This window comes from Mustela erminea, chromosome 1 (genome assembly GCF_009829155.1).
Source record: "Mustela erminea isolate mMusErm1 chromosome 1, mMusErm1.Pri, whole genome shotgun sequence".
NCBI classification, from domain to species: domain Eukaryota; kingdom Metazoa; phylum Chordata; class Mammalia; order Carnivora; family Mustelidae; genus Mustela; species Mustela erminea.
The window spans coordinates 119946730-120523445 of NC_045614.1; the positions used below are offsets into that span (position 1 = coordinate 119946730).

Sequence of the window (576716 nt, forward strand, 5' to 3'; positions counted from 1 at the left end):
GGCTCATTTGGGGGTTGTTATGGTTCTTTTCTCCTTGAGAATTGGCTGCCTTTTCCTGATGGCTTCTGTTTTGGGTATGTTGTATAACTTTGAATTGTATAGATGTTTGGAGTACTGTAAGACTTTAGGCCCTGCTAAAGGTTTCTGGAGAATTTTTATTTTTTGTTTTAGCAGGCAACCAACCTAGTTAGGCCTAGAATGCAGTCTATCTCCCCTGCCTGGGACAATGGCTCCACTAAGAGTTTGGTTTTCAGAGATTTTGCCATACTGCTTTAGGAGCATCCCATACCTGCATAGGTCCAGCATGAGGCTGGACCTTGCTCTGGTTCAACCACATAAATAGGAGCCTCTTTCTTCAGTTTTTCCTCTGACATTCCCCTACACACTCTCTAGAGCCCCTTTTTTCTAACCTACTGGCCAGAAAAATGTGGTTGATCATTGAGTTTAAGCTGCAGCCACAAATCTGGAACCAGGACCCAATCTTAACACAAGATAGAATATTTTCAAAGGAGAAATAATTGGCAATTTACTTCTGTTGGGATCACTTCAAATTTTGACTCCCTTTTCTCATCTGCCTGTTCTTAATTTTCAGGGTTCTCAAGGAAATACCTTTTGTGTTTTGTTTAAGAGTATTAGTTGTAATCATTAAGAGAAAGAGGCTACACTATCTTGGCCGATAGCAGATTTCAACTACTTGGTTGTTTTTCAAGTCTTCCCATACATTTTTCATGTTGTCTTATTCTTTCCTTCTAGGTTCTTTTTTTTTTTTTAATCTAATTATTTGAAGCAAAATTATTTTGTGGCCTATCACAAATAGGCCACATGTTCTATGATCAAGTTATAGTTTATTAAGTTGAACTCTTACCTTGTCCATTTTGGGATTTTATAGCATGAGCTCATCTTCATCAAAATCTTTGGGAATCCTTGGCAACCCAGCAGGGAATGCAGTCCTTCAAGGAGGCTTTGTCTTTGCTTTTCCAGAAGTCCCTGATAACTCACTAACCAGAGATCAGTTAAATGAAATTTCTCAGTATCATGATTTCTAGACTAGACAGATGGCATAAGTTGGACTCAACACCTGTGGGTATTATAGTCGGATATTAATTTGTCAAAAAGGTTTTTTGTTTTGTTTATTGTTTTTGTTCATTTTCCCAGCAAGAGCTGAGGGAAAAGACCATTTTTCTCACCATCTCCCCAGGCCAGTAAGTAGTTTGTCTAGTTTCTTTTTCACAAGGGGTACGCCAACTATCAGAGCAGAGCAGTAAACAAGTAGAGAATGGATCTGAACGCAGTGAGTGAGCAATACCTTCTCTGACCAAAGAAGCTGAGGCACAAGGAGGCCCCGATATTCTTGTAAGCAGATCTCAGGAACGCGGCTTTTCTTACTATATTTCTGCATTTGCCACTACCATCCTATCCCTTGGAGTGCTTTCCCCTCATACCAGCCAAGGCTTAATTTCTTCTTGCTTAAATAAATACCGAAGAATAAATCCCCATTACTTCAGGGTCATTATGCTGAATTATGCTGCTCAGAGTCTCAATAGGCATTAAGTCCCCAAAGTGATATGGAAAAGACAGACAGACATGAACTGAAGGGAAGTTGTTTTAAGTGGTCTTTGCTACCCCAGCGATGAGGACCATTCCAACTTATAGTCTGGAGGAAAACATATGTAAATCCAAGTTATAGTGCACATTTTTTTCTAATTTCCCAAATGCATACAGAGGTTACTGACCTTCAATCACTGGTCAGACCATAAGAGTTGTTTCGTAATTTCTTCAGACCCTCTGAAGTTTGGGGTTTACTGTTGGGGGTAAATGGTTTCCATGGATCTCTCACTATTTCTGCATATTCTGTAAGCAGAGATACTGACTGCCCTTTGTTCTGAACTGTCTTTTCAAGGATATTCATATAGCAAACAGCCTTGAAATACAGATACTCTATCTCCCTCTTGAGCAAAGAGCAGATTTGCTTACAGTCTCAGAAGATAGAGGTAGTGTTTCCCTGTGAAGCAAAGGGCAGACATGCCTACTGTCCAGTATAATGATGAAAGGGTCTCTCCAGGGCAAAGATCAAGTGTGCTGGCTTGCACATATATAAAGTTCAGGTGCCTTAAGTTCAGGGTTCTTCTGTAGCAAACTCACTGTGTTTGCAGGTATCTTCTGTCCTCTTCGCGATGCCCCGTGAGAATTGGGGGTTGGGGACTGGTGTGAAATATGCCAATTCTCTGGCTAATACTGTTCCTTTGAGTAACATACAGTCGTATGCCTCTGGTTCAGGAGTCTGCCCGTCTATAGCCCCCACGAAACTGTGGCAGGCTCAGCTTGCAGGCAGGGTAAAAATCCTAGACCTTCAGAGTTCTAAGCAGTTATACAATGCCTCTCTGGGTCTCCCCAGGCTTCTCCTAGTACTTATTTCTCCTGCGAGGGTGGCAGAGCTACCACTTGTTTGCACAGCACCTGAGCATGGGCAAACCGGGCCCTCTCAGGGTTCTGTCCCTGAACTATGTTTCTTAGTGCATTCACATGGATGCCAGAATTGGTGCTGGTTTGTTTCATCCTCACAGTTACACACATTTCTCTGGTGTGCACACATTCTACTGTATCTCAGTAGATCCAAGCAGCAGCAAATACATCAGATCAGTGTACTCTATGGCCACCATATACCTCTATGCAAAGCCTGTACAAGTGCATTAGCAAAGCCCACGTTAAGTCTGTCTATAAAGTCTTATTTTGAATTCCTCTACCACAAGAGCTAAGGTTGACTACCCCTGAGCTACCTATTAAAATTTCCTCATTTCTGAACAGGAGAACTTCTGTTCAAAGTGACTCAGGGAGCACTCTGTTAAAATATTTTTTAGAGGCCACTAAATAAAATTTGCTTCCTGTGTCAAAGGCTGAAAGGGACCAGGGATCAGGCTTGGTCCGTCAATATCAAGTATCACTGTGTCTCTACATTTTGGTTGTGTTTCACTGACAGTCTGCTTACTAGGTTGTTAAATTCTAGGACTGACTCTTGATGGAGTCTGCTTAGTCTAGCAATGCATATTAAATAAATGAAATGTGTTATGTAAGTTTCCTGGCCATCTTATTTTTCTTTTGTATTATTTACGTGGTACCAAAATCTGTTCCAGTTGCTATGGATGCCTAACAATTTACCCCCAAATTCAGTGGTGTAAACAGCAATGAATCATGCTCACTAATACGATGGGTCAGAAATTTGGATGAGGCACTGTGGGGACAGCTGGTCTCAGCTCTATGAGGTCTGAAGCCTCAGAAGGAAGCCTCAAAGGCAGGAGGTGGAAATATCTGAAAGCTTCCTCACTCAGGTCTGGTGTCTGGTGGTGGCTGTCAGTGGAGGGCTTTGATGGCTCTCCACCTTGACCACGCCACATGGAGGGAGTTTGTGCTCCCCCACTGCATGGTAGCCTAGCTTGAAGGGCAAGTGTCCTGAAAGAGGAAACAGATGGAACCTGTATCCTTTTTACAACCTAGCCTTGGAAGTCCCCTTTTCCACTTCCGCCACATCTATTGTTGATCGGAGAAGTCAAGTCTGTCCATGTTCAGACAGAGAGAAGATAGACCTCAGCTCTTGGTGGGAGGATGCCAGTCGCAATTTAAGAAATGCATGTGGGATTGGGATATGTATATTGGTGTGACCATCTTTGGAAATACAATCTGCCACAGTATGTATTTGTGGTAAATTCTCACAATAATCCTACAAAACAGATGTTTTCATATTCTTCATCTTGGAGATGGAAAATGGAATTTAGGCAAGTTAAGCAACTTAGCCAAAATAACACAACCATTGGTGACCCAGTACCCACCCTTAACACATGTAATGCCTAACCACTCCATTATAAGAACCACCATCAGGAAGTTTACCCATATTGGAGCTTTGTTTAGACCAAGAGTTTTTCTTCTCATAACCAGAGATCACTTCAGTTTCTACCTGGGAACCACTTTTCAGGACTCTGTTACCTGTCTAGTTGATCTGGTCGTCATCTCCAAAGTATCACTGCCTAGCTTCGCACAGGACTCCCCCCTACGTTTCATTGTATTTCAACTGCTCCTGGGGTAGCATTGGCAGTAGGAGCATAGTGGAACGTAGTACAGTGATAACATGACTAACCTTTGGCGGCAGAGCCACATGGCTTGAAATCTTGGCTCTAACCCTTCTTTTTTTTTTTTTTTTTAATAAAGATTTTTATTTATTTGACAGAGAGAGATCACAGTAGGCAGAGAGGCAGGCAGAGAGAGAGGAAGGGAAGCAGGCTCCCTGCTGAGCAGAGAGCCTGATGTGGGGCTCGATCCCAGGACCCCAGGATCATGACCTGAGCTGAAGGCAGAGGCTTAACCCACTGAGCCACCCAGGCGCCCCTAACCCTTCTTTTTTTGAAGCAGTACACAAGTTACTTAGGTTTCCTATGTCTCAGTTTCTTAACTACTGAAAAGGGAACAATAATATACTTCTAGAACCTGGTACAGAAGGAACATATTAATAAATATAAGCAAAAACACCTCTGGCCCCTGCCCTCACATTCTTATGCTGCTCCACAGGAACTTTCAGTTCACTGTAAATAGAAGTTCCCAGGTGGTGGTGGCTCATGAATGCTTACAAATTCTTCACCACACGATGCCCAATTTAGGCTTCGTCTCTTCTAATCCAGACCCCTCCTTGGAGGACAACCCCAGGAAGTCATCACCACTGTGGACTCATTGGCACCTCATCATTACTCCAGTTATAGGAGCTCCCCCAGGAAAAGGTGGTCTCCTAATGAGCCTCTAACAGCAATTTCTCAGGATGCCTGAGAAGTGCAATATTCAGTCTATTACTGGGGAAGATGCTCCTCCATCATCCCACTTGGGTCACATAAAAACAATTTTTTTTTGTTTTTGCTAGCAACTTCCCTCTTCAGAGGGCTTGCACATGAGTCTTCGGGACCAGTACAGAACAGATATCCTTCTGCCTCTACCTAAATTCGTCCTCTTTTAATCACTCAATCTTGCCTTCTTTCTTCAGCCAAAAGCAAGAACACATGCAACTTACACAAGCCTCTTCTTCTCACATCTGTCCACAGTTTTACAGATTCTCCTAACCTAACAGTCACACTACCCTTTATGGGCTCACAGTCTTCTGTGGTTCCTCCCATCTGGGATTTTATGTCCCATGCAGCCTTTCTCATCTCTTGCCTTTCCCCTTATCCTTTGCTTCTAGAAGTCATGGTACATCTCTGGGTGGAAACCAGCTGCAGTTAGTGACTTTCTCTAAAGGCAGCGGTTTTGCTTTGACCACTCTGGGCACCCAAATTCTTCACTCAAAGAGAGCAAATGTATGTAATATAATGGGGGGGGGGGGCAGATCTTTGCACATTTCATAAGGAAAAAAAAAAAGCCCTCAAGGACTCAAATTCCGTGTGGACAGAGAAACGATGTATGATTTACATGCCAAAAACTTGAACTAACTTAAAGATACACTAAACTGCAAATAACATCTAGCCCAGGGCAAATGACAATTAACAACTCCAATCACTAAGAAATTATTTTTAAAAAACCATTGGCCAGATGTGGCCCAGGGGAGAATCTCTGCCGTGGTCCTATTGCCATGTCCCTCCCCTGTCTTCCAGATCTGGGTCTTTTCTTGCCCAGAGCTCAGTCCTTCTGTCCCAGTCACTCACTGTCTGAGCTGAAGCAGCCACCCTCCGGTGTCAAGACTTCAGGCCAGTTATGTAACACCATCTCTCTATACACATGTAATTACTCAGAGCTCACTTTTAAGTCAAATTCCTCATCAGTTCCATTTGTCAGAGCTTGCTTTCTCCAAATATGTTCTGCTACCTCCTATCTCTGCCTGCACATGACCCTAAATAGCACCTCCGTCCACACCCTGTGCCACCATGAAGAGATGAGACACATTGTATAGCCCCAGGCTTTTGGTGAGAAGAGAGCTACTTCCAGTTTGGATCCTACAAGAAAAGCTTCCCTTGTTGCCCAGATCTGATACTTCCTGTGTTTCCATGGCAAACTTCCCTCCTGGATGCAGCTGCTTGGAGGGCTGGGGAGAAGAGAACTATTTAACCGTTTTGTTCCCATGATGCACATTTTGTACTTTTTTCCCCCTGCACTCCACATTTCACTTTCTCTCCTTGTGCCCTTGGGAAGTGCCTCCCCACCTCCCCCATCATAGCCACACAACATTTTTCCAGTTCTCAGTGTGTGGGGTTACTCAATGCCAAGCCCTGGAAAATCATAGGTTTTTGGCAGGAAAATACTGGATTCATAGTGCCACTAGAAAAGCATCTTTTCAATAATTCTTCCATTTCTTGTTGGACTGTCTCGGTCCCACTAGAGTGAGTAGTTCTTTAAACCCCCAAGCCTGGGCCATTGGTCACCACAGGAAGTCATCTGCAGCTATAAAAACCAATGCATGTAATGAGGAAGGTATTTTTGACATTGTTAATAGATATATTTTCATTTTCCCCTGAAATTATGCTCCTTCACAGCCTCAGGCTCCCAGCTTGGCCAAAAGGCATACCGCTGCAACGAATAAGAGGCCATAGATCATGTTGGAGTCATAAATCTGACTTTTACAAATCTGCATCAAGATAACAGTCATGAAAGCCAAGCTCTGGGTAGAGAGAAAAAGGACACTCCAAAGGGTCTTAGCCTCATTTAACACAGTTAAGAACCAGTTCTGGCTGACCAAGGAGACTCACCATGTGCCTGAGATGGGGAGAACTCAGGACAGAACACAGGAGGAGGCCATACATGTGAATGAGCATCATAGCCTTCTCTCTGTGCCAGGGCCTGCCCCCACCCCCAACACATGAAAACCTTGAAGAAGGCTGACCTCAGATGAGTGAAAAGCCAAATGGAGAGGTGCTTTGCCTCTCTTCCCAATTGGTACTCAGATCAAGCTACCATGGAAGAGCTGCCTCAGAGGGACACTGGTCATACCGTGTGGTAGGGGGCAGAGGAGACCTGACTGAGCCCCCAGCGGCTCCCTCAGCCATCATCGAAGGTCAAAAGTATGTAGAAATTTCCACACGATCTAAGAAAGAAGGCAGGCTATATCTGATGGTCCCTCATAGAGATCCTACCAAAGGGTACTGTGGGGCATCACAGGAAAGGCTGTTGGGCTAGAGTGTCAGGTGGAATGAACATTCCCCAAGAATGAAGGGGACACCAAATCAACAGAGAGGACAGCCAAGCCCAGCTGAACCAAGAGACTACGGAACACAAGTTCAGCAGCACCCTGCTTCAGTTGCTGAGAAACCAGGCAGAGAAGGGACACCTCTGCAGAGAACAGAAGGACCAGAGCAGTACAGATGTGGATCTGATGTGCCTCTTCTACCACCATGAGTCAGTAGGCCTTCCTCTTATGGCATATTGAAAAACTACCTCATAAAAGGAAGAGAAGGAAACCTGAAATTCTGACTGACTATCCAAATGATACTATTATTACCCACATTTGCCAAATTTGGCTAAATTTGGGGGGTTCTTCTCTCCTTGTGGTAGACAGTTTCGAAGATGGCTGCCAATGGTCCCTGCCTCCCAGTGTTCATGCCCTTGTATAATCCACTTTCCTTGAGTAGGATTCAAACCTAGTGGCTTGCTCCTAACAAACACAATACAACAAAAATGCTAGAATGTGACTTCAGATGTGAGGTTTGAAAGAGATTCTGGTTCTCAGTTTGCTCACCTCTTCCTCTCGCCTCTGCTTGCTCTGATGAAATAAGCTACAATATTGTCAGCTGACAAGTGGAGAGGTCCAGGTGGAAAGGAACTAAAGAAGGCTCTGGCCAAGAGCCAGAGAAGAATTGAGGCCCTATGCCCAATAATTCAAAAGGAGTAGGTCCTACCACATGATAGAGATAAGTTTGAAACATGGCCCCTCATTCTAGATAGACTTCTGCTGAAATCCAGCTCAAGTAACCAACTCATCCCAGTTTCCGCAGGACTTTCCCAGTGTTAGCACTGAAAACCCCATATCCCAGGAAACCACTCCATCCTGAACAATCCTGAACAACTGGTTGCCCTAGACAAAGCCCTAGATGGCATCTTGAAGGCAGCCTTCTAAGGGACCCCTAGTCAGAGGGCCAAGCACAGCCTCATCCAGATCCCTGACCTAGAACTCAATAAGCTTTTACATGTTAGTTTTGTTTTATGATTTTTTTTTTTTTAGAGAAAATGCACATGCATGAGCAAGGGGAGGAGCAGAGGGAGAGGGAGAAGCACACCTCTTGCTGAGCACGAAGCCTGCGAAAAGGCTCAATCCCAGGACGCCAAGATCATCACCTGAGCAGAAGGCAGACATTTAACAGACTGAGCCACCCAGCTACCTGTACCCTTAAGTGTCAGTTGTTTAAAGCTGCTAACTTTAAGGTAATTTGTTATGCAGCAACTGATAAACTAATACACTCCCCATTACCCAAATATTATAAGTTCAAGTGAAAGAGCAGGTCGGTTATAGAAGAATAAAAGTGGTACATTTTCTTTATGCATCAGCATGTAGTGTGCGGGGAGTTACCGATCTCTCTCTCAGTGTACTACACTTGTGAACAATTGACTCGAGAGCCGTTTCAGAAAGAATGAAGAATGAGGTGTACCCCTATCTTCAAGAAGTTTAAAAGCCTATCAAGAAATCCAGACATAATCACCTGACAGAGATCCAAAATTGCTATCACAATCTTAATAACCCTTCTGGGGAATCTATATACAGAAACTAAATGAATTTTCCAAGTCATGCAATGAATCTGTCCAATAGGTAGAAACAGAACCAGGATTTCTCCCTATCTCAGGAAACATATAAATCATCAGGCCAACATAGTTGGAGTAAGAACTCCTAAAATTATTTGTTGTCACAGGAAAGGTGGCTTCATGTGGCCAATCTACTATGCAGAGATAAGCTCCACGCCATGCAGATTGGCACTTAAATGCTAGTTTATGCTTACGAGACCTACAAAATAATATATAAAGATCCTACATACTTTCAGTGATAGGTCCCCATATATCATAGGCAGTGGATGAAGGATTGATTTCAGGCATGGGAAAATAGGCCACAAGCTAACAAAATGCTCTAATCTTTAATGAGATAAAAATAACAATAGCCATAAATATTTGGACAGTGTTTTATAGCTGGGGAAGACTTGCAGACACTTTCATTCCGAGATTCTTATACTTGAACTGAAAGACATTTAAGGCTAAAAAAACTATTATTCTCACTTAATAAATGAGAAAACTTGAAGACTTAAATGATTTTTCCAAAGTCAGAGACCAATATCCAATGCCAGACATCTCCCACTGGCAAGTGTGGCTCTCTCTCCCCCATCAGCAGAGGGAAAGTGGAAATATTCATAAAATAGCCAGTTTCCTACTTTGACTGGGAAATGATCTAGAAGGCACTATGGAAGCAGAGAGGATCTATAAAGTATATTGATGAGAACAGCAGATCAGTTCCACCCCATTGTCCCTACAGTCCTAGACCCCTAAGGCACCGCTCTGGTAACAGCAGCTGTTTAGGCCCAGGTGTAGAATAAGCTTTTGTTTGAGTGGTCTCAGGAATAAAAAATCTTGGATTTTCTGAAAATAAATTATGTGAGACGTTTGAAAAACACATGGCAAAAGTACACTTTGGCGAGTGCCTTGAGGAATAGTAAACTTCAAGTCAACAGACAGCAATTGAGTCCACCTCCACTAAGCTAGGCAGTAGGAATCCGGATCTGCACTAATATGGGAGCCAATGGCCACATAGAGGTAATAACATTAAATACATTCAAAATCAATTCCCAGTCACACTAGCCCTATTCTAAGGCACTCATAAGCACATGAGGCTAGTGACTAGACATGGAACTTTCCATTATCACCAAAAGTTCTGAACAATGCCACTGGACTCCTGGGAAGAAATAACCAAGCTCCTCCCCAAGGAGCTCACATACACAGAGACGAAACACTCTACTTCACAATAGAGGAGAAGTCTGGCCGGGCTCCCTAACAACACCTTCTGAAAAGTAATACATAACTTCTGGAATCCTTCCAAATAGATGTGAGCTAATTAGAGGTTTTTCTCAGCCCTTTAAGAGGTTAGGACATATATATTAAAATTCATGCCTTCCGTTTTCTTCATTACCAATATTCCATAGGAACAGTCACACTGGCACAGTCTGTACTGTAGAGGTGTATATCCTGTGCACGGCCATCCTGGAGACTGCACCAGTCACCACAGCAGCCACAGACCCAGCTGCCCTTTAATCCCTGCGGAAGGCTGGCCAGATTCGCAGAGCCCAACTGCTGACCCAGTCATTGGCTGGCTGTGCCCGAGAGGAGGCAGAGGAGCAAGTGGAAACAAGACTTAAGGAACCAGTGATCTGAAAAACTGAGCGTTATAGCAATGAGCTCTCAGGACCCACCCTTCCTAATTCAAGGCCCTGGCCTCGAGCAGCTTTGTGTGGCCTCAGAAGGATGTGGACAGAGCAACCAGCCACCCAGCTCAGCTCCCCACCACTCTACCACCCCACACAGCCACATCCTGGTTGTCCATCAGAGGCAAGCTTCTCCTCGCCTCTGAAGCATCTCTGCTGAGCTGGACAGAAGTTGTCCTGATATTCAGTAAGGATCATAAAGGTCAAGGGAAACTTGGAAGTCCTCTGTGCTATACCCAGGATCTCAGAGAGAAAGCTGAGGCCCAGAAGGGAAGGGAGGTACCCAGGTTCACCTGAGAAAGAACATCAGTTCAGACATCCATGAGATGGAGTTAATATTCATTTCCATTGGCTAATTGAATTTAAACAAATATTTAAAAAATAAAAAAACACACAAAGATATTCATTTCCACACAAAGATGATATGGCAATTATCTCACCAACAAAAAATAGTCACCGATTTAGGCTCCTAGTGTCCCATGCCACCCTGCAGTAAGGAGCACCAACACTGAACCATTTTCCTGTGGGCAGGTTTACTATTCCTTGTGTGCTGCCTGTGTTTTAATAAGGGCACAATCACAACTAGTTGACACTTGGTCATTCTTCATGGGAAGCATACTAACAGAAGCCTATATTAAGTATAGATCCCTATAAGACCAATGCAATTTGGTGGGAAAAGGCTCAAAGCCTGTTGCCCCAAATATTATAACTGATAAAAATTGCTGCTATAATAAAACCTGATTCACCCAGGTCCCTGCCATTCTTTATTCTCTAGGGTCTTAAAACATTGCCAAATTTCAGCCACATAAGCTTCAGATGTAAATAGCTAACCCATAATGATCTATCAATGCCTTAATAAGGATTAGGGAACAGCCACCCAGGTTAAGAATGGGATAGCAGATAAACCCTACAGATTTGGCTCTTTGGGGGTGGAAAATGCATCTACAAGGGGAAATGGAGGGCTCAAGACTAAAACTTAACCTACAAAGAAATTGTGTACAGGGCTAGCCTCATAGCTAATGGTGAGGGGGGGGAGCTTTTAATAAGTCACTGGCTCTTTAAGTCACAGACTAGAAAAGTCAGCCACTGAACTAGGTTATGGATCTGTGGGTACAGTACCGTGAAACATTTCATCAGGGAACAGAAAGCTTTCTGGAATAAATAAACCAAATGAATGCCTAGGAGTGGAAATGTTAACTAGAGACGTAAGTTCAGAGTACAGCTGTGTCCAAATGAGTCGGGCTTCTGGCCCAACGAGCAAAGTCTGTGAAAGATAGAAGAATTACACTGCTTTTCCTAAATGCCAGCAGTGGATTTTTGCCATGTTAATTCAGATTTTCTGGGAGGAGATAGGGGAAATTAAGAAAGCAGAACAGAATGGTTTTAAAACAAATATTTCCCAGATTATTGTGCTGAGATAGAGTTGTGGTTTTTATTTTTTTTATTTTATTTTATTTTATTTCTGGCATTGGAATAAGCAGCCATCCTTCAGAAGAAATGCCTCAGATTTATTTCAATGACCTTATAGTCTGGGTATGATGGCACCAAAACTACACTGACTTTATTAGTTAGTATCTAATGAATCATATTTTATTCGTGTGTTTTGGGACAATTCATAAGCTCTTGCTCATTTGGGCCATAAGACATCCCTGAACAGACCTTGACGCCAGGGCCTCCATTCTGCACTCACAGTGGAGAAGGCTTCCAAGAACCATTGCTGGACATTCCTGTTTGCCAAACTATTCATCACAGTTATCTAGCAATATGAAACTTTTTGCCAAAGTCATTATCACAATTATCCAGCAGGATGATAAAGTCCTCAAAGTATCCATCATTACTTATATAAGCTTTGGGTAGAAGATAAATCAATTTCAACAGGCTTCGATTCAAAGTATTCTTAATAATAACCATCATAGATGGACAGAGTATTTCAAGTATATTTTCTTCTGCATTCTATATGGTAGGCACTATTATTTTCTCCCACTTTATATCTGAGGTCTGGGCAGTTTTTACCACCCATTCAGAGGTACTATATATCTGGTGTGGTGGAAAGGCCTTTAGAAGAGACATGGGAATGCCTCTGTTGAAAAAACTCATCTACAATGAAGTAGATGACCAGTTCTTGGTTGAATTGAGCAGGAAAAAAAAATTACCAAGTCAAATAATCAGCAGACAGTACATACTACATAAAATAAAATGCTGACTCGTGAAGAGACCCTAAAGTCCTATTGAGAGACAGCAAAGAAAACCCAAACTGGAAGGCACAGGGAAGCCTGTTGTACAAGGTGCAAAGCGAGCCGGCCTTTGGAGCAGCTGGACTGGTACAGATGCAGGAGCAAATGTGAGGCCAGCAGAAGGATGAGGCGATAACGTGTGTGAGCAGATGAAGCCATCCTGAACGGTCAGTGCAGGAAGAAAATAGTTGTCCACTTCTCAGTTTATTCAACTCTCATTTCCATGCTCTCAAGGAACTCAAGGGACATGTAGATCGATCCATGTAAATCCCAGTGGCAGAGCTGATAGGGAACTTGGGCCCTACCCCATCTACAATGCTCCCATGAACACCATGCAGAACACCATGAATACCTGAGCTCCATAGTTCTCAATATAACCTTGACTGAGCAGGAACAGATGGGGTACTAAATATTGGGGCAGTCTGGTCACCAGGGAGCTCATGTTAAACCCACCTGAACGTACTTCTTATGAAATGTGGGGACCTGGATAAGAGAGTGGTAATAGACATAGTAAGTGTTAAAGGGACATAGGAAGGAATTTTCCATCTTTCGAGGCAGAAAAGACTACTGAACAGCAACATTTGCTATGGGTCCTGTAAGAAGAGTGAACGACAATAGCTAGAGAGAGGAAGGGAGTTGTGGACAAAAGAAACAGTGGGAGCAACTGCCTATACACACAGAAGGATGCTTCATATGCTATTAGAAGAAAAAGTAGCCGAACAGAGCTTGAGCTGAGAGGAGTCAAGGTCCAGGAGTTGAGGAGACAGAGTCAGCAGCAGCAGTTACGAGGTCACCAGATGGGAAATAAAATAAGGAATTTCAACATAATTGAGGAGCCATAGAAGAGTTTGGATCTCCTAATGAGGTTATTTGATGTCTGCAGATGGCCAACAGACACATGAAAAAGTGCTCCACATCATTGGGCATCAGGGAAATACAAATCAAAACCACAATGAGATATCACCTCACACCAATCAGAATGGCTAAAATTAACAAGTCAGGAAATGACAGATGCTGGCGAGGATGCGGAGAAAGGGGAACCCTCCTACACTGTTGCTGGGAATGCAAGCTGGTGCAACCACTCTGGAAAACAGCATGGAGGTTCCTCAAAATGATGAAAATAGAACTACCCTATGACCCAGCAATTGCACTACTGGGTATTTACCCTAAAGATACAAATGTAGTGATCCGAAGGGGCACGTGCACCCCAATGTTTATAGCAGCAATGTCTACAATAGCCAAACTATGGAAAGAACCTAGATGTCCATCAACAGATGAATGGATAAAGAACATGTGATATATATACACAATGGAATACTATGCAGCCATCAAAAGAAATGAAATCTTGCCATTTGCGATGACGTGGATGGAACTAGAGGGTATCATGCTTAGCAAAATAAGTCAATCGGAGAAAGACAACTATCATATGATCTCCCTGATATGAGGAAGTGGAGATGCAACATGGGGGGTTAAGGGGGTAGAAGAATAAATGAAACAAGATGGGATTGGGAGGGGGACAAACCATAAGTGACTCTTAATCTCACAAAACAAACAGGGATGCTGAGGAGAGGGGGTTTGAGAGAGGGGGGTGGGGTTAGGGACATTGGGGAGGGTATGTGCTATGGTGAGTGCTGTGAAGTGTGTAAACCTGGAGATTCACAGACCTGTACCCCTGGGGATAAAAATACATTATATGTTTATAAGAAATAAAATTTTTTTTAAAAAAAGATCAAAATCAATAAAGAATGGATGTGTGGGGGCTGAGCTTAAAGTCTCCTCAGTGGTTGAGTGATGATGTAATCATCAGAGCCTGAAGTCAGGAGAGCAGTGGACAAGAGAGCAATGGACAAGGGCTCATGAGGCCCAGCAGAGATAGATCAGCTGGGCTTAGTACCTACAATGACAATTTTGGATTTCAGTGATTTGGTGAATGGTAGAATCACTGTAGGTTGGGAAAATCAAGACCAAAAGCCATGAGGAGTTCAGTGATACTTGAACTAGAAAAAATGTGGTAATTCTGAACACATGCTACAAGAGCCTCAAAACTGGGTGATGTGGTTTTCTGTAAAGACTGTGTGGTCTGCTCTGGCCAGTGGCTCAGGGGAGTAACAGGGACAGAGGACCTCTGGGTCACTGGTTCAAAGTCACCATTCTCAAGTGTCTGAACCTTGTTCACGTATCTGAGCTGTTCAATGTCTGTGAAAAGAATTAGAGGCCTTAGTTTAGGTTCTTCTTTATAACTGACACCCTTGTTAACAGAGAATTTTTTAAATAAACCAACTCTAGTCCTTGGGTTACCTGCTAGAGACGTTCTGAGGCTAATCAGAGTCATTATTTTCCTCAAGAGCATTCAACTGTGTCATACCTGATTTGTTTGAAATGTTTAAAAATAAATAAGTAAAGGGGTGCCTGTGTGACTCAGTTAAGTGTCTGCCTTTAGTCAGGTCATGATCTCAGGGTCCTGGGATTGAGCCCTGCATCAGGCTCCCTGCTCAGTGGTGAGTCTTCTTCTTTCACTCTCATTCTCAAGCAAATCAACAAAATCTTTAAATAAATAAAGGATAAGAGTCAGAAAAAAAAGGAGTGCTAAGCAGTCATTTATATGGCTTTTTCTCCTTCTATCCCTCCTGCTCCTTTTTCTGTGGTCACCTTCCAAAAAGTTAACTGCCACATTACAGGTCTCTGTTCTTTTCCTTTCTTTATCAATATTCGGTTCCAAGTAAAACATTTGTCCTGCAGTAGCAGGTCTCCTTCCTTTTGGAAGGTAGCAGAGTGGCACCATAGGTTTTTTTTCATTTTGAGAAATGTGTTTCTTCCTTTCAAACCCAAAGTTCAAAGTGGGAGAAGGATTGCCCCTGTCATTAAGTAGGACGCACAGGTCATTCCTGAAGGCTTCTACAGCAGGGGACTCTTCAAGAAGCAGGGGAACCCAGGGCCTCCACCAACCCATGTTTATTTCTCTTGTCCCAGTGTGTGGACTGGCCCAAGGCAAACCACCATAAAAGAATGAAGTGTCACTAGACTTGTGTTTGAGTTTGGACATTCCTTGGTGGCGGCTAAAGCCGCAGGAACTTTGGCAGTATTTTCAAGTTACACCCATTCCCCATTGCAATGCAGGTCTGTGAAATAATGCCTTAGCTTTGCCAAAAACCACAATGATTATCAACAGTGTCAGTAATCAAGAAAAAGCACTTTTCCACAGCCCACTGACCAGATCATAAAGAATGCAAAAAGGAGTAGCAAAAATTGATTGCCATTTCCAAAGATAATTTCTAGCTGAATTACATTAGTGTAGGGTAACAGTGATACAGAATGTGGGCCTGGCACCTTTGCAGTCAACATTTTAGGTTTAACTTAGGAATTTCTGATTCGTTAGAAAAGTTCTTTTTCATTACGATGAAGGGGCCATGTGGACTCAGCACTATTACAATCTGAGAAAGGAGAGGGAATCCACAAGCAAGCCACACACACTAAAAGCAGAATTACCACTGGGTCAAAATAATGGGTAAGAATTTACATTACAGATAGCTGCTGACCATTTAGTTAGTACAAGCATGGTTGTTTTAATTTATTAAGCAGCTTGAATATTTTCACTGCTCCAGTTTAATGGGATATGGTCATTGGTTTGCTGTTGTTTTAAACCATTTGCATGAGGGAAAGAAGGCTATGGATTGCAGAAGCGAGGCCAAATAGAGCAACTAAACCAGATCTCCCCACACTCACAGATATCCCGATATCATTTCTTCAGTAATTGCTACTCAAACCAGCAAGATGTTCAGCCCTGTGCCCCTGGAAAATCTTATTCAAATTCAGTTTTTCACTAGTCACCTCTTAATGTCAGAACCAGGAAGATCTCTGGTGAAAAACATCAGACCTTATTGGAAATTAATGTAGCATAAAGGTAATAAACTTGGGACTTGGGTCTCGGGCCTCCTGCCAGGATTAGAAGGTGTGACTCAGTGGCTTAAAACCTGGTTGCATGTCAGCATGACCTGGGGTGAGATGGGGGAAGCTTTTAAAAATACTGATGTTTGACCAACCCCCTCCAGGGACCATTTAATTAAAAATCTGGTGCGGATGGCCCAGGTATCAGTCTGGTTTGAAGTCCCTTCCCCCACCCTGGGTGATTCTAAATGTACAATCCACTTGGAGAATCACTGTTTCAAGTTCTGGCATGCCTGTGAAGTGGGAATTCTATGTGTACTTGCCTAGAAAGATTTGCAATGTCTTAAGAGCCAGTTACGTGTCCATGGAGTCACCAGGGGAATTTTTTTTTTTTAATGCTGACACCTGAGTCTCACTCCCATGGATTTTGATGGTCTGTGAGTGGATGGTCACTGCTCGGTGATCCCAATGTATAGCCATATTGGAGGACTACTGTTCTCCATCTAGATAGGAAACTGGTAAGGACTGAGCCTGAGGAGGCCTCTTAGGAGTATTAACAAGATAGGACTCTAGCCAATAGATGTCCCACTAGAAAAAAAAACAAACAGGGATCCCTCCTTCTATTATCAGAACTGTCAGATGCTGATGTCTGGATTATGCAGAAATAAGCACATAAATGGGTGTCTATTTTGAGTAATAAGATAGAGTTGTTTCCATAGAAACAACTGACTAAATCATAATGGCTAATTAGATAAGTGATTTCCAAAATCTATTTGGATGATAACTAATGTAATAAACTTCAAACTTCTTATTTAGTGACATAGTTTTTCATTCTCATAATGGTCTGTTGAGGTTTGGTACTCTAGTCAAGAAACACCAGGTTTAGGGGCGCCTGGCTGGCTCAGGGAGTAGAGCATGTGACTCTTGATCTCAGGATCATGAGTTCAAGCCTCACACTGGGCATGGGGCCTACTTAAGGGGGGAGGGGGAAGGAAAGGAAATGCCAGGTGTTTAAACCTTAACATTCCAAGAATTACTGAGTGAAGACAAAACTCACATCCAACAACAAGCTTGAGTTTGAGTCAAACAGACTCAACCCCCCTCCTCTGCCATTTATGAAGCAGCTGGCCTAGGGAAGATGACTGAACCTTCACACCCTGGTCCTCTCTCCCACCCTTGACTTTCCATCAGTAAAACTAAAGTGAGACTGTCCACCCCACGGCATTCTAGTGAGCATTAGAGAGAATTTCTGTTAAAATGCATTGCACACAAAACATAATTGTTACTAGAGAAGTCCTAGAACAAGTATTTAAATCATCATTGCCGAAGTTAGGGAGCTCTTCAGTGTTCACAGGACACCAGATTTTAATCTCTCTCAACAAGAGGAAGGAATATGAAAGTCAAATGACTCCTCATTTCCAACTCATCAGAACACTGAATCTTTCAACAACGGGGTCTGACCACCCTAATTTTCCAGCACTTTTGGAGATATGGGGTCTCATGACCAAGATATTTGGTTGGGGTCATCCCTGGTGCGCTTGCCCTTCCTGGCCACACTGGATTCCTTCAGTTCTGCTCAGGGGGGAGAATGGTCTATTCTCAATGTGTCTTCATTCCTCCCTTTTATTTCTGCCTCAGTACAACTGCCAAATATGACAAATTTCTGAAGCTTCGTAGAAACAAACATTGCTGCCATCCATCTGATGGACTCCGCTAACCAAAGAAGCCCGGATGATCGCTCAGAACCCTCTGTCCCTCTTCCTCCTTGACAGAATCACAGTGTTGGAAAGACTGCACCGTTCATTGCTTGGACCCCCTTCTTTTATACATAGACGTATCAGAGTAACTACTGCGGTGTGAAGGTTTTTATTGACTGTGTGTTTTTGAAATCAGGGTACTTCCCAGTAGCCCTGGGAGGAAAGTGTTGTTATAGATGAGTAATAAGGGGCCGCGGAAAGATGGAACTCCCCGGAGGTCACGGAGCAGGCAAACCTGGGATGAGAATGAAGTCCTGCTCACTCCTATCTCAGTGTTCTATACAGGAGGCAAGTTTTCTGCCTTCTGTTTTTTCTTAGGCTGCATATGCCACCACCGTAGTGAAAGTGCCATCCATTTACAGCACAGAGGTGAAGGGATATCAATTTTTCCTCAGAGACTTCCTAGCAGATCAATGTTTTATGGCGAAGTGCAGGGCTGACAGCATTCTGCAACCTTGCCAGGCCCCACACCGTAAAGCTAACTAAAGTGGTCCTAGGAGGGTCCCCAGCTCCTCGACACAAACACTACCAGTTCCCTTATGCTGGAATTCTGAGGGCTGCCCCCAAAACAGCCAAAGCCACGGTTCTTATCTCTAAAAGTCTGATGTGCTTGATCCAGAGACAGGGCCACCCCTTGCCCAGCAGGTCAGACCTCCCAGCTCTGAGTAGAAGATGAGAGAAGAAGGCGGCCTCCCTCTGATCACCCGTTTGCCTGGGGATAAGTACCTCAGAAGAAGCAGTTGGGACCAGCAAGAGTCTACGAAAGGCAGGAAGAGAAGACCACTAGAGAAGAGCGACCGGCAGGTCCGTAATCTGTCAGCACTTTAGTCCCAGCTAAAGAAAGCAGCTCAGTGTAGTTTCACCAAAATGTGGTACACGTGCTCTGGTGTTCCAAAGATTTTAAAAGGTACAGTAATCAAACTTTTTAAAAAGTTATATGCTGGGACACCTGGGTGGCTCAGTGGGTTAAAACCTCTGCCTTCAGCTCGGGTCATGATCCCAGGGTCAGGGATCGAGCCCCGCAATCAGGCTCTCTGCTCAGCAGCGAGCCTGCTTCCTCCTCTCTCTCTGCCTGCCTCTCTGCCTACTTGTGATCTCTGCCTGTCAAGTAAATAAATAAAATCTTAAAATAAATAAATTAATTAAAAGCTATATGCTTTCTTAAATGCATCCATTTGAAAATAATGCAACTACCACATTAAACCCATGACTTCCATACCCGTGGCTGCTTAGGATGAGGCTAAGTTTACGTAATTGGAAAAAAATAAGTTGACAAATACTGAATAAGTTACGGAGGGGACATGGCCTTGGTAAAAGAGACACTAATAGAAAAATGACTGAAGTTTGGGAAACGAGGGTGTGCTGGTGAGGAGACTGATGAACCTTGGGAGTTACAAGGCCTTGAGCTTGACCCTGGATTGCACTCTTGTAATGGGGTGGGATTTTGGGCAGCTTCCCCATCCAGGAGAGGAGGATAATGACACTGACCTCATAGGCTAGTAGCAAAGATTCAATTAAAATTTCATTTACAGTATTTCAACACCTGCTGAGCCCCTATCATTATTGTAACTGCTGGATAGATTCAATAGATTGAATGAAACCAGTCCCACCAAGCGAACTTCCCCAGTGACCTTTAGAGAAGCTTTACAATTAGACTCTAGACCCGGGGGTCAATGATGCCTATACTGGGCCTGTTCTCCGGTCGCTGCTCCAAGACCATCATGACTTCCCTGCTAAGGACCACCTGCTCACAGCTGGCAGGAGGCAGAACTTCTGGAGGGCAGAACCATCCCACGGAGGTGCAAATCCCTCCGGGTATGGGTGCAGACACTCTGAGTTGTATTCCTGAACCCCATGGAGGCCTCACAACGCGTTTGTGTTCCAAACGCACTGCTCTCCTCCATCAACAGGCCAGAGCAGGGACAGACTACATCTCGACCGCAGTGAGAAACACGAGAAGTTTGGAGAATGGCTGCCTCGGGCTGTCTTGCCTCGGCTGTCCACGCCTGCAATCCTGGGAGGATTTCTTTAAGAACCCTAGGCTAGCAGATGGTGAAGATGAATGGAAGCAGCCACTGCCTCCTCCAGCGAAAGTTCTGAACAGGCAGCGTCAAGCCCAGATTGTCACCTGCCTGTGAGGTTCGGCAGCAAAGCTCGTATCTCAGAGATGAAACAAAAGAACACCTGCTCTCGCCCAGCAGACTCAGGGCCCGCGCTTATCAGCATTCTTTTATCGGAGACATCACATGGACTCCGTGGAGAAGACTTAGAAGACACAGAAAATATTTCTTAAAAAGTTTCCCAAATGTCACAACATAAAAACTGTTAACATTCTGAAGTTTCCTTTCACGTTTTTTTAATAGTTGTCATTGTGCTATTTATACTCGGAACATCTTATTAACATTTCCCTAAATCATTAGGTTTTCAAATATTTTTCATATTGGCTAAATCACTGTATCATATAAATACACTATATGTGCCTCACCATTCCCCTATTATTGGGTATTTCCATTTTCCTTTTTTTTTTTTTTTTTTTTTTTTAGATTTACTTATTTTGAGAGAGAGTGTGAGCAAGTGAGTAGGGGGAAGGACTGAGGGAGAGGGAGCAGGAATCCCATGAAGACTCTGCACTGAGCACAGAGCCTGATGTGGGGCTAGATCCCAGGACCCCGACCGAGATCATGAACTGAGCCGAAATCAAGAGTCAGACGCTTACCGAATTAAAGCACTCAGACGCCCCTACATTTTCATAACAACTCTAACATATATATTTTTGCATCTATTTTTGTCCACATTTCAAATTACTTCTTTGCATGTGATTCCAGATGTGGAATTAAGGGGTTAAACAGTGTTACGTGTTTTGAGGTTCTTGATATATATACTGTTCAACTCCTTCCTGGAGGGAGAGCACTTCCAGCCCTGAAACAGGCATAGAAACTTGCCGTCCCACCAAATTCTTGCCAGTGGATTTATCCTAATTCTTTGCTAATTTAGCAGACAAAAAGAAAATGATGGGTTCTTATTTTCTTCTGCATTTCTCTGTTGCTTTCAATTTGCTACATGCCCTTAGTCATTGTTTTGCCTCTTTTGTGAACACTCCCGTCACATGTTTTGCCCTCTTTTGGGGGTGGGGGATGCTAATATCTATAATTAAAAGTATTCTCACTTCACTTCTATTCAGGTTCATTCTAACTACCTTTTTCCCCCCACACTGAAAGAATAGTACATTACCTTTGTGTATGTCAGGGTAAAAAATGCTTCATCTGTCATTTTATTCCTGTGTAATTGGAATGTAAAAACTTTTCTTTATGGAATGCAACCTGACACTTCAAGTTGTTTAGGAAAATGTATAATGGGTTAAGCTTATTTTAAATGGCTTTGTGGTTATCACTGTTTTGAAATGTTTTACTTCAGGAGTTTCAATGTGATAGACTAGATCTAGTTTGGGTTTAAAGTCCAAGATTCTGGGGCGCCTGGGTGGCTCAGTGGATTAAAGCCTCTGCCTTCAGCTCAGGTCATGATCTTAGGGTCCTGGGATTGAGCCCCGCATTGGGCTCTCCGCTCAGCGGGGAGCCTGCTTCCCTTCCTCTCTCTCTCTCTACCTGCCTCTCTGCCTACTTGTGATCTCTGTCAAATAAATAAGATCTTTAAAAATAAATAAATAAATAAAATAAAGTCCAAGATTCTGGGATTTGGGGGAATACTAAAATAAAAACTGACAACATGGTCAGTTGATTTACTTTCAGGCATTATGTCTCTGCACTAATTTCAGACAAACTACACCTGAGATGAACTAAGACTATGTCAGAGTTAACTGAGGTTTACAGAAGATAAAGGCAATAATTACAGTGCTCATAAAAGAAACCTCTACAGACAGATGGTCCAGATCAGATCTCTCCTCCAGGAAGCCTCCTTGGAACGCCCTGGGCAGGATTCCACTTTCCTTCCCCAGTACACTCACAATTCATTGTGTGTGCCCCACTGACATTAGCCACTGAAGCCCGCCCTGAATTGGTGACATATGTGTACATCTCTCTCCATCCTAGAGGACAGGAAAATTTCGATTGTCTGTATATCCATTTGTGATTCCAGTGTAGTGCTTTGGGTATAGGTATCCATCAAGTAAAGATAGATTGAATTCAACTGAACTTTGAAAATTTGAGAAGGAGACTATGTGGGGTAGGGGAACTCCTGTAGGCAATTTGAGTCAGACTCAGTCAGCTTGGAACCTGCATCTAACACTTAACCATTTATGTGACCCCAAGCAAGTTCACTTAGCCTCCTGAGCTGCTTTGTCATCTAACATGGGAATAATAATGCCTACCATGATAGGCCTTCCAGGTTGGCTAGCCTATCACCCATTTTCAACCCATTTCATCCTTGCCTTCCTCAACTATAAAGTTTAGAAAGTTAAATCCTCAGCTTCCCACCCTGGAAAAGTCATGGGCCACCGTTTTTATCAAAGAGACAAAAACAGAAATGGCCCAGAAATTTCTGGGCAAGCTCTATGTTCTAAATAAGCCAGTTCACACACTCTAAAGGGAGATGTCAACATGGTTTCTACAGGTTCAGCACCCACATTGCAACCATGAGGCCAAAACATGAAGACAACTGTCAAATACTAAGGAAGATGGAGTGAGAAGCTACACCGAGTCTGGAGTCTTAGGGGCATCACGGAGACCCAATTCCAAAACTGCCTTCCTCTGGATTTTATGTAGAAGAAACTCTTCAAATTTATTTAAGCCATGGTTAGTGGAGTATTCTATTATTTACCCCTAAATGCATTCCTAAGGGACTCTATCTTACTGATTACTGTAAATAAATCATTTATGTCAAGTGTTTAGCACAGGACCCAATATATCATAAGCATTCAGTAAGTGGTAGTTTTTAATAGCCCTGTAGAGTGGGACATGCTGATATATGGCAAGGTGTTTTGGACCACAGGGTGAGTGAGAATCTGGAACAAGTCACTGAAGGAGAAGACAGGGGACAGAACAAGAGGGAGTTGTAGGCCATGTTAAAGACAAGAATCCATGCTGAGGGCAATGGGCAAAGAACCCATCAAGAAGGAAAAATGAGACTAGATGGTGCTTAATTGGCTTCTGGAGTTCAAATCTTCTTGACCATCAATCCCCCATCTTACTCCTCCTACGCTACAGGATCAGACATACTTCAGAATCCATGCCTGATTCTAATGCTTTCTGAGAAAACGAGAAGACTCATGTAAATTGTTCCCAACTCAGCTTCTATTAGCAGGTTACTCTTACTTTGATATCCCAAAGTCTGACATCTCTGTCTTATGCTCCAATGATGAGACAAACCCACTTCCCTAGGTGATGTCCCCAACCTTGCCTCTGGCTACTAAAGACTTATGTCTTATTTCTCCTGAGTACCTGCCTTGAGTACCTTCATTAGTCACCAGCCCTAAGCTCCATAGCCAAGGACCCAAAAGGCTACTTCCTAACAGAGATGGGTCTGACCAGTCTTTCTCCCCTTCCATATCTACTTTGAGTTTACATGGCCTGAAATAGCATTACCCAAATGTGCAACATAGAATGTTAATTACTCAAGATATTAATAACTCAAAACAATTTCATGACCAAGTAAAAAAAAAAATTAACTTGTTGAATAAGTTTCTACCCTATAACTTTTCAAAGCTCCTTTAATGCTATAGTACTGTACATACATACACTATAATGCTTTGCAGCATTTCTACAGTTATCTGCCAATCTTATTCCAAATTTCAAGAGCTAGTGCATTATGGGGCATACTTTGGGAAATTGTCTTTGAAAAACAGTCTTCTGACTTCCCTCCCAAAGCCAGACATCCACTCTCCCTGTCATTAAACTGTCTTTGCTCTTATTATCTCCTCTGAGCCTCAAACTTAGATTCCAGCTCCAATGACCTTTTTCCATTCCCTAATCAAGCCAGTCTTCGCCAACCTCTAGGTCTTTGCACAAAATATACCCCCTGCCCAGAAAGGTCTTCTGCCTCCTCCCCACCAAGAAAACTTACTCACATTTCAAGACCTAACCTGAATAGCATGTCCACAGTGAAATCTTCCCCGATCATTCAGGGCCAATTACTCTAACCTCTATGCTTCAAAAAGACTTTGCAATTGCTTCTGTTGCAGTATTTATTACACTGATTACAGTTGTGAGCTCACCTTCCTTTTTCTCTAAGCAAACTATTAATTCTTCAACTAGAGTTTGTCCATTATCTGCCCCAAGTAATCAGATCTTGAGTAAATGTGGATTTTATGAATTAGAGAGTAAAAGAGTGACTATCTTGAAGTCCCCAAGGACTTGCCTCTACATAACACCTGTGATGGAGATAAATTAGTGTCAGATGGATTAGTATTATAGCTACCAAGGTCAAACCTAAGGAACAAGATCAGGATGCCAAGTAAACTCCTATAGTCCCCAATACAATTTTTAAAATGAAAAAAATAAATAAATAAATATTATACTTAATGGCTAACAAAATGGAACCAAGATGTTCTGGGTTTTTTGTGGGGTTTTTTTGGTTTTTTTTTTAGATTTTAGTTTTTATTTATTCATTTGAGAGAGAGAGTGTGTGCTCACATGTGAGTGAGCAAGTAAGCAAGAGGGTTGGAGGGAGAGAGAGAAGCAGACTCCCTGGTGAGCAGAGAGCCCCACACCTGGGATCGATCCCAGAACTCTGAGATCATGACTCGAGCCAAAGGCAGACCCTTAACCGACTAAGCCACCCAGGTGCCCCCACAATTCCACTTTAAATATAAAATTGTAATGTCGGGGCACCTGGGTGGCTCTGTCCATTAATTGTCCAACTCATGATTTTAGTTCAGGTCATGATTTCTCTCTCTTTCACTCTCTTTCAAATAAATCTTAAAAAAAAAAAAAAAAACTAACACCAATAGTCTGTCAGCATTTTATGTACCATGTGAGTGGTAGGGGTTACCTTGCATGTGGTCATTCCCTGCAATTTAACCCCTCAGAAAGAGGATGGCCACTCTGGTAGCTATGGAAACCAGCCACTGCTGAGCACTTCAGGCAGTGAACTCCAGTTTGCATGGCTTGGACCCCAGCCTCACCAACTGCACGAGGCAGGGGCAAAAGCTTTCCCAGCCATGAAGACATCTTAAGCTCACTATGTCACAACCACAGCCTCCCGCCTAGGACCCCAGCCCTTAATTCTGCCAAGAGAAGAACTGATGCTTCCCCAGTCATAACCACTGTCTTGCCAGGATAAGGATGGAGGCAAAGTCCTGTGAGGTCAGTTTGCTGTTGCATCCCAACTACTGAACATTCCAGAGGAGGAGCCGGTGCTTCCAATTCATGCGGCTAAGAAAGCCCATGGTCCCAGAACCTGGTTCCCCTCCCAGAGGCACAGTCCCAGCTTGGTCAGAGTAAAGAATGCAGTCCTGGAACACCATGAACAATGGAGGTCAAACACCTGTTCAGCACCTGGCAATGTACCGTCTGGCCACTTGCCCTTATTTGCCCAATAAAATGTAACCATTTATTGCACAGTTCCCATGGAAGAAAATGAAGTCTGCTGTGTTTTGTGGCCACTTCTTTCTCTTCTTTGGTGAGAGAAGAGCCAGGAACAGAGGAATTGATAGCCTTGCCTCCTCCCCAACAGAAGTCCTCTAGCGGCCTCGGGGCAATGCCCACCTATCAGCCGTGGCCACCTGAAGAGTTAGGAATGTGACTCCAACACCTACCATCACAAGGGTGAGCATATCACAACAGAGCAAAGCTGGACCAGATGGTCCCTGAAACTGACAAACCTAGAAAATATCTGGCTATGTAACAGGGAAGATGTTTAATCATTGGAGAAGGAAGACTAGGCTTCCAGACTTTCTACTCTTAGTGACAAATAGAGGGATTGAGCCTTTTCACTCTGGTAACTAATATGTACTTCAGACTGTGAAGTTGGACACTCTGGGGCAATGGGGGAGGGGTGTCATGTATTTGATTCCTAAGCAATAGGATACTGTGGGGGAATGAAGGTAATGAGAAAAGCTATCACTTATTCAGCACCTATTGTGTTCCAGGTACAGTACCTAACATTGCTAAATGTTATGTTATTTAATTCCAAGATGGAACAAAGGTATCTGTCTCCCATTCTATGAATGGGGAAACTAAAAACTCAGGGAAGTTCTAAGTTCACAGTTAAAATAGCAGTGAGTCAAAACCTGATTAAAACACACCAACCTGCATCCAAAAATCCATGATCCTCCCTCAAATTGTAGCTACTTGTAGTAAAATAGTCATGGATCAACTTATCATGGAATAAGAGCTTGGGGAAGTAGGAAAGCCACAAAATACAAATAACAAACACCAGTGTCAAAACCTAAACTTAATCATTTTCCATTGACTTTTCACATTGGATATGGCTGTACATCGTTTCCCTGCATTAGGTTTACATGAGTCTGTGAACCAAACTGCCAACTTAAGTCTTTTTCAGCATGAAATTTTAATCAATATTGTCTTCATTTTTTTCCTAGTTGTAATCCTATCCTCTCTGTTGATGAAAATTGATGATACACATCTAAATATGAACAGCAGAAAAACTCAGGGCAGCAGCAAAGGCAATCAGAAGATCTAAGAAATGGGAAAAACTGGTCTTTATAAATATAATTAGAAATTAAAATTTCTGGGGCACCTGCATGGCTCGGTCGGTTAAGCATCTACCTTTGGTTCAGATCATGATCCCAGGGTCCAGCGACAGAGTCCCGCATTGGGACCCTATCCAAGGGGAGTCTGCTTCTCCCTCTGCCACCCCCCACTCATGCCCATTCATTCTCTCTCTATCTCTCTCAAATAAAGAACAAAAACTAAAACTTTCCCTTGGAGATAGAAACTGTGTCTGCTGTTATCATGGTCAAGGACCCGTGTTCAAACATCAGGTTTACAAGCCCATGTTCTAGTCTGTGCAGCACCCCTCCACCTTCCTTCACACAGCCTTCAAGACATAATTATCTCCCAGACATCCTGGTCGCATAATTCTACCTCTTCTACATTTCTTTAGCTCCCTGTGCATGATCGTGCCTCTGCCATGACCACCGAGGTTCTGACCCTTCCTCTAAACCCGGAGTTCCTAGAGGCAGGGTCTGGCATTCCATCCTATCTTTATCCCCCAGCATGCATCTAACACATGAGGACACCCAGCAGAAGCCGGACTACTCAGAATGAGTATTTTCCTCTTTAGGAGTAAGTGCTCAGATAGATGATAGACTTGCAATGTAAGATAATGATTTATGTTAACATTGGAATTTATGAAAACTATACATTTACAGATCGTTATACCCAACCACAAACACCATTAGGGCCCAGTCCTAAATTTTGTAAATTAAGGCCATTCGTAGTCAATCAATTATACCTCAGATTGTGACCCAAGACAGAGTTAATTCTGTGGCCTTCCTGTATGTCAAACAGAAGTTCTTAAGCTCTGGAAGTTTCTGAAATTATTTCATGGTTGGTAATATTCACCACATACTAAGCAGTAGTTGTGTAGATTTTCCTTAATTTTAAAGGACTATTGATAATTCTAACTTCACCATTTCCTAACTGGTCTCCTTTTTTCCAGTTTCTCCTGAAATGAGTTTTTTAAATCTAGGGCTTCTCCTAGAGCTGTAGGGCCTAAGCAATCATTTAATATCACGGAGCTTCAGTTTTTTTTCTGCTTGACCACCTATAAACTCTGCCCTCCTGATTCCATGTGAGAAGACACAGAACCCTGACACTTGCCAGGCAAGAGCAATCAGCTTTGCAGATTCCAGATACGACTCGTGTAGATCAGAGGATATTTCATGTTCGAACAACAAATTAAATACTTATGGGATGGTCAAAAATATTGTGCCAACGGTGAACCAATCAAAAAAACCAATGTCCTACTAGGAAAAAGTATATCCTGTTGTAAATCTTACCTTCAGTGGAGTGTACATAAGTAAACCTGCAAAGCAGAAGGGAGCCAGAGCACAAGAAAATCAAGAAGGAAAGGAACTGTCCATTAAGAATTTCTGGCACTTAATGTGGAGGTCAAAAGAGCATGCCTTCCTCAGATTCTCAAAGCCTTGGGGAGGGAGGGACCATGCTAGGAGCCTTGCGGATGCCTTGTTTTGCTGAATCAAAGGTCCCAAAGGAATTTCTTTTACATTAGTTCCATTTATTTTCCCAAAGATACAGAAGAATGTCAAAACACCAGCAATTATTCTAAGGCCTAAAAGTCTCAAATGACAGATCTTGCTGCCACATCCATTCTCTTGAAACAGGAATTTTATCACACCAACCGCTGCTCAAGGACTTAAAGCATCTCCCTTCTGCTCTCAGATCAGTTAATGCTATTGCGCTTCCCATTGAGTGCACAGCCCTCTGCTACATAGAGGAGTAACTGAATAACTTTTTTTCTGAAGGGGGAGGTACAGATGGAGAGGAACAGATGGAGAGGGAGAGAGAGAATCCTGAGCAGGCTCCAAGCCCAGCACGGAGCCCCTCACAGGGTCCAATCTCACAACCCTGAGATCATGACCTGAGTCAAAATCAAGAGTCAGACGCTTAACCAAATGAGTCACCCAGGTGCCCTTGATTAAATAACTTAGTATTTTAAAATGTTTAGTGAGCAGCCGAGTGGTAGAAGCCATGGTGGACACTGGAGGGAATGAGCAGGTGAATAAGGGTCCTTGCACTAGAGAAGCACGAAGTTTCCTGGAATTGGCAAATGGGTAACCATAACCACAACCGACTATAGTCATTTAACACTATGGATAAGTGTGCAGAATTCTGGGCGGCCTAAGAAAGAGCATCACAGAGAAGTCAACACAACAGCTGGGCTTCCAGGGGTGAGTGGGCATTAACCAGAAACAAAGCAGGGAAAGGATGCTCCAGGCTGGGCTGAGGGAATAGCATATACCATGCTGACCTATGTAAAACACAGAAAACAGTGAGAAAAGCGGACTACTGCTATAAACCATTTGGTATTTTAGTAAATGTTAGAGATTATTTATGTTTTAGTACAGCAGAGATCAAGAACAGTGAACCTCAGTAGATTTAGCTTCTGTTATCCCAGGTAGAATGGAGGATGGAAAACACAAATTTCAGAGAGAGTGCAAAATCAGAATCTCAGGTTCACTAAAAAGGGTGTTGCACCTCAATCAACAGCACTGAAATTCACAGCCTTTCCCCAGCCTGCTCATAAAAACAGGTTCTAGCTTGTCTTCCTTGTCAAGAAAAGTCTTAGACCAGTTACTGTGGGCTTTGAAATGTGAAGTCAGGATGGGGGGGAGACAAAGCCTAGAGGTGAGCCAAATAGATCACAGAGCCCGGATGAACCAGCGCAGGAGGAGATCACAGGAAAGTATGGGGAGCCATCAGCATGGCATTGCGGACACCCAAGGAAAGAAATTCAATTCTGAAACTATTTTTGTTAAACATTAGTATATTATGTCATTTTCCTTTGATTTTTTTTAAACCAAAATATTGTCTGAAACTGGGCTATGTGGGTCATGGCTTTACAGGAATCATATTAGCTTTGATAGAATCATATTAGCTACTATAGAAGGGCTTAATTTAACTTCTTCACGTTCCTTATCCACAAAATGTGAACATACACATCTGTGAGATTTGATGAAGATGAAATGAATAATTAATGTAAAATTATGGTAAGTAAAAGAAGATACTTTCTTTTCCATTCTTATTCACCCTCTTTTCAATTGTTTATTCAATTCATATAATCACCTGCTGCTGGTATCCCCTGTTAAAGCCGTTTAGGCAAACCCTACCCACCTTAAATGTTTATTGTTTCTGTATGCCCAACACGCTTCCTCCTTTTTCTCCAGCTGTGAAATTGGCGTGACCTTGCTGAAGCTTAAGGTGTATAATAGGACAACTTTATACACATATATAATTTTTACCACAATAAGATTATGCATCCTTCAGCTTACAGGTCTGCCTTTTTTTATTGTTATGGTGAGAACATTGAAAGCCTACGCTTACTTTTGCTTTCCAATATACAATATGGTGTTGTTAACTGTAGTCACCCTGCTGTACAGTTGGTCTCCAGAACTTCTTCCTCTTACAACTGGGAGTTTGTACCCTCTGACCAGGGTCTCCGCATTCCCCGCTCCTGTCAGCCCCTCGTAACGGCCATTCTACTGTTTGAGAGTTCAGGTTTAGATTCCACATGCGTGACCCTTCTGTCTTGTCTTAGGACAACAGCCCCAACCCCCTGCCTACAGGTGTGGTCCATAATGAGGTGGTCTCTTCACCCAATACTGCTCCACTTGGCAGACCTGCCACCCCCACCAAGTCAATCAGAGTGCTCTTTAGGATTTTTTCCAAACTGGAGATGGGAGACGTGCTTTTTTCCCTTCTGAACTTAAGATTTAAATATTAAGTGTGAGGACAGTACAACCTAATTCCAGCTACCAACTTAGAGAATTTCAAGAGGATGAACCAACCCACAGAGAGAAGAAAACAGAAGGGTTGGAGGGGAATGGTTGTCAAATTCCTGCCCTTCCTAAGGGCTGATTATAGGAGTCAGTAAATGGAACCCTATTTGTTAAGCTAATTTGAGATGGTTTTCTCTCAGGTAATAATCAAAAAATTCAGGCTGACACAGTATCTTCTGAACTAGCACTCCATTCCCTTCGTCCTGTGGGCCCTTCTGACTCCTTGCTCTGCACTGCTGGCCCGGACACACAACTTGCCTCTGCCCTGTATATATATATATACCAGGGTCATGTGAACCTCCCCTCCCCCAATCACTGTGCTTCTTAATGCCAAATGCCTGATCACCAAGGGATTATGAGGTACTCAGTAAACGTGTTGATCAATCAAATACCCTCATCAACTGTTAGAACTAAGAAGGGGCTGAGACAATCAACTGGAAATTTTCTGGACACTCAGAAATGAATAGTTCTTTTTTCTTCCTATAATAGTTCTCCCTGGGAGGAAGCTGGAAGCTGGTTATATAAATACATACTGAAATTCTTCCTGAATTATCACAAAATGGTAGCTCAAACTGCCTACATATTAAGTATGTACATATATAAATGCACTCAGATCTTATAAAAGGAAGGATTCATGCTCAGGATTCCTGAGTCTGTAATTCATTGTCTCTGAAGACACCAAAGCATATCCTATAACCTAGACTTTATGTGAATACAGCAATAGATATTCAACTCCTAAGAAACATGCCTATTCTGCTTTGGGCAGTTTACACTAACGTGAGAATCTGGAAATGTTTAGAGGTTTAGCCATGAGGATTTTCATTATAACCACTGTGAAAAATTGCAAGAGATTGAAAAATACCAGATTATTTACAGGGGATTTGTTAAAGAAATTGACAGCCTATTCATACAATGGGATTCCATTTTTTTAAAAATCAGGATAAAGATGTCCACATTGTTAAGCTGGGGAAAAAAAAGGGGGGGGGAGGGTAGCAAATGGTACATCTAAGGAATGGTCCCATTTTTTGTGTTGAAATATATATATATAGGTATATATACAGGTAAACATAAAGGCTGGAAGACTAGACATCAAAATATTAACCATCTGTATCTCTGGATTATAGCATTAGAACTGAGTTTTACTCATTTTTGCTAATCTTTATTTTACTCGTTTTTACTCATTTTTGCTTATCTTTATTTTGGGAATTAACTATAAATATATGTTATTTCTGTATAATAAGAAAACAACAAGAATGATTTCTTAAGTATACAGAAAAATGTCCTTAGAGAACATCTAGTTCAAAATCCTCATGTTGCGGGCGGAAATAGAAGCCTAGAGAAATAGGTTCTACCTCAGCAAATGGCAAACTTAGCGCCCCACAACCAAACCAGGTGGCCATCATGGGGGTTATGTTTAAAAATCCCAGCTACCTGGGGTGCCTGGATGGCTCACTGCGCTGGGCTCTGCCTTCGTCTGGGGTCATGATCTCAGGGTCCTGGGATCGAGCCCTGCATCGGGCTCTCTGCTCAGTGGGGAGCCTGCTTCCCCTCCCTCTCAGCCTCTCTGCCTCCTTGTGATCTCTGTGAAATAAATAAATAAAATCTTTAAAAAAAAACAAAAAGAACCCTCCCAACTGCCTTCATTTAACTCTGCATTTGGAAACAACAGTCCTCTCCACACACATACACGTACAAGTGGGAGCAGCCAGAAGCCAAAACATACCTTGAATTTCATCTCCTGCATGCATTTCAGTGCTGCCAGAGATAGCGCCAACATCACCTCCTAGCATTGTAATACAGGAGGGGATTTATTATGGAATGGAGACCACATTCTTCAATTAATAGACAGAATATAGGTTTAATATTAGTGAAGTCATATTTTTGCAGCTGCCCTAGTTCAGTTCTCCCACAGCTTAATTTGCTACCTTGGCGATTTTAACAAATGGAAAGATGATGTGTGTTCATTTATAATAATTGGCTATGGGCTTCCACTAACTTACAAAAATTCGAGGATATTCAGGAATCATAACAGATCCTGACCTGTAAGTTCAATTTCCAACGGTAAAAATCCCCTGACCAAAGTGGATGTTGATGACGAACTAATATGCTCTGTAACAATCTGTTTTGAGCATTGAATTGACCTGTAAGTGTTCCAGATACTGCCTGACGAAAATGGGTTTTATTATTTTCCATTAGCAGCTGCTACAGCAAAATGAACTGCCAGTCCACAAGGGAAATAAAAGTGCCTCTTTCTTTGCTATAGCCTCTGCTGCAAATGTAAACAAAGCAGGCTCCCCCTCCTCCTACCTTCCCCGCAGCCCCCCACCACCACGTTGACATTTCCACACTCAAGGGCCATGGCTAGCAAATCCTGCCTGAGCCCGTGGCATCTCATTCAAGCTTAATGGCACTGAATTTTAAGTACTTACAGAGCACCTACTACGCACTCAGCATTTTGCTGATGTCAGGACATGGGCAAGCGGGCAGACCGTGCAGGACGTGAACACCACAAAAAAAATGCTCTCTGCCCTGAAAACTATCCCTGAACCTTCCAACTGGTGCTTTTTTATTAAAAGAACAAATGCCTACGCTGTTCGTTTATATACATGGATCTCTAATTACAGCAGCCCCCCAAAATAGACACCATTGTCCCTGCCCTACAAAGACAGAGGAAATGAAACTGGGGAGGCCACGTGACCAATTTGGGCCTCATATCGTCTCACCGGCACGGAAGTCTGCACCCTTAGAATAATCTGAAGGATCGCCAAGTGCACAGGTTATGGCAGGGGAAAGTCGCTGTGACGGGAAGGACCGGAGACTCGTCAGGAGACTTGGGTACTAATCCCAGCCCAATCTCCTGCCAGCTTCTTGTGATTCAAGGCAGGCAGCCAAACTTCAGTTTCTTCGCCTGTAAGAACACCTCCCTCGTTTGGGAAGAAAGGTGTGTAGCCTCCAGATGGACGTCAGCACCTGAAGATGCTCTGCGGCTCACTTCGCCTGTGTCATGAGAGGTCTCCTGGACTGGCGCAGTGCTCCCTGATCCTGGGTTGTTTCTCACATGCTGAAGTCCCTCAGCATCATCTTTGGCTCTACAAGTTAACCACATGCCTCATGCAAACTTTCCCATTTCGGCATTTACGTCCTGCAAAATAATCCCCCTTTGGGGCAAAAGCATACATACCCGTATAGAAGGGAGATACACAACCATTTAAAGAAATAATTTCTCCAAAGGTTTCTTGGGTTTCCTTCCAGAGAAATGGAAAAAATCTCGCCAAGGTGATACACAAAAAGAAAACAAAAACCATACACCACCTCTGCTGGCTCTGCTCCTGCTTACCAGCTACAAGGTAAGAGGCAGGAGAAGGCATGGAAGCTTGATGCACAGTTCTGCTCTCTGAGCACTCTTCTCTCCCTTCCTTCTCCCTGGGCGATCCCCAGTTCTATAGCTTCAATACTCCCCACATACATGTGATTTATTGAATCTCGGTCTCTCACTACAACCACTGTTACCTGGTTTCTCCACTGCCTGCCAACCAGCAATACCCAGACACATCCCTGACACCCAAGCTGAGAACGGCAAACCCCAAACCTGTGTGTACCCCTGAGTTGTCTCTGTTCATGGTACCCCCATCTTCTCGGGCTGGACCAAAACTAGTAGGCAGCTTCATCTCTTTCTTCCTTCAGGCCCTTTATCAAACCTATCAATTCCTCTCTCATGCATTGTGACCCACCCCTTCCTTTCCCCCATTTCTACCTGTCCTAGTTCAACCCCCCCACACACCTTTTTTTTTTTTTTTAAAGATTTGAGAGAGAGAGAGCACAAGCAGCAGGAGTAGAGGGAGACCCAGACTCCCCACTGCGCAGGGAGACTTACGCAGAACTCCATCCCAGGACCCCGAGATCATAACCTGAGTCAAAGGCAGAGGCTAAACCGACGGAGCCACCCAGGGCCCCCATGTCCTAGTTAAAGGCTTACTGCAGCTCCCCAGGACTCCTATCCTAGCCTCTTCACTGACTTCCCTGCTTTCCGTGGCTCTCCGCCCCTGTGTCATTTTATGCATAATACAACTCCCACAATACAGCTCTGATCAGGTCTTCCCACTCCTGAGACACTGCCAGCACCACCGCTGACGGAAGAAAACACAAATTTACAGAACGCCCTCCGTGGTTCAGTGGCCACTAACCTCGCTAGCCTCGTGGCCGCTGCTCCACGTGAACATTTCCCATTTTTCAAATGAACTGCGATGGTCAACACGGGCTCTTTAGTCTCCTTCCCTTCATAAGTCACGCTCTCTTCCCTGACCCCGAAGACCCTTCTTTCTTACGAACAACAACACTGCAAAATCCTCCCTCCACTCTGGGGCCCCGCTCAGTGTCATTTTCATGTGCCACCTCCTGCCTCGTCGGTCGGTTGCGCTGCAGCCCCGTGCATTGCGCCCCCGATGCCAGAGCAGCGCCCTTCGTCTCCCCGGCGGGGCCTGGCAGGAGCTCGCCTCCAGTGCCGCCCGCGTGTTTACTCGTCAGGTCCTTTCCTTACACATGGGTTCCAAACCCAACAACGCGCGGTTTACGTCAACTACCCTTCAAAGACACAGAAGAGAACCCAAGTCCCGACACTTACCCGCCTATTTCAGTTTCGGGTGCGTTTCATCCTTCCGCCTGCTTTACCCCACCACGGACACAAATCCCTTCTGGCACTCTCTCCCTGGCCCCCCACAAAGTATTTGGCATTTCAGGCCAGCAGGCAGAAACGGGAATAATTCCTGGCCCTCCGTGAGCTTCGAGCTTCGAGGACTGTCTCGGCAGCTCCCCGCACTCGCCCCGCTCCCACCCCGCCGCTTGAAGACGGCTTCTTCACGCACACGCACCACCAGGACTCAGCTGAACGTTTCAAGGGCCCCTGCACAGAGCCCCAAGTCCCCTCGCTCTTCAACTTGCTCCTTTCCAGGGACCGAGCCTGCAAACTCTTGCGGCCGCACCCCCGGACTCCCCTTTTCATTTCTCAGTTCAAGCGACGGCCTCACCCGCCCTAGCGTCCCTCTCCCTGCTGAGGGCCTGGAAACTGTGCCGGGCAGCGAGGCGACCATAGGGCCCACTCGTCTCATCCATGTACCCACCCCACCCCATCCCAGGCATCACTGCCCTTCCTTACCTCATCCTAGAATCTGGAAAACTGCTACTTTCATCTGTCGCAGCCATCTTCTGTCTTGCTCCAGGCAGTAGAGCAGCTCCAGCTCCTGTTACACCCTCCTGACCAGAGCGGTCATTTTGAGTCCCCGAATTTAAAGATCCCTTTCAGCTGTTACTTGAAGAAAGCTTCTGAACAAGGTGGATCCAACTGAAAATTGCAAGAAGATTCAGGTGCCAAGACAAAAGAGTCTGGAGTCGTGCCAAGCGAGGGCCAGGCCTACCTCAGAGACCACAGTCAAATCCTCAGCTGCAATTTTCTCCAAGAAATTAGTTTGCCTGGGTGGCTCAGTGGGTTAAGCCTCATACCTTCAGCTCGGGTCATGATCCAGGGTCTGCAATCGAGCCCCCACATCAGGCTTCCTGCTCAGCGGGGAGCCTGCTTCCCCCACCTCTCTCTGCCCTTGCTTGTGATCCCTCTCTCTGTCAATAAATAAAATCTTTTAAAAAATAAATAAATAAAGTACAGAGCTTTGGGTACATATCTGGAATAGAATCCTGAGCACCCAAATCTGTGAGATAAATTCCTTTGTATGATCTGAGGACTTGAAGAGCCATCTCCTTAATTACAAAGAACTTTTACATACCAACCCCTTACTTCCAATCACTCTATCAAATGTGACTATAGAAGATTATTGTGGCTGTGATGCATACATTTTCCAATAAACCAGAATCCAGAATACATACATACATTCTCTAAATGGGGCATATTACAATGAATGGGAACTTTTTCTCATTGCCTTTCCTAATTCCCTTCCTTACTTCTCTTATCTTTACATTGTTAGCCTCCCACATTATCCAAAAATTCGAATTCCTTAACCTTTTTCTCTAGGCACACCCGGGGTTGTTACAGTGGAAGTGTGGCACAAATAACAACCCCCCATTCCAGCCCCACCTTTTAATCAGCCAGACAAGTTTCACTAATTTAAAACTACTGATAACCATCCTGTCCTAGACCTCATCTACTCCTCTCATCCATGGTAGGCCCTCTGAGGACACAAAGACACCGTCTTCCATAGTCTCGGGGGAAGACCAAGTATAAATGCAAAGAAAGGTCACCGGCAGGAAAAGAGCCAGTGAGAGTGCAGATGCCGGCTCTTCCAGGACCGCAGAGCAGGGGTGAGGGTTTTACAAGGGAGGAATCTGAGGTGGAAAAAGAAACTGAGTCAGTTGCCCAAAGTTAACACTAAAATGAAGTTAAGCGTCAAATGAATATTCTAGCCCAGTTCTGTGGTTGCCAGAGTCCATAGGCTGTACTGCCCCCAAACTCTTATGTTTCTACCATAGATGGGACAATTCTGGATGGCGTCAACTTCGAGACCCTCCGCAGAATTCTGGATGATGGTTGTGTAGACAGCAGAGTTTAGGTGCCCAATGCCAGCACTCTGACAAGTTTCAGAATTTTGTTCTTGAGCTTTGGGTTGTGGTGTTCTGAGTTCAGCTACAAACCCTGGTTGGGTAGTAATCCTGTTTTCTGCCTCAAGCATATCATTGGAAGGACTCCTTCTCTTCCCAATTATTTAATAATAGTTCTTGAACCATGATATCATCCCAGAACTGAAGTGGCACCACCCAAGGCTGCCAGGCCCCTCTGAGTGAGGAATGAGGTCTGAGAAAGCTGATGCATTGGCTATTCTTTGAGACTAACTTCCATTAGATCCACACTTCAGCTTTTCTATCTTGTTGGCTGAAAAATTTCTAGACAAAAATTACAGTGCGTTTCTTAAGGAAGGGAGAGGGAGGAAGAAAGAGAAAGAAAGAAAGAAAGAAAGAAAGAAAGAAGAAAAAGAAAGAAAGAAAGAAAGAAGAAAGAAGAAAGAAAGAAAGAAAGAAAGAAAGAAAGAAAGAAAGAAAGAAAGAAAGAGGAGGGAGAGAGGGAAGGGAGAGAGACATAAAAGGAGAGAAAAGAAATACTAGTCAAGGTTCAGAGTAAAAGGGAAAATCCCTAGGATCACAGCCAATTGTCATGGGAGAAATTTTTCTTCCTGATCTATTTTTGGCAGTCAGTTCAACGTCATGCATCATTGTTTTACTTATGGCATGTACAGTAGCCAGAGAGAAACCTATAATATCTTTTCTGTCTGGTGGGAATCTTATATTCCTATGCACGGTGACAAATGTCCTGATCACAACAATTTTTTGTCTCCAGGCATCACAGTGTTTTAAATATCTCCAAATCTGTGGAACACAGTTAAATGGAACAGGACTCTTACAACATACCAAACACAGAGACCACAGGACAAATTAGCAGAGAGTTCAGAACAGTTGGAGCTGCCTCATTTTTCCAGAGGCTGTCAGGGAGTGCAGAGCCATAGAGCAGGAGGGATGGTGAGGAGAGAACAAAGAATATCCAGCCTACAGAAGGCTCTGTTCTGAGAAACAGGTTTTTTTTTTTTTTTTTTTTCCTCTTAAAGTGAGAAAGAATGCTCCCATATTGAAGCCAGGGCAGAAAATTAGATTTAATCATGAGAAAAAAAAATAATTACAAATGGCTTAAGTCGGCTCAAGATCGGCACCCCTTTCTCCTTTATTTTCATTTTAACCTTCAGAAAAGGGCCATGTTTTGAAGTCATAGCTTTTGAATCACCCTAATTCACTGCTTCGGTTGTTTTTATCCTTTCGTGGAGATTTTTTTTTTTTTTTTAATGTGGACTCTTCACAGGAAAATATCTGTGACATTAGAAACTGACTCACGTTTCCTAGTTTCTCATGAAACAATGACATTTTTTCCCTTTGATGCTCTCATCTAACTCCACAGGAAATTTTACTACCAAGCTGCTTTCATCTCTTTCCTGGTTTGAAGATAAATGATCCTTGGTCTCCTTTAGACCTGCATAAATCACAAAGCAATCTGCTAAGAGATGCCTGTGGCAAGCAGCTTCAACTAGAATCAAAAGGACAGTCAGAAATATCCATACTGCTTACACAAGGGGTAACTGAGGCGGAGGCCGTCATCCAAATACTGCATCCCCTGTTCTTAGACTTACAAAGCATGGCACACAGGAGCTGTGGAGGACCATGACCGAGCTCTTCCCTGGCACAAAGCCCCATGAAATCTGTGACAGGTAACTAAGTTCTCTGTTATTCCCGCTGGAAACCAAATTCTTTCAAGAACTGCATTGATTATGGGCACATGGGTGGCTCAGCCGTTAAGCATCTGCTTTGGCTCAGGTTATGACCCCAGGGTCCCAAGCTCAAGTCCCGCCTCAGACTCCCTGCTCAGCTGAGAGCTTCTCTCTCTCTCCCACTCCTCCTACTTGTGCTCCCTCTGTGTGTGTGTGTGTGTCCCTTTTTCTGTGTCAAATAAATAAATAAATAATCTTTTTTAAAAAAAGGAAGGGAAAAAAAAAGCTTTGAGGAAAAAAAGAAAGAAACGCATTGATTAAGAAATCCATTTCTTTGGGGTGTTTTAATTCTTGTTTATTTTGTGTCTTATTAGAAAGACAACATGAATGGGATACCAACGAGAAGAGGGAGAAAAAAAAAAAAAGCAATCACCCATTATCCTGCCACTCAATGTATGAAAACATCTCCATTTGCCTGTGAGGGCGTGTCATTTTTCTAAAAGGCCTATTGGGGCAGAGAGCTCCTGTTCCATCACTTGCTTTTTTCGCTTTAGGAAGGCGTCTTCTTTGTTGCAGAGTCTTTCTACTTGCCCAGGGGTGAAATCACATCAGGTGATTGTACCTATATTTATTTCACATGCACCCTATTGGATCGTGAGATTTTAAAAGACAGCATCAAGAAGTGGTTCCTAGCCCAGTGCTCTGTGGAATAAACTGAGCTTGAACCCAAGTTCCACCATTACAAGTCCAGGGACCCATTGATTACTCTCCATCTCGAGACCCCCAATTTTATCTGTATATAAATGGGAACAATGCTAGCCTCTCTTTGAAAGGGTTATCATGGGAACTAACAGACACAGTGCATGTAACAATCCATAGCATCTGGCCTGATTCATAGGAACCACTCTAATAGATGTGACTGTTTTTATTAATAATAAAGAAATTTGGGGTCCTGTAGGTGGCTCAGTCATTAAGTGTCCAACTCTTGATTTCAACTTCAGGTCATGATCTTGGGTCCTGGGAGTAAGCCCTAGGTCAGGCTCCCCACTCAGCAGGGGGTGGCTGTCCCTCTTCCTCTGTCCCTACCCTGCCCCCACTTGTGCTTTCTCTCTCTTTCTCAAATAAATAAAATCTTTTAAAAAAATAGTAAAGAATTTTTTTAGTTGATACAATTATGTAAGCAGGTAAAAGAAAAAAACCTTTCAAAGTACTTAAGAGGGTTGAGATCTGATCTGTCATTTTGCCCATTGTTGTACAACTTTCCGACTAAAACTCCTCTCTTCTCCACACAAGGTTAGTAGCCAAAGAGCCTGCCTTAGCAGGCCAAGGTGCAGGGCTGAGCTCTGTTCTTGCTTAGGAAGGTGGGATCGCTATTGGCCTAGTCACCCAGGACTTGTAGCACTGAGAGGAGAACAGGCATCCGTTAAGTCAACTACGATGTTGTGTCTAAGGAAATGAAGGCCTTTTAGAAGTTGAACTACTTGGTCGAAAGGTTGCAGTGAATGGGACTCAACCAGAGTCCCCCAGGTTACCTTTTACCTTTGTTCATGGCTTCCTGTCTGCTGCAAGTCTGGCCCGTTTACAAAATAGGATATCTACAGGAACTCATGTAATGAGCTTAGCTTCCCAGCCCTGAAGTCTTTCTTGGCCTCCTTGCTTCTGCGGTGAGGTCACCTTTCCTGGAAATCCCTTTCTTGCAGTAAACCCTCAGGCAATGAGATCAAGCAGAGCCAAAACTAATGATTATGGGCTAAGTAGAATAAGTGTAATCTTTGACTGAGCTCTGTCAAAACCACACTCAAATCAAGAATATCATTTTTTCATATTTCAAAAACAAGGGACCTTAGTGTTCTTCCGTATTTACTCTTTTCCTCTGCTTTCCCTGTTTGCCTTCCGTCTCTCTGTGTTTAATTATTCCATTCCTTTCCGCGGCCTAGAAGAACCGAATTTTTCTAATAGATTGTTTCAAGGCAGTTAAAATTTGACCTGAAACAGGAAGTGCTCACTATTTCACAGTAAGGAAATCTATTCTTGAGAAGACAATCATAACCTACCAAGAGGTTTTACTAAAGGACCAGCAAGCATCGGAATTACAGCTTATCTACAAACCTATCACTACAGCGAGTCAGGAAAAAAACTGATAAAGTTGATCAAAGTAATCTTTGCAAAATCCTGAAAAATTGGCCTCTACGTTGGCTTTACCCCACAGGTGTCGTAACTTTATTTTACTCATCAGCATGTTAAAAACATATTGGTTTTTGGCTCTATCCATGTTTAATGGAGAATTTGAAAGCTATGTGAACAACAGATGTTTTGGATTTTAAAAAAAATCGAGCTCTAGAAGTTTATAATTTTCCACATCCACTAACATAACTTAGCTTAGTTGAAGGTCGTCAAGGAGGGAGAGAGAAATAAAAATGCTGTCCAGTTAGCCATCTTTTTTTAAAGCTTTATTGATTTATTTATTGAGAAAGGGGGAGAGCAAGCACAAGCGGGGGAGGGGCAGAGGGAGAGGGAGGAGCAGACTCCTGCCTGAGCGGGGAGCCAGAATCGGGGCTTGATCCCAGGACCCTGAGATCTTGACCTGAGCCGAAAATAAGAGCTGGGCACTTAAGGACTGAGACACCCCGGAGCTCCAGCCATCTTAAATATGGAAAATAATTGCTTCAAAAGTGGTAGTAAATGCTTGGTTCGCTTGAAGAGACGTCATGTCACTGAAGTACAATATAGCTCAATTTACATCAAATTTCCACAAATGTCAAATTAGTGTTAGTTGGTTAATAAGATGTCACCGGGCTTACTTTTTCTCTTTGTATAACCGCATGAGGTTTGTAAGAATGACTCATTTCTCAGGGCACCTGGGTGGCTCAGTGGGTTAAAGCCTCTGCCTTCAGCTCAGGTCATGAGCCTAGAGTCCTGGGATCGAGCCCAGCATCGGGCTTTCTGCTCTGCGGGGAGCCTGCTTTCCCCTCTCTCTCTCTCTGCCTGCCTCTCTGCAAATTTGTGATCTCTGTGTGTCAAATAAATAAATAAATCTTAAAAAAAAAAAAAGAATAACTCATTTCTCATGCTCGCTCTTGGAAAGACTCATTCCTTGTTTGCTTTCCATATGCCGTATTCTCTGCCATGCAGACTCACCTCTCTATAACCATCCCCAACTCACAGTCAGGGAAGAGAAGCTCCACCTTGTACATCCTAGTCAAATAAAATCAATACATATTTATGGCACAGCCACCGTGTGCCCACTATAATACAAGCTGATGTGAAAAATGAATGACCTCTGCCTGAATCATGGGATTCACAATCCACATCGTATTTCTTTGTGACCCTGGTAAGTGCGGCCCAAACGATGAGCTCAGAACAGCCTACAACTATCATGGGCTCTGGGCCAGCCTTTTCCACCTTTTAGAGAGTCGCCACAGGTCAGGGCAGGCCCTTGTGCTGAGAAGCCAGTCTCTAAATCTTCTGTATAAGCACCTCTGGTAGGAGCTACCATTTACTGAGCTCCTGCTTTGGGCACATTGAGTCTTTGCAACAACCTTGTAAGGTAGGTGTTGTAATCCCTCCTTTACCCATACGAATATTGTGACAGAGACGTTCTGGTGGTTCGAGGTTAAATAGCTTTACAAAGTAGCAAAGCAGGAATCTTAACTCGGGCCCAAGACCAGTGGCAAACTCTTCAGTCAGATTCTAATCCCCTACATTCCCAGAACCTTCCACCTCCTCTTTGTCGGTGCCTCCAAGATCCTTCCATTCAGGAAGATCAGGCTCATTATAAAGAAATAGGAAGAGAGAGCTTTAAGCCAGAATGTAAACTTCAGTTCAAGCCATCAACAACCTCTCTTTTACTATTATTATTCTACTAAGCTGTATAACATGAAATGTTGTTGCCAGAGTTGTGCTAAAGATATATTGACTAAATATAAAACTAGCCCATTAACTTTTAAGAATTTTCTTCTCCAAATCCCATGAGGAATATGTAAATTAATTAAGCTTCAGTGTTATAAACCAGAGATAATCAGTCTTACCCAGCTGAAGAGCCACTATGTCATCCAAGAGTCAGAAAACTACCAAATAATTAAGCACATTTCTGATATAAAAAAAACCACATAAACATTCTATTATGAAATAACAGTACATTCATTCAAATGGTGGAATAAAGTTCGCTGCCTGATTCTCGATATTTTTCAAACCAGGAAGGAAGGGGTCTGGAATTCATGTCAGGTTTCCCGGATTCATCAATTCCTCCACCATCAACAAGGCTGGTGATCTGATGTCAGGGAACATACTTGCTAACTCAGTATTAAGATTGATCATTTCAAAAGGGTAATAATAATAATAGCAATGATGCTACTTTTAATGTATTTAGTAGTTAAGAGTGTGACTTTGTTTTTCAACACCAGGGTCTGTATGTCAGCTCTATAACTTCACAGAAGATTATTTAACCTCTCCAAGCCCCACCTGTGAAATGGAGCTAAAAGGACTTTCTCACAGGGTCATTGCAAAAATCACATAAGGTACTGCACTTGGCACGTTGCCTGGTACACAGAGACCCCTAGTCCGTAAAGGGTTGCTATTTTTCAGAGGTGTTTATGGAAAAGAGAAGAAAGTCCCTGGGGCTCTAAGAGTTGGGTTTCTTGGAAAGGCAAGGATTGGCTTGGAATTTTCATCTCGAATTTCTTTCAGAGGTACTTGGATTCAGTATTCATCTACCATAACTCCAAGCGCACATCGTAGGCCATTAACACATACGGTTCCGGCTCTCGCACGTGAACAGGGATGGATGCTCAATAGGAATGGCTGGGTTTTTATGTTTTAAGTGCTATTTTTCCCTGAGGCTTTCAGCATATCACTCTAGCTCAGAAATAAGCAGCTCACATGTCTAGAAAACCATGCGCTGAGGCTCATTGTCAGAGACTCTGTTTATTCACAGAAAGGTCATCAGCTTGGAAAGAACCTTGTTTTCACTCCAGGCTGGTGTGTATCCCTGCAGAGAGTTTGGGTGCTCAGTGGTGCTTACTGCAAAGCCGTCCCGAAGTCAGCCATCATCTCGCCATTGACTCATGAGATTAATAGGCATTATTGTGATATGTTGCACAGGAAACTCCTCTTGGTTCCCTAAATACATTCTCTTTGTGTAGTGCCACAGGACATGGAAACTGAAACACTGAAGTAAGTCTTTTTTTTTTTTTTTTTTTTTTTTTTGTGGTTCTATCATGAAGAACTTGTGGTTTTGCTTTTTGGTCTCTTAATAGCTATTACCTAGGCCCTGTTTTGCTTTAAGGTCCGGAGTCTGCCCAAGATAATTGTTCGGTTTAACAACAGTTCTGGAGGAGCTCACCAGCCTGGATGTGAGGAGACGCCGGCTTCTCCAAAGGGGCTTCTCACTGCCTTCCTGCATGAGTTACGGGAATTAACCACGCTCTCCCCACCTGGATTTCCCCGCTGCTAAAACAACAGCTATGGTACCTTTAAGATGCCCCACCCAGCTCTGAAGGTCATAATTCTACTCTCTAGCTTTCTTTTTCAAATTTACCGCTTTGCCAAATAGTTCATTTCTCTCATGATGAATAAATACTATGGAGTAGAATTAACAATTGCTACCTAGAAGATATAATTAAGTTTGTATATTATTTTCTATAACTAATATGCACTGGATTTTAATTTTATTCATAATTACTAACTTCAGGCTTAAAATATCTGTGTATTAAGTAGGAATATTGCACCACTTTTATAGGCTCTTCTTCATATTAATAAAATAACATAATAAAACACCACCCACACAGATGATAAGCCTCATTTTATCACTGGGAAATGTAATTAGCAAATTAAAGAGTTGGACTTACACTTCTGTTCCTGAGGTTTTGTTCTCATTTAAGTAAAGCCCATGGTCTAAATCACAGTGATTATAATGTCGTACTAAGTAAATAAATGTCTGCCTTTCACAATTATTTTTTATTTCCCATTTTGCATTTTCAATATGAAAGCTAGATTTTGGATACACTTTGATTTGCTGAAGAATTTTCTTAAATAATATCTTCTGAAAATAGAAGGGCAAACACACATGCCAAGCATGGATTTTTGCCCCTATAAACATTAGCTTGTGTCCAGGTGGCATGCAAATAGAAATATTGGTGCTTTCCATTTAGAGAATGTTATACTTTCCCTATTATCTTCAAAAAACATTTCTTAAAAGAAAGGCTACTGTCTTTCGTCTGGCTTCTCTGCATGTCTCTGGAATAACAAGATAATAGAAATCAGTTTCAGGAAACACAGGAATTCTGAAATGAGGGGGAGATACAACTTCCCAGGGAACGTGCGCCCTCAGATCTAAGAGTCTTCGGGCCAATGCCATGAAACATAAATGTACTGTGGTCGAGCAGACACCCTGGATGGCGCAGATGAAAGTTCAAATCCTAGCTTTGCCACAGACAAGTGGTGTGACACTGGCCAAGCATTAAATCTTGGCAAGCTTCCATTTCCTCATTTGTAAAATAGTGCCTCCTTAATATGATTGGGGTGAAAATTAAATAAGATAATGTACATCACGTGCTGGTATCTACTAATCACCCAAGAATTAGTGGAGATTATTGTTATTGTTTCTATTGTCATTGATATTTCCATCATCATCATCATCATCATCATTATTAAATCAGAAATAATGTGACCCTGGAGGTGAACACACACCATGGTTTCAGCTATGATATTCAGCCAACAGCATTAGTTTCCCTCAGAGGGTCCTGCTGTGCCCAGGGTGAGAGAATTGGAGCTCAAAGACACGCAGAAAACTGACAGCATGGAAGAACTTTAAGGTTGTTGCAAACTTCTTCCCACCTCTGCCTGAGGCTGCATTCCTGACTACCAGGTTTGTTTCTGCCCTCACACTTATCCATTTCTCTGTTCCCAGGCCAGCCGTCCTTCCTTACTTTGTATGCCTCCTGCATGAGTCATCAGAACACCCTAGCTCCGTGACAGATAAGGTGGATAACTCCCCTTAGGTCACTGCTCCTACAACTGGGAGAAGAAAGGAATTACGAGATAGGGCTCAAGCAGAGGCTTGAACTCCCACAAGTCACACCCACGCACACGCCATTATCTGTTGTAAAACCAATTGAGAGAGTGAGTGACCAGAAATATTTTTCACGAAATAGGACAGAAAATATCAGCATATATACCATACAGTAAGCAAAGTATTATTATGTTAAACTTTTATTTCAGTTACCTGTATGTGTACATGTCTGTCTGTGTCTTTGTATACATGTGTGTAAACTGGATTGTGATATAAATGTACTTCTTTTTGTTCTCATTTGAAATAGAAGGCCCCTTTTAAGGGCCCCTTTTGACTAGAACGGTCCCTTCAAACTAGGAAGCCTGATTCAGTAACTCTCCAAGATCTGTAGCACTGGGATCAAAAATGGCAGAGTAGTTATGGAGGCTTTGATTTTATTGGGTTGGTCTACAGTTGTGTTTTGTTTTGCTTTGTTTTTTTTTCCCCAATAAGAAAATAGATTGTGTCCTCATCAGTAAATAAGTATGCTAAAGAAATATAGGATCTACCATCAATCTCCCTGGAAGATGAGAGGTCTTCCAGGTAAAACAGAACACAGTGTAAATTGAACCCAGTGACTGGTGTTTGAAGGATGCTTTGGACTCCATGACCCACTCCTCCTCAGCTCAGTCGGCTACTTTTGTGCACAGTGTCTCATCCATGGAGACTAGGCCTGCTTACAAAGACCCGAAGAGAAGAGGGAAACAGCTGGGGAGGGGTGAGGAGGGGGGTTGCTCTCCCAGCACCCACATATGCAGGAGCTCATATACTTACATAAGAGCACACCCGGAGGCCAGCAGATGTAAGACACATCTACAGAGCCATACTCTGTCAGGGTTCTACGGGCCGATGGAAGTATGTGCAGGTCCACGACAGAGCAGGCCTGGGAAAAAAGCCCTCCAACACCTGTTTTTCACTCTGATCCTCCTTGGCACAGAATAGGTCACTTCATTCTCCTCCTCACCTAGGCAGTTCATGAGTTTACATTGAGAACTATAATTGCCAAGAGGATTAGACACCCCAAACTTCGGTCAGTATAGATTCTCCCGTTTGAAAACATAAATAGGCAACTTTTATAGTCGAAGGGCTTAGCAAATATGACACCACTGCAAGAAGAGCTAGTAAGGGTTTCCTATTTGCAGGTTCCCCAGGCAGTCACAGCCTCAAGTGCTCCTGGGAGAGTCCAGCCCTCACTCCCCCTTCAGAGTTCTCCGCTCACCGCACTCCGATGAACACATCAGTTCCTCAGATGAGGAAACACATCAGCTTGGGTTAAGCTACCAGAAGCATTGTCCTACACTGTGACCACACCCAAAGCACTCTGGCTATCTTCCCAGGCTTCCAAATCACAACCATACATGTATAGTAATCACGACCATTACTACCAAATGATGGTTTGCTCTCAATCACTATTAGTGAAATTTCTATCACAACACCCAGAGGGGCATCATCATTCAAAATTCTGAGAATACTTTACCTTTATCACCATATATGAACACAAATCTCCCCCCACACACATCAGTGTTCAGCATCTTCTTTTCATTCTAGTTAACCTTGGGCAGGGGTTGATACTAAGGTGTCTATTTGCTTTTAATATTATTTAGTTGCAGTCACCTAGGTGGCTCAGTGGGTTAAAGCCTCTGCCTTCACCTCAGATTATGATCCCAGGGTCCTGAGATCGAGCCCCGCATCGGGCTCTCTGCTCGCCAGGGAGCCTGCTTCCTCCTCTCTCTTTGCCTGCCTCTCTGCTTACTTGTGATCTCTGTCAAACAAATAAACACAATCTTTAAAAAATATATTATTTAGTTGCTATTCTAGTTCATTCTCCATGTCAGTAATGTATTAATAATTTGAGCATGTGCCCTATGACAGTCTTGCAACTGGAATAATTTTTAAATTAAAAAACACACACACACACACGCACTCTAAACAAAGCAAATGTTTTCAAGTTGCTTTCCAAGGCTCAGTGCGATTAGTCACAGGCTTATGAATGCAACTCCTTTATCCTTCTATTGAACATGAGTCATGTACGCTTTGTGGCCATCATTTCAGGAATAAATACATTGCACCTCCCTTTGTGTGTCTTCAGTATGGACAAAGTCTCCTGCTTCAGGAATTTTGATTATTAATATGTTAACCATAACTTTCAAATCAAAGCTCTAGACACAGTTTCTGAAATTAAATTTGGTCTGATTTTATGATTTTTTACAAAATGCCTATCTAATCAGACATTGGTCATCCCTTCACATATAATTCTATGTTAAAATAAAATAGAAATGTAAAAGAAAGTAATTCTGGCCCTCTGACAAAATTTCAAATTCATTTTAAGTTACCAAACCACGTTTAAATAAGAGTCCTGGGGAAATTCATGGTCTCTGACCCTCCCCCCATTTCACTCGATCACTCTGCACTGCCCCCAACGAGCAGGATTCTATAGTATTCTCCAACTTTACAATGAAAACAACAGTGCATACATACACATCACTGAACTGAATGTGGGCTAGCACGCACACATGTGTCCTTGTTAATCCCTGTTCAGCCGCTGACTCAATTTCTGTGATAGTGTGTATTTTTACTGTATTCCTGCTTGGAGTCATTCCGTTACTATTCGTCAGTTCCTGGGATTTCTCAGTTCTTTTATTGATTTGTGCAGACAATAGGTCAGAATATTTAAGACTGCTGTTATCTCAAAAAAAGAGACATATGGTCCAGGAAAGAAGCAGGCATCCCTCTGCAGGAGTGAAGGCATTGACAGAAGGTACGCCCAGGGCACCTTGTCCTGAGCACTGGGTCAGGCCCCGTGCAGCTGTCAGTTAGAAGAGGAGATTCCAGTGATCATCACCATCACAGCTACAGTTCTTGAATATTTACTGTGTTCAGTATTCACTAGTGCTCTCTGCACGATCTCACAGAACACTCAGAAGAGCCCCAACAGAGCCTTTATTAGCCCTGTGGCCCAGACGAGGACAGGGACTTGGAGAAGTCACTTAGAAGGGTTAGAGCACAGATCTGAACTCCTCCTCCGAGGCCAGGGATGGCGCTCTGGGACTTCAGCCTGGCCCTGGACCAAACATAATGCCCACGGAGCCTTCACACCTTCTGACTTTCATTCCCGCCTGAGCCCCTGTGTCAGTTTTTACATCTCCACCTGTTTCTGAGTTCAAAAACTAAGAAAATATCTGTAGTGTGGTGGGCAGTGAGGAGGCATCTTTTCATGTGCTCCTTTAAACAATTCTCATAACTAATGCAATTTACCATTCCTGACTCCTCACACTCTCCCCCTCAACATGTGATTTTTTGATTATTTATTATTATCATAATTAACATTTATTGGACACATGATGGTGCAAAATATGGAGGACGACAGACTCCCCCACCCTTTTGGCTTATAATCCAAATATTTAGATTGTAAACACAATGTTTTTGGCAGGTTAATTCTGTGTGAAGAAATAGAGCATTTGCAGGAAATGTCAGATGCTTATTTTTATGATCAGTGTAAGGAGTAATTTACCCCACACAAGATCTGGACTTGGCAAGCAAGCCCTGTCTACCTACCCACATGTGAGGCAGGCAGGAACAATGCTGCTTTCTTGCCACAGTTTTTAGGAAATAGATTTTTAACCCCCAATAAAATGCAGCAGCAGGGAGGGGGCAGGGTAGAGGATTAGTGATGGCCGGTGCCACTGCTGAGCCAGAGGCATTAATGGAAGGCTCTGCTTACCCGTCCTCATAGGAAGGAATAAATCCAGGCCAACTCTTTGGTACTGAAGAGATGCATAAAAAGTGACAAAATTTGTCCACTTCTGCAAAGGCCTGTCTTGCAATCTGCAGGGTGAGACTGGCAGGACATGACACACATAACTCGCCCCACCATGCTGGCTTCCAAATCCCCTTCCAAGGGACAGACGGAGGTCCACAGATGCAATGTTCTCCATTTAAGAAACTGCCAATCTCACGTGACCAGATGAGGACGACTGTAAGCTGGAATGGAACACTAAATACCCAACTCACATGTTTTACGTCACAGCACCCAACTACCAAAATTATGAATCTCGTGTAAGGCCGGAGAAATTCCACCTAGGTAGGTGACACTGCAGAATGATGGCGCATTTCCACCGAAAGGAGACCCTGCACTTCCACAGTTCAGAAAATGGGAAGGTTTTTTGTTCATCACTGATGAGCTGGCATGAGTATGAAATCTACATGAACTACAGAACAGAAAGGAATTCTAGTCCAGTACCTTCATTCTATAGTGAAGGGTGAGATCATGAGTATCGCCCAGGTTCACACAGTTGGTAAGTAGCAAAGATGGGACATGAATACAGATTCTCTTGGTCATTTGATCCAGAGCTTGTGCCAAAATGCCATGCTGTCCATGCTTTTGAAACCCATAACACAGATGTAGGCAGGACTGAATATGTACTCTGGAGCCCTCCCCAGGTTCTGAAGCATCTGAGCATCTCCACAAAGTTAGTGAACCCAGAGGTGAGATCTCCCAAACCATTCGCCATGGACAGTCCCACACAGATGCCAAGTTAGCTCAACAGAAGGCCTCCGCAGGGCTTATATTCACCTGCAGGTAAATCTCCCAGCCAGGGTCCCATCCTGTTGGTCAGAACCTATATCCTACTGAGTTGTTAGATATTTTGAAGATCACCCCTGCGAGCTGGGAGATCCTGAAGGTAGGAGAGCATCACTGACCTATAATTGTAGGAGGCAACAGGCAGCTTGACAAGTGCAGATCATTCAAGTAATTTGGGGGGGTGGGGTAGGGAATGTTAACATTACTCAGAAAAAAGCAGTAGAACCACCCCTTTTAGTGGTCCTAATTTTCTTTTCGCATTGTTCTAACTTCTGGCTGCATAAGAACAAGAAATCTAACAATGGTAACATTCTTACTGCTTTCATTACAGTCTCAACTACCAAACCACTATTGGAAAGTACATTACAGTCATTAAAAGGGCACGCTGTCACCACACTGTCACCCTGTTCCGGCACCTTGTTTACTACACTAACTGAAATTATAAAAGAGAAAGGTCCACTGGGTTGATCCACACCTGATCTAGAATTCCATTATTATAAACAGTTGTTCAATTGAAAAAAAAAAAAAAAAACTTTCAATCTCTCAGCCTATTGGTGAAATAATGAACTCCACTGCTCTGTAATAAATCTTTATGTGTCATGGATTATAAGAGAGCTTTGAATTTTGCCCCTGGGCATCTAGCATGGTACATGGAAACTTACGCTTTCACCCCACTCCACCATAGGAAGACCTAGTGCTGTTTATGGCTTCAAAAATACTTAGCGTTGAATTACACACATTCTATAATGCACACAAATGATATTGTTTCTAATATTGAGTAGTGCCATGCTTCATTTGAGATACGTGGCATCATGAATGATCAGAGGTTGCTCCCTTAAGAGACAAAGGAGGTAGAACAGAAATTAGATAGAAACAGTCCCCATTACAGGACCCTTCCTAACATGGCTGCTAAGCATGCCATTCTTGATGAATCTGTCTGGATTATCACAACTGTCACTTAACTTCCGCTTTATCATAACTAAAATAAATAAAAACAAACAAACAAAAAACTGTAGTGTGATAATCAAAGGGCCAAAATTTTTTTAATTAGCCTTTCAGAACATGCCCACAATATTGGCAAGTGCCTCTAAGAGCAGGAGCCTTTAGGGATGATGCCACACTTTGCATGAGGAAAGGTTATTTTCTGCTGTGACACAGTGTTTGTGATGTGACATTTAGATGATTTTTAAGAAATGGCTACTACATAAATTTAGCAATATATGACACTTGTACCATGTCTTGTGCTTTGAACATAAAGTTCTCTTCTCCCCTGGTGTTTCATTTTTTGTTTGTTTTTTAATGGCATGTTATAAGTGATTATTTTCAGTTGATTAATAAATGTAATGTCTTCTTTTTACATTGCATAGAAAGCAAAGGATAACCGGCCCCTTCTGAGTCAGGCACTATGTGATCCTGGGAGAGGATGGAGAACACTTCTCAAGGCTGAAAATAATAAACTTTTCTGAAGGGGGGCTCGCCCTTTTATATATCACAGCCTGCTCTGATACAAAGGTCATAAACCCAGGGGGCCCCTGGGTGCCTCAATCAGGTAAGTGTCTTGACTCTTGATTTTAGCTCTGGTCATGACCTCCAGCCATGGGACTGAATGCTGGATTGGGCATGGGCTTGCTTAAAATTCTCTATCTCTCCCTCTGCCTCTTCCCTCAACTGTGTGCACACATGCACACACACTCTCCCTTTCTTTCTCTCCTCTCACTTGAAAGTAAATAAATATTTTCAAAAAGCAAATATATATATATATATATATATGTACTAATATATATATATATATACATATATATGTATATATATATATATATAGAAGCCAAAGTTGGTGGCATCACAATTCCAGGACTTCAAGCTCTATTACAAAGCTGTCATCATCAAGACAGCATGGTACTGGCACAAAAACAGACACATAGATCAATGGAACAGAATAGAGAGCCCAGAAATAGACCTCAACTCTATAGTCAACTAGTCTTCGACAAAGCAGGAAAGAATGTCCAATGGAATAAAGACAGTCTCTTCAACAAACGTGTTGGGAAAATTGGACAGCCACATGCAGAAAAAATGAAACTGGACCACTTCCTTACACCACACATGAAAATAGACTCAAAATGGATGAAGGACCTCAATGTGAGAAAGGAATCCATCAAAATCCTTGAGGAGAACACAGGCAGCAACCTCTTCAACCTCAGCCACAACAATTTCTTACTAGAAACGTCACCAAAGGCAAGGGATGCAAGGGCAAAAAGGAACTATTGGGACTTCATCAAAACCAAAAGCTTTTGCACAGCAAAGGAAACAGTCAACAAACCAAAAGACAACTGACAGAATGGGAGAAGATATTTGCAAACGGACATATCAGATAAAGGATTAGTGTCCAAAATCTATAAAGAACTTATCAAACTCAACACCCAAAGAACAAATAATCCAATCAAGAAATGGTCAGAATACATGAACAGACGTTTCTGCAAAGAAGACATCCAGATGGGCAACAGACATATGAAAAAGTGATCCACATCACTCAGCATCAGGGAAATAGAAATCAAAACCACAATAAGATTACCACCTCACACCAGTCAGAATAGCTAAAATTAACAAGTCAGGAAATGACAGATGCTGGCAAGGATGCAGAGAAAGGGGAACCCTCCTACACTGTTGGTGGGAATGCAAGCTGGTGCAACCACTCTGGAAAACAGCATGGAGGTTTCCTCAATAAGTTGAAAATAGAGCTAACCTATGACCCAGCAATTGCACTACTGAGTATGTACCCTAAAGATACAAATGTAGCGATCTGAAGGGGCACGTGCACCCGAATGTTTATAGCAGCAATGTCCACAATAGCCAAACTATGGAAAGAACCTAGATGTCCATCAGATGAGTGGATAAAGAAGATGTCATATATATATATATATATATATACACATATGTATGTGTATATATATATATATATATATATCTCTATCCTTCTAGTTCCATCCATGTCATCGCAAATGGCAAGATTTCATTTCTTTTGATAGCTGCATAGTATTCCATCTGTGTATACTATGCAGCCATCAAAAGAAATGAAATCTTGCCATTTTCGACGGACATGGATGGAACTAGAAGGGTATTATGCTTGGCAAAATAAGTCAATAGGAGAAAGACAACTATCATATGATCTCCCTGATGTGAGGAAGTGGAGAAGCAACATGGGGAGTTTGGGGGATAGGAAAATAATAAATGAAACAAGATGGGATCAGGAGAGAGACAAACCATAAGAGACTCTTAATCTCACAAAACAAACTGAGGGTTGCCAGGGAGAGGCAGGTAGGAAGAGGGTGGTTGGGTTATGGACATTAGGGAGGGTATGTGTTATGGTGAGTGCTGTGAAGTGTGTAAACCTGGTGATTCACAGACCTGTACCCCTGGGACTAATAATACATTGTATGTTAATTTAAAAAGTAATTTTTTTTAAAAAGTTCATAAATGTTTCATATCCATTTCAGTTAATTCTATTCGCAAACTTACTCCATCGTGTGAATTAGCCTGCTGAAAAATATGATGCTGTTTCATATTTGTAATTTATCTTCTGTTTAAAATCAGTAACACTGTCCCTTTTCTTTTTCCACATAACTGTCAAAGCAATCCTTGAAGAATGACTCAGGGAAAGACTATCTGAAATTCATTTCAGAAAGGCCAACCATTGGATCACAGTGTTTCTGTCTAGTCTGAGAATTTGGAGCATCATTGCTAACTATCTGAGCAGAGCAATGCACAACATGCTTTAGTTATTTTCTAGATGAATACCAGTTTGAATTTACCAAACAATTCAGGTCCACAGACCCAATTCATACCTAAAGAGCACCCTAACCACATTCCCTAAGTAAAGGAAAAGAAGATAAAGCAAACAGAAAAATCTAACTGGTCTTTGAATTTTGGTTTTTTAAGATTTATTTATTTTATAGAGAGAGAAGCACGAGTGCCTGCGAGCAAGGACAGGGGCAGAGGGAAGGGGAAGCAGACTCCCCATTGAGGGCGGAGCCCCATGGGGGGGCACTACCCCACAACCCACAGATCATAACCTGAGTCAAAATCAAGAGTTGGTCTTTTATCTGACTGAGCCACCCAGGTGCTCGGGTCTTAGAAGCATTAATAATCTTAAGGGAAGCATTAATAATCTCTAGGAGAAGAGGGTTCATAATGTACTAAAGAAATTGAAAAAGTTGAACGATGCTGATGCAAAGTGATGGGGGTGTGGCCTATGGCAGCCTCGCTGGACTGAGTATCCAAAGGCCTCACCCAGACTCTCCCCAAACTAGCTCCACCGTGGTGGCCCAGTTGCTTCCCTTTCTGAGGCCAAGTTGCTTCCCTTTCTTATCTGTAGAATGATAAAACTGGCCTTGATTCCCAAAGGTCCCATTCAACTAGAACCTGTTGAGGCTGGGAGTCTAAAAGAGCCTTGGGACGGCTAGAGTAGAAGGAAGAGGCAGATTGTATATGGGGCTCAAGCGCTCTTACCAGGTCGAGCACTAGGAGCCAAGAAAAGGCAAAAGAAAAGTCGACACAATTCTGAAGAAAGTTAACAACTAAGAGCATAGTTAATTTCCGAAGGTGGAGGAAGTAAAATTGGCTCACAAGACAAAGAAATGTGAGGAAAATATGGCAAAAATTAAAGCGTTACTCGTGAGTCTGAGTAGAAAAAAGAAAGTGTCCCATGAGGATTAAGGCCATTGTATATTCATAATACCAAATTCTTATAAGAAAATCTATACCTCCTGGTAAAATCTACAAAAAAAAAAAAAAAAAAATGAAAAGAAAAGAAAATCTATACCTCCTGGTAAAAAAAAAAAAAAAAAAAAAAAAAACACATTTTTTTTAAACATAAACTCATATCGTCCTTTATCTGTCTGGGAATTGAGCCAAGCTAGAAAGTTTGGTCTTATACGGCATGTAATAGGGAATCACCATTACATAGTGGGACGACAGGATAAAACACTACCTGTCGCTACACACTGAATGCTTGTTTCCCCGCAAAATTCCCATGTTCAAGTCCTAACCCCCAACAGTTAGTTGGTAGTAGGAGGTGGGGCCTTGATTAGATCATGACGATGGAGTTTTGATGAAAGGGAGCCAAGATTCAAACATGAGCTGTATGATTCTGGAGCCTCATTCCTGCTTCTTCGAAACAAATAAGTGTTTTCCTATTAACTAAGGTAATTGCTGCAAAGGTAATCTGATCCACGGGGTCAGGGAGGGCCTTCCTGAGGAAAGGACTTCAGAACTGAGGGTTTTACATTTTAGCACACCTGCAAAGGCAATTTCTTTGAATCTGAATAGCTACGACTAGTTCAACCTTTTTTTTTTCCTCTAGAGGTTTAATCCGGCCATGACTCCCTCTTTGAAAAACCCAATTTAAAGTCTCGATTCCACAAGTGTAGACTTTAGAACTGACACCTGAAGATGAGCAAGAGGTAAACAAGCAGAGAAGGTGAGAAATTTGGGTGGGAAAGTTGCTCCTGGTGATTATCAAATAATACTCTTTACTTTTAGTCACAAAGGCCTTTGCACCATTATCACAAACAGGCACCTAAAATTGCCTTTTTAAAAATTATTTTATTAATTCCAAGGGAGTACAGAATTATCTTTTTACAGAAATTCAGGATTCGACAACCATTTCTATCTGGGCTGTCCTAAAGAAATATTCTCTGAGAATCATTCCTGGATGGCAGAGCTAGGAACCTGGAGATTCTGGTAATGAACCCCTTGCTTCCAAATGGTGTGATCAAGGGAGCTGGTAATAAGGTTTTCAAGGTGCTTGGGTCCTCCGTATGGGGAGGATCCATGTTCTCCTATAAATAAGAGTTACAGGAAACCACCCTCCTCTGACCTTTCTCCCAATCACTAGGTGGGTGCTCACGGAGGGAGGGCAGACAGGATTCTTGGTCCTGGGATGAGGAAGAGGCACTATAAATTAGCATGGAGCCCATCACGGTCACAGTGGAGCAAAGAGAGCAAATGAAGTGTTGGCTTTGGCCACTGCTCGCTTGAGGAGAAGTCTCCCCCGGGCTATGATTGGCAGGAAGCCTGGATTTGTGCGATGCCTGTGCCGCTGCTGCATCCAGGCAGATTTCCATAGGATGTGATGGACAAGGGGGCGTGCATTTTTGTAATGTATGGTATGTATTGAAAACCAGGTCTGGACTAGTTCCAAAATACATTTTGCAATTCTGGGTCTGGGACAGTTTTTATGTTTTGTGCTGCTTCTTCCAGAAACCAAGCCTCCTCTTTCTCAAGGAGAGGAAAAAGAACATGTCCCTAATTCTAGCCTTAGGGTTCTTTTTCTAAAGGATAGAATGGCCAGTGTCAGCCAAGCATTCCTAGAAAACTGTTCCCTTTGCAAGTTATATTTTAATCATGACTTCCATTTCCAATGATGAGTCTAGTAGGGATTTCATGGAGCAGGGCATTGAATAATGACACGGTTACCCATAGAGACTCTATGCCTACTTCCCCTGGCCTGCCCCAGAGACAGAACTCAGGATTAGAATACTCATCAGAGGGGAGGGAGGAAGGAAAGGCCACTCTTATTCATTGACACTTGCTTAACAACTGACACTCTCCTTCCCTGTTGATCAGAGCCCCCATTTCCAGAGGAGGACACCGAGGCCCCTGAGCCTTCACAGGACACCTTAATGTATGCATTAAGAAGGCAAGCAGACAGCACTATGGAATGTGATCAGAGCTTTCACAGGCCCAGCAGAGAGTTTAGAAACATCTCGGGGGGGTTCATGGAAGCAGTACAGATAGGACCCGCAGAGTCCGACCTCTCTGAACTTGTCACCTAGCTTGTGAAACGTCTGAGCTCACAAAGAAAGGCCACAGTCTGACATTCCAAGTAGTAACACGTGTGTCTCCTCAGTGCAAGCACTCACGTCCGAGCAGCTAGCTTGGGACATTCTGGAAGTGACCTAGATTGACACAGGGTGGCCTGAGCAAGAGGACAAAGGGCAGGGGGTGAGGGAGGATTGAGGGCACGGGGAAGGTGAGGAAGCTGGTTGCAGATGGAACGGGCGTCTCCCCACTGCCTTCTGCCAGTGAGGCGAGTTTGGGCAGAAGGTTCATGGAGCCAAGTTTTCCAAAGGAAAACCATCCGGTAGCTTTTAATCATCCTGTTGCTTAATAATGAAGAAGAGACATTTATTTGTTTTATTTCCCAAAGATAAATGAGCGATTGACCCATCAAACCCTCTGGAGCCAAACTTGGCCTCATAGTCTCCTTTGTCTTTAGACCCAATCTTTTCTTTCTTTTTTCACTAACTTTAATATGTTGGTTATTAACAAGTAACCCAAAAAAAACTTAGCTTATAAAAACTTAAAGTATTTTAAAGTATTAGCAAGCCATGAATGTTAGTTAGGATTACTTTTTTTTTTAAGTGTGTAACACTTAAATGTAACATTTGTCTTACTTCAACATTTTATTTCAATTAAAAAACACAGTATGTTTGGTTTTGGTTTTGTTTTCTTTTAAGAGAAAATACACACACATTCTGAAAGGTTGTGCCTTTTTTTTCCCTCTCAGGGTCCCGGGCAGCAGCGCCAACAATAGAAATCAGCATTAGGAACACGGAACTCCCTCATCAATGGGGTCAGACACATGTCACAAGTAAATGCTGAAATAATGACTTTTTTGGACATCTTTTTTAATTAGAGCTGAAAGAGTTTAGAAAAAATGATAACCACCTGGCAAGCCAGCTCCTCTTTGAAAGCTGAATTAAAATCAAATGAGAGAAATAATTAGGACAGCTGGAAATAATAAAAACAATAGATACCAGACACATCTTTGACAAAACACAACAAACCAAAGAGTCATTACAATGTAAAATCTTAATTGTGTCATAGCTCACTAAATCCCTCTCCTTTTTCCCTCCTCAGTTCTTGATCACAGTGGGAAAAAAAAAAAAAAAAAAAAAAAGAGTGTATCAATATGCAAAGCCAAAAGGCAGTAACATTGTTATAGCCTGAATGGGCCCAACAATAAACAGAGGTAGGTGTTGAAGCACATCCTATCTAAATAGTGGCGATCCTGTAATTCGAATGAATTACTGTTTCTCCTGTTCTGTCTCTTTGGGGAGAGTGTTTATCTTTACTTCTTGCAAGTTGTTTGCGGACTAGCACCAACTTTTTGATGTATGTATCAAGTCTTAATTTTTTTTTTTTTTCCCGAAACGCGGGTCTTACTCGGATTCTATTGTCCTGATTCAGAATTATTCCCAAACTATTGCAGGCCTCCATAAAGAACAAAAACAACCAACCAACCTCACCTGAGAGGACTTACACCACTCCCCCAAAACGCAGAAGCTTCTGTAGTCACTGCTACTCTAAGTAGCACTTTCTTTTCTATTTTGCCATGATGTGGGGAAGGCTAAAATGCTAACAGTGGTTTTCTTTGGGAAATGGAATTTCTGGTCATTTTAATTTGGATTTGCATTCTTTTCTCTGTTTACTAAAATCTTCATACTTTAAAGCCAAACATAATATCATGGAAATTCTTCAGTCCTATAAAGGCATTTAAGAGGGGGTGAAATGACCCAAAAAGACATTAACAATGTCTATACTGACAGACGTTAAATACAAACGATAGGCAATGGGAATGGAACTCGGAGAAATGAAGTTCGCAGACTTTGCAACTCCATTAAAGTGCAAATCGCTTGCTCTGTGAGTTAACTGTAATGTAGGGAAGGTTCCCAGAGCAAATCAGTGCTGTTACTGACTGCACAGAGCGGAGCATATACCTCTGTGTGGATCTGGAAATCAGGTTATCTAGATACTCACTGAATGACATCCTACATGGCCGTGTGAAAGCCACTTAATCTCCTCAGTCTCTTTGCCATCAGAATATCTCCTTTTCCACAGGCGAAGCTTCTGCTTAAAGTTAATGGAAACTGAGAGAATTGGGACATCTCTCCCTTCACTTTTTCTCTCTGTCAAACCAAGATAAAGGTTTTATTCAAACTTTTTTATTTGAAGATGAGCAGCCACCTGAAATGAAATTTGGCCGTGATCAGAAATCTTAAAAATTAGAAGTTTTCCAGAGACCCACATAAATGATACGATAATGCCTTGAAGAATGAGAGGGGGAAATCATTCTGAACAAAAATAGAGCTATACAAGCAGTCTTCCTTGAAATAAAAAAGGGTTTCTGCATAAACGCCTTTATGAAAGTAGTGCCTACCAAGAAGGAAAAAAAAAGTTTAAAAAGAAATTTCATTTAAAGAGTTAATCAAAATGATTCAGGTTTTTACATTTTAACACACCGGCAAAGGCAATTTCTTTGAATTTGAATAGCGATGGCTCCTTCAATCTTTTTTAAAATTTTTCCTCTAGTTTAATCTGGCCATGACCCCTCCTTTGAAAAACCTAATTTAATGTCTTGCTTCTACATGTTTAAAACTTGGCTTTAATCTCCCACAGACCGTCCAATGTGAAAAGCAAAGGGGCATAAGCAGGAAGCGTTCTGCTTTAAAAAACAAAACAAGACAAAAAACAGCAATTAACTAAAATTAATCAGTAATCTTGTTTGAGTCATCTGATATCTATGAACCCCATAGTGATGCTCACCAAATATTTGTTCAGTGAATGGGTGAAATGAATAAATGATCAAATCACCTTTTCTCATCCTGTTACTTGATGACTTGCTCTCAACTTCTATGCCCTAGGTGTCTTCTTTTAAACTATATCAGCGGTTCCCCAAACAAGTCAGCCCATGAGCACTGACACGTCAACTCACGCCAACCTGTAATGACATTTTCAAGAGCTTGCCAGTAGTAATGGGAAATAAGTTAGGGTAATCCAGTTGGTTTCTCATGAAGCTAAACATACCCCATTTCAAGGCATCTCTGATAGTCTGAAAACAAGTCCTTTATATTTTTTTGAGACAGAAATGTCTTTTCTTTTGTGAAATGATTTTTTTTTAAAGTAGTCATTGTGGGAAGTTTGAGAATCTTTTCTTGGCATAATATAAAGTTCACAACTTATGTCAGCACCCTTTGTTTGTTTTTGTTTTCTTTTGTCTTGTTTTTCTATTTTATTGCCCTGCAAACTCAAAGTCTGAAAACTACTGGCCTCCAGAATATGCATTATTTCAGGTACAAGAAAAAAGAAGCTTTCTCTTTTCCCATCCCCAGATTTGTCAGTCCTGGGAGAATAGAGTCTATCAGCTGTTCCTCTCCATGAAACTTTTCAAACCATTCTATCCCTCACTATTATCCTGCTAAATGCAGAGAGGCAGCCTGGTAACCGCTTTCTGTACACTCGCCATCTCTCCTAAGGAGAAATGATGTACTGGACGCAGCTCCATTGACTGTGTTTCTCATCGTCTCTTCTAGAAAACTGCCTTGCAACCAGTTCTGCGACAGACTTTTAACCGAAGGCCAGCCAATTCATTTTCTAACCAATTACCAACAAGATCCCTCCTCTCAAAATCTGAGCTAATGGGACATAGAGACAGTCTGTGGTGGATACTGCGCCTGAGAGGCCAAGAGGGAAAGTTGGGGCTAATGCAGTCATGCTGAGGCACGTGAAGCGGGAGTGAGCAGGAGGAGTGACCAAGAAAAACAGCAGAGAGGACTTAAAGAGAGAACTGAACACCTCAGAAGCCACCAGAGCAGCTTCATTTGCTATTTCCAATTCCCAACTCCATTGGGATTCCATGAGTTTCTTATTTAACCCCTTCTTCTGCTATCTCCCTGTTTGTACTGGAGCTAAGGGTTATCTGTTCCATAACTGAAAGGACATTTCTAGAACTGCAAACATGGACTAATTTCATGCATTCTCAGAAGAGGGACTTCCCATTCTTCCTTTGCTTTTTTTTCCCCCCTAGTGATTTTCTCTTCCTTATTTCTGTAATGCCAGCAATATACAAAACATCAATCATACTTCCTTCTTTGTTCCCTTTCAGCACTGGGCAAAAATATTTTCCATGTATAAGGAAAAGCCCAGCCCTCAGCCCTTCTCCTCACTCTGCATTCACCCTTAGCCACCGTCACCATAATCTAGGTTTCATCATGTGCCCAGCCCCAGCGGGACCCTCTGCTCGGCCTGCATAACCAGGTGAGGCATAGCTAAGAACCACAGCCCCTGGACCCCACAGAGAGCACATCAGTGACTCCACTGGGTGAAATTTCCCATTATTGTCATTTTTCCATTGAGACATAACCCAGAGAAGTAAAGTGACGATTTAAAGTCACACAAGGAAGGAGCGAGGAGAATAACATCTTATTTACTCTATTTACCTACTCTAAACGATAAAATGTGATCCCCATTCCCTGTAACAGGAAACGGAGCCTCACAAGCCCTGCCTACAATCACATAACCAGTAAGAATTGAGGCCCGACTTTGCATGAGACTTATTAAATTTCAGTCTGAATTCATTTAATAACACATCCTCTGCCTCCAAAGTTTTAGTGTTCAAGCCACACTTAAACCCAAATCACATGACTTCTCACTCCTGAACAAGTGCTCTCTCCACTAATTATCCCATAGTTATCCTGGTACAGGCTCAGAGAAAAAGGTACAGAGATGTGGCGCTGGGTGGTTGATAAAGAAGGAGGGCAGCTGAGAGTTGGCTGATTTTCTTCGCTGGCCTTCATCAAACAAGGACATGATTCAAAAGCTATCGTCAGGTTGTGGTCCTGAGTCACTGCCCGCAGGGCCCAGCCCCATGTCCAGCTTTAGGGTAGACAGCCACCGACGTGGCCGCCAATAATGCCCACCCTCTAGTATTCCCACTTCTCTGCGGTCCTCTCCCTCGTGACATCTGGGTTGGTCTAGGTAACCAACAGCATATAACAGAATAATGATACGTCATTTCTGAAAGCAGGTTATTGAAAGAGTGCAACTTCTGTCTTGAGTGATCTCTCTTTCTCTCTCTTTGTCTGTTTTGAATCACTCGCTCTGCAGGAAGCCAGCTGCCGTGTTACTAGGTTACTTGGGGAGCCTGCAGAGAGCTCACCCGGTGAAGAATTGAAGTGTCCTGCCAACTGCAGCAAGGAACTGAAACCTGTCAACAACCACTTAGGTGAACTTAGAAAAGAATCCTCCCCAGCCGAGTGTTCAGATGAGACTGCAAACCTGGCGAACAACTCACACGCAACCTCATGAGAGTCCGAGCATTAGAACCACCCAGCTCAACCGCTCCCAGATGCCTGGCTCACAGGACGGAAACTGCTGTTTCAAGTGCTCCATTTGGGTGTAACTTGTGATGCAGCAATAGATAACAAAAATCAAGCCCTCTGATTTTTTCCCAAGTACTAAGCACTTCTCCTACCTTGGTCCACTCAGGTTGTTCCCACTGAGGGAAGAACACTTCTTCTCCTTAGCCTTCCATACACACTTGGGTCAATACACTAATTCCCCCTCTCTGGCTGGGGAGTAAGCTATGTAGCTAATTCACAAATATTTTCCCTTTACATATGTATGTGGTTTCAGACAGTGCATTTTTCAAAAGCCAAGACTATCTCTCTTTTTCCTTTGTGCTATCATTTTTATATTCCCTTTAGCTTTTGGGCTCTTTCTCTCACAATAAGTCAAAAGAAGCCAGAGAATTTCAAGAGTTTGAATTCTCTCCTGGGCAGAATATTTAAGTCATACATTATTGTTTGTTTTCAGGCAAACCCGTACAATTATGCAACATAAATTCTTTTAAAGCATCTGGGACTTCAATTCAATTTAAAATCCTGTGGGGTTTATTACCAGAATGAATGATTATAAAATATATGCATGCAAATGAAGAGATAAAAAAATTAAAGAGCATATGAAATTTAATGCAAACTACTTGTAATTCCAGGCCAAATTGTTGCAAAAGACAGTGGCTATTCAATACCATGTAAAAATGTGGTTTATAATAATTTATGACTTGAGAATGTGGTTTTAATATTCTACTGTCATGACTATATATTAGAATCCAGAGTAGAGAATTAGTTTCTGGTGTTAATAGGAGGGGGAAGGGAAGACAGGTTTACCCAAAGTTGTCATCAGTTTTACTGTCAAATAAGGAACCCTGACTTCACCCCAATGGTACAGCATAGTGAAAAGCTTGTAAAGATGGAGGCGCTCTGTTTTTCAGTGTTTTTATTCTCAGAGTTCATCTGGGGACAATCTAATTCAATTACTATTTATTAAGTGTCAAAAATGTGAAAATAAATATATTTGAGACTCTCGGGGAGTAAGAATGGACGGAATCAAGATTAAGCCTTAATAGCTAACCTTGTAGACCGCATGATCCAGAGAGACAGGCATGTATATGCATAAAGAATCCAAACCAGAATTGTGTAAACTCTTGCAGTACCAAATAACAGATTCCCATGCCCAGACCAGACTCCTGTTCCGATCCATCCTCCAACCACTGCCTGAGTTAGTCACCCAAAATAAAAAGTCACATGTTTCTCTCTTCTGCATGAAGTTCTCCATTGCTTAGACAATACAGTCCAGACTCTAGAAGACCCTCAACATCTGGTCTGAAACCACCTTTTCATATTCAGATAACACTCTAGAGAACAATAGGTAAGAAAAAAAAAAAGGGGGGGTACCACTTGAAAAGACTGAGGATTCTAGCTTAACTCTCCAAATAATGTAGGGGCATCTACTGTTTCTTATAGGACTCATCCCTTCCTAATTTTTGCCACCAAAAGAACTGATCTGAAGAATAGAGTCAAGATAACCAGCCAGCAAGCAGCTGAGACATTTCTTTGTAAGGACTGGCACAGGAGAAGAAAACAAAAGGATGCATTATTACAGAAGAAATTAACTGATATGAGCGTCTCCTTTCCCAAACCCCTCCCACCCCAGTCCTAGTTCCCAAAGAGGAGATCATTGTGCTTCTAAAAGTCTCAGTTCTGTATACTTCATCCAGGAAGAGAAACTGCCCTCGATCACCCTTGAATATAGAGGGAGTGGTGAGATTCAGAGATAAAGACAACTGTTTGGGATTCATTAGGCTGAGGCAGCACGATCTAACACTATGAAGGCAAGAGTTGAGGAACCGTAGGATGAGAAGGATTTTTCTTTGGATCTGACTTTTTCAGTAGGTCGGCAGTTCATGCATGATGTGGAAACAGGCTATTCTTTCATGCATCCCCATAGTAAGCCTGTAGAAACAGAGCAGATGTGGAACCCTGAGCAGTCAGAGCAAAATGCATGCCTGAACTCCCAGCTTAGTGAAGAAATCAACCTCTACGGCAGCACCAGGTAGAAAGAGGAGGAGTCAAGACAGCAGCACCATAGACTAGTGATGGGCATCTTTTTCACTGTGCTCCATGAGCACCAAATAAAGTTAAATTCTTGTATAATCTCAAAGATAGAGAAAAGATTTCAGTCTCCTGCCAGTCAAATGATGGGGAACTCAGAGCAATTTATATTTTACTTAGAGATTTAAGAAATGCACCTTCTATCATGTCCTAAAATCTTTATATACTTGACCTAGTTCAGGGTTATCCCCAGGTAAGAATGCTCAGATCAGTGTGTTTCCAGATTTCTGTAGATTCTTTTGCATGCCAAACCCCACATGCATGGGTCTACAAAGGAAACCACATTACACTTAATGGAAAAAACCGTTTCCCTATTCTTTCTTCCTTATTTCTGTAGACCACAGGCTAAATCCAGCCTGCTGCCTGTTTTTGTATGGGCTTAAGCTAAATATGATTTTTATATTTTTTAACATGGTTAGAAAAAGCAAACAAGACTAATAGTTTGCGACACTGGAAAAATTACATAAAATTCAAATATCTAGTCCCTGAATAAGAAGTCTTATTGAAACACCCATGACCATTTGTTTACCTTGTATTACCTATGCTTGCTTTCACTACAATGGCAGAGTTGTGTAGTTAGACACTATGGTCCACATCAGCTAAAGCACTTATCATCTTATTATGCATTCCTAGTCTTTTACAGAAAAATTTTGCTGACCCCTGCTTTGCATATGTGGAGAGTAACAATATTTAGGAGAGAGTATGACATACTTTATTAGGAAACCAACTGCCTGATCGACAGACAGGAAGCAGATTCTAGCCCTTGTCCCAAGACTTGCCCTCTGTCCTGTCCTAAGTAGGAAAAAGGGGAATGGGCCCCAAATTTTCCTGGCTGGAAAGCTTCTGTCCATGTAAGGACTCAGAACAATGGAATAGACAGGTAAACAATATGCAAAGAAATCAGGGAGGCACCAGAAACTTTGCGGATCTGGGCCTCTACCAGCTACATTATGACAACATGCCCAAATGAAGAAGGTGAGCATGGGGAGTAGAGCAGGTCAGCCAGCCTGGGCTGATAAAGGAGCTCCCCAGCTTCCAGTCCTGAAGGCCCACTTCCCTCCTTGCCACAGGGTGGAAGGGAAGAGGAGGAACAGGTTTAGATGCCCTAAATGACATCTTGACTGAAGAAAGGTGGAGCAGGACAACAGGAAAAGCAGCCTCCTCTCAGGTGTCCAGAGCATACGTCCCAGCCCTGAAATAAGGAGAGTCCCAATCAAGCGTGCCTTCAGAGCGGGGTGAGCTCCGTGCCCTAACTTTGTTGGTTTTCCTCAGTATTTATAGTCAACTGGAAAAGCAGCTATTTTATATATTGAGCAGGGAGGGACAAAAAAATAATCTGGCAACTAAAATATATGCCTCAAGAAACTGTTTGTTTTTTTTTTTTAAGATTTATTTATTATTCAAGAGAGAGAGAGAGAGAACAAGAAGAAGGGGCAGAAGGAGAGGGAGAGGGAATTCCAAGCAGACTCCACACTGAGTGTGGAGCCGATGAGCGTTTCAATCTCACAACCAGAGATCATGACCTGAGCTGAAAACCAAGTTGGATGCTTACACCAACTGAGCCAACCAGGCACCCCGCAAGGAACTGTTTCAAAACCGTTTTTTTAAAAAAGATTTATTTATTTATTTGAGAGAGAGAGAACACCCACAAAAGCAAGAGAGCATGCATCAGGAGGCAGAGAGGGAAAAGCAGACGTCCCCCTGAGCAGCAAGCCCACCTCAGGGCTGGATTCCAGACTCTGGGATCAGGACCTCAGCTGAAGGCAGACACTTAACTGACTGAGCTACCCAGGGGCCCCTCAAACCAGTTTTTGTTTTTTTTTAAGTTTTCCTTTTTAGCTGAAAATTTTAGAAATTGATAAGAATTCTCCCTAATGTCATTTTTTCATACTCCTCTCCTGACCACCTTTTGTTTCAAATTGAATTAGGCAAGCTGCTGATTCAGAACAACACCTAATTGTTTCTGTAATCCTTTCATTCCACAAACATTTATTAAGGACTTATTAGGCACCAGGCACTGTGCCAAGCATAAGTGGGTGAAAACAAAATGAATAAAATAAAGTCTTAACCCCAAAGAGATTTGCAATGTAGTAAGAGAGATATAAAATAAGATTACAAATAACCAATATTTAGTGCTGGATGGAAACCATATGGGTATGTGTGCCTCTGAAACATAAATCTGCTGAGATATTTGGGTGAAAACCTGAGCATGTGGACACCACAAAACAGAATGGCCCTTGCCCTCAGCTATCAGTGTGCGCTTGTGAAAGGGGGTTTCAGAACCAATTGCCTAGATCAGGGTTTTTCAAAGGTTGGTTGGAAGCGTGCCCCCATCAGAATAACACATGATACTTGCTAAAAGGCACTCTGGTCTCTCCCTATTCTGCCAAACCAGAATTTCCAAGGCAGGACCCGGACCCCGGACCCAGTAACAAGCTCCTTGGGTAGTTCCTATGACATTGTCCATCTTGAGAAAGAGACTGGACGAGTGGCTCTTAAACACTGCTGTTCATGGAATTATCTAGACCCCAAACCTATGAAATCCAAGAATCTGGGAGATGGGTCTCAGAAATCTCAACTCACCCTGGCCTAAACAGAAGGGAACTCATGTTCTCATATAAATGCGAGGAGACAACTAGAACTGGCTTAATCCAGTAGCTCTGGTTCCATGTCCCCAGGCCTCTCCCTCTCAAGACTCCCTTCTCTCTCTTGCCCCCTCTCTATCTTTGTCAAACACAATGAAATGAGTTGCAAACTGTCTGTGCCTGAGATACCTCTCCAGGTGATCCAACTTGCCACCAAGTTTGAGGGCCAGTCTTCTAGAAACACTGCTCCCAAAACTTTGCACAAAGAAGACTATGCTCCATTTCAAGGGGAAAAAAAGAAATTTCCTCCTTTTCACTGATGTGTCTAAGTAGACACTGAGTAGCCATTTCTTCCTGCTGTCTCAGAGATACTACAAGGTCTTAACTTCATAATCCAAACCTGATCCATTAATGTAAGATCATGCATGCACTTGCCAGGCACCATGGGAAGAACTAGAGAGAAAAGATGAAAAAGCAGTTCAGCAAAGGTGACAGACAAGAAACAGCATGAAAAATGGTAACATTCAGTGTGTCCAAGGGGCTTCAGGGACACAGAAGCACCTGACCAGCCAGGAATAGGGGGTGCCAATGGCAAGCTGGGAGGGAAGGTCACGGCAAGTCTCCTCAGGGAAGGAAACGCTTATGCACATTGGATAAGGAGAAATTAGCCTCACAGAGAAGGAAGAAGTGGCCAGCCCAGCAGACATCAATTGCCAAGGCAGAGTAATAGAGTAATAGCTGAGGTGTTCAGAATTGCTGGAGTATGATGTAGCTGTGAAGTGTCCCCAGCCTAAAAGATGACTTGGGCCATGCTACCAGTCCCCTCAGGGTCAAGAAAATCAATGCTCTGGCCTAGTGAGTCTTAATTCCATCTATAGAATAGAAGCAGTTGGGATATTTTAAAATAAGTCCAGGCCATCCCCCCAGAGATACTGATTTCATGAGACTCGGTCACCTCAATTTTTAAACAGGCTCCTTGTGGATTCTAGGAGCTAGAACTGAGAGTCACAGGTAGACTCTCAGTAAGCAGAAAACTGGCCTTGACCCTTGGCTATGCTGGCTGGAGTAGGCTAGGGCTGCAGTCAGCAGGCTGCCCCCTCGCCCGGCTCTCGCCACCTGTTTACCTTCCTTCCAGTCCAGGCATGTGGTCACTTTAATGCCTTCAACGTGGAGAAGCCCAGGCTTTGGGGTTCCTATGCCAGCCATTCACCTTGCACAAAGGGGTTGAGTGAGTTCTGGCCGCTCCCAGGCACTCAAGCTGCCACACCTGCATTCCTGCATTCCTGCGAGCATTTCTACAAGCACACCATCCTTGGGCGGGCGGGCGGGGGGGGGGGGGGGGGGGGGGGGGGGGGGGGGGGGGGGGGCGGGGGGGGGGGGGCGGGGGGGGGGGGACGACGGGACTATGTTGGACGTAGGTGGATGCCCTGTAGCGCAGTAGACCTTAGAGGTATCCCAAGGAATAGATGTGAGTATAAATTCATGAATTCCGCCATAGCGCAGAACAGAATTTCTCTCTTTAAATTTAGTGAAAGGAACTGAAACATTGTAATCAGATGCTTAATGAAAATAACGGAAGATGTAAGGAGGAATGGAAACGGTGAAACCCACATGAGAGGGATGCTGGGGCGGTCAGCTCCATTTACACACCAGCTGAGTGACTCCTAGGCCACTGCGGCCAGACAGCATGTGATTCAGCTCTATGCTTGAGCAGAAGAACAAATTGCTACACGTCATAAATCTTCTGGGTCATCTGCAAATAGTTGAAACTGGGAATGTTAAATCCGTGAATGCCAAGGGTGCATTCATATATCAAAATGAACATTTGTGCAGACAACACAGAGTCCAAGTGAGAGAAATGTGCAGCTGCATTTATGTGCAAATGGGATAGATAAAAATCTATCCACTGAACCTTTGAAACAATATCTCTACAGCCCTCCATATTTCAAAATCAGTGATAGGTATAATGAACAGATTTTTCTGAATCAAAATCAGGGCATGCGACTTGAGAAAATATTCTTTTCTCAGTTGTAAATGGATTTTTTAAAGAAGAACTCCCCTTGGATCCTAGGAGATCCAAAAATCTACAAAAAGCAATGCTAAAAAGGTGGGAGATGGGGCTCACACAGCTCTTGGGCACACAGGAGATTGCATCAGAGCCCTAGCCCTGGGAAGTCCGTGGCTGTTCCAGAGATGGCCCAGCGCCCATCTGAAGGTACGTCTGGACAGGAAGTGCAGCAAATGTGCAAGACAAGTCAAAATGAAGAAGCAGACCAAGGCAGTTGCATAAACATCTAAGAGATTAGACTCTACCCCAGGAAGAAGTGGGAGAGAGAAGAAAGAGAGCTGGGGTGGTGGAGGTAGGGGGAGGTAGATTTTAACTGACTGAATGAAAAACCCAAATCCACAGAGAAAATTCTCAGTTGGATTGAGTTTACTTGGAAAAGACAAATTCAAAACTTTCTGCTGAATCAGTAATTACATTTTTATTATAAGAATGTAAAGAAGATGGTTTGCACATTCGTATATGTGACTAGAGAAAAAAGAGCCACCCCTCAGGCTTTGTTTATTCCTCCTCCTCAAGTGGAAAAATCTCTCCTTTCACTGGGGTCAGGGCAAGAGCTGTGGCCTCTCCCCGAGAGCTCCTTCCATAGCCAGTGCAATGGAAAGGGCCACAGTAGGGCCACCAGCAGAGTCTGGTGTATCTATGCATTCATTCCTTTGCTAATTCAACAATGATCCTCTAGGGCTCCTCCCCTAGAGTCTTGGAGTTCTGGATTAGGAAGTCAAGGGGAAGTTGGGGAAGCCAAAGACAAGCACAATGGACTTTCCTGTCGGTAGACAATCCTCTTTAAAACCCTCTTTTAAAAAGAGGGTTGCTGTTGTTGTTGTTGTTGTTGTCATTATTGTTGTTACAAAAGCCAGCCTTGCCATTGTGTCAGGGAAGTGAGTATGTGCCTGCACACACACACACAAGCACACACCCCAGTGAGTGTAGAATGTAAACCTGAGTGGCTTTTCTGGAATGCAATTAAATACTATGTATCAAAGGTCTTTAAAACGTGCATATCTTCTTAACCAGAAATTCCAGTTCTAGGAATGTGCTTAAGACAGTGACTAACAAGATCGATATGGTGTGCTGGTTAAGAGCTAGCCGTTGATGTCAATGGATCCCGAGTTGAGGTCCCGATTCCACTGACTAGCTGAATGAAACTGTTCTCGAACATGAACCTGAACATCGTGGTATGTGAAATGGGAGTAATAATCATAGCCATTGCAGAAGGCTGTGGTGAGGATAAAATGAGCGGAAACAGTTCAGCACTGGCACACCTGGCAAGATGTGTGACATGGGCCAGTTCAATAAATGTTGCTGTTGGCCTTGAGCCATACTATGTAACGTACAGAGAGATGATGAAACAACAGTGGTTTGGAAAGGGGAAAAGCTAAAATGCAATGAAAATATCTTATGATAAGTGATTCACTACACAAAAATTATGATATATCCAGATAATGATTAAACCGTCCTTTAAAAACGTTATGGAAAGACATGTATTACTGTAGACGGATGTTCACAACGTATCATTGAGTGAAAGAGGTGGGTCTATAAACTACCACCCACAGGATGATCAGCTTTTTGTTTATACATGCATATATATGCATAGAAAAATATACGGAGAGATAGACTCTAAGATATTAAGATCATTGCCTATAAGTGAGATTATGGATTTTTTAAGTCTGTCTTATCTTTGGCTTTTTGTACTGAATATGCATTGCATTTGTAATAAGCAAAAATTTTTTTATAAAAATGTCACTTTTAAACTGGAAATGCTCCTTAGGAAGTCATAGGTAAATTTTATCAGGTAATAAAAATCCGTCACAGAAGAATTCCAGTTAATAATGTAGAAGAGATGAAGGGAACAGAAAATCACTTGGAACACTGCAGTAATGCTCACCACAGGCAAGACCCACCAAAGGATGTTATAATCATGGGTGAAATTTTAAGGAGTGGAATATTGGCACAATTTGAAGGTATCTCCCTCAATATAGTTATGAATTACCATGGGGGAAAGAGTAGCTTTACAGTGGAGAAGACTGGCAGATGGCATGTGATCAAAGCCAACATCACCACCAATGAGACTTATCAACGTCATGAACCCCTTGATACACTGATATACATCAGACAAGCTCACATTGAAAGACATTCTATAAAATACCTGACCAGTTCTTTTTAATAGCGTCAAGGTTATAAAAGACAAGGAAAGGCCAGGAAGCTATCCAATGCATGACCTGACCACCAAGGGCAATGCGAGATTCTGAATTAGCTATTAGAACAACTAAAGGCGGGTAGTGGCAGAACTGGGGAACCCAAATAAAGTCAGTAGTTGAGCTAAGAGGATCGTCCTACTATTAATTTCTAAGGTGTGATAATTTCTATATGGTTATATAGGATATCAATATTTGAAGAAGCTGGGTGAAAGGTATATAGACACTCTTTGCACTATTTTTGCAAATTTTTATGTCTAAAATTATTTCAAAATAAGAAGTGAAATATAAAGCAAGACTGGATAAGCCTAGATACCTGGGATTAGATATTATTGAGAAGTCCCCAAGAGGGCCCAGACAGAAAAGATCTTAGTCCTGCAACTCCTCATATTTGAATAGAAAATATTACTTTTACAGCCTGCTAGGTTAAAATTAGAGTAAGGCAAACATAAGGGAAGGTAGCATATTAGCCATAGAGAACATAGCCACAGAGAACATTCACAAATACTATCAATACTCAACATTTCTCTTGAATTGTCACTCTTCAAAAGCCATAATCTTCCCATTCCAGTTCATTGGTGCAGTTGTCTTTTTTAAATAACAATAATCCTTTTTCTCATATCCTGTGAGTCAACAAAAATTAAAGATGAAAGTCCTGCGAATTTTAAATATTTCAAAAAGCGTCTTTACTATTGCCTTTTTTCCTCCCCCAAAACAGGTATGAAATGTTTCTTCAGTGCCTACCAAATTGATATCTGAGAAAAAAAATCACCAATCTAGACAGGCTAGTAGACCTTCACACTTCCTAAGGAAACATGTTTTACCTCCCAGTCCAAACCTACCGGTAATTAAAACAAGTAGCAACTACCAATGCAACTAAATTTATTGGGATTAACTCTATGTTTTCTTATATTTTCACCATCCCCATTTTACAGTTGACAAAACTGAGGCTTAAAGAAATGAATTAGGTGTTTTTTTTTTCAAGGTTATAGAATATGTGGTAGAAAAGGTCCCAGTTGCTCTGCTATTCATTGTTTAGAAAACTTCTGTGAATGTTTGTGAATTTCACTGGTATTAGAAGTCTACCTAGCAATACCTGGAAATCCAAAACTGCTAGTTGAGGAAAAGGTGCCTACTGCACGTAGGAGTCTGCTGGCATACATCACCTTTTCTACCTCGTACAGGGTAACTAAGATTACATAGATCTGATTAGAACAGGGCAAACAAAAACAGCAACATGCAAATCGACTGAAGGACCAAGGGGGAAGCTTGCTAATCTGGGATTTCTCCTTAGCTATACAGAGATCCATTTTACATTTTAAGATGCAAAATTGCAGCTGACTAATCACTGTAATTCCACATGTGTAAATTTTTACTGTAAGGAAGGTACCACCTCCTTGTGGGCACTCTCTTCCCTCCCCTAAGCCACCCCACGTACATCTGCCAGATTAATCTTCTTAAAGTTTTAATTACTTCATTCCTCAGCTGAAAAACCTTAAATGGCTCCACACTGCCTTTGAAGTATTATCTAAATTCCTCAACGTCTGGCTCCAATTTCTCTTTCCAATAAAGTTTTATCATCCGATAGGATAATTTCTGAAACAACTAACAGAAATCTCAACTCACCCTGGCCTAAACAGAAGGGAACTCATGTTCTCATATAACTGGGAGGAGACAACTAGAACTGGCTTAATCCAGTAGCTCTGGTTCCATGTCCCCAGGCCTCTCCCTCTCAAGACTCCCTTCTCTCTCTTGCCCCCTCTCCATCTTTGTCAAACACAATGAAATGAAAACACAAGTTCTTGCTTTCCTGCTTTGTCATGGAACATCCATCCGCCACCCTTCAGACCCACGTCTTCCATGGCCCATCCCTCTGTCCCAGCGGAGAGCCTTGCCCTCTTTCTCTGTGATTCCACAGTACTTTACACCTGTGTATAAAGGCCCTTGCTACATCCTGTCTTGTAAAATCGCCCCTCATATCTATGTCATACTAGCTGTACTAAACTGTAAGATCCTTGAGGGCTGAGACCAAAGCTAGCCCCTCTCCATATCAGCATTTCCTGACTACTGCTTTGTACACAGGCTGTTGGCAAATAAGCCAATCAATCAATGAACAAGTGAACTTTATGAGAAAATGTGCATGGTTGTTTGTCCTAAGGCACAATTTTCTCTCTTTCATTCGGCAAGGGCCTAACACAAATTAAGCCAAGTTTTTGTTTTTTAGTTAAATGTGCCATTCTCAGCAAACAATAAAGAGGATGAGAAAGAAAAAGAACGAAAGAAAGGAAGGAAGGAAGGAAGGAAGGAAGGAAGGAAGGAAGGAAGGAAGAAAGAAAGAAAGAAAGAAAGAAAGAAAAGAAGAGAAGCAAGGAAGGAAAAAGGAAGGAAGGAAAGATATATTTAAAACCTTGTGTTGAAAACCATCAGAGGACACTAAGGTTTGTAGGAGGAGTTTTCTGCAGAAAAGAACATCAAGCAGAAAAGCTCTTCCCAAGCCAGAAATGATCGTGGGACCCAGGCTCAGTCTGCTTTGTGCTCATGATGCTTACCTGCCCATCAACCTCTTCTAGGTGAGACACCAAACAAAAACCAGCCTCCTCTTGGCATCACTCACTCTCTAAACCCTTCAGAGGCCTGAACCTAACCTGTTCAAAGATTTGTCTGCCCAGAAGTAGAGTCCAAGAACAACCCTCCAGGAAGTATGGCCTAGGGGAAGTCACATGGCAAAGTCAGGCTCCCCTGACCACCTCCCTGCCCAAAGTCATTATCCATGTAAACCACATTGAAATCTATGTTCTCTCACAGCAAACTGGGCACTAGCCTCTTTCAGTTTATAACAACAGTAGAGAAGACAGCAAAGGGCAACGTGATGTCAGAGAACTATGTGGGAGGGACTTAAAGTCTGCTTTGGTGTAGGATGAGCTCAGCTGTCAGATATGGCCTGGCATTGGGATTCATTCCATCACTCACCCTAAAATATTTAATAAGTGCCTGTTAGGTGTTAGGTGCTATGTGAGTCATGAGCTTCCAACCTCTTTGAGCCAGCTGAAAAAGCCAATTCCATCTTCCCTCAAGCCACCTCCCTGATCCATGGCTCAACAGCTCAAGTTTTCTTGAAATGTGAGCATAGGGAGAGGACCTTATAGGAAGGTTCTGCCTCAAGTCCCAGAGCAGAAGGGGCCACATCCCACCAGAGGCTATGGTTGTGCCAAGCCAGCTGTCTATGCCCCATGGGTTGCTAAACAAAGGGGGGAATCAACCCTCTCATCCCTTGTGAGAAGGACTGAAAGAATATATCACTTATGACTTTCAAAAAAAGCCTCATTGTAGAACATGGAACAGTGCAGTCCTTTGACTCTGCTGACCAGGGGAATCACTAGCACCAAATGAGGGGGGTCCCCATGGTAATGGAAAGTGACTCAGAAAGACAACTGCTAAAGAAGAGAGGGTTCCTTCTTTGATCATTTATCCACATCTTGAGATTATTAAGAAGAAACAAACATTTATTGAGAATCTTCCATTCACCAGGTTCTCTGCCCTGGAAGACATATGAACCAAGTACCACACACCAAGATCAGCACAGAGAAATAAGCACGGCGGGAAAAGGACAAACTCCACCTGGAGAGTCAGAAAAGACTCAGAGAGGAGGTAACACTGAATCCGTGAAGGGTGTAAACATCAGAGACATGCCAACTCACAGACTTTTTCCAAGCATCCAAAGTAACGCAAGTAGAAGCAGAGATGTGAGTGGTTTTACTATAAATAGAGGAAAAGTTGAAAAAGGACAGGTCAAGACTTTTCGGCTAAATATGGGGATACAATCATTGCAAGAAGACAACCCAAGTTGCTAATCATTTTTTATGGACAGTAACTTCTTTTCTGGGGGCTTCTCTGTCTTCTCAGATCTCTGTTGTTTGTGGGTAAATATCCACCTGCTATCTTACAGTATTCCTGTGTAATTGGCAACCAGCTGCCTCTGGGAAATAAGATATTATGTTCAAGTGTAACTATTTTCCCACATCCCTCTTATCACTGAGACAAAGACTGAATAGAGAAAATCTATTCTTAAAATAGATGGGCTCTTTAGGAAATAAAACCAGCCATGTGATATAAAGTTAGTGCTAAGAATTCTAGCTTTTCTAAGGTATCAGGTCATGGTAGGCAAAGACTATACAATCATGACTAGGAGCAGACCTAGTCAAATATTAGTGATCATCTCTCAATCACATTAAAGAATGAGCTGCTTCTTGAATTGCTTCTCTTGAGAGTGTTTTTATTTGAAACTTTTATGGCCCTCGGAACTTTTAAAACTCTTCAGTAGCAAATTGTTGTAATCTGGGAGCTGGCTTTCTGGGTTAGCTAGATGCTACCTGTCTGCTGGGGGTAGAGTTGGTGGGATATGCCAGAACACAGGTGTCCTTCGGAAGAGGGTCATGCACACGTGATTGGACACATCATGGGGAAGACTGGTAAAGGAAGACAAACAAAAACATCAAGGCCTCACTGATTAAAGGGCAGCCCAAAGAGTTAGGAAAATCCCTAAAGCAAAGAATAAATAATGGAATCCCATGGGCCCTGGGTCCATGGAGGGGAAGAGGTGTACCTGTTGGGGGGGAAGGTGGGGAGTGGAGTAGGGCGGTGTCTGGCCTGCTACATGAACCCTCCTTCCCAGAGGTCTTATCATTCACATTCACGTTAACAGATAAAACAAATAGGTAATTATGCTAACCAGAAAACAACAAGATCGTGATACAGATATAAAAGCACTGTCTTATAGATGTAGATTAGCCCCCAGAGAAGTTCAGTGGCCTTCTTATAGTGCCAAAGAACTTAGTAATACAAGAAACTGCATAGCAAAACTTTCCAGACTATGGATGGAAATTTCCCTACAGGCAGCTCCTCTTATCCTGGGCATTTTGCTGCACTTGAACGGGGGCAACAAGAAATGCTTCATAAGAGTGTGTGTGTTCCCTCCAGGTCATCATAAAAATTGTAATAAATCAAAACATTTTGGAATTCAAGAAAATCTAATAAAGTTCAATTCCTCCTTTTTATAGAAGAAGAAGACGTGACCTCAGGGAATACAGTGACCTCCTTAAAATAATACAATTACCAAAGTATGTGAAAAAGCCATAACGTACACTTGAGTCATCTGGTCCCAACTTCAGACTATCTCCACCTCAAAAAAAAAAAAAGAGAATTAGCAACAATAAGAGGAACAAAATCTCTACTTTTTCAAACATAGGGAACATTCTTACAAACACCTTCAATTTCCCACATTGGCCTTGGACTTATCATGTGGAACTAATCCATATTTCCGAACTATTGCTCTCCTTGGTGAGGACCCTTTGCCTGCTCCCTGCTATATAAAGTTAACCTTCTTTTAATGACTATAACAGGGATCCAATAGCTCTAGCTTTCCAGGAATCATTCCATCTTCAATTCATCCTTACCCATCTTGGTTTTGTAAATTCACTAGATAAACTAAAAAAATCTTTCCTCTCCTAAGAAACTCTCTCTGAGGTTGTAGCTTGGTGAATTTAAAGCTCTATGAGGAGAGAGCAGAAATAAAAGCCAGTTGGAAAACAACCAAGCCTCTAGCAGAATTCTGTAAGCCTGTGTGCATATGCTCCCCTCCACTACAGCAGCTCAATATTTGCTCTTGGTTTTGACCTGTTTTCATTTCCTGGCACCTGCTTCTGGGCAGTGTCCATGAAGCCTGTCCTGGTTGGACACATCAGAGGTTGTCACCCATCTGTGTAAGGGTCAAGCCCAAAGGTTCAGCCTGGGGACGCAGCTCAGATGTCCACAAGAGGGGTCAGTGTCTCATGGTGGTGTTCTGATTCTTCCTACTCTTGAGGGGAAAAAGAGAGAGGCAAATTAAAAAAAAAAAAAAAAAAAGGTGTAATATGTCTCCTTGAAAGGCACTGAGACTCTAAAACCTCTATTTGGGGTCTAATTATAATGACTCATATTTATTGAGGTCTCCCAACGCTCAGGACTGTGTGTACATGATCTTATTTCATGTTGAAAACATCTCTATGAGGAATGCATTAGTCTTTTTTAATGATAAAGAAAATGAGGGTCAGAGTAGTAAAGCTGGGACTTGAACCCAGGGGAGTCTGCATGCTTAACTACTCACTATACTGCTCCTTAGGAGTTAAGACAGGTAGGAAGCACTTGCCCACAATAATACTGATGGAAGGGTGTCTGGAGAATATGCAGTCTGTCAATTCCCCCAGACATTTCAAATTTCAGCGTTGGATCAAGCAAGAACTCTAGCAAGCTGTACAGCCATCAGCTTGACACTGAAGGACATTATAATCTAACATTGAAGGACAAAACAAATCTAATACAAAGATGTTGCTGAAGGCATCATCCACTACCTTGACATAGTATCCTCCCTACCAAGACCCATGGGGAAATATTTCCTGTTACTCTCAGGATCAGGAAAAGCTCTATTCTCCTAAATAGTCACTTTGTTAGTAAATGTGAGCAGAGTAAATTCTGTTCCTGTTTGGTTTCCATCTTTGTTATGGCTTCTAGGAATTGTTAAGCCAAATTTATATACCACATCTAGAAACTCTCCAGGACTGTATACCTGTAATATGTCTTTTGGTATACTATACTCACTCCTTGTTTTATTAGTTTCTTACCTATATTTTCCATTGGTCCTGATTCCACAGCGATTAATTTTTTGCTCTCCTTTGTTTATTATACTATCTCTAATCTTTTATGAAATAAGGTGCTGAATGAATGAATGAATGAATGATAATAGTCAAACAACTGTCTTTTTTTTTAATGAGTTGGAAAAGATGCATGGCCCCTGTTCAAGTCCCTGAATTCCAAGTCAAAGGAAAGCCCAGATCCTGATCAACAAGACAGTGCTTGTGGGAACCCTACAATCAACAGAGACAGTAGCAACACAGAGACTAGCAAAGCCATGTAATGAGAGGGAAGTGTGAAAGATGACCTCATGGTAGCAAAGAAAGGAGCATTAATGCTACCCCAAAAAGCATCTGAACCACCTTGAAGACCCTGCCAATGAGAAACAGAGAACTTTAGAGAACTGAGTTTCCACTCATGATACTATACAGGCTTGAACCTGAGACTTCCATTAGCATAACCCACCCACTCTTAATTCTAACATTCCAGACTGCAGTGTCCTGAAGACATAATTATACCCATGTAAGATTAAGCCATGTTTTTGCATTGGTTTGCCAAACTGGTTTGCAGTTTGTAGCTCCAGATCATAATTATGTTTTTAAGTACTACATTTATCTTGTATCTACAAATCATGAATGATTATACTTTTAGGGCCCCCTAAACGTTCTCAGAACTATGTCTATTCAAATCATCCAAATCTCTAGTAGTTGATTCAGTATTACGGCCCTAGCAAACCAAGATTTATTGGTCTGTTCCAAATGGTCAACAGAGGAGAGGGAGTCCAAGAGGAAGGTAAATTTGGCTGAAGAGGAATCATATGAGTGGAGCTCTGGTTGCTCAGACTATGAAAACAAATACAGTCTAAATTCCGTGCTCAAGGTTCACCTGTTGGATCCTGTTGCGAAGACTGATTAAGCACATTACCTCATGCCCGGACAGTGATCTGGAGCTTAATAGTACATGAACTTTTTAATACTTTTCCTAAATGATTACGTTTGCCATAAGAAAATGTCCTGTCCAAGATTGGAAATATCTGGAGGAGACCTTTATATTCCAGAATCAATCAACCAACTACCAAGAATTTATTGGTCATCACTATGACAGCCTTATTGGTGAAACCATGAAAGAAACCAAGATCTGATTGCTGCCCTCAAAGGACTTACACCTTATTTTTTTTTTTAAGATTTTATGTATTTATTTGACAGAGAGAGATCACAAGTAGGCAGAGAGTCAGGCAGAGAGAGGGGGAAGCAGGCTTCCCATGGAGCAGAGAGTCCAATGTGGGGCTCGATCCCAGGACCCTGAGATCATGACCTGAGCTGAAGGCAGAGAGGCTTAACCCACTGAGCCACTCAGGTGCCCTGGACTTACACTTTAGCTGAAAAGCCATTATTAAAAATTAAAGAGTCCTTATAATCAAAGCATTTGGCATTAGTGACAAAAGTTTAAAGAGAGAGAGAGAGAGAGAGAACACTAGGAGCAGGTCTGTTAAGGCAGAGGCAGAATTTGAGCTGGCCTCAAAGAGGAGCTAAAATTTAACAAAGAGAAAAAAATGAGAGAGTTTATTCCAGGTGGAGGCAAAGAGGAGAAAACTCGAGACACAACTAGCAGTAGTAGTTTTGATCTGATATTGGACTTCCCCATCATTCTGTCTCAAGAGACCCTGTCAGATACTCCAGGCAAGGAAAAGCAATTCTTTCCAGACCACACACCTTATAGTTTTGAAGAAAGAGCTCTAGATTTTACTTTCCTTGTTTACTACCTGGATTTCATTCTATTCTTTTCCCTTCCATGTGGGCCTTACTACCCCACTTATATTTTCGGCTATAATTCTGAAAGCATACAAACTCTGTCAGAGTTTGTAAAGAATTTTGAAATACAGTTACTCACAAATTCTTCAACAGAAAGTATCGCCTTTCTGGATAGCTCTTTTGCAAGGAGAGTTTGCACAGGGGTGAGGGTACATCTTCTAATTCTAAAATTAATATGGCTCCATTTTCCCCCATCTGCTTCTAGCCACCTGGGAGCTCTTCATTTTTCTTGGAGATGACGATGGAATTATCTAAGAAAGGGGGAATTCACTTATCCTTGGGGACAGGGACAAGGAGATCATTGATTCATAGCCTGTAGACATCCAGTCCCCCAGCAGCCAGTGATGTTCCCGTAACAACGAGAGTCTACATTCTCCTGTCAAGCTAAGGGCTTTCGAAACACCAGGGAGAGGGAAACAGCACGTTGTGTTTCTTCATAATAAATCTCCCATCTTATTGTCTGAGACATTTTGCTCTCCTGAGGACACAGGGTCTGTTTCTCAGCATTTTCCATTTGGGCTCTTCCTAGCCTCCTGCCCATTTCTATTAAAACGGTTTACAGGGATCCCAAAGAGGCAACATGACACATCAGGTTTGTTATTTTCTTTTCTCCCCCTCCCCCCTCCTTTCCCATCTCATTTAGATACTTTTTCTTCCCCCACCCCCCCCTTTCTCTACCTCCCTATCCTGGTCTCCCCAGTCATCCATCATGACCCAAGGGACCGCTTTCTATAGGTCTTCAGAGAGAAACGATTCCTGGGTTGGATAGTGAAACAAAACATTATGAGCCTCTAACTCAATCTCAATTACTAGTTGGCACTACGTTTTATGAGTGAGAAATGCAATAAAATAGCAATTTTTAAATTTAACTAGCATTATATAATGCAATTATTTATTCCAGAAGCCCTGTTGTTTATATATTGCCTGCGTTATTGATTAGTATGAAAGAGGCAGTGTACAGGAAGCCATATAAATCGATCATTATTTAAAACAGTTAATCAAATATCTAATTTGTTTCTGTGAATCTCCCTCCAGTAATCACGCTGCCTCTCACACAAGGTACCAGCGGACTGTAATCCAAATCCACACACCAACACTAGAGCAGAAGAGAGTCCAGCAAGAGACGCAAAGAGATGACTCTCATTCTATTGTCTGAAATGCTGGGAAGGCATTAAAGCAGAAGAAACCACGTTTTTCTTCCACACACCGCTCCTCACTTTGCTCCCACCCCTCATCACGTGGGTGAAGCCACGTAAGGATTACAATGATCTGTCATCATTATCACCCACATGATGACGGGGCCGCTACCCACGGCCAACGAAGCTTGGATCCTTCAGGAAGTGAAAGATGTTCTTCTGAGGGATTCACGTTTGTTTGTTTTGGGCTTTATGGGCTCCTTCAGGCAGAACGGGGGGCAGGGGGAGAAAAAGAAATGGAAATTCAGTCAGGAAAACAATTAACTAGCACAGCTTCACTGCACAGGAACATCAAATCATATAGCAATTAGAATCCCACAAAACCCCCGGTTTGGTTTCACACGCATTTAAGGATGAAAACAGATATGTAGACGGCACGGATGCTGGACTACAAATGAAAAAAATCCAAGAGGTAAACATTATAAAATTTCATTCTCTACCTAATCACATCTCTAGAATGGTGATTTGAGCTCAGAGTATTTTTAGTCTGTACACAAGAAAATTCACCTTCTCTCTCCTCAGGCCTTGGTAGATTGCCAGAGAATTGTCTGTCACTCTTTTTCTTTTCCACGTTGCATTAAAAAAAGTGAATGTTTGCTTAAAAATATATTGTCCTTGTTCACTAATAAAGAGGTTAGTTAACCCCCTGCCCTCACAGATTACCGAAGCTTTAGTGGTTAAATCCAGGAAAGTAATAACAACAGCTTCCCCCAAAGCAAAGCAACAGTGCTTTTAAAAGGCACCTGGGTGGCTCAGTGGGTTAAGCCTCTGCCTTCGGCTCAGGTCATGATCCCGGGGTCCTGGGATTGAGCCCCGAGTCGGGCTCTCTGCTCAGCGGGGAGCCTGCTTCCTTCTCTCTCTCTGCCTGCCTCTCTGCCTACTTGTGATCTCTCTCTATCAAGTAAATAAATAAAAATCTTAAAAAAATAAAAATAAAAAGGCAGACGGATCTACTAACCTTTGTGTTGTTAAGTCTTACCATGTTAAAAAGGAATTTACTTTCTTTTTCTTGTGAAAATGTCAATACAGGTGACATAACCTGCAAAATATTCATGTTTCCTTGCCATTTTTTTTTTCCTAATTGAGTGTTTTTCTCTTGGAAAGTTTTCGGTAGAATGGGAGTTCATTTGTAATACAGCAAGCATTTCTCAATACAAAGCAATCCACGAAGGTTCATTTTCCCCTGTCTACTTCTGAAGGTATTTTTGTTATTTAACTTTAGTTTAAAAAAGGACATAAGCGACTAAGACATCTGTCTCCTTTATTTGTTGAACTAAGCTATTTTGGAATAATTTGAGATTTACCAGAAAGTTCCAAAGGTAATACAGAATTCCTGCACACCCCTTAGCGAGTTCCCCACTTTTTTCTGTGCATTTTATGTTATTATTGTACATTTGTCCAAACTAAGAAGCTGATATTAATAGATTTCTAGTAGCTGAACTCAGACTTTGTTTGGATTTCACTGGCTTCTTATTACCGTTCTTTTGCTATTCCAGGATCCAACCTACATGCTACCTTGTCCCGAGTTCCATGTTCCCTCAGTCTCCCTGATCTGTGACAGTTCCTCAGTCTTTTGCTTTTACCTTGTAGCCGGGTTTCCCTCAATCTGAGCTTCTCTCTTGTTTTTTTCTCACGATGAGACCAGTGTTAACGAGTTTTTAGAAAGAATAACCCAGAGACAAATTGCCCTTCTTGTCACTCCATATCAGGGTACCTGATACCCATATGATGTCACTACTGACATTAGCCTTGATCCTCTATGAAGCTAGTGTTGGCCAAGTTTCTCCACTCTAGGTTTACTACTTTACTCTTTCTTTCACCTACTTTTTGGAGAAAAGTCACTGAGTCTAACCCCACTCAAGAAGGGTAGTGTGTGAGAACATTCTGGAGAGAGACAGTCTACATGCAATATTTGGAGGGGGGTATCTCAGAATTATACCATAAGGAAAACTTGTCCCTTCTTCCCAATTTAACTATTCAAAAGTTGCTTCTCTTAGTTTTAAAATAAGAAAGATCACTGAAGTGATGAACATCTTAAGTATATAAAACACTAAGAAAACACATCAGGAGTTTTAATCTTCTAAGAAATATTTTTGTTTCCAAGACCTTTTCAATAAAACAGATTAAATATTCACATAATGTGCCCAAGAGAAAGTGCACACATGAAGTCATACACCCACTCTCTGATCCTCATCAAAGTTCTGTGTGTATTATATAAATTAGGTGTATGTATTCCAAGCAGATTCTAAAAACAAGTAGCCAGGGAGACACCTGGGTGGCTTGGTAGGTTAGCAGTTGCCTTCAGCTCAGCTCAGGATCCCAAGGTCCTGGAATCAAGTCCCGCATCTCTCTCTCTCTCTGCCTGTCACTCCCCCTGCTTATGCTTTCTTTCTTTCCCTCTCTCTCTGACAAATAAATTAAGAAGATCTTTATAAAAGAAAAAAAAGAAGTAGCCATTTGAAACTTAGACTGAAACATTTTGGTTCAGCAAATATCCTAGTCACTTCTCAACCTTATGCAACCACATGATTATCTTTGCAGAAAACAGAAGAAGCAGTGTCCACAGCCTTCTCTGAAGGCCCCATTTGACATCCTATGGCACTCCAAGGACAGCATGTCTTGGACATTCAAAACAACCACTCCTTCATATCTCTATCTTTCGCCATTCATTAAGTCATTACCCATGCCGTCGACAGGCATTTATTTAAGACTATATGCCAAATGCTGTACTGGGTCTTGGGGCAGCTACTGGAAAGAAAGGTTATAAGAAGAAGTAAGGGGCTTAAAGAATAACAGGGTCTATGTGAGACACATTAATGGGGTACAAAGTGGGCTCAGAGGAGGAAGTAGTCCATAACCTGAGGAAGGACAGCTTGAATGGCTACATGAAGATGTTACTGAAATTGAGTCTCAAAAACTGTTTCCCAGGCACCTTGCTGAGATGGACAAAGGTAGGGGGTATGAGCAAAGGATGATCTAATCCAAAGGACAGCCTTGAGCACAGGCACTGAGAACTTGCAAGAGTTGATGATGTGAGATCACATACCTTCTGTGAGCTGCTGATCAGGGATCGACTATTTCTAATAAGATCCTTGGAAGGGTCATGGCCCCTAACAGAGGCTATGGCTTTCTTGCTCCTCTCAGTGGTTTACAGGGTAGAACAAGACAGAATAATTTACCAAATGATGCATGGAAAGTACTTTGATGTTTACTCTATGAACACACCAAAAGATTACACCTCATATCTCACCCCAAGGTAGAAAAGAAAAAAACAGAATAAAGCACACATTTAAACAACAATTAATCAGGCTTCTATCATCTCCAAGCACTATGCTAGGTATTATTATTATCATAACCATTCTATGATAATGAAACTCAGTCTTAAAGCTTAACATGGTAGGTTATACACCTCGTAAGTGAGGAAAAATACTTTAAATCCAGTTCTGATTTTAATTGAGATTGATTTCCCTCGCTGATTTTTTGCTTTTTGTTTTTTGTAGGTAGTAAGCCAGGAAACTTACACATGAAGCTGGTCTTGGGTGACTGTAAGAGGAATAGATCTCCTCATCCACTTGCCGGAGTCTCAAGTTTATATAGCAGACTTAGCAAGGCTCAGTCATGTATATAATCCAGATCGTCTCAATAACATATTACTCTCTTCAGGCTACGTCTCTAAGGTGGCTCCTGCTGTGGAAACGGTGGGCAGAACATACACTCTAAGGACGGGCAGGATGAGGAGCCTGGGTCCAGCTCTAGGGTCAACCAGAGGTCACATCCTCTCCTCGACCTCCTCCAACACCACCCCTCATGACAGACTTTTATAATCCCACACACCTCCCTCTTCTGCAATGTGTCCTAGGCAGTCAGCAAAGGGTTACTCTAGCATTGAGAGGTGTCTTTGCCGGCTACGAGGCTACCCTGGAGGCTAGCATAGCAACAACATAGACTCGTACAAGAGAAAACACAGATGAAGATCGCGATTCCCAAAGTGATTTTTTCCCCCCACCAAAAGCCCATGATCCAAACCACTGTTTATTAAGTCCCCTAGGCTGGCAGGGATGAGGGGGTGGGGGTCAGATCACTCAGGATGTTCACTTGTGTTGAGATTTAATAAAATGATACATTAGCAGACTCTTAAGGTATGAACACATGGCATTCTGCTCAGATAATGGCCCAGATGACTATTTGTGAGGCAGTAATAACGTCCAAGGCCATTCTATTTTAGAGGACAGCTTTTCTCATTAGAGACATTAGACTGTTCAGTAAAGACAGGCTTTGTCCATCATTTAAGCCTTGCTGGGCGAATTTAGTCAGGCTTCTATGTGTGCTGTAATGTCCTCCAGGCCGATGGAGGGAACAAAGAGGCCAAATGATTGCAACAGTGAAAATAGAATGTCCCCACCTGGACTTGAAAAGAAGGAAGTTGGCAGATCTTCCCTTGTGCCCAGGGAAAACCCAGGGTTCAGTGACCCAACCACCCAGGTGGAAGCCACGGCCAAAGATCTGTACCACGCAACCACTGGGTTCCCGTCAAGGCTACCCAATAAACACCTGGGCAGTCCAACCAGTTAGTGCCAACCAGTCACTCTCCATGAATATGACAGAATGACCACACAGTTCTGGTAATCTCTCTCCCATACTCCTGGTACACTTGGGGCAGTTCTGTTTAGAGTAATTTTCCTGTTCTCAACATAAGAATGCATGAGTACTCAACTGTCCATAACCTGGCGTAAGCCACATGAACCCATCCTAAATCTGGTGTTGCCACCCATGGCTCCGACAGTGGTATTTTCAGGACACTTGTCATCAGCAGTTTGATGGGCTGTCTGTGTAGCTTGACTGACAAAGAAAGAATGCCAGTGGCTGGTGTTATTGTTAGTGTGTGGCACAGGTTAGGACTTTGGATCAGTATTGGTAATAGCAGATGAATTAAGAGTACTAGCCTCGGGGCACCTGGGTGGCTCAGTGGGTTAAGCCTCTGCCTTCTGCTCAGATCATGATCCCAGGGTCCTGGGATCGAGCCCTGCGTCAGGCTCTCTGCTCAGCAGGGAGCCTGCTTCCTTTCCTCTCTCTCTGCCTGCCTCTCTGCCTACTTGTGATTTCTATCTGCCAAATAAGTAAATAAAATCTTAAAAAAAAAAAAAAGAGTACTAACCTCAGCTTGTTTCTTCTTAATGTACTACCATTCTGCGGTTGATACCCACCATGGTAATCCTAGCACCCTAGAGAGGGGCAGCTGCCCACACACCCTCCAGCTGGGTCTCCACGCCGAGAGATAGATGATATTCACAAAGTTGTTGCAGTACCTGAGCCAAACTGGGTCTATCCGTCATGTTTATTTCCTACAAGGCGAGAGGATCACAGCTGCTGCCACCCAGCACACAGGAGGTGATGGGTGATGGCATTTAGGGTGGAAAAAATCAATGTGAAGTCAACAGGACTTTAGTCAACTGAGACAGAGACTGAGCAGAGTCACTACACTTCGGCTCAAATCTGAGTGAAACACCAAGGATCTAAAGGGTGAAGGAACGGAGACGTAGAACGTGACTCAGAAGGACACAGTCAATGGAAATAAGAGACAATGACCACATCAAAATAAGTTGAGTGTCAAACACTTCAAGAATCTAGATTCACTGAGCTCCCCGCTCGGGAGGGAGTCCGCTTCTTCCACCGTCCTTTCCCCCACTCGTGTTCTCGCTCTCTCTCAAGTAAATAAATAAAATCTTTAAAAATAAATAAATACAAAAATAATAATTTATTTTTTTAAAAGAATCTAGATTAAAAATTCTGTCTGGTAATAAGCCCCAGTAAGTAGGAGCTGGGCTCAGCCCCCACAAAATAAGGCTGGTAGAAACAATAGGAGATGTTCTCCCCACTCCCAGATACATCAGGGGCTAACCAGGGGCTCCCTTTTCCCTGAGTAATGGTGTCTTCTTTAGAAATAGAGAAATTCAACAGCAACACGAGCTCCTCTGAAACAAAAAGTTAAAAGTAAAAAAATAATAATAATAATAAGCCAAAGAAAAACTACAAGAAACCTTGCAGGACTATATCACTTTTAAAGTGAAAAGGGATTTTTTTGGGGGGGGGGTACAGGGGAGCAGAATCCTAGAGAGTAAAAGTTCACACCTTTCGTTGTGGGTTGTTACCCTAGAGAACACCACCATCCCTGTGAGATGTGAGTAGTGAACTGACCTTCAAACACACCCTCCCACTCAACCCCAACGTGTAATTTCCAGAAGATCCCTACATTATGGTCACTAATGGATTAGGAAAAAAACGGTATCTGGAAGCACTCTAGCTAGGAGGCACACACCCGGCTGGGAGTGGTCCCCACCAGCAGTTGAGTATAAGAGGCCTTGATGGAGGATGGCAGCCTTGGGACGTCAGAGAACTATACTCAGCAGGTCACAGGGGCTTTACCTGGGCAGAGTGAAAGCTGACAGCAGCAACCTTCACCTTCACAATGTCACGGAGGACCAGTGCCCTCTCACTACAGAAATGCCCCTTCACCACGAAAGAGGTGGTGAGCTGTACAAGAAATCGTACTGTTTCTGAACGACATGGAAAAAATTGCCTTTTCTCTGTCTCTGTTACCTTACTCCCAACCCTAGGAAAACATTTTATAAGGTATCTCTCCTTCAGTCCACTGCTTGTTGGTGAGTATTAGTTATCTAATGCTGAGTAACGAATTACCTTGAAACCTAGCAGCTTGAAACAACAAATGCTATCTCTCCATTTGTGTGGGTCAGGAATCTGCGTGCAGCCCAGCTCTGGTTCAAAGTCTCTCCTGAGGTTGGGGTCCAGCCATTCGCAAGGGCTTCAGGCCCAGCTATGAGGATGCCTTGCCACTGGTGCCTCTCCACAGGGCTGCCTCACAGCGTGGCATCCAGTTTCCCCCAGAGCAAAGTGATGTGAAAGAAAGGGCGACCCAAACCAGGAGCCAGAGTCTTCTTCACCTTTTCCAGTGAAGGAGGCAATTACAAAAACACCCCTTCTTTTCCTGCCTTCATTTTGTCACCAGTTGAGAGATAGACCCGGGAGTCAGGGAGATGAGGAACATTTTCACAGATTAAGTGGAGAGCTTAATATAGAGTAAAAACGAGATACATGTGGATACATTCAATTCTCAATATTGGTTGTAGTTACGGTCTATAAAGCCATCATGAACCCTCAGTTAGCAAAGATTGAGATATTATTCCTGGGGGAAATCCAGCACTGGGTTCTTGCAAGCCTCGGATCCCAACATTTTTGTCAACCAATCAATATATAACCTTATCTGATGTGCGTTTCTGTTTCAAGATACCTTATTTAATATACACTGTTGATTCGCTAACATTGAAATCACAGCCAACAGCTGCTCTAACTCATGCCTGAGTGAAGCTCACACGTTTTCTCCGTGAGGCACCTCCCAGCCTTCTTGCAGTAGGAACTAGACAGCACTGCAGCACTACCCTGAGGGCCATTTTAAGCAGTGAACTCTCCAGTCAAAAAGCACAAAAATGTGAAAAATGTGGCCCCACATGGGCTGTGAAAGGACACTTGTTTACAGTAGGAGAGGTAAGCCGAGAAGGTGAAGGGTTGCACTGTTGGACCTCTGCCAGGACCGTTTGTGTCATGCGATTCAAATTTGTCACTGCTCTGCACATGTCCACAAAGGACCCAAAAAACACCACAAATATTGATTCAGGGTTACAAGTAATTTTTAGTGAGTAGGCAAATTTGCAAGCACAGAACGGACAAATAATGAAGACTGATGACGTACACACACACACTCTTCAAGGGCAAGTGACAAAACAAGAATTCCTTCACAGAGGTCAGGTAAGAGAGGTATTAATTATTACATTAAGAGACATTGTAAATTAAAACAAAAAGGCAAGTATCCCAACAGGAAAAAAAAAAAAAAAAAAAGCAAAACAAACAAAAAAAAATAGAACAGACCACATCCAAGGACTTGCTCCGGTAATCCATGCTTGAAGAAATGTACATAATTTCTAGACAAAGAAAGCCCTCTGCAATGTTTCAATGATACACCACCACTTTCATCATACACACTCCCACACTGTGGGAAGGAGAAATAGTGCATAAGCCATTCTGGAAATCAGTGCAGCAAGGCTTTAGAAAGTTCATCTCTTTTAAAGTGGTATTTCCAGTTTCAGTAAAATACATAAATAAATTAGTGCAAAGATATATGACCATCAACATTCTTTTGCACACTGTTTAGAGTAGTGAAGGGAAATGTGGGGAAATGTTGCATTTCTAAAAACAAAACACTAATTAAATTATTATATATCTGTGGAATACCATAAATGTTAAAAATGGTGTTAAAATATGTCTTGACATGATACAGGTATACTTTCCCTCTGTAATTTTATTTTAATTCATTAGAAAACATTGTTACAGAGAATCGCTCCCAATGTATTTATAAGTGAAAAAATTATAAAACAATATTCACAGTATGATCTCACTGTCAGGTGCCCACAGGTATGGTCACCAAAATGTTAAAAAGGATAGTTATCTCTTTGGGGTGGGAATATCAGTGTTTCTTAAAATGTCTTGTCTTTCTTTTCAGATTAGGTCTATAATTACTGTTGCTCTTGAAGCAAAAACGGTGTTTTAGGTTACTGTCCTATCTGCAATGATCTTAGATTCTTGTAAAAATTGATCCTGTCTCGTTGCTTCCAAGATACTAAGGCATTTTCTCCATTTCGAAAAAATCAGTTGCGCTCATAGATTAATAGATTTGATCAGGAAAATGACCGTTGACAGCTGGCTTATGAGATACTGTGGTTTTGCCTTCTATGTCCTTTCCTGCCTTCAGATCTATGCCTGTTCCCTGGATTTGAGCTGTGGAAACTCAGGCAGAAGGCTGAACTTCAGACAGGCAGGACAACACGTGGATGTGATTACCTTCTAAGTGGGCTTTTCCTGCTCTCTGTGCAGAGCTCGGTGAATACAATGTAGCAGTTCTGTGGGCCTTTGTCATTTCACACAGTGTAAGGCTGGCAGCTCTTCAGGACATGGCTCTCCCTGTAGCTACTGGGGAAGGTGTGGTAAGAGATGATGTCGTCTTCCCCTCTCCCCATATGGAACTCTTCTGCAGAATGTATGCCCTGCCATGTCCCGAGCTATTAATAGAGCCATGCTGCTCTCTCCCCTATGCTGTTAGAGTCTCTTTAAAAGATGCTGTCTAGATTCTAGATTTTCATGCAGATACTCTGATTCCCACAGCTTCTCCTCTCCTTCAGCCTTGCTGAGCATAATCTGCACCTTATTCTCAAATCTGGAGGAGTCTGATTTTTTATGACAATATATCCTTTAGGGATAGGTCTCCAGCCCATCTACATGGACAGGTGGCTCTTTTATCAACAAAAACTTAGGTTTTGTTGAGCAGGTCTGGTGAGCACCAGGTCCTTTGAGTCATGTATTATGGTGAGATACATTATCCTGGGCCTGAAAAAACTTTCTATCCAAAGAGGAGCTCACAAGTCCCCTCAGTTAATGTCCTCCATCTGGAGGAATTCTTCCATGCGGGAATTCCCTGTTCATCTTCCAGGTCGCCTACCTCTTTCTACTGAGAGACTGAGAACTTAACCCCAGATCTTTCAGGAAAAGCTGATCTGAATAAACCCACTCAGATGGGTCTGTCTCATCCACCAGACACTGGGCGTTTTCCTGGACTCTCTTGAGCCTAGAGTTTCAAGTTCTAGAGACATCTCAGACCCTGGGTATGCTCTCCTCTTTCGCACACTAAAAGCCTGGTGGAAGCTAAGTGTATTGATTATGACACTGGAAGGATATTGAGAAATTTTCTCTCCAACTAAATGCTAAAAGGTGGCACGTAACCAGAGCTGGAAAAGTCAGTGTTTGTACAATACTCTATTATATGTTGTTTAAAAAAAGAGAGAGAGAGAAGCAAATCAATAATGATATTTTAAGATGTAGGTCATTCTTTTTTATGGGACTCCGCCTAACTTTGTGGAATAAGCAGGGCTTCAGAGTCGGGCAGGCGAGTTTCATTTCCTGTTTCACTACTTACTAATTCAGAGCTGTTGGGCCTGCTACTTAATATCTCTTCACATCGCAGTCTTATAAATGAAGGAGCCCGTGAAATAATGCCAACCTGGTAGGGTTGCCGTGAGATTAAATGAGATAACACATGTAAAGTGTGCAGCAGCAAATGTTCGGTTAGTCATTCCTCTTAGAGTTGTGAGTGACCTTGAAGGAAAATAACTTTCTGCTTCACTGGTATACAGTAACTCATATACCGAGCAAGCTTTACTGAACTGGTACTAAAAGCCAAATTCTCATAATCACTGGCGAGCAAGTGAGTGTGTGGGGTCAGGAGTAGCGGTGGGGGCCGGCGGAGGGAAGTGGAATTCAGGTTCACCATCCAACAAGAAAGGGGAAGCAGATTAGCAAACAAACAGGGTCAGTGGGATAACTTCTGGAGCAGATGTACTACACACAGAAGTTTACAACAGGGCTCATTAATGTCTGATTGCTGCATTCAGGGAAGGCATCACAGAGGAGAGGAAGAGCTGCTTCTTTTTCTTTTAAAGATTTTGTTTATTTATTTGAGAGAGAGCACAATGGGGGAGGAATGGAGAAGGGGCAGAGGGAGAGGGAGAAGCAGGCTCCCCGCTGAGCTGGAGCTGGAGACAGGGCTGGATCCCACAGCCCAGAGATCATGACCTGAGCCAAAGGCAGACGCTGAACCAGCGAAGCCACCCAGGTGCCCTAGAGGGTTGCTTCTTAAAGCTTGGATGCAAGTTCCCAGACCGAGGTGGAAAGAGAAAGACCCTCAGAATTATTTGATCATGAACAACTCACGGAAGCCCCTCCTCTTAACACCATGCCATGCACATGGTAGACCCTCGATGACTGTTTAGTCTAGACAAGGTAAAAATGCATAAAGGTAAATATGTACTAGATACTGATTTCACACGTCTTAACCACTGCTACACCCAAAATAAAGACTTTTTTCTCCCACTAAAGTTCATCTTTGTTTGACATAGGAAATGTGATCTCGTCATTTTTGGCTCATCATTTCCAGTTAATTTAGTCAATACTTTCATAGTTGGGATCCCTGGGTGGCTGAGTCTGTTAAGCATCTGCTTCTGGCTCAGGTCATGATCCCAAGATCCTGGGACGGAGTCCTGCATCGGGCTCTCTGCTCAGTGGGGAGCTGCTTCCTCCTCTCCCTCTGCTCCGTCTCCTCTCACGCTCACTGACTCTCTCTCTCTCTCTCAAATAAAATCTTTAAAAAGAAATACTTTCTCAGTCATTTCAGGACATTGATTTGCACGTTCAGGATCCTGCCACTCTCTTACCGTTTTTCAGGGATTATCTTCTGGATATGTCAAATGGAGCTATTTACCTACATTGGTGTATATTTTAGACATAATATTTATATTTCTCATAATCCTAAACCACAGAGTATGTGCCCCATACATGAGAGCAACAGCAATTACCTCCTTCACCCTATCTAGATCAAGGACGCCCTTGGAACGTGCTAGCCCAATGAAAAAGAATGCCACCTTTTTCAACAAGGAAAATAAATGGAACGGATAATAGAATGGCACAGAGAAAGTACAGGTTTCCTCTCACTCTGATAACTGGATGCCCAAACCCTACAATTCCCTGCCTACAGCTACACCATACGTCCTCGGCCAAGCTAAGCCCCACTTACTGTGCTGCTTGGAAGAGAGCTCAAGTCACAGCTGACTTAGGTAAGACTCTTTTTTAAAGTATAGGAATGAAACACCAATCTGCTCAGCAATTCTCTGGATAATTATGACTGTATATCAATAAAATTTCAACCACAGGAATTTTATCTAATCAATTTTACTTGATCCATTTAATAGTTGTAAGGAATGCCTCATGCTCAGGAAGGCTTTTGTGATTCCCTAATGAGTTACTTAAACCTTCTGGACCTGGGAAGCTCAGTGTTAGCAGAAATAAATCAGTTCAAGGTCATTGACTCAGATTTTGGCCAAAGTTCCAAGATGGTGATATCACATCAACCTTAAAATTTGGCAGGACAGTTCCACTCATAGATAACCTTAGACTGCATTAACAAACAATTCGGCCAACTATTTGCTTACGTAAAAGGGGGAGGTTAAAGGGGGTGGAATGCATATAACTACTTTGCAAGCTTCACCGTCTTCAGGCAACCCAACTGTAAGACACTCTGTGTGTGACTAAGGGGGAGAAGATCTAGAAAGAGTCAATGAGGTAAAAAAAAGAAGATGATTAATGGCAAGATTGGAAAACAGAAGATGAGCCACAGCTGACAAACCCAGAATACCCTGCAACACTCATGTTGTGTTCAGTCATAACACGGCAAAGAGATGACTGTGGGGACTTACCAAAATAATGTTAGAACTTCAGGATTTCTCCAGGTTTCAGAGAACGAGGGACCCACAGGCCCCAGGCATGAGAAGTCTCAGGTTACATGACTCTTTTGTGGTTTCATTGAGGTTATGTTGAAGCCTAATGAAGTTGTAGGATGAGATCTTCCTTTATTTACATGATCCAGCCTGCCTGGCTCTTCTCTGTCCGCATTATTTTTTCCTAAGACTTAGGAACCAAATAGGGGAGAAAATGGGACCAATGCCTAACTCAGGAGCTGTGCCTTGTTGAGTCCCCAGTCCTTCCAGCCACTTCAACCCAACACCCTAACAACAGGATCATTTGATACTTGACACAGTGCTTTTAACCATTCTCTCTTTCTCATCAGTTCAAGGGAAAACAAACACTAAGTGTTCCAAAACCCAAACTTTCTCAAGTTTTCTAGTAAACTGAACCCTTAGAAAAACATGCAGTATCTTTCATGACTCCCCATGCTTTTTAAAAAGATGTAGAGCAAGAATCAACTAGTTCTATTTTTAACTCTTTCTCCTAGACTGTAGAAGAGAAAAAAAATTTTAAAGAGAAAATAAAGAGAAGAAGCAAGTCCAAGCCAGGACCCACTTACATACATCCCTCCTTACCATAGTGGGTAGGAGTACCTACCTTAATTTGTTCCTGTCTGTTAAACTTACTACCTGTTACCATTATTTCTGGATGAAAGTAACCATTTTTCATGTGCAGTTTGGGTTAGAATTTGTCATCTACGAACCTACACCACACTCCAACATAACCACTTCTGTGGTAATGTGAAAAAAAAAAAAAAAATAGCTAAAATATCCCCCCAAAGAAAAACTGCTTCAGCATTGTAAGTACTTGCAAGCTACTCTAGAAAAACATTCCTATATAACAAATTTTCCTGTAATTAAGCTGTGATTCAGGAAAAGTCATTGGTGCCATGTATACCTGTTATTCTGCACTCCAAATGTTAAATTCTTTGTCAAATGTTAAAATATTGATATTACCATTTTCTAAGCCTTCATACCTACCTCCTGTTGATGTACTTTCTGTAATAATTCAGACCCAAGGCAACTTGAAAACAAAAAGAAATGCCAATTCATGTCAAATGAAGCCAGTTCTTAGGTGTCACACTTTGAAACAGCCTCAGAATCTGATGCACAAACATTTTACTGATCTGAAGAAACAGCAAGAAGTCAAAGGAATGTTTTTCAGAAAAACATTGTTCAGGATTCTCATAAACATGTGCATCTTTAAAATATCAAGAGTATGAATCTTGGCTATAAGATATTCAAACTCAAGCTATCATTTGTGTGACAGAAAGACAAATCACTTCAGATACTCCCACATTATGCTCCAAAAATTGTTTGCTGAGTTAGATGCATAGAAGCTGGAAACAAATTTTCCCCTTAAAACAAGATTTCAAAATAGCAACTAGTCCCTGAGACTAGTCTTATAATGTTGCTGAGCGATTAGCTCTTTGAAAAGTCCTAGCTAACACTACTGTATTTACCTGGCAAGAGCATAGCGGCTATTGCAATGTTATCCAATCTCATGACACCACTGGGCATAAAAATTTTCATTGTAAACAGAACACAATAGACTATAAATAATACTAAGAATCATTTTTATTTCTAGAAAGTATATGTGGGTGATATTCTTTCTTCCTGCATTTCTATTTCTGACTTGCAAATGATGACTTGGCTGGATATTAAAATTTTGACCAACAGCTGTACCTTTTCAAGTGCCACAGACATTGTTCTATTGTTGTTGCCTTTTTTTTTTTTTTTATTGTTTTACACTGGCAAACTGGAAATCCAGGGCAACTCAGATCTTTCTTTAGTTGAGAAATGTGATAATTATATCCCATCTTTAATTATTCTGTGTATTGTAGCAAAAAGATTTAGGCCAGAGAAGTAACGTTTAGAATTTATTTTGTTAGTATTTTTGTGGCAGTGCAGGGAATGGATCTTGAGCAGGACAAACATGGATACTGAGGAATATATTAGGAGTCTCCTGCAAAATATCCAGAGATACAGAGGGGATTACAAAGTGATAGAGAAAAGAAGTAGATGAAAGAAACACCTACGAGGTAAAATCTGAAACTATATAACTTAATGACTAATTGACTATGGGGGAAGAGGGAATGGGAAAATTTTAGAATGAATGTTCATATAATGTGTGGGTCATTGTACCAGTATTAATTATGATTGGACATACAGAGGAAGGAGTAAATTCAGGTGTCTCTGTGTTCTAGCTGTCGATTGCTATGTAACAAACCACCCCAAAACTCAAGATTTCAAAATCATAATCATTTTCTTGTCTCACCATTCTGCAACTGGGGCAGAGCTCAGGGAGAAACTCATGTATGTTTCCCAAGTGGTATCAACCTGGCCAGCTTGACTGCGAGCTAGAGGATCCACTTCAAAGATGGTTCACTCACGTGGCTAGCAAGTTGGTACTGGTTGCTGACTGGGACCCCTGTGGGCTCTCATGTGGCTGTTTGACCTTTTCACAATAGGGTGTCTGTATTTCCAAAAGTAAATACTCCTAAACCTGAGAAACAGAAGCTGTCAGTTTCTTAAGGCTGGGGTCCAGAACTTTGCCCCATGCTGCTTCCTCTATGTTTTGCAGGTCAAGCAGATACCAAGCCCAGACTCAAAGAGAGGAGCATAAACCCCACTGCTCAATGGGAGGCATGTCAGGTAACTTGGGGCCTTGTTCTAAAACCTCCACCTTAAGTCCCACTGTGGGACAGATAATTCCAGTAAGGAATTCAACTTACAAATCGTAAGTTTAGGAACGAGGTCAAAGAAGATACACCAACTTGGGTGTGATCTGTCTATAGAGATACAGAGAGACAAATTTACTATAGCTGTTTTTTGTTGGTGGTGCTATTGTTTTAATTTACTATAGTTTTAATGAAGCTTGAGTTGCAAGCCCCGTACTTAAACCCTGGGTACAAGGTGAGGTCCTGTACCTCTTGTACCCAATTTTGTATTCTTTTTCTCAAAGAGAAATCCCCAAACTATATAAACTTCAGACCCCACAAAACCTGAATCTACCCCTGGGTGGTGTTCAAATCATGATTATCTGAGGAGATTGTGGAGAATGAAAAGAACAGTGGACTAAGAATGAAAAGCTGAAAACATAGTCACAAGGTAGGAGAGAAAGAGGAAGTCCTTATGAATGAGCTTTTTAGTTTATAATCAGAAAGACAGAAGATTAGAAAAGAATTTTGTCACAGAAGCCCAGGAGTAGAAAGTTTTAGGAAGGACCAGCTGGTATACACTCTCAAAATAAAGCATAAAGGTCAAAAGAAAAAAAGCGCTGAAAAGATTCCTTTCGAGTCGGCATCTTGGTGATCCATTCGCAACCTTGTCGAAGCAGCTTCAGAGGAAGCAGGAGCCGCCTTTCAGTGTGTTCAGAGTCAATGTTAATTGGAAAATGGAGACAGCAGGAAATTTGGCTGAATAGGCATCTGAAATAGATGCAGGAAGGAGGTTGGGAGGGAGAAAAATACAACTTTCTGAGATTGTTTTAAGCAAAAATGCAAAGCCTGAATAGTGTTATAATTCTTAAAGAAATTAAAGCAATATTTTAAAATATTCCCACAGGGAAACACTAGGCTCAGATGGCTTTAGACAAAAATACTCCCAAACTTTCAAAGAAGAAATCATCTGTTTCATACAACATCTTCCAGGAAATAGAAAAAGAGGAAATATGCCCCAAGTCATTTCACACCACCAGAATAGTCCTGATACTAAAACCACGCAGACATTAGGAAAAGGGTAATTTTCGGGTTTCTGCTTCATGAATAAAAATGCAAAACCTTAAACAAAATACTAACCTGGTCAAACGGAATAGTGTGGATAAAAAGCAATACACCATGATCAAGTTACTTTTAAGTCAGGAATGCAGGGATAGTTTAATATTTGAAAATCTGCCGTGTAATTCTGCATATTAATAGATTAAAAAAAGAAAACCATATGACCAATTCAGTAGATGCAAGAAAAGCATCTGATACAAATTCATCATAATACAGAGAGAAAAGACTAGAAATGTGGTATCTCTGATCAGGAAATTCTGGAAGCATCCTCTTTAAAACCAGGAATGAGATCACTATCATGGCTTCCTCTCAACATTGCACTGAAGGCTCCACTGATAGCAAATGTCCAGTAAAGCAAGTCTTCCTGGTTTCTGTGCTGAGCCTATGCCTCAGCTGACTTTGCTAAGTCAGCATCTACCTGATGCTACATGTGCTCCTTCCTTGGTATCTTCTTCTTGGCACGGGCTGCCCAATGGAGTCATCAGTCTTTAAGTTCACTCATGCCTGAGTTTCATCCCTAGAAATTCCTATTTCATGCATCTGGGATATAGCATGGGCATCTGGATTTTCAAAATTTTCCCAGGCGACTATAACACACAGCTCTCAGATTGGTGCACTTCTCCCAGAGGAGGAGAGAAGAGGGGGGACAGTGAGGGTAGAGCGGTGATTCTCAAAGCTGGCTGCACGCTACAGTCATCTGAGGAGCTCTTAAAGCACCTGCTGCCCAGTTTGCATTCTGTACCTGTTTTTTAGACCAGAATCTCTGGAGGGAGGATTCCCAAGGCTTTCTTCTCTGCAGCCAACATTGAGAACTACAGCTCTCTACGTTCTCCCAAGGCAATGAAGTTAGCTGACTTGGATTCAACGAAACATAGGTCAATGGCTTCACAATCTATACGTCTTGCCTATAATCGCCCTCTAAACATGAACACTTTAAATCCAATAGCCAACTCTGCATCTCCTTTTGGAAGTATCAACGCAACCCGAAGACCCAGAGCTTCTCATGCATCACAGCTATGCACACACACCTGATTTGCCACCCCGCTCCGGCAGCAAGCCCCATAGGAGAGAGTTATCACTCTCTTGTATGCTGTGTGAGAGGCCAGAAGTTGAGTTTCTCAAAGCTCCCTTCACTAAAAATGGGAAGAATTCCACATGATTGGCATAGCCTGCAACAAGGAATTGAGAGTCATGGCTAGTAAAAAAGGAGAGGCACAGGAGCAAGAACGCAGTCTGGTGTTGAAATCACGGATTGGAAAAGATTTCTGAGACAATGGTGCCAGGGCTTGGGGGTTTGACTACAATGAAATGTGCTTTAGAAACAGACCAGCACTCCCTCCTCCAGGAGCAGGAAATGGATGGCAAGAACAGTCTCTCTTCCGTCCCCTCAAACTCTGAACAACGTTGCCCAGAAGCGACTTTCCCTACTGTTTCTTTCCCTCCTTTCCACCAGTATTATAGGAGTGAAAAGGGACTCCCCTAACCCTCACTGCCACTGTAGTGAGAAAAGAAATCTTCCCACACCCCTACAACCCATATAACAAGAAGGGACTTTCCTGTCTACATGACAAGATGGGAACCCCCTGCCATAAAGGCATCTAGAAAGTCAGGGATGTCCATTGTAAATGGGGTAGGCACCTCTCAGTCAAGGAAACAGACCCTTCCTCGATCGCTTCCAGCTCCGTCTGTACTTGTCATAAGCTCTCTCAGGAGCCTGCATCTTTATTTCCTATTTCACAGAGGGGGAAACTAAGCTCATCCGTGTCTCCAAACCAGTTAAGTGGTTAGACCCCCTTGTCAGCACATATATGTCAAAATCAATCCAACATCATTGTTTTTCCCATGTTAAAATGCACTAGGCTGTCCCTATTGTCAACCTATTCTTGTGTGGTTTTTTCCCTCTTCCTCCTAAAGCAAGCGCAAGCAGCAAAGGAGGTTGTAGAGGGAAAACTCACTCGAATGAGATGATAAAGGCTGAAAAATTGTTCTCGAAATGTTTCCAAAACATCCCTTCCTATATTGAGATAGAATGCAGCTCATCTTTGATCTCATGTCAAAACAACAGGGAATAACACGGTGAACTTTTTCCATCTACCACTACCAAGATCAAGGAACCTGGCATTCAGCTTTGTAAAGAGTCTGTTAGCACCAAACTCTAGGCCAGCTGGGGAAACCCCTGCACCCACTCCCTGGGGAGCACACTTCACTGGGCGAGGTGCCCCAGCCTTCTCTGGTTGCTAAACCCCAGCTTTCACCAGGCAAAAGGGAAAGGTGTGTAGGAGGGCCCAGTCTGCTTTGAGAGACTGCCAGGTAAAGCCGCCCTCTCCGGCCCACTGGACGGGTGTTCAAGGGCAAGAGGGCGTCGCTTGAAAGTAAGCGGAAAGGCTCTGCATGTCCCAGCAGAGCAGTCCGGCTTTGCTGTTGCTTTGATTGGAATCACTCCCTGACTCACAGCTCTGCCAATTTATTTTGTGGCTTATATTCATTAGATTCAAATGATTTAATTAGGCAATGAAGTGTGGGCTTGTTTGGTGTGTAGCATCGTTTCTGCCTTTCTTCGTTGTTGTTGTGTCCATGTATTTAAACCTCTGGGGAAAAGGAGGATATTTTTATTCCCACGGCACCCTTTGAGAACAAACTAAATATTGTTCTCTCTTGTTGCCTTCCTCATGATCTCACTGCTGTTGGGGTGCATAATGGGAAAGAAACCATTTCAGGAATTGCCGTATTGTCAAGAGCCATGGGGAGTGTTCGAGCTGCTGTGTCATGGCACTTAAGTCTTAGGTTATAAGAATAAAAATAGGAATGGAGCAGAGTCCACAAAAGCACTATTTTTGTTGTTGTTGTTGTTGTTGCTTTTTCCAAGGCAGGCTCAGTCTTTGACGCAGTGTGCCCTCTGGAGAAAAAATGGCCAAAGATAAACACAAATAATCTAACTCTGTCTTTCTCTTCCATGTATGTTTCAGGAGAAGCGACAGCGAACATAAGGGGAAAATACAGAATGTTCCAGTGGCTTGCACACAACGGATGCACAAAAAATACTTGTTGATTTGATCTTTAATGTGATTCAAGATCCAGGCCAATCCCCTCAACATGAAGGAGTGATGCTTCTCAACAAAAGCAAAATCTCCCATCCCCCAGCAGTACCTTCTATCCCCTCCCAGGCCCCATTCCTTCAAGCCTTCCACCAGCCCTCCAGACCAACCCTATTACTAAAGTGTCCTCTTCTTTCTAATCCAGGTCTCACACTTCATCCTTTTGCAGGTCCTGAAATCCTATGTTCTTCGAAGAAATGCTTTTTACTCCGTCTCCCTGTCACACCCCATCAGGTAATTCCTACGCTTCCTCTTCTCACAACACCCCCCGAAATTAACGTACTCCTTTGTCTATGGATAACAAAGATTTTATTTGATGCGTTAGCCGTTGTTCATCCACTGTTCTTCCGCCGTCACCACACAGCCGGAAGTACAGTAAGCAGACAGGAGTCCGGATGCCCTTGTCAGGGGCGCTCCGTAACTAGTTTAGCTACCTATCTGCCACGCTCGTGGTATGGCAGTTAAGAGAGTCTGAGGAGCAAAATGAGCCTGAAAACTTGCTGTCTCAGTGATGATAAGCAAGAACAAGGCACCCTGCCTGCCTACCAATCCCCACTGGTGGGTCTCAATTCTTTCCCAGTCTTCAGCTGTTTCTGTTCTCCTCATGAACCACACAGTTTGCTGGGCTCTAGCTCCACGGCAAATGGCAGCCAGACGAATAGTCCCCTACATAAACCCATTCCTGCATGGGAGAGGACCTGCCTGCTGTGCCCAGCCCACCTGCCATCCACCCCACCCATCTCCACCACCAGCACCCCCATCCATCCACTCCAACTATTTTTATTAATAGCCTACAGTGTGCTGCCCTGGGCATTGAGCATCCCATTAAGCAAGGCAGACATGCACTCCATTCTATGAAAATCACTCTGCAGGAAATAAGCCCCTTTTCTAACCTCTAGACAGAGTTTCAGAAGAAGCACAGCTGTGTCCTTTTATAGACTTTTATAGTTGTAAACAGCTTATTTGGGGCCACATTCTGCTCTATCGCCAGCTCTGTGTTCACCCTGCAGCATGGAAGAATCAGGCCAAGTAATATCACTGGTTTGTACAAAATGCCCACTTCTAGACTTTATTTCATAAACCTATGCCCAGCTCCCATCTGGTAGTAAAATGTTCTCAGACACTGCGACTGCAAAGCCAATCAGAGCCAAGAGACATGTCCCTAATTCAACCGGATGATATTTTAATATGTATAGAAACCGTGGATTTTTTGGATAAGAAATGAATTAAAAGAATGCATGATTCTCTCTAGTCCGAAGATTTTTTAGTTAGACACAAAGACATTTACATATTTTAAGAGCCAAAGAAATGAAAAATCCAGTCAAGCACAGTTGCTACCTAAGTCCTTGTCTTAGTCTGGTACAACGAGACAGGGTAGCCTGCACATCTAAAGATCAGTGAAGTAGCAGACTTCCCATACAAACTAAGCTGGGAAAATCATTAGTTGAATGCAGTGGATATTGGCTATGAGATTTCTCCACACGGAGGCCGTTTATCCTGCAACTATGAAAAGGGGCTCCATCAGACTAATTTAGTCCTAGATAAGGATTTGCTTATGCCCAAGCCGGTATTCCAGGCATTAGCCACCTTCAACAAGCAGAGAAGGCAAGTCCCAAAATCAAATAGGAAGGCAACCCCCCAAATCTATCAGGGCAGCACATTTTTCCCCATAATGGATAAGCATCTTCCAAGCCCCCCAACATTTTAAAATTTAAATTATAAATGCTTAACAAAAGCAAACGTGTAATATTTATAATTTTTGCATTAAAGAATACGTGAACAGTTGGAATTTCAACTATTCATGCAAAAGTTCGGCCTTGTTAGGTCACAGTTAAGCCTTGTAATTCTAATTTAAAATATATGATTGAGTTATTGATTTAGACTTGTGATTATAAAAACATTATACTATTGGAAGATTTAAGAGATCTTAGTGTTCCCATATCTGTGACTTTGACTTGCTAGATTTGTAGCTGCTATTTATGTACTTAGGAAGGGTTTTGTTAGTTAAAACAATCATAGTCTATAAAAGGAAAGTCAAGCAGGTTTAAATTATAAATGAAATGTAAAATGTTCCAGGTTGTTTGGTTAAGTTCCTAAATGGGACCAAGAGCTACTCAAAGACCCCCTTAAAAGTGACTCAAAATTGCTGAACTTATAAATAGAAAAATCATATTTTTAAACTGAACTTAAAATCTTAAAGAAGAGCTACACTCGTGGATTTGTAACAATTAATTATTAATTGATATAACAAACAAGAAATCTCTAAGCAATCTTTTCTGCACACAGAAACTGCCTTAAAGGATGTTTTTAAAGCCACAACATCCTTGGAGCCCAGGGATTGAATGGAGAGAAAGATTATACTCTCACAGAAAAGGCAGGGGAAAAAAATATACTGCATGGCCCAGAGTTAACACTAAATAGGAACCTTTCTACTACCTTATACTGTCTTCCAGAAAACGCAGCAAATATGCTACAGGATAATGTGGGTGAAGCCAAAGATCAGAATCGTTCAGCTGCTTATTACTGAATGCCTATTCCGTGTTTAATGCTACGGGGAAAATGCAAAAGTATAGGAAGTTTTTAATCTAGTGCGACAGGTAAGGAGCACAAACCGGAACCGATTAGAGAACAGAATGATTCAGCTCAATAAACAGTTACTGAGAGCCAGCCTTGCAAGAGATTCTGTGATTGGCTGCAGGGATGGGGGAGGGAGCTGGGCTCAAAAACAAACAATAAGCTTTATAATTAAGTGCTAAATTGTGTGTTGGAAGTCAAGTGAGAAGCTTTCCAAGAGAGATACAGAAGTGTATTGGAACACCTGAGATTTGCGGGTGAGGTAAGAATTGATCTGGGCTTTGAAGGATGGAGAGGCCTGAAATCTGCAAGAAAGCGGGGCGGGAAGGGAGGCCGAGGGCCGTGGGGTAGAAGGGGCACCCCAGGGAAACCAGCCGAGAAGAGAAGGGTTCACACTGGCTACGGTGGAGTTGGGCTGCGGAAGGATCCCCAAATTACACAAGACCAAAACGAAAGTTAGCTACTAGTCTAAGGTCCCGAAGACCAAAACTCACAACAGGAGTCGTCACTACCAAAGGGGGGAGGAGAGGGTACGGAATACGAGGTCTCCGCATCTGTCGCATCTGTCGTTGCAAGGAGACAACAGACGGCATTTCAATTTGCTGAATTAAAAACAAAAACTAAGCGTGAGCATATATTATTAGACCTTCCGGGGTAAATACCAGAGGACAGATAACCGAAACTGACACCGATTATTTCTGGGACCGGAACTGGGGATTGGAGAATGTTTCTTTTCATCCTAAAATCATCTGCTCTATTTGACTTAATACCGCGTGAACATATTACGCTGAGCCAAATGTGACAATTCAAGACAAATAAGCTCAGTTATTAGGCTGCGTCTGTTTGACCCATAAGCACATTTACTCTGAAGCTAATAAAGCTGAAGCTTCAGGCCCCTCCCTCCTACGGTTGGGGCCAAGGCCTACCTCTAAGTTTGTAATGATATATTTTCTATTCTTTCTCTTACAGAGAGTCCCTCAAGTCACTTAAGCTCCAGGCCCGGGATGACCCTGGTTTGAACACAGATCTTTTTCATTTCTTACAATTCCTTAGTGCCTTTCATACTTCCCGTTGTCCTAGAAGGGATCCACTCTCACTGCATTTTACATCCCTTTTCATCAAGGCACACAATCTTAGCTATGTGAGTAAAACATTTTTATTCAAAATAAAAATCCCTGCTTGACTCAGGAAGCCATACCAAGGTGCTCAGATTTTCAAACAGAGAAATGCCCCACAGGAAGTGGAGATTTACAAGGCATCCCTTTTGACGCTGTCGAAATGGGAGCTGGGTTTGGGAGAGACCAGGAGTGGAGGGACCCGTTGAAGGCAGCAGCAGTAAGGGGCAGGTAAGATACGAAGACTTGGACCAGGCGTTAACAGAAGGCTTGGAGAAAAAGAGATCCACAGCAGAGGCATTTTAAAATAGAATTGACCAGGCCTGCTTACCAACTAAAGAGCCGCCCACAAACCCAGAGGCCCAGGAAGCTTCCAAACTACATGTTGGGCTGAAGCCTGATTTTTCTACTCATCATCTGGCAAATTTCTCATAGGCTTCAGTTGAAAATTTGACCAGTAAAACCAATTCGAATGAACACATCCTGCCACGCTTTCCATAATTCTAGCCAAATATTTACGGATAAAATTCTAACAGCAAGTTTTAAAACCAAGAACTTTCTTTTGATACACACAGGCATGAACTTTCTAGCCCTGGAAATGTACTCATATTCCCATACACAGACTCCGGGAGCATGTGCAGACCAGGGAGTCTCATACAGGGATTCAGTTAGAGTCCCTGGCAGTCCTGGGGGTCACGAGAGTTCTCCCTCAGACACAGTCTCTATCACTGTCTATATTCCTACTGGGGCAGATTGGTAACTAGTGCACATTCTGTGGGAGGAGGCACAGAACAAAATTGTTCTCTAGTGGTAAAGACATTTGGCAAACAAAGAATTTTGTGAAGAACATCTAAATATTTCTTATTGTTCCTGCAAGCCAGTATTTTTTTTTTTTTTTTTAATATCTCTACCGTGTGTTCTGGGTTGGTAACTTGGGAATTCTGAATACACATACTGTCGGCCTTTGGGTTTTTCTGTGGAAATAAGAAATTTAAAATCATGTTTGTATGCAGCCAAACCAGCACAACTGACCCGACAAGTGACGGCAGGTAATGACGTACCTGGGTTGTTTAGTGATGGATTAATTTCACTGCGATGCATTGGGATGGGTTGACAGCCAGGCCTGAAACTTGGTATCAACCAACTGTCCTTCATCTTCTGTCTCTTGACTGGGGATTTTTTTTTTCTTATAGACAGAGGCTAATGCTCTACTCTTTTGCCAAGAAAGAGAAAAAGATAGAAAGGAGGAAAGAGAGAGAGAGAAAAGAAACAAGAAAAAGAAAAAAAAAATTTTTTTTTTTGATGGCATGAAAAAGGGCCAAAATTTTACTTACCATACAGAATGCCTACTGAGTACAGCAAGTGAGTTAAGAAGTAGAAATACAGTGCTAAATCTGTCCATGCCTTCCCTGCAACAGCTCCAAAGCTAGGGAGTCAATTAGACAGGCAACCAATCTATGAAGGCAGTGATAGAGACCTAGTGGTTTCCACATTCAGTTATTTCACCAGAATGGAAGAAGAAGAGGGTAAACCTTTTTTCCCCCCAAGTTTTTATTTTAAATTTCAACTAGTAAACATAATACGCAATATTAGTTTCTGGTGTCGAATTCAGCGGTTCATCCATTACATACAAGCCCTGGCGCCCATCACAGCAAGTGGAGGGCAAACCTTCTTGCATCCTAAATTTTCCTGCCCCCTCAATCTCAGCCTTTCTGACATATTCTCCCACCTCAATCTTCCCATCTTCCAGCTGTCCCTCTCTACTAGCTCCTTGCTACCGTCAGCACCGTAAACGTGCCGATACAGTCCCCCTCTTTAAATCAATCGGTCAAACCTTCACATAACCACTGCCCTTCACGACTCAAACTGTACTCTGAAGTCGTATCTGATCCCTGCCTCCTCAACCTCACCATCTACTCGATCTCTGGGTTCGTTTTCTGGCTTTCTCCTCTTTCCTTGTGATTCCCTCCTCTCCAAGAAATTCAATCACCATCCCTCTGTCAATGACTTCTTTAAGCCCAGCTCTCCTTCAGTCTCAGAACCACAGGTCTGATGGGTATCACCTTTTGTGTCAGAAGCTCCAGACTCAACTTGTCTAAAGCCAGACTCCTCTTTCTCTCCTGACAGAATCTCATCCTGGTGAATAATGTCACAATCTACATAGCTTTGCTACTCTGAAGGACACTAGTGTCAGGGTAAGCAATGTATTTGATATCGTAAGAGTTTTTCTCTTATTTATCACTGTTCTGATCCAATTAGTCCAGATTTATTCTTTGTATCCTATTGCTCACATAACTTTGAAATTCAATCATGTTTGAAAAATGAAATGTCATGTTCACTCCTTTGAAAGATACAGAACAAGCCTAAGTGGTTTCAAAAATATTTTTAAAAATTGTTCAAGAGATTTTGTTTAGTTGTGAATCCCTTGCTGAAGTACCACTAGAAATCCAAAGAAGTGTCTTTTAGGCACCAGGAAGATTAAATGGATCCATGTTTGGGCTACCTTGACAGAGTCCTAGAAACACTTATTCACATGTAATTACATACACATTGTTTTATCAAGAAGATCTATGCCCAACTTCTGCTCTTCCTTATATGTTGGGCAATTGTGCTTGAGTAATAAGTATTGCAATCAAGCAAACACAGAACAAAGATGGTGCAAGTGTTCAGCTTCTATACTTTCTGAGATTTTCTTCAGCTGCAAAACGGGATAATGATACCTCACATGGATGTTGGGAGATTTAGTGAGATAATGTGTGCAAAATGCCTGGCATATGCTGGGTGCTGGAAAATTTCAACAAACATTTTATTTTTAAAAATTTCTCACCTTTCTCTTTCCTTTCCTCCAATTTTGAGGCAATTTAAGCCTTCTGGTGCAGGATGAAATATGCCTAGAAAAAAATCCCATATGATTCCAGATCAGAGCTGTTCCAATATACCTGTAAAAAATTAAATTTGGTTTAAAAATATTTCAAGTGTTTCAAGTGTCCTAGACTGAATTTCTCAGGTGTGCTCTATAATGGACCCAAATCCCTAGGGTACTTGAAGAGTGGACCTAACTTCTTGAGTCCCTCAAAATTCTCACTGGTGAGATTAGATTCAATGGCCAGGAGCAGTGAAGACTGGCTCATTCTCCAGAGGCAATTTTAGCTCATACATGAAATTCTCACAGTCTCAAAACTAGGAGGGAGAAGGAAAAGGAAGTAGAGAACAAAGGAGAACTCTGAATATTACCAGCTATCTCCTGTAAAATCCCCTGGCTTACTCTGAGCCACCTTCTTCAGAAGGACAGCAAACTGAGAAGATGGTCCGTGCAACAGAGCGAGAGGCAGGGAGGGGGAGACAACAGCTGACCACACCTAGGAAGGAACGGGAATTGTTCTTTCAATCAGTCTAAAGGACTGGTGGTGAAGGTGGAGTGGAAGGAGCACATTCATTCTAAAATCCCAGTGAAAAAGGAAGAACCAAACTAATGACATCTGGACTAAGTTATACCTGCACGAAAAGTCCACGCTGTTAGTGCTGGTCTAGCTGTGAACCACCAGCAGCCTTCACAAGGATCCGGAGACTCTCAGCAAAGATCCCTTCATAATTTCTTTCATGGAGCCCTGACAGGGAGCTCCTATGGAATGGGCCACAGACATAACTGGGCCTACGAGGCCAACATTACGAGTATGTTGGTAGCGCACTCATTGGCAGCCCTGACCTCGTGGTATTTCCCGTGTGCTGCAAGAATCGAGGCCTGACCTTCTTCTAGGACAGTCATCTTCAAACTGGAGTACACACATTCTCTTGCAGGTACATAAAGACTTTCTGAGAAGGACACAGAAGAGGATAGCTTTAAGAGAATCAATGTCCTCAGCTTCTATGAGTACTATTTACCTGAAAAAGAGTTTGATGTCAAGGGAATCTCTTAATCTCCTGTCTCCAACTTTACCAAAGTAAAGCACACCAAATGCTATTCAGTCAAAAATAAATAAATAAACAATATGAAGGAAATTTTGCCATTTGAGACCACGTGGATGGGCCTTGAGAGCATTATGCTAAGTGAAATGAGAAAGACAAATGCCATATGATCTCATTTTTATGTGGAATTCACAAACACAAAACAAAACTGAGTTCAAATAGAGAGAGAACAGATTGGTGTTTGTCAGGGGCAGGGCTGGGGGCCTCAGGGAGTTAGGCAAAATGGATGAAGGGGGTCAAAATGTATAAACCTCTAGTTATAAAATAAGTCAATCCCAGGATATAATGTACAGCATGGTGATTATAGTTAATAATACTGTGTTTTATATTTGAAAGTCGCTAAGAGTAAATCTTAAAAGATCTAATCATAAGAATAAAAAATCCATTACCATGTGCGGTGACGGATGTTAACTAGACTTATTGTGGTGATCATTTCACAACATATGCGAATATCAAATCACTGTGTTGTACACCTAAAATATGTTATGTCAATTATATCTCAATTTTAAAATTTGGATGATATAGATAAGCGATAGAATAAATAGACTAGAAAGAATATAGACAAGAATAAAATAAATAAAACAGAAATGATAAGAAATAGAATATAATTAAGAAGGTAAAATCTCCACCACCCAAGTAAAAAATAGAGAGAGAGATGGCCATGGCTATCTTCTCACTTTGTCCTCACATGGCAAGAGAGGAAAGGGAGCTCTCTGGGATCTCTTTTACAAGGCAGGAATCCCATTCACCCTAATCATCTCCTTAAGGCCCCACCTCCAAATACCTTCACCCAGGAATTAGGTTTCAACATATGAATTTGGGACAACACAAACACTCTTTCTACAATGGGTGACTTCTTTGCTTCTCACAAGATTGAAATAGAATCTAACCACAGCTGATTTGAGGCAAGCCATGAGATCCTCAGCAAATGATTTAGGAGATGAAGATCGAAAGAATGGCAATTGAAGACTCCAGAGATGATACTGTCATTTTAAAACTACTTCCATTTCTATCTACCTGTTTATGTGATAACATTTCTTATGTGCACACATGTGTGGGAACAAAAAATGAGATATAGAATTAATGCTCATGCTAACAATTGGTAGCTGTTGTCACCCATGGATACATAAGCTAATTGGAATAAAAACCACATTCATCAGATTACGATATATGGTCAGTAAAAATTAACACCTCAGATTTTTTTTAATTAAAATTTATATTCATTTTGTCGGCCCTGTAAGGATGGCCATATAAATTCAAAGAGGAAAAAAAAAAAAGTAAAACCCGCCAGCATTAAAAAAGAGCTTGTTCATGTATTTTTTTAAGTGAATGATGATAGGTATCTGATTGCTGTGGTATTTGGATCCCATTGGATACATTTTAAAAAGTGATGTAACGGCTTTATTCTAAAATGTCAATTTTTGCAATACACTGGAAACTATCCTTTGCCAACAACTTCAACTTAGAATGCAAACCCATAGCTGTCGTTTTAAAAAAGAGCCAAGGATATACCATATTTCGACAATCTTTTAGGGGGGATGTGAACAGGAGTCTGAGGATGAGAGCTATTATCGAACAGCAGGTCCCTAACCTTTTCATAAGGAAGCATCTCCCCTTGAACATTAAAAAAAAAAAAAAAAAAAAGGCAGTCGTAGTTTTACTTCTATATCTGTTGACCAAGAGAAAGTAACAAAAAACTAGTAGTAACCCTTATAAGTTCTTAAATGAATTTTTATCTGCATTTAAGTAGCATCTGCATTCAACTAAAGACTTTAACCTGATATGGATTCCAAGTGTATTACCCATTATAATCTAGAATGTTCGGAGTCCTGTAGGAATCTCAGTAACTCCATACTAACACCACGCTGTCCTGGGCCAGGTTCTCTGACCGTCCAGAGTAGTCTTTTCTGTGAGGAGTCGAGAAAATACAGGACACACGGAAAAGGGGAACACAGGTTCAAAGGCCTTTTGCAGCAAAACAGGTAGCTTGAGTCCTGAGTGACCCTGCCCCAGGCTATGTGGAAGCCAGAGGGGCAGCTGCTGCTCAACTCACTTGATCCTTGAAGTGCCTGGGTGGCTTTCCACTTTTCAGGAAAAGCTGGATTTTATGTGTAATCTCTGAATTTCCAATCCCATTAACAAATCAACCAACCCTATTTAGGGCCACCTAAACGCAAATGTAAGCTGAATTCTTTTGCACATGCAGTGTACAACCTCTGCTCCAGTGATACCCAAAGTATGTCCCAGATCCAAGGACTGTCTGGTCATTCCACAAAGAGATGCACATGGCAATTGAGAAGGACATTTGGAAACATCCATAGTAGTTTGGCAGAGTGGTTTTACGAACAGTTTTCTGAATCTACTAAAAAAAAAATGAGGCTTATAGTTTTATACCTGTGTTTTTGTTTTTGTTTTTAATTCACTTATTTCTCTAATTTTTTTTTTTTTTTAAGCGAAATTCTTGGCAGGTAATGGATGGATACTTTTGCCTACCAGGTGCTTAAGTGTGGCCATGGTATTCATTAAAGTAAAGGCTCTATTTGAAGATGCTACCTTTTCTAAACCAAAATTAAGGTTTGATACCTGCCTATCAGTCTCTGGAATCTCCACACTGACTACCTAAAAAGACACAAGCCTGTGAATTCAAAAGGGCCCATTTCTAACCAGCTGACAAATATTTAGCAGTAAAGGCCCTGAAGGTGACTGACTTCTTTTCCCCAGAGGAATGGGGGGGAATATCCTGTAACTCCTGTGACAGGCTCCTGGCCCATCAGGCTACCAGTTCCCTCCAGGGCCCGCTGTGCAAAAAATGGCCAGATACCATAGGTCACATGGAGTTCCTCCCCACCACCCCCAGCACAGTTGGACCAACCCACACAAAGCCTTGATCTCCGGCAGGAGGCTTCCTTGGCTGGTATATACAGGTCTGCTTCATCAAACATCCCAATCTCCTCCAGGACCAAGAGCCCTGCTTCTCCATCTCCTCAAAGTGGTTCCTTTCCATTCAATTCTCTCCTCTTCCTGACCATTTAGGGTTCTTCATAAGACAAACATGTCAGCCACCTAGTTCTGGAGCTTTGGTTCCTGTTAATCAACTTCCTACTTGAGGCTTCTGCCCTAGCGACCCACTAATCTCTGTCCTCCCTGCTTAGCCCGAAGCTCCAGGATAAGAAGTTCGTTGCCAGATATCAAAGCTCAACATCCAGAATGAAGTGGCGACATCCTTGCTTAGCAAGGACCCCTCCAGTAGGGCAGTAGGGCAGTCACAGCTAGGAGGGGTTCAGGTGAAGGCCAGGAGGCCAGGAGGTAAGAAAACAGAAGAGTTGGACAACCAAAAAGACAAACTCACATGCTCCACTGAACTGAGGGAAAGCCCCTAAGTAAATATATTATGCAAGGTTTGGCAGTGAGCTCCCCCTCACACCCCACCGCATCCCTCCTTCAGTGGTAGCTGCTCCAGGCTCCAGAGACTGGCACCTACTGAACCATTTCAGAGAGCTTGTGTACTGGCCCTCACCACCCGGCTGTGCCTCAGAAAGGGGGAATTTCCCTGGGGGGATGAGAGGTAGGCAAAACTGAGGAGGGGCTGGGGGAGTCTAGCACAGGCCTGGGGTGGTGATTTCAGAAGTGCAACCCAGTGGGGTAGCTTTTCTTCAGACCATCTGGAGGGAAGTGGTCATAATCTACTACAGATTCTCCTGAAATGACCAAGTACACATAGGAAAATTGTTATATTGTTGAGAAACAAGGCTCCTTTGCTTCCACCTGAGGAAGTTAAAGACTTTTATAGTGGTCAGTGATCTCTTCCTGCCTGAGGTACAGAGTGAAGAGATCAGGCCAATGAAGAACTACTCTCCCCCTGTAATTCTGCAAGTAACCAGTTTGGGCCTGGCTGACATTTTTTGCAGTTTAAGATTCTAAGAAAATCTAAAGAAGGTCAGCCCTGTGTGAGTAAAGAAAGAAGTAGCCTTTCTGGCCAAATAAAAAAGGTACTATATTGTGTGAGCTATTGAGTTTTACATATTTTAACTGGTATGTGTGTGTATTTACAGAACAAAAATATTAGTAATCTATATAACTAGTTATTGAAGCTGTTACAAGTACCATTATAAAGGAGGGAGGGAAGAGAACATCTAAAATACATAAAATTATTTTTAAAAACTCATTCTAGGAAAAGGAAATGCCAGAGTAGTAAGATAAGGAGTCTTGATTAACAACAAATTCATCTATTTCCCTCCTTCAAAATGAGACACTCTTCTAAGGCAATTTGCTTGGAGAGCAGTTTTGCACCATAAATCTGGGACATGTTTTCTATGTGTGTTTGCTCTGCATGAGGCTTAAGAAAAACACAGCAACCAAACCACCCAGTCCAGCCCTGGAGGGAAAAAGAGAAGACCTAATCACCCGTGATGGCGATTACATAAGAGAGAATTGCACACAAAAAAGCCCCAAGAGTCTCAGAAGAATCAGCCTTTGGCTTCCTGTCATAAAAAATGCCTTTTCCTTTTTTTCTTTTGTGAGGATCACTAAAAATGCTCCTTAAAGACCAAGTGGACAGACGTCTTTGGTAGAAATAGAGGTCACTTAGGAATGATTTATAAGTGCACCTCAAGCCAAAATGAAGCATGTTATCGATATCTAAAGTGCATCTGCATTTAGTGCAGCAAAAGCTCATAATCTGTTCCTAATCGGTGCCCCAAGATGGTCCCCACTGAGGAAAGGCCTGGCTCCAGGCGGCCACCCCTCCCGAGGCTGCCGGGCCCAGAGGCCCGGCCCTTTCTTGGGCAGCCAGAGTGCTCCTCTCTTAGATAATGCCAGGTACTCTGGAAAGTAGCCCTGTAATAATACACAAACCCCTGATGATGTCAGCGTGTTATTGACTTTCCAAGTCTGAATGACTGAGCAGCGGAGCGGGGGTGGGGCGCAATCCATCCGGCAGCGCGGGGACCGGCCAAGCGAAAATGGGCTCGCGGGCCCGGCGGGGGAGGGGCGGCTCGCAGGCGCCGAGGCAGCTCCGCGCTCAGGCTCCGCCGCGGCGGCGGCGGCGGCGGCGGCGGCAGCGGCGGCGGCAGCGGGGTCGCTGCAGCCCTGCCCAGGCTCGGCTCCCCGCTCCCGCTCCTCCGCTGTTTACGTTTGGTCCAGCACATCTCAAGCAGAAATAATTGAGGCGGCCTTCTCACCCACGGAAGCTTTAACCACGTGGCAGAGCCGGTTACAAAGCCGGGAGCAGAGGGCAACGAGGGGGGCCTCCCTGCTCTCTCCTCCGCTCAGCACGCGGGGCCTTCCTTCCCACCCCCAAAAGCGCCCCCCTCCCCCGCTGCAGTGAATTTGCGGATCTGGGGGTCGCTTTCTTTAGTGTATTTCCCTCTGCAGAGCACCCCCTTGTAAATTCCACCTTGGCCCTGGTGACATTTTATGGAAAATGATTGTCTTCCTTTATGGCGGTGGCAGCGCAGGTGCAGAGCTGGAGGCCCCTGCTCTCACTCTGCAAACTGACCACAGGGCAGTCTGTCATCTGCGAGGCTAGGTGTGAACCGGGCTAGGTTGCCCTTAAATGGAATTGCATTTAGAGGCCTGGATTTAGAGGGAAGAACTCCAGAGTGGGGCGTGGCGTTCCCCACTGGGCCTGGACCTTTCTTTCAGGCCTCACTGCTCCCGCCTCACCTCCTCCAGTCCTCCCACGGCGCTTTGCAGGCCTCACCTTTAAAGCTGGGTGTCCGGGCCCTGGCCCGCTGGGTGTCAGAGCTCTGGAGCTCTGTGCCTCCCTCTCCTGGACCTGTTGAAATCCCCCAAGTCCAGGCCCGACTCAGAACTTACGTCCACCCCTCCTGGATGGACCGCTCCTTCTGGGGACTCCTATCTTCTCTCTACACCGAGCTGTGTTTGTGGGGCACCTGCGTGGTCAAACCGCCCAGAGGCTGTGGATCTTCAGGGTTCTGAAGCCTGCCGGACTTCGTACCTAGCTGTGTCAATGTAGACAGAGTGCTTAACTTCTTGGTACCCCTCCTCGTTAAAAAGTGGGTAGCAGGAATCCCCTCAATCATGAAGATTAAATGAGAGCCAGAGTTCATAAAGGACTCCTTTTTTCAAATATTCCAATCCTTTGCCTTCCTTAGTGGAGTTACAGTCTCAAGCCTGAGCCCCTGTAGTGGTTTCTGAAAACAGCAGTGGGAAGTGTGGGACCCCTTTTTACCCCCTACCTTCCTGACTTTGTGGAGCGTGATGCCTAGCACAAGGGTGCTGAGAAGAGCCATTAGATTGCTGGAGTGGAGATGAGAGTGGGAAATGTGGCTCCCACCTAAGCTGGCTCGTCCACAGCCACTTTCCGAATCTGCAGTTTTCCTGGCTCCCGGGGTGGGGTAGGTCCAGAAGTGAGGAGCTGACCGATCTCAGTCCAATCAGAAGCCTTCTTGGGGAATTTTGAAACTGGAAGTGAAAAAGTCCATTTCTCCCCAGGGCTAAAACTGCAAGATATTATAAAGCTGGGAACCTTCTCTATGACCCTGTTTCCCATCATGCGGAGGGAAGGCCACGCTGAAGACAGAGGCAGGGGTAGAGGTAAAGAGAGAGAGAGATGGAGATAGAGACAGAGATATCCAGGCAAGAAGAGCAGAGCTGAGAGGCCCAGAGAGGGCTGATATTGGAAGGACCAATCCATGTATCCCTGGTACAGTCCTGCCTGCCCATGTTCCTGTGACAACCCAGTATTTTCTGCAACAAATTCTTAGTTGTTTAGCTTTGTTTGCATTTATGCAAACATCTTGTTACGCACAACCAAAAAAATTCTAATTAATACACCACCATGGCATTTGTGAGTCTAATTTGTTCAGGATCTCAGTTGAGTTTAAGACTCACTCCCCACCCCTACCATAAACCCTCAGGCGGCAGAGCTGTGTCTTTTATGCCCCACAGTATACATATCAGTGCCTTTCAGCAAGGTGCTCTGTGAATACTCTTCAAATTGAATTGAAGAAGGTGTGAGTGGGCAGGAAGTACCCTGGTAGCTGTTGGAACAGGAGCCTTCAACCCGGTAACTTAAAGGGGAAACATTACCAATTGCTTCAGTCTTCTGGAAGCCCATTTATTCAGCCCCAGTGGTAATTAGGGTTTATTCGAGTGAAGAGAAAGACAAAAGAGAAGAAACTTTATCCCCTCGAAATTGCATTTAATAAAATTCTTGGAGAAAATGAGTGAATCATCAGGCTTAATAATCCCCCCCGGGTTTTGCTGGAGAGAGGCTGAAGAAATGCATAGTATTCAACATTTATGGGACAGCAGATGCACATTTTAACTGAGAAAAATGCTATAACGACTTAACCTACTTTTTCCCCCCTCATTTGTTTCCAAAAGGTTTTTTTCCAGCCTCTGAGTCACTTCCAGTCAGATTCAAAGACAAAAGCTGGCTAATTGTGTGTCAGTGAGCCAGGTTCCCACCCTGCCTTATCATGAACACCCTTTCCAGCTCCAAGAAGATGGAACACTTCGCAGCCTACAAGGCACTAAGTGGAACCTGTCACACAGGGTTCTGGGGCGGGCTTTCCGGGGAGGGCTGGGCCCTCTGCACTCACTCCAGCATCTGACAGCTGATCTCCCAGCTGATAACACCTTGGGTGTCTCCTTCCCAGGGTTATTTCCAGCTGGGAGCTCTTCCTGAATCTAGCCCACTCCCTGGGCACCCTGTTGAGCCCAGGAATACAAAGATAAATATAAAAGGAGGCCCTGAGCCTCTGACAATCTGTCAAAGAATGAAGGAGAGAGGCAGAAATAAAGTGAGGTTAGACAAGCCTGGGGGGGCCACACACCAAGTGCTCAGCCACAACGTGGAAACTACTAATTCCCATCCTTGGTTCCTCACCTTCCCTCCGCAGCACTGCACCTGGTGGACAGTTTCCCATTTCTTTTGTGTGTGTGTGTATGTGTGTGTGTGTGTGTGTGTGCGCGCGTATTCACTTTAGAGAAGGAGAACACAAGTGGGAGGGGCAGAGGGAGAGGGAGAGAGAGAATCTCAAGCAGACTGTGCACCCCCCACTGTGGAGCCCGATGCCAGGCTCAGTCTCATGACTCTGAGCTCAGGACCTGAGCCGAAACCTAGAGTTTGATGCTTAACCAACTGCGCCCCACGGGGGGTGCCAACAGTTTCCAACTTCCTGAAACATGTTCTCTCCAGGTTTCCTTAATGCCTGTGTCCGACCAGCTCTCTGTTCCCACCCTGGCATCATCCCCAGCCTGCTCCTTCTCGTAGATCTTTCTCTTCCAGATAATGGTGCCACATCCCCCCACCTGGTCACACCATAGACACAATCCTTGATTTGTTCTTTTCTCTCCTTCACCACATGGAATCTACCAGCTTCTTTACCTCCAAAATATCACCCCCTGTGCACTCTCCCCATCTACACGGTCACCACTCACCAAAACCACCCTCCTCTCTCCACACTCTGGCCCGTGCAGGTGTCCTAGGCCATCTGTAATCTGGTCCCGTATCACAGGCTCGCACACCACCTTCTGCCAGCTCATACCACTCCAGCCACACTAGACCTCCTTTTTTTCTTCTACCACCCCACCCCTTCCTCCCTGAAGGCTTTTGCTTTTGGAGTTGATTCCCTGTGCCTCGAAGATTCTTCTGGCCCTTCCTGGGACTGGCTCCTTAGTATCTGTCTTGCTCTTTTCTGGCTGCCATAGCAGACTGGATGACTTACACAACAGAAACCTAGTCCTCACAGTTCTGGAGGCTCAGAAGTCCACGATCAAAGGGCTAGCCGATTCAGTGTCTGGTCAGAGCCCACTTCCTGATTTGCAGACACACACCTTCTTGCTGTATCTTCACATGGTAGAGAGAGAGAGATCACCGCTCTCAAGTCCTACCTTATAAAGGTACTAATCCCATTCACGAGGGCCCTACACTAATGATCTAATTGCCTCCCAAAGACCCCACCTCCAAATACCATCACACTGGGGATGAAGGCTTCAGCATGGGGCTTCAGCCTAAATCATTCCGTCCATAGCAGCATTCTTCAGATTTCACTTCAGCTGTCACTTCCCTAGAGAGGCCTCCCGTGACCCTCACAACTCACCTCTCACGCGACCTGGCTTATGGTCTGTCAAATAGTTATCATAACCCATGGCAATTGCTTGTCTTATTTCTCTACTTGCTTGGTTCTGAATTCTCTGTCTCCCCAGTGGAAGAGAACCACCAGGAAGGTGGAGGTCCGATCAGATCTCAGCCTGCTCATTGTCATGGTTGAGCTCACAGACCCAGGTCTATTTCACAGCAAGTATGCAGTACGTCCTTTTTGGTGAATGAGTATAGACGGCAGAGAAAGATCAGTGTAGGCATAGCTAAATTAGCTCTCAAGAAAAAGTGGAAGTCCACCAGGGAGAGTCTAGAAGGAAGCATAAAGGCATGACACTACCCCGTGTGATCTCGGAATCCTCTCTTGACCTCACATATCCCTCTAGCTATTCCTTATTACTCTGCTCCCTTTATTGCTTTATTGCTTTTTTGGTCTTGATTCACCATCTTCCTCTTCTCCCATTATCCCCTCACTACTGCATCTGCCCTAAAGCATTTGACCCAAACTCCTCTTCTCCACGTTACCAATGATCTCCATATTGCTAAATTCGCCTGGCTGGTTTCAGGACCATCTGAGTGAACTTAGCAGCAGTATCTGATATAATTGATTACTGATTCCTTCTAGAAATACTTTCTTCCCCTCACATCTAAAATGCTACCTCTATTGCCCCCCTCACATCTCCCCTCCCCCCCCACCTTACTGGTTGTACCATCCTAATCTCCATCCCAATCTCCTTGCTGATTCCTCCACACTACCCATCTTCTATCTCCTGAATGTTGAAGCAGTCCACATACAAATCCTGTAGTCGCTGCTTTTAATATAGATCCCTTATCCAACTACCTCTTTATGGCTTCTGCTGCTGTTACCCTAGTCTAAACCATCTTCGTCTCTTACCTGACTACCCCAACAGCTTTTCACCTGGTCTCCCCACTTCTGCACCTCAGTTTGTTCATATAACAGCAGCCCAGGGAGTCCTTTGATAAGTTGTCAGGTCATGTCACTCCTGCACAAAACCCTTCAATGGCTTTCCATTTCACTCAGAGTCAAAGCCCAAAAGCCTGACAGTGACATTCAAGACCTTACCGTATGGTCCTACCATCTACCCCCTCCCAGTTTCCTTCTACTCTCTTGTTTTCTCATTGTATTCCAGCACCTTAGTAGGCTTGCCCTAAATATTTACTGAATAAATATGGAATTTGAGAATGAAGGTTTACAGACTGGAGCCTAGAATTGGGCCACAGAAGAGTGGGCAATCATCACAGCAGAGGCCGTAAATTTCAAAGGCCTTGTGTGCTATGCAAAGTTATTTGGATGTCATCATATATGCAGTGGAGTAGCACCGACTGTTTTTAAGCAATGAGCTCTCATGACAGTGAATGTGCCTCGAGTGGCTCGGGATGCATCATGGAGCAGAGTAGCATAGAGGCTGGTGGCCCAGAGCCCAGGTGACAGGCTGTGGGCAGTTGGACTGATGAGCAAGAAGCCAGTCTGACACAAGTCAAGCTGTGTGAGCAGTTGCTAACTTTGCTCATGGGCCTACCTGACAAGATCTCCCTGTATGCACCGTAAAGAAAACATGGAACTTGAATGTGAGTAAGTAGGCCCTCTTAGCCAGACTTCCTTCACCTGAGCCTCAAACTACAGGTATCACTTGAGTGTATATTGTAAGAATAACAATCACTTGCCCTCATACAGCATCATAGAGCTTACAAAGGATTTTTCCAACTATTTCATCAAAAAACTCAAAGACCCAAAGTACTCCAGCCAGTATGTTTAAGTATCTCGCCACTTCATGGTTAAGAAAGGAGACAACACTTATGTCCTAAAATACACTGGGGAACTTTTCTGGTGAATTGCTAAGAATATAGTTATAATGCAACCTCAGGTGCTTCTTTTCTCCTTCCAACAAAAACCATATTGGACTCTAAATTTTCAGAGATCAAAGGTCAGCGTTGTTGTTCGACTTGATGCCATAGGTTTTTTGAATCCATCAAATGACTCTTCTCTCTGCAGTTAGTCACTTGAATGTGTGCACGGAGAGACATATAAATGCGGTAACAGGTAAAATAGGTACTTTCCCGTGCTACTTCTGCATAGTGTAAGAGCTCATGCTTTGCTTCCTCCAACCACTAAGAAAACATCTATGCTTATAAGAATATTTATAGGACTACCAGGAGTTCCCCTTTAGTCCCCCTAACTCTTTGCACACCCCTAAAAGGGTTTGTTTCTACAAAAATAGTCTTTGTACACCCCACATGCCTTTCTTCCTTGGCAGAAACCCAATTTAGACATGACTATATTTGAATGTTACAGCCCAAGCAATTAGTTTCGTGTAGATACTTAAATGTTCCTAGCTGAAGCAGCTTTAGAAATTACCTAGTGAGTCTAACGTCTTCATTTTCCAAATAAGAAAACTGAGGCTCCACAAGCAAAGGGGAGGGAAAAGGGAATTGATGTTTCCTACGCTGGTGCTGTCATTCTGACTGTAGCAGGCTGTGCTCTGTACATGACTTCCTGTATTCTTCTCCGTGGCAAAAAAAAAGAAACCTTTGAGGGAGGTATATGAGTACAACTTCTCCAGAGAAACAGAACCAGTAGGATATGTAAATAGAAAGAAAGAGAAAGAGAGAGATACAGAGAAAGAGAGAGAGAAAGATTTATTTTAAGGAATTGGCTCACATAATCATGGAGACTTACAAGCCCAAAATCTACAAGGTGGGGAGTCAGGGAAAAGCAAATGTAGCTGTTCAAGTCCAAAGGCTATGTTTTAGCAGAATTCCTTTTTTTTGGGGAGAGTCAGCCTTTTTTTCCTACTTGGGCTTCAACTGATAAGATGGGGCCCACCTACATTTATGGAAGTCAATACGCCTTACTCGGAGTCTATTGATTAAAATATTAATCTCATCTAAAAATACCTTCACAGAAATATCCAGAATAATGGTTGACCAAACATCTGGTCATCATGACCCAGCCAAGTTGACACATAAAATTAACTGCCACAGTAAATAATATAATTTTTAAAATGTACTTTTAAAACCAGTCCCAGAAAGTTTGAGTGACTCAATCAAGGTCACCTCACTAATTAACTGGGACTAGAACTTGGGACTTTTGAGTCCCAGAGAGTCTTCTTTCTACTAAACTATGTTCTGTCTACTAAATTCTCCAAGGAAAAGAAAGAAAATAGCAATTTTCAAGTGCCTAAAATTCTGTTTGCCAGGCGCTGTATGACGTGATTTACCTAAAGTGCCATTTAACAGACCGTCCTTGTGTAGACATGGAAACAGTCTCTTGGAAAGGCTAAATGACAAGCCCAAAGTGGCAAACATGTACAGGTGAAGTGGAGGTTTGAATCTAGGTTTATATGGTTCTTACACTTCCCACCATTGGGGGGTTTTTTCCCCAATCTGGAATTTTTTAATGATATTTTCCCTTGTACTCACCTTCCTTTCAATTCCACAAGATGGAATTTCTCCCCCCAAATTTTGAGAAATGGCCAGAGTCTTCACCCACTAAGCTTATTTCCCCAGTTCAGAGTGCATTTTCCAGTATCAGATTGGAACAGAAGATGAAGAGATGGATTGTAAGAGATGTATGAACTCTTCCCCACTACAACGAGCGCCGTCCCAATTTGAAAAGTTATCCCAGGCTCTGTGGGCTCTTTGTGGCTCCTCTTTTGAAATCACTTTCAGGGCCTCTATCACTCACTTGCTTCTCAAAAATAGTTTTAATGTTAACAAATTTTCGTCATTTGACTTGATTTTTAGGAAACAGCACCAAGTTGTCTGGTGCCAAATCTGGTAAATAGGGAGGTACATGATCAAGCTAATACAGTTTAGATTAAGAGTAAAAAAACGAGGTGTGACTATGAACGAGCGCGTGATTTTCCTGAAATAGCTGGGAAAGTGCTTCCTGGAACAGCCCAGCCTCCTTTTGGGCAATGACAACAAAGTTGGAAAAAGTGTTTAAGTCAATGAGAGCAGTCCCTCACGCGACGACACAGGACAGAAAATAATCTATCCGGTTTACCCTATTGTGTCATGGCCGTCCCACATATTAAGGTTGTTTTTAAAATAGTATTTTTAGAAATATTTTGGAATAAGATATTCTTACACATACACTAGTTAGTGTAATGATCCAGACAACAATGTCAGGACCTATAATATCATAGTTGTCATAGTTCAGGGACAATGATTGAGAATTTCCATTATTTTTTTGAATCCTGATCATGCAAAGGGCAAATCAGACAAAGGGCTTTTCTTGGAAATAATCTCTCTTTTTTCAATAAACACAAATGAAATGTATGAGAGAAAGGGTCTCTCTCCCAAACGCAAATTAGAGAATTGCAGATCTTTGAAAATTGAGAAAGGAATGCCATCCTGCTCCCAGCTGTCTTTCTTAATGTCCCCTCATAATATCCCTTGTAATCCATACATGGAAGTCCCCTGAGATTCCACACATAATTAACACTTGGCAGAAATAAGGAGAGTCAGCCTAAGGCTCTCTCAAATTTCATTTAAGAAATTTGGATTTCCAGGAGGGTGGCTGGGGGAGGGCAGCCCCACTTCCTCCCACAGAATTCCCAGTCACTGAATTTTACATGAATTTATGAAGATGTCCTCAGCCAGTCAAAAGGCACTTATCGAGTGTCTGCTCCATATAGGGCACCGCGGAAGTGTTGGAGCCGCAACACTGGCATGAAACAAAATTCCAAGTCTCATTCATTTCACTGGGGTCACTATAGGTCCTCCCTAATACCGCGATGTTAAGAGCAGAAGACATGACCAAGGAGTTAGTTAGCAAGAAAAGGCCCACCACCAGCGAGGCAAGAAGGGCGCCAAACTGAAGAACGGTCAGGATGGGGAAGGGTGTCCCAGTCCAGCAAAGGTCGGTCAAGGCAGCACGTGGCAACCATATAGGAAGACTTACAAGTCGGGCTGAGGACAGAACCTGTGGCCTGCTGGACCCGGGCTGCCATTCAGCGTACATTTAGGAAGTTGGCTGCTACATCTCAGGCACCATGTTAGCTAGAAACTTGCTGACTGCAGGAATCTGAGGAGAGTCTTTTGACTGTTCCGTTAAGTCTCTGAGGTAAAAGATGAGGTCATCACCTGTGAATATGGTTGGGGGCATAAGTGCTGGGGCTGTTTGATTTTGAATAGGTAACACTTGTATATAGTATGAAATATAAATGGCATGAGAAAATCTCTCTGTTTTGCCTCTGTCCACCAGCAATGTAGGTCCCCTCTGTGAAGACAACCAGGCTCCCTAGTCAGAAAAGCCTCTGAGCGGCAGACTGCCATAAAGGAAACATGAAGTTAATTAAAAAGAATCAGAAGAATTGTTGGGGTATGTAATTTTTTTTTTTTTTTTTAATCCTGGGCTATCAGCTGACTTTTTGCCCAGAGCAGTAATTAAGAGAGTGTTTAAACCTGCTCCTGTCTTGATCTTCACAGGATTTTACTTTTCCACAGATGGCTGTCAAATCTTTATTCTGTTTCTTTAGCACATTAACAGTATTTTGCAGGACCACCTCACCCAACACCCAACACCTATTATCACTTCACCCAACCTCTTTATGGTTACCCCGAGTCATTTCCTACCAGGATGCCTGGAGCCCAGCTGCTTCTGGGTATAGCCCCTTCCTTCTGAGCCGTGTGCAGGAAGTCCCAGGAGTTTGTTAGAATGGCTCCAGAACAAATTCCTCCCTGGGGTCCCTAGAACATGCTGTGGAACCAGAAAAATTTTGGAACCCTCAAACATACACTCATATCTTACACTTTTATCTTGTCCTTATTAAAGAAGGTATAGGGAAGTACCTGAAAAAAACAAAGGGGAATGCTGTCGATTGAAATAAAATGCCATGTACCTTTCTCTGCAACTAACAACTTAAAAAAAGAAAATCTATATACCTTTATGCTGCCTGATGGACAGGAGAACAGATGTTCTACAGATTAAAAAAAAAAAAAAAAGACTCCTGGATTGTTTACACAGGAAGGGATGAAGGGATTAAGAAGATTATTGAAAATGCTAGAGGTAAGACTGTAGGCCAGATGTGCTTGAACCTCTGTGACTGAGACTTATAGCTAGAAATACATTTTACACTGTGACTCAGAATACACATACATAGATGTATGTACATGCACACACATAAAACTAAAATATAAATTGTCTAAAACAAATTAACTTTTACTAGGAACAGTGTAATTAGATATTTTTGCTATTCCATTTATTCTATTTTGTTCTTTCTCTTTCTCTCTCTCTCTCTCTCTCTCTCTTTTGGGGGGGGGGGTGCTGTTTCAATGCACTAAATAGATTTTATTACCTGTGCAGGCATACCTAGTTTTGCACTTTGCTTTCTTGAGCTTTGAAGATAGTCCATTTTTTACAAATAGAAGGCTTGTGGCAAACCTGCATTGAGCAAGTCTGTTGGCACTGTTTCCCAACAGCATTTGCCCTCTTCATGTCTGTGTGTCACATTTTGGTAATTCTCCCAATTCTTTAAACATTCTCATTATTATTATATTTGTTATGGCCATCTGTGATCAGTGGTTTTTGATGTTACTATTGTAATTATTTTGTGGTGTCACAAACCACGCCCATGTGAGATGGCAAACTTAATAAATGTTGAGTGTGCTCTGACTGCTCCACAGACTGGCCATTGCCCCCATTACACCCCCTCTTCTCAGGCCTCCCTATTCCCTGAGACACAATACTGAAATGAAGCCAATTAATAACCCACAATGGCCTCTGAGTGTTCAAGTGAAAGGAAGAGTCATACATCTCTCACTTTAAATCAAAAGCTAGAAATGATTCAGCTTCATGAGGAAAGCATGTCGAAAGCCAAGATAAGCCAAAAGTTAGACCTCTGGCACCAAACACTTAGCTTTTATGAATACTAAGAGAAAGTTCCTGAAGGAAATTAAAAGTGTTACTCCAGTGAACATATGAATGATAAGAAAGCAAAACAGCCTTATTGCTGATACGGGGAGAGTCTGAGTGGTCTAGATAGAAGATCAAACCAAATACAACAGTCCCTTAAGCTAAACCCTAATCCAGAGCAAGGCCCTCACTTTCTGCAATTCTGTGAAGGTTGAGAGAAGTGAGGAAGCTGCAGAAGAAAAGTTTGAAGCTAGCATTGGCTGGTTCATGAGGCTGAAGGAAAGAAGCCATTTCCATAATGCAAAAATGCAAGGGGAAGCAGCGGGTGCTAATATAAAAGTAGCAGCAAGTTCTCCTGAAGATCTAGCTGAGATAATTCATGAAGGTGGCCACACCAAACAACAGATTTTCAATGTAGATGAAACAACTTTCTATTGGAAGAAGATGTCCTCTAGGTCCTTCATAGCTAGAGAGGAGAAGTCCATGCCTGGCTTAAGAACATCAAAGGACAGGCTGACTCTCCCATGAGGGACCAATGCAGCTAGTGATTTGAAGTTGAAGCCAGAGCTCAATGACCATTCCAGAAATTCTAGGGCACTTAAGAATCATGCTAAATCCATTCTGCCTCTGCTGTATAAATGGAAAAACAAAACCTGGTAGACAGTGTATCTGTATATAACATGGCTTACTGAATATTTTAAGCCCACTATTGAGGACTACCGCTCAGAAAAAAAAGATGGCTTTCAAAATACTACAGCTCATTGACAATGCACCAGGTCACCCAAGAGCTCTAATGCAGATGTACCATGAGATTAATTTATTTTCACACTTACTGACACAACATCCTTTCTGTAGCCCATGAAGAAGAATTTGGCTTTCAAATCTTACTACTCAAGAAATAGACTACATAAGGCTACAGTGTCCATGGATGGTGATTCCTCTGACAGATATGGGCAGAATAAATTAAAAACTTTCTGGGAAGTGTTCACCCTCCTAGATGCTCTTAAGAACATTTGTGATCCATGGGAGGAGGTCATTGGCAGAACACTAGCAGAAGTTTGGAAGATGTTACTTTCAACCCTCCTGGATGACTCTGAAGGGTTCAAGACTTGAGTGGAGGAAGTCCCTGCAGATGTGGTGAAAATAGCAAGAGAACTGGAATTAGAAGTGAAATCTGAAGGTGGGACTGAATTGCTGCAATCTCATGAGAAACCTTGAACAGATGTGTAGGTGCTTCTTATGGACGAGCATAGAAAGTAGTTTCTTGAGATGGAAGCTACTCCTGGTGAAGATGCTGTGACAATGGCAGAAATGACAACAAGGGATTTAGAATATGACATACACTTAGGTGATAGAGCAGCAGCAGGATTCAAGAGCAGGGATTTCAACTCTGAAAGAACTTCTTTTATGGGTAAAATGCCATCAAACACCATTACCTGCTACAGAGAAATCATTTGTAAAAGGCAAAATCAATCAATGTGGCAAACTTCATCGTTATCTTATTTTAAGAAATTGCCACAGCTACCCCAGCTTTCAACAACCACCACCCTGATCAGTCAGCAGCTAACAACATGAAGGGGAGACCTTCCACCAGCAAAAAGACCATGACTTGCTGAAAACTCAGATGATGGTTAGCATTTTTTTGGCAATAACGTATTTATTAAAAATTTTTAAAAGATTTTATTTATTTATTCATAAGAGACAGACAGAGAGAGAGAGAGAGAGAGAGAGAAGCAGACTCCTCACTGAACAGGCAGCCCCATGTAGAACTTGATCCCAGGACCCCGGGATCATGACCTGAGCCAAAGGCAGATGCTTAACCATCTGAGCCAACCAGGCACCCAATAATGTATTTTTTAATTCAAGTATTTTTTATTTAACTTAAGAGACTATACTATAGCGTGAACAAAACTTTTATATGTGTTGGGAAACCAAAAAATTCATTTGATTCACTTTATTGTGATAGTTCAATAATTCGCTTTAATATAGTTATCTGGAACAGTACCTACAATACCTCTAGGGTATGCCTATTGTTTGAGAAACATTGCTCTAGGCTGATCTCCCAGGCAGGACTCCCAGACCACAGAATCAACTGCCTCTGTCCCATAGAGTGAAGCCTATTTCCACTGGTGCAGAAGCTGCTGAATCAGAAGGACCGACCAACCCCCCCCCCCCACCTCCCCCATCAGATCAGGAAGCTACAACTTAGCTGCTGGCTTCAGAACCAAGCCACCTCCACCCCACACTCACATATCTCGCCTCTAAATTAAATTTTCACAGGAGTTTATCTGACTGGAGAAGATAAATCTAGAAGCCTAGCTGCAAGGGACCGGAAGCAATGTAGTTTTTAGCTTTCTAGCCTCAGCAATCAGTGAGGGTTTTTAAATGAGAATCAATAGACCCTAGAAAGCAAGCCAATCCTTCCTCAAGGTAGAGGGTACCCATTCCATACTGCAGACATCTCTAGACCTCCAGACTACCTGTTTCCTAGTTTTTACAGTGAGAAATCTTCAGGGTGTTCCTGGGGTCCCTGCAATTCTAGGAATCCAAGAACCCTGACCATGACTCCACTTTTCCCTGGGATGCACTGAACACACTAAGGTCAAGTTTCTTAGCGAATCTGAACCAGTCTGACTCTGTAGAAATGGTCACTAATGAGGCCTGGGTGCTCATCTGATGAATCATGCACACGTGCCTGGGGGTTAATACGTATGTGGTGAAATATTTAGGATTGAACTCTACATTGAACTTGAAAATGGTGGCGGCCCATAAATTTGGTCTTTCAGGGAGTTGCATTTTACATTCACAAATCATTTGGGAAACATTTGTCAACCACCATTCTGTTTCCAGTATTATTATGGATGCTGCAAGTTCACAGTTAATTAACAGTTAATTAACTAGTGATCTCTGTCCTCAAGAAACTTACAGTCTGATGGAATGATAAACACATAAATCACATTAATGTGTGTGACAAAGGTTAGGACGGGCTCAATCATGGGCTGCTAAGGGAATATAGAGGAGGAAGACTTGCATGAGACTGCAGAATCATGAAGGGATTTAGAGGTAGTGACTGTTTCATTGAGTTCTGAAGGATGAGTAGTCATTCCAGGTAAGGAAGCAGAGGAAAGGGCATGCCAGGGAGAAGAAAGAGCCAGTGCAGTAGCCCAAGTGCTGGAAACAGGGTGAGGAGCATGAGGGCCTAGGGACTGCTCCACATGATTGACTACAAGTCAGATGAGGAAACATGGTGGGAAATGAAGCCCTGGGGAGAGGCAGTTAGGGCCCAGACCGTGCCTGCTCTGCTAAAGAAGTAGTCCCAAAACGAGAATAATGATGTATTTGTACACTGTAGATTTGTTGTCTCTTCTTTGCCATTGTTTCCCGAGATTTCTGGGGTAGAATACAAAAATTGAATGTTTACTCATTTTTTTTTTATCAAATGTCCTGTACTCAGCATTGTTAATTCTACTAGGGAGGGGTGGGTGTGGAGGAGCAGGAAGCAAGGTCATATATTTTGATGCAAATACCAGATGCAAATAGGAATGAACATCTGGAAATGGGTCATTTATAACAACACTATTATAGGTGAGTGAATTTTTTTAGGGTATTTCAAGGACTACATATTTACATAGAGTTTATAAAAATACTCTTAAAAGAGTAATTGACCCATTTGTAATTGTGTCCTTGTTGTCAGTAAGAGGGTTTCTTCATATAAATTCACAGCTGTCACTTACAAAGAAAGGCTCTGAGGCTGAACTCTTTTATATGAACATTGTAATTTTAGACTGACTTCTGAGCTCCAAACCACTTAGAAACTTTTTGCCAGCTCTGGAATAGATAGCAAGCAGGGTAATACTCATTTAATTCCTTTGCACAGTCATCTGATGGCTGAATATGAATATGCTTCAGAGATTCTTTTAGGACTAGCTGGGGAATGAAATCAATCATAGTGCATAAATTACAAGAAAAGTGCTGTTGGTATCAATTACCTAAGCTCTGTGAATGTAAGTCGTCTAATTTCCTGTTAAATCAGTAATGTTACCAATCTCACTCTATTATTTTAAATAGGACTGTTAACTGCAGTTGCTAGGAGTGGAATGAGGGCAGACAAATGTGAATAGTAAATGAGTCTCACCAGCTAATAACAAATTGAAGGTGTCAATAACAGCGATATTGTAACGTGGCTCTCAGTGCTCCACCCTGATGTCTGCAAAAGACAATTTGACTCTGTTTCCTTTTTAATTTGTGTCCCTACCCTCTCCCTGAATCCGTTTTGTACACAGCAGATGCCAAGTAGCTGAGGTGTTCCTCTTGCCACAGTGAGTCTCTGTCTTCCCCCAAAGATAATGATCCTGAGCGGGTACAGGAAGTCTTGGCTGCACTTTCCCTCGTAATCTACCCACCCGCCCTGCTCACGGCTACATTTCAGTGACTCATAATTTCCAAGTATGATCAGCATGCTAACAGGAAAGATCCAGTCACTGGGCAGAGCAGCCGCCCTAGAGGCTGGCCAAGGCCTATCCAATGACCGCCGGTGGCTGCCACCATTGATGGTGAGACAGAAATAAGGACAACCACAGCAACAACAGCACCGAAACCTAGAGTACAAGGACACTGAGTATCAAAGCCCTGCCATCTGGTTGCTTCCTCAGCACACCACACACCTCCATGACACGCCGACGGAACCGAATGGGGTTGGGGGGAGTGCGGCTTTATGTAGCATCTAGCTAGTAGTTCCCTTCTTATTCTCCAGAAATAATAAAATTAGCAAATGGCCTATCACACTGAGTAGCGTCACGGGAATCAAACTTGCTGGGATCCAAGTTACAACCAGGGTTTGGACAAACATGGATTCGAGTCCCCAGAAATCCCATATGATATGGTCAGGTCAGGTCTCCTTCTGTGAGGAGACTTCCTCTCAGGTGCACGCTGGCAGCGCCATTCTGCTGGTTCTGACAGGAAACATAACTCCGCCCTTCTTCTTTCCTCTGTAAAGCCTCATCTTTTATTGAAGAAACCCTAAATCACCCCCAATCTTTTTCAGATGGCATTCTTCTGTTTGTCATCACCTTGCAAATGTAAAGGTGCCTACAATTCTCTAAATCCATTTACAAGTGCCCTCCTTAGTTCTACTTACACTCACAGAACTCCTGATGACCGAAGAATGTTCTCGAAACAAAGGATAACTATTCATAAGTTGGTTGTCAACCAGTCCGATGAACCAAATAGCTAAATGCTGAATAGTCTTAAGGAACTGATGGGGAGCTCAAGTTAAGGTTTTAGTTTTACTTAGTCAGTTGGTCAGTTCACTCCTTGCCCAACAGACTTTCTCAGAAGACAAGTTTGCTTTAGTGCTACAGAAATTAAACATAGAAATGAACGAATGAGTCAGGGAAGTCAGGCCAGGGAAGGGAGTGGGAAGAAGGCAGCCCAGGTCAACCCCAGTATCACTCGTTGCTCCAGGAGCATTTGGTAGAACTGAAGAGAATTAAGATCAAGGAAGCTGGCAGGCCTCCCTGGACATACTTCTTAGGTTCGGAAAAAACCGCCGCAGTCCTACACGTGACCCTGGTCCGTCTTGCACCATGACTGAAGACAATATCGCAAATTAAGTTGAAATACTTAGAAAATGAGAATGCTGTACTGTATGAGGATGGGAGAGATACTGAGAGAAACAAACTGAATTTGCACATACGGCAACGGGGTCACGAGAAATCAAGGAGCTGTAGGAGTCACAGGACTCATTAATAGCCGACTAGAAGCAGGCCCCCCTGTCCGAAACCCCTTCCATGCCCTGCATGGCTTCCACTCCGGCGGGTAGCTGGATTACTTCATGGACTGTAAAGTACTTAAATGCTGATTATCTATTTTCAACCTCTGTGACTGTAAATGAGATTAGAAAGCTTGTATGATGGGAAATTCAATGGTGTATCATGTGATAGCAAGAAAAGAAATGTACTTATGATAAAATCCTTTCTGACACAAATAACTCAGCAAGCTGTTGAGGAAGGCCAGGTCTGTACACATCGAGGTGTTATTATTAGCCAAGACTCTGGCTACCTTTATGTTTCTGGTCAGGAGCAAAGAAAAAAAGACACCAAATTCCTAAAGAAAGATTTACCTAGTACGCAGTTCTTCCGAAACTGAGTTATTTCCTGTTTCAATACGAAAATGTCTATTTTTGTGAAATCATCTCTCCAGAAACATGCCTTCTCAAGGAATATTGTAAGACTTTCTCACATCAGAAAATGCTCTGATAGAATCATCAGAGACTTTCTGAGTGGCAAAAACAAAACAAACAAAACCTTGTACACTCAAGAGCCTGTATTTACTATCAGGAATTATGGTCATTGTTATTTCAGCCTCTTGTCCCGGGAGGATCATATATGAACATGATTCAAAAAGTCTTGGAGGGACCCAGCCGATCCGAGACTGGGGCAGCCTGGCTCAAAGTTGGAAGCTGGAACTGGCTGTCGCTGGGACTGACACGGGAAGGGCAGGGGAGGAAGGCACGGTGGCGGGAAGGAGCGCCTGGTCACCCTGAGATGCTTTCCTGCTAGAAGTTCGACGCAGCCTGTCCTGCCTCGGGCCTTCCCCACAGAAACGGAACATAAAAGTACCGATTTCTAAAGAGCAGCAACATTCACAGTTCATGTGAATCCTGTGCTTGCCACATGCCAAGCCCCAAGCCTAGCACTTTCTCCCTCCAACGACTCTGAGAGGGTATAAGCCGGAAGAGGGAGAGGAGGGGGCAGGGTGGGCCAGGCCTGCTCACACGGTATTGAAGCAGTTCAGTCACATGGTCCCACCTGAGTGCAAAGATGACAGAAATATGCTCTGGTTTGGCCCCTGAAGAAGCCGAGAGCATGGGTATTGGGGAGCACCAGTAGCCTTTGCCTCAGGAACCAGAATCTTCACTGGATTCACTATGTAGTTCCTTCTTTCTTTGCTGCCCAACAGTTATTTTTACAAAACGGTTTTTAGGAACAGTAGATACAGAAGATTTCCTGAAGGACATGGGATCTACTGCTTTCTAAACGGTGCTGTGTATATTTAGATCCATTATTTGTTCCCACACTCAATACCCTGGAAACACGTTTTCTGATTTGCATTAGGTGTTGTGCCTTTGGCTTGCACTGAGGAATACAGTGAGAAATCATGGCATGAAAAACACTGTTGTATCTCCCCAAAGGATGGTTTTAAAGGGAAAATATTCTCTCTGGTCTTAGTGTGAGTAAAAGCTATGCTTCTCTTGAATTGATTTTTTTTTAATCTTATGAATATTCAGAATCTTAAAATTGCTCTTCTATCCCACTTTGCTAAGTCTACTAAGCAACTGAGAGCCAACGTTGATACACTCTTCCACACACTAAACAAAGACTTTATCATATTCATTTCTGTGTACAGACTTTACCTATCTTTATCATTTTTTTGTCAAACACACAACTTTCCCTTCACCCTAATTGTTCCTATTATTTATTTTCTAGTTTTGTATTTTACATATAGAGATAGAACCTTATAATACAAGATGGGGAAAACAACATGAATTTGGTCATAGTTGCAATTTAGAATCTATGCCAAATTCCAGCTTCACTCTCAGGGTTATTCGGAAAGACAAATGTGATAGATACTCCCCAGCTGTCACACTGCCTCAGTGAACAGGAAACTCTGTGAGCAGCTGACCCTCAAAGCTGATCTTAGGCCAATGGCATTCTTGGTGGAATCCCCACATCTTAGAGGTGAAAAGTGCCTGATGTGGAATGTGTGACAAAATTGCTCTTTTAGTTAGGGCCTTTGCTTAATGAGGAGCTGTGAAAACATGGGACCTGTGGGAATGGTTTAAGAAGACCTGTGTGCTCAGCAAATCTACTGGGGCCAGCTAGCTGAGTGACCTTGAATAATGCACTTAACCTCTCTGGGCTTCTCATGTTTTTATCTGTAAAATAGAAGGCATTGGACCATTGGACTAGATACTCTCTAAAACTTCCTGTAGCACAATAAATCTGTGATGAATTCTTTATACACATTATAAAAAGTATAATCTCAAAATTCCCCCAAACATTTTAGAAATACATGATTATGGCAAGGAAAAAGAAAAGAAAGCTAGTGGGAAACTTACACGTGATAAAGCAGGCTAGAAGTAAAGGTATTTAGAAACCACCACAGTAAAAGGTTGCTGCTTATCCTTCCTCTGTGTACAACCTGAGGTCACAGCTCCACTATATAGACATAAAGGTTGTATCGATACAATGTGTTAATCTGAGTTGGAATCTCACTGGGGCACCTAGGCAGTTAATCCATCTCTTGGTTCCAGGAATCTAATACTGCCCTAAGAACCCTGCTGTGGAATTTCCAGGGCACACTGGACATGGGAATCAGCTTGCTCCACTGGTGGGCTATGGAGAGGCTCATGTCAATGGACCACATCTCCCCGAACCATCCCAGTTTCCTGATTGCCTAAGTCAGCATGAACAGTGTCAAGCATCTCTCCACCATAACCCAGGAGGGCTATGAGTCGGCCAGACCACTTGAAGTTCAGGACCTTGTGCTGAAAAGACATTTTATGGTGAAACAAGGGATTAGCTAATCTTTCGGGCTAACGGAGGGCCAGCTACAAATGTTTCCTGTGTGTATTGTGAAACCCTAAAATGACAGAGAAGTTCCGCATTGCACTCCGAATTTCCCTTCCCCCATGACTTTCATTGGTCATACAAGCTATTCTCTGAGGCAAGCTGGCCAAAGCATGATGTTGTAATTTTTCTTGGTTCAGACTTCTAAATTAAATCTGCTTAGAAAAAGAAAAGACTTAAAAAAAAAAAAAAATTTGGTCCTTTCTTGAATTATGGAAGATTTTTCTTATTTTTCTTCACCTATTGGCTAGTCTTATTCTTTGTTAACAAATCCATTCTTTGGATATTTACTCAGGGGCCAAAAACAAAAGAAAAAAGAAAAAAAAAAATGCACGAGAAACTGGGCACTTAAGCAATAAGAACTCAGACACTTGTGGTTTGAGACAAATGCACTGACAGAGAACACAGCCCCCGAAATTTCACATTTTCAGCCAACACCAATGATCCACTTTGATGAATAAATGTTAATACTATTTTCTTTGACTCATGGTGTATGCATTTAATATTCTCTTTGGCCTTACTTACAAGAGAGTTTCTCTCTTTCTTTCTTAATTTCTTTTCTTTAAGGGTAAAGGCATGGGAATTTCCCAACCACATTGTTCCACTTCATATCTTCTTCTTTCTCTTCTGATTTTATTTTCGCTACAGCCCAGAGTGAAGGCAAATGTGTATTGTCTGGTAGCCTATGGGAACTGAGGAGAAAATGACTAGGGACTACTAGAGCAAGGCATGCTTTGGAACCAGTAGGACTCTCATGTTGACGTGGTCCTGGTTAGTAAAAGTGGAGTCCTAAAACATCTAACACCTCTCAAAGCTGTGTTTTATTAATCTGTAAACACAAGCATACATGTCTAACATAAAAGAGTGGGTGACTTAACTTTGTAAGGTAAATGGGGAAAATATGAGTATGCATTGGTATTTATTTATATTTCCTTAAAAATATTGGAAAGATACACAAAAAACTACAAAACAGATTTCCTGAAGAAAAAAAGAAGAGTAAATGACTATTTCATTTGCTGATTTTGTCTGACTTCTTTCTTTATTTCTTCAATAATAAATCTATTGTCATGCAGTTAGAGTAGGCTGAACTCCCCCAAAACCCAGGCTGAGAACACACTCACCCTCCCCAAAAAGCATGAGATTGTTTCTCCTTAGTTTCATTAATGCCATGAGAATTCTAGAATGATACTGAACAAGAATAATATTTTGGATGTTATCACATTACCAGCTGAGAACTCTCCATGTACATTGCTGTTTCACTAACATTCAGCACATGGTAAAGCAAACATGGCGTTTCAAAACCCAGCGAGTTAAAGCTTCATAAGAGAAGTCTGTAGCCACAGCTTCCTGAGTCCTGTTTACATATATCATTTGTTAAACCAGATTCCTCCCAGAACTCATCTCACCAAAGTTCGTGTCTGACTCCACTCTGGTGTGCATCTCTGTGAAAACATTTTAGTGGCCAAGATGCAGGAAGGCTGGTTAAAACGCACGTCGAATCAGGAATTGCTGCCCGGCAGCGGCCTGGGGATGGAACAGTTCACCAAGGGCCAAAGATCTGTGCAGACCCTCCACACTAAAGGTTTTCAGAGGCAATGTTTCAGGAGAAATGTTTAGAAGCTGCATACCACACAGCTGGAAATGAAGGCTGAGCTATTTTCTGGGGAATTTGAATTATGTGTACAGCCAATCAGGAGCAATAAATGGATTTGTGTCCAGTGATAATAACTCCCCTTAGTTACAGATGGATTTACAGTTGATACAGCGTTTCCTATACATTCTCTCTCCCTGAGCCTCAAAACACTCCCGTGCAGGGCAAACAGGGCTGCTACACTCCTGCTGTCTTAGAATGAGAGCTCTAAGGCCTGGAACATGAAATGGTTTGTCCCTTTGAACTAGATACACAGGGCAAGCTGGAACTCCCATGCAGGTTTTCTGAGGATACTCTCCACTGAGCAGGCTGCCTTGGACCCTCAAATCCAGTCACTGAATTAAGGAATTGGCCCACTTAGCCAAATTTCCATCAGACAAACGTGAGCGTCCTATTCATCTAATGCTTAACTTTCCATCAGGCTATTTGCATTATACTGAGACACGGAAGACACATTCCCATCATTAAGTAACTTGCAACAGTGATGGTGTTTTGGGTCTCTTTCCCCCTCCTGCCTGGGTTTTTTCTTTTTTTTTTTTTCACAGCTTTTGTAACTCAGGCTTCATGAGCAATTAAAGGAGGCTTGAAACTAGATATATGGTAACAAAGGTCTGGAAGGGGAAATACAGCCCCTATTTCTAGGCTTTTGTGGGGAAGATCTGACAATAGGAGCAGTCCCGTCAGGCGTGTTCTCCACAGCGTCATTTTATTTTCCTGAAAACATTTGTCCTTGATACAAGTGGATTAGAGGTTAGAATGCAGGATTGGCAGGCAGGATTTGTGGTTTCTATTATTAGCCCCACCACAGTTTTATCTCACAAGGTTGAGCCCTGGGCAGTGTCGTTTATTGGAGAAAGGACTTGACTGGGAGACGGTGCCGGCCTTCCTGTGAATGAGAGGGGGAAGCGCCATAGTCAAGTGCCAGCCAAGCATGAGGGTCCACAGGACAGTGTTGCTGGCTGCCAGGGCTGATATGACTAATGTCCACAAGTCCTCTCTGGACAGGGGAATTGCACGGAGATCCTATGAGGCCTTTCTTCCCCAACTTTCTACAATAGGAACAGAAACCACTCTTTTAGGAAGTCTCGTTCAAAGAAGAGGGGAAAACCCTGAGATTGTTGTCCCAATGTGCTCTGGGGTCTGTGTGCAAACCTGTAGGTTTCCATCAGTGAGTGTGTGTGTTTGTGTGTGTGTATGTGGCAGTCCAAACATACACTGAGGTTGTTTGGAGAGGTAGAGATGAAGGAGGTAGTGGTATGTTCTCAGACCATCACCAGTGTTTCCTTGATGACAGATATCATAATTCAAGCTGGATCAAAGAATCTAGGTAGAGAAGGGAAGAAAAACAATTTTGCATGTGCTCAACTCTGTGAGAGATCTACAATCACCTTCAGAGCCTAAAAAAGATGAATTAAATCAAATATGTTCAAAACACAATGTGTCAGCCATGCATTGCTTCAGACAACATAACCCCAAGACCACTCCACGCTGCTGAGAACACCTGTGGGGACATAGGCTCAGTCCTAATCCAAAGCCCCAGGACCTCACATTACCCTAGGCAGGAGACACAAAGAACGTTGGCCCTGGATTCTGAGTCTCGGCATTGAAGACTTACTTTTCTGGCCCCAACCCATCTTCGTTTAATAACTGTGATGTTTGCCTTTGTCATCAACGAAGCACTGTGTGCCTACTCTACAGGCTAGCCCAGCCCCTCTGAGAATGAATGCAATGAGCTCAAATTAATTCACTTATACAGTCAAGAAATATATACATGCCTGGTTATTATGTACCAAACAATGTGCTAAGCCTGAGGATAAGGGAACAATGATAAAACAAGACAAAAATGCATAGTGTTTGCCAAAGGGAAAACAGATGTCAACTGCCCGCCTTCCCAGACATTTCGATATTGCCCACCGTCCAAGTGCCTCTCTATTCCTGGGTTCTGTCCACTTCTGAGGAATTCTTGCTCTAGAACCAGACCTCCTCCTAGAACTTGGGGTGGACCACCTCCTCCAGATGCTGCCCTTCACTGTGACACCCCACTCAGCTCCATCAGACCAGGAGGACCTCATCAGAACTCAGTATAAGATTCTGACACTTGGGCTCTTAGCAATGGCCCCAATGTATAGAAAAATTGCATTCTTTTTCAAAAGAAAAAATTTTAAAAGCAAAACTAGTCCTAAATTTGTGGTAACAGAACAGATCTGTTCATGGAAAGGAGAATCCTGAGGCAGCCCAGGGCTGGTGCCTCATAGGTCCCTCCTTTCTACTCTTCCTATAAGATGGCATGGGCACCATGGACTGAATATTTGTGTCTCTCCCAAGTTCATATGTGGAAGCCCTAACCGGCCCCCCTACCCAGAGTGATGGGTATTTGGAGATGCACCTTGGGAAGTAATTAGGTTTAGATGATCTTGAAAGTGGAGCCCCCATAATGGGGTTGGTGCTCTTAGAAGAAGACACCAGCCCAGAGCATTGCCTCTCTGTCCCTCCCCCAGGAACTCCTCCCCAATGTGTGAGGACACAATGAAACTGTATCTGTCTGCAACCAGGAAGTGGGCCCTCACCAGACACTGACTCTGCCAGCACCCTAATCTTGGACTTCCCAGCCTCCAGAACTGTGAGAACTGTGAGAAGAAATGCCCCTTGTATAAGCCACCCAGTCTATGGTATTTCGTGATGGCAGCCCGAGCTGACCTAAACAGGAGGATACTCAGAAGACACTATTGTAAACACCAGGAAACCTGGTCCCTGGCTCCACCACTAACCTTGTCACCTGTGTCACTGTCTACAGGTCACTGAGGAGTTTGGTTTGCTTAGGATTGGGGTGAGGCTCAGCTGTGGGGTAAGACTATCTGTTGAGCACATTTATGGATTCTTTTCTGAAAGCTGAAATTTCAGTGGTTTATTTTTTAAGTTATATCAAAAAGCTGCTTCTCTGTCAAAGCTCCCACTTCTAGATGCCGTGTACACTTTGTACATTATCTGTGACAGCCCAGCATCTTGCCACTCTAAGTCATCCACTCTGGCTCTTGGATAACAAGCAAAGAAACCAGCTGGGAAAGAGTGAGGGCTCAATATGGAAGGGGGTGGGTATAGAAAGGGAGAGAGCATGAGAATACGTGACTCTGTTTGTAGCTGTGAATACATTTTTTCCTTGATTTTTCTTTTTTGTATTAATAAAATTCTATTTAACTGAAATTAGAGTTTAGTGAATGATAAGCATAGGTCAGCCACTTGGGTAGGATCTCAAAATGAAATGATAAACAAGGTTGCCACGGTCTCAGATTTCAAAAGAGCACAAAATCTTTCCAAGATAATACAATGGAGCGTATAAATACCACAAGTATAATCAGTCTTAAAGGCAGAATCCATGAGGGGCACCCAACTCAGATATGGGAAATAGAGAAGGACACAAGCCTAGAAGAAGAGGCATTTCAGTGGACGCTGTTGCCATCTAGTTACAATGTTTTAATGGTAGTTGAATGATAGGAGCCTGATGGGCCATAATTTGCTTAAACACTCTTCAACTGCAGAAAATTTAAGTTACTCTCCCTCTCCTTCTCTCCCTTCCCCGAGGCAGCTCCTTTACTGTAAATAATAACATTAACTAACCCTAGCAAGTGATTTGTTGCTACAGTGAGCCTCATTTTTGCCTGTCAAGTGAGTAGGGCTTATGCTAGTGAAGTTTATCCAGGAGGAGAGCTCTCTCATCTCTAATATGAAATGCAACCTCATGTAGGTGATTTCACTTTGCAGATCTCAGACAGGCAAAAATACACATCTCCAGACCACTTCTGACACACAGGTATTTCTTTCTTCCAGTAATCAGCATATATACGAGGAAAATGAATTCATTGTAGATTTTGTTTAAGTAAAGCACAATTATGATAGTATATTTTCATGTGGTTTTATAAAAAAAGTTATATAATGCATTCTAAAATCAAATGTAAGTGATTTTGGATTAGCCGCATTTTTAAAAGTATCTTTGCCATTATTCACTGAGTAGAAGTGGGTTGGGTATGATCTGTGGTTTGTATTATCTGTGCTTTTCTCCACTGGGACATACAGTCATTGAAAGTTGAGTACAGACTTTATGGCTTGAATTGACCAAATCATCTTTTTTTTTTTTTTTAAAGATTTTATTTATTTATTTGACAGACAGAGATCACAAGCAGGCAGAGAGGCAGGCAGAGAGAGAGGGGAGGAAGCAGGCTCCCTGCGGAGCAGAGAGCCCGATGCGGGGCTCGATCCCAGGTCCCTGGGATCATGACCTGAGCCGAAGGCAGAGGCTTTTAACCCACTGAGCCACCCAGGTGCCCCTGACCAAATCATCTTACAGATGCTTTGCAAAACTTAATTAATGCTTCTTAAATGCTTTAAGATCTTAAAGGCAAGGAAAGAAAGTTTTATTCTGAATTCTAAAATATTAGACTTCCGCATTATATCTACAAAGAATATGAGATTTCTTTTATGTCAAAATCTGCTAAAGCAAAGTAGGAAATGAAGGAATTGAAGAGATGATCCTGTCCAAAATAAAACATAAATGATGACATTTCCACTCTGCTTCTTTGTTCAACGCACTGCCGAGGAGAATTATTCCTATCTTCAAAGCTCCTGTAATTCACATCATACAATTCATAATGTCTAGGCTCATTGTGTGCCATGCTTACCAAAAGATGACCTCCAACATTCAATCAGAGAAGTTTCCTATGCAATTTACTCAAAGTCTGTATGCATAAAGGGGAAAAAAGTAATGCTAAAATACTCTTCTTGAATCGTTATGTACAGTTTCCACTTCAATGATAAATGTGAAATAAAGAGAATCCAATTTCTTTGTTAATAATAGTCTCTTTAAACCAATGAGATGTATATTCTTCTACAATAAATTACATGGGCTGGATTTGATTATCAATTATGAAGAAGAAACTTTAATTTTTTAAATTATTTGAAAAATGGATCATTCTTCTACCTGGGATGGCTAAAAGTCATAATAATAACAATCCCCTTTATTCATTCTATTCAGGATAAAAGTCTTTGTGGAAATGTTAGGCAACTATTTTGTTTTTGTCATATTCTTTTGCATGTAAGGCATTCAACAGAATAATTGTTTAAAGAAATGACAAGAACATACTCTTTTGTAAAAAAAAAAAAAAAAATCTTGGCTCACCGTCATTTTGTTATGTAGATGTGTATGTACTAAGGATTTTTAAAAAGTTAATTAAAGACCGGATTGCTAAAAGGGATTCAAAATCATGATGGTGATTCAGAGATATTAAATGGGAACATTTTCAAGGGAGAAAACAATTAGTACCCAAAGGACCTCCACTGATCAAACTGTCTCTTATTTGGAATACCATCCCCACACCATTCGCCACCACCCCAGTATTCTCTTCAAGGTCCCACTAAGATGTCCCTTTTCCTTTTCCTTTTTTTTTTTTTTTTTTCTTCAAACACAGTTAGTGACAGAGCTAGTCACTCCCTTCTGAGAGCCAGGCCATGCACTGAGATATCAGGACCAATAGGAAACAGCCTCTGTTCTGCCCCTGAAATGGGGGGGAAATTACAGTCAAACAAAAGAGACCTCGTTAGAATATGATCAAGTGGGCTCTGGGTAAAAACAGGAACATATATTTATAACTCTTGATGTTTTCACAAAACTCTCTCTATACTTCTACCTCAATAGTTTATTTGTATTCCCGTCAATTCTCCAAAGTATGCATTTAGTTTTCTTCTATTGGCCAGACACACCAAGCCTTGCCCTGGTTCTGACACAAAGTTAACCCTCACCACAGTGGACAGAGCCCAGGACAAGCCCAACAAACATATAATAGGGGCTTGGTGGATTCTTTTAGAATAAGCAAACAAATAACAAAGTACCAAACGAACTCATGCTGGCAAACAGGGAAGGCTTTGGAAAGTACAATGCAAAACATATTCATTCGGGTGTAACTGGGCATGGCCCAGGAAGCTGATGCATACCTGGCTGCAGGGAACCTGTGCCTTCATTTGGTCCTGCTCAATACAGTACCTATCCCTTATCAGTCACTTCTGACAATTTAACTTTTCCAAAACCCCTCAATGTTAATAACAATTGCAGAAAATCAAAGCAAAGTGAGAACCAGGCAACCGTTTATAGGAGTTACTGTTGGAGAACTTCTACCTCAATAGAAGTTTACTGCTCTGAGAGATTTAGCCTAAAAAATGAGAATTTAAACATAAATTTTAATAATTTGAGGAAAGTGTTTAGATCAGCCTTAGTTGTGAAAGTTGGAAACAAGAAACAACCCAAATATCCCCCAGCAGGATGATGGACAAACAGATTGTAGTATCTTCATACCATATAAAAATGAATAAGCTTCTGATATATGTAGGGATGTGCATGGACCCCAAAAACATCGACTGAAAAAATGCCTGGTGTAAAAAAGTACATACTGATTGACTGCATCTCTATGAAGGTCAAGAAAAGGCAAAACTAATCTCTGGTGAAAGAACAGTGGTTGCCCAGGAGGCTGGAGGAGGAACTGGCTGAGAAAGAGCAGAAGGGGACTTTCTGGGATGATGGAAAGATTTTACATCTTATATTGAATGGTGATTACACGGGTACATACAATTGTCTGAACTCATTGAACTGAACCCTTATGGCCAGTGCATTGTGTATAAATTGTACTACAATAATAGAAAAAGAAAAACACCTTAGGAACATTGCACATGTTCTAATTATGGTTTCCTTTTCAGCATTTTTATTTACAATGTAAACTTAGAATCCTCACCTGCAGAATTGTAAACATGCTTCTTAAAATCCATAGCATTTCTATAAATCATACCACAATATGCACATTTTCAGGGTAAAAGGTTTAGTGCCGATAAGAGATGGCACTAAACCCATTGATAATAGAGCCTTTTCCATATCAGATTCTATTCAGAAACTAGAGGCACTTGGTTTGATGTATTTCTTTTTTGTGAATTAGTTCAGATGGCAGCAGCGTGCTCTCTCCTTCAGAAGCACTCACACAGATTACAGGCATATCTATAGAACGCTGAGTTTCTGCCCTTGGAGATGGCAAGGCTTCTTGCTGACTCACTCACACCTTCTCACCTGGCCTCCCATTACCCATCACACATATTTGTAAGGCAGTTGTGTGCATTAGGGATTTAATCTGTGGTGACTGGAGCTGAACTTCTCTCTCACTAAGTGTATTTGACTGTATGAAAATGAGAGCCTTGACCTTGGCCTCATTAGCACTCTCTTCCAAACAGCTAAGTGAATCAGCTACTGGCACATACCAGTAATAAACTGAAAACTTGTTGGGTTGACGGTGATACTAAGGTGCACATAAAGCCATTTTTTTCCCTTCAGGCCCTTGGTGAGAGAAAGCAAATTCTCAAGCTCTCTAATACCCAAGACCACAGTCCCATCATCACCACTGCCCTGCTTTTCCCTTCTGTGCCCCAAAATAAATACCCAAGTAGGAGGTGTGACTTTTACTCCACATACAAGATTTTATGAGAGATGCCACAATACTTCATTTTGTTCCAAAATCAAAATACATCTGAGTGTAAGTCCTCATCTTGAGGGCCTCCCTGTGCTGTACAAAAGCTGCTGGAAACTTACCTAGATCACATCACTTGGATGAAGCCCTCTTGTCCTCAACCCACACCAATCACCACCCATGCGCTCATTGTCCAAGCGCTCACGGTCCGTCAAGTTCAGACAGCTCTGAGATGCCTGCCAAGTTTGGCACAGAGCTCTGCCAAAGCTGAAAAGGCCCAGAGCCTAATATCCAGCCTCTCTAGCTATACCACATAGCCATTCCTCTCCAAGCTCTTGCCCAGGCTGCTTCAAGGAAGCTGGGTGTGCATCTCTGCTCCATGAAGAACAAACTAAAGACCACCATTCTTTCCTAGTCTTAAAAAAATCTCTTCTATTCCTCTTATGATAGGAATTACGAAGGGAGAAAAGAAGAGAGAGAGAAAAAAAAAAAAGACCAAAATATGTAAATTAACATTTCAGTTATGTAAACATGTGCACACCTCCCTAATAATATCACCTGTATCAGTATATCAATCAATATAGCTGTTACTGATCAACTGTGAGAACTCGGGCAAGTTACCTGAACACGGAACACCTCACTGTCTTTACCTGTCCACAGAGAATACACCTTAGCCTGTTTTACATGTCTACTATAAGAACTCAAGTAAACAACCGTGACCTTGCACCATTTACAGAGTTTGTTCTCCATTATTAATTCATGTATCTTCCAAATAATTCTTAAAAGATGTGACAGTGTTTTATAATGAGCAAAGAAAGGTACAAAAGTCATATGATGTCCTTTTTAAATGAAGACCCAGTAATCCCATCTTGACATGTTTTTTAGTCCCAATTCTAACCTTCTATATGATAGTCCTATATTTGGGCAGCTGTTATTCTAATAAATGCTTTTTCCCCCATATCTGTTTAAAATGTCAAATGAACTACCAGAAAATACCTTCATCATTTTTGTCTTAGGGCCATATCAATTCTCTTGGCATAATCTAGTCTGCAAGGAACTTAATCCCACAAGAGATTAAACCGGTCAATTGCACAGAGGATCTTGACGTTTGAATCTGATGAACAAAAGGTAGCACATCCATTAGTTACCCAAGATACATGTTCATCTGCGGGTAAAAGTTACAACCCATGGAATTCAGGACCCAGTCACCTAGATGAGATTTCTAGGAATCCAATATTCTGGACCATCCTGGGATATTCCCTCCAAAGTGAACAACAATTTTTTACACCTTACACCAACTATAACCAAAATCAATTTTCACCATTTGGTGGGCCTCCATAATTTGGAGGCAACATATAGCATCTATAGCATCTTTTCAGTGTGCTTCTCTAATCAATTCAATGTTTAACCCATATGCGGCCAGAATTGAATGATGACAAAGTAAAGAGAGGTTCAACTAGTCCAGCGTGTAGCCTGTCGACTAATCCAGTGTAAACTAATCTTTCTACTACATGGGCTTTATGTCTCAGTAGATCCAGTACCACTGGATGTCTCTATGGTAAATAGGGATGCTATATGGAGCCCATGGCAAACCCCCCAAAGCTGACCATGGTGCATACCCTGAGGATTTGAAGGAAAGTGGTGCCCTCTTTTCTAGAGAGCTATTCTCCTTTTGAAAAACTGTCCTTGCCTTTCTCCTGGACCTTGCAGAGAATGAATCTCTGACCTTGTGACAAGCTGCCCATAATTGACTGGGTATTATCTGATTCATTAGACCACACAATTAGGTATGCATAGCAACACTTCATCCTCAGCTAGAAACGGTATGTGCGCTATCACGCTCAGGCAGGTCTCAAAGGAACAATAAAGCCATGTGTGCTGATGACTCAGGCTCCTGTGTACATTCTTCTGCTGCGTATCTATCTTCCTTTCATCCAGTGCTAGATTTTTATGGAGATATCCCTGTGAACAAATGACTGAGAAGTGTTCTGGTTTACAGATGTTTCTTCTTCAATATACTGGTAAACTAGGAATAGAGTTCTACAGCCACAAGCAGGAGTATGCTAACCACACAGAGTACGCAAACCAAAAAAGCGCAAGTCCAAACCAAACCAAACAAAAAAGCACAAGTCCAAACCAAAAAAGAAAAGTCCTCTCAGTAGGCAGAATGTTAAGCAATATGTCTCGCTGTCCACTTTGACTGGACTGAAAGACGGCCCCAGATATGTGCGGACCTACACTGTTTTGTGGGTAATAACTAATGGTTCGGCTGGATCATCAGAGATTTAGAAAGAAAGGATCAGAAGATGGTCTGCAAAGCAGTATATAGATGGACCTCTCAAACCGGCACCAAGCATGGGGACATTTGTATGAATTTTAATTATGTGAATGTTCCCAAAGATAACTGTTGCAGACAAAGCTCTCAATAATCAGGTAGAAAAGAGAGCCTGTCTGTCCGTTTATTTCCCCAAACACCCAGGTACTTGGCCAATAAGCTCATGTACATAAGACGCAGTAGCCAGAATGGAGGCTGCATTTGGATCCAACAACTTGGTCTTCCCATCATCAGTTGTGATCTGGTTACCACCACTACTCAGTGCCAAAGCTGCCAGTAGCAGGATCCAATGCCAGCTCCTACTACGGCACCATCTGATGGGGAAGGAGGATAACTCAGCCACCCGCTATTCTGCACCCCTTCCATAATGGAGGGGCCGCAATTGTCTTCACTGGAATAGACAGTTGTTTTGGTTATGGATTTGTCATCTCTGCTTGCAAGACTTCTGTGAACATACCATCTGTGTTCTTATGGATTACCTTATTCACCTTCCTGGTATCCCATACAAACTGCTTCAGACTCAGCAACTCATTTCACAGCAAAAAAAAAAAAAAAAAAAAAAAGAAAGAAAGAAAGAAAAGAAAAAGTTATAGCAGTGAGTTCATGCCCACGGAACTCACTTGTCTTACCTCGAATACCTAGAAGTAGTGGGTTTGAGAAACGTCGCATGGTCTCCTAAAAAAATTCATGGTTGAGAAGAACATCCTATGAGGTAGAATCACTATCCTACAGGATGCAGCATATGCTTTTTTCTTTTTTTTTTTTTAATTATTTTGTTATGTTATGTTAGTTACCCTAAGTACATCATTCGTTTTTGAGGTAGTGTTCCATGATTCATTGTTTGTGTATAACACCCAAAGCTCCATGAAATCCATGCCCTCCTTAATACCCATCACCAGGCTCACCCATCCTCCCACCCCTCCCCTCTGAAACCCTCAGTTTGTTTCCCAGAGTCCATAATCTCTCACGGTTTCTTTCCCCTCTCTTCCCCCCCTTCATTTTTCCCTTCCTTTTCCTAATGTCCTCCATGCTACTTTGTACAGTTCCACATATAAATGAAACCATAGGATAATTGTCTTTCCCTACTTGACTTATTTCACCTAGCATAATCTCCTCCAGTTCCATCCACGTTGATGTGAATGGTGGTTATTCAGCAATTGGACTATTGTGTATTTACCCCAAAGATACAGATGTAGTGAAAAGAAAGGACACATGCACCCCAATGTTCATAGCAGCAATGTCCACAACAGCCGAACTATGGAAAGAGCCAAGATGCCCTTCAACAGACAAAAGGATAAAGAAGATGTGGTCCTGAAGCGCCTGGGTGGCTCAGTGGGTTAAAGTTTCTGCCTTTGGCTCAGGTCATGATCCCAGGGTCCTGAAATCGAGCCCCACTTCGGGCTCTCTGCTCCTCTCTCTCTGCCTGCTTCTCTGCCTACTTGTGATTTCTGTCTGTCAAATAAATAAATAAAATCTTAAAAAAAAAAAAAAGGAAGATGTGGTCCATACATACAATAGAATATTATGCAACATATGCTCCAAACCAATGCCCAAAACATAGTGTTATTCGCCCATTGTCAGAATCTGTGAATCTGGAAACAAAGAGGTAAAATTGACCCCAGTTCCTCTGTTATCCCTAATAATTCACTTACTGAATTTTCCTGTTCCCACAAATCTGTGTAAGGAGCACTTGTTACAGAGCTTGGTTTCAAAAGGAAGAGCGACAATTTTTTCTTTTGAATTGGCAATTAAGATTGCTATCTGGCAGCTTGGGTTTCTCCGTGCTACCGAACCAATGGACACAGGAAGGAGTTAGTGTTCTGGGTAGGAGTGATAGAGTCTGTTGACCTCCATCGGTTGCTACACAACACAGGCGGGGAAGACTGGGTTTAGAACTGAGGGGATTCTCTAAGTCAACTGTTAGTCATTTATTATGTCCAAAAAAGACAGGAGGAGCTAGATGTGAGGCGGGTAGGGAGACTAGAAGGAAGAAGAGATTTGTGTCCTGCCTCTTACAGCGGTCACATCTCTCCAGCACAGATGGACAACACACTGCCTTTGGGCATCCATGACAGCCACGAAGAACCCTCTTCGGGGCCTGGATGCCAGCCAGGGAGTGCCCTCTCAGAAGTCCCAGCTTCCCCAGCACTAGCCAAGAGAATCCCCCTCCGAACTGGAGGCAGCCGACCGATCCCCTCCAGAGTCTGAGTACGACTACATGGCTCCCTGTCAGCTTGCTCAGTGCAGGTAGGCAGGGCGCTCCTCCCACATCCCCCTCCGAGGCAACAGCTTTTCAGCCCAGCTCCCTGGTTCTGCTGTCTCTGCCTTCTCCTTTTTGTCCTCCCATCTGAAGGGTGGTAGCTGCTTCCAGCTGACTAATTTGTGGGTTGGCTCACCATCCTGTGTTTTATTTTGTTTTGTTCTCTCAGGCTATTCCTTGTATTGAATCCCCTCTGTTTAAAATACCTCATGTGGTTTCTGTTTTCCTGGCTGGACTTTGAAAGGTACTGGCCTATATCTTAGAAGTAGATTAATAAAATATCTTAAGACATGTAGCCAAGATAAAAATATTTAATGTTTACGAACACCTTTTATTATCCTGAGTTTTAAAGAATGTTAAACGTCCCACAGAATCCAAGCCGTTTCTCTCTGTGGATGGTATGAAACTTCAGTATCCCCTGGGGTCACATAACTATATATTAGTCTACCAAGAGGTGTTTTGCCTGGCTTCTGGGCTTCTTTCCCCACACACAGAAACAGGATATATAACCCCTCCCAGAGTGTGAAGAGCAGAGATGAAACACATTATTTAGATATGAGGGTCAGGAAGTCAAAACAATGACTTTTTCCGAAATCGCAGCCTCAGCATGTGCCCATTACACAGAATGTTTTCTACTTCTCAGCTCATGTGCTATAAAAACATAGTGATCCACTTCCTGCTGTTGGAGGGGTCATGTGGGTCAATCATCAGGCTGACTCAAGAACTTCCTAGTTCTAGCAACTATCAGAATGGGAATGAGGACCTAAGTAAACGTGTGTGCCAGGGGAAGAAATCTTTTAAAGGACTGAAAGAAAAACAATCTTCCCTGAGAATGTGACATTTACAGGCTTCCTAAATGTTCTATACAAGTGAGGTAGTTTCAAAATGAGACAGTGAGCAGAACAATAATGTGTTCCTCCTTTGATTTTCATTTTATTTCTGTAACCCACCTGTACATAAGAACATGAAGTAGTTTTCCATTTGGGCATTCCTTTGTAAGCTGAGGAGGAAGAGAGACTCTAGCATAAAGTGAGGGCTCCAACTACCACAAGGTATTAGAATTCCTATTGTAGATAAACAAGCAAGGGTGAAACTTCCAGAAATATGCTTTTCTTTCCCTCATTTGGTTTGTCCCACACAGATGGAGATGACAACTTAAAAACCTTTGCGCTGGGAGACCAGGACTTGGGTTTAGTGTCGTGTCAGCTTCCACAGACGGGCAACAAGCACATACAAGATAATGCATTTGTCCACACTGCCATCATGGGCCTCCTGTTAGCCTGTCCCCACCAGGTTCTAATTTTAAAGGGGTCCTGGCCTCTAATTTGAGCCATGTTACTTGTCACATGAGCTTGAATCATCGTCAGGCTACTGGAAAAAGAATAAAGAGGGAAAAAAAATTCAGCCACTTAAAAAATATTTTTATATGCAAAGAAGGGGATAATGGCACCATTCAGAATGTGAACTGCTGTTGATTACAAGAACAGTCATTTTGGCCATGCCCTGCAGATGAGGTAGGAGAGGAAACAGCACAAGAATATTGAGGAAGGGCGCTATTGTTTTTCGGAGGCTTTCTAGACGCGCTCTGCCTAAATCTTCTCCTTGATCCAAACCACAGGTACAGAATAAATTGCCCCACTGAGAGTGGAAATGTAAGATTAGAGAGAATGAAAAGAATCTGTGAAACCCAATAGAAACATCACCTCCTCCAGGGAGGATTAATTTCTCCTTCTTTGTACACCGATGTTCACATTGGTTGTAATTATTTACTTAGATCTGTCTCTTTGCTAGAAGGCAGGAAACACCTCTTACTCCCCTTGGTGTGTGCCCAGCATTAGCCAGTGCCTGGCACAAAAAGGTTCAATGAATGTTTGTTGTTATGATTGAACAAAGGAGGCATGCTCGGAAACTATGTCTTCCATTAACCTCAGTAATGAAATGCCTGGCTATTCAGAACGAAATTTTCAGCAGAAGTTGGTTTAAAACATTCTTAAGGCACATTTCCCAAAGTTTCAGGATTTTAGCAACAAGATAAGGGGCGATAAACAATCTGGAGGCCCCAGGTGAAGAACACGGTGAAGGAAGGGGGAAACCAGTGGGAAGGACCCCTGCCGACTTGATGTGCCTCAGATCCCATAGACCTTATCTCTGAAAGCCACCCTCCTTCTCCCTCCCTCGGAGACTTCGACTATCGACTGCTCCGATACCCCCAAGTACGTGCTTATATGCACAAACTCACACATTTGGGCAAAATATAATGTTTTTCCTGTTTTTATTTTCAGTCTTCTAGTCATCCGAAATATTTTGTAAGAGTATCTACCAGCAAAGAAAAAACAAAACAAGCAAAGAGTGAGAAATAAATGGTGAAGAGCTGAAGTCTTGAAAACAACACTCATTCAAAATGACTGCTGTCTAGAGAAAAGAAATGCTCCTTTATTTTTCTGGATAGGAGGAGGGCTGATATAGCCATGCTGGAGGCATCTTTCCTACATTGTTCCCTTCAGAAACTAAGTAGATCTGGGAATCAAGACCCTAATGACTAGTGGGAGACTGAAATGCTGCCCAAGCACTGGAAATCTCTCCAAATTATATTCCCTTTTCTCAGAACAAGCATCTGCTTTAGTTCTAATCATATTCTTGCCCACATCTCCCTCAGGCATTAGAGTTCTGTGCCTACCTCAGACAGGTGATTAGAGCCTTCTGAAATGGTAACCAGGCTGCCTGACATCAAAGTACCATCCTCTCTGGATTCTCTATTCTTTCAAACTGTTGCCTGTACCTGTCAAAGATAATACACAGAAGAAATCAAGGTAACTAGCCCACTTATGAACCATAGATTTAAAAAAAAAAAAAAGCCTAAGTAAAATGGGGGCCATTCCAATTCAACACTGGATTGGAATGATACACAAATAGTGGTGGACTTCATAATGGATGGCCCAGACTGCAACATCAAAACCACCGATCAATCCTGCCGCCATGAAAAGTAGGACAATGAGGTTTTTGCATGCCTCCTACTGTGGTACAAAATCAAGCACACAGCACCACCTCTGAAATATTCTTGCCTAAAATTTGAATATTAGTCTAATCAAATCTCCATGTCTAACTCCAAGTTATAGGAAATGCAGGGGAACTCGTCAAATATCTTATTGGAATTAAACCCATAGTGTTTACAGTGTTCCCAGTGTAATAATGTTATCAGAATAAACATCAGAAGCCCTACTGGAACAGTGCTCATATTAAACACCTTGAACTATCCTGAGGTAATTAAGTTACAGCAACTGTATTTTTAAGTAATTCCTATTTTACAACTTTGCATATATATGTCACAAAGTCTGAGAAAATACAAAAATGGAATCAGCTTTTATATGATAGGAGATTCAGGAATTTCTTCTTTTCCATGTTTGTGATGATGTTATAAAGAACAAGAAACTATGGAGAACATTTGAGAATGACTTGTATCCAAAGTGGATTCTACTGTTAAAATTTCAGTCAAAGAGGTAGCTCAGTCATCCCACACACACACACACACACACACACACATAGACACACACAAATGCAGTACTTCCTGATACTACTTTCATGAAAAAATAGGAGATAAACCCATAATTTTCTTAATCAAATACAAAACAAGTTATTAGGAAAAGGATTTAAGTTTTATTTTCAACCGTATTGCTCAAAATCTAATCGTTGCATGAACCATATGCTGATAGTACTGAAGTACAAAAAAGGACCCAAAAAACGAAATAAACTAAAAGGATTTGGATTCAACAAACAGCCTCCTAAACTGGATAGTCTCTGAAATTCTGTCATTGAGCCTGACACTTCAGCTCCATTGTAAATCAGACTGAACTGCTCTTCATGAGTGGATTTGCTTTATTTTCAGCCTAATTATTAAATTTACATGGTAGATATGTACTTGCTTACAAAAGGGCATTCCTTAAGAAAAGTTAAAGTTTTATAATTAACCTTTAAAAATAAGCTCCAGTGATGGCTGGAGGAACAGCAAACAGGCTTCTGTCCTCATTCAAACACCCACCCCCCACCAATTAGCATGAAGACCACTGTGACTTTAGAGGGAGGTTGGCCTTATGAAGGTCAGTTGGACGGCATGTAAATGAAGTGCAGGAATATTGCTTAGCATTTAGGGCTATTGACCTTCTCCCTATCTTCTGTTTTTTTGCATCCTCAAAAATATTAAACTATCTTGAAAATTCTCATTTTCCAAATGGCCAGGGTAGACCTGATATGAGATGATCCTTGACTGACATGGCCTGAGAGTGGTATGATATCACGTTCTTCATTCTTCTCCTAATAACAGAAATACACGCATCCAAGGTCTCAAATAGTCTTAATCAGCACACCCAATTTCCACGTAAGTTGTTGCACTGCGATTTTAGATGACTAGGTTTTAGCCTATGTTTTCTCAACTCTTTGACATAGGTTCCGAACACAGTTAAAAGACATGAAATATATAATACTGAAAGTAAAATTTATAATACTGAAAGTTTCAACTTGAGCCAAGTTTTTAAATACCATAAGACTTACCTTAATCATAGCATTGTTTATTCATTTAATTCCAGTGAATTCAAGGGCTACATGATATATCAAAGAACCTAACAAACTGCCATTTTTAAAGTATTCTTAAAATTTTTTGATACATGTCTTATTGACATGCAAACATGCAACTATAGAAACTCAAAGAGAAGTAGAACATTTAGCCTCCTTTTTTTTTTTTTTTAATTTGACAGAGAGAGATCACAAGTAGGCAGAGAGACAGAGAGAGGAGGAAGCAGGCCCCCTGCTAAGCAGGACCCTGGGATCATGACCTGAGCTGAAGGCAGAGGCTTAACCTACTGAGCCACTCAGGCACCCTTTTTCTTTTTTTACTGCAGTAAAATCTAAAGCAGAGGTAAAGATACCACCCAATATGATAAGATATTCCTTAGGGTTGAAGTTTTTGTTTCTTGCCAGTCTAAAATTTATCAGAGAAAAAGAAAATGGACACACACGTAAACTACAGAAAATAGAACCCAGTGTTAATATTAATACATTTTTTTTAGAGTGGAATGATTATAACCATTGCGAAGTGGTCCACACTTAATTTCTAGTCATAAAACTTGAGATAAATAGTCCTTTTCAACTGGGCACTAGGATTTCTACAAGGATTTCTCCAGAAGCTATAGTTCTATCCATGTTCTTTCTTTCCTGAGCTCTAGCTCCAAATTCTACTTGCCACCTCATCATCTCCATCTGGATTACCTGTAGATCATGTAGGTAACTGGAGCTCATTTCCCCAGCGATACACCCACCCATGTCTTCCCCTGAACTCCTAAACTCAGAAAATGGTGTTGCTATCCACACAGTCATACGGTTGTGAGGGATGGAAATTTTCTCTCACCACCATTGTTTAATTAGGCATCAAGTCCCATGAAACCTTCTTCAAATCTGTATATGTATTCTATTAGATTACCAATGGCTTTGTCCTATTTGGGTTATCCTTTCTCCCCAAGAATATTTTAAAGGACTCTAACTGGACTTCTCTTTCTGGTCAACATGAAAGAACAATAACTGAATTCATTCTCTCTCCTGAAACAACTGAACAAATATATGAAACAATGGTTCACAAAACCTTGGTCATCAGGCCGCCAAGGACGGTAATTCTTGAGAGATGGGAAACAAATAAGGTTAGCTCAGGGACAGCCCTCGCTTTGAGCCTAGACAAAGTTTCCAGGTTTGGCACAGGAAAGGGAAAATCAAGCACAGCCTGACTGTCTCCTTGAGCTGGAGACAGAGCTGTGAGTGTGAGAAAGCCAAAGCGTCTAGAATCCACAGGACAGGTTACCAGACAGAAGAGAACTGGGCATCTATAAGAGTAACCCTGGGTTTTTAGCTGAGTACTTACTAAACACTGCACATAGGTGTGGAAACTACCCGAGGCCAGGTGAGGAAAAAAAAAAAAGAAACTGAAAATATTAAAGGGAACAATACCCTAATCTCATGTGGAATTAAAAAATTGCCTGTTCCCATCAGTGAAACCAGAAAACCTCATCCTTCATGAGGGCATCAGTTGGAGTACTTAAAAGGGGGTTGCCCCAGTAAAGGGGAAAAACAAGTCCTAGACTAAACATTGCTTTGGTTCTGCTTAACGAAGTTTTAAAGCCAGACACAAAAGGAGCTACTGTTTCCAAGAAATTTAGGCGCAACCCAGAACAGAGCTCAAGAATATTTATAGGAATATAAAAATATCCAACAAGATAAAAATCACATGTCTAGCGTCCAACCAAAATTTACAAGGCAAGAAGAGAAGCAGGAAAAAGTGACCCAGGATGACTGGAACAATTGATCAAAATCGACCTACAAATTCACGTGGTGATTGTACAGATGATATATGTAGAGAAGAAGGGTATTAAAAACAGTTATTATAACTGTATTCTATGTGCTCAAGAAGCTATAGGGAAGATTAAATGTGTTAACTAGAGACATGGAATATATAAAGACTCCAGCTGAATCTCTAGAGATAGAAACTGAAGTGTCTGAGATGAAAAATGTCCTGGATGGAACTGATGGCAGATTAGACATTGCAGAAGAAAACAGTGATGGATTTGAATACATAACAAAAGAAACCGTCCAAAAATGAAAGTGAGATTTTAAAAATCTAAGAAAACTAAAAAGAGCTTCAGTGAGCTGTGGGTGTACCTTCAAGAAATATAATATGCCTGCAATTGGAATTCCCAAAGGAAAGGGAGAGGGGCAGAAAAATATTTAAGTAATAGTGACTACAATTTTCCCCAATTTGATGAAAATCATTTACCCACAGATCCAAAAACTGAAAAGACACGTGAATAAAACTACATGAGGGCACATTCAATCATATTACTTAAAACCAGTGATAATTAGAAAATCTTAAAAACAGCCAGTGATGTTATATGCTAATTTAAAAAAAAAAAAAGCCAGTGACAAAAGACACATTACATAGAGAATAATGTATATATATTTTCTTGTTGGAAAGCAGATTTCTTGTTGGAAACAACACAATCTAGAAGATACTGGCATATAGCCTTTAAAATGCTGAAAGAAAAAAATTGTCAACCTAGAATACTTCAGCAGTGAAAATATCTTTCAAAAAATGAAGGCAAATAAAGATTTTTTCAAACTCAAAAAAAAAAAAGCTTCAAAAATTTATCATCAGCAGACATGCAATACCATAAATGTAAAAAGAGGTACTTCAACAAGAAAGACAATGACACTATATGGTAATATCTATGTCTATACAAAGAAATGAAGAGCACCAGAAATAGAAACTATGAAGTATAAAGAAAGTTTTGTCAGATTTTAAAGTATCTTTAAGAGATAACCGATCGCTGGGGCACCTGGGTGGCTCATTCAGTAAATGTCTGCCTTCTGCTCAGGTCATGATCTCAGCTCCTGGGATTGAGCCCTGCATCCCGCTCCCTGCTCAGTGGGGAGTCTGCTTTCCCTCTCCTCTCCCCCTCCCCCTGCTCATGCTTTCTCTAATAATTAAATAAAATCTTTATTAAAAAGATAACTGACTGTTTAAGGCGAAAAATAATAACAATGTATTGTGGGTAGATAATATCTGGAGGCCTTAAGTGAATGGCATCAAAGCACAAAGCCTGAGAAGGAAGAAAGGGAGGTACACTGTGGTAAGATTTGTAGACTTTATGTGAAGTAGAATAACAGCAGTTGAAGGGAGGTGATGATAAGTTATGTATACTACACTACCCATAAAGAAACCCCTTAAATAACATAACAGAGATATGGCTAACAAGCCAATAAAAGAGATAAAATTAAGTCATAAAAAGACTCAATGAATTCAAAGAAGGCAGCAAAAAGGGAACCAAAAACAGATAACAGTGGGTTTCAAGTTTTGCTCTTTTTTTTCTCTCAGCAAAACCTTGTATATATATACAACCTTATGGTTAAGCTGAATATAATAAGCAGATAAAAGTAACATTGCTCTGGTTAAAGCAGGAGTGGGAGAGCCCAGAGCCCTCTCTGCGAATGCGCCTGAGCGGTCCTCGCGGAAGAGCCACCCGGCAGGCACCTGGGTGCGCGCGCCACCACCCCCCACCCCCGCCTTGGAAAGCGTCCTTTCTGAGATGGACACCAGAGACCCAAGGACAGAAAGACTGAGGGAACACACACCTACCGCCCTGTGATTAATGCTGGGTGTTTTCACTCATGATTAACTCCACCATGCTGCTGAGAATAGAAAAACATGGGAAGCACGTGCAAACTACCAACTATTGAAGCAGAAGAGTGAAGAGTCAGAAAAGCATAACGCGTATATCTTGACAAACCAAACCATAAATCTTTTTTTTTTTAAACCCAAGTTGAAAGAAAGCCTGTATTAAATATTTGACCTGACATTTCTGCTAATGCACATTAGTGTTTGTTTTTCTCAATCTGTGTTGGCCTTTTTTGGATCCATGACACACAAGGACAGCCCAGACAATGAACTTCAGATAGGCTGAATCTGAAATAAAAACAACTTATTAGTTTCAGTGAATAAAAACACCACACCCTGCATGCTTGCCAAATCAGCTAAAGGCTGAGGAAATATATAATTCTTTAAAAGAGGGCTCTTTCTCCCTTTTTTCTTTTTTCTAAACGTGAAACAATGGTATAATAGTTCTGTAATAATGACCTTCCTTATAGTATACTGAAATCAAGGTTTTCATTTTCAATCTCTGTTTCAGGTCTGAAATAATTATGCTAATAAGTAGTAAAGAAAACAGAACTATAAGGGACATGCTTCCAAATAATGTGATGGATCTATTTCAATATAACATGAGTCCTAAATATAAACACAGCCAAAACGTACTGAAGAACTGGGTTACAGGGGCGCCTGGGTGGCTCAGTGGGTTAAAGCCTCTGCTTTCGGCTCAGGTCATGATCTCAGGGTCCTGGGACTGAGCCCCACATCGGGCTCTCTGCTCAAGGGGGAGCCTGCTTCCCTCTCTCTCTCTCTCTGCCTGCCTCTCTGCCTACTTGTGATCTCTCTCTGTCAAATAAATAAATAAAATTTAAAAAAAAAAAAAAAGAACTGGGTTATAAATTTCAGTGGATGATTCCCTGAACTGTAGCAGTAGGAATAGTGTTTCTAGGGTAAGTATTTAAATGTTGGGTTGAGAGAACCATTTCATGAACACAGGTATGGCTTAGGATGGCAGCAGAGCCACACCTATGGACAGTGAAGCAGTCGTTCCCCAAGGACAAGAACAGTCTTGGGTTTTGACCAGCGTCAACTCTTCATCTCAAGTCAGTACTTAAAATAATGGACACCCTGCTTGTCTTGGGACTCCATTTCTCTGACTGCCATTGAGTTCCAGTGTTACAGGAAATAGTACACAGATTACATAGATTCATTAGTACAGTAGAGTAAATGAATGCAAAAGCAATACTATCACTTCTTAAACTAAAATTAAAAATCATAATCACCATATAAAGAGTTTCTTTTAAAACTCTTCAATCCAATATTGCTCCCACCCAAACCAAGATTATTTTGAAAGCATGAACAAAGTGGAACGCAAAATCATGATGTCAATGAGCTTATTTGACTTTCCAGAATGTGTGAGGGTATGAAACCTAGTCCTGTGTACTGACTGCCTTTTTAAAAATGTGTATTTAAGAAGGAAAATTTTTAAAAATCAGCAATGTTGAAGTTGAATAAATAAAATCTCAGTTTTCACAATAAAACTGCTAAGTGAATAACTCATTTGGTTTGCATGATTCAGGCTTAGTATTATTATAAACAAGGTTTATTACTCAAGTCTCTGTGGTCAAAGCTTTCATAGCTCTTCTCCTTCAAGCCAGTAGAGAACATATTTCTCATGCCTATGTTTAGAAAAGAATCTTAAAATTAAGAACAGTGCAAATCTCTTGAAATCCAAAAGGAACCATGTAAATATTAAATCAATTAATGCTATTAACTCTTTAATATAAGGATTGCTTGGACATCCTATGCATATTTATGAAAACATAGAGCTGTAAGTTAACTTAGTCACCTGCCTTCAGGCGGGTAAACCTCTAACCTCTTACCTCCCAGGGGAGATGAGAGATTGAAGACAGAATAAGCTAAAAATATCCTTCAAAGCCTGCACATTCCCTCTCCCTATCAGATGAAGAACAGGGAGAAGGGAATGCCTGGAAAAACTCCCTGGCTTAAGCAGGTCAGCCACCTGACCCTGTTGAATTCTGCTCCAGAGGACTCTGGTCTAACCATCTTTACAACGATCTTTACAAATAAAAGCTCAATAACAGTAACTGTAACAACAAAACAGTGATAACATCTTATATGAAATGCCGCTTGGCTATTTACAAAACCCTTTTACTTAATTACCTTATTTGAGCTACACAATAGCTTTCTGAAATAGTCACAGTTGACAATATCATCCCATTTTATAGCTGGCAAAGATGAGGTGCTTTCCTCAGTTTCAGCTGTGCTTGCTGGAGCTATGGACTAAAATTGAAGGTTATCTGATGCTCAGTTTGGGTCTCCTTCCCTGTGCCATACAGTCTGCTATGTCATAATGAGATGATGCTCCCTAAATTTAAAACAATAATTGCTCTGACTTAAATATAGGTCGATTTCTTCATTTAATTCCCTCTCCTATCATTCCAACTTCTGGGTTAAGTCTTCAAACGACGTATGAAAGGAAACAAAAGCAAGACTTTCTCTCCTCTAACACATAAAATTTGAGCAAAATATAGATTTCAGAACACTTTTAGGCAACCAAGCAAGGAAAAGGGTATCACCTGATGTCATATTTCAAAATGTAATGGCTAGGGAAAGAAAGAGAAGATTCTGAGGAAAAAGAAAGAAAGAGCTGATCTGACTCAGTTACTAACCCCAAGATCAGACCTTCAGAGCTAGATTAGCTTCCAACAAATAAAAGAAAGAGTACTCATCTTCAAAACCTTCCTCAAGAGAAGAAATCACATTGGATTCATTGGGAATGAAGTTAAGAAGTCCACACGGTTAGAGGCAACAGAACTGAACAAGCAAGTATGGCGTGAATATAAATGCCATGAGGCACCTGGGTGGCTCAGCTGGTTAAGTGTCTGCCTTTGGCTCAGGTCATGATCCTAGGGTCCCACGTCGGACTCTTTGCTCAGCAGGGAGTCTGCTTCTCTCTCTCCTTATTCCTCTGTCCTGTCTCTCACACACAAAATCAATCAATGAATCAATCTTTAAAAAAGCAAATAAAGAGAAATTTTTAAAAAATAGAAAGAAAGAAAGAAATTAAATCCCCTAAAAACATAACATAGGGAAAGGAGGAAGAATGGGAAGGAGGGAGGAAAAAAGGATAGGAAAAAACCTAGAAGGACAGCATTAACATTTGCTTTACATCATATCATAAATTAAAGAGAATATGAAATCAATAAAGTGTGAGCACAAAGATGATGAAACAGTAGATGAGGGTAAAAGAAAGACTTGATCAAAGCATTGTCATCATAGGACTAGTTGATAAACTAGAGATGGCAAGGAAGACTAGACACCAGTGAATATGAAACTGTAAAAGACAAACTATGAATTCAATTAGAATGACACTAATAAATGTAGATGAAAAATTACTAAAATCTCAAATAATGGTCATTGGTGCCTCTGTGTTACAGAAATTATAAATGAGGCATAAGGTGTGATGAAAGATAAAGTAGCAAAAAAAAAAAAAATCCCCCATATGCACACCCCAAGTGAAGGAAAAAACTGGACACGCAAATTAGTTCCGGAAAATTTGAAATAGAAGGCTCAATACAGACATTACCTGGGCCAATCAAGGGTTGAACCCTACTGAACAACAAGGGTAAACAAAGGATACCTTAAATGTCCAGAAAATCACTTTCCCACTGTGATGGTTAGTTTTATGTGTCAACTTGACTAGACCACAGTGTGTCTAAATATTTGACTAAACATGACTCTGGTTGTGTCTGTGAGGGTGTTTCTGGATGAGAGTAACAGTTGAATTGGGAGACGGGTGGTTCTCACCCAGTCAACTAAAGACCTAAATAGAATAAAAAGCTAACTGAGAGGGAACGCCTGCCTGGCCACTGAGCTGAAACATTCATCTTTTCCAGCACATGGGCTGGGACTGAAACATGGGCTCTTCTCGTGTCCACTGGCTTTCAGACTGGACTTCACACCATCAGCTCCCTGACTTCTCAGGCCTTCATCTCTGACTGGAACTACACATCAGTTCTCATGGACCTCCATCTTTCTGATTACAGATCCTGGGACTTCTCCAACTCCATGATCGCAGGAACCAATTCTTTCTCATAAATCTCTATATAAATATCCTGCATAAAGGATGTATATACACCCACACACACAATGAGTTCTGCTTCTCTGAAAGACTCTGACCAACACACCTCCAAAGGTGAAATATATCAGATTGGCCTCATCTTATAGGTCTTCAGAACAACATGCAATAGCAGAAGATGAGAGAAATAGACACAAAATTCAAGTGAAAAGGACTCAAGAGCATGGATACAGTCATGATACCTTTTTAGTATAAAAACAACAGATTTTTTTTCAAACATGAAAGAATCAGGGAATATGGTTCTGATGTGCCCCTTTCGGAAAAAAAAAAAAAAAACTTAACAATGAAATCCAAACAGATAAGGGATGAATCAAAGTAAAGATCAAGAAATTATAGTATGAAGACTGATGGGGAACAATATTTCCATTTAAACAAAGAAGTCATGCGAAAACAATGGGATAATAATTACAAAATATAATCATTTTCAACCTGGATAATTTGAAAATAATAATACAATAGCATTTGCGAAATGGGTAAAGGGGACATGGAAGAATGACACTGTTAACATTTGCCCTTTATACCATCTAAAATAGGGGGGTACTTTTTAATGTTCTTCACAACCTCTTTTATCACTGTAGAGAGGTACTTAGGAAATATCCCTTGTGAAGAAGAAATATTTACTTAAGTATCAGTAAATCCCTCCAGTTGGATTCAATTTGATTTTTTCATCTATTAAATTCAAAGTTTCTCATTAACAAATAATGCCTATATTGTGAGGTCATCTTTTTTTTTTAATTCATTTAAATTCAATTAATTAACATAGAGTGTATTACCAGTTTCAGAGGTAGAGTTCAGTGAGTCATCAGTGTTACATAATACCCAGTACTCATTATATCATGTCTTCTCCTTAATGCCCATCACCCAGTTACCCCATCCCCCACCCACCTCCTCTCCAGCCACCCTCAGTTTGTTCCCTATGATTAAGAGTCTCTTATGGCTTTTCTCCCTCTTTGATTTCATCTTGTTTTATTTTTCCCTTCCTTCCCCTATGCTCCTCTGTTTTGTTCCTTAAATTCTGTGTGTGAGTGAGATTATATCATAATTGTCTTTCTCTGATTGACTTATTTTACTTAACGTAATACCCCTTAGTTTCATCCATGTCATTGCAAATGGCAAGATATCATTTTTTGATGGCTGTAGTATTCCATTTTGTATATATACCACATCTTCTTTATCCATTCATCTTCCTGATGCCACCTTTATATAAAGTCTGTCTATTTGAGTGCATGCATAGAAAAATACATGTCTGTCCAGTACTAGTTGTAACGATTTCTGGACAATGGATTCTGGGTGATTTACTTTCACTTTTCATTTTTGCTTTCCTAAATAGTTTAAATTATTTTTAGAACAGTCAAACAGTTTCTCTTTAAAAGAAAATATTAGAAGTTAATATGCCAAGGACTTAACTGTAATTCTTTACTTTTTAAAATAAATTTTTAATTCATAAAAATATCAAGTCACTTCCTAGCTACTGTCTTGCTATTAAAATTTGACACAGTGCTCAAAAAAGATGACCCAAAATTTTCTCATGTACCTTTCCCTGTGCTCTATCTCAATGGAAAGATCCAGAGAATGTTTAGAAAGAAAAAAAATTAGAACTCTTACCCCCTTCTACTTAAAACATGCATGACTATAGGACCTGCATGTACCTTCACAGTAAATAAGTAAAAATGACCTAGATATTGCCTTAAATACAGTAGAATTTGTGTAAGTGTAGACGGTGGCAGTAGGTAGGCCTAGGGATGTATGCAGACTCCCTCATTTTCTAGATGTATGACATTGGCAAGTTTTTCTTTCTGATTCTCAGGCAATAATACTACTGAACATGATACGTCATGGGAAGAATTAAACACAACATTTGTAGATAAATTGGCACATATTAGGTCCTCAGTAAATAGTAGCCATGACTACTTTCAAGATAATTATTTATTTAACTGAAAGGAGAAACTGGAGGAAGGAGCAAGGGGTACATTCTAGAAACCTCTAGAAAGATAGCTGTTCCTACTTCATGATACCTATTAAAGTAGTGATTCGTGGGTGGGAGTCTGAGGACGCTTCCAGAGGAGCTGGGCATGCCAGTTGCAACAAAGGAAAGTAGCACAAGAGCCTTGTTCCTCCTTGGCATAACTTGGCCCATTTTGAACTCAAAATCAAAAGGAGACCTTTGCTCATTCTTTCATTTCATGGTATCAGTTTTGTAGCATGTATCTGGACTAATTTTTATGAGGCCTTAGAATATATCATTTACCAAGTTGTAAAGTGCAGTCAGGTTGCCTGACCTCTCAGAAACCAGGTTCGTGAGATAGTGCTGAGACTTTCTGGGTGAATGAGCGCCCAACACGAATGCCCTTCCTAGCCCTTCACTGAACCACGGCACTCCAGGGTGTAACTCCGCTTACATCACTGGGCCACAGAAATGCTTCACAGGCATTCTCTCAGAGGGCGCGCATTCCTCCTCTGTCTGTCTCCTTTGTAGGAGGGTGTTTATAGGGCGCACAGCTGTCCGAAGAGGAATAAATCCTTAATAAAATAGGCAGTGTACCTTAGGCTTGGCTTTTGTGAGAGAAGAATAAACACACGCTTTGTGGAGATTAAAGATAAGAAAATACTGTTTTCTGGCTACAGGTCCAAGTCCAATCTTTTATGCTCCTGGAGTCCATCCGAGTCACAGGCACAGAGTTTACCAGGTGTAAGGGCATTCTCTCCGGCTCTGGGCCAAATCCTGAGTTAGTCTAGAAGACAAACTCTCTCTCCCTCAGGAGCTGACAAGATAATACTTACATCAGGTTCATAATTACTGGAATTATTTTCCTCACTTCCATTTGGACTTTTGTTTTCTCTTACTATGAGACAATGTATGAACAAAGGACGAAAGTACTTTGTAACACTCTCTTAGGGTGTCTCTTAGACACCCTGAAAAACCTTTGAACTCTCAATTCTGTGTTGAAACAGATGTGGGCCCGGCCTCAGGCCTAAGTACAGAAGACGGGGAAATAGTTGAGGAAATAGTTCCCCAAGCATTTGCTTGCATTTCTTCTTCTACCATATAAATATATCTCCCCAGAATGGTGGGCTCTTCAGAAACCATAAATGTCTGGTGAATTAAAGAATCAAGGAATTAATGTGGAGATAATTATAATAACTTTCCAAATGGATTCCTTATTCCCAGTCTTTTCCTTCTAAATAACTCAATGTTGCACTGCCAGCTCCCTCTCCTCCAAATATTTCACTCCCTCATTCAGAAATCCTCCCTGGATTATACTTGCCTACAAAGAAAAGGCCTAACATCTTGGGCTGGCAATCAAGGCCATACAACCCTTTTCCAATATAAGAGTTCCATAATTCCCTTCAGACTTCCTACACATGGGCTATTCTTTCCCACTCCCTCCCACAACCCCATGTACCTCTCCATGCTCCCAGCCCAAGTTGTTCTACTAACCTAAACCTCCTTTCTCTCCCATCCGTACATATTCACTGGGTTTTAAGACGTGGCAGAAAGAGGTTCTCAATAAATAATGAACAGTCACTGATCTTTGCAAAACTAATTTCTTCTCTCTTGTTATACTCTGAGTATAAGGCTACGCAACAGCTTCCATGATTTAAGAAGAGTTCTGAGTAGGCAATGTTTGTGTAAAGTTTAGTCGTCAGAATAGCTTCCATATGAATTAGGGTTCTCCACAGAAACAGACCTAATAGGATGTGTGTACGTGTGTGTGTGTGTGTGTGTAGAGAGAAAGAGATTCATTTCAAGGCCTTGGCTCATGTAATTGTGGAGGCTTGGTAAATCTAAAACCTGTAGGACAGGCCAAAGACCCAGGAAGGAGTCCAAAGGCAGTCTGCTGGTACAATTTCTTCTAGTTCAGGGAAGGCTAGTCTTTGTTCTATTCGTGCTTTCAAACAATTGGATGAGGCCCACCCGTGGTACAGAGGATAATCTGCTTTACTCAAAGTCCACCAATTTAAATGTTAACCTCATCCAAAAACACCTTCACAGAAACATGTTCCAGAATGATGTTTTACCAACTATCTGGCACCATGGTCCAGATAAGTTGTCACATAAAATTAACCATCACAGCTTCTAAACACCTAATATAGCTTCCTCCTAGTACCATCCTTACCAACTACGAGAGTGGGAGTTTCTCTTCACCCTTGGAATTTTCTCACTGTTATTCCAGAGCCATTGCTTAGATAACCCCATGGATAGTAGGCTCCTCCCATAAAGAATGGACACAGAAAGTCAGAGGGTTTGAATGTGGGGGTAAAGGGATACAAGGTTCCTCCCACACAGCTGAAATATGCCCAAAATAAAAGGAAATGATTACAGAAAACTCTAGTAGCACTAGTTGCTAAGTTCCCAAAGAACAGATCTCTGGTCCCAGCATCATATGCTCTTTCACAGTTGTCTCAGTCTGGCCACACCTGATCCCTGCCTGGGAATCAAAAAGTTCTCACCCAGCAATCCCTCTTTTTAATTTCTAGAATTATGGCTCCCCCACCCCAAGTTTTTCTCTCTTCCTCCCCCTGGAAGACTGGCTGAAACATCTGCAGATAGACCTTCCTAGGAAGACTAAGTAGTTGGAATTGCAAGTCCAGCCAAAAACCTTCAACCTTGTCTCACGGACACTTGTCATATAAGGAAATAGTTATTTTCTCAAAGCTCTTTTCTTACCAGTTTTACCCTTAAACCAGAAGCTCTAGAAAAAACCCCTACCATGCAGACCCACAGTCTGAACAGAGAGACTATGGATTCCATTCTCTGTAGTGGGGAAGATGTGGCCTCCTTGAAGCTAATGACCTGTAGAGTTTCCATAATATATAGTCATTCTCCTGAGGATTACGCCACCAGTGCAAAGCATGGAGTACAAACCTACAAGATTTTCTGCCCAGCACATCTTTTCCAGGAAATTGTCCCCTCCCTACCTCTATTCTCACAACTCCTCCATATATACATTTTTGTCACAGAAGCCACCATATGCATACATTAAGGCCCAGGTCCTTGGCTACTGTTCACGTATCCACAGGCTACACCAGACTTGGGCTGAGCCACAGCCCTTCTTTGTGGCTTGTGGTCTTGCAATGAAGTACAAGTCAAACTAATCTTACTCCTGTAGGTCCACACTAAGATCTAAAACTCAGTTACTTTTTTCAAGCATGCGTTCCATCAAGTGCAGAAAGCACTTGATTTAGCATTCATGCACATTTTACTTCCTACACTATAATATACCCAGGTTTGCTCTCATATAAAGCTTGGCAGCACATAGACCTAACCCTGTAAGAAGATGCACTCCATTACATTCTGGCCATAGGTTACCCTGTGAACACTGTCCAGCCAGATGAGGAACAAGCCTGGGAAGCACGGGACCCCCAGAGAAGTCAGAGGAGGAAGGCATTGAAATGGTGGTAGGTGAGTACCCAAGCGAGCGTATGAGACCACAGGACACGTTTGTCACTGTGGACAGGCCCATTCAAGGAGAGACTTCCCTACTGGACCCTGGGAGTGGGAGGAGGGGCAGAGGAGCTATGGGAGCTGGGAAATGAAGAGGCAGGCCGGGTTCTTCCTCAGGAGGCTCTGCTCCCTTCACTTCTGGCCAAGAAGCCTGCTCCGGGCCCACAGTAACCTTTCCTTCCACTTCCTCTTTCCTCTTCTGCTCCTTAATCTTATTTTTGTTCCTCCTTCCCCTCATTTTCTTTATTTCCTCTTACACTCTCCCCTCAATCCAAATGTAGGCTTTCCTATTGTCTGTGTGTTAGAAGGTGAGAGGATCAACATTGTATCATCTCGGGGCACCTGGGTGGCTTGGTGGGTTAAAGCATCTGCCTTCGGCTCAGGTCATGATCCCAGGGTCCTGGGATTGAGCCCCGCATCGGGCTCTCTGCTCTGCAGGGAGCCTGCTTCCTCCTCTCTCTCTGCCTGCCTCTCTGCCTACTTGTGATCTCTGTCACGTACATAAATAAATCTATCTTTAAAAAAACAAACAAACAAACAAACAGACGAACATTGTACCATCTCTTCATGAAGAAGAAAACACTTCCGGTTCCTTTAATTTTACGCCGAAAGATCTAAATGGATGCAAACACAATGGGGAAAGGGAAAAAAAGAACATTCTGCCACTTTTTTCCTTTCTGTACTAATGGGTATTGATGCCAGTGTTGGAAGTGGCTTTCAACATCACTGAGATGTACTGATTCTCAAGCTTTTGCAGCAGAGAAACTCTCAAAATGATTTATCAGAAACAAACAAACAAAAACAGTATTATTTTTAGTGTATATATTTAACCATTACGTTCAATATTTGGGGCCCATGAAAAGCAACAGAAAAAAACCTCATGCCTTTCTCCCCACTGTCCCTGCGTGGCCTGCCATGCTTTGGGGCTGGCGCTCCTTATCCTCCGATGCAAGACAGAGCCAGCCCTCTCTGGTCCTTCTCAGAGTTAACCAAGAAAAACAGAAAGCCTTCTGCTCACTATATTCCTCCAAACAATTCCAGGTCAGTGATTAGTCTGATGGTCCCATGCAACCAAAACTCTGAGCTCCTTTCAAAGTTTATGGGTTTTCCTCCTCCTGAGGCTGAGCTCCAGAAGTAGGGAAAGAACACTGGGCAGGCAGATTCTTTAGCTTCCAACTTTCCCACCTTTTTGTATCTCTTTAGCCCCCAGATAATTAACGAAATTTCTGACACTTCCAGGATGAAGGGTCAGGAGAAAGTGGAGAGGCAAAGGGGCAGGGAAAGTTTGACTCAGCAGGTGCTGTGATGTGTGGCACAGGTGCCTGTGGGACCCAGGGAGTATGTAAAGTTGCCTCTTTCTCTCCTGGACTGCTGTCATAAGTTCTTAGGAGACTCTCGCTTCTAAGGACTTTTATTCACTGTTCCTGTGACAAAGGTCTTTAGACTGGTGACTAATGAGACTTCCATTGATCCCTACCTCCAGGCTCTTCTCCTGAGGTCATCTCGCCATCCTAGGTAGCTCTCTTACACAAAATCCAAGGCAACTCCCAGCTAGCTCTTGCTCTTTCTTACCTACATCTGGTGCCCAAGAAGCATGAACCTCTCGTCTTTCATTCAAGTGCTGCCATGTCCTAATCCACACCCTCCACTCCACATGGAGGGCTTTAATCAGCCCTGGTACTAAGTCTCTGACAGGATCCATGGGTCTGTTCAAACCACAGGAGGCACAGATCAAGTACGCCAAGTGGTCTCCCTGAAGCTCCGCTCAATGATCATGGGGTGAAGGAAAAGCACCCACCTTTACCCCCTCCGCAGGGGAAGAATACTAACACCATCTGACAACCTTCTCCAAAAAAATCTTCCAACTCCATCCATCCTTGGCCTCTACAACTTTAACTGTTTTGTCTTCCAAATGGGGTGAGGGATGAACTTTGCAAAACTAGTGTTGGTTCTACATATCAATCTGGTTTCTCCAACAATATTTTAAGTTCACATTAATAACAGGTGAACTAAAATACTATTGACATGAACTGAGACCTTTGTAAACAGGAGTTAAAAATAGTCAAAGATCAACCTCTGCCTCCATGCTGTCAGCCAGGCATTTGCAGAGCCTTGGAAACACCCTGCATGAAGCCATCCCACTGACAAACATTGGTCTGGTCAAGCTCTTCCTATTAGAAAGGAGGAAACTGAGGCCTCGATGAGTTAAGAAATTTTCAGGATCACACAACTATAGGCAGCAAAATGACAACCAAATCACAGTCCCTGCATGTGTGGGTGGTACAGTCGGTTGAGTGTCCAACTGGATTTCAGCTCAGGTCATGACCTCAGGGTTGTGAGATCGAGCCCCAGGTCACGCTCCACACGCAGAGCAGTATGTGCCTGAGATTCTCTCTCTCCCTCTCTTTCTGCCCCTCTCCCTACTTGTGTTCTCTCTCTTTAAAAATAAAATAAAATAAATACAATACAATACAATAAAATAAAAATCACAGTCCCCTGAGGCCTACCCTGGTACGTTTATCACCACATAGTCCTGGTTGGCTCCTGGGTTTCTTAGAGAAGTGTAGGAAACTTGCATGGGCTGGGTAGCCCCTGTGACTCTAGAGTCAGAAGCCTGCCTCACATCCTAGCTCCTCATGCACCCGCCGAGTGATCGTGGGCAACTCTTCTGTCCTCTACAAACCTCAGGTTTCTACCCATAAAATGACATTGATAATGGTATGAGGAACATAATGAGTAATTTCCAGGGAAATACTTCCCAAACTACTATGCCTTGGGCAAATGTTAGTTTTCGTTATTATTATGACATGGTGGGGATCACAGTTTGTTCAGGATCACCTTCGTCTTAGAATTATTATGAGGTTTATAATTTGTGATGGTGCTTAGTCACAAGAAATGCATGACCTAAACAAATTCCAAAAGCCTTTTAGATAACCTTTATGCAACTGTAAGGCTATCTATTATCTAGCCTATTAATATATATTTTATATATATATATATATATATTTAAAGAAAACAATACCCATGTTCTACAAGTACTGTGGCATTAAAGAACAAACAGCAAAGGACAGATACATTTAGTCTCCATCCAAGAGCTATAAAGACAGAGCTAGATAAACAAAGGGAGATCACAGAACACCCTAGAACAAAGGTACCGGCATTGCCACAGGCCAGGGCAAAACCTGTCCAGAGCCATAGGACTTTAAATCCTAAGTCTGTGGAAGAGGGAAAGGCCTTGCCCTGAGGAATCATTCGATAACAGGGCACAGGGCACCCACTTCAACACCACATGCTGTCTGATAGTCTTCCCAACACACGGAGGAAAAACACAAACCAGGTGCATCCCCTGACAGTTGACGCAGAACCCAAGCCAAGTCAAAGGCACAGAAAATGTCAGGCGACCTCAGGGAGTGTCTATAGAGGCTCCGAGAGAAGGCTGCTGGTGCTCGAGGGTGCCCCAAGGAGGAAACCCCACCCTTTACCCTTGATCTCTTGGGGTTGCAAAATATGTGCAATGCTCTTGTCTGACCTAAGAGCCCTTCACAAAGAGGAAAAGAGGGTGGAGAGAGAAACACTCTATAGAGGGAAAAGCTTTTATCTTCATGTCACCATTTTGTGAGAGAAATGAGACCTCAAAAGGGAAAGGGCTTCACTCAGACCAGAAAACTCCAGTAGTTACTAGCCAATTTCAGCCTTTCTAGAAGGGATCACAAGGCCAAGCTTATATCTGTTGTTTTTGCTGTTGTTTTAAGATTTTATTTATTTATGAGAGAGAGAGAGAGCGCATGAGTGGAGGAGGGGTAGAGAAAGAGGGAGAAGCAGACTCCCCGCTGAGCAGGGAGCCCAACAAGGAGCTCAGTCCCAGGACCCTAGGATCATGACCTGAGCCGAAAGCAGACGTTTAACCGACTGAGCCACCCAGGCGCTCCTACATCTGTTTTTTATTTACATTTAATAAAAGCAAGAAAAGCAAGTTTGGGATTAACCACATGTAAGTAAAAGCACTGAGCTAAAGGACCAATGTGTAGGAAACTAACACCTGGGTACACCATGACCCAAGGTGATTCAGGTCCACCAAAGGGCACAGTGGCTTAGCGAACTCCAACAGGCAGCTCAGATCCGTTTACGCCGGATACTTAGAGCTATGTCAACTTGCAGAATTTTCTCAATATAATCATCCATATACATGCTGAGTCAATTTAAAAGAACATATGCACACCAACTTTATTTTGTTTTCTATTTAAAAGGTCATTTCCCGGGACGCCTGGGTGGCTCAGTTGGTTAAGCAGCTGCCTTCGGCTCAGGTCATGATCCCAGTGTCCTGGGATCTAGTCCCACCTTGGGCTCCTTGCTTGGCAGGGAGTCTGCTTCTCCCTCTGCCTCTGCCTGTGTTCGCTCTCTCTCCCTCTCTCTCTCTCTGACAAATAAATAAAAAATCTTTAAAAAAAAAAAAACTTAAGGGTGCCTGGGTGGCTCAGTGGGTTAAGCCGCTGCTTTCGGCTCAGGTCATGATCTCAGGGTCCTGGGATCGAGTCCCGCATTGGGCTCTCTGCTCAGCAGGGAGCCTGCTTCCTCCTCTCTCTCTGCCTACGTGTGATCTCTCTCTGTCAAATAAATAAATAAAATCTTTAAAAAAAAAAAAAACAAAAAAACAAAAAGTCATTTCCCCTTCAGTTTTAGGGCACAAGAGCTCTGAGAATGATTGCTCCACCAGTCTCAACTGTGAGTCTAGTCAGACTAACCCTATTGCAAAAGGCCAGATCTCGCCCAGCCCTGAAGAGTTACTGTGCAGCCTGCCTATTCAGGACACCTGGGACACCCTTGGGCATCCAGGCAAGATACGCCTGAGTGTGGTTAAGTGGGGAAAGGGAAGAGCAGTGAGCAGTGTGGAAAGTGGCCTTAAAATTAAAATCTCTTGTAAAAATCTGCATTCAGCCAGCATCCATTGGCCAAGTTGGGGACCAGTTCTGGGTGTGCTCTGGAGTTTTCAGACTTACAGCATATGTGTTCTGTGACTCTGAGCCCTTCCACTGGAGACACAGAGTTTTAACAACGCATGTCCCCAAAGAGAGAAGCTTGGTCCCTGGAACATAGTACGGGCTTGACAGACATTGAACTATATGACTCTTAAGCCCCAAACGTATTTTTTTTTTTTTAATCTAACCCTCCCCTCCTCATTTACTTCTTTTCTCTCATAGGGTTTGGTGTTGTACAGGCAGGAACTAGTGAGTGAATGAATGAATAAATGGTTGCGTTAATTAATGCATATCATCTGATTACACATGAAAGTATTTGTATAGCTCATGAATGTAATAGTGCTTTTTTTTCTCATGCTGTTTGCTTGAATGCAGTGCCATTATTCATTATGATAAATGCACCTTTATATTTGTAAGACTTTGTGCTATTTACAAAATGCTTTCACATGCATTAACTTATTTAATCCTCGTAGTGCTGCAAAGTGGATATTATTATCCCCCACTTTAGATAAGATAGGTGATTTGTCCAAACTACACACTGAGCACAGAGTCAGACTTGAATCCAAGTTTTGCCGCATTTAATGAGCAGTCTTTTCCCCTGGGCTGACGCATGAGTCTGGAGGCAGAAGTTCTATGCATTTGTAAACAGACACCTGTTTTGGAAGATGCACTAGTGTTTACTGTCCAAATAGGGGAAGTGGCATCTCCAAACTCTGACAGACTCTGCCACAAGGCACCTGGCTTGCTGCTGGCTGCATCTGTTCTTGAATCACAGCCGTCTTATGCCAGGCCACTCCACAGGACTCACATTTGATGATAACCACTTGATTCTAATATAACTAGTGTGAAGGGAGGATATTCAGACAATTATCCAGTTATATTTTATTCACACGATGATAAACCATCTTTGGGGGAGATTTTTGTCTTTGAGTTGAGTTGCTCTATTCACGGAGATACCACAGTTGTTTCCTTTCCAGTTAAATGTCAGCCCACAAGAAAGACTCCAGCAGACTCAAACAGCAGGAGTCAATATTAAAAAAAAAAAATACTAGGCTCAAAATATGGCCTGCTTCCTAAGGCCCCTGGTGCTCTTTTTGTGTACTAATGATCTGTGTGGTGAGCACTGCGACTATGGACGCCCTTACGATCCTAGAGCTGTAAGGACCTTAGAAACCTTTCAGTGTAGTAGTTTTCAAGCTTTGGGAAGATGGTACCAAACAATTTATTTAAATGAAATCTACTATGGAAGCCCGATGCGTGAAGCAAATCGAAGCACATTTGCTTTGGTTGATGAGGAGACTGTGATGAGCCTAAAGGTCCCCTCCCAAAAGAATTCTAAAGGTAGGGGAGCCCTTGTTTTACATATGAGGAAAGGAGGCTAAGACAGAGAAATGACAAAGGTGAAGGACGAGGGAACGCACTCACGTAGTTCTGCCACCGTTTGGATTTCTCCCCCAGCTCCATTCAGTGTTCATTTCTACGTGGTCTCTAGTCTCCTCCCACATCCCATCCTAATTCCACCACTGACCCTCACTTCTGGCACACAGCGCCACCCTGACATTCTAAGTGGGCCCCCACTGCTGAGAGAACATCCTATCTCCCAAATATGCCTGGTCAGAAGACGTAACAGGATCTCTGTTTCCAGAGGATATTAAACTCATGTTGGGGGTTTCCTCATGGACAAACTCTGGTTACTAGTCTTGTTTCTGTCTCTTGAGGTCTTCAGAGAGATCTCCCTCCATAATCCCTCACTATATGAATAAGGATCCTCACTCCATAAATTATATTTACCCAACATACACACACCAACCATACCCATATTGCTCCCCAACACACACACACACACACACACACACACACTCACACACATAGACCTATATGCATGCACATCATGTCAATTCATAAGATAAATAATCCACAGCAGCACTCTAAGAATATCACGCCTATTCATGAGCAGGGGACACAAAGACAGTTTGGGCTAGGCTCCAGGGCTCCATATCCTGTTTATTACAGGGTTGTGGTGCACACAGAAGATAAAGCTATTCCACTACATTATTTTGTAGTTTCCTCATTATAAGTTTGCTTCTGTTAAGGTATTGTTGTCCAATGATCACCAACATCTACTGTAACAGTGGCCTCCCTCTAACCTAGGAGCTTAAGTGTACAGCACTTCTGGAAACAATGACTTCTTTCTCTTTGGCAGGGTTAGCAGGGAATTTAATCTTGAAACTTAAAGGCAGAAAACTTATAACCAGCAAGGCAAATAGAAGCTTTACAAATAAGATGAGAAAATGGAAGATCTAAATAATGAGAGCTAACTTCTACTGACTCAGTAAATGTAACTCCCTCCCTCAATTCTTTTCCAACAATCCTGCTAAGACCCACAGTGGGTAAAAGTGAAATGACCTTATCATTGCCAAAAAAAACCACCGGGAGGCAGAAATTTAATTTTAAGCCACCATTCCTCAACCTCACCAGAAGAATAAATCATCATTTGACAACTCCATGCTAACTCCATCCAAAGAATGGATGTTATTAACCCCATTTTTGTATTTGCTTTAATAACTAATAAGCAAACTCAGGGAACATTTACTATGTACCAACAACATTCCATGTGATTTTCACATACTGACTCTCCTTTTCCTTATACCTCTATAACTGTACTGCAGGTACAATTGTTTTTCCCATTTTGCAGACAAGGAAGCCAAAGGCACAGATACTTTTCACAAGCTCACTAGTAGACTAACTATATCTGAGTAGGTGTGGAAAATGCCATCTTACAGAGATTTTGTTGTTGTTGTTGATGATATGCTGAGTGTTAGTTTTTGATGAGCTGTGACTATTTACAATTTCACTCACCGTTTCCCTTCCCCAAAATTACACTCCACAGAAACTAATCTGCTTCCTCAGTGGGAAAAAAAAAAAAAAAAAAAAAAAAAATCTACCTGACTGTTCTCTTGTTCAAGAAATTACATCTTCATGATTTTTTGTTGTTTTGGGGGTTGGGGGGGGTTGTTGTTGTTTGGTTGTGTGTGTGGGTTTTTTGTTTTTTGTTTTTTTATTTTTATTTATTTATTTGACAGAGAGAAAGCACAAGCAGGGAGAGCAGCAGGCAGAGGGAAAGGGAGACCCAGGCTCCTAACTGAACAGGGCACCCCATGTGGGGCTCGATCCCAGGACGCTCAGGTCATACCTGAGCCGAAGGCAGATGCTAAACAACTGAGCCACCCAGTCACCCTGCATCTTCGAGTTTTACAGAGCACAGATCTCAGTGTTGAAAGTTTTCATGTTTTATAATTTATTTATTATCACCCCAGTTCTTTTTTAATAGAACATCTGGCTTATTGCTATATAAATGCCCATAAGAATTAGAATACTAATATTTATCTTTGCTTTAGAAAAAAATGAGTATTTAAATACTTTCAAAAATCTATACTCAGTGAGAATCAACACTTAACAAAGACTCCACAAAAGGTACAATGGATTTTGAACATTTTAGTTACGAGGCAGCTCTTCCAATGGAATTTATTTGTAACTCTCTGTTTTCTTTGAATAATTCCAAAGATTTTTATAACTTTTTAGTATCAAGACAATACTATTGTATTGTATTGTCACATTGTTTTATAGTATCCAATTCTACCATTGAAATGTTGAAATATTTTGTTTTGCTGCTGGTCAATTCAAACAGTCCAAACTGCTTTTCTTTTTTAAATAATACTAATTTTTGCCTATGCTATATATGGCAATAATTTGAAATTTTCTCCTTTCTCACCTTTTTCCATTTGGGACAGCAAAATGCTTGACCAAAAACTGACTAACTAAAAAACTAACTAAATGTCTTAACACTATTCCCTTGCAGATAGGAGTGGCCATGTTTCTGACCAACAAGAAATAAATGGATGTCACTGATTGGGACTTTGAGGAAACCTCCTCAAAAGCAGCAGTACAGGGGCGCCTGGGTGGCTCAGTCAGTTAAGCACCTGCCTTTGGCTCAGGTCATGATCTTAGGGTTCTGGGATCAAGCCCTGCCCTGGGATCCCTGCTCAGCGGGAAAGGAGACTGTTTATCTCTCTCCCTCTGTCCCTTCCCCCAACCCATGCTTGCACATGTGCACACTCTCACTCTCTCTCAAATAAAATATTTTTTTTAAAGATTTTATTTATGTATTTGACAGAAAGAGAGAGAGAGAGAGAGAGAGAGAGAGAGATGGCGAGAGAGGGAATACAAGCAGGGGGAGTGGGAGAGAGAGAACCAGGCCTCCTGCTGAGCAGGGAGACTGATGTGGAGCTCGATCCAAGGACCCCAGGATCATGATCTGAACCAAAAGCAGACGGTGAGTGACTGAGCCACCCAAGCACCCCTCAAATAAATAAAATCTTTAAAAAAAAAAATTTAAAAGCAGCAGTGCAGACTCAGCTAACAAATATTCTCCTTTGCCCTTACTCTTCTTCCTTCCTTCTTAGAGAGTAGATGCAATACCAAAACTGGTTCAGAAAGCCTGGACTCAGGAGGCAACATGGATCCAGTAAGGAGAGCTGAATGGAGGCACAGAAGGGGCCTGGATTATATTGGGATTGTACTGGTAACAGGCAGCTATTGTACCAACGCTGTAAAGCCTAGCTCCAGACATCACATAATTTGAAGAAATAAAAACCTTCATTTATTTAAGCTTCTGTTTTTCTGGTTTCTGTTACTCACAGTCAAGTTCTAAGTGATTAAACAGTAGCAGAGGATATAAAGGTTTTCAACATCTTGAAGCTTAAAAATTGGGATAGGTCTACAAAGCATGGTTAAACATTCTGTTATACAGTCATTAGGTATTTTCCAACAATATTGGAAATCAAATCATCTGTTGGTGAATCAGATCAATCATTTGAAAATATGATTCAGTTATTAAGAAAGACAAAAATACTAATGCTACCGTCCACCCTTCATTTATTTCAATAAGATAAATTTGGACATGGGGGAAAAAAAACCATGCAGTATGATTTTTTTCCTTTGGAAATTGATAGGAAATACAGAAGGTCTGGGGGTTTTCAACATGAAAAATTCTTGTGCTCAGGAATATGCATATATGTAGTAGGAACCTCTAAATTGTAGTCTTTAAAAGTATAAAAGTATTAATATATAGGTATACCTATATATACATGTATAGATGTATATCACAATAGTGACAAGGGCCTCCATTTAGAGTATGTCAATCATAGCCAAGCTATGTACTAGATCTTGGGACCCAGAGGCAGGCCTTTAGACTAACCCTAAAATCTGGGTTTTCTTTTCTAAATCACCATTCAAAACATAAGAATCCTATAGCTGAAGAAGAGAGGTATTCAGTTGGTTCAATGATGTGTTGTTGAGTTTACTCTCTTCTTGTCCCATATCCCTGAGAAAGTCTCCATTCCCAAAGCAAATATAAAGTGGAGAGGTAGGGCACCTGGGTGGCTCAGTGAGTTAAGCATCTGCGGCTCAGGTCATGATCCCAGGGTCTTGGGATCAAGCTCCACATTAGGCTCCCTGCTCTGAGTTCCCTGCTCAGGGGGAAGCCTGCTTCTCCCTCTCCCACCCGCCTGGCTGTGTTCCCTCCCTTGCTGTGTCTCTCTCTGTCAAATAAATAAATAAAATCTTTTTAAAAAATAAAAAAATAAAGTGAAGGGATGTGGAGAGGTATTTTACATGATTAAAATTTCTCTCAGTGATAGCTCCTAACCACAACTACATCAGTTTTCTATTGCTGTATAACAAATTACCACACACTTAGTGACTTAAGCAATAACATTTGTCACTTTCAGTAGATCAGAAGTTCAGCAGGGATAGCAGGTTATTTGCTCAGGGTCTCGCAAGATTAAAACTAAAATGTCAGTCAAGCCACATTTTCATCTGAAGACTAGAACTCTCTTCTAAATGCACTCAAGTTGTTGGTACAACCCAGGTCTTTGTGGTATAAAACTGAAGTCCCTATTTTCTTGCTGGCTTTCAGCCAGAGGTATTTAGGTTTTAGCTTTGTGTCTTCCTTCTCTCACCACCGGGCAGTTAGCTTGTCTTCAAAAGAGAATATTTTCTCTTTTGAATATTCTCAGAAAGAGAATATTTTACAGGTGCTATACTTTTTATAAAGAGATCATTTGATGAAGTCAGACCCACCTAGGATCATCTCCCTTGGGGTCCATTCAAGGCATAGGTACTCCCACACATTCCCTGTCACCACCACCCACCCTCCAGAGGAGGGGATTTGGGAGGGTCTGTGTACCAGGGGACAGAATCTTGGGTCCATGACAGAATCTTTCCTACCACAACAACCAGGAGCATTTTGTTTTTCCAAGAAGTAGTCATTATGGTCATTTTTAGTGCACAACTCTGAAGAGGGAAGCAATGCCTACATTCTCAACCTGATCTGGGAATATCACGGTCAACACTGCACTGTCACCACTGCTTTGAAATTAGGTATTCAAAATTTTAGGATGACTATTCCTTCAAACTAGCACTTTTAAAAAGATTAACTGTTTCTATTTCATTCTTTTGTATATATGCCATAAGCAGTAACACTTTGACACCTACCCATGGGGTTGGAGCCCAAGAGTGACAAAGATGACAATCCCCTCATTGGGCTAGTTCTTTAGTGTGACCGTGGGCTTTGCTGATGGAAACTTAGCTTTCTCTAGCTTTCTCGATTATCCACCGAGCTACTTAATAACTGTTATTAAACCTATTTCAACTAAAGCTAGCCAGAGTGAATTATTATTTGCAAATAAGAACGTTGACCAAGGTAATAGCTGATGGCAGATGCGGTGACAGTCAGAATCCAGAGAATACAGACCATGGCAGCAGTGGAGAGGGAGTTACTTAAATTATCACTTGGTCAAGGATACATGAGGAGTCTATCAATGGCAGGACTTTGGCAGAGATCAAGTGATTGCGTACAAGAATAGGCAGGAATATGGAAGAAAAGAGTGAAGATCAGTCCAGGTGCTTCGAATAGTGATGAGACAAAAAGACAGTGTGATGGCTAATTTTATGTGCCAGCTTGGCTAGGCCATCATACCTAGATATTTAGTCAATGTATACCTATATAGTCATTATATATATATACATCTCTCTTTCTCTCTCTCTCTGGGTTCTGTTTCTCTGAAGAACTCTAATACAGATAGGCTTAAAGTTTGACCATGACCTGAATCAAGTTATGATAACAGAACTGTATATGATCTTAAAAAGAATGTCTTATGTGGCTTGTAAGATTGTAACAGAAAAGGTTGTAACAGAAAATATAACACACAGGAGTATCCTATGTACTGTTGAACTATACCAGCTTATTTCAGTCTTATCGCTCCTCTTGTATGAAAATGAAGATATTTAGGAAAGAGTAGTACCACTCCTCAGACCCCTAATCCTAAGAATGGGAGATATGGGAGGAGTCTGATGATTCATCACACTTCAAACTTCCTAATTTCACTGAGCCAATTCTGATTTGTCTAAAGAGGTTGTTCCTGTCTTTCTTGGATTCCATGTAATGGCAGAGATAGAGGCAATTATTGTATAAGGAAAATCTACTTCTCAATACTCTCCTCTTCTGAGAATCCTCATGGCCTATTGTCTAATAATTAGAAATTTCCAGAGGCCTATTACAAAATCAAACCAGAAAAGAGAAAGCTTACACCCATGAATATTACACACATACAAGCAAGCACAATTTTGCTAATTTAAATCAGCCCAAACCTGCCAAATACATGTGGGAATAGATTTTGAACATGTTTGAAATAGACAGATTTTCTAATAATGGCAGAACAGTATATTCCATCCCATATGCTTCCCTTTGTTTTTCCTTTCATTAAGAGTTGAATTCTCTCGTTCCTTCACCTTGAATTTGAGTGGGCTTAGAGCAAATGTGAAGTTATATAAAGTTATACAGATTCAAGGCTGGGTCATAAAGAGCAATAGTTTCCACCTGGACCTCTTTTTGGAATGCTTACCCTAGACATCATACTGTGTGCAATCCAAGAAACCCACAAAGAGGCCACATGTGGAGTTCTTAACCCCTGGCATCAGTTGAGTTCCCACGCAGAGGCTTGGCATCAGTCACAAGACAGATGAGTAAGCATGTCTTCACTTGGCTCCCCACCATACCCCAGCTTTTTAATCTTCCCAGTTGAGGCCTCAGACCATCGTGGAACAAATATGACCTATCCCCACCACACCCTCTCAATTCTTAATGTTCAGAATCCATGAGGTCAACAACAACAAACTTTATGGCACTGAGCTTGGAGTAGCTTGTTACATGGCCCTAGTAACTGAAGCCACAGCAAGGCCAATGAACATAAATTTAGATCGGTCCTGGTGACTGATACGATTATACTTTTACAGATTCTAGAGTCAATATGCTAGGTCAAATAGTTAGAATTTAAAGTTTTGTTCAACTGGTTCACTGAAATCTGAGTTCTATAGCGGTCTTCTCTAAATGAAGATATAAAAGAAGTTGTCTGACATTATGAAGAAGTACAAAGATTTAGGGATGAATAAGAATGTTGGTGAATATTCATAATTTGTAAACCACACACACACTGTGGCCTCAAAGAGCCCAGAAGAAATCTTTTCCACCAAACCATTGAAAAATGCATTGGTGAGAGCCAACACCTTTGAAAACGGCTATTCCCTGTGGACAAGGAACACTGCCATGGAAATGGGCTCTCTGATTAGCAAATCTTTAGTTGATTTAGTAGCTGTTCTTAACTTCAAAAGACAAAGTGAACATGGGTATGGTAACAGACAATTGGGCCAGCACAATAATCATTTGATTCATGAGAAAGTGATCTTTGACAGTACTAATTGGTCAAGTGATCCCCAGTACAAAAACATAAGAGCAACCCACTAAGATCCTTTTTGATATAAAAAGAAAACAAAAATGGGGCACCTGGGTGGTTCAGTTGATTAGGCAGTTGACTTTAACTCAGGTCATGATCCTGGGGTGCTTGGATCGAGCCCCATATTGGGTTCCTCATTCAGCTGGGAACCTGCTTCCCCTCTCCCATTGCCTCTGACCCTCCCCCCTCTCGTGCTCTCTCTCTTTCTCTCAAAATAAATAAAATAAAATAAAAAGGTAAATGACAGAACAGTAAAAGCTTCAGTATTTTGAAGAACAAAGGCATAAAATGATCTGCCATGATAGAGTTTGAGACCAACAACCAATGCCCAGATCTGAGTCATTTCACAGACCTGGAAGCCCACCAGTAAAGGAGGGAGCCCCAAAAATCCTTGAGAAAAGACCCTAAGACAACATCACGTGTAAATGATGTATAAATCTTTCTTCTGGCTTCTTCTGTGGGATCTACAGCCATTTTGCAAGGATGAGACAAAGAAAAATACTTTTGGATATTACTGAACATTGGCTCTAAGCTACAATTAATCTATGAAAATCCAAGTTTTTACTATGTCCCACTGGTCAGAATATAAGCTAATGGGGGCCAGTTGATAAGTGAGTTTGGTAGACTTAGTCACTCTTAAAGGGGATCTGGGACTTCCACAAAACCATCTTGTTACCATTTTCCTGGTTCTTAAAATAGAATTTTAATAGAAATACTCAGCAACTGGCAAAAACCTTATATTGGCCCTTGACTCCCATGATAAAAATTTAAATTATGATAGAAATTACCAAATGTAAGTCCCTAAAGGTACCTACACTCCCAAAAGTTGAATCAAAAGCAGTACCACACACCTAGGGTAATCATAGAGACTAAAAGCCACCATTTGACTATTATCATATTCTTATCTAATTTACCTATCTAGTCTTTGTAGAAGAGAGATGGATCTTGCAGAATGACAAAGAATTATTTTACAGTTAGTTGGGCTGTCACATCATAAGGATGCTATCATTTGGCAGAGAAAATCAATCCAGCCCCTGGATACTGGCTGGAACATAACTATTGATCTGGCCAATGCTTTTTTCTCTGTCCCAATAAATAGCAAACACTAGATGTAGTTTGTTTTTACCTAGCAGGGACAGACACATACCTTCACTGGCTTCGCTATCTAAGAGCATTGAACTCACTGAATGTGCCATAATTTAGTCCACAGAACATCACAGTGGTCTATAAACTGATAACTTTATGCTAATGTAACCCATGCAAAGGAAGAGTAGGTATTCTAGACATGTTCCTAATGTACACATACATATCAAAAAATTAGAAGACATGAAATATACAAAGACCTATTACTTCAGTGAAATTTCCACAGACCGATGATCTCAGAACTTCTCAAAATATCACTCTCATCATGAAAGAAAAGTATCTCCCTTTATATCCCCTATCACTAAAAAAGAGAAGCTGTGTTTGCTCAACTCCTGTATTTTGTAGAAAATACACATGACTTTAATTAGGCTTCCCTAAATAATTAATTGGTCATCCAAAAGTCTTCAAGCTTTGAGTGTGGTACAGAGCAGTAGAACATTCTTTAGAAGGTCTATACTTTAATACATTTCCTCAAATTTCAAAGTACAGTATCTTTTTCAGTAAGTAGAGCATTTTCCTTTTGAGAAACCCTTGGCTTTCTATTGGACGTTGGTAGAGACTGAATGTTTGAAAGCAGTACACCATGTGACTATGGAAATTAAGCACTCCACCATGAACTGTGTATTATCTCATTTACTGAGCTCTAGTCAGCTATTCCTTGCAGCATTCCATCACCCCTAGGAAATGGTTTATATTTGAACAGGCTCAAGTAGGTCCTAACAACACAAGTTGCAAGAGTAGCTGACTCATATTCTCAGTGCACCTACTCCTGCCAAGATGTTGGTCCTCTCTCAAACCACACCTCTGCTTCATTAAGAGAGCTCTATGACCAGGTTGCTGAGAAGAAAAATAATCCAGTTTATATTGACTCCATTGGACATAACAATACTAAGAAGCTCCCTATAGGAACTTCTGTATAGTCTTCAGGCCCACATTATGTAGCAGTATTTCCTTGTCCCTTTTAATGCAGCTCAATCCCTCCTATAGATGATGTGGACTGCAACATCATGCCAGTCTCACTTGGGGGTGTCATGATGGTCAGTGTAGAAAAGTAAATAATCCCAATGGGCAGAACTTCAAACAGTACACATCATGGTCCATTTATCTGTAAAGGGAGATAAGCTACAGGTCTATATTAATCTATGAACAAGAGCTAATAATTTCATTGGATAGTCAGGGATTTGGGAAGAATAAGATTGGAGAATTAGTGATAACAAAGATTACAGTAAAAACCAGTCTAGACTTTTAGACTATTCTACAGTTGAGAAAGTTTGTATTCCATGTGAATACACAAAAAGACTGATAACTTACACAGAAAGTTTTCAGTAGATGGTTGGACAAGATGACCTGCCATGTGCATTTGCTAACCTCTTTCAATAGTCACGCAGTAATTCTTAAATTATAAATATAAATAAATACACATAAATAGCTCATGGGAAAAAAGTGGTCATTGTTTCAGCACTTATGCATGAGCTTAACAATTTAGACTTCCTCTTCCCCAGATGTCTGGATATTACTTCTGCTGAGTACCCAGTTTGAAAGCAACACTGAACAAACATGAGCTCTGCCATATGGTACCATACCCCAAAAGGAATAACCAGCCACCTGATGGCAGGTTAATTACATAGGGCCTCTTCCAACATGGTGAGTGTTGGAATCTGTCCTCTCTGAAATTGATACATTCTAGATATAGATTTGTCTGTCTTGTCTACCGAGCTTCTGCCAGCAACACCATCTGTGGACTTACCAAATGCTCACTTGCTGTCACTATAATTCACATAACATCACTTCCAACTAGGGATCTTATTTTATACCAAAATTATTAGGACATTAGATTGATGCATTTACAATGCATTAAGATTCCCAACCAGAAGCAATTGGATTTATAAACCAGTGAAATGACTTATTATAGATTTAGTTTTGGTACCTATGGGGAGATACCTTACAAAGTTGCGATGATCTCTGGTAAAACACAGTGTATCTACAAAATAGTAACCAATGCTTAGTGTTTTTTCAGCCATGGCCAGAACATAGGAGCTTAGGAACCAAGAAGTGAAAGTGGGAGTGGCACTTCTCATTATTCCCTTAATGGCCCACTAACAAAAATTTTATTTCACATCCTTGTTACTTTCAACTACATTAGCTTAAAGATCTTAGTACTCGAGGAAGGAATACTTTCACCAAGAAACAACAATGTCTCAAACCACTTGATGAAGCAGACAAGATTACTATGTCGGCTGCAGGGTTAAGCAGGTTTAAAAAGTAATAATTACAGCTACATGGTGTAAACATAAAATAATATTTCTTTAACACAAGAATCTCCATAAAGTGCTCCTTAGTATTTCTGTGTGCATGAGCAAATATTAATGGAAAGCTAGAGTGCCCACGTCGATGCAGAACCACCAGGAGCTCAAACCCTAAGGAATAAATTTCTTAAGTAAAGAACGCCAGTTAACTGAGCCAATACTAAGCTAAAGATAAAAGTAATATGGACTGGTTAGTTGTTGATGAAGAAAGGTATACACACCCAACTAAAGACAATATACAGAAAACATAACAGATTTTCTGTTTTATCCTTGCTTTATTCAGGATATTTTGATAATATTTACTTTATAATTCAGACCACATTTTAAAATATCAAGGAAAAATTGAGGAAATATAACCATCATTACATATATTAGATCTAAAAAAGATTGTACTAAATAGAGAATCTTAGAGTCTCCTCATCTGGGAAGAGGGCAAAGATTTTGTTTATAAGAAAATTATCAGCTTATTGGGTGAGAACATAGTTTTTGTTGCTATTGTGGTTTTAAGTCTGGAAAATGGATATATGTCCAAATAAGGGATGACAGCTGTTTTTCTTGACTGCTCAAAAAATTTTCAATACTCGTCTTGTTTTGGATTGTTTCTTATTTTATAAACCTTACTTTCCCAGGTAGAATCCCAGAAACCTCCTCTTTACAGATTCCTTTACAAACAGCACAAACCATGCTATCTGGTTTCTGCCATGTGGAAAAAGAGGATCTGCATGGGGAATTCATTTTTTTGATCATGTGAATGGCACCAGAGGTAGAGGTAGAGATGGAGACCCTCTATGGAACCAATCTCTGGCATGGTTCTGGAGTTCATGGTGTTGACAAACCAAAGCTCCCAATTAGTCCAGTTCTGTGGTGTACCTCAAAGTATTGTCCCTGGAAGCTTAATTTATTTTTCTGGCTCTTCCAATGACCCTGTGTAGGTAACCCTATGGTTTATCATTTGAACTAAGATACATTTGGGAGGGAAAGGAACTGCTATTAATAATGTCAAGGATAAACTAGAATTACACTGAACAGATGGGACATGTAGTAACTCTAATGCTATGATTTACTTCATACATTTTGCTGATTGAATTAGTCAGAATAGACTTGTTTTTTAATTAAAAACCCTAACCAAAATACCATCAAATTTTTAAGATTATAAAATGAGTTAACAATATAAGTGGACCCTGTGTACTATATTGTGCCTATATAATGTGGGGGAGAATATTCTATTCTACAAATTCATAAAGCAAGTTCAAATTAATTCAAATTCATTGTCTAATATATCAATATTAGTTGCCTTAATGTAACCATATGTTGTTTGCCTAAAGAACTATGACTTGCACTGATGTTATATGTCCTTAATGAAGCTTAGGGAATGGAAATAAAGATTGTAATGCCCTTATAAATAGTGATTCACTAACATGTAGGTGAGTTAAGGTTGTTAAATGCAATCCTACTAGCACAGAATATATACTTTAAGAAATCTTTAAGTTAATTTCCATGTTAAAATTGTCACTATCGAATTTCTACGTAAGTTGTTATTTTATGCTATAGACATATAGCTATAGGCATATTGTTGTGTGTTATAAATATAAATATTTGCACTATCATACCACTGATGTCAGAAATCCAAGAAGAAAAAAGTGTCACTCTCACTCATCATTCCAGCGTCTTTATTCAAAAAATATTACTGAACAGTTACTGGCACTTTACTGACTATTGAGCAATTCATGTAGGCACTAGGCTAGCAGCTGAGAAGACCATGACAAGCAAAACAGATGTAATCCTAGAGACAGGAATCTGGGTTTCTCAAACAGGAAATGGAGCAATCAAGTCATAAAACAAATAAATAAATGGTTACAAATTCAAATCAGTGCTGTGAAGGCAATGTATAAGCTGCTCCGGAGCCCCATGGTGGGTGCTGGGTCAGGGAAGAGCTTTCTGAGAAAGTGGATTTGGATGGATACCTGAAAATGAGGAGACAGTGACTCAAAGTAGGAGTTTGTGTGTAGAAGAGGCAGCTCTAGACACAGAAAAAGCAAAACAAAGGTTATGAAGCATACCTGGTCATGGAATTCTGTTCAAAGCACTGAACAGAGACTTGTGCAGGTAGAGCTGAGAGCAAGGGTGAGTGGTACCTTGGGGACACTGGAGGCAGCAGCCACCCACCCCCAACAAAGCCCTAGGGAGATGAACAGAAAAGAGGTCTTGCTTAAGTCCCCTCTGCTATGCTGGGGCACTGGGTAGGTCAGTAACAGCCTTAAACAGAAGACCAGGAGCTAGTGCAGAAATTCAAAGCAGAGAAAGCAGAGGAACACTCACACCAAAGCCCTTGCGGGAAAGCCCAAAATTAGGAGTCCAGACAAAACCATCAACACCAAAAAATGACAGACCAAGAGGCCAGACTGAAACAGATATTACCTATTTTCTCTTTCCCAAATCCCTTAGCCTAAGGGGAAAAAAATTAATTTTAATTTACAAAGGATAATTGTGCTGAAAAACCAACCAAAATAATTATACCATCACCTAACCAGAAATTCGAGGAAGAAATAAAGCAGATGGGAAATTGGAGGGGAATAAGAGCTGGTAAATCCCAAACAAAATAAACAAAAACTCCACCCAGCCTAAAACGGAAACAGGAGAAAAGTATTTAAGTGAATTTGCAGTTTATAAAAATTGTTTCTAATCAAAATCACCATTGAAGCAGGCTTTATTCTCACTGCACTCATTTGTATATTTAAATGTAATGCATTATGCATGTATTATGTTGGGAATCATTTCAGGAGACCCAGGTCTGCTAGGGGCTTGGAACACCTGGAAAAACAGCCCAAGAAATTGATCTCCAATTCATCCATTCTTAAAGTAAGCAGTCTGGAATGTGCTGGAGTGGTCACGAGTCAGTTTGCATCTGGTGAGCATTAGAAATTTAACCAAAGTCTCCAGAACAGTTGAGAGTGATCAAAAGGGAGTAAAAACTTCTGAGTAAAAGCAAAAACCCGGAAGAGTTCTCTTTGTCAACAGGGGGTGCTACCAGCAGCAAGACACCTTGGGGTGAATGACAGTCTCCTACCTAAGCTGTCACTCCAACAGGGGGATTGCCATTGGGCCTTTTGTCCCCAAAACTGTCCGGATAGAGCAACTTACATCTTTTCTACTCCAAGTTAAGGAAGTTGTGTTGTGTACCTGAAATTGTGTTGTCTTCCAGTCAACACAATCATCTTTATAAAAACTGCACAATTACCTATTTTTTAAAAATAAATGAAAAACTATCCTTGTTAAGCTCTTGAGAATCAAAATATCTCTGACGCTCCCAGCACAAGTGATGTTTCCTTGTTGGAACAGAATATTTCTTTGGTTAAACACCTTACATTTAGAATCCGCGCTACAAAGGACAAAACTGTATCTCTAATCATTATTGTCACAATAACTGTAGTGAATGCTTTCAGGACAAGAGGTGTGTAGATGCCAAATATGGTGGAAAGAACGACAGAAATACATCTCCCATATGAGATTTGCATGATCTGGGACAAACCTGATAGAACAGAATGACAGGCAAAATCACTTACCATATTTAAAATTTTGGTTTTCTTTATGTTTCTCCTATAAAGTAATTGAATTCTGGAAAATTAAGTATGAATGTAATATAATTCCACTGCAAAAATAAGAGCCATTCCAGATATACTCTAAGCTTAGAGGCAAGAAAAATAAAAAGTGGAGTAGCTTCAACACAATTATCAGAGTAATTCTTAAAATTGTGAATTCAGTAAATTCATTAAATTCAATAAGATAGTGATTTATTAAATCATTTGTGAGTCAGGAAATTGGGAAAATGTCAATGGGGTGATTTTTCTATTCCTTGTGTCATCAACTGATATCACTTGATCATATGCAGCTGGCAGAGAAAGGCAGCTAAAGTTTCAAAGGCAGAATTATTCAATGCCTGGTGGTGGCTAGAAGAATGGACTTAGGGGGAACTCTCAACCAGACACCTACAAGTTGACTCAGAGTAGTAAAACTTCTTACATGATGGCTGGCTTCCCCAGAACAACGATTCCAAGAAACCCATGTGAAAGAGTCTTAGGACCCAGGGGTTCTTATGAAATCCAAGACTATCACTTCTGCCCACATTTTAATGGCTCACATAACTAAGGCCACACCAGATTCAAAGGTAGAGAATGAGAGTCCACCACTGATTGGAAGGAATAGCAAAGAATTTGTGACCATGGTTGAGTCTACCACAGATAGAGAGGTTCCACTTATAGCCATGATGGAATATATGCAAGGTCAACATACAAAATTCACTTACATTTATATATATTAGCAACAAATAATGGAAAAATGAGATGCAAATAATATCATTTAAGATAGCATTGAAACACAAAAGATACTTAACAAAGTATATACAAAACCTGTATTTTAAAAATTATGAAACACTGCTAAGAGAAATTAAAGAAACCCTAAATAAATAGAAATATTTATCATATTCATGGTTTGCGAGACTAAATGCAGTTATGATGTAAATTCTCTCCAAACTTATATATAAATTTAAAGTAATCTCAATCAAAATGCCTTTTTGCATAAATTGGCATACTGATTCTAAACTTATATGGAAATGCAAAAGGCCAAGAAAAATCAAAAGTATTTTGGAAAATAAAGTTGGAGGACATACACTACGTGATTTTAAGACAAAGAAAAACATGATATTGGCATAAAGACAGACATATAGATTAATAAAACAAAATTGAAAGTCCAGAAATAGGCCTAAATATATATGGACAGTTCAGTTTTTACAAAGGTGCCAAAGTAATTCAATAGGGAAAGAAATGTCTTTTCAGCAAATTTGCTGAAGCAACTGCATACCTATGTTTCCAGTTGGGGGGTAGAGGGAAAGAACCTTGAATAATTCATTGCATCACACACCAAAAGCACTAACCATAGAAGAAAAAAATTAAAAATACAATTATAAATACTACATGAAAATTAAAATTTTCTATTCTCCAAAAGATAGCACTTTTCAAAAGATACCAAGAAATAAGAAAATAAAGTCAAGCCACAGACAAGGAAAACCTATCTGCAACACATATAAAGGTCTGTAACCAGAATTCTTATGAATCAGTAAGAAGACAAATGACTCAATTTAAAAATGGGCAAAAAGATTTAAACAGGTATCTCAAGGAAGACTCATGAATGTCTCCAAAGCACACAGAAAGATATACCACATCATTACACATTTGGGAAATGCATGCTTGAACTATGACATACATGCCTATTAGAATAGCAAAAGTTTGAAAGTCATCAGGACAGATGAAAAAAATTTTTTTCAATTCCAACATAAATATTGATGGGGATGTAGAGCAAATGAAATACCCGTACATTGCTGGTAGGAATGCAAAATAGTAGAGCTACTTGGAGCTACCATCCTTATGAACTTAAACATATATTTACCATACAACCTAGCAGTTTTACTCATTGGTATTAACCTAAGACATATAAAAGCACATGTCCACACAAGGACTTGCAAGTGAATGTTCATAGCTTCATTCATAAGGTCCACAAATGGGAAGCAACCCAAATGCCCATTCACTGGGAAGGTGATAAATAAATTGTGATATATCTATACAAATGAAGACTATTAAGGACTAAAAAGAAGAAATTACTGCTATATACAACAACATAGATGGACCACACAGACATTATAATTAGCAAAGAAAGCCAAATAGAAAAGACTACTTATTGATTCTATTTATATAATCCTATATGATCCTATTTATATAAAGTTCTAGAACTATAGTGATAAATTGCAGATAAATGGTTGCCTGGTATAAGGAGAATCAGGGTGTATTTTCTACACCAAAGCACCATGAAACTTGGAAGTGATGAAGATGTTTTATATCTGGGTTGGAGGAGAGTATATTCTATATAAGACTGTATACATTTGTCAAAACACATCTAATTACTTAAAATTGGACTATTTTGTTATATGTACATCATACCTCTATAAGTTGATTTTTAAAAAACAAAAACCTTGGGGTGCCTGGGTGACTCAGTTGGTTAAGTGTCCAACTCTTGATTTTGGCTCAGATCATGATCTGAGGGTCATGAGATGGAGCCCCCCCCCCCCATCAGACTCTGTGCTGTCTATAGAGTCTGCTTAAAATTCTCTCTCTCCCTCTGCCCCTACTTCCTTCAAAAAGGACCAAACAAAACAAAACATAACCCCACTTTATTTTATAAATGAGAAAAGTATATCTCTGAAATTAAAAGGTCAATATGTGGGATAAATATGTACTATAGTCTCAGTCGAAGATCAAATCAGTATACTAAAAGATCAAAAGCAATGTTTCTTAGCCCAAAAGGTCATGGCAATCTGAAATATTATAAAGTAGTAGGATATTTCAGAAAACTGAAAAGTTCTAGCAGTCATCAACAGAAGTTCTATAAAGAGGAAATAAAGAAAAAGAATTTTTTATAGAAGGAAAATACAATTTCCCAGAACTGAAGAAATGTCAAGAGGCTTCACACGATGAGTATCACCGGCTGTGGAGAAATCAGGACAGATGAAAAAAATTTTTTTCAATTCCAACATAAATACTGGTGAAACTTTAGGATTCTCAAGAAAACAAGAAAATCCTAAAAGCTTTTGGACACCAGACAACATACAAAGGAACAAAGATCAGTTGGAATCAGATTTCACATTGGCAACACTGATTGTTAGAAGACAATAGTGTCTTTAGTATCCTGAGGAAAAAGAAATGATTCGTAGTCTAAATTTTAGAAGTCAAACCAACATCTACTTATGAAGGTAGAATAAAGATATTTTCAGACACACAAGGACTCAGAAAAGTCACCCTCCTAAGGCTTTTGCTCAATACCTCAGATCTTTCCACTGATTTCCATCTCCACTTGATTTACTATCTAGTCTCTCTACATCTGCTTCTGGTCTGTCCCATATATTTTTCACTCTGCTGCTGGGATGAGGTTTTGAAAATGGTATATCTCTTGGGCCTGGGTGGCTCAGTTGGTTAGGTGGCTGCCTTCAGCTCAGGTCATGACCCCAGAGTCTTAGGATTGAGCCCAATGTTGAGCTCCTTGCTCAGCGGGGAGCCTGCCTCTCCCTTTCCCTCTGCCTGCTGCTCTGCATGTTTGTGCTCTCTCTCTCTGTCAAAAAAATAAACAAATGAAGAAGGAAGGAAGGAAGGAAGGAAGCCAAGACAAGAAAAGAAAAGAAAATGGCAAATCTCATCAATTACTCCTCTAGTAAAAACCTTCACTGACTTTCTTCTCCACACTCATCTCCAGCCACTTTCCTTTTACTCCAGCCACTTCTGTTTCCTGGGAGCCCTTCCTTCTCCCCTATAGCTCTCTAAGCTATAGTCTCTGAGTCTCTAGAATGTACCATGTACCTTCCTGATTATCTTTGCTGGGGAATGCTCTTCCCTTACCTCATTCTTCATCTTCCTTCAGGTCTTTCTTGGTCTTAATGTTATTTCCTCAGAAAAGTGTACCTTGGACCCTCACTCCCACCCCTCACCCCTCCAGCAGATTAGATTTGACTCCTTTGTTCATGATGCTAACAGCACCTGTACTTTTACTTATAATTATAGTAATTACATGATACAGCTATAACTAAATATGGACTTGTATAACCATTTGTTTAATGTCTTTTCTCCCCCAATAGGTAGTAAACTCTACAAATGTAGTCTCATTTTTCCCAGAGCTCTGTGGGTGAGAATGCTGTCTGGCCCTAATGTTTGTTCTTCCCTTCATGAGGAACAGACAAGATTTTCCCATCTCCCTTGGCTATGCGTCCAGGTTCTGGCTAATGAGGTGTGAGCAGGACCTATGGGTTGTACACTTACAGGAAACGGGTTTCATCTTCAGTTCCCCACTTCACCTACCTAATTGCTAGTAAACCGCACAAACCTTACTAAGGTCAAAATCTTAGAGAAAGATGACCGACAAGGCAGGAACAAGCAAGCATCCCTGACTCTGAGGGGCCACTCATACCAATCCTGGCATGATATTCTCGAACTATTACATGAATGAAAAAAGAAAAACACTCCAGATGAGATTGCTAGACTGCAGTTTGAAAAATATTACTCCTTCCCCCAAACAAAGAGCTCTAGAATTGCCTCTCATTTCACTTATGATTTCTTACACAATTTCTCCTTTCACTCCTGGGTACCATAAATAATTATTATATTCAATGATCTATTTATACAATCTTTCAATTGTTTATTATCTATTTATCTAGATATCCTCTATAAGACCCCCTTCTTCCATGTTATCAATCTTAAATTATAATGGGGAAAGATGTAACTGAGAAATACCTTCTTATGAATTCTATTTGGAGTCCTAAAGTGTCCTCACCTCAAGCAGAGATAGGTTTGCCATGCCAAAACAAGCAAATCTGAACTCCGTCTGGAAAGGTCTTACTGTATCTTGAGTTTCGAGGGACACTGGCAAGGACAAGCGCACACACAGATGGGACAGTCAGTCGTGTTAAGTGTAGCTATCCATAGAGGAACACACTAGTCCCTGAACTGATCTACCTATTTTCTGCTGTGAAGCCCTCAAACTGTCTGCAAAAATGATCTTTCTAAAATGAAAATTTGGTGATGTTACTTCCCTGCTCAAAATCCTTCATTGGCTTCCCACTGCTTTTAGGATACACACCAAACCCTCCATGTGGCTTGCAAGCCTCTGTGGGATCCTCTCTCTGCTTCTCGAAACTTCATGCCTCCTCCTCCCTTGCTCTCTGAGTCACCACCATGTTTGCCTTCTTCAGTGGCCTCCAAAACACCAAACCCTTACCTCTGAAGAGCAAAACGTTATTCCTTTTGCTCGAAATGTTTTTCTCCCTCATGCCTCCCTCTACTTATTTCATTCCTACTTAGCCGACAGAACTCACATGTTACCTTCTTAGGAAAGAAGGCCTTGCATGAGTCTTCAGTCACTCACACTCCCCATTCTATACATATACACTGTTGGGCTTTTTCCTAGAACTTATGCCACTGGAATTAACTATTTGTAAACATATCTGATTCAACTATATCTTGAATCAGAGTTTCTCAAGTATAGCTCATGGGCCACAAGACTCATGAGAGCAAGGGCGCTATTCTGCACACCATTGTATCTCATGGTTTATGAGGGGATTTAATAAATATTGATTGAATAAAATGAATAAATGCATGGTATGTGATTTATAAGGTAAAGGTAAAAAGCAGTCCTGCCTATCTTTGTTTTTTTAAGATTTTATTTATTTATTTGACACAGAGAGAGAGAGCATAAGTGGGGGAGAGGGAGAAGCAGGCTTCCTGCTGAGCAGGGAGCCCAATGTGGGTCTGGATCCTAGGATCCTGGGGTCATGACCTGAGCTGAAGGCAGACTCTTAACTTCTTAACAGACTGAGCCATGCAGGCACCCCTATCTATCTTTTCCAACAGCCTGCTATTAGGGCCTGGAATTCTGTGTTTTAATCTAATCCAACATGGATTGAGGGCTTCTGGAATTTAACTGTTAAAACAGAAACATATGCTTATGAGGCTCTATTACCTGTACCTGTCAACTAGAAGTAAAAGAGCTATGCCCTGTGGAAATTTTAGACAATCCCCTACTATGTACATTCTGGGATAAGAGGGGAAGGAAAGTCTTCCAAGAAAAGAGGTAGCATGGAGTGGTGGTTATGAGCTTGGACTTTGCACAGTGCTGGCCTGCATGGCCCAGGCCCATTGCACCTAAGCAAGGGAATGAAGAGTTCTCTTCAGTAGATCATGAACAAAGTGTTGGGTGGTACTTTCAAGCCATGATGGTTCTCTCCTTTACACATCTAAGAATCTTCTGTAAGACTCTGATACCCTCTTGGAGCAAAGAACCTTCTCCAATTCCAATCCAACATTTCTCTTTGTTATGTGAATTTAAGATAAAAGCCTAGGGGTCTTTTCAATAGGTTTTCATTACTGAGAAGCTTGATGAATAGCTTTATATTTAAAAACTATAGCTTACATGAAGTTATAGACTCATATTAGACTATTATGGGAGCGAGAAATAAAATTTTTACTGTTAAACCATTGAGATGTGGGGGTCATTTGATTCAGTGTACGCTGACCAAGGAACGGGTTGGGTACTTGGATCCATTTATGGAATGCAGTTCCAACTAAGATTTCCACAACCATTGTAATCCAGATATGCCCTTCAAGTCTCAAGTTCTTCTGCAAGATTCCCAGACGTCTGTGAAGGTATATTCTTTTTTTTTTTTTTTTTTTTTTCCAGTGAGAATTTTAGGCAGGCTTCATGCCCAGCATGGAACCTGACTTGGGGGTCGATCTCACAACCCTGAGATCATGACGTGAGCCCACATCAAGGGTGAGAAGCTTAACCAACTAAGCCACCAGGCAACCCTATGAAGGTAGACTGTTACACTCACCTCTGGTACTGATCTCTTGGTTCTGCAGAATTAAAACTTACTCTGGCCACTTCTCAAGTGCTTCTTTATCCTCAGCAGCATCAACTAAACATGAAATGCAGGCTCTCCTCCATGTCCCCCTCCGCCTCCCCCTGCAAAGTCCACTCTCACAATCCTTTCATTATCCAGTTAACTTTACTGCACACTGGAAGCACAGTGAGACAGTACAGGCATGTTTACCTTGTACAGTCCAGGGAGCTTCAAAGAGAACAGCGGACATTTTGTGTGATATCCTCTTCAGCTCCACTCCACCCCAGGAAACGACGAGACATGATCCACAACCTCACTAGAACCTTTCTATTCCTTAATGCTCTGCCTTTGACTGCCCCAAATATGAGAACATCAAATTTTTCTCCCTGGAGTATGGACTCCAGCAGTTTTAATTTCATGAAATTCACCTCTAAACTCTAACTTTCACACCCGTCTTTGCAATGCCACACCCATTAAGGTCATCCTCACTGCAAGAGGACCCTCTGTGTTTCGAGATCCTTTTCACAGAGACCCCCAAAATACATGATCACCTTCACAGGAGATGTATAGTCTCGTGGAAAAGAAAAATACACAAATAATGATAAATCAGAGTGTGTGGTTACACCTTCACAACCAAGCTACTTTCTTCACACCCCACAGGATTCTGGGAGGGAGAAGCAAAGCTGGCACAGTTCCTCTCCACTCTGCTCACTAACAAAGATCTCTGAGCTTTGGGGGAATTAAAAACCATTTCCCCTCACAAAAGGAGAAGGACCTTTGGTCTACAGCTTTTTAACTTCATGACAGTCTTCTCTCTCCCCACGGAGAATGAATTAAATTGCAACTCTCCACTCCAACTCCTCAAACAGTAAATTGAGGCTATAAAGACAATTCCAATTCAAGGTTTCTTTTTGTTATGTGAGCTTAAATTGGAGCCCTGGAGTTATTTTAATGATACTTTCTTTGCTGAACAGTGTTGTGAATGGTTTTATATTTAATACTAGCTTTGTTATTGAAGCTATAGATAAATGACTCTCAGTAATAGTAACCTTTGGTGCTTCGGTTCCGAGACAGTACATTTTAAGTAAAGTGCAATGCAGAAAACAACTCCAACCCCGTAACAGTTTGATTTTAGCGTATTGCTGATCCTGGGCCAAATGGTTTAGTGCATCAGATGATGTAAATTAGAGTCAGAGTGCAGAAGGGAATATTGAGCACTTATAATCACCCATTACAGGGCTGATAGTTCATCAAAAATGTTAATTCCTTTTCATTTTAAGTATCCCCTGAAAATGCTATCATATCATAGTAGTATGATATAGATACTATCATAATAATATGATCTCTGAATGACTCATATTTTTATTAGAATCTCATGATTAAACATGTCTTCACTGATAAATTGAAATAATAAAGCTTTTTCCACTTAAGATGATACATTTTTAGGACTCAAAATCCTTGTTTTCTCTTTTGTCCTTTAAATATTAATAGATATAATCTTCCTTTTACTGTGGTCATAAAGAAAAGTTAAATTCTATTACTATTTACTTTTAAAATATAACATAGACTCTAAGTTTTTCCTCTGATTCACTGGCTTTATTCCTTTTATGTAGAAGATATAAAGATTAATATGAAACTGAGGTGAGTTAGAAATATTTTAGCTGCCCTTATTTAAGGATGAAAAATGAAAATACTACATATGATTTCTCAGCCTTCTATATTAGCCCCATTGAACTGATATTCAAAAACAGCCGAAAACAGATCTTAGATAAACTATGTGTTCTAAATTAATATTGGTTGACTGTACCTTTGAATCAGTATATTATGGTTTCCTCTCCCAGAAAGAGCTGAATTTCAATATACCTTTTATGTTAACATGTTCCCCATAGAGTTAGAGAGTCGGACCTGCCAACAATGTGTGTATTTTTCTAGCATCTATAAGACTATCTGAAATAAAATCATAGATTTTCAGAACTACAAGTGACTTCCGACTCTTCAATTATAATCTAAACAACCCACTTGCCATTTGTTAGATGACGTCTCTTTGAACACCAAGAAAAACCTTAATCAGGCTTTGAAAAAGAATAAAATGGAATTTGGGGGAGAATTTATTTAAACCAACATTTTAATAACTTAAATAATAGATAAACTAATAAGAGGCAGCAGAAGTGAGATTATTTTATCTTGGTTTTAATCTGCTGCTTTTTAAAAAAGATTTTATGTTTTTATTTTATTTAAGGTGGGGGTGGGGAGGTGGCGAGGGCCTTGAACCCAGGACCTTGGGATCACGACCTAAGCTGAGGGCAGATGCTTAACTGAGCCCCTTAATCCGCTTTTTAAAAATGGTTCAAGAACTTCATTTTCTTAACTTCATTAAGGAGCCCCATAATCGGCTTTTTAAAAATGGTTTGAGAACTTCATTTTTTTTTTTTTTAACTAACTTTGTTTCCCTGTTTTCCTTGTGTTATTACAGATAATCTATCTGGCTGCAAGGAAAACTGTGTGGGACCCTAAGGAGATGAGCTGGGGAAAGGATGAAATAGTTCTAGTAGAGGAGAAGCTTTGAGACATGACCTGTTTTAGTAGGTCCCAGGCTGCAAGGCATTGGAAATACTCAGCAATTTTCTAAAAATGCAGATTCCCAAGACACCTGGGTGGCTCAGTAGGTTAAGCCTCTGCCTTCGGCTCAGGTCATGATCTCAGGGTCCTGGGATCGAGCCCTGTATCGGGCTCTCTGCTCAGTGGGGAGCCTGCTTCTCCCTCTCTCTCTACCTGCCTCTCTGCCTACTTGTGATCTCTGTCTGTCAAATAAATAAATAAAATCTTAAAAATGCAGATTCCCAAGTCTTGCCCTAGAAATGTAGATCTGAAAGCTCTAAATCAAGACTTGGAAATACATATTAAATTTCTCAGGTAACTCAGATGATCAGTTGACCTGTTGCCCCTCATCTTAGTCCAGTTTCCCATGTTGAAGAATCTGAAATGGTTTTCATAAAGTTAAGTAATTAAAATTGAGATTTAAATCCAGTTATCTCTAACCCACGGATAATAATTTTTCTAACTAGTAAACGGAAATGAGACTGAAATCCACATCCATGTTCTTTTGATATTACTGTGCTTGAGCAAGAGAGGAATGAAGTTACCACAGGCTAAACATTGAGAACAGATGAACCAGTTACATGCTTGACCCTTGAATAGCCCTAATATCTACTCTGGAGAATTTGATTCAGCCATTCCATTAAGATTAATGAAGATAGTGGAAAATTACAAACATTTTAACTAACCAACAATAGGATATTTGGTACATAAGTTATAGTACCTGATATGGTACAAGGGAAAATGTGTGTCTTTAACAAAGATAATATAGACGTATTCTTGGGACAGAAAAATATATTCACAACATATATACATACACAGAAAAAAATCTGAAGGACATACATAAAAATATTGTCAGTGATTTTCTCCATGAGTGGTTTTCTCAGTGGTAGTAAAATCGAGGAAATTTTTCTCAAGTTTACTCATCATAGTTCACATGTTTTGACAACAATCACATATTCATTATAATCAACATGCACACACAACACACTCACATACAAATCCTGAAGTTTTATGGCTTTGGAGGCAACTGTTCAGTGATTCTGTTGAAATGAGTTTCAGCCCAACTAGAATAAGGATGGTGAGAAGGCTGCAGGTTTTTTCCACTTCTCTGTGGGCTATTTAGTGTGTGTGTCCTGTAAAACCAAAATAAAATTATGCATATGTGTATATTTAAATTAATTGTGTAGTTGTTGAAGGTCTGTATTTATGTAATGACTCTCCCACAGTTCCTAACATATAAATGTTAGTATAACAATAAATGTTAGTTTCCCTTTCCCTTAGGGATTTGATTGGTGGTGTAGAAGGGGTTATAATAATACAAACGTATAGCCATTTTTTATTGGAGGAAAGGAGATATTCTGTAATTGACCTAATAATAGATCTACAGTTCTACCAAAGACCTTGCCTTCTACTGTGTCTATTAATAATTTAGCTGTAGTGGTGTACAAAGGAAGTGGGGTGTATTTACAGAGAAAATATTGAAACCTCCGTTGAAGATAAGGTTGTACAGTCTAGCAATAAAAATGTGTGCATGGGTAATATATTACTATCTTTTCTGTGTGGACTGCAGCTCTAGTAAGTCAAAAGTGGCTATTTCTTCTATAAGACAGGGTGTGAAGGAAAGACCATTTGCTGATTTCATGATTCCTGTACTAGTTCCGCGGTTTGGGGTAACAGATAAATGTTCAGCTTGGGATTCAAGACAAATCTAACACCCTCTGTAGGAAGTGCCACATTGAAATGTGTGTGGGTCTACACAATTGCAAGGATACGTCTACACGTGTGTTATGTATCCATAAGCTAAACACACAACGTTCTTACAATTTATTCCCTTTATTTTACATTTTTATTTAGGTGAGCTCTATACCCACCATGGGGCTTGAACTTATGACCTCAAGATCAAGAGTCGCGCGCTCTTCCGACTGAGCCAGCCAGACATCCCTCATAATATATTCTTAAGCTGAGGATTTCAGAGTCCATAAACTAGACTTATCACTCTTTTATAGGCCATCTAAAAATAGATCATTATCTTTGGTTAAGTCAGATGCCCTGGAACATTAAAAATTAAACATTAAAAATAGAGGGATGACAGCACAAGGTGTTTTTCATAATCCCTGCTTCTTACTGCCTTGGGAATTTTTTGCTTGTCTTCTGATGGTAGGTACAGCATGCTGGGGCACAGGGCAGACTGCTGGGTTGGAGATGGGATTTGGTGAGGTCGACTCCATATTCTGAGGGTATGAATTTGTATACCCACAGGAACCTGGGCGAAATCCCAGCTCCTGGTCCCCAAAGTGATAACATCTGGTATTTATTGAGTGCTTATTGTTTGTCAAATCCTGTGCTAAATACTTTATATAAATTAACTGATTTACTCTTAATTTCTAGATGAGAAGATGAGACAATAAGAGGTTAATTAACTTGCCTAAGCTGGCCCAACTAATGAGAGGCAGAGCCAGGATTTTCACGTATGGCACCTGATGCTAGAACAATACCCTTAACAGCATCCTATACAGCCTCTTCTGATAGGACGGCCATGCTCCATGAGGAGAGAGGCCAGGTCTCTTGTGCTGGCATTTTATTCACAAAGCCTGGTCCTGGGTATATATTCAATAAATATACCAAAATAATGAATAGATAATATCGGCATTTCTCAAATCAGTTGCAAGGTATTTTGCAAATGATTTGTTTCAAAGGATAAAGTGCCAAAATTTTAAACTGTTGGCTTTAAAAAAATAAAATAGAGCAGAAATGAGGTTGACTGAGGGGAGGGAAAAAATGTGATCATTCTTTACTCATTTGCCTTTCGATGTCATAATAAACAAGCCCAAATATCTCGGTGGCTTAACTCCTAAGAATTTATCTCTCACTTACAAGATGTCTACTGGAAGGTGAGCAAGTTAGCCACATACCTGTCCTCCATGCAGTGCCTCCATACCCAGACTGCTCCCATGAGGCCTCACTATCCCAAGGTAAGACTCAGGAAAAAACCTGCAAGGTCAAGCAGGACTTCACACTTTAGCCTGAGGTGGCAGATTCAGGCTATGCCACTCCCACTCAAAAGTCATTGGCCAGAACCAGTCACACAGCCCAGCCAACTACATGGGATCCAATAACTGGGTACACAGTCTTCTGTGTACCCAGGAGAGAATTGTATATACGTGAGCTCAATAATGTCCTCCATAGAGAGAAAAGAATAGGTATTTAGTAGGTGCTGGAATTGCTCATAACCTTAGAAAAGCCTGTTGAAATGTGTCACACTCACTAGTGCGGCTTTAAGGGTAGGAGAGAAATAAGAAGTGGGAGGACATAATTAAAAAGTCACAGGAGGAAAGAATGTTATCATATCTCCTTTCACTTGTGAGCTGGAGAATTTGAACACAATTTGTCATACACACATACAGAATGAAGGAAATTACCTCGCTGTATACAAACAAAACATTTTCAATGGGTTAAGGTACTAAATGTAAAAAGAAAAGCTATACAAGTATTTGTAAACATGCAAAAGTATATGAGTATTTCCTTAGGCTAGGAAAATCTATGTTAAAAAAACACACGAAAATTAAAACTTCTCTTTGACAGAAGACACCACAAACAAAGTTGAAAGAAAATTGATATACCAGGAAAATATATTTTCAACTTGTCCAACAGAAAAAAGAATTAATGATCAAAATGTATAAAGAATTCTAAATGTAAAAAACAACAACAACACCACCACTGCATCAAAGAGGAAATGCCAAGTGCCACTAAACTTATGAAAAGACACTTTACCTTAATAATAATTAAGAAAAAGCAAATAAAAACTGTAGTGAGGTAATTTAAACTCCTCTGATTGGCAAAAATCAACATGTTAGGAAGGGTCTTGGAAACATTGTACAGAATTATGCTTTTCTGTGTAATGTTGGTGGAATGTAGATGGCAGTACCTTTCTGAAGATCACTGACAGTAGTTATTAACATATATATTCCGTTAACCATGCAGTTCTACTTCTAGATTTTTATTCTACACAAATTTGTATGTACACAAAACTACATGGGCAAAATGTTCATTAAAGCATTATGCATAGCCATCAAAAGAAATGAAATCTTGCCATTTGCGACGATGTGGATGGAACTAGAGGGTATCATGCTTAGCGAAATAAGTCAGTCAGAGAAAGACAACTATCATATGATCTCCCTGATATGAGGAAGTGGAGATGCAACATGGGGGGTTAAGGGGGTAGGAGAAGAATAAATGAAACAAGATGGGATTTGGAAGGAGACAAACCATAAGTGACTCTTAATCTCACAAAATAAACTGAGGGTTGCTGGGGGGAGGGGTTTTGGGAGAAGGGCATCGGGTTATGGACATTGGGGAGGGTATCTGCTATGGTGAGTGCTGTGAAGTATGTGAACCTGGAGATTCACAGACCTGTACCCCTGGGGATAAAAATATATTATATGTTTTTAAAAAATAAAAAATTTAAAAAAAATTTTTTTAAAGCATTATGCATAACAGGAAAAAAGTGAAAGCAATTTAAATGTTCAACAATAGGGAACAAGAGATAAATTACAATGCATCTATGTCATAGACTATCACACATCGCAGTAAAAAAGAGAAAATGGTAATTAGAAACACCAGGGAAAGGGGGACCTGGGTGGCTCAGTCGGTTAGGCACCTGCCTTAGGTTTGGGTCATGATCTTAGGGTCCCGGGATTGAGCCTTGTGTCAGGCTCCCTGCACAGTGGGGAGTCTGCTTCTCCCTCTCCTCCACCCCCCCCCAACTACTTGTGCTCTCTTGCTCTATTAATCTTTTAAAAAATCAGGAAGAATAAAACAGAACTCCATAAGAAAAGGTCTGGTGCTAATATTTTTAAATGAAGCATGATTTGAGCAATTGGTAGACTAGAATAGGGGGAATTCAATTGTAGTATTCCATCACCAGTGTTGTGACATTGGAACAGCAGAGAAGGAAGTACATTAACACTGTTTATCTCTGCAGTGAACAATATTTACAGTCAAGATAATGTAAGTGCTGCTTATTACTTTTCATCTTTCAGAACCAAGTTACAAAGCATTAAAGACTTAATCAAGGTTATAAAAGACTCAAAAAGTTACCAACAGAAAAATGGTACTGACCATAATAACACTGTTACAATAAAGTAACAATGGCTAATGTGGTTGGTAGTAGAGGCTCAAAGCAATATGATGGCAAAGGTCAGTCAGCTCACATCCTGTCTCTCGGAGAAGAGACCTTCCAGGGGGACTTTTTTTTTTTTTTTAAAGATTTTATGTATTTATTTGACAGAGAGAAATCACAAGTAGATGGAGAGGCAGGCAGAGAGAGAGAGGGAAGCAGGCTCCCTGCTGAGCAGAGAGCCTGATGCGGGACTAGATCCCAGGACCCTGAGATCATGACCTGAGACGAAGGCAGCGGCTTAACCCACTGAGCCACCCAGGTGCCCCTTCCAGGGGGACTTTTGCTTCGTGTATAAGCTTCAAATTTTTGTGAATATCATATATTCTTTGTAGACTTAATAATAAATTAAAAATTCTAACTTCAGCTTTTAAGAAAAAGAAAACAAAATGTGGGAATAATTTCTCAAGAGCCCTCTAAGACCTATTTAAATATCTAGATACATTTGAGTGTATTTTTTATCTAATTATCTGAAAAATTCTATTTTCCATTTTAAAGCAGAATCATTGTTGAAATCCAACACACCTTTCAAAATGTTTCGTAATATGAATGTATATATGTGTGTGTATACACACACACACACACACACACATACATATATGTATATAAAGAAGCCACAGTATCCACCTTTAATTTTCCTATTTAGATCAATGTGTATTAAGTAACACATTTGAAATTCCTATAACATTAATAAAAGACCAAATGAGAAAAACAGAACAGAAACATCACCCTAAGATGATGTTAAAAGCATTTAATCAGGAGCACCTGGGAGGCTCAGTCTGTTAAACATTTGCCCTCGGCTCAGGTCATGATCCCAGGGTTCTAGGATCAAGCCCTGTGCAGGGCTCCCAGCTCCACGGGAAGCCTATTCCTCCCTCTCCCACTCCCCTTACTTGTTTTCCCTCTTTCACTGTCTCTCCCTCTGTGTCAAATAAATAAAATCTTTAAAAGAAAAAAAAGCATGCACTATAACTCCCTCTTAAGCTCCAATTATAATATATTATTATCCTTACTGAGATGCCAATGCCAACTGTCCTGGTTCATAGATAAAATTGGTAGCATTTAAAAAAAAAAAGCATTCCTGGTCTGTTAGTCAACACCTATTTACCATTTAAAAATACCTTGGTGTCTTTTCTCCTGAAGCTGTTTCAAAAAATTGAAACAGAGGAAAACTTCCAGACTCTTTTTATGAAGCCAGCATTACCCTGATACCAGAACCAGGCAAAGACCACACCAAAAAGGAGAATTTCAGACCAATATCACTGATGAGTATGGATGCTAAGATTTTCAACAAGATCCTAGCAAATAGGATCCAACAGCACATTAAAAAAATTATCCACCATGACCAGGTAGGATTCATCCCTGGGTTACAAGGATGGTTCAACATTCGCAAATCAATCAATGTGATAGAACAAATCAATAAGAGAAGAGAGAAGAACCACATGGTCCTCTCAATTGATGCAGAAAAAGCATTTGACAAAATCCAGCATCCGTTCCTGATTAAAACACTTCAAAGTATAGGCATAGAGGGAACATTCCTGAACTTCATCAAATCTATCTATGAAGACCCACAGCTAATATGATCCTCAATGGGAAAAAGCTTGCAGCCTTCCCGTTAAGATCAGGAACATGACAAGGATGCCCACTCTCACCACTCTTGTTCAACATAGTATGAGAAGTCCTAGCAACAGCAACCAGACAGCAAAGAGAAATAAGGTATCCAAATTGGCAATGAAGAAGTCAAACTCTCTCTCTTCGCAGATGACATGATACTTTATATGGAAAACCCAAAAGACTCCACTCCCACACTACTAGAACTCATACAGCAATTCAGTAACATGGCAGGATACAAAGTTAAGTACAGAAATCAGTGGCTTTCTTATACACTAACAATGAAAATATAGAAAGGGAAATTAGAGAATCGATTCCATTTACTATAGCACCAAGAACCATAAGATACCTGGGAATAAACCTAACCAAATAGGTAAAGGATTTGTACTCAAGGAACTATAGAACACTCATGAAAGAAATTGAAGAAGACACAAAAAGTTGGAAGACCATTCCATGCTCTTGGATCGGAAGAATAAACATTGTTAAAATGTCTATACTGCCTAGAGCAATCTATACTTTTAATGCCATTCCAATCAAAATTCCACCGGTATTTTTCAAAGAGGTGGAGCAAATAATCCTAAAATTTGTATGGAATCAGAAGAGACCTGAATTGCTAAGGAAAGGTTGAAAAACAAAAATAAAACTGGTGGCATCACATTACCTGATTTCAAGCTTTACTACAAAGCTGTGATCACCAAGACAGCATGGTACTGGCATAAAAATGGACACATAGACCAGTGGAACAGAGTAGAGAGCCCAGATATGGACCCTCAACTCTATGGTCAAATAATCTTCGACAAAACAGGAAAAAATATACAGTGGAAAAAAGACAGTCTCTTCAATAAATGGTGCTGGGAAAATTGGACAGCTATATGTAGAAGAATGAAACTCGACCATTCTCTTACACCGTACACAAAGATAAACTCAAAATGGATAAAAAACCTCAACGTGAGACAGGAATCCATCAGAATCACAGATGAGAACATAGGCAGTAACCTCTTCGATATCAGCCACAGCAACTTCTTTCAAGATATGTCTCCAAAGGCAAAGGAAACAAAAGCAAAAATGAACTTTTGGGACTTCATCAAGATCAAAAGCTTCTGCACAGCAAAGGAAACAGTTAACAAAACAAAGAGGCAACCCAGGGAATGGGAGAAGATATTTGCAAATTACAGTACAGACAAAAGGTTGATATCGAGGATCTATAAAGAACTTCTCAAACTCAAAACACGGAAAACAAATAATCATATAAAAAAATGGGCAGAAGATATGAGCAGACACTTCTCCAATGAAGACATACAAATGGCTATCAGACACATGAAAAAATGTTAATCATCACTAGCCATCAGGGAGATTCAAATTAAAACCACATTGAGATGGTGCAAAAAGAATGAATACTGTTACGTTGAAAAGAAATAAAAAATTTAAAAAAAAAAAAAACATTGAGATACCACCTTACACCAGTTAGAATGGCCAAAATTAGCAAGACAGGAAACAATGTGTGTTGGAGAGGATGTGAGAAAGGGGAACCCTCTTACACTGTTGGTGGGAATGCAAGTTGGTGCAGCCAGTTTGGAGAACAGTGTGGAGATTCCTTAAGAAATTAAAAATAGAGCTTCCCTATGACCCTGCAATTGCACTACTGGGTATTTACCCCAAAGATACAGATGTAGTGAAAAGAAGGGCCATCTGTACCCGAATGTTTATAGCAGCAATGGCACAGTCACCAAACTGTCAAAGAACCAAGATGCCCTTCAACGGACGAATGGATAAGGAAGATGTGGTCCATATACACTATGGAGTATTAGGCCTCCATCAGAAAGGATGAATACCCAACTTTTGTAGCAACATGGATGGGACTGGAAGAGATTATGCTGAGTGAAATAAGTCAAGCAGAGAGAGTCAATTATCATATGGTTTCACCTACTTATGGAGCATAACAAATAACATGGAGGACATGGGGAGATGGAGAGGAGAAGGGAGGTAAGGGAAATTGGAAGGGGAGGTGAACCATGAGAGACTATGGACTCTGAAAAACAATCTAAGGGTTTTGAAGGGGGGGGATGGGAGGTTGGGGGAGCCTGGTGGTGGGTATTAAGGAGGGCACGTATTTCATGGAGCACTGGGTGTGGTGCAAAAACAATAAATTCTGATACACTGAAAAGAAATTTTTTAAAAAAGTAAATAAATAAAATAAAATTCTGAGATTTTGTCCATCCAAACAACAACAACAACAACAAAAATACCTTGGTGTCCTATAAGTTCCTTTGCTATGTTGCTTCCAATCTCAAATTAAAAAGAAGGGGAGAGTTGAGGCATGTGAAGTGTATGAGTGAGAGCATTTTACTCTTTGCATTTTTACTCTTACTCTTTGCTCCCTCTGTATCTTCCTTGGTGCCTGCTATAACCTTGCACAGAGCATCAAAGATTTTCTGCCTCCTAAAGTCTGGAGGCTGCCAGAAACTCTGCTGACTGTCATACTCTTGAGCCCCAGGGGCTGAAATGACAAAGGCTGCCTATCACCATCAACAAAGGAAAAAGCCAAGGGAGGCTACTTTCTGTCTTCTGCCTTCCAAATTCCTCACCAATACATTTGTTTGGCAGAGCCCAAATTATATCTGAAACCCTACTGGCAATGGAATATGAAATATGTTGTTCCCAGGTTTCTAGCCCCTGCAAAACAGGGGAGATACAAGAGTATAAAGGGGAACCAGATACATATAGACAATATCTAGTCCCTTTGTGTATTACTAAATTAATATGAATAGCCCTGTTTGACTAGAATAAAAGTATTGAATATATACAGAGAAAACTGATACTGGTTGGAGAGAGTTGAAGAGGGGCAAGGAAAGGGAAAGAAAACCAGAGCTAAAGATGGAATGGGGTAAATGGCTATTTACTAGAGATCTGTTATAGACCATAACTGGGAAAGTTACGTCATTAAAGCAGTCCTTGAGGACAGCAATATCATTGATGTGACAGAAAGACTTTTTTAGTGTGTTATGGGAGTAGAAAGAAAAGAGGAAGGTAGAGACTTGAAGTAGAGAAACCTTTTAAGAGACAGTTTTAGGAAATCACAAGTAAGGTTAGAGAGGCTGTGGATTAGGATCAAAGTGGCAACAATGGAGATAAAGGACACATGTGAGAGGCATGATCTTGGGGTCCAGAAACAGAATGTTGTTCCCAGGAGCATTCTAGGGTTCACAGCAGCAGCATACCACCGGACTCATCCCTGTCCCCTGGAGGTGCAGCTGGCTGACTGAAGAAACTCAGAGCCTCCCAACCAGCCTTTCATGTTTGCTTCTGCCAAGTTATCTCCTTTTCCAATGGGGTAGATACACTAAATATGGAAACAAATAAGATGAGCTGAGGAATTCCATGATGTTTCCTCTCTTTCTCTCCCATTGCCTAAAGAAGACTCCAGACTTTCTTTTCTCAAAGCCAAAAGTTTTACAACGAACTAACTGCATTTTCTATCCCAGCCCCATTGGAACATTGTCCCCATCAGACTGATCTTACCACTCATTCATTCACATCCTCTTCAGTCAACAAATGTTTACTGAGTAGCTACTCTATGCTAAGCCCCACTGAAGACTGAAAAGTTAAAGTAACAACAACAACAACAACACCCTCGAATTGAGGATCATACGTTGTAGTAGGGAGAGGTCAACAAGTCAAGTACAGCATATGTCATAAGGAAAGAACAACAGAGCAAGGCCCACTTTCATAGAATTCTCTCTATATATTTTTTTCTCCACCTTTCCAAACTCAGTCCATTTTTCAAGATCCAAAGTAAATTTTCTTTCTACTCTATGCCTTCCATAACCCTTCAGCCCACAATGACCTCATCTCACACCATTTCTCCTATTGTCCGTGTCAAGTTTTTGTGTACTGTTCATGCAAACAACACTCCTCTTTTCCAAAAACCATTATATAGATGTGGTTACATGTAAACACAGGAGCTTGAAAATTTTTCCTTTTTTTTTTAAAAAAAGATTTTATTTATTTATTTACTTACTTACTTACTTACTGATTTGCCAGAGAGATAGAGAGCACATGTAGGCAGAGTGGCAGGCAGAGGGAGAGGGAAGGACCCCAAAGCGGGGATCGATCCCAGGACCCTGACATCATGACCCAAAGCAAACACAGACAGTTAACTGACTGAAGCACCCAAGCACTCCAAGAATTTTTCTTTTAAATGTTCAGTGAGATCACATGATTTTTGTAGCAAGATGATAATATTTTATACGTTTGATTGATGTATCTGAAGTAACAAAGTAAAACTTTAAAGCAAGAGACACAATGGCCTGTTTTGGAAATTCGGGGTTAAGCAATAAAAAGGAAGGATAGGGTCACAGTTTGAGTGGGATGGATTTAAAAGAGAAAGAGAAGTCTTTGCAATGAAGCCATGGACACAGAAGAGATGGGATAGAAGGAATTTATCTGGGAATAGAACATTTTGAGAGGAATACATGAGAGTAACATTTAAAAGAAGGAATATGAGCACATAGAACTATGCTAATATAACCCTGTTCATGATGATGTCCTAAGAAGTTGAGTATTTATGACCAGAGCAAGAATAATTAGAAATAGCCTGTGAAGTAACAGCCCTCAAATTTGTTTGATAAGAAAAAGAATCCTGGGGCACCTGCATGGTTCGGTCAGTTGGGCATCTGCCTTTTGCTCAGGTCATAATCCCAGGGTCCTGGTTGACTGAGCCCCACATTGGGCTCCTTGCTCAATGGGAACGTGCTTTCCCCTCTCCCTCTGCCTGCTATTCCCCCTGCTTGTATTCTCTCTCTCTGTCTCTCTCTCTCCCCCTCCTTATTTATAAATAAATAAATAAATAAGAAAAAATTTTTTAAAATCCACTGGGGGGTGTGTGTGTGTGTGTGTGTGTGTGTGTCTGTATACACACGTGAGTTTAATAAAATTCCTTTCTCTCTAGACCAACTAAATTAGACTCTTCTAAGGAAATGCCAAGGAATGTGTACTTCTGTTTATTATGTATTCTAAGTGATTCTTTTGATTTGGCAAGTTTAGAAAACAGGTTGACTAAAACCATGATAGTAGGTAGCAGATTTTGCTATCCACAATGCTTTCTGATGGTCATTAGCCTTGAGAAGAACAATAAAAAACAATGGTCTAGGTCTAGGAAAATGCTGGCAAAGCTGGTTATGTCAAATCTCCACCATTTATAGTGGAAAGCTGTGGTGGATACGGTTGCTTGGCTGACCAAGAGTCACTCTAAGCTACCTTGCTATTTTCATTAGTGTCTGGAAAAGCTAAATACTCACCTTCCCTAGTATTCTTACTGCTAGACATGTCCATGTGACACATCCTGGCCGATGAGATCTAAGCTGAGGTTTCCTGGGGTTTCTAGGAATGCTTTTGTTTCCTTGGCCTGAAAGACAGATATGACTGGTACCATTCCATGTTTTCTTCTTGGCCCCAAATCAGGTGTGATGCTTCTCTAACCACGACAGCCATTGTAGGATTGAAGGGAAGTAGCAGGAAGGACAAGTCAAGAGAGACAATGACCCTAATATTATGGACCTGGATTGTTTGCAGTGAAGAGGAAGAAGGAGGAAGGGGTGGAGGAGGGGGAAGAGGAGGAAAGGGGGCTGGAGCGCCTTTCTCAAGAGCTGAGGGGAAAAAAGAAGAAGGGACAGGAGGAGGAAAGAAGACGTCTGTTTTTAAAAGCGGGTTTTCTGTTACTTATAACAGGAATCGTTCCTAACTGAATCAAAGGAAAAGTGGGGTAAGCCTAGGCCCGAGGCAAGAAAAGACCCTTCATCTTTAGAAGTGCGCCTGGGAGAAAGAATAGTCTCGTCTTCTCGTTAGGGCTAGATGAGAACAAGAGTGCCAGGATTTGGAACACTGGAATCTGAGTCTCCGGGAGAATTACAGAAGGGAATAGAACAGAGAGAGCTGATACTTTAGATCTGTGCTATCTCAATAATATATTTGCCCAGTACAAGGCAAAATTAATTTGCCTTAACCACATAAACAGTAGCTTCACATTCCCTCAATGAAATATAAAATGGGCACGAGCAAAGTATAGTAGTAAAGGGGTTTCAGGGTATCTTTTAGAGGTCTCGCTGCTAAAAGCGAAACTCTGATAAATTAGTAATTTATTTTTCTGAGAATTTCCCCTCTGATAAGGTAAAGAAAACAATCAGATGAACTGGTACTTTGTACTTAGTTTGAACCAAAAAGATAGTTGGGATGCCTGGGTGGCTCAGTCAGTTAAGTGTCTGCTCAAATCATGATCCTGGGGTCCTGGGATCAAGCCCTGCATCAGGCTCTCTTTTCAGCAAGGAGTCTGCTTCTTCCTCTGCCTGCCGCTCGCCTGCTTATGTTCTCATTCTCTGACAAATAAATAAAATCTTTAAAGAGAGAGAGAGAAACAAGTTGTACAATGGATGTGCAGTCAGAGAAGAAAGGGCCCAGGTCACCCTAGACTCTTATTTCAACTCTCCCTAATTCTTATTCTCAAGGAATTTATATTCTGTGGACCGAGGAAAACAAGACAAGCACTCCAATGCCCAGCTACCATTTATTGAACATCTACTGTGAAAAACAGTATGATTAATCATTTATATATAATATTTAAAATATTTACATATGCTCTGCAAGGGAGATATTATCCTCAGTTAACAAATAGAGAGACTAAATGTTTATCCTGGTTAAGTAAATTGTTCAAAGTCACGCAACTCATGAGGAAACTAGCCCCAGTCCTACTCCTCTCTCATTTATTGGATCAGCTTGATCCTAGGGGCCTAGTAAGGCAAAACGGAGCTTTACTCCCTTCTGCTCTCTCCTACGTATATTCAAGAACACCAAGAGTTCCTTTGCGTGGATTTGGCCCTTAAAACTAACAACTTTTTAACAACTGACTGCAAAGGAGTAAAATTAGTCCCACCTTTGAAATCAGAATATCTGCAGAGCTTCTGGTAGGAGAACTCATTCCTTGAACGAATGACCATCACCAACCCTTCCATAATTTAAAAATATTTCTCCTAAATTGTCAGGAGCACTTAAAACAGAACTCCTTAATGATAGAATATGTTAAAAAAAAAAAAAAAAGCTTTATCTTAGCATTGTAAAAGAATTTCCATGTTAAAAAAAAAATCAACTCTTTAATGTTGAAAATAACTTAGTTGTGCAATGCATTGAAGGCTTAAAATGTTAAGTAGATAAAATTATAACATGAAAGTTTTATTTTAAACTTTTAATGAATTATGTGCTAGATTAAATGGTTGACCAAATACGACTGAAGATGACCGATTACTGACCAATTCAGGCATATACACACACACATACACACACACACATACGTATACCAGAAAAAAAAATGTATATATACATATATGTATTATGTACATATATATTATTAATATATTGTTATATATATTAACAATATATTATTAACAATATAATATTAACATAATATATATATTATGTATATATGTATATGTATATATAGATTTCTTTTTCTGGTTTCAGTGAAATAATCTAATTATTCACTTTCTTCATTATAGCAATTAATCCTTGACTGAATTATTAGAAAACTAAATTTACACTCCACATTTATTTACCTATGTAGTATCAGCTTACATGTTTTATACGTAAATAATAAAGTCAATGAAGTCACTAGACGTGAGTCTTCTAGGAAACATGTCTTAAGGTTCACAGGCTTTGGTTAGATACCAGTAACAAGAAGTGGTTTCAGCCAAAGATCTTCACTGAATTGAAAGAGCCACATAACTAACGATACCCTAGATCTAACTAACGATACCCTAGATCTTGTATATTCCTGAAAGGGGAAAATATCCAATAAACTGAACACAAAGATTATATTACAACAGCTTTTAGGGTACATAATACCAGCTCTCCTGAAAATTGAGGAAACAGTTGTCCATGCTGCTCTTTCAGTGGTAGAAAAGAATTATGTTCAGAAATAAGTAACAATAAAATCTGGTCCATTCACATTTCCCCAGATGCAGAGAAATTAAGAAAAAAATTACAAGGCACATTGAATTGGTTATTTGCTTTGTACTGAGATGCATGTAGATTATTTCAAAATCTTCTCATTACCTTTAGTGCTGCTGTGTTTCTAGGTAGGGCTGAGCACAAGCAGCGTGTCTGGGGGTTAAAGCCTAGCCTGCCCCTCTGGCCACACCCTGCAGCTTAGCACTCAGCGAGGTCCCAGCAGAGGAAGGTATATCTAATTCTAACTGGTCCACTCAGAGGGAGCACAAAGGACCTGCGTAAGTTGCCTAAGTTCCTCAGTAGCCCTGCTCTCATGAGTGACAAGGACAGAAGAGGTAGTCCAGAAAGACTTTCTTATGGGAATGAATGTATAAATGCGAATTCGATGGGGCCCTTCTGGGCTCCGGGTATTCTGGACAGCACAGATCTGAGACTGCAGCATGAAGGGCCACGTCCTTGGCACTTTGCTAAAGGGAGTGGGATGGTCCTATGGCTGCACATAAATGTGCACTTCTAGACAGAAGGCATTCCTATGATCCTGTCGCTCTCCTTATTGGTCTGCTAAAAATCTGACCTCAAAGAGACCCCTGGCCAATATTATTATATGGCTCTGATGGAAAATATTCAACAATTTGCTCTCCTCTAACTGCCTTGCAGTTCCTTTTTTTCCCCTTGACCCTAATTACTCCTTGACCTAGAATCCCAGGGTGTTAGAAAGTGAAGAATCCTTTGAGATCAAACCCAGCAGCCTCATGCTTTCTGCATGATAGAACTGATGCCACTTTGTGCTTCCTGCCCCACTTAATTCTTCTGATATCTGCTCACATTCTGCATCATTCACAAGCTCCTGGAAAATATGAGCTAGAAAATTTGCTTGCCGCAAAATCTCACTCTGCCTCGTCCCAAACCCAAACTAAGGAGTATAAGAAATGGAAAGAAAACAAGAAACCTACATGCTTTGAAATTTAAGGAACTGTTGATCTTCATTATATTACTTACACCCTATATGAACTTTTTGTTTCACTGGTTAAAACCTACTTTGAATGTAGGTAGGGGCTGTGTCTTTTAAAGTATCTTTTAATATACACAGAGTCTAGTACAGCATCACAAATGCCCAAGAGCTTAATAAATATTATTTGTTGATGATGAGCTGGTCTATCCCCTTAGCTAACAAGCAGCATCCCACATAATCTTCCTAGACAAGTGAGAATCCATCCTGCTCTTAAAGACCTCTTGGGAGTGAGAATCTAAACCTTCTTCCATAACTCATTTCAGTGTCTAATAAGGCTTAGACTCTGCTAGAAAATTCTTCCCAAAAAGGTGGCATTTAGGAATGTTGTATAGTAAACCCTGGACACTCCCAATAGTATTGGAACCAGTCACTCGAATGACAAGGAACTGTCCTGGGAGATGGGGTGAGGGAGCCTAGGTAGGTGTTTGAGGGGAAGGTGGTCACAAGAAGAAGAGATTAGGTTTCTTTCCTGTTCAGAGGAAGTGACATTGTTCATCCTTGTGAGAACTGCCCAGCATTAAAGGGATTTGGGATGGGTAGAAGTCAGAAAGTTGAGAATGTGGGGAGACCTCTGTAGATGGTGGTGGAAGGCAAGTCTGCCTTTGGCTACCTGGCTCTTTACTTCCCTCCCTGGCGCTGTCTGTGAGGATAAAACCGCCATTACTCTCCCATGGACGTCCGTGTTAGTCCTGTTAAGAGGAAGGAAATCCTCATACCCTAACCATGCTACAAGTGATCTGGATATTTCCTCTGCAGAGACAGAGAGAGAGAAAGACAGAGAGAGAGAGAGCACATACATGAAAGGCTCGTGGAGGCAAAGGGCTACAGTGACAGGAGGTGAAGGAAAGGTTAGTAGGCACATTGCATCCTCTCGGCCCAAAGTAGACTCAGGCAAGGGACCCAAATTGCGACTGAAAATCCAAGCTGATGACCAAACAGAGGAATTTCAAATTCAGTGGAAGTGGGAGGGCAGAGTTGGAGGGAAGAAAAGGGCAGAAGTTAGGCAGTGCCCGTCAGAGGAAGTAGGTGTGCTGAGACACCTGTCCTGGAAGGGATATAATATAAGCTGTGCCTCCAGGAGAATGGGTTGGCAAGATCCAGTTGAGAAGTCAGTTTCAGCCTAGTGGTTGAGATATATATACATCAGGGCGTCCACCATATCATGGGCTGCTGGAAGGGCAGGAGTGCTGTGATCCAAGGACCTAGGCAGGGGGAAGGTAGGTTGGTGGCCTGGCTTTCCTTCTGGGGGCCTGGGATGAAATGCACCTGGATGAAGTAGGTACCACTGGATAGATCTAAGGAAATACTCAAATTAGGAACAATTAAGACAAATTTCAAATTCTGCCATGCTCTGATTGTTTGGAGGAGAGACATAGCTTACATCTAGCTAGAAGTTTGCTTTGAGGTGGCTGAGACCAGGCAGGGTTGGGGCACGCAAAGACAGCAGAGTGAACTGGTGACATCCATGATGACCAAAGAATTAGTCACTAAGGAGAGACCAGGTCAGTTTGGGTGACAAATGTCCTGGTCCACCATGCCTTAGCCAGTCTTTCTCAGGGTCCCCATAAACAGAGAATGTAGTTGATTGGAGAACAGTAGGAAGCAGTGGAATTAAAAACCTGAGATAACACAAGAAGTCCAAAGTGGTATTAAGAGTCTGGAGAGGAAGTGTGGGTGGAAGGGAATGAGTCATAAACAGTGGGTTATAAGCCTTCTAGGATTGTCAACCCCCTTGGAATAGAACAAAGGCCCCATACACTTGTTCCATTCCCTATTTCTTACTAGCTCCCACAAGTCATTTTCTATAGCTCTGCAGGAACCTGATGTTACTGTGTTCAAATTATAAATGATTTATTTTATAAATGCTGAATCACAGGACCACGATTAAAGAAAATAATCTCCATATATAAGAAAAGAGTCCCTAATCTGTTCCCCAAATTCTTCTTTTCCTTCCTCACTTGTGTGTGCGAATGTGTGTGTTTGTGTTGATTTGGATGTCTGTTGCAGATATCAGCATCGTTCTTAAAGCACAAGTTTTGAGGAGGCTTCAAGTCAAAAACTTGAATTTAAATCCAAAGCTGGCCAGAGCCCTAAATACCAGTACTGCTTTTCTTGGCATTTTCTAATTTCTCTGGCACACACCCATGAAAAGTAATGAAATACCATTTATTAAATATTTTGGTATAGTGGTCCTTACATACACCTTTGCTTATATGTTATTAGGTCTCTGTTTTACATCAAATCAAGCTGGGTAACTTATTTAAGGTGTTTACTAGATGCAAGGCTGATCTGTCTGTGATAGTACTGGGAATATTTCTTCTATAAATCAGGGAGATGTATATATTTCATATATATGTGAATATATATAAATATAAATATATATATATGCCTTATAAATATATATAAATATTATATAAATATGTATACGTTTATATATAAATATATATATAAATATATGGCAGTATAAATATAAATATATATATATATATTTAAATCTGAGACTCTGCACTTTAGAAAACAATGTTTTACCACATTCTGATTCAGGCTTAAGAAATTGCTAGGGTGTGGGCATGGATATTACTTATTACTAATATTCTAATCCCACATTTTAATAAGATTAGAGAGAAAGGAATCCTTTTTCCATATTTAGGATGTATTTTGTAATCTTCTTTTTTATGCACTTGTCAACATTTCCACTATGCTATTCTTAATGGTAGAACTTGTGCCTCTATAGGCTGGCTGAGAGTGGCGGTGGGTTAAGTCTGAAGAGCATACCCTAAAGGTTCTGCCCCAGCTCAAAGGTCTTTAAATTTTCTTTTATCTTACAATTCTATAATATCTCTTTGTTATGCTATAAATATGTCCCCCACAGTACCCCATGAATGAATTGACCCTTCCGAACAATATGCCAGGTTTATCTAGTAGCTTGTTTTGTGTTTCTTTTAATTGGATTGACTACTTTGGCATCATTCTTATGCATTGGTTAATTTTTGTGTATGTCCATTTTGTTAGTAGTAAACTTGTAGAGAGCATTCTAAAAGACTCCAGATGAAGCACTGGTCTGCTGTTCCTGATGTATATAATGAAAGCTCACCTTGAATGCTTACCTGTGCCTTGTACATTAATAAATAAAACAAGCATAATCTTTACCATGAGAAGATCATGGTCTAGTGGATGAGACAGATTGTAAATCAAATAATCAGACAGAAACATACAACATGGCCATTGTGATAAGCCCTGTGATGAGGCAGAAACCTGTTGTCAAGAGACCGTATGAATGATAGGGAGATTTGATTCTTGTCCAGGAGTCAGGAAAGTTTTCCCAAGAAAGTCATGCTTGAACTGAAATCTGGAGAAGCAGTAGTAGTACTGGGTTAAATAAGGAGAGGGGATGCAACATGGGTGGAGGGCCCAAATTTGTGAAAATTTGTGGTGGGAAGGAGCATAGCCCATATTAGAACCAGAAGAAACTCAATGTGGTGGCAACACAGAGTCCAGTGTCAGAATGGTACCTGTAGTTGGGCTTCAGAGAAGTTTGGACATTCAAGGTTTTTAAGCTGCTTTGTGCAAACATTTTGGAGGGAAGCAGAAAGGAAGCAGGGAGTCAGGAGTTTATTGCCAATGAGAGAGACTGTCTCTCTGTTTATGTATATTTAATCAATTCATAGGATTTAAAGGGATCTCGAAGATAAAATTTATTTCAAAGCTTCCAAGTATTAATTTACCTAGACCACTCCAAGTAGATCATTGTTGATGAATTTAAACCCCCAAGGATCAAGTTCCTAAAATTTGTTATGGGACAATTCTCTTATTACTGTTTCTTGGTTAATATGTAGTCTAGGTGGCATGCCTTCGTCAACACAGGTACCCTTATCAGGGAGATCTTAATGGGCTGCCCAGAAATGGGGAAATGCAATGAGTTCATTAGGGAATTCCTATAGTTGCTGTTAAGCAAGGAATTGTAGGCTGGGTAAAATGGCTTCCAAAACTTTTCTGCACAGCCAGTGGCTCTTCTCTGGCCTCTAAGCTGTGGTGAAAGAAAACTGCCCTACTGGGCATTTGGTTTGGCTCCCGTTCTCTCATTTTTTTTTCCTTCTCAAACTTCGTGTTCCTATTGAAACTTATTGCCCCATACCATAAAATCTTCCCCTCTATTCCATTTTAAGAGGTCTCTCTGACACAGTAATTCGTGTCAAATGTACTGGAAAGTTCTAATAATTATTTGGAAACCATGGATCCCTATTCAATTCTTAGGCGAGAAACAAAAAGTGAGTTGTAAGTACCCTCCCCTCCCCACCTCCCTGCCTTAAAACCAAGGCTTTGTTGTTATCGAAGAGTCATTTAACTTTCAGTTCAAGTTCAAGGTGAGGTGAGAAGACTCTTTTCTGTCAGATAGCTTTGGGCAGATGTTAGGACAATGAGCTATCTCTCTAATAACAAGATATATAAAGTTGCTTGTTTTTAATAGATGAACTTCCTTATTGCATAGCTAGGCTCTCTAAGGGAGACATTATAACCGAGAATCATGTTTACTAAAAAGTACAGTTTCCTGGGGTGCCCGGCTGGCTAGTCAGTAGAGCAAGAGACTCTTGATCTCAGGATTATGTGTTCAAGCCCCACATTGGGTATAGAGGTCACTTAAAAAAAAAAAAAAGTACGGTTTCTTCCTGCTGTGGGCAGGCTCTTCCTAGATACATTGAGATTTTCCATTTTGGGGTACTGAGTAAGGTGACTCCTCCATTTTCCCTGAAATAGAGTAACACTGAGTTTCAATGCTCTGTGATACTGTCTTGGGCCTAAGTTCCCTAATGGAATGTGGCATGAAACAGAATTCTTGCCGAATTGCTCATGTGAACAGCTGTGCATGGCGTGAAAATCCCCAGAGCAAACCTTCAGATTGCCAGAAAGAGCTAGTCCCGAAGCTCCTCCGTGGAACATACTTCAGGTTTCACAAAGCATCACCAGAGTCAGAACTATACGCCTGTTCCTCACCAGAGCGTCTCTCCAGCTCCTTGGGGCCCTTGTTCGGGCTGAATGGCTAAAACAGGAGAAGGCAGGGTTGGACTCAGGGAAAGTAGTGAGGTTTACAGATTATTTCTTTAGAGCAGGAGTTGGCAAAATATAACCCGCAACCAAATCCAGCCACAGCCTGGAGCTACGAATGGTCAATAAATGTCTAAAGATACGGCGGAAAACAACAACAGCCACAAGGAAGCACATGGTCCGAGAAACCTACAGAAGTTAGTACCTAGCTCTTTACAGGAAAAGTTTGCCCACACAGCTCCAGAGGCCTCCCAGCTCCCTTTCTCTGCCCTCACTGCTCTTTGGCTCCCAGGAGGAAAGGAGTCCAGCCCAGCCCTAATCCCCAGGTTTATTTACTCAGCAATTACAGCTAACCCACCCACCCAAAGGCAAACCCATGGAACGGACTGTCCTTTCCCAGCTGGAGCAAGAGTTGCTCCCCCACTTCTTCCTCCCCCTTTCCCCCTTCTTACTTCTCTTAGATTCTACTACATGCTATGGTTGGAGGTGCCCTCCTCAGGTTGTGGGTACAGGTTTCTTTGCTAGCTATCCCAAAGTAGAGCATTTCTACAGAAACGTTCATGAACCAAAGTGGCATCAGGCAAAGAGGCAATTACCGTCAATTTTTATGGAAAAAATTTCAAACATTCCCAGACCCGAAAAACCACCTCTCTTAGGTTTTTTCCGATACATTAGAGCACATCTTGCTAATGGATGCACAAAATAAATGGAGAAAATCACAGATGCTCACCAACACAAGCCAACACCTTGTGACATGGCGGCTGGACGCTGAGACCAGGAGTGTAGCTCCCAGGGAAGGAGCCTGGTGGAGCCTCTCTTCCTGCTAAGGCCATGCACTCCTCTAGAACAACTTGCGATCCAACAAATGGTGAATGCTGGCTTTTCGCTTTTAGCCTCTGCTGTAAAAGGGAAAAGTCTCTCTGGATTTTTTTTGGCTAGTGAAAATGGGTATGAATGTAGGACTTTTGTAAAAGCAGAGAGATGTAACATTAACTTTGAAAAGTGAGGGATACCTGTACCCCAATTTTCAATGTCCGGAGGTAAGCATTCCCACCAGCCAAAAGCATCTAAAGACCCAGGGTCTTGTACATTCTCTGCAAAAGTAGTGAAGAGGTCTGCTCCTTGGGACTTCCTTGAGTTATAAAACCCGAGAGAGGGTTTCCAGGACCTCTGAGATCAGCTCATGACCCATAATGCTCTCTGGTTCCACCCCTATAGCAGTTCGCTCCCCTGCCAGGCTCGGATCTGTTTGCTCTACGGAGGGGTGGTTAAGGGCATGAACTCATCCACCTAGATGAAAACAAAACTGATATTTACAAGCTAGGAAACCTCAGGCAAGTCACTTAATCAGCCTGTAATTCAGTTTCCTCATCTGTGGACTGGGGATAATAATGGTTCCTCACTCATTTATCAGTGACTGGGATTAAATAAGTTAATCTGTGTAAAATTAAACAAGGCCTAAGCACATGGTAAGTACTCAATAAAGTGCTAGCTCTTACTACTGTTTGATATTCTGAGATTAAGCTGTGTCATGGGCTGGTCTTGGCTCAGGTCTCCACTTTCTCAGGCTCTTGCTCAAAGTGTTGTCTGCTCCCAAACTTAGTTGGGCTACCTCCAGAGGGTAGGCAAGACTGTTAACAGGTGAAATGTGTTTAAGAGGCTTCCCATCTTCCTTATTTCTTTTTTTTTTTTTAAGATTTTATTTATTTATTTGACAGAGATCACACGTAGGCAGAGAGGCGAGAGAGAGAGGAGGAAGCAGGCTCCCCGCTGAGCAGAGAGCCTGATGCGGGGCTTGATCCCAGGACCCTGGGATCATGACCTGAAACAAAGGCAGAAGCCTCAACCCACTGAGCCACCCAGGTGCCCCTTCCTCATTCTTTATACCTTTAGTATGCAGGATGATAATAACTAAAAATCCCTTGCTTCTGTACGGAGGTGGTGATCAAACATTTGATTCACAAACATTATTTAATTAGGTCCATACAACAGCCCTGTGAAATGGCTGGCATGTGGTAGGCACCCCTAAATGTGGACTGAGTGGGAGAGGTGAGCTGCAAGGCTGCCAGTCAGCAGAATGACCTGGCATGGCCATGTAGAGCAGGTTAATAAATATTTTAAATAATCTGCTCTCGAGCAATATTGTTCATGTGGTCCTCATTTTATCAACGAAGATGCTGAATTTCTGAGTTGGTTCAAGTGTTGTCTAATATCACACAGTAATGCGGGTAGAGCTGCATCTAGAGCCAGGTTCCTTGAGCTTCTAAACTAGCCCTGTGGCTGTTATATGGTCATTAAATAGGTATAAAATCAAATTTCTTTCACTTTTTCCAATAACAGCCTTGTTACTGGGCAGTACAATCTTCCCAGTTTGTTGCCCAAAAAGGATTGCAGTATTAGAAGGTTATAGAGGGCAAGGGAGCTCCCCTGCCTCATGGGAAAGTTCTCTGCAGGCCTTTTTCCCCAAAGGACAGGTGACTTACAAGATTGTGGGAAGGAAGTGAGAACAAGGTGCTCAGTGACTTCCCCTCTCTTTTTGGTGGGGACTTGCCACAGGACAGTTTCTCTCAAGAGTGAGCATTTTTCTCTGTAGGGAAGGGCTGCAACTGTTCAGTTCTGTCTATGGCTGGGTGGGATAATTTTAGGGGAAGGGAAATTTTAGGAAGCTCACTTGGTTGTATATTTGAGCTTCAACCTCCCGAAAACAAAAAATAAGAGTTTAAGAAATAAAATAAAAACATTTGACTAAATCCGAACACAATTTACCAGTGTTCCACAGAATGCGAGCTCTGGCAAGTTTTAAAAGGTATGTGTTTAAAAAAGAGATTCTCCAGTGGGTGGCTCAGTCTGTTAGGTGTCTGACTTTTGATCTCATTTTGGGTCTTGATCTCAAGGTCATGAGTTCAAACCCCTCATGGGTTTGGAGGTAGGGTGTGGAGCCTACTTAAAAAAGGAAAAAAAAATTCATTGGGTTTACAAGATTTTCATAATGCAAATTATCTCAGTCTTTAATATGCTAATAAACACTGCAAATCTCTAGAAGGTGGATTTAACATGTGAGATTTTCCAAACTTCTTTAACCCTGGAAATATTTACTCCCAAAAGCAAAGTCTATGTGCCCATGATGAATGGCACCAGTCTGAGAAATCTTGACATAAGGATATAATAGTATCTATTTTTTAAAAGGGGGAAAAAAAAAAAAAAGGCTGTACCTCTCAAAGGGCATTTTGGGCATTCTTTTCCTAAACAGAAGTCTGCTCACTTTTCAGTGGCTATAATAAGGGGGTATGTGTGTGTGGTTGGAACTGCAGAGTCAGTCACAGACAGGAGAGTGTGCAAAGTTAATTTTCATAAGAACTGTAGTCCTGCCAGAAAAGAAAAAAGAGTGAAAACAATTCAGAATAACAGGAAGTAGTAGATAAACTGTTTGACTCCAGCTCTGTGTGTCAGCAATGTACCCAAAGGGGTACAAATTCCAATCTTTTGGAAGCATTAAGTGCAGCCAGCATCTGTGGATATCAACTATGGCAAAGCCACCAATTTGAAAGCAAGAATGTAGTTTGCCCATTGGCGGTCATTAAGGAGGGTTCAGCATGTCTCATCAACTGTGGGAAATACTGCTGTCTGCATCAGAGCCAGAACCTCTCAGGACAATAAGCCACTCAGCCCACTGGAAAGGTATTCCAGCTCACCTGGGCCAGTAGCATTGTTTACTTACTGTATCAATTTTTTTTTAGCTTCAGGAAAGCATCAAGTAAAGAGATGAAGTCAAGTCATAGTACTATTCTTTTTATTTTTAAAGATTTGCTTATTTTAGAGAGAGAGGGAGCATGTGAGTGAATGTGCGTGAATTAGGGGAAGGACAGAGGGAGAGAATGAATCTCAAACAGACTCCCCCCTCCCCAACCTACTCCACCCTCTACGCTGAGCACAGAGCCCAATGCAGAGCTCCTTCTCTTGACCCTGAGATCATAAGCTGAGGCTGAAATGAAGAGTCAGACGCTTATCTGACTGAGCCATGCAGGCACCCTGCTATTATTTTTATTTTATGTTTGGAAATAATTTCTGCATATTTGCATTTGGTATTTTAAACATTTGTAATGTTTAAGATAATTTCACATTTTAGAATGCCTAACAGGTTGTACTTGTGATGCCAATTCAAAACATCTACGTGGATCTGTAATTGATTTAGGTTTGTGATTTCAAGTGAAAAGATATGAGGATTTTATTAAATCTGTAAACATTTTTGCAATGTTCAAGAGAACTTAAGATTCATCATATTTTATAATTAGTTTATCATATTTATAAGCATTACTTAACTACTTGTGATTCTTTTGTTTGTTGAGCACTGTAATATTTTAAAAAGAAAATTGAATACATTAAATGTTTAAATGCAGTTTAATAATTCAAGGGAATTTAATTAACCAAATTGCAAATATTTCCTTAGAAGGACAGTTAGATATACAACTTGAAATTCAAAGCTTAAAGGAAAAGTAGGTTTTCAGATTTGTAATAAATGAAATTAAATTACTATATATTATCTTCTTCACCCACAAAACTTGTCTTCGGGAACATTCCAGACCCAAATTGCCCTGTGGTGGCAGGGGTGATGGTGATGAGAGGTAGGGAACAAGTGGGACAAAAATCTTTCCTGTGAAATCAGTAGATACACTAAGAGTATCAAAGAGTAGATCTAATTGATTGATTAAAACCACATCTCTGTTCAATAAACATTTTTTGAGATTCTGAGCTAGGAAATGATGGGTCACATAAATGTGATTGAGACATGGTTCCTCCCCTCGAGCAGTTTCTCTGTTTCCCCACTTTGCATTTTTCTGTTCTCCACACACACTGAAGGGCTTTTCAGCGAATGCTTGCACTTTCTGGCTTGAACTGCTTCATTTCATTCAGTGGGTCAACAGATGCTGCAATCAGATAGCCTTGAGTTCAAATCCTTATTTTGCCATTTGCTGCATGTTAGATAAGCTCTTTGGTCTGATTACTTGATTTCCTCATTTACCAAACCAAGATAATATTACTTACTGCTTCAAGTTGTTGAGAAAGTTGGAGATAACAAACATGCAAGTGCTTGGCAACAAGCTAAATAAATGGTACCAGTTAACATCTACAGTGTCCATCAACACCCTCACCCAAAGAGAGTGTCACTTTATGCCCACCTATGATAAAATGTTTGGGCTTCTGACACCATCAAAAGCAGAGGAGTACTGATGATAAGAGAAAACATTCGAGGTAGGAGTCAAGTGAAGGGAGTAGAGGACTTTTCTTTACTGACACCCACCCTCTAGTCAATGGTATCTTGACCTATGATTTCAAATATCATTACTGAGAAACCCCAAAATTGTGTTTCCAGCTCTAATACCCCTTCTAGAGGTACATACACTAGATTTATATATCTAGCTGCCTATTCAACATTTTCACTGGCATGTCTGATAGCCGCATCAAACTCCAAAATAAATAAACCTCTGGATTTTTCTCATAAGCTTTCTCTTCTCCCAGCCTTTTCCATCTCAGTAAACAGCAACTCCATTCTTCTACTTGTTTGGTCTCAAGTCTTGGAATCACCTTTGACTCTTCTGTTTCTCTGACATGCCACAAAATATATCTGGATTCTCTTGTTTAACAGGTATACAGTGTGCACCTGTACTTCCAGTCTGCTGCGGCCACCATCACCCATGCTACCATTCCCCAACTGGGTTTCTGCTGGCCCCTAACTATGCATACCCCCTCCACTGTTGCAGTGTTGCAGTGGATCTTCTGCCTAGTAGTCCTTTTAAAACAGAAGGTGGGTCAAGTCTCATTTTTGCTCAAAACCTTTCAGTGGCTTTCCAAACTCATGAGAAGAAAAAGGCCCCTCATGTCAGACCCCTGGCTCCTTTTCCTGCTACTCTTTGGCTTACTTCATGCCAGTCAACTGGGATCATTTTTATTTCTGGAATATAGCACTCTTGATTTTGCCTCTGTTCCTTAGTACTTGATAGTCTCTCTATCTGGAATGCTCCTTCTTCTGGTATTTGCACCCCTTCCTCCCAGCCCTGGCTTCACTAAGTTTTCTGATCACACATCACCTTAATTGAGCAGCCTTCTCTAAAAGCCCTTTCTAAAAGAACATACGCTCCCAACTCTCTCCCCACCTTATTTTGCTTAGGCTGGGTAGCTGTCATTTACTTGACTTGCTAGGGTAGATATGGTCAAATGCCCAGGTTCTGGCTAATGGGGTATGAGTGGAAGTGGTAAGTGCCACTGCTAGGACAAGCCCCGAAGGGGAGGCATCTGCTCTCTATTTCTCCTTTTTTTTTTTTTTTTTTTTTCCTGGCTCAATGCCTGGAATCTGAATGTGATGGCAGGAGCTGGGGAAGCATTTTTAGGTCAGCAGGTAGAAGATGTATGTGGAGATTGCAGAGCTATCTGGGTCCCTGATACCTTATCAGCTCTGGAATGCTTATATTTGAATGGCCACATAAGAGAAGAAACACTCATCATGCTTAAGCCATTTTTATATTACCTTTGTTAGAGAAGTCAAGCTATAGCCTAACCCAGACAAGTTTCTGGGACATTTGTCTGTCCTTCCAACCCTTACTGGCTGGACTCAGGACTGGCATGTACATTCCATGAGGATAAGAGCTGTGTTTGGTTCATTGTAACTAGCTTCTGGAACAGAGTCTAGCACACTAAATATTCAATAAATGTTGGTTGCATGAATGAAAATAGCAAAACCATTGACACGATGCAGGATCTTGGTGAATGCTGCCCTGAGGAAGCACAGGGCCGGTCAGTATAAGCAAGTGAGGGCTATGGAAAAGAGCTCTGTGTGTGGCTGGGTTTCTATTCTGACTGCATCACAAAGACAGGATACAACCTGCTATTTCCATTATCTGAGAGGCATAAATACTTGCAAGACGGTTGTGTGTTGCTTTTGTAATTTAAATGAAGACTCCCAAGTAAAGTTCATTGTTGTAATGAAATCAGGTCACAGAGTCATGGAAAACTGTGACAAGGTTCACACTGATGAGGAAAGGTCAGAAGGCGCATGCTAAGCACAGATGGAGAAAAGGAGCGTGTATGTTGAGATCTTGAGATGTGTGGCTGAGATGTGCATCAGTACGGATGGCAAAAGCTGATACCATAGACGAAGAATTGCACAAACTGAGTCAAAATGAAACAGAAACATATCACAGGGTTATCAGCAAGATGTTTGGGGGAAAATACTGCAGACAGAAAGCCACTGAGTTCCTGGGTGAGTAAAGATATAAAGAGTTATAGTTGCCAGGATAATATTTTTGGTATCAAATATCTTTTTATGCTATTAAGTTTGTTCTGAACGCTTTAATTACATAGATCAACTAATGTAAACAACTTAATATATGGTGGCTTTAAAAAACATATATAGTAATGAGATCTTGTAGGCTTGGGATTAAGCCACTTTAATTAAAAAATGTTCTATTTCCTGGATAAGGAAAGTTGCAAAGGTTAGGCAATCTTGCCATACCACACCCCCTCCGGGGTGATATTACTAAAATAAAACAAGTCAGGATTTGTTTAGTCATTTTATAATATATATGTAACTTCTGGTAACAGTTACTGGTAAGAGGTTTCTCTTTGTTGAGTAATTAGCTAAAGAGTTCAAGGGAACTTTCTTAATAATGTGCCTCTTTGCTTTTAAAATTTCTTAGTAACCGTAATTCCTCCTTTTTAGCAACATACTAACATTTATCTTCAAAGCACAAGGATAGCTTTACGATTAGGACAAAGCACTGAAAATTAGTAACAATGATTATTTCTTTGTCTTTGCCTCACTCTTGTGCCTAGTTCTTGTTTGAATTTTGGTGAGATCTCTGATCATGTGTACTGGATATGTTGGAATGATTAGAGGGTGCGGGTGACAATACATGTGACCTTTTTTATGGCTGCTCACTTATCTGAACATTTCATGTTGAGGCCACCCTGTCATTTCAGATAGGTGCCAGGATGTAATTTAAAGTGATCAAAATATGGTTTCATATTAAACTCCTTCCTGATGGGAATCATGGCTTTTTCCATTCAGCACATTTTTTTTGTTTGTTTTTGTTTTTTTTGTTCAAAAAGGCTTTGAGGTAAAGCCTTGTTAGCATGGCAGAAGAGGTGTACTTTACTGGAACTAGTTCATGGCACAGGTCCCACCTTTGGTGATTTTTATTATGATATTTATATGAAGTAATTTATGCACAGAGATACACTGTAAACTACAAAGATGTAAACAAAATACATGGATTCTTATTATTGTGATAATAACTTCATTAGGAAAGGAAGCAACTTGGTGGAGAGTATGAGAATTTCAGGCTGTGGGGCTGGCTTTTTTGGGGAAGAGATTGCGACTCTGGATCTCGGGGTTGTGAGTACAAGTCCCATGTTGGTTGTAGCAATTACTTAAAACAAAACAAAACAAAACAAAAAAAGAAGAAGAAGATAAAAAACAAAAAAGGAATTTCTGGCTGGAAGACACCAGACCCTGTTACCTGAAGGAAGGTGGGCAGAAAGGCAGAGGTCATTTCGAGGGAGACCAGGCTCCAGGTATGGAGTTTAGTCTATTAAGAATCAGTGTGGCTGGGAGGTTTTTCCCTGGAAGAGTGGTTTGACTTCAGAGTAGCCATTGCCTAGAGATGACCCAAGCATGGTGGCACAAAGGGACACTTCAAAAACAAGCTAGGACTATACATTTGTTTCATTTGGTGGCTCAGATAATGAACTCTAATTATACTGAGTTTACTTATTGAAGAGAGGATTATGTTTAGTGAGATACATGTGTCATTAATCAAAGCTTAAAAAAAAAAAAAAGGGGATACTATACTCATCACTTCTGAAACAGTCTCTGCCAAGGTGCTGGTTCTGCAGTAAATAAGCCTCAGCTTATAATCTTCCTAAAGTGCAAACCTTGCTTTCTTTGTGCTGTTTCCCTGTATACTCAACACAGTGTTTTGGAAACCTTCAGTTATCTAAATTCCCATCAGGTGACATTGTTTAATCTAACATTCTCTCTTTCATATATGAAAACAGCTCTAAGGACAAACTGTGGAGCTTTGAACTCTCTGGTGGTTGGGTGGGAATTTCCAATATCTCTCCCTTTCCTCTGTGCCCCGCCCCCTCTCAGGAAAAATCTCAGGCTGCTTTCCCCCAACCCACCCTCCCACCCTACCCAAGCAAGGGCACAAGGGGAAAGAACCTTTGACCTTCACTAAAGGAAGTCATGGTCTAATCAGTGAGGGTTTTAGGCCACCAGGAGTCCACATGTGTAAAAGGTACTTGGAATGAACTTTTTTCTTTTTGGTGTGAAAATTTAGGTCTTTGATACTGAGAGGAAAAGGCAATGCTTTAAAATAACGAATACACCTATTTAAAATATTATGACCAAAGTATCAAAACAGAACCCCTTTACCAAAAAAGACCGCAAAAAATATTTTATTTTGAAGACAGCAATAACTGAAACAAAACAAAACAAAACAAAACAAAAAAAAAACAACACAACCCACACAAAACCTAAAACAACAAAAAGATTTCTTTCAGGTCAAATCTTAAAAAGGTCCTAGGATTACGAAAAGGTCTAAACCCCCCAACCCCTGCTTTCTGAGGGCCTTAGAAAGATTAACACATAATGTTTTAAAAACTAGGGCGCCTCCCTTTTTAAAAACAACCCCTGCCCTCCTTTCCTTAATCATATTGTCCCATTATCACTCATCTAAGTTACACTTTATAAACCGCTTTGATGTGGTACACACATGCAAAAAGTACACAGAGTGGATAAACTTCTACTGTCAATGCTGCCGTAGAGGTATATATTTAGTAAACATTTAGTTACATTATTTTATTTTTGTGAAATGAGAACTGATCGACCAAACCTTTCAAACAGACCCACCAGACGATAAATACCACCATATGTTTGATTCACAGTACATTTGGGCATAAACACTTCAATTACAGCTTTGTGTTTAGTATCAAAAACCTTTTCTTGTGTGCGTGTGTTTTCTCTACAGATCCCGTGCTCTGGATTGCATTCTGAAAATCGCTTATTACAGATAAAGCCCCCTTCCAGGTACGCTTCCGAGAAACATATGTATTTATGCACACAAAGGTGTGTGCAGATCTTTTCACAAACAAATGTCCATATGATGCCTGCGTCGCGCTCCCCTGCACATGCCCACCGCGTGGTGCGCCCAGCCGGCCACGCCGCGCAGCCGGGGAGCCCATGAGGACAGGCTTGCCCCCGAACACGCGGGAGCCCCGCGGGCCTCCCCGGGAAAGTTAACCGGCGTTTCTGCTCTGGCTGCGACGCGAGCTTCCCCGCCCCCACCCGGCCTCGGGCCGCGCGGCCAACACCCAAGCCGCCCCGCACCCGGCCGCGCGCGGCGGTGGGGGCGGGGCGGCGAGTGCCCCGGCGGCGCCTCGCAGCGCCTGCGGGTCTTTATTTTGAAAAGACTGCGCCGCACAGTTCCAGCCCCCAGCACCGCCAGGACGGGAGGGAGCGAGAGGAGCGAGGCCGGCGGAGGCCCCCACCATCCCCCCCCTCCACGCCCCCCCCTGCCGCGCCGCCGCCTCCCCCGCGCCCCCCCCCGGCCGCGGCGCCCCTCCCCCGCCGGCCCCTCCCCCGCGCGCCCGCCCGGCGCAGGCCGCTCGGGTTTGTTTTGCTGCGCGGCCGCCGCCGCCGCGGGCCTCGCGAGCTCATTTGTGCCTGGCTGGTCCCCATTCCTCTCTCCCCAGTGTTGAGTGTCTGAGCCGTTGGCTGCTCCGAACCGTTTGGCTCTTTCCCTTAGTAACAGCTTTTACCTTCTGCCTCAATTCCTCTCCCCGCTCGCGCCCTTCCCCCGCGCGCCGCCTCCCCCCGCCGCCGGCCGCGTGCGCCCCCGCCCCTCCCCCCGCGGCGGGAGCACCTCCGCTCGCCACCTGGGGACTCGCGCCGCGCTCCCCGCCCCCGCCCGCCTGGCGCCCATCCCCCGCGCCCTCCGCTCGCCGGGGTTATAATTGCCTCTCACCCCCCGGAGGGGTTATTTTGGGGGTGGTTGGAGGCGGCGGCGGCGGCGGCGAGGAGGGGAATTTCCTTGTGCCTCCATTCCCGGGAGGGGGGAGCGGCGTCGGAGGCCACCGTTTCCAGGTAAGCGCTGGGGGCCGGACCCCGGGGTGGGGGCGGCCGCGGGCCGGGCGGGGGGCGCGGGCGGAGGCGGCCGGGGGGCGCCGGGCCACGGGGGGGATGGGCGCAAGTGGAACATGCATTTTTCAACTTGGCCCTTTGGGGAGCTGGGGTTTTGGTGGGGGAGGGGAAGGCAGGGAAGGCATTTAGGGTGCCCCATCCCCCCTTTTCCTCTCTCAGGCTTTTTTGAAATGCTCACGTGCCTGCCCACCCCCTACCCTTTCCTGGTCTCCGGGGATCCTCACCCTTATTATGTTGTTGTCCCCGAAAATGTGCACCTCGGCCTTCTCCCCTGCTTCCACCCTTCGTGCATTTACACCCCCTTTTTGTGTGTGTGTGTGTGTGTGTGTGTATGTGGGGGGGAGGCTTTCAGGAAAGAATTTGCAGCAAATTGAATCAAGGAGCCATCATGAGGCCGACTCTTTTATAGCCTATTTTTAGCAGAGGAGAGGGATCTTTTCGGTGCATGTTATTCTGTTAGCCATGGAAATCTGCTCCCCTCCCCAGGCGCGTCCCCGGTGCAGGCGCGGCGACCCGGGCCGGCGTGCTGGGGGCTGCGGGCGGCTGTTGGGGCCGCGCGTCCCGGGCGGGGGCGCCGGCGGGGGAGGGGCGCGCGGCCGCGAGGCCGCACTCCGGGACGTGTTTATTTGTAACTTAGTGCCTTTTATCGTCTTAAGGAGGTATTTGCTAGAGCCTCTTTGAAGTTGGGTTCAGAAGTGTAGAATTGGCAAAGTTATTGCCAGCTTCCTGGTAAGTTTTGGGTGGCACAAAGTCACATTATTTTCTGACAGTGTAAAGGCCACGTTGTGAGGGTGGTTTCTTGGGAACTTCCTCTTTGCAACCGATGTCTTTTTTTTTTTTTTTTTTTTAAACAGAAGCAGACTTTTATTCAAGTGAAATTATTAATCTTAAATGGCAGCTCGAGGGAAACCATGCATGTGTTAACATGTTCAGTATTTTTGGAAGTTCCGAATTTGCTGAAAGAGGCATCACTTTGCAGTGGCAACCGAGATTAAATTTAGGTTGTGAAAATGGTGTGTTTCATGTAAAATTTGGGTTGTAATGGTGTTTAAAAGAATGTTCCTTTTACTAGGTTACCCAGTAACATTCTCTAAAATGATTTGGTGATTACAAATGACAAGTGTTGTTACCTAATTAGAAATTAGATTTTTTTCAATGTCTGGAGTTTACTTAATGCTTAAAATCTTGGACTATGCAGGCACCAAGGTGAGGAGTTTTAATAGCTATGTCATTTACAGTCGGCTTAGGAAGTTTACTATTGGTTTTCTTGTTTTCCCAACAAGAACCTTATGCTGTTTTAAACACGTTTGTTAATAAAATGTAGTGGGTGAAATGATGGGTTATTTTTAGTGTGAATTGCCCCCCCCCCCATGTAATTAAGTAATCATTTGCCTCCTCCTTTTTTCCTAAAGGCTTCTTTATCAGATTGGATAATATAAGGCCCTGGTGGTGGTTTCATCTACTTACTAAAGCAAATTATAAAAAATGTCCTGGTTACACATTGAAGATACAGCAAGTGACTTTTTGGCTTTCCCATTGTGGTTCGTTTTCACTTTTGTTAAATAAGACCTGTGCTACATTGGTGTATTTAAGTAATCCTATTTTCTGGAACTGTGTGTTCTCACCGTTTTAATAAGTTTATAGTCTGGGGAGATAGGGCAGCTTTGTCTCCATGAAAACTCTGTTGTGTTGTATCATGGGAGTTCATGGCAAGCAAGCTTCCAAGATCATCACTGAGGGTTGTAGACATAATTATCATTTACCTGTGGAGGAAGCGTGGGGGAAAGAAAATATGCCTGAGAGTGGTTAAGCATGTGATGTGTGTTTATACTTTATACTCCGAAATCGTGTTTTCCTGCCTGTTTAGAATATGATTTTTCCCCCCAGTTTTCTGTAATGCATTGTGTGATGTATATAACACAGCTATTAAATCCACAAATAACCACTATTTTTTTTGCTATTTGAGTAGTTAAGATTCAGACCTATAGAGTAAAATACTACACTGTATGGAGTAGTAAAACAATATGTATGTGGAAAAAGTTTTTCTTTTCTGGAAGTTAATTAATGGACTTGTTAATGGCTTAAAAATTGTTGCAAGGATCGCCATCAGTTTTTAAAATGCTTTTCTTCTGTATCAACTTCTGTTACTAATATGGGAGACCCATGTGGTAAATGGTGTGGCCCCTTGTGAAGCTTGTATTTTTGCATTGGTTGCCTCAAAGAAGTGAGAATCATTTTAAAACTTTTTACATGTGCCAAGAAATTTTTTTGTTACTTGTGTTCTCAACATCCAATGAAGGTTTATCATGACTACCTTAATATGTGCCTACCAAGAGAATAAGAAGTAACTCTTTTCTGGGAGCCTTTCAAGCTAATAAGCAGAAAGGGCAAAAGCTTAATATAAAAATAGGGGTTACTGATAAAAAGAGATGTGACTAATGGACCTTTGGAGCAACAACCTGTTGAATAAATACATCTGTTCATATGTAGCCATGAAACGTAAGTACAGCCTTGTCAATGAGTAGCTGACAAAGGAATTCTTCTTGTACAAGTTACTCCAACCGTATTACTATAAAGAATTTTTTACTTGATGCACTTTGATGAAGTTAGTAGAAATAATTTGTTGGGTTTATTCAGTTCCTGTGTTTTTTATATAAAAGAGGAATGTGAACGACAGGGGAGAGAGATGCCAGAAATATTGGCACTATCCGGGACTGTAGTTTTCTAGTGCACGTGAATTTGACTCCATTCATAAAAAACATTTACAGTATAAGTCACTAAAATGCAAAAAAAAAGAAATCTGTAACATTAAGACATTTATAATCCCCATAGTATAGAAGGGTTAGGACCAGGGATTGTTTAGTAAGAATGTGGTCCCGTTTGTAGACCACCATAGTGGTGTCTCCTGTTGTGACACCAACAGAAACTTGAGTTAAAAAAAAAAAAAGAAAGCTGTGTGAGAGCACTGATGCTGGAGAGGTTTACTATACACCACCTATGGGATTACTCTCCAGAAGAGTACAATTAATTACCCTGTTAACAAGAGCCAGCGGAAAGGGACTTCACTTGGGTTATGCTCTAGGAAAGGTGTGAGGTGCTTTCTGTGTCATACTTCAGGCTAATCCCATGAAGTAGGGAGTACTGGACTCTGCAGATGATGAAATAGAGAGGTGCAAAGTTAATTCACTTGTCCAAGGCCACAGAGCCATCAAATGATGTGTCAGGGTTCATATCTAGGTCTGTCTGTGAATGCTCGTCTGTGCTCCTTCTAGATGACTGCAACACTGCCAAATTTTCCAGCTGTTTTTGTCAATGTCCTTGCAAAAAATTAGTGTTTTTAATCAAGTTTATAATTCTGTAGTTGGGCAGCTCTAGTGACTGGGTCAAATAATTGCGTGGATAAATGGAATTCATAGGAATCAAACATTATTGTGTTTACTCTCTAGAACCATTTAATAAGGCGCAGTCTTCTTGCAAACTCCTGTATTTCCTATTTTAGGACTGACAGTGGTGAAGTAGCCTCTCCAGGTACTGCCTTCAGAAATAATAAAATATGGTTCTATACCTGCAGTTAAGAAGGAAAAGCAAATAAGAGTATGTCCAACTATCCTTCTGAGTTAGTTTTCCTGAAAATTTGTATAAGAACCTCACATTAAGGCTTTTGTGTAGTAGCATAGTGGTTTGTGGTTTGTCAGGGGTCCTTGAGGCAAACTGCCTGGGTTCAAACTCAGTTGCATAGTCCTTACTAGCTCTGCAACTTTGGGAGAGTAACTCCCTCTTTATCTCAGTTTTCTCTTCTGTGTAATGGGGACAGTCAGCTTTGTATAGTTGAGAAGATTGAAAGAATTGAATGTGTAAGGTGCTGAGAGTAGTGCTTGACATACAAGCATCATGGAAATGTAGGTTGTTAAGGATAATGATGATGGGTTTGGATTTGAGTTTTGCTTCTTTGTATTATATTTTGTGTGCTTGTTACTTATTTTAGTGAGGACATTTCATAGAATACATTTGGCAGTTTTATTTCCTGAGTAAAATCTTTGAAATAAAGTTCGTTTAATGTATTTACTCTTGAAGTTATGATTGAAGGCTTACGTTGAAAAATTTAGATTGGATTTTAACACCAAATATCAAGTTACATTGTGTAGGTACAGTGTTTGGTTTTTTGGGTGACTTTTCTTGGCTGTTCTTTTGTCACTTGGGCTTGGACTTCTTAAATCTTGCACCACTTGAAACATTTTCCACTCTTTAAATAAAGGAATTTTGTTTTTCAGGGCTGAACCCATCAGTACACCTAGGGTCTCCTTTGTAGATTGGAGTGATGACTTTAAGTAGGTTATTGTTTTCTCCAAGCTTGACCTTTCATCTGTGTGCTTGTTTTGTATTTTCAGCTGCCGTCAGGTCAGTTCTATTTGGAAGTTCTGTTGCTCTGACGTATCTGTAAGCCTTGTCTTATTTTCACTTCCCATTTTTTAAAACCATTTTTAATTTAGTAATATTAACTACTAATATAATTTATGTGTCAGGACTACTACACAGCTGCTTTGACAAGGACTTTGACAATCTGAGTGGCTGATACCCAGGTTTTGAAGAGGGAGGAAACCTAGGCTCAGAGGGATTTAGGCCCAACGTACCTGGTTTTTAGGCCAGTATTCTTTGAATGTCCTCAGTCTCTAGAAGGCCAGTATTCTTAACGAGCAGTTTACAGTCTTCACTGTGAATGAATGAAAGACTGAATGAATGGCTTTAGGTGTGCGTTATTGCATTAACTGTTGAGCGGGTTGCTCTGTGCAGCCTTTCTTCTCCATTCTGTCTTCTGTAACTTCTCGGCAGTATAATTTATCTGAAGTACTGGTTTCATCATGTCAGTTTCTTTGCTGGAGAACCCATTATGGATTCCCTTTGCCAACTGGATAGAGTTCATAAGCTTCAGTGGGGCTTTTAAAGCTCTCTTCTCCCTATTCAGCTCTATTTCCCTCTCTTCCCTGACTATTTAATTCTGGCCTGCCTATCAGAGACTGCAGTTTCGCCATACTCCTTACTCCTCTGCTTTTGCTTATGCTGTTCCTTCCCTTTGTCCTTTCTGTATTCTAGTTTCAGTCCTACTCCTTTGCTGAAGCTTTTTCTGGCCATCTTGACTCAGGATAGTTCTTTACTGAGATTCCGTTTTGTTTAACGACTATCACAAACTCCATTATTATTTACTGTTTCATGGGTTTGTGTCTCATTCATAGCCCCAACTACGTGTTCTGTTTTTTTTTGAAGGAAAGGACCTTTTTTCTTACGGTATTAGCAGAATTTTTGATTTTTGTACCCTGCCATCTGTGTGTATTAGACTGGATTATTTCTACAGGGGACCATGTTAAAATAAGCAGTGATGGATCCTGTACTGCTGGTGTTGATATTGTAGAAGTTTCTTTCTGAATTAGGCCTTCACGATTTAGGTATACTATGGTAGCACCTGCTAATTGGAGTTTTAATGCCAGTGTTGATGAGGAAGAGAAAAAAAACTTTATCAAAATTTAGAATGAAATAAAAGTTGCTAGTTTTGTCCTCTTAATCCTGTAATTGTAGCCATGACATTGGTGAAGAACCTAGTCTGGTTGGGAGTCCTGTCACACTAAGTTGGCTTTGTTGGTTATATTTGTTACAATGAAATTTAAGATTTTGGATTTTATTTTTTTTTAATTTCTTTGTGTTTTTTGCTTGTTATTTTCTCTGTAGTGTGCCAAGTAAGGTGGTGTTTTAAGCTTTGTTTGACAGCATTCTGACATTGGAGTCTCATTTGAGTCACTACTGTGAGGGTTTTAACACTCCAGATAGAGTGTATATATTGTATAGTGTAAATGGGTTTAATCTACCAAAAGAAAGTCATCATAACCATCTCTCTCCAGTAGGTAAGGCTGTGGTATATCAGTTCTACATAACCTGGGTAATTTATTCTAAAGTGACTAAAGTTGGTATTACATCCTTTTGAAATTTTTAATATTTGGAGTGCTAAAGTATGAGCTTTCAGCATAATTTTATTTGCGTCAAACAAAATGAGTTGATTGTTACCCTGGTTTCTGAGAGCTTAGATTCTTAACTTAGAATTAATACAATCAAATTGTAAAGGTCATGTTGAAAGAGGAACAATTAAATTTCAGTAAACATAGAAAGAGTATCCAGATTAAGGAAAAGATTTATGTGAAATGAATAGTTTGAAGAGTGAATGAGGAAGAATAGGAATTGAATGTTTAAACTGGGGAGTTTGCCACTTGTTTTCCTCTTATGTGATTGTAAATTTTTTCAGGAGCTAGAACAGAAAAGAGCATGGAAAATGCAGGTCAGAGATGGTTATTTCAGTATCTTAATAGAATAATTTTTCTTCCTATGAAATTGTACTCTGGACTCTCCAACTTTTATTTTCAGTGAGATGTTTAAAATTTTTAATTACCTTAAAACAAAACCAGTGAAGAATTTTTACTTTTTTTAGGAATTAGGTATCACTGTACTTCTTCTTATCTTCATTTTGTCTGGGATCAAAGGTGGTATCAGTACTTTTCTTTCTCTTTTTTTCCTTGTGCCCTTTTTAGCACACTGTGTGATAGGACGTTGTAATGAGATAATCAGTTGTTAAGTGGATGTTTGCTTTATTGTTACTGTGCATCTACTTGAATGGTGGGTAGCATTTAAACATGGATTCCGGCATTAAGCAAATGAAGTTTTACCATTTTTTGCAAAGCCGTAGTTACATGGGTAAATCATTTAGTTTCTAGAAATGCATATGAAGAAGGGTCATGTGAAGTGTTATGTAAAGTTAGCTAATTCATTCAAGCAATAGGTATATAATCAATTACTGTATTAAAATTCCAAGATTCTGTCATTTAATTTTATGTAATTTTTTTGAGGAAGATCTACATGGAAAATTTGCTTAGAGTGTTTAAAGGCTAAAAATCTATAGCCTTACATAGAGTAATAGAAAGCATTTGGCATTAGCATAAGCAAACACCTCCAGAGAAGTTATAATAATAGTATATTTTGCTAGTTACCTTCAACTGCTAATAGAATACAGTTTATAGGTTAGTGAGAGGTGTTTTATGCTTCTCCCTTAATTTGAACAGGCTAATTGGGTAGAGTGTATACTAATTTTGTTCCATTTCTATTTTTTGGCTATCAGATGTCATTAACTCACAGTATAAGGCAATTGGGTCATCTACTTTGGGTTTCTGAAATAAGGTAATGGAAATAGATAATGAATGAATTTTCTTAATGTCTTTTTTTACCCCCGGTATAATTGTTCTTTTATGGGCTAGAATTTGTCATACATGAGTGAATTTTTAGTTTCTATTTGTAGCTGTAGTAGTGTTCTTTGGCACCTTTTTATATAAAAATGTGATATATTCTGTACTTAAATTTTGGCCCACTGAAGTGATGAGTTATCTTTAAATCACCTTTCTCGGTCTTCATTAATAAGAAATGAACATTTGTGAGATCATAGACTGGGGTTAGGAGTGCAGTTTGTTACTGTGTTAGGGAAATAGTCTTCCTATTCTGTGTAAAAACTAACATGCTCTCATGAGGGGTGGGGTTACTTCTTTGACCTTGGACTTCCTTCTGTCCTACTAACAGATAACATCAGTGAGAAATGTTTTGTGTGAATTGTTCCTTTACAGATTTGTTTAGAATTGATGTTCTTGACTTTCTTGTTAGTATTTATGGGATATATCTCAAAAATACATTTAAGTGAAAAAAACAGAGGCAGAAGATGAAGTCTGCTGCCATTTTAGTTTATAAAATGAGAAGAGTAGAAAGGACATAAACATGATGGGAGGGGGTATGAGTTCCGTGTCTGTGTTTTATGTGCTTAGGATGACTCCAGAAAGGTACACAGGAGACTAGTAACAATGATTTTAGGGGGTGGGGTTGGGATGGGGTGATCATGTGGTCAGATGTGGGAGAAACTTACTTTCATGGATAATCTTTTGAACTGAATCTTGCAATGCGAGTATTACCATTTTGTAATAAGTATTGATTTCGAAAAATCAAGGCATCTGGTTAGGACTTCTAAATCTTTCTTTTGCTTTCAATTTGGACAGTCAAAAGAGGAAAAATTTATTTATTCCCATGTTTTCCAGTTTTTAAAAAGAGTTGGAATTGCGTACATTTCACGAACACTTCTTTTTATTTCTCAGATTTGTTGACAAAATTAGAGCCACTGAGTGATTAGAAGCTGTTAGTTATGTTTCATGATTGGGTGATCAGAGCAGTTGAAGTATTTAGTGGTAGTGATATGATTTTCAAGTCCTGTCCAATGTTGATAATTAGGAATTAATTCAGTGGCAATATTAGAAGGAGATAACTGGTACAGAAGTATATAGATGTTGTTCGATTTCAAAGGTGTTTTGCCAAGGGTTTGGAAATCTGGTGAGAATTATGTTTCTTATAATTCATTAGTTGATTTTCAGTAATTTTGATAGTCTTTGGTATAATAGGATTTGTGGGACCATAGATTCTAATATGCACAGACCCTGCCATGACTTGTGAATTTTAGATGTATGTATTGTTGACACAAAGGAGACAGATAAATTAAATTCTCATTCCATTTTAGGTTGCAGTTGGTGTTACTTGTAATTGTTCATTGGTTGTTTAGTGTACTGTAAAAGATTGTGCCTACTAGTTGTGCTTATCATTTTCAACTTAAGCTGGAAAATTTCAAGAGAAAGGTGGTACCTGTTTTTGTACTTTTAATTCTGTTTCAGTGTGACCTGCTTCCCTCAGAGTTTTGCCTCTCTCTTTAGTGATAAGGGGCTAGGTAGGGTGTGTGTCTGATCTTAGGTAATTACCTCTTAACTGTAGTATGTTTAGTGTGGTGAGCAGCTCAGTCTCTGGAGCCTGGCATACCTGGCTTGTCGCCCCTACTTATTAGTGGCATGGCTTTGGACAATTATGTAACCAATCCATTTGGTTTCCACTGTGAAAAATGGAAAAAAAGAATATTTAATACTCATAGAGCAGTTGTGAGGATTAAAATGTGAATGTATGCTTTAGTTATAAGGGCCAGCACATAGGAAGCACTCAATAAATGCTTGCTACTACTTGGTAGCTTTGTTAGCTATAGCAGCAATAGCTGTTGAGAGAGGGAGCAAAGTGACACTTGTCGAGGCTTCCTGTGGTGACTGCAGGGAACTGGATGCTAGAATTCCCGATTCAGAGGGCTATGACTGCATTTGGTGATGGAACTTTTGTTGCTCTAATTCTCTAAAATGAGAATGTGGGGACGCCTGGCGAGGTCCGTTGGAGGAGCATGTGACTCTAGATCTCTGTCTGGCTCCTGAGTTTGAGCTCCATGTTGGGTGTAGAGATTACCTAAATGAAAATAAAACTTAAAATGAGAATGTGTACTGTGTTTCGTTTCTAATACATACGTCGTTTTGTATAATACTTTGTATTGAGTTTGGTCATATCTTGATATTTCAAGAAAAAAAATGTTACTACCTTTCTTAAAAAAGAATTCTGTTTGCTTTGATCAGACACTGCTCTCTGGCTCTCCAGTGGATGCTGCTTGTGTGGATCAATGATTTCAAATACACATATTACATGGTAGGCAAACTTTGATTTGCACTTTCATATATATGACATGACAGGGTATGTATGTGTGCAAAAATACTGAAGTAAGTTGCTTCAATAGCTGGTACACCTTTTCTGTAGTTTCTGATTTAAAAACATGATTTTACAAAGTTCTAATTTGATTTTATTATTTTATAAGTGATAATGATTTTTTTTTTTTTACCAAGTTTAGGGAATACTGGTTTAAAGTAGTGTCAAATTATAATTCTCTTAAGCTTTATGGGTTTAGAATCAGTAATCAAAATTAGAAACAAATTTTCATTTTGAATGATAAACATAGCACATTTATTGGTGCTAATTTCTTTAGGTAGTATTCTGAGGCTCTGTTAGGATTCTGAAGTTCTGATCCTCCAGTTTTATAAAGTATGTAAAGTAAGATACAAAGGATAAGGAAATTTGATTGCTAATAAAAGGGAATTCAGGAAAAATTTTTGAGGGTTAATGTGCAAACAGATTAAGAACTATGAATGCTTCTCATAAAGAACAGTAATTGGGGTACCTGGGTGGCTCCGTCGGTTAAGCATCTCTGTTTGGTTTAGGTCAAGATCTTAGGGTCCTGGAGTTGAGCTCTGCGCCTGGCTCCTCACTTGGAAAGGAATCTGCTTGTCCCTCTCCCTGTGCCCCTCCCCATGCTCCTGCAAGCATGCATGTATGGGTGCGTGCTCTCTCTCCATAAAAATAATCTTAAAAAAAAATAGAGAATAGTAATTATTACCAAAAGAATAACCATCATACTCAGTTTCTTACATTTCATTAAAGAGATTTGGGTATATTATTTTATACAGTTTAAAAACTGCTATACCACAGCATGTTGGCTGAATGAAGTTAAACCATCTGATTGAAGATTAAGGTTCCTTCTATGAGAGTCTTAAATTGACATCCTGGCCTGTGACCACTAATCATCTGTTTCTTGCACAGACCTCTCCTTGATTGAATTGTAGAATCCTGTCTCAGTAGGCAGGGCCTTCTTTGAGGACAGTTGTTTTTCACCCATCTTTATTGTTCGCATCTGATACAGTGCTTAGCACAGCCTTCAGTGATATTTTAATTAACTCTTTATAAATCAAAGTTTTAAAATTCATCATTAAAAATGTTTTGAGGCTGTCATGCACATTGAGTGGGGGAGGGGCAGAGGGAGAAGAGAATCTCAAGCAGCCTCCACACAGTGTGGACCCCCAGACAGGTTCAATCTCACAATCCTGAGAACATGACCTGAGGCCATATCAAGAGGCGTATGCTTAACCCAGGAAGCCAGCCAGGTGCTTTTAAATCAACAGATTTAAAAAGTACCAGGGATGGTACATTTAAAAGATAATTATTTTCACTTTTCTCAGAATGTTGTTAAAACAGGTAAGGTATTATGAAATGAGAACAGAATTTATCTTTGAAGGTTTTGTATTAGTTACTCTTTTCTCCTTGTCTGTAGGAAAGTACTTTTTGTTGAAATAGATCTTAATCTTTTGTATCTTTAGACCCTCTGCTTCTTGAATGTGAGTATGTTTTCTAGTTTGGTGCTCCTCTGCTTGGTTTGTTCCCTTTTTTGGGTCATATACTTTCATGAGTAGCTAGTTGCTTTACTTCATCTAGTCTTGTTTGCCCTTACTGCATTTTCTTCTTAATGTGACTCATGTATGTTCTAGTAGATAACATTGGTTGGTTCATTTGGTCTGACAAATCAACGTAGAGGTGACTTCCTGCAAGTGAGAACTGGTACTAACAGGAAGAGTTACCTGTTTTTTATCGTGTGTAATAGCATACTAATGAGCTTTGATAAATATGATAAATGCACATGGCATAATTTACAGAAATTGCATATATTGTTTTCTAGAATACCCAGTGGAAATATTTATACATACTGTTTTGCTTGGCACTGTGTAAAAGGTGCTCAGTAAATGTCAGTTTTCTTCCCTATTCCTTATCTGATGGGTTTTTCATCATACTCACTATAAAATCTGAAAGTCCTTCCTTAGACTGTGAGGGACCCCCACCACTAATCTGCCCTGTGACCACCTCAAGTCCTTACCTTGTGTCACATCACCCTTCTTCCCCTTGTTCACTGTGCCTGGCCATACCAGCTGCACTCCCACTGAACAAGCTTGTTCCTGTCTCAGTGCCTTAATTGCTTTGCTCTCTGCCTCAGGCTTTGCCCTGAGATTGTCATATGGCTAATTCTTTTATGTCCTTCAGATTGCAATTCCAGTGCTACCACCTGAGAGGTCACACTGAAATAGTTGCTCAGTCCTTAGTCATTTTCAGTTTCCTCATAGCACTTACCTCTCTGAAATAGCCTTGATCATTGTTTTTGTTTGTTTGTTTTACTCATCTCTGGAACTTATACTTTATAAGAACAGGGACGGGTTCTGTCTTGTCACTCCAGGACATAAAGCAGGACCTGGTAGGTGTTGTGTAAATATTTGAGCAAATTGTTCTCTCAGAACTGCTTTTGTAACCATCTGATAGCTTTAACCTGGTTCATCCTTACAGCAGAATACTGGAAATAACTCATTAAAGGTCAGCATTTAGGGGAGGGTCAGAAGAGGCTTTATTACATTGGTATTTACCATCTGGAAGCCCAGGGACATATGTGAGTGCTGGATGCTTTTCTTGGAGGAACTACTTACAGATGGTATTTGAATCAATCTGGAAAAAAAAAGTAAATGGTTAATTGATGAACCAATTTGAAAATGTGGTTCTGTTATAATAAATATTAGATTTTAAGAAGTAACACTTGATTTTTAAGTTAAAGTACATATTCAAGTTTATGATGACAACTAGATACCCATTTTACAATTTGCTTTTAGTTACATTTACCTGTGATAATTCTGTTATGGATTAATCTTGGCCAGTTTCACCAAGTTGGTGTATGAATCCGAGCTCTTAGTTGTACAATAGAAACTCAATTCAAGTTAGCGTAAGCCAAAAAGGGGGATTCATTGACACATGGGATCTCCAAGTGGATTGAGTAACTCAACTAGGGGAAGAACATTGAGGCTGTAAGGCTTTAGGCACAACAGGACTAGAGCCATTTGAATGTTAACAGAAATCTCTGCTGACAGAATGTGTGTGTTTTGGTAGGTTAGTTTCATTCTCTCACAGAAGATTTTGACTTTCTTCACGTGGTGGAAAATATAACTTGTCAGTGCCAAGAGTTTTCTGTCCTTTGTTTTCCCCTGCTGTAGAGGAGGGATTGTCTCTATCTCATTTGGAAAATTCTTGAACTACTGATTAGTTTGGTTTGGGAAGTTGCCCACCATGGCCAGAGGCCATATAGAAACTGTAGGTGTGTCCAAGTTACCTGGTGGGGGTTGGGGTTAGAGCAATGGGAATGACAGTTGAGTAAACAGGGGAGCTGCTGGGCAGACAGCCTTTTTTCCCCATCTGCCACACCAAAATGTGTGCCCATTTCTACTTGGGAAGGTTGTGCCATTAATCAGTGATAGATTGTCACTTAAATTTCTCTTTTAACTGGAACTGGCACATACTTTATTGTCAATCTTTTCAAATGGATATCACTTAAAATAAGAAGTTGAGGTTCCTCTTGTGATAGTAACTGTAATCTTATGTACACTGTGGCTAATATGAGTGTTATGAATTTATCTTCTCAGAATGAGTTACATAGTAAAAAATTTGATACTATTTGTTCTGGCTTTGTTTTTAACATCATTCTGCTACTTTAGCAGCCAATGGAAGCCTAAATTTGATGGCAGCTGTTAGAAAATTATCAGTAGGTTAATTATACATATTTAGGGGACATTTTAGATCTTGAGGAAGATACAACTACCTAGCATATAGCAAAGTTAGTGAGTTGTATATTCTGAGCAGTTATTTTTAGTAATACTTCATCAGTCCATTAAAATAAGAAAATTGTTAGCCATGTAGAAAAGAAGTAACCCAAGAGATAGTAATTTTGTGAACTTCAGTTGCTTCATTTTTAAAGTACTGAGGTGCGTTTCTGAAGGTCTCTTTTGGATCAAATGTTCTTTGACCCTATGATTGCATATATAATTAAAAATTAAGTCTGTGTTCATCAGCCAAATTAAGTGGGAAATAATGCAGTACTGATTTCTTCAGGTTAATTATTATCTGAACTGGTTTTTCCTAAAGAAATATTTCTCTGACATCTTCTCCATTTTGAACAGATTATTGTCAGGGAAAATATTTTTTTAGATATCTGAAGAAGGAACTTCTATTTTATCCATTAATCTCTGAGTTCTGATGTATTTGTTACCTCCCATTTTATCATTGGGAAAACTAAAAGAAATGGCACCAAACATATTGATGACAATTTTTTCTTTCACTACCTTATTTTTAATTATATGATTATTGACTATCATAGCCAGTAATATATATATTTTTTTAGCAGTTTAGGTTTGATCTTTGTGTGCCACACATTTTAGAAATTGCACTAAAAGTATGTCTAAGTACAATGAGAAAATGCTGTTTACATGAATAATTTTTTAACTAAAATATATGTGAAGTGATACCCACATTAACTACTAATTTAAAATCTGTGTGTGTTAAAAGAATTTACAATGAAAAACAGATGTGTGAGTGGTATAACAGAAGAGCATAAAGATGCCAAACATATTGGTCTTTTCTGGGAGAGTTTGGTTTATGTGTAGCATATGGTTGGTGAATTGTAGAGTGATGAGAGCCAACAGAAAAGGTAAGCAGGGGTCATATCATGAAGTGACTTCTTTGCTGTGTTAAGGGATTTGGACATTCTTCTGTGACAGGAAACTCATGAAGGATTTTAAGCAGAACAGCAGGATTATGTTCCAGCCCTGTTGATGTAGTGCAATGAAGGATGAGCTGATGGTTTGAGAAGGAAAGGGGCTTAGCTCTGAATGGGAGAAAGTTGAGCTGGTAGTGTGATGATGGGTGAGAATGTCACCACGTAATTTAGAGAGTATTGCAGATAGGTCCACATTTCTGAATTCTGAAAGAAAGCATTTGAAAATTCAAGAGAGAGATACTAAAAAGAGCTGAGCATCAAAATTTTCTCTCTGGCTCTCTTTCCTTGTGGAGAACAGGGGTATAAAGAATGGGGGTCTGTAGGGATGAGGAATTAATATGATAATCCAGATAGCTAATGGACAGAAACTGGAGGGCAACACCAGGCTTGGGAGGGGTGGAGGGGGGTGGGGGGAGAAATGGCCAGAAATGGCCATATGGGAATGGGAAATTTCCTTCTCATCATGACACTTTAACCAAGGGGTAATTAAATTAGGTGCTGATTTGAGAATAGTTATAAACATAGATTGGTATAGAATAACTAGTTCATGAAGTTTCTAGTGAGTGTAATTTTTATGGAGTTCTAGGTTAATTACTATGTATTTTCAAAACTTTTCTAAAGGTTTTACATTAACATGAGTAATTTGAATCTCAGTTTGATAACTTTAGGAAGTTGATCTGAATTAAGTACTGTTTAATTAATTAAAATTACATAAATATTGCTTTTTAAAAAACTATCTTGAAATAACTTTAGACTTATAGAAGAGTTGCAAAGATAGTGCAGAATTCCTGTGTACCCTTCATTCAGCTTCCTCATCTTACATAACTGTTGTGCTTAGCAAATGTAAGAAATTAACATTGATAACAATTAACTAAACTACAGACTTTATTCGGATATTCCCAGTTTGCCCCCTCCTCCTTTTTTTTTTTTTTCCTATTTAGGATTTAATCCAGGATCTACAAGTCAACAGGAAATAATAAGAACTCGAAGAAAGCAAAGGTTGCTTTTAGGAGCATATGGGAGGGAGTTCTTAACACTCTCTTGGGCCAGGTAGAGAATGGAGCAAGTCCTGGAAAATGAGTATATCTTAGTTGGATGTGGGATTGAGTGGGGAGGTAGAGGAAAGGTAGGAGGAAGGGAAGCCATTTCATGATGAGTAATAGCAGTACAATGACTACTAGGGTTAATAATTTATGAATTAGATTAATTTATGAATTACAGGTAAGCACCTGGCTATGAGAGGTTATGGTGGAGGGGATGGGAAGAAGTGGTGGCAGGATCCGTATCATGAAAGTCCTGAAGGTAAACTAAGGCATTGGAAAGTTGAGGGACTTTTGAAGGAATTTGAGTTGGAAGGTGATGTAGTCAAACCCTCTTGACATCACCTTGGCGTTTCTCTTGACTTCTAAGAGGCTATTGCTATGATAGAGGTAAAAAGTGAAAGTCCTATCTAAGAACTGTGACAGGAGTTCTCAGATGTAGGGTGAATCAACAGGAGAGCTTATTAAACACACATTTTAATATTGTTCAGCTCTATCCCCAGAGTTTCTGATTTACTGGATTTGGGTTGGAGCCTCAGAATTTACTTTCTTAGTAGATTCCCAGGTGATACTACTGATGCTGATATTGCTGGTTTGGGGACCACACTTGGTATTCTCTGGACTGTGATACAGAGAATGAAGAAAAGTGAATAATAGGTGGAGGGATTTAAGGAGGTGGCCACTGGATATTTACACTTTCTGATCTTTTTGTTCACTGCTCATATGCTCTCTTGATCTTGGTTTCTTATGTCCTTTAGAGTTGCTGGTTTTTTTGACTAGTGAGGAAAGGGTGGGATTAGTTTTTGAAAGCATTTATGTGGACATATATGCAGTTTGTTCTGTATATTAACTGAAAAGTTGTATGCTCCCTCCATTACTAGAAATCTGTGTCATTTCTCTGTTGAGGTCTGATTATAATAGCAACTGGTTTTACGGTGGTGCTGCCTAGTGTACATGCAGTGCCTAGTTTCCAAAATATTTCAGTGTGGTACAGTTATTTCAGATAGTTTTTTTTTAAAGCGTATATGGTATGTCTCTTTAGCTTTGACTCTTGAATGATGTTCCAAGGAGAAATATGACTGAAAGGGGAATTTGATTTTTTTAAAAAAATAATTATTCATCTGAACATGTCAAAATAGTGTTGTTTTTTTTTTTTAAAGTATGAATAGTTTTTAAGATTTGGAGATTTAACTTTTTTTTGGTTGCAAGGTGGTTATAATTACTTTTTCTTTAGACTGGTGATTATACAGTATATAACTCTAGAATTAAAATCTGTAAAGTTTGTATCCATAAGATTCAGTTCTTAATGAAATATGGACATACTGAATTGATAAATCTCCATTTTTCTCTGTTGACTCATCAGTATTATCCAAGAAAATAATAAAACGTAAGGGCATGTGAGTGGCTCAGTTGGTTAAGCGCTCCACTCTTGATTTCAGCTCAGGTCATGATCCTCAGGACGCTGAGATGGAGCCCCATGTGGGACTCTGTGCTCAGCGTGGAGCCTGCTTGAGATTCTCTCTTTCTCTCTCTCTCCACCCCTCATCCACTTGTGTGCATGATCTCAAAAAAAAAAAAAACAAACAACCACAAACGAAATTAAAAGAAAATGTAAGCACCATCACTACATTAACAGTTTTCATTTTGTTAAAAGGACATAAATAATGTGTGTGTATGTAAACATGCATTTAAGTCTTAGGGTTCAAGAATACTAAAATAGTAAAGGAAAGCAAATTTTGTGAAAGGTTAGAGGACAGAATGATAAGCTGATTGCTTAGATTAAGATGATTGGTTATGGAGATAGATACAAGTTTTTAGAGATATATGCCTTTTTCAAACTTGGACAAAGTAGTGCTTAATATTTCCTATTCAGTTGTAGTAACTTAAATTCAGACTATCGAGGGGGGCCTGGGTGGCTCAGTCGGTTAAATGTCTGCCTTTGGCTCAGGTCATGATCTCAAGAGTCCTGGGATCCAGCCCTCCATCGGGCTCTCTGCTCTCCCTCTGCCCTTCCCTGCCCACTTGTGTTCTCTCTTGCTTGCTCTGCTCTCTCAAATAAGTAAATAAAATATCTGTAAGAATTCAGACTTGATACTTTTTAAGGATTAAAAATATAACAGCAAAATAGGGGCACCTGGGTGGCTCAGTGGGTTGGGCCCCTGCCTTTGGCTCAGGTCATGGTCTCAGGGTCTGGGATCGAGCCCTGCATCAGGCTCTCTGCTGAGCAGGAAGCCTGCTTCCTTCTCTCTGCCTGCCTCTCTCTGCCTACTTGTGATCTCTGTCAAATAAATAAACAAAATCTTAAAACAAACAAAATCAGATTAAGGTACTTTTTCTTTTGGAGAATCTAAGGTCATTAGATATTTTGCACATTTATACAATTAACTGTATAGCAAGTCATATATAGGAAGTGAAGCTGATAACTCCTTCAAAAATGATCTGATGTTCTAATAATGTGAACATGTTATCTAAGCAAAAGTATTCTTTCTCCTCTTGTTCCCCAAGACCCCCCATTCATTTACTTCCCTGGAGTCAGCCAGTGTTACCAGTTTCCTCTGCGTCTTTTCAGAGATATACTATATGCTATGTAAAAAAGCCAGTAAGTGTGTACTTGACGTCCTCTCCTTGATATTGCTATAAACACAAATGGAGTCATTGCTGTAACTTCTTTTTTTTCACTAGTATGTTTGGATTTCAAATCAACACTTAACAGAGCCTTCCCTCTTTTTAGTGGTGGTAAGGTATTTTATTCTGTGGGTATACCATAATTTAACTGGTTCCCTCAGTTGATGGATATTTAAGTTGCTTTAGTCTGTTGCTATGATAGTGTTGCAGTGAATAACCTTGGTGCATGTATCATTGTGTATGCATGCAAGGGTGTCTGATGATAAATCACTAGAATTGAAATGGCTGGATCAAAGGATGTGTATCTTTGAAAGTAGGTAACTACTACCAGACGGACTTCACAGAGGCTTCCTGCTCCCAACTGGAGTGTCTTTGCCTATACTCTTGCCAACATAGAATAGTGTTGCCAAATGTTTTGCTCTTCCCTAAACCAATAGTAAAGATGGTATTTTAGGGCGCCTGGGTGGCTCAGTGGATTAAGCCTCTGCCTTTGGCTCAGGTCCTGGTCTCAGGGTCCTGGGATCGAGCCCTGAATCAGGCTCCCTGCTCAGCGGGGAGCCTGCTTCTCCCCCTGCCTCTGTTTGCCTCTCTGCTTCTCTGGCTACTTGTAACTTCTCTCTCTGTCAAATAAATAAATAAAATCTTAAAAAAAAAAAAAAGATGGTATATTAGTGTCTATTTTTTTTTTTTTTAAAGTAAACTGCATGCCCAATATGGGGTAGATTTTACAAGCCCAGAATTAAGAGTCACATGCTCCACTGGCAGAGCCAGCCAGGCACCCCTTGTTTTTTATTTTTTTGAGTGGGGTTGAGTGTCTTGTATATATTTGAGTCGTTTCTTTTAGTGGACTATTGTATTTTGGACTCTTCCACCATTTTTAATTGTGGCATAGTTACATAAGGTAAAGTACATAAATTTTAAATGTATAATTTTGTAAACTTTATTTGAGATATAATTTACTTCCAGTAAAAATAACAGATTTTAAATGTACAGTTTTGGTGAGTTTTGGCAGCTTTATATGACCATAAAATTCATCCGGGTCAAGATTTAGAACATGACCTCACCCAGAAAGGAGTGCCTTCAGACCCCCCTTTCATTCAGTTTTCTTCTCTTTGCACTTCAGGTAAACACTTTTCTTCTTTTCTCTTACTGTAAATGAATTTTTGTTGTAGTATCCATGCATATCACTACCAACAAGATCAAGCTACAGGACATTTCCTGCCATGCAGCAGACTCCATTGTACTCTCTCCCGTGCTCTCCCCACCAAAAGAGACCACTCTACTGGACTGTACCCACTGCGGAGCATAGATTAGTAGAGCTCAAGCAAGACTTGTTTTCTTTTCCATTGCTATGTATATGGATATAGCACTATCACTTACCTTTTTGTGGAAGGACGCATTTGGGTTTTTCCACCTTTGGGCTGTTTTGATTAAAACTGCAGTTAATATTCCTGTGTGTGTGTGTATATGTGCATTTTGGAAGATTTAAGTACTTGTATCTTTTTGGTGTATTAGAAATGGAATTGATGGGTTACAGAGTATATGTATGTGTGTGTTTAACTTTAGTAGATACTGGCAAACAGTTCCTCAGTTTGTACCAATTTGTACTTGTGCTAACAGTGTTTGAGAGTTGCACTTGTTCCGTATCTTTTCTGGCACTTAGTATTTGTCCATTCTGTCAGTTTTAGCCATCCTGGTGGGAGTACAGTAGTTTCTCATGGTGATTATAATTTGAATTTTGTTGGTGACAACTGATGGTGAATGCCTTTTCATGAGTTGATCGTTGATTTGTTGATGCATGTTCTTTAACTGGGTGATTGTCCATCTTGGAGGTTTTTGGTTTTTTTTTTCCCCAACATGATCTGCAAATATATTTTTTAGTGGTTTTCCCAGTGTGTCTGCAAATACATTTTTTTAGTGGTTTGCAAATACATTTTTTAGTGGTTTGCCATATGTCTTTTGATTTTCTGGCAAATTTGCTGGATTTGGTATGTAAGGTTTAAAAGAGAGGCTAACGATTGTTTCAGATTTTTCTCTCCATCCTGTAGAATGGCTTACTGCCATTGTACAAATGTTGTTACTGATTGTATACTTAAAAGCAAGGACAGAGATGACAAGATGCTAGCTGGCCCACACCAGTTATAACACAAAGTCTGATTTTACACTGTGTTTTTTAGTTAATGAATACAGTATGAAATCAAAGAAATGCATTTTTTTCTAGATTGACCTGTTTGAATTATTGCCCTAATTTAAATAAATAAAAATATTTGTCCTGTTAAATGACTGTAGTTTTTACACGTGTGTGTGTGTGTGTGTGTGTGTGTGTGTAAAATTTAGTTCATAAAGGGGGAAAATAAACTGTTATGTGTGTGGCTGAACTATTTACTGCCTTTGGGTATTCACAGCCTTGCCCAGTGTTTCTTGGGGGAATCGGTCTGGTGGTCATCATACAATCCTTTATGTAGAATTATACATTCTTACTACTGAATTCAGAGTCTTTGACTTGATTTTATTAATTGAAAACGGAATTAGCCTAACAGGTTCATTAGGTACATAAAAATGTGAAGTAGTGCAGGAAATAATCTGTTTACCTACTGCTTGTAGAAATCTCTAGTAAGAGATTTGGGGAAAAGAAAAAGGGCACATAGACTAGCTAAAATAACGATATGAAAAGTGAGAAAGGCAAGAACTGGCAGGGTTATCGAGATAATAGGAAGGCAGAACAGAAAAATGGCAAATCATAACTTAGAATATAACAAATGGACAAGTATGGTGTTAAATAAACATTTATCAAATAAAAAAAAATCCCTAGGCGTGTTTGTGTATACTTATGTACATAAGATTGTTATTTAACTGGATTTGATTGTTTAGTACTTAATTATACATTTATAACTTTATTAAGGATTCTAGAGTGTTGTAGACTTTAGACTTGTTTGATTTGGGGCTCTTGAGTTTTCAATAAAACCCAGTAATTGAGAGGTTGATGAAAAAGCAGAAGTTATTAGAAAGTATCTCGTGAACTTGGTGCAGGGATATGTCCTGGAATCGGAAACAGTGGGAACTAGGGACTCAGTGGAGTCTGTGTTGGACATTATTTCATTCCCTTTTCTCTCTGTAGACCAGATAGTTCTTACATGGTCCACCAATCCACAAAACATGGCATCCAGCAGCTCTTTAATTTATATGTTATTTGTCAAAGCTCCTAGAGAAAAGGACTCTTGTTCCTCTTGTCCTCATATTTTTCTTTTTTGCTCAGATTCAGTAATATACTCAGCATCACTGGCAAATATGGCTCACTAGCCGGCTTTTAACCACTACTGAACATTAAGTTAAATGAGATCTCAATTATGAGGTTAGATATATGAACCCGGGGATAGTATCAATGACCTTGACCTACTGATAAAGCTTTTTGAAAATTTTAACAGATGAACGTGCTAAATTTTACTCAAACAAAATAGTGAGTCCTTTTGAAGATGTATAAGTAGTGTCTTTGAAACTCCGCAGCATAGCAAGTTGAGTTTGGGGCCAGCACAACATGTGGTAAAAGCATGAATGGCTATCATCAGTCTTAGCCAAACCTTCTACACCAAGGTGGCTGCAGGAGTGTTACCGCTTAGAGAGGGCTTTCTTGGTGTCATAGGAGCTGGTACTTTTTCTTAATAGTTACCGCTGATTATAATTGTACATTTACGTGGGTGACCTTTTTTTCTCCTTTCCCAGTAGAATGTTAAGGACTAATACACTTTTGTGCTTGGAAGGGGTGTTACAAATGCTTATTTTAAGAAAGAAGAGAGAATGGATACAAGAATCCATGCTGCTAAAATGGGATGAGAATTTTATGTCTTTGTGTTTTCAAGTAGTTATTTTGATCAGATTTGTCATTTATATGTGTGTAAATTATATATATTGACTTTATATAGTTTTCTTCTTAATAAATCATGCACTTCTCATAACAGCATTGAACGTGCTCTATTTTAAAATAGAGGGTCCTTATTTTCGTAAATTGGTGCTCTAAATTGTACTGTGAGTGGTAAATTACTTACCATTTTGGAGGGAATCTTTTTAGCATTAGAGAATTGATATAATTTCAAGAAGCTTGTTCATTCAGTTTTGGAACTGAGCTGTTTACTTTCCTCAGTAGCAGGAATCAGGCCTAGCATTTTAAACCCGGGGTGGAGACTGATTTCTATTCTTTTCCTTCGAGAAAATCCAGCTCAGTGCCACATAAGTGAAAAACATCCTTGTCATTACAGGACTTAAAAAAGATTTTTTCCTGTTATTTTTACATTTTAGAGTAGGAGAGCTAAGGTTCTAACAGAGTATGTCTAAGTTGAGGCTTTTGAATGTTAATAATTTTAGAGACCATATTGTATTTTTTATAGCTTTTATAGTTTTGGAGGTGGGGCCTTAAGTCCTTTTAGTGTGACCCATAGGGTGGATGTTTATGTTTATGATTTATACTGAGTTGTGTGTAGAAGAATGATACTAATTTAGTATTATTGCAGGAAGTTACATTAATCTGGGGAGTTGATACAACGTTAAGGTTTGTTAGTGGTTGTGCACTTTTCTTGAAGGTATTAGTGGTTGATCAAAGTGTTTAAAGTGCTACAGATGATTTCTTAATCAACTTCCACACACAGGTTAGTAAGCTTCTTAGCTCCTGTTGCTGTTTCTGAACTGTCTCCTAGAAGCAACACCATGGCAACACACAGGATTCCTAGTCATTAATGTATAATATTTAATTTAGGAATATGTGACTACCAGAGTTGTGGCCTTGTTGCAAATTCCCATATTTGCACTGGAATTTACAACAGGCTTTTCTTCAGAAATAATCTATAAAAGGTGTTTAGTTCTCCAGTGGTTAATATTATTTCTTCCCTAGTCCTAGCATGTATTACCGAACAGTGCCAGGGTGGGAACTTAAGGTGTATGAGAAAGGTTGGAGAATTGAAGTTATGGCAAACCTGTTAAAGCTTTTTGGTGGGGGGCAGGGGTACATAACCAAAATAAAACACCTGATAAAGATATTATTTATAACTTTAATGTACACTGGGTTGAAGTGTACTTTGCATACAGTAAAATAAACCCATTTCAAATGGTTAATTCACTGAGTTTTGATAAATGTATATATTCATATATACATATGTATGTGTGTATGTCTATGTTTGTACAACCACCACAATTCAAGCCAAGGCACATATTTGTTACAGAAGCATTTCCTTGTTCTCCGGTGCAGTCGTTTACACTATTCACTCCCATCCCAGACAACCCCTGATACACTTTCTAACACTACAGATTCGTTGTGCTGCTTCTAGATTTTGTATAAATGGAATTCCATTCCATTTTATGGTAGGCAAAATAAAAACCTTTCAAAGATGTCCATACTTGAATCCACAGAACCAATGATTAAGGGCCTTGAGATGGGAGATTATCCAGGTGGGTCTAATCTCATCCTTCCAGTCCCTAAAAACCATAGTCTGAGAGATGACTGTTGAAGAATGGTCAGAGAGATCCAGTTAGCAAAAAAGCAGGCTTTGAAGATGGAGGAAGGAAAGTGCAGGAGCCAAGGCTGCCTCTTAGAAGGGTCAAAGAAATGATCTCTTTTGTAAGCCTCCAAAGTGGAATATGGTCCTGCTCTCACACATTTTCATCCATTGAGACCTGTGTCAGCATTTGGGATAATAAATTTGTGTTGTTTTTAAGTTACTAAGTTTGGTAATTTGTTACAGAAGCAATAAAAAGTAATACTCTGTGCTGTTTTCTTTTGTGCCCCCCCCACCCTTTTCAAGATTCATCATACTGTTTCCTATATTAGTAATTAGTTCCTTTTCCATAACTCATACTGTGGAAATATGCTTTTTAAAATTTACTCCCTATTGATGGACATTTGGATTGTTTCCAGTTTTGAGCTATTAGAAGTGAAGCTATTTGTGAGTATTTGTGTTCCAGTCTTTGTAGGGACATGATGTTTCTTCTTTTTACCTTGGAGTGGGATTGCTAGGTCAGGTGGTAAGTGTATGTTGAATTTTATGAGAAACTGCCAAACTTGTTTTCCAAGTACCAGTTTACATTCCCATCAAAGTTTCTCCACCTTGGAATCCCTTACCTTTTTATTCTTAGCCCTTCTAATTGAACTGTAGTATTATCTTCTTGTGTTTGTTCATTTTGTTGAGGACATTCATGTATCTTCTGTGAAAAATGGTTCAAATACTTTGCTCATATTTTGGGTTGTATATCTTCATATTATTGTATTTTTTTTTAAGATATATATTTTGAATACAAGTCCTTTGTCACAACTTCATAGAATATTTTTTTCCAGTATATGGCTGGCTTTTTCTTTTGTGGTTCTTTTGTAGAGTAAAAGTTTTAAATTTGATCAAGCCTAGGTTATACATTTCTTTATTTCATGATCTGTGCCTTTTGAATTTATCCTATGTTGTCTTTTAGAAGTTTTGGGATTTTAGCTTTTACTTTAGGTCTGTGATCAGACATTAAATTACTTGGATTTAATTTTTTAATGGGATGAGATAAATTCATTTCTTTTTCCATGTGAATACCCAGTTGTCCGGTACTGTTTGTTGAAAAGACTATCCTTTCACCATGAATGATCTTTGCACCTTTGTAAAAAAAAAAATAAAATAAAAAAATAAAATAAAATTTTTTTTTTTTTCAACTGAATAGGCGTCTCCAGTACAGGGTTACATTAGGTGTTGGTGATGTAGGACATTCATGCCTTGTTCTCAGTTTTAGGGGCAAAGCATTCTTTCGTCATCAATTATGTTAGCTGTAGGTTTTTCAGATACTCTGTCACATTGGGGATGTTTTCTTCTGTTCTGACTTTGCTGAGAATTTTTATGGTGAATGGGTGTTGAGTTTTTTTTGGTCAAATTTTTGTTGCATCTATTGATATGATCATTTATGTATTTTCTCCTCTGTATTGTTAATATGATGGATTATATTGCTTTAACATTTGAAGTCATCCTTGCTTGCATTCCAGAGTCATGATGTATTACCCTTTAAATATATTGTTGATTTAATTTCCTGATATTTTATTAAGGATTTGTCTGGTTATGAGGAATTGACTTACAGTTTTTGTGTTTTTGCTACTGTCTTTGGTTTTGGTATTAGGGTAATGCTAATTTCAGGAAATGAGAAATGTTTGCCTTTTGTATTTTTTCAGAATTTATATAGATTTGGTATATTTTTAATGTTTGATACAATTCACCAGAAAAGTCATCTTGGCGTAGAGTTTTCTTTGTAAGGTTTTAAATATATTTTATAGATTTAGCAGTGTAGATTTTCTCTCTTGAGTCATTTTGGTAATCTGTCTTTTCAAATTTTTTTCTTTTAATTGCAGAACTTAATTGGCTTAAGACCCTTATTTTAATGAGTGTGGAATCTGGTTAAATTACCATTTTCATTGCTCATGGTTAGCAGTGTGTCTTCATCAGTTTAAGAAGAAGTATATAAATTTCATTGATATATTCACGGACTTGTCTCACTGCTTTTTCTCTATATTGTGTCTATTTTCTTTTGCTCTTATTTCTACTTTATATTCTTCCATTTACTGAGTTTAATTTGATCTTTTTATAACTTCTTAAGCTTAGATCTGTGATATCAAAAGCTAGCTCTTTTGTAATAGAGTATTTAGTGCTATAAATTTCTCTTTAAGTGCTGTTTTAGCTGCATCCCACAATTTTTGATAAGCCCCTTTCATTTTCATTTAATTAGTGATGATTTCTAGTTTTCCTTGTGATTCCCTGCCCTTGGCCCATTAGTTATTTTAGGCCTGTGTTTCCTGATTTCTGTATATTTGAGAACTTTGTACATGTTTTTTCTTTGTGGTTAGTGAAAATACTCTGTGACTTAAATCTTTTAGATTTGTATCTGTTCAGTAGCACTGTATATGGCCTATCTTGGAGATGTTCTGTTTGCACTTACTCTGTATTATTTTTGTTGCGTGGTGCTTTTCATAGATGCCAGTTGAAGTCAAGTTGGTTAGGTGTTCAGATCTTCTATATTTTTATGATTTTTATATTTATTTTCATTATTTATAGAGTGAAAAGTGTTAATATCCAAGTTGATTTATTTGTTTCTCCTTTAAGTGCTCCCAGTTTTCATATCTCATATTTCCAAGAGTGTTAGATGTACACATTTAAGATTTTTATGTCTTTCTGATGGATTAAGCATTTTCTCATTATGAAATGTTCCTTAGTCCTTTTCATGAAAGTACCTTGTTTGATATCACTGTAATCACTTCAGCCTCCTTATATGTAATTTTTGCATAGTATGTGTTTTCTATTCTTTTTACCTTTAATCTGTATATTGTTACAGTTAAAGTGGGTTTCTTTTAAACAGCCTGTAATTGGGTCTTTAAAAAAAAACCTAGGTTGACAATTTGTTTTTTAATTGGATTTAGATCATTTACATTTAATGTAATTACTAATGTGGTTGAATTTAAGTATACTACCTTTTTATTTTATTGTCTCAGTTTTTCTTTTGTCAATTAGTAATTTTTAGCAATTCATTTTATTTCCATTATTGGCTTATAAGCCATACCTCTGTTTATTAACTTATTTAGTGGCTACCCTGTATTTTACTTTTTGCATACTTTCACAGTGTGTCCTCAAGTAAAATTTGTAGCACTTCATGAATATTGTTATGATAGTCCGTTTTTTCTCCTTTTTTTGTATTATTATTGCTCTGCATTTTATTACCAGAGGTGTTACAAACTCGAGGATATATTATTTTTGCCTTGAACAGTTAAATACATTTTAGAGGAAAGTTAAAGATGAAAAGTTCTTTATATTTGCACGCATATTTACCAGTTCTGGCATTCTTCATTCTTTTGGGTATATCAAAGTGTTTACCTGCCTGTGATACGTTTTTTCTTTCTGCTTGAGAACTTTTTTCAGCATTTCTGCTAGTCAGGTCTGTTGGTAAGGAATTCTGTCAGCTTTAGTTTTCTTGTTTATCTATTTTTTGATGAATATTTTGACCAAATATAGAAAAATGTGTTGTTTTCTTTTTGCTTGAACAGTTTAAAGAAGTCTTTCCATTATCTTCTTACTCCCGTAGTTTTTGATGAGAAGGCAGCACTTCTTTGTTTCTTTTTTGTTGTTGTTTTCCTGGCTGCTTTTATGGTTTTTCTCTTCACTGATTTTCAACAGTTTGAGAGTAGTATGTATAGCTTTTTGTATATAATTGTGAAGTTTTCTGTTTATTTTACTTGGGTTTATTTGAGTTTCTTAGATCTGTGGATTTATACTTTAATAGAATTTTCAAAAATTTTTAAGATTTATATTTCTTTTCCATCTTACTTCTGCAGCTCCAATTCAGTGTTTGACTGTTACACAGATCACTATGACCCCCCTCATTATAAATAATCTAACTTCTTTTAAAAATAAATTTAAGTCTTGCAGAATTGTGGCTTCTCATAGATGCTGGGTATCACCGTTTTCTTCTCAGATTTAAAATACTTTGTGTAGTTCTTATGAGTTCACTATGGCCTGTAAGGTGCTTCATGGCCTGTTGGGGAACTGTGAGCCTGTATCTCTATTCAGAAATTTTTATGAAGATCTTGAGATCTACTCATGTGTGTTGAGGACCTGTTACATACAAGTTTTATATTATTGAAGATGCTGTTCATTATCTACCAGTCTCTTTTCTGTAAGTACTTAGGATAGAAATGTCTTTATGGCTTTAGGAATAGGAATTGATGTGCTGTTTAGTAGTTGTGGCTATGAAGTTTTGAATCTTTTAGCACATTTAGGTTGTTCAGCTAGAAAACTTTTTTTTTTTGTAAAATAGAATATAAAATTTACCATTTTAGCTGGTTTTAAGTGTACAGTTCAGTGGCATTGAGTACATTCATGATGTGAATTATCACCATTATTCGTTTCCAGAACTTTTTCGTCATCCTAAACAGAAACTCTATATGCATTAAAGAATAATTCCTCAATCCCGTTTTACCCCAGATAAACCTTTATTGTACTTTCTGTGTCTAAGAATGTCTATTTAGGTACTTTACATAAGTGGAAACTTCATATTTTTCTTTTGTGCCTGATTTATTTTACTTAGTATAATGTTTATATTATTTTAAGTATAAAGTAGGTAAGTATAACATTACTCCTCCAACTTTGTTGATATATAATTGACATAAACATTGCATTAGTTTAACATTTGTGACATAATAAGTTTGTATCATAAAATGATTATTATATGCTATATAGCTTCACATAGTTACAATTTTTTTTTCTTGTGAGAACTTTTAAGATCTACTCTCTTAACAGCTTTCAAATACACAATTTAGTATTGTTAATTATAGTCCTCATGTTGTGTGTTACATCTCCAGACTTACCTTATAACTGGAAGTTTGCTGATCACCAATGAAAAAATAATTTCATTTCTTTTTAAGACAAAATAATACTCAATAATAATATGTCTGTGTTTATACTACATTTTGTATATCCATTCATTTCATGATAAATATTTGTCTTGTTTTCACCATTTGGTTACTGTAAATAATGCTTCTGCCGGCATTGGTGTACAAATGTCCCTGTTTTCAATTCTTTTGGGTATATACCCAGAATTTCTGGGTCAAATGGTAGTTCATTGTTTAATATTTTGAGGAACAGCCATACTGTATATTTGTCATAGCGGGTATACCATTTTACATTCTCAGAGTGCAAGGGTTCCAGTTCATATATATTCTCACCAAAACTTGTATATTTTCTTTTTTTTTTAAACATTATTTTTGTTATGATAAAATACAACTTAAAATTTACCATGTGTACTTTTTTTTTTTTTAACATTTTATTTACTTGAGAGCAAGACAGATGGTGATAGACATAGGGAGAGAGAGCATGAGGTGGGAGGAGAGGGAGAAGAGAGGGAAAAGAGAGATTAAGGTGAGGCTCGATCCCAGGACCCTGAGTCAAAGGCACATGCTTCGCAGATTTAGCCACCTGAGTGGCCCATCACTGTGTGTATGTGTGTGAGTGTGTGTGTGTGTGTTTTAAGATTTTACTTATTTATTTGACAGAGATCACAAGTAGGCAGAGAGGCAGGCAGAGAGAGAGGAAAGGAAGCAGGTTCCCCGCTGAGCAGAGAGCTCCATGTGGGGCTCGATCCCATGACCCTGGGATCATGACTTAAGCCGAAGGCAGAGGCTTTATCCCACTGAGCCACCCAGGCGCCACTTGCCACCATGTGTGTTTTTTAAGTATACCTTTTAATCATATTAATAAGTAAATTTATGTTGTTGTGCAACCAATCTCTAGAACTTTTTTTATCTGCTGAATTGAAGTTGCATCCATTAAGTAATTCCCTATTTCCCCCTCCTAGTCCATGGCAGCCACTCCTCTGGCTTCCATTTTTATGAATTTGAGTACTCTGGATATCTCATAAGTGGCATTATATGGTATTTGACTGGTTTCTTTCATTTAATATAATGTTCTTCAAGGTTCACCTTTGTTGTAGCATGTATCAGAATTTGTTCCCTTTTTAAGGTTGTATAGTATTTCATTATATGGGTAGACTGTGTTTTGTTTATCCATTCATCTTTTGATAAACAGTTGGGGTGCTTCCAGCTTTTGGCTGTTATGAATAATGCTGCCATGAACATGAGTGGATAGGTCTTCATGTCCCTGCTCTCAGTTCTTTCACACCCATAAGTGGAATTTTTGGATCATACTGTTAATTTTACTTGAAATTTCTTGTGGAGCTGCCGTACTGTTTTCCATAAAGACTGCACCACTTTGTGTATTCACCAGCATTGCACAGAGATTCCATTTTCTCCACCTCTTGGCCAATAATGTTACTGGTATTATTATTTGATAATAGCTTTCCTAATGGATGTGAGACAATGTGGTTTTGATTTGTTAATTCCCTAATGGTCAGTGATATTGAACATCTTCCCATATGCTTGTTGGTCATTTGTTTCTCTTACTAGGAGAAATGTCTTTTCAAGTCTTCCTCCATTTAAAAGTAGGATTTTTTTTTGGGAGGCCTGGGTGGCTCAGTTGGTTCAGCAGCTGCCTTCGGCTCAGGTCATGATCCCAGCGTCCTGGGATCGAGTCCCACTTCGGGCTCCTTGCTCCGCAGGGAGACTGCGTCTCCCTCTGACTCTGCCTGCCACTCTCTCTGCCTATGCTCGCTCTCTCTCTCTCTCTGACAAATAAATAAAATCTTTAAAAAAAAAAAAAAAAAAGGTAGGATTCTTTTTTACTTATTTTTTTTTATATTGTTGTGTTGTAGGAGTTCTTTATTTTTGATATTAATCTCCTACCAGATTTGAGTTGCAAATATTTTGTTCTGTTCACTATATTGTCTTTTCACTTTGTTGATTGTATAATTTGATGCACAGATTTCTTTTTTGTTCATTTGATAGAAGCTATTCTAACAGGTGTAGGGTGGTATCTCACTGTGCTTTTGATTTACAAATCCCTATTGAGCATCTTTTCATGTGCTTATTGGCCATTTTTGTATCTCTTTTGGGAAAGCATAAGATTTAAACAGATGTTTTTGTTCATCAGCTGCATTCCTATTTCCATTTACTTTTCTGCTTTTATTTGTATTATGTATTAGTTTTAAATTTTTATTAATATTTTTTCTTTTTTTTTATAATTACTCATTTTTTTAACCCACTGAGCCACCCAGGCGCCCCCAGTAATTACTCATTTTTTTAGTAATTCTCTAAATTAATTTTGAAGCCATGCTGGTTTAATTCTAGGTTAAGATGTATTTTTGGCTGGTGGAGAATGAATTTACTGTATTATATGTTGAATTTGCCATTAACCAAATAAGAGGCACTGGGCAGGTCAGTTTACTTTTTTTTCTGGGTCCATAAAAGACCATAATGATACATGATTTGGTTGCAAACCAGGTCTTCAAGGACTGTGGTTCTTCAGGGTAGCATCAGCTGAATAGGAATGTGAGACTGGGAATTGTCAAGAGCAGGACCTGGAAAAACTTCTAGGAAAGATGTGTGGAAAACTGAAAAAGAACAGAGGGAGATGGAAGCAATAATAGTTTGGTTAGGGCTAATCAAGAGCAAAGTGAATGGGACGGGATGTTAGATGCAGAAGAGGCTCTCTCTGTAAATGATGGCTACAGAGATTGCCATGGAAAATGCGGAAATATGCAGAACCAGGATCAACATTGCCTGAGTAGGTGAGGGAAATTAAATACGGATAAGGCTTCTAAGTTTTCTGCAAAAGCTTAGAGTAGAATGGGGCCAAAGTACTCAGTCATTTCGCTCTGGAGAAACCAAAGAGGGAAGGGATAGTGGTCTAGGAATGAGAACTAAGTTGTATCATCTGTGAGTATAGCAACTTAAAAGTCTTGTAGACTGAAAAAGAAGGATGATTGTTGGGAGCATTTTGGGAAGAAATTTTGCAACACAGCCAGGCCAATTTAATTGAGCAATCTAAATAAACTTTTAATTTGCTGTAATTGTAATTTTATCCTGAAATTTCCTCATATTGTTATCCATTTGAATCAACTTTGACCAAATTGTAGTTAGCAGCATTTGGGACAAAAAAGTATTGTATCTAATGGCAAAATTCCTTTTACCTTTAGGAGGTGAAAAATTACTCTGAGATTTCACCACACCTGATACAGGGAATATATCCCAGGTGTTCTGGAGTAGACCTTGTTTCACACTCAAGCCTATTTACTACTTTATGTATGATTTATGATGGTTTCATCACCAACTGAGAGAATGTGATACGACTGGTTTTTAAGACACACTGATAAAATTAAGCTATATTGAGATACATACATAAAAATATTTCATAAGTGGTGGTGGTGTAGTCTGAAAATACAGGGTTTTAAGCGTCAAAGATCTGGCTCTCTTTCTGCTTTGGTTTTACTTATTTTTATTTATTTTTTGAGTAGTCTCCATGCCAGCATGGAGCCCAACGCAGGGCTTGAACTCATGACCCCAAGATCAAGAACCTAGCAGAGATCACGAGTTGGATGCTTAACTGGCTGAGCCACCCAGGTGCCCCACTGCATTGATATTAAATAGGGCAAGTGACCCAATTTTCTCTTCACCAGAGCTGCATTATCTGTAAAATAAGGGAGTTGAACAGCATCTTTAAAATCAGCATCACATCTGATTCTGTGATCCTGTTTTATTACTGTTTTTTTTCTGAGCTACCTTAGAAACAAGTACATTATATGTAACCTTATTTCTAGAATAGAATGAGTTAAGTTCTGCTCAACCAACTCACATCAGTGAGTCTTTCTTCAGTGGTGGACTTGTATTACATTGTGAGATCAAATCGAGGTTCTCACAAGTTCTTTCAATGTTGTATCCTAATTTTTAAGTGAAGGTAATGTAAAACTTTGTTTCTCATTAATTAATACCTTTCTCTACTCCACTGTCAGCCTACTTTAACTGGGATTGTGTCGAAAAATCCCTACACAGTTACTTTTTGGTTGCTTTCCTCATGACACTTGACCTATATGGCCTGTATTTTTCCACATAGAGCCAGCCCTTGTGGAGGTTGCAGATATCAGATAGAGCTAGGAATACTACCAGTAAAGAGGAATTTTTTTTTCTTTTCCTCCCTCCCCCCACAAAACATTGAACTAGATAGGAGAAAAAGTGTCAGAATCTGAGTACTTTGAAGGGTCAAATTATTTTCCTTTTGCTAGGTAACTGTAGTTGCTGAAAAAGGAAGAAAGAATCAGGGACTGGTTAGTTTTCAATTTTAGTGATCTAGTGACTTTTAAGCCCTGAATTTTGGTAAGCAGAGCAGGCACCCTGCTATGAACATTTCTTAACAGCTGCATGATCCAGTCATTTGTCTGTGGGTCTCTTCTTTTGACTCATTTTGCTTTGAAGACTATACTCTGACACTGGACTGTTTTTTCCTCTTCTGAATTCTTGAACCATGTTCTCTCAACCCCCTCCCCTCAAAAAGAAAATTCAGTTAAAAAAAAAATCTGCTTTGCTGCAAGTTTGTTAATTAAGAATTTAATTAATTTCTAATTTAGAAATTAGAAATTTCTATAATTTTTTCCATTTTCTAAAGGAGATGAATAGTCAGGCACATTTGACTCTTGGTTACATGCATTCTGATTGTCCTGAAAGTAGCCTTGTGACACTGACTTCTAGACTGATGGAATAGTAGACCCTTGCAATAGTAGAGGTAGGTGAGAGGGAAAAAAATGGGACTTTCTGGTTTAACCTTAGTTATGTGGTAAATTGTGCAGTATTACAGGTCTCATGTTCTCAAAGTAGGTAATCAGAGACGACAGAAGTACATATATTTCTGCTTGAAGATTTGCCTACATTGGCATTTCCTCAGTTGTTTAGAATAATTTTAGAGCAGAAGATGGCATACTGTTCGTTCTGTAAAGGGTCAGGTAGTAAATATTTTAGGTAACCACTCAAGTCAGCTTATTTGTGGTACCATAGACAATATGTAAGCGAATGGACAGTATCGTTTTACTGATGCCAGACACCGAAATTTGAAGTTCATGTGATTTTTTCATTCTCCTCCCTCCACAACCATTTAAGAATGTAAACACTATTTTTAGCTTGTGGATTGTACAAAAAAGGGGTTGGATTTGGCCCATGGGCCATAGTTTTTAGAAGAATGAAAAGTTTGTTTCAATTGCTGTCTTATGCTATTTGAGTAATTAATTATAAAATTAGTAGAATATGAAGTTAGCAACATAAGCTTTGAGATCTAAGAAACTTGTCATCAGCATATTATGTAGCCATTTTAAGCCTTAGATTTCTTACACATAAGATTGGAATAATACAAGTATTGCAAATTATACTTCTTTATTATAAACAACAATCCACCCTGGCTATTATAAGCAGAGTAGGGAATTTTTAAAGATTATCAGGTAGCTTCCAGAGTCATGGGGGGGAATGCTAGAAATACAGACTTGAGTCCAAACTTCTGGGAACCTTTCTAAAGACGTACAGTGGAGCTAGGTTTTAGAAAGTCGCTGATGCTGAGCAGTAAATGCTAGATACTCAACTTGATTACAGGTGCTATTACTGTTGGCTCTGGTACTTTCCCAGTGATAGGAGCTCTTAAGTTGTAACCAATTGGAAGTGTTTGGTTTGCTGCTGCCACCATCAGAAACCCAGTATGTCTGTTGCTTTGGTCATGAGCAACAATGGACTCATTGCTTACCTCTGTGTCAGAGTTTCTTGGAGGTATGTATTTTAGAAATAGATTAATATACTATGTCTTTTGGGGGATTTTAAATTCTAATTTTTACATGAGAAATGGTATTAGTAATTTAGAAATTACATTAATTCATTAGGGGGTAGACCATAAAATATGGAAATATTCACAATTAAAAGTCTGTTCAAATTTTCAGTAGTGATGAATATGATAGTTGTCCACAACAGTAGACAGGTAATTGTCCTCCATTAGCATGTGTATCTCCAGTTGTACTTAAACTTCAGACAACTAGAATACGCTCTTTCCTAAAAACTATAGCTTATGAAAGGTTTGTTTCCTGAGTTGGTGTGTGAGTTGGTTATTTAGAGCCTAAAACCTATTCTCCTCTCAAAACCAGGACGTTATAAATAATGGATGTGTTTTCATTGTAGCTAGTATGAGATTGTTTATGTAAACCAGTGTCTATTTTATGGAGATATGTTCTTTCATGATGGGAGCATCCTGAGTGTTACCTTCTTGCTGCTACTAGGTAGGTGGCTTTTGTCCACTGTGCAATAATGTACTTCTTGGTGTGGAGGTGAGAGGGACTCAGTTACTGCTTATGGTAGATTGTATTATCTAAAAATTTTGCTGCTTGTCCTTAGTGGGCTTCTCTTGCAGAGTTCCTACCTGTGGGAGGAATACTTCTTCCCACTGACACCAGCCTTCGCCATGGGACTTGCTTTGGTTAATGGAAGATGAGAAGTGATATATGTTATGTCTAAGCAGAAGCTTTAGGAGCCATTTTGTGAATTGATTTTTGTTTATTTTCCTCTGGTGCAAGAAAAATAGGTGCCAGATAAAGGCTCATTCTTTTGCCTTCTCTACTCTGGAGTAGAGAAGATATCTATAGCCAGCCCAAAGCCAACAGAACAAAAATGAGAAATACGTTTTTGTTCTTGGAAAAACAGTTGTAAAAGTGCTGTTGAACCCAAGGCCTGTTAAGGGTTAAAACTATTTTAGTAATAATAGGTGCCTTTTTTACTGTCTTGATCTTGCATTATGGTTAAGTAATAGTAATTATGGAAAAATCAGCGCAGTTACTTCAAACTGTATTCTTTATCACCACATTTCTATAGTAAACAGAAAAGTTTTATTTACTGTCTTTGATGAAGCAGTAAAAGTTACTGAGAAAAATCTTGATCCTGAGTTGTTTTTTTGTTTTTTTTCAAGAAGCCCTTCTGTATGCTGAAGTATGATGATTGTCAAAGAGACAAGTACTTGTGCAGTTATTTGAGTTATGGACTGAAGTGATGGAATATCATTTTCACTTGAAACAGTGATTCATTAATGTAATTCTGACATGAGCATTTGACAGATGTTTTCTCAAGTGAACAAAGCAAGCCCTTTACATCAAGGAAAAGAACTGACAGTTTCTGTTGCTAGTAATAAAATCTGAAATTTCAAGTGAAAAGCAGAATTTTGGAAAATTACCAGGTAATGTAAGCTTGACAGTTTCTAGGTAGTTAGGCTTTTTCTGATGAGCTTGGTAATAATAGTTGTGAATGTAATTTAAAAAAAATCTTGGTGCTATATAATGAAATGCCAGCATTTGGGAGATGTATCTATCTAACTCAGTGGACCAATATTTATGATTGGTGAATGTTATTACAGAATTATGCATGAGTAAAAAATTCATTCATATTGCCAAACTATTGGATTTTAATGTAACAAATATGAAAAGTTCATTGATGGGGTTTAAGATTCCACATCTCAGTGAATTTTCAAGATACTATCACTTGTTGAGTTTTGGTATAAAATCAAATACTATTCATAACTGCTTGAAAAAGCCATGAAATATTCCTTCCTCTTTCAGTTGCATATCTTTTGAGAGTGAGGTTGGATTTCCTTCTTACAGTTCAATCAAAATGACACATTGCGGCTGATTGGGTGCAGAAGCTAGTAGGATGATCCAATATCTTCTCTTAAGGCAGACCTTAAAGAGATTTGTAAAACCATATGCTTCTTTTAGAATTCTATTGCTTTATTTTTTTTGGAAAATATAGTTTATTTTAAAATAAAAAATTTATACATTAATATGTAATTGGTTTATTTTTTTAAAATGAATTAATAAATACAAGATTCTTTGTTTTAATTTCTAAAATAGTATATGAAGCTGTAATTCATATAAACCAAAGTTTTTTGAGATACTCAATTTTTATTTATTTATTTATTTATTTTAGATTTTTATTTATTTGTCAGAGAGAGGGAGAGAGAGCGAGCACAGGCAGACAGAATGGCAGGCAGAGGCAGAGGGAGAAGTAGGCTCCCTGCCGAGCAAGGAGCCCGATGTGGGACTCGATCCCAGGACGCTGGGATCATGACCCGAGCCGAAGGCAGCTGCCTAACCAACTGAGCCACCCAGGCGTCCTGAGATACTCAATTTTTAAAAAGATTTTATTTATTTATCAGAGAGAGCGAGAGGGAGAGAGCAGGTGCGCACGCACAAGCAGGCAGAGTGGCTGGCAGAGGCAGATAGAGAAGCAGGCTCCCTACTGAGGAAGGAGCCCGATGTGGGACTTGATCCCAGGACCCTGGGATCATGACCTGAGCTGAAGGCATCGGCTTAACCTACTGAGCCACCCAGGCATCCAGAGAGCCTCACTCTTAAGAATATAAAGGGGTTATAAGCCCCAAACGTTTAAAAACTGTTGTTGTAAATGATTAGGATTTTTAGGGACTGTTTGTTACATCATAGCTTAGAGATAGTACATTGGCAGTAAGTTAAGTCATCAGTCTTCTTGAGAAATACAAGCTGGTACTATTTGTTGACTGTTTTATGATTTGACTTATTTTTTGTTAGGTCATTAATTAGGCATTGAGGTTGCCGGGGAAAGATTTTGACTGACTTCCAAAAAATGGATTATTGTGTCTTGTGTGATTCCACATGATTATGGAAGTCTCCTTTACAACAGGGAGCCTTCACATGGGACAGAACTGTTTTCACACTTGGTCAGTCCATGCATCCATACTTCTCTTCCTTAAATCATTCTGCACACCTGTTTTGTGTAAGGACCTGACCTGAAAATCTAGCCATATCAATACTCCCCATTTAAGAATTGGTATGAATCTTACGGTGTTTCCTTTTCTTGATAATGTGGACTATCAGATCTATTACCTAGTGGGAGGATTTCTTCTTCTTCTCCTTCTTCTTCTTCTTTTTTTTTTTTTTAACTTTCCTTAAAACCTCCTTCAGATGGGGCAGGAGTGTGATTGATAATGTCCATTTCTGGGTGATAATCAGCATGTAATGCAGAGTCATGTGTAACGTAGGCTCATATTTTTTCCTCTCTGAATTAGCTAATCATAGAGCATCTCTCTGTGTAGTAGGTAGGCCTTGTTTGAAGGAGAAATCATGAGGAGTAGGCACACTGAGAATGTGAATCATCTGCTTATGTTTCACAAGCATCCTGAATCTTGTTCTGTATACACTACAGCCACTTCGTGTTGGAATATTTCTGTCATGTCAGCTTTGGCTTTGTCGATCTGATGATAATTATTTCTGACAGCTCAAGTTTCATAGTTACCTGTGACTCGATGTTTGTTATCTACCAGTATAAAAAGTACAAGAATTATTTTCAAAAGACAATGTTGCTTTGATGAAGAAGGTACGGTTTTGCCCTAGAAACTCTTAGTGGTTTCTGCTCTGGTAGTCCTGGAGGGGTTTGCTAATAACACCTTGTGGCACTGATCTTTTGACATTTGGTGCACCTTTAGAGTCAGAGTTCATTGTGGTCATGTGGCAGAGCTATTTGTTTTTGCATCCTAGATTGGCTAGGGAATTTTTCTTTTCCTCTGGGCCATATTTAAAACTGCTGGATTTCAGATCACTCATAAAATAGAGACGTACATGTATATTGGTATATGTTGTTTCTACCGAGCATTCTGCTGCTTTCTTTGCAGGAAGTATAGAATTTTTATTTTGGAGGGGGTATTCTGACTTAGCACACTCTGTTGGCTCCTAGAACTAAGTAGTGGTGGCAGGACCCTATTTTTTCTTGGGGCTTTTTAAATTGGTTTTTTTTTTTGGCATATATGTCTTATTAAGACATCTGGAGTATTGCTATTTCTCAGGGTCTTACTGACTTAATTTTATCAGGGTAGTGGACCAGTGTGATGTGTAGTGGGGTGGTAAAACAAGGTCATACAAAAGCTAGAAACTTTGCTTCAGGCATTATAGGGAATATGTACTGCTGTCCCACCCAAGTGAAAGGAAATTGCTTCTGAAGTTCTCTTTGTAGAGATAGAGGAACCATTTGTCAGAACTATAGCTGCGTATCAGCTACTGTGCTCGAGATCAAATTTGAATTACCAGCTGTGCTCGTAGTCATTACATTTAGAATACAATTATTCTGTATGAACAGTTGTATGTCCTTTGTTAGCCAAATAGTTGTATTAAATGAATATCTGGCAGGGATTGCAACCCTTGCCTCTTGTAATTCTTTGATAATTCTCCCAGGAATGCAATATTTTGTTTGGAAGGAGTGCTCCAGGGGTTTATGTCTGAACTTTCCTGATTCAGTATTATCCCACTATTCCACCTGTCATGGCATCATTGTGGGGTTTTGTCAGTTGGTAGTCAGCTGGAACTACTGTCTTCAGTTACATTTTCAGCACCTGGAGAAATAAGATGAGGGGATTGATCTCTCTGATAAATGGGCTTGATAATATTATTTGAATACTGTAATCCCTTATTCTGACACATACATCACAGTGGTGCTAAGAGGGCCTCGGGGATTAGTTTAAGAATTAGATTTTATAGTCCCCAAAAGGTCACGGTATTTCCCTTTCCCAAGTGCATGGTTACCCTGATAAGTGGCTGTTGCTCTTTTGTGGAAAGCCAAGAGGAAAATAATAGTACTTGTGTTTGAAGAGTACTTTGCCTTACCTTCATTCTAGAGGGTCTGGGTCTAGGAACTTGGAGAGGCTGTGATTTTCACTTTTGATGGTTTATGTGCCTGTCAGCCTCCGTGTGCCATACCTCGAGTTGTTTATTTGTGTGGGTTGGGGATCAGCAAACTTTTTCAGTGGGTGCCCACATATGAAATGTTTTAGAGTTTGTGTGCTATAGTCTCTGAAAAAACTGTCCAACACAGCTATTGAAGTGCTAAAGCAACCATAGAGAATACATAAGTGGGAGTGTCTGTGTTTGCATAAAACTTTATTTTCAAAAATATGTGGGTCATATTAGGGGTGCGGGTTGTAGTTTTTCTACCTCTAGTACAGATCTTACAGGATAATGGTGGGATGTCCTAATATTATGATTTTAGGGACTTTCTGCGATTCTTGCAAACCAGTTTGATAACCACTGGGTTCCTGTTTCTTTAACCTGGTTTGATTCCACTTGATATTATAATTAAGCGATCAGCAAAATCAGACAATGCATTTTGGTCACGACAGCTGAAGAGCAGGGTTGGCAAGCTACAACCTACAGGCCAAATGTGGCCTGCATTTGTTTTTGTTAACCAACAAGCTAAAAATATTTTTCACATTTTTAATTGATTGATAAAATATAAAGGATGATAATGTTCTATAAGTGAAAATTATGTGAAATTCAAGTTTTCATATACTGTGTGAGGATTTACTGGAGCACAGCCACATTAGCTTGTTTACTGATAGTTTATGGTTGCTCTCACTTAGCAGTAACAGAGTTGGGTAGTTGAGACAGAGATCTTATTACGACCTTAACCTAATGTCTGATCTGGCCCCTTATAGAAAAAAAATTTGCTGATTCCTACTCTGAGATAGAAAAATTCTTTTGTTTCACACTCAGTAACTGCCTTGTTCTCTGTCAGTGCCTTGACTCAACAGTTTATGCTGTGAATATGTTGCTTTCTGTTTTTGAACTCTCCAATTAGAAGCAATGCCCTACTTCACTGTCCTTGTGCATCCACGTCATGTCTTTCATAGCTTTCTACTGGTGTCTCCACTTGGTCCCCAAAGCTTTGTTTTAAAGGCACTTTATTACAGATGACTGCAGTTGGTAATTTATTTTACCATAGTCTGAACAAACTATCAGAGTCCCATCTTACATGATTGTTTCCTTATTGCCTTCTAACCCAACTAGATTACATAGCATTCTCAGATTCCCATTACCTTGAAGGTTTGCTAATCACCTCAGTGATTTCAGAACTTGATTTCAGAATTTAATGGTATAAATAATATTAGCCAATATTTTATTCAACTTTTACTTTGTGCATGCACTGAGCTAAAGCACTTCTTACAGATAAGTGCTTAGTAAAGTGTCTGCCACATCATAAGTATTCACAAAAGATTGGCTGCCATTTATTTTTTCACTTACAAATAAATACCCCTACCCCTACACTTCATGTACTATAAAAAACCAAAAAACTTCATTGGCCATTAAAATTTAAAAAATCACATTAAGGGTAAATTGGAGGAAGTGGCATAAATTAGTATTTTTTTGTATATAATACTTATCCTTTTTAAAAAGTTTGTAGATAAATATAGTAGATTCTCATTTGTAGTAGTTAGGTTTATAAAGTTGTTATGTACACTGAGTTAGTACATAATGAACCATTGCTCCTAAGGGAAATGCAGGATGAGGTTCCTGTGAGCTTCTGGTCATAACATTTCAACAGCTGGTCAGTAATAACCTTGTTTTGTGTGTTTCTGTTCACAGACCTCTTATTTTATATGTATTTTGATTCATTAATGTTGCCTTCATGGCCAACAGCATTATAACTTCTACATGAACGGAGTCCATCCATCACATATTTTCTCCATTAGGTATGTCACATAGCCAGGGACACTACAGAACTTTAGCACTATGTTTGGTGCTGAAAAATGGTAAGTAGTAAAATCACCAGCAAAAAACACACAAAATATAGAAATTTGGCTCTACACGTACCACACAAAGGACATTTGTTATAGAATGAGAGCTGAAACAAGAAAGCAGAATGCCATGTTATTTGCTGGGTATGTGCACAATAAGCAACTCCAGTTTTTTGCTGTTCTGTACAAGTCTGAAGATTGCAAAGGCACTACAAATACTAATTTTGTGGTCACATATAAATTGTAGCAAGTAGGCAGATTTCGCAAATATGTGAGATCAATGAGTAGTGAGGATTGACACTATCTCCCCAGATGCCACAGGTTTTTTTTTTTTTTTTTTAAAGATTTTATTTATTTCTTTGACAGAGATCACAAGTAGGCAGAGAGGCAGGTGGGGCGGGGGTGGGGGAAGAAGCAGGCTCCCTGCTGAGCAGAGACCCTGATGTGGAGTTCCATCCCAGGACCCTGGAATCATGACCTGAGCAGAAGGCAGAGGCTTAACCCACTGAGCCCACCCAGGTGCACCTAGATGCCACAATTTTTCATTTTAATTCATCCTTTATTTATATTTTAAATTTTTCACTTTTAAAACTTCTTTTTAAATTGTGTTAAAATACATATTAACTTAATAGTTTAGTTGTGTTAATTATATTCATATGGTCGTACAACCCGTCTCCAAAACTCTTTATCTTTGTATTCATTAAACAACTCCCTGTTTCCCTCTCCCTCCGTTCCTGGCAACTACTATTCTACTTTCTGTGACTTTGAGTACACTAGATACCTCATATAAGTGGCCTTATAGTCTTAGTCTTGACTAGCTTCATTCACTTAGCATTATATCCTCCCAGTTTATCTGTGTTGTAGCATGTGTCTGTTTCCTTTCTAAGGCTAAATAATACTCCATTATAGATATAGACCACAGTTTGTTTATCCATTCATCCCTTAATGGACATCTGGGTTGCTTCCACCATTTGGCTGTTGTGAACAGTGCTGCTGTGGACACAAGCGTGCAAATACCTCTTGGGGACCCTGCTTTTTTTCCAACACTGTTTTATCTTTTATATGTCATATATATTGCAAAAATAAATGTGCTAATAACTAGAACAGATGTATATTGTGAAGCAACAGGTTAGAATTGTCAGTTTGAGGTGTCTGGGGGGCTCACTTGGTTAAGCATCCGGCTCCTGATTTCAGCTCAGCTCATGGTGTCAGGGTTGTGAGATGGAGCCTGTGCCTGGCTCATGCTAGGTGTGAAGCCTGCTTAAGATTCCCTCTCTCCCTCCCCTACACTCTCGCTCTCTCTACCTCTCTCTGTCTCAAAACAAACAAACAAACAAACAAAAAAAACAGCTCTCAGTTTGACTTCCTCTCATTCACCAGAGACCACTGTTATTTATAGGTTCTTTCATATGTCCACAGTTCAGATGTACACGTAAAATCTGTAAAAACTATTTAATACGACTTATTTACATTTACAGTTTAGTAGTTTAGTAAGTAGTTGAGATCCTGTGCATACTGTTCTATATATTGTAGCTTTTTTACATATATGTATCTATATATCTATATCTTAAGTACTGTCTAATACTTTAATTTGTTTTACCATACTTTTTAGAAATCAGATCTTATTTATTTATTTATTTATTTTTTCGAAGATTTTATTTATTTATTTGATAGACAGAGATTAGAAGTAGGCAGAGAGGCAGGCAGAGAGAGAGAGGGGAAAGCAGGCTCCCCGCTGAGCGGAGAGCCTGATGCGGGGCTCAATTCCAGGACCCTGAGATCATGACCTGAGCCAAAAGCAGAGGCTTAACCCACTGAGCCACCCAGGTGCCCTTAGAAAACAGATTTTAAATTTAAAAGTAATGCATACATATGGTAGAAAACCTCCAAAACGGTACAGAATAATGTGAAGAAAACTAAGAATATCTTTTCCACCTTTAATTTTCCTATTCCTTCCCATCCTTATTTCCTAGTGGCAGACTTTGTTTGCTGTAGTAACTTTAAATAATAAATTGTATTAGGTGCCTTTGTGGCTCAGTGGGATAAGCCTCTGCTTTCCCCTCAGGTCATGATCTCAGGGTTCTGGGATGCAGTCCTCCCATCAGGTTCTCTGCTCAGCAGGGAGTCTGCTTCTCCCCCTTCTCTCTCTGCCTGCCTCTCTGCCTACTTGTGATCTCTGTCAAATAAATAAAGAGTATTATTTCTTGATATATTAACCACGAGGCACATCTAATACGAAAGTTTGGAGGAAATTGGTGCATTTATTCTTCCTTATACTTCCTGTTTACAACCTTTTAAGTATTACTACAGAGTACAGATTAGACTTTGCAACTACTTAATTCTGTATCTCCTTTTTTGCTATAGGATGTTCTTAGAAACTGAAAAAGAATTTGTAATTTTTGTGGTTATTTACTGTGTGATATTAATGAGAAAAGAATATAATACTGTTCAAGGAGGATCTCCCACTGTCAGTGAGAAGAGTGTCCTCTTGTTTTCTCATAGAAGTAAAATTTAAATTTTTCAGTGTCTAAGAAGTATTTTGACTCAATGGCATATCTGACTAGTGAAAGCAGTGCTTTGCTTTTCCTTTATGTTATGTGTATAGAAATTGATACTATTTGTGGGGTGAAGCTGCTTGCAGCAGAGGTCTCTGGTAACCTCTTTATTTGTAGCATACATAGTGGGGAAGCTCTGGGTTATAGGAACCTAGTTTCAATAAAATTTTTTTCCTGGAACTTGGAGGACACTGCTCTGCTATCTCCTAGCACCCAGTATTTCTGATGAGAAGATGAATGTTTGTTTCTCTTTGGCAGCTTTCTTGGTATTCTGGAATTTCACTAGCATGAGTCTGTCTAGTCATGGGTCGTTTTTCATTTGTTGTTTTTGTTTTGTTGAATCTTTTCACCTTTTTTTTTTTTTTTGAAGCTTTTATTTATTTATTTGACAGAGCTAACAAGTAGGCAGAGAGGCAGACAGAAGAGAGGGGGGAAAGCAGGTTCCCCGCTGAGCAGAGAGCCTGATGCATGGCCGGATCTTGGGACCTTGAGACCATGACCTGAGGGGAAGGCAGAGGCTTAACCCACTGACCTACCCAAGCACCCGAATCTTTTCACTTTGATTACTGAATCTTTATCTCTTGGAAAGTTTACCACGTTTCCCCCAACCCAACACCCCCCTTTGAAATTTAATTTCCCTCCACCTCTCCACTTTTGGGTGCTTTGTGTAAGTGGATCTTGGATGCCCTAGATCTTAATTTATATTTAATTTTTTCTTACAGCTTTTACCTTTTTGTTTTTGTAGGGATTTTGTCTTGTCTTTTTTTTTTTCTTTGTTTTGTTTCTGCTTTGCTTTACTTTGGAAGGCAGGTAAATAGCTTCAGCCTTATATTATAAATAATGTGGTGTTTAATCATGCCCATTTTCTCCCGGATTTCTGTTTCCTCTGTTAACAGTTCTGTTTATTTTGTTCCATTTCATGCTGTGAGGTTTCTCCACATGTTTAGTAGATCTTGGTTAGTGTTGGGAGTTGGGTGTGTGTGCTGTAGTCTTTAGTTCTCCAGGCCTCTATCTTGAATGGTAGTTTGGTGTGGTAGGTTCAGTCAAGTTGGGACTAGGTGTGGACCAGCAGACCAGGCCTCCTTCCAGGAGTGGGGGTGTGAGGCGTCGCTTGGATAATAATGGTGTCCTTAGCTCTGCAGGTGGGGAGTGCTTTGATAGATTTCACTTGGCTGGTTTTAAGAAATTGATCTCTTTCTCCCTCTTTCTTCACCTGCTTCCCTGACTCCCTTTATTTCCCTTTTTGCGTTGGAGGTCTGGCGTGCCTGCCATCTTGCTGCTCTGCTTTTCTCTCATGCCTGGCTACTCTAAACAGTAAGACTAACCTAGGTGGAAATGCCTAGATCATAGAGATCAATTCTTTGGCTTTATTCTAAAGGTAGAAGGTGCCACCACCATGTGTCTGATAACAAGTCAGAGGAAGAGGGGTCATTTATTTATCCACAGCAAAGTAATGCAGCACCCTTATGAAGCACCACAGTTGTTTCCTCCTTGTAGCTGTGATGAGTTTGATTGTAACTTGAAATTTCTCTGATGTGTCCTTGAAAAGATTTTGTAGTCCTTACCTATATGACCCCCCCCCCCCCCGCCCCGGTAATCCATCTTTCCTACTTTCTATCTGCCCGGATTTCCTTAAAATTTATGATTGTTCAGTGATACCTTTTCTTGTTTTGCCACAGTGCTGTCATTTCATTTTAATGTAAATCTTTTTCCTGCCCTTTCAGGGGGGACCTTGGGAAGGAGGAGAGAAAGATTTATTTAGTCTGTTACCTTGAGCTATAATTGACTAATTTGTGACTGACTTTAAAAAAGTAGATAAGTTCTCAAACACATTTTTCTTCTTTGGTGCCTTAGAAGAATTATTAAGTCATCTTTTTTGCCCCAGTAGCAAAAAACATTTTAATTTTTAGTCTACGCCATAATGCTCACTGCTGTTCCCTGCGCATACGGCTTCTTGTAGAAGAAAGCATGCAGGGGTGCCTGGTTGGCTCAGAAGATTAAGCCTCTGCCTTCAGCTCAGATCATGGTCTCAGGGTCCTGGGATGGAGCTTCTTATGGGCTCTCTGCTCAGCGGGGAACCTGCTTCCCCACCCCCATCCCTGCCTGCCTCTCTGCCTACTTCTGATCTCTCTGTGTCAAATAAATAAATAAAATCTTAAAGAAACAAAGTCATCACCTTCTGAGTGGTTGATTTGTTTGTTTTACATAAGGTTGTATGTGTGAGTGAAGTCATCTTTTTTTTAGGAGACAATATATATTGAATAATATTTTTTCAGTTACTCATGAAAATGGTCAGAAAATGATAAAATTGGATTGTTACCTCTAGTGAAGCATAGCAAAGCTGAGAAACATTTTTGAAAATGATTTAATAAAAGCCTGAGGGAAGAGAGTGAAAGAACAGCTAACTCATTTTTGTTTTTTGCCATCTTATATAGATGTGTAGTGCAGTTTTTAGCATAAACTTTGCTGGAGGGGGAGAAGCATGGTACTTATGTCCCAAATACCTTTTCACTTACCACCTTGTAAACCTTACTTGCTTTTTGTTGTGTTTTGCTTTTGTAATGTCTTGAGGGTATTAGGTGAAGGGTTTTATTGCTTAAATGCTTTTAAACATTAGGCTTTTAATAAAAAATTGAGAAGATAGGTCAGTGCATACAACCGTAATCAAGACAGTGCTTATGTCTGTGGCTCTCAGACTCTTTTGATCTGTAGTCCACAGTACGGTGTGCATTTGCATTGCAGCCTTATACATGCGTGTATATGACACTGGGATAAGAGTTTCATGGAACAGTGTTTGCCCTTCATATGATGCACTTGCATTGCCTATTTCATTAGCAAGAAGGGGATGGTCCACTAACTTTATCTCATAATCCACTAATAGGTTGTGACCTGCAGTTTAAAAACCCCTGATTTAGATCCTCATCTGTTAGAATAGTGGGAAAATGGAGAGATTTGGATTCAGGAGACCTAGGTGGTTCTAGCTTTATGGTCTTGGATAATTTCCTTCTTGGAGTCTGTTTTTGGAAGTGTAAAATGGGAATAATAATATCTAGTTAGCTTGATTATGAGGTTTAAAAATAAATGCAAAGTGCTTAGCAGTGCTAGGGATAATAGTAGATATTTAAAAATCAGAAGGTTTTTATTATCTTTGTTAGTTTTACTATATATACCACCTGTCCTGTTGAGTACGCACTGAGATTCAAATGTTCTTGCCTTTAGGAAGGGGATAACATTTTATTAATATGGAGACATGTAGACATAACTGCCTGACTGTTGAGAAGGATGTTAATAGAGTATGTAAGAGGCATAGTAATCTAATGGAGGAAACTAGAGTTGGGCAAGTACAGGTATGCCTTTATTTTTGAAGTTTCAGGGAACAGAGTCCCTCAAATTACCTCTAGCTGTATGGGTTTTACCTTAAGGATACATAAAGGAGATAAGGAAAAATAGGAGTTATTTAAAGCTGCAGAGATAGGTGTTTCAGAGAAGTACCATTCTATTTTGACCATAATTGATTTCATTTTCTGACTTCATGGGTAATTGGCACATCTTATAAAATATGACAGAATTCTCTTATGTTTTCTGCAGTAGCAGTAAGACCAGGTCTCCAAGTCCAGTGTGTTCTGTTATTATAACTCATTTCCCTCTCTCACTAGGTCACGTTCTACTCTTCTTTGCTTTATGACCTCTGCTGGAGTGTCTGCTGACCTCTGTCACACTCTTGGTTTCTTGACTCCTCATTTTTTGGTTATAAGCAACAGAAGCAGACTCTAGATACTGAAACTAAAAAGAGGAAGCGAAACAAAAGTGAATAAGACATCTAGGACATAGGAATCAGTGGGCTGACTTGGCAGTTGTTAATAATCAGTTCAAATTATTTTCCTTTATGGTTTTTCTCTTTATATTCAGATATCTGGGAGGGAGTCTGATTTGTCTAGCTTGAGTTATGTTTCTGTCCTTTGGCGAGAGGAGAAGACGACACTCTGATTTAAATTCTAACCAAAACTCTGTGATAGGAGCTGTGTGGTTCCTAGAATTAGAGTTCTGCTCCAGAAGGGAGGCTGGGTACTGGCAGCCAGAACCAGCATATGCCCAGTATGGTGTAAATGCATGTTGTGTTTGTGGAGGGCTGTTTGCATTTTAGTCAAACTCCAGAAAGACAATGTGTCTGGTTCTTCATCATTAACTTGCATAGTGTGTATTAGGGGACCCACATCTGGTTTAAAGAAAGTGAACAGAACTTTGGAACAGTATATGACTAGGGCTTAGGGCACATATTTTGTAATCATGTGTTGTGAGAAGAGGGAGATACTAAAGATGATGCCATCCCAGGGATTTTTGATTCATTTAAACTGTGAAATTACATGACTTTATCTTCTAGAATGTTTAGAGGCATTATAAAGGTTGGAGTTAGGGCGAATGGCTATGTGAGGAGATAGAGGCAGCAAGGCCAGGTGGAAAGCTATCAGATTAGTTGAAATCCATATTTTTAAGGCCCTTTCTGATCGTCCCAGCTACTTCTCAGATTTAATTTTTGCTATTTGTCCTTTGCTTACTCCTCTCTAGCCATACTTTATCTTTTAATCCAGTCAGACTTGTTTGGGTCTCAGAGCCTGTATATTTGCTTGGAATTCTCTTATCTTTGGTTGGCCTTTGCTTGGATCCTTCTCATTTGTACCTCGGCTTATAATGTACCTTCCTTCTTTCTTGGCTCTCTTTTCTAATCCCATTGCCTGTATATTTTTTCACTATCAGATTATTCTGCTTTATTTTTTCCATAGCATTTACTTACTTTTTTTTGGTTTTGTTTTGTGGGTTTTTTTTTTTTTTTAAACTTGTAACAGCGGCAGGGAGGTAGGGTTTGGTTGCTAAAGGAGACTCACAGGACCCTAAAACACAGTGCATATCTGACTAATTTATTGCTGAAAAAGGATGTGTGGTACAGCAAGTGCCTTGATGTAAGGTGACACATCACAACCAAAGGTTGCCTCCTAGTGTGGACCTGAGAGGTTAAGTGTGGACTCCAGCTTGTCTCCCCTCTGGAGAGTCATACTGTCCGTGTTTTCTCTTGCAGACCAGGATCATTGATATGTGCAAGAAGTACCATGAAACCAAGGAGCTCACAGTGGAGTCTCACCTGGGACTTCCTGTGTCCTGCTGGTCACACAGGCTTTTGACATAGTCCTCTGGGTGGGCTGTGGAGGGGGTGGTGGTGTCTCAGCAAAACCAGGTGCAAGCCATCGGTCTCACTGTTATCAACGAACAGTGCAGACAAGCAGGTACGAACAGCCCCAAACTCACTGGACCCATGGTTTCAAGGCATCATTACTAATCAGCATGTATTGTGCTTTGATTAGGTGTCGGTGTCATGAAGGTATTCCTTTTATTTCAGTGGTTTCCTGGGCCAGATCTAGGCCTGCTGGAGTTTACTGAGTGCTTTTTGTTTATGTGTTTCTTTCTCTTCCACTAGAATGTAAATGCCAATAGAGTGGGGTCTTGTCTGTGTTGGAAGATATCACTGATTTTGTTAATGTGTGTAAGGTTCAACAATGGATATTCAGAATGTCTAAAAATATTTTTCTGTTTTAGGTCTTCTTTTCTTTTTCTTTTTTTCTTTCAACTTTTAGGTTTGGAGGGGCCAGGTACTTCATGTGGTGTTGAGGCCAGGACACAGTGACTGTTCCCCTTCTTGCTATTCCTTCTCCATTTCTTGAGTATCTGGTAAGGATCTTTATGATTAGGCAGCTAAGATAGTTTACCTTTTTTTTTTTTTTTTGTATTATGCCATGTGTCTTTTTTTTTTTTTAAAGTAAGATTTTATTTATTTCTTTATTTGAGAGAGAGGGAGAGAGAGAGAGAGAACACGAGCAGCAGTGTAGGGCAGAGGGAGAAGGAAAAGGCAAAGCAAGCTCCCTACTGAGCAGGGAGCCTGATTCAGGGCTCCATCCTAGGACCCTGACATCATGATCTGAGCAGGAGGCAGATGCTTAACTGAGACTGAGCCACCCAGGTGTCCGTGTCATGTGTCTTTGAGAGTTGGACATACAAAAAATTTTCTCTCTCTGAACTGTTTCCCATTAAAAAAAATTATAGTATTTTTATAAGCAGGTAAGGCAATTAAAGCTACCTTTTTTGATTCACCAAACACTGTGCTAAGTTTTTGTTTTTTGAGAGAGGGAGAAAAGGCACATGTTCATGCATAGCAGGAGAGGGGCAGGGGCAGAGAGAGAATCTTAAGCAGGTTCCATGCCCAGCATGGATCCTGATATGGAGCTTGAGCTCACTGCCCTAAGATACATCAGCTGAAATCAAGAGTTGGATGCTTAACCCTCTGAGCCACCCAGGCACCGCTAAGTTGTTGTTTTTGTTTGTTTTTTACATACATCATTTGTAATCCTTATGAGGACACAAGATAGACAGTAATATCCCTGTTTTAAAGAAATATAATGTGAGGGTCAAAAGCCAAGCCTCAGGGCTCTGTATGCTCAAGACTGTTCTCAGTAATAACATGGAACAGGTGGATGTGGACCTAGGTTTTTATAGCTCCAAAACCAGTGTTTTCTCATTATACCACACAGTAGGAAGAGAACATGGCAAGTACCTTACAGTGGATTCTAGGGAGATAACTTTTCAACATACGGTAGAAGTACAGATGAGAAAAAAATCAAAGTTTTGCCCTTTACCACTCGCTGATTCCATGTTAACCATAACTTCTGGTCCTTTGTCTTCTCTGTTTCTTTTTATACTTAAATATTTAAAACTTTCTTATCTCTTTTATTGAATTCTTGTCAGTCAAATAGATATCTTGAAATGATGGCACTGATGTGCCAGATAAGTTGTGCTCTTATATCCTCTGAAACATAGTTTTCTGTTGCTCCTGTGTTTCTGACCTCACAATAAGTTATAGTAATTTAATTCATCCTGCAGTGTGTATCTGAATCCCAAATATTTTAGCCTTTTAAAACATTTCTAGAATGTCCTTCTCTGAGAGATGGTAAGCATTTTTATAAATCTAGGTTCCACTCATCTCTTTATGCGTCTCTAGTTTTGCTTCCCATTCAGGTAATTATTTTTTAATTTCTTATTGTTGAACCCTTGAACATCTTACATAGCTCAAAGTTTAAAATGTTACAAACGCATATACATTGAAAAATCTCCTATCTGCCCTCCTGGCCACTTGGTTATTCTCCTTGGAGCATACAGTGTTAGCATTGTCTTGTGTATCCTTCCAGAGATGATGTTATTATATACAAACAAATTTATAATCTAATCTGTTTTCTTTCAGCACCCCCCCATATTATATATTCTACGTAGTTTTCTGCCTCCCCCGCCCTTCTCCTTTTAGCCCAACAATATATCATGGTTATCATGCTCTTGTCAGTGACTGAAGAGACTGGATAATATATCACTATAACCCTAATTTTGTGAATGCTGCAAGAGTAATTATATGTAAGTTATTTTGTATGTATGCAAGCATGTTTTGAATAATAAATTCCCCACAGTGAGATTTTAGGATCAAAGGATATGTGCATTTTAACATTTGGCTGCCAGATTGTCTCCATGGAGGTAGTAGTAATGGACACTCCTAGCAGCAGTATTTTAAGTATAACACCACAAGATGTTGTAGCACTTTTATTTATTTATTTTTTAAGCACTTTTTATCTTTACCAAACTGGTAGATGAAAAATGCTATCTTGTATTTTTAAGATAGTGGACATAATACATAAAAAGGTATAAATACAGCTTGATGAATTTTACAAATTAAACACACTTGTAACTACTACCCTGGTTATTACTCTGTTCCCAGCTTCTCAGAAGATAACCGTTATGCTGACTTCACATCATCAGTTATTTTCATACTTCCTGGAAATCATACAAGTATATGTCTTTATTTTTGGCTTCTTTGCTTAGCATTGTATCTTTTTATTTTTTAAATATTTTATTCATTTATTTGACAGAGCATGAGTAGGGGAAGAAACAGTCTCCCTGCCGATCCCTGCTCCCTGGGCTGGACCCAGGACCCTGGGATTATGACCTGAACCAAAGACTGAGCCACCCAGGAGCCCCTTAGCGATGTATCCAAGTTGTATCGGAAGTTCTCAGTTAAATCTTAATTTGCACTTCTCTTATGAGAGAATCATGTTTCATGTTTCAAGTTTTGAAAATTTTATTTTCTGTATTCATACAGGGTGAAAGATCATTTTCTTATGGATCTCTTAATATAAAGGAATTTAACCCTTTACATTGGATGGGAGTTTTACCTATTTTCTGAAGGCATGACTTGGCATACGATGGTTCCTACATGAAGATTTTTATTTATTTAATTTATTTTTTAAAATTTTACTTATTTATTTGAGAGAGAGAACGCACAAGCAGAGGGAGTGGCAGGCAGAGGTAGAAGCAGACTCCCCACTGAGCAGGGAACCTGATGTGGGGCTCCATCCCAGGACCCTGGGATCATGACCTGACCCAAAGGCAGATGCTTAACCTGCTGAGCCACCCAGGTGCCCTACATGAAGATTTTAAAAGCTATGTTTTTTTTTTTTTTTATGGCCACTAAAATTTTTTCTCCCATTATATTGTTTTCCTCAGTAAGCCTACTGTTTTCTGATCATCCAATAACTTTTGTTAAATCACACTTTAATGTCAATGAAGATGCAAGTGTAAGGAAGAAATGGAAAATTATAACACTGACAGTGAAATTTGAGTCAAATATAAATGGGGTAGAAGAAGAAAATATTACCACTGGTCAAGAGACTCTAGATATGTGGTCAGAGGAACTTAACAAACTTAATGGGTAAATGATGAAACTGGTTTGTAATGAGGAGGATAATGTCCCAGAGGAAGTGATGCTGGCAAAAAACTCATTCTAATGGGACTTTTTCAGAGATACTCATGACCTTTGAAAGGCAAGGACTAAAATGTTAGAAGCTGGTCCCAACTCAGAAGGGAGAATGACAATTCCCTAGTATGTATAAAATATAGAAGGTACCCTGTATTAGAAGTTACACCATGAGAGAAGACAAATGTCAAACTACTTGATAAGTTATTTACAAAGTGATAAAGCACTTTAAATCATAGTGGTTTTAATTTTAAAATTATACTAAATATTTTTTAAAATATAATTTTATATAATATAAATATATATAAATATATAATTTTATATAATATAAAGTATATTTTAACTATATTTCTTACGTAACAGTTTTTAATGTCTTGGTGATTTTAAAGGTCACAGAATGGGTCCCACTGATTAAGTCCATTTTACTTGGTTTAATCTCATATAGTCATTTCTGTGACCACATTACCATACAAAATGAGGATTTGACAGTATATGTTTAAACAGACAACCAACCCCCCAGCTCCTTAGAGGGACTTGGTATGTTTCAGAAAACGATCTCTTTATTGTCCGTTCTGACCTTGGAGCCCATCATTGATTAAGTAGAACTGCAGAAATGGTGTGTTTCATGTACTTAGGACTTGAGTTCTTGTTGCTGCTCTGGATCTCATTTTTTCCCTAAATTGCCAAATGTGCATCTTAATAGTTTCATGAGCGTCACAAAGTGGACTGTGCAAAATCATGAAGGACAAGAATGGTTTTGTGTATTTCTTTAGAACCTATTTATTATGTACTAGACATGGTGTAAAGGATGTGCACACAGATGAAAGCTGATACAATGGAAATTGTTTAGAGATACCATAGAAGTATTAAAGTTCATGATGCTGAAAAATTTAAGGCATTTTTACAGTGTTGCTGAATTCTTTGCTTGTATTCTGTGGTAATGATGATACCACGTTGTTTTCAAGGAATTTCATAGGAACTGTGTATGCAAATTGAACATCTTTATATATGTCAGGTGGCAGCATGCTTATTACAGGCCATGAAACACATATTTTAATGTAAATAATACATTACAGAAATAATTATACTTGGGCAGCAGGTCCCATACTGATTGTAATCTATGGCAGATTGATGTTTAAAACACAAAGCCTAATTTTGGATTATTAATGCTTTTTATGAGCAGAGTAATTAAGTTAATCGATGAACTCAGGGCTTATATTGTAAGTTACCATTGACTCTAGGTTTTGAACCTCCCAATCCAGTGTTCTTATGCCTAAAAAACCTGAACCTAAATTGTTATATATTGTAACTTAACATCATGAATAGTTATTTACAAAGGATTTGATTTTGACTTCAATTCTCTGGAAAAGCTTGGTTATTGCCTCTTCATTTTTGGGGGGATGAAATGAAAGTTGGTTCTAATTATTTACTGAACACATTTTTATTCAGAATTTTTGGAGAGCCTGTGCTGAGTGCTCTGAGGGATATAAAAATGATTGTTGGTTACCAGGAAACTTTTTAATAGGTGAGATAAGTCTGGATACAGATGGCCGAACAAATAATATAGCTGACAGTCATCTTTTGGGAGGTACAAGTGAGGACTTAAGTTCAAAGGAGTAAGCTGTAGTTTCCAGCCAGGAGAATGCAAGCAGGATTCACATGGATGCAGTAGAGATCAAGAGCTTGAAAGATAGCTTACAGGCATGTTAACAGTAACATGTACCAATTGGAGCAGACAATGCTAGGGAAGTCCTAAAGGTAAAAAAGCATCTCTGATATGTCTTCATTGTATTACATAACCCATTTTGTTTAATGATGTTGGACAGTTGACTTTTGGAATATTAATGTTACCAACTTTGTTCTCAAAGGAATGTTGCTGTATGGCTCAGAATTGTACAGTGGAGTAGGTCTCAGAGTGTGGTCTCTGGCAGCATCAAAGGCTCTTTGTACCGTGTTAGAAATGCAGATCCTTGGCTCCACCCCAGGCCTGGCAGTTGGATCCAAAAGAACTCAGCAGTCTGTGTTAGCAAGCCTTACCTTGTTTTGTTTATAAAGTCCATTATTACCTTTTGAAAAAAATCTGTCCACTTTATTCGGTAGAGCTTACTTTTTTGTATGTGATCTTTCTCTGGAAGCGACTAATGGTTAATTCCTCTTTTTGTGATTTTGATTTAAAGTCCGTACTCTCCAACTTACTTTACTTTGATTATAACATTTTTGTCAGTTTGAAGGGTAAAAATCTGGAAATTATTTAGGGGGCTATTTTAATTGTCAGTGATGATTATGAAGCAAATTGCCAGTAAATCTCCTTGGCACATAAAGGAAACTTGCTGTTTTATTGTCACCCAGAATTTAATAAAAACTAAGGTATTTTGTGGTCATTGGCTATATAGGAAGGAGACATGTCCTGATACAATTTTTTATTTTTATGGAAATTTTTAATGACACCTGTCAGTTTTATACTAATCTGTTCTGAAATTGTAAAAATTCATGATTTCTAATTAAAATCTAGTAATTGAGAACTGCCAGACTTTCCCAAAGTGGCTGCATTTTACATTTTGACCAGCAGTGTTTGAGGGTTTCAGTTTGTCCACATCCTCAATCACCATTATTATTATTATTTTAAAATTTTATGTATTTATTTTAGAGAGCTAGAGCATGAGAAGGAGGAGAGGGAGAGCGACAAGCAGACTCCTTCCTGAGTGCAGAACCCAACATGGGGCTTGATCCCCCGACCCTGAGATCATGATCTGAGCTGGAATCAAGAGTCAGACCCCCTCAACCACCATTATTATGGTCCTCCTGTTTTAGTAGCCTTTTTAGTGTATGTGAAGGTGGTATCTTTTTTTTTTTTTTTTTTTTTAAAGATTTTTAATTTATTTATTTGACAGACAGGTCACAAGTAGGCAGAGAGGCAGGCAGAGGGAGAGGAGGAAGGAGGCTCCCCGCTGAGCAGAGAGCCCGATGTGGGGCTCCATCCCAGGACCCTGGGATCATGACCTGAGCCGAAGGCAGAGGCTTTAACCCACTGAGCCACCCAGGCACCCTGTGAAGGTGGCATCTTATTGTGGTTTTAATTTGTGTTTCCTGATGGTGAGTGATGTTGAAGGTGTTACCATGTGCTTATTGGGCGTTTGTATATTGTTTTTGGTGGAATATCCATTCAGAATCTTGGTCCATTTTAAAGTTAGGTTTTTTGCCCTCTAATTACTGGGCTGTACTATTTCTTCATATATTCTAAACACAGGTCCATTATTAAGGTTTACAAAAATTTTCTTCTGTGGGCTTTCACTTTCTCTATCCTTTGGAGTGAAAAGGTCTTAAATTTTGTTGCTTGTGCTTTAGGTGCTCTATCAACCATTGCCTAATCCAGAGTCACTTAGTTAGGTCTTTGATCCATTTTGAGGTAATTTTTTTGTATGGTATGAAGTAGGGTTCTACTTTCATTCTTTTGCATGTGGATATCCAGTTGTTACAATACCCATTTCTTATAGTGACAGATTTTTGTGAATTTTTATCTATACTTTCTAGATTTTTTTTGCACTTGAAGAGATTGAGTATTACTGACTAATCCCACCCCATTGTCCAAAAAGGAATAAATTTACTAACTATTGAAAAGATGCTGTGAATAAAGCACTGTGTTCTGTTTTAGGAGCCGTATTGTTAGAAGGACACAAACTGGAGCAGGTTTTTGCAATTGTTACGTCACAAATTTTTTTTTAAATGGGAACTAGAACACTTGGAGGTGAGAGACTAGGAGAAACTCCTTCCAGTAGCTAAAGATTTTCATTTGAAGTAGAGTCAGACTGGTTTGGTATTATAGCTCCAGAAGCTCTGAGTATGCATTCAGGTAAACACATTTGAATCCTTGAGGTGAACTTTGAAACAATTAGAGCTGTCTAATGATTTAGCAAAATAGCACCCTTAGAAGCACTCAAAATCAGAGGAGCTCAAGCAGAGGTTGAATTATGGGTCATTTTGTCATTAAAATTACAGAATGGATTTCTGTGTAGAATGAAGTTTGTTGAAGGTTTTCTATTTTCCTGTTGTAGTTTGCTTTCACAGTTGTGAAGGGTTCATCCTCTTCCAGACTTCTGTCAAGTAGGAGAATGAGGGTAAGTGAAAATAGATTATTGTCTAGAAGGATTAAAAGATTAAACAATACTCCAGTTTTTGGTTAGCTAACATTATCATGGATTATCATGAAAATCAGTCTTAATGCATGAGCAGAGTGTATTTTTCTGTATCTGTGTGTGGGCACACATCTCCAACCTTGTTGGGAAACATAATAAACAGTGGGGATGAGGCACTGTAGCAAGAGTATTAGTCTAACACTAACTTTAGGCCTGGTTGTGATTTGTAGATTGTGGAATGAAGAAAGCTTTCATAGATGCAGGATGTTGTAAATTGTGACAGTATAAATTGAATTTCTTTCTTTATTTTTTTTTTTCCTAGAAAGATCTGTAAGTTACCCTTCCTGATTCAAGGAGTTAATGTTCTTTGTAAATGATCTCTTAGAAGAGTACATATTGTTAAAAGGAGAAAGTGCGCTAGTGTGTATTTATAATTTTATGACAAGTGTATTTAAAGCATATGTCTTAAGGTTTGGAAGAAACCTGATTATTATATAAGCCGATTGAGGCAAAATAATTTAAATACCTGGCCTTTAGGCAAAATAATTTAAGGACCTTTTAGTGATAAGATTCACATTATATGCTCAAAATAGAATTGGGAATGTGAAAAAAATCAGATGAAAGAAAATCACTTTCTTTGAAGTGAGATTTTGGAATGAGCTTTTAGAGTTGAACTTCATGTGTTCCATGTTTTAAACATTTATCTTGTTTGCCCAACTTCGGAGGTTTTACCTTACTTTTCTTTTTTCTTTGTTTTTTTTTTTTTTTCCTTTTTAAGTAGGCTCCATGAGCAACATGGAGCTTGAACTCACAACCCTAAGATCAAGAGTCACATGCTCTACTGACTGAGCCAGGCAAGCACCCTATTATTTTAAAGATTATTCCAAAATCTTACTTTGGGCGTACCCTGGAATCTTGGTTGGGAATGCTTGGCTTCAAACAAAAGCTTTTTTCATATTGTGTTGTTGGTACAGGTATGCCTTAATGAGCAATTGGTACAAATCTATTAAAATGAAGTTGTCTTCTATAATCGCGGCTTTTTAAGACTTTAATTTGAAATGTATGTTAATGTGTGTATTCTTTTGTGCTTAAGAATGTGAAAATACTGTTTTTAGTGTATATGAATTTTCCCCTGAAGTTACTATGCATTAAAAAAAGAAAAAATTAAAGCCTACTATCCAGATTTCCTTTGCATTTGCCTGTTTTTGAATGTAACACCTAAAGACTGCTAACGTTTATAAGGTCTCTTTCCACCTTCCCTGTTGATAAACTTGCAGTATTTTGGGTTCTAACCTCTTAGGTCAGAGATCTTGTTTTCTTCAAGTGCACAAGAGTTCATTTAGTATGTATAGAGCCAAATTTGACATTTGTGTTAGAGGGAGATGTCATCACAATATTAAGGACTTTGGGTCAATACTTGGTGATTTTCAGGGGATGTGCTGAACTTTTTGATGCTGTTCTCTCTGTTCTGTCATCTCGCCTCTTCTGTCAATCCAGTCTGGAGTAACATTCTTTTCATGCATTTTTAGATGCTTTGACACAGTCTTACAGTGTTCATCACATTGGTCTTGTATATCAGTTCTGGGTCTTTATATGTCTTATTTTAGAGGAGGAGGAGGAAATACTTCAATTGTACCCTGTAGCACCTAATAGGTCATATTTCACTTAGGCCTGGTATTATGGAATATATAAATTTGACAGTTGTACCCAGAAACAGAATTTTGGTGAATTTGTTGACACAGATGTATTGTAATTTAAGTATATCTTCTATTAACAGAATAAAACTTAGCATATTAATAATGCTTTAGTTTCCAGCATACTTCACAATTTTGACTTTATATAGATTAATTGGAATGTTGGGATTACCCTCATTTCTTCATCTGGGGGATTGGGACTAAGGGGGTTTTTGTAATTCCTTTAATCACTGTCTCATTCTCGGTTTCTGGTGAGCTATGACTCTTCATTACTTGCAACTTCCATAGATTTGCTTGTTTACTTACAAAAAATCCTGTAAAATTTAAAGGTGATTCTGATGTGATGGCAGTTTTATGAAAAATGGGCTTGCCCTCCTTATGTCTTGTAAGGGGTTGTGGGAATTTAGGGATTTTGTTCATTTCCTCTATGCCAAGTGTCAAAGAGAGACTTGAATTCAGAGCTAGTGAAGAAAGATGGTGTCTAATCAATCCTCTTAGGTCACCAAATTTATGTTAATCACTGGATAAAACCCTTTCCCTCAGGGAGTTAAGGGTTTAAAGAGACAGAGCACAGTAGCCTGCAATCTATAGGAATTTAGTCTGGTTGGAAAAACGGGCACATTGTTTGGAAGTAAAGAATAACGATTGAAAGAAGAAAGATGTGTAAAATCAAATTGGAACTTTTTTCCTGGAAGAGACGAATGACTGACATATAGGAAGATTTCTGAGCAAAGGGTTTATTTTATCAGATCATGATCAATCGTCAGTCTTTTTCATCTGTCTCAAGAGTCACAAACTAAGATAATGGTTTTGGTAAATAGAGTGTTTTGGAGCATACCAAGCCCATTCATTGAATTACTGTTTCTAGAATGTCTTTGTTCTCCAACGGCAACATTGAGTAGAAGAGACAGACTGTGTGGCCCCCATAGCCTAAAATATTTACTTCTTGGCCCTTTACAGAAAATGTTTGCCAGTCCCGGATCTATATGCCTACCCATTCCTCTCAGCAATATATAATTTTTTACCTTTTCTGTAAATTTGAACTCTCATATACCTTTAACATAGATTTACCAATTTTTGATATTTTTGCATTTTGCTTTGTATTATTAATCATCTCATTGTTTTTATCTTGTAATTACTTTAGTTGAGCCATTTAAGAATAAGTTTTACACATTGTGATCATTTATCTCTAAATACTTGTGTATATCTCTTAAGAACAAGGATATTCTTGTATGTAATAGTGCAGTGATCAAATTCAGGGGACATTTAACCACTGATAACAGTAGTAATACAACATATTATTTAATATATTCTATATTCAGATTTTGCTAGTTGTCCTTTTGATCTTGCTAGTAGTTGTTTTGCCCTAATCCAGGATCCTAGCCAAGATCACACATTAAATAGTCTTTAATTTGCCATAGTTCCTTAGCCTCTCTTTGTGTTTTATTACTTTTACATTGACAGCTTTTTTTTTTTTTTTTTAAAGATTTTATTTGTTTATTTGACAGACAGAGATCACAAGTAGGCAGAGAGGCAGGCAAGTGGCGGGGGGCGGGGGTGCGGGGAAGCGGGCTCCCTGCTGAGCAGAGAGCTGAGCCAGACGTGGGGCTTGATCCCAGGACCTTGGCATCAGGACCTGAGCCGAAGGCAGAGGCTTTAACCCACTGAGCCACCCAGGTGCACTGACAGTTTTACACTGACAGTTTTAAAGAATGTTTTTCAGTTTGAGTTTGTTTCCTCAGAGCAGAATTCGGTTATGTTAACTGGTTTTAAAGGAATGAAAGGTATGGAGTCACATAACAAGGAAAAGCTATAGGTTAGAATTCAAATAATTTTGGGCCAAGTATCAAGAGTGAGGTCTGAATTCTAGTTATAGGAAAATAATTGCTTGTCTGTTATCTCCCACATAGTTTCCATTGTGTATGTTAAAAAAAAAAAAAAAGAATTAGAGTATGCTGTATTTAAAGACTTTGGACTTGGACTTTGAAGGTGGGGATGTAGTTTTAAATTTTAGCTGAATTCTGATTGTATAAAGGTGAACAAATTACTTAGCATCTTGTCATTTGTAAAATATGGCTAATACATTTCAAGTTGGAGAAGTAAATGAGATAATGTATGCCAAGTAAAAGGATGCTACACTGTGTGTTATTTAGTATAGTAAATTTAGAAAAGAGGAAGATCAGTATGAGTTAGAACTGTCAAAAAATTTTTAGTGGAGAGGATTGCACTTTACCTGTGATTTGAAAGATGGGCTGTTCACTTTGGATAAACCATGTAGGTATGAAGAATCCGGTGGAAGTTCTGGAGTATGAGGGGATATAGTCAGATTAGTGTAGGAAATAATGTTAAGAGCGGGGGATTGGTAAAAACAACAATTTTGGAGTTGGGAGTTGGAAGGTCTGGATTATAAAAAAAAGTCCAGCCTTTTCTGTTGGCTAGTTGTATGACATGGGGCACCTTGTTTCTTCTGTCTGGACTGTATTTGGCATATTACCAGCGATTTTCAGAGAGGAGAGACATCCCTGATAGGTTGGGAGTAGTAAGGGAAGGCTTTCAGCAGGGAGCTGAGATGGGTCTTGAAAAATGGGTAGGCTCTTGATAGGAGGAGAAGGAAAGGGAAAATCATTAGATAAGCATACTAAATTAAAGAAGAACTAAGTGTATGGTATCAGAGGTTAAGGAATGATGCATGTTGGAGAGTAATGAGAAATTAAGGTTTTCCACTCTGAGCTCTGTTAAGTAAGGTCTTTATAATTATGTGTGGCATTTAGAGTTGGAGTAGAAAAATGACCCTCTTAGTTATTTCAGTAATCAAGTTTTGGTGAGACACATATTGGAATATAACTAGATTCACTTGGTGCAAAAATTTTGGGGGTGGGGGAGGGTGATGGTTTTTGCTTAGTTTCGTAGAGAGCTTAAGGGCTTTCTGTTGGAGATGAAGTTACCTCAAAATGACTTCTCCCAGAAATTTAATGTAAGAAATACCAAAACTTAGTGGAAAAAAAGGGCTGTTACAGGACTGTAATCAAATTACCTTGAAGAAAAATGGGTGAGGTTGACGTGTAGGCCAGTTAGGCCAGTTATTGGGTATATAGGCCGAAAGAACCTTTGGAATGTTTCTGCCTGTTAGTTGATTCTGGAGCTTCTATAGACGCAGTCGCTCAAATATGGCAGTTGATCTTGGAAGAAAGTTGAAGTATAAATAAAACAATTGGCAAAATTGGTGGCCAGTTGTGTATCACCATGTGGTAAATGACCATTTTTTATTCAGAGTAAATTTCAACAGTCCTATCATGTGGCAGTAAAGAAAGACAGTAAATGAGTAACTGTTCTCTGTACATCTCTCTGCCTCATGATTAATAACTTTTCTACTGTCAGTGATCCATATTTATTTACCTATGTATAAATAAAATCCACAGAAGTCCTGATTACATATGAATCCAGCTATCCCTTGGAGAAATAAGCGGGGTGAGACCATATTTGAAACAGGTTCTGGGAATAAACTAAATTGGGTAGAGTAGTTATATTCTTTTTAAAAAAAAATTTTTTTTTTTTAAGATTTTATTTATTTATTTGACAGAGAGAGATGACAGGTAGGCAGAGAGAGAGGAGGAAGCTCACTTCCTGCTGAGCAGAGAGCCCGATGCAGGGCTCCATCCCAGGACCCTGGGATCATGACCTGAGCCAAAGGCAGAGGCTTTAACCCACTGAGCCACCCAGGCACCCTGAGTAGTTATATTCTTGATCCACAGAACTGCTTTTTTTTCCCCCCTCCAAAACCTGGCAATCCAGGTTTTTCTGAACTAATGCTTTTGAAGTCCTCTGTTCTTAGTGGTAAACATAAGTATCTCTTGGTTTTATAACAGTTAAGAAATTGGGATAAGACAGTTCCCATTTATTTTAATGTGCTCATTTTGTTTTTCTCTCCTACCCCACTAGATTAATAAACCTCAGGGGATTTCTTTACTGTTCTGTCCTTAGCATTTGTAATGATACCTGGCATATGGTAGGCACTCAATAAATAGTAATCATATTGAATGACGAGGTAATGGTATTTCAAAGCATAAAATGTAAGTAGGCCTATTAAGTAAGAGAATTTATAGATGAAGTCCTTTAAAGTTTTTCTGAAGTTATTATTCTTAAACCTTTTCTCCTTTTGTTGATGGGCTTTTTTCAGTCAGTGAGAGGGTGAGTATGAGAAGCTATATTTTAATTTTGTCTAGGAGTCTTAGTCATGCCTTTGGATGACAGCGCCAGGGGTGCCTGGGTGGCTCAGTTGGTTAAGCGTCTGCCTTTGGCTCAGGTCTTGATCCCAGGGTCCTGGGATTGAGTCCTACATCAGGGTCCTTGCTCAATGGGGAGCCTGCTTCTCCCTTTGTCCCTCTCCCTGCTTGTGCATGCACTCTCTCTCTCTCAAATAAATTCCTAAAAATAAATAAAATACTAAAAATTAAAAAAAAGACTAAAGCCAGCAATTTTTAAAAACAAGATTTTATTTATTTGACACAGAGAGGGAGAGTGTGCGCACGCGTGCGCACTAGTAGGCAGAGTGGCAGGCAGAGGGAGAGGGAGAAGCAGGCTTTCCACTGAGCAGGGAGCCTGATGCGGGGCTCGATCCCAGGACTCTGGGATTATGACCTGAGCCGAAGACAATGCACATCGATGGCGATATGCAAAAGGTAAAATTTGTTATCCCCGTAAAGGAAGTTTTTTTCCTGGCCCTGGGTGACCTAGAAAATCAGAAATTTCAATACTTTTTTTTAATACCACAGAAGTAATGAATTCATATAATAAAATGAGAAAAAAATTGGGCTTCTTTACTAGTCCTACTTTCAGGATGTCTCTGAGTAGTGCTTAAGATACCTGTGTTTTGGTTCTTTCGGTGGTTGTCATACATTATGTCTTCATCTATTAGCTTTAGGCACAATTTATTATTTCTCTTCAGCTTTAAAAATGAAGTGTCCTTGGTAATGTTTTAGTGAAATATGTATTCTTTAAGTAATGCCTGGGGAGAGAAAATTGTGTAGATTGGCATAAAACATGAGAGTGCAATAAGAGGTTCAGCGGGCAGGAGAAATACTGGGAACTGTCAGGAAAAACATTCCTGTGTTTTCCTTTACTCACACACATAATACTTCTGACGCTTCTGATCACCACATGTGTGGTAATAATTTTCCCACCACCCAGTTCTCCACAGCACCAGCTGGATGTCCTGCAATTCAACTCAGTTCTGACACACACTACAATGGAGTTAGCCTCCCATCCCATAGGGTAGGGGCTCAGTCCCATAGGGGCTGTACTTCAGATGCCAGTTGCAAGTCCCAGGCTGTTGGCTTCTGAGTGACTGGCTGTGAGTTGGAGTTCCCATGACGCCCTCCTGATAATTTGATAATTGGCGAGAACTCGGAAACCACCTACATTTACCAATTCATAGTAAAATAGTATGATGAATGAATGAACATTCAGGTGGAAGGGGTGCTTGGGGCAAGTTATGGGGGAAGAAGCACAGTACTCCCATACTCTAGCTGCCGCTTCTACCCTCACAGTATCTCCATGCGTTTAGCAGTCCGGAAGCTTTCTAAATTCCATACTTTTGAGAGTTTATGGAGTATTCATCACATAGGGGATGATCAGTCATGAACTCAGTCTCCAATCTTCCCCTTCCTGAAGGATGGTGGGTGGGGCTCACAGTTCCTGAGCTTTAAATCATGGCTTGGTCTTTTTGGTGATCAACCCTCATCCCAAAGTGTACAGGATCACACCAAGAGTTACCTCTTTATAACAAAAGTCACTCTTAACCAATTCTCCAGCAAATTCTAAGGCATTTTGGAGTGTTGTGTCAGAAACCTGGGTCAAAGACCAAATATTGGAACAAAGACATCCCTAGTGCTCTTAGTAGGAAATTAAAAGCTTTGGAATCTCTTTGCCAGAAGTCTAGTATTTCTCTGTGTCCTCCTTACAGACTTAACTTCAGTCTAGGTATACATCTCTGACTAGAGTTAGACTTCAAGGAGATTTAGCCTCTGCCAAGTCATTCTCTGCTCAGAGAATTCTTTGGGTACTTGGAATTTGAAGTTATTCTAGAAGTTTATTTTTGCATGTATAGCATGGTTCGAACTACACTGTTCTTTTCCTCTTTATAGTGTGAAATCTGTGGTCCTTAAAATAGGCTCTGAATGGGTGAATGTTCAAGAACACTTGAGAGTAAAAAGATTGAATAGTTTTGAAAGAACAGGCCTTCTATGTTGGCCTGGGATGGAACCAGTTTCTTAGAATGTGGTGTAACGGTAGTCCTCACTTGAATGTTCTACAAGAATGTCCTGAATTTCTGCCCGAGAATATGGATAAAATAAGTGGGGGGGGGGGGTTAAAAATTTATATACTATATAGTAAGAAATGTGTAAGAGACCATTGGCCCTAGCCTTCTAGTTTCTGATCGCTTATACTTTGCGCAGTATGAAAAATAGCAAATTGATGAAGTTAGAATGTTCAGTGGTCTTGGTTGATAATTCACCTTATGCTGAACCCATTCTACTCTTCAATACTGGTTCTCTGCCCTTTGAATGAAATAACTAGTTTTGCTATGTATTTCTCCCAATCAATAACATGGAAATTAAGTGGAATTTATTAAAGCTCTAAGTGGGACTTGCTGACTTCTTTCAGATTAGAAAATTAGTCACTGTACTATGGAATTTGAAGTTAGATTCAAATTGTTAACATCTTTATTACTACACTAGAGAAGATACATATTAATAGGATTTATAGAGCATGTTAAATTATCCAGGGTAGCAAACATTAGGGAGAACTGAGAGCTTACATTGCCTATAAGGAATTTCCTGAAATGGGAAACTGCAAGTTACTTCCTATTACTTTTAAAACATTTTTTTTGATATTCTATCTAGAAGGAAAATAATTTTAGGCTACACAGATATTCATTAATTTATATGACATTCAAAACCAAAATAAAGGTACTATTTTTAAATGTGGTGTAATTACGGAAAAAGCTTAATGAAAGCCTTATTAAATTTACCCATTCATTATTTGCTGTCACCGAAAGTATCCTTCCCAGGAATTCAGTGTTGCTGTTTAGGCAGTAGTTTTATAGCTTCTCAGCTACTACTTGGAAGCCAGGGTACAGGATTAATAAACTGATACTTCTTTTAAAACATAGACATTTGATTATCCAATACCCATTATAGATGATTGGTTGTGATGTAACTTTAAAAATGAGTATTATTTTTTAGAGGCCAAAATCTTCACCCACTCTTGCTTTTGTGTCCATTCAGTAATTCTCTTTTTTTCTTTTTTTATATCTAGTATTTAATCGAGACTGGATATATCATACTGCTAGAAGCAGTCTGTTTAAAAACAAAGTCACATTTTTATTTTATGAAATAAACTGTTAATTAACATTCATGAAAACAAAGTAAAGCATTCTAGACATTTAGATTGGGTGTACCGATTGATAGTTGATGTAATCAAGTCTGTGGTTCTGTTAAAGGGCAGCTCATTGTGTCCTATAATACTCAAAATCTAGTAAAATGATGACTGCCATTAATTAAGTGCTTCTTATATTTCAGGTACAGTTACATGCTTGATATGCATTATTTTCTTTAGTTCTCATGACAGTATTCCTCTGAGTAGATTGTGTTAAAATCCTCATTTTACAGATGAGGAAACAGGTTAAGAGAGATTAAATAAGCAGCCTCACGTCTGGTGCTTGTTAAGTGGTGAAGTCAGTACTCTTGGATTTGGTTCTGTTGTAGTTCTTTGTGTGGTTTCTTCAGAATTCGTTAAATAATGGATAAAGCTGTGGAATGGAAAGCAATGTAAATACTTACTGAGTAAGCAAATGCACTAATGTAATTGAGTAATTGTTAAAAACTAGACATTTGTATATGACTTCTGCATTTTGTTAAGTTTGGAAATGAATGTCCTGGCATAGGATTATTAAATGCATGTGGGAAAGAGTAGAATATTTGGTATGGTTAGAGGTGAGCAAGAGTATGAAATATTCAGGTTGTTGGAGAGGGGGAAGCAAAAAGTAAAAATAGGAGGAGGTATGAGGTAGGGATGTAATTTCACAGTAGCCACCAGTAAATCTAGAAGATCTGAAAATGCAGAACAACTCATAGTAAATGTGTAAGTGATGTGTAATATGATGTGAGGAGAAATAGCAATCTTTTTTTTTTTTAAGATTTTATTTATTTATTTGACAGAGAGATAACAAGTAGGCAGAGAGGCAAGCAGAGAGAGGAAGGGAAGCAGGCTCCCTGCTGAGCAGAGAGCCTGATGCGGGGGTCCATCCCAGGACCCTGGGACCATGACCTGAGCCAAAAGCAGAGGCTTTAATCCACTGAGCCACCCAGGTGCCCCGAGAAATAGCAATCTTTAAGCCTTTCTCAGTGAACTTCAGTTGCTGATACTTCTTCCTCTTCATTCAGTTCTCCTTTGCCTTCCCACTTTCCTCTGGCCTAAAGTAAATAGTGGGGTCAAAATCAAACTGTGTACCCTAAAAAAGCAAAACTTAGGTCTTTTAAGTGTAACTGTTGTTTTTAAATTTGACTGTGCATCGTAAACAGTAGTACAGCATTAAAATGTTTCATCAAGATGTGATCATTACAATAATGTGTTTAGGTTATAAAATATTTCAGAGCTGAGTGCTTGTTAAATAATTGGCCATAGTTCTTATTCTTTACCTTTGGAACAAAAATTATTCTCCCAGTATCCTGAATTTCAGATATGGTTTGCGTCAGACTAACATTTGACTTCGTTCTTCTTGAAATTGTTTTGTGAGGGAGTGAAGAACAATAGAACAGTTTTATTGTCATTGATTTCTGTAGTACTGTACAAATAAGGTCTTCCTTTTAACCACAGCCCTTTTGTGAGAGGGGTACATTTGTATCATGTATGTATGCTTTTTTTCTAGGCATCTAGAGTTGTAAACCTTCTAGTGAAGGGGGATGGATGTATACAATGAATATCTATAGTGGTGATAGAGCTTAGGTGGGATATAGGGGATCTAAAATTTAGCCAGATGTTGTAGTATATCCAAAGTCATGAAGGCACAGGGAACTAAACATGTACTTGTGAAGTAACAGCCTAGAGATAGAAGGTAATGGTGTTTGATGATTGATTAGCTATAGTTGTTCCTAGGATATAAGGGAAGAGAAAGGGCCATATTTCTAGTTTGGGTGGCTGGGAGGATGGAGCCATGGATGGAGCCTGCATCTACATGCCCAGATGTAGAGAATATAGGAATATATTAGGAATATAGGAATATAGGAAGAGGAACCAGTTTGGGGTGGGAGGTGCATTAAGTGTATGCATAGTAACTTTGAAATGCTTTGGAGATCTCTCTGGGGAAAATAATGTCCAGTTGGATTCAAGTAACTGAAGATACTAATTTAAACAAATCCAGAGGTAGGAAGTTACAGGGTTTTTTTTTTTTTTTTCCCCTCTTGTTTTTAGTGTGAAGAATTCAATCAGGCCTTGGTTGCCATTGCCTTGGTTGAAAAATGACTGCTGTTTCAGGAGGCATCAGGTTTAATGGGAAGAAGTGCTGCACCCATTACCTGTTCTCAGGAAAATAAAAGCTTTCCTTGCTGCCTCCTGTCCTGTGCTGGGATGGCTGAGAGAGCCCCTGTCCCCACCCCTATTTCTGTTTAGATCTTTTTTTTTTTTTTTTTTTTTTTTTTTCAGTTTTCCAAAATTAATTGTTTATGCACTACACTCAGTGCTCCATGCAGTACTGCCCTCTGGACTGTTTGACATGGCTACCTCCAGTCACAAGAAAGGCTGAGAAGGTGTTGATGTGGATATGATGGTGCTTTGAACAAAATTGCCATTATGTTAGTGGAGAAGCTGAAGGCCACTAAATAGTTGTTATGTAAATAAATACATAATTAAGCAGTGGCCCAGCAAAGAGACCCACTATTGCCTCTTTCACTTCAGAATTTAAAAAACAACAACTGAATTTTCAGATAATCAAGTGCTGTTGCATTATAAATTTCGGGTGTATCCTGTTAGTGTATGCCTATTAAAATATGGCATTAAAATAGGTGTATGCCTATTAAAATAACTTCAGCTTTAGATTTCATCAAAGTTGTAGGGGAGGAGATTGAGGACTACAGGTGATGGGATTCAAGGAACCAGTAGGCATTTTAGAGAGATTTAGGAAAAAGAATTGAGCAAATTTAATGATTGATAGGGCTCACAAAGGAGATAGAGGGAAGAGTCTAGGATGACGTTCAGGTTTTTGATTTGGGTGATGTTAAGCCAGAGCAACACAGTATTTGCTGCAGAAGTAGCTTTGGTGCTTTATATCTTCCAAGACTTTTTGATTAACTTCCAAAGTAGGATGTTATGCATTTTAAAGTTCCATGCTTTCTTATGAGTACTGATAGGTAATTTAAATAAATTTAATCAAACTCAAATCAGATGAAGTTACTGATTTCTGTATATATCTGCTTTTTTTTTTTTAATTTGATTTATTTATTTGGCAGAGAGATACAGGGAGAGAGGGAACACAAGCAGGGGGAGTGGGAGAGGGAGTAGCAGACTCCCCGCAGAGTAGGGATCCAGATGGTTGGGCTGGATCCCAGGATCCTGGGACCATGACCTGAGCAGGTGGCAGACACTTAATGACTGAGCCACCCAGGCACCCCTGCATGTATCTGTTTTTAAACAATTAAATCCACATGGTATTTCAAGTACCTAGTTAGTTGTATGTAATATTCTAAGTCCAGAGTATTTGGGGGCTGGGTAAGGATGAGTGACAAAATGTATTATTTATTGGTTGGCGGACTTAAGCTGTCTTCTGGTGGGTGCCTATGATCCTTGCTGTACTGATTTCACCCTATCAGTGGCAGTAAGAGAATATGCAGCTAGATCTCTTTCTCCTAATAAAATGATAGCTTCTGTGAAAAAAATCTTTGTCATGTTGGAATCAAGGAAACTTTTGGGAAGCAAAAGCTTTGAAAAGAGACTCAGGAGGCTTAGAGGAGAGTGGTTAAGAATTTAACCTGGCATCTGATGTCTGCTTACTTGACCTCTTATTAATTGTTGATTGTGGTTTAGGAACTGCATTGAGCCTTATAGTTAACTAGTTTTTAAAACAGACACAATACAGTTGTTTATAAGATATAAATGATACTAAGTGTGCATGCAGTGCAGAGTTTCATATTTCGTTATTTTGGGGAAGAATACTTAACCTCTGGGCCTCAATTTCCTTTTGAACTCAACTGCTTTTCTTTAGCCTTGTTTAGCCTTAATATCAAATGAGATTTTCTATGCTATTTGTAAGTTTTTTTGTAGTATGTTAGTTTGGTTTTATGTCTGTGTTGCGGTATTTCTCAGTTCAGTTCAGTCAAACCCGGTCATTACAGGAGGTGAATCAGTCTCATAGAAACTAAGTTACAGGCCCAGGACCACTGACAGTCAGGTGTGTTGTGAGGAAAGGGTTCACCAGATGTTTTCTCCTGTGGATAAATAACTGTGGTTCAGTTTTTAGCGGTGGTTTGCTTAAAAGTGGAATGTCCAGAAGTATTCCAGGCCAACATGGGGGTATGGCAGTGTGGCTGCTGACTGGTGAGCTGCATCTGGACTGGGAGTACCTGTGTGGAGGGAAGGTGTGATGCATTCTTAAAGTGGAGCATGTCCTATGATGGGCTGGGTCCTTAGGAAGTTATGCCCATGAAACTCAAAATGTTATTGGTCCCTCTGTGGAGCTTGGAGATTTTAAGCAGAGGTAGCTTCCTCTGAGTCCTTGCTCCTTCCTACCTGAGTAGGGAAGTGGTGGTAGGAGGAAGAGGTGCAGAGACAGTAGTAGCTCCCGGATTTCACATTCTGCCTACACGTCTGGCCTCATGCTACAGATAGTCTTTTCCTGTCCTGTATCCTTGCATTTCTGAGTAAATTCAGTGGCGTTAGGTTTTGTGAGTTTGTCTAATCCAGCCTAAGTCATCAGAGTTCTTTTTATCATTAGCCCCGATTTGAGATCAAGAGGCCAGTCAGTAGTCACACATAACAGGTTTTCATCCTCTTTGTGGGAAAGATATTTTTCTCATAGTGTTGGTTCGTTCGTTCTTTCCTTCTTTCTTTCTTCCAAGATTTTATTTTATTTTTTATTTGGGAGAGAGAACATGAGTAGGGGGAGGGAGTAGAGTCAAGGAGAGGGAGAAGCAGGCTCCCACTGAGCAGGGAGCCTGATGCGGGTCTTGATCCCAAGACCCTGAGACCATGACCTGAGCTGAAGGCAGTCACTCAATCCACAGAGCCACCCAAGTGGTCCTCCTCATAATATCCTTGAAACAGTTTCTGGCTTACATTCCTTCTTAAAAAGAAGAGGTTAAGATTTTGTTGCCCTTCTCCTATCTCCACATATAGTCACCACCCACTTCTCATTTAATACTTGTTGGAATCCAGAATTATGTTTTAGGTGTGATAATAGGCACAGTTACAGAGATAATCTTTTTCTAGGAATTTACAGTGAATACAATACACAAGGTATTGAAACAAATTCAGTTAACCTTTATAGAGTCTTGCTTTGTGCATTTTCATAAATTAATCTCACTGTCTATTTTTGTTCTACTCAAGAATATTAAACACAGGGTTGGGGGGAGACCAGCGGTTCTTAAGCATTTGAGGAAGTCTTGGTCTGTATCCACATTTGTGTTTTGTTACATTTACTTAGTTTGGCATTTTTAAGGTAGTGATGGCAGATAAATACAGACAGTACCAGGCACAATGTAAACATTTGCTGGATATTTAAAAATTGAGCCTGTGTCTAAACTGCAGTAGAACTTAAGTGACCAGACTTTCATTTCAGTGGCATTTTTTTCTGTATGTTTTTGTTTTTGTATCCTGTGTCTTGAAAAAGTCCAAAGCTTTTTGATGTTAACTGGGCAAGAATGCTTGTATGAAAAATAATTGGGCTAAACAATTACAAAAGTTTTGCGTGTGGTTTTTTTTTTTTTTTAAAGATACTATTTTTTTTTACTTGTCAGAGAGCTAGTGCGCGTGTGTGCACACAAGCTGGGAGAGAGGCAGGCTCCCCGCTGAGCAGGGAGCCAGACGTGGGACTCAATCCCAAGATCTTGAGATGCGTGTGTGCACACAAGCTGGGAGAGAGGCAGGCTCCCCGCTGAGCAGGGAGCCAGACGTGGGACTCAATCCCAAGATCTTGAGATCATGATCTGAGCCAGAACGAAGGTAGACACTTAACCAACTGAACCACCTAGGTGTCCCTACAAAAGTTTTTTTAAATTTAGCATATCTTCTTTCTCATTTGAGAGCATTTATGATGACCACCATATTATTATAGTGCTAAAGATTTATTTTTAATTTTTTTATTTTTATTTAACAATTTTTTTTTCAAGTAATCTCCATGCGCAACATAGGGCTCAGACCCATGACCCCAGGATCAGGAGTCTCATGGTCTACTGACTGGGCCAGCCAGGCACCCCTATAATGCTAAGTATTTAGATAAACCTGTTGTTTATGATGCCTGATATTTATCCTAAAATTATAGCTCTGTTATATACAGGAGGTTGAGGCAAGAATGGACAGTTCAGAGAAGAAATTAAGAGTAATTGAAACGTAAATGACTTATTTGGTAAATATAGATGTTTCAGGTATGGCTTCCAACAAACAGGAAAATGACAGTAATATGACAACAGTAAGGTAAGACACATCTTCACACATGACTGCCTGCATGCAGAATGTAGAACGTACCATAGCTTCTTGAGCATCTCACAGCTCTCACTTGATATGCAGACTGGTTCTGAGCATCCTACTTACTCCTGCTACCTGGGGGCACCACCTCCTCCTCCTCATGAAAAACTCCTGAATCCCTTACTCTACTTGGACTTGTTCTTTTTTCATAGCTTGTCAACTTCTACATAACACTTAATTCTAAATTATGCTGGAATTCAAATTCTGCTAGGGCAAAGATCATTATTTATTGATGTATTCTAGTAAGTTTTGTTCTGTTGTTAGTGAAGGGCTAACTTTAAAAATTAACAGTCTAGTAGAAAGGTTGATAAAACTTTTCTTCCCCTCTCATTTCCTCTTTCTTCCCACTATGGTTCTATGGTCGATAGCGGGATAACTCTTTAACAGTCAGTAAAAGCAACATCAACAGTGACAGTTGTGCCATCAAACTTGGCTGAGAGATAAAACATAGGCTTTAAGTTACGTTGCTTTCTAATCTCCTGATGAAGACTTTGGCTTTTTGATTGTTTTCTTGAGTAACTAAAGCGTCACTAATGGAGAGAGTTCATTTCTAGTATGTAGGTCGTTTGTTGATGGAATCTTTAGTTGCTTCCATGTTAAAGAACTGGGGAAAGATAAGAAAATCAACATTTTGTTTTAAATGCAGTTCTGTCTAGGGCACCTGGATGGCTCAGTGGGCTAAAACCTCTGCCTTCCACTCAGGTCATGATCCCAGGATCCTGGGATCGAGTGCCGAGTCGGGCTCTCTGCTCAATAGGGAACCTGCTTCCCTTCCCCTCTCTCTCTACCTGCCTCTCTGCCTACTTGTGATCTCTGTCCATCAAATAAATAAATAAAATCTTAAAAAAAAATAAATAAATGCAGTTCTGTCTACAGGTAGTTTTATGAAGTTGATTTAAAAAATAATTACAAATATACAGTTTGTTTCTTTCCCGTATTAATTATATTATGACAGAGTTGTTAAAAAATGTAAAAAAATCTTTGCAATAACATTGTAGTTCACATTACAGAAGTGATTTTTGGTGTCCAGTTGTCACTAAAGTATGTCAAAATACTAAAATAACAAGCTCATTTTCTCTTAATTTATAAATATGCATAATAGCTCTCATTTCTTCTCACCTACTCCTTGATGAACATCAGCTGGTTTGGGCAAAACTTACGGCCAACATGTTTTCCTGCTTCCATTTGCTCTAGTGAAGAGGGTTTATTTCCAGGATTAGTCTGTTACTCTGTGACTTCATTGTTCTCTTTCTTTGTTTGCTTTTTTAAGATTATTCCCATTTTTATGATCTCATGGTAAGTCATACACGGGTTTTTTTGTTTGTTTGTTTGTTTTTGCTTAGAACCTGAATTTTTTCTTTCAATACTGTAGTATTCATAACCCTTTCATGTCCTTTTAAACGAAGCATTTATAATTAGCTGGTATTTATTAGTAGTATTTGTGAAAACATCTTTAGGGACTTGATAGGGTTGGTGCACTTTTATTTTTAAATCATAGTTGTCATTGTTTTATGATAAACTGAACTCTGTTCATACTGGTCAGGATATCAAATACACTATCTGTGTACTTTTATACAACAGCCTCATTTTACAGATGAAGGCACGCTTATGGTTATATGAGTATGATATGAAAGAACTGAACTCTTAAATAGAAAGAGTAGCTGTTCTTTCCGTTTTACTTCTGCTGTCCTTTAAGTGTCTGAAGATTGATCACAGACAACTACTCAAGTTTTAATACTTTTTTTAATTGAACTTCATTGTTCCTGTATGGTGTCACATAGATATTTGAATGCTTTAGAAAATTTCTTTCCCATAGAATGGTTATATGGTTTGAGCAGAGAATGCTTGAATAATCTGTTTTTTACTTCGTCTGTTAGTGTGATTTTTTTTTTTTTTTTTATATCTTAGGTCATTTAACCTAGTAGATTTATGCTTCATCCTGGATCGGTAGACTTTTGGACAGTTTTCGGAATTATTTCAGTAGCCAACATAGTATATTGCTTGTTGCCCTCTGCGTGTTATGTGTATGAATAGTTTCACTGGAAAAAGTAATACCCATTCCTTCATGTATCCTCTGTGGCTGCTTTTGCATTATAATAGCGGAGTTGAGTAGTTGTGACAGAGACGATGTGGCTTGCTAAACCAAAAATACTTAACTTTCTGGCCAGGTTTGCCAGCCTCTAGACCATTGCTGAGGAAGGGCTAAAAAGTTAGATTAAGCAGTTGCAGTATTCATTTAGTTGCAGTCTGTACTTTATTTTAACTTGAGTGGTGGACAGTGAGAGGAGAGTTGTCTTCTGTATTGAAATAAATAAATTGAAATTACTTAAGTGGTCTTCTTTCTTTTCATGACCCCTAGAGGGTGTGTGTGTGTGTGTGTATCTGTATCCCTTTCTCTGTATTTGTGTGTCCTGAGTGGATCAGGCAGACAACATGGCTTGTATTTGCTTGTTTAAATGTTTCATTTTAAATTTGGTAAAAACAGTTAAATGGAAACCAGTTTGGCAAACCAACATCAGATAACATTTTAACATATTTTAGAATTATAAATACATCATTTGTCATATGTTTAGAGTAAATTACATTAAGAGAAAGGATAGCCAGCCCTGATTTCTTTAAGGATGGTATTCCTGATACTTTTTTTTTTTTGATAGAAACATTGTAATTAAATGAGCTTGTTTTGATTTACTGAAGGCAAAACACTTATTGGTACTGTCTAGATTGTAACAGTCTTTGAAATACAAGCTCAGAGCAGCCAGTTTCTATGTTTTTTTAATGTGAAAATCTAAGGAAATACTTCTAGTGAAGACAAATAAGACTGACTTTTACATCCTTCAGTAGTAAATAGAAATAACAACATTTAAAAATTCTCAACCTAATATCTAGTTTAATATAATGGACATACATTTATTTTCTCTGTGCTCAAAAGACTTCAGAATGACAATTTTATTTTATTTATTTATTTGGGCGGGGGAGAGAGAAGGGGGGAGGGGCAGATGGAGAGGAGAGAGAATCTCCAGCAGGCTCCAAGCCCAACGGGAGCCCACGTGGAGCTCTGTCGTATGGCCCTGAGATCATGCGCTGAGCCCACAGCCTAGAGTCAGATGCTTAACTGACTGAGCCACCCAGCCACCTCGCAATGACAGCTTTCATTTAAGTAATTATCTGCTGGCATGTTTTTAATTAAAAAAACAAAAGTTAAGTTTATCCTTTTCTATTACAAAGTGGAAGCTGAAGATTAAGTTTTCAGGTGTGATTGAGAGGCTCCGTTTCACTGAGACAGGGGTCAGGTGTATTCATTTCGTCACTGGGTGTTACCACACTAGTAATGTGTGCTCATTGTCACTGTGTGGTCACACAGGACAACTGCCGTGTTTGGTCACACTCCAGATCTGTTCTAACCTAAATGTTTTATCAATGTTTGTTTGTTTGTTGTTTGTTTGTTTGTTTGTTTCTTTTCTTTCTTTTTTTTTTGAGGAGTAATGCTTTTATAAATGAACTCATGAAAGATCTAATGTATTAACAGGACTCTCCAGTCACAGTAGTACATAGCACAGCAGAATATAAATGGGCAGTTTGTACCCCGCATAGAAGTGTGCAGCCAAGAGAGCAAGTGGGTGCTCACATTTGGGCCACCAGTGTCAGCTACGATGTTTCTCTGGTGTGGCACTATGTCATTTCAGAGGGAGGGGCTCCTCTTAAGAGTGTGTGTGTGTGTGTGTGTGTGTGTGTGTGTGTGTGTTTAAGATTTTATTTATTTATTTGACAGATGACAAGTAGGCAGAGAGGCGGCGGGGGGGGCTGGCGGGCGGGAAGCAGGCTCCCTGCTGAGCAGAAAGCCTGATGTAGGTCTTGATCCCATGACCCTGGGATCATGACCTGAGCTGAAGGCAGAGGCTTAATCTACACTGAGCCACCCAGGCACCCCTTTACTTATATATATTATTTAAAAAATGATTGCATGTGAATCTTAAAACAGGCACTGTTTAGCACTTTACAAATATTAAGTTATTCAACTCTTAAAACAATTTATTTTCCATATGTGAAAACTGAGGTACCAGGAGGTTAAGTAACTTGCCTTTGATGGGCTAGTATGCTGCGTTTCTGAGCCTGGAAGTCCAGCCCAATCTGTGTGGCTCCACAGCACAGCTCTTTAACCCCCTCTACTGTAGTACAGCCCCCCCCCCCTTTCTTAATTTGTCCTCCTGGAGTCTAACTTGCACAGAGGTGGCTACAGAAGCTACTGATGGGCCTAATAATACACTTGAAAGCCTAGTGGGAAGGAATTGGACAGGGCACATGTATGACCCCTTACCATGTGGCACTGTAGTAACGTTCGTGCTGAGTGATATATATAGGTTTTGTTCGAACATTTCAGTTGATTTGTATGACAGTTTTCCTTCATATTGAGCAGAAAAAAAAATAACTTTCTATAATTCCTACCTACTACTTACAGTACTGTCACATAAGTCTCACTTGGGAAACTCTTTATCTAAATTTAAGTATCAGCATTGCTCTTTTGTGCTTTTAAAATGATAACTTCTCTGTCTTGTAGTCTTTTTTCTGGGTCTCTTTCTAAGATGTCTTCACTATTGTCCTTTCTTTCCTAATTCATTTTTAGGGAGAGAGGTTGAATTTATCTTTTGTTTCTTATGGTTCCCACCCTAGTTCTGAGGAGTTGTCACTTTGCAGTGCTAATATTTGAAAGACCTGATCCCCCCATTCCACCCCACCTCCTCATCCCGCCCATATATTACTAGACTCTGACTAGTAAAACCCCATTCTTCCCTTTCTTGCCACAAAGTCCAGTGTTTTTTTTTTTTTTAAGATTTTATTTATTTTTTGACAGACATCACAGGTAGGCAGAGAGGGGGAGAAGTAGGCTCCCTGCTGAGCAGAGAGCCCGATGGGAACCTTGATCCCAGGGCCTTGAGAATCCTGACCTGAGCAGAGACTTAACCCACTGAGCTACCCAGGCTCCCAGTCCAGTGATTTTTAACCCCAACTAGGATCACCTGGGGAGCTTTTCATGTACCTGATGTGCAAATTTTACTCTAGGCCAGTTATATCTGAGTGAGGGACCTGCTGTGTCACAATTATGTTAGATTCTGGAACAATCTTTCTGTTAATCAAAGACCCAACATCCCTGGCAGAACTGTTTCATTTCTGCTGGGAATGTATTGTTCAGCAGAATGATTTTTGTGTTGTCCTAATTTAGCTCTTCAAATTTTCTTGGTATCTTGAATCAAATATTCAATCTTTGGGAAGAGTGAGAAACCGAATAAGATGTAGGAATTGTATCAGTTTTTTCTTCTAACTCGGCAGGTGCTGAGGTACTTACCTACCTTCATATGTGGTCACAGGCAAAGTTTGATTTTTCTTATGCATTCTGTTACTTCTTAGATCCTGAACTATTCCTATTGCCTTTTGTCACCCCTCTACTTGTTTCTTTCTCTGAAACTTAAAAAATAAAAAGTTGAGCTGTTATCAGCTTTGTGTTAAGAAGAAAACAGTGTCAGGTCTGTCATGTTTTGAAGGCATCATAAATTAAAAGTTGCACAATTAATTTAGTAGCAGTTTTTTTTGGAAAAGGAAATTATAGTTTCTTTGTTGATATGTTCACTTTTTAAAGCAACTAACAATAGTGCGTATTTATCCGTATGTTTTATATCACCCTTCTAGTATCACAACTCAAGTTTGAATCTAAGCCTTTTCACATGTTCACATTCTCTTCACATTTTGAAAGTTAGTGAACTGGAAGCTTTTGATGGGTAGATGTTGTGCCTGAAAAATAAATTGGACTTTCATTAACACTTGAAACTGCCCAAACTAAACTTTAATTTTAAAAACTTTGTGGCTTTCTCTAATTGAATTTGTGTTTTTATTGTCTTTAACTGGATTGCTTACTCTCTGACAGGCAGATTTCAAGGTACTTGATAGCTATCTTATTCTTTTTTTTTTTTTTTTAAAGATTTTATTTATTTATTTGACAGAGAGAGATCACAGTAGACAGAGAGGCAGGCAGAGAGAGAGAGGGAAGCAGGCTCCGATGCGGGACTGGATCCCAGGACCCTGAGATCATGACCTGAGCCGAAGGCAGCGGTTTAACCCACTGAGCCATCCAGGTGCTCCAATAGCTGTCTTATTCTTGCACAGTAATTTTTTTAAATGTAAATTTAATACAGAATTCAGCTGCATATGATGCAACCAATGAAACTAACCCAACTGACTTAAGTAATAATAGGACGATTAGACACTAGTGCATGTTTAAGTTGTTTTTGATATGATTTTGTGGTATTGAGTATATCTAATTTTTAGGAAAATGGGATCATAATATATAGCTTTTGATTCCATTTTTCCTGAGTCACCTAAATAACAAAAGGAAGTGGAAAATCATAGCCAGTGATGGCAGAGCTGTTTGATCTGTACCATTCTGCCTTTCACTCTGACCTCAGGGTTGGTTTCCTTAAGATATTCTTCTGTTACGGCTCTTTCCCCCTTTCCACTAGCTTCATCATCTGGATTCCCAGAATATTATCAGTGTACGTGATTGGGTGGGAGATAAAAATGGGGAGAGGAGAGTGCAGGCATCCAGATGCTTAGCGGCCTTGATGAATGAATGCTTAGTATGTTACTAGAAATTGCCATATGGAGGAAAACAGCTAATAAAGTCTTTAGTGAAACGGATTAGTGGAATTGAGAAGATACAGTTGAAAGTTTTTGTTTTACAAATATATATATATATTTTTATTGTTCCAGTTGCAGGTAATTACTTTTTGTTGTGTTTTCAGTCATGTGCTAAGCAATTTAATTTGGGCTTTATCTGTGACATTTCTTTTGCCAAGAAATTCATTTAATAAACATTTTCTTAGCAGATTAATTATGTTAGGATTCTTACATTTTTCTCTTAATTCCTGGAATGATTCCCCAAATTCTCCACAAATTTAAATTCACTTGTAATTTCTATTTGTTAAGGATACGAGGTACAGTTTCTTGAATTTGTTTCTGGCTACTAGGTTCTAGATTAGATTATGTTGCTACACTAAATTATAAGCACATTTTTGTTTTGCTTGTACCTTTCCTTGGGGAAAGAACCCATAATCCATTAACTTCTCAAGCGTAATAATTTTTTTTTATGATTTTATTTATTTATGTGACAGAGATCCCAAGTAGGCAGAGAGGCAGGCAGAGAGAGAGAGAAGGAAGCAGGCTCCTTGCTGAGCACAGAGCCTGATACGGAGCTCCATCCCAGGACGCTGGGATCATGACCTGAGCCGAAGGCAGAGGCTTTAACCCACTGAGCCACCCAGGCACCCCTCAAGCGTAATAATTTTGAAGATTAGTCAGAATATACTGTTGTGCTGTTTTAAAAAGATTTTTGCATCTTAAAAAAAAAATTCTCCTAATTATGTGTAGGGGGTAGATTTTAGATGTCTGCTGAGTGTCTATTTCTGTGCTGAAATTCTATTCTGAAATTAATACTGCCATCTACTTCAGGTAAAATGTCCTGAAGTATAGATTGTAAAAGCAAAGCTTTGTATTTGGATACAGAACCAAAGCCTACACACATTTATTGCATTACAAGAAGTAAAGCAAATGGGTTTAGTTTATGTAGTACACAAAGTAGTTGCTGATCTTAACACTAATTTTATAATGTGACTGGTCACATGCTCTTTGAGTTTTCTTTTAATGGCTAAATATCAGCCTTTATTTGCTACTTCCTAGAAGTGGTACTAAAATTACTGGTAATAGCCAGGCTTTCCTAAACATTTTTAAAACAAAAATCCACTGTAAGTTGTCCCTTACCAATATAATTAATTTGTGCTGTAATAGTTTCTGTTGTGTTTTATTTTCAAATACATGCATATCTATTCCTATGTTATATTACTAATAATACAATACTTAGTCAACTTATGGATCTTAAGAACTGTGTATTTTCTGTTCACTATTCTTAGGTCTTTTGTGGTACAGCAGGGTGAACAAGTTAAGTCCCTGGTCTCAAGAGGTCTGGTAGGGGAGGCACAATAAGAGTATATGGCACTACACAGGTGTAATAAAGGAGGCACATATGTGTCTCAGTGGGTAGTGGGGTAAATAATCAAGGGAGAAAGCAGATTTGGGCTGAGCCTCAAAAGAGATGGACTAGGTTTGTGGCCAGAATGATAGTAGAAGGTAATTTCTGCTATGAATGAGTTACGTCATGGCAGCCAAAGTGGCAGAAAACGGAGAGATTGGTGACATTCTATGGTGAAGAGTAGGAGATGTGCGGTAAGTGTGATTATAAAGGCAAGTGTAATGGATACACATTTTGGTTTTTTGGGACGACTTGAATTACTTTAGTACAAATAGTTTCAATATATATTCTGTCAGATTATCTTAAAAACACCTTATATTTTTGTAATCTTTTTGTAGGATATATAATTCTATCTTTTAAAATTCAAACAATTCATTTTACAAGCTGAAGAATTGTGTGATATGCTTTATAAATGCACAAAATGGCCAGGGCTTGGCTAAATGAGTTGACTAGGAAAACCAAAATGTAGAAACCAAATATGTAGAAACCAAAATATGGCCCAGGAAATATCAGATCATATTATATCATATATCTATATTTTTGAAATCCCTCTGTTTTGGGGCACCTGGGAGGCTCAGTTGGTTAAGTGTCTGACTCTTGGTTTCAGCTCAGGTCATGATCTTGGTCTTGAGGTTGAGCCTCATGTCCAGCTCCATGCCCAGTAGGGAGTCTGCTGGAGATTCTCTCGTTCTCTCTCTCCTCCTACTCACAAAATCAGTCTTTCTGTGGAATAAAGAAATAAGGTTTTTTTTAAAAAGGAAATTCCTCCGTTTTTCAGATTGTGTTGTGTGTGCAAATGGGTGTACCTGTTGACATATTGTTTTCCACCAATTTATTTACCCTTCAAATCTTAGAATCAGATATTTATTTAACTACTTAAATGTTTATTAAATTGCTGTTATGACCCTCTCCCTTAAGGGGGTATAGTCTGAAAGGAAAAGCTAAATGAATCAATGAAGGAAATAAAAGTAGAGAAAAGATAATTAGAGACCTCTGCAAGAGTGATGACAGAAAGACTCCTTAATCACGGAAAAGTAAGAGAAAACTAAGAGAATCAAGCAGAGGAGGAACAAGAAAGACTAGCAACTGGAATGGCCTAGTTTAGGATTTTCCAAAGGTAGATAGATTGGTGTGAGTTTCTGTGTGGTATGTATATACACCCTCGTAATGAAAATAAGTATCCTTTGGAGTACAGGGCTCTATTAGTCTCTTTTTGTATTTTTAAATTAAAAAAATTAAATGTTATTAATATTTAACACAGAGGTTCAGATTTGTACCTTTTATTCAGTCTGACATCAGAAAGTCCTGTGTAAGGGGGAAGAGTGGGAGCTCCACTGAGTAGCAGGGACACTGCCAGCCCTTCTTCACCCCTTTTCTGGGAATTGCCATGTGTCTGAGCTTACTTCTATAAGTTTACTTATGTTTGATCATGTTGATTTATGGCTTATCTTATCTAGTTTCTACCAGACCTCCCAAAACAGACTAATAACTTAAAGATTTATACGTAAAAACCTGAATATAAGAAATGTAAATAGGAAACAATGTAATGATAGCACTGATACTTTAAACTACTAGAATGAGCTTTTCACCTGCCACGATCTAATCATTTTAGAAGATGGTTAAAATCATAAGAGATTATCAAGAAGGATATTTGACATATGAGCACACATCTTTTCTTTTTAACTTTCGTTTTCTGTGTTTTAAGATGTATGTAATTTAGGAGCACATGTTAATTATTTATAAATAAATAGAACGGATGTATGCAAAACTTTTCTCTGATATGTTGTAGCCTGCCAGTTTTTAGATAACAAGTAGCCATATATAGCTTATAACTCAAAAATTCATGAAATCTTTATGATAAAACAACTGGTATTTATAACAGATAACCCAGAGGTAGACAGAGCCTAGTGGTAGCTCTAATTGAGTTTTTGTTTGGACTCCATCATGATGTCTCTCTGGGGGTGTTAGAAAGGGTCTGCCGACTAGTTCTCCAGCGCCTCATGCCAAAACACCCTGGTGCTCACTGCAGTGTTCTGAAGCACCGGTGACTGGTGGGATATTGTGTGTTCACGTAGCTATCTATAATTTCAGTGTGTTTGTGCCATGTTTAATAAATATTATTTTAATTCCTAAAATTATAACTTCCTGGAAGTTCTGTAGTAGCACTGCACTAGTTCAGTATGGCCATGGAGTTGGCAGCGAGCAGAAATGAGAGTTCTAGTCAATGAAAGATCAGATCAGAGAGGAGCAGATGTCAAGGGATTAAATTCTTTCTCCATTTATTCCGTGTATTTGGTTAGTTATCTTTGTAGTGTTTGCTGACTTAATTCACTAGTGAGGTACTGGTGGTAAAGCTCCTGCTGTCTGTCCTTTCTGTGACAATCCGCTTGCCCTCTCGCATGAAGCTGTGCTCGGGCCCAGCATATGGTGGCGTCTGCCGTGGTCCGTGTTCCACCTGAGAGCTGCCACTTAGGCAGGGTATGCGAACAACAGCTTGTATTTTGACACAGAAGGCTGTGGCTTAGCAATACAGGGGACTGCGTCAAGTCTGTCAAACGTACACTTTGAAGAGACTGAACTTGAAACCAACCATGCGTTTGTCTTTATTAAACAGAATATGTAGAAGACCGTCGATACCAGTCTTCATGACTCATGATCATAGATTATGAACACACTGTCCTGGGCCCTGTTGCAGTAATATTTGCACAAGTTAAGTTGAATCAGGGTGAAGTGTACAAAATTGCACTTTGTGCAGTTTCATCTCTTCCACTCTCATGTTGTTCATTGTGTCAGCCTTCTAGGAATGTTGTAAAGATTCTGGGCCTGCCACATAATACTCAAAAGTTGCTGCTGTTGCTCCTGATAACAATTGTGGAGGGAGAGAAGGATAATCACTGGTGATGGGGACCTTACAGACATAAATAGAATTTGATACATGAATATTTGGTATGTGAAATTTCTTAAGCTGAACTTGTTTTAGGGCACACTGAATATTTTACTCTCCTTTTTCTCAGCATCAGAAACTTGTGATTGGCGGTACCGGATATTCAATTGCACATCCCCACATCAATGCACTGCCAATGGTAAGAATCCCTCCCACTCCAAATGCTAGTATTTTAATTAGTCTTTTTATTATTCTCTTATTTGTCAGCATCTATTAAGAATTTTTAAAGTTTCTCACAGTTTGACAAAATACATCTATGTTCTGGAGTAAAGAAATGGTTTAAAAATGTGTGTAATTACTTAAAGTAATTTTTATTATTTAATTAAAAAAGAAAAGGGTGAACCCTTAGTTTGGAGATTTCCATTATCCGTAGATTTTCTAGCCTCTTGCCTGTGGTTGCCAGGATGAAAAGTATTATATAGCAATGATATAGTTTTAACAAGTGGGCTATATTTTGTGAATAGAATTTTCATGTTGAGGTTATAGCATCAGTAATAGCTCTTTGTGTTTTGTCAATCATCTTACAAAATAGTCTTTGTGCGTGTTGTATTTATCTTAATATTTAGAAATAATGGGCAGTTAAATGGCTAAAGGTCTACCTGTTTTTAGTGAGTGAATGATTTTCAGGAGAGCCGTTGTTACTATTTAAAAACATCATTTTAGAAACCTTTCTCTGTGTAATAAAAATCTGTGAACTATATTACACAGCAGAAAAGCCATTCTGTAGGAGTTGAGATTTGCTTTCTTTTCTGTGTATGTCTGGGATTTTGGCAGAAACTTATAAAATTAGATGATAAAATCGGGCTGGATTTTTAAAGATTATTCTCACTGTAGACTAAGTGATGTCATTACTGGTAAGTAAAATCAGAATGATTCTCCCATACAAAAAGTAATTCCTTATCTAAATGGTATTGGTATGTATTTTAGAGTTCAGTAAATGTAGAAGAATGAATTTTTACTTTCTGGGTTTTTTAGAATTAATGATCTATTTCAAAATATTTTCTATAGTACATTATTAAAATTTTAAATTATTTTACTTAATCGGACTTTTATTGTAAACATTAAATCAGGTAGCTATAGAAACTGATAAAGGTTCATAGAATTTGGTGGGAAATAGTAGATGCATCAGTCTGAAATAAAAGCTGCTAAAAATTAACTAGAACCAGGATAAGTGAATGAGATGAGTTATCTGTGGACATATTCCTAGGAAGTGATTCATTTTAAAGATGAACTTGTTAGTATGTTCTTAAAAGGAAGATTTCCTCTCCCTGTTGCCTCTCTCTCTCTCAGCAGTTAATAGCAGATGTTGAAGAAAATAAGAATTTTTTTGTACGGCCTTACCTAGCATGAAGGATCTGTGGTTCTTCGTTAATTTATCAGACACTTGCTGGGTTCTTTAAGGTGCTTGGGTGACTCAGTAACCAATGTTAAATCTGGTGTTTCCTTTGGAGCATTACAGTTTCTCATGCAAGAAGCAGCTCTGGGGTAAATCAGCGCCATTGTTTGTATTACCTGCCCTTGGCTTTATGTTTGAAGTTCACATTTGAAATCTATTGGTTTTCTTGATTGTTGGAGCCTTAACAATTTATGGCATGTCCCCCTTGAGAATCCATTAAGCAGGCCTATTGGGTATCTGAGGTTCTAGTGCTGTGTGCAGGGGGCTCTTTTTTTTTTTTTAAAGACTTTTTTTTAATTTATTAGAGATCACAAGTAGGTAGACAGACAGGCGGGTGGGGGGGGTTAGGAAGCTGACTCCTGGCTGAGCAGAGAGACTGAGGTGGGGCTCCATCCCAGGACCCTGAGATCATGACCTGAGCCAAAAGGCAGAGGCTTAACCCACTGAGCCACCCAGGCTCCCCGGGGCGCTCTCTTCTTAGTGCTTATCTTCAAGTGAATTTTTCAGTGTTCACCTCACAGAAACTATACATTGTGATGTTTTCTGGAACAGCTCTTAGACTGTATTTCAAATCAGATTATTTCCAACTCCTTTGCCAATTTTGTTGAAAAGTCCTGAAATAATTTTTAAGTCATGATCACAGACATTTATGTTCATTTATGTTGGTTCTAAATTAGTGTCAGCATTAGAGATGAAGAAGGCCAAGATTACAAAAAAAAACTTGCTTGTGGTCTGAGGACACCACAGCCATTTGTACACATTTGCATGATGTGCAAATACATTTATAGGTATTGATTCTTGGTGGTAGTTTTCTCATGAACCTGAGAGTTGCCCAGGTTTTTAGTGAAACATGTGCTACATAGTATCCTATATTTTTTTCCCCTGAAAATGCCATCAAGCAATGTTTGTGGGAATGTATAACTTCTGTCTACCACCCCCAACCTCAACTTTGTTTGTGATACAAATAAGGATGGAGGATTCATAATAACTCTTTTTTGCTTACTCTTCACTTGCCTAGGCACAAGCTATTTTAACTCTAATTGCACCTTACTTCTTTATGATTTACAGCTACTTTCCTAAATAAATGTTGCATACTCTTTTCAGTAAATATCTCATTGATTAATAGAAGCCATTGGCCAACAAGTGTGTATTAGTATTTTAACTTTTTATTGAGCGCATTTTCAAATATACACTGAAGAAGACAGAATAGCATAATGAACTCTCACCCAGCTGCAGTAATCACCAGGTTTGTTTCATCTTTAACCCCATTGTTCCATGTCTCTTTTCACCCCTACCCCCCCCCCCCCCAGTTGTTTTGGAGCCAATACATGTAACACATTTCATTCATAAATATTTTAATATGTATCTATGTAAGATACGGACCACTTAAAAATATATACCACAATACCATTTTCACACTTTAAAAATTGACTATAATTTATTTTTTATTTGAAAAGGGATTCAAATGTACTTTGGAAAAATTGTAGTAAAAAACAAAAGTTGTTATCTTAAGTATTTTTAAGTGTGCAGTTAGTATACTTAAGTGTAGTGTTAACTATATTCTCATTGTACAGCAATTCTTTAGAATTTTTTCATCTTACAAAACTGATACCCATTGAACAAAACCCTCCCATTTCCCCTTCTTGGCAGTAGGTGGCAACAACCATTTTATTTAATTTTTGGTTTTGAGTTTGATGTTAACTATTTTATACAGTATAAGTGGAATCACAGTATTTGTCTTTTGTGACTGGCTTACTTAGCATAATATCCTCTAGGATCATGAGTTTTGTAGCATGCAGCATGTGACAGGATTTCCTTCTCTTTAAAGGCTGAATATTCCATTATATACATATACCATATTTTCTTTATTCATTCGTTATTGAACATTTAGGTTGCTTCCGTCTTTGGCTTTTGTGAATAATGCTGCAGTGAACATGTGTGTGCATATATCTCTTCAAGATTCTTTTACTTCTTTTGGGTATATACCCAGAAATGAAACTCTTGGATCATATGGGGACCTCCAAACAGTTTTCCAGAGTGGCTGTACCATTTTCCATGCCCACCAAAAGTACACAAGAGTTCTGATTTTTCTTTTCTCTACATTCTTTCCAACACTTACTGCTTTCGGTGGTGTTCCTTTTCTTTCTTTCTTTCTTCCTTCCCTCCTTCCTTTCTTTCTGGACAGTGAACATTCTAATGGATATGAGATCATATCCAATAATTTCTTAATGTTACTAAATAGCCATTTAGTTTGTTTTCCTCATTTGTTCATAAATAGTTGTTTCTACAGAATCACAACAAAATCCATATAATTATATTTGGTTGGTATGTACATCTTCCTCTTCTACTTACTGCATTTTTTCCCTTTTAATTTATTTACCATGTGAAGTGCCTCATTTTGTGTTTTGTTAATTGCATCCCTATAGTAAAAAGCCTCTCTTTCCCTTGTGCTTTTTTGCAAATCAGCAGTCATATTTAAGAGCTTAATCTAATTCAGGTTTTTCTTTATTTTGTGGTGTCAGGGTGACAGAATATTTCATAAGAAGGTCCTTAAGTACTCCATGAAGATGTACGTATTTAGTTGTCTCTGTGATACTAGGTCACTGTTGCTCACAGTTCAGATTTCTTATTTCAATGACAACATGCAAGATGTTGATATCCTAATTATATCGAGGCATTATTTATGACCTGTAATATCTCTGTAGAGAGAAACTTTCCTCATCAGATAGTTGATTACTCTGTGGCACAGTTTGCACAGGAAAGGCATACGAAATACTTGACTCTTTCCTTTATTTACCACTTTTCAAATTATTGAGTTGTTTCCTACTAGGAGTCTTGGGAAAGCAGACCAATGAGGACTTTTTTTTTTTTTTTAAAGTATCATTGGGCCTGTGGATTAAAATATTTTATATGTGTATTGCATTGCAGTGTTTATTCTTACTGTGATGCTCAAATGGTCTTGGCCAAGGAGCCTTTTTAAGTTGACTTTTACATAAACTTGTTTCTTCTATATATTTATAATATTATGTATTATTAAATATAAATGTAATAGAAAATAGCATATATTATTAAAGTATAAAATACAGACTATATAAGTGAAACCTGTGAGTTAAAATATATAAAATGCATATAGAACTGTCATATATAATACTGATTTTTATCTTAATATGTATTCCTATATTTAAACCAGTAGCACTAATACGATTCCTGAATTTTGGCCTGTGTCCCACTGAAGTTTACAGTCAAAGTATTACTTTTATAGTACTTGAAGTAAGTCCACTTGGAAGAAAAATCCACAGTTTTTCTGCCATCTTATTATATAGTCAGGTTCATTTATTTCATTCTATGAAATAAATATTTGAAATATGAAATTTAATATTTCATGTTTTATAGTAAGGTCCTTTTATTTCATTTTATTTTTAGTATTTAGAATTTAAATATTTTGATAGTTTTGTTTTGTAATTATATAAAACATTTATGCTACTTCAAAATAAGGTACATTTTTATTTTCTTACTCCCCTTCTAGGTAACCGATTTTTATCTGTAATTGCTAGTTTCAAAAAATTAGCAAACCTACGTATATACTCATATTGGAGATCATCTTATAGCACTGTATGGAGTCAGTCCTCATTCCTTTTCATGGTTGTGTGATCGTCTTTTACATGGATGTACCATATCTGTTTCAAGAATGGGAGTTTTAGGTGTGATCATAAATATGCATTTTTTAAGGCAATTTGCCAAATTCCCTTAGACATTATGGCATCTTAAATTCCTTCCAGCAGTGTGTGAGGTTGCCTTTTTACACACTTGCAAACAGTGTATAGTCAGAACTTTCTGGGTGTGTGTGTGTGTGTCTGTGTGTATTTAATCTGATAGATGAGAAATGGTATGTCACTGTAGTTCTAATTTGCATCAATTTATATGTTTTACAGCTGTTTGTGTATCTTCTACTTTGAACTCCTCAAAAGATAGATCCTTATTTTCAAAAAAATGTCTTTTTTTTGACCAGTTCTTTAGATCTCCTATTTTCTCTTTTTTTGATTTTAATAGTTATCCCACAACTTCTTAAAATTAATTTGGCTTAACAGTAAGATTTTCTACTAAGAAAAAATAACCATGCTGACCAATTGTCTTAGATTTGATTTCAGTGGAATGAGACCCTTGAAAGAACTGTTTTACTTGAAAAGTGAACCCAGAAAGTTCCTGTGGGAGTGGGGAGTGGTGGGAAAGTAAGCGACAAAGAGGCCAGGACAGCTGCCTTAAAGAGTAGGTTACTGTTGTGGACTTTTGGGGCTTACATCCTGTACCTTGGGAGATGGATTAGAACAATGCCTCTGAGTTGTTGCACTCCAGGGCCAATGAAGCTGTAGTTGTTTGTCTATAAACTCTCATTCCCTATTGGTGGAGTTATGCTGTGGGGTGGGGAGGGCGTCAGCTCCTTGGCGACTCCTGCCTGACCTAACCTGTGGCCAGAGCTGACCCTCAGGTGTTGTGGAAAGAACCTGCTTAGTTCCTAAGGAAATTGAGTGATGAGATGTGGACCGGGTGCCACCAGCACGTGTGCGTTAGTGAATACTCCGGGCTGCAGTTGTGTTTCTCAGTGTGAATCAGTAGATCATTCTTCTTGTTCTCACGTTGCTCTAGTGTGTTTTGTTAACATCTCTTCACCCAGAACTTGATTATCTGATAAAACCAGAACTTGAGAACTGATAAAAGCTGTGGCTTGCTAGATTGAAGATAAGGCCCCAAAGAGTTGTGACCCTCCCAAGTAGCTCCTAAGAAGCAGTGATCTCTGTTCCCTTTTACTATCTACTTTTTTTAAAAAAAAAATTTTCTGTATTTAAAAGATTTTGTTTATTTACTTGTGAGAGAGAGTGTACAAGCAGGGGGAAGCAGTAGGCAGAGGGAGAAGCAGACTCCCCACTGAGCAGGGAGCCCAGTGTGGGACTCGATCCCAGGACCCTGGGATCATGACCTGAGCCAAAGGCAGATGCTTAACCAACTGAGTCCCCCAGGCGCCCCTCTTTTGCTTTCTACTTTTTAATCATATTATCTGTAAATTCATTTGTTCTTTTTGTTGCAGAGAAGTTTATTGTCGTTATTTATCATCTCACTATCCTGTAATTTTGAAGTGGTGTTATTAAATGTGAAGAACGAATGGCATTACCATATAGATGGCATTGTGTGAAGTATTTTCTTTTGATTGAGAATTTATGCCCCTGGAGAACTAATTTTCAAATCAGTAGTAAAATGGATATCTTGAAAAACTCTTTAGTCTCTAGGGTATTTTTCCCCCCTTAATGGATGAAGCTGAAAATACGCACAGGCTCAATTTCTTTCAGAAGGGCTTACTTATGCCTTTGTATATGTCTGAGCAGTTGTCTCTTTGAGAATGTCTAGTTTAGCTTCTATTAAAAACAACAAAAAAAGATAAACTCAGAAAAGGAGAGCATATACATGTTGGAGTTATATTTTATTGATCTCCTGTATTTTTACCATTGGATGATGTTACATAATGTTGAGGCTTCTATAACTAAAATGGGACCTGAAAGATTGTGGTTATCTATCATCTGAAAGTCAAAGAAAGTGGATTTAAGTCTTATATTAAATGTTGTAGTAGAACTTGTTATGGTGGGTTGTTTTTGTTATTTAAAAATTTATCTTCATGCTTCACATAATTTTGGTGTCAGTTTCATAGATTCTTAAATAGGCACCATGCAGTCAGAAACAAAACCTAGATCTTTTCTTACCTCAGGGGACTCAGAATAGAGTGAGAACAAGAATTTAAAACCCACATAGAGGTAGAAGGATGGGTGGTTGATGGAATAACATTAAAACAAAAAGTGTCCTATTTCTGATTGTTTTCTGGCCTTATTTCTAAGTATTTCCAACTTCTCAAACTACCCAGACTATGTTAAATTCAGTCTTACTAGGTTCTAACATATTCACGGTTGGGCCACATGCTTTCATATTAGCAAGATAGCCATAAAATTTGAAGCCTACAGGCTATTGCAAGTTTCTTGGGTGTATTGAAACCGTTAGGAGTCTCTTTTTATTTCCACTGCTCCTTTCTTTCATCAATCCAAGTATCCTTCTAGTGCATAGTAATGCATTTTGTTGTTATTGTTGTTGTTTCTTAATTTTTAATTTTTTGCTCCCAAAAGAAATTAATTTAGTAAAGTTTGGTATGTAAAAGACAGGAATTTTTGGTTTTAATAGGTGTACTGTTTGTTCTCTTCTCCTTGTTGGCCCTTTTTATGCTTTCAGTCATATCTTTGGATTGTTTTCCCTTGGTTCATTGGAATAGAGATCCTTCTCGTTGACTATTTTCTCTTCTTCCCTCTGATTGCTGTTTTCCTCCTGAGAGGAAGATCTTTTTTTAAAAAAGAAAAAGATGCTAAAGTTCTTATATCACTATATTATATAAAAGACAGTCTGATTTGATGTTTATTTTTATTCAGATGTTTAATGGGATCATTTTGAGTTCATTATAATCTGATACTTTAAGAGTGAGAGAGTGTGGAGAAGAGGCAGAGGAGACTGCAGAAGAGAGGGACTCTTAAATAGACTCCACCGACAGTGTGGAGCCCCGTGCAGAGCCCAGTGGTGAGGGCTTGAACTCATGACCCTGAGGTCCTGACCTGAGTCAGAAACAGGAGTCAGACACTTACCAGACTGACCACCCAGGCGCCCCTATAGTCTGATACTTTTAAAAAATGACTTAGGAGCATAAGGGTTTGCGAATTTAGAACACATTACACAGAAATAATTTAAATGTGTAGGACACACTGAAAAACATTTTGATTCATTTAAAGTTTTTTGATAAATGATAAAGTACATAAAAGTCAGACCAGAAATGGAAGGTGTAGTGAATGTTCTGTGTTAGTAAACATCTTGCTTAAATCTCTCTGTAACCTTGCGAGATTGTTAATACCTCTGTTTTATAGATGAGGAATCCATTATTCCTGTTCACAATCACATAGATAATAAATCGTAAAGTCCACTCTGAACCAGGTCTTGTTTCCACAGTCCTTTTCCTGAGTATATCTGCAATTCTGAGAAGATTGAAACTGTGGCAAGATGAAACTAGGGTGGGAGCCTAGGTTCTCACAAAGATCACCTTTTTTTTTTTTTTTTTTTTTTTTTTTTTTTTTTTTTTTTTGCGTGAGAAACAGTTAAGGAATAAAATCGTTATACTGTCCAAAACAAAAGAAATTATATCTGTTTTAAAAATATAGAGAGGTTTCGGTATTTGTAAATTTACTTAAGACTTTTTGTTGCTTTCATTCAAAGCAGGGATTTGATATTTTGGCCGAAATTTCAGAAACTAAGTCACAATAAAACCTTTGATGTTAATATTGTCTACTTTTGATGTATATTTCCTTCCCTAAATCTTTAAAACCATTTAATTGAGAAGTATTTTGTTTTATAATGCCTTTTAATATATTCCCTACATGATATTTCTTCCCCACAGTTGTGTATAGGATGAAGTAGACAGTAGCTTTCATAAAAAGAAATACTTTAAATTCAGGTAGTTTGAAATGGAAGTCATTTATATATCTTTTTTTCCCCCCCTTAAAGTGGGCTCTACTCCTCGTAGAGATGTAAATCTGTTTCAAAAAACAAACTTTCTCTGATCTTCTTGCCATGTAGGACTATCCTTTTTATCACCATCAGTCTGTAGTTGTGTGTGTGCGCGTGTGTGTTCTGTGACTCATCCAGACACCATGGCCCTTGTTTGCCAATGTGTCCCTTTCCCCTTGTCCTTCCACCTCCATATCTGGACCTGCAGTATATAGTGTAGCCACTAGCGATGTGTGGTATTGAATACTTGAAATATGACTAGTCATAGCTGAGGTGTGCTGTAAATATAAAATACATGCTAGATTTCGAAGACAAGGTATAATCTTGATTTTGAAATATTATAAGAAATTCCGTTTGGGTTAAATATATATATATGTATACATATATATAATATGTATTTTATTGGGTTGTATACTGGGTTAAGTAAAATATATTCTTAGAATAATTGCCCCCTGTTTCTCTTTATCCTTTTCATGTGACTACTAGAAATTTAGGATTATATAATGTAGTTTGCATTGGCTTACATTGTATGTGTGTTGACAGTGTTGCCCTAGACTTTGCTAGTCATAGCTTCCTGACCTGTGGGTTCTCCTTATCTGCCAGAAACAAGTAATCAGAGCAGTGGAGAACTTGGCTGATGCTAAGGCCTGGGGAAACAGGAATGACCTTTAGAGCATTCCTAGAATTAGATCGTGGTGTTGCCAGGTGAACGGGGGCGGAGGGGGAGGGGGAGACCCAGCCTGTGTTCCTAAGGTGCCGTCACCAAAGGTTCTTGGTCTTGTCACAGGAAAGAATTCAGTGACAGAAACACAACACAGGGGGTGAATGACACAAACAAGAAAGTCTGTTAAAGTGAAAGTAACTCAGCTCCCGAGATTTGAGAGTTGGGATGGGAGGAAGCTGGAGCATGTGGGCTGCATGCCCTGGGGCCAGGGCAGGGGCGGGTGTGGGGTGGGGTTGGGTTTCTGTCTTTTATTGAAGGTTGTTAACTATGGGTTAGAACTTGGAGTGGGGATGAGGGTTTTGTGAATTTTCTTCGTCATTGGGTCAGTGGTTTCTTTCCCCGTGGTGGCATCTGCCATTGTGGGCCTGTCTGGTTTGATCAGGTTTCATGTGGAGTGTGGCCAGGCAGGCCTCTGATGTTCCCCACAGCTGGCTGTGACTCCCTCGCTGCTGACCTCCAGGTATCCTGTTAGGGCCTAACTACCTGCCTTCTCTAACAGCAGGTCTGCATTATAAAGCTAAGTAAGTCGTCCTTACTAAGTAGGTCCAAATTTTACAAAGAAGGAATTAGAGCTCAGAGAATTGATGCCATTTCATCATTTGTTATAGTTACAGAACCAACACTTGAACCAGATGAACTTCAGGTGGTCCGGCATTCTTTAAAATTCTGTATCCTACAAATCATAGAGAATCAGAATGTTTTTCAGAGGTGAATCATGAGAGCTTGCACAGGATCTCAGGAGAAGATAGAATAATGAGACTTAAAACATTTTAGTCTAGGTTTTGTGTTTTGTTTACTGTTTGGTGCTAAAGATGCAAATTTTGGGGAAATTCTTCTTTTATTAAAATTAGATATTTTTCTTATCTGTTCGTGTTATTTTCTTTCTTGGGAAATCAGTTCTTCAGTGTTCGTGTTCTTTGTGCTTGTACTTGTCAAATCATTTTTTTCCCTAGATTTTTCCCACTTGTAAAGTTTCCATTTGGTTCTTTTTATACTTCTGAGAGCTTCTGTCTTTTCTGTTAATATACTTTTACCTTGTGGAGGATGGATTAAAATAGCTGCCTTAACATTTTTGTTTGCTAATTCTCACATCTGAATAATCTCAAGATTGGTGTCGCATTCTGGTCTTTTTTTTTTTTTTTTTTTTTTTGTGAATTGGTCAGATTTTCCTGATCCTGTGTATGTTAAATAATTTTGGATTGTATCTTATGAATGTTGCGGGTTTTGTTTTTTAAGTAAAGCAGGTGATCCGCGTGGTTAGCTCTCCTTGTGTGTAGCATGGCAGTGTCAGCCTCCAATGCTAGTTCAGTGTTCAGAGGCTTTGCTGTGCTGCTATGGGCCTACTCCTTGCATGTACCACTCAGGGTTAGTGTGGGATCTGAAGAGTGGCTTATGTCAAGGGTCTCAAAACCTTAGCTTCTTTGGGTGTGTTCTACATACATGTCTTGGGTTGCCTTTGGAACTTGCATTGGTTCATGGACAGAATCACAGTATTCCCTCCTCCAGCTCTCAACATCTCCCACTCCCAGAAACCTTTTCTTGGTTTAGTTTGACTCTGGATCGAAAGGGACTAGATTAGTCAAGCCCTTGAGTAAAAGAAAGAATAGTTTTTCTGAAGTGGAAAAATAGGGAGTTATAATTTTAAAAATGAAGTAGTGGCTCCTCCTGGACAAATCCTCCCACTGATTGTGAATACAGCCTCTGGATGGTATGTGATAAAAACATGTGGACCCTGTAGAGCAAACAAAAGTAGGAACTGGACTTGAAGCAGTTCCTTTAACAACAACAACAACAACAAAAGAAGAAGGAATGGCCCTTGGGTGAGTTTCACTCATCTTGCTGGTGTTTTGCTTCAGGCAGGCTTCTCCTGGCTTGTTTGCTGTCTTTACTACTGGCTTGAGGAATCGTATCAAATTCAGAAATACCACAGCAGCTGTAGAGTGATGGGAGTCCAGCAGGAGGAAGAGAGAGGAAATCCTGCAAAAGAAAGAACCACAATGATGGAATACCAGATTCTGTATAGAAACGGTGCCAAATATGTGGCTGACCCCTACACTGGAAACATTTCAGATGTCTGTCAACAAGAAAATAGATAAACTGCTGTGTACATACAACCCAACACTGCTGAGCAATAGAGAGGAACAGAGTCTTGATACTGGCAGCAACTTGGGAGTAATTCCTGAAACAGAATGCTGAGTAAACATAACCTTATGTAAAATTAGGGCATAATGATAATACCATTTCTATCATGTCCTAAAAACAGGCAAATTTACCTATTGTGTGTTAGGGTGGGGCAGGCAAAATTAATGTTTTTTAAAAAAGTAGTTGGCAGGGCTAAGAAAAAAGGATGCATGGGTGTTAGAGACAGGGTTTAAGCAGGAATGGGCATATGAGAACTTTCTAGGGTGATGGTAATACCCTGTGTCCTGTTAGGGATATGGGTTACTCGAGAATATCTTTGAATGGTAAACCTAATATCTATCCATTGTATATTATGTAAACTTTTCCTTTGAAACAAACACTGTATTAAGTGCTTTACTGTAAATAGTTAAGAGAAGCTGAAGTTTATATAGGGAAAGTATAAGGATCTGCAACTTACTTTGAAATGCTTCAGTAGTTAGATCAATTGAGGGAATGGTAAGACAAAAGGAAATGTTAATTCTGAATCCTAGTGGTGGCCGTGTGAATACTTCTGTACAGTTTTTTAAGTGTTTTCTGCGTGTATAAAATTTTTCACAATAAAATTATAAAAATAATAGTAGGTAGTATTTTTCTTAATCAGTTTCCTATTTGTTAATAGGTTGTTAGTAATCTAATGAAAATTGATATTTTTTATTTGAAAATACTAAAAATTAAGTTTATGACTGTCATTTTTGTGCCTGTAAACTGAGCTCTGAACTTCTTAGGATACAGAAAGATACAGAAATGAAAATGAACAATAAAAGTGAGAAGACAATACCCACACAAATAATTTGATTCCTTCAAAGTGATACAGCAAAAGCTCATTAAGATCATTTATAATACATAAATTCTGAGGGGATCGATACATACATAATTAGAGTATGCTTAGAGTCAAGTATGATTAATGGGAGATGGAATCCCTTGGGTTGCTTATTTTGAACAAGTTTTTGAAAATAGTATTAGAGAAAAGTATTAGAATCTCTTTCCATTTTTTAAATTGACCAGTTGTCATTTATGAATTTTGGCTTAGGGTGCATTTTTTCTAAGTATGTTGTATTCATTTATCAAAAGAAGAATGCTGCATAATTTTTATGCTAGAATTGTTAGCCAGGTTAAATTAGAATTTGGGTTTTTGAAATTATTTTTATTATCATGTATTATTTAGAATTTGTTTTTAAAAACCTGTATTTTAGGAATGTGGTCATAGTATGTTAATGAGTTGTTTGGTTAAAAGGCAAATGATCATTGTTCCAGAATTTTGTGGTTCTTTATAACACTTGGAAAGATAGGTATAGTGCCATTAAAATATAATACCCAATATTAAGTATAACATTTATAAAATACTAATTCATTTCTTATCCTTATATACCCTTAGGAAATCTGTTCTGATAGGCTAGATTTTTCAGAATAAATTTTAAGTAGGTGAGAATGAGAGAAAAGTAAAACAATATTAATAATTACAAATTATTAATTACAAATTGTAATAATGAGATGTGAGATTTTTAGCCATTCATTTGATCAACTCAGTTTCTTTCTTATTGGTAGCTTTTTTCTTCCCCAGTCCTGAAACAAGAATTTCCAACCAAACTAAGCAGTTACTAAATATATTTTAGAAAATGAAAAGTTATATGAAATTGCATGATGTTATAAAGGCTTCATGTTTTCTTAGTAACCAAAATAGTCTGAGTTGGACTTATTTTTAGCCTTTTGTTTTTTTTTTCCTCTCCATTTGTATTGCAGTAATAAAAAGAATTACCATTTCTAGATATTATAACTTTTTCAAAGCATTTGTGCTGCTATGTTGTGCCCAGCTCTAGCCATTTATAGTGTTCCAAGAATTCTATATTATTGATAACTGAATGAGGTATTTTGGTCTTTGAGCAGATTATACCATGTGATGACTTACATAAGTGGTGGAAAGAATTACAAATGTGTTGATGTTCTACAAATAGAAATTTAGTTAGGAACAATCTAGTGGGCTTCATGTGATGTACCAACTAGTTATTTAAATTTCAAATTCTCCTTTAGCTCCTGCTGATCTTGGTGCCAACCCTTCCTAGAGGAGAAATTTACCCAAGTCAGTAGTTCAGTCCTGAATTTTTGCAGGAGCTGGTTTTTACATCTGTATAATACTGGCTAAAAATAATATGGCTTACAGAATTTTATTATTTGTAGTATTTTTGTCAGTAAATAAGCTAAGTGTTTAAGTCTCTCTGAAAAAAGTCATGGGGGTGGTTAGGTAGATGGAAAAAATTTCTGGAAACGGCTCATGCTTAAAATAGAACCCTAAATATGCTTTGCATATCCATCCTGATTTCTGTTGTTTGCCATTAAGTGTAAGGTTATTTTAATCAGCTCATTAGGATTATAAATCAAAATACCTAAATTAAAATAAAAAATAATTTCATTTTAAAGAAAAAGTTTGTTCCACAGATTTTTTTTTAATCTCAAAGATACATAGATATCACAACCATTTTAAGACTAACCAAGAACAAATTTCATTGCCATCAAGACTGCTTTATTTTTGCCTTTGTTTCTGCCAACCAGAGAGAATTTTATTAGTGATTCTGAATAACTTACTAGGCAGTATATTGCCAAGGTGAAATGCTCAAATGAATAATTAATGGAATTGCCTGTATGCCAAGTTGTTTTATAATCACTTTAGGTAGTTTGCATAAAACAGGCTTTAAAAAACAAGTTTTTTTTTTTTTCAAGTTTTTTTTCACTGAATGTTTCATTGTATATTTTTAGCCTTTAAAAGATAACAGATTACATTCTTAAAAAGAGTAGGTTTGTGACAGACCTTGGTTGTGGAGATAGGTTTATCGGTTCTTAGATCTTTGGAGTTTAAGTCTGCCAGGTAAGAACCATAGCATTCTTGTAAGTAATAAATAAATAAATAAATAGTAGAATCTCAGCTGATGTATGAACTTAAAAACATAGTATTCAGTTTATTAGATTCAATATTCAGTTTATTAGACCCTGAAGTATTTACTCAGACCAGGTAATTAATGTTATTTAGGTAATTGCAGTTAGACAACAACCAATTTTTTGAGACACCAGCGTCTTTCTATTATTTACTGGTAGAAGCTTGATTTCTTTCAGTGTAGAGAACTTAACACTTTTTAAGTGTTTCTGTCATTGGGAAAAGAATTACCAGTTAACAACAACAACAAAAAATTATTATGCATAGGGAATATATGCTCATTAACAAAGAAGGATATCACAAGCATAATTATTTTATTGCATATTAAAATTAAATAATTGTTTAATTTACTCTAATCATTTTTTCGTGTCATTTTATTTTTTGTTCAGTTAGTTAATTGGAGACACTTGTGAGGCACTTTATCACTTAACATAATTATTAGACAAAAGGTGTTTTCTGCACTGTTTTCTAGGTTTACTTGGGCTGTCTGGCAGACCAAAGGTGAATAGGGTTTTTCAGGTCAGAATTTGGTCACTCGTTTAGATGATAATGCTGCTAAGGCTGGTATATTGTAAAAACCTTTCAGGCAGTTAAAAATTATAAAGTAATTGCCGTTTGAAGTTCAAAATTTTATGAACATTGTTTTCATCTCTGTTCCCACCCACTGTTTGCAATGTTAACAGGTAAACTTCACTGTTAACAAAAGTCCTACATTTTATTGCTGCTTCTTGAGTTTGTCCATAGACTCCCTCAATGTTAAAGCTAGAGGAGCCCTCTCAGATCTCTAATTCAGCACCCTCATTTTACAGATGAGGAACTGAGGCCTTGGACTAGAACAGAGGTCCCCTCGCTCAGTCCAGGACTCTTTCTATTACATCATGCTGCCTGATGTTTGTTTATGGGACTCAGCAACATCACATACAGGGTGAGCTTTTTTTTTTTTTTAAACGAACACACACAGTAATTTGCTTCTCATCAACTGCTGTTCATCATTCCTGTCTAACTCATTCTTTCCTTTTTTACCCATATCCGCCTTAATCCATAATATGGCCCAGTTACTTGTGACTTTATTTTGGTGCTACTTGTTCTTGGCATTCAGCCATTATTTAAGAGTCAGGCTCTTAGTAAGGTTTTTTATCAGTAACCATTGAAGCTTTACTAGGCACTATAGCAAGAGTAGTTTAAAGTTTATGACTGGATGATTTTTACAGAGTTTGTAAGTTTAGATTTAAAAATGAATTACAGGTGTGTGCAAGAGTGTGGATATGACATATATATAAGAGCAGATGTGATAACTAGATACGAGAGCAGTTTTTTTGTGAAATAATAAAATGCCAAGAAATACTAGCCAGTCGTGTTATATAACCTGTGAACTCATGGATTTAAATAAGTATATTTGCGTTTTAGATTTTTAATAATTTTTGTATTGATGTTCAGATTCTTCAATTTTTCGCTCGCGAGTCTCTGTTCCCGTTGGTTCTTATGGCCTTCAGACAAGACCCTACTAATTTTAGGTAGCTTTTGTGTTTCCTGGTGTAAGATGTTACATGGTTTAAGATACAACATGGTTTTCAGGGGTATCTCAAGGACTTCAAGTTCTTGTAGTATATGATTTACAGGTTTCTGTAGTGTTGTTTCCCTTCTCCTTTCCATTTTATTTTGAATTTTGATGAACACTGCCCATCATTAATTTTGCTCTTGTATAAGGAGGAAAAAACAGAATCTTTCAGCTTAATGAATTAATATGTTTCTCTTGCATATTCATTTTTTTTATCTGTTGTCTTGTGTCACTGAAATAGCCATGATGTCAATATTTACAATTCTAAGGTAAACTAAAACACTAATGCTCAACTATGAATGCTGGATAAATTTGTTGGATTGGATAATAAACCACCATGACCAGTCACCTCACACGGGTACTTTGTATTACTTACATATTATATATTATAAAATTTTTGGAGTTCTTTGATTATTTAGTTATTTATCAGCCATTTTAAAGGGTCCCCACCCATCAGATAACTAATGAGGTCCAGAAATGCCATGTGGATTTTTTTTTTTTAATCAGTGCATGAGTATGTATAAATTGTGCATGGATTGTATTTCTCATGCTGGAATGGGAGTGTTATGCTTTATGACATGAAATTTAAAAAAAAGACATTTGAATAGCTACTATGTGATGGGTGCTAGATATAAAGTGTAGACTGTTTTTTAAAATATTTATAATTTGTGGTGGAAAAACAAGCATGCATAATAAAAGGTGATACAATGACAGCATTAACACTTATAATTGATCTTCCTTACATTCCTACCTACCTGTGAGGTGTGTAGGTTAATTTTATTCCTATTTTACAGAACAAGAAACTGGGGCTCTGGAACTTGGTTTGTTGCCCAGATGTCAAAAGCAGTAGCATTTGAAAGAAGCCATCAACATTCTAATTTCTAGTCTGATACTCTTTTGCTACTGCCGAGTTTTCAGAAAAATAAAACACCCAACTGTGATGTTGGTATTTGAATAGGCTTCATAAGGAGGTGACATTTGAAGAATAGAAGAATTTGAGCACCTACAGTTGGAACGAAGAGCTGAAGAAAAAGCAGGGGTTTTAGAATGCTACACCCTGAATATATGCTCCAGAGGAGTAGGATGAATTCAAGTCGTACGGCTAGATGCTCTGAGATCACAGAGGGGGAGCTTAAGTGCCTGGCCAATCTCTTTGGAGTGAAATGTGGAAGTTATTAAGTAGCAGTAAATAAATATATAATCAATCAGTTATGGTTTATGCCTTGGTGTCAGAAGATAATAGGAAGAGACGTAGGAGACTCTGAGGCTAATGTAGTAATACAGGTGGCAGGTACTGTAGAAAGAAAGGCCTGGCTGAAAGTGGTGCTTTACAGTAATAGGAGATGGATTCTATAAAGTTCCAGGTAAAAACTGAGGTTAAGAAGTTACATCCAACAGGATACTAAAGTTTCAGGTGTTGTGAGTGGTAGAATCAGTGGTAATTATGGGCAAGAGGAGAAACAAATTTGGGAGTATAGGATATAAGTTGCCTCAGATAATACTGAATTACGAGATTCCAAGAAGGCATATAAATAGATGTGTGCATCGGTCAGCTGGAATTGAATTCCTTGAGTGGGAGAGATCAGGATGTGTGGAGTGGCACATAATAGGAGAGGTATTTTCTGATTCTTTAGAGTGTTTGAGACCCTTAGTTGGGACAGTAGACAGAAGATCAGAAGGCTAAAAAGGCTGTACATATGTTAGGGCAGGAAGAAAAATGGGTTCAAGAGAGGAAAGAGGACAAGTCAGGAAGCCAGCTGTGGAAAGTTCAAGGACAAGTTGTGATTTTCTTAAATGCTGAAAATGGCCAGGAGTGGAGATCAAGGAGTATGAAAACCCATCGGATTTGGTGGTGATTGATAATAAAGTGTTTTAAATTCAAAAAGTCAAAAGTAGAACTTTAGCAATAACAAAAATAATTTTACAAAAATATTTTTTCCTTTATACATTATATTTAAATACGTAAATATGATTATTTACATTTTATACATAAAAGGAAACTCTTTCCCTTTGTCCCCCCAACAGTTTATTACTTTTAATGATTGTGTAGTACATGAATATTATGAATATACTATAGTCTTATTTTGGTACTCCTCTTTTAATGAACATTTACTTTATTTCTTTGTTTCCCCTTTTTTTCCACTAAAAAAACAATGTTTCTAAAACAAGTGTCCTTAGGAACTTATATTTTATTTCTCTAGGTTGTAGGGATGTATATTTGTTGACTGACCATTTTAACAACAAAATAACAAATTCTTATGATTTAGTCTAATATTTTCACTTGTAACAGAGGTTGACAGATTGTTTTCCAAAGGGCTTTTTCACATCTTCACTTGAAATATAGGGAAATAGCCTTCCCCACATTTCTGTCTGAAATAGGCATTCTAGATCTTTTAAATATTTACCAATTTTACAGTGTGTAATTTTACTCATTGTCACTTTGATATGTATTTCTTTGATAAACTAGTAAATCTTCATGTACTCAGATATAGCTGTCTTTTCTTGCATAGTTTTTTGAGTTTCTAGTCTTGGATAAAAAAGGACTTTTTCTGTTCTCTATATTGGACATGTAGCCTCAATGTTTTGTTAAGGCGTATATGTGAAGTATGTGTGTGTTAGGTACATGGACACACACATTTATTTAAAACATCTAAATATTAAATATATCTGGAATTTATTTATTTTTTATTTTTTTTTAATCTGGAATTTATTTTTGTCAGTTGTAAAACATGTGTGCCCACTTTTCAGATGGATAGTCACATGTTGCAATACAATACAATACCAATCCATTCTTTTCCTTTGCTCAATCTTTGTGTCTTTCAATAGAATACTGTTTAGTCATATAAATTTGGTAAATATTTAATAGGTTTTTTTGCTCTTTTAAATGGAATATTTATTTCTTTGTCTATTTAAAGGTGCTTATTATTGGGGCAGAGAAAAAGCTCTTGTTTCTGTTAGCCTCTGTATTAAATTCCCAAAGAAAGGCTAGTAATTTTTGCTAATGATATGGTGGTATATCACAGGAGACCCAACAAATTCTGTGGTACAATTTTTTTCTTGTTTGTAGCTTTTTTTTTTTTTTTTAAACTTCTTCAGAAAGTCAGCACAGAACAATAGGATAAATAAAGATTTTGAGGTAAACAAAAGTCAAGAAGTACTAATAACTTTTTATCAGAGAAGTGATCTCAACCTGAGATTGAGAGGCTTTTGGTGAGATGGGTTCTTTGAGGAAAGTTGAATTTTTTTTTTAAATCCATGATGGAAAATTTAACAGGGTGTTAAAGGCATAATAAAATGATTACCAAATGGCTCAGAAGGAGGGCAGAATGATGTTAGATACCATTATAATTTGGGGCTTAGATAAGTGACAGGGCTTGAGTGGGAATGGCAAGGCTATTTGGAGTGAGTGTCAGAATCACAGCATTTGTTGTTCATATCAGTAGACTTGCATCAAAGTGGAAGGAAAATAGATCTGGTCCAGGAAATATGATGACGATTGAAGGATGCTGAGAAGTATGAGTAATTTGAGATGGCCACGAATACCTGTTTCTTTAGAAAAACGGAGTAGATGAAAGTAAAAGAGAGGGGTCTGTGTGTGTTAGCAGTTACAGGATTCAAAGGTAGTGAAGCTTTGAATTTTGTGATGTGATCCACAGTCATGGTTTGTGTGACCTGAGAAACTTGTCAAAATATGCATGCGTGGGATGTACCTCTGGCTTTCTGAAACTTAAGACTTTTCGGGGTTGTCAAGAACTTTATGACTTTACTTTGAAAAGGCTGCCACGGGTGAATTTGGTATGCCGTACTAAGCAAGGACCACTGGTGGGCTAGAAATGAGTGTGGTGGGCTTTTTCTTTTTTCATATTCAGAGTTTGCCCAAAAAGAAATGGAGATACAAGCTATTAAAATTGCGCAGGGAATGGAGATCAAATTGGGAATGGATGAGAAGGAACATTGAATGTCATTGAAGATTGTCTTTCTTGTCTTTTAAAACACTATTGACTAAGTAGAAAGAAAGAGCTTTATTTACTGTTTGCAACAAATAATAATTGAGTGTCTTTTGTGAATCGGGCTATATTCCAGGCACAAGTATAATAGTGAATAACAAGGATCAAGTATCTGCTGTCATGTACCTTGCATTTTTTTAATGAGCATAAGTTGTCATTCATTAGAGTACTTGTTGAGTCACCAGTGTTTGAAAAAATCTCGCCTGTGTCCCACATTGTATGATCCAGTGCTTATTTTTTCTTTAGAGTAGTGATCTATATCAACAAAAACCTGAATTTTGAAATGAATGCTCTCACTGTTGCTTTTAGCTTTGACCACTTCCCTCTTGTTGTTTAGGTATTGATTTCAGTTTCTTTTACCACTAATAATATAAGCAGGGACAAGAAAAAGGTGAACCCATTTCTACCATGTAATGGAAAAAAGGAGCATTCTTTTAGTTTCTAGCAGTCTTGGATTTCAACACATTAGGCTTTTTAAATACAGAACCAGATGAAAGGGAAATAATTTCATACTCCTGCCTGCTGGCCATGAATAGATTAAAATTTTTTTTAAATAATCCAGTGACATGTGATAAACCAGACACAGACTAGATGGGTGGAGGTCTTCATTTCATCTTCTCCCTCTTCCTCTCCTAATCCAAATCTCTATAGAAGTTTTAGAAATGATAGCAGATGCTTTGTATTCATCTCTGTTTTGCAAAGGCACTATTTCAGTGGGTTCAGTTTTCCATAATGTTCATACAATGCTATAGCCATCACTTTCAGTCTTTCAAAGCAGTTTTGTTTTGTTTTCAAAGAAAGTGATTATATACATGTAATTGCTGTGAGATTTTTCATCAATCTGGGCAACCTGTGACAGGAAGGGAAAAATTCTCTTGTTCCGTTCAGCTCTAAAGCCTGTAATTCTTTATAGGTTATCAGTTAGCAGTTAATTTTATATCAGCAGACCCCCCAAAATAATACTTTTCCTCCTGACTTGTGTTATACTTACTATAATTTATATTTTGAGCTTTTAGGTAAGTAGAGCCCCTATAAAATGCCAGGACATCTTGTAGTAGAGTGAAAATAGGTGTGATTTGTGGGAATAGTTTTAGTCTTAAAAATGTATATAACTCACGTCAAATGCTTTTCTTTTATTTTTTTTTTAAATTGTATAGTTGGCACACACGTTATATTAGTTTCATTTGTACAGCTTAATGATTCAGATGCTTATTTCTAATTTAATATGTATTCATTTTCACTATAGCATTTTATATATAACATAATTCTAATTCTAACATTCTAGTATTATTATATAGTAATATAAAATTAATACTAGATAATATTCTAATATTCCATAATTCTAGTTATAACATTAGGTATTTTAATTGAGGTCAGGTGTTCTTGAGATCACCTGGCCCAAGCAGAACTTCATATATTTTTGAAAGAATATCTCTTTTTCCTTTCATTTGTTTTAGAGAACTGTGCAAGAAAATTGTGTGGGGGGAAAAAAAAGGTTAGTTACATAATTAATTGATAAAAAACAAAGGTTAAATATCTGATTACCATGTGGTAATCAAGGGGTTTCGCAGTTCTAATAAGAAAGCTTTACTACTTATTTCTTAATATTTTTGGAGTAAATCAAACGGATTCTGAAGTTGCTGTCTACAGGTGTAGATAGTTTCCTCTTTTGTCTCTAAATGCTTTCCTTCTCCAAGAAACAGTGAGGTTGAGAGCAGAGAAGAAAAACACCCATTGCATGGCCTTAGAATTTTGTTTCTTTAAAACTACTTACTTGAGCACCTTGGATACATTTGGGTTATGTTGAAGGAAGAAGGCTATTTAAGACCTGTACTTGAGAAACACTGAATTGATCTGATGAAAACTGTTGATACGTCTAGATGAACTTAGAGAGCATCAGTACTGGAGCTGCTTTCCAGAACAGAGTCAAGCCCAGGATATTATATTGAAATGAGGATCTTAATCTTTAAACAAAGTAAGGCTTAGAAGACTACTAGGATACATGCTGAGTTTGAAATAACAGTCATTATATTTTCTCTGTACTCACTGCCCTCATTGTTACAGATTCCCCATCCTTCTGATTAATATGGGGAAAAGGTTAGGCTTCATGTATTACAGTGGTCCACAAAAGCCTTATGAGAAACTGAAAGAGGTAAAGAGAATTAAATTTTTTTTCTTTTGGCTCCCAATTGACCTTTTCAGATGGTTAGTTTTGTCAGAATCCAAATAAAGTCTAATACTGCTTTTGGTTTGCTAAATTTAAGCCCCTTCCACTTATTGGTATGTTGAATTTCCTATATTCTTAATTTGTCTCTGCATCCTTATATTGCTAACATATTTCACTGTTGTCCTGTATGTCTGTAAAGTGATAGTTGACCCGATTAAATTCACTTGGAGTTCTTTGATCATGACCATTTGCATGACAGTGCATGGGGCATAGAGCATCTGGTTGTGTCACTTTCAGTGATGGTGATATTGATTAGTTGATTCAGTTATTGTTAGCCTAATCCACCCTTGACACAATTGTGCACCAGATTTTTCCCTAGTGGGCTTAGCATCGTTAATAAATTGTTGCTTAGATTCATTATTTTCTTAGGAATAGAAATGGCTATTTTCTAACTATTTATATTTATATTTATTTATTTGTTTATTTATTTATTTATTTATTTTTGCATTGACTGGCTGGAATTCTGTAAAGGACTCCTCCTGATCAAGCATTGTGATATTCTGAAATAGAACTTGCACAAGAAAGGCAGAGTATGTGTCTGAATGTTTTAGTTACCAATTTTCAGAATACTGAATTGGTGGTACTCTAGTAACCTCTCAAGGTGACCAGTGATGTGGATTTTATTTTTATTTTTTATAATCTATTTTTGAGGTGGTTTAATTTACTTTATTTCTGTCTCCTTTTGACCTGACAGGAGTGGTCTTTGGTAGTCTTCTTGCTTTCTTGCATGACAAGATGTTCTAAGCTTCCTGCTTTAGCCCTGCAATTGGCCATTCCTGTAGGGAATTCTGACTTCTTTTAGTGGAGAGTGTTTATTTAAAGACTGTAATCCAAGTATAGAACGCTTTTTACTAAGAGGATGCTATTAACTCCTTGTAGGTCGTTTTAGGCCTAGGAAATGTGTATTTTTAGTAAGAGAAAGACAAATCACGAGTTCCTAGTTATATTTTAATCATACATATGATTATAGGGTTTCAAAACTTGATTGTATTGTGTGAATTTTACTGAAAATATGTGTATTAGGCTCCTGGGTGGCTCAGTTGTTAAGCTTTGTCTGCCTTTGGCTTAGGTCATGATCTCAGGGGTCCTGGGATCAAGCCTTATATGGGGCTCCCTGCTCAGCAGGAGTCTACTTCTCCCTCTCCAGCTCTCCCTGCTTGTGTTCCCTCTCTTGCTCTCTCTCTGTCATAAAATAAAAAAATCTTTTTAAAAAATGAATATTTATCAGTGTGTTATAAATATTAAAGTAATTTTAATTTTTTGTATTCAGTTCCATCAAATACGAGTTTCATAATAAAAGTAAAATGATCAGAATGTTTTTGCCATCAAGACAGACTATTCTCTAGGACAGTTTGACACATTGAGCTTCTCACTTCTTACCTCCCTAGTGTATTGTTCTACGTCCTCCAGACGTAGCCAGCTTCTATAGCACTTCATCATGGAAAGAAGACAAAACAGTTTTTACTGCTTCTCTATTTGTGTCTGTTTTTCCTTTCTGAAAATGTTGGTTTGAAGATTATTGAAAGCAGTTTAAAGTTTCTTTGCAATTCTTATTTGTCTGTAGGGATTACATGTAGTCAGAATTTTGCTTTAAAGTATATTGGTTTTCTTTATGACTACAAATAACTTTGCTAGTTTTAAAAAGTGTTTATTTTCTGTGTATCTTAAATGTAGATAATGTTGGTTGACTGTGTCTTTGTTCTCTGTCTTCTCACTTGGGGATCCAGGCTTTTAGAGCAGGTCCAGTGTATAGGACATCCTCATTCTTGTGGCAGGAGAAGAGAGCAAGAGCACTGGCAGATACTTGTAATACCTTTAAAACTGTGATTGGATGTGGTGTATCACATCTGCTCAATTTCCATTGGCCAAAGCATGACACACTGGGAATGAATAACTCACTTGTAGGAGAAGAGAAGAGTGATTTGAATTCTGGACAGTTCACCCACATAATGTCACTTAAATTGATCCCTGCATGTTGATGCCTTCATAGTCACCATAATTACTATTGTTTTGAATTGTGTTCTAAAGGATTTATCTATCTTATGGGCATGCTGAGGAGATAACTGAAGGTCAGGGAGAAAAGGCTTTTGTTAACCTTTATCTGTACCCGTCGTCTAACCTTTATCTATACCTGTCATCTACACTTTTGAAGTACAGATGGTGGCATCTGTATTTACTAATCCTGGGCTTTATCAGCTGCTTATTTGTTGTAGGTTGAATTGTATCATCCACAATTCATAAACTGAAGTCCAAACTCCCAATACCTCAGAATATAAGCCTACTTGGAAATAGGTACTTACAGAGATAAGTTCTCTGTAAGGTTAAAGCGCAGTCTCTTTAAGTTAAATGAGGTCATTAGGTAGGGTCTAATCCAGTATATAATCCAGAAATTTGGATACAGACACAGGGGGAAAGAATGTGAAGAGACCTGGGGAGACTTGGTGAGGTGGCTGGAGTAACACATCCATAAGTCAGGGAGGGTAGGAGGAAGGCCTGGAACAGACCCTTCCTTAGCACCTTCAGGAGCATTGCCCTGCCAACACCTTGATTTTGCACCTCTGACTTAGAGAACTATGAGGCTATACATTTTGTTGTAAGCTCCAGAACTATGAGGCTATACATTTTGTTGTAAGCCACCCAATTTGCGGTACTTTGTTATGGAAGGCTCTTTTGTTGATGTTCTGAGACTCAGTTTTTAATGCAGGGTGGTGTTTCCTACCCCACCAACAGACAGTCCTCAGTGACGAGTAGGTTGCCCCCTACTGTTATCTGAGAAATCAGCTCAGTGTTGACACTATCTGCCAGAGGTTCAGTCTTGAAAGATTTGCCCTCTCCCCCTCAGGATGCCAGTTACAAGCCCAGGTTGTCACCTGTGCTTCTGACCAACCAGCGATAAATCAGAGATTCCCATGGCCTCCTCTTTGGGGTCAGTTACTTTGCTAGAGCAGCTCATAGAACTCCAAACATTTTACATTATTATTTTAGATTATTGGTTTATTATGAAAGATTACAACTCAGGAACAGCCAGATGGAAGAGATGCATCAGGGCAACGTGAGGGGAAAAGGTGTGGTGCTTCCATGTTCTCTAGGCATGCCGCCCCCACTCCCCACCCCCCAGTCTCCGTGTGGTCACCAACCTGGAAGTTCTCTGATGTCGTTTTGGGTTCTTAAGGAGGCTTCATCACACAAACATGATCAAGTCATTGGTGATTGATTAAAGCTCCAGGCCCTCCCCCTTCCCTAAAACTTGGTAGGTGTGGAACTGAAAAATCCAATCCTCATATCACAGGGTTGGTTCTCCTGGCAACCAGCCCCCATCCTTAGGTGTGGTCCCAAAGTCACCTCATCAGCATACCAAGAGACACCTTTGCCACTCTCAACACTTGTGAAGTTCCAAGGATTTGGGGAACTCTGAGTCAGGAATGTGGGACTAAAACCAAATACGTATGAGAAATACACATTTGGTCATGTGAATGACCAAATGTATGTATGTATTTTTTCTTATAAATTGCAATATTGAAAGCTTCACAGTTTCACAGTGCAACCCGGCTTGATTGTAAGAGTGGGAAGGAATAGAAGCTGTAACTGTAGGTTGCTGTATTGGAAGGGACTTCATTGCTGGACTAAAGAATTTTGGACTTTGCTGAAATAGTATCTTGAAATAGCAGTTTGGCAGCCAGGGCAAGAAGAAACTAGCATGAGGGTAGTTTATTTTTGTAATCTTATTGTTTAATAATGGAGTAGTCTAGCTCCTGAAGGGATACAAGAAGATGGATCCTCTATTTAGAGTACTGTCACATCTGTTGTCCTTTTAAACTCTGAAAAGGTGTAGCATTTATGAGTTTGTTCTCTCAAAGCTGGAATTCTGCATTAAATCATACAACAGTCAGTTTTCTTGTTTTAAAAGTTAGGTGTTACGGATTGAATTATGTTCCCCAAAAGATAAGTTGAAATTGTAACCCTTGGTACCTGTGTGACTGTGACTTTATTTAGAAATAAGGTCTTTGCAGATGTAGCTAAGATAAGGTCATTAGGGTAGGCCCTATTCCATTGTGACTGGTGTCCTTATAAGAAGGAAATTTGGACACGGACACAAACACAGAGGGAAGACAGCCATGTGGAGATGGAGGCAGAGACTGTGTTAGGTTGCCATAAACCAAAGAACACTTGGAGGTACCAGAAGCTGGAGGAGGCAAGGAAGGATCTTCCCCCACTGAGGCTCTGGTGGGAGCATGGCCCTGCCAACAGCTTGATTTCAGACTTTAGCCTCCAGAAATGAGACAGTGCTTTTCTGTTGTAAGGCACCCACATTTGTGGTGCTATGTAATGGCAGCTCTAGGAAATTAAGGACATAAGGATTTTGAGAAGTACTTTGTGATCTAGAGAGCTCTTTTTCTTAAGTTATCATATTTTGCAGATTGTTAGAATGCTTTCAGTTGGGTAAACGAAAGATTCCCAAACTTTGCTGTGCATTGTATTTCCCTGAGAATCTTTAAAAAAAAAAAACTTGTGTCTGACTCCCACCGCCTGAAATTCTGGTGTAATTAGCATGTGATGTGACATGGGCGTCAGGATTTTTAAAAGCTTCCCAGAGGATGTAACGTGCTGCATTTTGAAGAACCTCTGGGGAGCCTTCTAGTTTAGATATTCTCCCACCCCTCCCTACACATACAATTTTGTGTTCATTTAGCTTTTATTAGCCCTTTACCTCCCATCCCCTTTTGTAAACTCATTTGTGCCTTGGTCTTTTATGATTTTTAAAAAAGCTGTATTTTATTCTTTGTTCTTGCCAGCCTGGCTAGACATGTGATTATGTTCATCTTCATATAGAAAAGATTGTTTATGAAGTTGCTATAAGAGGTCCATTTGTATTAAAACCAAATTTTAGAAATTTCTAAGTCGTGCACATCTGCATTTGGAAGTTGAACTATATTCGTATTACCTAAGTGCAAGTAAATGAAAAATTACATCTGTATTCAGGTAGACGTGCATTTCATTAAGTATACAAGTAGTATAATTATTTAAATTATTATTGGCCATTTCTCCTGCAAGATTGTATTGGGAATGATAAATTGAAGGACATGGAAACATTCACTTCCCCAAACACTGCTTTTTATTTTTCAGATTTCCCACTTTTATATCACTTTTTTCACACTCTTAGTTCACAAAGTAAATGACACTCAATATCTGTGGATGTGTTCTGGGTTAATAATTTCTTCATGGAAGGTTTTAAGTTGTGAATATTTTTTGTTTTTTGTTTGGCCATGTGCTAGTCCTTATTTCTATATTTCTATAGTTTCTCTTTCCATGATTTCAGTTACCCGCTGTCATCCGCAGTCCAGCAAGCACATGATCCTTCTGAGTGTTGTCAGAAACTCTCTAGTAGCCTCATACTATGTCACAATGCCTATGTCAATCGCTTCACTTCATCTCATCACAGACATTTGATCATCTCACATCATGGCTGGAAGAAGGGTGATTACACTGCAATAAGATACTTGGAGAGAGAGCCACATATACATAACTCCTAGTATAGCATATTGTTAGTAAGCATGCCTTACTGTGCCTAATTTATAAATCAGACTCTCTCATAAGGGGAAAACATAGTATCTATAGGGTTCCTATCTGCTGTTTCAGGCACCTGCTAGCTGTCTTAGAATGCATTCTCCAAGGATAAGGGGGGGACAGCCCATTTTAGATCATCTGCATGTCCACTTTGTAACAAAGTAAAACTATTTGTGTTTATTTTAATTCTGTAGTTTACATTAGACATCAAACACTTTGGAACTGATAAGTAAATTTTTTTTTCTTTTCGAAGACACTTGATATATTATTCAAATTGGAGAAATTTAAGGAGATGTATTTATGCCTTTGCTGTATATAAGTTCCTTGGAAAATAGACATTAAATCATTATTATTCATTAACCTATTGTTAACGAAAGCGTATCATCTACCTGGCTAGAAGTGATGAAATGTGTTTGTTGTGTTTGTTCAATTATCAACAAACCTAGAATACAAGCACTGTTTGAGGAGAGCAGTGAGCTCAGTTGGTTTTAGAATGTAAGGGTCAGAGGTGGGGTTCAGGGGAAGGTGGAAGATGTTGTCAAAGCAGAGTTTTATTGGTAGGATAGTGGTAAGTTTGGTTGTGCTGAGTAGGGTTACTTGTCCCAGGGAAAGGGATGATAGGAGATTTTAGAGAGAGCTGTTTTTATGCAGCACTTCTGCCTAGGCCTCAGCTTCTTTACTTGCCAAAAGGGTGACAGTGGCATGTGTTACAAGGACTTCAAAAAGAACTAAAGCCCTATTATGCTTTGAATTTCTTTTAATGTATTCACAGCAGTTACTGATCTGGTTAGGAGTAATAGTGTGTGGAATACTTAATTTACCATGATTAAACACAGATGTGTCTCTACTCCCTAGATTTCCTCTGTTCTCTGCATTTCCTGTTTTTTCTTTTGTGTCCTCAGAATGCAGAGGAACAGGTATGGAAATTGTACCAGGTATAACCTGGAAATCTGACCAAAAAGAATTTCAGATTTGTTGCTCAGCTTGCCACCTCTTTATTTCTCGTGTTGCCAATAGTTTGAGTATATGATTGGAACATTTTAGTGCCATAGTTTTACATGATTTGATTTCATATATATGGTACAGAGGAGCTGCCATTACCTAGTCTTGAATGTCTTCCTTTTGGGAAATAAAGGCTACAAAACAGAGACCAGCTTCGTTCCAGAGGTGTAGTCTCAGATGGGTCATTTTTATTCCTCCATATTGTATTTAGTAGATTCCACATGTTTTCTCAAAAGTAGAACTTTTGCATGAGGTTGTTCCTGGCTTCTTTAAGTCTATTTTTTGTTCATTAGGTATGAATTTACTAGATAGCGATGTGTATTCCAGCATGAACATAACAGAATTCTAACAAGGTTTATATCCTGTTAAAATCTGAAAAATGCTCATGGCTTAAGAGGTCTTTTCCCCAAAAAAGATTAGTGGTAATATTCCCAAGAAGGAATCAGTTTTTGTACTAGCAGATATATATTCTTCATTTATGTTCTTGTTACATTAATGATGCCAAAGAGCTTTTATTTATGTGTGTTATAGCTGTCAGTATTTGCTACATTAGAAATTAAAACTATGAAGTTTTATGTTGCCAGTGCATTTTAACATAACAAACCTATCTATAACATGTTAACACTAAGAATATATTTAATGAAAAATAAGTATTTTCCAAGAATTTCCAAAGAATTCATGAGAAGGATCACATTGATTTATATATTTGCAAATTTTTATTAATCCCTGGTTTACTAGACTATAGCTGTGTTCTCACCTATGCTTCTGCATTCATGTTGAGGTATGTTGTTATAATCAAAGTCTAGGAAAAATAAAATCTGGCCTTACAAAGATGTATAATTGGTACTTTTTCAAATCAAAATAAAATTTATTTTTCAAATGAATTTGAATATTTTCTTTGATACTGCCAAGTCTCAAGTGGGTAGTTTAATGATTAGTTGCATTGCAAGTTCTGAAGTTGTATCCGTGAACTTTTTGTATTATTACATTAAAATCCATTGGTCTGTTTTGAACTTAGAATAGTTCATTTCCTCATGCATAATTTTGTATTGGTGTTTGGGAAAATATTTGTTTACTGAGTTGTGTATACTTTCCATATGTTCATTATGCAGTAGAAACAGTTATTGAACATCATGATCTGTATCACAACTTGATCTTATCAGACAAGTTTTTGAGTATTGGGGTGCTCTTAATCTTAAGTTCATGGTGGCTGATAAATTTTCCAAATCCTAATTTCTCCTAAAATCTTAGGTTTTATTCTTGCCAGCAAATATTGCTAGTTGTTTTCTTTAAAGTGACAGTTTCACTTTGTTTATTTGCAAGAAAATGTCTGCCAAATTCTCAGTCTGAAAAGCCATACTTTGTCAGTTAGTTGTTCTTTGAAGTAAAAATGGTGTTCCATGAAAAAAAGTAGCTAGTTCAGCTTGCAGTTCACTAATTGCACAGTGCTTTTCTTGGAGACAACCATCGTTTTAGTGTGCAGAAGTGCTTTATTTGTACTTAATGTTTTGTTATAGGATATTAAACAGATGTATATGTGAGGGCTAAGATTTTAATAAACTTAAGTGTTTTTGGTGCTTTCATGAAATTCTTCAGTGAAAGATTCGTGTATTTGTGTGGGGTTTTTTTTTTTTTTTTTTTGAGAGTATGGTAGTAAAGAATATCTCTACCATACTTACTATCTGCTAAGATAGTAAGATGTAACATCTTGATTTGCATTAGGGTATGAGCAGTTTACCCACTACTGCTTTGTAATAACATCAGGGTGGAAGTCAATTCTGTGAAAAAGGCAGGTAATGTCTTAGTACTATAAAAATCATTTTGACCTATGGACCCCTTAAAAAATCTTGGGAACCCCGAGGATCTACCTACCTCACTTTGAAACTTTTTTTTTTTTTTTTAAGATTTTATTTATTTACTTGACACAGCGTGAGAGGCAACACAAGCAGGGGGAGCGGGAGAGGGAGAAGCAGGCTTCCCGCCCAGCCCGGAGCCCAGTGTGGGGCTCCATCCCAGGACGCCAGGATCATGACCTGAGCCGGACGCAGATGCAGATGCCTAAGGACGGAGCCACCCAGATGCCCCCACACTTTGAAACTTAATTTGTATACTAAATAAAAAGCCAATCAATCTTTGTTATGGGCAGGATAAAGATAGCAAATCTGATTTTTAGTTTTGAGCACTTTGAACAGCATTAGCATTGAAGTACATTTACAGTGAAATGGAAAGAAATATTTTTAATAAGATGGTGATAAAAGTCTGCCTTTGCAGTTTGTCTGTAGCCTGACTGGGTCGAGTACTTAACAAAGGATGGGCACTGCAGGGCCTCAGTGTGGTTATGAAGTGATGCACTTGATTTGTTCCTATGTGGACTTTTTTGTTTGTTGGTTTTTGGGGAAAAAAATCTTACAGGACAGTACTGCCAACTGTTTTCTTTCACCCTGTGAAATTGACCTCAAACATTTTCATGGTGGATTTCCCCCAGTTTTCAATAAAACTTCAAAGCCTATCTCAGTTCATTTTTGTCATCAGTTTCTACTCCTATTTTCTTTTGCGTTTTGTCTTCGTAGGTTTACTGGTAGCCAGCCTATGGCGGGGCCGGGGGGGGCGGGTATTGGTACAGGTGTGTACCAACTTGTTATCTGAGTATTAAACTTGGTCTCCGTTGTCTTCACTTGATTTGAACAAGCGTTTATTGCCTGTTAGGATGGGTGTTGACCTCATCTTGTACCCCCTCCGCATACTTGGACATTTGATGTATATTATTCATAAATTTTTGCTAAGAGGCCAATCTTCTGCACATTTTTTTACTTTTGCTCTTCCAAATAATTTACCAAATACAGTCTGTCCATGGACACTTGTTTTGATTCACTTAGGACTTAGTGATCTTAGTTTTATTTACTAGTCCACCCCCCATCTTTTATTTATTTTTTTTAAAGATTTTATTTGTTTATTTGACAGAAAAAGAGGTCACAAGTAGGCAAACAGGCAGACAGAGAAAGAGGGGGAAGCAGGCTCCCTGCTGAGCAGAGAGCCCGATGTGGGGCTCGATCCCAGGACCCTGAGATCATCACCAGAGCTGAAAGCAGAGGCTTAACCCATTGAGCCACTCAGGCGCCTCACCCCCCCATCTTTTAAAAATCAAAGGTTAGTCCTTCTGTGGTAAACTATTTCATAAATACTATTAAAAGTAGTATTTATTTCTAATTCTGAATTCATTATACCTAGTACCTTCTTCTCTTTATTAGCCTATATAATATCTCAGTTTTAAGCAAAGTTTGCATTCATTTTTGTGGTTGTCCTTTTAAACCTTAGCTATGTTCCAGTCTTTGATATTCTCACTGCATGTCTGTTCCAGAGCTGGAATAGTAAGTCAGTTTGTTTCAATTGAGAAAATTTTATTACCTTTCTTATACTGGTTTCCATTCAAACAAACTCAGAGCTTTTCTTGCTAGTCAGAGGGGACTGGCTTTTTGATTTTCATTTCCATACCTGACTTGTCTTTCCCCGGCTGATAATGGTTTGCCTTAAGTCCTATGACTGATTTACTGTTCAACAACTGAAAAGGATGTACCAAAAATAAGGCCTGTCAGGGCACCTGGCTAGATCAGTTGGTAAAGTGTGCAACTCTTGATCTTAGAGTTTTGAGTTTGAGACCCAGGTCGGGTGTAGAGATTACTTAAAAATAAAATTTAAAAAATATATATGGCCTATCTTCTGTTACTTAGTGTTTTAATTTTTTATCCTTTTCATTTCTGTGTCGGTATACCTTAGCTGTAATTTATTTAATCATTAAACACGTTTATTGAGTCCATCTTGGAGGCACGTAATTTTGTATTTTAAAGGGTTGTTAGAAGACATCACTGTAAACCACTTCTCTTTTATATGTGTGGCAAGTTGAAGTCCACACTGATGGACTCTTGAGGCCGTTCTTCAGAGGCCTTTCGGGTATAAAAAGAAATGGGCCTGTTTAATGACTGTGTAACTTAAATCAGGGTTGATTCATCACATAATAGATGCTTTTTTACTATTCTCTGTCTAGAGAGCTTTGCCTAGACTTAATATTGCTTAATTGGGATTCAAAATTAGTGTTCCCTGTTGTCAAATCAATGGCAAATGTTCTGTTAAAAAAGAATGTTCCGTAAAAACCATTCTGTGTTTTGTAAAAACCACAAGATGTTGTGGGTTGTACAAAAGTGGGTGATGGGTTGGATTTGACACACAAGCCATAGTTTTTAGACCCCTGGTGTAAATCACAGTTGGAATAAATGATTGACGTTAGAAATCTCAGTTACTAATGAGTAATTGGTTTGGTTACACCATTTGCCCAAGTCTTTACATATGTCAGTGTTACAAAAGATAGTTGATCCTAATAAGCATCATGCATAATACTTAACTGTTTTTTATTATTTTTTTTAAACATTTTTTTTTAAAGATTTTATTTATTTATTTGACAGACAGAGTTCACAAGTAGGCAGAGAGGCAGGCAGAGAGAGAGGAGGAAGCAGGCTCCCCGCTGAGCAGAGAGCCCGATGTGGGGCTTGATCCCAGAACGTTGGGATCATGACCTGAGCCGAAGGCAGAGGCCCCAACCCACTGAGCCACCCAGGCGCCCCTTAACTGTTTTTTAAATGAATTTGTTTTCTCTTTCCCAAATTCTGGAGATGTCTGTCTGAGATCTGACAGTCTTTAAAATTTGTTAAAAGTGCTTTATTAAAAATCACTTTGTGATCTGGTAACTCTCTGCATAGGGTATTATGTACTTGGACAGACTTTAAACATTGAAGTTTAAAAGTGAAAGAGACCATCTAATGTTTCCTCATTTTATAGGTGAGGAAACAGAATCCCAGAAGATTCAAATCTATTATCCAAAATTATATAAGGTATCTAATATCTTATTTTTTGGTCATATTATCTTTAATTTGTATCTGAGAGCTCTGGATTCCAGTGAAACCAAGAAAGAAAAAAAAAAAGGTAATTTAGTTTATCTCTTCTAAGTTATCACCACCATACTCTAATTTTTTTTTAAGATTTTATTTATTTATTTGACAGAGATCACAAGTAGGCAGAGAGGCAGGCAGAGATAGATGAGGAAGCAGGGTCTCTAGCAGGCTCCCGCTGAGCAGAGAGCCCAGTGCGTTGCAGGGCTTTATCCCAGTACACTGAGATCATGACCTGAACTGAAGGCAGAGGTTTTAACCCCCTGAGCCACCCAGCCGCCCCCATACTTTTAATTTCTTAAGACTTCTCAGCTTTGGAACTTCAGTAACCATTAACTTGATGATAAAACGAAGCAACAAGAACCAAAAAAAAAAAAAAAAAAAAAAAGTTCACAGCACAAAAATTTCCTGTAACTATTAAAAGAAGAAGAAATTAGCCTTTACACTCTTAGAAAAATTACTGGAAGATGCTTATATGCCAAAATTAGAAGGTAAAATGCCATCGCCTGCTAATTTCTCTTTACAAACTATCTTGTTCACCTTTTTAAAAAATATAAACTACACTTGTTTCTCTTGAAGATGCCATAGATTTTTTACTGGCATTTTATATTCAAATTACTAAAAATCTATCCCCCCCCCCAAAAAAAAACCTTAGATAAATCAAATGAAATAAAAGCTTATTTTTAAAAGTTGTTTTCTCCTTTTTGGTGGGAATGCAAATTGGTGCAGCTACTGTGGAAAATAGTGTAAACCTTCTTCCAAAAGAAAAAAGAAAAGAAATATCTTATAATCCAGTAATTCCAGTATGGGTGTTTTGCTCAAGGCAAACAGAAACACTAATTTGAAAAGGTATATGCACCCGTTATAGCAGCATTATTTACAATAGCCAAGATATGGAAGCAGTCCAAGTGTTCATTGACAGATGAATGGATAAAGAAGAGGAGGTGGTAGACTATTACTCAGCCTTAAAAAAATGAGACCTTGCTATTTGCAACCACTGGGTGGACCTAGAGGGTATAATGCTAAGTGAAATAGGTCAGAGAAAGACAATGTCTGATTCCATTCATATGTAGAATGAGCAAACAAAGACAGATTTTTTTTTTTTGAAGATTTATTTATTTTAAAGAGAGAGTGCAAACAAGCAGAGGAAGGGGCAGGGGGAGGAAATCTCAGAGAGACTCCCCACTGTGTGGGAGTTCAGTCATGGGGCTGGATCTCATGACCCTGAAACCATGACCTGAACAGAAATCAGGAATAGGATGCTTAACTGACTGAGCCACCCAGGTGCCCCAAAAAAACAGATTCTTAAATACAGAGAGAACAAACTGATGGTTATCAGATGGGAGGCGAGGGGCGGTTGGGTAAAATAGGTGAAGAGGATTAAGAGTACAATTGTGGGGATGAGCACTGAATAATGTTCAGAATTGTTGAATCGTATTGTATACCTGAAACTAACATAACACTGTATGTTGATTATACTTAAGTTTATAAAAGGATGTTGTCTCCTTTTTAATAGTGTGAATAAAAATTATCTCACTAGATCGGGTCTTTAAAAATACAGTTTAAACTTAACATTTATCTTAATGTGAACACTGGTAGAATTTTTGTTTGTTCTTTGGAAACATACTTCTTTACCTTTCTTTGGACTTAATATCACAGGAAGCTTTAGAAAGATATCCTCAGAGTGTTTGACAATTAAGCCATAGTTGTAGTTCATGGTTAATATAGAAACACGTGTATATGCTGTTGTTTGTTGTTGATACTTAAGAAATCAGCCAGATAATTTGATTTTGTTGTACTGGGTTTTGTTTTTGTTTTAGTTTGGTTAATATTAACATAAGCTGAAGTGTTTCATTTAGAGCTTTGTGTTTTTTTCTTGAGATTATCTATTTCTAAATCTTAATGTTGCACTTTATAGTTTACAAAAGTAATTTGGTAAACATGATTTCATTTAGTTTAATGAAATTTTGTGAAACCTTATAAAATTTAGCAAGGCAAAATTTGAGAATGTATTTTATACATATTTTAAGCTATATTACCAATGACCTAAATCTTAAGATATCTTCCCTCATTCTACCGTATTTTATACATACAACAGTGTTATTGCCTAACACTTGTAGGATTGTAATTATTTTTAATGAGGCAGGAAATTAAGTGTATTGCGTTTTTCAGTGCTATTCCTGAGAGTGTTTCATGGTGCAAAGGCGGGGCCAGTTCAAGGAGAAGGGGCATTGCGGGGCAGATGATTATAAAATGTTAATGTATCCTGTTAATCTCATTGTCTTTGAACAGGATGGTTTCCTGAAAATAAAGGCAAATTTTCAAAAAAGGCAGATCCTAGCAACTGTGAATTTTATAACATCAATGATTTTAAAGGCTTCAGATGAATGATCAGAGTTTATAAGAATTGGCGATGATGGATATATATGTTTGCTAGGTCTGCCATAACAAAATCCACTGGTGACTTAAACAACAGGCATTTATTTTCTCATAGTTCTGGATGTTGGAAGTCGAAGCTCAAGGTGTCAGCAGGATAAATTACTTTATGAGGCCTCTCTCCTTGGCTTGCAGATAGCTACCTTCTCTCTCACTACGGCCTCACATGGTCTTTCCTCTGTGCACATGCATCCTTGGTGTTCTCCCTCCTCACCTAAGGACACTTGTCATTATTGGGTTAGGGTCCACCCTAATGGCCTCATTTTACCTCTTTAAAGACCAAATCTCCAGACAAAGTCACATTCTGAGACATTAGAGGGGTTAGGTCTTCAACATACGAATTGTACGGACAGTTCATCTCATAAGATGGTAGTAAAGCACCATGACTTTGCTAATAAGTAGATTTAATTTCTCCCCTCTGTCTCCTTTCCTTCCCCCCACACACTTTGTTTTTTGTTTTTGTCTTTTAGTTATGATAATGTATTTTTGCAGTGTGTTTTGGTTTGACCAGAGTTTGACCAGAGTTTCCTCAGGTAACTCAGTGGGTGATAACGGCAGCAAGATTTTACTTTGCTGAAATAAACTATATACTTTGCTCCACAGCAGATTGAGAACTCACACCCAAAGTAATTTTGATATATAATTCTGTGTGAGTTTAGAGACTGTTGTTGAGCGGTGTACTGTCATCATCTGGAACTTCTGTAGGTGGCTGGTAATCTATTTAAGCTGGGTGCCAACAGCCTGCACTGTACATGGGGCTTTGGCAATATATGTTACGTCTTGAAATTAGCACCTGCATAGGACCTTCTAGTGCTGAGAATTTTCATTCTTTGTAGTCATTAAATTATTTTACATTATATATTCTATCCTATTTTCCATTTTTTTTGAACTGAGGAAATTTTAGTATTTTAATAACATTTCTAAATACATATGCCTATATATAGAAATGCTGTTCTCGTATGACATTAAAATGAGGAAGTTAATACTGAAGAGGAAATGAAATAAAGTGTAGAATGCTTCGTCCCATACATAGCATGTAGGAATTCCTCAGTAATCACAAACATTCTTCTGCTTCATTTTCCTTAACACTCAAATGAGAAGGAGCGTGCACATACACAGGAGCAGAGGTGACTTGGTACACTTTAGACTTTTGAATTTAAAGGAAAATACTCTTCCAACACTGTGCCTATTACGGAAAGAAACCTGTAAGCCACTTGCATTTTACATCTTTTGCTTACCTATTCTCTCAGTCTTAAGGTTTATGCTTTCATAATTTTCTTTATTTTTTCTTACCCAAGCTAGTATTGTTTTCTTCACGGCAACCTGTGAAGTTGCCAGGTCTGGCCCTGGTCTACTTCATTTAGTTTTGTTCAGCCACATCTCCAGCCCCTGGTATGGTGCCTGGTGCATTGGAGGTATTCCAGTTTTGACTGAGTAGTGCTTTAGTGCATTTGTCCCCTTTCAGGTTTTGTTAAAACTGCATGACTACTGTAGTGTTTACTTCCCACTTTTCACTACCCCACTGCCACAACTGTATCTCATCTACGTTTGTTTGGACTGGTTTATCACCCTAAATAATTGGAGTTACTTAGGAGAAATCCATTCCTATAGGGGAGCAGGATCAGAGGTACCACTTTCCATAGAAGATGAGCTGTAATATTTTAACAACTCCAGAGCATTTCTGCAGGAATGTACTGTTTTGTCTCTAGTTTAACACATACAAAGTGTGACTCCCCAGAGGGCTGTGCTTTCTAGGCACCCCACTTTTATGGATAATTCTTCATACTTTCTAATCTGGAAACAATTTGAAAAATGTGACCCCTCCCCCATTTTCTTATTTCCTCAAATATAATCTATCACTAATTTTAGTCATTTTCTTGTTTTAAAAAAATATCTCGGATAATTCCCTCTATTTGTCTGCCTTTTTTTTGTTGTAACTGAGACGTCTCAAATCGGGTTAGACAATAAAATTAATTTTTGACTTCTTTAATTGAATTAGAATGATAATTGGTTTCTGATAGTACTTAATCCAGTTGTTTAATAATTTGATGTCATTAGTAACATAGTTTCTCTTGTCTATCTTCCCTGGTGTCCTCTGTTTTTCTCTCATCTCTGCTCTAGCCTCAGTGATGTACATCTTGTTATCTGCCCCCTCCTTTCTGAAAGGAGAAGGTTGTCTTTCCTAGAAACCAGCAAACGTCTTCTACATTTCATCTACCAGGTGTGATTGAGGTGGGGTAGAGGGAGGTGATGTGTATATGTGGGGGTGGGGTGTCAGCCCTAAACTGAAGATATAAAATATGCTGATTGACCTAAGTGATTAAGTAAGTGCCTTCCTTTGGACCAGGAGGTCCATGTCATTTAAACCACAGGGCTGGGAATGAATGGAGTAGTCCTCCAGATGGAAAGCAGGAATAGTGGTGTCTTTTGTCAGACTGTGGCAGTGGACACAGTTGCAAGAGGCAAGCTGCAGTTTTCACCATCTTGCTGGTTATAGTCACTCAGCAGTTCTCACCTGCTGAGTTCCAGAGAAGCCTAAGGTATTCTTCTTTCTAGATGATCTCCCAGCACCGTACCATCCCCAACATAACAATTACCTTGAACACCTGTGGGTCATTCATATTTATTTTTAAAGGTAATCTGGAATGTCCCAAGGTGGCATTGACAGTTACTTGCCAAATTAAAACAATTCTTTAAAAAAATTATATATTTATGTGAGAAAGGGAGCATGTGCGTGTATCTCTGTGTTGGGGGAGGGACATCTCAAAGTAGACTGCCCACTGAGCATGGAGCCCACTGTGGGTCTCCATCTCATGACTCATGAGATCATGACCTGAGCGGAAACCAGGAATCAAATGCTTAACCGACTGAGCTACTTAGGGGTCCCAAAACAATTCTTATTTTCAACATCAAAGTTCTTTTAGTAGCTTTTAATATTGTTGATCTTTTTCATCTTGAATAAACAACTGTGGCAGATATTTGTAGATGTATTTACAGATGTATTTTTTGTTTTGTCACAATTTTGGTGATGTTGAATATTTTAAAATCTTTATTTATGTTATAGTCAGAATGTTCTTGTGTTTATTGTTGGTGAAATTGAATGTTTTCCTAATGTTTCAGCTAGAGGGGCCATAAATTGGTTTGTTCTCTTGAGTGGGCCCAGTCTGTTGGTATTCAGTAAGTATCAGAATAGCCATGGGAGGAGGGTAAGAGGGACAGAAAAATGGGTGAAGGAGAGTGGGGGGCACAGGCTTCCATTGATGGAATTAGTAAGTCGGGAGGTAGAAGGGTTCAGCATAAGGAGTATAGACAGCAGAGTTGAGTAGCTTCGTATGGTGACAGATGGTAGCCGCACTTGTGGGGAGCATAGTATATTGTGCACCATGCTGTGCACTGGAAACTAACATGCCATGTTAGCAACACTTCCGTTTAAAAGAAACAACCAATTATTTATTCTCTTTCGTCCAGTTACTTACTTGTAGAGACTCTTCCTGATTCTGAGAGTTTTAATTAAAGCACACCTACCAAAAAGAAATAAGTAACTTTAAGGTTAAATATCCTGATGGCAGTCTTAGAGGAATGAAGGTTTAGGATCATCCAAATAGTTGAGCAACTCAAAAATTAGACTAATATGTCGGTTATAAGATAATACACCACCACTATATATAGTGTAAGATAAAATAATTTCAGTTAAACATTTGATTCTGGATTATGCAGAGGGTTTCCAGATCTTCTTAATAATGTGTGGTAGGCAGGGCACTTAAAATCTTTCTGGTTTAATTTCTATCCATCACTTTCCCTGTCCTTTCATTTTTTTAAATTTAAAATGATGTGATACAGGTTTATAGTTGGGTGCTGGCTTACTCCAGCAATGGACTCAGAAAAGAATGTATGTCTATGTCCTGGGAGATGATTAAATTTGTGAGGCACTTATTGTTCAGTGTGTGTTTGCTGAGCTCAGTTTTGTGATGCTGAAAGTATGTACATTCTCAGTTGAATGAATCCTAACTAAATTGTCTCAGCAGTCCTGTTCTTGTAACAGGTGTTAAATTACTGTCTGTAATGTCTTGAAGTAAAATATTTCATAGTGAAGATTGAAAATATTAAGTGTACTATTAATATAAACACTTGGCTAAATATTAGTTAAGACTAATTTTTATATTTACATTTGACTAATATAGCTATGGATCTGACTTAACTAATTGCCTGTAACTGATAGGCATTGTGGATAAAAGCTCTTAGAGTTTATAGGCTGTTCTGAGAGTTAGGATGGAGAACTACAAAGTCATTTACTTTTTTTTCCCATTTTTAGAACTCAATTCATTTACTGTTTAAGGATAAATAAGTATGATGAGGCAGAATATACCAAAAAATTGCTTTGGGTCGGGGGGCATGTGGGTGGCTCAGTTAAGCACCCAACTCTTGGTTTTGGCTCAGGTCATGAATTCAGGGTCATGAGATCAAGCTCCTCGTCAGGCTCCTTGCTGAGCGTGTAGCCTCCTTAAGATTTCTTTCTCTCCCACTGCTCCCCCCATCCCAAATCACTTTGTGACTTTTGGAAATATTATTCATTTTGAATGTCTTGTTCATTTAATAATCCATCAGCTCCTTGAGGGCAGGACTTTTTTTTTTTTTTTTTAAGATTTTATTTATTTATTTGACAGAGAGGGATCACAAGCAGGCAGAGAGAGAGAGAGAGGGAAGTGGGCTCCCTGCTGAGCAGAGACCCGGATATGGGACTCGATCCCAGGACCCCGAGATCATGACCTGAGCCGAAGGCAGCGGCTTAATCCACTGAGCCACGCAGGCGCCCCAGGTCTTATTTTTATCTCTGCAGACCTGACACCCAGATGGTATAGGATAGAGGTGTGGTGAATGTCTCGCTGCTGTTTTGTGATCTTGTTTAAAGATAGTTGTACACAGTGGAGGAGATGCGTTGGTAAGGCTTCTTGTATACACTATGAAAGTGAGTGATAGCTGGTATCTGAATGTCTGGTCTTCACCTGGGACGGATGAAGAGTACTATATCACATTATAGAGGACCCATTTTAGCTGTATTAGCAAACACACCAAAATGGAGCAGTTGTACAAAGCCATCGTGAATCCACTAAAGAGGTAGTCTAATTTCGCTCTTTGGCACACAGACTTTTAATGTATTTTGAAAGTGAAGACTGAGGTTTTCATTCAAGAATGTGTCTTAATGTTTTCTTTTTGTAGTGCAATCTCCTGTTCTTTTCAGGTGTCTTTTTGAAATTATAATTTTAAAAGGCTTAGTTTAATACAAACCATACTCTAGAATTAAGTGTTTTTGAAAATGGATAAACTCAAGTCTTTGTAGACTCTGTGTAGTTTTATTGCAATTGGGACCAAAACCTCTAGTACAGATTGCATTAAACTTAGAGTTTTTTGTTTTTTTTTTTAATGATACCTTTGTATGTTTCTCTTCACTAACTGAACTCTGCAAGGCTTGGGTGAACTTTATTTTATCTCTCTATTCCTACTCTCAGCATAGAGATTTGTCTGCCCTAACAACACACATGAGGAGCAATAAGGTTCTTTCTAGGAATATAAGAGCTAGCTGAAGTAGAACTACAGGTGGAACAATACTTGTAATTTGAACAGTTTACCCCTTTCCCTTAAAAAATATTACTCTTGATTCCAGAAATTGTTATACTACAGCATTGTGAATGGAATAAAAAAAATAAATAGCAGTTTGAACAGATAGGAACTTTTCTGTTCTACTTCTTGGGCATTTTTTGTGATGATCTTTTAAAATCTACCAGCATTATGTAGTTATTATAGGAACATTTATAGACAATAACATATCATTTTGGTTTGTATTTTTCTTTGCCCTGGAATATATTCGGTAATGCTGAAGCATCACTGATCACTGCTTTAAGTTGAGACATTGATGACCTTAGCTTATTAGAACCAAGCTTTATTGAAAACCTATGAATCTTAGGTACTTCAGCACCAGTGTTTGAATGTTGAAGTGAATGATATATTAGAGGAAAATAATACTCTGGTTTTTTTCTTTATCAGTTTATTTCACTTGGATTCCCCCACATCTCATTTTGGGAAATCCTGTTAATGAAATAATGATGAATTGTTTCCCTTACAAACAGATATCCATGATTGGTCAAATTATTTAATTTCTTAGAATTCTGTAATGGGTGGGATTGGATTTGTTTTGTTTTTTGAGAGAGAGCACATGTACATGCAAGAGTAGGAATGGGGTGCAGGGGTGGGGGAGAATCCCAAGCACGCTCCATGCCCAGTGCGGAACCAGATGTGTGCGGCTCAGTCTCATGATCCTGAGATCATGACCTGAGCCAAAATCAAGAGTCAGTCCTTAAGCAACTGAGCCACTCTAGTTTTGTTTTTTAAAATTATTCAGTTTAACAGGCTTTCGAAATTGACTATTTAATATATACTCTGAATGCCAGATACATTGCTACATATTACTGTGCGTCAGCATAAAACTGAGGAAGATACCCTCCAGGGCACGAGTCACTTAATGTACCATAGTAGCATCTAGACAAGATGTCCTGAGCCAAAATCATCAAAGGAGTATTTACTTTTGTTATGCAAAACATTCAGGTTATTAATTGTACCTCCTGAGTTAATTTTGTGGAAGAGTACCTTTTTCTTTCTATGAAGATAATTGTGACTCTTTGTCTGTGGTTTCTCTTCTTCTGTGGAAGTACTGTGAATCCAGATTTCCTCAAAGAACCTTTGGTTCTTCCTTTCACCTCATTCCTTTGTCCAGCTGGTCACACTTTGGAACCCCCTGAACTTCTTCCTGGCTTCAGTGCCACAGCCCAGGTTTCATTTATTAATTAGGTCCCTGCAACATCCTACTACCTCAGCTTTTACTCCAGTCCATCTTCCTTCCAGTCTCTTCTGCATGTCAGAGCCAGGATGATCTTTATACAGTGTCGATCTGGTGATTCTGCCACCTGCTTAAAACCTGTCAGTATATTTTCTGTAAGTAATGCTGTCAAGGCCCGGCAGAACAGGGTTTTGTTTGTGTTTCGAGCCTTACTTCCATGTTTTGTTTTCTCTTTCTTCATCCAACCTTTTCACTAACTCTTACTGCTCACTGGATTCCTTCCCTTCCCTGCCTTCTTCCCACAAGTATTTATGTCCTCCCGCTCCTAGTCCATCCTTCCGGGTCTAAACACCAGTGATACTTTCTTCAAGATGTATTTCCTGGCTTCTAAATTTGGTCAGGAATTCCTCTGTGTGTGTCATTGGAAAATTGTTATTACTTTCTTGTTTGTCTTCTTTCCTGTGACAGAAGCTTGTTGTGCTTAGTCACTACTATTTCCACAACTTAGGGCAGCAGCAGTTTCCCTCACACAGTAGCCTACTCGGGTGTTTGTTAATTTATGACTTCTAAATATCCTGTGAACTCTGCATCATAAAGAGACTGATGATGTAGTGTTAGATAGCCCTTTACTGAATAGATGTCAGTCTATCCTTTTAAAATGCGGGACCAAAAAAGTACACAGTCTGTGGGTCAGATCTGGCCCACTAGTCTTTTATAAGGACCACAAGCTAAGAAAGGTGGTTTTGTTGTTGTTGTTTTAAGTGCCTGAAAAGAAGTCTGAAGAGAAATATTTTATGATCCAACTTTATCATATGAAATCCAGATTTCAGCATCCATAAATAAAATTTGATTGGAACATGGCCTGACTCATTTGTCTACATCTTGTTTGTTGCTGCTTTTGTGCTACAACCATAGAGTTGAGTGGTTTTAATAGAAACTGTGTATGGGAGGCAAAGCTTAACATATTTACTGTCGGACTCTGTACAAAAGATGTTTGCTGACTTCTTTTCTGTGACATGAGAACAGATAAGTATAATGAGAACATATTTAAGTTAGGTCTTCGTTTCCTTTTTTCCTCTCTCTGAATTCAAGATTTAAGTATGTCCGTTAAGAGAATATCATTTAAGTTTTGAAAATTGTATTCCTACCTCTCTGCTTTACAATGTAGCCAGATCCTTCTGAAACTTGAACATTGTAGGTTAGATGTTGAGAGAACAGAGACCTCAAATCCTCTCAAATTATGTAGACAAAACCAATGTAGATGGCTCATCCCTTACCCAGTGGTCTAAAATCATTCTTTTCCTAAATATATAATATTCTGATTCCTAAAATGTGCTGTTCTTTTTTTCTTTTTCTTTTTTTACAGTTAAGGAGAAAGGGGAAACAACTTTTTAATGCTATTTGATACAGTCATATAAAATACAGTGCTAAAGCCCTTTTCTAAATTTTGAATCCTTTTTGCAAATATGTTACCTTGCAGAAAAATAGACCAGCCATGTTTTGGTTGTATAATCTATTACTAACTATTGGAATAACTTTATTTGTTAGGGTTTATTATTAGGCAATATAGAACCTTCATTTTACATCATTTAATAAAATCAAATGGTTTTTACAACATTGTTTACGTTTTGTCTAAAAATATTTTATTGAGAAAATACTTAATTAACTTTGTTTTATTTTTAGGGTTATATCCTGTGTTGTGACCTCATGGTTTAAGTGGGAATAAAGATGAGTATAAGCAGTGATGAGGTCAACTTCTTGGTATATAGATACTTGCAAGAGTCAGGTGAGTACTTTCATAAAGTAAATAGGCCTCAAATTATTTTAATATTCTCAAAATAACCTTTTATGCATTTGAAATTTGTATCAGTCCAAACTGTTGAACTTTGTATGTTTCCTTAATGTCTGGACTGCCATTTTAAAGCTATGTGTTACTGCATGGTTTAACTCTCTGACTCTTTCAAATATGTTGGAATCATCCCAGGCAAATATTTGTTAACAAATGGTTTGGCTTTCATTGTTCAAAGACCATTTTTATAAGTTGTTATGAGATTGCACATGGTCAGTAGGAACATATAAACTTTCAGATAGCATCAATTTGATAATGTATATTCAGAATCCTCAGCTAAATGTTACTGATCCTAATTGCAGTTAGCATTTCAATAACTAAATTAACCATATTTTTTCAGAATGTTTTCTCAATCATTATCCCTATTAATTTAGTTTATTCTTGACCCGAATTCTTACTGATGTGTTTATTGGTGGGTGACCAATATATTAAATCATTGGAGGCCATTTGTAATAAATATTAAGTAAATCTGTTCATTTTTAAACAGATTAAGAGGCATCTTAAAACAGAAGGAAGACTACAAGGGAAAATGTGGGATGGATTAAGCAAGAAAATGTAAAAATAGAAGAGGGGAAGCGTGGGGTGGATGGGACACATGACCAGGGAAGATTGACTGCACTGGTGCACGCAGGTTGTTAGCAGGACTTCTTACCACTTGAAAGTTGAAAATAAGCTGGAGAGGTTGAATTTTAGAAATCATACAAGTTGGGATGTTGTAGTAGTAAGTTGAGGCATAGTGTTTGTGTAAAAGGGTAACTGTGGTTGGCTCATTTGAGGGAGGATAGAAAGCTGGAAGTAGGAACTGAACCCTCAGTTTTGACTTTGAAATGATAGTTATTCTTCTGATAGGGCTTAGTCATTATCCTTTCCTACGCAGGGAGTGCACACGCCCCTGTTTGCCGAGCTTTTGCCAGCTGTGCTCCAGTTTTGAGCTTTGCTGTCCCCTGGGGGTTCCTAGTCCCAGGCACCATCGCTGCTTCTCTCTGGCCTGAAAGAGCTGAGAAAATGATGGCTAATGAGGGCAGAAAAGGAGAAACTAAAAGCAGCCAACTAAGGCAGAATAATTTATTCTGAAGCTTTGAAATGAGTGCATCTTGTTTTGTTTTGTTTTTCTTTTTCTTTTTCAGCTGGTCAGCTGGTATTGAAGGCAGATCCTAAAATGATATCCATGAATATTTTGAGCAAGATTAAAATGATTAATAAAGTGGAAAAAGTAGTGACCTGACGTAGTGATTATTAACATATATAAGACAGATGCACATGCCTTATTATTGTTACTTGGTAACTTTGGCCAAAATTGAAAGAATTGTTAGGTTAAAACGAACTCCTGCTTTTTCTGCCTTTGAATCTGACTGCCATTTGAGCCAGAGCTTTGAGACCTCGGACACAAAAGTAGACCATGCTGTGAAGGGCCAACAGAGTAGATGAGAAATGTATGTAGTGGCTTGTAGGTGTATTATAAAGGCAACTGCTTAGGCTGAATCACAGGAAACCGTTGTTTCTGGAAACAGTTGGAATAACTCAGCAGCATCCTGTAGTTCAGCCTATGCTGAGATGAAATGAGACAAGGTGAAGGTAGAGATGTTGATGAATGCTCAGATTTTGTAGCAAACAGAAGCCTGTAAATTGTTGTGTGATGTTGCCACCAAAAAAAAAAGAAAAGAAAAGAAAAGAAAATACATCAAGTAGAAGAGGCAGTAAAATAATACCCTGGAGTAATTTTTGTAACACTATCCAGTGGTTAAATATTGTCAGAAGTCTTCTTGAAGTTACTAATGTTCTCAGAGAAAATCCTTTGAAATTCCACGTTTTAAGGTGTTCTGTGTTGTAGTAAATAAAAATAAAGCAAGAATTATATTTTTTAAAAAAACCGTGTGGTACACTGCTGGTTATCATAATAAGTCCTTTATTTTTTACTTACATAATAAGTCCTTAATTTTTTACTGTATTCTTAGTTGTGCTTTGTGTATTTAGAAAGGTTTATATTTTATAGTGTACCTGTCATGAAGTGCGATGTTAAGCCACATCTCTGAAAATGTGAACATCAGTCCCTTTATTAAATGTGTAACTTCCTATTGACGTTACTGTTTACATGGGGGAAAATCAGGTTCAACTAATGACATTTGACTTATGTTAGTTTTTCTAGGAATGCAACTTGCCATAAATTTTAAGAACCGCATATACCAGAGTTCTATTTGATCCTCTGACTACCTGCATCAGAATCACTTAGAGAATGGCGAATGTGGTTCAGGAATTTGCATTTTACAAATGTCCCAGGTGTTTCTTGGGTATATAAAGTTTGAAAAGTTTTGAAAGCCACTGGTCCATATTACTTGTAGGACAATTAGAAGTTGGTAAGAAAGTTGACATCAGGTATATAGCATGTTCACAGGATGTTGAAAGAAAAATTATATTTGGTAGCTATTTGAGATAAAGTAGAAAGCATGAAGTGTACAAATTGAGATTGGGGTGTGAGAATATCTCCTACTAAGCATTAGGGAGGTGCCACTAAAAGTGGTGTATTTGTATTTATAGGCAGGATTTTATAGGAATGATGGGGCATGTTTATATCATAAAGGATACCATGAGACATTCATTTGAAGTTACTTCCAGAAGTAGGAGATGGGAAAGAGTTTAGGAAATTGATAGTTCTGCCAGCTCAGACCAGGTTTCAGATAGAGCTCAGAATCTGGCCATCTCAGTACTTGGTGACTTATTCCTTCTTGATTCTGATCTCTAATTATATGTAAAAAAGGCCATTTTGCAAGTAAGTTGATTTTGGAATAGAGTAATTCCTTTTCTGGGTGTATTGTGGTGTATTTTGGAGTACTTAATTAGATTAGGAGATAGGAAGAAATGAAGTACTCATGACAAAGAAAATACCTGTGAAAAGACCTTCACAAGACTTTTTTTTTTAATTTAAAGATTTTATTTATTTATTTGACAGACAGAGATCACAAGTAGGCAGAGACAGACAGAGAAGCAGGCTCCCTGCTGAGCAGAGACCCCCCCCCCCCATGCGGGACTTTATCCCAGGACCCTGGGATCATGACCTGAGCTAAAGGCAGAGGCTTTAACCCACTGAGCCACATAGGCGCCCTGAAGAGAGAGTGGGAAGCAAGCTCCCTGATGAGCCGAGAGCCGGTATGTGGCTCGATCCCAGGACCCTGAGATCATGACTTGAGCCAAAGGCAGAGGCTTAACCCACTGAGCCACCCAGATGCGCCCCCCAAGACTGGTTTTTAAAGACTACCACTTCTAAGGAAAGTAAAATTTTTTCTTGCTTGTCTCATTTTCTAAAAGCCCTCAGATAGCAAGTCCAAAAAATACCTTATGAAAGTTTGTTCTTTTTTTGATAAATATATAATTTAGAAATGATGTTTTCCAACAAGAACTTCTAATATTTGTTCCTGTAAATACTGTTTAACGTTGACTGGACTATGGTATCTGTCTCCAGAGAGAATAAAACCCCTTAAATTGTTTTAAATACTTTATACCATGTGATGACCATCCTGTTATGACTATTATCAGCACTAGAAGATATCTATTAGAAGTCTGTCCCTCTCGCCAAATTATATAACTTTTTATTTTTTTCTTCATCCATAAAAGTTGTTGCTTGTTCAAAAGGGATTACATTATGATATTCAGCCTTAAATGTTTTTATAGGTCTGTTTGAAATAAGTCACCCTCCCCTACTCATTAAAACTAATTAAGAGGAAAGTATTTATTGTAAGATGTCCTTATTAAATGTTGTAACTTAATTTTTCTCCGTTTTGTCTCTAGCCAGTTTCTTTAGTCATCACCATTTTGTACTTCATTGAAATAGATGTAGGCTTTCATAGGCAACAAAAATTTTCTAGGAAAGAAAATTTTTTTCTCTTTTGAGATGACTTGAAAATCGAGTGACTGTATTTGACAGTGTAGTACCATAGGTAATGATTGACTTGATTATTCAGTATGCTCCATTTAATTAGCATTTGCCCAAGGGCATTAATAATTTGATTGCCCTAATAACTCACATCTAGCAACCATATGCAGAGTAAGTAAGCACTAAGGGGTTACTGCTAAGTTGTATGGAACAGAACTTGATACAGTGTTAATTTTAAAAGAGGTAAGGTGGTTTTAAATTTCCCTCCCTCCCCCACCCCTTACATCACCTTTGAGTCTTCTCTTAGTTATTGAGTTTTTTTTCTAGAGAAATTGTACTGGCAATTATTTGTGAATTTGTGCCACCTTATTTCTTGTTGCTTTGTGTAAGATGTAATTTTATTTTGCTTTAAATGGTTTGAGGGAGAATTCTCGTTTCTGTGTAAAACTATCATCTCTGACATGTATAAGAGTTCAGTAGCATGTTGTTGAATAGTGTACTTAATATTGGATGCTGTGAAACAGTTGCATTTTATGGTTGAAGACTAACTGGAAAATTCAAGAACAGTACGTCCTTATGACTGAACTGTCTTCTAGATTTTGATTCTGAATGCTATCATTTTTTAAAATCCTCATGTTTTTAGAACTAATGTTCATCTTGCCATCCAGTCTCAGTTTATGAAAAAGTGATGATGTACGTGAGCTTAAAGTATTTGGTTCATGAAAGATCATCTTCTGTCTCCCATCCCCAGCTCTCTCCACTGTTCACAAACTGTTTCCAGCGGATGGATATTCAGTCTCTCTGAATGTAGGCCTTGCACCACCCCACTTATTTTGAGACGATGCTTCCTTCAGATGTTGTTATTTATGAGAGCATACACACTTAATTTAGAAATCTACACATAATTGTAGTAGGCACAGACTAACCTGAATGTTTATGTATAACATAAGATTCTGATCTGTAACACCATGGAGCCTATTTGTTGTGTTTTGTTTTTATTTTTTTCATTTAATGATTTGGTATTACCCCTACCTACAGTGGCTAAGAAAATGTCAGCAATCAGATGACAGTGTAGTTTCTCTTGATTGAGATGAAGGTAACGGGGCCAGATAAACATTCCTTCCTCCGTGTCTTTCTGCTGGTGCCACTTATAAACACACTTGAACAATGAACTGAATGGAGTCAGATTAAACCAGGTCTCAGTGCCACTAGCCATGAAGCCCTGGACTGAGGAGAGTTCAGGATTGTGTATGTCCACCTCTAGTCTTTCTTTTCATTTTTATGAGTAATTGGTCAGCTACAGAAATGCAGGTTAAGTATATATACATTTTGATTTATAATCAAATAAAATCTGCAGTAACATGGATTTGCACATATAGTTGTTGTACACATGACTACAATAAACGGCAAGTATTTGTCAAAAATCGTAGTAAATTTTATACTTCCAAATCAGTTTTCTCTTTTATAAGCTGAATGATTTTTTCTTTTTTTTGCTGATAAAGGAAAATTCCTATTTACACATTACTGCTGACATGCTTGTTAAAAGACAGATGTCGTTTAGTAATTACCAAATAGAGAACTTGTTCAGTCTTACTAGTAATCTTCTTGCTAATTTTGTTCAAGAATAGCCAGCATAATAAGGGTGTAGGGGAACATAAATTGCTGATGGCACTATAGATTTGTATAATTGGGGGGCAATGCAGTTGTGCAGTTATAAAAACTTCGTTTAAAATGCCCATGCCCCCCCCCCAAGCTTTTGAGGGAATCCATCCTAAGGAGAGAAAAATAAATACCTGTTAAAAGCCTATACATGTAGGTATTTGAGGTAACATTCCTAAATAGTAAACACTGAGAAAATCTAAGCTATCCATAGATGAGATGAGTAATTTACTAGTTGAGTGCATTCATTGGCCAAATAGTATGATAATATAATTCATGTAGAATGTTCATGGTTATATATATTTTTAAGGACAAAATTAGGGCACAGAAGATAGCATCCCTTGTGTGTTATATTGTGTTGTATTGTGATTTGTTATATTGTGTGTTACATTGTGATGGAGGAAAACGGTGTATAGAGAAAAAAAGGAAATATAAAAATATTAACAATTACACTTGGGTTTGGTATTGTAATGTTTTTACTTCTCCATGTTGTCCATTTTTTTTTAGTAAGTACTGGGTCTACATCTCCCAACATGCAAGATCCTCCTCCTTTTCACATTGTCTAGAATCTTTTAAGCATGTTAAGTATGAACTTTTCAGAATAAACCAAAATCTGGGTCTGCAGGACACAGTTGCAAATGGATTTGGGGACAAGGAGGTTTTGTCATGATGGGAGCAGGGATGTAATTTTCTGGGTTGGTTTTTGTTTTTGTTTTTTACCTGAAACTTCAGTAGGATCTTGGGTTATTAGATTTTCCTTCTGGACTGTGTCATGATAATAGTTCAGCTTTGTGTGTTGTTGGTGTTGTTGAGTCTCCCTGTAGGTCAATTTGCATATTCCTGTAGTCTGTCTGAAAGGGGAGTTGGGTTGCTCTGGACAACCAAAACCTTTTTGAGAACACAGTCCCTGTCATCCCAAGGGAATGCCTTCCCTGAAACAAGCAGTGTGCAGAAAGCAGTGGTTTTGTGATCTTGTTTTTTATTTGGGAAACATGTGTAGTCTCATGGGCTCCTGAGTCACCACACCTCTCTTGCCACTGCTTGTCTTTATTCCCGAGTTACTGTATACTGAACTTCATGGTTTTTAGCCTTACTTTCTTTCTGGAATCTCTTTTCCACCTCCCAAATCTTAATCACCCTAGCAAATTTGTAGAGTACTTGATTATGGAGGTATTATTACATCAGATTTGCTCTTATTCCGGGAAGAAAGGGATGCTATTTTAAGCAATCAAGCCAGTCTTTAACATCTCATAGATGTTATAGGTGAATCTCTTTTGCCTTCTGTACTATGTAAATCAAAAGCGTCCCTAAAAAAGTGTTTCCTGCACATGTATTTACAGATAAATGGAGATATTCTTTGGCATAACCTGGTTCAAGTTTTAGAAGGAAGATTTAAGTCGTATGTTGTTTGTATGTTTGTTTTGATTCATAGGTTTTCTGGTGTGCCAAAATACATTATAGTAGAATTGCGTACTGATTTATCAAATATTTATTGAGAATTAATTAAATTAGGTAACATTCTAGGTTTCCAGAATGAAAAGACATCAACTCTTTATTCAAGTAGCCCAGTCTAGCGTCGTACACATACAAGATAGTCGTACACATACAAGATAACCGTTCAGTGTGGTAAATACCATACATGTAACAAACAGTAGGATTAACATAGCAGAGAAAGATCATCCTCTGGGGTAGTGATAAAAGGACTTCCCCTCCATTCAGATAGGAGGAAAGAACTTAGGAACACATTAGCTATAAAAGTGTGAGATAGCATAGCATATTCACAGTACTACAGCACTACAAGTAATTGAGAATCACTTAAATTTAATGTGTAATGGGAAGAAGGGTGGGGAGCATGGAGCTGGGGAGATGAATATGGAGAGATAAGTAGGGTCAGATTACAAAGGTAACTGTGTATTGTACTTAGAAGTATGGCCTTTATTAGGAGGTGCCAAAGGGATCAGGGATCGGTGAAAGTGCCCAAGTAAGGAGTGATGTGATTGGTTTTGTTTCACAGATAATTCCCTGGCTGTAGTGTGGCAAATGGACTGGGCTGGGGAAAGAGGAACTTAGGGTAGTAACTGTAGACAATAGATGATGGGGACTGAACTCCAGATTCCAGCACTAGCAGAACAGGAAAGCTAAACTAGTATTGTTAGGATTTGGTGACTGGTGAAGTACCAGGGGTCAGGGTGAAAGTTAGGATGACTTTCAGGTATAATGAAGGCGGTCAGATTTCTAAGGAAAATGAAGTTTTAGGGAGGGGAGTAAGAAAAGTAGTTTTGAATATAATTTTAAGCTGCCATGTAATGCTAGGACTATAAATTTCAAAATTACAGTTGAATTCAACATTTACTGGGGCAGAGTGTTTTTAATTTTGGAACTTTTTTAGAGTAGACATTAAATGTGAAGTGTCCAAACAATGCTAATAACCCTTTCAGTGCTGTTTTCTTACTATTTGAGAGCATTGTAAGCACATCTGTGATAACTGGAGATGGATATAAGCACCTGGGATAGCTTCTCTCCTGGTCTGATAGAAAAATTCAGGATACACAATGTGCTAGCCCCCAATCAATGTTGTTGCACCTGCTACTCTTAGGATATTCTTGAACGTAAGCTTGAACTCTGTCTAATTTAAACAGGTTCTAAATGTGATGAATTTTGATTATTTAAATTATATTCATGAATTAGAGGGTTCAGAAGTCCTGGACTTTGCTAAAACTTGTAAGGCTTATGAAAGTCAAAACACCTGAAAAACATTGCTAATAAGATGTCTTAATGTTTCATGCACTATTGACACCACTTCCTAACAGCCTGAGTTGAAATAGAACAATGATGTAATCCTTTGTTTTCTGTTAGTAATAGGAGCTCACTCTGTCTTCACTTTATCCTTGACCGTATATCAACTTAATTGTTCAGTAGGAGAAATGAAATGTAGTAGTTACCTCCATGGTCTCTGAATGAATTTAAATCCTTATCCTCTTAAAGATAATGTGTTGTATATACACAAAGGAATATTACTCAGCCATAAAAAATGAAATCTTGCCATTTGCAATACCATGGATGGAGAGAAATAAGTCAGTGAAAGACAAATACCATATGATTTCACTCATATGTGAAATTGAAGAAACAAAACAGATGAACATAGGGGGAAAGAGACAAACCAAGAACAGACTCTTACCTGTAGAGAACAAACTGAGGATTACTGGAGGCAGGGTTGGGTGGGGGGCTGGATTAAACTGGTTATGGGTATTAAGGAGGGAATTTTTAATGAGCACTAGGTGTTGTGTGATGTTGAATCACTAAACTGTACACCTGAAACTAATATTACACTGTATGTTAACTAACTGGAATTTAAACAAAAACTTAAAATATAAATCCTTATCTTATTAGTGGCAGTTTTCCCATGTGTTAGCTCAGATTATAAAATAATAAAACTATGTATGTATGCATGGTGGAGACCCTCCGTAAATGGTACTGTCTATCTTGAAGTCTTTGTAAATCTCTGAGCCACTTGGCTGTTTAGCTTTTCTTCCCATTTATGATTGACTGCAGAATTTATTTAGGGAAGGGCATATAATTGAAAATGGGACTCTGCAGCCTCACTGCTTTATCTTTTACCATCTCTTTACATCCTTCCCAACATTTAGTCTTAGCCTTCTACCCTGGCAATCTGGAATCTACTCATATTCAAGTAGTTGTTGGTTTCCTGATAGGGACAATGATGCAGAATGATGCTCCTTTTCGTTGGTATATTTTTTAGTTTCATTGCTATGTCTTTTGGCCATCGCTGTGGGCCAAAAACCATAAATATGTTCAATAATTATCATGCCTGTAGGCAAAATCATGAGTTAAAATCTAAGTCTTAAAAGTAACGTCCTTTCACTTCTCACTATGGGTTGCAGGAGTAGAATGGCCAGGTGTTTCCAAGAGGGAAGAAGCCATGAGGAAAACCAGCTTAGGTGGACTTTGTCTACTGGCCAATTAAAATCTTTCCTAGCCACATGCTTTCTGTGAGTCCGTAGTATTTTATTCTAGTCTGTTTATAGGTGTCACAAGAAGCCTGAAACTGGAAGCACAATATGCAGCAAGAAACAGAGTTAGCACTAAAAAACTAGGATAGGCTAGGTAACAGTTATTACGTGGGTTAATCCATTTAAGACACAAGTAAGCCCATATTCATTCAGTTTACTTAGTATGGAAATTTCTTAACATTCCATATTATATGTATAATGTGATTGAATTGTTTAAAATACATTAACGATAGGTACTGTGTAATGATAACCTCTGATGGATGTTTTAGTAAAGAGAATACACATGGATCTATCATTTTACTAGAATTTTACCTTTAAGTTTGAACTTAACTTTCATAAAAAGTTAAGACCGACATAAAGAGATTTTTATTATGTGTTTTAGGTTTAAGTATTTCAAATTAAAATAAAGAATTGCTGACAGAAACTCAGTATTTACTTGCTAACTTTTGTTTTCTAAAGCTTTCATTTAGATGGGTTATTACTAAGTAGCAAAAAATTAGTAATTCTTTTTTGCATTTAACTCATACATACAGTGAGATTTAAGCATAAAAATTATTTTTGTTTTTATAAATAAACTTTAGTTTGCTTTTTATTTCCTAAGTTAAAAAATTCTGCAAAATACTGGATTTATAATGTGTTTGATAATTTTTATGTAGAACTTCAAATACAGTACAGAATAATAAATGTCACCTTAATTTAACTTGGCCTAAATTATCTAAAGTGAAGCAGTGGATTCACATGATTTCCAAACCCCCAGCTTTAAAGTTTGATGCTATTCTTTGAGGAAAATGATGTGCCGTGGCTAAATTTTGTATGTATTAGAGACTTCATATAATATTTTGTGTAATTAAAGTGGAAAGGAAAATATGTAAAAGTTAATATGCTTGAATTTGGGCATTTCTTTCTTTTTTTTCTTTCTTTCTTTTTTTAAACATATTTGACCTTAGTTAACAGTCTGGGATTTTAGATGGATTGTGATTTGAAAGATTACAGAGGTCTTTCATTTGTGTCCTATAACATGTTGTCACTAGGAAAATAAATTCTTATACCTTTTCTTTGCTTTTAGGATTTTCTCATTCAGCGTTTACCTTTGGTATAGAAAGCCATATCAGTCAGTCTAACATAAATGGTGCCCTTGTCCCACCTGCTGCATTGATTTCTATCATCCAGAAAGGTCTACAGTATGTAGAGGCAGAAGTTAGTATTAATGAGGTAAGGAAAATTTATTTCAATACAAACTCTTAAATTTGTCCTTAAATCTGCTCTCTTGTTTGTTCATTATCTGACTTCAGCTTCACTAGGTTAACAGAATCGAAGAGTGGTGTTCCTTATGTCACAATCAGGTTGAACGGGCAAGGCGGGTTGGCTTCGAACTGTAAGAACCATTAGTTCTAGTTTATTTCCCTTTCTAGGGTTTCATAAGTAAATAATAAGAAATAATTTTCTATAAAACAATAACATTGTGCTTTGTGTTTCTTTAAGACAACAATACTGAGAACATAATTGATGGTCTGAAAAATTACAAAACCTCAGGTTATTTGGTTAGACCTGATTTTGGAAGGCAGTTTATAATTAAAGCCAACTCTTGATATTTTTGCCTATCTAATAAGATTCATGTATAGGTAAATTCAGGTGTCAGCCAACTATGACCCATGAGCCAAATCCTGCCTGCTTGCCTGTTTTTACATTGGAATACAGCCACGCTCATTCACTTACATGAATTGTTTTGGCTTCTTGGGTGCTGCAGTGGCAGAGTTGAATAGTTGTGATAGAGACCTTATGCTCTGCAAAACCTAAGGTATTTACTGTTTGGCCTTTCACAGAATAAGTTTGCAAACCCTGGTCTAGCTAAAAATTTTCATATATGGTCAGGATTTATAACACGTGGAGCTCAGAGAGATGTGCCAGGTTTTGTAAATCAGAGCACCCCATCACCCCACTGTAGGTTGTCCACCAGCTTATCATGAATCAGGCCTTACAAATGCATATTCCTAGCTCATTTATCCAGTTTCTATTTCTGACTTGTTCTGTCTCCTTGTGCCTCCTGGAGAACTTTTTATTAATTGTGAGCTTCCTAATACCAATGAGAGGAGCTTTGGAAAATTACAGCTACCCCATAAAATTAAAGAGCACCAGTCTCAGAGTTACGATGGTACTTTTTATGTGTAGTGTGCATATGACTACCCTGGAGAGCTTGTTAAAACACGGATTCTTGAGCCCTTCAGAGATTTCCATTCCGTAGGTTTGACTGTCCATTTACAACAAGCTACAGGCTGTGATGGCAGTGCTTTCAGTCCTCAGGTCACACTAGGAATAGCGTCAATTAGGAGATCCTCATTGCCATTGACTGGGGCTGTGTGACTTCTGCAAGTCTTTAAACCTGATTGTGCTTCTGTCTCAGCATTAGTAAAATGAGATGATTGTATGGCAGGATATCTGAAGTCTGTTTCTTGTTTCAGTATTTGAATGAAATCACAAACTTTTGAGTCCAACAAAGCTGTTTTAAAAGTTTTTAGTTGTAAAGAGGTATTTATTCTAACGTGGCACCAAGCCTCCTACCATTGTATGAACTCTTTCATATTGGTCATTGCTAGTCTAATTGTGGAATCTAATTAATAAACTTTTTATAACCTGGGCCTACGTTTTATTACTACTTTGAATATTTTAACTTTCTCTGTGCAATATTTCACAGTATGACCTAGATGAGGAGGAGGAAAATTGAAACAGCTCTTCACAGTTGCTTCATTCTATGAGACTGACGCGCTACCTACTGCGCTAACGAGGCACCTACAGTTGCTTCGTTCTAAATGTGTTCTCTTTCACGGTTCTTTTCTCCAAATTTTCCACATCCAGGATGGTACCTTGTTTGATGGTCGGCCAATAGAGTCTCTGTCCCTGATAGACGCCGTAATGCCTGATGTAGTACAGACAAGACAGCAAGCTTACAGGGATAAGCTCGCACAGCAGCAAGCGGCAGCTGCCGCCACCTCCACAGCCGCCACAAACCAGCAGGGGTCTGCAAAAAATGGAGAAAACACAGCAAATGGGGAGGAGAACGGAGCACATACTATAGCAAGTGAGCTGAAATAAGAATTTCTAAAAATGCCTTTGCAGAAAAAGTATTTTTCTTTATGTGGATGTCTCCTCTTCCAGACTGAAGTAACATCATCTGTTTCATTTATGCCAACTTGTTTCCCTAACTTGTATCACAATTCAGATTTTTATTCCTGAAGCTCCCCTCCCCCCCCAAAAAAGCTAGACTTACTTTCATGGATTCTATTTTCTTTACATTTTTAGAAACATTTTCTACTGTTAGATAAGCTTTATTGTCTTTGATTTCTAAGGAAAATTTGTAATACTAGTCATTAACACAGTAAAACTCTGACATGGAGATATAAAGGCAACTCTCATGTTATATGAATGATATCAGCAACCCCTACTGGCAGAAAGTCAGAACAGTGTTGACATGGATTATATTTGATTCAGATCATTTTATCAGTTTAGCCTTGTTTGGCTCTAACCTTTTTGCAGTCTTTCTCACTGCCTCCCACCACCCAAACACATACTCAGGTACATCTTTTAAAAATAGTAGGGTCGTACTAAACTAAAGATGGGAATTTATTTCTCATGTACAGTTATTTTCACCATTACCTGACATAGTTAAAAAATAAGTTGCACTGTATATTATAAAGGAGGTATTTGCTGATTAAGAATTACCCCCCCCCAGATGTTGTAATATTACCTAATTGGCATTTTCTACTTGTTTCTCATGACACAGATAATCATACTGATATGATGGAAGTGGATGGGGATGTTGAAATCCCTCCTAATAAAGCAGTTGTGTTACGGGGCCATGAATCTGAAGTTTTCATCTGTGCCTGGAACCCCGTTAGTGATCTCTTGGCATCGGGGTATGTTTCTCAAAGTGAAACTAGAATGTATTTTTTATAAAAATATCATACTGAACTATTACACATTTTATAAAAGCATTACTTACATTTCAGGTTTTTGCTGCTTTGTGGTCTTTTTTCCTCTGTAGATCTTTATTCTTCATAACACAATCTTAGAAGTTATTTTTTTAAGATTCATTTATTTTAGACACAGAGCGAGCACAAGTGGGAGGGGGAGGGGCAGAGAGAGAGAGTGGGGAGAATCTCACACAGACGCAGTGCTGAGCATAGATCCGACACAGGGCTTGATCTCATGACCCATGAGATGGTGACCTGAGCCAAAACCAAGAGTCGGTCGCTTAACTGACTGCACCACGTAGGTGCCCCCATAATCTTAGAAGGTTTAAGTAAACTTACTTCTTCAGAAGCGCCTAGGGCCCCCATAATGGAGACTAAGGAAAATACTGGAAATGGAGTTCTCTGAGAGTCTAGTTTTTATTTGCCTTATTAATAATAGTATGTAATATGTCACTTTGATTCTGGGATACTTGAGAATATCGTGAGGATTTAAAATATGTTGCATACTTTATAGGTCTGGAGACTCAACAGCAAGAATATGGAATCTTAGTGAAAATAGCACTAGTGGCTCCACGCAGTTAGTACTTAGACATTGTATACGAGAAGGAGGGCAAGATGTCCCAAGCAACAAGGATGTGACATCCCTAGATTGGAATGTGAGTATCACTGTATTATCCATGGTGAATGTAGTTCCTAATCTGCATCACTTCTCTGAACCTCAGACTGATAGGAGGGTTTGTCCATTTTTTGAGCTGCTTTTGAGTTTCACTAATAAGAACAATGAACTAGGACTGGCCATTCTCAAATGTGGTGTTAAAAACAAAGACTGGCCCTCCAGCAGTTGAACCTTTGTCCATCTGGTGGTTGCCCACTCTCTGCTTTGTCTTCAGTGTAAAGGACAGGTGTTATAATGGTACTTGCATAAATGAGGTAATAGATGAAAGGCACATACTAAGTCCTTTGCTGGGGTGGGTAGGAGAAATCTTCATAATAAAAGCATGTTCTTGTTTTTCTTATCTTGTGTGGACTGATGAGAACTTCGCTGCTGACTACCTTTTAGGGACCATTAGTCTAGATGACTTCCAAGCTCTGTTGTAGCCGTAGGAATCTCCTACTTCTCTTTGTCATTCCACATCTTCCAGAGACAACTTAACTGTTCGTTCTTACCAGGTTTGAGCTCCTTGTTCTTTATAAAGCTTCACCTTTTCAGTTTCAAGTACGTGATAAGCAGCTTAGTTTGTTTCCATTCCTGTGATTAATTTGTGGAAAATTAGCATTTTTAAAGGTCTCATATCTTTTCCTTTATTCCATGTTGCCTTTTTCCTTCCTTGTGACTTTGTATCCATTTTTAACCTGCTCTTTGTGAAGTTTAAGAAGCATCTTAGAGGATTTCAGCGTTCCCAAGCATTTCATGGGGTTCACCATTCTTTCCTCAGCAAGTGAACACTCTTTCCTCCTCTGGCCTCTTTTCAATAACTTCTGTGCAGCTTTCCAAAGGATCTTCCAAGTCTCTTTCCAGTGAATGAGATCTGTCTTTAAAAAATGATATGTCTAGCTGAATTTCTCAGTGTCTATGAAATTTCTTCTAAAACAAATAGGGTGTTTTTTTTTTTCAGTGTTCCCCTCACAAAATTTCCAGCAGTGTATTCACTCTTTCCCTCCAATGAAAATAACAGTTACAAAAATGAGAAAGAGGTTTAGCGCACCCACAATATTTATTGTTTGGTTGTAGGGTCAGGACTAAGAATTATCTTCTTAATGGGACCTTATTAAATTCTTAAGTCTAAGGCCTTGATATGCTGTTTGGTTGAGAGACCATATGTTAACTTAATGAGATTTACAGGTTACACTGAAAAGGATGTTTACAAATGTTTGTTTGTTGAGCTTGGTGATTCTCAACTGCAAGTTACAGTTTTAAGAAGTGTGTACTTTTCAAACATATATTATTCACTATGAACTTGAATCTTCCACTAAAAAGGGAAAACATTATCCTTGATTAATGGTTCTTTTCCATGACCAAAGCAAGAGCCTACGAGATATCTGATCTTTAAAGTATTCTTTTCCTACTGTGCTGCGACTGGAAATTATCTATTGTTGTTGGTTTCAGCATGGCTCCTTCTTCCTCAGATAGAACCAGATTCTGTCAGGACTGAGTCTATAACCCCTTGTACCAGCATCTGTTTTTCATTTACCTGCACAGCTAAATGGCTTGAGAGGTTTGAAAGGGGGCAGTCTTGTTTTTAGTTCCCTTTCCAGAAAGCATCACAAAAAGCACTAAGGCGTGATTTCTTTCTGTGTCTTCAGTAGTGTTTACTAATCCTAGCAGTAGTCTCTTTAACACACTCTGTAACTTGCACTTCCATAGATCTGTCCTTCTGTTGTACCATTCATCCAGGCCAGGCACAGTAAGGGAATATAAGATTAGAGAAATTGGTATGGATTTCTCCTAGCAGTAAAGTAGTTCCAGGCAGTTGTACTCACTTCATTAACTATAAAGTCAGCCTACACTCTTTTCTGGCTTTTTTTTTTTTTTTTTTAATTGGTATGGATTTCATATTGAGAAAGAATTAACCAAGGAAAGAAACATTCAATGATATTTAAATATCTGATCATCTGAAACGGCAATATTATTTGGCTCACACACGAGCTTCATTGAGACAGTAAAAGATTTAAAGGGAGGACCATATAAAATTGTCTAATCATAACAAAATGTTTTAGCCAGTTTTGCTTTTTATTCTTTTCAGTCATTATAAGATTATGATTTGTTGGGTGTCCTTCCTAGTTGACCCCCCTGCTCCCATCTTGAGTCATGTGCATCTGTGAGAATACCATAGACCTTTGCATGTGTGTAAGGGTGGTGGTGGTCTTGCTCCAAAGTAGTTCCTGCCATTTTTGAGACTTGGATATAAGGCTCCCACACTGACTACATGCTGATTAAATTTTAGCTTCATAGCAGGGAAGGGTGTTTTGTAGGTCTTTGATACCATTCCCAGATTTTGAAGCAGAGAATGTCAAGATCTACTCTTCTTAGGGTTTAAACATGAAATAGTCAAATAACAATGAAATGCCCTTTCTGGATTATATAATTGAAGGAAGTGTGTTTCTCTGACAGAGTGAAGGTACACTTCTAGCCACTGGTTCATATGATGGATTTGCCAGAATATGGACTAAAGATGGTAAGTAAAGCATTTTTCTTTTTATATGTTTTTTGTTGATTGAAGTTATAAAGCTTGAAGAATTTTTAATGTTTTTCTTTTTGAATATTAGGTAACCTTGCTAGCACCTTGGGGCAGCATAAAGGCCCTATATTCGCATTGAAGTGGAATAAGAAAGGAAATTTCATCCTAAGTGCTGGAGTAGACAAGGTAAAAGAACTTTAAACTGAGTTTATAAAGGTTAGTGTGTTAGAGTATAACTGAAAGTAATGTTTTCTTCTGCGGCTCATATAAGCAAGAAAATATTCGTATATGGGAAATTCAGGTATGAATTCATGATGATAGTAGAAATACTCTTAGATTTTCTGTCAGCTGCTTCTTCAGTTTACTCATCACAATGCCATTTATCTTTTATCTTTGTGACCACTCATCTTTGCTCAAATAATGGATGTCATACCTCCCCTATTCTGCTTCCTTTCCCTAGCTTCTAGTTTATCTCAGCCATGAAAATGGCTCTGGAGTGATTCCTTGAGAAATCTTAGAGCTGGTCAGTTAGCCGAACTCCTGCTGCTTAATTGAAAATGTGAAAAATGCAGGGTCATTGCAGCTTTTTCTACCCAACTAGACCTGGAAATAGGGGTAGATTGAAAATAAGGCCTTCTTGCTTTTTGTTTTCTTAGGTCATCCCCTCTGTCTTAGCTCCCAAAATTAATACAGGTATAAGACAATTTTAATCCAGGAAAGTGTATGCTTGTGTGCTTGTTAACTGAGTGAGTTTTCAAAAATGAAATCGGAGAGGAAGAAAAAGGAAGAAAAATAAAGGAGTCCAGGAATAGGAGGGAAAAGTCCTATTAATAACCACTGTCACTGTATAATACTTTACATTCTAAAAATTACAAAACTAGTGGTGGGAGGGTGTTTAAAGGAATTGTGAATATATCCATGCAGATTTATGGGTCATACTTGGATATAATATACAAGACATTATCTTAAATACTGTCAAAATTCAAGCTGCCCGTATATGTAAATGTGAGCTTTAAAAATCTTTAGTATTGAAAATTGGTTGATGACTTTATTATCCAAGAATTTGCCTCCTAATAGTTAAAAAGCTTAAAAAAAATTGCATTAAATACATTATTGTAATTGAGTTTCTTTTTCTTTTTCTTTTCTTTTTTTTTATTTAAGATTTTATTTATTTATTTGACAGAGATCACAAGTAGGCAGGCAGAGAGGGAGGGGGAAGCAGGCTCCCCAGAACCCTGAGATCATGACCTGAGTCGAAGGTAGAAGCTTAACCCACTGAGCCACTCAGGCACCTCTGCAGTTGAGTTTCTTAAGCAGTGTAATATGTCTGGTGTTCCATAGACAACTAATAATAGTTGTTGAAGGAAGTTGAAGGAAGTTGACTGATGAAAAATCACCAGGGGAAAAAATGCAACTACTTAATAGTCATTTTCCTAAGAATGGAGTATAACCTCGTTGTACTATTGGGGATAGAGTAAATGTTTAAAGTTAAATTCACCCTAACATTTCCTATTGCTTTAGCATAGTTAGGCATCTAATTTATGCACCTATGATGAGCTTTTTTTTTTTTTTTTTTTTAAGATTTTATTTATTTATTTGACAGAAATCACAAGTAGACGGAGAGGCAGGCAGAGAGAGAGAGAGAGGGAAGCAGGCTCCCCGCTGAGCAGAGAGCCCGATGCGGGACTCGATCCCAGGACCCTGAGATCATGACCCGAGCCGAAGGCAGAGGCTTAAACCACTGAGCCACCCAGGCACCCCTGATGAGCTTCTTTTAACCTCTTAATATGTTTTTCTTTTCAATCTCAGACTACAATTATTTGGGATGCACATACTGGTGAAGCCAAGCAACAGTTTCCCTTTCATTCAGGTAAATCTTCACAATTTACATGAGAACGGGGGCTTTCTTCTGTTTTTCTAATTAAACTTTTAAAAGCCATAATTCATATACAATCTTGAAATATCAAATATCAGTCTTGTTACTAGTCCTTTGAGGAGTTGATGTTCCATGACTTTCAGATTGTTAATTGTCAGGGGCTCATCAAACGTTTTCTGTGAAATGTACCATTAAAAAATCATTTGCAGCCTAGTGCAATTAGGTTGGTATTATCTAATGGTAAGAACGTAGATCTCTGAATCAGGAGGTCTAAGTTTGAATAGCAATTCCATCCCACTTAACAACCTTTTAAACGGAGCAAGTCATTTAACCTCTCTGAGCCTCATTTCCTCTATCTATAAATGAAGGATAATGATTATGCCTGTTTGTTATAATAATTATGCCTATTTGTTATGAGGATAAAACTAAATAATGTATATATGGAAATACTATATAAACTTTATAAACTCATGTGAGTTTAGGTGGTGGTGTTTCTCATTTTGGACTCATGTTTCTAAGTCAGTCCTCCTATGTACCTGAAATTAAAAATAAGACTTGCCCAGCATTGTTGGAACTTTAGTGCCTTAAATGGGTTTCTCTTTTAAAAGATAATTTGATACTTAAATACAAAAATTCAGCCCACCTCCCAATAGTGTGCTTCTTGTTATAGAACCATGCATGCGCCAGGGTATACAACCTGATGAGTAGGGACAGCTGGATTTTAGTACCTGCTCTCTTCATGCTGTTCTCAGGAAGTTTTCCTGATGATCATTATTAAACTAGAACACGATGCCTGATAACTACAATTGACCCTTGAACAACACAGGTTAGAACTGTGTGGGTCCTCTTACATATGTGGCTTAATCTTTTCCAATAAATACAACTGTAATACCATAAATTTATTTTCTTTTTTATTGTTTTCTATCGCTTTATTATAGGAGTACAGTATAAAATTCATATAACATACAAAATATATGTTAATTGACTGTTTCTGTTCATGGTAAGGCTTCCAGTCAACAATAAGCTATTAGTAGTTAAGTTTTGGGGGAATAAACAATTCACTGCGGAATTTTGGCTGCATGTGGAAGGGCCTGAACCCCTGTGCCACTCAGGAGTCAGCTAAGTTAGAGCAGTAGGACTGCCTGAGTTCACTGCTGCTTTAAAGGTTTCGTTACAGTTGGAAAGAGTTGATAAACTGATGAAATTTAACTGGTTATTTTCACATTATTAGTAACATCCTTTTCACACATAGCCAGTGGCACAGCATCACCTTTAAACTGAAACAGCTTCTGACATTCTGGCTTTTTGTCTTTTTTCTGAATAGTGTGACTAAACAAGCCGAATAAGGTACGAAGTGACCACTATGCATTTTTTGGGTAACATAAGTGTGCAACCATCATGTTAAACAGTTCAGCTTCATTAAAGCCTATCACAATAATAGGTGTTTACACATCAGTTTTTGTTTACCTGTTTTACTTCCACCTTTGTTTCTAGTCCTCTTAGGCCATTGGCTCTTCTATTCAAAAATTTCTCCTAACTGTTAGGAGTAATGCAAATTTGAAATAAATTAAGCATCTGGTATTGTTACTAACGACTATAAAACGTAAACCACCTTTGTGTTAGAGATGGTGCTCTTTGTATACAGGATCCCATTTAGTCCTGACTGCAGCTTGATGAGGTCAGTGGTATTAAAGTCATTTTATAAGTAAATAAGCTTTTTACTCAGGATATTCTTTATTGCCATGCTTTTTGGTTTTTTTAAACAGCTTTATTGAGGTCTAATTATCATAAAATGGGCTATACATACTTAAATTGTACAAGTTGATATATTTTGACATGTACATACCATGGAAACTGTCACCACACTTCAGACGATGAATATACCTGTGAACTTCAGAAGTTTCCTCCTGCCCCTTCGTGATCTCCCCCTTCTTCCCTAGACCCATGGTCTTTCCACACTAGGAATTAGTTTACATCATGTGAATGGAATCAGCCTTTTTTTGGTCTGGCTTCTTGCACTCTGAAAAATTGTTTTGCATTTGCTTTAATTGATAAATAGTTATTTGTCATGTTGATACACCAGTTTGTTTATCCATTCACCTGTTGAAGCAAATTTGGGTTGTTTCCAGTTTGGGGGGGCTATTATAAATAAAACTGCTGTCATTGTTCATGTACAAATCTTTGTGTAGACTTGTGCTTTCATTTGTCCTCTGCAAATGTCTAAAAATAGAATACTTACATTGTATGGGAAATATATGTTTAACGTTAATAAACTGCTGAACTGTTTTTCCAAAGCCTACATTTTCACCAGCAATGGATATTCTAGTCCCTCCATATCCTTGCCAGCACTTGATAAGCAGTCAGTGTCATTAATTGGAGCCACTCTAATAAGTGGATATTGGTATCCCATTGTGGTTTAATTTGCATTCCCTAATGACCAGCGATGTTGAGCATCCTGTCATGTGCTATTTACCATATAGAGATCTTACTTGGTGAAGTATCTGATCAGATCTTTGGATCTTTAATTTATTGTTTTCTTCTACTGAGTGTTGGGAGTTGTTCTTGTATTCTGGATACAAGTTTATCAGGTATTTACGAATGCTGCCTTAAAGTCTCTGGCTCACCTTTGCATTGTTTTAACAGCATCCCTCTATGTCAACTCTGTTTCAAAGAAAAGAAAAAGCAATACTTCCCCTCAAAGATCAGGAGTTATATTACTGTTGATTAGTTCTGTAAATTATTTATTTGTTCTTTTATGTGTCATGCTTTCAGTGTCAATCTAATTTGCTTTTTTTTTCTATTTGCTTGAGGTGGAAGTTGAGGTCACTGATTTAGACCTTTCTGCTTTTCTATAATATGGATATTTAGTACTATAAATTTACTTCTGATTACTACTAAGTGACATCTCTGTTGTGTAACACTCTCTTTGCCAGTAATGTGTCCTGATAATTCCAGCTGCCTAGGTCTCTGTAGATTCTCAGCTTTGTCTCTTCAGGAAATTCATTGATCTCTGCCTAGAGAGATTCTTCTTCCCTATGCCAAGACCTAGACTTTTTTCCCCCAGATAGTAAGCTTGGGTAGTTAGAAGGGGCACACTGATGGTTGGTTCCCATTTTCTCAGGAACCTCTGTCTTTTATTGCCTGGTGTCTACTGTCTTAAATTGTTTCTCATATATTTTGTAAGTTTTCTGGTTGTTTTGGGCAGGAGGTAAATTTGGTTCCTGTTACTCCATCTTGACCAGAAATGGAAGTCTGTCATGCTTTTTAAATTACCGTATTTTAATTACTGTGCTCCATTGTCTCCTATATACTCTCTTGCATAAAGCATAAATAGTGATTGCAGCTGAGTTACAGTAAGTGGCCATTTCATACCCATTAGTATGCTTAGAAGAACTAATAACGTTCATGAGAATTTGGAGAAATTAGTCCCCTTATACTTCGCAAGTAGGTGTACTGGTGCACTCACTCACTGTGGGAAACAGGACAGTTCCTCAAAAAGCTAAACATAGAATTACCATATCATCATCCAGCAATTCTACACTTAGGTATATATCCAAAAGATTTGAAAGCAGGGACTTGAACAGATTCTTTGTCATTGTTCATAGGAACATTATTTATAGTAGCCAAAAGGGGGAAACAGGCCAGTGTCCATCAGCAGACAGATGGATAAACCAAAGGTAGTCTACACGTACAATGATTATTCAGCCATGAAGAGGAATGAAATTCTGACATATGCTGCAACATTTATGTGCATTATACGCATTATGCTAAGTGAAATGTCTGTGCAAATGTCCTTTAGACACATTATGCTGAGTGAAATAAAGCAGACACAAAGAGATGAATAGTACGATTTTACTTATTAACTATCTAGAACAGACACATTCGTAGAGGTTCTCAGGAGTGGGGGAAGGGCGAAACGGGGCATTATTGCTTAATGGCTACAGAGTTTCTGCTTGGGGTGATGAACAAGTGGGAAAATAGTGATGGTTGCACAGCCTTGTGAACATAATACCACTGATCATACACATAATAAAATGACATTTCAGGTTATATATGACCACAGTATTTAAAACTTTATAATAAAATATGCCCAAGCCCATTGGATTGTATACTTTAAATGGATGAATTTTATATTTATAATATATTTATATTTTAATAAAGCTGTTTCTTAAAAAATGCAGATGAGTAATAAATGTCTTTCTCTCCTTACTACATAGGGTCGGTTCACTTGTTACCTTTTTAAACTATGAAGGATGGAGGAGGTAACAGAAATACGTCAAAAATTGCAGGACACAAAAATTTTGATCTTAGCTCCAAGATTTTAAAAGATCGTGTAGCCCTAGGCCAATTAACTTTTCCTAGTCTCTTTTATCATGTATAAAATGAGATCAGTAATAGCCCTAGGCAAATTAACTTTTCCTAGTCTCTTATCATGTATAAAATGAGATCAGTAATAGTGAACACACCTCTCACATATCACTTACATAAAAGTGCTTTTTGTTGTGAGATGCATTACTTTCTTTCTTTCTTTCTTTTAAGTTTATTAAGTAATCTCTGCATCCATCATGGAGCTTGAACCCCCAAGATCAAGAGGCTTGTTCTGGGGCGCCTGGGTGGCTCAGTGGGTTAAAGCCTTTGCCCTTGGCTCAGGTCATGATCCCAGGATCCTGGGATCAAGCCCCACGTCGGGCTCTCTGCTCCGCGGGGAGCCTGCTTCCTCCTTTCTCTTCTCTGCCTGCCTCTCTCCCTACTTGTGATTTCTCTCCCTCTCTGTCAAAATAAATAAAATCTTAAAAAAAAATAGCCTTGTTCTGAGCCAACCAGGCGTCCCATAGAGATGTATTCCTTTTCTAAAGAATTTGCATCACCTAGACTCCTTTTATTTTAGGAGTAAACAAAAAGGAGGTAGGTGTTCTTAGATTACACCAGTTTTGTAACCACTGTATTTTATGAGCCAGGTGTATCACAAAGCATAAATCCTACAACTCAGTTGCAGCATTCCCCATCTTCCCCCCAGTTAGCTTTACGTGCTCATACAGTTTTTGTTTGGTTCGGAACCTAATGGTGTATTTGTTTAAGTGCCACTTTCTTAGCCTCCCATCTCATATTTTTGCAGACAGCTCTGCGTCAAATTAACATCCTGATACATTGTGACAGATTGTTGGCATTCTTCGTAGCATTTTATTATACTTTTGTTTTCTAAGTTTATTAGATTTTTCAGGCTTCCCCACCACCACCACTTAAGACTAGAACCAATTATTTATCAAAGAAACATTTTGTTAAAATTATTTTTGAAATGATATCTTATGTAATGGTATTTAATGTCAAAATGAAAATATAGTAGGTATTGAGTCATTGAGTCAGATTCCAGTCACGAAAACAGAATCTAATCCAAGAAGGGGAATTTAGTACAAGGAAATAGTTGCAGAGGTGTTAGAAGAGTGAAAACCAGAGGACTATGAGGTAACCCAGAGTGTAACAACTGCAGAAAACCTAAGACTATAGAGAAGGCAGGATCCAACTACCCAGTGGGAATTAGAACTGGAGAAACAAGACTGCCTGGCAAGAACAGGCATTTGGAGGAGCCGTTGCCAGGCACCCAGCCTTGAAAGAGAGAGGAGAGCAAAATTGCCTGTCTTCTCTGTTTCTTTTGACCTTGGGCTCTTGACAGTGTCTCCCACTGTCTGGATCCATCTGAAAACCGGTAGGCACAGGAGCCTGGGATATATAATTTGCAAGAGTCCACCCACTGTGTGCAGAGCACAGTGTGGTCAAGAATGGCCCTGAGGGCAAGCAGACCATGAACAGGACAGCCACAAACATGCATCTGAGATGATGTGATGTGCGCAGACAGCAGTGCAGTTCATACGTAGTGCTCATCAGAGTCGGCCTGCGTGTTTGTTTACTGGCTGGTTTAAGTTGGATTCTCCCAGAAGCAGACCTTGAGCCAAGCATTTGAGTGACATGATTTGTTAAGGAAGCACTCTGAAGAGAAACAAAGGAGGAACTGTAGGGATCAGGATGGGGAAGAGGGCCCTGCTCAGCCTGATCCAGGCAGGGCTTCGGAGTGTTTAGTATACCTCGAAGTTTTTCTCATCTTGAACCACATGCTAGATTTTTGAGTCTCCCCCTTTTCCCTCCTAAACCCAACTACATACCACCAGACATTGGGTACTAGCCATCGTGGGCGGGGGGGGGGGGGGGGGGGGGTGTGGGCAGGGGACTGTTGGAGGCAGCAGAACAAGTTTCTGAAGAAGTTTACCATGGGAGCCCTTTAGAGCCAAACACTCAGAAATTGGGACTTGGACACAGCACAGGTAGACCGGGTCTGCAAAGGAGGGAGAGCACAGACCCCTCTGAAGTCATATTGCCTTAGATGGTAGTAGAACACAACCTGCTCTTCACTCTGCTTGCTTGGCTTATTTGTCTAATGGTGCTCAGAATACCTATTTGTAATATGCTCAAAGTAAAAATAGCAGTTACTATTATGCATAGATATATAACAGTCAGGAAGTGTGTTTCTTTTCTCTTTCCCGTAGACACAAGTTCTGACCTACTTTATTAAATGCTTTGTATCTCTAATGGGAATATAGAGCTTCACTATAACTTCCTGTTTTTCTCCTTGTCTGTGTTTGCTCTGAATGGTAAACTTGTTCTGTAAAGGGCAGAACATAACATTTTTAGGCTTTATAAGCTGCAGAATCTCTGTTGGAGCCAGTGTGGTCTGCCCTTGTAGTGCAAGGCAGCCATGATAATATGTAACCAAATGAACTTGTTTAGGTTTTAATAAAACTTTATTATAAAGACAGTAAAATCGGAGTTTTATATGAGGTTCACATTCATAGGTCTTCTTTGATCATGTGTCATCTTTTGATCCTTACCCCCAGCCAAATGAAATGTAAAAACTTCTCTTGGGTAATGGGCCATAGTGTCCACACTGCCCTAAATCCCTTGGTTTTTTGTGTGTGCTCCTATCGCTTAACCCTGTTACTTGATATCATTATGTTAATCTGCATTAAAATTACAGAGAACTTTTGCACCTTGCAGCAGGGGGGAAGTGAAAAGAAAGAATCTCCAATCATATCGGAGCTAAAATAACTATTAATAATCAGCCAGCTTTTGAATGTCTTTTTAAATTCAGTGATATAGGTTTTAAGAGGTATTTGACAAGAATCACTTAGAAGAAAATGTATTTGCGATCATATGCAATATTATCAAGTTGGGTGGATTGGAAATTATTCAGCATAATATTTGTCTAACTTGTAATTTACAAAGTCGGTTTCACACACATCATCTCACTTGATCTTCACAGTATCCTTGTGTATTAAGCTTAAGAGTTTTATCCCCTTTTTTAGATGAGGAAAATAGCATGAGAAGTTAAATGACTTGCTTGGGGCCCCACGGTTAGGGGTGGTAGAACCAAGCCCCCTTGTCCATGGAACACTCAAGAGAATTTTAGAAATAAAAGGAAGTATAACATCACTTTTAAAGGTTTATAAATGCAATACCAAGAATGCAGTGCTAGTAACTTACAGAGCAAGCTCTAGGAACCCTAATCTCCTGTGTTACTTTCTGTTAGGCTGTGTCTCATATAGAGACAACTGAACTGAAATTTAATATTGTGGTATTTAGATATGTTCATTTTTCAAAGTTCTATTACTGACTTAAAAATTATAAACTAAAATGCTTAAGTTCCTATTAGCATACTTAATGTCCAAGCATGGTTCAAAACTAAAGCTCCTAGATTCCAGTACATGTGGAATGAACGCAAACCTGGCCCTTTCTCCTTTTCAGCACCAGCACTGGATGTTGATTGGCAGAGCAACAATACCTTTGCTTCTTGTAGTACAGATATGTGCATTCATGTCTGTAAATTAGGACAAGACAGACCTATTAAAACATTCCAGGGACACACGGTGAGTAGCCTTCCCCCCTCCAAAGTGATGATGATGAATAAGTAATATTACAGAGTGCTTTTGAAGTGTGTGTGTTTAATATCCAAAGAGTAATCAGGTCTAAAAATGAAAATGTGAATATTTCCTGTTATTTTTAGAATGAAGTGAATGCTATCAAATGGGACCCAACTGGCAATCTTCTGGCTTCCTGTTCTGATGACATGACTTTGAAGGTAATTTGCCCAGCAGTGTCACGAAGAATGGCTGCTCTGGCCATTTTTAGATTGTTTAGAGTGTCTGTCTTAGAGTTCATCGAACACTTAAACCCTGGAGGTCAGGATTTACTTTTTAATACTTTTTAATAGTTAATCATTTTTTTTTAAATTTTATTTTGTGAAGTATTTCAAATGTTTAAAAAACACAAATAAATTCTATTTAAAAATAAGACTGTTTGATAGGAATTGTGGTGCTAAGAAACCTGTCTTAAGTTGTCTTCTAGAAGATCATATACTGGTGCAATTAAAGTTTATTTGCACATGTAAAAATTTGACTAATAAGTAACAGGTCTTTATAACATTTGTGAATTTTGCTGAAATTCTGTGAATTGTATAAATTTGATTTTGTGGTGTGAATGTAGATCATCCTTGCTAGAAGCTGATCTATAGCAGAGAATTGCTTAGTTGGTGAGTGAGCCTCGTTGACATGCCAACAGCAGCAACTCAGCATGGATTTATGTTTTTCTTGTCAGTGTGACTAAAAGCAAAACTAACACCTTGCACCTGTGCACATCACACTTAGAGAAAAAAAAAAAGCATTTTTGAGATAAAGAACAACCTAATGCTAATCTCCAATATTAATGATGCTTTGAGCCCTTTCCTGCAACATAGTAACTCTTCTGAAAATAATTTTATTCTTGACTCTGCAATGCCAGCGGCTGCAGATGTGCTGACCCTTACAGATGGAGGAATCATGAGGGAAAACTGCTTTTCCTCCTGTGAACAAAAATAAAACCTTGGTAACCTGGTGGCGTTTTTTCTTTAAATACCTGCTGTGTTCTTAGTTATATAGTTTTCTGAAGCCTGGGCTTCCTTGCAAGCACTGCTAGTAAAAAGACTTTACTTATTGCTGCTGTTCCTGAGTTTTCTTTGCATGCAAGTGCATTACAGTCATAAAATGAAAACCTTTTGAAACAGAGTGTGGCACATATGTGGAAATGAAAGACGGTCAGTGGCTGGAGAGTCTACTGAGTTGCAGTTAGGTTAAGTTTGAGCTAGAAAGTGTTAGCTTTTTGTCCTAAAAATAATCAAAGGTCAGAATTTTAAAGCAGAAGCGAGATGGATCGATAAGATATTGTGTAGTGGAGCAGTTCTGAGCACATGAAACATGAGTCAGAAGGTCTTGCAAAAACTGAACAATGCAGATGGAGGTGCTAGGTGGGCTTGATGCTCCAAGAAGAACTCTACCCTTGGCATAAACATTTGGGACTTCTCAGCAGGTGGGTGGTCATTGAAAGCCATGGACTTAGATGAAGCTGTATAGGGAGAGAGGACAGAGCAAGAAAAGAAGGGAACCTTAGAAATAGAAAATCTTAAGAAACGTCCAACAGTTACCAGCTCAAGAAGAACGAGCTTCCAAAAGGAAACTGGGAAGGAATGACCAATGGAAAGAGAGTGTTCAGGGAAGAATGTTTCAAGGGAGGTGATGCTGTCGAAAGGTCAAATGAAATGAGTTTTGAAACATATTTTGGGGGCTTATTTACATGGAGTTATAGAATGTATAGGATCCCAAAACATTATGGGTTTGTTTCATTATGTCTTATTAGATACAGGCAGACATGTGAAACACACCTAATTTTTGTGGGGGTTTTTTTGGTTGTTGTCGGTTGGGTTTGATGTGTGTTTGTGTTTGTCAAGATTTATCTTTATTGAATGATTTTGCCGCAGATACCAGAGTTGGTTTCTCTTAATTTTTGCTCAGTAATAATACGAATTTTAAACCTCTATACACATATGTTTTCAGCTCAAGCAAGGCTAATTATTCTGTACTCATCATTTTAACTTTAATTATTGCTTTGTTATTTTTCATGGTTTGTTCTTTGTAAGTCATTTTCTAAACTTTTATTATGGTAAGAAAACACCTTTTTTATCCAATTTTTTAAGTGTACAGCACAGTATTGTTATCTGTGGGCATGATACTATAGACTATAGAGCTGAAATTTTACACACGTGGATTAGCTCTCCCCCAGTCCTCTTCCCCTCAGCCTCTGGCAGCTGCCAGTCTTCCCTTGGCTTCTGTGAGCTTGACTCTTCTGGATACCTCATATAAACGGAGCCATGCAGTATTTGTCCTTAAAATTCATCCTTAAAAAAAGGAATTCCTTTTTTTAAGGCTGAATGATAAATACTCCATTATATGTAATACCGTATTTTCTTTATTCATTCATCCATTGATGGACACTTGGGTTGTTTCCATATCTTAACTTTTGTGACTAATGCTGCAGTGAATGGGGAGTGCAGATATATTTTTAAGACCCTGATTTCAGTTCTTTTGGATAAGTACACAGAGGTGGGATTGCTGGATAATATGGTAGTTCTGTTTTTATTTTTTTGAATATCCTCCATACTGTTTTTCATAGTAGCTATCATTTTGCATCCCCAGTAGTGTATAAGTGCTCTAATTTATCCACGTCCTTCTCAACATTTATTGTCTTTTTTATGTTATAATGGCCATCCTAATAGATGTGAAGTGATACCTCATTGTAGTTTTGATTTGCGTTTACCTCATGTCTAGTGACATTGAACGTCTTTTCATATACCTACTGGCCATTTGTGTATCTTCTTGAAAGAAAGGTCTGTTCAAGTCATTTGCCCGTTTTCAAATTGGTTTATTAGGGGTTTTACTGTTGAATTATAAGAGTTCCTCATACATTTTCAGAATTAACCCTTTATTTATAGATACGTGGTTTGCATATGTTTTCTCCCATTCTGTAAGTTGCCTCTTTATTGTCCCTTTGCTGTGCAGAAGTTTTTTAATTTTATATAGTCCATTTGCCTTTTTGGTTTTGGTTTTGTTGCCTGTGCTTTAGTGTTCTTACAGGAATATATTATTTGCAAGTTGCTCATCTATTTGCCCTTCTCTGTTACAAAATACTTTCTCATTCTGAATCCTAAGAGGAATTTATAATCTACATCTGTTATTTAAGGGACAGTGTTAAAACTAATGCCTTAAATATTTTAGGATCATTACCTAAGGGACTTAATAAATGTTGAAGTTTGTACCATCTTAGGCTCTCAAAGCCAATCTTAGAACTACAGCTAATTCAGTCTTGAAGCCTCAAAATAGTGAACATTTGGAAAGGACTTAGAGCTAATTTGTCATTTTTTAAAAGAGAGATAATTATTAAACAAGTTCTACATTTTAATTTCTTTGCAAATAGTCCCTTGATCTCTAATCATCATTCTGGTTGTACTGTTTATATTTTATATTGGCACAATAGTATTTTAAATGTATCTTTTGTATGGGAAAATATAATTGCGTACATTTTTCTTTTTTGCACAGATATGGAGTATGAAACAAGACAATTGTGTCCATGATTTGCAAGCACATAATAAAGAAATTTATACTATCAAATGGAGTCCCACAGGGCCAGGGACAAATAATCCAAATGCCAACCTTATGTTAGCAAGGTAATATTTACGTTTTACTCTCCTTTTATGAATCTTCCACATAAAAAGCTTCTAATAAATATGACAGAGTTAGGAAAGATTCCATGAAATGGGAGTGTATCCTTCAAAAAAAAAATTATTATTATTTTTTTTTTGGATGGGAGCATTTAAACTTGGGGGTTTTATTCTTATTTCAGGGCATAATGGATTTTTATATCGAGTTATCAAATATTTACTTGTATCAAATATTGATTTAAACTCAAGTAATTGAGGCATAGTATAATAAAGTTTCTTAAGCATTAAAATAAAATTAAAAATGTAGTCAGTACATTATTCAAAACCATGGATCAGTCAATACAGAAGAATTAAAAGAGCTAAGGAATACAGTGAAATTGGCTCATTTTGTTTTTTCAATTTGGAGGCTTGGAGATGCCCTTAAGTTGCCTTATCTCCTCTGTAGTTTTGCTTCTAGAACACTTGTTTCCTAACAGTCCAATCTGCATCTCATAAGGAACTTGTAGCTGGCTACTAGAAATGGCTGAATATTATTGATTGGGGGTGGGGCTTGGGAATATTCCATTACTTATAAAGTCATTTTGTTTCCTCCTTGGTCAGTGCATCCTTCGATTCTACTGTTAGATTATGGGACGTAGACCGAGGAATTTGCATCCATACTTTGACAAAACACCAAGAGCCTGTGTACAGTGTGGCTTTTAGTCCTGATGGCAGGTACCTGGCAAGTGGTTCTTTTGACAAATGTGTGCACATCTGGAACACACAGGTATGTCTCAGTTATTTTAATCATCACCTGCTTTCATAGTTACAAGAAGCACTTGCCTGTACAAATTCTTTTTTCTCTTTTGTCATTCCTTTTATGACATCACTCAATCCTTAGTTTTTGAGTGAGTACTTTTTTTGAATTTACAGCCAAATAAAGACTGAAGCCAATTGAAGTTATATTTTCCTAATGTAGACCAGAATTTAGAAATAAATTTAGGTTCTTGGTTTTTTTTGTTTGTTTGTTTGTTTTTTAAAGTTTGCTGACCTGAAATGTGAGAGTTTAAGATAATTGTTTAGATAAATGATGCAGTTTCTTTATTTTTAAAAAAACTTGTCTTTAAAGGAGCTATAAATGAGCAAGCAGTTAATAAAATGTACTAAAGGACAAGATTTTGTGGCTGAATAGTGATTTATCAGGAATAGACTTAAAACTATACTACCTTTGTAGGAACAGTTGTGTAGAGAGAGCCTTTCCTAAAAATGGGGAAAACAGCCAGTTACTTTATTTCATCTTCTCAACTTTTTAGTGTTTATGCTCCACGTACTGTTTTCTTTAATAGCAGTCGCTTGACTCCTTCACCCCATCAGTGACCACTTCCTAGGTGGTCATAGTACACCCGCATGCAACTGCCGTGAGCTAGATCTTTCTCTTTGTGTGGCTGATCATCATATTTGGTCAGACTATTGTCCATAAATCATCATTTTCAGATATCATTTTTTTTTAAGATTTTATTTATTTATTTGATAGAGAGATCACAAGTAGGTAGAGAGGCAGGCAGAGAGAGAGAGGGAAACAGGCTCCCCGCTGAGCAGAGAGCCTGATATGGGACTCGATCCCAGGACTCTGAGATCATGACCCGAGCCGAAGGCAGCGGCTTAACCCACTGAGCCACCCAGGCACCCCTCAGATATCATTTTTAATTAAGTTACACATTCAGATGGTCTCCCCTAAACACTAAAAAGGTATACACTGGGAAGTCTTAGAGCTCCCATTTGCTTCCTGATCCCCTGCAAGTAACTGTTTTTATTAACTTCTCTTCTATACTTCCTGACATTTTTTGTGAATAAAAGTATTAAGATTCTGTCACTTTTATGCTCTCACTGTTTTATTTTTTAATTTATATTTTTAATCCCCTTGGTATTGATTTTTACATGTATGATTTGAGGTAGAGATCTAATTTTTATTTTTCTAATGGCTGGCCAGTTATCTAAACACTGTTTACCCCTTTGCTGTCTCATAATGCCACTTCTTTCATATACCATGTTCTTATTGTGGTTTGTTAATAGATTCTCTTATACTGCATTGATAGACATTTGTATATACCTGCATTGTTAGCATAGGTTTTTTTTTAAGATTTTATTTATTTAAAAAAGTATCATTTTACTTTTTTAAGTTTGAAAATAGTAAACTTATATCTAGTGAATTTTTAGTGCGCTCACTGTCTTTTTGTCAAATATAAATCAAGTTTTTTTCTTTCCTCGTTTGGATTGTCACTCATATGATATGTTACCCATACATTTCACAGGTCAGTTGTATTAATCCATTGGTCTCCGTTAATGTTATAGCTCTGGTTTGTTGACCATGATATTTAGTTCAATTATATCCTACTCTGAGCTTAGAAATTGCTAAGTGCTTTGTAAAGAAAGTTGGTTTTTTTAAGCACCAAAGCTTACTGTCCTGTAGATTTTAATTCCTATACATTGATTTTAGATTTTGTTGGTGCCACTCCTTTCTCCTGATGAACCATAGAAATACACTCAATACCTACTAGACTCACACTTTCATTAATCTTTTAAATTGCAAAAAAATTTAGGTAGGGGGAAGAAAACAGTTGAATCTTTCTGATGTGATCAGCTGTAGCAATGCACCTGTGGTTTCTAGAAGAGGAACGCAAGGGAAAAGAGACTTCTGGCTAAGTAAATTAGGATTGGCTGTGTGAGGAGGTATTTACAAGGTATATGACTTGCTGCCATGTTGTTTTTAGGTAGATCTGCTACCTCTAGTTTTACTTTTTAAGGTTTTCATAGAGCTGAGACATACTTCTGCTAGACAGAAAACTGGAAGCATATTTTTTGTTTTCCAGTTTCTCACAGCAGTCTCTGATCTTTGCCCTGTTTAATGACTGGTTTCCTAGGAAAATATATGTTTTTTTTGTTTGTTTGTTTTTTTACTAAGTTTAATTATTCAGTGGGTGGCTGAATAATTTTGGTCTTATTTATTTATTTATTTAAGATTTTATTTATTTATTTGACAGACAGAGATCACAAGTAGGCAGAGAGGCAGGCAGAGAGAGGGGGAAGCGGGCCCCTTGCTGAGCAGAGAGCCTGATGCGGGGCTTGATCCCAGGACCCTGGGATCACGACCTGAGCCGAAGGCAGAGGCTTTAATCCACTGAGCCACTGAGGCGCCCCCCCTTTTTTTTTAATCACCTCTATCTTAGGGGGTTCTCAGTAAACACAGATAGAGTAATTTAACAGACTTACACTGGAATTGTCTTTACTAGTTTATTATACTTTCTCTTTAGAATGTTTCATCAAAGAAATTCGAACTTCATTTTGTGTCTCTACATGTTAGCTATACTTATGCACCACCCTTCAACAACAACAGTTTATTTATGACAAGTCATACATTGAATGTTTACTCCATGGTTAACTGTATCTCAAGGAGGCCAAAGATAGCTAAGAATGGTTATCACTACTGGAGAAACAGAGGGTGGGTGGGGAGAGGGCGCGCGCACGCGCTTGCTTGTGTGTGTGTTTGATCTGTTGAGAGCAGGCAAGTGTTATCATTTTATAGAAGGATCATCACATTTCTAGTATTTCAAAACTTTAAATTTATTTTGGAGCCAAAGCTAAATTCTATCTGATTGCTTGAAATAATGCCATAATAGTATTTTTACCTCAGTAATTTGGATTTATAATAATATATGTTCTCATTTTTAAGAATGTTTTTTCATTTTTTTAGACAGGTGCTCTAGTTCACAGCTATAGAGGAACAGGTGGAATTTTTGAAGTTTGCTGGAATGCAGCAGGAGACAAAGTTGGAGCCAGTGCATCAGATGGTTCAGTAAGTATAATGAAGTGTTTCCAAGGGGGTGGGTGTGTAAGCATAGTAAATAAATGTGGCTTATTGTGGTCATGACTACAAGTCGTCTTTTCAAAATACATTTTATGGCACTGATCTTTTTTACTGGAGGTTGTATATTTTTGTTTATTTCACTCAAATAATATGAATAAAATATAGGCTGTGTTTGCCAAAAGCGTATCTTCATAACCAAGAAATGGAAACCTTTGTTGATGAAATTGAGTGTAGAAGAATACCGCTCTGAGAGAGATTTGAATTTTTAATGCTTATCTCTACCTTGTCTTCCTTGCGGAAGAGTGTTGGTGACCCAGGGCGGGGGCCGGTAGAGGCAGTTGAGTCCTGCACTGAGGAACGTGTGATACTGAAAGACTTTCAGGATGACATTGGCCAGCTCTTAATAGAAATAATTAGTTTTGGCTTTCAAAGCTCTGAAAGCAAAGGGAAAATGAAGAGGCTATTAGCCATTAGCTGTTTTCTGAAGGTATAGCTTAATATAATCTGAGATCTCTTTCACTTAGGCCCAAAAGATAGGAAATGGTCTATCTTGAGCATATTCTTTTCTGTTTTTTAATTAACAGAGAGTAGATCTTCAAAATTTTAGCCATGGTTCTTTCTCTGTAGTGTTAGCCTGTAGTTGTTTTCTCCACCTCTTAGACAATTTGTCTGATTTCTGTTCGTTAAGTGCCCAGTCCCATGATTAATGTTGCTTTACCAGATTCATGAACTAGGAGGTAAACATTACACTAAAAATGTACAATGAAATTCTTAACACACTTTTGATTATTTTAATTTCTTACAGGTTTGTGTATTAGACCTTCGGAAATAGCGCTACTAGTTGGAAGCCATGGACCGACTATGAATGTGTACATAGCCAAAATGACTGTCCCTGACCCATGTACTGCTATAGTCCCACTTGAACCATGGCCAGTCCACTACAGCCAAATCTAAAAGAAATATATACATACAGTGTATATAAACAAAATTGCACCCTGAAGATGACAGAATTTTGTCACAGCTTGTGAATTCTGTTCACCAAGTGCTGGAATCTAATCTGCTGTGCCCCTAAAATAGCATTTAGAAGTTTTGGATATGAAAAACAGAAGAGAGAGAGAAATATGCGTTATAAAAGCAGCCCATATGTGTACCAGTTTTTGGATACTAATGACAGCCTTGTTTCTCCCCTTTGAATCAGAAGACACCATGGATTATATTCTTTTTTCCCTTCAGTAGTTGAGCAGTTTGTATGTACAGAGAAAATGGACTTAACAAAAACTTGCAGCAGTAGTTTGTTCTTGCTTTTAAACTTTGTTTTTGGTTTAGTTTATGGATGCATGAAGTAAGGGAGTGAATCAGTTTCTTGTTTATATTTTTTTCACCTTTTAAACAAAAAATTCTTAAAAATATTTTAATGCATTCTTTTGAAGAGATAGATGTTTGGTACATTTTATGGCTCCCAGAGCATATATTCAGTTGGTGCATGTTGTGGAAGGGGGAATTGGAAGTTGAATGAAAATAGATGACTTTGGTCATGTCAATCTGTAAGACACATCAGTGAAAGGATATTATGCTCTGTTTTTTTTGTTTTGTTTTGTTTTGTTTTGTTTTGTTTTGTTGTTTTTGTTTTTTTGTTCTTTTTTGGTGATGTGGCTTAAATGCAATAGTTTCTTTTTTGGGACATATTTCTGCCAATTAAAAGACTAGAAGGGCACAATTTTTTTTTAATACCATAGAGAAGATGCATAAAAAAAAAATCTTCTGATGTTTTGTAGCCATAACTAAATTATGGTTAAAATGTGCACTATTGTGAAAAGGAGCAAAGTAGGTTTGGGGTTTTTTTTTTGTTGTTGTTGTGTTTGTTTGTTTGTTTTGCTTTGTTTTTTAAGAGATTAAAATGTTTCTGGATAAGGATTAGCTTCTCAAAGTGTCCATCATTCTATGTAGAAGCTTAAATATGTAATGTAACCAAACTCCAGTATTAAAAATCTCTCATGTTTTTCTTTATACAAAGCAAGATAACGGCATATAACACTGCCATTACATGGCAAAATGTTTGCTACCTTAGTTTAAAAACAATTTTTAAAACAAAAGACTTGCTTCAAGGTGTTTTTAAATAGCAGTGATTCAGAATTTTAAAAAAAAAAAAAAGTATAATTGCACTAAGCTCCCTGCTGCTCTGATTCTGCGTTCGTGGTACTTGGGACTACATTTTTTTCAAATACGGATAGATTTAAGCTGCTATTTTTTTTTCTTAGTAATCACTACTATATCATGTCTTTTACTCTGTTTATAATATCAAGTATTTTCTGAAAGATAAGGTATCAGAGCAAACCTCTTCTTGTGTTCATGCTACTAAAAGCTAAAATACACAGAATGTGCAAATGATAGATAGCACGGGGCTGTGTTTATATGTATGACTAACAGGTTTGTCATGATTAATGGAAGTATCCACAAGTGTCCATTTTGAAGAGAATAGTTGTCAAATTTATATCTCAAAGATTTTAATTAAGGAGTTATTACTAAGCTTAGCAAATTTATAACACTATTTCTGTCACTAATTATTTTGAGGCCTTTACTACTAAAATTTTAACCTGTGTTTTAAGTTGAAATAGAAACCGATTTAACCCAAGTAACGCAGCTTTGATTTTCAGCATTTGTTGTTTTGCTGTTTTTACTAAACAGCATTGATTGAAGCAAGTCTTGGTTTTACTAAGGTAGGATAGCATTTGCTATTGGTAAAGAGAATAAATACACTTAATTTCACAATACATTGTTATATGTACCCCAGTTGTTGTTAGTGGGGACTATGATACTGTAATAATATTTTTTAAAATTTCCATCCAGAGAGGCAGTCATTCATGATGGTTTTGTGCCAGCTGTTTTTAGGGTTTTGGATCACATTATAGATATTTAGGACTATTACCCTGTGACCTATGTAGGAAACCTAATATGCTGAGTATCTGGCACTTGAAATCCTGCTTTTATTGCTAGAGGTCCATACCTGTGGTTGACCTCTGTTATTGTTTAAAAAAAATAAATAAAAATTTAAAAATCTGTGCAATAATTTTTAAATGTGCTCCCAGGAATAGACACAAATGTTTTGAGTAGGTTAAGCTGCATTTTCCTTTAGTGATGCATCTGTCAATTGCACTGAATTTAAATCTGAAAGTCAGAGGTGATTATTGATAGTACTTTTGTATTTTGATATGGACAATTTATTCATTTGCATACAGTTATTGACGTTTTCCCCCCAGCTGATTAAAAGATAGTCAAGAAGTTCTGCAGTATAGCTGCCAGAGTAGACAGCTACCTTTTGTTGGTATTGTCACCTTTTCTTTCTTTCTTTTTTTATCTTTAGCTGTTTTACTTAAGCATAATAGCCACAATAGGACATATAAAAGATTATAAATACAGAGCTTTATTATCCTAAAATCTTGGGTCTTTTAAGTATAAACTTATTGGAAAGGTATCCATTTTGTAGGCTTGGGTTCTTCATGAGCATACAGTCGTTTGTTTTTGCTGCTGTTCTCAACATCATCATTGCCTGCTGATGTGCCACGATGCTGCTCCAGTAGACAAAAGTAAGATTGCCTCAAATTTGAGCAGTAACTTGATTGTAAGAGACCAAGTTTCACGGCCTGCACAATTCTGTATTTGAGGTTCTTGGCTCGTTTTTCCTTCCTTTTTTTCCTGAGAACTTATTCCTAAAGATCAACTGATTCCAGTAGATATTTTATGGTATTCATTGTATATCGTTGTACAAGCTACTGTAAGAAACTTACAAGGAAAATTAGAAAGGAAAACTTGAATGAATAGAGTACTCATTGATTAAAGTAGAATAAAGAAAGAGCAGCTGTCACTCTTAAACTCCATAAAGGAATATCTTCTTTTTCTTCTCCATGTAGGAATCGCATACATTCTTGTATCTGTTCCAATCCCCATTTCTGTCATTGATCAGGTACCATCATTGACTTTCAAATGACTTTTAGAAGTGGTAACTTTTAATTTCCTAATAGATTTTAGAGTATATTGAATTCTGTTTTAATTAATAATTCTCTAGGTAAGTATGTTTTAGGATTAAACACCTTTTACAGATACTGAAAGTGCCTCCTTTTGTGGTGTAAAAACAAATTATGGTGCAAAAAGTAATTACTAGATTGAATTACATGAAGGTTTTTTGCTTTTTGACATATAAAAATGTCAAGAGAAAGGCCAAAGATTTGTACTTTTTCACTTATAAAGCACTCCTTTTTTCCTTAGACTTCTTTCTGTCAAATTAGATTTAATGAGAGAGTACTATTTTTAAGGAGCTATCTGTTTATGTAGAATGATTTTGTTAAGAGTAATGTAAACTATTATTGCTTAGAGGCCTGAAGAAGAGTATGCATTTTTGCTGTTTGAAGGAATCACCTGTGATTCACAAATGATTGTCCTTATGTGAGCAAAAATGTTAGATTTTACTAGGTAAGCAGAAAAATAAATCTAAAATGCAGTGCTGTTTACTCTTTTCAAAACCGTTTTCATCTTAAGCACATTGTACATTTCTATAGAACCTGCATTTACTCTCACATGCTAAGGGTGGTGCTTGCGTTTGGTGAATTACTGTTGACTGTTTCCACGGAAATTCTCTTTCAGTGGACCAACATTGTGGCATGGCAGCAAATGCCAACATTTTGGGGAATAGCAGCAAATCTACAAGAGACCCTGGTTGGTTTTTTGTTTGTTTGTTTTTGTTTGTTTTTCCTTCTGAATCAGCAGGGATGGAAGGAGAGTAGGAAGTTAAGAATTACTCCTTCCGGTAGTAGCTCTGAAGTGTCACATTCAATATCAATTTTTTTAACATGATTCTAGTTAAATGTAGATGAGAGAAAAATGAGGAAGTGTTCACTTTTTTTAATACACTGATTTAGAAATTTGATGTCTAATATCAGTAGTTCTCAAGTATTAATAGCATTCTTTATTTTTGCCTTTCTGTTGACAGTGTTGAAGCAGGGTGAATAACTAGGGCATCTTTTTCTTTCCTAGTAAGCTGTTTTACGATGTTTTCTTGGAGTTTCTGCATAAGTTCAAGAAAACATTCTGCATGTTGTATCTAAGTCCAATGTACTTACTTATCCATCTCATTAAAAGCAAACACAGACTGCGTTTTGTGGCTCTGTGACCCCTAAATACAGAAGCAATTTTCTTCTTAACTGACTTTGACATTGTAGCTATGATGTTCTTATTTTGATTTTGGCAAATCCTTTGGGTCTAATTCTGTGAGCCTACCTATAGCACTGGATTAAAATGTCTGCATCATTTCTTTAGTTATCCAGTTAACTTTAAAACTGTTGTAAAAGTGTAAACCAGCCCATGACAGTTTTTTGTACGTGTTAAAGAACGTTCTTGTTCAGTTTTCATGATTCTTGTGCAAGGAAGACTGATCCAGATGTTCTCTGCTGTCCTGGACCATGTTAATTACACTCACGATGTACTTTGGTTCCACATCACAATGATTTGTCCCCAATGACCCTTTTATCCTTTCTAGGCACATTTTTGTTGTTGTTGTTGTTGTTGCGGTTTCCCTTTGCATTGTATTGCTTTGACAACTGTAATTTGAATCAGATCTGAAAGAGGTCCAGAATAAAATATATTTTGATATTATGTTGGCTGTGTACATATATGAAACCTTTGATATCTATGTAGTTTGTATAGATTATTTACTAGTCAAGTAAAGAGAGAGGGATGCTATTTCTTGTTTACAATTTCTTGTTTACATTTTAATTGCATTTACTCCTCCAATGTTTATTGTAGAATAAACTTTTTTTGCTCTGAGTTAGCCTTCATGACATAACAACATGTCTTTTCTCTACCACATTGGTGTTGAATCAGTTACAACAACTGCCATCAGAACCCAAACCCACTGTTTTCCGTAAGTGTGTTGTTTTCTAAGATAGATACTTTAAGCCCATAGATAAAATTACAAATTTTACTATTTTATTACTTCTCACAGATGAGATTTTTTAAATGAAGGGATTATTTACTATTTTTATTAATAATAGAGCATTTAATCAGCTAAGAAGTAACAATCGCTTTGGAATTATTTTGGAAAATAATGCTGTATTTAAAGGACATCATTTCACATAAACTAAAAGAGACCTCAGATTCATTTGCTTAGTGTGCAAGTTAAGCACAAAACCGTGTGTATGTATGTTGCTGAAGATTTTAGGGCAGGATTTTCAACTTCCTTAGTGACATTTTTTTCTTCATATAAATCAATTTTAATTTAATAATTTTCTTCCTTAGCTAGTTGTTTATGTTGCTAACAAACCTTACATCTTTGAAGAACGATACTAGTCACCTTGCGGTTTTAATTAATCCCAGCTCTTGAGAGTCACTTAGAGACTTTTTAAAAGAATCATTGAACACTTTTTTTTTTTTTTTAAGAAACTTTTATTCTTCAGGTCTTCTGCCTTTCCCTTTCATTTCCTTAAGCAGAAACTAACACAGGCAAAGACTTGTCATGTTTTATTAAATGCTAAGTTTTTACAGTTGCTAGAGCTGCCAGTCTTTCATTTTCAAAGGGTTAACTTTTATTGCATGGCATAGATTAATATTCTGCATTTTACACTTTCAGAAAGTGTTGGACTACTAAGGATTATAATCCATCTAAATTTAAGATAAAACCAAATCAGTTTCAGTAGTCATAGAAGGGGTTATTTTTAATTTCATAGTTCTTACACTTTGAAATAGATCAAATTTCTCACCTATTATACATAGTAGCAGATGAAAGTTTACTGTTTACCCAATATATTCATTTGCAAAATGCAGTGGAGGAAAAGACACTATGGACAGTAGATTTATGGTGCTTTTCTCTGCTGTACCAAAGCTCTCTGTCAACAATGAAATGTTAACCCTATGCTACTTTTTCTGCATGTTTCTTCTTAAATGTCATATCTCAATGCTTATTTGTCCTAACTTGTAATATTTTTGTATTAAATTTTTTAGGAGTTCCTTGTAATTTATTTATAATTTAAAATATATTAAACACAAAGTGTTTAGTAAAGTACAGAAGACAATTATTAATGTTTCTTGGTTGTTGGGTTTGTATGATCACTTATGCAAACAATTCACACTTTAAGAACTAGGACCAGTGGGATGGAATCTACGCAGAAAAAGATAATAACAATTCTTTTCTTTTTTTTAAAGTTTGTACTAATCCAGTGCCAGAATGGGCCGCTTTAAGAGATGCTGCACTACCAGAAATATCAAAAACAGAGTTTGGAGGGCCACTGGGGTGCTCACTTCAGCACATATATACTAAAATTGGAGGGCCACTGGGCCAGACTACTGTAGAGAAATTCAAGGACTGAGGGAATACCTCAAGTAGTCAAACTCTTGCTTTAAAAATCCAGTCACACTGAATTTAGTCTGAGACATTAAAAACATCAGGTGTCAGAATCTCATACATTCAAATGAAAGGATTTAGAAAAATCTACACATTGTCAGGTCCTTTTCCACATAAGCTCTTTTTGACTCAATTAATCTGGTCAAGTAGTGTATACAAATTATCTGATTTTCCTGCGTGGGTACCTGAGGAGAGTATACCTCAGTAGAGGATGAGGAAAGCACAGCACACATACCATCATAAAAGCCTAGAGTCATCAAATAATTCAAATGAATTTTAATAGCACATAAAATTGTAGCTATGTAGTATGTTTTAAAAATATTTCAATTTAAGTGGTTGAAATAATTCAGTGTATGGAAATAAACTGAAGTATGAAGTTGTGCAAATGTGGTGTTGAAGGAAATAATGTCTTAGTGATAAATCCAGAATAAATTAGAGGTAAGTAAACTTTTTACAGCATTATTAACCAGGAGTCTATTAAAACTCTTTTTAAAATAAAATGCTTGGCCCTGCCCTGAACCTACTGGCTAATATGGTAACATAGGGATGTGTGCATTTTTTGTGCTTATTTGTGTGCCATAGATGATGGGGGAGAGGGGGAGGCTAGGGAAGAAAAGAGTTGGGTAACTGGCATATTGTATATTTATTATAAAACACATGCTTGTAAGGACATTGAAAAATAATAAATTCCCATTTCTATGCTCCCAGCTGGTTCCTCAGTGGAAACCACTTATATTGTGTCCTTGCAAACATTTTTAATACTCAAAAAAAAAAAAGTGAGATTGTATTTTTTTGCTGATTTCAAAAACTTTTTCACTGAAATCGTCAGAGACTTTTGTCGTGTAGGTCCTGCCCTATGCTGCAAAAGTAGGGTATACCACAGAGGTTCTATGAGCATGAATTCCGCCAGACGGCCTTGGCTGAATCCCAACTCCACTGTGCAGCTGTTTGACCTAAGGAGCTATTTTACTCCTCTTCCCTTCTGTGAAATGTGATAAATTGGTTATAAAGATGAATTTACCACACCCAAGCCCTTAGAGAATCGTGCCTGGTTGTAGCAAGTGCACTATGGGATGCCATTATTTTGATTTTTAATGGTTGCATTATATTATACACCATAATTTAGGCCCCTATAATGTAGATTTACTTCTTCACTGTTTCCTATTATAAACAGCAGTGCATCAAACCAATATTATGTATCTGTAAGATTCAACAGTTGATTCTGATGGACACACACTGGTTACTAGGCACTTACACAGACTCTAAAACTTACATCCACCCATTTTCTGCATTCACCGAGTCTTTTTCAAAAGGAATCGCTAGGATACAAGGGGGATTTCTTGGGAAAGGTCTTTAAGTCGTTTGTCTGTTTACTCAGTGTGCCTACAGGAGCTCAAGAGAATAATGGAGACCCATAAGCAACATTCACGTGACTGGAGTTAGCAGAAAACTAATCTTTTAAACCCATCTCACTAGTTATTGACTACTAGAGGTATGACCAAGATTTTGTTAAAAATGGAACATTTTTGCCATAGAGCAAAATACATAAAGTAAATCCAATTATAGATTTCATGGATCTATCAGTATTTAATGGCATCTACCAGTGTATATTAATATTTGGGAGCCAAATTCCTAGTCCATGTGCCAGAATAGCAGACATTTATTTGTTTCTAGGACTTCGTAAAATGCCATTTTTATTTACCCACTTGAGTCTTCAGCATATCTATATATTTGTTGAATATCTAAAGTATGTCCCAGGAAGTGTGTTGACCACTGGATATACAACAGTGAGCAAGAGAAAAATGGGTTCTGCTCTTGTGAAGTATTAGGGAATTAGTTTGAAGAAGCATCTGAACTTGCTGCTATTCAAGGTCGTGTGTGTGGTTTTTGGGTTTTTTTGTTGTTGTTGGTTTTGGTTTGGTTTTTTAAAGATTTTATTTGACAGATTTCAAGCAGAGGGAAAAGCAGGCTTCCCGCTGAGCAGGGAGCCTGATGTGGGACTGGACCCCAGAACCCTGGGATCATGACCCCAGTCGAAGGCAGATGCCCAACCAACTGAGCCATCCAGGCACCCCTCAAGGTAGTGTGTTTTTAGTGGCAAGGAGTACCTCATAGTTCGGACTGTTGCCCCCTACACTAAAAGAGCTTAGCTGGCTATTGTCCTGGGACACCCAGTATGGCCCTCCCTGTGATCCACTTTGCACCTGTAATTACTTGTTATAGGTCACTCATGTAATGATTGCAATTATAATTTTAAATAGTCTGTATTTTCACCTCCACTTATTACTTTAAACGTTGTCTATCCTTACCATGAAAGGCAGAGAAATGAAACACTTGATCCCTCCTCACTGCAAGAGGTTTGTTAACGATTTTCCCTTTTTAATGATAGACGTTACTTCTGTTAATCACAGGAACTCAAATGGAAACTCGTGTCAGTCACTGTGTGTGTCTCTCAAACCTCATCTCTGCTAGGTTTTCAAAGGTGTTTACGCAAGAAACTATGTGAAGCAAAGCACCTCTTCATTAATAGCTGCAGGAGCTACACCTACCAACCAGTTAGGTGTCAAAGAGAAGCTGGTTTGGAGTTTGTGGTGTAGGGCTTTGCTACTCAAAATGGCCCCACAATGACTTGGAAGTCATTTCAAGTTCCACACAAGGTCCTAATGAATCAGAAGCTGCAATTTAACAGGATCCCCCCCAGGTAAACTGTACACACGAAGTTTGAGAAAAAGTACTTTAGGGTCCAAGATTTTGTACCACTTCTCCCCCACATCTCTCCTGAATTCTTTGAACAAAGTATCTTGAGATCCCGTAACATACTTGCTGGTTGTAGTAGGGTTAGAGGAAAGGAGGAAGAGGTCCCCAGGAGAGACCAAGACACAGCTTACTGAGTAAAGCAATAGTAGTAAAATGCTACATTATTAAAGGGTTCTCATAAAACAGTAATCCTGCCAATCTTGATGTCACAGTATCTCGGGCTCTGACAATCAACTGGGTGAGCATGGCAAAGGTACCCGCTCTCTGTGCCCTTCTACTGAAGTTGGAATAACAATTACCTGCCCCAGGTTATAAGAAATAAGATGATGCATAGTTTTTAACACCGTGCCTAGCGGATAGTAAGGCCTGAGGTAAAGTACAACCATTTTTGTTTCCTGGTGGTGATGCAGCTGGAGGACGCTGGGATGATGGAAGGAGTGGAGTCCCCATCCCCCAACCTCATGCTGAGATTTTCACTTTCTGTTGTCTTCTATAACCACAGCCATTCATGCTCAGTTTCATTCTGCAGTAAGTTCAGTTCTAAGTTTGAGACCGGGGTTCTTCACTGCTGAGTACATCTGGACCTGTCCTTTGGTTGGATGGACTTCATCCACACCTATGGCTAGCAAGTTCTCTCTTGAAGCCTTGTGTGTTTGAGACTTGTCTTACACACACAAAACGAATACTGGATACATTGTTCTTGTACCACATTCTCTCCTATCTCTATTGATCAGCCTTAAAGTGTAAGTCCGGATCTCCCAGCAGGAGAACAAGTGGTAGTCCACCCAAGGTGTACTAAATCAGAACGCATATGGAGTGAGGGTCCACAGTGCTCTCCAGAAGCTTCTAATTTCCACTAAAACTACAGAACCACTGTGGTGGTGCCCCACCATTTTCCAGCAGTCACCACTACCATACTGAAGCCCAAGGCCATCATAGATTTGCCTCCTTAGAGGTAATGTTTTTACACCTGGATTTCCAAGGATTCTTTGCCCTTGAAATTCAGTAACTTGTGATATGCCTGGGTATTAGTCACTTCCAACTCTGCCCTAGAACATGGCAAACCCTAGTAAGCACAGTAGGCACACATTCACATTTTCCTTGACTTTAAAAAAAGCTTACTATAATTTTGAATATGTCTCTTACTCATATTTTGTGGAGCCTTGCTCAGCTGCAGTCGGTAACCATGACTCCCCAGCGGCACCAGTTGAGCCATCGTGTGACTCTTCTCCGCTATTCTCAGTAGGCCCAGGGAAGGTGGATGTCTTAGGAGATGACCAGACGGATAGCACCAAGGAGCACTGAAGGGTGCACGTTTAGCTAGGGGATCAGCACTCCCAAGGACTTACAGAACATGGGGCCCTGTAGTCAGGACAGTCCTGGGACGGGTGTGGGTGACGCTTATAAGGAAGTCTTGGTTTCCGGTATCTGGAAGGTTTCCATGTTTCTGGAAGGAACCATTGTGGCCCACCTTAAAGACAAGGATAGCTGGAGTGAGTCTGTCTGCCTGGCACAGAGGCTTCCAGGGAGAGAGTTAGCAGCTCTGCTGCAATGAGAGGACCTGCCAAACAGGTCATAGCGTTACGGTTACTCCGAGTTGTTGGTGAGAATGTGTGGTAGTGCCCAGGGGAGGTGGGCTGTGGAATCCTGGCTGAAGTCCGGCACACAGCCATGTTCTGATTAGCACTTGTGACTTTAAGGGGCTGAGGAGGCTCTGTCTCCTGCATTCAGTCACTTGAATTCAGTCATTCAAGTCTGGCCACGCTTGAAACAAAGGCATGTACCCCCTGTAAACTTTCGTCTCCCCTTGACTCACATAACTGCCTCTTCCTGGAATCCCTTCTCTCCTTCCTCGTTTGTCTAATTATCATTTTTGATTCCACCAAGCAAAGGACTTCTGGGAAGACATGCCTCTCACCTGCTCAGTGCTCACTTCCTTCTGCCCCTGCCTCCACTCTCAGGGGCTCAGCTGTCCCTTCCTCTTTCTCAGTGTTCTCTCCACAGCTCTGGTTAGACACTTGCTTCCTGTGCTGCTGCTTATGTTGGGTTCCTGAAAGTCAAATCTAGCTACTAGACTTCTCTCTGCATATCCAGAGCCTAGAACAGTGCCTGGAAAATAGTAGCTTTTTGGTTCGAGGCATTGACAAGAGTGGAAAGTCCCTCCGGGTGAGTACATTGTGAAACAAGAGAAAGCAACATACCAGAGTGAGAAAAACGCCACATTATTCCTGTGGATTGGTGACCTTGACCAAGTTACTTCACATCTGAACACCAATTTTGTTATCTGTAAGCAACATCCATATAAGATACCTTGCTTTCAAGATGGTTCTAAGGATTAGCAGTCCTATAAATCCTATAGCACAGTGACTGGTCTAAGTTAGGCTTTTGTACCTGGCATGATTATTACTATCACTATTTTTTCTGTTACAAACATGCCAGACTCCCCTCCCCCCCAAAAAAAAATTGTCTGAAGGATAATTTGTTGAAAATAGTCAGTTGTAATTAGATTTACAAAGCACTACTATTACAGACATGTACGTGGAAGTGGTTTATTGAACAAACTTACTCACAATTATATTCTGTTAGGATGGAATATATTAAAATATGTCATTGTTTTTTGCGTGAAAGCCAGTTGGATGATAATGGTGACGTGCGTGTCTGTGTGATCAGCTCCCTGTGTTACTTTATCAGCATTTGTTTATGTCTTGTCCTTAGTCTCTTCTACATTTTCTTTCTTTCTTTTTTTTTTTTTTTTTTTTTTTTTGCATTGTCAAGAATTGGAAAATGCACTTTTAAAAGCAACTCTGTGCCAAACATCCATTTTGTGATCTATTATTTATAGAGAAACATCAGAAAGCGCATCAATATTAAGAACCGAGTTTCTAAAGACATTGCATTTCACATTTCACTTTCTTTTGGCTTCCATTTCAATTATCTCACTAGACTTCAATTTTGAAACATTAATCAAGGTCAAAAGAGCACTCTGCTTTTCAGTGTTTGGTCACATTTGTCTTTCATACACAGACCTTTTGTTCTGTGTAATTTTGTTTCCCCTTGTGGTAGTAATACATGCTCATTTTAGAAAATGTTAAAGTACAAAATGCTGGGGGTGGGGGAAGTGGCGTAAAAAAAGAGAATACCAGAGGTGTAAACTTTATCTAGCTTGGAGCAGGATTCCTAAGTACTGCTAAGTGTCATTCTTTAAGCCGCTTCGTTTAGGAACAGGGAGGACGTCCTGAAACCAACATGGAGCATGGAGCATGAACAGGAAAGAGAACATGTTGTATCAAGTCTCTAAGATTGTGGAGTTTTTAGGGTAGCATACTCACTTTTTTCCCCTTCCTCTGACTCACCTGGGCATTTTCTCTTAGAGCAGTCTCTGTTAATTACACAGTATTTTAGTCACTTTGTTATGCATTTGGAAGCCTAAATCAGTAAATTCTGTTTCAAAGGGGATTATACAGCACTTATTTTTGCATGATTTGATTTGATTTCGGTTAATATATTAAAACATCTTTTCATGTCATTCTTGTTAAAAACAGCTTTTTTGAGCTCTACTTGACAAAGTAAATTAGACAAGCATATGTGTTCTGACCTATGTACACACCTGTGAAACAATTACCCTTACAAAATGAACCTACCTGTCACTCTCTTGCCTCTCAGAAGTCACTAGACTTCAATTTTGAAACATTAATCAAGGTCAAAAGAGCACTCTGCTTTTCAGTGTTTGGTCACATTTGTCTTTCATACACAGACCTTTTGTTCTGTGTAATTTTGTTTCCCCTTGTGGTAGTAATACATGCTCATTTTAGAAAATGTTAAAGTACAAAATGCTGGGGGTGGGGGAAGTGGTGTAAAAAAAGAGAATACCAGAGGTGTAAACTTTATCTAGCTTGGAGCAGGATTCCTAAGTACTGCTAAGTGTCATTCTTTAAGCCGCTTCTCCCTCCCTGTCCTGCCCCTACCACTCTTAGACAATCACTGAGTTGTTTTCTGTCACTGGTCATTGGTTTACATTTTCTAGTATTTTATAAAAAATGGAGTCATTATGTATTCTTCTTAGGGGTGGGGATAGCCTAGCTTCTTTCACTCAGCATTATTATTTTATATCCAAATTTCATTCTTTTTTATTGCTAAGTAGTATTCTATTGTAGGGATATACCATAAATTATTTAACCAATAATTTCCTGAATGTCTGGGTTGTTTCCACATTTTGACCATGACTGATAATGTTGCTGTGAAGATTCATGTAGAAGACTTATTTGTGTATAAGGCTGATTCTTTCATTTCCCTTTGGTAAATGCCTAGGAATGCAATGGATGAGACATACTGTTATGTGTTTTATTTTCCTAAGAAACTGCCAAACTTTTTAAAATCGGGTATATTATTTACTGTTTAAACATTTCAATCAGCAAGGTGTGAGAGTTCTAGTTATTCCACGTCTTTACCCACTTGATATGGTCAGTCTTTAAAAAAAAAAATTGTCTTTTGGATAATTTTAAATTTACAGAAGAGTTACGAAGATAGTACAATAAGTCAGCTTCCCCTGGGAGTAGTATACTTGCTGCCCTTATCAAAACTAAGAAATTAACATTGGCATCATACTTAAACAAAACTGGAATTTATTCAGATTTCAACAGCTTTTCCACCAATGTCCTTTTTTGGTTCCAGGATCCAGCCCAGCACACCACTCACAACAGTCTCCTCCAATCTGTGACACTGCGTCAGTCTCCCTGTTCCCTGTTCCCTGTCCTTGCCATTTATGAAGAACATAGGGTGCCTCTCAAACTGGGTTTATTTGGTGTTTTCTCATGACCAGAGTAGCATTATTTATTTGGGGAGAGAATACAGCAAAATTTAAATCTCATCATCACATCATTGCAAGGGATACACCATATCAACACGACCTATGGTGATACGAATTTCGATAATTTGGTAAAGATAATGTCTGCCCATTTTCTCCATTATAAGGTTGGTTACTACTTTTCATTCTCATATTCTATTCATTAGAAATGAATTACTACTAATTCCAGTTCATGCTCAAGGAGGAGAGAAATTAAGCCCACATCTTGGAGGAAAGAGTATCAAATAATCTATGGACATAAGCTGAAACCACTACAGTATCTAGTACCTATTTGGAAGGATGTTTTGAGGCTGTGCAAGTATCCTGCTTCTCTAAGTGTTGCTACCTCTTTCTCACACTCATTGGTAGATCTTGCCTGCATCCATTACTTACTGTAGTGTTTTAGCAGTGATTTTTCTATTTTCCTCATCCCCCTTACATTTTTTTATTTGGAATTCTGCAAGGAAGATTTGTCCCTTCTCTCATACTTTGTTGTTTGTTTTGTTTAATAACTTATTTGTATTAGTGCAAAATGTGGTAATCCCTTAAGACCACCCTCACTTTTGATATCAGCTGCAAGCTTGGGGGTCCTCAAGATAAACTTCAGGCTCAATAAGTCACTAAAGGGGCTCCAGAGTTCAGCAAAGCCATTATACTCACAGTTGGTTTTTTTAATTAATTAATTTATTTATTTTTTAAAGGTTTTATTTATTTATTTGACAGACAGAGATCACAAGTAGGCAGAGAGGCAGGCAGAGAGAGAGAGAGAGAGAGAGAGAGAAGCAGGCTTCCTGCGGAGCAGGGAGCCCGATGCGGGGCTCGATCCCAGGACCCTGAGATCATGACCCGAGCCGAAGGCAGCAGCCCAAACCACTGAGCCACCCAGGCGCCCCTTTTTAATTTATTTTTAAAAGATTTTATTTATTTGAGAGAAGGAGCCAGAGTGGGGTGGGACAGAGGGGGAGGGGAAGGGACAAGCAGACTCTGCACTGAGTGTGGAGCTGTTCCTGGACTCTATCCCAGGACCCTGGATCATGACCTGAGCTGAAATCAAAAGCGGGCCACCCAGATGCCCCCTCACGGTTGTTTACAAGAGCAAATTAAAATCAGTCAAGGAGAAGAGGAACATAGGACAGGGTCCAGGAGACACCAAGTGCAGAATTTCCAGTTACACTCTCCCAGTGGAGTCATGCCAACAGCATTTTCTTCTCCCAACAATGACGTGTGGCAACACTGACAGAGTATTGCCAACTAGGGAAATTTGCCCAAACTTTGGTGTCCAGTTTTCACAGCGTTGGGTCACATATACAGAGTTGATTACCCATGTCTTTGACTGCAGTTTCCAGCCCCTCCAAAGACTGCGCCAATGCTGTCTGGCCCAAAGCCACCCCAACCCCCCCACACCTGTCCCATTACTTTGTTAGCATAGATTATCTAGCATGGCCCAAGGCTTCCCGGTAAACAAAGACGTTTTTATCAGGCAGGACCCCCAAGGGCTTAGAAGTTATCTTCCAGACGTTGGTGGCAAAGACCAAAGCTCTCCTCAGGCAAGATTAATCCTTTACTGAGAAATTGTTATCAAATTGTAGATATTTATTCTGTTCTTTAGGTTAGAATCCAATGCTATCATTATTTTGTTGCTCACATACTCCTTACTTGGCCATTGAGGTGTCTTTTATCTCTGCTTCTGTGCCCTTTCAACACGCCTTCTCCTAAAAAAGCACTTTGCCACTTTTTGACACTTCAAGATACTTCAAGTATATCTAGTATTTTCCCTGACCCAGCTATAGAGAAGCTGCTTCTTCAAAGAGCTGTGTTTCCTTTTATTGGAGAAAATGGCATTTAGAAAACAAGACCTGGGCTTTAGGTGTGTTCATTGCTGCTAGGTCTCTTTACTGGCTAGAGTTTGCATACAAATATATGTATGTGTATTAACCCACGTATGCTTACATCTTTATCTTTCTTTATATATATTAAAATAAACATGAGTTCACACTGATATCTCTGACTCTAATCCAGCACCACTTTGGCTCATTCTAGCCTTCCCCCCTTGTCTACATGTTACTTCTCTCTTGTAATGTAGCTCTGGTTATCTAGAATTTATTTACTTACTTGTTCCATCTTAGTATACATGTAAAGTAATTGCACAACTACTAACCTGTATCCCTATATAAAACAAAATGTATTGACTATAAAACAGTGGCTTTTTGTACAGTTCCTTACCCTTACAGAATCTAGTCAGAGCAGTGTTTCCCAGCATTATGTACAGCTTTCCCTCCAAGAGGATGCCCTGGAAGACCCTGAACTCACCTCCAGGGACACACCAAATTTACACCTATTGACTTTATACCTGTTTTATACCTATTTATACCTATTTATAGAGAAGCTCCTCCTGAAGAAGGGCAGAGGACTGACTGAAGAGCTCCTACACCACAGAAGATGGAGAGAAGGGCAGGTGCGGTGCAGGCGATGGGCATCAGGAGGGGAACCCTACTACTCAGCCTGGGAACTGCCATGCGGGCCAGGACTAAGGGCTCTAGGGTACAGAAGAAAAGCCTCAGTTTAGGGGCAACTAGAATATAAAGGAACCAGCGCTGGAACCCAGCCAGGCTATGAAGAGAGGGTAGCCACTGGGGCTCTATCTGGGCTGGAGGGCTGGGGTGAGCAGGGTTTCTGTTCCCTTTGCCATAACAATGACAACCAACCATTGGGAGCACGGCCCCGCGGGGGAGGTGGGAGGGGGGCGCTCTGCTGCTTCTCAGGATCCGAAGCTGCCCCAAAACCCTCCTCCCAAACCTCCACCTAACCCAGGTCATGGGACAAACTTATAGTGAAAAGAGCAGCTGGAATATAAAAGACCCAGCTCTAGAAGTCCACCAAATCACGGGAGAGCTGCTGGAACCTTCCCGTGGGAGGGGCCAGTGAGAGCCACGGTTTCTGTTCCACAGCTACTTGGGTAAGTTCCTTCCCCACCACCTCCCAGCGCCACCCCCAACTCCTTCGGTGATGTTATGTCACTCATCTGTAATATAATGGATTTAATGTCAGCCTGTATTTCATCCTGACACCCTAGTTGAATTATTTTTTAATTTGCATGCAATAAAACTCATTCTTTGTAGTGTAAAATACATGCATTTCACAAATGCCGAGTCATTTGTATATCAGGCATCAAATGCCACAAAGAAACTGTTCCATTACCCTCAAAATTCCCAGGTACAGCTGCTTTGTACTCAAATCCTCCCCTCCTTCCACACTCACTCACTGATCCGTTTTCTGTTCCTATAGTCTTGCCTTTTCTGGGATGTCATCTAAAGGAAATACTAGATGTAGCCTTTGAAGTCCGCCTTCTTTCAGCTTTTTAAAAGCAGTTATGATTCATCCATTTTGTTAGGTCAATCAGTAGTTTCTTCCTTTTTATTGCCAATTACTATGTCATTGTGTAGATGTACCATAGCTTTTTATCTAGCTTGACTGTTGAAAAGCATTTTGGTTGTTTTCAGTTTTGGGCGATTACGTATGAAGCTACTATAAACACTTCTGTACAGGTTTTTATCTGAACAGAAAGTTTCAGTTCATTTGAGTAAAAGAATAGGAGTGGGAAGAAGACTTGTTTTGCAAAGCAGTGTGTCATTTTTTTGTTATCACCACAAGTGGAAAGAGAGTTCCTGTTCCACACCCATCTGTAATTGTCAGCTTTTTAAAAAAGATGGATTTATTTATGAGAGAGAGAGAGTACATGGTAGGGAGGGGCAGAGGGAGAGAGAGAGTCTCAAGCAGACTCTGTGTTTAGCATGAAGCCAGATCTCATGACTCTGAGAGCATGACCTGAGCCAAAGCCAAGGGTCAGACACAACTGACTGAGCCCCCCCAGAGGCCCCAACTGTCAGGCTTTTTAAACACCATTCTAATAACTGAGTGGTGGTGTCTCAGTGGTTGTAATTTGCATTCCCCTAATGACCAGCGAAGCTGAGTGTCTTTTCATGTGCTTATTTGCCAGCCATATGTCTTCCATGGCAGGGTTTGTTCAAAACTTTTGCTCATTTTTCAACTAATATGCTTGTTTCCTTTTTAATTGAGTTTTGGTAGTTTTTCATGTTGTGGATAGGAGTCTTTTATTAGATACTTTTAAAATTTGAACAGTGTCTTCCTAAAGCAGAAGTTTTTAATTTTGATAAAGTCCAATGTATCATTTTTTTAAGCAATATGCATATGTCGTATGCAGGAAATCCACTTTAAATATACACATATAGGTGTAAAGTAAATGTGTATTAACATTGGAAATATGGAACCATTTCATGAACCTGAACATGGAAACATCTGTTTCTTTCTTTTTTTAAAAATTATTTTTATTAACATATAATGTATTCTTTGCTTTAGTGGTGCAGGTCTGTAAATCATCAGACTTACACAATTCACAGTACTCACCATAGCACATACCTTTCCCAATTGCCACAACCCAACCACCCCTATCACTTCCCCCCACCCCTCAACAATCCTCAGTTTATTTCCTGAGATTAAGAGTCTCTTATGGTTTGTTTCCCTCCGTGGTCGCATCTTGTTCCATTTTTTACCCTTCCTACTCCTCACAGCCCCTGCTTTCCCTCGCAAATTCCTCATATCAGGGAGATCATATGATAATTGTCTTTCTCTGACTGATATTTCGCTTAGCATAATACCCTCTAGTTCATCCATGTCATTACAAATGGCACAATTTCACTTTTATTTGGGTGGCTGCATAGTACTCCACTGTATATGTATATACACCACATCTTCCTTATCCATTCATCTGTTGATGGGCATCTAGGTTCTTTCCATAGTTTGGCTATTGGAACATTGCTGCTATAGACATTCAGGTGCACGTGCCCCTTCAGATCACTACATTTGTATTAGGATAAATACCCAGTAGTGTGGTTGCTGGGTTGTAAGGTAGCTCTATTTTCAACTTTTTGAAGAAACTCCATACTGTTTTCCAGAGTAGCTCCATGAGCTTATATTCCCACCAACAGTGTAGGAGGGTTCCCCTTTCTCTGCATCCTCACCAACATCTGTCATTTCCTTGTTAATTTTAGCCGTTCTGACTGGTGTGAGGCAGTATCTCACTGTGGTTTTGATTTGTATTTGTATTTGATTTGTATTTCCCTGATGCTGAGTGATGTGGAGCAATAAAAGCAAAAGCTTTTTATCTTGAAGAAGTCTTAATGGTTTATTTTTGCCCTTGCTTCCTTTGCCTTTGGCGATGTTCCTAGGAAGAAGTTGCTGTGGCTGAGGTTGAAGAGGTTGCTGCCTGTGTTCTCCTCAAGGATTTTGATGGATTCCTTTCTTACATCGAGGTTCTTCATCCGTTTTGAGTCTATTTTCGTGTGTGGTATAAGGAAATGGTCCAGTTTCATTTTTCTGCATGTGGCTGTCCAATTTACCCAACACCATTTGTTGAAGAGACTGTCTTTTTCCATTAGATATTCTTTCCTGCTTTGTTGAAGATTACCTAACCATAGAGTTGAGGGTCTATTTCTGGGCTCTCGATTCTGTTCCATTGATCTATGTGTCTGTTTATGTGCCAGTACCATACTGTTTTGATGACTACAGCTTTGTAATAGAGTTTGAAGTCTGGAATGGTGATGCCACCAACTTCAGCTTTCTTTTTCAACATGCCTCTGGCTATTTGGGATCTTTTTCTGGTTCTATATAAATTTTAGGATTATTTGTTCCATTTCTTTGAAAAAAAAAATGATGGTATTTTGATGGGGATTGCATTAAATGTGTAGATTGCTTTAGGTAGCATAGATATTTTCACAATATTTGTTCTTCCAGTCCAGGAGCATGGACCATTTTTTCCATTTCTTTGTGTCTTCCTCAATTTCATGCATATAGTTTTCTGAGTACAGATTTTTTGCCTCTTTGATTAGGTTTATTCCTGGTTTTGGGTGCAATTGTAAATGGGATCGACTCCTTAATTTCCCCATTCTTCTGTCTTGCTGTTAGTGTATAGAAATGCAACTGATTTCTGAGCATTGATTTTATATCCTGAAACTTTAGTGAATTCCTGTATGAGTGCTGACAGTTTTGGAGTGGAGTCTTTAGGGTTTGCACATAAAGTATGATATCATCTGCAAAGAGTGAGAGTTTGACTTCTTTGTCCATTCGGATGCCTTTTATTTCTTTTTGTTGTCTGATTGCTGAGGCTAGGACTTCTAGTACTATGTCAAATAGCAGTGGTGATAGTGGACATCCCAGCCATGTTCCTGATCTTAGGGGAAAAGCTCTCAGGTTTCCCCCATTGAGAATGATATTCTGTGTGGGTTTTTCATAGATGGCTTTGATGATATTGAGGTATATACCCTCGTTAAAGAGTTTTGATCAAGAAAGGATGCTGTACTTTCTCAAATGCTTTTTCAGCATCTATGGAGAGTATCATATGTTTCTTGTTCTTTCTTTTATTAATGTATTGTATCACACTGATTGATTTGCAGATGTTGAACCATCCTTGCAGCCCAGGATTAAATCCTACTTGGTTATGGTGAATAATCCTTTTAATGTTCTGTTGGATCCTATTGACTTGTATTTTTGGTGAAAATTTTTGCATCTGTGTTCATCAGGGATAATGGTCTATAATTCTACTTTTTGATGGGGTCTTTGTCTGGTTTTGGGATCAAGGTGATGCTGGCCTCATAAAATGAGTTTGGAAATTTTCCTTTCATTTCTATTTTTTGGAACAGTTTCAGGAGAATAGGTATTAATTCTTCTTTAAATGTTTGGTAGAGGGACACCTGGGTGGCTCAGTTCGTTAAGCCTCTGCCTTCAGCTCAGGTCATGATCCCAGCGTCTTGGGATTGAGTCCCACATAAGGCTCCTTGCTTAGCAGGAGCCTGCTTCTCCCTCTTCCTCTGCCTGCCACTCTGTCTGCCTGTGCTCACTCTGACAAATAAATAAATAAAATCTTTAAAAAAGAAAAATGTTTGGTAGAATTCTCCAGGGAAGCCATCTGGCCCTGAGTTCTTATTTGTTGGGAGATTTTTTATGACTGCTTCAATCTCCTTACTGGTTACGGTCTGTTCAGATTTTCTATTTCTTCCTGGTTCAGTTTTGGTAGTTTATATGTCTCTAGGAATGTATCCATTTCTTCCAGATTGTCAAATTTGCTGGCATAGAGTTGATCATAATATGTTCTTATAAATGTTTGCATTTCTTTGGGTGTTGGTTGTGATCTCTTCTCTTTCATTCATGATGTTATTAATTTGGGTCCTTTCCCTTTTCTTTTTGATAAGTCTGGCCAGGGGTTTATCAATTGTATTAATTCTTTCAAAGAACCAGCTCCTAGTTTTGTTGATCTGTTCTACTGTTGGTTTCTATTTCATTGATTTCTGCTCTGATCTTTATGATTTATCTTCTCCTGCTGGGTTGAGGCTTCTTTTGCTGTTCTTTTTCCAGCTCCATTAGGTATAGGGTCAGGCTGTGTACTTGAGACCTTTCTTGTTTCTTGAGAAAGGCTTGTATCACTATATACTTTCCTCTCAGGACCACCTTTGCTGTGTCCCATAGATTTTGAACAGCTGTGTTTTCATTTTCACTTGTTTCCATGAATTTTTTTCAATTCTTCTTTAATTTCCTGGTTGACTCATTCATTCTTTAGTAGGATGCTCTTTAGCCTCCATGTACTTGAGTTCTTTCCAACTTTCGTCTTGTGATTGAGTTCTAACTTCAGAGCATTGTGGTCTGAAAATATGCAGGGAATGATCCCAATCTTTTGGTACCAGTTGAGACCTGATTTGTGACCCAGGATGTGATATATTCTGGAGAATGTTCCATGTGCACTAGAGAAGAGTGTGTATTCTCTTGTTTTGGGGTAGAATGTTCTGAATATATCTGTGACTTCCATCTGGTCCAGTGTGTTATTTAAAGCCTATATTTCCTTGGTAATCTTTTGCTTGGATGATCTGTCCATTTTAGTGAGAGAAGTGTTAAAGTCGCCTACTATTATTGTATTATTGTCAATGTGTTTCTTTGATTTTGTTATTAATTGGTTTATATAATTGGCTGTTCCCATGTTAGGGGCATAGATATTTAAAATTATTAGATCTTCTTGTTGTAGAGACCCTTGAAGTATGATATAGTGTCCTTCCTCAGCTCTTATTATATTCTTTGGCTTAAAATCTAATTAATCTGATATAAGGATTGCCACCCTAGCTTTCTTTTAATGTCCATTAGCATGGCATATTGTTTTCCATCCCCTTACTTTCAAACTGGAGGTGTCTTTGGGTCTAAAATGAGTTTCTTGTAAACAGCATATTGATGGATCTTGTTTTTTATCCATTCTGATACCCTGTGTCTTTTGATTAGGGCATTTAGCCCATTTACATTTGGGGTAACTATTGAAAGATATGAACTTAGTGCCATTGTATTGCCTATAAGGTGACTGTTACTTTATATTATCTCTGTTCCTCTGTGGTCTATTACTTTTAGGCTCTCTCTTTGCTTAGAGGACCCCTTTCAATATTTCCTGTATGGCTGGTTTGGTGTTTACAAATTCTTTTAGTTTTTGTTTGTCCTGGAAGCTTTTTATCTCTCCTTCTATTTTCAATGACAGCCTAGCTGGATATAATATTCTTGGCTGCATATTTTTCTCATTTAGTGCTCTGAATATATCATGCCAGTCCTTTCTGGCCTGCCAGGTCTCTGTGGATAAGTCTGCTATCAATCTAATATGTCTACCACTGTATGTTACAGACCTCTTGTCCCGAGCTGTTTTCAGGATTTTCTCTTTGTCACTGAGACTTGTAAGTTTTACTATTAGATGATGGGATATAGACCTATTTTTATTGATTTTGAGAGGAGTTCGCTGTGTCTCCTGGATTCTGATGCTTTCTCCCTTTGCCATATTAGGGAAATTCTCTATTATAATTTGCTCCAATATACCTTCTGCCCCCCTCTCTCTTTCTTCTTCTTCTGGGATCCCAGTTATTCTAATATTGTTTTTTCTTAATGGTGTCACTTATCTCTCAAATTCTCCCCTTGTGGTCTAGTAGTTGTTTATCTCTCTTTTACTCAGCTTCTTTATTCTCCATCATTTGGTCTTCTATATCACTAATTCTCTCTTCTGCCTCATTTATCCTAGCAGTAAGAGCCTCCAATTTTTATTGCACCTCACTAGTAGCTTTTTAAATTTCAATTTGGTTAGATTTTAGTTCTTTTATTTCTCCAGAAAGGGATTTTATTTCCTCAGAAAGAAATTCTCTAATATCTTCCACAGCTATTTCAAGCCCAGCTAGCACCTTGATAATCATCGGTCTGAACTTTAGTTCTGACATATTACCAATGTCTCTATTGATTAGGTCCCTAGCCATCAGTACTGCCTCTTGTTCTTTTTTTTTTGTGGTGCATCTTTCTCTCTTGTCATTTCATCCAGATAAGAATATATGAATGAGAGAGCAAAATACTAGAAGGGTGGCAAAGACCTCAGAGAAATATACACTAACCAAATCAGAAGCGACCCAAGACTTGGGGGAGAAGAAAGTGGAAAAAGAAAATACAAAAATTATATATATATATATATATAATCTCCACTTGAATAATCCAAGGTAATTTCTATTTTAAGGTCAGTTGATAAACAACTTTAATGTATATATTATATATATATGTCTTAGATTGGTGAAAAGAACAAAGCCACCTACTTGACTTTGGGTGTATTCTGGTCTCTTAGAAGAAACTACCTCCCAAAAGTTTAAAGTTTAAAGGGTAAACACAATGAAGGGATGAAATATGACTGTAAAGATGAGAATTTAAAAAGATTCTAAAAAAGGAATTGATAAGTTGGTTAGAAAAAGAAAAAAAAAAGGAGAGAATGTGATCAGGCTGGAGCTAGTTTTAGGGTATATTTTGATCTATTAGAAGAAATTATCCAAAAATTTTAATGAAAAAAACCTATATGTATACAAAAAATAAGGGAAAATACAATGAAGGGATAAAATATGAGTATAACAATGAAAATTTAAAAAGAGTTTCTAAAAGTTATTGATAAGATAAAATAGTTAAAAAACGTTAAAGGAGGAAAGAGGAAATTAAAAAAAAAATAGAATAAGAAAAAAAATTTGACTTGGCAAGACTAAAAGATCATGGGGAGAAAGCCATGAATTCCATGTGTTGCTTTCCCCTAGCTCTGTAGTTTCACAGTTCTCGTTGATCAGTGAACTTGGTCTTGGCTGGATGTTCTTGCTGATCTTCTTGGGGAGGGGCCTGTTGCAGTGATTCTCAAATGTCTTTGCTTGAGGTGGAATTGCACTGCCCTTGCCAGGGGCCAGGCTAAGTAATCTTCTTGGGTTTGCTCTTGGTAGCTTTTGTTCCCTGAACACTTTCCATAGAGCTTTGGAAGATGGGTATGAAAATGGCGGTCTCCCAATCTCTGTCCTGGAGGGGATGAAATCTTGGGGCCCCATTCCTCAGTGTACCCTCAGAGAAAAGCAGTCAATCTCTCCTGTCTCCCTGGTCTCTGGCCACAGTCCTTGCTCATCCAACCTGTGACCCAGCATTTCTATCTATCTCTGGCACACAGATGCGTTTGGAGTCTCCAAACCCAGCAGATTTCCTGAAACTCCTGTGCTGTTCCTTCCTAAGGAGGAAGGAGGGGGTCTCCCTGGATCTTCCACTTGTGGGGTCCCTGTTTGAAGAGCAGAGGCCCCAACTGTGCCTTGAATCACAGTTTAAGGTAACCCCGATCTGAGAGCTCACTCCTTGGCTCTATCTCTGTAGCCAGCTTCCCTGGTCTGATACCTGGGAGCTCTGCCACACTCAGGCACCTTAGTCTTTCTGGGACCCCGTGGGCCCCCTAAGACCACACTATCCCTGTGAGGGCTCCACCCCCACTTAGCCTCTGGAGCGATGTCCCTCAGTGGAGCAGACTTCTGAAAGTTCTGATTTTGTGCTCTGTTGCTCCACTTCTTGCTGGGAGCTGCCCCCTTGCCCCCATGGATTCGCTTCAGATTCACTTCTCCACAAGTCCTAACTTCCCAAAAGTGGTTGATTTTCTGTTCCTAGAATTGCTGCTCTTCTTCTCTTCTATCTCCTGTTGAGTTTGTAGGTGTTTGGAATGGTTTGATAACTATCTTGCTGAACTCCTGGCACCTAATGCTATTTCAGTCTCCTACTACTCTGCCATCTTGCTTCCTCTCTCAAAATGTAAGTTTTTATTTTACCTTCACTCATTCCTTCTCTGATGCTCTTCCTTTCTTCATGTAGATTTTATTTTCTGACCTAGATCATTTTCCTTCCGTCTAAATAATTTCTCTTAACATTAAGTGCAAGGCAGTCTATTGACAACAAAGTCTCTCAATTTTTGTCTGGCAAAGCCTTTATTCCTACTTCACTTTTGAAGGATTATTTCACAGGATACAGAATACTGAGTTGCTGGTTTTTTCTTTCTCAACAGTTTAAATACTTAGCTCCACTCTTTTCTTACTTGCATGGTTTCTGAGAAGTTGTATATAATTTTTTGGTTCATTGATAGATAAAGTGTTTTATTTCCCTCTGACTTATTCCATTTTTTTTTTTTTATTCCATTTTTTTTTTTAAGATTTTACTTATTTATTTGACAGATAGAAATTGTAGGTAGGCAGAGAGGCAGGCAGAGAGAGAGAGGAGGAAGCAGGCTCCCCACTGAGCAGAGAGCCCAATGCGGGACTCGATCCCAGGACCCTGAGATCATGACCTGAGCCGAAGGCAGAGGCTTTAACCCACTGAGCCACCCAGGCGCCCAGCTTATTCCATTTTTTTTAAATCTTTGTGATTCTGCTGTTTGAAAATGATAGGCCTTGGTTTATTTGTTTTGTTTTTTTGCACTTGTTTGAGTTTTTTTGTTTTATTTTTGTTTGTTTATTTCGGCATTTATACTTCCCAGTATTCTCTGAGCTTCTTGGAGGTTTGTTGTCTGACATTAATTTGGAGGGAATCTCAGTACATATTCTTTCAGATATTTCTTCTGTCTCTTTTATTAAACATATGTTATACTTTTTGTAGTTGTCCTTGTATATACTGTTTTGATTTTTTTCAGTCTTTGTTCTCTTCACTTTTTAGTTTTGGTGGTTTCTACTGAGATATTCTCAAGCTCAGAAATTCTTTCCTTAGCTATGTCTAGTTTACCAATAGACCCCTCAAAGACATTCCTCATTTCTGTTACAGTTGTTTTGATCTCCAGCATTTATTTTTAGCTCTTTTTTAGAATTTCCATAGTCTCTGCTTACATTGCCCATATATTTTTGCATGCTAACTATTTTATCCATTAGAGCCCTTAGTATATTACTAATAATTGTTGTTTTAAATTCTCAGTCTCATAGTTCCAATAGCCCAGTCATATCTGATGGTGATGCTAACACTGTTTGAATGTGGTTTTTTGCCTTTTAGTATGCCTTGTAATGTTTCCTTGCTGGCCAGACATGATGCACTGGGTAAAAGGCACTGCTGTAAATAAGGCTTCAGTAATGTGGTGTAAGTGTGGAGGGAGAAGAAGCACTCTACAGTTTTAGGATTAGGTCTCAATCTTTCAATGAGCCTACGACTTGGAACTGTGAACCTACAAGTGTTTTTTTAGTCTTTTCCTGCCCCTTGAGGTAGGACAGGATGGCTAGGGCTGACTGGAGTTAGGTTTTCCCTTCCCTCAGGTCAGTTCAGTTCTGATAATAATAATAATAGCAGAGTAGGCTCTGGTTAACTAGTTTCTTCTGAGGGCAGGCCTTGTTAAAAAGAACAGGTTGCTCCAATGTATTTCAGAATAGTTCTTTTTTCCCCCTGCCTCTTCAAGAAGCCCAAGGGAATTTTTGTCTGATTTTTACTATGGGAACCTAGTTGTAGGTAAAACTCATAAAAGTGTGGGAGCTTGCCATGACTGGGTCTCCCTGGAGTTTTTGACTGTCAGACTTATCCTCACTGAGTCTCCAGCAATTGATCGATTACAGTGTGGGTTTTCCTGCCCATGGATCCAGTGGCTGTTTACACTGTTAACATTTCTGCTTATATAAACACGACTCCCTTTATGCACACTGTGTTTCTTAATCTTGGAGACAAAAGTTTGCCCTATATCCTCACCTGTCTTATAGTTCCAAGAAGAGATGTTTCTTTTTTTGTTTTCAATCTGTTCTGCTTTTTTCTTGTTAGGGCCAAGCACTAACTTCCAAGTTCCTTACATGTGAGACTAGAAACCAGAAGTTTTAACTTTAATTTACATTGGACCTACTTGAATAATCCAAGGTAATCTCTGTTTTATGGTCAGTTGATAAACAACTTTAATTCTGTCTGCAACCTGTATTCCTCTTTGTCATAGCATATCATATTCACAGGTTCTAAGGATTCAGGTGTGGATATCTTTCATGGTGTCATTATTCTGCCTATCATACCTCTCTCTCTCTCTCTCTCTCTCTGTTTAAAAAAAATACATATTTTTTAAAGAGAATAAGATCCTGGGAGTACAGGTTAGAGATCACTCCTCCTACTGCTGCTAAGGAGCTATTGCTATTGCTGGATGTTATTTAGAAAGATTGAGCTGTGCCCACCCTTCCTATCATCCAGCAGGTAGCTAACTTTTTGTTCATTATTTCAGGGAAGGCATATGGCAGGGCAGAAAACAGAAATATTCTCCAAGTTTTTCTGAATTTTGTTACTCAAATGTTCAGTCCTTAGGAAAATTTATGGGTTTTGGTCATAGGAAGGGTGTTACAAAGAAATGTGAAGGGGAAAAGATTTTCTCTAAACCACAGTTAGTGCCAGGGGGCTGGGGAGCACAAGGGGAGAAAGACAGAGACTAAGAAATTGAGAGACAGAGAAAGAGAGAAGAATGAAAGGTCAGTGAGTTCTAAGAATAGGATATTTTTGGATATTCTTGCTGCCAGACAATATTACATGGATTTTACAAAATTCAGAGGGGACTAGCTCCAAGTTGTGTCTAGGGAGATGAGTCCTGTGCAGCCAAGCAAAAGATTTCTATATTCCAAGAAGAACCCAGAGATAGCAGAGAATCTCCAATTCTAAAGGGGTCATAAAATTGCAAAAAACGTGCTAATCTCTTGCACCAATAAAGGATTATCTGAAAAACACATCCTTCCCGTGCTTTGGCATACCAGAAGACACTAAGACTGTAGTATTTCCCAGGGAAGGAGGGTGGTGGGAACATCATAAAGTACTAGGTTATTTTTTCCTCTGACCTTGTGGAATGGGAAGACTGGAGGATGACTCAGAGTCAGAAATTAAGTTTTATTAAAAAACAAACAAACAAAGAAAATTCTGTTTCTTTAACATTTTGTTGAATTGCATTCATTCCTGGTGCTTTGTTGTTAATTTATCTGAAAGTCAATCATTCATGCTGCATTCACAAAGTAAACTGCTTCATGTTCAACAATATTGAGGAAGAGTAAGAATAAGAGTTGTTTTTTATACATATCTCATAGTAATTCCATGACAAATGAAACTTATTTAAAAATCTTCAACTGCAAAATAAAATAAAAGTCCCAATATAAGTTATACTTTGTTTATCACTTGGTTTTGATACATTCTGGTAAACAGTAATAGAAAGATTCAGTGAGGTTTTAATCTCAACCTGTTTAAAATATTTCCCCTCTAAAGTCTCTGTCATAACTTGATAACATTTTTACAAATTCTTTGCTTTCTTTTAAAAGAAATTCTCCAAAATTGCTTTTTGACAGGTAATGACAGCATTTTAGACAAATAGCCTGAAATGATGTTGCTTCATTTCCAATGCTGTGTTCCAAAATGAAATTAGTGTTCTTCAGAGTGAAGATCATTTCTTGAATTTTCAAATTCAGCTGAAAGAAAATAGAAAACCTCTCAGTTAATCTGAACGGAACAATTTGAGAATTCTTGCATGATCACTCAGTACTAAGGAAGGAAGCTGCTGAAGAAGGCGCCCCTGCAGGCAAGTACTTCTAAATGAAGCCCGTGATGCCACTTCATTACAAATAGCAAACTGACTGCTATAAGAGGGGCCGTTATAAAACCACAAGCTCCTCCCTCGGAGGGGCCATTCCCCTTCAGTTTCTAGAACCAGCACCTACCATGGAAGTGTTTTGAATGAATGACTTTGTAAACAACTTCCTGCCTGAACAGATGGGACTGATTCATTTCGTGTCACACATATAGAAGAGTACCTGGCGTGCAGTTGGTACTCAAAAGACAATTTAGGTTGAACGAAGGAAAGAACAAATAAATAAACGAATGAATAAGTAAATGTGGCAACCCGTGATTGGTCAGGAAGGTCTGGTGTTTGCTGTCTTCACAGGGTAAAGACTGCTGCAGGAACAGCTGTTCCCATCTGCACCAGTGGCCAACTCTTCACCGGGTTACTGGTTTACTGCTCTGTGGTCTCCGAGTGGTGGAGGGAGGGAGGAAGGAGCATCTGGGGCTCAGTGAGTGGAGTTTTACGCATTTCACCCAACCTCTCAGAAACTGCCCCCTACTTTGTGACATGAGAAGCACAACACAAATTTAGCAGGGTTTCTCTTGAGGATTAACCAACATCATACAAGGTTGTGCCGTACTCTGCAGATGTTTAATATTGTTATTTATTGGGGAAAGGAGATGTTCTGAAATTATGGCAGTGCTTTCCTTTTTAGAAAAAAAATGTACAAACGTGTATTGAATCATTTTGTTCTTAAGACTGGTGTTTAATGAATTTGGATCAGTTGATTTATTTACTAGGTTATACTTTCTAGGGTTGTTATGTAAATCCAGCAGAATGGTATGTCCCTGTAAGCCCAAACTGTGCACTTGTCAGTTTCCCTTTCTTACCCTTAGGTATTACTTATTGAAAGTCATTTAGCCAACTTCTTAAAAACTTTAAAAATAATTGGAAAAAATGAATCATGGTTATCATCAAGGTAGGTTAACTTAATTGCTTATGGGACTTCAAACTAGTCTCCATTAGTAGCTTTTCTGTGTATTTACGAAGACAATGAGAACAGTAAATTACAAAATAATGATACTACATTAAGGATGACATTAAAAATACATTTTGCATAAATATTTGAGATTATGAACCTAAATGAAATATAGAGATTATGAGTTTAAAGACCTAAGAAGAGGGGTGCCTGGGTGGCCCAGTCTGTTAAGCATCAGACTCTTGATTTCAGCTCAGGTTGTGATATCGCCGTCTGTGAGATCCGGCCCCTCTGCGGGCAGGGTGCCGAGAGAGAAGTCTGCTTCAGATTCTCTTTTCCTTCCCTTCGCCCCTCCCCCCAGTGTGCATACATGTATGAGTTATGTCTGTGCATGAGCGTGTTCTAAGTAAATAGATCTTCTTTTTATTCATTTTTTTATTGTGTTATGTTGGTTGGGTAAATAAATAACTCAAAAAACTCAGTAAAGTTAATGTTAAAAAATGTCAAGTGTTTTGGTGAGAAAGTTAAGATGACAGGTTATGATCTAATGATCAACCTTCATCTAATGATCTTGGCACAAAGATTTGAGAATTAGGAGAGGATACAGAGACAACTTTTAAATGGAACTGCTGGTGTTTTGCTTGTTTCCTTTGTTTTGTTTTTTAATAGATGGAAAGACTGAGGCCAAGAGGGGTTAAGTGAAGGCTATCCAAAGTTTAACAGGTGAAAGTAAATAAATATTTAACAATGTCAATAAATATTGAGGCCATGGTACCAGACAAAATATGAACTCCAGAGGGCAGGGACTAGAACCTAAGGTACATACAGGAATGTTTTGTTACTTCATAAGTTGAACAAGTGAGAAAAGATTCACGTTCTAATACGTGGTCCTGGTGAAGATTTCCTCCAATTTATTATTCACTGAAAACAGGGTAGTGTTGTGGAAATCTGGCTCTTGAAGGAATAACTTGAATAACCTCAGGCAAATCTTGTGGTCTTTAAAATTCTGGGTTTTTAAAATTTGTATAGTAGAAATAAATAATATATGTGATCTACCCAGTGCTCACAGGGTATATACAGAATCACTTGGAGACGAATAACTTAAGTCCAAAATGTAACTTTTCCATTAATAGCCCTCTGCGTACAAGGGTGCTCAAGTGTCGGGTCATGCAGCTCATGGCCTTACTCGGATACAGGCTGTGAGGCATCTCGATGTTTGGCCTTGAGAGGAGATAGCGTGGCGGTGGTAGTGGTGGTTACAGCTGTCTGAGGTCCTTCTGCCCAGACCCTGCAGGTCCCCTTTGCTGGGCCCCTGCTAGCATTTTCTTTTCCTGGGCTCCCCTCGAAAAACCTGGAGAATGATCATTCATGTATGGTGACATTTCAGTGACAGCAAGGTGGAGGAGATAGTCTCAAGTGAAGGATTATAAGGAAGATCCACTTTAAAAATAGTGATTTTGATACTTCAGCAGCAATAAACTCAAAATATGTGATGTTCTCCTTTTCACTTTTACTGGAGTGGTTCTCAAGAGGAGGAGCTCTTGGACTGCTCTCCTAGAGGTGCTGGGGGAATGTAGGGCATCGTCAGTACGGCTGGGTGGCACTCTGTGTGTTTGCGTAGCCCTGACATTAGTGTGCCCGAAAACCTCACACAGGGAGGAGGCGCCCCTCCCGCGGTGTGCAGTGCACCTTTCTTGAAAGAAGAGCATAGTGACAGTCCTGGATCTAAAGCTCAGGACTCTCCAGAGCTTTCTGCTCTAGGGAGACACGGTGCTTTGGTACACAGAGCATTTCTGGGATTCCAACCGCTTTTGAAACATAGATGGACGTCTTCCTAGCTGGGCAACCTTCAGGAAGCTACTTGATTTCTTTCATGGTTTCTCCCATTTATAGTGAGGGGATAAGAACACTGATTTTTCAGGGTTGCCACAAGGGTTCAATGGCATGATGTCTCTCTGAAATGCTTGACGCACATAGGAGCAGCTTGATGAATGGAGTGTTCTTCTTTCCATGGGAGACGTGTGCTCTTATTCCACACAGATGCCTGCTCTAAAAAAAGATGGCGACGGGAAGCAACTGTTCTATAAAGCTGCAGAGACACAGTTACACGTCCTCCTGGGTCTCCTCAGTTCCTCTGGGGTCAGCAGACTGAAACCCTTTGTCTGATTTTAGGGCAGTCGGGGCAGGCTCAAGCCCTCATCCCCCCAGACGGTTCACAGGGGTGTGTGTGACAGTCCTCCGAAAAAGCCCCTCACCCCATCCTGTGGGCAGTGCTGTAACATATGTGGAGTTGCTGGGCTTCCCCTTTTTGGGGTGCCAACGTCAACCCAAGAGTAGTGAGGTTAGAGATCAGTGCAAGTAAAGGAAGGTGCCCTCTGTCAGGGAGGGGCTGGGAGGCGGTGGGGTGGGGAGACAAGGGGGAAAGGTATGTGCACAGGTGGGGCTGGGGTCAATGAGGTCAAGAACCAGGCCATCTTTTACTCACACGTCCTAGTCCCCCAGTGAGTGTGAAGCCCATGTTCTGAAAGACTCCTGAAATCTGGGTCAGCAGATGCTTAGCGCAGAAGCAGGGCTCTTCACAGGGCCCAGAAAAATAGCCACGTTCCTTCAAATGGCTTTTGGTTGCCTTGGGCATCTGGCCAGAGTCTACCTGTCCAGTGTCACCCTCTTCTCAAATAGACCATGCTTCGTCCACTGTGAAGGGACTTCTGTCCTTTGATCTCAAGGCTTGTTCTTGGTCCTTTGGCCTGTCTCATCTCCCTAGGATGGCATCTCCACTCCCCCTTCTGCTGTCAGTTGTCTTGAAGGGCACACCGTCACCTCATTTTCTCAGGAAAGTCACACTCGTCTCTGGGTGTTCATTCCCTGTGTTCTTATTGTATTAATTAATTACTGAAGCTAAGAATCATTTAGCTATCAATATGTGGTGAATATGATTATTAGTCCCCCAACTAAGGTACAAATAAGACTTAATTTTCTGTGATTCAATTTCTTTTTAAAGATTTTATTTGTTTATTTGACAGAGAGAGATCACAAGTAGGCAGAGAGGCAGGCAGAGAGAGAGAGAGAGGGAAGCAGGCTCCCTGCTGAGCAGAGAGCCCCATGCGGGACTCGATCCCAGGACCCTGAGACCATGACCTGAGCCGAAGGCAGCGGCTTAACCGCTGAGCCACCCAGGCACCCTGTGATTCATATCAGCCTTTGAGCTCCAAGTCCACCAAGCTAAAGGAATAATTTAACCTTGGAACTTTCCAGACCTTTTCTCTAGAACCCATCCCCACCCCAGGGTTAAGCTACAGTTTTGGGATCCAAATCATGAAGCAGGATGGGTGGGGAGGAGGTGGAGGGCCACGTGGTCCTAGTAATTGGTGTTCTCAAGGTTGTCCTTGAGAAGCTTACTGTCCCTGCCTGGGTGAACCCTTCAGATTCAGCTTCTCCCTGCTGCTCACACTTTCTCCAGGGATATAGGAATCTTGCCAGGTTGACTTGGTTTTGGTACTGACTCCTTAGCATGGCCACAGAACAGGGCAAGGTGCTTCCATCACCAAAGAACTTCCTGTCTCTTTTCCCCTGAAGCCCATGAGATTCTTCTTTCAATCTGGAGGGGGGGAGTCCTAGTCCTCTTTCTTCTGATACTTCTCTAACACAAACTATTTAAGCATGGACTTTATTTTCCACATTTTACTTCTTTAAGCAAACTCTAAATTCTCTAATGGGTTTAAGCCTTTTGAAAAACAAAAGAATCCTTCCCCAAGGCAATGAGTACGTAGCTGACTATTTGAGGGATGAATGAAAAAAAAATGGAGATGTGGGGCAAGTCCCTTAAGATCCCAGAACAATATTCCAGCCACAGCTGTATGTCACACTCTGCTGAGCACAGGGACAAAGACCTAAGTAAATATGAAGTTAAAACAGCCCCTATGTTTATCCAAATTCTACAGCTAACCGCACAATCATACAATGACTTTTACTCCAGCATTTATTTCTGAGCTGCTTTTGTCCCTTGTGACATTCTCCAAGATTCTTTAAATGTCCCTACACCAAACTTGCCTATCTGGACAAAGTGCATGTCCAGATCAGAATATTAAAAGTGGCAGGAGCCAAACCAAAACACTGTTCTTTCTCTCTGTTACCAAAAGAATATGCATCAATTGATTGACCTTTTCTGCGAAAGACTCTCCCTATTACAAATCAAGAAGTGGAAGAATTTCAGCTTGTATTAGGGGAAAGGAGTGTGTTTTTCTGGTACTTCCCCCCCACCCATTATTACTTTACTGTTTTCCAGAAACAAACAGCAACAAATACTCCCGGGTATATTTAAGAGCAGATTTCATGTCTTCTTAAGTTCTGCATTTTGTTGTTTTTAATGGTCAGGTTCAATACTGAAGCATATAAAGTTCCTTGGTGTCTTTGTAAGAGGATGCAAGCCTGGCTCACCATCCTTGATTTGCTGTGCGCACATGTGGTCTCGCTCTGGCAGGTGTCTCGGGAAAGCACTTCCCTGGGAGGCACGGGCACCGTGTTTCTGTGCATATTAATGAAACTCGACAACTTTGCTATTCTCACTTGAACACTTTGCTGCCACTTCAGCTGATTATGGCCTTGGATAATTGCCACAGTGAGTCCTGTATTTAGTGGAAACAAAATCTATTGATGATAAACATGTGGTCTATCAAAAGCCAGAAAGATGGCTCTGAATTCGGATTGTGCAGTAAAAACAAGTACGTAAAGTCATTAGATTGAGCAGATGTAACTTAACAGAGGTGGGTAAATGATGAGGAGAGCTTTAGATGTGAGGGAAGAGGCAGCATCAGGCCTCATTATAGTAAAAGCTTGGCTAGAAAACAGATTTTTCAGGGTATACTTGTGTGGCGGTGAATAATAAATCACCTAGTTCCCTGGGAGGTAGCGGAGGGAGGGCCCAGCAACCGGTCGGGTAGTGAATGGACCAGAGCCCGAGCCATCAGGATTGTCCTATCTGGTTGGGCTTGTGTCCAGTCGTGCTTGATTACAAGACTGAACCGATCGCATAAGGCCCAGGGTGTTCCCATTATACGGACCAGGTGACTGGCTTGGTCCACAGAATGGGAACAATACCATAGAATTGCACCATAGAATGAGTGACTTAAACAACAAACATTTATTTCTCACAGTTTTGGAGGCTGGGAAGTCCAAGATCAAGGTGCCTGCAGATCTGGTGCCCTCAGTTCCAGTGTCTGGTGAGGTAGGCCTGCTTCCTGGTTCATAGGTGGCTGGCTGTCTTCTTTCTGTGACCGCCCATCGTGAAAGCAGAGAAGGAGTTTCCCTCTGTGGTCTCTTCTGTAAGGGCACTAATCCCATTCACAAGGGTGCCACCCTCATGAATGAGTCACCTCCAAAGGTCCCACCTCCAAATACTATCATACTGGGGACTAGATTTCAGTATAGGAATTGGGAGGGGGGGTTGCAAACATTCAGTTTATAACACTGTGCTTAGCATTTAAAAAAAAAAAAATCAGAGGCTCCTGGGTAGCTCAGTCGTTAAGCGTCTCCCTTTGGCTCAGGTCATGATCCCAGGAGCCTGGGATGAGCCCTGCCTTGGCTCTCTGCTCAGTGGGGAGCCGGCTTCTCTCTCTCCCTCCACTGCTCCCGCTGCTTGTGTGTGCACGCGTGCTCTCTCTCTGTCAAATAAAGTCTTAAAAAAATTTTTTTAAAAATTCAGTTTTCACATATTGTGCACTTAATATCAGAGAAATGTTCTGCACACCTGGGTGTCTTGGCTCAAAGGAAGCCTCCAGGACTACCCCGAGAGAGACAGAGCACAATGCTGACTCCTAAATCTCTTTGAAATCCTACCTAAAAAGTGACTTAGATGGTAGGCCTAATAATGACTCCCCCCAAAATCTCCCCATCCTAACTCTTGGAACCTGTGAACGTTACCTTACATGACAAAAACACAACTTTGCTGACAGTGATTAAGGATATCGAGATGGGGAGATGATCCTGGATTACCTAGGTGAGTGGAGAATGCCATCTCACACACACCCTTGTAAGGAGGCAAAAAGAGCTTGGACAGAGACAGCAGAGGAAAAGGCACTGTGACTGTGGAGGGGCAGGCCGGTGTGATGGGGCCACATGCCAGAGATTGTGGCTGCCAGTAGCGGCGGGGAGAGGCAAGGCCTAGAGGGAGCGTAGCCTTGATGACACCTTGATTTCAGCCCAATGAGACTGATTTCAGACTTCTGGATTCCAGACTGTGAGAGAATACGTTTTCATTGTTTTAAGCCACCCAGTCTGTAGTAGTTGGTTATAGTGCCAACAGGAAATGAATCCAGCTTTCTTCAGGCACCCTCTCTGACCTCTCCTCGGGGATCAGGTGCCTTCTACATGGTTGGCAGCACCAAGTTCTTGGTGGGTCAAAGCCGTACTGGCCCTGCTCAGCCACGTCCTTTTTCAGGGTCTTCTGCCCGCTAGATGGAAGTTCGGTCAACGTTGGGACTCAGTTCCGGTCGTACTCATTTTTGTAGCCCCAGAACCTAGCTTAGGTTTGGCTCCTGGTAGGTATGTACTAAACAATTGAGAAATATAAATTTGTTGGCATCGTGTTATTTCCAATATTTAAAAGTGGGCATCTTAGTTTTCCAGAAGGTATATGTGTGTCTCACATTGATTGTAAAGAGACAAATTCCAGAGATCCCCAGACAAGTGGCAGCTTGAAAAGAAAGTGGGGGAGGGGAGATGCTTCTGTTGGAAATAGCCTATGTTTACAGAAGAACTGGCATTTGGAAAATAATTTTATACTTAAATTTCTGAAGCTATTGGTAGGGTTCAGGACATGTACTCCAAAAGACGGTACTTTGGCATTTGAACATTTTAAGCTGAAGGAATTTGAGAAATGTCAGGTGCTGGAAGGCTTCTCTTATCTCCCTTTTCTTCCTTGAAGCAGGTCAGAAGACCCTCGTGGAAGAGGAGCCCTCCCTAGACCCACAGGGAAGGAACATCCTTGTCTTGAGATTAGGCTGCACAGAGGAATCTGAACAAGCAGGCCTTGATGTTTCCCATGGTTTATTACCCTTGGCTCCTACCCTTTTGTTACAGGATTTCTTTTTCTTTGGTGTCTGCTGTTTTTGGTCATGCTCCTTCCAAGGATGAAGAGGTAGACTAGACAGAGCGATGGACAGCAAACCAAAGTTTATTGAGTGATAGCACAAAGCTCCCAAAGAGGGAGGGGACCGGAGAGGGTTGCCACCAGAGTTTCTAAGTCTAGGAGTTTTTATAGGACTGTTAGTGGGGCTATTTTAATCTGATTAACCCTCCCAGTGCCTGTCATCAACCTGACAGTCAGGTTTTTGTCATTATCTATCACGTGGGAAAGGGTGGAGGGCTCCTTGTAAAACCCTTTTAAGGGTGGTTTCCTCTTAGGGTGGGGGCCCCTTGTCCCTGCCTGCCTTTCTTCCAACTCTTCCTCACTTTTGTCCTTTCACGTTTTCCTAGGACCTTCCACTCTTCATCAGATCTAGCACAGACATACTCAAGTTTCACTGCTTAGAAGGCTTCCTTGCCATGTAAACCGTATATGAAATACGTTTTTATGCTTTTCTCTTGTTAATTGATCTCTACCTGAAGAGCCCAGTGAGAAGCTAGAAGGGTAGAAGGAACAAGAACATTTTTCATTCCATACAGTGTAAAGTTTGAGTAGTAAAACTGTACACAGACTAGTATTACTGCAAGCTCTTATGTTTGGTTTTCTCACTGGTCTCCCTATCTCGTTCTACTTTCCATGTGCCTTCCCTACAGGGGTAAAGTTCGAACTTGGTAGAGGTGCAGAGTTTAATCCCCTCTGCCTTCTAACCTCATCTCCCTCCACTCACTTAGACAAAAACATCTCCATGTGAACTTAAAGTAGTATCCATCCTAAGGGTCCAGCATGCTGGTGTTTTTCTGTTTGTTTGTTTGGTTGGTTTTGTTCTGTTTTTATATTTTTTCCTTTCAGGGCTGTTTTCTCTCATCTCTGCTTACCCACACCCTTTACCCTTCAAGGACCTGATCAGATGCCACTTCTGTGAAGCTTCCCTGCTCCACTGTTGACTGATTCATCCAAAATTTGATAACGCTTGGCTTTGTCATGTCTTTTGATTTCACTAAATGGTGAGAATCTTTGTGTATGTGGATTCCCCGTCTTCTCGTTTAGGATAGAAATGGAGGTAGAGAGTTTGTTCTATTATGTCACTAGTGATAGTCAACAAATATTTATGATAAATTACTAATACCCAGTGACTACTTGAATAAGCGATGATTATTTCCCCAAGCCTCAGTAACTACAGCCTGTTTCTAGCAGTATGATTTAGAGGAAGAGGGTAAGTAGTTGATCTCACAAGATGCAGCCTCCACATTCTAATTTGATGAAATTTCCTTTAAAGGGATGCCCCACCCCTCACCCCGAGTCCTACATTGAGCTTACTTAATAAAATGCCTTTGTAACAAAATGGTCATATATAAGACACAATAGCTCAGACTTTGGGACATGTGCCAATGTCAGATTCTGTTTTCATCTTGGTCTTATTGGTGTCCTGGGGTCCAGGTTGCACTGTGCAGAGACAGCTGAAGGGAATGGGTGTTATCACTCTCAATCATCATGGCAGAGGTAACTCCAGAGATGGTGGGAGGTGGCAGTTGGTGAGGGAAGGACTTCCTTACTAGGAAAGAGTTTGTCTGAAGAAGCCTCACATGGTTTTAAGAGTGGGACTGAGTTGCTCCTGGCCATCTGGAGTCATGCTAAGGACAATAACCAGGGCAAGTGCCTGCTTTTTGATACCAATAACACTATCATCAGGGTAGATGGTAGTCAACTCCTAACATAGCTGGTACCTAGGGAAACCATGGTAGAGTCTTTTGGTCACAGGAAGATATATTTGGGTTTTGACTTTATAATAGTAAGAGTAACTTGGGTTGTGAATCAATGGTTATGGGGATTTGGGGACATGGAAGGTACCTTGGGAATGACCAAACTTTCTGCTAATCTAGGTATGCAAGTTTTAAAAATTGGCATACTTGGGAATAATTTGTTTGCCCTAAACTTAGTAAAGATAGACACTTTGATGGATACGGTTGGTAGGGTTGTACAGCTTTCCTAGCTCCTTCCTCTGGTACTAAGAGACAGATGATCCCCCCTGACACTTTTTCCTCCTCTTCAGTACTCATACAAGTACTCATTTAGTGGCCACGTGATGAAATTCGAGCCAGTAGGACATAAGTAGAATTGAGTTGTGTAACTTCTAAGTACTTTCTCACTTTAAAAACAAAACAAAACAAAACAACAACAACAACAAAAAAACCTGCTGTCTTCAGTCTTTGCTTTTCCCCTCTCCATAGGCTGCTACATTGATGTAGTGTTGCCCCAGCTTCTGTTGTGAAGGTCAGTGCCCTGGGGTAATGCAGAGCGACAGAGGGAAAGGACTTGAGCTCCTGAATTAACTCCTGAAGTTACCCAGCTATATTGACCCACCAGGCTGCTTTTCTATGCCTTTGTTTTAGCAGTGTCATTTTTTATTGTGACGAATACAGAAATTGGTACTTAACATTACAAAAAGCCTTAAATATGTGGCATTGCCTCAGGTGTTAGGCAGTGGGCTCTGGAAACATAGAAACTGCAGATATTGGAAAGTTGATGAACTTTGTGATGTCAAGGCAACATTGGGTAAACTGCTTTCTGCAATCAGGCAGAAATACAGACCCCATTTCTAAAAAGTCATTAGTTATAATAGAGAAAGCAATTGGAGAGAGTAAGCGTATTTGTGTGTTGGTTGCTCTTCGCTGCTTTTTGCAGGGTGTTATAAGAAAGAAACGAGGGCAGGCAAGAATTGGCCAGCTTACAAGAAGAGCTGGTGTATGATAGAATCCCAAGGGCTTTGAGTCCTGCAAAGGCAGAAGGTAAGCGTGACAAGAGTGTTCTTCACAGCTCTCAATACCCTACCAAACAGAGGGATTTCAACCTGGCGGCAGAGACTGGATGTACTCTGTTGTGTCAGATGGCCTCAAAGGACTTGCCATGTAAGTGGGGAGAGAGTGATAGCTAAATGGAAGCCAGGAAATAAGGCACACTTAAGAAATCATGCCCAGGACAAACCATAAGAGACCTTAATCTCACGAAACAAACTGAGGGTTGCTGGGGGGAGGGGATAGTGTTAGGGTGGGGGGGTTGTGGACATTGGGGAGGGTATGTGCTATGGTGAGTGCTGTGACGTGTGTAAACCTGGGGCTGTACCCCTGGGGCTAATAATACATTATATGTTAATAAAAAAATTAAAAAAGAAATAAATTAAAAAAAAAAATCGTGCCCGGGAAAGAGTATTGGATGATTACTGACACATTAAGTCAGACCAGAATCAAATAGACCAGAAACCTATCATGTATTTGAGCAATTTCCATTGCCAAAAGACCATGGGCCTGTGACTTTTCAATCTTAATGCAGCCCTCAGGCTCCTAAAATGGCAGTGGTAGGAAGCAGTCTACAAGAAACTTGGCACCCTCAAAGGAGGGCTCAGGAGAGAAATGTCTTCAAGCTCAGAAGCTACCACAAGAAAAGTGGACAAGAAAGAACCACCCAGAGGCAAGACCATGTGCTCAGGGGATGGATGGACAAGGGAGTTCTTCCCTGAAACTAGAAGCAAGGTCTAACTATAGAACATATCCTACTTGCCCATTGCCAGGGCAAGACTCTTGGTAATTACTGCCCAGCAGGACTCCATCATTGCGAAGGACCAGCAGCTGCTATGTATTTTGAGTCTTCTCTTTTCTGAGAAGAAATTTCTGTTGTGCATATCTTGTCTTATCCACCATTATTTATTGAGGATGTTGTGGGGGCAGGGAAGGAGTCAGGGGTTGGGGAAGAGGACGAGCCATAACTTGTTTATTAGGAGATGCATCCCAATCTGGTGGAGGAGACTGCCCATTGTGGATTTCAGTTGGGTGCTGTAATTGGATGGGACTTTGACTCAGTCTTTCAGAATGGGTTGAACATGTTCTGTGTGGAGGAAGAAAGGGATCTACATGGATAGATGGGTGGTCAGAAAAGTGGACTTTGGGAAACTGCCATTTAACCCTCGATCTCTTTCCAGCTAGGTGTGGACATCTGACTAATCACCGGCAAATAGAAAGTGACCTGCAGTAGTATACATAACTTTGCAATCCTTTGCAACTTAAAGGCAAGCATACTTCCCTAGATTTGGGCTGTCTCACTCTTCCCCTAGGCTGTAGTGTAGATGTTTGAGAAAGTTAGCTTTTACAGTGTGGTTGAGGACAGGACCTTTAGGGGTGGGGGAATGACAATTAGAAAACACCTGTGTGCCCAACCTGTGTAAGTCTCTCCAGCTCCTACTGGACATACTATTCTTTTTTTTTTTTTTTTTTTGTTAAGATTTTATTTATTTATTTGAGAGAGGGAGTGAAAGAGAGCATGAGAGGGGAGAAGGTCAGAGGGAGAAGCAGACTCCCCGTGGAGCAGGGAGCTGATGTAGAACTTGACCCCATGATGCCAGGATCATGACCTGAGCTAAAGGCAGTCACTTAACCAACTGAGCCACGCAGGTGCCTTGGACACATACTATTTTTTTTTTTTTTGACACATACTATTCTTGAAAGAAAAACTTCCATCTTATTTAATAGACTCTTTGTTACAGCAATTTAATCCTTATCCTGGTTAATATATACTCCAATTTGGCTTCATGTGCAAATATTTGTTAAGTGAACACATGAAAATATTCTGGATAACATATGGCAAGTTTTTACTATTCTAAAGAGTTGGATGTCTAGATTGCTGAAGACATGGGTACTTTCTCACAGTGTTACCTGAGTGGCCGTTGCTACAGATTAGGGAAAGTGGATGTCACTCTGTTTGGGCCCCTGTAACAAAATATCACAGATCAGTGTGGCTTATAAACAACAGAAATTTATTTCTCACAGTTCTGGAGACTGAAAGTCTGAGACCAAAGTACGAGCCAGCATGGTTGGGTGAGGGCCCTCTTCTGGATTGCAGATTTCATGTATTCTTGCATGGCAGCAGGAGGGGCTAGAGAGCTCTGTCCACTCTCCCATTCATGAGCGCAAACGATTCACCTTCTAATACCATCACCTTGCGGATTAGATTTCTACCATATGAATTTTGGTGGAGATACAAACATTCAGATAATAACAATAGGGGATCATTTCTGGACATGACTCTGAAAGCCCAGTTTGGGAAGTGTTAGAGCACAACAGAATGTTGTCCTTCTGTAGTCTTCCTTGCTGTGGTTCTCATGTCTGGGTCAACAGATCTCAGGTTGAACCACCATTCTTGCAACTTCCACGATCTTGACTTTCTCTTCCAGAGATCTTCATTTAGTTCCTAGTGATTTCTCCTGTACATCTAAGTAATTTGCAAGCATAATGAAAATGATCAAAGTGAGACCCCTTTTACACTCCTAAACCCTCCAAAATGTATCAAAGATTCATGAGAAGATTATCACTTAAAATCTCATGTGTGCGGCTCTCTCTGGTTAAAATCCTCTCACAAATGCCTTCCCATGGGAGCTGCATACTTATTTATAGTGTGTGATATCCCTTAACCCGGTCATTAGTAGAGAAATCAGTAAGTTACAGTCAAAAAGTATTTCCTTATACTCTGTAGCCACACTGCTATCCTTATTTGCAATGAGATTTCCTAATAATGGAAATCATAGGGAAGTAGGTGGGCTTCCTGTTTGGGAATTACCAAAACACTTCCTAGTTTCACTTCTCCATTTCCTTAGAGTGCCTCCAGTATTTTATTCTTACCTTTGTTCTTAAGTATGAGAATATGACATAATTTGTTCATAGAATAGGACTCTTGAGCTTGTGATGATGGTGACCTGGAAGGAACATTAGACCTACCTCAAACCACCTTTATGTAGGTGACTGTCACTTACTAATCCTTACCCTGAGTATGGAAGAAAACCATTAAATATCTAAAGGTTTCTCATATGTTTCTAGTTGTTCTGATTTCTAAATAACCTCTGGTGATCTTAGAGTCCTTGAAAGAAAATTCCAATGATCAGATTCCAAAAGAGTGACTTGGAATTTAGGCTATTCCTGTCACCTTGGGTTTTCCTCTGAGTGGATTTTTAGGGTGGGACTATTTTTAAATTAAACCAGCTCCCCTTCTTTCCTGTGTACTCAGTATAATATACTAAGTAGACCATATACTCATACTTAGTATATCGTTGACATTCTCCTAAATTGATTATTTGCCCATCTTTCCTTATGTTTTCATTACTCCTATTTTGGTAACAAATGGTCTCAACTCCCCAGCTGGTCAAGTGAACATCTCCCTCTGGCTTCTGTTTTTTCCTTTCCAAATAAATATACAACCTGTATGATCATTTGATATTTTTGCTTTGCTCCTGTCTTTGGATGACATAATTTAATTTTTTATGCTCACATGCAAATAAGCATTATTCAATAATAAAAAGTGATAGATGTACTTGAATCAAAAGCTTTGATAATTATAAATCTTTAAATTAATTAATGAGCCAAAGGCAGCTAAACATTAGCATTTAGAAAGATCTCTACAGCATTAGCTACTAATGAGTTCATTTAGATCCACAGTACAGCCCGTTTTTGGAAGGCACAGACCATATTTAATCATATTCAATCAAATCTAATATTGAAATTATGAACACAAGGCATTGTTGAGTGTGAAATTACCATAGAATTTTAATTGTTAAACACATTTCTTGTTGGTTCTCCTAGATGAATGATAATTGATGAGGAAGTAGGTAACCTGTATAAAGTGGGCCATTTAATAAATAATAAGGAATTCTAAGGTTCTTCATTCAAGTTGATCATTCACATACAAATTTTAAAATTTATTTGCCTCATCTGCTTTGGAGGTTTTACTGCCCTAAGGCGAGCAGGCTGCGTTTTGACTGCTTTCCCCTTGTAAGGGAGGAAAGCTTCTCCTTTCTTTCCCTCCAGGTTCCTTGCCTGGTCTAATAATTAAACTTATATATGACAGATTAACAGGAGAAAAACAAATGTTAATTTAGTATATTTAGGGGCCCATAAAAAAAAATATGAGACTCAAAGAAGTGACCAAAGTGGGCAGCTTTTATGCTTTTTTGACAAACACTACATTTGTGAAGAATTGACAAGACAAAGGGATTTGGGCTTGGGGTAGCAAATTAGTGATGCAGTAACAATGTCTTTTTATATGGTCTTCTCAGCCTTACATTCCCTATCTCTGGTGATCCAGATCCCTTCTGCCTTCCTGGTAGAGGAATGTGCCCCTTTCACAGAGGAGACCTATTTCCTGCTTTTAGGGAGAAAGAGGAGATCGCACTGTACCTGCTGTTTTTTTAAGTAATCTTAATCAATATACCAAAGTGGTATATTTTGGGGGGGTGGGATATTCTGTACTCATTTACCCCTTCGTCTGTAAATTTTTTTTTCCTGAGAAAACGTACGAAATTTTAGAAATGTGTCATCTCAACAATTCCGTTATAAAACTTTTTAATTGAAATATAATAATAGTACAGAAATATTCCCTGCCCCCACGCGGTTTACATCCAATTGCTACCCACACGTTTATCCTGACTTCTTATAACATTGAAGAGTTCAGCCTATTCTGGTACCTGACAGAAATGGAATCATACTACATTTTTAATTTTTTTTTTTTTTTTTTTTTTGGTCTGGCTTCTTCTACTTAACCTTATATTTTCAAGATTTCTTCATATTGCTTCATGTCATAGATTATGCATTCTTATTGCTGTATAATATCCCTTTAGGTGAATAGCCCATAACTGATTTATCCATTTTACTCTTGGAGGATATTTGGTGAGTCTCCAGTTTCTGGCTATTATGAATTATGCTACTTTTGTTTTTTTGCTTTTATGTTTAATTTTGGTAAAATATGTGTAACAGAAAGTCTACCATCCTTGTGTGAAGTACAATCACATTGTCGTATAAACTATCTCCATAACTCTTTTCATCTTGCAAAACCGAAATTAATATACCATTTAAAGAGCATCTCCCCACCCCCCTCTTCCCCCAGCCCATAGCAACCACCATTCTACCTTCTCTTTGGACGAGTTAGACTACTCTGGATACCTCATAGAAGTGAAATCACACATTAGTTTCTTTTTGTCATTTCCTTGTTTCATTTAACATAAGGTCTTCAAGGTTTATCCATGTTGTAGCATGTGTCAGAATTTCCTGCTTTTTAAAGGCTGAATGATATTTCATTGTCTGCACAGATGATGTTGGAGTACATGTTTTTCGTGAATATACGTACTCATTTCTGATGAAATTATGTATAGTTGGGTCATAGACTATGCAAAGGTTCAGCTCTAATGTATCTTGCCCAACACTTTTGCATGGTGCTTGTACTAATTTACACCCCACCAGACTTGTGTGAACTAGCTACAGCTTAATGCAGTGAAATTATTGTTTCTGTTAGCTAGGTGTACTCCCACAGCCAGATGCTATTGTAGGAAAGGAAACATAGGATTGTATTGAATATATTTTCATTTCTCATACTCATGCTGTTCGAGGAGGTAAATTAGCGGCTGCCATTGATGTGGTTCATTTCTCACTCACTGAATAGTTCAGTGTGGGTGTTTCCTGGTATGGCAGTCTCCTGTCCTCTAACAAGTGAGTCAGGGATTCATTCAGACATTCTCTTTTGTGGCTTCTCTGTGTATAGAATGTGTCTTCCTATGTCACATTGAGCTTGGACATCCAGAGGAGCATACGTGGAGGAGGCATGCCATCTTTTTTTTTTTTTTTTTGTCAGAGAGAGAGCAAGCAAGAGCGAGCACAGGCAGAAAGAGTGGAAGGCAGAGTCAGAGGGAGAAGCAGGCTCCCTGCGGAGCAAGGAGCCCGATGCGGGACTCGATCCCAGGACGCTGGGACCAGGACCCGAGCCGAAGGCAGCTGCTTAACCAAATGAGCCACCCAGGCGTCCCGGCATGCCATCTTTTTAGCTGTCTCATCCAGGACCTGACACATGTCCTTTCTGTTCGTATCCCCTTAGTAGATGTAGGTACAGGGCCATGTCTAGATGCAGGGGGTGAGGGTGCTGGTGGGGGTGGCTGTTCCCCGGCTGGACAGCTGTTTCCTTTAGCAACCATGGGCTCTGGAAAAGGAGCACAGATACTTGTTGGACAGCTAACTGTGTTTGCCACACATGCTTTTGCATTTCTATGTACCACCCCCTCAGAAGCTATATTTTGCTCAGGATCCCTGGCTTGAAGCCGTGCTGAAAGAGTTCAATGGAAGGATCTTAGAAAACTTGCTGGAAGGAGTTTGTCACAGACAAACACAGTATGTTGTTAAAGAACAGCTCACAGGAGAAATGATTTTCTAAACATGCTTATATACCGTAGGCTTCTGTCTGTGTGGTAACATCTTTTATAATCCCCTCACTGTTTGAGGCCTTCCTCAGACCTTTGAACTATACCTAAGGAAAGGGAGAGCGATTTGCTGGGAAGTTGGGCAGTGAGGCTGCATCAGGCTATGTTTGGGGACATCTGTCCTCTATGATCTTCTCCAGTATCTTGATGGATCCCTGGCAGACACCAGATATTCAACATCTGCAATCCTTACTTGAATCAAAGCCTTGGATTTGAACCACTTGGGAAAAGCTTCTGGTCATTCAGATTTCTGCCATGTCCAATATCTACCTATTAAACACAAGACAAACAAGCAAATCACAGAAATCCAACACAACAAATGGGAGAAAGGTGGTGGGCCCAGCAGTAGTTACCCCTTCTGTGGTCATAATGATTTTATTTTATAAAATTCAAGGGTCTGCACTTTATTACTCAAACGGTTAGCACAAGTAAAGAAAGTAGTGAAATCTCTTTCCGAGGTAACAAGGAGTGCTGTCTGGCTCAGACCCGTTTGGAGGACCTTTGAGTCTTCCATCTCTCTGATCCATAAATGGAGTGACCCATATACATTACTGTTTGGAGTTGCTTCCTTTTATCGGCTTCCCAAAATGTGTTTCTAGTTCTCAGTTACGTTATGAGGCTGTTTTCAGTTGAATGAGTTTTGAGGTTTTAGAAATGATCACGTTGCCGTGTGGTACCCAGTGTTGTCCGTGTAAGGAGTGGTGTCCCGTAAGAGGAGGAGGGAGATGTCCCCGGAAAAAGAGAATAGCTACACGTATTGACTCCTAACGATGGGCAATTCCAGTATGCCACACCCCTGGTCTGCACCAGGGGGAAGAGGAAACTGAGGTTTGGGGAGGTGACCTGCCCTCGGTCACGCAGCTTGTAAGACGAGGAGCCCCAATATGAATGTTGACTCTGAGTCACAGTCTCTGCCACCAAGAGCCAAGAGGTCCTCCCCAAGGAAGGTACTGGAGAAGCCTGAAGGTGGCTAATGAAACACAGATCATTCTCATAGACTTGCCTTTCATGAAACTGGCAACCGCTTCCATCGTGAGGACCCCATTGCCTTTTACACTCATCACCCAAGCCTTTCCCAGTGGTAGCTAAAGCTATTTATAAAATAAACAGAAGGTAAAAAGCAATCAGAGTTTTCTGGGGTTATAATGGCTAAGTATTCTTTTCAGTTGTAACTGGTTTCTGCACGTGAGAGTGTGTAAGGGAGCCATGGGCCAACATTGTCTCCGGCCTTCACAGTTAAAATGTCAATAGCCCATTAAGAGTGTATGCTCCAGGGGTGCCTGGGTGGCTCAGTTGGTTAAGCCGCTGCCTTCGGCTTAGGTCGTGATCTCGGGGTCCTGGGATGGAGCCCTGCATCAGACTCTCAGCTCAGTAGGGAGCCTGCTTCCTCCTCTCTCTCTGCCTACTTGTGATCTCTCTCTCCGTCAAATAAATAAAATATATATATAAAAGAAGAGCGTATGCTCCATGTTTTCTTTCAGCACTCCATTGGCAGAATAAAAGCTTGCTTTCTAGAACTTTAGCATAAACCCATTTATAAAGCAGGGCACTGGTCTTGCTGCCTTGAGAGTAACGGATGGCAGTGATGTTCAGAAGCAACTCCACTCTCGTTATTTGTTCTGAAGGTGTGCAGAGCAGCTGAGTTTCACAACCATTAGAAGCATTGGGTTGTAATAATAAATACCAATAAAAGATACAAGTGCTCTAGGGAACCAAGAGATTTTTCAAAAGGTGGCTTTATGCCTGTGTACCTTACGTCAGGCTGCCTCAAAATGGTAATTTATTTACCAGTGGGAGAGGAAAATTAATTCTGTAGTAAAGGGGAGTTTAATTTGTTACCCAGTCAGAAGGAAACTGAAAATATCAACTGTAACTATATCAAGAGTTTATGGTTTTTTGTTTGTTTGTTTCTTTGTTTTTTTGTTTTTTTTTGCTTTATTTTGATTCACAAATTATTGGCGACTATTTGACTCCTGCCAAACAAAACTACCAATTTAGGGAACATTTACATTTTCCAATTCCTTCCCATGTTATTTTCAATCTCAACCCTCAAGTACTTTATTTGATGAATTCCATAACAAATTTAAATTAATTAGAAATACTTTACCAGAGGTATTAGAGAACATTAAATTAAAAACTCAATTCCTCAATTGTCCTAACTAGATATCAAAAGTTCACATGTGACTAGGGGATACCATATGAGATAGTACAGGTACAGAATATGCCCGTTTTCTCAGAAAGTTCACTGGGTAGCCTTCTTCTTTTGTCTTCTCTCTTCTTCATCTACCTGGTCAAAGGGAGAAAGAAAGTGTGGAGGAGGCAGACTCTCTTCTAAAAAGTTTTGGCCTGGGGACACCTGGGTGGCTCAGTTGGTTAAGCATCGGACTCTTGATTTCAGCTCAGGTCATGATCTCAGGCTTATGAGATCGAGCCCTGTGTTGGGCTCTGTGCTCAGTGGGGAGTCTGCTTACGATTCTCTCTCTCCTTCTCCCTCTGCCCCTCCCACTTATACTGTCTGTCTGTCTTTCTCTCTCAAATAAATAAATAAATCTTTAAAAAAAAAAAAAAAAAAAGCCTTGGCCTGGACATGGCACACATCACTTCTGGTCACATTTCATTGCTGGAAATAAGGTCTTTTGAACTTCTATGCAATAGGGCTTGGTGTCTTAGTCTTTCAGGTTGTAAGTAAAAATGTGTGAATTATAAAAGAAAAAATTACGAAATTATAAGATACGAAAAAAGCTTATCCTGGTTGTGAAGGGCAATAAAGTTAGACCTATTGTTGCGTTGATTGAAATTATCTAATTTAAGTTGTTAGCCTAATGCTTAGCACACAGGGTATGCTTTAGGGCTATAAATTATTATTAATGTGAGAGCAATATAAAAATATTATAAACAAAGCCAATAGGGTTAATTATATAAAGATAAAAACAACTCATACTTCTGTTCCATAAAAATCAATTCAACTAAGGTAAAAGAATCATATAAAAGAGCACATAAGCTCTGTAAGTATATCTAGTGACTTCTGCTTCACCAGCCTATGGTACCAGTAAGGCCATTATCTCAGTATCAGATTCTCGTTTCCATCCCTTGGAGTCCTCTCATCCATAGGTTTATTCAGCCCAAGGTATGTCTTCAAAATATTGGCTTCTTAGAAAGAAAACTGAAAAAATCCAACCAGTCTTCAATAAGACTAATGGGCTGCTACTCGGGGTCATGTAAGGCAAACGGGGATTCTGCTAGTTCCTTCTTAACATATAAATCTGATGTTCCAAGCTACTCCATCTTAATGGCATCAGAGCATGGACAAGCTCCCTTTGTGCTGGCTACCACCCACATGACCATAGAACTGCTGCCCATACTGCTGTGCAGAGGAGAAATATTAGCCCTCCCTAGTTGGCCTCCTGAGGCCATATTCTATTATCTCTTTATCATTCCCAAAGTCTGTTTGAAGTATACCCCACCCCTGTTCCTCCTCTTACCATCATACCCATCCTATAGTTTCCTACTCAAAGCTCCCAAAAGATATTTTGAACAGCCTGACATATGTGGTTTTCCTATGGTCCTTGCTCTTTGAAGTATCCATGGTCACTGTGATGATAAATTTTTTTTAAGACTTATTTATTTTTTGAGAGAGAGAGAGGGGAGAAAGGGGCAAAGGAGAGGGAGAGAGAGAATCTCAAGTAGACTCCCTGCTGACTGTAGAACCTGACACAAGGCTTGATCCCATGTCCCTGAGATCATGACCTGAGCCAAAATCAAGAGTTCGATGCTTAACTGACTGAGCCACCCAGGTACCCCTGTGATTGTTAATTTTATGTGTCAATTTGGCTGGGCTCAAAGATCCCCAGATAGCAGGTAAAGACATACTTCTAAATGTATCTGTGAGGATGTTCTGGAAGAAAGTATGTTTAATTGAGTACATTGGGTAAAGAAAATTGTGCTCACCAGTGTTGGCAGGCATCATTCAATCTGCTGAGGGCCTGAATAGAACACAAGGTGCAGAAATGGTGAGTTCTCTTTAATTTTGAATTGGGACATCCATCTTCTCCTACCCTGTGACATTGGAACTCCTGGTTCTTAAGTCTTTGGACTCTGGGACTTACTCTCTAACCCTCCCCTAGACAGGGAGTTGCACCGTTGACTCCTTTTGCTTCTCAGGTCTACTGTCTTGGACTGAATTACTCCATCAGCTTTCCTGAGGATCCAGGGTGCAGACCACAGATAGGGCCAATTGTGGGTTTCTTGGCCTCCATAACTTTGTGAGCCAATTCCTATAATAAATGTCCTCTTATATATGTATCTCTATATATCTTAGTGGTTCTGTTTCTCTGGAGAACTCTAATACAATCACATTACTACATAAATATTATGAATAAAGTATTAATATTAATAACATGTAAAATGAATGGAAATCTATACAAGTAATATTTAAAATCCACTGAACAAATGATTAAATACAAATTCTAAATCTTTCTTGTCCCTCGCGGGACAGTTTAGCTCTCTCTGTGCGAGCTTAGTTTTTAGTCTAGAAACAAGAGGGGAGTTAGTATTCTTACCAAAAGAGGAACTTTGCAAACAGCAAATGGCACAGGCTTCTAGTGAGAGATTGGTTAGTGGTTGAAAACATTTGACTGAAATGTTCATTTTTAAAAATGAAATTTAAGTGCCACTTCTAATAAAATCCCAGAGAAATAAGTTTTGATAGTTGATAATTATCAAATGGACCTTAAACAGATTGGGGGATATGCATTTGAAAATCTGTACAAGGTGATAATTTTACTCCGTGGTTTTAAGAAATAATCATTTTCCCCCTTTATGTACTAGTAATAAATTTTCTTTGTGTAGAAGAAGAAAGTACAAATAAGTAGGAGGTTAAGAGTCTGGATTCTAAAGTCAGACTCACCGAGTTAGATCCCAGCCCTGCCACTTCCCCCTGTGACCTTGGGTAAGTATTTTAACCTCTCTAAACCTCAGGTTCCTCATTTGAGAAGAAGAAAAATAATAGCAGCTCTGGTGGGGGGGGCAGTTTCTGTGAATATTAACTGAGGTCATGTTTGTAAAGTGCTTAGCACGCATAGAGAACACGCAATTAATGTCTGTTATCTTTTTTATTACCCATAATCCCACCACTTAGAGATCGCTGTTGTTAACATTTTGATGTATTGGGGGGGGTCCTGATTATCTGAATATTTATTATGAGTCACAGCAGTCACCATGTTGTAGAACATAGCTGCATAAAAATATTCACTAATTGAGCAATTATAAAATATCTGCTCTTAGATACCCCTACCTGCTTCATCTTGTGTCAGCCATACAGTGTGTCAACACCCCATGTGTCAATGCAAAAACAAGGCCAGTGGAAACGTGAAACTGAATCTTACAAAAGATGTGGGATTTCCTGCAAGCACTGTTGGGGGCTTTGAGAAATGTGAATCTGGCAGAGTTAGACCAGTTAACAACTAAAGAAAGGAAAATCAGCTGTGAGGATGGTAGGAGAGGCCCTTCACAAGAGAAGGATTTGAATATCAAAAGACTAAGAGAGGCTCTTAGGAGAATTGATGGAGCCCTCAAATATTTCTCAGAAGAGACTCTTTACCCTTGCTTTTTAGAAAGGAGCTAATTTTGCTACATGCTTTCTCTGGACGTCCTGCAGTTGGATGAGGCTATGCCCACGGCTGTCCAAGTGTGACTATTAAAGTGGGTTCTCTGATGTAACAAAGCCTGTAAATATTGCTTTAGAAGAAATCCAGGTCTGCAGTGATACCCTTTTGTCTTCCCCTCCCCTGATTCCAGACTGGGCCTTATATAACAAAGAGGATTGTTGACTCTACAGAAACATCATCCATTTTTTAAGAGGATGAGATCTCTTTGCTTTTTTTTTTTCCTTTCTCCTCCCCAGGCTTTAGAGAGTTTTTGATAGCAGAACTCTATGTTTTTGGTAGTAGGGTCCTGCTGAGAAGCTGATAATAATTAATTATGCTCCTCTCAGCAAAATGAACATTTGTATCCAGCATGAGAATTTTCATACAATTTGAAGGGAGGCCCAGTGAAATCCATTTACAGATTACAGGTTAAGAAACGATGTTTTGTCATATTTCAGTATCTGAAAGTATTTATGCATTCCTAAACTTAAACTTGAGTGGGCTTTCATTCAATAAAAACATATAGAACATTAGTCCTTTGCCTACATTTGAAGGGGATAAAGGAGAAATATTGGGCACAGCTCCTGAGTTTCAACGAGACCAAGGGAGCACCCAGAAGGTACAGATAGGATGTAGTGGAGTAGGAAGACACCGACAGTTTATGTAGGTAGAGAGTTACTCAAAAATATCATCTGCAGCTGGTGGTACTAGGAACTAGCCCAGAATGTGGGGAGGGAAGGGTTGGGGTCCAGCCAAGTCTATCTGCACCTGCATACCAGAATATGAAGGGTGCAGAGAAAAAGGAAGGCACTTGAGTCAAGGATTTCTTACATGTTCTCATTCAGGTCATTCGGGCCAGACTGCTGTCAGGTTTCTGAGAACTAGCCTGCTCAGTCAGTGTCCTCATCTGTCAGCTCGGTCCAGTCACTGGAACAGTGACCACAACCTTGTTAAATGCACCTGAGAATGTTCTTAACTCTGTCATGCAAATTAAAAACTGAGGATGAGTTTATCTACATCATGACAAAAGCAGAGCTGTTTACTCAAACAGCACTCCCAAACCAAATACGTTTAAAAATCATTTACAGGCAGAGCCCCTGGCTGGTGCTGGCGTTCCTCATGGATTCCTCCTCGCCAGAATATTGAGGAAGCCATCAACCAGGTGGCGTGACTTATTTCTGCACAAGCTCCGGAAGGTGCAGCTCTCCTTACTCTAAATATACCATGCAAAACCCTTGCTATAAAATGAACTCTCTTCCCTCCTTCTGTGGCTGTGAGGTCTCCCAGGCCATTGTAGCTTTTAGCAGGAAAAGGATTGACTGGGACCTACAAGAATCCTTCCCTGTGGCTTTGGGGCTCCTTCCTCTCTTCCACTGTTCACTCTCCTCTGGAGCAGCAAGAGTTAAAAGGATTCGGCTTGCTGCCTTGCCAACATTTTGCTGTTTAGCTCTTGAATCTTCAGTACGAATGGGTCCCATCTGCAGACTAACACAGACACACCTGGCTTGGCTGAAATAAGAAGACGTGAGGCTCTGGGAGACAAGACCCACATACATTGAGAAGCCAACTTCAGACAGGGCATGACGAGATGCTCAATTACGAGATAATCGGATGTGAGCAGAATCCTGAGGGAAGGCTCTGGGATGGAGACGTCGGTGTTGTTTTGAAGTCTCGATGATAATCCCTGAAATGTGAAGGACAGTCTGGACATGGAAAGGAGAATGGAGCGTGGAAGGATCGTGTTTCCCAGGAAGACGATGGAGTGCCAAGCAAAGAGCATGGGACTTACAATCCATTCGTTTGCACAAATATTTCCTGAGAACCTACTACGTGCAGACACTGTTCTAGGTCTGGGTAGAGAGTAGTGAACCACAGTCCCTCCCCTTGGAGTGCATGCAGGGTAGGATGAGAAGATCCGCATTTGAGCTTGGCTCTACAAATTATTATCAGCCTCTTTGACCCAGTACTTCTTTATCTATGCAACTGAGGTACACAAGTTCCTTCCCATTCCAGTTAGGAATAGGGTAAGCAGGTAAGGCAACCGTACCATTTAATAAGCTATAAAATTCGATGGCAATTTTAGTTACAATTCTAAGTAGCAAATGACAAGGTGTACGATTTTTATTTTTATTTTTTGAGGCGGGGTGTACTCCTGGCTTTTAAAATATAAATTCTTGGAAAAAGAGCACATTATCACTGGAACCAGTAAGACATCAGCACTGAGCTCACCTACCTCCCCTCGGTCGACCTGAAATTTGTGTCCAGGACTATAGCTTTGGCTCTGAGGAGAAGTAGACGGTGAGCAAAATGAAAGGAGACTAGAGGCTCGATGTCAGCTGGCTACAAGTGCTGCACAAAATACAATGGAGGAGACAGCTGCTTGTACCCTGACCTGCGGGACATATGCTGATCAGGGAAATGTGTCTCCCAGTTGCGGATTTAAGCATCCAGTGTGCTATGAGCTCGAGGATGAGGTGGAGAACAACATATGTTTAGAAGGTTCATTAATAGAGCTATGTTTCCTGAAGCCCACAGTGGTCAGGATCAACCACAAATACTATATTTCTTCCTAAGAGCTTAGGCTTGAAAGCTATGGATTTCTTTCCTTTATGTCTTTGAAAATTTCTATATGGTTTATTGGCTGTAGTGACCTAAATACCTTCATCAAGCCACAATTAAGTTCTCAGGACTGAGCCATGTGCCTCTATAGGAGGTAATTACAAAAGCTGGATTAATTTGCCATTGAATTATTTATGTAAGCATAAATATTGCAGAGGCAATTAAACCTCAGGTATTTCTTGAGGTGTGGATAAATCAATTTACACTGTGTTCCTCCAATTCGTTTCAGAGAAAGCGTTTGACGGAAATAGAAATCTTTGTCAAAAGGCAAAAATACCCTAAGAATCCATCCCTCCATTAATTTTCTTTGCTCTCTAAACATACCCTGTGAAGTAATTTTATGTGTTATTGTAATTCTTTCCAACTGCCAGAGATAATAAGTCAAAAGACATTGAGAGTTCTTTCTTGTCAATACCAGGAAGTCAATCTTCTGTCTATTCCGGTATAATTGAGTGCAGTGAGAATCAACTGATTTCACAGATATTAACTTTATCGAATATACAAACGGAAGTGTTATAGGGAAAATAATTTCTCAGTGAACTGCAGAGATAACTTAGCAATCAGGATATGCAATCTCCTTTTGGTCTCAAAACTTACTCAAAGGCTGGAGCGTGCCTGCAATCCACCCCCTTTCTCCCCGAAAAGCAGTGATTTACAGAAATGAAACCTGCGGGATACGTATTATGCAAACGCTCTAGGGAAGTGAATCACAGCACATCCAAAGTAAAATTGATGGAGCTGCGGTGGAAATAAAGTTATTAAATTTGTGGTGAAGGGGAAAATGCAAAAGGTAACACTTTAACGATATCTCATATATAAAACCAATCAGCAGTTTCTGCAGAAGTTGCTACTTGCAGCCATCGGGTCCTCTGCCCTCCTCACTGAACCCATCGCACCATCAGCCTCTTCGCACATAGCCAGCCTCCGTCCGCACTTTGGCCTTCTCCTGTCATGCCAGTCAACATTTCGGATTTTTAAAATTTTTTGCCTTAGTTCTAGATTCAGAGCTGCAGCTTCTATTCTTTTCTTAGGTACAAGACCACCAAAGCCAGCTCATGGCCCTTATTCAAAACTAGGTGGATTTAACCCGATTCAGGTATGATCTTTTCTAAAGCAGCCGAACATTTCAAAAAGCTAAGTCATCTTTATCTAGATCTTTCCTGTGGTGGACACACTGATGTATCCTAAATAGAGAAGTTGAAGGATTAAAGACCGTAATTAACATTAATAAATTAAGGTATGATCGCTCGTTAAAATAGAAACTACAGGAAGGTAAGGGTCTGTCCGAGCAACGCCTTGTGGCTTGGATACGCAGCAGCGAATGCCGGGTAACGATCAAAAAGGAGCCATTTTTTTGGCAAGTGTTACTCTTATTTCTGAATATACTGAAGTGTAGAAAATTCTGAAGGCTAGTGGAGATGAGAGACTGAAGTGTTTGTAGAGATTTATTCAGCAAAGCCAAATAGAATCAAGACGGGAAGGGCTTACATATGCCTAGGATTTAGGTTCTTATTTTTTTAAACACTGCTAGTGAGGAAGTAGATTTACAATTCAAAAAGAAATGTTTTCCCCTTTGAGGTTGATGGAAGGAGGAAGATGTTAGCTGAAGAACACTTCATTTTTCTTAATTTCTAAGCTGAATTCAGTATTGGTTAATTCCAAGGCATTTTAGAAGCAGGAAAAACAAGAAAAATATTGAGGCCCCAAACAAAACAGAGTCATTAACTGTGAAAGATGATGCTAACTCTAGTTTGTAAATGTGAAGGTGGCGACTGGGGTGATTTTGCAGACTGTGGGCTTTCCTACTGAAAGAACCTGTTGTGTCATTTTCCAGGGAAGGGATGCTGGTGTGACCCCAGTACAGGGACAGGCAACTATGTAGGTAGGAACCCCTCCGGATACAAAACCCAGTGTGCGCCCTGAGCTTAATTTGAACATTTCTTCCTGAATGAAGAATGTGTTTCTGCTTTCTTTGTTTGTTCCTTTATTTAATTCAAAAATAGAATTGAGAATAAGTTCTCTTTCATGGATTCTCTTAAGAGTATAAGAATATGCAATCACATTTGGAAAAACCAACAAAAAATCTTTTCACAGAGATAGTTTTCAGTAATAATATGTACAAAAATTATCTGTAATAGGACTGTCATGAATAAATCTCTATCCCTTTTTAATATTTTAGGGCCCTCCTTAATTCTTGAGTTTTTCTAAATTTGGTTATAATGTCTAGGGTTTTTCGACTCATAGACTGCTGCTTGTCTTTTTACTGAATAACCACAGACAGCTGTGCCTTTTGCAAGTAATGGGGTTGACTTTTTCTGACTTTTCACTTTCTTTCTTCAGTTTTTTGTTGCCATGGGTGTGCCTGGCTTGATTCTAACAGCATTTCCCCCCTTTCTCTTCAGTTGTCATCAATCTTCTTTAGAAGGAGAGTCTAGATGAAACAAGCTGGTTAGAGTTGTGTGTAAAGTAAATGTACAGCAACTATGAGTGATGGCCTTGGGAGCTCTATCAGTTAGGATCAGGTTGGTCTGCACATAATAGAAAAATCCATAACAACATTGGCTTAAACAAGATAGATGTTTGTTTCTTCCATAACATAAATCTGGAAGTAGGTAATTCAGGACTAGTATGGGGTTATGGCAGATTTTATCTTTCAAAGACAGCTATAACAATATCTTCTGCTCTTTTTAGTTATGATCTTGCTATTCCCTGTTCTCTTCCCCCAGAGGTAAACATGAGACCCCTCTCCTTGAACCTGGGCAAAACTTGTGATTGCCTCAACCAACAGAGAATAGCAGGAGTGACACTGTAATTTCTGAGGCTAGGTCATAGAGGGTTATACAACACTGGCTTGTTTCTGCTGCCATGTTGGGAGGAAGTCCAGGCCACACTGGGAGGAAGTCCAGGCCACACTGGGAAGCCATGTGTAGGTGTTCCAGCTTAGAGCTGCTGCCAGATTGGGGCCATAGTAAGCGTTAACCTTCACATATGTGAGGAAGTCCACAAGTTGAAGCCAGCCCACATGAGAAATCCTGAGCAAGGACTGACTCCTTAGGCTTAGTTAACCCTTAGGCCCCTCAGCAACAATTATAGTAACTAATTGCTGTTGTTCTGTGCCACCAAATTTTTGGTGGTTTGTTACTCAGAAACATAAGATTGGAATAGGGACTCAAGAAAGTTCTTGGTGACCCAGGTCTCTGCTCCATTATTGCTAGCACATAACCCTCACCCTTATTTTTTAAAAAAGATTTATTTATTTATAATGAAAGAGGGCATGAGCAAAGGGAGGGGCAGAGGGAGAGAGAGAGAGAGAGAGAGAGTGAGAGAGAAGACTCCTTGCTGAGTGTGGAGCCAAAATCAAGAGCCAAATGTTTAACTGACTGGGCCACCCAGTGCCCCTCATCCTCGTGTTCTAAGATGTTGCTAGAGCTCCAGTCACCCTGTCTGTATTCCAGGCAGTAGGATGGAGTATGGAAGAAGAGTGCAGTACCTTCCTTTCAGGGAAAATCCTGGAAGTCCAACTAGTAATTCAAGTTTTTAGTAGCCAGTATTTAGTTACATGGTCCCTCTTAGCAGCAGGGAAGGCTGAAGAAGTGAATCTTTTATTTTGGGTTGTAATGTACTCACCTAAAAATTGGGTTGTTTGAGGAGGAAGAACTGAATGGCTGTTGGTTTCCATAACTGGTGATTTTGAAGGTTTTCTCATGAGCCAGGTACAAAGAGCTTTAATGCACAGAAGCTGGCACTATTTTACTATGTTCTCAGCCACTTTGGCTGATGGTTAGGTTACCCCGTAACTTATGTGTGTAACTTTCACTGTAACGGGAAATTTACTATGCTTATTCTGGTATTTCTGCACAGCTATGGTAACTGATAAGTAATACCTGAGAAGTATCCTCTAAACTTCCTTTTAATTTATCACAAATAACCACAAAAAAAGTTGATACCAAAGCTATAAACCGAGGAGAAAACAAAAATAGTTGAGTCCAGCTAGACTACTTTTCCTGCAACATGGTTGAGATTCGATTTTGAAGAGCATTCTATGGCTTCACAAACTCCACCCCCTCACTGAACCAGAATATTACAGAGAGAGGAGAAAACTCTGATGAAGGTCAATGATCGCCCTTGACTCTGGACTCAGAGTCCTCACCGGTTGGTGAATCGGGTAGCAGTTTTCATTTGTGTAGGAATTATCTTCTGAACAAGATAGGTCTGTGACCTGTCTCCCAAATCTCCTACACTTCCCCCCAAGACTCCTCCTTTCTGATATCCATTAAGAGGTCCATCTGCAGACTACAACTTCCAGAATTCTGAAATATAGCTGGGAGGAAATCGTACAGGATAGGTCATGAGGAACTGCATCCTGGGATATCTCATTGCTTTAGGAAAGACTCTTATGTAAAGGCAGAATTGGCCAGAGCAAAGCCCATTGGAGTAGGGTGGGCATAGATCATATGAACAAGTCTTCACTGAAGGACTCAGAACACACATCTAGGAGAAGATTCCCCGGATGAATGCCTATAGGCTCCATAGTTGGACAAATGGCTGGTCACACTAACCCTCTCTTCAGCTCTAGAACATATCTAGTCCCCAAATGCTTAGGGACTCCACACTATGTACAGAAAAAGAGAGAGCTCGTTGCATTCAGAGATCAGTAAACAAAAACCCCCCTAATCTCAATCAGATAGAGAAAATTCACAAAATCTTTACCAAACTGATATTAAGTGTTTATTTTTTTTTAAAGGGCAAAGACAAAACAAAGCCTCTGGGAGTACCTTACAGCCATTAATGATTCTGTCTGATCTGTTGCTTTCCCACAAGTACACCTACAGGCTGTGTGATGAGAACTGATGAGAATCCACAGACACTGAAAGATTTTCAATCACCAAATATTCAATTATGTTCTCTATGTCCTATTTACTAGAGCGGAGAAGCAGACATTAAAGAAAAATGGTTTGCCATAATAGGAATTGGTTTCAGTTTCACAGACACTGTACTCTCCTTGTTGCATTTGTTTGCTAGTGTAATTTAGCTGTCCACTAGCAAGCAACACAGACAATACTGGGTACACGGAGAAAACATTGAACATTTGCTTTTAGGTGACCTGGAAACAGAATTACATAAAATGAAAAAAAAATTTTTTTTAACCACTCCACTATCTCCACTCATTGCCTTATAATCTTCTGTCTTTCTTTCTGTTATTCTACCTATCCGTCTGTTGTCATTGTATACTACCTTTTAACATGCATCAGTGGAGAATAACTGTTAAAGAATATCATAGGGGCGCCTGGGTGGCTCAGTGGGTTAAACCTCTGCCTTCGGCTCAGGTCATGATCCCAGGGTCCTGGGATCGAGCCCTGCATCGGGCTCTCTGCTCAGCAGGGAGCCTGCTTCCTCCCCTCCCCCCCTTCTCTCTGTCTGCCTCTCTGCCTACTTGTAATCTCTGTCAAATAAATAAATAAAATCTTAAAAAAAAGAATATTATGGACTGAATCTTTGTATTCCCCCTCAAATTCATATTCTGATGCCCTAACCCCCAAGGGGATGGTATTTGGAGGTGGAACCTTTGTGATGCCATTTGGGTTAGAATAGGCCATGATCAGGGTGCCTCATGATGGGATTAGTGGCCTTATAAGAAGAGGAAGAGAGACAGATGTCCCTCAATCTCTGCCATGTGAGGATACAGCGAAAAGGCAGCCATCTGGAAGCCAAGAAAACAGCTTTCACCAGAAACTGAATTGGACAGCACCAAGCTCCTGAATTTCCCAGTCTTCAGATCTGTGGGAAAATATATTTCCCATTCATTTTAGGGTATTTGGTTATGGCAGTCTGACCCAATACAGATTTCTATTTAATGGTAATATGAAAGATGATGATAATGACAGAAAAGATTTGGATTTGTACCATTTGTCAGACATTGTCTTAGATGGTTTACATGCGTAAGTGCCTCTAATTCCAAGCAACATTAGGAGTTAGGTGTTATTAATTGGTCCCATTTGATAGATAAAGAGAGTTTGAAGTCATTGAATCAAAGTCCTATAGTCAGAAGGTTGTAGACCTAGGACTTGAACGGAAGACCGTGACTCCAAAGACTATATCCTTTTCCAATATAAGGTTTAGTACCTCAGTTCTGAAAGTAGTCAGTTGATGATTGTAGTCAGTTGATGATGTTTTGCTTTATTTTGTAGAGGGTGCATCTATTTGCATCTGCTTCTCACAACATCCCCAAGAGTAGGTATTACTGATCTTGGCCTCAAACATAGGTGTACTGGGGTCACACCTACTGTGCTTTCTCTAATGCCTAATATGTCACTCCACTTCCCTTTTAAAGATTTATTTATTTATTATGAGAGAGAGAGAGAGAGAGAGAGAGAGAGTGAGTGGTAGGGAGGGGAAGAGGGAGAAGGAGAGAGAAAATCTCAAGTAGACTCCCCACTGAGTGTGGAGCCCAGAAGGAAGCAGGGCTTGATCTCATGACCCTGAGATCATGACCTAAGCTGGAAACAAGAGTGGGACGATCAACCGACTGAGCCACCGGGGCGTGCCAGGCCACTCCACTTTGTAGCAGTGGCTGTCAATGCCCATGCTATCCTTTCAAGTCTTATCATGACATTATGTGAACTGCATTCAATTCCCAGAACACATCTCACTTGCTGAGGACTTTTCCTGACTGTTGCAGCCAGTCTGTCCATATGCCCACCAGGCCTGAATTCCCAGGAATTGACAGTTTCCTGTTTTCCCCCATCATAACCCTCAACCAATGACTGATGAGAGTTGCTGTGTAAATGCCCACCTTCCCTCACTGTGGGTGGCATAATCTTGATGGATGTCCTTCAAAGGCTCCTGGACGGGGGTTGAGCTGCAGCTGCTGGTGGGGCTAACTTGCTTGGGGACATGTCCTTTATGGTCTGCCTTCTCATCCCGGTCTCAGTTACCGTTCCTGTACTGCCCTTTTCCTGCACCTCTCGAAGTATTTGCGCTTGAATTCCTTGTCACAAATTCAGCTTTGGGAGGAACCCAAACTAAGATAACTCTGCATTGTTGTGGGACAGTCATTATATACTTTGGCACGTTAGGTCTCCATTATTTTATCTCCTCTCCCCAACCACATTATAAACCGTATGAATATATAGTTGTTCCTTCATGACACCTGGACTCTCGTGTGTTTGGGATTCAAGGACATTGTGAAGGAGACTGAGCAGCCCAAGCCACCGATACTTGGTGGAGCCTCCAGCGGCAGGGCTGGGCTCCTGATGCAAACTCGCTGTGGGCTAGTATGGTGACTCACATACCCCTAACTCATTCTGCCCCGTCACATTTTATCTTGAGATGCTTAATGATCTCTTTGCATTTCAGTTTGGTTACCATTGAAAACGATGACTATCTGGAAAGTAGCACTCTGATTTCCAGTTTTCCCTGGTGCTGAGAACTTCCTAGGAATTTTCCATAAGCTTGTGTTTGGAAGAACATATACATATACTGTTTTTGACTAATTGGCTATTCCGCACATGCTAATGTGCTTTCCTTTTATATCTGTGTCATAGCTGAGGTAGTTGTTTATTACATTAAAATATTAAAAAAAGTTCTTTCAAACTTTAATTCCAAGTTTGTGTTAGAACTAAATTCAGACCAAATTCATCTTTGTGTTACTAATTAAGGAAAAAGAGGGTCTGTTATGTTTGGGGTAGGTTTGTTTGTCTGGGAAATCCTTATTCGGTTAAGAGAAGCTTTTCTTATATAGTTTAAACTATTATTTCACATACAATTATAAAGTAAAAAAAAGCAGAGACTTGGCTTTGTTACAATAATAACAAGCCATTCTTATTTATTCACTAATGCAGAACTTTTGTTGGGTGATGTTGGTGTTTGAATGAATAAATGCACTGGTGAGGGTGCCTGAAACGTCCTGGACTCATTTTGGTGTCATTCTGGGCTTTCCTGCTGGAATCTGGACTCTGTGGTGCCATTTTATGTGTGTGTTGTCAGGGAAGAAGGGAGAACTGGTTAAGCATGAAGCCTCACATCATACCCATGGGCGGTATAATGGACACGTTCTGAATGGCTGCCCAGCTCCCAGTAATTCAACACACTCTGATCCATAGGCAAGGATTCCCAGCTGCCATTAGCCATGTCTGCTCCAATATGACTTTGCTTTCTTGGCAATGGCAAATTTTTTTCAGTAGTATCCTCCGAATGTAAATTGGGTCATTTATATTCTCTCTCCTGGACGTTTTAAAATTTTAAACTAAAAACAATGGACCTGAGAGTTATTAAGATTGAGTGATGTTAATGCCAACATTCCAAAAGAATAGTTATCAATCCTGGCTATGGCTATACATGGAGATCTGCTGGAGAGTTTTTTTTTTTTTTTAAGGCCTTTATATATTTATTTGAGAGAGAGAGCGTGGGACCTAACACAAGCAGGGAGAGCAGCAGAGGGAGGAGGAGAAGCAGGTTCCCTGAGAATCAGGACCCCAGAATCATGACCTGAACTGAAAGCCGATGCTTAACCAACTGAGCCACCTAGGTTCTCCTGGGGAGCTTTTTAAGTGTACTTATTCATGGGCTCCATCCCTAGAGATTCTAAAGTAATTTGTTTCAGTAGAGCCTTTGCATGGCTTATATTTCAGATTTACCCATGTAGGGGAGGAAAACTTTTCTTTTTTAAATTTTTATTTGAATTTTAGCTAGCTAACATACAGTGCGATGCTGGTTTTAGGAGTAGAATTCAGTAATTCATCACTTATATACAACGCTCAATACTCATCACAGTAAGTGCCCTCCTTGATACTCATCACCCATCTAGCCCATTCCCCACCCACCTCCCTCCATCAACCCTGTTTGTTCTCTATCTTTAAGAGTCTCTTATGGTTTGTTTCCTACTTTCCTTTTTTCCCCCTTTCCCATATGTTTATCTGTTTTGCTTCTTAAATTCCACATATGAGTATAATCATATGGTATGTCTTTCTCTGAACTGCTTATTTTGCTTAGCATAATACATTCTAGCTCCATCCACGTTATTTCAAATGGCAAGATTTCATTCTTTTGATAGCTAAGTAATATTCCATTTTATATATATCTCCATATATATGGAGATATATATATATATATTTGTGTGTGTGTGTGTATCCTCTTCTTTATCCATTCATCAGTGAATGGACAACATTTGGACTCTCTTCATGGTTTGGTTATTGTTGTCTGCCAATAGTGCTGCCATGTGCATGTACCCCTTTGAATCACTATTTTTTGTATCCTTTGTATAAATAACTAGTAGTGTAATTTCTGGATTGTAGGGTAGTTCTATTTTTAGTGTTTTTGAGGAACAGCCATACTCTTCTCCAGAGTGGCTGTACCAGTTTGCATTCCCACCAACAGTGCAAGAGGGTTCCCCTTTCTCTATAGCCTCACCGACACCTGTTTTTTCTTGTGTTGTTGATTTTAGCAGTTCTGACAGGGGTGAGGTGATATCTCATTACAGTTTTGATATGCATTTCCCTGATGATAAATAATAATGAGCATCTTTTCATGTGTCTGTTAGCCATCCAGACGTCTTCTTTAGAAAAGTGTCTATTCATGTCTTCTGCCCACTTTTTAATAGTATTTTTTGTTTTTTGGGTATTCAATTTGATAAATTCTTTATAGATTTTGTATACTAACCCTTTATCAGATATGTCATTTGTAAATATCTTCTCCCATTCTGTAGGCTGCCTTTTAGTTTTGTTGTTTGCTTCGCTGTGCAGAAGCTTTTTATCTTGATGAAGTCCTAATAGATCATTTTTGCTTTTGTTTTCCTTGCCTCTGGTGATGTGTCTAGTAAGAAGTTGCTTTGGCTGAGGTGAAAGAAGTTGCTGACTGTGTTCTCCTCCAAGATTTTTATGGCTTCTATCTCACATTTAGATCTTTCATCCATTTTTAATTTATTTTTTTGTGTATGGTGCAAGAAAGTGGTCCAGTTTCATTCTTCTGCATGTTGCTGTCCAGTTTTCTATCCATCATTTGTTGAAGAGGCTTTTTTACCATTGGATAGTCTTTCTGGCTTTGTTGAAGGTTAGTTGACCATATACTTGTGGGTCCATTTCCAGGTTTTCTATTTTGTTGCATTGATCTGTCTGTTTTTGTGTTAGTACCATACTGTCTTGATCACTACAGCTTTGTAATATAGCTTGAAATCCAGAATTGTGATCCCTCCAGTTTTGTTTTTCTTTTTCAGAATTGTTTTGGCTATTTGGGCTCTTTTGTGGTTCCATACAAGTTTTAGGATTGTTTGTTCTAGTTCTGTGAAAAAATGCTGGTGCTATTTTGATAGGGATTGCATTGTGTGTAAACTGCTTTGGGTAGTATAAACATTTTAACAATATTTGCTCTTCTAATCCAAGAGCATGGGATGCTTTTCCATTTCTTTGTGGTCCTATTCAGTTTTATTCGTAAGTGTTCTACAGTTTTCAGAATACAGATGTTTTACCTCTTTATTTAGGTTTATTCATAGGTATCTTATTGTTTCCAGTGCAATTGTAAGTGGGATCGATTCCTTGATTTCTTTTTTTGCTGCTTCATTATTGGTGTATAGAAATGCAACAGATTTCTGTAAATTGATTTGATATCCTGTGACTTTGCTAAATTCATGTATTAGTTCTAGCAATTTTTTGGTTAAGTCTTTTGGGTTTTCTACATCAAGAATCATGTCATCTGCAAATAGTGAGAGTTTGACATCTTCCTTGCCAATTTGGATACATTTTATTTCTTTCTGTTGTCTTTTTGCTGAGACTAAGACTTCTAGTACTATGTTAAATAGTAATGGTGAGAGTGGACATCCTCATCTTGTTTCTGACCATAGGGTAAGGCTTTCAGTTTTTCCCCATTGAGGATGATATTAGCTGTTGGTGTTTTATATACAGCCTTTATGGTGTTGAGGTATGTCATCTATCCTTACTTTGTTGCAGGTTTTTATCAAGAATGGATGCTGTATTTTGTCAAGTGCTTTTTCTGCATCTATTGACATGATCATATGGTTCTTATTCTTTCTTTTATTGATGAGATATATCACATTGATTGATTTGTGAATATTGAACCAAACCTACAGCCCAGGAATAAACCCACTTGATGATGATGAAAAATTCTTTTAAGGTACTGTTGAATTCAATTTATTACTATTTTACTGAGAATTTTTGCATCTGTGTTCATCAGGAATATTGGCCTGTCATTCTCCTTTTTAGTGGGGTCTTTGGTTTTGGAATCAGGGTAATGTTAGCTTTGTAGCATGCGTTTGGAAGTTTTCCTTCTATTTCCATTTTTTGTAACAGTTGGAGAAGAATAGGTATTAATCTTCCTTAAATGTCTGGTAGAATTCCCTCAGGAAGCCATCTGGGCCAAGCCTCTTGTTTTTGGGAGATTTTTGATTACTGAATCAATTTCTTTGTTGGTTATGGGTCTATTCAAATTTTCTATTCTTGTTTCAGTTTTGGTAATTTGTAAGTTTCTAGGAATTTGTTTCTTCCAGATTGCCCGGTTTGTTGGCATATAATTTTTCATAGTGGCCTCTTATGATTGTATTTCTGTAGTTGGTTGTGATCTGTCCTCATCTTTCATTTGTGATTTTATCTCTTTGGGTCCTTTCTCTTTTCTTTTTGGTAAGTCTGGCTAGGGGATTATCAATTTTTTTTTTTTAAAGATTTTATTTATTTATTTGACAGAGAGGAAATCACAAGTAGATGGAGAGGCAGGCAGAGAGAGAGAGAGGGAAGCAGGCTCCCTGCTGAGCAGAGAGCCCGACGTGGGACTTGATCCCAGGACCCTGAGATCATGACCTGAGCCAAAGGCAGCGGCTTAACCCACTGAGCCACCCAGGCGCCCCGGGGATTATCAATTTTATTCATTCTTTCTAAGAACTGACTCTTAGTTTCATTGATCAGTTTTTTTTAAAATTTTGTTTGTTTCTTATTGTTGTTTATTTGTTTCTATATCATTTATTTCTGCTTTAATTATTATTTCCCTTCTTCTCCTGGCTTTAGGCTTTATTTGCTGTTCCTTTTCTAGCTTCTTTAGATTAAGGTTAGGTTTTGTATTTGAGAATTTCATGCTTCTTGTAGGCTTGAATTGTAACATACTTCCCTCTTAAGACTGTCTTTGCTACAGGTTTGGATACTTGTTTTCATTTTCATTTGCTTCCATATGTATTTTTAAATTTCGTCCTTAATTTCCTGGTTAACCCATTCATTCTTTAGTAGGATGTTCTTTAACCTCCATGTATTTGAGGTCTTTCCAAATTTTTTCTTGTGGCTGACTTCACGTTTCAAAGCATTGTGGTCTGAAAATATGCATGGTATGAACTTGATCTTTTTGTACTTGTTGAGGGCTGGTTTGTGACCCAGTATGTGATTTATTCTGGAGAATGTTCAATGTGCACTTGAAAAGAATGTGTATTTTGTTGCTTTAGGATGAAGTGTTCTGAATGTATCTGCTAAATCCATATGGTCCAGGATATTTCAAAGCCATTGTTTCCTTGTTTATTTTCTGCTTAGATGATCTGTCCATTGTTGTAAGTGGGATGTTGAAGCCCCGTACTATTATTATATTATTATCAATGAGTTTCTTTACATTTGTTATTAATTGATTTATATATTTGGGTGCTCCCAAGTTGGGGGCATAAATATTTATAATTGTTAGATCTTCTTGATAGCTGTATTTCTCCATCCCCTCACTTTCTTTCTTCTTCTTTTTTTAAAAGATTTTATTTATTTGAGAGGGAAAGAGAGAGTGCATGTGTCAAGGGAAGGGCAGAGGGAGAGGGAGAAGCAGACTCCCCATTGAGTGCTGACGTGGGGCTCCATCACAGAACCCCAAGATCATGACCTGAACTGAAGTCAAATGCTTAAGCAACCCAGGCACGACTCTGTCCCCTCACTTTCAATCTGTAGGTGTCTTTAGGTCTAAAGTGAATCTTTTGTAGGCAGCATATAAATGGATCTTTTCTTTTTAATCTGTTCTGATACCTTACGTCTTTTGATTGGAGCATGTAGTCCATTTACATTCAGAGTGCTTATTGAAAGGTATGAATTCACTGCCATTGTTTTACCTGTAGAGTGGGTATTTCTGGTGATGTTCTCTGGTTCTTTATAGTTTTTGTTGCATTTGATCTTTTTTCCTCCACTCAAGGAATCCCCCTTAAAATTTCTTGCAGGGCTGCTTTAGTAGTCAAGAACTCCTTTAGTTGTTGTTTGTCTGGGAAACTCTATCTCTCCTTCTATTCTGAATGACAGCCTTTCTGGACAAAGAATTCTTGGCTGTATATTTTTCCCATTCAGCACATTGAGTATATCCTGCCACTCTCTTCTGGCCTGCCAAGTTTCTGTGGACAGATCTGCTGGGAATCTGATCTGTATTCCCTTGTAGGTTAAAGGCTTTCCCCTCCTTGCTGCTTTCAGGATTCTTTCTTTGTCTGTGTAGTTTGTGAATTTGACTACGATATGTCTTGGTGATGGTTGGTTTTTTTTTGAATTTAATGGGAGTTCTTGGTGCTTCTTGGATTTTGGTATCTGTGTTCTTCCCCAGATTAGGGAATTTTTTCAGCTATAATTGGTTTAAATAAACCTTCTGCCCCTTTTTCTCTCTCTTCATCTTCTGGGACTCCGAGGATATGAATGTTATTACATTTTAATAAGTTGGAGAGTTCCTTAAGTCTACCGTTATGATCTATTATCTTTCTTTCCCTCTTCTTTCTTCTTAAATAGCTTCATTATTTTCCATAATTTTATCTATATCACCATAACTTTTTCTATATTACTGACTTGTTTCTCTGCTTTGTCTATCCTCATTTTTATGGCATCCATTTCTGTTTGCATCTTGGTTCTAGCATTTTAAATTTTGGCCTGACTAGATTTCAGTCCTTTTATCTCTGAAGGAAAGGATTCTCTAATGTCTTCTATGCTTCTTTCAAGCCCAGCTAGTATCCTTATAATCGTTGTTTTAAAATCTAGTTCAGACATCTTACTTATATCTGTACTGACTAAATCCCTGGTGATGAGTTCTACTTCCTATTCTTTCTTTGGGGGTGAATTTCTCTATCATGTCAATTTTTCCATTAAAGAAAAGAAGAAGGGAAAAAACAAACAAACAAACTCAACAAGATAAAAAACAAAAACAAAAATAAAAACAGAAAACCCCCTAGATCCTGGGTGCGTTTGGTCGGCTTGTTTAAAGAAATCTTCCAAAAAGTGGTCACTTTTCTACTTGTAGACTTGCACTTTTTGTTCTCTCAGACATCTGGTTGATTTTTTGGGTTTTCAGAATGATTGAATAACTATCTAGCTGTGTTCAAGAAATAAGACAAGTTTAAGGTTCCCCTACTCCTCTGCCATCTTAACTCCTCCTACAAAAACTTTTTATTCTACCCTTCTTAATTTTTTGGTTGGTCTAATAATCAAATTAATGTAGAACAGAGTAATAAGAGAAAAACCAAATTTGATCCTCCCCAAAGACAATGAGACTCAAGGATAAACTGGGTCATTGAAGCTTATATGCCATCATGAGCTAAGGAATGAGATAGGGGCCTGGGCCTTCAGTGGGGAGGTGGGTGACTCACAGGGCCATAAGAAGAGCAGATGCTTGGTAATCAGATTTTTGTCCTGCCATAGAGATAGGTCATTTAGGAAAAAAAAAAAAAAAAGTTATCTATTGGTAATAGATCTCTTTCTGGGCCAGGTCCCCTCTCTAAATTCTTTTAGGTAGTTTAAAGGAGAGTTAAAAAGTTTTCTTGAATCTGCTGGATCTTGATTGCCTCAAAATAGTCCACATGCCAAAGTAGCACATTCTGGGGAAACTTGTTGGAACACCTTGCCTAAGTGATTCTATTATGTAATCAAGGTTAAAAATCAATGTGCTATTGGAAATTGTCAAAGAAACCCCTGGAACATCACAAAATCCTTCCAGTGTCTTTCTAATAAATATTATCTTTCTCTCCCTTCCCCTTCATTTTTTCCTCCCTTCCATCCTCTCTCCCTCCCTCTCTCATAGGTGTCTCTGAATCTAGCCCGAGTTAGTATTTATTCCTTACTAATAGAAGAATCTCAGTTCTTATGGGTTGAAGGAGAGAAGAATATACCACCTCAGAATATGCCTCTTTGGCATAAGGATTATTTTAGGCTATTAATTTATTTTATTATTTTAAAGATTTTATTTATTAGAGAGAGAGAGAGAGGGAGGGAAGGAGTGCACATGCAGGGGGAGCAAGAGAGGGAGAAGCAGGCTCCCCACTGAGCTTGGACCTGATGTGGGGTGGGTTGCTGGGATCATGACCTGAGCCGAAGGCAGACACTTAGACACTTAACCAACTGAACCACCCCGGTGCCCCAAGGCTTATTTTTTAGGAAACAACAGACACAGCAGAAGTTACCCCTTGGTAAGAGACATTTACATGTATAAGGGAAATCTCCATTTCTAAGGGTGTCTCCCTCTATACCAGGAAGAGGGGGTTGACTAAGTTTGTAGAAACTCTTATCAAAGGAGAAGGCATTGAGGAAACAGCATAATAATATCCTTTAAACGGCTTCTTAACCCCTAACATCTTTCATCTTTACCTGGAGACATTATTTAAGGTGATGGTCTGGGCCATTTCAGAGCGTTACTCAGTTTTCCTAGGTATCTTTTGCATATAGAAGACATACTTGTTATTATAATTTTTATTAAACTTGCTTAGTTTTCTTCTGTTAATCTGCCTTCTTTTTGTAGAGGTATCTCAGCCAAGAATCTAGAAGGGTAGAGAGTAGAGGAAAAATTATTTTTCCTCCCCCATAAGGTGATATCCATGTCAAGATTACCATCTTTGGAATTTTTTGTTTATAGAAATACATCAATTAGCCACATAACTCCCATTTTGTTATTATGGATCTTAGCTTTTTTTATGATTTTATTTATGAGAGAGAGAGAGAGAGAGAGAGAATGTGAGTTAATGGGAGGCAGGGTAGAGGAGAGAATCTTCCTGTAGATTTCCTGTTGAGTGCAGAGTCCAACACAGGACTCGATTCCTGACCCATGAGATTATGACCTGAGCTGAAACCAAGAACTGGACACCTAAACTGACTGAGTCAACTATGTAATCAGGCCCCCCATGCATCTAGGTTTATAAAAATTGCTATTTTGGTTTTCTAGTATTTTTCTAACAGGTCCTGCATATTCCCCTTAGGATATGAATATTCTGGTTTTTTTTTTTTTTTTTTTTTTTTTGCTTTGTTTTGCTTTTTAAAGATTTTCAGGCATTAATTCTATTCCCTTATTTTAGCTTCCTATTTTTATGTCTACATAATTCTTGTCATACTGCCCAGATTGTAACTTTGGGGAGCAAACAATAAAGATAGAATGTCTCGAATTTGCACTGGGTGAACTGGAGTTGAAATCTCTTCTCTTCACTCTCTGTAGCCCCAATGTGTGTCTATGTGTTTGTGCGGGCATATATGCACACATATGCATGTGTATTTTCACATAGCTACATAATCATACCTTAATGTATTATAAAATATCTCACTTACTTTTCTTCTTTTTCTGGCTGTCCTTCATTTTCCTTATTTGCTCTACATGATTCCAGAAAGATGAGAAACTTAATATGAGCATCTGTGTTATTTACTATCAGTCTGAAAAACAATTGCCCATAAACTCTACTGGTTTGTATCATCAAACCTATATAGATTCACACATACACACACAATCAAATTTTAGTGTAACCAAATTGCCAGATATGACTTGGGCATGGCTGCCTTGTCAGTGACCAGCTGAGACTTCTGACACAGGACTCAGTGTGTGTATGCTCCCCAGCTGCACTGACCAGCTGGCAGATGGCACCATGCTGGCACAGGGTACTGTTAGCCCCACCAACATGCCATTCCACCCAGAAATAGAACGAGAGGGTTGATTTCTTCCTCTGCATGGTCAGCAAAAATGTCCTTTCAAAATCACTTAGGATGATTTTCCAAGTATGACGGAGATCCATTTATTAGCTAAACTTACTTAATAGCTTTACAGCCTTATTTAAGGTTGGGAGTACCCAGTGATTTTTAATTGAAAATGTTGGTTGTGAACTGCTATGAGATTTAATAATGTTATTTCTGTCTTGAAATTCTACTACCCAGGACTGAGCCAAAGTGCTTTTGTGAGTCACTTGGATGCATCTCCTGGCCAGCTGCACATTTATTTGATTTTGAATTACTGTGCTGCCTTGCATCCAAGGAAATGCCCACTGTTCTTCTCTCCTCTACACAGGACATCCTTTCTAGTTTCTGTTTTAAAGTGAGGAATGATAAATTGGGCTAGGAATCAAGAGATAATCAAAAGATAAATACAATCAAGCAATAAATATTTGGATTCCATTTCTATCACAAGGGGTTGCTTGATATCTGACTTAAGGAGGTTGGTATTTGATGGTAATTCACTGAAAAATTGCTGTACCATTCATCACTAAACCACCGAAAGATACCCAGCCTCCAGGAGATATCATTCCTTTAATACTCACAAAAAAATCAAATACACTCACAGCCTATCTCACACGTACTTGGGAATTCCTGCATCTCTGTGAAGTAGAGGCAGGGGGTCTAAACTTCCTAGCAGGTCTTCCTTTGGTTTCCTGCTATGCTAAATTCCTATTTATTGCCCTGCCTCTGATTTCCTAGCCTGTGTCTTCCATTCTGTTTTTTCTTCAATTATGGAAGACAATTTTGCTTTTAATTTTCTACCAATTTTCTCTCATCCAAGACAGTCTACGTAATCAACTTCTAGCAACAATTTAGAGGTGAAGAGTGTGTGGCTATGTGTGTATTGTGGGCTGGATTTTCCTCCCTCCCCTTCATACATTGAAGTCTTAACCTCCATTACTTTAGAAAGTGTTTGTATTTGAAGGAAGGGTTTTTAAAGAGGTCATTAAGTTTAAATGACATTATCAGTGTGGGCCTAATCCAGTAGGACTGATGTTCTTATAAGAAGAGATTAGGACACAGGCTTGTCCAGCAAAAATGACCATGTGAGGACCCAGAGAGGAAAATGACCATCTATCAGCCAAGGAAAGAGACCTCAGGAGAAATCAACCCGTTTGACACTCTCATTTCAGACTTCTATCTTCCAAAACTGAGCAAATAAATTTCTGTTGTGTAAGCCATCCAGTCTGTGGTAATTGGTGATGGCAGCCCTAGAAAACTAATATAAAGCATTGTATCAGAACAGAGCATGGCATGAGAAAAAATTCACAACTGAACAGTGGCCATCTTTACTTTAAAGATGTCTTGGCTTCCCTCTCCACTAAAGATTTCTCATGGCCATCTTTTCTTCTTATGATCCTGTCTTTTTTTTTTTTTTTTTTTTTTAATGTTTTCTGTGCTTCCTTTCCCTTTAGATCTCTTTATCTTTCCCCAGATCTACCTCTAAGGAGGAGAACTCTCATTTTTGTCCAGGAGAATGGAATTCTTAGGGAAACACAAGGCTGGATGGGTCCTTGCGGGGGGGTACAGAGAGACCTGGCAGCTCTTCCACATCCCAGCTGTGGGCTTTGGGTAGCTTACTGAAGCCTCCATTCAATGGGGTTCTTCTCTGTAAATTGGGGGGTGGTGATGGCACTTCTCTTACCAGAGTTGTTTTGATGATTAAGTAAAACAGTGCATGTGAATCATTTAGCTGAGTCCTGAGCTCAACAAACACCAGTTCTTACGATGTCACCATCCAACCAAGTGGTACATTAGTTGTTGGAGAGAAAGGATGATAAACTGACGCAGGTGCCCAACCAGCCTTCGTGTAAATACTAAACAAGGCTGCATTTCCTTTTTTTTTTTTTTTAAGAATTTTATTTATCTATTTGACAGAGACAGAGATCACAAGTAGGCAGAGAGGTAGGCAGAGAGAGGGGAAAGCAGGCTCTCTGTTGAACAGAGAGCCCAATGCGGGGCTCGATGCCAGGACCCTGAGATCATGACCTGAGCTGAAGGCAGAGGCTTTAACCCACTGAGCCATCCAGGTGCCCCGGTTGCATTTCCTTTGATACACAAATGGGCTAGTCAGAACCTTCTCTTTGAAATAGTGCATCTCTCCTTTAAGAGCTCTGCTGTCTTTACTCCTCAGCGCTCCTGTTCAGGCAATGTCAGGGTCTCTGAAGGTCTGACAGCACTAAAGTGGGCAAATACAAAGGAGCCCCTGAACAGGTATCTTATTTGCCTGCAGCATAGAGCTCATGCTGGCCTTCTGACTCACAGAAGGTCCAGTCCAATTCAGAGAGTAGGAGAACAGAAAGGAGTCTTGGGCAGGAATCTTAGTCAAGAATAAATAACGTCACTGTGTATATGTGTGCATATCTCTTGGGGTGATGGTATGCCAGTAAATATAAGGATACAGAGATCTAACCCTTGTCACCTACAACCAATAGAAATTTCTTTGGTGTTACTAAGGCACAGGTAAAAGCAACCTATGCTAAATAAGTTGCTGGCCTCAGTTCATTGCAAGGTATAACCGGCCTGCAAGACTGACTCCCCCACAGCTGGGTAGGGTGCTCTTTGTAAGTCACAAATGGTGAATGAAACTGTAGGAGGCCAGCAGCCAGGGTACCCCCAAAGATGTGCAATCCCAGAGAAATGACACTTTAGGCACCCAGTGCAAGAAGATTGATTCCCAAATGACACAAGTCTGTGGGTGCTAGGGATCTAAGTCGAACAACAGTGTCAATACATTCTGGCATTGAAACTTGATTTCATCTCCTTTGAAAGCTTTCCCTATTATGTGTAGTTAATGAAAGGCATTGAGAAGAAAGCACCATTCAAACCTTGACTTTTTGTCTAATGTGAATCCTTACAATTTCTCACACAGAGCTTTTAGGGGGTAGTTATTAATTACGCACATTATGGATTATGCAATCAATATGCCTGAATTCCTCTAAATTATCTCATAATTTGATCGCAGAGTAACTCAGTTAACAAGGCAGAAATAACTTTTAAATGATGCCTAATTACCACCCTAACCACCAGATGTCAGTTTTTAAATGCAGGTCGCAGATCAAAAGGCATTTTTTACAATTGCAGAGGAGGGAAAGGTGGCTGGTGAGGGAAGTTCAGCCTTCTTGGTACACGACTTCCTGCAGGGTGTGTTTGGAAATGAGAGCAGAGTGGTAGGAACTTCATTTCCATTTGAACAGTGCTCACAGGATGGTGGAGCTGGACTGTGTCTGTGTGCTTCATATGATAGTCACCGTATCCTGTGATGACAGTATGCTTCCTATGATAGGTGTGTGTCCTTCATATGATAGATAGGGACCCTATGATGATGGAGTTGGTGCATGTCATGGTCTGCCTGGACCCCTGAAACCATCATGAGAAACCCAGACAGATGCTGAGTTGAAACGAATATCCCTGGCTGTGTTGCTCTGTGGGTGACAAGGTATGGTGGATGTGGAGGGTGGGAGGGGGGTGGGGAAACTCTCATGTTCTCTCTGAGAGGAGCATCACACGCTCAGCCGCCAGCGGCCCAGGGACTGTAGGACTCTCAACAGAGCTCCGCAATCCAATTTCCAGATAAAGGCCTCAAAGCTGCCTCTGTGTTATTACTTCTCAAACCCACCTGGATATGAACATTTCAAGGGCTACCAAGCAATGTCATCTTTTTCCTTGTCAAAATTCTATTTAATCCACAGGTAATCTAAAATTTGAAACTATGCCTCATCCTTCTCCACCTGGCGACACCCTTCTGTATGAGATCAGTAAAACCCTTTGCATTTGTATGAAAGAAGAGGTAGCCTTGCTATAAATATTTTTGGTTTTCTTAATTGACCCTCATGTATAAACTGAGGTACAGCCTGATTTTCCAACTTCCTGATTCTGGGCTCATGGGGCTGCTGAGGAGAGCCACTGTATTTCAAAGAGGCGGGTCATGTGGTAAAGGCATCGTGCTCTTTGATTTATAGGGACTTCTATTCTAATCAGATTCACTACTTTTTTTTTTTTCTTTGAGCAGTATAAGCTGAGGGAAAAATGTAGATGATGACATCTCTTTCCTACAGTTATTGTGAAGATGATGTGAAACACAGTAACTACCGCCCTTGGTAGGTCAGTGACCTATAGCTGTCACGCCATCATCATCAATGTTGTCCATCATAAACCGTCTTCTCTGCTCATAGTTTCATAAACGTATGAAACTGATTGTTGACCTGTAGTGTTTGATTACCCACCCCCACCTTCCACATTTTGTTCCATCTTCTAAATCACACCTGTTCTCCCAGGTGGGGCTTGAGTCTCATCTCCTCACCTCACTCTTCCTGCCCAGAACACGCCTCCTCTGTTCCCCTCCGTGCTTGCCTTGCTGCTGTTTGTTGCCCTGTCTTCTAACATTCTCTTCTATCTGTCTTTTCTGGAAGGCAAGAACTTGCCTCACCCTGTGTTAGTCTTGTCAGTTCTCTGCAAGGAGAGCCCATTTGGTAAAGAGGTCAATACTTACTTGAATGATGAATAAAAACATTTGCAAAGTGTTAAGTATAATCACTTGGTGATGTCAGTGGGTGTGGAGTAAAACACACAGAATGTAGTTGGGAAACAACCAGCTCCATCTGTAACAGGTACGGAAGCTGAGACCCAGGAAAGCAATAGGCACTGTATTCAGAGTTTTAACTTATCTGTGTTCCTGTTGTCTGAACCGTATCTTGTTCAGTAAAAGTATACAGGAGTTTTATGTCATAATAAACCTAAAAATGCAGCGTTTCTGTGGAAGCATATTGGATTCTTTGTATGTGGACTGCCAGAAAATGTCTCCTTAAAAAATTTTTTTTTTGTTTTTAAATCAGGAACAATCCAGCACACTGACCTTTATGTTCCCAGACCAGACCACTATATATCCATGTGCTCATTAGCAGCCTGACCTGCCTCTTTTTTCCTTTCTAATAATCCTGGATTTTGTGCAGGTCAAATTTCCTCCTTGATGCAGCCCATGAGATTCAGAGGAAGCTGAATCCGTTTGGCTCCAGGGAAGGAACATGATTGATCTAAGACTTTAAACCGTCTGATTAATCTTGGAGCTATCCAGTTTGAGAATGGATATGTTTTAGTATTTTGACCAATGAGCCAAGAGAAATGGTTTTTCAAGACTTTATGGGAAAATCTTTCTCCCCCTCCTAGGATCCTTCTGGGAACCACTGTCTCTCTCCCACTGAACGTGAACAGCATACCATGCAGCCCAGATTTCTATTGGAAGCTTCCTAAGGCCATAAAAGGAGCTAGCCTTGAGACAAAACAACATTGCGGACAGCAGACTATAACACGATTAAGAGCATGGGCTCTTCATGATATTGTCCACCTGTGAATCAGCAACAGCACACTTGTGGACTTCATGTGACAGGAGATAACAGAGTTTCTTTATGTTGAAGTCTGCTGCTTGCCTAACATTCTAACAGAAGTTCTCATGCTAGCTATTTTCCTCTAAGTACAAAAATGGTTCCCTGGCCGGTAACAAGATACAATATCAGCTGTAAGATAAATTAAAACACAAAACTCTCCAGGGAGTTCTGAACTATTGAAGTGCTTCAGAGCATGGTTAGAGAGTTCCAGAATAGTGACTTCTTCGTCACTGAAACTCCTAACAGCCCTAAGAGTCTATGACTCTTAATGCTAAAGTTTCATGGGTGCAAGCTTGGAACAAGCTCTTGGTGGAAGTGAAGAATTTTGTAAGTCTGTTGTAGATTGGGTTTGACAACAAGGATAATGGAGAAGGAAGAGCTCCTAGCATGCACAATGAAGATAAAAGTCCTTAATGCCTTTATTAGATGAGTGGTATGTCTTAGCATTAATATCATAGTATTAGTTCTTATACACTTTGTGTCAAATACTGTATAAACATTCGCCAGTTTAATTCTTCTAACTACCATGGTGTATTATCCTTGTTTAATAAAGAGGCAAACTGAGGCTCACACAAATTTATGAAAGATGACAAAAATCCAACAGACAGAAGAAGAGTTTTAACTTATTAGCATTTGTCTTTAAATGCTCATAATTTTAAATTTTTTAAAATTTAAAATTTAAATTTGTCTTTAAAACTGGGGCTATCAGCCATATTGCCTTAAAACAATATTATCAGTTTGCTCATTTATTCATAGTAAACAATGAATATTCGCTAAGTGCCAGGTACCGTTCTAGGCTCAGTAGAATATATTAGCAAATAAAGTAATGCAGTGCTCTTGTGGAGATTACATTCTTGTAGGGGAGGATGGACTAAAAAAAATGAGTGCACAAGCATTGGTACTTTTGTGTTTCTAATGCATACAGGATATAAAATATAATGATGAGAGTCAGAACTCTTTCTGTGTGATCCCTTTACAAAAATATTAACATCTAGTGGGTCAAGGTGTACACCTAACAAACAAAAAACTCGTGCATTTCAGAGATGGGCCACGGCTTTGGGAGGGAGGGCTATTCCCGAGAGGTCTGAGCCTCACCAGCCCCTCCCCCAGGAGACCAGTCCAGCTGGCCACTCGCCACCTCCAACCCCAAGTTAACTATGTACCACCGAAAACCATGTACCACCGAAAAATGCCCATATGCCTGAGAAAAAGCAATAGGACTTGGTGAAGGGTATGGAAGAATAGGTGTTGGAGAATACAACCTAGAGAAGGCCATTGTGGCCCACATTCAGAAGTTTGAAAAGAAGTACAACCCCATCTGTCGCTGTGTCGCATGGAGGAACTTCGGTAGTCCCGTGACACACGAAACCAAACCCTTCATTCACTTTCACCCGGGCACCTGGTCATGCGTTGGATCCAGCCTGGTTAAGGACAAAGACTGTGTCACACACACCCAGGGATCTGTCCAAAAACAAGGACTAAAGCCTACCTTTTGAATACCAGAGACACATGTCTTCGGCCTGGTCTAAGGGATTGCCTTGATCTTTGAACCTTTATTGTCTTGTTCCATATAGGGCAGCCTCTGTACGAATTGATGGTGTTTGTAGAAAAATAACCAAACAGCTTCATTTGTATTCATTTTCTATTCCATACCTCCCTGACTCCTGAGGCTTGTTGTTTCTCCTCAAAATCCACTCCTTTCCAAAAAGAAAAAGGAAATATTTTCAAGAAGCAAAAGAAAACAACAGAAACTGGTGCATTTCGGCTCTAGGGGAAAAGCCTGCCAAGGTGAGAATGTGACGATGAAGTCCGAGGCTGGCGGTCAGACGTTGCAATCTCTAAGTCTTGCCAGTAGGTGGCATTCATGCCTTATAAACATCAGAGACAGAAGCCTGATTGGCACTTGGAGCTTACAATGAGACTTTAAGTTCTTTGATTTTATAATGCTAGAGCTTCTTATGCTGTCTAATTATCTCTGTCGAATGGGTTGGGTATATGAAAGACTTAATCAGTACAATTTGAAATACAGGTAATGTGGCTGTGTCTCTCTCGGTGACAATTTATACACCTTTTATTTTAAGGCAGTCCTAAGAGTGTAGCCCATTTTGTTGGAGCCTATGGATTATATTTATATTCATGATGAACAATCGACTGCATGATGAAAATAGGCTTATGGAAGTGCAGCATTCTGTTAAATTATATGGTCAGAACACACTTAGAGCTGAGAATCTAATAAAGGTTTTCACAGAGGAAAATGCGATTGAAAAATAAAACCCGTGCCTAGAAATTGATATGCCTTTTAATCAAGCTTGCAGAGTTGTTCTGATAATTTGCAGGGAATCTTTGCTACCTTACAGGAAGGAGAACATTACAATATGCTGCGTTTAGAAAGAAAAGATGTGCACATTTCGGGCTGTGATTAAAGAACTACTCTTGCCCCTACCATGATCCTTATCATTTTCATTCAGAATTAGGTTGAGGGGTTAAAACATGTAAATTTGAAGCACAGGGACATCCTTCTGTCCTTCAAACCACATTGCTCTTTGCAGCGAGTGAGTGAGACCCGGTGTTGGATGAAGCATGAGATGGAGCGGTGAACAGAATTTTAAAGGGTGTGTCTGTGTCCTGAGGCTTTACTATTACTGTTTAAGGGTGTGACCACTGGGTCCTCCAATGCTCCCTTCATACTTCTTAACATGCTTCCTAGTCTGTAAGCCTATTGCATTTGCTGAGAATGTTATTTGCTTTCTGTCAGATTTACTGTCTGACTTGCAAAGCAACATCTTACTTTAAAAGCCTCAAGTCCCTTGTTGTTGCATTGTTAAGAAGCTATCAGTCAATTAGTATTCAGAAAAAACATCTTGCTGCTGTCTGCAGCAGCCAATGAACGCGTGACTCAGTTACCTTTATGCTGAAGACCTGAGGATTCCAGTGCTTTCTCTGCTAGATCTAATTTGGAAAAAGCTGTCTTTCAGGAAGTTGCTAGACTTTTGTAAAGGAAATACCAACAACCATGACTTTCAATGGTGTTTACCTATTGTATTACCCTGAAGTTAGCACGGAGACGTCAGTTTTTGTTTACTGTCTTTCCTTCTCTGTATGTGTCTATTAATCTCAGTAATAATCAACCAGCCTCTTTCTGAACTAAACTGTATTTATGAAGTTAAAACCTATTCTTTACTTTTTTTTTTCTTGGAGGACAGCAGGAGGGTATGAGGATGCTTCAACCCCCAAAAGGACTCTGAGTCTCTTTTCTCAGATCCTGTCTGTGAAGTTCCACAGCTCATCTGCCTGGAGCTTCTGGTTCTTTCTTAAACTGGATTTAATCCAACTGCTCATATGCTGAGTTCTTCTAAACGAAATCATGTCCGGTGCTTTCCACTTCCTTCTTAACTAAACCTTAGAGTTAAAAAAGTCCAGAATTTGCTCCTGATATATATATATTTTTTACAGCTCCACATGTGTTTTTCTTTTGCTGAGAAACGAAATTAAAAAAAATGCAGAAACTGGGGCTCCTGGATGGCTCAGTCGGTTAAGCACTGGTTTAGCACTGGTTGTGACCTCAGGGTCTTGGGGTCTGGCTCCATGCTGGGCTCCCCCCTGGGCAGGGAGCCTGCTTCTCCCTCTGCTTTTGCCCTTCCTCTCATTCATGCTCTCTCTTTCTCTCTCTCACAAATAAAAAAATAAAATCTTTGAAAAAAATTCAGAAACCAGTGAACTAGTAATAACAACCTGTCTTTAGATGGGATAAGTTGGGAGAGGAACTAAATTTTCTACAGAAAAACAAAAATCTTTCTTTGATTTTGGTTTAGTGATAGTATTGAAGATTTCACCCTAATGCCGCTTGGGTACGAAATCTCTTTCAGAGCACAGAGAACTGTCAGTTTCGAATCTTTGTGTAAGACAGTTTAGTGCTGATCCCAGGAATCTGTCTGCAAGTCCTAGGGACAGGTTTCCTCCCAAATGCCTAGGTAAAAAGTGGGTCAGATTGGGAGAGTTTTTGATAGAGCAGAATCAGAGAGATTAAAGGTGTGCTCCTTGTGCAGCTTGCTATTTCAATAGAGTGACAGCTAAAGAGTATAGTTCCCACTCCCTGCCTTTCCTCTTTGTTGGAATGGTAAGTTGGAGAAAAAAAAAAAAACAATGTTGTTTATAGCTTGAAAGAAAAGCTTTTACAAAACCGTAGGAAAGTGGGAACTCAGTGTAGCTTTCTGAAGTGTCTGGAAGAAGACAGCATGGCTCACTGCTTCCAAATTAGATCACAAATTTTCTGGCTGATGGCAGCATCTTAGTGCTCACCCTAAAGGCAAAGATCTGAACAAATTACATTTTAATATCTTAGGTTCATTTATCCCTGCTGAGATCACACAGAAGCAAAGAAATACACATACATGGAAATCCAATAGGCCCAAGGGACTTGGCAGCAGTGCTGTACATGGGAAGAGGGTAACAGTTAAAAGTGAAATTAAACCTCTCTGCTTCTGCAGTAGACGACATGCCGGCTTAACCCCTGTCATCAAACTGATGGAGTGCTCCCCTTTTGGATAAAAGGGGCATGATGGATTTAAGAACAAAACTTTGTTTATTGAAATGTTCCTGTAGTTAAGTGCTTAACCCCCTCCCCCTTTTTTATCCCCCATATATATGGAAAAAGTGCTAATGTTGGCATAAAGCTCAAGTGAGATGTTTTTGTGGGAATATAACACCTTTGGGGGATAACCAGTAGGAAAAGGTAGGATAAGCTATGACCAGAGTGGGGAAGATTTTGTAGATGGTCTAAGGGGTTCATCTTTATTCAATACATGTTGGGAATCTCATGAAGCTTTTGAGAGTGGAAATGATCAGTATGGAGGAGGCAGGTATTATACATGTCGGGGGCAAAAAGGAGGCAGATTGTTTAGGACACTGTTGTAGTGATTGAGGAAAAAAGAAAGGAATTCCAATACTATGAGGTCTGAGACTGGGTCAACTTCAGATTGACGGGCCTGCTCAGAGAGATGGGATCCCTAGGAAGAGGCTAGCAGGCTTGGGAGGATGAGAATTCAGTCTTCGATATTCAGTGTGAGAGAGCCATATGGAAGCGTCCATGAAGGTATGGAAAATCTGAAACAAGAGTATGTTAGGGCCCAGCTAGACTTGCTTGAGGAGGGAAGAATTAGGGGATACGAAGCAACTTTTCTCAGAGAGTTTATGCGTCCTCAAAAAATTTATTTGAATTTTGCATTTTGTTTTTTCAACTTGGATGTGTTCTTTTAACTTTGTTTTACAACTGAGCTTGACAAACACTTAGTTAAGTGAAAAAAATCTTAAGTGTACTAATTGTATTGTTTTACTGTGAGAGTATGTTTTAATATTAGTTGGGGTAAAACGAAGTAAATTCTTCTGGATGTTATTGTTTGTACTCTACCAGGGACCTGTGGGAGTAGGCAAATGAAATTTGATTTCAAGGTCACTTGTAGTGATCGAAGGGCTCCGGAGTGCAGAGAACTGAGAAAGGAGGATAAAGGGCCCCAGGAACACGTGGCGGATGAATCTTTGAGAGGAAGAGGAAGAGGAAGATAAGCCTAAGAGGGCGATTGGAAAGCTCAGAAAATTAGTGCTGCTGGTACCATAGGGAATACATGGATGACCGACTCCCTCAAATGTTCAGAGAAGGCTTTAAGACCCAAGAGCGTTTGGATCAGGGTGAAGGGAGGTCGAGGGAGGAGAAAGGTGATCGGAGCCCAGAAGTGGGAACCAAGGGTTAACCCAGGAAGTGGAGAGTGAAGAAGCCGAGGAAGGTGAGTTACAATGAAAGAGCAGGCGGGTGAGAAGGAAGCAGTTTCAAAAGAAGGATAGGAAATCCAAGGGAGAGAGGAGAACGCCATTCTGGGGGTGGGGGGCAGGAAGGGGTGGGAGGAAAATCTCAAGCCCTGATGAAGCCCCAGATACTAGATCGTGTTTCTATCCCCTATGTCCAGCAGAGCTGCAAGGAATTCAGTGGTTAAAAAAAGTAAATAATAAAAATACATAAATAAGAAATTCTGTTTTGTAAAGCTTTGATGACTCTGTTATATAAAAAGCAGCACTTATTCTTGGCGGGAAACAAGTTACAGGGAAACCAGTCCATTTAGATGGTCTTGTTGCATGCTGATGAGAAGCAAATCATTCTAGAAGCTCCCTCCTTGCCAATCTCAGGATATCGGGATATGTCTGGTGTAGTACAAAGACCAGCTTTGCTCTATGAACTAGTGGGTTACTCTAGGCCCACTAAGCCTGCTAATTTAATTATTGCTGCACTTGCTGGGAGATAGTCTCTAACGATCTTGGGCTGAAGAACTATCATGGAAAGCATGGGTGAGCTTGCATTTGACTTTGGCATTTGACCTTTACACTCTGTTCCTTGAGAAAATGAAAACCTACTTGTCACATTTGCTCAGCGTGTACCAAATATTCTAATATCGACAAGAGGTTGGGCATGTGTTTCTTTTGCCAATTTGACCGAAGCTGCAAACACATTTCTTTTTCAAGTGGAAGATAATGAGAGACTTCACCCAGTTCCCTAGAGGGGCATCTCAGCACGTCAACTCACTACTCTTACTTGTACCTCTCATCAAACATCGGTGTTAATTATGACTGATTAGGATGAGTTGGATTTGTTGACAGAATATCTAATGTAACTAATCAACTCTAATTTTTTTCAAAGTTAATTTTGTAAATGTATTCCAACTGAAGCACCATGGGGTAAGAACTTTTCTTGTTACAGCTCTTGATCTATCAAAAATAGAAATAGGGGATAAACTATTGTATTGCAGTTTCTTTAAGTTGCTTAGGCTTGTGCCTGAGAAAAGCAAGGAAAGGAATTCCTGGAGGCAAAGACCAGTTTCCAGAAGTTGTAAATGAGGTCTTCCTGTGTTTGTATCAATAAACACAACTCAGATGTCACCTATCGTGGGGTTGATTTCTTGAGAATTTCTCTTTTAAAGCAATGAATTTCATCTAAGGTCATTTTCCTCACAGTGTCATGTCTGAAAATGTTAACTCAAATTCATTTTGCTTGGGTGAGTTAGCAACATCTCCTTGTTGGAGGTATGTTGAGATATTGCAATATTGATGTTGAAACTTTTAACTAACAGGGACATTTCCATATCCATGAAACCAGAACTATAAGTTTCAACAATAAACAGCTTTCCTTAGCATATGTAAACATTCTGAAAATATTCTGATCTGACAAATAGAAAATTAGCTTAAATATAATCTCTCTCTTAAGATTCTCCCCACAGTCACCATAATAGTTTTCTTAGGGATCTATTTTTCATTTTTAAAATTCTGTCTGTCTACCCAAGTGCTCTCCACTTGGCCCTTCTGTGATTTGAATAAGGGGGGTGTGTGTGTGTGCGTGCATGTGCGCGCTCAACTAAAATGTTGTACTCCAGTTTTCAATGGCAGGATGGAAATTATTTTAAATACAAAAAAGATTTATATCAAAGAACATTCAAGGCATTATTTGTATAGTAGTTCATTTTTCCAAATTCTTATACTTAAAAGGATTTCTACTATATCTATACATTTTTAGGTAAGTGGTCTCACGTCCAGAAACCCAACCTCGTGACCTCAAATGCTTATTTCATACATATTCACAGGGGATATAGAAAGACCGAGGATTTCCATAGTTACACTTCAGAGATCTGACTAAAGTTGGTAAGAAGCTATGAAACAGGTGAAGCTAACCTTTGCCTATTACCATGTAAATTATTTGGTTTCAGAATGTTTGCCCGGGAATGAGTGAAGGTTTGTATTTTCTTCTTGTCAAAATGCCTGTGAACTGGGAGTGAAACAATGATGTTTGCAAATGTCAGCTTTAATGTCTGTCTGCCGGATCCTGGGCAGCTGCTTTTATGTAGCTAAAATTTTGAAGCCTCTGGATGTAGTGTAAGCTGAGCAGTACATAAAGGTGGCTCTAAGAAAATTGATGACAATGTATAGTGATCAGAGAAAGAAAAATGTGAAAATCAATGCCGTTCCTGCCTTACCACCAGAGAGCAGGTGCATTGAGGGAATTATGCCTTTTATTTTGCTATAAAACCATTTCAAAACAAGCATTGTTGTTGAAGTCCCCCCACCCCAGCATTGTCTTATATCTTTTTTTCTCTCCTAGGTTTATAGCACGACTGACTGAGATTTGAGATGCAGTTTCTTCCAGGAATCGTGGAAGCTTTGGGTATAATGGTGGTCTCATTAGGAACACATTCTACGTGCCAATTGCTATTTGCTTCATGTGGTAAAAATAAGTGTTTGCTCTTGAAACTGCAAACGGCAGAGAAAGGGTTAAATTCTTACTGCAATTCTGCCTGCCCCTTCAAGAATGAATTTTATTATGCTTTGCATGGATGGATTTGACTTCAAAAAAACTCCTAATGGGGGATACATTTTATAAATGTGGGAGAAACGAAATGACTAGGTTGCATTTTAGTAGAATAAAAACAAGCTTTTGAGGGTTTACTCTGCTAGAAACTGTCCTAGGTCTACTTTCCATGTGTTCTCTCATTTGACCTACATGAAAAGCCAACGTAATAGCTTATCTTTGCTATCCTCTTCCATAGATGACTCAGCCAAGGTACTCTCCCTGAAAATTTGAGTCTAAACAGAGGGAATACAAATGAATTCAAAAATATTCTGGAAGTTCACTGAGTTAAATATTATGCTTAAGCTTAATTCTTTCCCTTTGTTACAGTAGCCGTTTTTTTCATTCCTGAGCTCCATATTCCCTGATATTAGTAAATAGCCTCTCCCATCACTAGGACAGGGAATATAAGAAAGATACGAATAATGGTTTCAGCCTCCCAGTGGGCAGGTGGTTCCCTGGGTGGGTTAGATGCCCTGGAGTTTTTAGCAGGGAGGTTGTGGAATTGTAGGCTGACCCTCATAAAATATATCAGCTCCCCTTCTTTGATGTATATCTAGTGCAAATGCATCTTCAAGTTCAAAGCAGACTACTACCTTTAAGCCTCTCTTCTATAAAATTCTGGAGTCCCCATCTGCCTGGGTGTCTAGAAAGGAGTGATGTTCAGACTTTGGGTGGACAGAAACAGTATGTGGAGAGTAAATGCAACCAGCAAAAAGAAAGTAAGCATGACCTCGTGGAAATCAACAGAGCAGAACGGTAGCAGTAGGCAAGGATACCACATGAAGGCTACGATTGTCACAATGCACACAGGATGGAGAGGAGAAAGGGTAGCGCTGGTAAGGGTTTCCAGCCGAGGCAACAAAGCCCAGACAGAGAATATATTCAGGAGGGAGCCTTCGAATTTTCAGTGATGTGCCAAAAGCAGCTAAAAATAAAATAGAGACACTGGCTTGGTGATCCCTGTTTAGGGGGAATTTATCTTTCTATCTGAGAAGAGATAGGTGGTCAAAGCTAAAATCACACCTGTTTGTCTTACTTAATTGATTATTAAAATAATCCATTTAGTTGATAATTTAGAAATGACACACGATAAATTTTCTTCAAGAATCTTTTTGAGTTCTAAGCTGTGATTAAAAACTATAGCTAGCTATTTTTAATCAAACAGATTTACCTGAATCTGACCAATGGCTCTTTGGTTATAGGACCAGCGCGTAGACTAGGGAAGGCTTTCCCCAATCTTGTGTCCCTGATCCCCTACTTTCCTGAAAGAAAGGAAAGAAGGTCCTGACAAGATAGTAAAACAAAGCGAGAGATTTGCATTTTTTAAAATATTGAATATACACAGCTGTGAATTGATGTTTAGACGAGACTGCATTCCATTTGCAGAATAGGCAGAGAAATCTGCTGGAGGTGTGTTTGTTTAATGTAGCTGTTGGGAGTCTTTGGCTTACACTACTTAATTTCATAGCTGTCACTTTGTTTCATGGGAATGTTGTATTCCCAGTAATTTGCAAGAATATGTGAGTTAAGCATGGCCAGCTCTCATTGGAGGGATGGAATTAACACATGTGATCAGAATATTCCAATAGAGGGCGCCTGGGTGGCTCAGCTGGTGAAGCATCTGCCTTTGGCTCAGGTCATGGTCGCAGTGTCCTGGGATCCAGTCCCATGCCAGGTTCCCTGCTCTTCAGGGAGTCTGCTTCTCCCTCTTGTTCTGCTTGTGCTCTCTCTCTGTCAAATAAATAAACTAAAATCTTAAAAAAAAAAAAATTCCACTTGAGGTTTTTAACCCATTAGGACCAGAATATCAAATAACTTGTTCAAATATGGTCTGTTGGTTATCAGTTTACTTTACAAATTGCTTTAAATCTTCAGGCAGACATACATCTATAGCAATCTACATCTCTAGTTAGATATAGGTATTATATATATAATTATTTTTAAAGACACAACATCTAAAGAATTAAAAAGCAGAAAATCACAAATGCAACTCTAAGTCTTTTGTTTACAGAGAAGCTTTTGCAGAAGTATTTATTTTCTCCCCTTCCATTTACATTCTCTGCTCTTCTTAATTACCCCAAATAATCATGGGTTTAGAACACTAGGTGCCTGTTCTACAGTTCCTTGTGAAGTGCATTTGTTATGCAAATTGTTATAGTGAACCATCATTCATAAGCTATTTATATTCATTTTAATAAGGGATGAAGTATCCTGTCTCATTTCATATAAATCCCTCTTTACAATCTATCAAATACGGAAAGATGCTTGGAATTAAATAAATGTGCTACTAATATTAGTGAATGTCTGATGCTTGAAATATTTCAGAGATTTTTTGGACATTTATAATTACATTCTCCTAATTGCTCTGGGAATTAGCAACAAGGATGAGTGAGTGATAGGTAACGCTTCAGACGATTGTCTCCATGGTTTCTTGTCCCACTCATAAAGATGACTTCAGAAAGAGGCACAGGTCAGTAAGCAGAGAAGGGAAGCATTAGAAAGAAAGCAACTATAGGGGCTCCTTGGTGGCTCCATGGGTTAAGCATCTAACTCTTGGTTTCGGCTCAGGTCCTGACCTGGTGGGTGGTGAGATCAAGCCCCTCATTGGACTCCACACTAACTGGGGATCCTGCTTAAAGATTCTCTCCCTCTCCCCTCCCCCCACTGGCTCGCTCTGTCTTTCTAAAACAAATGCATCTTTTAAAATAAAAGAAGCAAATATTCAAGAGAAAATGAAGGCAGCATTTATTTCTTCATTCGCTTATTATGCTATTAGCATAATAGCCGCATACTCTGCTGGGGACATGAAGAAGACAGGTTCCCACCTTTGAGATACTGAAGATCCTGTGGGGAGTCAGATGTGTGATAAAATGAGTACTTGTTTCTATTGTCCCCTTAACCTTATCTCTTGCCACAGAGAACATGTTCTTTGGTCTCTCAGTTTTCCCTTTGGTAAGAATGCACATTGGCATGGTTCCCTTGGTCTTTGGCTCTGCAACTTTCCTACATCCCTTCTTTGTAGGACTTGTTTTCCTCTGGACATAAAGAAGAACCATCTGTCCAAGTGCTTGGCATCTATAGACGCTGCTTGCTACCTTCCTTATTTTTGTCCATTTAGGGTCACTGGAAGAATGCAGCAGCACCTGTTCCTGTGAGAGGGAAAGACATCTTCTCTGAACACTAAAAACTCTCCTCAATTTGGTCCCATTGGTTGATGGTGGTAGTGACAGCATTCCAATGTGACAAGTCTCCTGGGGTTACTTATGGCAGCGCTCACTGGCCTTACAAATGGATTTTTACATCCTCTTGCACTTAGCTTTGCAAACAGGAAGCTTTTTTTACCCTTTTCTTTCCTTTTTTTTTTTTTTTTTAACTTGAATAAATCAGGCTAACAGCTCTTTGCTGTGGGACTTAGGGTATAGTCTACATAAAACCAGAGACAAATTTGGGCCAGACCAGGTCCCCTTCTTGGCTTACCCTCAGCACTGGCATCATGGTCCTTAGGCAAACAACTGGTTCCATCCTATTTTTTTTTTTTATTTTATGTTTTAAAATATTTGTGTTTTCATTATGGAAGAATTTTTTAGAGGTTGATTTAAATATTGGAGCTTCAGTTGATAAGCTTGTAACTAGTAATATTCCTTTAGGTCAGGGATTCTTGCTTGCTAGGGGCTTGCTGGGATGTGTAAGGTGGTAGTTTGTGAGTCTGTAGACAGCATAATTACATTTCATATGTGAGCAAATTTATGGCAACACATACTGTGTTTCTGACAAAACGATATGGACACTAAACAGTTAGTGGGATAGTTTATGCTTTTAGTTCGAGTGGTGATGTTGACTTTGTTTTCGGGACAGTTGTCTTCCAAACATATGACGATGTTAACTTTGTAGGAGAGAGAGGGAAAGAGAGAATGGTGGTGGTGAGGAGGCTGTGTTCGTAGATGTTTTTAAGTTTATTTTCTTTAATGGTAACATATAGAGAATTCTTTTTCTTTAACTAGCATTGAGATAAGAAAGGAAAAACAGGTTTTCAAGTCAAACATACCTTGGATTAAATCCAAACTCTGTTATTTACTGGCTGTGTGATCTTGGTTAACTAAACATACCTTGAGTGTTTACTTACCTGTAAATTATGAGTAAAAATACAGTTCTTGAAAGATGGTTGTGAGTTTTACATTAAATCATGTATGTTCAATTATTTAGCCCAGTCTTGCTGCAGGTGGTAAATGTTTGGTGGGCGAATGAGTACAACCTTAATCGAATTAAGATGTGTAAGTGATAGGCTGTTTTTGTGAACAAGACATTAGTATTTGCTGAGCACCTTTCAGGCCTGTCAGACTCAGGGCTAAGCACTGGGGGCACAGAAATATTGAGTCCCAGTCACTGCCCTCAAGGAAGTCAGTCTACTGGGAAAGTCAAGCCCCTATGCCAGTGTTGTGGTTGAGGTAGGAATGAGAGAGTCGGGCACAGCAGGTGTCAGGAGAGTATAAGGAGGCCCAGCCAGGAGACCTTCCTGGAGGCAGAGTCCCTTGAGTTGATTATGGAAAGACGAATAGGAATCACTTTAATTTATTCATTAGCGGGTGAGAAAGGAAGAAGGAGCTGGATAAAGCCAGTGGGGTCTGAACTTACATTCATTTCTTAGTTTGGGGTGAAAGTTACATAGATTGAAACATTTTCCTTTTTCATGGAGTTTCTGCATTTGGCTTCATCTCTCCCTCCCAGCGGAAAATCCGAAGGGTGGCGTAAGATTGCAAGGCACACCACTGTAGGGATGGCTCCCGTGCTCCACATTCTAAATGACTTCATAGGGGAGACAGTGGCATACTGAGGAAGACCTGCTGCTGCTTTTTTCATAGCAGGTGGCAAGTTCGAGGGCAGGGCAGCTTGGCAGTAACGACACCCCCTGCTTTATACACGTTCCGTGAGCGCATACACCAGCTACGTGGAGTTGGTACCAATGCGCATCGTGCCCCTGGCCAGTCAGCGTGAGAGCGTTGGAGAAGGCAAGATGGCTGTCACAGGGTGATTAGGAGGGCTCCTTTAGGCTATGTTCTGTATCCCAGGAATCCCCACCTCTTTCTAAACCACCCTCTTCCCACATCCCTTGGGAAGTGTATTTTTCTGGGAAACCTACTTGCCTGAAAGATACTGTTATTTCCATTACCAGAATGCAAATCATTCCTGTGCATTCCTGGGTAGGAGGAATCTCTGAGGCTTCCAATTACCGAAGTTATGCAAACAGCCCCTTTTTAAGATTTCCTTAGCGTATGTGCTGCACAGGGAGAAGAAAATGCTTCGTGGAAATTGGACATTAAAATTGCCTTGCAAATACATTTATAATTGCATATAAAACAAAATATGCATGTGAGCTGTGTGGTTTTATTTTTAATTATCTGTTTTTTAGTAAACATTCCGCTAAGATTTCAAGAAATAAAATCCCAGGGCCTCGTAAATGAATAAATAAAATATGAAGCATAATAAAATCCGATGATATAATGCACATGAAAAATGGGACAGGAGGAATATAAATAGAAAATATATATAGTCTTGTAAGACTAACATTGTGCTCCTTTATGAAATAAATATCTCTAGAATATTATAATCAAACAAGTTTTAAAATTTAGAAATGCAGCCCATTACTTTATCTTAGGTTTTATGTCTAACATTAATATATTTATACTTGTTTTTGTTTTTATTAATCCACTGAAACAGCCTTCAGCTAATTCCCACAACCAAAATGTAGTCCACAGATGCTATCTTTCTATAAGGAAAAACATAAATTTAAATTTTGTGATGTGGCTTTATTGTTTTCAATGAGAAGAGTTTTATTGTATTAGCCTTTTCCATTCCTTTGTAACAAAATAGTCTCAAAATCGATGAAATAACAGCTTAAATAATAAATAATATGTAGAAAAGTAGGCCACTGTGCATTAATTCATACAGAAAATAGGTCTGCTCCAACACGGGTCTGAGAGGCGTAGTGTTCGTCACTGCTTTCGCGCTGGAAGAGCTGGCGACCAACAGATGCCTGTCCTTCTTCCTTTTCCTCTCTCACTTCCCAGACTCTTGTGTCAGCAAACACTGAAAAAGCGGATAAAAGACTAGCTTCAGCAGTTCTGAGATGGCCAAGTGAAGGTCTGGGGTTCATGCGACTGCGTTTCCGAGTCCCACCGCACAATGACTGGAAGGGCCCCAGAGCACTGTGGGGAAGTCCGGTCCCTCACCCCGAGCAGCAAGAACTGCTTCTTCCCTTCCTTTCGCTTGAGGAGACCTAAGTCCAAACAAACGGCTCCTGTGATTGTTGCTGACTTTTATATATCTCGGGTCAGTGTAACTGCATTCCACTGGAGAACTGCGTTCTCCACTAAGCTTGCCTTTGGCAATTGTCCTGGCCATTTGCCTTGGCGGTGGTGAAGTGTTTTTACCTACGGAAAATTTTGATGTGTAAATCAGCATATCTAGGGCAGAGGTCGCAAACTTGTAGTTCCAAGATCTGTTTTGTTTAGGTAGCATAGTATTATCTTTTGAGTCATTTTTCAACCTTGAAAAGTCAGATTTCATGATAAAAATATCCAGATTTCTGATACAAATCAGAAAAGCTGACAGTGGAGTCTAATTCCTTCATGGTGACAACTGGCTGGAGCTAAGTATTGACGGCACTCATTAAGTCCATACCCACATGTGTGTTTTCCGGTTTCTCTGATTTGTGACACCTCGCCTGTCACTCCTTTGTGTCACTTGCTTTTTTGGGTTGGGGCCAGCGATTTTCGAAACTGGCTGCATATTCCCGAGAGTCACCCAGGGAACTTTGAGACCTGGGCTGCACCCCTAGAAGTTTGACTGTATTGGCCCAAAGTAGGATAATTTAATAGCACCTCAGATGATTCTAATGTGTGGCCAAAAGTGAGAATCCATGGCTCAGGGAGACTAGAAAGCGGGCACTGATGGCTTTCTCACGAGGTTCCCAATTCACTCCTTGCTTGACCTTGCAAGCTCCATTAAGGAAATTGCAAGTTTCTTGATTCTTTTAAGGAGAATTGATCTAATTTACTCTTCCTTTAAATTTGGTGGGGTCATAGGGATTCACTGGGGCTGATGAAATTCCCAGGTTGGAGCAGCAGCAGGGGATAGATCAAGGATCTTGTCTTTATAGCAGTTGTAAATGCTGAAGATCCATTCGTACTGTTTGCACCCCCCCCCCTTACAGAGCGCACTCCGGAGAGCTGTGGTTTGCTTCTGCACATCCCCATCTCCCTCCGTCCCCTGTCCCACCTCCAGGGCTGTGCCAGGTGGTGACGTTTTGGCTGAGGAAGGGGGATGTGACTGTGGAGTAGGTCATGAGTTCAACTTATTTAATGCCCTTAAAAAGACAGGATGTCAGTTTAAAGCCGCCTTTGTCACAAGCATTTTCAATCTTGCAGTGATTTATGAAATACCGTAAATTGCAATCACGCTGGCCCATAACATCCTGGCAGCTCCTTCAATAGCAAAACTTTCATCCAAAAATATGATCTATCGGCAGAATAAAAGTTTCAGAAAGGGAGGGTTGTCTAACAGGCAGGTGCTATTATCACGCACTTACTGACAAGGGAACGTTTTCTCAGTAGGAGATGTTCTTTCCCACCCACACGGCTCCGCGTGTGTAGCACGGCGACGGAGAATTCTGCCCTGCAGTTTTCTGTGCCTTCTGAACAGGGAAGAGTTCAAGAAGGACACGTCCGAAAGAAGAGGCAGGAGGAGAACGGAAGCTCTCGTCTGCAACGAACGAGCCACAGTTCTCTCGGGTCTTGCCTGCAGACAGGCCGTCCCCGCCGTCCTGCGGGAGCCACGGACAGCTGTGCGCAGCGGTTGGGATGGGCCAGTTTGATGTGTCATGGACTCGCAGATTTAGGGTGATAAAGAAAAATATCTGTGTGTGTGTGTGTGTGTGTGTGTGTGTGTGTGTGTGAAGGAGGTAGGGAGAGCGGCAGGCGAGGGAAAGGGAAAGGAAAAGACAAGGAGGGGTGGGGAAGTGGGACAGGGAGCCGGGCAGGACATCACTTGGGGCCTGGTTCCAGCTGGTTCTTGGGCAAAGGCTGTCATCTTAAAGCACAGTGACTGTTCAAACCTTGTTGACAGACCATACTCTGAGATGCTCAGAAGAAACTTAACATTCAGGATTCCTGAACTGCTTTTTGGATATGGATTTGCTGTCACCTTTGATTTAGAGGTTACCAGATTCTAGAGAACGTCACCTCAGCTCGGATCAGGTGGTGGTGGGGCGGGGCACCCCGCAGTCTCAGAATTTCAGAACGTGGTGTTGCTGCTTACAGGACCTGACATGAGGATGGAACCCAGGCAGGCCGGGTTCCAGGTCCCAGAGGGGGGTCCTGCAGGACCCGCCAAGACGGTCCTTGGCTTCACACAGGAAATCAGACGTAAGCCTGCAGGAGGTGAGATCAGAGGTATTGAAGGTGTCTACATAGAAAAATACAGATGGAGAGTCCTGGAGACTCAGAAAGGAAAAGAGGGAGTCTTGCCTTGGCTTGGGATTTGGGGTTTTTATTGATGATTGTAGCCTGGTACATGTGTCCTCTTATGCATCCAGGAACTGGTCATAACAAGGACAGGGCCTAGGTGTCCATGGAAAGTCACTTACTCCCTGAAGCCAGGGATCTTGATGTTGATGTGTCTAGCACCAGTGCTCTGGAGTAGGCCCATGGTGGCTCTGTCCTAGCTTTCCTTAGATATCATCTGTTGTGCTGGAAGGCTCCAAACACAGCATCAACTCTTTGTCCCTTACAAGGAGGATGTACATTAAGGAGGTGTAGGGCAGGGGTGCACATTCTGGGAAGAGCAGAAGCTAGAAGCAAAGGGGAAAACAAAGAAACTTCTTTCTCTTATGAGGTCCCTTCAGTTTCCCTGTGTCAGTGACAGACTTTCTCTTCTAGTCAATCTATTCTTCGAGCTTTGCTTTGTGGTCAGTTGGGGAGATGGGGCTTCAGAATACTCGGGCAGGAAAAAGGAGACAAAGGGACAGTTAACAGGAAGGGAAGATGAACTTTTAAGTCAGCTTATAAGTTGAATTCCAAAAATCTTTTCAAAAAAGGCTATATTTGAAAGGGGGTACTGGTAATATATGTTAGAAAGGATGTCAAATATATATTTGGAAAGAGGTCAAATACATGTGTGAAAATAAAGTGAGGCACATTATTTGTCCTAGAGAACAAAAAGGCTCGACTTTAAAATTCTATGAAGGGGTCATGATTGCACAAGGGAGTAAAATCTCAAGGCTAGTTTTAGTTAGTTGACAAGAAATTTCTAGATTGGGGAGGGGCTGATTTTCTCTAATATCCTAACTTGATAATCCATATAGTCTGACCCAGAGTAGGATTCTCAAAGAACACGTTTTGATAAATTATCTTTCCATTATGGTCAGAAAGAAGTTAGACTTAACTTTTAATTTTGGATTTTGAAAGCACTTAATTATTTGATGCAAACCACTAGGGAAGATCAGTTTTGTTATATCCTCTGACAAGGTTAAACTTTATAGGAGCCCCGTGCTTCCAGGGAAAGCAGTGACAGTTAAGAAATCCCACCACACATTTGTGTTTTGGAAACAGCTAACTGTCGTCAAATTAAAACTGGACCAAATGGAGTTAAACAGCCAAGGAAGACTTTGTTCAAGACTATTGCAACAGGGGTCACCACTATTGCAATCTGGGAGAGAGATATTGAACTCAATTGGCTGTATAATCTAGGGACAGCTGGGATTTATAGCCCATGGGCAGGGTGAGAAGGTCAGTGGGTAGAAAACTACTGAGAGGAATTTGGTTAGCTATCAGGAGTGGGGAGATTCTTGCTAGACTGGCTTGGCAGGATTCTTATGAAACTGGGTCAGCTGCCCAAACCCTAGTTTGGAGTAGGAGACCTGGTTAAGAAGAGTGCTCTGAGGCGTCCCAGATCAGTTAAGGAGGGAGTCCTTGTTGCCACAAAGGACCATCTTGCCCTTGTTTGTTCTGAGACACACTCACCCCGTCCTACATCATGACTCCTTGAAGACTGGCGGACGATTGTCTTGTTTATCCCCCTCTGTGCAACCCCAGACTCCTTTCTTTTTCTTTTGAGACCTTCCTCATTAATCCATCTCCTCCTGGCAAAAGCCTGAGTAAAATCATCTCCTTAGTCGGCTGTTGCAGAGTGTCTTTCACAGTTTTGGTGCTGTGTCTTGGGTAGGAGTGGAACCCTTGTCTTTGGAAACCCATCTACTCCACCCAGGTAACCAGGCCTCTTGGAGCCCTTTGTGCTCAGTTTCTGATGGGTAAAGGGAATTAGATTCTTGCCTTTGCAAAACTGAATCCTAAATGATATCCTTTGCATGTAAATTTGTCTTTGAAATTTTCAAAGTGCCCTGAATTTGTTCTTTCACGTTGTAAAAAGAGAGGTGGTAGAAATAATTAAGTTTATTTGATTTATTACTATTGATGAATTTGCATGGAAAGAGAGATCAAATCAGATGAGATACTTCGCTTTCTCTAGGTTACATTCGTCTGGGTGAAATGTTAGTAATACAAATACTTCAGAAGTTCTGTGGTGTTGGAGCAGTTCTCAGAGAATTCTCAATGCCTTCGCTGACTGTGATGTTTCTGTTTGTCTGAGTCCTGGGATGTTTTGCTCAGTAATAGACAACAACAGCATAGCACTGTCAATTATAATTTAAATTGTTTTTTAATGTCGACTTGGTTGCAACTTACACTGTGGGTGATAACGGAGACAGAATATTTCTTCCTTCTGGCACCACGGGATCACTTAAACTACAAGCATTCATATATACATACAAACTCTCAGTAAACATCAGATGACTACATTACAAGCAATGTGCTAGGCACTAATGAACAATTGGATGGACAAGTTAACAATTTATTGGTGAAGACAGACAAGAGACCAGTGATCAGAAAATAAATGAAAGTTACAGATGATGATGATTTTTGTGAAGAAAACACAGAGTAATGTGGTGAAGACTGGGAGGAATGTTCAAGGCTTCCTGGGGAGGTGGCATGGGTTGAGACTGGAAGGTGATCGTTGAGCCAGCTGTGCAGACCGCGGGGAGAAGAGCATTTCCACCTTTCTCTAATCTCTACCACGCACACCTGTTGGGCTAAACAATACTTTTCGTTTGCTCAGTAAATTTTTTTTTTTTAAAAGATTTGCTTTATTAAGACAGAGAGAGTGTGTGCCCATAAGCTGATGGGGCGTTGTAGGGAGAGGAAGAGGGAGATGCAGGCTTCCACTGGGCAGGGAGTCCACTGGCGGGCTTGATATCAGGACCCTGACTCCGGGATCATGACCTGAGCCACCCAGGCGCCTCAATACAATTTTTTTTGCCTGATGTGGCAAGTAGGCTACTTTCAAGAATGCATTTACGTTCTCACCAGTCTTGTCTACTGATCAAGAGCCAGTTGTATTTTTTCTCCAAATTTGTTTATACTGCTTGTGTTATCTCAATTATGCAAACTGATGAAATGTGATTTTGAAAAGAGTCACTTTTATGGAAATTAACTTCTCTGGTGTGGGAAAATTTTTCAAAAGGCAACTTGCTAAATTTTTGCTATCAAGTTAGGTGGAGGCAAGACAGCCATCAGAGTTGGAGAAAAATTATAAAAATATGGAAGTATTTTGGACTTAGATTGCTTCACAAGAGTTTTCATGTTTTCTCACCAATTAAAGAAATTGAAACTGAAAATACTCGACAGTGTGGTACATAAAGACAGATGATGCAGAGCTATAAAAAGTGGACCCACAACCAAAACAAGTTAATCTTGGCTCTTTATCAAATGACTGGTTGAGGAGCGTACATTTATGTTTTAGGTTAAAAGAAGACGTTTATTACTTGTGTTTTACCACTTTAACTTATTTTTTCTTTTCACTGACGGACCCAGTGACCTGATTAGGTGAGATAAAAAAAGCACAGTATTATTTTTCTCAAGAAGAATGAAAACATGCTAGTCATATTGTTCTGTATCCTTTTTTCTATTTGATATATCATTAACAATATAAAATTTTAGGTGCTATAGTGTATCATTAGGTGAATGGATCATAATTTTTAAAAAATATTTTATTTATTTATTTGTCAGAGAGAGAGAGAGAGCGAGCGAGCATGCACAAGCAGGGGGAGCAATAGGCAGAGGGAGAAGCCGGCTCCCTGCAGAGCCCAGTGTAGGACTCGATCCCAGGACCCTGGGCTCATGACCTGAGCTGAAGGCAGACGCTTAACTGACTGAGCCACCAAGCGCCCCTGGATCATGGTTTTTTAAAGCTATTTGTAACAGTCAAATATTTAAGGGATTTGAACTTATTACTATAAATATTGACCTTATACACACATATTTGCATTCATATTTTATAATTTTCTTAGAATACATTCCCAGGAGGTGAATTTCTGGATTAAAGCATGGCACAGTTTTAAGAACTTTGATGTATGTGATCATCCTTCAGTAACGTCTTTTGGGAGTGAAATATTTCTGAGATCCCCTGAGTATTTCCGAGGCAGTTCGATAATCAGACCGTAGATTCTGCTGTTACAGGTTATGTGCACATAGAGGGTGCCCGAATTCAGGCTCCTCCAAGGACAGAATGAACAAAACCTAGCAATGAAACATAAAACAATAAAACAGAGCACAGCACCCAGGACATACCCAGCAAAGTCACTGTCGTCTGGTGAGGAGCTTGCTTTTGTCAGTTAAAGCCTTTATTTTGAGTGACAAGTAAAATGTAATAGAATCTGAACCATTCCTGTGATAGTGGTCCTCCCACGCTCTTCTTTGAAAGTACTTATTGGCTACCTGCATCTTTCAATTTAAGGGCTGCCCATCAGAGAATAGGCACAACCTTGCTTGAAGGAGTAATCTTCTTTGTCAGCACACCTGGCTCTCTTCTCGATGATGTCTGTATAAAATTTGTTGCTTCTTTTTCTCCAGTATACTTTGTGGTCAGTTTAAATGCCATGCTTTCAAATGTCCCTTAGAGACAGCCCTAGAGAAAAATAATGGCATTCGTTACAAACGCCTGCATGCAGCATGAGCCCCAAATGATCCAGTACTCAGATTTCACACCTTTTCCTCACATAGCTGTCCCTGGATGTCTTTCGAGCCGATAATTAGGTTTCCAGGGTTTTTCTTTCTCATTAATGGCCTTGGTACTGTCAAAACCCCCATTGAGAGTGAGTTTTATTTAAGGCAGAAATTAAATTCCAACACAGAGAGAAGAGCCAGGAATTCCCGCCACATCATCCAGTGATAACAGTATCTCTTGCCACTCTGTGCCCTGAAATGATTTAATAAGGGTCCCTTTCTTGTTCCAAACTCAAATAACAACTTCCAGATTTAAAATTCTCTTTGTCAGTTATAATTAATTTCTTCTTTACTTACTCCGTGGCTTTGGAAATAAGTGCTGGCTCATCTTCTGGAGCAGGTCTCTTAAGCATCACAGAGGAGGAAGATATTGGCGCTTTGGAGAAAAAGTGTCCCAGCCTTCTTTCCAGGGTGGGAAAGCTGACCCAGAAATGGAGCCTGGAAAATAATGTGATGTAGGGAGTGGAGAGGTGGGCATGGGGGGGTCTGTGGAAACCCAGAGACACACAGAGACCCAATTCCTTCTCAGGTGATCAGAGATCAGAGCCAGGCTCTAGGAGGAGGTGACCTGTGCCTGGGGGCCTTGAAGGATGGGTAAGATTTAGCGAGGCCGACAAGATGAGCAGAAAGAGCATTGTAGGGAGGACAGGGTGTATTTGAGGAAGTCCAACAGGCAGTTAGGGGTATTTCAGGAGACAAAGTAGGGCTGTTTGCAAAATGACCTACGAGCGCCAGGCAGGATTCTGTCTCTCGAACCTTTTTCCCTCATGACCTCTATCTTGCTGTTATCCTTCATTAAATCGTCATTTGAAAAAATGGCAAACTCTTGTTTTCAAAATTCTCTTAAAAGGAGAATAATACTGGGAGAAATGAATAGAGGGGTTTCCTGCGGGGCCCCAGACTTTGTTCTAGTCGCTTCGCATGGATTATCCCATCTGGTTCTTGGCCAGCCCCGCTCGGCTTGTCTCAGTAGCCACTGTCAGTTTTGGGTGAGGAATGAGTGCTTGGTGAGCAGTTGGCAAAGGCCCTGCTGTGGCAGGTTTCCTAGGGCTTTCCAGGGTCAGAGCAAGCCTCCCTGCCAGGGAGGCAAGAGCTCGCTGGTGTGGTGTGGTCAGGTGCCCGGGCTTTGGGGATGCGTCTGATGGCAGTGCTGGTGTCCTGCTCTGCACAGCGGTGCCTGGATATGGGACACCAGGGTACAGCAAGGAGAGGTAGAAGGAAGCCAAGAGGACTTGTACCTTTTTCCCAAGCACACGTACCAGTTTCTTTCGTATTCATTTGATAAACACTGAGGGATCATCTCCTGTGAGGCAGGCGGTGAGACAGGCATGGGGATGACAAGGACATGCTGAGGCAGGACCGTGGCTCCTGGGAAGCTCATGTTCCTGTGAAATGGTGAACACAGACGCCTCACCAGTTATTACAGAAACGCTCCAGTGGAGGTGCATGCGACGTATTGAGGTGATCACTGTTGCTTGAAAGAGGCAGGGGAATCCACTGAGATGGTGCTTCAAGGATTCCCAGGGGATTTGCTGTCTGGAGAATGCTGGGGTCTGTGTGCCTGAAAGCAGGGGAGGAGGCGCAGGAGGAAATGAAGTTGGGGACCAAGGTGGGAGCCAGGCCGTGAAGGCCTCAGGAGTCCTTCTGAGGCGTGAACTTGATCCTGTCAGGTTTTAAAGAAGGAGCAATAGGATAGTAACCGTGTGATTCAGTGGTGATTCGGATGACAGCGCTGAGCAACGAAGAGATTAGAGGCAAGGGTGTTACAGTGGCTGTGGAGATAGGATGAGGATTAGCAGTTGGAAATGAGAGAAAGGTAGAGAATTCCTTCATATTTTAAAAAATTATAAAAGCAATTCACGCTCACTCTAGAAAGTTCAAACAAAGCCATGCATATAAAATAAAAAGCAGGAGTCCATTCCTCCCATAAGAATAACCCCAACTAACAGGTATGAATCTTTTCCAGACAGTATGGTTGTCCTTTGTGCATACGTGCACTCATCCCTACACACACGCGTGTATGCCCACTGTTTGTGTGAGTCAGACATTGATCCTGTCCTCATGGAGCTCACAGATGTCCAGTAGGCTCCCAGCCCTATGAATCTGAGGATCAGGCTGCTATTTGAGTGTTGTAGGTATTTGAAGTATCGAGAGCAAATGGATAAGCAGGGAGTTCATATTGGGAGAAGGGAAGAGGGTCAAAGATAGAGTCCTGTGAAATATTACATGTAAGGGCTGGGCAAGGAAAGACAGGACCACAGGAAGAGAGAGAGACTAGAGAGTTGGAAGAAATCGGAAAATGTGATACTATTCATGTCCGAAAAAAAATAATTTTTAAAGGAAGGGAGGGCATGTCATAAATGTTAAATACTGCTGAAGGGTCAAGTCAGTTAAGGATTAGAGAGTGTTCATTGGATTTCACAACAAAGCATTTCTCAAATCCGCTCTCTCCTGCTGCGACTGCCTACCTCCAGCCTTCATCATCCGTGACCCAGGTGACTGACTGCCATCACCCGGAAGCTGGGCTGCTGGCCCCAGACTGAGTCTCCGTGTCGCTGCCAGCGTCGGTGCTTCTGAACTGAAGCCATGTCAGTCCTCTTGTAAAAAGTCCCCAGTCCCTAGGGGTTACAAGACGAGGTCCAGCTTCTTAGAATGGCATGGTCATCCTCAGCGCCCACCCTCTCCACTGCTTCCATGCACTTTAAGCTTCCACAGTACTGAATGGTTTCTACTTCTCTGAAGACATCATAAGCTTTCACTCCCCTGTCTTTGCAGTGTGATACCTGCCAGGAAAACCTTCCTCCTTTATCTCTACCAAATGCCTGCCTATTCCTCTTTCAAAGGCCAACTCCCCTTCTCGGGGAGGCTGTCTCCCAGTCCCCTTTCCCTTCCAGTTTGTTCTTTTTGTGTCACACAGCATTATGGTTTTTGTTTTTTTTAAAATATATTTCTGTCTTCCTTAGTAAATTGCAAAATCCTTGAAAACAAGGCATGTGTCTTATTCATTTCTGTGTCTTTAGCACTTGGTATAGTACTTGTGATATAGTGAGATGCTCAAGCATTGTATTGAGATTGGTTGATTGTCTTCCAAATCTTATCAAAGCTATTAAGTGGCATTTTCTTTCTTTCTTTTTTTTTTTTTAAGATTGATTTATTTATTTGAGAGAGAAATCATGCAAGCACGGGTGTGGGAGGAGATACAGGGAGAGAGAGAGAGGGAGACAAACAGACTCTCCACTGAGCGCCAAGCCCAACATGGGGCTCTATCCCAGGACCCTGAGACCATGACCTGCGCTGAAATCAAGAGTCAGACGCTTAACCGACTGAGCCACCCAGGTTCCCCTTTAAGTCGTATCTTTAAAACAAGCTTCCTAGAGTAGAATTACCAGTTATTTTTCAGATTTTCAGATTTTTCCAGTGAGGAAATTGAGACAGAAAGGGATTTTTAACTCTGACAAAAATAAAAACTAGAGGGAAAGTGAAAGATCATCTAGTTGAGCCCTTATTTTGCAAATGAGTAACTGCAAGTTCAGAGAGGCTTGAGAACTTTTCCCTGGTGGGCCAGGGAGCCAGAGACGGGCCTACAGATGGGAATCCAGGCCTCTGGTTCTCACTTGAGTGCTTTTCCGTCAACCACTTGCCTGTACTTTAATGTGGAGCTGGTCTGGTGGCAGGGCTATTGTGTATACCCCTTTTCTTCTGGAATGCCAGGACGGCAAAGTTGATAAATTTATTAGTTGACTCTCTAGTGATGGAAAATGGATGCTTTATGTGCATTTTAAAGAGCTATGGAAGATCTACTGTTTGTGGGGAAGTGTACCTGTCTGCGTCTAGCTAGAGAAGAAAGTGGTGCTAGGTACTTCAAACGGGGAGGGGGGTTAAATATAGGGAATTGGTTCTAGAGCTACTGGAAGTTTGGAGGAGCAAACGAGGATGATAGAGTAACTTGAAGAGTAGGGACTCTAGGAAGAAGCTACTATCCTCGAGAACAGGGGAACAAAAGAGAACTGGTGGTATTGCCACAGCCTGGGGTTAGAAAAGGGGCCCGCGGACTGGTCTCTGAACCCTCAGGGGTTTGGTGAGTGAGTCTTCAATGAGGGTTTGCCATGTAACGGGTGCTCAGATCTTGAGGTATCGCCACCTAGTGTTTGGATTTTTAAGGAGTGTGGCCTGGAAGGTGTCTGGACTGCGGAGAAGGAGTGTGGCCCGGTGGGCAAGGGATACGAGTGCGGTTTGTGCAGAGGGTACTGACAGACACCAGCAGCAGGGACAGCACCTGCCTGCTGTTGTTGAAGCGATGGAGGTATGCTGGAAGTGAGAGAGTTATTTTCTCTCCTCCCCAGGAGGTCTAAGAACCTTAAAATTTTGGTCTCTTCACTGCTACCCACTCTATAAAAGAAATAATTGTTCCTACATATAGTTGTACCTTCTTGGCAATCAAAAAGGAGAATCAAAGATACTAAAATTAATGAGTTTCTATTCCAACTGAGAAGTTAAACATTTAAAAATTAGTGAATGAAAGACATTTTCTGTTGCTCACCGCTGATGTTATATTTGTCAGCCTTTACTTATGACTCAGTACGATGGATTATCTAATACCAACATTATCACTATCATGGATTATCTGATACCAACGTTGTTGTCTTTCTGTGCACGGGTTTTACAAGAAGAACCTAAATCTCTCAAGAATGGTATTAAAAAAGCAACTCCAAAATTAAGAAGGAATAATTATTCCTTTAATAGCACCAGGACATGGTTTTCTGAAAAGTATATGTATATTCTGCTTCGTCGTACTCACTTTTTTTTTTTTTTTTTTTTTTTACATTTCTCACTTTATGGTTTTAACAGTTTTAATTAATAGATGTAGTTAATATACAGTAGGCCTTAGTCTGGGCTGCTATAAGAAAAATACCATGAACTGGGTAGCTTCTTTTTTTTTTTTTTCAAGGATTTTATTTATTTATTTGAAAGAGAGAGAGCACGCATGAGCAGGGGGATGAAGGGGTGGAGAATCAGAGGGAGAGGGAGAAGCAGACTCCTCACTGAACAGGGGGCCCAATACGGGGCTCGATCCCAGGACTCCAGGATCATAATCTGAGCTGAAGGCGGATGCTTTGCCACCTGAGCCACCCAGGTGCCCATAGGTGGCTTCTAAACAACAAAAATTTATTTCTCACAGTTCTAAAAGTTGGAAGTCCAAGATCAAGGCCCCAGTAGGTTCACTGTGTGGTGAGATGGTCATCTACTTGCTCTGTCATCTGGCAGAAGGGGCCAGGAAGCCCTCTGGCATCTCTCTCTCTCTCTCTCTCTTTTTTTTTTTTTTTAAGATTTTATTGATTTATATGACAGAAAGAAACACAGTGAGAGAAGGAACACAAGCAGGGAGGGAATGGGAGAGGGAGAAGCAGGCTTCCCACTGAGCAGGGAGCCCAATGTGGGCCTCGATCCCAGGACCCTGGGATCATAACATGAGCTGAAGGCAGACGCTTAACATCAGGCATCCTTCTGGCATCTCTTTTATGAAGGTGCTGATTTCATTCATGAGGGCTCCACCCTCGTGACCTAGTCATCTGCCAAATGCCCCGCTTCCAATACCATTGAGGATTGGGATTCAATGTATGAATTTTTAGGGAGACAAATATTCGGACTGCATCACGGTACATCGCACACATTTATGCATGTAACTTGATATGTGCATGGCACTGTGAGAACCTCGTTGCAATCAAGGTAGTGAAACTATCCATCATTCTTGTAAGATGCCTTATGTCTCTTTGTATTTTCTCATCCTACACCTATTTATCTCCAGGCAACCAGCAATCTGCTCTCTGTCATTATTACATAGTCACATGTTAAATTTCATAAACATGGAAAAAAATAGTTCTGTGAGTCAGGAAAAGCTAGTTGCTTATCCAAACATCCCTTGCTACCTTTTCCTTTTAAGTGATTCTGATTATATCATATATATATATATATATAGCCTTCCTCACTGCTAGGTATTGCTATGTAACTAAGATCTTCCCAATGAGATGGAAACAGAAGTGTTCTATGAAACTTCTGGGAAGACTGATTAAAGGGAGTGAGCTTGGCTGGGAAATCATCTTTTCACCTTTCTGTCACTGCCCTTCCTGCTGTGTGGAATGCATTGGTAATGACTGGAGCTCCACCAGCCATCTTGGACTATGAGGTGGGACCTTGACAGTTGAAGCCATTTACTAATTTGGTGGAGCAGAGAGGTGAACATGCATTTCTGATGTCACTATGATGCTTTTATTCCAAACCTGCACTGTCCATATCTGGATTTTACATGAAAGGGTCATAAGCTTCTAATTTTCTTAAGCAAATCTTATTTTGCTTTCATTTATCTATACAATTGACCCTATCCTCACAAAAGCATTCACATTTCTATTTTTGCTTTCTCAGAGAAGTCATAACCATGCCACCTGCTTTTTTCCCATTTGAATTATATACCTAATATAAATCCCCTTTTAAACATTTACATTTCATTTAACTTTGACAGGGAATCGGTCACTTGGCTGGGGTCAAGCCAATTTCCTTGAAAAACATTAGCAAGCAAGTTGTTACAACAACTTGATTCCTGAGGCTCTGACACATCAAATCCTCCGACAGAATAAACTCTTATACATTAAGTACCTTTTTACCTCAAGGGAATTTCATGATACATGTTGCCTTCAATACTTTTAAGGGGGGCTAAGGAGAGTCCTTCTGACTTCCTTTCTCAATGTAGAAAAAGAAAGAATGTAGAAACTAAATCCTATGTGGGGGGGATCAAGTGTCATTAGGGCTAAAGATAAATCTTGAAACACTATGCCCTTCTGGTGACATTGATGTTGTGTGTTCCCATCACTGTCCTGACTTGTGTACAATGTCAACTACCTTAGAGTGTGAAAAGGAGAGTCATTCATGTAGCGCTAGCCACCGGGTGTAAGAACGCCATGGAACCCTGTAGTAGACCTGGCATGTTTTTTATGGACTGGGTTCCAGCCTACCTCCTCCTCACAGGCCTCTAACAAGCATCCTCTCGTAAGGCAATGTGGTTCGTGCTGTAAAATATAAACTTAATTAAGCTCTGTTAGGGGCTGCATTCCCTGTGAAAAAGGGAAAATGGATGAACTATAATAAAGAAGAATTGGCCTAGGCAAACATTTGTGCTATTTTTCACTGGCATTTCTGGAAATTAAGCTATTAAATCAGGAGAGCGGGTCAGACTGGTTTGATATTTATTTTTCATTCCTTGACGGCAAAATAAAAGGCTTAACTTATAATGACATAAAATCAACACCTACTGTGTTCCATTCATTAATTCTGGCGTTCTATCAAAAACATCTCCCAGGTTTGTCCAATGTGATTTTTTTTTCCCTTCATAAAAGCCTGAAGCATATTAGTCACGATGCCATTATATTCTAGGTGCTTTAAAAAGCTTTCTATGATTCCTCTCATCTTCTGCCTAGCACTTTTTAGTGAGAAAGCAAAGCTGGGTACATTAGAAAGTTTTGTGGCTTATAAAAATGTCTTGGCATTTTTTCATAGACTTGGTGGTCTCTTTCTACTTCCTAGTATTTTCAGACTATTGTAAGTGGTTTACTGAAGGCAGAAGCAATTTGGATACTCTACAACATATTTAACTCAGACCTTCTTTATTTTAGCTTAAACTTTACAAGGGCTTTTAAAAAAATAATGTTTCTTGAAGTCTTCATTATTTTCCACCTGGGTACACTTTTTTCTTTGCCATTTAAAAAATTTATGTGTATTGGATTTATCTTGTTCTCATAACATTTCTACCCTAGAAGATAAAGATATGTCAACTTGCTTTCTTTTCCTTAGTTTCTATTAGAGGTGGAGAGGGACAGACAGAGAGGGAGAGAGATAACCCCAAGCAGGCTCCATGCTGGGCAATGCAGGACTTAATCTCAAAACCCTGAAATCATGAGCTGAGCTAAAATCAAGAGTCATATGCTTAACTAACTGGGACACCCAACTGCCCCTCCTTTCCTTAGTTCAATGCAAAAATTCCTCTTATTTCCTTTACTTGGATCATATAATCATCTTAAGAAGGGTATAGACTGTTGGCTAGGCTTGGAGTGTCTTTTTTGACTAATGACTCCAGCTTCATGTTGGGATGCCAAGTCTTTGGATGCCCAGTGGCCTCATATAGTTCAGCCTGGAAGTTGCTGTGTTCATGGTAGCCAGGAGCCTCACTGGGCGAGGTGTGCAGGGACCCTGCTTGTCCCAATGGGACCTCAGATACAGCAGTTCACTGAGTGAAGATGGGCATACAGAGTCATGTAAGTCTATGGAGAACTCTCCTTGGGTTTACTGCAGCCTACTTATGCCCAGAACATTCTCTCATGTGCACAGTTTTAGTGATTGTTTAAGGGGCAAATCTGACCACATTTCCAACTCCCTTCAAGCTTCGTCACTGCTGATGAGATAAAGAACTCTTTTCTCATGGCTCACAAAGGTCTATGTCTAACTCTGATTCGTTCATCTCTCACTATTAATAGTCCTTGCACTGTGCTCCATGCTCCGGTCAGACTGACGTCATTTCATATTCTTGGATGTCTCATGCGAAGTGGTCCTGAAGTTGAAGTCACCCAGTTTGTGGTACGTTATTATAGCATTCCTAGGAAACAAATACAGCCTCCTACTTACCATGCATTATTTAGATGCTGTGAATACATCATTTGGCAAAACGAATGCCCTACCCTGAAGAACTCACGTTCTAGTGCAGAGGGATGGACCATGCACCATGGACATGCATGAGAAGGTAGTAGGTGCTAAGGAAAAGAGTGTATAGAGGACTGAGCAGTGTGGGAGAGTGGGGCTGTGTAGGTCTCACTGGCAGAGTGACATTTGAGCAAAGACTTAAAGCTAATGAAGGAGTTATTCAAGGTTTTCTGTGGGAGCAGTGTTCTGGGCAAGGGGAAGAGCTGAAGCCAAGTCCTCAGCCATGTGTGCCTGGTGTGTTGGAGGAGAACTAAGAAAGTCAGCATGGGGGGAGGGGCTTCTTGGGGTGGAGGAGAAGGTATGGGTGGATCCAGATCACCTGGGGCTCCTTAAGCCCTGATAGGTACCTTGGCTTTTACTGTGACTGAAAGCAGAAGCTGATATGCGTTTTGGAAAAGGAATGATATGATCTAATTTATGTTTTAAAGGGCTCACTCGGGCTGCTGTGCATTAGGACAAGGATAGAAGCAAGGAGAACCGTTATGAGCCCATTGCAGTAATCCAGGTGAGAAATGGGCCTCACTTGGACCAGGGCAGGGGTAGAGAATGATTTAACAAGTGGTCAAATGCTGTATAGGTTTTGAAGGCAGAGTCATAGGATTTGCTGACAGATTGGATACCGGAGCGTGTGAGAAAGAGAGGAGTCCGGGTAAATCAGTTTATGGCTTGAGCAGATGAAAGGATGCTGCTCTCTGTTATTTCTTATCTTCTCTTATTTTGCTGAGGACATTAAGGAATTTTTGGTGAAGCCGATTCCTTCTCTGTTTGCAACTTTTCTATTAGTTTGCTTTCTTGATTGTTTATTTAGAATAAATATTGGCTTTCCATTTTATTTATATTTTTTTAAGCTTTTACTCATTTTATTTGACAGGCAGAGATCACAAGTAGGCAGAGAGGCAGGCAGAGAGAGGGAGAAGCAGGCTCCCTGCTGAGCAGAGAGAGATGGATGCGGGGGCTCGATCCCAGGACCCTGGGATCATGACCTGAGCCAAAGGCAGAGGCTTAACCTACTGAGCCACCCAGGCACCCTGGTTTTTTATTTTAGATGATTTCCTACAGTGTCCAGGAATTCTTGACTGTTTACATTTAAGAGGAAGGACCCGAAAAGCCTCATTGGAATCTGGGTGCCCGGGGAGGAGGGTAGTGCTTATTGACTATAGTCTTCACTGTAGGGTGACCTTGTCGTGTGCCATTTGGTTAGGGATCCCCTGAAAGATAGACCATTTTTGTCTTTCCTCTGCAGTTGCTGAGATTCCTTAGAAAAGACTCTTTGGATCATACAGAGTGTAGTCTGTGATTAGGATGCTAGGTTGTTTGAGAGGGCTGGGGCTCTCCACATTCATTGTGAGCCATGATTGTAGTAAGGTGTCTTTTCCCTGGTCTGTGACGTGTGTTTTAGCCATCCTCCAGGGAAAAGAAACCTCCAGGGACTTGCCAGGGTAGGTGATAGGCACGTGCTGGACTGGGCAGAGAGGAGGAGGTGGTCAAGTCCCTTCTTGGCAGAGTTGGAATCAATACACTTGTAAAGCAATCTTCATTCCTGCTTCCCAAGGTACCAAGGCCACGGACTCAAGAGACTTTGAGGGATAGCAGGATCCATTACTTTGCTTTTTGACTTTTCCCTCTGTAGTTTGGAAGTTCATCCTCTCCATTCAGCTAAATTATTTTCCGTTTGTCAATCTGCTTTTCAAATTTTCAATCTGCTCTTCAAATTCTGAAATTTCTCTCTGCCCTCGTGGGCGTATGTCTTTATTTTAAAACCCCATTTACTGTCCATCATTCTGTCCTCAGCTTCCAGGCTACTTCTCTCAGGAAGTCTTTAAGCTGGGTGCTCTGTTGCTGCGTTTCCATGTTTTCTGTATTTCTCAATCACAGTTCTTTTTGCCTCGCATTGGGATTGCCCAATTACCATCCACCCTGCTCAACAGACTATACTCTCTGTAAGGGCAGACACAAGGTCTGTCTGTCAACATTACACCCCTGGAACGTGACACGGTGTCTAGTGCATGATAGGGATTCAGAAATACCTGTTGACTCATTGGCTAAATAATCCCTAACAAGATTCACAGCGTTCCGAACTCGGACGGGGCTTCTTGTTGAGAGAGCCTGCTGCTGTTTGCTCTTTCCTTTGACAGCGGCCACCACACCCCCAGGAGTGTCTACCTCACAGACCTATCATAGGACACTTTGAACTTAACACACGAAGCACATTTCCCACAAACCTGCTGGGAAGAGAATAACACTTTGGTGGAGAGCTTTCCTGCAGCTGTATGACAAATCTCCGACGTGCTCTTCTGTTCCTCTTTTCTCCCACAGGATTCTTCATCTCGAACGCTCTTTGAACAGCCATCAAAACCCCTAAATCTTCTTCTCAGTGTGCTATATATAGATTAATAAGTCGACTACCTCCGGCACACCAGGTTTTCAAACTCCGGCATCTCAGCTTATCGATTTGGATCTTCTAACAAAAGGCGCCACAACTGTGGTTTCATTTTTGTGCCACAGAAAATGCCTTTGCTAGGAAAACACTTCAGATAAAACCTACTTCAGACATCTGGGAACTTATAGCCTGGAGGCCTGCAGATCAAAGGCAGAATTAGGCACTTGAAAAACTCAGCTTTCTTAATTAATAATAAATTCCTCAAATTAAGAGAAGATTTTAAAGTGATAAAAAAAGTATCACTTTTCATAAAAGTTATTTCTTCTTCTTCTTCTTTTTATTTTCCAGGACTGTCCTAGACTTTCTTTGAAAGGAATATTTCCCCCAAGTTTTCTTTTTATTTTTCCCGCTCTGTAAACATGCAAGGGAGAAAGAAACACACGTGCAGCACAGATACAGTAAAATGAAGCATTAGGAACTCAATAGATCCCTGAAGTAGAAAGCCCTGATAGGTTCTCACAGGAAAAAACAGTCTTCCTGATTTTCCTCTCCAACCCAGCCAGGCTGCATTCTGGGGCTGCCCTGCCCCCTCAACATGGGCTCAGCCTCCACTACTCTGTCCTCTGACAGGTCATTCTTTGTAGCACTCACGGCATTGCATCACCGTTCAGTGCCTGTCTTCCCCGAGGCTCTACCCAGCCACTGCTTACCGCCCCCAAATGGGCAAGGATTATGTCTGTCTGGTACACTGCTGTTCCCCAGTGGCTAGAGCAGTATGTAGCACTCTGAAGGCATTCAAAGACTTTTTTTTAATGTAAGGATGAATGAATTATAGAACAGCAGGAGAGCTGTGGTGAGCGGCTTGCAAAGATGACTGCAGCAATGCCTCACACCATTCTGCGACTTGACTAGGCTGCTCTTTGCATCAAGAGGTGGACTCTGTCCCCTCCACACCTTGAATCTGGGCTTGCCTTGTCACTGGTTTTGACTGATAGAAAACGGCAGAAGTGATACTGCATGATGTCTGAGGTTAGGCTTCAGGAGGTCCTGCAGCTGCTGTTGTCAGTATCTTGGAGCAAACCCACCAATGAGGAGGCCCAGTTAGCCTGCTGGTTCCCTGGAGAAGAAACGAGGTGCCAAGGCAGAAGTTCTCCTCTCCCCCAGCTGCCACCTGTGGGAGTGGGGCCTTCTAGAGTGATTCAGGCCCCGCCAGCCAGCCACCTGACACAAACACAGGAGTGGGCCCAGCCAGCACAGGTGGAGTGGAGGTGAGACCTGTCCAAAGTCTGGATCCCAAAAATGTGAGCAAGTAAATGGTGTTTTTTTTTTCCCCCAAAGATTAATTAATTTACTTAAAAGAAAGAGAATATGCAAGCTGGGGAGGGGCAAAGGGAGAGAATCTCAAACAGCCTCCTGGAGCAGCGGGGAGCCTGAGGCTGGGTTTGATCAGCAGACCCAGAGATCATGAACTGTGCTGGACCCAAGAGTCAGAAGCTTAACTGACTGATCCACCCAGAACCCCCTAAATTAAATGCTGGAGGTAATTTGTTGTGTGTATCAGCAGTGACTGATACAGGAGGATTTTTTAGATTTTCCTCAATATGGTGGGAGTTCTCCTCCTGATTCAAACTAGAGAATCTGTAAAACCTGCCCCCTCCCTTAATCCCAGTGGCTTCCTTGCATACTCAAAGGTAAAAGCCATTTCTGGCTTTATAGTGAAAGCTGCTATAGATAATTCACAAAGAGCAAATCAAATTAAATTCCAGAATAAATCTGTGATAAAAAGTGATAAAATGCAGTTGATGAAGAATCTACTTTTAAAGAAAATCATTATTTTTATGAATTCACCCTGATTATAGAAGTGATTCATACTAATTATAGAAAATTTGGAAAAATCAGATAATTATAGAGAGATGATAGAATTAAAATTCCAAATATGAATGCTGTTACTAGTGCTAATGCATTACTACTATTACTACTACTACATGTTGGTGGAGAGTCTGTTCTGGATATTTACTTAAAAACAGCCTGTGTGGGGCACCTGGGTGATTCAACCAGTTAATCGTCTGCCTTTGGCTCAGGCCATGCCCCAAGGGTCCTGGGATCCAGTCCTGTATCTGGCTCCCTGCTCAGTGGTTCTTCCTCTTCCTCTGCCCCTCCCCCTTGCTCATGCTCTCTCTCTCAAATAAATGAAGAAAAAAAAATATAAAAAACAAAACAAAACCCCCAAACCAGCTGGTGCAAGAAGGACATTGACCCTCCTTTTCCCTCTAAAAGCAAGAAATAAGTCTCTCATGTGAAGGTACCTTCTCACACCCTCTCCCAGGAAAGCAGGAGCGATCTGAATCACCAGAGATAGGGAATCTATCTCTAAGAAGGCTGAGAAGACCGTGTAAAAAACCTTATTACTGGGGTGCCTGGGTGGCTCAGTGGGTTAAGCCACTGCCTTCGGCTCAGGTCGTGATCCTGGAGTCCTGGGATCGAGCCCCGCATTGGGCTCCCGGTTCCATGGGGAGTCTGCTTCTCCCTCTGATCTTCTCCCCTCTCAGGCTGCATCTCTCCCAAGTAAATAAATAAAATCTTTAAAAAACAAAAACCTTGTTACTGCTTTGCTAATTTGCTACCCCAAGTTTAAACCCCTTTGTCTTGTCAATTCTTCACAAATGTATTGTTTCTTTGTCTAGAAGGCATAAAAGCTGCCCACTTCAGTCACTTTTTTGAGTCTCATGTTTTTATGGGCTCCTGTAACATACAGAATTAAATTGGCTTTTCTCTTATTAATCTGCCTCATGTCAATTTAATTGTTAGACCAGCTGGAGAACCTAGGAGGGAATAAGGAACACGTTCTCCTTCTCTACAGGTGTCTCCGTGTTAGACTGGCATATGCCACTTTCGTCTTATGCCTAGCTGCTTTTGAGGAGATTTTTGGAGTTATAGTGAACAGACTTTCAAAGAAGTTAAACATAGCAGTTGGTGTATCATTTACCTTTTGTGACAATGATGCTGGCTAACAAACAACCACAAAATCGAGTGGCTCAAAATTGGAAGCATTTACTTGAGAGTTAGTAGGCCAACTTGGGTGTTTGCCTCTCGGCTGAACTTCTTCTTGAGTCTGTGCTGAGCTGAGGATTGGTCAGGGGCCGGGTAAGGTGGCTCTCATATGTGCAGGGGTCAGCTCCTGTAGGCTGATCTGGAAGGTCTCGGCTGGGATGACGAGGTGACCAGACTCAGCTCCATCAATTTCATCTTTCACCAGCGTAGCCAGGGAATGTACTTTACGGCCGAGGCTCCTGGGTGCTGATATTTAACATGTTTTAAAAAAGAGATTTTTATTTATTTATTTGTGTGTGTGAGAGAGAGCAAGAGCAGGGGAGGGGGAGAAGAAGAGGGAGATAGTCTCAAACAGTCTCCCTGCTAAGGGCAAGCCTGATTTGGCCTTGATCCCATGACCCCAAGACAATGACCTGAGCTGGAATCAAGAGTTGGTCGTTTAGGGCACCTGGGTGGCTCAGTTGGTTGGGCGACTGCCTTCGGCTCAGGTCATGATCCTGGTAGTCCCAGGATCAAGTCCCACATCGGGCCCTCTGCTCATCAGGGAGCCGGCTTCTCCCTCTGCCCCTTACCCCTTTCGTGCTCACGCTCTCTCTCAAATAAATAAAATCTTAAAAAAAAAAAAAAAAAGAGTTGGCCGTTTAATTGACTGAGCCACTCAGATACTCTGAAGAGCACTGATTTTATTTTATTTTACTTTATTTATTTTATTTTTTAAAGATTTATGGTGGGGGCAGAGGGAGACAGAACCTCAAGCAAACTCTACATGTGTGCTGTGTGCAGAGCCTGTTGGGGGCTTAGTCCCACAACTCTGAGGTCATGACCTCAACCAAAATCAAAAGTCAGTCGTTCAACCAACTGAGCTACCTAGGCACCCCATTTAAAAAAAAAAGAAACTTATTTATTTGTTTGAGAGAGAGTGGAGGGCATGATGGAGCACTGATATTTTACAAAAGGTCAGTCTCTGCAAACCTCTATTGGTAAATTCTGTCCCTGGGTTAAGTAATCAAACCAGCGCTGAGAGATGCTCACGGAGAATCTGTAGGCATACTACTACATAAAGAGTGGTAACTGTCATGGTTCATCTCCCCCTCTGCACTGAAAAAATAAAATACAATTTAAAAAATTAAAAAATTAAAAATAAAAAGGAGGGCTGTAAACACGAAGGTCCAACAAATAAACAGGAAAAAAAAAAATCCCATCAAGGGATGAATCGAGAAGATGTTCCACTGACCTAGCTCGGCCATGGCTCCAACTCCCACTTTGACCAAATGGGATGCTTCTCTACAGCAGAGGAGCAGCCTGTCCGCCAGCCCTCTGCCTCTAGAAATACAGGCCCTGTAGGGTACATAGATCTTCCAAAAGTTCTGCCTCTATTCCTGTAGGCAGCGCCAGTGGCCTCTGGAGAGAGTGGGGAAATTCCTGTGGATGCCTGGTACACAGATGGATCTAATCAGGGCACCCTGTCCAGGGGACCGCAGCTGCTCTTCAGTTCAACACTGACACCATCTGGGTGGAAACAGCCAAGAACTGCAGCTGCCAGGGGCGGCCCTGATGGGATCAGAATATGTAGAAATACACTGGAGTCTGCCTGGAAGAGCCTGAGGCAGTTCTCAAGGTCTTCAAGACCTGCTTCAGGTGGGTATGTATGCGGTGCCCGTTGTGCTTTCAACAGCTTGTTTCAGCAGCGGTATCCAGTCAGGCATATGCTGTGACTGGCGCTACTGGTGGATGACTCAAATGTAGTAAAGCCTTGGACCGTCCGTTGGTCCTCATGGCCAAGGTGGTTTTACTGACATGCCTGCCCAAACATCCAACGCTGTAAAGATATGGAAATTGTGGGAAACAGCTGTCACCTGGGCTCTCACCATGAATCAACATGCAGTGGCTGCTGAGAACACCAAGCCACATCGTGCCTGGGAAAGATGGCGTCTATTGGAATTTGCAGAGGAACATCCCACTGGTGTGGGTGAGTTACTTTGCACTCCTAGGGAATGGGAATCTACTCAATTTCCACTGGGATCCTGTTGTCCTGCTCTAAGCTGAACCTGTTAAAATGCACTATACATGGAATGGAATACACACCATTGAAAGAGAGGAGAAGGTTCGGATCTTGGTCAGGCATGTCCTGCTCCTAGTTCATCTCCTCATCCCCAACAGTGCTGCCTCCCCGGACCAACATGTATGGTATTCACAACCAGGTCAAATTCTTAAAGCTGCAGCTGAAGACTAGGGCGCAAATATAATTTTTATAGAAGGGGAAGACCTCCCCATACAAGTTCCTACTAAATATCTGTCTTTTTGACCTTTGACTTCTAACTGTCCCTGTGGTGTCTGGTCATGGGATGGACACCTGCTAGAGATATCTTTCTACAGTGTGTCCCTCCTATGCCCAACATAGAGATCAATCCAACTCTTGGGTATGTAAGCAGCTTCCCCTCGGGATAGTTCATCAGAATTGCTATAGTTGATAGCACCACTCCAGGGAGAAGATTAGAAGGCCCTAAAGCAGCACATGAGGGAAGAACAAGATAGGACTAGTACTCGTAATCCATCTGATATTACCAATACTGATCCAGAAACCTGGCCTGTGCATGCACCATAATAACACTGGGACTGGGTATTCTTTTTTTTTTTTTAAGATTTTATTTATTTATTTCACAGACAGAGATCACAAGTAGACAGAGAGGCAGGCAGAGAGAAAGGGAGAAGCAAGCTCCCTGGTGAGCAGAGAGCCCCATGCGGGGCTCGATCCCAGGACCCTGAGATCATGACCTGCGCCAATGGCAGAGGCTTTAACCCACTGAGCCACGCAGGTGCACCATGGGACTGGGTATTCTTACTCTGTCAATCAAACTCCACAGATAGCCCATCAAACTAATGACCAGAAATATCCTAGAAATGCCACCATTAGAACCATGGGTAGCTGTGCCCAGATTTGGGATGGGTTTATGAGACTTACCTCAGGTTATGGATCTTTGAGCACATAGGCACACCTATGTCGAGGACAGAAAAGTTAACTAAACCAACTGTACCAGTAATTTGGGATATCACTGGAGCAGTGTAATCATTCTCTTATATTAAAGGATAGTGACTGGTTGGGCTGCCCAGGTATTTGTTGGGTAGCCCTGAAGAGAACCCAGTGGTTGTGTGTTATCAATCTTTGGCCAGCTCCCCACTTGGGTGGTTGGGCCACTGAACCCTGGGTTTTCCCTGCACACAGGGGAGAATCCACCCCAAGGTAACAATTGCCTACCTCCCTCTCCTCAAGGCCAGGTGAGCACATTCTGTTTTCTACTGACATGATCCACTGCCACCTTTGTTCCTTCCATTGGCCCTGAGGATGTTATAACACATATCAAAGCCATACAATTTATATATAAATTTATATAGTATACTATAGCACACACTAAGGTCAGGCCATACTAAATTCACTCAACAAGCTTTAGCCAGTAAAACCTATCATCACTGAACACTGAGCTGTCTCTAATGAAAAAAATGGTCTTCCCAAACAGAATGCCTTGGACATCATTCATGTCTTGGAAGGATACACTCACGCCCTTATCCAAACAGAATGTTGTGTGTTCATACCTGATAAGCCTGGTAATGTATCATCTTTAATGACACAGAAATGCCCTGAGTAATCTGGCCCCCCACTCTAGGGGACTTCAATCAGTGGTTTGGATCAAGGAGCTCTTGGTAAAAAAAAAAAAAAAAAAGTTACTTATTTTGGGCATCATTATCTTATCTGTGTTTTCTCTTGCATGTGTCTATACTATTGCTAAGGCATCTGTTTCCAGGGCAGCTGGACAGCTGCCCTCTGGAGGGGCTATCTCCAGGCTAGTCAAACCCCTTGCTGCCTGCTACCAGCATACTGGGAGGAGGAGGGTCACAAGGGAAGGAGTGTTGGACGAGGTCAAGGAGAGGACGTGACCTCTGGTTGATCCCAAGAACTATATCCCAGCAATCAGAGGCTCCTCACTCTGCCGGTGTCCTAGGCGTGTCTTGGGCTTGCCTTCCCCACACCAGAAGCTTCCCTAAGGATGCAGCTTTGAGAGAGCAAGGTGTAATTGTGACCACCTGCACTGTATATATGGATTGAACCCAGCTGAAGGCCACTATATAAACACGTACCATGTTGGCGGGTGGGTGCAGAGATTTGCTCTACCGGCGGAGCCCAGACAAGCCTTGCAGGTGAGTTCCCTTGCTTACTAAACCTGCTGCAGGCCGACCTGCAGTGCTCACTCCTTGGCCTGTAGATACAGGGTCAGTTGGTGAACCAACAAATCATTATTTGGAGTTTCTTATGGGGTCCATTAACATATTATGCTAAGAAGTTCCATGATGTAATATCAGAATCAGTCTTTTTTTTTTTTTTTTTAAGATTTTATTTATTTATTTGACAGACAGAGATCACAAGTAGGCAGAGAGGCAGGCAGAAAGAGAAAGGAGAGGAAGCAGGCTCCCTGCGGAGCAGACAGCCCAATGCGGGGCTCGATCCCAGGACCCTGGGATCATGACCTGAGCTGAAGGCAGCGGCTTTAACCCACTGAGCCACCCAGGCGCCCCCAGAATCAGTCTTATGAGAGAAAAATCTCTTAGCGAGTGGATGTTTGCTGTTGAACACTAGACTGGCATTTTACTTGGAAATTTTGCACCTGTATTTATAAATAAAATTGCTTTATAGGGTGGGTATAATTTTCTTGGATAGTTTATAAAATCTGTTAAGCTCTTTTATAAAGGGCATTGTATAGCTATAATAGTTTTCTAAGGCTTTGGGAGGGCTTAATAATGTGGAAATTATCACTCTTAAATATGGAAAAAATCAATGATAAATATTTAGATACTGGAGTCTTTTTGGAAGTACTGTGGTGATAAAAGTTCGAGTTTATTTCATGATAATTTATGGAGTCAATGTCTCCTTGGATTCTATTTGTATAATTTTCTAAAATTTATTCATTGAGTTCTTTTGCAAAATTATAAAAACAAGTCTTAAATTTTTGCCTCTATCTGTGCTTATTCATTGAATACTTTTCTTTCTTATAATAGTGAATTTTTAAGGGAGTTCTTTTCCAAAGAAGTAATTTTTTGATTTATTCAATTGCGATTTTCAAAAGAAAAGTTTATTCACGTTGTCTTACTTTGCTATATCCTTTTACGCTCCTTAAGTTATTATTATTATTATTATTATTATTATTATTTTTGGCTTCTTCAACTCTTATATTGGCTTGATAATCTTGATAATGAAGTTTAAATGTTTAGGTATAATTACAAACCAGATACATGTTATTCTGAAAAAAATTTGAGCACAAAAATAGATTATTTAAGTTTATAGGTTTACCTTAATGTAGCTTGGCAGGGGTGCCTGGGTGGCTCAGTCTGTTAAGCATCTGTCTTCGGCTCAGGTCACAACCTTGGGGGTCCTGGAATCAAGCCTGGGTGGCTAATTCCTGGCTCAGCTGGGAATCTGCTTTTCTCTCTCCCTTTGCCTCTCTGCCCCAACTCCTGCTTGCTCTCGCCCTCTCAAATAAATAAACACAAATCGGAAAAAAAAAAAAAAAAGCTTGGCAGAAGTCCACTAATTTTTATATATTTTCATTTTCATTTCATTACATAGTTTTAAAACCCCAGTTTTGGTGTATACCCTGATCAAATATTTCAGTGAGATGTTTTGTTTTATTTTATTTTATTATTATTTTTGAAGATTTTATTTATTTATTTGACAGAGAGAGAGAGAGAGAGAGCACAAGCAGGGGGAGTAGCAGAAGGAGGGAGAACTAGGCTCCCCACTGACTGGGGAGCCCAGAGTGGGACTTGATCCCAAGACCCTGGGATCATGACCTTAGCTGAAGGCAGATGTTTAACTGACTAAGCCACCCAGGCATCCATCAGTGAAAGGGGTTTTAACATTTCTAAATATAAACATTCTAAATGTTAAAAATGTTTTAACATTTCTAAATATGTGGACTATTTTATTATTAACAGTTGTTACTGTATTTTTACTAATTGATTATAGTCAGAGAAAGTGAGTTACAATTTTTGTTTTACTTTTTCTTTATTTTCTTTGAAAACTGACCAAGATTAATTTTGTACATGTTATAGTGATTCTTGAGAAGATAAATTCTCTGTAAGGCATACAATTTAATATCGAGGTACTAATTTGTTCACATCTTTGAACTGAAACTCTTGTTTGAATTGTCTAGGTATCTTTTCTACTTTGTTAACCCAAATCTGAGGGAAATCTTAGCCTCCCACTCTCACTTGGGGAAACTTAAAGTTACATTTCCAGTAAGTATGGGTTCTGAGTCAGACAGGTTGGGCCCAAATCCTAGCTCTGCAAATTCCTACATCAGTGGTCTTTTAAAGCCTCAGTTTCCCTGTCTGAAAAAAATGGATAATAATACATGGCTTCATTTGATTGCTATGAATATTAAATGAGATATTTATTCTGTGTGACTTCTTGGCACAAGATGATATATAGTGAGAATCTAATAACTGTTGGCTGTTACATATTCATTTTGTTCTACTTGTATTTATTTCTCATAGACTCACTTTGGATGTTCTGCTTTTCAGGGTATCTTAATACTGTGTAGCTTGTATTAATATAAATACTGCTCTCATCCCATTTAATCCTTTTTTTTTTTTTTTTTTTGCTTTGAATTCTACTTTGTCTGCAATGAAAATTGCTACATTTATTTGGTAAATCTGTTTGATTTTAAACTGGTGGTGCCAGTTTTTAGATCTATCAATAGCGTATAGCTGATTTTTGTTTTACAATCCTGTGTATTACTTATATAAAATTCTAAATTATAAAATATTTCAAGTATACTTAAAATTACAGAGATAACCTAGGGAACATGCATGTAGTCTCCATCTAACAATGTTTAATATTTTGGCCTGTTTGCTCAAGAAACACAAATACCCACGTGTGTACATGCATATATACACATGTACACAGTATTTCACACTATTTCAGTCCTAGGTGAAGCCCTCTTTGCTCATTCCTGATGGCTTCGTTCGTGTCTTCCTGCCCCTGAGATGATTACTGTCCTGAAATGCATACAAGTTCTTATACTTTAAATACATATGTCAGCATTCATAACGATATGTTATCATTTCATGTGTTTTAAACCCTAAATGAAGACTTTTATACTCTAGTTTTATTCTACAACTTGCTCTCCAGTCGTTAAGCATAGGCTCAGGTCATGATCCCGGGGTTCTGGGATTAAGCCCTACATTGGGCTCCCTGCTCAGCGGGAAGCCTGATTCTCCCTCTCCCACTCACAGCGCTTCTGTTCCCTCTTGCTGTCTCTTTCTCTGTCAGATAAATAAATAAAATCTTAAAAAACAAACAAACAAGTGAACAAAAAAACCCTTTTCTCTTTATCAAGTTTTAAAATTCTATTTTGTTTAATTCATCTTTTAATTTAATCTTTGATGAGTTATCCTTACTGTCTTCAGCTAATATTCATACTGTAGATCTATTTTGATACTCTATTATGCCTTTCACTTTTCGTTTCCTCTAGGCTTTTACAGAGGTGTGCATTTCTTCTGATTGTTCCATTGATCTCTAGAATTTTTTTTTCCTATAGTTCTTATGAATTTTTGTGTCCTTATGTCTGAATCAATACAAAAGGTCCTAGGCCTAGTGTTTGCCAACAGAGAAGGTGTATCAGCCTTGGTTCCACTCTTAGAACAAGTGAATCTTGTTATATAAATACTGTTCTCAAACCTATGGCTGCAAAGTAGATTATTGTACAGATTCTTCTTCCTAAGTGTATTATTCATTAGATATTGAACTTATGCACTTATTCTGGTTGAGGTAGGTGTCATACCCTCAGTACCTGACTTCTGACAACTGGAAGCAAGGTAGGACATGAAACACTGCAAAATTCTGCCCGCTGCTGTTTACAGTTCCTAGCTTTATTCCTATTTCTGTGCTGGTGCTTCTCTTTCCAGGACACAATGTGGCATCCTCTATCTACAGGATAGTACATGTTGATTTCTGAATTGTGTTCTCTGTATGGATGTAGGAAAGAAGATATTAACTAAGGGAGAAGCTAGTATAGTGGGCACATCAAAAGAAGTATCCATGAGATTGCCCCCAACTGATTTAGACCCTATAACCTTGAACCACTGGGCAGGCAGAGATTTGAGATGGAAAGAGTGTCCCTGTCTTTGAGAAAAGTAATATGCTCAGGGTCAGTATCAAATCTCGTGTTTTCCCATTACTTCGATTGTGAATTTTGTTCTATACAGGTCTTATATCCCATGCAAATTATTTTTTTTCTTTTTAAAAATAATATCCTAATCATTTTTTAAAAAGATTTTATTTATTTGACAGAGAGAGAAGGATCACAAGTATGCAGAGAGGCAGGCAGAGAAAGAGGAAAGCAGACTCCCAGCTCAGCAGAGAGCCCAATGTGGGGCTTGATCCTAGGACCCTGAGATCATGACCTGAGCCAAAGGCAGAGGCTTAATCTACTGAGCCACCCAGGTGCCCCTGCTATGCAAATTCTTTTTACATTAGCAACAAATTGACATTTTAGATTTTCTGTATTAGATATTTTGATTTTTTCTTTAATTTCACATGTATTTTTAATGGGATGTTAGGAGAAGTAGTACGGAGGTCTGCAATTCAATGTGTTATGAAAATTGAAATCCACAAACTGTCAGCTTTAATAATGACACTATACTGATTTAAAATAGACTAGTTTGGGGTTTATACAACCTGGGGCAAAGAGGGAGCTTAGTGAAGGACAGAGCTATGTAACAAGGAAAGCTGAAAAGAATCTGGGAAGAACCAAAGGAGAGATATTTTCTTTAGTCACGCTTGACGAACTGTTTCATTAATTTCTTAGTAGAAATTGAAAGTTAAAGTGTAAATACACCAACTGAGGTCAATTGACAGGGAGCGTGTATCTTAAAGAGAAATGTGAGTCCATGTCTGGGCTCAGCTACAGATTGAGAGCCAAGAGCAGTTCGGAGTGGCTGCTGTGCTGTAGGATATGTCGTGAATATACAACAGTAGTACTCTCTCAGTGGATTAATTACTGCAGTACTTTTCTTTCTTTCTTTTTTTTTTAATAAAGATTTTATTTATTTATTTGATAGAGATTACAAGTCGTCAGAGAGGCAGGCAGGGAGAGAGGAGGAAGCAGGCTCCCCTCTGAGCAAAGAGCCTGATGCGGGGCTTGATTCCAGGACCCTGAGACCATGACCTGAGCTGAAGGCAGAGGCTTTAACCCACTGAGCCATCCAGGCGCCCCTGCAGTACATTCTCTTTGTGTGAGTTCAGGTCCTTTGAGAAGCCGAGGTCAGCATGGGATTATATATGATTGAGATTCTGGGGACAAAAGCCAGTGAAGAGTGAAAGAGGAGGAACAGGAGTCAGTAGGTATAGTCTTAGGTGATGCAGGTTTAGGACTTGAGAAAGGAGAGAGGAAAGGAAGGGTTGGGTAGCAAGAGTTGCAGATTGCGTGTATTTCTGAGAAAGTTTGGACCAGGTTGATAGGAAGTCCTTGAGCAAATACTGTCTAATGGAGAAATCCAACTTTGGACTGTATTGGGCTAGGTCTAGTAGCCCCGGTCAAGCTCAGTCACCGGGTGGGAACACCAGGGGAAAGTGTGGCGTTGTTGTGAATACCACGGTGGATCCAAAGAGTGGCAACTAGGAGCATCAGTCTCCGTGAACACCTGCCATTTACAGAGAACATCCTATGGTCCATACAATTTTGATATTTCATTTACAAAACAAACTTGGGAGGGCACCTGGATGGCTCAGTCACTTAAGCATCTGACTCTTGATTTGGCTTAGGTCATGATCATAGGGTTATGGGATGGAGTCCCACATTGGGCTCTGTGCTCTGTAGGGAATCTGCTGGAGATTCTCTCCCTCTCCCTCTGCCCTTCTCTGTGCTCTCTCTCTATCTCTCAAATAAATAGATAAATCTTTTAAAAAAACCCCAACTTTATAGGTGCATGGTTTTATCCCTATTTTATGAATAAAGAAGCTTCCACTTGGAGAGAATAAAAAAGTTAAAGTCACACAATCAGTAAATAGCAGTGCCAGAGTTTGAAGACAGATCTATAGATACATATTAGGATTTTTTGGTCTAAAGCAATAGAAAATATTTTTTTAAGAAAAGCAATTTATTTTTAAGATGTAGGCACTGTTGTTGTACAGAACGGAATGGCAGATATACAGCCACAAGGGCCTAGAAGCAGGCATTGGCCTGACGTCGGGGCTCGCTTTCCATTTCTCACCTGTGCTCCTCTAGTGTATCTGATTACTTCTTTTCTTTCACCACAGAACTGGTTCTCTTGTGTATGGCTGCTGACAACTATTGAGTTCAAGAGAACATCAAAGATTAAAGCTGGAACTAATTTCTAAAGGAAAGGGATCGGCCTCACCCAGAATCACCTTTAGATTGATTGGTTCATTTGCTGGGGGCTGGAATCTAGTGAGGAGCGTCTGTTGGGGTGAAGTGGGGGTCAGGGCATGCTTCTATAGTTATCATGTAAATGACAGGAAAGGGGAAAGAAGTTGCCAGAAATGGAAGTGTTGGGTATAAAACTCAATAGGTGCCCACTGCAAATAAATTCTTCAATGAGGTTGAACCCTAAATGTACTTGCCGTGAAATTTCTGTGTATAGTAACAACACTCTATATACAACCATTTAGCAGGTTATATTCCTGACTGAATATGTACTTTTTTTACAAAGATAATGAAACTGCTTTTACCTGATAAAATAGTCCATAAATTTATTATTTTTTTATTTTTAAAAAAATTTATTTGTGAGAGAGAGAAAGAGAGAGAGAGAGAGAATGCACATGAGTGAGAAGGAAAGGGAGGAGCAGACTCCCCACTAAGCAGGGAGCCCAGTGCAGGGCTCTATCCAGGGACTCTGAAATCATGACCTGAGCTGAAGGCAGATGTTTAACTGACTCAGCCACCTAGGTGTCCCAGATTTGTTATTTTTGACATGAGCAACCAGCATTGTACTGGATCCCTGGGGAGGAAGAAGTTAAAGCAGCTGGCCCTGATCTATTTCTCTCCTGATTACTAGGAAGATGCTCCTGGGAGAAGGAATAAGGCAGGTGAACCAGTCTAATCTCTTGTAAACATGTCGATGGCTAAAACATCTAGTAAAAAAATTAATGATGTTTGCAAGGAGGAGAATACTTATGTTCCTGGTTTAAGATTACTTATGGTGACCAAATTTAGGATATATGGGTTTATGGGGCATGAGTTTCTAGAAATGTCCTGTAAGCTTGATATAACGTGGAGGTTTATTTTCTAAATATTTCTTTATGTGAGGCCCCATGTGCCTTAATGGAGACCTCATTATTATGGGCCTGCACTTGTCCAATATTAGAGGGAAGGACCGTGAGAATCCCATTCAATGTTCCAAAACTATTCTGCTTCATCTTTGCTTTTGGATTTCATGTAATCTTTGAAATTATTCGTAAACCTTGATGCTGGGGAGATCTTTGATTTGGGTAAGCCTGATTGGATAATCTAATCCTTTATATTAGCTTAATCCTTCAGTAAACAACTGAGATCCTTGTAAAGCATGTCTTCTCTACAGAACTATCTCCCCACCGGCACTACTGGAAGATAATACTATGGGCGGAATTGTGTTCCCTCAAAACTCATATACTCAAGTCTTAACTGCCAGTACTTCAGAATGTGACTATATTTGAAGATAGGTCTTTAAAAAGATAATTAATTTAAAAAAATGGTCATTAGGGTAGGCCCTAAGCCAATATGACTGATGTCCTTGAAAGAGGATGTTTGGACATATAGTGGTACAGAAGGAAGACGGGGTATGGATACCATGAGAAGAAAGCAATCTAACGTTTTAGAAAGAGGCCAGAGAAGAGATCAACCCTTCTGATACCTTGATCTCGGGCTTCTAGCTTCCAGAAAGTGAGAAAACAAGGTTCTATTGTTTAAACCACCAGCCTTTATTATTTATTATAGCAGGCCTATAAAGCTCATACAGTTGGAAAGGGGGATTATATCCCCTTTTTTTCCTTTTGTTCACCCATGGAATCCATGCTAGATCCAACCTTATTGTTTCATGTGTTTTCTTCCACAGTTTTCCTTGTTACCTAGAATTCCCTACCCCTTATAATATGTAGAACATTTTTGTGACTTGAAAATTCCCTTACATATTAATATTAATGGATTATTATCAACAAATAAATCATTTGAAGTGGAAGGGTTCTACTGCATCATTTTTCTTTTGGTTGTACTATTTTGTTTATGCTCATAGAAACTACAGGTCAAACATTGTACCTATGATGAATAGAGTAAATTATCATGGTATTTGGGGAATATGATAAAATATGAAAAGTTACAGAATATGTATCTGGATATGTAAGAATATGTATTTGGCTATAGGAGTATTACTAGAGATTCCGAATAGTTTTACTTCATTTAATTAATGTGTCCCCTCCTTTTTATTTGCCTCGGAGCTGTGCAAATTGCAAACTTTTCAGTATTCTCAAGAGATTCTACCCTGATTGTTATATAGACATGGGGAGTTTCTACTATCATTTTAACTGGAGAAGTTCCCTAGGGTGAATACTAGGAATTTGAACTATGGCATTTAATATTTTGGTTTGGAAAATGTCTATGACTTCTTCCACTAATGGAGCAGAGGGGCGTCACTCACTGTTATGTATAAAGGACATGGGAAATCTAAATATTGAATTTTATCTCACTCTTACCCTGCTTGCTCGTTTGTTTGAGCTATTTGAAAGTATTCAGAAACGGATATTTGACATAGTATTCTGACTTTTCAAGTGGCTTTGCAGTGGAAGGGGCCAGTCAGCCTCTCTCCTTTTTCAGCTCATCTCCATTTTCTGGGCGCAGGTGAGTGTACAGTCTAGGTAAAGACTTTCAGTGCTCATGCCAAATCTATTTGTAAGCAAAATATCTGCCCATTCCCTACCTCCTGCTTATGTTTTTTAAGGAATAATATGCAATAGATGGTGTTTAACATTTTTAAAACTGTGGGAAGACATTGTTCCATACTGACTCTGAGAAGAAGTGTAGAGAAGATATTAAAAAAAATCAGGAAGAGTGATTAAGGAGTGTTTTGTAGATTTGTGTGTGTGTATGTGTATGTGTGATTGGTATTGCCAAAGGAGACAGAGATATTTGAGCAGATGAGAACTAGGTTAAGTGCCGAGCTCTGAACAGAAGAGGGCAGAGGGTGAGAGGAGAGGGGCCATATATTTAGCTTCCTTGAAAGCAGTATCCCTAGGAACCTCTGCACAATGAGGTATAGGAGTTTAAGGAATATTTCCTAAGGGAAACTATAAAGGTCTTTATTTCTTCCAGCAATCACAAGGTGTGCATTAGGGATGAAATGTGTGTCCAAGGCTGCAGGGTTTTTGTTTTCCTGTCGGAGGCCCTGAACAGTGACGGGAGCCCTTGGTTCTCCCTTGGTTCTCCCTGTTCTTCTTGTCTTAGGTCACCTCAGTAGGTGCTTACTTATTGCCCGTGAGCTGCCTGGCCCTGTGCCAGGGTTAAGGGAGTCTGGTTTTAGAAGACCACATCAAGACAAATAAGGACTTTTTTCTTCACTTAAAAAGTTTACACTCTGTGATTATAAAGGAGAAACTATAGAGGTATAAGCTTTTCTAAACTCGAATTGCCTAGAGATATTGAGTACTTGTCGGTCTGAATGGGAGAACTAACCAAAGAATAAAGGGATAAGGAAAGAAAATTTTAATGAAAAGGGGAGAGAGAAATACTACTGGCAAATAAAAGATTCAGACACAGAGGGTATCCTTTAGCTTGTCATACTATGTATATGGGACTCTTCCCAGAAAAGGGGAATTTGGATCTTTTGAAGAAATGGTACCTTCTCATGCTCCACAGAATGATCGTTTAAAGTACTAGGTCCTAGTTTATGTAGGTAAGCCCGTTTATAAGGTCAAGGAGGGAGAAGTGTGTAATGATGGTTGGTGTCTTCTCATTTAGGCCATAGTGTCAGTTGCATGGAGGTAGTTTTACGCCAGTTTGACATGGGAAATTGGACAGTGCTCTGTTTTCCTGGGTCAGGGAGATGAGATGTGATGCAGAGTTTCTGCTAATATATCCAAACCTGTCATCCATTATCTCATTTTGTTAATTCACATGATGTTGATTGTGTCTATCAGAAGAGACTTATGGTGAGTAACAATGACCTAGAAGTCCCATAAGAAATGCAAGAACGGTTATACAAGCAGCATCCTTATTACTTCTTGCCTGGGGATGGAGCCATAGATGAGTATTAAAATGACTTGTTGACTTACTTGACATGCTCCTTAGAGGGTGCGGGCATTGTCTGTCTTTCCACTGTTATAACCTGAGTTATTACCACAGCACATTGAACAAAGTGTTTTCTCAATAGAAGTTTGTTGAATAAATACATGAAAGAGGGAAATATTGATGTTGAATGGATGATGGTGGTGTCGCTAAAATAGAATTTAGGTTTTTGATCCATAACTTAAGACCTTAGCATGGTTCGTTTTTGGCAAGATGAGGATAGCTCTCAAAATTATGTGGTTGAGATTTAAAGAAAATATGAAGAAGACAATCAGATGCACTGGCAAAGACTGTACTTTTGGAAAATGAAGGTAGTAAAAAGGAATGTTGGAGATACCTAGTGATTTGCATGGAAAATCAGCAATGGTAATGAAAGTCAAAATTATGACCTCTAACACTTACATACTTTTGCAGAACATGGGAAAGGAACAACACATGTATTTATTTATTTAGAGATTTATTTATTTATTTTAGAGAGAGAGCATAGGTGTGGGGGGGGGAGGGACAGAGAGAATCTTCAAGCAGACTCCTGCTGAGTGAAGAGCCTGATGGGGGACTTGATCCCATGACCCGTGAAATCATGACCTGAGATGAAACCAAGAGTCAGACACAAAACTGACTTAGCCACCCAGGTGCCTCTATTAAAATCACTGTGAGATTTTAATACATGGCAAGAGGTTTATATACTTTCATAATCGTCATTGAGATTCACTGAGATATTATTCAAAATTGAAAGATAGTGATAGTATCCCTTTAAAAGGAATAGACCTACTGTGATAAGAAGTTAGAAATATAGTTATGTATCAAGGAGACATAGATTACAACATTGTGAGTTTCTGTACTGGTCTGTCCCTGAGAAAAATTGAAAAGGGAATCAGAAATTATATTATTGGAGGAGTGTTTTCAAGCTTCTTGGCCAGATGGAAGGAAGAGATAATATGCTTTTGATAGAGGTCCAAAAGATGACCTGTGTCAAGGCACAGTCATGATTGAGGGATTTTAGTTATTAAAAATCTGCTAGAATTCCCAACTTGCTAAGAAGCTCAGTCTTGCAAGCTCATGAGGTCTTTTCAGAAATCGGTAATAAACTCCCCAAACATAGGCCATTAGAACAACAGTTCCTCTGGGTCTGTCTCAGATATATAGAAGGAATTTACTGAGAGTTGAAAGGAGCAGAAGCTTTGGGGGATGTCCTTTGACATCTCAGAGTTCATGATAACCACTGATGGAAAACCTGGCAATGTCAGCCACATGCTACACACAGTTCCAGAGGGTAGATTTCAAAAAAAAAAAATCAAGGAAAACATAGACATGATTTTATGGCATCCTATTTCAAAGAGAAGATGACAATATATTTAGAAATACAGTTTTAACTCTGCATATTACAAACCATCCATCTAATAATAATTAGGAGGAATTCCAGAAAGAAATTAAGATCATTACATAGAGAGATCTCCAGTGAACTCAGATTTTTGTAAGATATGTGTAAGTGATAGAAAAAAGGGTACAAATAAATTAAAAAGTATAGAAGGATGATGCAAATGGTTAAGAATAATGTCTATAAGGCTCAAGCATATTCAGATTTGCAGAAAGTACCACTGACAATATAAATAGATGGAATTTCTTCAATATATTCAGAGAAAGTAAAAGATCAAGCAGAGGCCGTGTACCAACACTGGGAAGTAGATGCAGTATTCTATATTACCCAGTAGAGTTCCTTGTATCAGCTTGATCTTCATACTGAAAGAGGGGGGCAAACATTGGAATGGGAAATGCAAACTCCATACAAATCAATGAGAAAGCATTAGCAGTTCAAACGAATCCAAATTGTATGAAGCAAATGAATGACACCTTAGGGTACTCAGAAAATTCAAACAAATTAACTGAATCACTATTTGTTATTACAAAGAAATTATGGAAACTGGGCAAGATGTAGGAGACAGAAGTCAATGAATTATTCTAAAAATCTTTAAATGAAAGGTGATCTCTGTAAACACAATACTCATTTCTGTCACTATATAGTCATATCTCTTATTAAATCTATTACAACTCCCCCCAGCCTTTTTTTTTCACTGACAATTTTAACACAATCCCAGATATTATGTTATTTTATCTCTAAACATATCAGTATTCATTTAGAAAATAAAAGAGGTTATTTTTACACATAACCACAATACCAGCAGAGGTGGCTTGTTTAACAAAGATTTGTGATTTACCGGAAGTGGAAAATGATCACTGGGACATAGAATGGTTTGATACAAGGCCGTACTAGACTGGCTTCATCTTTCTTTGGGATTTCTTAACTTGCTAAGAAATGAAGCCAAAATGATACTATATATCTGAACTTAATAAAGAAATTTGACAAGTTCCTCTAAGTTGTGGACAAGATGGAGACCTACAGATGGGATCCCAATATTCAACTGAAATAATGGAGTTCTGTTCAATTGGAAGGAAGTGTCTCTTCTTAACCTTCTCATTTTTGATATTTTTTGCCAATGGCTTTGAAGAAAAAATAAAGGTCTGTTTATCCAAGTTGTGGATAATAGAGTCATCAGCCAAAAAAATCTTTGCTATGTGGAGGATAGACCGACTCCAATATGCTAGAATTTAACAGGTCTGAATATATGGTTCCTTATTAGTTGCCAAAAATTCTGCTGTAAAAGATAGGAAGTTTCATACGGCACTGAGTACACAGTTGACTAACGGTGTGATGAAGCTTCCAAAGAAAGGAGAATATGATTCAAGGTTGTAGGAATGCACATAGATGTCTCAAAAGACAGCAGTTATAGCCTCGTTTCCTCTCTGTTCTAGTGGGTCACTTCAGGGGAATGTAGACAGATTATAGATAAGAGATATAAAAGGAAATAACCAGTATAGGTAAGCCATGTCATTTAAATAGTGTGTTGAAAGAAATAATAAATATTCTGGAAAAGAGATAACTTGGGTGATGTGATAACCATCTTCTGATATTTGAAGGACTATCATGTGAATGTATAATTACATTTTTTTGTGAAGACTTGAGGTTCAGCATTTTAACCAGTAATAGAACTTCCAAGGAGACAGATTTTGGCTCAAGATATGGAAGAATTTTCAAATGGTCAGAGTCATCTAAGTGGAATGTGTGTGATTTATTTTTAAGTCACTGGAGGTGTTCCAGAATAGAGGCATCATTTCATAGGATGTTACAGCAGGCACCCAAACTTTGGATGATTAAATAACACTTAAGATCTTTCTTTATGCCTGAATTTTTAGCATTCTATGAAACTGTTTTCAGCTTGCTTAACTTCAAAGAGCCCAATTTTCTAGTAATTCAATCCAAGATAATTATGTTTTAACCTCAAAGGGATGATACAACTTAATAGCGTTCTTGCCTAGCTTCCTTTCTCCCTAACTTTTTGCCTGATTTGTATTCAAGTGACTTCTGACTGCCATCTTGTCTTTATGAAAATTCCTTCCTTCTTTAAACTCAATCCCTTTTTATGATATACATATGCAGTTTGCCTATAGCTTTCCATTTTCTAGCTCTGTCCAGATGGAAAGGCTCCTTGTCATTTGATTGGCAGGAGTTTGTGACAAACTTTCAACAATACCCAACAAATATTCTAGTTCTCCTAGGTTCTTACATTTGACCAGCTATAGAACTTTACATAAAAACTCAGTCTTTTTTTTTTTTAAGATTTATTTTAGAGAGACCCAGAGTGGGAGAGAGAGAAAGAGAGAGAGAGAGAGGGTATGGGGTGGAGGGAAAAAGTGATAGGGAGAGAGAAACTTCAGACTCCAAGTTAAGTGAAGAGCCTAAATTCAGGGCTCGATCTCACAACCCTGAGATCATGACCTGAGCTGAAACCAAGAATCGGATGCTTACTTGACTGTACCACGCAGGCCGCCCATGAAAACTCATAGTCTTTTTACACTTGCAAGTTTACATAATTGAAGTCTAGACATTATAACCTCCACAATTACATTAAAGTCCTTCTCTCATAAATGAATTTGTTTTGAAACCCATTTGGCTTGTGGGAGAGTTTGAGGTAACGGTGGCAAATACAAATAGAGGTGAGCAGGGATGTGAGGAGATAAAATTGGAGACCAAGATTTGGGGGGGTGTTTCATAATGGATAGTTTGTTTTCTTGTAGAAAGTAGTGGGAATTTCAGTTTGGGGTGGGTGTCCTCCCCGGTATTACTCCAAGTGTGTTCTGATAGTTAGGAGACTTGGATTTCTTTTACACTCAGACCAAACATTAGTACTAACATATGGTTTCACTTATTTGTGGAGCATAACAAATAGCATGGAGGACATGGGGACTTAGAGTGGAGAAGGGAGTTGGGGGAAATTGGAAGGGGAGGTGAACCATGAGAGACTATGGACTCTGAAAAACAATCTGAGGGTTTTGAAGGGACGGGGGGTGGGAGGTTGGGGTACCAGGTGGTGGGTATTATAGAGGGCACGGATTGCATGGAGCACGGGGTGTGGTGCAAAAATAATGAATACTGTTATGCTGGAAATAAAAAATAAATAAATAAATTTAAAAAAAAAATAAAAAAAAAAAAAAAAAAAAAAGAAAAGAGTAAAAGAAAATAGCATTTATATTCTTTTGTGCCATGGTCTGTGCTAGGTACTTTATCTATGTTATCGTCTTTAAATCTCAGAATAGCCCTTGGAGGTAGGTGGTAAAAGATGCGGGTAAGGAAACCATACAGGAGTTCGCATACACAGCTGGTAAGCTACAGAATGGTGATTTACGCTGACATACGTTTGGCTTTTCTACCACACCAAGCTGCATTCTCTGTTGCACGGATAGAGGTAGGGGTCTCAAGATACAGCATCTGGAAATGGAGCGATGAGGCCATAATGATCTTTTCATCATTTTAAGCAGCAAATGGTTATTTTCTTTTAATGGAAAATTCATAAGATTAAAATATCGAATTTCTGGGACCCTCTTGTGTTCAAAGCTGATAGTTCACTTTAAGAAGCCATAAGGCACATGCAAAGTTGTCAGCCATCAAATACATCAAGCAGGTAGCTCAAAGCATTCTGTAAAACATGAAAAAAACCAGAGGTCGTTTTTAAAATAATTCTCCAGTTGTCCTGGGTGTTGCTGCCCAACTGATGTGGTGAATTTGCTCCACCTCAAGTGTTTCAGGTGACAAGATTAAATCAATATGGGGAAAGGTTTCTTGACCTCCATATATCTTGAGTTCAATGAGATCTGCTTGAGAGGACTGCAACTCTAGGTTCAGGGCTGTAGGAAGCCTTTTGGCAGCTGGTGGCGTGTTGGTAGAGGGCTGTGATAATGCACCCCCATCAATTCCCTTATCTCCTGATTACACTGCTTTTTAGAAGCTATCCCTAGAGTAAATCTCTTCAATTGATTTTGCTGTCAGGAGTCAGTTCGAGTTCACATAGAAAAGGAAGATTAGTACCTCACTGGTTAAGTGCTTTAGCAATTTGCCCTACATGTTAAATTATGGGCTTTATCAGCTCAGAGCTGCTTAATTTCCGGAACAGGGCGAAAATGATACCATTTGGGCCAACGGTTGATCTTCACATTTCAGTCATTGGGGAGTTTGGCAGTTTGAACTTCTCTGTAACTTTAGTAAAATCCTCCAAGTCCTGGGACTGATTTTCAATATCGTTGGCAGTTCCTGTCTCTCTTGATAAATTGCACGGCTGCATTACTCTGAATGGCTGTAGAGTCTGCCTCCACTATCTCTTCCGATTGCTTTCAATAAGTATAAGAACTTGCCAAAATGATAATACTGCTGTTAGTGTTAGTGTTGTTTCCCAGTTTGTGTGATTGTATGATGCAGCATGCAAATAAAGCAAATCAGCAGCATTACAGAGAGAAAGGACAGATCAGCTGCAGTCCGGGTCAGTGAAAAAGGCTGGGCTAAACTGCAGTTTGAGTCCTCAATTTCCACTATGTCTGTTACAGGAGAGACAATATCTCATTCCTATCGTAGTCTTTGTTATCCTCATAGAAACTCCTGGAAACAAAATCCCTCTCTTCTATTTGTAAATTATTTTACCCTCCTTGAAATCTCTTAACAACTTCTGTTATATGACTAATGGGACTTCTATTTGCAAATCAATTTTTGAAGGAATGGTAAGATTTCTAGTGAATCTTCTTGTTGGAAGCTGGAAGAGGCTTGGTGGTGATAGTCTCCCCTGTGTTATTCTTATCTCTAAGTGTTTTTTTCTTTTAATGGATGAGTGTTAATGTTCACAAAATAACCCCTTATATTTTTTGTGAGCAATAGAGAGTAATAGGCAGATCTTACTCCCTAACTTGTTTCTGATCGCCTTGACTTCTGATCATTTCTCTTCCCTATATGGACCTCTACTTGCCCATGGCATCTCAGATGTCCTCTGCCTTCCCCCTAGCTGACAGCTGAACAACTTCTGAAAGGTGGACTTGGCATGCTTCCAGGCTGGAAACAAGCTATGCATACTGTACACATGGACATACATTACGGTATCAGTCTGATTTCACTTTGGAGGACTTCCTTGAAGAAGCTTTTTCTTTTCTTTTTTCTTCTTACTAATTTTTATTTTTCATTATGTTCAGCTAGCTAACATATAGTACATCGTAAGTTCTTGACACAGTGTTCAACGATTCATGAGTTGCCTGTGACAGTCAGTGCTCATCCCAACACGTGCCCTCCTGAGAAAGTTTTTTTCTAAACTGTGACCTGTAGGGTGGATGTGTAAGCATTACCCAGGTAGAGGAAAAAAAAAAAATCAGAGACAAAGACCCCAAAATGAGAGAGTGTAAGGTGAAGAGGGAAAGATAGGAACAGGTGAAGTTGAAGTAAGCAGAGCTGGATTTTTAAGGACCTTTTCCAGTTTCAGTTTACCTTGCTAAGGAGTTTGTATTTATTCTGACAGAAGGAAGGGAATGATTTCCTGGTCCTTCAGAAAGTTTGTAGTTTCTAACAGCAGTGATTTACTCCCCCATCTCAAACAGTATTGGTCTTTGCCAAACAAGGATGTATCTCCTGCAATGAATAGAAGGGCAGATAAAAATCCTTCCTACTGTTTTTCATTAACAAGTGTGAATCCTGAGCACATTGAGCTTCAAACCTATATTTTGTGATGAATCATTCTTAGTGATTAGTCATTTTTGAAAATCATATTTCTTAAATTTGTAAAACCTCCTCCAATCAACTGGATCATTTAAAAATTCAAAATCTGATCACGTCCCCTTCCCTACCTGAAACTGTTGACTAGCCTCTCATTCCTATGACTTCTAGGTCTTTTATGGTCTGTTCTCACCACATCTCCAACGTCATCTGCTTATTATCTCCCTCAGTCCCATAGTTCAAGTCTTTTGTCCAGGCCCTTGTCTTTCCCACCATAGAGAATTTGCACCTGATAACCCCTCTTTTTATAATATTATTCTGTTTCCTTCTCACCCAGCTAATGTTCACTTCTCCATCAGATCTCCATCAGGTGGTCCCCAGCATTGCCTCCTCAAGGGTGACTTTCTCAGCCCTTCTCTCTTACTAGATTGGATTCCCTCTGTGGTACTTATCTTATACTTATCAAGAATGATACGTATGATAAGTCCTGCTTCTCAAGAATTAGGGCCTTATGTCGTGTTGATGGGTCCAGAACTTCATTTCTCCTTTTGGTATGTGTATCTGGAATTTCTTGGTAGAATAGTCAACTACAAAAGATTTCCTCACTGCTTCCTGGAATAGGTCTTCACTGCTCTTTTGTGTTTCAGTTGGCTTCGTTCCCTCCCACTTCAAGCAGTGACTATTAGGTCCATTCCAGCATCTTTAACCACTTCTCAGTATTTTATGTAGACTCTTCTTCCTTCCTTGTCCCTTCCGTGTAGCTATTCTTCAGGCTTCTGCCCTTATTCCTGTTCTTTTCTCCCCATCTAAACTTCCCTTAGGTTATCACATTATTCTCTTGACCTCTGCAGCTTCTTAGACCCCAGTGACTCTCAGACTTTATGTTACTTCTCTTTAGCATCCACGTTTCCTTGAGCTCAGTTGCATTTTTCTTAAAAACTGTGGAATATTTCACTTTGAGATGATGAAGACACCTTTATAGTCTGTTTAATATCAACCTCTACATTTCTTTTCCCATTAACACTGCTCCTTCTTCTCTCTTACTCAAGCATGATATCTTAAAACTGATTCTGACTCTTCCCTCTCTAATTTTTTTCCACTTTCACCTCTACACTCACCTGATCATCAAATGCTGTGAGGACCACCTCTTAAATGTCTCTAGAATCTGGCTTCCCTATTCTTACCTTTCTCTAAGACAACATCTCCCTAGTCTCCCTCAATTGAACCTTCTGTCCAATTTACCCATCTATAGTTTAGTTTGTCCACAATATTGTCAACAGTGTTAACATTCCAAAACAAATACAAATTTGATCCTCCAACAACTTTGGCTAAAAATCTTTGTTAATTATGCATTTTCTATAGGATGGTTTTTAAGCTGCTGGCATGTTGTTCAATGTCCAGGTCATCTCTTGTTACTTTCCCCAAGAATTGTTCACTCTTACCATGTTGGTCTTCTCATTATCTACACACTTGCTTCCCTCTGTGGTTTTGCTCATTCATGTTGCTTCTTCTACTATCAGTTCCTTCCCTATCTGGGTTACTTCTTCAATCTTCAAATGTCACCTTCCTTGTGAACTTTCTCTAGAACTCACTAGTAAGAATTAGTAACTACCCCTTCCTTGGTATTGCCACAGTATTTAGTACATGCCTTTGTACCACTTATAATAAATGAATAATATACATATGTGCGTAGCTATAATATGTTATTTTGACTTCCGGGAATACTCCCCTCACTAAATAGAAACCTTGTGAAAATACAGAAATCATCTTCGTATGGTCTTTACATCTCCAGAGCTTAGTCCAATGCTTGGATCTAGGAATTTGAAATTTTTTGTCAAATCTAACTTAGCAAATGGTGCTACTGTGTATTGAATGAACATTCTTCTATCTAGAAAATGGGCACAAATTGTTGACAAAAAAGGTAAATATGAAGAAACAAACCATGGGTATATATATTTTTTATTTCTTTTCAGAGTAACAGTATTCATGTTTTTGCACCACACCCCGTACTCCATGAAATCCGTGCCCTCTCTAATACCCACCACCTGGTTCCCCCAACCTCCCACCCCCCACCCCTTCAAAACCCTCAGATTGTTTTTCAGAGTCCATAGTTTCTCATGGTTCACCTCCCCTTCCAATTTCCCTCAACTCCCTTCTCCTCTTCATGGGTATTTTTAAAGTCATCACTGGGTGAATCATTTAAGATATTAAAAGGTGAAAACATAGTTGATATGTATTTGATTTAATGTATATGTCAGGCATTAATAATCCTTCTTTTTGAGAAAAATAAATAGAGCCTCAGAATGGTTAGATGTCAAGAAATCAAGCCCCTTGTTTTTGTTTTCCTGTCAAGTTGTCTAGATGTAAGAGAGTTGGGACAGACCTATGAAGTCTGTGTTGTTAGGCTGAGGCAGTGGACAGGTACCATGGCAATGAAGACACACTGATTTTAGGGAAGACAGAGTGATCCACAATAAAGTCAGTAAAGGAGTCATTTTAGAGGTTATCCTGCAGTTGAAAAAAATGTATTTACTTCTAATTTCAATTTCGTAGTATTTTCTGCTGAATGGTGAAATTAGTATTCAGTGATGAATACAGTTTTTGGGGGTAAACTCGGCCTCTGCTTGGCTCATTGGTAGTCTGATGAGAAACTTTACTGCACTCCGTGTCAAGGGTTAGGCATAAAAGCATTTCATTGTGAAGTTAAAATCCATTTCAGTCAAGTAGATTGGAAATAATTATATTGTAGTACCAACTCACAATTTTCTAGTTTTAGAAAAGGGAAGGTTGTAAATGAAATTTAGGTTAGAATAGGAATTTAAAATAATGATATACATGGAATGTTATGGTTGAAAAATACTTTACATGCATCTAATTTACCCAGAGAAAACTGGGGCTCTGAAAAATTAAGTGATTTGTCTAAACCCAAGTAAATCAGTGGCCAAGCTTTGGTTGAGCCTGAGTAAACTGAGTCCTTGTCCCATACTGTTTCCATCACCATAGCCTTGATTTCCCATAAGAATGAAAGTACACTTCTGAAATTTTCCTATCTTGGGCTAGTGATAGCTAGTTTTTGCTGCTTTGAGAGCAAAAAATAGCTTTTATTCAGTTAGCATTCTTGGATTGAAGAGTGTTTATCTACTTAGAGAGTTATATCTTTGGTATTCAACACTCTCATAAAAGAATAAGTCACCTTGGGAAGGTGTATTTATTTTCCAGAAAATTACTAAGTATGTCCCATCAGTTTAAGAAATACTTCCTAACAAATAATTTCTTGAATTTTTTGAAAATGCCTGGTGCGAGATGGTCTTTGCAACCTGCTAGGGTAAATGTAGTTTCTTTGGTAAGCCGTTGACTTTAGTAGAGTTTTGTATTTTGTTCTTAACCAAAGTCATGTTTGATGTGGTAGAGTCAGCTCTACCTCTGCTGTTGTAGCCTCTAGAAGTGCTGCTTTCTTGAATATTAGCCCAAGGACTTCAAACCTTCTGTTTTGAGAGAAAAAAGAAACTAAAAAGAAAGGGGAAAGATATAGGTGGCAGGAGCAGGTAGCCAGAAATCAACCCTCAAAACTTCCTTCAACTCTTCTTCCTTAATTTTTGTAGAGTACTGAATTGATGACAAAGACTTTCATGTATTCAGCCATTTTATTTTTACAGGAGCCCTCCGAGGTATCATTGTGGGTATCACTGTATAATGAAAGCTATAGCTCAGAGATGTCAGATAATATTTCCCATGTAATAGACCCAGCACATTGCAGAACGGACATCTGGCCAAGGTCTGAAGACTCCTAGCCTATACTTCTTTCTTTTCTCCCAGTTACATTTCCAGTGTGGAGCCCCTCCAAAGTTAACAGCATTTCAGCCCCTCGTGGGGTTCCTCTGCAGTGTTTCATCAGACACTTGGGCACCAGAACAGAAAAGTCAGTAACTTAGTCTTTCAAAGCTCTCACATAACCAGTTTTGTTTGGCTTATTCCAGGATCTTAATAATCTTCCAATAGGAGAGTTTTAAAGATGTTTGTGGAAATGAAAATCACAGCTTTTACAAAAGTGATGTCTCCTATCTTTCCGAGAAGAATCCAAGTTTCTCAGGAGTATGGATTAGGCTGTTCTGTTTCTTTGACTTTATCTTGTCCTTGTCCCCACAATAGTTACTAGCACGATATTCTACTAGAGAGAGATTTTGGATGTTAATTCCCGAGTGATACTAATATCTAAACTTTCATTTTGCTCCAAAACTTTATAACTCTATTGGTCTGTACAATGGAAAAGAAATTTATAATATAATACATACTGTCATTCATAGGTCATTCAAATATACTTACATGTCATTTCAGAAACTCAATTATAACTATGCAAGAATTCTGTAGATCCAATCCCCCTTCCCAAATTCCCACATTTGTTTCTACACTAAATCCAATTTTCGTGTTAAGTTATATACATACAAATGACAGGTTGTGTGTGTGTGTGTATGTGTGTGCATGTGTGAATATGTTTTTTATGTGTACATATGTCCCAATTCTGCACATCAGCACCTCACTATATCACCATCAGGCCTTCTCAATATTGGTGATGCTGGGCTGGATCACATGGCTAAGGCAGTGACAATAGAGTTTTCCACTATTGATGCACATTATCCCTTGAATAAATTAGTAATCTGTGGGTAATATTTTGAGGCTGTGTGAATGTCTAAATAACTTTCTTATCCATCTGTGGGGGAAAAAATGAGCCCATGCTATTTTCCTACCTCATTTGTCTTCTATTAACTCTACCATAAGTAGTACCCTTTTATTAACTCTACTCCATGTGATACCTTTTTCAAATTTACCATCTTGGGGGACCCCAAACCACTTTCAGTTTTGATGCTTCACAAGGTCTTGCAGAACTTAGAAAAGCTGTTGTGTCCATGGATATGGTTTATTACAGGGAAAGAACACAGATTAAAATCAGCAAATGGAAAAAGTATGTTGGGCAGAGTCCAGGAGAAGTCAAAAGCAAGCTTCCAGTGGAGTCACATGAACAGTTCTTATTTCTCCCAGCAAACAAGTGTGACAACATATATGAAGTATGATATCATATATGATGTATGATGCATTGCCCACCAGGGAAGCTCTCTTGAGTTGTGGTGTTTAGGTTCACTTGGTGTCAGTCATGTAGCCATGGAGCACAATTCCTCCCTATCTTCCTGCCACCAACACCAACACCGCGCCCCCCCTCAGGTCAAAGTAATATAGCATGGACTAGGGGGCCAGAAAAACAAAAATAGGCAGTCACCCTAAATCTCATTCTTACCATCAACTATCTGGTGTGGTCAGTTTCAGGTGTACAGAGACAATCTTATCAGGCAGGATATTCTAAAAGCTTAGAGGTTATCTCTTGGGGACCAGTTAAGACCAGTCCTTTTTTTGGAATGTGTAGGGTTTGAGTACACATGCCCATTGAGTTAATCCTTTACTACATACTTCCACAAATATATTCATTCTTCTTTTAACAGTTTCTTAAGAAAAATTTCCTGTCTTACGTCTTTGGCCTTCTCTTCTCTGTTGTACTTATTATGAGTCCTCAAAATGTCACTGACTAGCTGAAAAGTTGTGTATAACATTAGTGGTACATGTATTTCTTAGAAAAGGGATGTCATAATTAAAAAAAATTAGACATAGAAATGAATCAGTATCATAACTTTCAAAGTTCTTTTGTGAGAAGCTGAATAATAATTTCTAAGTTTTCCTCATCTAATCTAATGAAACTCATTCGTCCCCTCAAGAACCAGCTTTCACACTAAGTTAAATTTTTCTTATTTGTTTCTGTTTTGTATAATCACTAGTTTCATAATGTGATAGTTTTTTAATTTCTTTTTTTAATGGCAATTTTGTGATCTTTCTCCTGCAGTAAAGCTTATGTAATGTTTTTGACATGACTTAGGAACTCAGTCACCACTTAGACCACTGATGTTCTACACAAATTCAATCAAGGTCACAACCGCTCCACTGAAAATTAATTTAGGAGTATAATTTGCTTGTAATTTTAAGACTGCTTGTAATTTCTTGGCATCTGAGGAAAAGTTTCTTTTTTGTCCTTTATAGGTATTTTTTATAGCTATATAAAGCATTTGTTAAAAATAAGGCTTAGTTCTTAATTCACTGTTAAGTTTCAGAGTGCTGGTGGACTGTTTCATTCAGTGATTTTCTGTTCAGTGCTAGAATATCTCATGGATACATAAGGTGTGTTAGTAGTCAGTATTCTTATATACACATAACAAAATCCACCGTGGCTTGTTTAATTAGATGCTTATTTGTTCAGGGAAACAAATAAAGTGCTCAGAGTTTCATTGAGAAGCCTGAAGAAACATGCTCCAGCTGAATTCCTGCCAGAAGCACAGTGCAGGACCAGGCTACTGAGGAGCTGCCTCTGCCAGGAGGATTGGGGCAGCTCCCCAGGCAGCCCCTACCGTAGTTCCTGACACCAAGACCTCACCCACTGCCGGCCTCAGTGCCAGGAAGATAGGCATACTGAATCTTGCTTTGCTTGCTTTGTGTAAATCCATCCCAAGTCATGAAAGTCTGAAGTGAGTGCTTTGCTCTCTAAGTGACTTAGTTTTGAATGAAGGTCCTACACAAGGATACCTGATTGGTGGCAATTGAATAACATGTTGAATGCTAGCTACAGAGAGTTTTGGGAAATATGATTTTCTAGCTTACCTGCTTTAGCATGCTAGAAGGGGGTTGGAACAGGTGTTGGATCCGCAGAACCATCATCTATCACAGGAAGGACAGATGTGATGAGTGGCCTATGCACTTATTTCTCTCAGTTTTCCCATCTATCAAATTGGATGCCATGTTGAAAGGATTACCTATACCCAGCAGAGCACTTTTATGCCTAATAGCAAATGCTTTCTTTTTCTTCTATCGGTTAGGGCCTGAACAGAGAGTAACTTTCTAAAATGTATTCAATTTCACGTATACTGGTGTGGGATTTTCTGTGTTTTTTCTAAACAATAGTTGGGGCTTTGTAGGATCATCTCTGATCCTACAACTTCTCTGATGAAGTTGCTTCATAGCTGGAGGGTGGGGGCATATGATGGAGACTCTGAGATAAATACACTGAAGTTATGGAGTGAGGTTTTAAAAATTATCTGAGGAGCCTGGAATGATTTATCCTGAGATGTAGGCCTTTGGAATTCTTAAGACCTCAATTCTCCCTGCTACAATTTTGTATTTGTACATCATCCTTCACATGGAGATAAATATTATTTGACTATTTTGCACATTTTTATCCTAATATCTTTACTTCCCCATGGGTCCAGCCATGGTGGTGGTGTGCCTAACTTGTAGCTTATTAACTCTTGAACAATGCCCTTCCTCAAATGTACGAAAACATTAGAATGGAATTTCCTCTGTTACTAAGTTTGTTTAAGTCTTGATCCCTTGAGCAAAGGCCTGTATCTTATTTGTTGTCTTTAATATTGAAGAGTTTTGGCAACTTTTAAATTCCCTTGTTACCAATTTCTTCTCAGTAGCAACTGAAATGCCCTGGAAGTAAGTTGGTCATTGGGGGACAGTTCAGAGAAACGAGTATAATTTCTGCACTACCAAGAGACCAATAGTAAATATATGTATTAAACATTATAATGTATTCAATGAAATATCCAGGAAATTCTCAGGGCTAAAATAACATATTTTTCTTATATTCCACTTCAGGGTTTAAAAGTTTTACATGACTAAAAATACAAATCACTGTACCAGTTTTGGCAGATTTATCTCCAGCCGTTGTTTATATAAGAAACATGTATCCAACTGAGTTTCACAAATAGACTTGAAGTAATTTAGTTTAGAGCACAACATTCCATTTAACCAAGAGGCTGCTGTGAAGGGAAGATGTTACCAGTTTCCAAGTGTTCTCCTGCTGACATTTACGCACTTATAGCTGCGAGCTCACTAATGCCTTCACAGCCCAGCTGTAGACATGAGAACTGACTTCCCAAATGAGCTTGATTATTCAAGTAGAATTATGTGTTCAACTATAATGCCTTTCATTGTGTGATCTTTTAAAAAGTGTGACCTATAAAGGAATGGAGGGGCATATTACTTGAAAAAAAAATTGTATCAGAGGGACTGAAAGAGTAGGACATATATATTAGAATAAACCAGAACCTTATTCAAGGTTTTGTTTTCAACTAATATGCTTTATGCATTTCCCTGTAAATGACATGATCAAAAGAAACTCAGACATGTTTGCATCTTTAGCAACTCAGTCTGTGTAGTGTCCTTGGGAAGATTTTTTTTTTTAAATAGAATTATTTTGGGGATGTCAGTTATATTGATGAGTTCTATTGAATTCAGTTTTTTTTTAATAGAATTATTTTTGAGATGTCAGTTATATTGATGAGTTCTACTGAACTCATCACCTTTATGAAAAAGTTAAAGACTTTTCTTGTGTCGAAAGGTGGTATATTTCATCCTGGTTTGGAGTTGTTATTTATTTATTTATTTATTTAAGATTTTATTTATTTATTTGACAGACAGAAATCACAAGTAGAGAGAGAGGGGGAAGCAGGCTCCCTGCCAAGCAGAGAGTCCGATGTGGTGCTCAATGCCAGCAGTGTGGGATCATCACCAGAGCTGAAGGCAGAGGCTTAACCCACTGAGCCACCTAGGCACCCCTGGAGTTATTATTTGGAATGTCTCTCATGTTGGTAGCTAAGATGGACCAAGGTAATCTGGCATTTGCTTTTCTCTTTTATGTGGGAGGCAAAAACCTTCTCAGAATATGAGCTCAGAGATGCACCAAAATCAATTTCCAGGTATTCATAACTGATCATATATTTAAATTAAGTTGGTTCATCCTCCCCAGCCCCATCTTCAACAAATGTTTAAGAGAGAAGGTGATATATAATGCTTATTGGTGAAGTGAATGTTACCTGAACATTTGTGCATTTTGAAAAGCATTTAATGGAACTTGGTAATGTTGAAGGATTTGCCCTAGCAGATATCAAGGTTTATTATAAAGCTTTGGTGATTAAAACAGGGTGTGGCAGCCATTTAAATAACTACGCAAATAGAAGAGAATAAAGAATGTGGAAACACATGCAAATGGGGAAATCTATAAAGCAGATATGTATGGTTTTGCTAATCAAAGTGGGAGAGAAGATGGAATATTAAAAAATTATGTAGGATAATTATTCATGTGAAAAAGTCAACTTCCATATCTGCGTTGTACTAAAACAGTTTTTTTGTATCTGGTAGATTGAATAATAAAATATTATGAATATTTGATATGAATAATATGAATAATAAAATATTTAAAAGAAAATATAGAATGCCTTTATGACTTTGGGATAAGAAAGGATTACAGAAGAAAATAAAAAAAGTACGAACTATAAGGGAAATGAATGATAAATTTAACTCCATTAAAATGAAGAATTTCTCTTAATCATAAGAACATTATAAAGAAAGTTAACAACCCAGCAACAGGGAGAAAATATTTGCAAAGTGAAAATTAAAAAGGATTTTGTATATACAAAATATACATTTTGATATATACAAAGTATCCTTCAATTCAGTCATAAAGAAACAGCACAATAGAGAAATAGGATAAAGATATGAATAGGCATTTCATAAAATACACCAAAAGAATGTACAATCTTATTAGTAATCAGGGAATTGTAAATTAAAAATACAATAAAAATGAATATGTGGTTGCTGGGTCACCTGGGTGTCCAGTCAGTTAAGCATCTGACTCTTGATTTTGGCTCATGTCATGACCTCAGGGTTGTGGGATACAGCCCCATGTTGGGCTCTGTGCTCAGCATGGAGTCTACTCCAGATTGTCTCCCTCTCCCACTGCCCCTTCCCCTGCTCACTCTCTCTCCCTTTCTCTCAAATAAATAGCTAAAATCTTAAAACCAAACCAAACCAACCAAACCCCTGAATAAGTGGTTGCTATTGTGGACACTAGAGTAGAAATATATTAAAAACATAATTAAATTAGTAATAGCTTTTATTTTTTATTTTATTTTTTATTTTTTTTTTTAATAAACATGTATTCTTATCCCCAGGGGTACAGGTCTGTGAATCGCCAGGTTTACACACTTCACAGCACTCACCAAAGCACATACCCTCCCCAATGATCATAACCCCACCCCCCCTTCTCCCAACCCCCTCCCCCCAGCAACCCTCAGTTTGTTTTGTGAGATTAAGAGTCACTTATGGTTTGTCTCCCTCCCAATCCCATCTTGTTTCATTGATTCTTCTCCTACCCACTTAAGCCCCCATGTTGCATCACCACTTCCTCATATCAGGGAGATCATATGATAGTTGTCTTTCTCTGCTTGACTTACTTCGCTAAGCATGATACGCTCTAGTTCCATCCATGTTGTCGCAAATGGCAAGATTTCATTTCTTTTGATGGCTGCATAGTATTCCATTGTGTATATATACCACATCTTCTTGATCCATTCATCTGTTGATGGACATCTAGGTTCTTTCCATAGTTTGGCTATTGTGGACATTGCTGCTATAAACATTCGGGTGCACGTGCCCCTTTGGATCACTACGTTTGTATCTTTAGGGTAAATACCCAATAGTGCAATTCCTGGGTCATAGGGTAGTTCTATTTTCAACATTTTGAGGAACCTCCATGATGTTTTCCAGAGTGGTTGCACCAGCTTGCATTCCCACCAACAGTGTAGGAGGGTTCCCTTTTCTCCGCATCCTTGCCAGCATCTGTCATTTCCTGACTTGTTGATTTTAGCCATTCTGACTGGTGTGAGGTGATATCTCATTGTGGTTTTGATTTGTATTTCCCTGATGCCGAGTGATATGGAGCACTTTTTCATGTGTCTGTTGGCCATCTGGATGTCTTCTTTGCAGAAATGTCTGTTCATGTCCTCTGCCCATTTCTTGATTGGATTATTTGTTCTTTGGGTGTTGAGTTTGCTAAGTTCTTTATAGATTTTGGACACTAGTCCTTTATCTGATATGTCGTTTGCAAATATCTTCTCCCATTCTGTCAGTTGTCTTTTGATTTTGTTAACTGTTTCCTTTGCTGTGCAAAAGCTTTTGATCTTGATGAAATCCCAATAGTTCATTTTTGCCCTTGCTTCCCTTGCCTTTGGCGATGTTCCTAGGAAGATGTTGCTGCGGCTGAGGTCGAAGAGGTTGCTGCCTGTGTTCTCCTCAAGGATTTTGATGGATTCCTTTTGCACGTTGAGGTCCTTCATCCATTTTGAGTCTATTTTTGTGTGTGGTGTAAGGAAATGGTCCAATTTCATTTTTCTGCATGTGGCTGTCCAATTTTCCCAACACCATTTATTGAAGAGGCTGTCTTTTTTCCATTGGACATTCTTTCCTGCTTTGTTGAAGATTTGTTGACCATAGAGTTGAGGGTCTATTTCTGGGCTCTCTATTCTGTTCCATTGATCTATGTGTCTGTTTTTGTGCCAGTACCATGCTGTCTTGATGATGACAGCTTTGTAATAGAGCTTGAAGTACGGAATTGTGATGCCACCAACGTTGGCTTTCTTTTTCAATATCCCTTTGGCTATTCGAGGTCTTTTCTGGTTCCATATAAATTTTAGAATTATTTGTTCCATTTCTTTGAAAAAGATGGATGGTACTTTGATAGGAATTGCATTAAATGTGTAGATTGCTTTAGGTAGCATAGACATTTTCACAATATTTATTCTTCCAATCCAGGAGCATGGAACATTTTTCCATTTCTTTGTGTCTTCCTCAATTTCTTTCATGAGTACTTTATAGTTTTCTGAGTATAGATTCTGTGCCTCTTTGGTTAGGTTTATTCCTAGGTATCTTATGGTTTTGGGTGCAATTGTAAATGGGATGGACTCCTTAATTTCTCTTTCTTCTGTCTTGTTGTTGGTGTAGAGAAATGCAACTGATTTCTGTGCATTGATTTTATATCCTGACACTTTACTAAATTCCTGTATAAGTTCTAGCAGTTTTGGAGTGGAGTCTTTTGGGTTTTCCACATATAGTATCATATCATCTGCAAAGAGTGATAATTTGACTTCTTCTTTGCTGATTTGGATGCCTTTAATTTCCTTTTGTTGTCTGATTGCTGAGGCTAGGACTTCTAGTACTATGTTGAATAGCAGTGGTGATAATGGACATCCCTGCCGTGTTCCTGACCTTAGCGGAAAAGCTTTCAGTTTTTCTCCATTGAGAATGATATTTGCGGTGGGTTTTTCATAGATGGCTTTGATGATATTGAGGCATGTGCCCTCTATCCCTACACTTTGAAGAGTTTTGATCAGGAAGGGATGCTGTACTTTGTCAAATGCTTTTTCAGCGTGTATCATATGGTTCTTGTTCTTTCTTTTATTGATGTGTTGTATCACATTGACTGATTTGTGGATGTTGAACCAACCTTGCAGCCCTGGAATAAATCCCACTTGGTCGTGGTGAATAATCCTTTTAATATACTGTTGAATCCTATTGGCTAGTATTTTGGTGAGAATTTTCGCATCTGTGTTCATCAAGGATATTGGTCTATAGCTCTCTTTTTTGATGGGATCCTTGTCTGGTTTTGGGATCAAGGTGATGCTGGCCTCATAAAATGAGTTTGGAAGTTTTCCTTCCATTTCTATTTTTTGGAACAGTTTCAGGAGAATAGGAATTAGTTCTTCTTTAAATGTTTGGTAGAATTCCCCCGGGAAGCCATCTGGCCCTGGGCTTTTGTTTGTTTGGAGATTTTTAACGACTGTTTCAACCTCCTTACTGGTTATCGGTCTGTTCAGGCTTTCTACTTCTTCCTGGTTCAGTTGTGGTAGTTTATATGTCTTTAGAAATGCATCCATTTCTTCCAGAATGTCAAATTTATTGGCGTAGAGTTGCTCATAGTATGTTTTTATAATAGTTTGTATTTCTTTGGTGTTAGTTGTGATCTCTCCTCTTTCATTCATGATTTTATTTATTTGGGTCCTTTCTCTTTTCTTTTTGATTAGTCTGGCCAGGGGGTTATCAATTTTATTAATTCTTTCAAAGAACCAGCTCCTACTTTCGTTGATTTGCTCTATTGTCTTTTTGGTTTCTATTTCATTGATTTCTGCTCTGATCTTTATGATTTCTCTTCTCCTGCTGGGCTTAGGTTTTCTTTCTTGTTCTTTCTCCAGCTCCTTTAGGTGTAGGGTTAGGTGTGTACCTGAGCCCTTTCTTGTTTCTTGAGGAAGGCTTGTACTGCTATATATTTTCCTCTCAGGACTGCCTTTGTTGTGTCCCACAGATTTTGAACTGTTGTATTTTCATTATCATTTGTTTCCATGATTTTTTTCAATTCTTCTTTAATTTCCTGGTTGACCCATTCATTCTTTAGAAGGATGCTGTTTAGTCTCCATGTATTTGGGTTCTTTCCAAACTTCCTTTTGTGGTTGAGTTCTAGCTTCAGAGCATTGTGGTCTGAAAATATGCAGGGAATGATCCCAATCTTTTGATACCGGTTGAGTCCTGATTTAGGACCGAGGATGTGATCTATTCTGGAGAATGTTCCATGTGCACTAGAGAAGAATGTGTATTCTGTTGCTTTGGGATGAAATGTTCTGAATATATCTGTGATGTCCATCTGGTCCAGTGTGTCATTTAAGGCCTTTATTTCCTTGCTGATCTTTTGCTTGGATGATCTGTCCATTTCAGTGAGGGGAGTGTTAAAGTCCCCTACTATTATTGTATTATTGTTGATGTGTTTCTTTGATTTTGTTATTAATTGGTTTATATAGTTGGCTGCTCCCACGTTGAGGGCATAGATATTTAAAATTGTTAGATCTTCTTGTTGGACAGACCCTTTGAGTATGATATAGTGTCCTTCCTCATCTCTTATTATAGTCTTTGGCTTAAAATCTAATTGATCTGATATAAGGATTGCCACTCCTGCTTTCTTCTGATGTCCATTAGCATGGTAAATTCTTTTCCACCCCCTCACTTTATATCTGGAGGTGTCTTCGGGCTTAAAATGAGTTTCTTGGAGGCAACATATAGATGGGTTTTGTTTTTTTATCCATTCTGATACCCTGTGTCTTTTGACAGGGGCATTTAGCCCATTAACATTCAGGGTAACTATTGAGAGATATGAATTTAGTGCCATTGTATTGTCTGTAAGGTGATTGTTACTGTATATTGTCTCTGTTCCTTACTGATCTACCACTTGTAGGCTCTCTCTTTGCTTAGAGGACCCCTTTCAATATTTCCTGTAGAGCTGGTTTGGTGTTTGCAAATTCTTTCAGTTTTTGTTTGTCCTGGAAGCTTTTAATCTCTCCTTCTATTTTCAATGATAGCCTAGCTGGATATAGTATTCTTGGCTGCATGTTTTTCTCGTTTAGTGCTCTGAAAATATCGTGCCAGCTCTTTCTGGCCTGCCAGGTCTCTGTGGATAAGTCAGCTGCCAATCTAATATTTTTACCATTGTATGTTACAGACCTCTTTTCCCGGGCTGCTTTCAGGATTTTCTCTTTGTCACTAAGACTTGTAAATTTTACTATAAGGTGATGGGGTGTGGGCCTATTCTTATTGATTTTGAGGGGCGTTCTCTGAGCCTCTTGAATTTTGATGCTCGTTCTCTTTGCCATATTGGGGAAATTCTCCCCAATAATTTTCTCCAATATACCTTCTGATCCCCTCTCTCTTTCTTCTTCTTCTGGAATCCCAATTATTCTAATGTTGTTTCGTTTTATGGTGTCACTTATCTCTCGAATTCTCCCCTCGTGGTCCAGTAGCTGTTTGTCCCTCTTTTGCTCAGCTTCTTTATTCTCTGTCATTTGGTCTTCTATATCACTAATTCTTTCTTCTGCCTCATTTATCCTAGCAGTGAGAGCCTCCATTTTTGATTGTACCTCATTAATTGCTTTTTTTTATTTCAACATGGTTAGATTTTAGTTCTTTTATTTCTCCAGAAAGGGCTTTTATATCTCCCAAGAGAGTTTCTCTAATATCTTCCATGCCTTTTTCGAGCCCGGCTAGAACCTTGAGAATTGTCATTCTGAACTCTAGATCTGACATATTACCAATGTCTGTATTGATTAGGTCCCTAGCCTTTGGTACTGCCTCTTGTTCTTTTTTTTGTGGTGAATTTTTCCGCCTTGTCATTTTGTCCAGATAAGAGTATATGAAAGAGCAAGTAAAATACTAAAAGTGTGGAGACAACCCCAAGAAAATATGGTTTAACCAAATCAGAAGAGATCCTAAATCGTGAGGGGGGAGAAAGGGGATAAAAAGAGGTTCAAAAAGAAAGAAAAAAAAAAAGAAAAAAGAAAAAAAAAAGAATTTCAAAAAGGAAAACGAATAAAGAAAAATATGAAAAGGAAAATATATATATATTAGATAAACTAGTTAAAAAACCTTAAGAAAGAAAAACGTAAAAGTTTAAAAAAATTTTAGCAGAAGAAGAGACAAAAAAATGACAAAGAAAAAAATTAAATTAACTGCAAGACTAAAAAAATCACAGGGAAAAAATAAAAAAAAGAAAAGAAAAAAAAAATCACAGGGAGAAAGCCATGAGTTCCGTGCTTTGCTTTCTCCTCCTCTGGAATTCTGCTGCTCTCCTTGGTATTGAAACCGCACTCCTTGGTAGGTGAACTTGGTCTCGACTGGATTTCTTGTTGATCTTCTGGGGGAGGGGCCTGTTGTAGTGATTCTCAAGTGTCTTTGCCCCAGGCGGAATTACACCGCCCTTACCGGGGGCCGGGGTGAGTAATCCGCTCGGGTTTGCTTTCAGGAGCTTTTGTTCCCTGAGCGCTTTCCGTAGAGTTCTGGAGGACGGGAATACAAATGGCGGCCTCCTGGTCTCCGGCCCGGAGGAGCCGAGAGCCCAGGGCCACACTCCTCAGTGCACCCTCAGAGAACAGCACCCAGTTACTCCCATCTGCCTGACCTCCGGCCGCGCTCCGAGCTCTCCGAGCCTGCGACCGGTTCAAGGTAACACCGAGCTGTGAGCTTACTGTCGGCTCTGTCTCTGTAGCCGGCTTTCCCATTCCAATACCTGCAAGCTCTGCGACACTCAGACACCCCCGATCCTTCTGTGACCCTGCGGGACCTGAGGCCACGCTGAACCCGCGTGGGCTTTGCCCTGGTTTAGCCTCTGGAGCGATGTCCCTCAGCGGAACAGACTTTTAAAAGTCCTGATTTTGTGCACCGTTGCTCCGCCGCTTGCCGAGAGCCGGCCTCTCCCCCCAGGGTCTATCTTCCCGTCGCTTTGGATTCACTTCTCTGCCGGTCCTACCCTTCAGAAAGTGGTTGTTTTTCTGTTTCCAGAATTGTTCTTCTCCTCTTTGATCTGCCGATGGATTTTCAGGTGTTTGCAATCTTTAGATAAGCTATCTAGCTGATCTCCGGCTAGCTGAAGTAGCCTAGCCTGCTACTTCTCCGCCATCTTGACTCCTCCTAGCTTTTTTTATTGTACATTTCTCAATGTTTCTTAAAAAGTACAATTATAAGCATTCAAATAATTAAATTTTTTTTTTTTACTCTAAAAGGTGTTTTTTTTCTATTCAACAAGACTGGGAAACAATTCCCTAGACCAATTTCTAGTCTAGCTTTTTCTTAATGCAAATAAGGAGAGTATGACTGAGTGGGTTGGTTTAAGTTCTACATCTAGTTAGTGAGTACATATGGATTCGAACCCCGGTCTCCTTATTCCTAGCCTGGATGATAGGACTTTTTTCTCTTATATTAAGTAAAGCTAACTCCTATATGTGCTTGGGAAGACTACGTAATCTCTCCCCAACTGGTGTTTCCAGTTCTAACAATCATTAATTTTAAACTTCATCCCTGGCTTTGCCACAACTAGCCTTTTCTTTATTTGTTAAATGCAACTTGCATATTTCTCATGGGTTCTATTATATCACTATTTAAATTCCACCCACTCTTTAAGATACAATTTTAACCCCTTCCTTCCTACTATCACCTGCTTGTACCTTCCCAACCCAAAATAATTTTTCCCTCATCTGAACTCTCATAGACATTTCTAAGCATTCTAAAGACAATTGTCATGTGACATTGTTCATGGTGTATTACCTTAGTTTCAATAATTTGGCAATTATTTATTAGTCCTTATGTTTTAAGGACTGAGGAATCATTGCTCCTCAAGAAACCTGCTCTCCTGTTTTGAAGATTTGACAACCTAATACATTTTTTTTTTTCTGAGATTATCCAGTTTTCTCTAAGTTTTTGCAAATGCCTTATGGGGAGAGACTTTATCTCTATCCTAGACTAGTGCCTAGTGTTGAGTAAGCTCAAGAATTATGTGTCAAATTTTATTTTCTAGAAAAGCAGGTTTAATTAACTAATTTTTACCGAGCACCTACTCTATTTTTCCTTGAAAATTTCTTGACTTTATTAGAGTAATATGATTTGTATGAGTGCAAACTTTAGGGTGATTCAGCTGAAACTGTCTCACTGATTTAGTACCTTGACACTATTTTTTTTTTTAATTTTAAATTTTTATTTTTTATAAACATATAATATATTTTTATCCCCAGGGGTACAGGTCTGTGAATCGCCAGGTTTACACACTTCACAGCACTCACCATAGCACATACCCCCCACCCCCCCTCTCCCAAGCCCCTCCCCCCAGCAACCCTCAGTTTGTTTTGTGAGATTAAGAGTCACTTATGGTTCCTTGACACTATTTTTAAAGTTTATCTTTTGTAGTAATCTCTATACTCAATGTGGGGCTTGAACTCAGGACCGTTCAATGAAGAGCTACATGTTCTACTGACTGATCCAGCCCAATACCCCCGAAGCTATTTTTAATTACCCAAGTCCTAACCTTTGTCATTGTAGAGGAAAGGATAGGAGAAAAAATAAAAATATGAGCCATGAATGGTGCTTTACGTCAAACACAATGTCTGATATTAGGAAGAAGGAAGTGGTATCTCCTTGCCATGCAATAACCCTAAAAACGAAACAAACTAATAGGGCAGAGTAGTCTTAATAGAAGGCTTTATTGGAATGGCTCTTTGAATCACAGGTGATCATTTTAATGACCACTTAAGCAATATGTTCAGTGGTATATACAATTGTACTGGCAATGAAAATAATCAGTAGCCTTGGTTTTGAAAATTGTGGTAACATAGAAATTTTTTGATTTCTATATATTCTGAGGTTTCTTTTAACTTTTGTAAGGAAAATATATTTGATTGTTTTCTAGAGAGTGGAATTTGTTCATTTGTACCTCAAAAGATGCTGGAACATGCTTATTGGTGGTGGTAGCTGGTACGTGATAATTGATTTATTGCAGAAATAGGAATGTGGTTTCTTCCTTTTTACCGTGCTGTAGTCAGAGAAGGGAAAGTTATTGACTTTGCATGCAGCCCAGCAAAAGCAAACTCAGCTTGTGTGGCACGAGGGCAGTATCTAGATGCTGTCACTGCATGGAACATCAAAATACCTTTTGTCACTGCAGATTTTCCTCTCACTTATTTGCTGACACCAGCAGGATGGATTTATTTATTTGCTTATTTATTTATTAAACAGATTCAAGCCTGCCATTTAACATTTATGCAGGAAAGACTTAAAATATAGGTTCATTCAAAGAGGGCACCATATATTTTAAAAGTTGGAGAGATCGTGAAACTTGACCCTACAGAATTTTGTCCTCTGTCTTAATCAGGGATCATTGGATTGTAAAACACAGACATTTCTCTAACTAGTTTTATAAATGAGAATATATTAAAAAGATATGACAGTTTCTTCTAGAACTTGGGACTGGGAAGTGAATTTTGTATTGACTTGCTATGGCAGTTTCAGGGAGAACATTTGTAATCAGTGCAGAGACACTTCAATATGGAGAAACTATCCTGGATTATCTTGGGCCCTAAATGCAATCACAAGTCTCCTTCTAAAGGAGGAGCAGAGGGAGTCTTGCAACCAGAGATTGGAGTCGTGTGGCCACAAGCCAAGGAATGCTGGCAGCCACTAGAAACTGGAAGAGGCAAGGAACAGATTCTCCCCTAGAGCCTCCAGAGGGAATGTGGCCCTGATGCTACCACAATTTTGGCCTGATGATACCGATTTCAGACTTCTAACCTCCAGAACTGTGAGAAAAGTAATTTCTGTTGTTATAAACTGCCAAGTATGTGGTTATATGGCAGCTCTAAGAAACCAACATACTTGGCTTAAGACAAATTGTGTGGTTGCTCTACTTACAAAGGAGTAGTACCAGAACTTGGGAAGTTACCTGATCTGATGCGGTACTGTTTCTGTCTCCTTTTGTAGGTTGGCGGTTACCCCTCTCTTTCTCTCTGCTTCATTCTTCTCTCTTGGCAGAACAGACTTTATGTAACTTGCCAGACCTTCCTGACACGATTCCCTAGCTCCAAATATACACGAATCTGGAAAGCCTACTCTCTGAGTCTAACTGACCCATTTTCTCACCATACAAATTTTGATTCCCTAGAGAAGAAAATGAGATTGACTCACATCTGTCTCCAGAATAGTTCCTTATGTGTTAGCTGTTTCTTTATCTAATCAGCTGTGAAGAGTAGGTGGGGAGAACACATACTAAAAATGTGCTTGAGAGGCCTGTTTCTTTGGAGATGTGTATGTGTGGTGGGTAGTTCAAGACAAGGGAGCCTGGACAAAAAAAAACTCCACCAAAAGTGTTCATTTGTTAAAAAATTAACTCAATAAATATTAAGTTTCCAGTACTCATAAATATTTATTACTACTGGTCTAGAACTTTTTAGACAAAAAAGAAAGTCTTCAATTTGAAATTCCTTGCTGTTACTTTTCCATACATATTTCATGTCTAAAGTTTTCTGGGTTGAAGTTTAGACAATGCTAATTTTCTTGATGTCTTCTTTGAATGTCAATCATATAACCTTCCTCTTAAAAAATAAAAAATAATGGGGTGCTGGGTGGCTTAGGCATTAAGTGTCTGCCTGCGGCTCAGGTCATGATCCCAGCATCCTGGGATTGAGCCCCGCATTGGGCTCCCTGCTCTTTTTCCTCCCTTCACTTTTTTCTTTGCTTTCACCAGTTTATGCTTTCCAAATAAAATGTTAACGTAGTAATTCTTACCTCACAGGACCCAGAATTTTTAGAGGGCACAGAATACCCAATACCTTGCTTGTGACTGAAGAGAATTCTGTCTTTTGAATTTCAGTTAGTTTCTTTATGTATATCTTTCTGATATACATAAGAATCCAATAGCAGATTTTCATGCTATTAGTGACCAGCAAAATCAAAGACATAATCTAAATCTCCTAGGTGTGCTTAATTGGATTTTACACCATCTGCTATCAGGTCATCAGACCAAAAAAGAATAAATACACCCCAAAAGGTGTCTAGAGTTATTTATGAAAATAGGATTAACTAACTATATTTCCATATTCTACTGCTCTTTCTACAACCTCAAAATTATATTACTTTCTTCTTAACCTTTTGTTTTCTTGACAATGTTCTGATTAAATAGATTTTACAGTATTGTCTCTTTTTCTAAAGATAAACAAAGCACAAGAGGGAACAAATAATGGTTTTATATATAGAGAGAGAGAGAAAGAGAGAAAGAGAGATAAAGCAGTCAGTGTGAAGGTGAGTGGTACACATAAATAAACATTTAATAATTCCTTGCTAACAAATTTTCTTATATACAGTGACACTTATCACATTCTCCTCAAGTTTGTAAAAATCATCTAAAGCTAACTCAGAAGCAAGCAAAGCTGAAATATGTCCTCAAACTCTAGCTTTTCCTGCCCTAGAAGATCAATATCAATGATTTCCTGTAGGAATAAATATATACCCAATAAAATCTACAAGAGTTTCAAACACAGAAAACTAGTAATGTTCAAGGAAGACAAATTCTGGGTAGACTGTCTGGCAACTCACAGATAATAATTTAGTGTTTGGGAATCAACCATTCAAAACATTATACTTCCTTAGCATCACACTAATATTGTAGGTGGTAAGTCCTTAACTGGGCAAAACAAACCCTACAGATTAGTCACTATTTCATTATCAGGCCAAAAAAACAGAGTTCTCAGAACAGAAGTATTAGCATAAACTTTATTCCCTGGCTTCAGTTGACAAAGAATTAATGTTATAAAACTCACTACTTCTCTCCTAGTAATTAATATAAGAAAAAGACTGGAAATCAGTGAAGACATATAAAGTTTGGACAACTCTATCAGTGAGCATGACCTATCTGACACTTACAGAGTACTACATCCCACGACAGAAAAATATACCTTTTTCAAAAGTGTACATGGACATTCAGTAAAATAGATGATATGCTGGGCTATTAAAACAAGTCTCAATTTTAAAAGATTTGAATCATGCAAATTATGTTCTCTGGTTTCAATGGAAGTTAGAAGGAATGACAATAATACATATGTAAAATCCCCATATGTTTGGAAGTTAAATATTACATTTCTGAATAACCCATGGTCAAGGTAAAAAATAATAAGAAAAATGTGTAAATATTTTGAACTGAATAAATATGAAAATATAGTAAAATCTATGTAATGCATTTAGAGTAGTGGTTAAAGTGGTGCTAGCTAGGAAAGTGACTGATTATACATTAAACAATCATTGTAATTCACCGTATTAACAGATTAAGGAAGAAATCAGTATAATCAACTCAATAGATGCAGAAAAAAGACATCTGACAAAATTAGAAGCAGTTCCTGATAAACACTTACAGCAAATGAAGAATTAAAGAGAATTTTCTCAACTCTATAAAGATTGATATCATACTTAATGATGAAAGGCCAAGTGCTTTCCTCCAATGATTAAGAAAAAAAGCAAGAATGTTTGGTCTTAACATTTCTATTCAGCATTCTACTAGAAGTCTTAGTGCAATAAAGTAAGACAAAGAAACAAAATGCATTCAGATTGGAAAAGAAGTAAATTTGCCTTTATTGAAGGATGACATATTATAGACATAGAAAGTCCTAAATGATTTACAGAAACAAAAGCAAGGTCACAGGATAAAAAGTCCGTATACTAAGGAAAGTGTATTCTTATACACTGATCATAATCTATTTGAAAATCAAAACAAACAAAAACCCATTCGTAATAGCCTCCAAAACATAAAATTACTAGGGAAAAATTTAACAAATATGTAAAAGACCCCACTGAAAACCATACAATATTGTTGTAATAGTGTAAAGAAAATATAAATAAATGGAGGTTTATATCATGTTCATGAGTCAATATATTTTTTAATTTAAAAAATTATTTTTTTCATGGGAGGGAGAGAGGGACAAGGAACAAGCAGGGAGGAGAGTCAGAGAGAGAGAGGGAGAGAAGCTAACTCGCTGCTGGGCAGGTAGCCTGATACGGGGCTTGATCCCAGGACCCTGAGATCATGACCTAGATCACGACCTGAGCTGATGGCAGACACTTAACCGACTGAGCCACCCAGGCACCTCCTCATGTCTCAAAGTTGTAAGATGTCAATTCTCCCTAAGTTGATCTATAGATTCAGTGTAATTCTCACTAGTACCCCTAGCAAGTTTGTTTTTATAATTGGACAAGCTGATTCTAAGATTAATTTAATTCAAGGGATTCATATTAGCAAAACAATTATAAAAAAAAAGTTGTAGATTGTAGTCTACCTGATTTCAAGGATTTCTGTAACTCTACAATAATCACTGCCAAGTAGTATTGTCATATGGCAAAATACACAGATTAGTGGGACAGAATAGAACATTAAGAAATAAACCATAAATATATGGCCAATTAATTTTCAGTAAAGCTTTAAAAGCAATACAAGGAGAAAAGAAAGTATTTTCTTTTTTCTTTCTTTTGTTTTTTAAGATTTTATATATTTATTTGACAGAAAAAGACTGAGAGGGAAAAGCACAAGCACAGGGAGCAGAGGAAGCAGCAGGCAGAGGGAGAGGGAGAAGCAGTCTCCCTGCTGAGCAAGGAGCTCAATGTGGAGCTCCATCCCAGGGCCCTGGGATCATGACCTGAGAGGAAGGCAGATGCTTAACCGACTGAGCCACCCAAATGCTCCAGACAGGAAAGGATTTTTAATAAATGTTGCTGGAACAATGGGATATCAATATTCCAAGAATTAAACTGAATTCTTAACTTGCATTGTATACAAAATTAAGTTGAGATGAATTATAGAAATAACTGTAAATCTCAAACTTCAAGACTTCTAAGAGAAATCTTTCTCACCTTGGAGGAGTTTATTTCTTAACTAAAACCCAAAGTCATATAAACCATAAAAAATTGTCAAATTCAAATTCATCAAAACTTAAAATTTCTGTAAGGACAATATAGTAAATATTTTAGGTTTTTGAGCCGCATGGTCTCTGTTTGCAGCCACTGAACTCTGCCTTTGTAATGCAATGGAAGCCATAGGTAATATGTTATGAATGGGCGTAGTCGTATTCCAATAAAACTTTATTTACAAAAGCAGGGAGTGGGCAGGGTTTGACATGTAGTCTGTAGTGGCTGACACTTGTTCTAGTTTGACATAGCTCTATCTTGAGGCTCAATGAGGTGAATGATTTAATGGTAAAGGGACTTAATGGCAGAAGCAGGACCCAGTCCCAATTTTTTCCAGTTTACCATGTTACCCCTTTTTATTAATAAATTTGAATACAAGATTCTCTTGTGTTTAACTGTGCAGTTATGGTACCGTAGATACTCAAGAATTGACTCCTGGAGTTCCTTTTTCTTAGATTTAATACTTTGATTAATGCCTTTCTCCTATTAGAAGAATGAAGGAATTAAAAGTAAGTAAACTTGTGTTCATTTCCCCGTTATATTATTTGAAAGTTTATCCTCACTACAACATCATTCACAAGAAGATATGAAAAGTGATTTTATATTCATGTGACATTTTATTTAAATCTGTCAACAAACAGAATCATGGCAATTATCCATTCATATTTTGACATGATTACTGCTGAGAAAATCACCCATCTAAGTTATTACATGAAAGGGAACATGACAGGCATGCATCAAAAGATCTTTTTTGTAAAGTGAAGATTTCAAAGAGAACAACAGAAATAGAGAACCAGTATGGTTTCGCTTTGTATTGCTTGAAAAGCTATGATGTTCAAATGAAGCAGAAATGCAGGGTGAACCACTCCACTATCGTTTTAGGAAGTCAAACTGACAATTCTTAAAATATAAGGGAAAGTATTTTTTTTTTTTAAGGGAAAATTCTTGAAATAAAAATCTAGCAGATAGTATTCAAGGTATTTTACTTACACTTTCTCATTTTGCCTGCAGAACATCATGTGCATGTTAGGCTAATTGTCCTCATTATATGGATGGAGAAACATACTGCAGGAGGTGTAGAAACTTTGTAGAGCTGAGTGAAGCTGGGAAAAACGTGGGGATCTATCAACTCAAACTGAGGTCTGTTACATGATAAAATCTGTGCTTTGAAGTTTGTGCATCTGGGAAAGAAAATGAAAAAAACAAAACAAAACAAAACAAAAATAAAAACAAAACAACACACAAAAAAACCCAACAAAAAACCGGTAAAGTCTTAGAGAGATCCAATTAGTAAGTATGGTCACAACATCAAACAATGAATCTAGACTATGTAATTATACTGAGACACTTGTAATGCTTTTAATTTCATATTGTAGAGAATTACGGAGAGATTGTACTTCATGAATTCTTTTATGTCTGTATTCAAGGAAAAGGAAGAAAAAGTAATTAAGATACTGAGTGTAATTCTAAGACATGTGCACTGAACCATTCTTTATTTGGCTAAAACATAGACCCAGACTAGCATTAAGACCCTGAAAAGGTAGAGAAAAATGGTTTGAAGTAACCTGTCTCCCCTATTAGTTTTCCTTACTTTAACTTAGAGTAGCTAGCCTTGTAGCCTTAGTAACAATTAAATTATTCCACTGGAGGCATATGGATTTCTAAGAGAGATTTGGTGGCTTTTATTATGAAGTTGGAAAAGCTTGTGAGATCTCTGCTGGGGCCCAGAATTATGTGATGATTAGTATGAGGCTGACCCTGACTTAAAGTCCCCATTGAAGTCTCCGTGAAAAGTAGCTTATTTTTTAGACCTCAACACATCTTTGGGACTTTTATGAGATGATATAACTCAAATTTAAAAAATAAAACAACTTTTCCATTTTGTAAGTATGGTATATAGGTTTGTCAATAAAGATGATCTCAAAATGGGGGACGCCTGGGTGGCTCAGTTGGTCAAGCAGCTGCCTTCAGCTCAGGTCATGATCCCAGCGTCCTGGCATCAAGTCCCACATCGGGCTCCTTCCTCCGCAGGGAGCCTGCTTCTCCCTCTGACTCTGCCTGCCACTCTGTCTGCCTGTGCTCGCTCTCTCTCTCTCTGACAAATAAATAAATAAAATCTTTAAAAAAAAAAAAAAGATGATCTCAAAATGGAATTTTTAATTATGCTTCTGCAGGATGTTTTGGCTGTAAGCCTTTTTGCTGGGACGTTTAGGGCAAGGAGAAGATGAAATCGATAATGTCTTGCGCCCAGCACTGGGTTTTCCCAGAAGAAATAATACAAAGTCATCAAACAAATGACAGTTTCTGAGGTCTGCACAGCCCACTCTTCCTGAGTCTTGACAGATAGAGCCCTGCAGAGGCCCCATGGCCCAGGAATTCCCAAATTTCCACTCTAATTTCATTGCCTTTTTGAAAACTTTGGCAACTGACATTGCATCAGCTGACCTCTAAGGGCTGCCTTGGGGTACGTGGGAGGGGTGCCTAGCAGGCAGTGGCAGAGGCTGGGGGACTTGGGGGGGCACTGGAGATCACAGGCTTCACTGGGGAAGGTAGAGAAGAAGGGCCCCATGCTGGCCTCTACCAAGGGCTACCGGGCCTTGGTTTATATTTTCAAAGAAGCAGCCTCCTAGAGATGGAAAGATACTCCTGGTGCTGGCGACTGTTTTACCCTGGACAGCTGTGTGGCCAGGCTTTTCACCTTCTTCTACCTACTTCCCCGTCCCGTGAAAAACCCCAGCTTGTGGAGCTGTCATGGAGATGAAGGCTGTTATCTGTAAGATATTTGGTCCAGTGCTCAGCACAGATTAGGCCCCAGTAACGGCTCTAATTATTTAACCAACTGAAATTCTTCTCATGCTTCTTTATTTTTTTTCCTTCTAGAATTTCAGTTTCCCCACTGTTTAACTAAGGGACACATGCCCTGCTGCTAGCACAGTGCTGGGAATGAGAAGATACAAAGGTGAATAAACCTCACCTCTCTGTTCAATTAGTGCACAGTCTAGTAGGGAAGGGGGAGATACATAGAACTCTAGAGAAAGGAAAGCAAATATTAGAATGAGGGGAGCCTTTTGGTATTTGAAATGATTGAAGTCAATATGTAAACTTAGAGAAACAATATGTAACTGTTCCGATGTATTAGCTGGGCAGGAGTGTGTACTTTCCTACCTCATTAGAACATCCTCTTATAGTCTTTGGTTCTTTTATATTCCATCAACTAATTATGGTGGCAGCCCCATAAATCACAAATCCTGAGAAACAGCAACTAAGCTTGACACATTGTTTCACTTTTCATCACTCTTAATTCAATGCTTCTGTATATCTTAAATAAGGATGCATAATCAGATCTGTGGATATTGACCTATTAAACTTTCTTGAACAAGAACATTATTTTTATTAAGAAAATCTTCATTTATTATGGTGAGTACTACGAGTCAAGGAACCAGATGAAATGTTCTTGGATCCACCAGATATCATGGACCTGTTAAATTAAAACAGGGCTCCAGGCTTAGTCAATACTTGTTTGTGTTGTTAGAAAAAATAAGGTGTATGATATTGATTTACCCTTTGATTAGAAGGGTTATGTAGGACATTAATTTTCCTAAATTTATTTTCACTTGGAGACCACTAAGATGTCATAATTCAGAAGCCATGTGAGTAAGTATCCTTGCTTTTTATCAGCACCCCCCCACCCCCGCAAGATTCAGACCCTCAGATAGCAAAGAGCTATAACGATGCATAGGTTGGCACTATTGGTCATTGCCAATAAAAGAAGGTAGGTCTCACTTAATATGAATCCTCTGTAATTTTTGTTTGCTAGAGGCCAGTTCAATCACATCTGAATTTGATGTTCACATCAATCTGATGGAGATTTTAAAGCTGAGCAGATTATATTCATTACATAAATCCATTAGGGAGTGTTGGAAGCAGGTATGTATGTATCTGCAAGGGTCTTCTTTGGCTCCCTTGGCTCTGCTCATTTGACTGCAGCAAGAGAACCACTTCTGTGTCTATGTTGGAGGGGCTTGGAGTGGCGGTGTGGTGGGAAGGAGTAGTGATGGTGCCTGGACGGTGCCTGGAAGTGGCAGTTGCACAGCTTGTATGGGGGTCTTCCTTCTATCGTGTGTGTGTGTGTGTGTGTGTGTGTGTGTGTGTGGCAGTGTGGCCCTCAGTGGTAAGGAAACAGTTTGGGAGTGCTTATCCTGGGCAATAGCACGTGACCAGCCTGTATTTAATGAATTCCTGCCCGTTGCCTGTGTCTGCACATACACATAAAACCATCGTGTCTGGAGACAGATTCAGATTTGGACTCTAGTTTTTCTACTTCAAATCTGTAATGTTTTGTAAGTAGAACAAAGTACTTTAGAGGTGCCAGTCACTAGGCAGCAGGGACGGGTGTGTGTGGGAAATGACAAAAGTATTGTTTCTGTAGAGCTCAGGATTTCAGAAGAACTAAATTATTAACATCCTACTTCCTGTACTGACAATGAAATAAGGTAACAGTGACTGTCTTACAAGGTTCTTGGGAAGACGAGATGAAGTAATACTGCAAAAGAACATGTGTAGAACCCAGCCTGTAGTGGATTGTCTGTGAATGTTAATTTTCAGGCCAGTCAGGGTTATAGGAATTCAGAGAAGGGTGTGACTCATGTGGCCTGGAAAGGCCAAGGAATGGTTAAAGATGAGAGAGGGCTTGCCTGGTCATTGGTAATAGATGCTGATGCTTGGAGTGGAGGGGACCAGCACAGAGAAAGGCCAGAGGGTGGGGTCAGCTGGAACATGTCCATAGGACAAAGAAGTGCCATACCAGGTGAGAGGAAGGTTTGCTGGAGACACTGGTGGGCTGGGCATGGTTAGGCTGGATTTGAGAAGTCCCCAAGAGCTGGCCTAAGGATTCCAGACTTGTTTCATGGATATCCAAAAGCTATATGGTTTTCTGAGCAAAGGGCTAGCATGATGAAAGTATCCTTATAAAAATTGGTTTGGTACCAGTGAACTCAGCAGATTAATTCCGGGAGACTCTGGGATCAGGGCGGACAGATCAGATGCTGTAGCACACGGCTGAGGACCTTGAATTTAAAGAGCTATTTAGAACATCAAGTTTGATATTTTTGTCTTAATTTAATCTTCATTTTGAGCCATAAATCCAGCACTAATAAAGAGATTGAACATTTTTGCTCTCTCGGGACAGTATATGGAATCCCAGCAAATGGAATTTAATTTCTACCTAACCGGCTGCCTAATACCTTTTGAGACTCCCAAGTCCTATTTCTGCTCCTCTCCACTTGATCTGACACAGTGACAACAACATTTTTTAAAGCTCCTTCTGCCACCCAGGGAAGAGTGTAATTGACCTGGCTCTCAAAGGCTCTCCAGTATGAAAGGCCAGGGAGAACGAAGGTCGTCTAAATGTCCGTCTTGTAAACACAAAGAAAAAGTCTTCATCATTTAAATGTTCACTCCTCTGTCAGGGTGTAGGACTCTATGATTATCAGAACTGACTTGGATTATAAATTTGGAGAGTTCCCTTGAACTTTGTAGACTCACAGAATTTATAAGCTGGTAACTCTGATTTTTGTTGTTGTTGTTGTTAAAAGTTAAGCTGATACTACTAATCCAAATGCCAGATCACAGACCCAGAGAGCGTGTTTGATCCTCAGGATAGTTAAGGTTAGGGAATTGTAAAGCCAGTTATAAATGGCCCCTAGACCTGTCTGGAACCTGGCCTGAGCCTTTGTCTTCACTGCTGCGGGACTACAAGTGGTTCCCTTGATCTGGTTCTGTGATTAGGGGCTTGGACGAGGCAGGACTATAGGAAAGGCAAGCCGCTGAAGATTTTTTGTTTCAATAGGGAAACAGTAGAGAAAGGCTATGTAGGATTGATCCTCAGAGGGAGATGCAGGGATGATGATGTCGGGGTGGCCTGCCTGGGTTCACAGTGTGTCTGTGTAGTGGGAATGCCCATATCTGGGCATATCTGGAGTGAGGGCTTGACCTGATTTCAGACTTCCCTCTTTCCTTCAGCCCTCTCTTCGTCTTGCACAACTTGGTCCATTTTCTGGAACATCTTCTCTGGGTTCACCAACAGGCTAACCATCACTGATAACCAGGAGAATAGCAGACTTCCTGAACCATAGCTCCCTGGGTGTCTGTGGAGCAACCCGTCTTTTAGTGACACCGATCAAACACTTTAATGAGCCCTTTACTAACCGTTTTAACCCTTCACCTTTCCATTTATAAACTAATACAGTTTTTAGTAGGAAAAATCCAAAAAATACTGGAAGGATATAAAGAAGAAACTAAAACCCACTGTAACCCTGATATCCATAATGTAACTATATATATGTGTGTATATATATATATATATATATATATATAAAACATATATATTGTATATAAGACATATATAATTATTGCTGTATTGGAATACTTTCCAACGTATTGTGTATTTGTTATTAAACTTTGTAAGTTCCACACCCTGTTCTTTTACCGCAGTTTTTATTGTGAGCAATGTTGTGTGTAATTCCAACTTCTTTAGAAGCATGATCCTAGTGGCTATAGACTATTTTCTTGACATACCATAAATTTATGTAACTGTCACTGGCTTTAATCCATTATTTAATCTGTGTTCTTCTATGGAGTCAGGACTTCTTCACAGTGACTTAAGTATAAATCCTGTTGGGGGCACCTGGGTGGCTCAGTGGGTTAAGGCTCTGCCTTCGGCTTGGGTCATGATCCCAGGGTTCTGGGATCGAGCCCCACATCGGGCTCTCTGCTCAGCAGGGAGCCTGCTTCCTCCTCTCTCTCTGCCTGCCTCTCTGCCTACTTGTGATCTCTATCTGTCAAATAAATAAATAAAATCTTTAAAATCCTGTTGATCTGTAGGAACATATGACCACTGTGTCCAGTTAGGGTGAATGAAACTCCCTTATTTGCTGAAGACATTTTGGTATTCTGTTTCATTGCAAAATATAACAGATAAGGAATTGCCAGAAGAACCTCCTCTTGGAGGTATGAGAACTGCCAAGGGTCAGATCTACTGCATGGAATACTTTGTTTCTTCTTAGAGTCTCTCTTTTCTTTTCTGATTTACTCTGGTCATTTGATTCCCTTATTAAAGATTCCCTCTTTTCTTTTCTGATTTACCCTGGTTATGGTTATTTTCTGACAACCATAATATGGTTATCATGGGGCAGCCATTTTGGACAATGTGACTTTATCTCTTGGCTGTAGTCCTTAGTTCCAGATTCGGGCATTTGATTAAAACTGGGCCAATTAGCATCTTCTTTAGATTTTGGACTAAAATTGAGAAACATCTTCGATGACTTGTCTGATAACTGAAGCTATGAGATGTGCTGTTTCAGAGCTGCTGGTGGCCAAGTTTACTACCATATAAACAAGAGAAGCAGAGAGTACAGTTGAGAGAAAATGTGAAAGTCCAGGTAAGGGAAGGAACAGTGAGATAGAGAGAGAGGAAACAGATATATGAAAGAGAGCAACTATGAGATAAGAACGATGAGAAATGGTGAGAGAAATGCTGGCATTTAAAAAACTGATGTGAGCTGTTCTACAGACCTCGGATCTCATGAGAATACTAAGAATTCTTATAAAAGTTCCCCCTCTTCTCCCTTTATTTGGTTCAAATTGGTTTCCTGTCACTTGAAATCAAAATCATCCTTACTCTTATCCTGACTGTGATTTTAAAACTCTGCCCAGGCCCTAAGGTACTCTTTGTGCCTGCCCTTTTCCTTGGAAAAAAATTCTCATATAGGACCTTCCTAGGTTATTTTTTGGTCTGACTCTTAAGAACTTCTTAATTTCTTTGTCCTAGAGAAGCAGCACAGGAATAAATAAGACAGGAATGTAACGGAAGTAAAACATGTCTTTAGAGGAGGAACGTGTGATCTGTGAAATTTTAAAGGTGTTGAGGATGAACCTGTCCAATTATTACAGACAAGAGAATGTGGTGTTTGCCATTTCAGCCCAGAAAATTCCCCCAGAGCCTCTGAAGCACACTGGGGCCTCACAATTATGCCTCCTTTTGAGATGGTCTCATATTTTAATGAAGTCCTTTAAATATACTGCTTAGAGTCTAATAAACCAGACTCTTAGCAAATTCTGCTTAAAGAAGAGGGCTCTGAAGCTGTGAGCACCTACAATGTGCAAATCACCATCCTAGGTGAGCTTAAGGATAAAAAGGGACTTAGAGCAAAAACATCTGGTGCTCAGGTAGGGTATATTCTGCTGCTAATATATAGAACAACAAAAGCTGAGAGATGCAGAGAACGGATATCCACAGTAGGTCTGTAGTAGAGTGAGTCCCCTGAAATGGGGCAGTTATGGATCCCCTCATGTATGAGGTGGGGCTCATACATAAAGGAAAGGGTGGGCTTAGACACTAGAGAGAAGTATGCAGAGCTCTCCTAGGCGACAGAGATTGCCATAAATGTGACTAGATCTTGGCTTTTAGGAATTATGTCAATCTCAAGTTGATTATTTATTGGTTTGGCCTGAGCAGAGCCACAGGTCACTTTTATGGGGCCAACAAAACCAACTACAGATGAATTTATTTAATGATCTGTCTGAGTAGTCTGAGAGATTAGGGCAGGCTGGAGAAACCCACACAAACCTTTAGTTTTTATCTGCAAAGCTAATTAGGCTCTTCATAGTGAATTAAATTTTCCATTTCCCTATATATTCTATTTCATTTTGGAGAAATGAGACTATTTAAATGATGGCAATTTCAGTGTTGTGGCATAGTTTAGGACTAAAACTCACTGTGTTTCCATTCTTTGCTTTGCCTCTAAGAATAATATAAAAATTCAATTTAGTAAGACCTTAGTCAAGACAGATACTTGGCTGTGACTAAATGGTGGATTTGCATTGAAGATGACAGAAGAAAATAACATAGAGAAGGTTTGCTATTTTAATTGTAGATCTTTATGGGTACATGTAGCATAAATTCTTAGGTGATTACTGCTCTAGGATGAACTGTTACATAGTTTGAGGTGGAACTAAGCAGAAGAACTGTCAAATATTAGTTGACTGTTTATGATTGGTTTATTTCTGAATTCTTGATTATGTTCCATTGGTCTATATATCTTTTTTTATGCCAGTACAATACTATTTTGATTACAATAGTTTTTTTTTTAAAGATTTTATTTATTTATTTGACAGAGATCACAAGTACGCAGAGAGGCAGGCGGGGGAGTGGGAGGGGTGGGGAGAAAGCAGGCTCTCTGATGAGCAGAGAGCCCGATGCAGGGCTCAATCCCAGGACCCTGGGATCATGACCTGAACCGAAGGTAGAGGCTTTAACCCATTGAGCCACTCAGGTACCCCCTTTACAATAGTTTTATAATAAGTTTTAAAATCAGGAAGCATATGTCTCCCCCTTTTTTCTTCTTTCTCAGGGTTGCTTTGTCTATTTGTGATCTTTTGAGATTTTATGTGAATTTTAGGATTGTCATTGAACAATATGGACATTTAACATTAATTTTTCCAATTTGCGAGCACAGAATATCTTTCCATTATTTGTGTCTTCTTCAATTTCATTCATCAATGTCTTATAATTTCAGTGTACAGATATCTCAGGGATTTTCCCCTTTCGCTGTCTTTTTTATGAATTGACAATTTTCCATAGTGATATGTTTTGATACCTTTTTAAAAATGTTTTGTGAATCCAATGTAGGTTTTTGCTTTGTGCTTACCATGAGTCTTAAAACACCTTATAAATACAACAGTGTATTTTAAACTTTACTTTTTTTATTTGTAGAATGAATTTGATAATGGCACTTATGATAGGAGGTTACTGTGTCAGTTAAATAACTCAAAATATCTAAGTGTCATGTAAAAGTGGCTTCTACATAGTGACTAGTTGGCGAATGGTAATTATTATTTTTATTAATACTTCATATAGAAAACTGATCCTCCAGTCTTCTGTCTTTAACCAGTCTGTAAGTTTCCTGAGTCTGGGAATTGTGCCTTATTTAACTTAGTATCCTCTACAGATTCTGGCATAATAATCAGAACACATTTATTTGTAGAACATTTATATATATATTATATTATTTATATATATGAATGTATATTGGTATGTATAAGCATTATGTATTTTAAATTGTGCATGGTAAATTGAACATATACATTTGGAGATTTTTCATTTGCCTGAGAATTTGTTACTGAACATGAGCTCCTATGTTAAGGGAATGTGATAGGTGTGTTTCATTCCTGGGAATTCCTGTGTTTCATTCATGGTAAGTTGGCACCCCAACCTGAAGCTAATATCATAATGTTAGATTCCAGGGCTCTTTTATATCTATATTAGTGTTTTTGGAGAATAAAATAATTGGGGGGAATAAGAGAATGCCTGTGTGGTCTGTACATGGTTCAGTAACGGTGCTCACAAATAGCATAAATATTTTAGAAGTTTTAAACAAAGATGTATTTTATTATCTTTTCTGAGTAATTGAGGATTTTCTAAGAAGAAGACATCAGTAGATAGTGATATGCTACTTTGGTGAATAAAATGAGAACTGGAGGTAACAGAGGTCACCTCTTATGTGTTTAAGACCAAGTGTAGTTGGGATTAATGATCCACATAAAGCAAAACCAAAATGAAATAACGTAGGTTTGATAAAAATTATTGCTTGTATTTCTCAGGAATATTATGTATCCTTGCTCAACTTTGTGACTCTAGTTTTCCTTTGAGATAAAACATTCACTTTGATAAGAAATGCCTAGATTCGTCTCTATTCCACCAACTACATTTTGTCAATGTGAACTGGTTACCAGCCATTGGACTTAGGTCTTAGACAGTGGGATCAAGAGTATATCATGGGTAAGAATGTATAGCAAACTGCATGTTACAGCTGAAGTATTTGTAAGGTAATGGAAGAAAATTATTGTGCCCTCCCCTAATTCATTCTCCCCCTTCCTCCCTCCTTTTTTTTGGGGGGGGTCCCTTTTCTCTCCTAGACTATTTTTAAACTAGACTATTTTTTATTTTTTCACTCCTTTTATTTGTACTGGGAATCTATTAAACTTCTGTAGCTGGAAGGGAACATGGAAACCATTCAGTCAATTTTCTTCAGATCAACAAAGAAACAGACCCAGAAAAGCAGAAACGCTTGTTCATGATCTTGCATTTAGCTGGTCTTAGAGTACAGCCGAGAGCTTTCATCTTTTCTCTCCGGTTTCTATTTTTATCTCTTACTTATTCATTTTGGTAGCCAAGTGGCTCAGAGAATCAATTAAACATTGCATCAACTTTCAAAGAACATTGCCAACTGCCTGGTGTACATTCTCTTCCTTGTTTCTGATCTTATGACGGATACCACTAAGGATCACGTGAATCTCCATGCTGGCATTTTCCTAGTTTTTCCCTACCTTCGTCGCTGGCTTGTACTGTGTACTGTGGCCTTTGCAGAGTAACCCTCTTTGTCTGCTGGGCCTGTTTGGAGTGTCATTCAAGTCGTTAAGAACTTCCATGGTTACAGGAATGTGACAGTCTCTTACTTCTAGTTAGTTGAGAGGAAGCAAATAGTGAAAGCTGGGGTGAAAGCGTTCAAGTTTATCTTTAGATGTTCACTTGATTCTTGGTGCTACAGCGTTCAGTTTCAAGTCCTCTGAGGCTAAATGCTATTTCTGACCCTCCTGCTTCTTATGTAGACATCAAAAATGGTGATTTTGCAATGGCTTTAAGTCAACATATGGGTGATAGTGCTTTAGAAAAGGCAACATTAAATCAATAAATGATTTGATGATTTGTCTGTTGTCCGCTTGTACAAATCCAATCCTTGTAAATTTAAATGCTTTATTACAGTCTTAAAGGATGCTCAAAATATTGGAATTTCATTGTTGTTCCTCCAAATGTACTCTTCTTTGTGAAATTTCCCTGAATAAATGATGTCAGTATTGTTTCTTCCCTTTGTGAACCTCTTTAGAGCTCTTGTTTCTCTTTGTAAATCATCTCACGTTAACAAAATCACTTTGTGTGATCACATTCTTGCCCAAACTAGACTCATTTAAGGATGATATCTGACCCAGCATTGTATCCTCCAAGAAGCCGGCACAGTGCTTTGCACATAGTAGGGACTTGAAATATGTATAAAGGGTATGGATTTTAAAGGCCTCTTACTCAAGTTATCAAAATTCTTCCTTTTAACATTTTCATATAATGAAGTTAATTTCTGTGTGAATGGCTATTTGGCTAGTGTTAGAAATTCAATCTTACCCAACTCAGAAGAATGTCAGTCCCTTCTGGGCTTTCTCAGTCGACTCCATTTCCTCCACTCATCCCCATCCTGAGAGGATGGAGACTTGAGGATATGACTGACATACTGCTACCCTGTGTCATCTGGTCTTCATTTATCATTACCTGTCCTTGCTGGCTTCTGCTGATGATATATAGCCCTTGGCTGCGTTTGTGTTCATCATGGCTGGTAGCCCCTGAAGACCTAGGTCCCCAGCTGGCATGAAGCTCACATGGTTCACATTTACAGAGACAACAAAACAGTATGGAACTCCCATGTTTAACATATCCACTTGACTCTTGTAACATGGGGAACATCTTAGCTCCTTTTGGGGATGCTTGAGGTTCCCCATGAAGCCATTACAGCCTCACCTATCATGGAACTCCTTCCAGCTATCTGTACTCTTTTGTGATATGCTGTGGTGTCATGGGAAATTAAATAGAACTTAGCGTCTTTTGGAGTTTCAGAGTTCTTATTCTGTACCAGGCATGGTGTCATGAGGAATTCTGTGGAGCTTGAAGTCTTCTAGGAATTTTACTTTATTTTATATTTATTTATTTTATTTTATTTCTTTATCTGACAAAGAGAGAGAGAGAGCACAAGGAGGCCGAGAGGCAGGCAGAGAGAGATGGGGAAGCAGGCTCCCTGCTGAGCAGAGAGCCCGATGCGGAGCTTGATCTCACAGCCCTGAGATCATGGCCTGAGCCGAAGGCAGAGGCTCAACCCATTAAGCCATCCAGTCTCCCCCTTCTAGGAATTTTAGATCTATTCTGAGCCATGGTATTTTGAGGAAACACTGTAGGGCTTGAAGTCCTTTAGGAGTTTCAGGTTCATCAGACTGTGTTGCTCTATTTACGATACTCCTGTCATACCATGTAGGTGATAGTTGTTCTTTTTGAGCCTTTCTAGTCCCATATGTCATACCTGAACATATTTTTTTTTTTTTTAAAGATTTTATTTATTTAACAGAGAGAGAGGGAGAGAGAGCGAGCACAGGCAGACAGAATGGCAGGCAGAGGCTGAGGGAGAAGCAGGCTCCCTGCTGAGCAAGGGGCCCGATGCTGGACTCGATCCCAGGACGCCGGGATCATGACCTGAGCCGAAGGCAGCTGCTTAACCAACTGAGCCACCCAGGCGTCCCTCATCTGACATTTTTTTTTTTTTTATTTCCAGCATAACAGTATTCATTATTTTTGCACCACACCCCGTGCTCCATGCAATCCGTGCCCTCTATAATACCCACCACCTGGTACCCCAACCTCCCACCCCCCGTCCCTTCAAAACCCTCAGATTGTTTTTCAGAGTCCATAGTCTCTCATGGTTCACCTCCCCTTCCAATTTCCCCCAACTCCCTTCTCCACTCTAAGTCCCCATGTCCTCCATGCTATTTGTTATGCTCCACAAATAAGTGAAATCATATGATAATTGACTCTCTCTGCTTGACTTATTTCACTCAGCATAATCTCTTCCAGTCCCGTCCATGTTGCTACAAAAGTTGGGTATTCATCATTTCTGATGGAGGCATAATACTCTATCCCCAGGGGTACAGGTCTGTGAATCACCAGGTTTACACACTTCACAGCACTCACCAAAGCACATACCCTCCCCAATGTCCATAATCCCACCCCCTTCTCCCAAACCCCCTCCCCCCAGCAACCCTCAGTTTGTTTTGTGAGATTAAAAGTCACTTATGGTTTGTCTCCCTCCCAATCCCATCTTGTTTCATTTATTCTTCTCCTACCCACTTAAGCCCCCATGTTGCATCACCACTTCCTCATATCAAGGAGATCATATGATAGTTGTCTTTCTCTGCTTGACTTATTTCGCTAAGCATGATACGCTCTAGTTCCATCCATGTTGTCGCAAATGGCAAGATTTCATTTCTTTTGATGGCTGCATAGTATTCCATTGTGTATATATACCACATCTTCTTGATCCATTCATCTGTTGATGGACATCTAGGTTCTTTCCATAGTTTGGCTATTGTGGACATTGCTGCTATAAACATTCGGGTGCATGTGCCCCTTTGGATCACTACGTTTGTATCCTTAGGGTAAATACCCAATAGTGCAATTGCTGGGTCATAGGGCAGTTCTATTTTCAACATTTTGAGGAACCTCCATGCTGTTTTCCAGAGTGGCTGCACCAGCTTGCATTCCCACCAACAGTGTAGGAGGGTTCCCCTTTCTCCGCATCCTCGCCAGCATCTGTCATTTCCTGACTTGTTGATTTTAGCCATTCTGACTGGTGTGAGGTGATATCTCATTGTGGTTTTGATTTGTATTTCCCTGATGCCGAGTGATATGGAGCACTTTTTCATGTGTCTGTTGGCCATCTGGATGTCTTCTTTGCAGAAATGTCTGTTCATGTCCTCTGCCCATTTCTTGATTGGATTATTTGTTCTTTGGGTGTTGAGTTTGCTAAGTTCTTTATAGATTCTGGACACTAGTCCTTTATCTGATATGTCATTTGCAAATATCTTCTCCCATTCTGTCAGTTGTCTTTTGATTTTGTTAACTGTTTCCTTTGCTGTGCAAAAGCTTTTGATCTTGATGAAATCCCAATAGTTCATTTTTGCCCTTGCTTCCCTTGCCTTTTGCGTTGTTCCTAGGAAGATGTTGCTGCGGTTGAGGTCAAAGAGGTTGCTGCCTGTGTTCTCCTCAAGGATTTTGATGGATTCCTTTCGCACATTGAGGTCCTTCATCCATTTTGAGTCTATTTTTGTGTGTGGTGTAAGGAAATGGTCCAATTTCATTTTTCTGCATGTGGCTGTCCCTGAACATATTTTTTAAATCTACTGCATTGAGCTCTTTTCTATCCCAAACTAACTTACCACGTCTACCCAGCTCTGTATTTTCACTCCATAGCATATGTTTGGCTGATGAAAGTAGGAGTGAGGTAGGGGATTGATTCCCTTCTCAGAGGGCTGTAGATGTCCAAATCTATTTGTAGAGGGTAAGCATAAGTTGCTTGCAGAGACAACTCTGTCCTTATCCACATTTACTACACAGTGTATTATGTGTTAAATTTTGATTATACTCTAACCATACTTATTGAGTTCCTATAGTAAATTAGCATTTCACTATTTGGAAAAAAATATTATTTATTCATTCTTTTTTTATTTTTAAAGATTTTATTTATTTAACAGAGAGAGATCATAAGTAGGCAGAGAGGCAGGCAGAGAAAGAGGGGTAAGCAGGCTCTCTGCTGAGCAGAGAGCCCGATGTGGGGTTCGATCCTGAGCCAAAGGCAGAGGCCTAACAAACTGAGCCACCCAGGTGCTCCTATTTATTCTTCTCTTATATTTATTTATTTATTTACTTTGTCATGTTAGTCATCATACAGTACATCATTGGTTTTTGATGTAGTGCTCCATAATTCATTGTTTGTGTATAAAACCCAGTACTCCATTTAATATGGAGCCTTAATACCCATCACTGGGCTAACCTGTTCTCCCCCTTAAAACCCTCAGTTTGATTCACTGAGTCTGTAGTTTCTCATGGTTCGTCTCCCCCTCTGATTTCCCCCTCTTCATTTTTTCCTTCCTTCTCCTAATATCCTCCATACTATTGCTCATGTTCCACAAATAAGTGAAACCATATGACAATTGTCTTTCTCTGTTTGGTTTATTTCACTTAGCATTGTCTCCTCCAGTTCCATCCATGTTGATGCAAATATTGGCTATTCATCTTTTCTGATGACTGAGTAATATTCCATTGCATATATGGACTACATCTTTATCCATTAATCTGCTGAAAGGCATCTTGGGTCCTACCACAGTTCGACCAAAGAAGACATACAAATGGCTAACAGACACAAGAAAAGATGTTTACATCATTAGCCATCAGGGAAATTCAAATCAAAACCACATTGTTGATGAAAAGGGAGGAGTCAAGATGGCGGAGAAGTAGTAGGCTGAGACTACATTAAGTAGCAGAAGATCAGCTAGATAGCTTATCAAACCATTGCAAACACCTACAAATCCAACAGAAGACAGAAGAGAAGAAGAGCAACAATTCTAGAAAAAGAAAATCGACCAATTTCTGAAAGGTAGGACGGCGGAGAAATGAATCCAAAGTGACAGGAAGATAGACCACGGGGGGAGGGGCCGGCTCCCGGCAAGCGGTGGAACAACGGAACACAAAATCAGGACTTTTAAAAGTCCGCTCCACCGAGGGACATCGCTCCACAGGCTAAATCGGGGTGAAGCCCATGCGGGGTCAGCCTGGCCCCAGGTCTTGCAGGGTCACAGAAGGATTGGGGGTGTCTGAGTGTCACAGAGCTCGCGGGTATTAGAGCAGGAAAGCCGGCTACAGAGATAGAGCAGAGGAGTAAGCTCTCAGCTCAGGGTTACCTTGAGCTGGTCACAGCCTGGGTGAGCTTGGAGCACAGCCAGAGGCCAGGGAGATGGGAGTCATTGAGCGCTTTTCTCTGAGGGCGCACTGAGGAGTGAGGCCCTGAACTCTTGGCTCCTCGTGGGCAGGATATTGAGGCCACTGTTTTCATTCCCATCCTCCAGAACTCTATGGAAAGTGTTCAGGGAACAAAAGCTCCCGAAAGTGAACCCGAGTGGATTACTTAGCCTGGCCCCTATTAAGGGTGGTGCAATTCTGCCTAAGGCAAAGGCACTTGAGAATCACTACAACAGGCCCCTTCCACAGAGGATCAACAAGAAAACCAGCCAAGACCAACTTCACTTACCAAGGAGAATAGTGGAATTCCAGAGGAGGAGAAAGCAAAGCATGGAATTCATGGCTTTCTCCCCATGATTCTTTAGTCTCTCAGTTAATTTAATTTTTTTCTTCTTTTAATTTTTTTTTAAACTTTTACCCTTTACACTTTTTTTTAACGTTTTTTAGCTAATTTATCTTAACAATACCTTTCATTAAAAAAAATAATCTTTTTTGAACCTTCATTATTATAGTCATATTTTATCATTCATTGTGTCTATCTTCATTTTTTGTATACACATAGGGTTTTTTCTTCTAAAAGATTTGGGGTACAACATCTTCTAATAGCTCAAAATATACCCTAAATCTAGCTCCGGGCTTGTTCTAGTCTCCAGCCTGAGCAAATTCTCTCCACTTTCTTTTTCTTTATTCTCCCAACCAACTTACTTTATCAACTCCGTTTTTAGAAATTAAAAAAAAAATTTTTTTTTCATCTTTATAGGCATATTCCATCCCTTCATTGTGTTCATCCTTATATGTGTTTTTCATTCTTTAAAATTTTGGGAGGTAGTTTGTTCTAAGAGAGCAAAATACTCCCCAAATTAAGTGGGGGACCTTGTTCTAGTCAACAGTCTAATATATATATTTTTTCTATTTTATATTTTTAAAAATTTTTTTCTGAACTTCTTTTTATACCCTTTCTATCCCCCCCCCCCATGATTTGGGGTCCCTTCTGATTTGGTTAAAGTGCATTTTCCTGGGGTCTTTGCCACCCCTTTAGTATTTTTTTTTGTTCCTTCATATATTCTTATCTGGACAAAATGACAAGGAGGAAAAACTCACCACAAAAAAAAAAAAAAAAAGAACAAGAGGCAATACCAAAGGCTAGTGACCTAATCAATTTGGACATTGGTAATATGTCAGATCTAGAGTTCAGAATGATGATTCTCAAGGTTCTAGGCGGGCTTGAAAAAGGCATGGAAGATATAAGAGAAACCCTCTCTGAAGAGATTAAAGCCCTTTCTGGATATATAAGAACTAAAATCTAACCAAGTTGAAATAAAAAAAGCTATTAATGAGGTATAATAAAAAATGGAGGCTCTTACTGCTAGGATAAATGAGGCAGAAGAAAGAATTAGTGATATAGAAGACCAACTGACAGAAAATAAAGAAGCTGAGCGAAAGAGAGACAAACAAATACTGGACCATGAGGGGAGAATTCGAGAGACAAGTGACACCATAAGAAAAAACAACATTAGAATGATTGGGATTCCAGAAGAAAAAGAAAGAGAGAGGGGAGCAGAAGGTATATTGGAGAGAATTATTAGAGAGAATTTCCCTAATATGGCAAAGGGAACAAGCATCAAAATCCAGGAGGTGCAGAGAACCCCCTCAAAATCAACAAGAATAGGTCCACACCCTGTCACCTATTAGTAAAATTTACAAGTCTTAGTGACAAAGAGAAAATACTGAAACCAGCCTGGAAAAAGAAGTCTGTAACATACAATGGTAAAAATATTAGATTGGCAGCAGACTTATCCACAGAGAGCTGGCAGGCCAGAAAGAACTGGCATGCTATATTCAGAGCGCTAAACAAGAAAAACATGCAGCCAAGAATACACTATATCCAGCGAGGCTATCATTCAAAATGGAGAGATAAAAAGTTTCCAGGACAAACAAAAACTAAAAGAATTTGCAAACACCAAACCAGCTCTACAGGAAATATTGAAAGGGGTCCTCTAAGCAAAGAGATACCCTAAAAGTAGTAGATCAAAAAGGAACAGAGACAATATACAGTAACAGTCATCTTACAGGCAATACAATGGCACTAAATTCGCATTTTTCAGTAGTTACCCTGAATGTAAATGGGCTAAATGCCCCAATCAAAAGACACAGAGTATCAGAATGGATCAAAAAACAAAACCCATCAATATGCTGCCTACAAGAAACTCATTTTACACCTGAAGACACATCCAGATTTAAAGTGAGGGGGTGGAAAAGAATTTACCATGCTAATAGACATCAGAAGAAAGCTAGGGTGGCAATCCTTATATCAGATTGATTAGACTTTAAGCCAAAGACTATAATAAGAGATGAGGAAGGACACTATATCATACTCAAGGGGTCTGTCCCACAAGAATATCTAACAATTTTAAATATCTATGCCCCTAACATGGGAGCAGCCAACTATATAAACCAATTAATAACAAAATCAAAGAAACAATTGACAATAATACAATAATAGTAGGGGACTTTAACACTCCCTCACTGAAATGGACAGATCATCCAAGCCCAAGATCAACAAGGAAATAAAGGCCTTAAATGACACACTGGACCAGGTGGACATCACAGATATATTCAGAACATTTCATCCCAAAGCAACAGAATACACATTCTTCTCTAGTGCACATGGAACATTCTCCAGAATAGATCACATCTTGGGTCATAAATCAGGTTTCAACTGGTACCAAAAGATTGGGATCATTCCCTGCATATTTTCAGACCACAATGCTCTGAAGCTAGAACTCAATCACAAGACAAAAGTTGGAAAGAACCCAAATGCATGGAGACTAAACAGCATCCTACTAAAGAATGAATGGTTCAACCAGGAAATTAAAGAATTGAAAAAATTCATAGAAACAAATGATAATGAAACACAACGGTTCAAAATCTGTGGGACACAGCAAAGGCAGTCCTGAGAGGAAAATATACAGTAGTACAAGTCTTTCTCAAGAAACAAGAAAGGTCTCAAATACACAACCTAACCCTACACCTAAAGGAGCTGGAGAAAGAATAAGAAAGAAAGCCTAAACCCAGCAGGAGAAGAGAAATCATAAAGATCAGAGCAGAAATCAATGAAATAGAAACCAAAAAACAGTAGAACAAATCAACGGAACTAGGAGCTGGTTCTTTGAAAGAATTAATAAGATTGATAAACCCCTGGCCAAAATTATCAAAAAGAAAAGAGAAAGGACCCAAATAAATAAAATCATGAATGAAAGAGGAGAGATCACACCAACACTAAAGAAATACAAACAATTATAAGAACATACTATGAGCAACTCTATGCCAACAAATTTGACAATCTGGAAGAAATGGATGCATTCCTGGAGATATATAAATAAACCTCCACAGATGAACCAGGAAGAAATAGAAAACCTGAACAGACCCATAACCAATAAGGAGTTTGAAACAGTCATCAAAAATCTCCAAACAAACAAATACCCAGGGCCAGATGGCTTCCCAGGGGAATTCTACCAAATATTTAAAGAAGAATTGATTCCTATTCTCCTGAAACTGTTCCAAAAAACAGAAATGGAAGGAAAACTTCCAAACTCATTTTATGAGGCCAGCATCACCCAAAACCAGACAAGGATCCCATCAAAAAAGAGAATTACAGACCAGTATCCTTGATGAACACAGATGCGAAAATCCTCACCAAAATACTAGCCAATAGGAGCCAACAGTACGTTAAAAGGATTATTCACCATGACCAAGTGGGATTTATTCCAGGGCTGCAAGGCTGGTTCACCATCTGCAAATCAATCAATGTGATACAATACATTAATAAAAGAAAGAACAAGAACCATATGATACTCTCCATAGATGCTGAAAAAGCATTTGACAAATTATAGCATCCCTTCCTGATCAAAACTCTTCAAAGTGTAGGGAAAGAGGGCACATACCTCAATATTATCAAAGCCATTGATGAAAAACCCTCCACAAACATCATTCTCAATGGAGAAAAACTGAAAGCTTTACTGCTAAGGTCAGGAAGATGGCAGGGATGTCCATTATCACCACTGCTATTCAACATAGTACTAGAAGTCCTAGCCTCAGCAATCAGACAACAAAAAGAAATTAAAGGCATCCAAATTGGCAAGGAAGAAGTCAAACTATCACTCTTTGCAGATGATATGATACTATATGTGGGACCCCCAAAAGGCTCCACTCCCAAACTGCTAGAACTTATACAGGAATTCAGTAAAGTGTCAGGATGTAAAAGCAATGCACAGAAATCAGTTGCATTTCTCTACACCAACAAGACAGAAGAAAGAGAAATTAAGGAGTCAATCCCATTTACAGTTGCACCCAAAACCGCAAGATACCTAAGAATAAACCTAACCAAAGAGGCAAAGAATCTGTACTCAGAAAATGTAAAGTACTCATGAAAGAAATTGAGGAAGACACAAAGAAATGGAAAAATGTTCCATGCTCCTGGATTGGAAGAACAAATATTGTGAAAATGTCTATACTACCTAAAGCAATCTGCACATTTAATGCAATCCCTATCAAAATCCCACCCATTTTTTTCAAAGAAAGGGAACAAATAATCCTAAAATTTATATGGAACCAGAAAAGACCTCAAATAGCCAAAAGAATATTGAAAAAGAAAGCCAACGTTGGTGGCATCACAATTCTGGACTTCAAGCTCTATTACAAAGCTGTCATTATCAAAACAGTATGGTACTGGCACAAAAACAGACACATAGTGGAACAGAATAGAGAGCCCTGAAAAAGACCCTCAACTCTATGGTCAACTAATCTTCAACAAAGCAGGAAAGAATGTCCAATGGAAAGAAGACAGTTTCTTCAACAAATGGTTGAAAAAACCAGAAAAAGACCCTCAACTCTATGGTCAACTAATCTTCGACAAAGCAGGAAAGAATGTCCAATGGAAAGAAGACAGTTTCTTCAACAAATGGTGTTGGGAAAATTGCACAGCCACATGCAGAAGAATGAAACTGGACCATTTCCTTACACTACACACGAAATAGACTCAAAATGGATGAAGGACCTCAATGGATGAAAGGAATCCATCAAAATCCTTGAGGAGAACACAAGCAGCAACCTCTTCGACCTAAGCTGCAGCAACTTCTTCCTGGGAACATCACTAATGGAAAGGGAAGCAAGGGCAAAAATGAACTATTGGGATTTCATCAAGATCAAAAGCTTTTCCACAGCAAAGGAAACAGTGAACAAAACCAAAAGACTACTGACAGAATGGGAGAAGATATTTGCAAGTGACATATCAGATAAAGGTCTAGTATCCAAAATCTATAAAGAACTTAGCAAACTGAACCCCCAAAGAACAAATAATCCAATCAAGAAAAGGGCAGAGGATATGAACAGACATTTCTGCGAAGAAGACATCCAGATGGCTAACAGACTCATGAAAAAGTGCTCCACATCACTCGGCATCAGGGAAATACAAATCAAAACCACAATGAGGTATCACCTCACACCAGTCAGAATGGCTAAAATCAACAAGTCAGGAAATGACAGATGCTGGCGAGGATGCGGAGAAAGGGGAAGCCTCCTACACTGTTGGTGGGAATGCAAGCTGGAGCAACCACTCTGGAAAACAGCATGGAGGTTCCTCAAAAAGTTGAAAATAGAGCTACCCTATGACCCAACAATTACACTACTGGGTATTTACCCTAAAGATACAAACGTAGTGATCCAAAGGGGCACGTGCACCCGAATGTATATAGCAGCAATGTTCACATAGCCAAACTATGGAAAGAACCTAGATGTCCATCAAGAGATAATGGATAAAGAAAAGGTGGTATATATATATATATATATATATATATATATATATATATATATTTATAATGGAATCCTATGCACCCATCAAAAGATATGAAATCTTGATGGAACTAGAGGGTTTATGCTTAGCTAAATAAGTCAATCAGAGAAAGACAAGTATCACATGATCTCCCTGATACGAGGAGGTGGAGATGCAACGTGGCAGGTTTGGGGGTGTAGGAGAAGAATAAATGAAACAAGATGGGATCGTGATGGAGACAAACCATAAGTGACTCTTAATCTCACAAAAAAAACTGAGGGATGCTGAGGGGAGGGGGTTTGGGAGAGTGTGATGGGGTTGTGGACATTGGGGACGGGTATGTGCTATGGTGAGTGCTGTGAAGTGTGTAAACCTGGCGATTCACAGACCTGTACCCCTGGTGATAAAAATACATTATATGTTTATTAAAAAATGTGAATAATAATAAAAATTTGAATAATAATAAAATAAACCACATTGTTATACTACCTTACCCCAATTAGAATGGCAAAAATTGTTAAGACAAGAAACAAGAAATGTTTGAGAGGTTGTGGAGAAAGGGGAGCCCTCTTACACTCTTGGTGGGAATGCAAGCTGGTGCAGCCGCTTTGGAAAACAGTGTGGAGGTTCATCAAAAAGTTAAAAACAGAGCTACCTTATGACTCAGCAATTGCATTACTGGGTATTTACCCCAAAGATACAGATAAGGAGCATATGCACCCCAGTGTTCATAACAGCAGTGTCCAAAATAGCCAAATGGAAAAGAAAATATTTATTGAGAACCTACTATGTGCTAAATCCAATTCTAAGAACAGGGAAGGTAAAAATAAAATAGGTATTTTTTATGACTTCTAGAAATCATAGGCTGGAGAGATGTTAGTTACATTATAATGGAGAAAGTACTATAATAGATTATACCACGGAAACAAAGGGGAGGAAGGGACTGTTTGAGGATGGCATTAAAATCTTCACAGAGAAGGTGATTTGTCCCTTAGTCTTAAAATACATAAATGCTATTTATAGGGTAAAGGATTTCAGGTTGATGAAGGAAAAAGATATGACCACAGGGTGGCAGTAGCACAGACAAACTTTATTTAAGCAATGCTTTGGCAGGTTTGCACGAAGTCTAAATCACCCACAGGAGAAGTCCATTAGAAGCTACAAGGCACAGGGGTTGGTGGGGTAGTTGAGGTGGAAGTTGAGTTAGAGGGGTCTGGGATGGGTGGCTCTAGGGTGGAGTGGTGGAGTGGTAGCCATCCAGAAGGGGAGGGCAAGGGCACTCCTGGGGAAGAGGAGTTGGGGATTGCTGGTCTAGGTGTTGTTGCTAAGCTGCACAGCAGGGAATCTTTGGATTTGAATGCTCCAGAGGACAGTGGTGGCTTGGGGTCTTTATAAATGCAGGGTTTATTTATCCATAGGTAACAGATTTCAGGCATAGTTCTGTAGTGTGTGCAGAGCAGCAGACCTTAAATGGCTACAAGTCTGCTTTGTAGGGATGTATTTAAAACAATTTGATGTGTAGGGGTGCCTGGGTGGCTCAGTTGTTTAAGGATCTGCCTTTGGCCCAGGTCATGCTTGATCTTGGGTCCTGGGATTGAGTCCAGTGTCAGGCTTCCTGCTCAGTAAGGAATCTGCTTCTCCCTCTTCCTCTGGCCCTCCCTCTGCTCCTGCTCTCTCTCTCTCTTACTTCCCATTTCTCAAACAAATAAATAAAATCTTAAAAAGAACAATTGGATGTGTAAAAATGTGAAGTTGGCAAAGCAAGTTTTTGAGTGAATGGGTCTCAGTCTGCTGCGAATAAACAGCATAGAGGCCACTATATACAGAGGCCATCATTGGACCATTCACAACCACATTTCAATAGGCAGAGAGGGCCATTTTATGCAGAGGAACTTTTCATTCAAAGATCTTAAGGAGCAAGAGTGTACGTCATGACTGAGGCCGTTTCACGTACTTAGTCGGCTCGGTATGTGATCTGTATGGAGCAGCTGGGGATAGTGGTATGGAAGGTTGAAATAGTAATGAGTGCTTAAAATGAGTAATGAGTGCTTCTTAGCCACACTAAGGAGTTTCAGCACAGCGTATTGAACCAAACTCTTGCTGGCCACACAAAGGAGGTATGCACAAAACCACATATGTAGACTCTCCTGTGCATATAGTATATATATAAGTAGTGTATGCTTAAATAGTGTAAAATATTTTATTGTGTGGGAAAAACCTTGATTACCTGAAGCAAAGATAGCCTCCAACGATATTATGAGGCAAGGTATACCAGAGGTCACACAACAACAGAGGAGTTCAAAGAGAAAATTAAGATGCTTGAATCCTGGTATATTGGTTTTTTGAATAAAATTAAACAGTGAAAGGCAAGGGGAAACACAGGACAAGCTAATATATGTAGGAAAAGGTGAAACGGGGTGGGAGGACCATCCTATCTGTATTCTGGGGTATGCGACATTCATATGTTTTTCTCTGTCTCTCTTTCTGTCCATCTTTCTCTAACTCAACAGTTTTCTTCTGACGGTGTGGTTATTAAGGCAAATTGATGTTAATCAAGGGGACTCAATCAGACAGGAGATGTATTTGGCCAACATACATGTTTGACATCCAGGAAGATGTAGAGGTGAGTTAGCCTGGCCGATAGCTATAGCTTGCCAATTAGCCTCATGAGCAATTTCTCTGATTTTCTGGTCAGAGAAAATGTGGGACCAAAGTGGAAGTCATGAATGGGAGGTGCATTTAGGACCTTGGGATTATCTAGTGCCTTGGATGCCTTCCATCTGTTTAGTGTATCATGGTTATAAGCTACTTCTTGGCCACCTTTAGTGAACACTGTTCTACCTATGACATTTGAATATGCCTCATATTATTTATATTATTATTTATATGATCAACACATCTTATGAACTTCATTGATTCTTTCTGCATCCTATTTTCTGTAGCAGAACTAAATATTATTAGACAATATGGTAAATGCATTTTACAGTTTAAGGGGAAAAAAGACTTCCAAACAGAAATGTGCCGGAGCACAGCCAATATCCAGTTTCTTACTCTCAGATCTCATAACTCAAGGTGTTTGTATCTACTGTTTAGCTTGTTTGCTTGTTTGCTTTCTTGCTAAACTTTTCTCCTCCCCAGCCTCCAAGATCCCACAGAAGAGAATGTGAAGGCTGGCTAGATGGATCAAAAGCTACATAGAGAGAGGGCTCTGGTAAAGAGGGACTCCTCCCCTATAATGCTTCAAATATTTACAGAGAAAGAGGGCAGGGAACAGCCCTGTGGCTCTGTAACAATGGAGCTTCCTGCTGGAGAAAATTCCTTTGGTAGAAAGAGGGGTCTCTAGAGCTCAGTTTCAGGAGTCAGTCTGTTCTTTCATTGAACTACCCTGCAGAGCCAGTTACTTGCTAAGATCTCAAGCCAAGTGAGAGGGAGCAAGGCAGTGTCTGTGGAGGACAGGAGCTTGGGAGCTATCTGCGTGTCTCTCTTCTCTTCAGTGAGTCCACAGAGGAGAAATTGGTGGGTACTCCCTGAATGTTAGGGAGACCAAGAGTGAGCATTCCTTCTCTCCTCTTTTGGGTGGCTTGGCTTCTTTTTATTTTGATCAGTTTCAAACAGTAATAGCAAAGACTTCTTCCTATGCTCTGCCAGCCTCGTTTCAATTGCCCAGAGCATCCTTCATGCCTTAACAACCTCTCTCTCATTCTTACCACCATCTTCTTTTTCTCTCCTTTAACTGTTTTTCCCTTATCCTAAAATGTCAGTCAGCAGTGACAAGTCGGGACAAGTAGAGCTGGTAGATATTTGTCACTTCTGTCCTCCTTGTGCCTCTACTCATATTTACCCTAAAACACTGCAAGAGACCCTAGCCCTTGAAATACCGAAATCTTATATCTGGTGAGTATTCTGCAGAAGTAGAGAGAGAGCATGCTAAATTACTATGTAGTAATTCTGCCATATTGTCATCATATCTGATTGTCTAATATTTTTCCCAGCAGTACAATGATGAAAATCAATGAATGTATTTTCCGGAAAGAATTAACAATTTTCAATAGTCATTCAGCAATGTCAGATCATAAATTACAGCCAGAATTCATGGAGATACTAAATTGAGCCACCAAATTATACTTTTTACCTTAAAGTATATTTATTAAAAATCATAAGTGGATTTATATTTTCATTTGTCACCCATTTTGGCTATTGCTTTTATCTGTGGGGGCTGCATCTCTTTCAACCCTACCCTAGCCTGTTCATAGTCCCAGTTCTTTTCCCACCTTTGACAAGGAATCCAGCTTCATTAGACAAAATGCTATTTTGGGAAGTTTATTGAAGAGTTTTGAGGTCAAGATCTTGGATAAAATTCATGGTTGACATCATTTGCTTCCTCTTCCTACATCTGCAGATAGGCAGGACCAACAGGGTTTGGCTCCATATTGCTGATGCGAGCAAGGTCAGCTCCATGTGTTTTTCATTTTCCTTGGTTCAACAGGCAGGACAAGGGAGGTTCTTCTTATGTCGATGGCAGAAGTGCAGGAGGGGCAAATGGAAACATGGGGTGGCTTTTAAACTCAGTTTCAGAATAGGCATTCTGGCACGTCTGCCCACATTTCACTCAACAAACATCATTTGGTCAAACCCAACACCAATAGACCAGGAAAATATACTGTCTCTAGTGGAGAAATTGCAAAGTCATCTCGTGAAAAGAGTTGATAGAAAGAAGAATGGGATTTTTGAAAAAAATAAACAAACATACAAAAAACCAGAAACAAAACAGTGCAATCTACTGAGAGGAATTAACCAGATTAAGTCAAAGCAAAGGCCTTTAAAAAGGGCTCTAATTAAAATTCATATATATATATATTTTTTTTTGCATCTGCTCTGTATGATGTTCCTACTGATATCCACCTTATATTGCTAAGTCCTGGTTTTCTACTTCAAATTCAAATTATGATAATCAGGTGATATTTGGAACCTAGTGGATGTGTTTTAAAAACTCACCCTTGGTTATCTACAGCCTCATTTGTTTTGTCTTGCTTCAATAGTCCCCATTGGTTGGCTCTCAATTGCTACTTGCCTTGCATTTCCTTCTGTTATAGAAATTTATATCATTTTTTAAAAACTAAAACTTCCTGTCCACTCCTTTGTTTGCTTAGGGAAAGCACTGAACCCATGCAATAGCCAATCAGGCTGAGTAGAGATTCTGTTTTATTTTCTTGTTTGATTTGTGACCCAAGAGAGTGAGGAATAATTCTGATGTTATTGAAAACTGCTCTTCATAGCAAATAATATTTTGTTTTGCTTATAAAACCAGTAAGTCCCTGAGACCCCACATACTATGAGATGTCTTTTATTTATTTGCATTTGACACAGCATTTAAAAAACATACATACATACATATATATACATATATGCACATACATACATATATACATACATTCACACACATTTTATACAACACAGGTAAATAACAGGAAGTCTATGTCTTGAGTTGTGTAGACTGAATTTTTCTATATTTTAAAAGGTAGATCGAGAAAGCAAATATTTTTTTAGCAGTAGTATCATCAGCTTTTTCTTTGTCTCCATCCAGAAAAATGACATGCAAGGAAATCAAGCCTAATTATGTTAGAAATAGTGACATAATTCCCAGTTTTAAAGGTATCATACTTATCTTCAAAACTGTTCAAAGACCACACCATGTTTAGGTCCAGAGTCCACTGGAAGAAGGGGAGATCCTACAGGTCTTGAAAATTCCATCCCAAATGCATATAGCATATTTATTCCCTAAAGTTTTGCAACATGTACTTCTTGACCATCTCCTGTCTTTTTTTCCAAACAAAGATATGCGTTGGGGTTACAAAATTGAACTCTCTCTCTCTCTCTCTCTATATATATATATATATATTTTTAAATATTTTATTGATTTCCTTGGGGGTGGGAGGGTGGGGAGGGACAGAGGGCGAAGGACAAGCTGACTCTTCACGGAACGCAGAGTCTGATGCAGAGCTCAATGCCACGATTCTGAGATCATGACCTGAGCTAAAATCACGAGTCAGTTGCTTAACCAACTGAGCCACCCAGGTACCCCTGAACAAAATGTCTTAAGGATCAGAAATGAAGAAATATTTACTGTGTGACTGTTGGGATCTAGGTATCATTCCATTCTTGAGATACCTTTGTGAACAAAACAAAAATATCTGCCTCCACAGATCTCATATCCTTATGGGGAGAAGATAGTGAATAAGGGATATAATAAATAAGTATATAAGGAAGTATGTTGGAAGGTGTTCCTCAAGGAGTTACACATTCTTTTTTTTTTTTTTTAAGGATTTTATTTATTTATTTGACAGAGAGAAATCACAAGTAGATGGAGAGGCAGGCAGAGAGAGAGAGAGGGAAGCAGGCTCTCTGCCGAGCAGAGAGCCCGATGCGGGACCCGATCCCAGGACCCTGAGATCATGACCTGAGCCGAAGGCAGCGGCTTAAACCACTGAGCCACCCAGGTGCCCCGGAGTTACACATTCTATACTTCTTTGGGATTATATAATTTTTCATGGGACCACATAGTAGTTGGGATTTCTTTCTTTCTTTTTAAAATATTTCCTTTGCTGTAGTTCTTATTCCTGTGACTCATTCATTCCATAATCAGGAGTCTCTATCTCCCCCTCTCCCACACCTATTTTGGAATGACTTTCAAACATCTAGTTTCTGTTAGACTGCACTTTTTTTGGAATCAACTGGGCATGGAGAATGAACACAATGGTGCTCCAGTTATATTCAGGTTACTCATATAATGCTTACTTGTTTACTCATGTCTTTCCCCCCTAACTCTATTATAAGCTCCTTCATGGCAAACACAGTTTTTCTATTTCTGGAACCCTTCACAGTGGTTGCTAAGTAAGAGATTGGTGCTCTTTACAATGGCTTTTGAAGGATGAGTGGGCATAAAGGAGCAGGTAGCGCAAGTGGACTAGGATGTGAAAGGGTGGGAAGAAAAGAGAGTGGGAAGCACTTGAGAGATGGCAAGAAATTTACTTTACTGAACTCTACTTCAAAAACATCGTGATGCTCCTGTGATG

General features: G+C 39.7%; 1 protein-coding gene and 2 long non-coding RNA genes across 11 annotated transcripts; 2 read left to right on the forward strand and 1 right to left on the reverse strand.

Moving 5' to 3' along the window:
- Window positions 1-105272: 105272 nt before the first annotated feature.
- LOC116588905 lies at window positions 105273-227325 on the reverse strand. Its single transcript, XR_004285121.1, has 4 exons — window positions 227041-227325; window positions 149366-149467; window positions 107231-107342; window positions 105273-105616 (listed from the first exon to the last, which is right to left on the reverse strand). It is a non-coding gene; the product is annotated as an uncharacterized LOC116588905 (long non-coding RNA).
- TBL1XR1 (TBL1X receptor 1) lies at window positions 222779-392829 on the forward strand. 9 transcript variants are annotated; one of them, XM_032340550.1, is made up of 18 exons: window positions 222779-222874; window positions 225645-225703; window positions 236326-236395; window positions 309860-309928; window positions 354851-354953; window positions 365641-365786; window positions 367428-367650; window positions 368353-368485; window positions 369057-369198; window positions 371655-371718; window positions 371810-371907; window positions 373531-373591; window positions 381392-381513; window positions 381651-381725; window positions 385051-385178; window positions 385773-385938; window positions 388903-389004; window positions 389822-392829. In XM_032340550.1, the coding sequence occupies exons 5-18, from the start codon at window positions 354896-354898 to the stop codon at window positions 389846-389848; spliced, it is 1545 nt and encodes a 514-aa protein (XP_032196441.1). In that variant the 5' UTR covers window positions 222779-222874; window positions 225645-225703; window positions 236326-236395; window positions 309860-309928; window positions 354851-354895; the 3' UTR covers window positions 389849-392829. The 9 variants fall into 9 exon arrangements, with proteins under 9 accessions (XP_032196441.1, XP_032196451.1, XP_032196433.1 ...); XM_032340560.1 differs by lacking the exon at window positions 236326-236395; XM_032340542.1 differs by lacking the exons at window positions 222779-222874; window positions 225645-225703 and adding an exon at window positions 226308-226759.
- A 12191-nt stretch (window positions 392830-405020) lies between these two features.
- LOC116588908 lies at window positions 405021-419816 on the forward strand. Its single transcript, XR_004285124.1, has 3 exons — window positions 405021-406962; window positions 417147-417239; window positions 418688-419816. It is a non-coding gene; the product is annotated as an uncharacterized LOC116588908 (long non-coding RNA).
- The last annotated feature ends 156900 nt before the right edge of the window (window positions 419817-576716 follow it).

Excerpts from the sequence above, each read along its gene's own strand:
- TBL1XR1 (XM_032340550.1), top strand. The coding sequence starts at position 354,896 with ATGAGTATAAGCAGTGATGAGGTCAACTTCTTGGTATATAGATACTTG. Across the intron at positions 354,954-365,640 it reads TAGATACTTGCAAGAGTCAG|GATTTTCTCATTCAGCGTTT; the intron begins GTGAGTACTTTC and ends CTTTGCTTTTAG. Across the intron at positions 381,514-381,650 it reads AAACATTCCAGGGACACACG|AATGAAGTGAATGCTATCAA; the intron begins GTGAGTAGCCTT and ends TGTTATTTTTAG.